Consider the following 576,716-nt stretch of genomic DNA (forward strand, 5'->3'; position numbering starts at 1 on the left):
GGAGGTCGCAGCGGTGGCAGCCACTCAGCTGCAAATATAAAAGCAGGACCCTGGTGTCATCGCCGTGCAATTTCAAGAGCAGGTCTGAGCCTGTCCTGAAGCCCAAATTCACTTCATATCCAAACTATTTGGACACCAGCCCATGCTCCAACACAGGCTGATGGAACATGCCTGGGAGTATGGAAATTATGCCCTTTAGCATAAGCAAACTCGCAAGTCCATAAAGCAGAGTAGCGAGGCAAGGGCAGGGACATACATGCTTAAATTAAGTTCATTAGCAGGTACTAAATGAGGCCTTATGCAATGCTGTGGAGCTGATGTACCCAGGTAACTGGCTGAGTTCTCCTTCCTAGAAGGATGACCTCTCCCTCCTGCCCCTTACCGCCGAGGGGAAGGAAGAAATATCAATTCTTCTATTAGCTGCCACTTACTTTGCTCTCCTCAATGTTAGATATCGATCCCAGGCATAATGTATCTTTACCTTTCAGTGAAGCTACAGTCTTCTGACCTCAGGATATACTCCTCTTTTTGACTCCTTAGGCCCTCCCCGGGAAGCGTACGCAGCCTTGTGCTCTTTGCAGTAGCTAACGCTGCTCCTTCGCTGGAACTATTAGAAAAGCAGCATGTGCTCAGGACTGCAGGACTGATCCTCTCTGGAGCAAACCAGTCTCAGATTTTCATAGGCTAAATGAGCTCTGCTTTTCCCTGGGGTCAGGTAAATTGCAGCTTTGCAGAACAGTTAGAATTACTAATTAAAAGGCTAAGTTTCTGAAAACATACTGAAAATGTCAATTGATTTTGTTATGTAAATTGTTTTCACAAACATCTTAAACAATTGAAACCTTCAACCATTTTCCTGCCAAGCTAAAACTCAGAACTGCTTAACAGATTTAATTAGAAGTGAGATCGGTCAGTCAATTTTTCATCCTCTGGCTGGAAAAGCAAGAAGGACCCCAAACAACATAAACAGCAAAGAGAAAATCAACAGGCAGTTCACCTTGTATAGTACAGTTGTTTTGTAATAACTTATTTCACCCACTGAATATAAAAAACATTAATAACCTGAAGCCTTACTTTTTACAAAGACATTAAATCTAAAAAGTATATGACCTAAGAAAAATGTTTTGCTTAAAATAGATCTCTTATCTGATATATCCTCTCGTCTGCCCCAGTCCTTTGAGTCTGTAGCTCTTGAGGTCAATATGACTATGTAGAGTTCACTTCAGAAAACATAAGCGGGATTAAAGGAATGAGTCATGGGAAGGGAAAAATTTAAAAGAGGGTCAAGATATCTCTGAATTGGCTTGAAGGAGCTATCTGAAAGGAGTATGTTTACTCCAATAAAAACTGCACGTGGCAAAAATACCTTGTGTGAAGAGGGTAAATGGAGCATTTAAAAGGAAAATACTAATTAAAAATACTCATTGAGCAACCAATTGTTTCATAATGTGCACATGTATGCATGCAGTCACATCTAGGCACTTCCAGTTCTGAAAGCCAACGTCACTGAGGATGTCTGAAATTAAGGATACTTGAGTTGCTACTACATCCTATTGGTCTTCATTCCTCTGCTAGCAGGGGGATTGGCTGTTCTTTCTCAAGCTGCGCTGAGCATTTCTCTCAAAATAAGCAGTTGCACGCTGCCTGAGAAGCTGAAGCCAATTATTAAAGATTACTCACTTCTATAAAGCTTCATTAATACTTTTTTAACAATGTAAAGTACTTGTAAAGCATTTAGGCCAATATTTTCTGAAGAGGTCAGTGGTTCTGCAGATTTTGAAGGCATCTTCAGGGCACTGGAAAGGTTAAAACCTAAAATTAGAAGCCTGTGTGAACATTTTGGCATGCATCCACTGATGTTCATGTGTTTTTCTGGTGGTGTTGAATTTGTATACCACCACCGTCGGGCACTTTTCAGACACATTTCAGCCATGCAGAATGCCACCTAAACGGGTCAGTGCATTCCTCCAAATAAAGTCATTAACTATTTTGGGAAGTCGTGTGCCAGTACGCTCCTGAGAATTTTCCTCTGCTGTGGCGAGCACTGTAACTCCTTACCGGATTTTTCTAAAATTAAGCAAAACACAGATGGTTTTCAAGTAGTTCATACACACAGAAAACAAAACCAAAGAAAGTCCATGATTTCCTTTAGTTGCTATTTACTGCTAGTGGAAGCCTATCCTAACCAGTCTGGGGAAGGGCTCGAAGCTGAATGAAGGAAGAGATGAAGGTGAGCCGCAGCAACCGAGAGCAGGAAGCTGAAGAAGAATATGAAGGGGGAGGACAGTCTAAGTGCGTGTCTCTTACCCTGATGGCTCATCAGAGAGAAGAGACCAACATTATGCAACATGGGGATTGTATCACTGGATAAAAGAGAGAATTTAGACTTTTGAGTTAAGATGAGGATGAGTGCAGGCTAATGACTGACAATGAATAAGCAACATAAGGAAAGTTATGAAGAGCTGTGCAACAAATGGAGCAGAGATGAAACAACTTCTCAGCACAAGGAGGGACAACAGATTCTGACATTGTTTGAAAAAGTTTTAGTGGACAGAAAGCTTGGAAAAGAAAGAGGTGGTGTTGAGTGACAGCATCATTGTAGATCCTGACACAAGTAGGCACAAAATGTAATGACAGAAGCCATTCAGCAGGACTACAAACAGTAGTCGGTACTGAGCAAAAGGAAAGGTGACGTTAATAGAAATTTATGAGGAAGAGCACAAGAGTGAGTTCAGTAACTATCGAGGAATTTGCTTTTTGAGTATGCCAGGAAAAAGCACTATGGTGCAGTAAGTGAAAAGGAAGAGGTGTATGGAAATAGCATTAAATAGAAGAGGCTGGATTTAGATGAGGATGCAAGTGCAGCAAAGTCTCTTCACGTGATAGAAGACCTCTCAAAGAAATACAGAGAACACACCAAAACTTGCTAAAATATTTCCCTTGACTTTGAACAGACTTTCACCGTCATCCTGCCAAAATCCCTGTGGGTCACATTGACTTGAGCTGGTCTGCTGGGATACTCATCAGGTACAAGCATTTAGGGTGGAAGGCACTTTTCCAGGACAGGTCCCTTTCAGCCTCTCCTCTTCCCATCACCTGTTTGGAGTGGCAGCAGCACCAGGCAATGTCATCTGCAACACAGATTGCTGCGCTGGCGCTTGCATAACAAAGGGCCCTGGCAAACCAGAACTCCCTCTCCCCAGACACCTCTCATTCATCTTTTCCATTTTCACTGCCTCCTGGCTGAATCTGTGGATCCCCCTTTCGTCTGGCCCCGCATGCTGCACACCCTAACCCTTTGCTCAGGCTGACGCTGCTTCCCTGGGTGTCTGGCTGCAGCACTGAGGCAGCAGGATGAGTGCAGGCCTGGGCACAGGGAATGAAATGAGGCATCTTCTACAGCCAAGCGCCGTGCTCATCCCCATACACCCAGTGGCGAGCCTGGGTGCCATCCCACCGCCTGCACGCTCAGCTGGGGAGACACCAGGGTTACAGAGAGTGTGTACTTGATTTACACACAAAAGCCACCTGGCAAAACATCAATAACATATTTACTAATTCAGCCCTGCAATTAGTATTGCATATCCCCCTGTAGACCCCGGACCTTACTTGACCAGCCCATGTTCCTAGCCCATGCAAATCCCCTCTTCCCACTCATCCCAGTAGCCATTTACCACTGTAAGCACCTCAAAACAAGGCCCATGCCAGTAGTGCTCATGCGCAGAAAGCATGTTTTTTCTGCCATAATTTTTCTGCCCAGTATCTCCCATCTCCCAAGCCTGGGAAATGACTATGGGAGTGGAACTGCAGAGCTGAGAAGAATGAACATTGCATCACTGCTGCTATAAACACTGAACTATTTTTTTTTTTTCAGCACTTAGAGCATCGAGACACCATGAAACCAGTGCCTAACCGAGGGTGATAGAGACAGAGTCTGCCAATGTTTGTCTGGTTCTTCTCTTCATGAAGAAATAAGAAGCAAAGAAATAAAAGTTGTTTGAGCTCTTGTTGGCCACACAGACGAAGACTTGAAGGGAGTTGTTGTTGCAGAATGGCAGACAGATGGCACATGCAATCACTAGCCTAGCAAAAGCGAGGTAGGTACCTGCACAAACAGTTCCCCGAGCTGATGTGCCGTTATCGCCATGTTCCCACCCAGCCCCGTAACCTCAAGCCCAACCACAGCCCCACAATTGTTCACATTAAGTATTTTCTCACAACAGTATTTTTCCACACATCCCTCCACCACAGGCCTTGCCTTCATGCCATGCTGCTGCAGAGCACCCTACTGCAGAACTCCAGCTCTGCCCTTCAGCCACACTTAATAGCTCTCTCCTCAAACCGTTTGCCAATGCCAGGAACAATTAACAGGCAGGAGCATTGCACCCTTCATCTCCAAGACCTTCAGGCGTTTCACAAGTTAAATAAATCCTTTCTCCAACCCAAGTGACTGTGAAAAGCTTTGTCTGCAAGTGAAGCAGAAAACAAGGCAGGTTTCAAATAAACATGATTTTGAACTGGCATGTGCATGCCACTCTCCAAGATTTGGGAATCTCAGACTTGCAAAGCTACCAATGACTTTCACACTTGCAGATCCATGCCACCAGCTACTTCTGGTGCAGTACACACCCCTCTGGCAATAGGCTGAGGAATTGATCCTAAGTTTACAAATTGGTTAGCTTGGACCCTTGCTACTCCTAATAGTGACTGTGGGACAGCAAGCTTCCAGCTGCAGGACCAACCATCCTGCATGCCAAGGAGGTCCTCACACTGGTGTGCTGCTGCTGTGCCTTAGGGTTGATGCTTGGGCAAATCTCTAGATGATTTTTGCCATCTTGTAATTTTGGCTACCCCTTCACTTTGGTCATCAACAAAGCTTCATCAGGTAAAGTTAGTCCAGGAAGAGTTAGTTCACTGGGAGATTTCTTCCTCTGCTTGCAGCCAGATGTGCTGAGTGGCACAGCACCTGCTTTCTAAGATGCATGGAATCACAGAATCATAGAACGGCTTGGGTTGGAAGGGACCTTAAAGATCATCCAGTCCCAACCCCCCTGCCATGGCCCCCTGCCATGGGCACCTTCCACTAGCCCAGGTTGCTCAAAGCCGTGTCCAACCTGGCCTTGAACACTGCCAGGGAGGGGGCAGCCACAGCTTCTCTGGGCAACCTGTGCCAGTGTCTCACCACCCTCACAGGGAAGAATTTCTTCCTTATATCTAGTCTAAATGAAGTTGCTTCTCCATTACCGGCACTGTGGTGCAAAGCAATTTCTCTCCAAGCTGACTGACAGGACTTGGCTCTCAAAGGATGGAGGAATCACAGGATGCCAGAAGGCCAACTGGCAAGTCCATCCTCAAATTCCAGGCTTCCTGCACCCAGCAGGGCAGCACGGAATAAAGCCCCTTACTATCCAGAAATTACCGGTAGGATTCACCAGCCTGGCATTCCCAGCCTGAATGCTGCTGCCTTGTCCGAAAGTGGTGGCAGCCTTAGGCATGGACGGTCATGGAAGGGATGTGGAAACAGCTGCTGTGCCCATACAGCTTCTTTGGAGAGGCACCCAAAAAAATCCATCCCAGACCAACACCCCGGACACCCCCTCCTTTGTAAACAAGCTTTTGAGCACCTGCTCTGAGGTCTAAAATAGGACTGTTTCTGGACCTGAAATACTCCTATGGAAAAGAGTTGTATGCTTCCCTAAGGAAAGCTCTCAGCTCTATTAAAATGCTACAACAGACTAAAGCAACTTCAGATCACTGGCCGTGGACAAAGACTTGTCATACGAAGACAGGAAAGAAAATGATAACCAAAGTAATCCCAGGAAAAACAGACTTAATGAAGGTTTGCAGATTCGAGTACAGTAGCTAAATCAACACGTTGTTTTGCCAAGAAAACATTGTGAAATCTGTGGTTTACTCTTTGATCTTAAGCCTTCCCTTCCCATCTATTCATAAGCAGTATCATTAGACAGAAATTATGGTAAAACTAAGATTAGTTAGTTGGTGAGTTTCTGATAATAAAAAGATTGTTTTGTCATGTCATGGCTGGCTACTGGACTTTTCTGGCATATATCAATATGGTAGTGAACCTCAAAGAAAAAATTAAAATATTCCATATGGTATGATAGGCTTTCTTGGACTTTCTTATTAACACTTTTATGTATATGAGACAATATTTTGTAATTTTAAAAGGGGAGGAGAACTGAAATGAGGAACAGGTCATTACTGTAGCCAGGAAGCAATAAAAAGATGAATACAAGTCTCATTTCTTTAGATGTTTGCTATATTTATAGTAGGGTTTTTTTTCCCCTAAAATTAAATAAACCTAATAATGTCCATCTTTTTTCTAACACAGAAACACACTAACAAGGATATGAAATTCTGAAGCTCTTCTGTCTTTCCCTGGAGCAGATACCATAGGAATGGAAATTGCACTGGAATATTAAAATTCTCCATTCTCTTTTTCATGTGAAAATTACTTTTTTTAGATCAATATTGATTGGCAGAAAAATTAAAGTAGCATTTCTAAAGTTAAAAGTCTAAAATTAGAAGTGACAAACTTTTAAAAGTTACCTGCTTTCTTGAGTCTAAGCTGCCTTTGGTCTCCCTCTTTCTCCAATGTCACACCTCCTGGATTTCACGCGTAGTCAGATGCACCCCAGCTCTCTCCCCAACGCTCAGTAACACTTAACACAGCCGCCGAGCTGGGCTCCACCTCCCAGCTCTGATACCAGCCAGCACAAGTCCCGGTTTCCAAACTCAAAGCGTTGGGGAGCTGCTCGCCTGGTCTGGTGCAGCTGTCCCAATGCCCTACATTCCAGACAGCCTCCCTGATTGATTGCACAGCCCCGGAGCAGCAGCTACCGAGGAGCCTTCGCAGCAGCTCCCCGGGCTCCTCGCTCCTGCCAGCCACCAAGGTCTGCAGCGGCGATGCTTTGGACGCTCAGGGTATGTCAGGCCTGCAGGTGAAGCGGAGCTGTGAGCTGTGTGAGCACATCTTGCCCCGTGCTCCCCAAGCTTCCTCTGCACGCTCCTGCCCTAGGTAAGCCACAGTTTACCAGCCTGCTGATGAGTGAAGCTAAAGCGTACATGAGCCTTGGTGTTTCCAGCCAAGGTGCTGTGGGCCACACTCAGATGCCCACCCACGGGGTGGTCCGTGGGAGCCCACGTGTCGCCGGAGACCTGCGTGGAGAGCAGGCTGGAGCCTTTGCTCCCCAGGAGCCCAGGGAGAGCAGAGCCTGCACGTCTTCTTACGGAGCGGGGGACTGCCTGGCCTTCACTGTGCGGCAGAAGGAGGGCTTGGTCTAGAAGATTGTCATGTGCTTTTCTGGCCACAGCTGCTAGGAATCTGCTGTATTCATAGACAGAAAGTTATGGCTGTGTTAAGCTAAGATTACTCTGATCAGCTTAAAAAACAAACTAGCAAAGGCACAGGCTCCCAATTAGACATTCAGATCTGGTACACAGGCATACTCAGATAATTTCCCTTCCTCATCAGGAAATACTACAACTTTTTCAGCACTTCCTCTTTTTATATTTTAAATCATTGCACTTCACACAATACCTTTATTTGCATAAGGATATTAACAACTCATCTACACTGTTTCTAACTTTAGGCCATTCATAATTCAGTTACGTAAAATGCAATAACGAATTTTACTACTGGTAATAATTAGCAAAATGTACATTTCTACACCATAATCTCTGCTCAGATTCATATTTTTCCACCTGCTCAGCTACTTAGCTAAGAATCCATCAACTTAATTCCTCTTCAGGCTGCAGGTAGCTGGGAGCTGTGAAGTACGGCTCATTCACATTTGGCTCACACCACACAGAGTTAAGATTAAAGACCCTTCTTATATAACTAATGTTGAAGTGTCTTGAAAGCTGTCTAAGGACCTAGCCTAAAGACCAGTTTCACACGTTTAGATTCCTTGCAAAAGAGACAATTAAGATACCCTGCTGAAAATTTGCAAAATCTCAATTTTTTAACAGTATTTTAAAACTTGCTGAAACTTCAGCTGCTGTAACAATGATGCAGAACTAGCTGAGCATTATAATAAAGTTTTTTAAACTAATGTTCAGGTTCACTAGATGTTCACCATTCTTCTCAGCGTCAAGCTGAAAGTTTAAAGAAAACAGCTGTGGAGGAAAAAATAAACTGGAAATCAGACAGATGTTATGTACTGGCTTTGTACAGGAGAGCACACGTGCGGAGGTGGATTAAGTCAAATTGCACTTTGACCAAAAGTTAGGTATTTATTTATTTAGTGTAAATTTCTTCTTCTTTCCAGTTTGCTTCTTTCCCCCAGACCTTTCAGCAGTTGGCTGCCAGGGAGCTGACAGGTTCTGCCCTTCATTATGTCAGAAAAGGAGACACAAGAATTCATTACATAAATTTTGGGTTTCCAGTGAAAAACTCATGTTCCAAGAGTAGCAATATTTGCCAACGGCATCCTTACTTTTTGGATAATTAGACAGGCTAGTAAATGACCCCATGTCAGCCAGCAGCAGGAACTGTCTTGTATGGTGGTCAAAAGAAATGACTGATTCTGTGAGCTGCTGTGTGCACCACACAAAATGTCAATTCCCTCTTGTAAAGTGTTGTGCTCCCCTCCCCTGTTACCATCTGTGGCAAAAAAAAATCTCGTTTGGTTTCAGCCTGTTTAGATTGGGCTTCACTTGAACATTTTCTTTTGCTTTGGGTCCATGCGGGTTTCTGGTCTGATAGACTTAGTCCTGCAGAAGGAAGCGAAGGAGCCCGAGGCTGGTCAGCAAGTGGTGTGGGTACAGAGCACACGGATCATTACATTGGCTTTTCCTCTTACGGTCTTCCCAAGTGACAGGTTGAGAGTCTTTACAACCTGAGAAGGAAATCTGTGTTGCAAACTAGCAAAAGCCCATCACAAGGAACATAAGGACCACACTGATTCTGGGGCCAGCATTTCTAAGCTTCAGGAGGTCCAAAAACTAAAGCAAAATTCGGTCACAGCTCTGGAGCGTCACTGGGAGTGTGAACTCATCAGTTAGGTATGTGTGCACAGAACTGGCTGAGATCGACAAGCCTTAATGAAAAATAGAAGTCAGCATTGCTTTAGACTTCAATAAGATCTGAGACTAGATTTATTTCCCATGATTTGGGGTCACACTGTCAGCATTTCACAGGGCCCCTTAGCACATTCTGTGAATAGACTCAAGAACTGGTTTCAGTCCAACTGATGTCCTTACCATTCATTAACATCAAATGTATAAAACACACAGAGAAAAAGACAGACCTCCACATAATTCACTATAAATGGCAGTTTCCTCCATTCCCCAGCTCTTGCCAAGCAGCACAGCTCTCCTTCAAGAGCTGCTTTTGTGGTCGTGTTTTACCAAGCTGTGGAACAAGTGCCTGAACTATAGTGCTGTTACTTCTTACCGAGGCTGCATTTCTTCCCTTGCCATGCTGGACACCAGAGCCTGGCTCCAGCAGAAGGTGGAGGTGCACAAAGAATACAAGATCAAAATATCATTGAGGACAACAGGCCTCTACTTCTAGCATGGGCCTAGTTCCTTGTGTCCACTTATGGAGGTCAAAGGTATAATTTACTTAGAGGAAGAATTATATGTGCATAAACAGCCATTAACTAATAATACAGAAAAGATGCTTTTAAATTCAAATGGGTGGCACAGCAGCCAGTACCAGACAAGTGACCCAAGCATCTTGTTACTTACATAAACTGAAACAGGAGGGAGTCTGATGCTGATGACAAAACCTCTTTGTGAGTAACACTGGCAAAATCTTTTAGAGAGCAATTCAGGACTAAGTTGAAAGAAAATGGGGCATTTCTAGGAGAAACTAACTTTTAAGAATTGCATTTCTTTCCCTGTTTGTGTACAACAGGGAATGGAAGTAACTGCTGCTATTTTGTTTCAAAGACTGATTATCTTGGAGGGGGGGGGGGTGTGCGGGGAAGGGGAAGCACTTTTCTGTTCTCATGAAAAACCTGTAGTAGTGTAAGGTGTTGAGGTTCTTCGCAGGAGAAAGAAAAGACTATTCTGAATGGGGAAGGGTGGTTACAGCGCTCATCAACTACCATAGCCTGCACCTACTGCATTTCTTATGAGTCTTAACTTCAGCCCCATCTCTAGGCTTCAGTCCTTCCAGTTTCATTTGGGTGCATCTCATCTTGGGCTGTAAGGTCTTAAAATAGAGTGCTAAGTGATGTCTCAGCTTGTTCTGCCTGCAGCTTTGGGAGTGACCATACTGCACCCCCAGAATGCAATTCAGCTTCTTCAAATAGAATAAACACCTATTTAAATAGTAGTCTTCCTCCACCACTCCCTCAAAAGCCTATGAGCAGGAGATCAAAGATTTCTCAAGCTCAACTGGCCCATCCACACGTGAGGGTTAAGGCTTACTGACCTCTAGCCAATAACACACATGGGAGTAATATGGATTAGGATAACAACCAGACTTTGAATACTGAACCCAAATAATCTGGCATTTACAGTTTGGTCAGCTGGGACCTCTCTTTTATGCAAGGTGAAAGCACAGTTTGGAGTCACTCATTGTTAGCACAATGCCTAACTATCCCACTACCCCTAAGAAAACAATACATGGAAGCAGCAGCTGTTCAGAAACATCCCAGTGACTTAAAATACAAGCAAAAACAGTCTGAGAGCAAAAGTTGTGAAGATAATAAATGCAGCACTAGCAAAGTAACAATACGATACTCTGAAAATAGGAGGTGCTTTTCAAGAGTGAGGGGATGAGACAGGCCAACCTCACAAAATATGGTGGTGCTTTGAACAACTGCAGCTGCCTAGAGGGAGGGATATGAGAAGGCTCAAGGAGCAGATTCTGAAATGGAAGGTGGTGCTGGTACAACTGCAGCCACATGCTCAATGTTTCTTTGCTGGTCCCCCTCAGACTTGCTAGGTTCATAAGGGCTCTGTTAGCTGAAGTACTAGGACTGTGGGAAGCAAGACAAGTAACAAGAACTGTCAGAAACAGGTTTCTAGGTTTCTGCCTTTGTTTTAAGAATGCCTCAGCTCCTTGCTCTTGATCCATTGTTGGTGGGTGTCCCAGGTGTGATTTCTTTTGGCCCTCCTCTTAATCATGGCCCAATGTCCATGACTTTCCCAGGGACTGCCTGAATCTTTCACTCTCCAAGACAGACACTAGGACCCCTGGCCAGTCTGGGCAGATTCACCTGGCATGGTCAAGCTTTACAGTACTGAAATGCCACAGTGATGAGATGCTGGTTTCAGGAACAGACAGTTGAAAATGGTCTGGTGTGGGCTACAGATCAACATTTAAGCAGGGAGCATGATCAAGGGTAACAGAGGATGCAGAGGTAAGGAGGTCAGGGAAGGGTGCAAAGCAGTCTCTGAACTCAGCTCACTAAACGTACAAAACAGAGATTATGTATGTACCAGCAGTAGTCTGTGATGATACATGTAAATTTACTGTGTGACAGAAGTGTGCATATACATTATTTAGCCAGTAATTCCAGCTAGTTATCTGAAGCTGGTACAGAATCGACATAGGTCAATTCAGTATGCGTAAGCAAAAGACAATAGACAAAGATGTCATGAACAGACAAGCCTTCAGCTCTTAGCAGATTAAGTGGTTCATTTAGCTAGCAGGTAATTTTTTAATAAAAACAGTAGGAGTGCCACCAGAACAAGTTTCTAAAGGCCAAAAAGAAGAATGTATTTGGAAGCTGCTACCATAAAGTAACAAGCTGGATTTTCCCCAGGATTAAATAATGTGTTGCTGCTGCAGTCTTGGGCGATGGAGTAGCTGAGGCAAGCAGCTCCCTGATGTTGGGTTTGTTCCCTTATACTTGCAAAGACACAGCATTCACCTCAGCGCTGCCCTGGTGCTTGTCCAAATAATGAAACTAGCTACTACATTTGCGGATTAATCCCTGAGCAAGGGATTCTGTAAATATTAGGCAGCCCTATAAAAACAGACCGACAGAAGAAGAAAGGAGGGGAGGTGCTTGGCAGAAAAAAAAATAAATTAAGGGTTAAAAATACATCATATGGGTTGGCAATGGCACAGAACAAGACAGACTGCAGATAGTGATCACTGCTACTACTAGTTAACACTTGCTGGAGCTGTGAAGGTCCTTTCTACAGTGCAGTTAATAGGTAGCACCTTGGCAATACCACAGCTATCAACTGACCTAGTTACTACAGGGTTTCCGTTCCCAGCACTCACAGCCAATACAATCTTACTTCAACTTTCACAACTATGAATGCTTTGTTTAAAGCTTCAGCAGCTGGAATCAAGTGATCACTGCTGAATCTCAGCTTTCACTTAAACAGATAAAGAAAATGTGAAGCTTCTCACCATCAGAGGAAAGCTTGATAAGATGAATTCCCTAAGGTCAAAAGCCATGACGATAAACAAAGAGAACCTATCCCAAGATAGGCTTAAAATATTGTTATTTTTAAAGCACACCTGATATTTTTGAAGGTTCTCCTTCATTTTCTGATCGTATTCCTGGAGGAGCGCTTGGTGGAAAGATGGGACTGACTTTAAAAAAGCAAGTTTTCATTAACAAAAGTTAGCACAAAAAGCAGCAGGAACACATTTACATCAGCTGGGAAAGGAAAAAGCCAAAGTGCTGCACAAGATGAAGAAAAACCCAAGGAGGTAGGGGAAAGCAGGAGGGAGATTTTTTGCTTTCCTCCCCCTTGATCACCCTATCCTATACAAGAACCCTCTAAATCTGGCTGTCTCTGAATGCCGCTTTCACCTCCCTCTTCTAAGCCAAGCTTCCCTTAACACTGTGAGTTCATCTGTAAGAGCTGGAGGCAAAAGAGGAAACCAAACACACAATAAAAACATGAGGATTGGCAAAACAAGGATTCCTAGAAGTAAGTATCACAAAGACAAGGTCAGTTAGCACTCAAGCTACCAGATTAGAGGTTAGACCTGGATTCCTCTCAGGGGGAGGGGGAGTGTGATTTTCAAACTCCACAGCATGAGAGTTTCCTAAGCGAGCCAGGGGATTTACCCCGTTACTTTCAATAGGCTGCATGGCTTAGTATCTCAGCCATCTTGGGTCAGCTTCTCATCTAGGTAAGGTCCAGGTAGATCCAATTCAGTCTTAGGTGAGAGTGAAACCTTCAGCCCTGTGCTCTGTGTGCTCCTGTCATGCTGGAGGGTCAGCCCCAGCGCTCCCCTGCCGCATCCCCACCTCCAGGTCCCCAGCCCACAGTCCCACCACCATCCGTGCTTATCTTGGGGACTGCAAGTTAGATGTAGATGTGACTCAAGCTACCTTCAGCAGTGAGGATGGTGGGGATGAGCACGCATACATGGCTCCCTAGGCTCTCTCCTTTAGCTTCCACTATTAGCCAGAGCTGGTGACGTGGCACTGGCTGCACGGGCCCATGTGGGACATCACTGTGCCCAGCAGTGTGGCCTGAAGACCATCAGCTGTGAGATCTTTGATGCTGCTCCATGTCCTGGAGGGAGTTACGCTGATTTAACCTTAAAGAAAAGCCATCCAATGTTTGTCATCTAACATGTCGTGAGGGACAGAAACAGCCATTTGGAGGGCCTTCTGAATATGTGAGCATACTATTAAAAACCAAACCCAAACCCCAAACCATCTCACTGATTAATAATCACATACCTGGAAAAAGAAATTTAAAATAATACCCTCATCCCCTTAGCAGCCCAGTCTGCCAGGAGTGACTTGATAGCCATATGGTGCACCTATCACTACAACCAGCAGACCCAGATAACAGCGAGGGACTGGTTTGAGGGTGGGAAGCAGGCCTTCCCTGTCACTTGTAATCTCACATCCAGAGGCATCTTAAGTCCTTTCTAAACACGTTGATACTGCCTGAAATTCACCAAAAAAACCCAGCCTTTGTTTGTGTTAACAGGATGAGAAAGTGCAAGGCTTCCTGTTATGTGGGTGTGACAGCTATAGATAAGCAGAGACCTCTGGACAGGAAATCCGCCCAACTTCTGCACTGTGACTGGTCTGAAGCTTAGGAGCTCTTTTTAGACTGAAGCACCAACAGAATGAGACGGTGCTGGCCAGAAAATGGGGGACACACTGGAGAAGAGCTCTGAGGAGCCCGAGATCTCTTTGGACAATGAGTGTTTGATGAAAATGGGGGACCTGGTGGAAGTCTCGAGTGGTGAAAAGGTCAAGTTTGATGATACGGGCCTCTCTCTGGTGCTCCAGAATGGCCTGGAGAACCTTCGGCTTGAAAATTCCCTTACAGATGTCATCCTGTGTGTGGACAGCAGGGAATTCTCCTGTCACCGAGTGGTCCTTGCTGCAGCAAGCAATTATTTCAGGTAAGGCATGTAAGAAACAAACCCAATAAACTTACTTTGCTTCTTAGGCTTGAACTGTAGATCTCCAAGGAGTGTAAACTGGGTGCTAAACTCTGCAAATTTGAAGTAAGCCTGTAATTCCTGACATCTTTCCACTCTTTTTTTAAAGTTGGAGACTTAAATAAGGCAGGTGCCAAGTTTTGGATTTGCCAGAGTTCTGATACCAGCACTCAGCAAGTCCGCTGGAGGCATGCAAAGAAACGGAGAATGGTTGGCAGAGAAGTGCATGAGAAAATGGTGGTTTAACCAAGTATCTGTACCCACTTGTATCATCCCTTTGGGATTCAGGCAAAGAGGAATATTCATTCAGATCACATGGTATTTTTCTTGAGATAGGACTGGGTTTGTGGAACTTGATAATTTTTCCCATTACCATTCTGTGGTAAAAATATATATGGCATAAAATTGTTGGGGAGGAAAGAGAAGGAATTTTCCATCTTTCCTAGGGTTACCAAAACTCAATTGCAATGGGAAATATCTCCTTGAAAGCAATTTTACTATTTCACCTCCCCCTTCTGGTCCTCTTGAATTTTTAATTCTTTCTACTATTTACTACAATAGATAGCCTATCTGAGACTACTGGCCAGCAAAAACAAATTTTAGAGACACAGAGGAACTCGGTATCAGTTTTAACACAGATTTTCCATTATCATTTAGACAATCACATTTGCATGGCTGGGATTTTTTTTTCTTTCTTTTTTTACTGCTAAAGTGGTCAGATGACTGAATAGCTACAGAGGAAACATGAGAAAAAAGAACCTGTGACCACTTGTGACATGAGTGGAAAGCTAATTTTAATGGAGTCTAGTAAACTTTGCTGGTAGTGCCTGGAAGAACAGTTCTGCTTTTATCATCTCATAATAGAGGTTGTGTCTGTGAATATGCAGAGATAGGTATTATTTCTACAGATAGACTATATATACTGCATATGTGAAAATGTGCAGCTAAAAGCAGAGATGCCCAAATATTTCTTACCAACATTGTGTTCAGGAAGGAAAGCAGATGCACAAAATAAAATCAGAATTACCATAATGATACTTTGATAAAAAAAATTTCCTCTTCCACAAGGAGGAAAGGTGATGCAGTCAGAAAGGACTTCAACAGTTAAAAACAGGCAATACAGTTTTCCAGTAACTACTGTTGGTTGGTTTTCCACTGAGCCCTGAGCTACAGCCTGTCCCTTTGAAGGAAGGGGGATACCTGGCTGGAGGGCATCTCATCCCAAGCCAATTGCACACATGCGTAGGGTCTGCCCCCTGCGCGCTCGTGTTTGGCCTGGCTTCCCACGGTGTTGAGATTAATTATATCACACTGTCTGCCTGTCTGTCAGTGCCTCTTGTCATGACTCTTTGGGTTAGTTTCAATCACGTTTGGCAGAGGGTGGAAATCTCAAGTGCCCACAAGTTTGATGGAAATCAGTAGCTAGGCGGAGGAGAGATGCCGGGACTGTGACCCAGAGGCGCTCGGCTGGGTGATGAGCACCGTGTCCTGGCCAGCCAACACATGCAGGGCCCAGAACCAGCCAACGCACACACTGCCCTGGCTCGGCCGGGCACAGCCAGCCAGCACAGAGCTGCGTGTCCCGAGAGGGACAGCAAAATGTGTGCGAGAGGAGTAAGGAGAGAGAATGGAGGGCTCAGGAAGGGGAAGCTGAGGTTACTGTGAAGAGGGAAAGGAGGACGCAAGTCTGCAGGGAACTGAGCTTCACTAGTTCTGCTACTCACAGGGAGGCTTGTTTCATCTTGTCATAATTCACTAGAAGCTGCATGGACCCAAAGAAAGAAGAAATTCTTAAATCACATTATTCCTGTGAGTACTTCCCATGCTATTACAGGGCCTCTAACACCCTTGCACAGGAGCAAAGCAAAGGGACCCTGTGAGTCACGGGCTTCATTCCCCTGCAAGAACATGTTACACAACCCCCTTCCTGAATGTTGGGAGCCACAATGCAAGCAATCTATAGCAGCTGACTTAAACACAGTTAAACAAAGTGAACAACTTCTAGTCCTTCCTTCAGCACTTCTTGAGAGTCAGTAGACTACTAGTAGACTTCTGACACATCCTGCATCTATAGACATAAAAGCATTAACTCTCCATTTACCTGGATAAAGGTAGCAAAGCAGAGATGAGAAATACAAGCTGACCAAGGTGGAGCAGTAGTTCTTTACTCCTGCACTGCCCAAGGTAGTGGGAGAATGGGGCCAGGACAGGTTGAAGCAATATTTTCCAGAGCATCCTCAAACTCCAGCACGGTTGTTTGAAGTGAGGTTCATAATTCCAAGCACAAGCACTCCAGTGTGCGTGGGTGTTTAAGAAGTGTTTCATGAACTGCAACCCTGTATTTATTTCTCTGAGATTTCTCCCTGTTTTTTCTAAGTTCACTCATTTTTAGGTATCTAAATTTGACCCCGGGCCCTCACTTCAGATGTGCATTTCTTAGAGTAAATGTTGGTTCAAAGGCTTAGTTTAAACAGGGACAGAAAACAGGGAAACAGACAATGAAATTAGTTGCCACATCTGAAGGATTTAGAGCCCCAGAGAAAATAATCACATACCTCTCTGGGTAAGTACAGAAAGGTTCAGAAACAGCATTTTAATCCCCAGGAGAGCACCTCAGCCTGATCAGTCCTGAGTGGTGTCAGGGTGTTCCCTCCGGTCGCACGCAGGGTGGCAGTGAGGTCCACTCCATCCAAACAGAAGGAAAGCCACTACAGGAGTCAGCTCTCCTGGGTAGTGCTGCCCTATTCAGCCCTGCCACCATCTAGAGAGGAGTACTTGTGGGAGAGCATGGTGTGACTTCTGCAGGTTGCAGCCATGTTACATGAATCTGTATCCTATGAGACTGGGAGTGGATGGCAGCTGTAACGCAATTTCACAGATTAGAAGACAGATAGGTGAAAGCACTTGGACATGATCCCTGTGAAAAGCCTCCACTAGAATCCCGAGGCTGGTTTCTGAGCAGCCTTGCAATGGTGTAACGCTGGATATCTCTAACTGACCTCCATCAAACAGTCCGGCTTTGTGGGACAGAAATGAGTGCTCTCACCACCCCGACAGGGATGGTTAAATACAAGACTGGAGTCACCAATTTAAGAGATAAAAGGAACAAGAGCAGACAACACCTGCATCCGACAACGGCCTACATTCAGATGAAGCATTCGGCACCTATCCATCTCATGCAATTGAAACGGCTGTTTTGTACAAACCTCCCTCTTAGTGCAGAAACCCCATTCCCAGGGAGAAGTGGGTACTGAGGACTGTTGTTTTCAAATGGCCACCCTCCTGCATGCCCCAGACATACAACATTTGACACTGCCAAAGGGAGAGGAGCTAAGGAGAATCCCAGCCTTGCTCTCAATGAAGTTAAGGAGCATTTTGTCTTAATGCCTTTCAAATACTATGATTTCAGTGGCAGCAGAAACTGGACCGTGGAATGGAGCAGAGCATGAATCAAAAACCTCTGAAGGGAAAATGAGAATTTTGGCTGAACATCTTTTCTGACAAGTAACTTCTCTGCCCAAGTTTCCCACTCAAAAGTTAGGTCTCTTTATCCAAAAAGCAGTTTTATACACTGAGATAACTAATACCAGCTCTCTCTTGCTATAAAATCTCTTCTGAGGCAAGGAACAGGTAGCTCAGAGCAACAAGCAGCTGGTATCTTCCATCCGTTTGCCATTCACCATGCCTAACTGCTTTGCAATAAAAACTGTTTACATCTTGGTTCCAGTAAGATGTGTCAATCAGACAGCTTTTATTCTGGCACCGCTTTTACAAGAAATGCATGGCCTAACTTTGGACCTCTAGCCACTTCCCAGGTTGCACTGTCCTGTCAACATTGTACATGACTAATAAAGAAGCACTTGGTATGCAGGGTAAAGAGCGCTTCTAATTACACTTTAGATCTGCACATGTTTTCACCAACGCAGTTACAAGTGGACTCACATACTTCTAATGTGTTGAGCCAGATTCCAAATGATGTGAAATCTCGTTCTCTGAATGCAGTGAACAAGACAGGACTGATGAAACTCCTAAATAAAATCAAAAGCATTGGAAGAAATACTTAAAACTATGAATTGAAAATGTAGATGAAGATGTGTGTGTTTGCCTTCCAGCTATCACAATGCAAAATGAGTTTAAATAGCTCTTAGAGAAATTTCTGATTTATATCCCACATGAAATATCTGACTAGTGCCAAAGGTGTGTGTGGTGGTCGCCTTTCAAAGGCAGTATTATCCACCAAAGAAGAGGTGGTATCAATACACATTAAATCACGGCACTTTCTGTCCAACAGTAGTTCTAGTTCATGATTATTCAAGTACTTCTCCAGCCAAGAGGTACCAACTCTACAATCCTACCATAAGCTCCCAAAATTTAGCACAGGAAATGTCTTAATTAGAAGGAAATCCATAAGCCGTTCTCTCCTGGCCCGTCCTTGGTATTAATGGGGTCAAAGATATGTTGGGAAGCTTAGAGGTGAGTCTGTCAGACATGTGGATCTGGTCTGGCCCTCAGGGTTCAGTCTAAGCAGAGTTCTGCAGCTCGGAAGCACAGGGGTATTGACCTTGCCAAGGGTTATGAAGTACATGTGCTAAGTGTTAGCAAAATGTGGAGAATGCTGGTGGCTAGGAGGTTTGGGCTTAATGAGCAGGGCCTGTACAAGAAACAGAAAGAGTAAGAGTCTGTAAGCGGCCGGCCGGTGAGACATCCCAACGGTTCTGCAGCATCAGTCCAGACACAGAGCACTCAGGGAAGGTCCCAGCTGCCTTTTGCTGCCAAGGAGCTCCAGGCCTACTGTAAAGTCCAGCTCTGTGTTCATGCCTTATCAAACTCATGAGTAAAGAAGTATGAAAGCAACAAAAGTATTTGCCTTGTTACTTTGCTACAGGATTAATTGCATAAAATATGAAGCAATCAGAGTATTCTGTGTTGAAATCTATATAACCAAATGTTTTCAGAATGCTTCATCCTGGCTGGGATGCAGTAAAAGATAAATGTCTTTCTTTTCAGGGCCATGTTCTGCAATGATTTAAGAGAGAAATATGAAGAGAAGATCATACTTAAAGGAGTTGATGCAGAAACCATGAATATACTCTTGGACTACACCTACACCAGCAAGATGCTCATCACAAAGCAAAACGTACAGAAAGTCTTGGAAGCTGCCAGCCTCTTTCAGGTACAGATAACTCAAACGCACTGATCCAGTCTTGTTGCTCTGGCAACACCATGTCTTACCCTGGTTAACTCACTCCAAACTTCTCTGATTTCATGGGTTCTGGAAGCATTTTGTTTCATATTTACTTACACAGCCACGTACTGGAGTGCTGCTGTGCTGGGTGCCATGCAAACAGGCAAACAGCCAGGCTCTGCCTCCAAGAGCTGCTCCCACATGCCACCTGCCAGGCAGCAGGATTGTGTTGCTGGGACAGTGCTCCCCAAGGTTCAGGTCAGCCTGTGAAGGGCAGCCACCCTCCAAAAGAGTTAGTGGGCAGTGGCTGGCATGGCCAGCCAGAGCAGGGAGCTAACTTTGTCTCTCCCTCTCCATTGCCTTGAGATGGAGGCTCACCAGCCACAGTTAGCATCCTCCTTTGTAGGACTCTTGATGTAAAGGGATTTAGTCATGACCTGTGACTTGTGGGGAGTCAGACTTGAGCAGTGTTACTCAGCCTTTGGTGCATGAGGTATTCACGTGTCCTGTAAATCACCTGTGAGGTCTACCAAATTGCAGTCCTTGGTACCAAGTTGCAGATTGCTAACAAATTGCAACCAGCGTAACCTGCCAAGAGCCAATGTGTGTGTCCAGTCTTTTCATTAAGGAAGGCAAGAAACACCTGACTGCATAATCATCGTGGTTCATTATGAACTTTAGATTCTTGAATCTTACACGGGAGGTTTTGCTCTGAAATGAACCTGTGGCCTTTGGGGTAATGGGAGCTGGTACTTGCTGTGGGGAGAGAAGGGAAAGTTATCACAAAGTGCGCCCCAAGGTAACGCAGAAAAGGTGGTGTAGCTTTAATGTTGCCTGGGGCTGGAGTGCAGTAATGTACAGACATCTTCAGCAGACCAATACTGCAAACGGTAGCACTCAAAGGTTACTTTTGGTTCATTTTTCAGGACACTTTTTCGTGTTCTTTTCATTTTCTTCTGAACCTTTTTTCCTTAGGGTCATTCCTCAGGTGTTTTTTTCTGAAATCATCAAAAATGTAAACTTATATTTTATCCTCTTTTCCCTAGGTTTCATTAAAATTAAGATTAAATTTGATTCCTAAGGCTGGTGCTTTAAGAAAACTATCAAACACTGCCAGAGCAATGATAAAATTGTGAGGGGGCCATGAGCAAGAACAGTAAACTACCAAAACCTAAAAAACCAGAAATATTCAACTAAAAGCAGTGATCCCAAGTCTTACTGCAATGGTCTTGGATACTATGAAGATTTATAAGGCCTTAAAGCCTCACATTATACATGGGTGATGTTTTTGGCTGAAAATGTGTTTTGTGTAAAAAAGATTTAGTAACTACTAGCGTTCTGCCAGCTTCTCTCTGCTATTTATGCTGAAGAACAAAAAGAAACAGCTGAAAGAGTCAAATGTTTAATTTCAATATATCAACAGCTGAAAAGATTTATTCTGCAATTTATTGTAACATTTTTGTTTGGGAAATCCTTTCCTTTTCAATTAATGACATGTGAGAAAAGCAAATTCCACATAGAACTTTTTTATCTGACTAGCAACAATTTTTGGCAGTGCCTCTTTTCAATCTCTCAGACTTGACAAAGAGCCAAAAAAGAAATAACTTGCACAGTTCTAGATATTCCAATATAGATACTCCACTTTTCTCTAGAAAGTATTTGTGAAAAAGTTTTACATAATTATGCCTTTCCTTAGTCCCTTACAATAAGTTTTGACCAAATGCAGCCAAAACTGACAGCAGGAAGAGGTGGAAGGTGACTGAGAGAGGTCCCTGATGCAGTGCACAGAGCTTTGTGCACAGAGGTTTCCTCCTGGGGGAAGCAGGTGAAGGGTTTGGAACAGGGAGCTGCTGAACAGCTAAGCCTCACCCTGAAGTGACCCAGACAAATTTTTTCCACGTAGAGCACAGTTGCCACATGAGTTCAGTAGTCACTCCCCTGTCTGGGCTGGCGGCTGCCCAGCCACCATGGTCGCAAGGCCAGGGCCCACCCTGGATCCAGCCCAGCACCCTCTGCCACCCACGCTGCCTGGGGAGCAGCTCATCCTTTCACCTCTTGGTAGGGCCAGGATCTCAGCTGCTTCTCAGGGCTGTGGCAGAGAGCTCTGCTTCCCCTGTGGTAATTCAACAACAACCTTCAGACCTGCCTACACCCCTCCTGCCCCGCCAGGAACCTCTGTATTACCCCACTCCCTCAGCACAGCTTGCGTGAGGGGCCACATCAGCTGCTTTGGTGAAAGCAAAGAGGTGGTGGGAGGGAAGCAAGCTCCTGAGGAGATGTAAAAGAAACAGTATTGATTGCCCCAAAGGGCTGCGATGGCCACTGCCATGGAGATGCCAGCTGCAGTGGGAGCAGTGGAGGATGCCCCCAAGCTGCCACACTCTGCTCTGCCCCCGGGGCACAGCTGAAGCACCACCAGCCCGATGGTCTTAATGACTCCCAAAGCAGTTCTCATCCCTATGTTAATCCACTTTTCATGAGCAAGACACTATAAGGAAAATACCTTGCCAATAACTGAAAACCATCCTGTAGCCACTTGGCAGGGAACAGCCAGGGTGGCTGTGGCAGGACAGTGTTAGTTACACCACAGCCACTGTGCAGTGCCAGCCGTGCCAGCCAGGAAGGTGAGATTTGCTAACGAAGGGCTTCAGGGCAGCTCCAGGTTGGAGATCTGTTCCCAGGCTCCTAAAGCTGTCAGTTCCCCAGAGAGCCACCCCACAAGGGTCACTGTGCCCCTTCACTGCCCGGCTGGCTGCCTGCCGTGGGGCTCCCCTGGGACGTGGGTGCTACTGCTGGGCCGGGACCTGCTGCCCCTGTGGTCGCTGGCAGAGCGGGTGGCCGAGGGCAGCGCGGCTGCGGGGTGCAGGATCTGACCCTGAACTGCGCTGCATACAGAGAGGGATTATGAATAAAAGCCCTTTCAACCACTGCTCCCTTCCCTTTCTGGGGGTTACAGCAGGAGGCAGGGCTGCTGGCACTGTTTATGCTGGACAGTTGAATCAAAGCTGGGACAAGGAAGGACTTAAATGGGGAGAATAAATTTTATTATTCAGAGAGAAGGCCAAGTGGAGGCCAAATAAGCGTATGGGATGTTTCTAGCAAGTACCCTGGATTCAAAGGGGTATTAGGAGAAGGACCCAGTTATTGAAGAAACTGTTCCCAGGAAACAGAGCTTTTAAAATGCCTGGGGTGGCATTAGGAGGGGTAGTCGTGAAGGGAAAGAAGAAAAGTTAGAGCTCTGCAAAAAAAATCACAGCAGATGAAGCAGAGGCTCAGGGGTGTTTTCCTTCTGGGTGCTCTCCTGAGTCACTTGCTCTCATGGGACTGACTGAAGCGTGCTCAGCAAGTCTGGGGGACTTTTGAGGGGAGTTTTGTCTCTAAATGAAGGGAGTCATGGGGAGACAGGGCAGCATGGAGACGGGGAGCAGCAGCCAGGGAAAGTCCTGCTTTGATATGCTCCCAAGTGGTCTGACCTCTCTGGCTCAGCCCTCAGCGGTGCACGTTTCTCACACCCACACCTTGCAGTTCTGCATCTGTCTGGCCACAAACACAGCTACCCCGCGTGATTAGTGGTGCCGGTGTGCACCGCCTGGGAGAAAACGCTCTGGTGTCATCTTGTGAGTATCGCTCTTAACAAGCCATGTATAAATAATTAGAGCACTCTACAGTGGTTGGGCCGTAGGCTGATGAGAATGTCGTTTTGGGGTCTATTCCCAGACTTGTGGATGACTTGATTAGTGACCTTGGCAAATTTTGGGGTTTTTTTGCATCTCGTTACTGCCAACTTTTAAAGGGCTAATGCTTAATCTGCCTCAGGTCTGAGGACTACTTGGTGTTAGCAAAGTCCTTTCAGATCCTCAGGGAAGTGCACTAGTGAGTTCAAAGTGTTAGCCTTGTGCTAGCCCAGAGAACAAGTAACGCGAGCGTGGCAGGCACTGAGGGGCCGCCGAGCTCTGCTGCAGTGCCACGGTGTGCCACTGACATATTTATATCACAACGGCAGCAACATATTCTGAGACCTCATGTACCCTTGTTCATCAGTCTGTTGCATTTCTCTAAACTCTTGACCACATCTAAATGTAAAACAGGAACCAGGTAGTCTGTACACAGCGTCTGTGATCGCTCGGCTCTGGTAAACAGTCTAAATATGTCAACATGACAGCGCCTGGTCTGGAAGATTCTACCCTAATTACTGAAACAAATCTACATACTACAGTGTTTAAAAATGTTTCGCTTCCTCTTGGCCCCTAAAATACTGTTGTGCAACTCTCTCCCGTGGGACAGAATGAGTTAAAATGGTTTGCTTGCAGACACTGGATGGAAAAAAGGACCCACAAACCATAGACGGAAATGCACAGCATTGGTTCTGACCCATCTTTCTGTATGTCGCTGTTTGCACTGCTCGGTGGCAAAAGCAACATGAAATACTGGTGCCCTATCCATATGTGAAATCACAGAGGTGATGGAAAACAGAGGATGAAGCACTGTAACTTATCAGTTCTACCTAAAACTAGTTCCCAATTCCTGAATAATCACCAGCAACCCAGCTCGCACCATAGGTCACAGCAAATGCTCTGCAGACATCTGTGGTCCAGGATCTGCACGTTTGGGACTCTCAAGTGGGGCTATTGTGCAAAGGAAATTAATGAGAGCAGTTGTGATGCCCTATTGAATGCAAACATGGAAAGTTCTTTGATTAAGCAGATTCTGTGTGTAAAATGCACTTCTATCTTTTTTTAACCAATGATGATGACAAGGAAAACAAAGGTCACTAAAACCTCCGAAGGCCTCCCCCTCAACAGACACTTGCCAGACAACCCTGGCTGTCAGGCAGCTCAAAGATTTGCTGATGGTCAATCTCTTCCTGCCATGTACTCCAGTACAGGACAGCATGCCCATACACTCTGGGGGGGTCACACTTTGGCCCAAACCCCCCAGACCTCAGCACGCATTTTCCACCACCCTTGCAAGGCCTCAGACACTTTTTGGATGGTGGGACCATAAATGCAGACCGTGGAGCCACGTGCACCCTAAAACCAGACTCCCTCCTTGCCGATCTGAGCTGACATGCAAGGTGAGGCAGGGTAAGCACATCTGAAGCCTGGGGACCTTATGTGCTGTGTAACTGCTGCTAGTGCTTTGAGATCTCATGGAGGGAAGGGGAATGGTAGGAAACCCTTTACTTTTGTGAAACAAATAAAATCCATGACTGTCACAGGTCTTCTGTGTCCTGCAAGAGGGAAAAAGATGCAGAGGGAGAAAAAGCAACGCAGTATGGATGCAGAGGGAGAAAAAACAGTGGGAGGAAAAACTTTTCATTTCAGACTGCAGATTCTGGGACATACTTGTCCTCATATGACTGATTTCCTGTCTCCCCCAGCCCTTTGCTGTACTGCACAAAAGCTCCATAGCTCTCCTGTGATATGGTCATACAAGTAACCGCTCTGCGCTTACACATGCTTGTTCTGTCCACAGTTCCTTCGCATGGTAGATGCTTGTGCCAGTTTTCTCACTGAGGCCCTGCAGCCAGAGAACTGCGTTGGCATCCTGAGGCTGGCTGATGCCCACTCCTTGCACAGCCTGAAACAACAAGTGCAGAACTACATTATCCAGAACTTCACCCAGGTCCTGAACTATGAGGAGTTCCTGGAACTGCCGGCCGACATTCTCTGCAGCACGCTGAAGAGTGATGACCTCTATGTCACAGAAGAGGCACAGGTGTTCGAAACTGTAATGAACTGGGTTCGTTACAAGGAGTCGGAAAGGTTTCCTCTCCTGCCATACGTGCTGGAGAATGTTCGGCTGCCCCTCTTGGACCCCTGGTATTTTGTAGAGACTGTTGAAGCCGATCAACTCATTAGACAGTGTCCAGATGTCTTTCCTTTGCTCCAGGAAGCAAGAATGTACCATCTGTCAGGCAATGAGGTGAGTAAGAAAGTAAGGTATCTGCTGCTCTTTCTAAATGTCTCATGCTTCTGCTCAAAAATCCCATCGGAAGGAGCAGTACCATGAGGCTGAAAAAGGTACTCACACTGAAGTTTCATTAACTGGTGCTACTGAAAAGTCAAGGTGAGCCTCACCAGTTATCCTGCTGATATACAGAGTTTAGAAGGTTTTGGTAGGTTGTTTTAAAACAAAGTGTATAGCTTCCTGTTTATGAACATCTGAGCTTGACCCTTCATACACACACTTGAGCAGCTAAACAAAGACCCCAGGGGACTTCCTCGTAAAAAGGCAAATGGTGTTACTCCCGACACCTCACCCTCTTAGCTATTATTTCAAGCCTAAGAAAGGAAGAACGATTTTCTCGCTAAACTGTGCCACAATCTGTAATGACCCTTTCAAATCTGAATATGTAACATCTCCATCTGTTACTTATGGGGGGAAATGTTTCACAAAGAGAGAACCTCCCATGAAGAAGACAGTCTCTTCCCAGAGGAGACGTCTGCCTATCTTCCTCATTTGCAGAGGTCCCTGCACCCAGAGACAGGTTCATCTGACATCCAGTTGAGTCCTGTCCTGCCTGCTCAAGGTAGGCTGTGGTGGATCTCCAGTTCTTCAATTGCCTGTCCTCTTTGGGAAGTTAGGTATCCATCACATCTCCTGGCCCAAAATATGGGGTAGAGGGGAGAGCAACCAGAGGTCAGATTTCACAACAGGAGCAAAGGTATGTGAGTGTGTGAGGAAACGTGTGTGTGTCCTCAGCCAGAGGAAGGCAGGAGCCCTCAGAAGCATGTTGTGGATCCATCGCTAACAGTGGATGTGTCACTGGCAGTGGGGGGCAGACCAAGGGCTCTTTGTGCCTGTGACTGTGCAAGACAGTACTCAACAAACTGGGGCAGTGCCAGCCAGTCTGGTGGGAACTCCTCGAGGAAGCCTTGCCCCACTCAACAGTGCTGTCAGATCCATGCGGGGTAGATAAAGGGAGTGTTGCTCAGGTTTGAACTCTCATTACACTCATCTTCAAAGAGGCAGCCGCCAGAGGCAGCCCTGCCAGCTATCCTCCCTGGGGCTGACGCTTGGCAATGGTGACAGACAGGTTAAAAACAGATTTCTGAAAGCTTGCAAGTTCTGGGACAGATGTTTTAAAAATATGTGCCTAATAATTTGCTAAACATAGGGAAAACAAAAGATTTATGTCTGTGTAAATAGTATTTTTAATATAGATAAACTATGCCAATTTATAGAAACATGTTAAAAGTAGAAAGAGAAGTAAAACTGTAAGCAAGCTGTCTACTGTCACAGCATTTAAACTGTGTGTGCCTGCTTCTCTGGGGCACGCAGAGGGTAACAGCTGCAATTACTGCAGACCTCTCCCAGCAGACTTCGAGGGTCTGCAGATTGGCAAATGCCCTGTGATACAGCATAAGCAGAGGAACAACTTTATGTGCTTCCCGTGTCTTTTACGCTGCATTTCTTCCAGTATGAAAAATTTGGGGGTGGGGGAGGATAGAGAATGTTATTTCTTCTATCCTCCAGCACAGAGCCAGCATCCCTCAGGACACTAATGTACTCATTTCCACTTGCTTGCAACTATTTCCTCCAAGCAGAACACAAGTTTCCAAGCACTCCCTGCATTCTTTGCTCCTGGTGAACATCTACCCGGGAAGTGACTTTTTCTAGTGTCCCTGAAACAAAGACCTGGTCAATAAACTGAGCCAACAGGCAGTAAATTAGAGCTAACCACGTTTCAGAGCCTGGTACTGGCTTTAAATGAATCTTCTAATTTTGGCTTAAAATTAGGGCTTATAAACAAAGAAACAAATAAAAAAACCTCACAGTTGAGAATTGTTATTGCTTTGACACTTTAACATATCTCATCAGGACAAATAATGAGAGCACTTATTTTCTGCTAGTGCTAACTTCAATCTTGCTCTCTCCAAGCTCCCCAGGGCATACACAAACCTTGGGGCCCTCCTACCTTGCCCTCACTCTGTCAGCCCAAATAAACCCTGTCCTTTTCAGCTGCCTCACATGCACCCAGCCTTGTCAGTAGTGCTCACCTTCATAGCTCTTGGTGCCACCCTGAGAATTCCCAAGAGGATCTGAAGGGATTCTAGCGGGTAGGCAAAAGCAACTAAGTCCAGTGTTGGAGAAATCCTGCTGAAAGAAGGATACAGCAACTTCTACTGGATGCTTCTAGCATGTTTTCCAGGCTTTCAACTTAGAGAGCATTTGATAATTGGTTCAGCTGATGTAAGCCAGTTCTGATTTGCAAAACAAGTAATCAGAAAAAAGGTCACCAGACCTCTCTGTAATCATAGGTGTAAGTGCCCTGTGTACTCACTCTGTCTTGCTTGCATTTAGATTATTACAGAAAGAACCAAGCCCAGGATGCACGAGTTCCAGTCTGAGGTGTTTATGATCATAGGGGGCTGTACAAAAGATGAGAAGTTTGTAGCAGAAGTGACTTGCCTGGATCCTTTGAGGCGAAGCCGCCTGGAAGTAGCAAAATTACCAATCACGGAGCAGGAGACGGAGAATGATAATAAAAAATGGGTGGAGTTTGCATGCATTACGCTAAAAAATGAAGTCTACATATCAGGTGAGGAACAAGACTTCGGGAGTGGAAGAGGGAAGCAGAGGGTTCTCACAATGTTTTCCAGCTTTTATTGAGAGCATGACTGAGGCAGCTTTAGGAGAATTAAGCACTACAGCTATTCCTAATGCTTTGGCTTTGAACAGGCTCCAGAGAAGCTCTGGATGTGTGAGGACACTGCCTAGCCCTGGCTTTAGTACAGGATGCCTTTGCAAATGATATTCATCTATATGCACGGCTACATGTGTGTAGCACACTAAACACTCAGTGACCATGGTCACGGAAGGGCCCCTGAAAACAGTTTACCAAACATAAAATGAAGAATAATTGCTGCAGGATCTTCTTGTAACAAGACTATTTGCAGCTCCACATGCATAAGCAAAATCCTGCCAGAATCTGACTCATTCTGCAAGAATCTGTCAAGAACCTGCAGGGAACTGTAACCGCTGTTTGGTTGTTACCTGAAAACTGCATTTTCAGGAGCACTTCAACAGCCATCAGACAGGACTGTAAAAGTGCCTACCTGCTAATGGCAATATTAACTGTCAAAGCCAGATGAAACCCCATGGTCCAGACACACAGCATGGGTCTGAACAGCCCATTTGAGGCCCTCAGGATGAGAGCTGAGGAGACATATCTAACTTCTCACACGAATACAGCTGAGCTCCATGTAGGGGTTTGGTCCTGGAGCTACGGAGTTTTTACTTTGATAATCAAAAAGATTAACCTCAAGCTTACTAGTCAGTTTGACAGCTGTTTTTGATGACCTGTCAAAACCAAGTTTGATGATCTCGTTCTGCTTTCCAGAGGAAAAGTGACAGCAAGCTTTTAATCACTGTCATGTTACAGACCACAACACAGAGCAGTGTCTCCATGGGTAGGATACATTTTCCTGCGAAGTCACCCACCGAATTCTATGCTTACTTTAAACAGGAGAGTAGAAAGGAGAAGGGAGGGCTAAAGTGTGAATGCTTTGCTTAAGTATGAATAGCAGTCCATTGCCTTTATTCAAATATCTTACACTGCATTCTTTATTTTGGGAATCCACATATTTTTATTATTCCAATTTAAAGTTGGGATAACTGGGATAAGAATTAGATTATTCCTTCCCTGATTATAGATAAAGGAGGTTTTTCCTTTCAGCCCACCATACGCTGGTGGCAGACCCTCTGTTAAAAGTTAGCTGTAGAGGGGAGCATAAGTCAAACATCCCAACTAGGGAACATCCCTCACACTTTCACACCCTTGAGTTGAGAGATCTCTTTTCCATTTGCCTTTAATCTTTTACCCTTTCCTCTTTTTCAAGGTCACAGACTTTTTGCTTCCTTTTATTCCTGACATATTTTCCAGTGTCTCTTCTCTGCTTTTCTTTTATGCTCTATCCAGGCTACCTCCCGGCCAGGCTAACACCTTCCTTGCTATGGTGAGTCTAAACTGGCTTTCCTCTTGCTGCTATTCTCACAGGTCCTCTTTCTTCCTTCTCTGCTTAATTTCATATCTTTGACTCCCTCTCTCCATTCCCTCTTAGCCTTCCTTCTCTCTCCTTTTCACCCTTCCCACTCAAATAAAAATCTGAGTGGACCAAAGTCATTAGTAGTTTTTTTCCAGCTAAACCAAATTATTAGTGTCTCAATACTGATTAAACATCTGCCTCCTCCTGCATGTCCTTCTACTCTTGTTTTCTTTCTTCTAGCTCCTGTGACTTGGTTCTTTTCTAACTTGACTTGCATCTTTCCTAACTTGATCTCCCCTCCCATGTGCTCATTTCCCTCAGTATCTTGGTACAGTTTGGAGTCTTCCTTGCTCTTTTAGTATCTGAACAATAGGAAAGTCATTTGCACAAGATTATGACTATTTTTAGATCACCATTTCCCCAAACAGTCTAAATGCTTTGACTGGATGGACTGAAACACTACATTTGTAGTGTAACTAAAAATGGCATGAGTGATCACTCACCATTCTGGTACTTTTACTAATTTGGTTACAATTTTTCCTCAGATTAGAAAGAACTGTCGTCTAGAGAAAGAACAGAAACAAAATAAACCTCCAGTTCTCTAGAAATCTCTCCCTGCTCCCTGATGTGCAGCAAATTCTCCCGCCCAGTAGAGCTCAGGCTCCTACCAGAGTTTCAGCCTGTGAGGAAAGAACAAGCTCATGTAAAAAGAAAATTTCAAGGGAGGGTAAGGGGAACACCTGCAGCCTCTCAGCCCCATTGTAACCATGAATGCTGCATTCAGGCCCTTCAGCCACTTCAGCTATTTGAGTGCAAATAAAATTCAACACATACATGTGAAAAATACGGAGACAAAAGCATTACAAACGACTCTTTCTAGCATGCTAATTATCTCCTATTCAGTCTGTTATTTGGCCCCGAGATGAGCTCCATCAGTTTGCAGTGATCTGGCTGCGGTACAGAATACCAATGAAGGCAGACACTTTCTTAATGGAATATGAATTCTCTTTTCAGTATATTCACAAGTGAAGCAAATGTTTAATCAGGTCGCAGATGATGGAATAAACTACCCAGTCTGTAAATGTGGTTTCAGGCTTAACTAGATCCATTTGTATTGCAGTTACACCAAAAATTATATGCAAACAAAAGTGCTTGTTTAAGTGCTCTTCGCTTTAGCATGAGTAAAGATTCACTTGCAAGTCAGCTCTAGAATGAGTTTGCAGGGTCCAATTCTGACCTTCAATCTATAAATATGAAGCAAATCCAAGTCAGTAGAGAAAGAGACCCAAAGGAGCAGTACAAAAAAGAGATCCCAGCCGTATGGTCCCAAGGTTGAATAGTAAAACTTCTAACATGTCATGCAGGACTGCTGTTGATAGGAGCTCAGAGTCAGGTCTTTTGTTTTACTGTGTAAACCACTAGGCTAGCTGACTGGATCTACCCTGCACAAACTGGCAGCTCAGTTCCCCAGTGCAGGCCTGTCTTCGAGGGATTTGGCACTACCAGCTGCAGCATCCTCCACTATCTTATTTAAATCACATTTATTTATTTATCACTTTACAGCGTTCTGCAAAGCCCTAGTGGTGCACAAAAATCTCCTGCATATCACCATGCTGTGTGGTTGGTCATTCACTCAGTATTAAAGTGAAAGGGGTTGTGGTCTGGTGAAGTGAGGAACAGTGATTTATCTTTACTGAATATTTAGTTGCAGAAATTGTTCAGAGTTTCCTTCACTATTAAGTAAGCTAAATGCAGAAATTTTCATCTGGTATAACAGGACCAGGCTATCGGTGTAGGTAATTAAGAAGCTAACAATAAGTACCAATGATTTATTTTCTGTTGTGAGATAACATTTTAAAATTTAAACATACTGAAGATTTTGAGTAAATACAAGCTATGCTATCATATTTACTTGTGTCATGTACACTGCAGGTGGCAAAGAAACAAAGCATGATGTCTGGAAATACAACGCCTCCATCAACAAATGGATACAAATTGAGTATCTAAATATTGGGCGATGGAGGCATAAAATGGCTGTGTTGGGTGGCAAAGTATACGCCATTGGTGGGTTTGATGGCATGCAGAGAATCAACAGCATGGAAGCATATGATCCCTTTCATAACTGCTGGTCAGAGGTAAGATGCTGCATCACATAACATTTTACTAATTTGGAACATTTTAATTAGAAAAAGTTAGGGCTTTGAATCATAAAAATGAACAAGACAGGATCTAGTACAATTCTGGTCTGTAAAAACCCTAAATATTTTTTCTATAGAAATGTGCATCCTTTAGAAGGTAAAAATCACAGGATTGCCTGTCAATCGTTGTCTGTGAGACATCTGCTGCTAACTTTCCTTTTCTTAGGTGGCTTTCAAAGATAGTAGTCCATAAATCAGTGAGAAAAAACATAGTAAACATGAACCAGAGTATAGGCTGAAAACTACTGCTCTGATATATATATACACATATATAGATGTAATGTGTATATCAATCTGTGCATTATATATGGTATGGGTTATACATTTAAGTTGAAAGTACAGGTTTCAAGGTAAACAGGCTGAAAAAAACCCCAGTTCTACTAGCTGTACTCCAAGCAATGAGAGGAGAGTATTAGGCAGTCAATTAATCCATGAAAATAATGAGATTAGGCATCATAATGACAGATACAAACCCTAGTTTTTAGATGATACAAAGCAATGTGGAAGAATCTAACAACCACAGCTGCAAGTAGAAAGATCAGTACAAACAAGTTTCTTGTGTTTTTTCAATGTACATAAGTATGTAAAGGAGATTTTGGGCATTTCTGACATTTCCTAGCTTTTGAATTGTTGATAAAGTAATTGTAATAATAGCATTTAAACAGAGCATATTTTTATTATGGGTTTTACAGTCTTAAGAAAAAGCTGAAACATACTAGAAAAGCTGAAACATTCTAGAAATGTCATCTTCTGAACCATACTGATCATCTTAAAACGGATGTCTGACTTAAAATTCAGCAGGCTCCCGCTCTGTAGACATCAGTCTAACTGCCTCAGATGGTTACCAATGATTTTTTATGGTCACACAGGCTGCTCCCCTCATGGTCAATGTAAGCTCCTTTGCAGCAGCGAGCTACAAGAAGAAACTCTACGTGATTGGGGGAGGACCCAACGGGAAGCTGGCGACAGACAAGACTCAGTGCTATGATCCTGCGACCAACACGTGGAGCCTGAAAGCTGCCATGCCGGTAGAAGCCAAATGCATCAATGCTGCAAGTTTCCGTGATCACATTTATGTTGTGGGTAAGTGAAGTGTTAATGGTCCTTCTTGTCTAGACACAGCAGGGCTTGTTTCTGTGTGTTAGTTTTACCCACAAACTCTATGGAGTATAATCAAATGGTCAGATGGCTCTTCCCACTGATCTTAGTGAGGGATAGGAATCCAGCACACTCACAAACAGTAGTGAAGAGTCACCAAGTCAGACTCCCAGTTAGTGTGGCAGGTGTCTTGCAAAGTTGGAGCTAGCCCAGAGACAACTTAAAGCCACCTAAAGGTGCATTCATAGTGGCAAGGGCATGACCTCATGGCTATATCATGTCCCCTCTCCCCTCCAGGGGCATTATACAGCCCACTGCATACAGGATTTATGTAGGGATATGAGTACTAGGAGCGGAGTCACTGATACCCAAAGACCCAGACCTCTGCACTAGATCATGCTTGGGGTTAATTCAGTCAGTTGCCAGAACTGGAAGCAAAGATGAAAGAACAAGCATTTAATGGTGGTGAGCTGAACTGTGGAGGGAGGAGAGAGCCTGCACACATCTCCAGATGGTGCTGGAAAAAACAAAAGAAAGAAAGTGGAACATTTCTTCCTCAGGAGTTCTGAAAAGTTCTTCCTCCCTCTCTCAGTCTTCCTGCAGAAAGTTTCTCACTTACAGTATAATCAATATGGTGCTGAGGGCTGGCATAGAGCCAGAGTATCACCAAATAATGATGTTCTGAAGGGAGATTTACAATCTGCATGTGTGTACACATACATATATATATATATATGGGTGCACCTTGTGTGTATGTAAATACCTCGTGCTTCTCCTCAGCACAGGAACTGACCTCACCCTTTTTGTACAGGATGACAGAAAGAAGGAGAAGGCATGACTTATGGGCTAGCTGATACAACTCCTGATAAAAATTGACACAATACTCCAGTTACATTCATTCAGCATCTTTCAGACAGGAACATCCACCAGTAAACCTATTGTTTACCTATCTGAGAAACAAGTCTAGTTCAACTGGATAGAAATCAGACGCACCTGAAGTTTAAAAGATAAAAGAGCATTTGGTTACTGCATCCAAAGCAATCACATTACCCAGACCAATGAATTACCAACTGTCAGATGAATCACTGTAACTAACAACATGTATGTTTTCAGTCTGCTCCAACTGGAAAATAAAACTTGTTTAAGTCACCTCACAAAGAGGTGACTCCTCACATCCCTCAAGTACTGGACTAGTATTGTCAAAACCAGCATTTATTATAACTGTAATAGATAAATGCTCACTTTGCCAGCAGGTAGGATCCCAGACATTGTTGCACATTATCAGTAAGACCCTGGTTTCAAGGTTTCCCCAGCCCTATTCTATACAGCTGCTATAGAAGACACATCCAGTCCCTGCAAATTTCAGAGTAAGAACCATTTAGCTGTTGGTACACTCTGGAGGGAATATATTTCCATAGCCTTTCTTGAATATTGAGGTACTGACCATTTTTCAAGAGAAAAGGACCCTGCAAAATTGGAAAAGGTGCACAAAAGGTTTGAAGGATGACTGCAGGTTTGCGAAACGTGGAGAAACTGAAGGTCACTCTGTTTAGCATACTGGTAAGAAGATTATTGGTTCAAACCCCTAAATGAGGAAGGGGCTTTTGAAAACAGTCAGCTCCATGCAGAAGGAGGTTTGATGGAGAGATGGACACTGAAGTTAGAGGAGTCAGTGAAAAAATCATGTACGTATTTCTAATAGTGATGGCTCACCACACCTAGTCCTTCATGATCTAAGCTCTTTTAAACAAGACTGTATTTTTCTAGAGTTGTGTCCTTTGCTGAAGCAGCAGGTATGAGAAAGGTCTGTTGCTGGGTGCACTGTGGTCACACCGCATGACCACAGCAGTTTGTTCTGGCCTTAAATTCCACAGCCTTATGAACAATAAGTGTCCTTCTGCGGATCTGGCTTTCAAAACAATAAAGTATCCTGTGACCTTGTTTTTTCTTAGCTTTGGGGCATAAATCATTCTTACAAATGTCAGGAATGGAGCTTTGTTGAAGTGGGTGTTTTAATTAAAGTCTCTTACAGGAATGGCCAGTGCAAACTGATATCCATTTCCTCTCCAGGTGGGGCAATGAAAGCACTCTACTCCTACAGCCCTCAAGAAGACACATGGTGCCTGGTGACTCAGTTCACCCATGAGAGAGCCAGTTGTGGGATTTCACCCTGCAACAACAAGCTGTTTATCACGGGGGGCCGAGATGAAAAGAACGAAGTCATTGCAACAGTGTTGTGCTGGGACCCTGAAACTCAGAAGCTGACAGAAGAGTGTGTCCTGCCTCGGGGGGTGTCTCACCACGGGAGCGTTACCCTCAGGAAGTCTTACACGCACATCCGTAGGATTGTGCCTGGGGCAGTTTCTGTCTGACCTTAGGAGAACTGCAAAGAAACCCAATACCTCCGTGCCCCTGTGACACAGACTGCAGTGATGGTGGTTTTTAGCTGCAGGTAGCAATGGATGGAAATACCGCCACTGGGGTCCTCTCGGGGGTATCTGTATATATGCTCAGTCCTTGCATTTCCTCTGTACAGTATATCCTTAAATTATCTTAATTCCTTCCCTACACAGAAAAACAAAGGGACCAGCTGTAGTTTACTCCTGCCAACACAATACCTCCAATCAGGCAAAGAAATGTGATGTGTAGGTGGGAAATTTACTTCCCAGCTGTGTCTGCCCCGGAACATGCTTGAACTGGCTCAGCCTGGTCCTGAAGTTTGTTCAACTATTTATTGTGTTAAACTGGATTTGTAGCACCTACTAGTGAAAAAGAGAAGATGCATTTTGGAATGAAAGATTTGTAACTTTGGTGAAACGAACGTAATGTCATTTCCTCCGAGGCTGTACTTTTTTCCAGTGGTTGGTGTGTTAGATTAAGCTAAAACTGGTTGGTTTGTTTGTTTGTTTGCTTGAAGACACTTTGTTAGTTTTTCAATTCTGTGTGACCAAAGAAATCCATCTCAGTTTGCAAACCTTGCTGTCATTCCCAAGAAAGAGTCTGCACTGGCTGCAAATATAAATGAACGCTAATCTGGTTCCACTGAACGTTCATTGTAGCTGTTTTCTAATAAAGCAGACCAAAACCTAGTTTCCCTTTTGTTCTATTCTGGGGTGGTTTGCTGTTCTGCCCGAGAGGCTTTTTCCTCTCTCAGTTGCCGGCACAGTGCCCCCAGCCGCTGGCATCCCCCCCGCCAACCCCACTGGGTGGCAGTGCTCTCCCAGGAGTTTTCTCACGGGTGTTGAGTTCCTGGAATGCAAACTCACAGAACAGTCTCCTGGAGAGAAAAACAGTTCCAGGTACTGTTCCCAGCCTGATTCCTGGGACCGTCACACGCTGTACCAGAAGGGGCAAATGTGCAACAGGCCAGGAGGGCCCGAGTCTCAAGTCTCAGCATCTGGGTCAGTTGTAGAGAAAGAAAAATAAACATTGAAGAGGTCACACCCGGGACACTCTGGGACACTCTTGGCCAAAGGCTGGGAACATATTCCTGTCCCTCCTCCCCTGCCTAGTTGCTGGAAAGAGCCAACTCAACATTAAATCAAGACAGAAAACGCTGTGCAAAACAAATCTGTCCAAGCAGAGATCAGCGACTCCTTCCAGCCTCTCTCTCTCCCTGTAATGTCTCCTTTTGCCTTATACAGTATTAAAAATAGTATTTCTCTCTGAGAAAAAAAATGCGGGTTCCTGAATTCCAGCACACTGACACCAGAGTGCTGAGCGGTACGGCAGGGCCCACAGACCACGCGGGCTGAGCAGGGCCCAGGCAGCCGGTGGGGTAGGTGCAGGCCCCCAACAGGTCTCCACCGTGTCCTTCCCTCAGAAAGACTGCAAGAAATCCTGCCTCTTCTGCACTTTGCCCCTGCCTTGAAACTCACTTCTGTAATTCCAGCCAATCCCCACACGTTCTTACTCTAGTTTTCCCTCTGTCCTTCCATTTTCAACCTCTTTTTAAATAGGTCCCCTTCCTTCTTTACCTTCCTGTCATCCTGCAGGGTGCAGCACTTCTCACGCTTCCATGCTGGCCCAGACTGTTCCATTCTGCTCTGCTTTTCAGAGGGCATGAAGAAATGCCCTCTAAAACCAGTATTTTATTTCAAAAGGTTTTGTGAAGGACACTTACCACCTTTGACTTGGTTAGGAGTGCTGACTGGCCTACAGGGACAGAGAAGGTGGGTGAATGAGGGTGTCTTGTCCTTTCCCACCAAGAAGTTGTGATTTTGTATCTTCACCTCTTGCCAAAACTAATGATAGTGTCTGCTGAAGCTGACCAGTTCTTCCTACTGGGAATCATCCTAAAAACCAGTAGCCCTCAGGAGCTGGTTGCTGATTTTCTCCCCGTGATGTTAGTAGCAAAACTTGTATTTATTCTCTTGAGAAAAATAATCCTCTGAGTTGGAAAAAAAGTTGTCCAAATAAACTTCCAAATACAAATTTGTAACTCTACATATCAGAGACAGGAAACAGCCTCTTGTTTCTCCTGTTCCCCAGCCACACCTGCAGACCTTGGGCGAGCACGAGCCAGACCATCCCTCACTGACAAACACAAGACAGCAGAACCACAGCTTGGCTCCTTTCCCCTCTCTTAACTCATGAGAGTCTCAAAAATTCTAGCATTTTAATAGCAGTTCATGAAGAGTTGTTTTTATTTGCCCCCCTGCTCTTTGTACCTTTCACATTCGTGTGGCAATCTGAAGGACAAGAAGCATCTTGAAAAACAAAACCATTCAGGAGCAGTAGTTTTATGAAGACACCAAAAATCACGAGGCTTGTGAAAAAATGGCAAGAACTAGCAGTTCTGTGCCCTCAGTTACCAGCAGCAAGGTGGGGGGGGAGACAGGAGACAACAGAAATCAAGTTTCAAGGAAACTTGTAATTTCCTTTTCCTATCATGTCTCTGTCATACATACCCACCTCATACAGGGAATGGCCACAATCACAGTTTCTGTCTGAAGGACATACAGTATCTCGGTGTACAAACCCAGCGACTAGTGAAGCAAAGAGCAGAGGAGTCCCTGCGGGAGCTGCATAACCCGTTTCAGGGGCAGCCGGGGCTGTTCCCCAGCGCTGGGACACAGCTCCAGGGTTCGTGGGGCTGCCTCGAGTGCAACCAGGCAAATGCCACTTTCCTTCCACTCTATTTATGTTCAACTTCCCTTGGAAAATGACATAGCCAACTGATAGAGCAGGAGTAGACACTAATATTAATTACTAAAACTGCAGGAGGTTAATTAGTTTTACTGAATAATTACTCAAATCATTGCAAATGAACTAAACCCCAAATCCAAAGCCGTGTGCTTGTAACTGCCTGGAGATTCTCTGCATCTTGTGACACTGAAACTGATCTCATTTGAGGCACAGATCTAACTCCAGATTGATTTATTTCCCCAGTGCCGTACGGTACAGCCCCAGCCCCTGGAATGTAGGTCTGACTCCCTTCAGTCTGCAGGTTACAGACAGCAGTCAACTGTCCATCAACTGAGAGAGGGAAGAGAGCAGCAGTGAGCGAAGTGACAATGCTGGCACAAGAAAAGAGGAAAAACTGACCAGGAATATATTTAGGCTATAAATTAGAATACTTTTAGTGATTCATGCTATTGCAATTCATTAAAAGATTACTGCCCCCAGCTGCCAAATCACATGTTAAAGTCAACTGCTCTCCATTTGACTTTAAATTAAAATGCTGGGCAGGCACAGTGACATCCAAGAAGTTCACTTATGTGACCTGGGGGAGGTCGATAGCTGGGATCTGGTAAATAGTCTCAGTTTGAATTTCCAGAGCGTTTGTGGAGACATCCTTACAAGGTTGCTAATCACTACAGCCATAAGGTTCTGGCAAATAAAGCAATCTAACGATCGGTAAGATGAAACTCAAGACATTTATGAAAAGAATTATAGGAACCTAATGCTTGTGACGTCGCCCTGGTGACTCCTTTGGTCCCATTCAGATAGATTGGGGAAATGCCCAAAGGCAAATGACGCAGGTGTGTGGTGTGTTTCTTCTGTGCATGCTGTAACATACTGCTTTTGTACCAAACAGCACAGCAACATTCCATGGGAAGAAGTTGTCTACAAACAGTCACTTCAGAAAAACTTACCTATCTAATGTTAAACCACCTTCAAGTGGATTAGTAAAATATCAACTTGCAATGCAGATGACCTTTTTAGAATTCCGTCCAACTTAACCAGTTTCAGTTCAACTAAAATATTTTCTAGTCAAACACCCATTTTAGGGAACAATTTCAAGGAATAAGACTGTTTTTTTCATCTTTCTTAGAAGGTCATTTCCACAAAACAGTGTTTTGTTTGCCTGGTCCTTATGACATCACTGTAGACAGATTTCAGACTTGCCACAACTACCAATTCACTTTCTTACACTTTCAGTGCCCTTCTTTATAAGCTTACCAAACTTCTAGTTGTCTCTAGAGAACTGTAATCTGTATGCAAGAAAGAGTTACAGAATTTGCAATATAATCCTAGCCAAGTCTGTCCCGGAGATGACTTCACAATTGACAAAGGATAGCAGGAAGATCAAGTACTATTAACCTGCAGCTACTCAAAGTCACTTATGCCTGTATATAGAACTACCTTACATTATACTATTTACACAGTTATCTTTACTACTTCGCATGAAAATTTACAACATAGGCAAATTTCAGGTAATAAAGCTTGAAAGAACCTTGCATGGACAAAGCAACCTGTAAGTTATCAGTATCTTTGTCAATGGGCATTGACGTAAAGATTTGGCCCAGGATATGAGAGGCCTGGGCAGTTACGTGTACCTCTTCCATTCTTGATCATACCGCATGCTAAAGGGATTTAGCAGAAAGCACCTGATCTAGTATACAGGCATTTTCCCCATAGTTCCTACTGTTACAGAAGAGTTGTGTTATAGGCTGAATATAAAACCTTTATACAAACGTAACTGGTGTGACACATGTCTATAGTACATTCATCTTGAAGAAAAATAAAAACAGCCAGTAAAAAGCAACTTCTAGGTCCTAATTTTTTTTATTGAAGAGGATTGACAAGAAATGTTGAGTTTTTTCCTGGAAAACAAAGCAATTACGCAGGAATTTAATGCTCCTTTGGGTCAAAATAAGGGAAGCACAGAACCATAGTTAAAGCAAATGCACAATATTACAGTTTATTCACTTGCAACAACTTTACCTTAGAGATGCTCTTACACAAGAAGAGTCCCTTAGCAGCAAAGCCTCTAAGACGTCCCTGCTCATTCCCACCTCTGAACTGGAATTTGTTAACCCCCTCAGTTGTGCTGACACAGCTGTTTGCAGAACATCCTATAAAGCAGATTGCTGGGATAATCTCAGTTAAAATGAAAACAACACCACTTCTCTTTGGAGGGGTATTTTTAACCTGCAGCCCCAGAAGCAGTTGTATCAGCAAACTGGAGAGAGCAGACACTGCAATGTGAGGAGAGTAACAAGCAGTTTGGGAACGAGGAGAGAAAGAGATCAGCAGGAACCTCTCAAACAGGCTTCGCTGCCAAAAAACATCTCATGCAACCAGACACTGATCTCCTCCTGGCTCACACTTAGTGGAATTCTTCAGATGAGTGTGAAATACCCAAAAGCCACATTCAGCACTTGCTGTGTGTTGCTTTAAGCAAACAGAAGGTGGAGAGAGTCTGCACAGAAGGAAAATATTGTGCAGAATGAAATCAAGGGCCATTTTCTAATGTCTTTTTTTTTTTTTTAAGGTATAATGTATTTTTGTATAAAAAGTAACAAATTCTAAAAATAATATCTTTAAAAATACAAAAGCTCTTTTCTCAAGTCCAAGGAACAGCACTGCAATTTACATTTCCCACACTGATATTTATGTCTAATGAAATTTTGGTTTCTTTAAAGATCAGAGATATTTTTCACTCATCTTCTATAGGTAGGTGGCTGATCCAGAAAACCTAAAAGGCTCTTATAAGATATTATCTTTCTTGCCCCTGAGTACACCAACAGGCTCTGCAGCCTCTCCTGACCTTCCTGGGGGCAGGTACCCACCACCAGCACCGATAACCTGGGATCAGGCTTCTAGAGAAGGTTTTTGTGAGCCAGAACTGGGAGGTGCCTTGGCAGGGACTCGGAAGCAGGGTTTACACTTAGTCCCTCATCCCAGGTCATGTCTGAGCCATTCTATGGTACCCCTGTGCCAGCCTCACACCTCGCTCCTGCCCAGCTGCCCCAGCTGCCGGGCTCAGCCATGGCTTGGTGGCACTAGTACGGACCCAGCAGGCAGTCAGGGCTGTGGGCTGGCCCAGGCTGCCCGCAGCCACGCGCTCAGCTCACCTGGCACGGACACAGTGGGACAGCACCCTGCAGCCAGGCACTGCCACCCCTTGCTCCCAGCTTGTTTCCCCCTCACCCATCCATCTCTCTTATTGCCTGACAGCGACATGTGCTGGGCTGCCCAACAAACGTGATCAAAGGTGACTTCCCATCAGACTGAGATTTTATAAAAATTCAGTGTTGTGCAGATTGTCAGACAGAATCCATAAGGCAGCTAATACGCTAGCACACTGCACAAGATGAAGCACGGCGTATCACTGAGTACAGCAGTTTCCAGAGGCACCTCTCAGTGTATGTTTTAAAGAGTAAGACATTGGCTACCGACCTTACAAAAATACACTGTGAGTGAAAGAAATAGCTGTTCTTTTCACAGTACATCTGGCTAAGCATTCTCTCTGCTGTAGGTGACGCTGTCAAGGTTACCCCCTTTGCTTTGCATCATCTATTTTTATTTTCCTATTTTCCAGAAAGGCATCTGCCACAGATGGGTGAAAATCTCGGTTCAATATCTCCTCCAAAACATACTGCCTTCCCACATCAGAACAAAGCTTAGAACTGTGATGTGATGAAAGATCTGTGGCCTTCTGGCACCAAGGAGGCAGAGTGATCAACCCATGTCTTCTCTGATATGGGTCAATAACTTCTTCAGATCACTTCTTCAGAAGCTGAGTGATTTCCATCAGGCTTGCATGCTCACAGGGTAAGGACAACTCCTCTGCTGTGGCTGTGCTCTGTGTCAGCTCAGGATGGTGATGGAGCAGGTGACACCAGGTGAAGATGCTTCCTTCTGACAATGGATTTGAGAGATGCTGAGATCTCTCTGTATCGAAGCCCATATAGAAAAGGGAACAAAACTTTAGGCAGAATCATCAGGACATTGCAGACTGTCAGGGAGACCCAGATTCCTGTCTGCAGTCTGATGACAACATTAATGCACAAGAATGATTCTATAAAAAGGGCCAAGAGTGGAAAGAAATAAAAAAATAACACAGTGTTGTGCATTAAGAATGTTACGCTGGCTCTGGAGCAGATGCTCTCCCATATACCTGATTGTTTGGTTTTAAAATACAGAATAGCATAGCAACAAAATATTAGACACAGGCAGAGAAAGATAACTGTGTTAGAAAGCCAGAAACAGAGTTTCACAGCATCTGTCCCATTCAAAGTTAATATTAGTATTACTGGAACCGAGCACATTTCCAGGACACATGGCACAAAGCTGTGAGTGCTCGATAGCACCAAGAAGAAAATCCCAGGGAAAGCCCCAGAACACATCCATAGTAACACAATAATTTTTCTAGTTCGTGAAGGAGGCAAAATAGCAATGTAGCGCAAAGGAAACAAAATAGCTATGTATGTGTCCAAGACTATTGCAGCAGCTGTGAACAATCCTCCACAGTAAGCCACTGCCAGCAAAAATAATAGGAGGACACAAGCTTCCTTTGGGAGATGTACATGTGCTGCATTGAGAGCAGCTGACAGGGTGTAGAACAACAGGTAGATCAGATCAGAAAGCAGAGCATTTCCCAGCAGCATGTACCTTGTTTCCTGACGGATGCTAAACCTAGAGAAGATCACAAACAAGATGGTAGGAATGATGAGGACACCTGCCACGAGGCAGACAACTGGAGGGATTAAAAACATGTTCATGTTTATGCCTGATGGGTTGAGAGACCATTCCTCCAGCAAATAGTACAAAGAAGTGTCATCCAAATTTGAGGAACTGTTGAACTCTGTCTCCCTGTGGTGGTATACAGATGTATTCGCTCTTTTTACTGAAGTACAGCCAGAGAGCTCCATTCCTTAGGGCTTTGGGATGATTGACTTGGAGAAGGCAAGATCTTCTACACTAAGTCCTCAGAAAGGCAAAGGCAGCAGAGGATGCAAAAAGCCCATAGAAGCAAACTGATTCCTGTAGCCAATTCTACCAGCTCTTCTCAAGGACAGAAAGTTGAAACTTGTAAGTGAATTCTGTGGTGCCAAAAGATGTTTTTGCCTAAAGTGGAGATTTTCTTTTCTTCCTGCAAAATCTAATGCTTAGAAAAGAGAATGAATCTTTGTGTGGTTTAAAAAAAGTCTAAATCCCTCAGCTAGCTCTTTGATCAGAAATGAATGGGTTGATCGCTTTCAGTAATTTGAGTTTGTTCTCGTCACATTATCAGTCCAATGAGGCAGATGAAATATTAGCTTGATTAAACAAATATACGATGATACAGAACAACATTCCACGTGTACTGATGTAAGAGAGTCATAAATGTGATTGGGTGATGTTTTGTACCAATTTGTATGCAACAACACAATTGATTTGAAGTGATCAATAAAAATGTCTCTCAATCTCCTCGTAAAATTGTATCACAATGGCTCTAGTGAATGAAATTATCTTATTTATAGATGACAAACATCTTTGCTTCAGTGAATAAAATCGTATTATTTATAGATGATAAGCCTTCCCCTGCCTTTTTTAATGCATGGTATATAAATACTGAATTCTCATCTATCACAAATTTACAGTCAATCTGTGAATTGTCTGGGATGAGTGACATACACTATAATGTACCAGCATACCCTACACAGACTTGGCATTTCCAATGTCCATCTGGAGACCAATTCTTGGCTTGCTGGCCAGCACGCTGCTGCTGCTGCTGCACTGCACTGCTTTTACTATCAGTTCTCAGTGTCAGAGCTGGGGGTGCAATGAAAGAATTGTGGAGGATCTGGACTGCAAAGAAGGAACTCTTCAAGTTCTTGCAGGCACAGTCTGATCAGAAGAAAAGCTGGTATTTTAATAGTCTTAACACTGGCTAATAAAGCTTTACTTTTAGGCAAAAAGACTGTATCGATGCAGTTGTTCATCATCTTCCATGATGCAAAGTGGGCATAGCAGCACTATTTTATTCATGGCCTACACCTTCTGCAGTTGCTTACCCCTGTGTACACCGCACAAAGCAGCACACCGCTGCTATGACATCACTTTACTTTGCTGTTTACGCAGGGCATAAGTAGCAAAGACAAGAGATCTGCAGAATATGCAGCTTTGTCAACTCCCAGCTCTAGTTGCTCTTCTCACTGGTGGTGCAGGGGTATCCTGGAGCTTTTTAAGTAATGGTAAACATCAAAGGATTACTCCCAGTATTTGAAAAATAGTGTGTGCACAAACCAAAAGTCTAATAAAATAGTCAAAATAAGTAGTCAATGAAATCTGCTGGCTGCTCAACTGTTTTATATTATTTACTTAGGTGCCTAAAAATAAAAATGTCTAAGTTCAGACAACCTTTTTAGCAGTCTTGGCAAGTCTACCAGGACCTCCCACGTTCACCAGCATGGTCAAATCTTTAACTATTGTTTCAAGTATGATCTTCCTTCTCCTCTCAAGTAATATATATTCTACTACTGGTGCTACAAGAGCAGAGGGAATGTGACTCCTTACTTAACATAGCATTATTGTATTCATTATTTCCCCAGCACTACCAGCATATAGCAATGCAGAGTGCTTCCATCTGCGGGAGACAGTGCCCAGTCTCACCTTGCAGAAGGTCATGCTGTGCCATGGACATGCTGTCTCAGGGCATGCCAAGTAACAAAGCAGACAGCTTATGAAACTCAGCATCAATCATCAAATCTTGTGCACTTTTCATTTCCTTACACACTGATAGTTGGCATCCATGGAACTGTATGTTAAGACAGTTTGACAGGCTATGCCATATGGAACAAAGGGAGGAAAAAACAATGATAATTTTAAGAACAGCATTTCAGTTGCTATGGTGCCTGGGTAGGCAAACAAGGTGATTATTCTTGCTCATTCAATCCTGCATCCACTGAAAAGTGTGTGAACAATATTGATGCAATTATACATTTAGCTTCAGGATCATGCTCAGCATCTGTCAATGAGTCACAACACAGTTATGGCAGCTGCCAGCTCATGGCATTTCAAGACTGTCCTATTAATGGGCAGATTCTCTCATCTCCATATAAAATCAAAACTGTATTTTCCACCAAGTGGTTAGGATTAAATGTGAACAAGCAAAAAAGTTCATTGTCATCTTAGCTGCACACTTTTGGCTGATAGAAAAATAAATGCAAATACAATATACAATGATCTGCTGGCCTTTTTAGGAGTGTCTAATGCAGCCAAGTATTTCACAGAGTGATGTTATACAGCAGTGTAATTCTGCAAATATATATCTCAAGGGCTAGTTGTTTATATATAGTTCTTCAATTAACAAATAGTTCTTTTTTTTTTTCAGTCTAATTGTTTTTCTTCTGCTGCCTGAAAACATGATCCTTATAGCAGAGCTATTCCATCCTCTTGGATAAAAGAGCTAGTTATCATGAGCTAGAAATCCCAGCTACATCTGGGAGGGTAACAAACACTGACATCCTCACTGCTGAAAAGTGCAAAGCAAAAGAGTCACAGAATCATAGAATATCAGGTTGGAAGGGACCTCGAGGATCATCTGGTCCAAACTTTCTTGGCAAAAGCATGGTCTAGACAAGAGGCCTGGCACCCTGTACAGCTGCATCTTAAAAGTGCCCAACGTTGGGGAGACTATTCCAGTGTCTGATTGTTCTCATTGTGAAAAATTTTCCACTTGTGCCCAATCAGAATCTTCCAGGAGTAATTTGTACCCATTACCCCTTGTCTTTTCCATGTGCCTCCTTGTAAAAAGGCAGTCTCCATCTCCTTTGTAGTCACCCTTTAAATACCGCAACATGGTGATAAGGTCTCCCCTAAGCTTTCTCCTCTCAAGGCTGAACAAACCCAGTTCTCTCAGCCTTTCCTCATATGTCAGGTTTCCTAGTCTTTGATCATCTTTGGGGCCCTTCTCTGGACTCTCTCCAGCTTGTCCGCATCTTTTTGCATAGAGGGAACCAAAACTGATGTCATGGTTTAGGCCCAGCCAGCAACTAAGCACCACACTGCCGCTCACTCACTCCTCCCCCTCAGTGGGATGGGGAGGAAAAAAACATGACAAAAGGCTCAGTGACCAAGATGAGGACAGGGAGGGATGGCTCATCAATTATGGTCACGGGCAAAAGATGGACTCGACTTGTGAAAAAGACATCAATTTAATTTGAACACCACCACCACTACTAATTTACCAATCAAATCAGAGTAGGACAGTGAGAAATACAACCACATCTTAAAAACACCTTCCCCCCACCCCTCCCTTCTTCCCAGGCTCAGCTTTGTTCTTGATTTCTCTACTTCCAGCCCCCCCAGCAGCACAGGGGGATGGGGATTGTGGTCAGTTCATCACCCGTTGTTTCTTCTGCTCCTTCCTCCTCAGGGGAAGGACTCCTCACACTCTTTTCCTGCTCCAGCGTGGGTTCCCCTCATGGGAGACAGTCTTCCAAGGACTTGAGTCCTTCCCACAGAGCTGCAATTTTTCACTAACTGTTCCAGCATGGGTCCCTGCCATGGGGTGCAGCCCTCCCAGCACCAGACTGCTCCAACGTGGGCTGCCCTCAGAGTCCCGGCCTTCTTTGGTCACAGCCCCCTGCTCCAGTGTGGGGTCCCCCACGGGCTGCAGGTCGGCATCTGCTCCCCCGGTGACCTCCATGGGTGCAGGGCACAGCCTGTCCTCTCACCACGGGCTGCAGGGGGGTCTCTGCTCCAGTGCACTTCCCACTCCCCACTTCTCCACTGACCTTGGAATCTTCATAGGTATTCCTCTCATGTATCAGTCCTGTCCTCTGCTCCCCCTTTCCCAGAATGTTCTTCCCCTCTTAAATATGTTATCACAGAGGCGCTACCACCGTTGCTAATTGGCTCAGCCTTGACCAGAGGCAGGTCCAACTTGGAGCCAGGGGAGCTTCTAGCAGCTTCTCACAGGAGCCACTGTTGTAGCCCCTCCCCTGCTACCAAAACTCCACCACACACAAACCCAACACAGCTGAACACAGGATTCCAGGTGTGGCCTTACAAGCACTGGGTAGAGTGGGATAATGACTTCTTTATCTCTGCCGGTGATGCCCTTGTTGATGCAATCCAGCACCCCGTTGGCTTTCTTTGCTGCTGCAGCTCACTGTTCAGTCACATCAAGCTGCTTGTCCACCAGGACCCCCAGGGCCCTTTCCGCAGAGCTGTTCCTAGCCAGGTAGATCCCAGCCTGTGCTGCTCTCCTGGATTATGTTTTCCCAGGTGCAAGACCTTACACTTGTCCTTGTTGAGCTTCATGAGGTTCTTGTTATTCCACTCTTCCAGCCTATCCAGGTCTTCCTGCAGGGTGGCTCTCTCTTCCGGAGTGTTCACTTCCCCACTCAGTTCGGTACCATCAGCAAACTTCATCAGGGTACACTTGATCCCATCATCCAGATCCTTTATGAAGATATTAAACAGCGTTGGGCCCAATATCACAAATGGGGGACCCCACTTGTGACAGGTTGCCAGTTTGAAAAGGAGCCATTTCCCACCACCCTCTGGGTGCAGCCTGTCAGCCAGTTCCCCACCCACACACAGACCCCTTGTCTAGACTGTAACGCATCAGGTTCTCTAGGAGGAGGCTGTGGGGAACCAAACTGAACACCTTGGAGAAATCCATGTAGACAATGTCCACCGCTCGCCCCACATCAACCGAGCAGGTTACTTGGTTGGAGAAGGCAATCAAGTTTGTCAAACATGATTTGCCCTTGGTGGATTTGTACTGGCTGTTCCCAATCACATGCTTCATGTGACTTGTGACAGCCCCCAGGAGGATTCATTTCATAACATTCCAGGGACTGAAATAAGCCTGATGGGCCTATAATTTCCTGGATCCTCATTTAAGCCCTTCTTGTAGATGGGAGTGACATTAGCCTTCTTCCAGTCTTCTGGGATGTCTCCCAATCTCTATGATCTTCCAGTCCTCTGGGATGTCTCCCAAACTCCATGACTTCTCAAAGATTATGGAGAGCAGCCTTGCAATGATGTCAGCCAGCTCTCTTAACACCCTCGGGTGGATAATGTCAGGGCCTATCGATCTGTAGGGGTGAAGCTCCTATAATAGTTCTCATACTGACTCTTCCTCCACTGACGATGGGTCTGTGTTTCCATCGACCTGGATTTTTGTTCCCAAGGCCTGGGGCCCAACAGTGCTGGTAAATACAGAGGTTAAGAAAGTATTGAGAACCTCTGCCTTTTCAGCGTTGTTAGTGACTAGTTCACCTCTCCTCTTTAACAGCAGGACAACATTTTCCTTCTGTTTCTGCTTGTTGTTTATGTACCTGAAGAACCCTTTCTTGTAGTTTTTGTCATCTCTGGCCAATTTCAGTTTGAGTTGAGCTTTTGCTTTTCTAATTGCATCTCTGCACACCCTGGCAATGCCCTTGTAGTTCTCAATGGATACTCCTTTGCTTTCCCATCACTGGTATGTTTCTCTTCTGGTTTTGAGCAGACTCAAAAGCTTGCAGTTAAGCCAAGGGTGTCTCTTGCTCTGCCTACTTCCTCTGCCTTTAAAAGGGTAACAACTCTAGAAACCTTCAGCTGAACCACCTTTTAAAGATCCAACTTCTATGGCCATGAAAGTGTAAAATTGAATAATATAAGGTAAATAATGTGAAAGGTAAGCAAAGGTATGAACTTGCTGATTATTCTGCAGTAGCTGACTGCAGGTTCACTCGCAGCCGAGATCCTCATGACAAATGCAAAGTAGCTCATGACTCTCCCATTTAGCCCACATGCAAAGAGTAGCACAGAGCCCATGAGACATCACAGGTTCACAGCCTTGCTCATCCTGTGCTCAACTATTCATCTGCTACAGCCTACCGATGGCAGAGTAAGCCCTATGGCATGAGCTTGTTCAGCTTTAATTGTTCTACTGTAAAAGTCTTAGGAACGCAGGCAGGCTTTAGTTTTACAAAAATGGAAAACAGCAAATAACTGGAAGACAGATTCAACCCCATCAGACCTGGGCAAGTCCAGCCAAAGCCACTCCCCTCAGATTTCCACAGGGGCTTATAACTGCTCAGTATAGTTCTGCTAGATTTAATATCGTGAAAGGTTGATGTTTTGGCACACTGATATACAGGTGGCTCTGCAGAATATCTGGTTGTTGCCTCCTTTCATTTTCTTGAGCTTGGGAGGCATTTCCACATCTGAACCATTTGCAAGGGGCTGGCAGTTCTGAATACCACTCCTGAGGGTGCTGAACTTAAGTCAGCTCCTTACCATTGCATCTCAGCGTTCAATATTTTGTGGTGCCAACCTGAATGATTCACCTGCAATTTCCTGTAAACCCAACCTTTATGCTTTAGTTATTGATTTTTTAAAATGCTTTCTGGTAAATTTATGTTAGGTGGATGCACTTTTTACATACCTTGCTGATTTCAGACCTATAGTATTAGTAGCCCCTCTTCTGGCTCTTATTCTGGCTCAATACAGTCTGTATTGATTCTCAAACTGCATCATGCACTGTTAATTACTTTACTCATTTCTGCTTCAGTTAACATTCCACTGAAAGCTTAGTTATCTTATCTGTTGAGTTTGGGAGATCTAAGAAAGCATGTATTCAGCCATACTGAACGTTGTAAATCCGGCAAAGACTGTACTACATTATACGCTGTTACTGACTACAAACAGGTATTGTCAAATTGAACAGAAAAGGTCAGAAAAGGTCTTACAGTAGTTGGCATGGACTTAACTGTGCACACACATAGGGAAGCTTCCTATTTCACAAGGGTTTAGTCTAACCGACTCAACAAGCACACTGCTGCCATGACAGGGAAGCACCATACAAGAAAGGGAAGCCAACCGGAATAATGCTAAGATTTCCCCAGCCCTTCATCCCAAGAGATTGTGTTAGGAGGGGATATCCAGAGGAAGTGTGGGACTAAATTGCATGCTCACATTCACCTCTGAGGTTCCCTGGGTGCCATCAGGTCACTGTCCCAGTATCAGCATGGAGTCTTCAATGTGGATGCCTGTTCCAGCATCACTCACCAGGTCCTAGCCTAGAAAATGATACTGTGCTTTGGGTCTGCCCTAGAGACAGACCTGCCTGGCCAGGAGCCCAGGGAGAGCAGTGTAGAAAGGCTGCCTTGGAGTTCACCACAGCACCTTGAACAGAAGTGTTTTGGATGAGACAGTTGGGTCCAACAAATCAACGTTTTCACTGGAATGTTGTTTCATGGGGATATTTCCAACCATGTTTAGTACAGAGCCTTGATCTCAGGAGACTTCATGTGCGATTGCAGTTTCTTCAACTTCCTTCCATGAATGTCCCCCTTCTGGGTTTATCTAGGTCCAGAAGGCATCTCACTTGCTGGTGAAGCTCTCCCAGCCATGAATAGCCAAGTGCCCATGAGCACGTCAGCTCCTTCCAGCAAGGCAGAGAACCAGCCATAATTATTTCCTGCCTGTATCTGTATTCTCACTCTGGGGAAATGAGCTGCTGTCAGTGAAAAAAACAAGCAATCAGAACAGTTCAACTGTACTGTTTTTCTTGTTGAGCTTTCCCTTTTTCTTCTCCTTTAAACAGAAAGTCAATTAAAACACAACTTTTTTTGAAACCTTTAAGATTTCTTCTAAACTTTTCTGCAAGCCTCTTCAGGGTCATGACCCGCAGGGGAGAGGTACAGCTTGGCTGTCCTAGTCTTATTGTCCTAGTCTCCGTGCCTCAGCTACCTGTCTCCACTTGGCTCCAGAACTATTGTTCAGCACCTTGCTTGTTATTTGCTATAGATAACAGATATACACATTGCTCTTGTAACTGTACAAAGTTCACAAATCAGGCATAGCAATTACTAAAGTCAAGGAAGTAAAGAAATGGGTGTGAAAACTAAGCTCAGATTGCAATGATTCTAAAGGTCAAATGAAACCTGAAGCAAAAGAAAACAGAGATTAGAAAGTGCTGGTTTGATGACATTTTGATCAGGCTCCCAAACAAAAGAGAGAACATTGAGAAAGAGAGACTGGGAGGACTCAGCATTAAATCCCTGAATCACTTTTTCTAATTCCAAATACCATCAGGCCTTGGTGACCACAAAGCCAAGGTAAATTTTGTACCAAATCTGTCTTGCAGGTGCAATATTGAGAATTAAGCTGGATGTCAGAAGAACAGAATTTTTGAATATTTGACAAACATTTCAACAAAAGGTTAGAGAAGTAACACAACCTGAGAAGAGAAAAAAAAAAAGTGCCTATACGTTTCAGACATCACCTACTTTCCTGCAGCTCGCTGCTTGGCCCTGACTGCTGCATGTGGCAGCCAGCAGAACTCACCCATTTTCATTTCCTGAGCCTGGCAAGGCAAAGCAAGACATGTTTTCCTCCTCTGCCACAGTGCCTCTTTCATGCTGAAAGGACCTACATGATTCATCCACCAACATGATTTCATGTGATAAGCTGCAGGTATGACCAGGGATTTATAGCAAACAATTGCTACTTTACATGGTCATTTATGGACAGATTCACAGGACACCAAGAGAAGCAATCCTAGATTGTTTCTTAGATTTTATGATCTCTCCTGCTTATCTACTATTCATAACAATGCATTTGTGAAAAAGGAGTAACAGCCTACTAAATAAGGCCTATTTTTGAAATAACAGTCTTCTTTTCTGAAGCGGTTTATAAGGAGGAACCTTTCTAAAATTTCAGATGCTATACCACATTGGCATTAACACGAGTTACCTGCAGAAATCTAAGGCCTTTAGGCAAAGAACAGTAACATATCACTCTTATCTGAGGATTTAGCAGCTATCAGAAGAGATTAAACCCATATTCAATATCACAGAGTCATGAGCAGAACTAGAAATACACATCTGAATTTGTGGCTCTTCAGCTCCTCCTTTAAGTCAGGGAGAAAGCTCCTTCTCCTGAGAGAAAGCTTCTCAAACGGGGGAGATACATACATCCACCAACCTCCCAAGCACATCCTTCCATCTCAGGCTGGGTGTCTTTCTGGTTGTGGCTGGCACTGAAAATTTTGTCTCTGTTCTGTTTCACCAGCAATGATTTCCAACATCGCCTAGGAAGGACTGCTGCAGGCAGGCAAAAGCAGAAGTTATCTGGCTATTTCCCTGTCTTAACATGTTTTGTCTCATGTAAAAAGCCAGGCAGTACAGGAGAGGCTTAGCATGGCATTTCCTTGAAGGATGATTTGATGAGAAAGGAGACAGATGGCTGGAGACTGTGAAGTGCAAGATAAAATGAAATACCAGAAGAGAGATGGAAGGAAAAAAGGATAAATAGACAAGTTGGCATATACAGGAAGACAGGCAGGAGCTTTAATGGTGGTGCAGCAGACAGGGGGACCCCAGCCACAGCTGTACGCTGCCACAGTTCCTCCCTGACAGCTGGGAAGCTTTTGCCTGCACTGTACAAGCTGGGGGGGCAAAGACAATATAGGTATCAAGATGGAAGGAAACATGCTAGAAGTGGAGTAGATACAGAAAAGTGAGGAAAAATGCAGTGTGAAAGAAAAGACATGTTATCTCTTCCTATTCATGTCTTTTGATGAGAGACTGTGAATGAATGGATACAATCTGTACACGGCATGGACTAGCACAAGGCCCACCGTGGGGAGGAAGGAGCCTCACTGCCAGAGTTAAGATGCTCCTTCCCAGTTCCCAGTGCTGTACCCAGGAACAGCCGTGGTTCCTGGGTGGCAAAGAGGCTGAAGTAACACCGATTCTCTGAAATACCTCTGCCCACAGGGAGACGCTGACCTTATCTCACACTGATGAAGCAGGTGCCAGGCACAGCCGCCATATGGCAGAGAGATTAACTGCCAGCATGTGCTGTATAAGAGTCACAATCTCTTATTAGCCAAGTGGGGGATATGCCGTGGGTCGCATACACAGTGCCGTTCACAAGCTCTGTTTTCCCTTCCCAGCAGCTTCTTTGTTACTTATCCAGCACAGGTGCTTAAAAATTAGATTTTCTCCATATGGGGCCTCGCTCTGCCTTGTCCTCTTAACAGTGGCTTTGTACTGCTCTCACTCATTTCCATAGCAATACCCTGTCCTCTCACACAGGAGATTCAGACTTCATGGCAGGGAAGCAATGTTAGAGAGGGAGGAGGAACACAAAAGTTGGAACACAAAAGCTCCGAACTTGTAAAGAAGAGATACTATTTATTTTTAGGCTAAACTACCAGTGTTTGGGTTATGTAAGCCCACATCAGTCTCACCCTCCTGGTGACCTCCACAGGCACAAAGCAGAGGGCACATCACCCCCTGATATGCCCAGAACTTCTCACCAAACTGGCAGAGTTACAGCTCACGACAGGGAAAGATCGAGGCTCACAGAGAATGTTGCTGAAGGCAGCCAGCAAGCTGAGATCTTCACTAAACACAGTCAATTTTATTTCTAATTTAATTGTTTCTTTCTTCTCCAGACCAAGTTCCAGCTCATTAAAGGATGTGCATGACGAGCTCCAGAGAAAATATGTCCTCTCTTTCCCTTTGCTATTGTCCTCAGCAGCACCTAGAGCCAACAAAGGCTCTGTGAACAAAGGTACAACAGTACCTGATGAAGAACTGAGGCCAGATGCATTTTCAGCCAATTTAACACAAATCATACTGAAAAGCAGTGGCAGAGCCAGAAATCAGAATTTCATCTCCTGAGTCTTGGCTCAGGGCCAACATATTGCACTCCTTTTTCAGTTTCTCCAGGCTTTCATAAGCACTGCTAGCTACTAGCATGGTAGCCAGCTCCAAACCGCCTCCAGGTAGCTCAGATACAGCTCAGCTATCCAGAGGCAAATACCTGTCCTGTAAGAGTTCATCATATTTAGAGCTACTGGAGTAAACAAAAAACAAACAATTTTTCTAATTCATTCTCATCATTTTCTCAGAAATTCCTAGGTCCTTTCAATTGAGCTACTTTTTCCTCCCATGAAGCAGCAGTTTCTTGTTCCAAAGAAAACATTTCAGTGCCAGCCCAGCACAAGGGAGAGGAACTAAGAGGAATATTATAAGATGCACAAAAGTGCTATAGATCACAAAAGCTTTAAGACAACATATACAGGAAGAAAACTGAAATGAATTAGGAACCCATTTTAATGAGATGTGAGTTGAACCAGATCAGAACTGCACTAGTCCCCCCACTGAAGTCCCTCAGCGATGCTGTGAGGCAGTTTAGGGGCACACACCCCTGTGCAGCTCCCATTCCTGGAAGCACTACTGCCCTCAGATGTTGTGGTGGTCACCCCAATACTAGCTGCTGCACGACTCTTCTCCCTTTCAAACACTCGGCTTCCCTGGGAAGCCCACAATATTCTCTCGCTTTTGGATATTTCCCAGCTGTATTCAAACCAGTGCTGTTACATCAGTGCCAGCTACAGCTCTAGCACAGCAGCTGTGGAATTATGTGTGCCATCCCCCAGGACACCACCTCAACCCCTGCCACTTGTGTCTCTTCATTTCCTGCCAAGTGTTGTGCCAATTCCTTCCACATCAATTTCTGAGCTGAGACTGTCTACTTATTTCTCTCTCCTGCCTACTATTGGAGATTGCAGTGACGGTGAGAATGAGACGCACAATGCCACTTTTCATCCCCAGCTATCTGTCCTGAAAGTCACCTACTGTCTGTGAACCACTTCAGCTCCTGTCAACACCCTCTGTGAGGCAGTTTCTGATACGCATCACTGAGCCCCGCTTTTAGTCAAAGAACCTATATCTAAGGCTGTTTCTGCTGTTGGCAGCCTGAGAAGCTGAGGAGCCAGTGTAAGAGGAAGCCCCTCTGCTCCTGTAGCCTCAAATCTGCAGCGCCGGTAGCACAGGCTTTTCACATAAAGCAAATGTTCTGAACTCCAGCTGCTTGCTTGGTCTGACACAGGAGCTGCCTGCCACGCAATCTACATTTGGTTTCACAGCAAGTGTCTCACCTTGACACTTTGATAAAAACATATGAGAAGCAGTGAACTCAGCCCTGAAATGAGAGAAACGGCATGTAAGGACAGACCAGAGAAAGGTAAGGGCCCTTGAGGCTACACCCCAAGCTGTTTACTGGCAAGATTCCCAGGCCCACCCTTCCTGTTCCCAAAATAGAGAGAGGTCCTTTCTGATTTTAGCATGCTATAAATGACCAGCTTCTCTGACAATTTATGCATAATCAAGACTGATTTCCAGCAAGAGGCCTGACAAAAGCAGCGCTGAACTACTAAGTCATTTACTGGTTTTGTTTTCAGTTAATATACTAGCTTAGGAACAAGCAGCCTGTGTTCTTTGTTTAGGCATAAGAAAGTCTCTAGCCTGACAGAGAGCCGATCAGAGGTTAGGCAGCATCTAGTCTGCTGAAGAGTGGGAAGAAATGCGTTCCTACACTCATGCACCTGATTTATTTTTCTAAGAACCCCTTCTAATCTAGAAATTTTTCTCCATTTTCATCTCCTCTGGTACTTCCTTCTTTTGCCTCCAGACAATCCCTTTCCTCTTCTCAGGGAAATATCCTGCCTGCCCTGAGCTTTTACTGGGTTGAGGGTTTTTTTTGTGGGGGTGTGAGTGGAGGGAAGGGCTCTTCTGTACAATCTTGTCCTAGGAGCTGATCAGCCCAGGCCTCCTGCGTCTCCATCCAGTCCCAGTGAAGACAGTGACAAGAGCAATAAACCTATGTACCATGCCTGCAAATTCCTGCAGGAATTAAGCCCAATATGAGAGGATGAGCAGAGGAGAGATTATGGCCATCTAATTCAGTGTGCTCTGGGCTGTTAGGCCAAACAGATCTACTTATATTTCTGCACTATGATCTTCTGTGGGAACTGGACATTGGGGGATTATGGCTGCCATGAGCAGCACAGAAGAGCCTCTAACACCTCATCCCATGCTACATGCATTTTTTCCCCCTCCAGGCCAGAGCAGACAGCTTCTTGCTACTGGACCCCAGCAGAGTTGTGACTGACACCTCCAAGACTCACTTGGAGTGCTGAGGTGCGCTTTGAACCACATCTGCCTTGTAACATTGAAAAGGATGGGCCAGCCTGGCTTGGACTAGGAACAGTTTGGCTCAGGATAACCTTTTGTTAAACAGATCAGGCCTGGGCTTGGCTCTACTACACTATGAGTATAATTACATTTATTATGATGAGCCATGACTGCGTGCAGGCATTCTTTTTTCCTAGACTCAACTCCCATAATTACAAAAAAGGTGGGTTAACCCTAAACCTTGCCTTTTCCTTCACAAATTCACACTACAAGTGACACTTAAAATTGTTTTGTCTGCAATCCACATGTCCATGTCTCTTCTCAGCTTCTGGTTCCCTCTTTGAGGTTGTCCAGATTGTCCCTTTGTCCTTTTAAGATTTCTGCACTAACCACACTAATCCTCAGTAAGCAATCAAATCTCCCCATCTGTGCTTTTACCATTTCCCTTGGCACCATGGTATAACTTCTCTATTTTAATTAACTCGAGCTGGATGCCTTGTCAAGACTTAGCTGCTCTGATTTCTTATTATGTTATCATAATACCATTTAGCAACACCACCCTTCTCAGCAAGGAAAACCAATTCCAGCCCCTTGAAGGCAGCACAGTGAAACAAAGAGCAGGGCCCACAGCAACATTCAGTCACATTCTTGTTAATCTCCTGCATTTCCTTCCCCATGAATGCACGAGTTTTTGCCTACTCACAAAAGCACTCTTTAAGATATGTTTTCTTATTTTGTTTTTGATGGTCATGATCACTTAATTTCAACTTTTTAACCCCTCTGTGCATTGCTTGATGAGTGCCCCCTACATGTACCTTATTAGCAACAATTTTAATTTACTTATTACTAGCATCATTTGTTAGTACCCCACACCATTGTTTGCCCTTTTTCTGCCAACAGCTCATTACTTCAAATTGTCCTGAGCAGCAGTTTAAGACCCAAAGTTTATGGGTTACTTCACAAAATGAGAAGGAAGATTTTTGCTTTCATTTTGTTACAGACATTTCCAAACCTGCTTAGCTGGGATACCATTATTAGCAATAGCACCCAACTCTGCAATGCACTATGTGCACCACACTGAGGCAGGACACAAAATTCTTCTATCCCATCCTTTTATTGCAGTCTTTGACCCATAAACCTAGTCCCCAGCCCCTTTCTTAGCCCAACCTAAAATACACCCAGTCTCAGCAACACCTTACCCTCAGTCTCTTCCTCAGGCCTGTTTCCATCTCTTAAATTGTTGTGTGGTTTCTGCAGGTGCTGTGAGTTGCCATTTGTGCACAAAGCATCAAGTTAGCACCAGGGACCCGTTTTGCATTAACTCCTTGTCAGCTCCTTGGTGAAACTCCCTTTGTAAGCACCAGCAGGATTAGGCAGAGTCTCTGCTATGCATCCACCATCAGGCTCACTTATAAAGCTCTGGAGTGGTTGTGTACCACTAATGGTGTGTGAGTTGTTCTCTGGGAATAACTAGCACTGGAAAGAACTGTGTGTGAAAAGAGTTTACCTACATGGAGCTCACAGCAGGAAGATGAGACTTATGTCAAGCATCCAGCAATTTAACACGAGGAGCATCAGCAAAATGCAAGAAACACAGGAAGGTGTTATTTGGACAAACAGCAGTGACCTGGAGGAACAAATACAAGGAAGTATTCTCTGCCACACTTCAAGGAAGAGACCTCCAAAAATGGCCTCCTGTTGGCTTGTCATAGGCAGAATAATCAGAAGGGATGTCTCTCAAAATTCCTTGACCAAAGCCAAAGCTGAGGCTGATTAATGCAATTCTTTAAATGTTAATAGAGTAATGTCAGTTTACATTCTCTGAAAGTTGAGTTCTGTGATTTTCTCCCCCTTAGGAAACCCCGACAGATGTAAAAATTTTAAGCAGAACAGCTGCAACAAGACAAATGACAAGGCTGTAATATTAGTGCTTTCGCTTTTGTTCATGAACGTGGATGACAACCTCGCAACCTTAAATCCCCGATCTGAATTTGTTATATGTGGATAAAAAGAACATTTAACAGCCACTTCTATAGCTCCCATATATGAGAAGGCAGGATTTTAAGCATACATATTTTGAATACAGGTTAACAGTAAAAAAAGAAAAGGTATTTTAATGTAGGTATTGGGTTGCAGGAATAGGATAGGGCTACTCAGTTTCAGGACTGAGTTTCAGACTTGAGTTTGGCCTACATGAATCATGGGATAGAAAGTTTGTTGACAAAGCTTACAGTGAAGTTCAAAGCCATTGTTTACATGGAAACATATTCAATGTTTGATGTGGAGGGACATCTAGTGGAAAGTCTCTTTGTTTGCAACAACAGCCCAGATACAGGTAGTATCTTACAACAGTCTGAACAAAGGCAGCTTTGCTTGTTAACATCTCAGAAATGCGTTTTACGAGCTTTTCTTTTCAGATGGAAGGCTTCCCTGCTGAGACACTACAGCATCCCCAGGAGACCCTTTGGAAGAAGAAATCAAGCCTGTCTCGCTGCAGGATCCTTCACAACAAAGTGTGCATTTCCTAAAATTAATTTTCTTTGACTAGTGACTTTCTCAAAATAAGGGAACACCTCCCCACCCCCCATTTTTAGTTTTTGTTCTCATTAATACGTGTTCAAAAAAGGCTCAGTGACACCATCAATCAACATACTGTGATGGTGGAGAAAGACATCAGTATATATGTGACACTGTATCTCTGGTATTTGACTGAATTAATCAGATAGCTCTGCTGGCTGATACTCAGTATTTTTTCACAGAAATATCACGTGTTCTGAGTGAGATTCTCTGGTCAAATGACTGTGATAACCCAGAAAATACTGGAGTCACTTCAGAGCCGTTCTGATTAATTCACCCAGCTACCCATCTGTGCAGCGAGGAGGGTGAGAAGTGGGTTTTACAGCAGTTGTAGGGTTACCTATAAATCCCACTGCAAATCTGGAAAACAAGTAGGATTTCCAAAAGCATGGAAAAATCTCTCATATTCAGATTTTTATGATTTTCTCATATTTTATTTACTACTGCAGTAAAGCTTAAAAACAATTGCTGCTTAACAGAGGTTTTTTTTTCCCCATTGATTTACATATAAAGTAAATAGTTCAAGCACTGTAACAAAGCCTGAACTGTAACAAAGCCTACTTTTCTGGGACCTTGTAATCTGTTGTTAATTAACTGCTTTTGGTAACTAACATGTTTACCTGCCTGCAATGTGGTTTTTTTTGATTTCTAGTAAAAGTGGAGTTTCTTTTCCAGTCTTTTTCCCCAGTGGGGGTAGTTAATGGCCCCTCTCTGCTAGCTTGCCACCTGGTTTCATGAAACCTTTAAGATAAGGCAATATTTTCTGAGACCTCTCTCACTATCTCAGGTTAGGATAAACCTGGCTAATAGGTGTAGAAGTTCTTCAAAGGCAGGGACAAGTAGGCAGGTGCAAACAACATTTCATAAATCTTGCTGATCTGGAAACGAAGTTAAAAAGCACTTACAATATTGTTATAAATTTTTCTGTTAAAAATGTTTTAAAAGAGTGCAACCAATTACTTCATTCTGTGAAAGCTGTCTCTGGATATTTATTTCTTCTTTATCAGGAAGCAAATTAAAACACAATTATATTAAATAACAATATGCAGTGTCTGAGAGTGTAGTTTGGCCTGTTCTCTAACCAACCAGCATCTCTATTATAAGCACAATACTTAATATATTAATATAAATATACCTAATTCAACCAGCAAAAGCAAAAAGCCCAAAGAATTAATGGGAGCAATAAATCCCTATCATTTTCCTAAACATTTTTTCTGTCTAGAAATATTTCAAATGCTTATTAAACCAGAGCTATTCTTCCTGGCTCCTTTTGACTCCGCTGTCCTCTTCTTTTATTGCACAAGTGCACTGTATATGCACTGCGCCCAAACCAGGGAGAAGTCAAAAGAGACCCCAGAGTTGCTCTGCGGCCTCCTGCAGCCCCCTTGCTGCAGCAGCAGCCCCACGAAGCTCCCACACACCGTGGAGGCCCCAGCTGTAGATGCAGCAGCTGTGCTCCCCTTCCCCTGCCTCCTGTCCCTGGCCATGTCACTGCACAGCTGAACTGTCACCAGTGTGTTATCCACAGCTCTGAATGGGGGTGCTGGAGCACAGACCATGATCTATTGCTGGGGTGCTAAAATGCAGTGTCATTATGCCTCTGCTTCAGCAGCGAATCTGGTCTCCTCACAGAAAGTGCTGCTGATTGTCATAGTCTGACAGGCATATCATCTTCACGGAAGGCTTTTGTCCTCCTACAAACAGCCAAAGATGAGAACTCTGAAATAAAACACACATTGCTGATCTGCTCATCCCACACCCTTGAATGCTGAAGGCATGTGACAGCACCTTAATAATCAGAAATACATCAGACATTTCAGGTGGAAACAGCAGCACATATCAGGTAGATCAGGCAAAAACTTCACAACTTCAAATACCTGTTTAGGTGTTGAGGAAAGATCTTTATGGGACAGGGAAAATAATATTGTTATCAGAGGACCTAGGAGCCCTGATCAGGGTGCCTTGGGAGCCCTGTGCCAGGCACCGGGCACACGCACTCACCCAGGAGCTGCTGCTGGGAAAGCGGGTGATTCCTGCCCGCGTGGCTGCCCACCTCCCCGCCGTGGGCAGCAGCGCTTGTGGGAAGAGGACCACAGCAGTTAAGTGCTAGCCTCCTCCCTGACTCATGTTTCTCTGCATATTACCTGGGCTCTTCCACTACCTAGGTATTGCACCACCTTGTTATTTTAGGTGATTTCTAATTACTGGGCAATGCTTCCCAATCTGGAGCAGACTAACCTGGGTTTGATCGATGCTGGCATTAGGGAAAACATCTGCAACAGGAAAGACCCAAAGGCAGAGAAATCTGCCTCCTCCAGCTCCAAGCAGCAGTACTGGCACTCCTGTGACTGATTTGTAGGGTGTCCACCACAGACCCCCTGCCCTACACAGTGTGAGGAGATGCAGCAACATTTCTTGTACAGAAAACTTCAGGCTAAAACAACAAATGAGGAAATCAAGGTCCCCATCCCTCTGTCATTCTCATACCATTTCTGTGACAACACATGTACCTATGTGTGAATCCAGGCTTCATTCTTGACGGGCAACTCATTTAATGAGCTGAGAAAGAATTTAACTCATTTTGTGGCTGGCTTCTGTCGATTTTGGGATACTGCTCTGTTAGCTCTGAATGGACCACGCTCTTTGAAACACTGTCAAGCTCCAAATGACTGACTATGTAGCTGTGACCCTCCAGACTATGTAGCTATGTAATGCAGTCAGCAGCTCTCCCCACTTCATACTCTTCCACACACCTTCCACTCAAGCTCTGCAAACTCAACAGTCTCCTGCTGTTTTTTTTTTTTTTTTCCTACAGTAAAATCCCAACATATAAAGGGCTTCGAAGCACCTTAAGGTGTCTGATTTTCATGAAGAGTTAGACTCCCTGTAAGGTGTTTCAAACCAGGAACCTAGAAACAGAGGTATTAAAAAAACACTAGTCCTTTTCAGAAGTGCAGGTTGTAGTAGTGCGTTTACAGCGCAAGAAATTGCCATCTCTGTATTAAAGCTCAAGAGCAATTTCTGAATCTTTTTTCCCAAATGAAGATGCCCTATTTCACAGGCTTACCACCCCCCTCAACATCAACACACAGCAGCAATGAACAGACCATCTACCCTACCGTAACACAGCGCTACTCGCGTGGCCCCCGCTGAGCTTGGCTCCCAGCTTTCTGTCCTCGAACATGCTGTTCCTGTCTCCCAGCCACCACACCACCCTGGCTTGCGCTGGCACTCAGCTACTGGTTGGAAAATGGCTACTGCACATTTGTAAGAGAAATATGTAACAGTTTAATATGCTTGAGTACTGCCTAGGCATATCAGCTGGCTTAGAAATGTTAATAACCCCTCTGTGAAAAATCAAACAGCTGGGAGAGATTGTTTTGTTGCAGAGCTATAGTAACAGCCAAAGCCATGAAAGGATAAAGCCCAAAGAATAGTGCTCAACAAATCACTCCTCTCTAAATAGCCTGCCAGCTAGAAAGCCCATAAAATACCTTATTTTAAAACCTGCTGGTAATTAGCGTAGCTACAAACCAAATGATGACCTTGGCATTGTCAATACTCATGATACATTAATGGAGCACTTTGTCAGAAGCTGAGTTCTTTCAGTTTTACTGCTTTATTTACTGTAACTGCAAAAATATATTAATGGTCATATTTCACTACCCTAAGAGCCTTGATTGTAATGCCATACTCCTACCACAAACATCATTTAATGACTTTGAGGAACATGGTCAGAGGTTTCACCTTCCAACTGTGATGGCAGTTAAGGCAGCAGCAGGCAGAAAGCCTCTGGAGTCAGCTGCTACCACCTAGCACACAGGACGCAGGAGAACAAGAGAAACAAACACTGCCAAGCGTTATCTCTAGGTCTGCTAGCAAACTGCATTTAAAAGTGTGTACTTTATTCTCTTCTAAAATGTACAACTTGCCACTTTAAATTAAATCTGGCTGTGTGACATTGCCACTAACAACATAAATCCAACACACAGATTTGTTTCCAAAATGTATGTTCCGCTGAGTAAATCAACCATAAGCATTTCTAACCACATTGTTACCAACGGCACTGCTGGCAATTTCAAAGGCTTCATTTATCATCCATCTTCCAAATGTTCTTTTGTTTGCCTGTATTTAAACACCGACTGGTAGACAAGTGGGATTTTATGTACAGCAAGGGGCTACTTGTCGCAGTTAGCAGACTGGCTGCAGTGCTCTTTTTCCTCGAGATCCCACCAACCACACACAGCCAAGAGGTTTCTTCCCTCAGAACAGGATTTGTGATTTGGTTCATGGCCCCCATACCACCCATGAGGACTCCTTTGCAAGATCCTGTGACAAGTATATCTTCTACAATGTGATCAAGCCAGTGTCTCTGTGCAACACATGATTTATTTTTTCACTGAGATACAAAATAAAAGCACACAAACAGTGAAAGGCAGAAGTGGGAGCACCAACCTGTCCTCCTCCCAGCTCAGTATCCCTCTGTCTGGGCATATAGATCTGAGCCTGCTGTGCTACTGCACTCACCCTCTGACTTTATCTAATTACTCACTTCTCTCTTATCTAGGTCTTTTTGGTTTTATCCCTCCTTTGATCCCTGCTTTAGCATTTGAAAGACTTTCCCATTATAGCCACTGAAATAATTTCTCCCTCACTGATGGTCTGTCTCTGTTATTTGAAGCTGTGTATCTATGGCTACTTACACCTATATCTCTTTTTTCTATTTCCTGGCTAAGCCTTTAACAAAGCCTTCAGAGCACTTAATTGTATGTATTCACGCAGAGACCAATATAAAATGAAGAAGGAAAACCAAGTCATAAAAACCAGTCATTAAAACATTCCTATAACCTTCCCTCGAGTCATCACAACAGCATCTTCTCAGTAGAAGCTGAGAAAAATTTGTTTATTGGTTACACTGGGATGTCCATGGAATAGTGTATTTTGCCATCCCCCATGCTTTATGCTGAATGATTATTTTGCCTTTGAGACAGGCAGCGTCTGTTAATGACCATAGCAGTTCAATAAACTGGAGGTATTCTTGCCTCAGAAGCGTATGACACACAGGCATAACTGGAATGGAAAAACTTCTGAAAATCTCCCTTGTATTTAAATATTTCTGTGGTCAGGTCCCTGAGGTGTCATGTCCCAGGTGTTGTCTCTGGTCTCTTTGGAGTTCTTCATGGTTTGGTGGAAAATTCTGGAATAGTTCTTCAGAGCATTTAATGCAGCTCATTTTTCTCACATTGATTTTTTATGTAAGCATTTATTATCTGAGAGCTTTTTGTTTGAAGCAGAAAGTTTAGGGGCAGCCACTATTCTAACATGAGCAGCTAGGGAAATGTCCTCACCGCTTTCTTTTTTTTCTCAAAATCCCTTTTCATTCCTTGAGGCAACAAGCAGTTCACAATCAGTCATCCATAGTACCTGGAATAGCAATACTGATAACTCGATCAATCCCATCCTGGAGGCACTGGGCACTTCTTCCTGCCCTCAAGGGCGTCATTCCTGGCACTCTGAGGGCTGGCTGTCAGGCAGGACAGCCAAGCTTTTTAATACCAGTACTGACAGGGGCTCTTGCAACCCTACCTGCTCCACCTTATCCCCTTGGCAGCAAATATGGCAATAACAGTGCCTCATGGGAAAGACAGGCAGGAGATGTTGGGGTAGAATACACTTACAGAAATCTGAAGGGTGAAAATCCTTCTATTTGCTAAGTACTGATATGATTAACAGCAATTCACAATCCTAAATTTTGCAGCAGACGCTAGGTCACCAAGTAACTGAGAAGAGAGTAGCAATTAACTTAATGTAAGCCCTCGGAAGCAGTCGGATAAGTAGCAAAGATTGTTCCCTTCAACCTAGGGCAGTCTTCTGCTAGCAATCTGCAGAGAAAAAGCTCCGTATCCCATTACCAATTCTCTACGACATGCAAAACCAAGAAATACTGATAAGAATCCATGAATAATTAAGTTTAAGCTGATGTTAGCAGAAAGCTCAGCTGGATTGGGGATGTTAGACTCTTCATTAGTTCACTGGCAGGAAATAGTCTGGGTCAAATTCATTCTGTAAGTAATTCCTTGGAAACAAATAGAGCTATCTCAGCAAACAGTTTTGTTCTGAGTCTCAAGGTTAAAGAATCTGCTACATTCTTTCATGAAAGAAAATTTCAAAATGGTATAGTTTGCTTTTTGTGAGTTGCTCATGCTAATAGCTGTCTTCAATCACTTGATGCAAACATTTGCTACCCACTCCAAGTTCTGGCAGGCTGGGCCTGCTTCATCTAAAAACTCCCTCCTTGTGTTTCCATACTGCCCCTTATGTGGATTTGCCTCCTCCTTTCCCCGGTCCTCCTCATTGGATACCAAGGTTCCCTGCTGCCCTACTCTTGCCACGCCAGGGACTGTACGTTCCTTAGTCTCTCTTCTCTCAAGGGCCCTCTTACTCCCCATGCCAAGGGCCATGTGCTTCTGCTAAGCAGATGGTAGCTGTTCCATGTGCCCCTCATTTACAGTTTTCTGATTTCCCTCCCCTTTTATGCCCACTGATGCCCGAAACGATTCTGGACAGATTGAATTAATCAGAATTAATCAGAGAGGATGACTAGAATCTCCAAGAACCAACCTTTTGAACCAAGATGATCAACAGCCACAGTGAAATAGCCCGAAATTATGTGATAGCAGAAAAAGATAGTTTGGGAACTATTTAGAAAGAAAAAAAGCTCTATTGCAATGCATAAAGGCTACCATGGTTCAGCTGCTATTCAGCATACCAGTGCATTTACCAGAGCACGCAATGAGACTGTGATTTAGGCCAGTGCAGGTTGTGGCTATGGATGGCTATGGCCATGGATAGCAACACATACCTATGGCTATGGATGGCCAATGGATTTAGGCCACTTCCCTTGATGAAGGGAAATAAAAGGCCCTAAGGATGGAATTGTTTGTCCACATGGACATCCTAAAGTAAACATCTTAAAACCTGGAGTTCTCAACACAGGAGCTGCTTTACCTGGGCCACCATGAACAGATTTGGGTATCTCATCTGGGTCTAGAGTGATCTCCTCTAACTCCTCCAGCAAAGGGACAGCAGGTGCCATTTGTTAGAAACAGGGACATCTATATGAGAACTTCCCCAGTTCCTGAGGAGCAGCAACAGACTGTCCTAGAGACAGCAGGTATGGGAACTACCTGATACAGTACCGGAGCTAAGAGCTCCTCCCTGGCCAGATTCTCTTCTCTAAGTCTTTGAAGATGGCTTGTCTTACTGAGCTCGAGTTGAACATGAGGTAGTCTTCAAATGCAATTTTAAGTGCTCTCTTTTGTCTATTTCTTTCTCCACATGGTATTTTTGGGTATGTCTTTTCTGATGTACCTTTACCTTGAATGCTTACACTTCAGAGTTCAGAAACTCAGCTCAGAAATTGTGTGCATGAATATTTTTCAAATAAAAAATCTAAACCCCTAGTTTTGCTAGGTTTGCTCAGACAATACCAATACCAGCCATCACCCTTGAAGCAGCACCAGAAGTGACCTCTGATTGACTGTCATGTCTATCAGCATTTCTAACAAGTCTTGGTGTTACTTTGAACAAAGAAGGGCTTCAAAGTTTTAAAGGCTCCCTCGTTCCAAAACAAAGAACACAACGTGGAGGCTCTCAAAAGCGGCATCACTGCAGAACAAGGATGTACTATCTGAAAACTTGGTGGCTTCATATACCCATCATGAAGAAAGGCTTCTTCCTATATTAATACAAACATTTCATGCAGAACAAACCCCATCAAATCTACTTCTAATTAATGTATTTTCTCTCATGACTGGGATGACATTTTGGAATCTACTTGCCAGAGATACTAGAATTCACCCCACAGCTTGTTCTTTCCTCCCACCAGTCTTTTGGTGAAGTCCCACAAGGGCTTTCTACTTGTTGCAGGCTGGATTTAACCTGGGGTGTTTCCCAAGATGTAATTTTCCAGTGTCTACCATCGGGGACACCTGAGTGGCTTACTGGCTGGCACTCAGAACAGGAGCACTCTGTTCTGCCTCCTTTAAGGTTAACTGGCTGATTTTGCAGCTTCAGAAGCTTAGACAGCACAGAAGTTTAAGTTCCTTCCCTCCCCCATCTCCAAGGTTCAGCTAAAGCACACTATGAAAAGGAGATGAGAGCAGGTAGCAGGTTAAGGCTTTTGTTCCCTTTCTGCTGACATGTGGGGACAGAAGAGATCAGCTCTCTGACTGATGCACCAGCTCCAGTTGTGAGGGAATGCTCATCTTCAGTTCATACAGAGCTGGAGGATTTTCGAAATACCTCCACAGATTGGACCTGTCTGAACTTGCTCCGTCTCACCCAATCATCTGAGAGCTGCCTGTTCAATACCTTAGAGCAACTGTGATGCTAGCCCCTGCATCAGAAGGGTAAACTGCTCTCAGATATGCTAGCTTGTACACAAACTACTGCATTATCCTAGAGAAGAGCTACTGAAGTGGATTAAACCCCTGTTTCATGGCATACACTTTTGCTTTTAAGAGGCTCCTATCATGCCCCCAACAAAGGTGTTTCAGCAAGCAGGAGGTTTGAGAGACTGATGTAAAATACTCAGAGGACAGTTAATGGGGATGGACAATCAAGATATGATCAGGCTGGAAGCCCTTCCTGGGGAGAGGGCTGGGGCAAGGATGTCAGCTTCACACTTTCATAAAATTAAAGCTCTGCTGTTTGTGATGGTTATAAACTCATATAATGTAACAAAGAATGATGTTGTAACATCAGATGTTGGCTTCACTGCATGCTGAAGCAGAAGTTAGACTGTAAGGAGAATTCGATAAATCTTGTTTGTCGAAGGCAATATGAGGCACTCTAGCTTTGGACAGCAGAAATATTCACTCTCCCCTTACACCACTTTGCTCCCACATGAAATCCCCTCTAACTTCAGCATTAACAAAAGCCCTACAAAGTGTGGCATGGTCAATAATCTGCATACATTGCACAGTGAAGCGTCTCACTAACCTAAAAGCATGTCAGGTCTGTTTTTCCTGAATCCTAGTCAGAAACAAAAAAACATGGGAGAAATGAAATTAATTTGGATGTGTCCTTCCCTATTTAATAAGCAGTCATATAGAAAGGAACCAAAATGCTGGCTCAGGACTCCCGAGCTTACCTTCTGGGCTTTTATTCCTTAGCAATGGAAGCATTTCCATGGCATCAAGCAGATGGCTGAAATAAGCATCTTTCCTAAATCAAGTTACATGTGGAAAGCCTAGAATCTATGTAAGGTACGAAAAAGCTACAAGCAGGAGGAATGAGGGGGTGGGGATGAAGGAAGAAGGAGGAGGAAAAGACAGGGGGTGGAGAGTAACACTGGAGAGCAGCAGTGGTCCAGCCCCTCAGAATCTGAAAAGCATCACAGGAGCCTCTGGATAAAGACCAGCCTCAGTAGCAAGGCTAGGAGACAGAGGATTTCTGCTCAGTGATAAAACATGGTGAGTAGGATTTTTGTGATCTGCCTTATTGTTTGCTCTGGTGCAATGGCATTTCCTTTGCTCTGACACTCACAGTGACTCCGAGGGACTAGTATTTTGGGATGACTGCTCATTTTTGAAGCATTGTTTTTTACTTATTTTCATACATGTGACAAGTGTGTGCCTGTGATTATATAAATGCCCATCCTATCTCCTTTTAAAGCAATAAATTACTGAAAACAGACAAAGCTGACAGCATTTAACACTTTGCTGTCTGGTACCAACAGGCTGCAGGTCAGGTACACAGTGGAAATTTCTGCTCATCTGCCTTGTCCTAGAAATAGTGATGATTCGATAGCTCCCTGTGCAGGAGTTTATGCTGCCCTTTTACAGGGTGTAATTGGAACATTTCAAGCAGTTACATTTCTTTCAGCCCCAGGTATTGAAGAAAACTGAGTGAGGGGTGCAGAGGTTTTGTCAGAGAAGGAGCCTCCTTTTGTCATGGTCTCAGCCTCCTCCCCCCCTGCCGCACGCCCCACGCGGGGCTGGGGGAAGCAGTGGGTGCTGCTGTAGCCCCAGGGACCCCTCCTGTAGGCACACCACAGGACAGTACGCTGGGAGTAGAAACGTGGTTAATTTTACTATGAAAAATCCCAAGCTCCACGGAACAGTTGGCAGGGCTTAAAGGAAGGTTCAGGCTTCGCTATAGCACATTGCTAATAAGATTAAGCATTTAACTACACATCCTTCTAGTATTCTGCTGGGGAGTGTAAGATTTTACTTTATGTGCTCAGTGGAATTAAGGTAGAAGAAAAACACACCAATGTGCTTTTTGCTGGTTCTTCATGAGAAAGCCATTGCCTGACCTAAATGTATATGCAAATAATTAGACATCCTGGATTACCCAAGAGAGACAAATGATTAAGGGGAGTGATAAGATGCAGCCACTAATGATGATGAGAAGCGCACTCCTAACAAGAGGCATGATCTCAATGCAGGTTTGTGTGTCACACAGGCGTCTTTAAAAATAAACATTCTTCTGTTTCCTGAATCATGACTATCCCTGATTACATCCTCCATCCTTTCCACCCTGTTCTCTTCTGTTTTCTAATGGAGATGAAATACTAGCAGGCTAATCAGTTTAAGTGAGAAAATGAGCCCTGCTTTAAAATCCTCTTTGGTTTTTACCATAAGAACTGTTATGTTTATTTGCTTACTAGAAACAGTGTTACAGTAACTGCAGACAGGCTATCACCACCCTCTAACATGGAAGCATTTTATTGCTTTGTAATTAAAAACAAATTAACAGAATAGAATATATGTTCATGATTATTAGTAAGGATTTCCATTATTAACTTTCTGAGATAGACTTAAGGTTTTGACTGTAAATAGTCTTATTTCAAAAATACCCCCCACACACACACTTTACTGGGAGCACCAGCTGTTCTTTATGCATTGTTAATTGATTAGATCCTAAGCATTAAAAATTAGTATTGTCCACTGACTTTAAAAGTAGCTGTGTCTCTCACCACACCTCATGCTTGCTTGTTTTTGCATTTTAGGACTTCCAACTGGTGCCCAGCAAAAATCCTCCCAAGGTAAACTTGGCGTGGGGAGAGCCTCCTGGAGCGCTCTCTTTTTCCCTTTCTTTTTCCCTTTCCCATTATACAATTTCTCAAGAAATATTTTAAAAAACATTTCATCTTAAAGTGCATCCATTTTAAGCATAATACATGTCCAAATGCCCGAACTAGATATATGTTTTCAGGAAATTTAATTATGCTATCATTTCTGTTTGGAAAGCAGGGGTAACATTTTCAAAGGTAACTGGTACTCAGGATCTTAAGTCTGATTGATGTAAAGCCACTTGTGGAAAAGGGATTTTGGACTCACTCCAAACTTGTATCCTAAAACATAAAAGCAGTCCAAATAGAAATTTTTTCCTTCTTTTTAAATTAAAAAACCTAAAAGAATATGCAATGTTTATCAACTCTTTCATTTAATCAAAGGAAAATGCTAGGAGGGAGGTGAAATTAAGACTCCAAGTGGCATGCAGAATTCTGCTTAGAAAGAGAAAGCAAGGTGCCATCTCCACAACCTGCCAATTTTAAGAATGATCTAAATGCAAAGAAGCAGAAAGAACACTCCTAGCTCCCCTGAAAAATGACTGTATTCTGAATTTTACTTATTTCTATCTCCAAGAGAGACAATTATATATAAATTACACATCAAACAAACAGTAAGAATGTCCAAGCCAGACACCTGATTTTGGAATAAATAAACCCTAATTACATTTTTTCCTACTTAAGCAAATTAATTTTGAGCCAAACTTGCCAAAGCCAGAGAGTTTATCTAAATTTCCCTCTTTGTAATACTATTATTTCTATCCATGCAACCTCACTGAAGCTGATACTTCTACTTTCCCAGGAGGGTGATCTTCCTAGAGTTACATCCAAGAGGACTGTTATTTTAGCTACTGACACATTAAAGCACAACCTATTTTGCCTTTTCTTTGAAGACAACCTAAACAAACCTTTCCGCTGTGAGATAAGCTAGTAAGATATAAGATAATAACTTTGACAGCAGCCCAAAAACCAAAGCAAGTGTTCCCCCATTCCTCCAGAGAGGGAAAATTGTAGACAGCTCAGCCTGACAGAAAGCTCTGGGGGCCACAGGCAGCGGCAAATGTGACCCTTCTTTTCTCCGACCCACATGACAGAGACTATATTCGGACAGTTTGCATCCTGCCTCCGCCCATCTTCCTCCTGCTTCCTAATGAATATCTAGTCCAGCTCCACTGCACCCTCTTTGGCCTCCTTGTCTGTTGACATGGACTTAGGTAGAATTTAGGCCATCTGAATATGGCTTTTATTAACCCGAACAGTTACCTAATTCAGACTTGTTCAGGTCCTCATAACCCAGAACTACAAGCAATTGCTTTGACTGTCCTAAAACCAAGTCTTCTCAGCCCACAGGAACGTGTTCACCTTCCTCTTCTAAAATCACAGACATAGTAAAACCTTCCGGTTTTATGAAGAGGCTGTCAGATACCCTGCACAGATTGGTATGTGGTTGAGTATGAAGTATCTCTGCATTTTAGGAACAATATTATCCAAATTCAAACCAAAACCTTATTTCTGTCATAGTATAAGCCCAAAATTCAGATCTAATTGCCTGCTTGGACACTTGTGAAATCCTAAAAGCAATCAGCTGGTATGATCAAGACAGATAAAAGTACTGTTTACTGTAGATGGGAAGTCTCAATGCTGCTGCACCCAAGATCATTGTAAATGACAATTAAACTGTAGCCCAGTGTAAGATTCAAGGATGTCCTCTATTTAAACATGTGTTCCATAAGTAATTTCACAGATATTAAAAAAAAAGAGATCAAGTAACGTTAATGAAGAAAAAATCCAAAGCCAGTTGAAAACAGAACAACCTAGCCTTAGTAGACTGACTGCTAGTTTCCACAGGTTTCTGATCTTTACAGTGATTTTTAATTGCAAAATGTATTTCCTGTGGAAAGGTGGAAATCAGTCCCTTATATACCCTTTATCCCTGTGGAAGAAGAGATATACTGCAAGTTCAAGAGGAGAATAATTAAAAAAGAACAGAGGCAGGCAATAGTGTAGCTGAGTGTATGGGTCAAGAAATCCCAGAGAAGATGTACCATTTTTTAAATTCCTAGAATCATTTTTCATAGAATTTTGATTAGCCTTACATAACCACTGAAGGGTAACTTTCCCTTACAGTACATTAATCTGTTTCTAACCTCACTGGTACAGCTTCTGGGGTTAGAGATATAACTCGTGTCTCTTCAGAGAGACAAAAAAAGGTATGATGTCCAATACAACCAAAAGTGCTAAAAATATTAATAGATATTAATAGATATAGAAAGAGAGCAGCATTGCATAAATATTTCTGTTCTATGTTTGGAAAGAAGCTCACTGATAATTTATATCATACGAGGATGAAGAGGAACTCATAGTATGGGAAGTTACAAAACAGCTTCTGAGATTAATATTTTAAAAAATCTTCAGACTCTGGTAGTCTGTCCTTATAAGCCCTCCAAGAGTTGACTGAGGAGATCTTCCCTGTCTTGGTGTACATTTTTAATAACATTTTTAATGGGGAAGATTCCCAAAGCTGTGACAGTGTTAAAACAGAATAAGCAGATGACACAATGAACTAGATACTAATTAGTCTGGCTTGAATCCTGGGGGAAAGTGAGAAAAAGAATATATGGGATTAAATAGAGGCATTAAACAATTAGCGTAAAAAGTTGGTGATTATATGTGTAGTAGATCTTTAAAAAAAACCAACAAAACAAACAAACAACACCTAACTTTTTTTTTTTTCTCATCAGAGGAATCTGAAAAGGTATCATAGGCTACCATCAGTGTATCTTATGTTGTTATACTACATATATTCTCAGTACAAGATGTTATTCAGGCCATTTTGGCTTTCATGTTAAAACTGTTCATCTAGTCTAGAAAAAAAAAGACAGAACAAGTCTTGAAGTTTCTAGACCCGGTTATCAAACTGGTAGTCCGTTGTGTTTTTTATCAAGGAGATACAATTCAGATCAAAGATTTCTTTATTCAAAAGATTATCTAATGACGTCCTGAATTCGTAGCTTTACCAAGTTTCATACTTGACAATAAAACAGATCCACCTCTAAAAGCCTTTTTAATACATCTACAGAAAAACTTCCCAAGTATGCAATTTCCTACAGAAATGACCCTTGCTTAATACTTAGAATGGGCAGAAACAGCTGTAGGACTTCAGAGAGTCCTACATAACATTGTTATAACACTAGCATTTGCCATGTCACAGACCTCTAAGGAACTTCTCAGCAGCAGGACTTCCCACAGGGACACAGTACCTACTTCTACAATTGCAAAGGACCGAGCTGTCAGACACTTTATTTTTGGGATATTAATAATAGGTCTTGCGTCAGCTGTTTCTAATCGTTTTCACAACTCTGCTGGAGTTCTGTGCACTGAATTTCTTCTCAATCACACCTTGCTTTTCAGAAGAGGAATGTAATCATGTCCCAGTGACCTATTTCTAAATATGCAAAACAAGTTTCCTGCAGCATCAGTGAACTCCAGATACCTGACAGTATAGTAAAATGTTTACTGGCTTTCATTGAGAATGCTCTGCAATACTCACATGCAGCCCCAAATGCAAATAAATGTGCCAACATCTCAATCATACTGATAGGGGCCCATCTATCACCACCCACCTTGTTTTCCATAGCATCCATAGTCTTGATGTCAAATATTCACACTTTAGGTTTTCTACCTTTTGTCACTGACCTACATTTAGTTGTAAATACTGCTAATCACCTGCTAGTTTGCAGCTTCTATAAGAAACAGGCTGTCACTGACCTGCCTGCTGGAGAAGAGCTGCAGGTGACACAACTCCCAGATACACAGACCCGTATCTGGTGAGGTGTTGGTCAGAGTGTTGCCATTCCCAGCAAGTCCTGGCAACTGGGAAGCCCCTGGAGGCTACAGACAGCTGTTATAGTTCAAGGTAGGCTAAAGACTGCTTTAAGTTGTATTTTAAGAGTGTACAAAGGCTAGGCTTGGTGCTGAATTTAAAATCTCCCTGGCTGTCTTTGTACTGGGTGCAGGTGTGGATCCACAGATCCGATCTGAGATTGTTCTCAAGGAAGTACTGGTAATTTTTCATTTCATCAGACCTGTTACATACAGTTTGTCAAGGAGTGCTAGAGATAGCACTGTGGTGGTTGTGTGTGTTGCAGTTCAGTGGCTCTAAGTGGTTTTAGTTACGTCTAAACAATTCAACACAAGCGAAATCATTAACTGAGGTCTCACTGAGGAAAGGTCCAAGCACATTCTTTCAAGAACAGGACTTACAGATTTTGTCCTGCTTACCATCCAGTAAAAATCCCATTTCTCTAACAGCTTTTAGGAATTGCTTGCTTCTTCCCTGGCCTACCTTTTATGTAAGTCCATTGACTTACTCAGTATTCAAGTTGATGTAAGGCAGGAAAGGATCAGATGTGTCCATGATACAACTTCTGGAAAACTGAAAGTGTCATGGCTAAAATAGTTAATGACTAATTAGATGTATGAAAACATAAAGCAGATTCAATACCAAACCATATAGGCAGAGACCACAATTGGCATTGATACACATAATAGAGTATTTTTAGAAATAGCATCAATACACAATGAAAATTCAATGTGGCAATGCCTCAGTGTACTACACCCGTCTTTGTAAATCAGAAACGACACTTCTGTCGTAATTAACAGCGATTTCCAATGTGGTATTTTTAACTTTTTACAATAAAAGTAGTAGTGCAGAAAATTATACACTATGCTCAGGAGGAAGCAAAAACAGTAATTCAGTTTCTGCATGCTTCCCAGGGTAGTACCAATGGATTTTCTATTCACAGGTAAGGATTATTTTAATATAGAGTAAGCATTGTGTCAAATGTTTGATCCATTTTCTCAGGAGATTTCCCACCTTGAGTTTTCATCCTCCTCAAAGGTACAGATTTATGAACTGATGCACTCACTTGCATGTTAAAGTTCCTCAGGCATTGCTTTTCATTGATGCCTCTTCTACTTTTGCAATAGGACCTCTGTCTTGTTAAAAGCAGTCATAATCCAAAATCCTAAACCTCTCATTTCTAACAGACAAAACGTTCTCTGAGCCTCAGCTACCAACCTATAATGTGTCCTGTCTTCTCCTTGCTGGATCTTCCAGCCATTGCCAACATACCTTCAGTTTCACTTGATCTGTTTCTCATGCAATACCATCACACAGTGATGGAAATTTCTGGTGACAAACAAAACCAATTGTATAATACTTAATATCTGTCCCTTTGTTCTCCGGTTGCTTTCAAAGTTTATAAGTGGTAGCCATCAACCTCACAATATTTTTGTTCTGCTCTTTTCTTTACAGAAACAGATGTGAGGAAGCAGCATGGAGCTCAAGAGAGGAAAGACCTTCATAAAATCCAGTGTGCAACATGAGAAAGTGCCACCTGTGCACACAGTTCCTATCAACAAAGATGACACAGGGAAAGACAAAAAGGCAGCTCTGGAGGGAAACCAAAGTACAGCTGAAGTCCAGCTGGCATGTTTGGCCACACACAAGAACTACAGATTTTCTACCAGAGCAGCAAGGAATGGAGCTGGTGACAATAGCCTGGAAAAATCATCTGGGTCCTCCTATAAACTTGTAAGGAAGAGTAAAACCCATGACTGTGTTACTGAGGCAGACAAAACAGAGCACTGCAGCCCCAGCAGCAGGGCTTGTGAGGAAGGTTTTTCTGGAAAGGGTAAGGGCCGACTTGTTAATAGCATCAGCTTTTCAGGGGTGTCCAGCTCCAGCAGTAAGAAAGAGTGTGTGGTCAGCCCCAGCCAGTCTGCATGCAGCAGTCAGATGATTGATTACAGGAACTTTGTGCCACAGATGCCTTTTGTACCAGCTGTCGCAAAAACCATTCCCAGGAAGAGGATTTCCCTCAAGAGATCTAAGAAAGGTCTCAGAGATATATTTCATATTAAAAAAAACAAACCAGATAGCCTCACATTCCTGGTTGAGAAGGAAAAGAATCTGTCCTCTCCAGGTTGCAAAAGTGAGTTATCTGGGCGTCTTGCAAAGTATCTTTTCAAAACGGGAGAAACATTTGCAGCTGATTGCTTGTCACAAGACTGCTCAGACAGTGAACTGCAGTCTGACTCTTCCTATGACTGCTGCAACACCCTGTGCGAAGATGTCGCCTCACTGAAGAGCTTTGACTCCCTCACTGGCTGTGGGGAAATTTTTGCTGATGAGAGCTCTGCTCACCTGGAGCTGGAGAACAGCAAAGAAGTTCTGCTGAGACGAAGCAAGCACAAAGACAGCCCTGTCATGGGCTCTTTCCAAGGGGGTGTGGAGCAGTTGGCCTCTCCTGGCCAGAATGAGACTGTTGAATTTGCAAAGTTTTGGGACAACATCAACAAATCAGTGAGGCTGCATCAGAGTGCTCTGTTTGATAAGAAGTTACTGAAGATACCTGGTCCTGACATGGAAAAGGCTAGAAGCCAGGCTGCTACATCTGTGACAGACCCCCAAATGTCACCTGATAAAGATGATGACAATTCCAAAGAGAGCTCCACAGAAACAGGAACGCCAAAAAGCGACAACCAGGAATCCACATCCACAAGTGATGAAGGCTATTATGATTCATTCTCTCCTGGACAAGATGATGAAATGAAGGAAGCTCAGACCCCTGGGGTCCCAGGTAGATTTCCAAGAGACAGCTACAGCGGAGATGCTCTTTATGAGCTCTTCTATGACCCAAATGAAGTCAAAATAAATCCAGTCCTAGACGATGACATGTGCACGTCTGAAAGCATCTCAGAACAAGCCATTGAAATCCCTTTGTCCATTTACAGCTTTCATGTTGGAGCTGAGGAGAACATGGCTTCCCAACCAGCTCTAGACATTATCAGCCAGGGTTTTTTCCACAGCACATGGAAAGGCAAAGAATGTTTGCTAAAGCTCTGCGATACCGAGCTTTCACTGACCATGGGGATAATAAACTGGCTGCGAAAACATTCGGGACTCGTTTCCTCCCCTGACTCTCTTCAGGGTCCTCAATCACAGCCAGAAAAGTCTAATGATTCATCAATCCCACCCAGCCCTAGTCCAGAGCAGAAAGTGAGTACAGAAGCTCAGCAGGAGAAACCAAGCAAGGAAGAATCTAATACATTTAACCTACATGTGTCTCTGGATGAAAGCAAACATGTAACCCAGACCTCTTCAGTAAACATTGCTGAAAGAGACCACGGCCTGGACTCTTGCCCTAACACTTCTAATCTGGATTTCCAGGAAAGGGAAGGGAGTCACCACAGGGATTCATCTACAGTGCCTAGGACTGTGGAAATCACCAGAGCATCAAGTTATGCACCACAATCACAGGCTAATGGAGACAATCTGCAGACATCTCCAACTGAGAATGAGAAGGTGACAGTTTCAGAAGGATGTGAGACATCTGGAGATAAAAACCCACTGTCAGAAAAGCTGAACAGAGAGAGTGGCTCCCTGAGCTCTGAAAATCCTTCATTAGATGATAATCATGAAGTAGAATCATGTTACTCCTACAAGACTGCTGCAACCTCACTCCTGGATCCCCCTGAGAGGGAGGACATAAATAAACCAATGTATCACTCTCTCTCGATTTCCTGTGACAAACCACTGCAGCCTCTCACTCTCAGACGCTTTCAGAGCTACATTAGCCCCACACCAACAGAGAGCAGCACTAACATAGTGCAGCTCTTAGAGCGCTGTGTAACACAAGTGGCATCATTAAAAATCAGCTATGAAAACAAGCACTTGGAAGACAAATTCATTGGGAATGAAATGAACAATATCATTCGTAAGATGTCTCAGTACAAAAACAAGTTGTTGTTGCAAAATGAATGCAACTGCATTGCCCAAAATTCAGAATACTCCAGTATTCCTAACACAAACCAATACAACTATGAGACAAGTTTCCAATCCAGCAGTCTGTATCATTTGAAGCAAAATGGGGAGCAAATTTGCTCTGAAGATCAGAAAAGTAGAACAAAACTCCTAGATGAGGTCACTAGAAGCAAGATAAATTTTGAATATGCCCAGCTAAATAACCAAGCGCTGTCCTATTTAAAAGACTTTGCATTTGATCTCAGTCCAAGTGACTCTGCCCCCGCTACAACTCTCAGTAGACCAACATTTTTACCTCTCTTGAACTCTGTCTGTTCAGACATACCTGCTACTTTTTCACAAGCTTCATACAGCACCACTGTCTCCCTAGCTGACTCGCGGCAGTCTAAGGAGGCCAAGCAGTGCAGCCCAGGGCTGTGGAGTTACACAGAGCGCCCCTGCAGTGGCCTGGCTGGAGGGACCACTCTGTCCCCTCACCCAGAGGCAGCCACCCCTGGACACAGCGGTGACAGGGAGGAACCTCCAGTAACACCCCTGCACTGAGAAGGTGAGTGCTTATGGGAGGTCTGAAATTAAATGTGAAATAAGTAACATCTGTTCCCTTTTCACAGACGGACACTTATGGCAGTGGAGTCTGATATATACTCAAGGTTTCTCAGTTTTCCATTTTCATTGTTCTTAATCTTCACTTCAGCCTGGTAGTTAAGAGTAATCAGAATTTAAGTTACACAGTTGCCCAAACCAAGGGCCACATATAGCAGGTATCGCATTCCCTGAGTCTTACAAGTCCCATGCCAAGGTTGAAGCCCCATCTTCCACCCAGGTGTGGTTTTCACATCAGCTGAAGCAGAGAAAATTTTTCCTTCTGCCCCTCCAGGATCTGCCATGTTTGGAACAAAACGGTGGATATGGCTGCCTGGCCACAGACTGCCAGCAGCATTCACCTCACAACCAGGTCATGAAATCCTCTTGCTACATAGCTACAGCATAAAAATTATGCCCTGCTTCACCTCTGGAGTGATAACTGGGTATTAGACAGATCCCTCTACTGGCATCCTGATGTGTGAGCTGCTACACAGGGGGTCACCGGACAAAGCCAGAGATCTTCAATGTTAAGTCAGAGGGCCGACCTGTCCTGCAGTTGCATACATAGGGTACGTCCTCAAGCACAAGGGAAAGCCCACAATACTATGCTGCTGCTGCTAAGTGTACCAAAAGGATGTTCTTCCTTCTTGCAAGCCTGAAGCCTCTCTCCAGCAGGTGCAGTTGGTCTCTGGCCAAACTGCACTGTGGCAGAGCAAGAGCTGAAGCCAAGGCATGCTCCACGTGCAAGGCTTGACAGGCTTCTCAAATGAGGGATTAAAGGGTCTGTGCTGCACTTCAAGCTTTTGAAAATCCTTGAGCCACACTATGTAGATCCAGAATTTGGTCTCTGACATAGGGTAAGAAACACCTCTGCTGTAAAACAGAAAGAGCCATTGTGCTGGTTTAAATTTGCCTGTCACGCAGGGCTTTATGCCAGAGCAGATCCTATCTGTACAGACTGCTCTAACTCTATGCCAACTGAGAAATCCTCTGTCCTCCAGTTGCTGAGAGGAATCTGTCATAGAAGTATAAAACTTGTGTAAATTCTCTATCATGTGCCCTGCCAAATCTGACAGATTGGCTGGACTCTGCCCAGCCCTGGCACTCTGAGAAGGAGCCTTTGAAGGTGGAAGATGGAGAGGAGGCTGCAGCAAGGGCCAGGATAGAGAATGATTGAACGGAGGGACCAGGGAACACAACACTTCTCTGGCTCTCGTTGCTCACAGCAGCGTGACTGCTTTCTGGTCATCTCTAAAGGCTTCCCAAGCAGCACAAACCAAAAAGGACAGGGTTTCTCTCTGCATGAGGCAAAAACACCCTTACATTTTCAAGTCTTGGGAGATTCAGCTCGTTTTGCTATTTACATCTTTGTGGAAGTGCCCTTCCCCACTAACAAGTCTCCCATTGCAGGAAGTGATATTTTTCAGGGGTCTGCATGAAGTTAAGGGCCAGAGACTGTCAGTCTTTAATATGCTTTACTAACACGTTGTCTAGTTATAACCTGTTAATCAGTGAACTAGGTCTTCCTCCAGTGAAAGAAGGGATTTTGATTTCCATTTTTGTTGCAAACAATGCTGACTAGCAAGCCACCTTCTTGTGTCACCAGAGTTTTGGGAAGAACTTGCCATTAAAGGACACACCATAGTCCTTAGAACTACTTACCTCTTTTAAATTATTTCTGAAATTAAAAATGCAGTACAGGCAAGGAAAGGTTTGTGGTCACAGATACTATATGTAAGAAATCAGTGCTAGGCACAGCTTTTCAGGGTTAGAACAGCGGATCAATGTATGCATTGGCCTGATATTTTTAGTTTGTTGTGAATATTAATCCGCAGGGTACTGCTAAGAATATCCCTGCCTTCGCAGGCTAGGAACGCAAAGGGATTCTAATTTTGAGGAGTCACTTGCTTTCTGGTAGAAATGGAGAAGGGAGTCATAGTTGCCGTGACTGTCAGAAGTGGTAACAGACTGTATCTTTATACTGTACAAGACATATCACAAGTAGACATTACTGGACTCGGGGCACTTTTTACTGCATTGTATCAAATGGCAGCTGCTGTATGACACCATGTGTCAGCACCGATAACACCTGCAATGTCAGGAATGTGATGTAATTCACATGCTATCCCCTGAGTCCCAGAGAGAAGACAATTCAAGTTTTTTCCAAAAGGTATCTGCTGTTTTTTGATAGAGGTTTTTCTAACAGTAAAACAAAAGGCATTTTAAAATCTAGATAGGATTAGCATATTTATAAAGTGACTTTGAGGAATGGTCTCATTTCAAAGAATCATTTCACTACAGTCTTGCTGTTTGTTACAATTTCTTACAGAAAAAGAATTTAGACAATAATTAAAATGGCATTTAACATGGTTAAAAGAAATGGCTGTGGTGACAGATATAAACACTGCCATGTGAATGAGTTTTCCTACCCAGTATCTTCTTGCCTGCCCACATTAGCAGATGGCCTACAGGTTTGCCGGAAATTTTAATTTTTTTTGAAGGTGACTCAGTATCTTTGCCTTAATCACGGGGGTGGTAGTGAAAGAGAGGCAACATACAAACATGGTGTCACCTCTGAATCCATGGAGACAGACATCATCGAGAAACACTCCTACACTGAACATGACTGTGCAAACCTCAAGAGCTTATACATGAAGAATGATCCAAGGTTCACTGTTTTAAAATGCTACACTTGGGAGCTGTGAGAGAAGTGACAGATCCAGAGGTGGCTCCTGCTTTGTCCCTCAGAACAAATGCTGCATAAGCAGCTCCAATGCAGCCCTTGCTCCTCCCATGGACTCCCAGGCCTGACCTGCAGGAGCTGGGAAGAAGAAGGTCAACTTTCTTGCCATTTATCATAGGGCAGAGGAAAAGCTGATATCAAAAGCCATTAAAATCTCCAGGTTTTGTCACCCCACCTCCACATATCCCAGTACCCACAGTAACAAATGAGCCCATCATCTCTGCTCCAACTAGTGTGCAGCGTTCCCCTGAGCCATGCCTGGTCTCCAAGGCTTCTCTACCCTGCTGAACACAGACACACAACTGTGATGACGAATGGTACAAGAAGTGCCAGTCCCAGCTCCTCTTCCATTTCACCCTTCCCTGACATTTTAGAGAGAAATCTGCAAATGCCTCATATCTGAGCTCACCAGGAATTTGAACCCTGATGGTAGAGGAACCCCAGTGGCAAATGGCATCCTTACATGTGGATATAGAAGGGTTATGTAGAAGGTGGAAATTACCAGTAGGAAGTGCAATGAAAGGCATCGTTTTTGTTCTCAGTATCAAAAGGCTAGGACTTAGTAAGCGAATGCAGTCCATCCCCAGAACATGGGGAGGATTCCTAGGTTTGTATATTCATTCACAGAAACCAAACTGCTGAAGTTTGTGCTTTTCGACTGGATGTTTTCCAGCAGGAGACTCTTCATCTTCAACAAGGCAATGCTGTCCTAGAGCAGAGCATTGGGATATCTCTTCCTGACTGTTAAAATCTTTGGAACTGGCCAAACAGACAGACAACATTGCATGTCATAGCAGCTGGACACAGGTAGAACAAAGCACTCTGCAAAAAACAGCGTTTCAGACCACTGAGCCATTTCTACCACTTAACATGGTTTGAACTCTTTCTTCCATTAACTGGTAGATGTGGCAGAGCAACAAAACCCATGTCTGCTCCCAATAATATGTGCTCACTTCATTCAAATGCTGAACTGCTACATTATGCACCAGTCGAAGCTTTTGGATGTGTTTCAGTGATAGCACTAAAAGGAGCGCATTGCAATAAGCTTGTCCTCAGGTCAGAAAAAAATAGATAACTGTCAGTCAAAGAGGGATTGCCATAATAGATGGGGCAGCTGTAGATAAAAGAAGAGACTATGGCATACGTGATTGCTGTTATCAAGGAACTGAGATTCAGAAGCAGATAAAATACAGGCTAGACACTGCTAAGTGACAGGAATGTGTATCTGATCCTCACCAACTGAAGGACTACTTGCAGTCTAGGCAATTTCTGTGATGCTTTTGATTCCCTCCTGGTTCAACTTTATTCCCTCTGTCTTAAATAAGGTTGCACTTCTCTCAGACAGATATTTCTCTATCTGCCAGGCATAAGGAAGGCAGACTGCAGTATTTGGATTTGACAAAAAGAAAAAGCAGAATGGAGACTCATCTGCATATAGGCAATTGTCTGATAAACGATGGTATTATTTCTCAAAATGGCCAGAGATACACCTTAATAGGTGAAAAAATAAAGCAGAATTGCTCTGCACACAGCAGCAAAAGAGTATGGTAACACATTCAAAGCCCAGGGTAAGAAATCCATGTATTTCCATGCTCCCTCCATGGCACAGCAGGTCCTCTCTCAAGTCTCACACAATGAAATGTAAAAACAATAAAGTGCAGACAGCCAGCACATTTTCTGCATTGGAAGTGCCTCTGGCTCTGAAACATACACCTTCATGATGTGAGTTGCCCAGATCATCTTGTACTGAACCAGATACTGAAATCTCATCTGACAGTCCACCAGCCACATGCGCACACACCCACAAGCACATATACACACACGCTCCTGTTCAGACAAATGCAGCACAAAATACAAATGTACTGTTTGTCACAGATAGTACCACAGAAGCAAAGAGCAGGGAGACAGAGGTGACAGGCTACTACCTCTGCTAATACATTTGAGCGTTAGTCACCATGTGCCCAGATACTTGAGCTAAATGCTAAATTAAACAATTTTCTCCTTCATTAAACACTGTTGCTTCTGGACTTGGCTCTGTCTCATTGTACTGTCTTCATGGGACTTTGTCATCAATGCTTACTCTACCCAAAATCAGAATTCTGTCAGGGAGAAGAAATGTTCTTGCCAGCTTATTTGCTAGAGAAAGGTTTTTCAACACAGTTATCAGCACAGATGATCTCTTAATGTCAGATGCACTATAATGTTGTTAAACGTGTTTCATTTTAAAACTGAAGAAATTGATTTGCTGCTTTACCCGCTATTGCAGTAAGATGGTTTCCATGGATACAGTGTTATAGAGACTCTATTTTTCCCCTGTTGCTAACAGTACAGAAAGCTAAATTCTCATCTTCATTGCACCAGCATAAATTTGAAGCCAGGGGAACGATTCCCAGATTTAACCCTGAGAGCAGAAGTTGGCTCCCAGTCTTCTTCAGCCTTGAATTTGAGATTTTCAGGGGGATGGCGATGGAGGAAAATAGAAAACAGTTTCTGTGGACAGCAGCATGGGCTGAGGGACAGGACATATGAAACACAGTGCCTTTTTATGAGAAATGGGAGAAGTCAAGGCAGAATGCAAACAAATTAATTGCTTATTCAGAGGCTTGGCATCTTGACTTAACTGCAAAAATGTAAGTCAGGCTTTGGCTATAGAAGACCTTATAATTGTCTGCATGGAATTGGACCAAATACCATCCCATTTGTTTAAACAAAGGACTGAATCAGTAGTTACCATTCTGAAGAAAACAGGCCTCTCTTCTGTTTTGCTGTGATGGCCAGGAAGGCATAAGGGTGGAAAGAAGGTTACAGTTATAGAGCAGGCTTCTTCATTCAAAGAGGAGAGAATGTTGCCCCATCTGGAGTACAGTCATGGAGACACTGAATGCAAAGCAGATCCCCAGCTTGAGAATGCTCCTTACAAATCTGATGGCATTTATATTCACCAGCCAGAAAGTAAAAAAGAGTAGGAGGAAGAATCTGGTAACCTCAGCTTTTTGGACCTCTAGTTCTGTTTCCCTCATCGGAACATGCAGAGAGGGGCAGAACCAGACTCCTCCAGACAACACTGCATCCTACCTCTGCCAGCGGGCTGCAGTAGGTGCTTGGAAAAGGAATGTCAGAAACAGGGCAAATGGAGAATTTTGAAACCTGAAATAACTAATTTCCTATCTTCTAGCAACCAGCACCCTCTGAGCTAGACAGTCACTCCTCCTGAATGTCTGAGTTTAGCGCTCCTTTTTCTAAACTCACTTAAGCATATGAACTTCAAAGCCTTCTAATTTGTGTTATAAACCTTTAGTTTGTTCAGTGTGTGTCTTCCAGGTCTTTGTAACATCAGATCTGATATCTATTGTGCTGTACATATCAGTTTTGCTTTGTAAAACTTCCAAAATGTTCCTTTTGAATTTCCTCCTTTTCTGACATTTATTTGTCCCCAAAATAGGTACTGTCCCTTTTGTGTCCTGGCAACAGATGGGAGGTTACAGACACTGTTGTGATTGTATATTCAGGGCAGAGGCTACGCCTCAGTATGTAAGTCTGGGGTGTCTGTGTAAACAAAGACTGATAGTCCAGGGAGATAGAAAGCACATAAATCCTCAGCACCAGTAGATTATCTGCATTTTTCTTAAAAAAAAAAAAAGGAGATACCCCAAACCAAAAAATTTTAAATATGGCTAAAATAAGAGCAAAAATTTAACCATCATAGTGAAAGGCATGAAGCACTGTTGTCAGCTAGTGCTCATGAACAGTAGCACAGGGAGCCTGCACTCTTTTAAGGAAATGTCCAAGATGAACACAGTTCCCCATCAGCTCTTACAGAAGGCTGTTCTGTTTTAAGCAAAATCTCCTTATAAGTTCTTCAAGAAAGGCTAGACTGTATATATCTGGTGTGGTGAGTTTCTTATGCCATTAAAATCATGGGGACTGTATCTCATTTACATTTTAAGGTGAGAAAGATGTTCATAGTTCTTGGAGAGCAATATAGCTCAGGATAGAGAGAAGCAAAGAAGTACCGTATGTTAGATATTTCCTATGGAGTAAGGCATTAAATCTAAGCCTCTCTCTGCATGCACTGTGGCAGGCCTATCCAGGTGAAGCTTAAAAGATCTTGTGGCACTTAATGATAGTGGCAACCAGTGATGACAACTGCACAAATGATACTATGATATTGCAGCCAGCAAGTTCCTCTCTTCCCACAATCAGCTATCCTTTCCTTTGAGGTGATAATATCATCCAAGGGAAAACTGTCAGTCTGCAGATCACGATACAAGGAAGATTACTGGAGATCCAAGAAAAAGGAAGGTCCTCTTTGTCCTTATTTCTGATTAAACAATTCTCATTTTACAACAGAGAACAAGGTAGGAAAATGCAGATTGTATTGCCCCATCTCCTCTTTGCTAGTCTTCTCTAACTGTGATACTTTCCTTTCCAAATCCACCTCTTTTTTCTTTCATGACAGCTTTCCTTCTAACTTGCCCCAAACAGGCTCAACTCTTTCCTCTCACATGCTGTACAGTCCCTCTACTCTGTCTTGGTGACTGAACCTACTTCAAAAGCCTTTTCCCTTTCCCACATGCCTGTGAAGCAGCCACCTCCTTGCAGATCTTTACCCCTCCCAGGCAATTCTCCCCACCCTAAAGAGCCTGGAAACCCCTCTTCAGGTAGGCAGCCTCCTCCCCAGACTCATAAGATCCCTGTGTCCCCACCTCACTGGCTGATTCTGAAGCAGTGAGGAACAGCTGGGGAAGGAATTTCACACAAAGGAAGCAAAGCCATAATTTAGAACTGGCCCTTTGCTATCACAAGATCCTCTCCTCCTCCCTGTATCATTCTGCAAAAGAAATGTGCTGACTCTACTGAATCCCAACCAGCATGTTATAAATGATTATGCACAAAATGAAAATTGAGTGCTCAGCACACTGTGAGAGTAGACAGGCTTGCACAGCACCCACAATGCCATGCCCTCAAAAGCCAGTCAAGCTCTGTTTAACTCCACCAGCAGCCACAGAACTAAGCCTTTGGTTTTGTGCTTTGATCACTTTAATAGAGGTGCAGATGGTGACTGAAGGACATGGAAATGGTAGAATCACAACCTAAGATCGGGCAGGATTAAGGATTTTTGTCCCCCCCACCCAACACCTTTGTTATATTTTTCCATCCCATGGCCAACAGAGGGGAAAAATATCCGGCCAAGGTGGCTTCTGGGCTGTGATACACAACCAGGGAGATGTTTGCAGAGAAATCAATGGCAAAACAAATTCTATCTGACTTCAGTAAGGATGGAGAGGGAGCTTTATTTACAGCAGGAGACAGCAGACAAAACACTGCATCAGAAATTTTCACAGCTCCAGCTTTTCAAGAGAGATTTGCCCTCTGTTTTCAGCTGCACTTTTAGGAAATATTTGATTGGATGTTAGCCTTAATTAACCCTGGTGCAGTTGCATTTCTGAAATAAGAGAAGGTTGTGTTTTACACAAACATCAAATGGGGCTTCTCAGTGGTAGGAAAAACATTGATGAAAAGGAGCAGCTCTCCCGTCTGCGTACTTTAAATAGAGGATGCTGCAATTTGCGGCTCTTGGAGAATTACAAGCTCAATCTCCCTTCCTCATCCATCCTGTCTTCCCTCAAACATACAGGCAACTTGGGTTTTGCTCTGAAAAAAGCACTAAGTAGACTGTTGCTATAGCAACCAACTCCCTGAAACTCGTTTATAATTAAGATGGTGGTCTAACCACCTACAAAATACATCTTGCAAAAACCCCAAGTTTACAGCTTCCTGAGTAACAACTGAATGTTTTTACAGTGAGTCTACCTGATCAGGCCAAGCTTGGTTAGTTAGTCTGCAAGAGCAATTAGGTATTTGGAAGCTGTTTGCTACTGAGATAGTGAAAAGATACTGGGAAACAACATGGTTGCAATTTAAGGCGCTTTTTTTTCTAGATTTCTTAAAGCTTCAATTAATATCAAGATAGTGCTTGAATCATCTCAGCTCTCAAAAGTACTCTTCAAGTATAATCTGTAAAATTTTGGAACCCCTAATGAATCATACTTACAAATGCCCTTAGTTTTTTTTCCACAATTCAGAAACTGTTTTACTTAAAAATTGCATAATAATACTAATAAATAATTTTTCTGTTAGAGAAAGGTATGTTAGTTTTCCCTTCAGTGTTTATTAAAGGAGATGACAGCTAGACTGTATGATTGAGTGCAATCCTTGAAACACAAATTAGGAATGGATGAGGTTCATTTAAAAATGACATTTACTGCCGATTGAGGGTTGTATGATGTGAATGATAGAAACATGAAGGCTTTATGTTATGAGATTTTATAGAGATAAACATATGTACAGACACTTAAAAGGAAGAATTCTCTCTGTTCCTCCCTTGACTTCTGAACCTTACATATTTTATATTATTAAAGATAGTGTACCCATCAGTGTATACAGAAATTGTAATGCCCTTGACCCACAGTGGTTCAATCAAATAGCCATCAAACTCTAGAAACATAAAATGCTGGGGCAGCTTATTGTTTCCCAACTAAGACTAGTCTCTATTGCAGCATGTTTCAAACTTACTTAATTAAAGGGCCATTTAGTCTTTGAAATATTAAAAAAAATTTCAAAAATGAAGCAGGCTTTTAAAAGAAGTTCAGAGACCAGGCAACTTTCGTTTAACTGAATAAAAATTAGTTTAAATATTGATTGTTCATACTTTACTTCCATTTTCCCACTTTTTGTTTGCTTTCTTGGGAAAATGTATGTTTTTCTCCTTATTTTCTCAACTGTTTTACTAAGCCACGTTCTTATGTTTTATACACTAGTAGTGACCTCAGAACTCCAAACTGCTGCTCTGCAGTATACTTTTAAGCCCTCCAAAAATTCTAGATTTCATGATCGGAAAAGGAAGATTCCACCTCTCTAGTCATCTTCCAATAAAAGCTTCTTTCTAGCTTGGTTATACTCCTTATCAATCGCCACTGCCTACTGTAACACTGTTCCCATTCTGCTGTTCCTTTCTATGCCTTAATTGTGTTTTAGCAAAGCTGTATTTTTACAAGGCCAGATCTTGTAGTTCATTTTCAGCCTAAAAACCAGTAAACACCATTAGGAATTTTGATTGATTTAAACTGAGAGGATACTGCTCTTAATACCTGTGGGATTTCCTCAGAAATCAATTTCACTAATCGCCATCAGGTGTATGCTCATGTGAACCATGCTGCACTGAGTTGTCTTCTGTCTCCCCAGATCTGCAGGGTAGGATTCTTCCCTGAGCTGAAATGTGACCTATGTCAGGAGGTATGCTGTCTTCCTTTATTTGCTAAAGAAAAAATGAAGACATCTATAATTGCAGAAACTATTATTGGATACTATTATTGGCCTAATCCTGCGTAGCTGAGTGACCTCAGCTGTATTTTGGCTTCTCTACAGATAGACGATTGAACTTCCAAGTTGCCCACACTGTCAGAAGTGCTGGCAAAAAACCCAACCAAACAAAAAACCCAACCAGTTTCTCCATTTCTTTATCTAACATTATACCTTACAGTCTACCTAAAGGAATGGAAAATGAGGCAATTCAAATGAATGTACATAAATCACCTGGCTGGATATACACTGTAATTATTATTTTTCATCTAGAAAACATAAACATCTTTATGCTGAAAGTCAACAGTGAATAATAAATCATTATTGGTTATATCCTTCAAACTTTAGAGATAAAGATATATCCTGGTTATATCCTTCAAACTTTAGAGATAAATTCTTGCAAGATGCAACTGGTCTCCTGTAGGAGTGCACTCTAAAACTACGTACTTTACTACTGCCACCCAGAAAAGGGCCTGGGGGATAAGGGCAGGAGACAACTGTAACAGAACAGCTGAGTTACTCTTCACCTGTACTGAGAACCAAGCAAGCCAGCAATGAGCAATCAGCAAAGGGAGGATGACAATCCCCTGCAAGCCAGCACCACTTGGCTTGGGCAGGATGAACGTTGTATACCAGATGGCCCTTTTGGCAATTCAGGAAGCCACTGATACGATTCCAAAATGGAAGTGGTGGCCAGACCTCCTGCACTGAGCTATAGTTACAGTAGCTGAGCTAACACTGAGGAAGGAAGTTAAAGAAATGTTGTAACCTGTATAATCTTAAAAAGGGCAATGAAAATTTTTATGAAGTACTGGTATCTTGGAAACCCACAAGTGAAACACTGGCAATAACCTAAACAGCACAATTTAGCTATCCTATAGGCACTTCTTTTGTTATACTTCCCAAGATCACATACCCCTTCCCTGCATATGCCCAGGATACACAGGCAGTGTGCAAGACAGTCGGTGCTCCCAAAGTCAACACAACATCTGTTTCTGTGTTCCTATGAGGCACAGGTTTCTTCAAGTGCTGACAGCTCTGTGTTCTTTGGGCTTTTCAGTGGGCTGGATAGTGGAAAAACCAGAGATAATATGGGCTCTTGGGAGGGCACTGCAGAGGACCAAATGTTTTTTGCATGAAGAGCTTCCATCTGGCCTGGCCTGCTATAGCAGCTAAGAAACCCAGACCAACCTACGTTCTGGGAGAGCACAACATCAGACACAGCACGTTCCCACACATTTACATTGTGAGGCACCTTAGCTAGCCCTGCGTGCACAGTCTGCTTAATCCACAGTCTGAGTAACTGCCCACGGATCATGGAGCATTAACTGTAATTGCAAATCCACTGGTCACCTCTGACTCCATGTAGTGATTTGCTGAAAAATGCTGTTGCCTACAGTGCACAGGCCATGCACCATCCTTTCACATCCCCTTTTCACAGTCTGCTTCACTGCCCAGCCATCTCATAGTTTCTTCATGCTAGCATGTCTATGCAATAGAGTGGGCACAGACTTTGGCCCAAGAATTACAGTGCTCAAATCAGCTGAATTGTTTAGTCTTTGAGGCCGGTTCTATTAATAAATGCACTGTTAGTCACTGTGATTTCTGCTGGGGTGCTACATGTGTTAGAAGAATGAATGCTTCATGTAGCTTCCAATTAGCTTGGAAACGTTTTCTGGTTCTTTGCCTAGAAGGACTTAGACAACAGTAGCATTGTTAGCAATGAGCTGCCACCTCCTAATGTTGAGTTTCAAGAATTAGTGGGTTAGTAAACTACCACTGACCTTCTTTTATAATTTTTTTTAATTACTCATGAAGCTTTTGAAAAATGCTATTAAAAAGATATTTTAAATTAACAGAAATTGGGACAGTATGTATTTAGAATAGATGAGTTTATTTGCAACTCTATGGTACCAAACTATTGTTCAGAAAAAAAAAAAGACAGGATTCTTAAATATGTTTTAGACTGGCTTCACCAATGGTCTGTAACAAATCAGTTCAGAAAACCCAGTCTTTTTTAAAGAAAACTGCCTTTTGGCAATTGTAGACCCTGAGCACTCTCCATCAGGATGTAGTGCCAAATTTTCTTACGTCTAATCATCAGACTCAACCTCTTCACAATTCTGTGTTACTGCTTTGCCTTTGATACCTCTTTCACCTTTCTTAGCACTGATTCCTTTCTACAGGGTGGGAAGAGATGCAGGCCTGAAAATAACATTACTAGAAGCAGCATTAACTTTATGTGCTGCCCCCAGGAAAGAGGTTGCAGAGAGAACGGTTCCTTATCCACCTCTCTCTGTCTTTTCTTGTGTGTTCCTTGGACACAAAGCCTTAAGACTTCTGGAAAGGTCTTCCAGGAAGGGACTTCCAGGCCCTCGACTCCTGCTACTGGTGCATCTGCACTCCTCTTTATTATATGTCTCTTTGCCTCAGAGCAGAGAGAGCACCTCACCGTTAACCTGACCTGCAGGCGTTGTGATGTTGTCTCAGTCCTCATTTTATTTAATCAGCTCAGGAAATCTATAGAAAACATTCTATTATCTAATAAGAATGTCATATGGCAATCATCCACAGAAAATAAATCAATAAACTTCTCCTAACAGCAATTTATCACTCATCATATCACACAGCAATCCACTTAGTGTTATAATTAACGGCATAAAAATTTAAAGTGAGCACAATACAACAATGAATAATGGCCCAATACAAAACATTTCACAATGGGAAAAAATCCCACCATAAAGAGAGTTTTCTCTAGCACCCAGAAGGAAAATCCTTGTCAATTAAAGGCCTAACTATTATCAAATTAAGTGACATGACCATTGAAAACCTTGCTTTATTATGCTTTCAGGCAGGAGATTCCTGACTGTTTACAGGAACTATTTATTTAGTTCCTTAGACGTAAGTCTACAGTAACATAAATATCCAAAGTAGCATAATCAATTGAAAAAAATTCTACTAAGTTATTAATTGACACACAGTATATTTCCTCATGTTTTTGGGAATACCTGAAAAATCCATCTCAGTGAGAATGAAAATATGTGCATTCATCCAAAAAATCAGAAAAGTTCAGTGCTGTAACTTCTTCACTTTTCCACCTGTGTAGTTCCCATGTTACAATATCAGGAAGATAATAGGTAAAGTCTTGTTATTAGAACATTTTGCCAATTTTTCAGGTATGCTTTCAAATTTTCCTTCCATTAACTGGCAAAACTAGTAATTTCCCCAATTTTAAATGAAAATTAGAGATTTCTCAAGTGGTTTAATTACTGGTCAGTGGTGTTACATGTGCTTCTTCAAGAAAACTCAGTTCCACTTTCCTGCGATCACTGCTTAATCTCTCTTCGTGCAGATTTCCACATTTAAAGTTGTTACTGGTAAGAGGTTAAACTCCCTTCTACTGAACAATGCTAAAGATCAATCCACTGTTCATGAAAAGAATAAACCAACCAATGATGGGTAACAATGGATCTTATTGTGCTTAAAGGGCTCAGGCCTTTCTTCAAACAGTCTCTTAAGATGGAAAGGGATCACCAGTGGGACTGATCTCCTGTTTTGTACACCACTGTCAAATACCTTCCGAAGTGACAACTCTGAGTTAATTTATAGCTTGGTGTTATTTCTTAACTGCATTTCCATGAGCATAAATACCTAAGAATATAAAGCACACTGAATGATGTCCTTCACTGATGTCTGGAAGTCTTGTTTGTTTTATGCCATGTGACCTAATGGAAAAGATTCACAAAATCTTTGTGTTTTTATCAAAATTCCAAAATTTGGAAAACCTCTGCTCATCTCATCCATAATATCAGTGAGGTTCATTTCAAAGGATTTTACAGAATATGAGGCATGAAGGCTTAGACTCAATTTCTAGCAAAAAATTTTAACAGAAATTACAAGATTCTGGAATTTCTTCACAGTATTTCACAAGGTTGAACTTTCCCCTGCCATAATTCAAGAGTCTTTCTGAGGAATTCTGTTTCATAAATGAGAGAGAAAGAGAGACACAGACAGTTATGATACACAGACAGACAGAAATAGACAACTTACACAACTTACTTATACAAGTATCTTAGTATCTTTCATCAGGTCATGAAAGCATAGCAGTATGTTAGGTACTAGTGGAACTGAGGTGTCATTTGATAGCTTTCTTCTCCAACTTTTTATTAGAAGTCTTAGCCATAAAATATAGAACACTTGATCCTGCTCACTGTGTCCTTCTAACCTTCTAAGTGACTTTCTGAAGGGGATGTAAATTGAATCTTGAAAATGTGACAAATTATTCAGTTATGTCTAAGTAGCCACTTTTCATCTTTTAAATAAAACAGGATATCCATATACTGTGTAGGTCTGCTGTTACAATGTAGGGGCCTCTTAACTGATTCATCTGCAAGAATATAAATGCTTACTAAACACAAATTACAACTGTGTAAGTCATCTGCCTTTATCAAGCAGAGTTTCCCTTCCCCAGAAGGTAAGGAGCAAGAAGAATGCCATGTTCAGCTGATTGTGTTGCAGTTGGGCAGCCTTGGACTTAATTTCCCAGATACTCCAACCCATTCTACATTCAAATCATTTAATGGACATGCAAGTTTACAGTATACTGTGTCCTAATTTTTGGACATGTCGTGGAAGGGCAACAAAACAGCCCGAGCTGTGGTTATGAGATGAAAACAGGTCAGTGATTCAACATTTTCTGACACAGTGCTGGGTGAGCAACCTTAATAGGCAGTCAAGACGATGGTAAATCACAGGACAGATTCTTAGGTTTGATTAAGGACTGTAAATCCAGTGGACCCTCTCTGCAAAGACTGCCTGTGTGGAAAGGGAATACTTGGATGGCTAAGAAAAAGCATTCAACAGTGTTATCAAAAATCAGCAACACTTCTGGGTCACACATTCATATTGGCCAAATTCCAGTTGGCAGAGCAATTCTATAGGATCTGAAACAAGAGAGCACCAGAGCAGCCTACATCGGTGACTGAAACACAGGAATGGAAAGATGTCACAGATTACTGTCTTCTCCATTCAGTGAAGTGCTGGGCACAGCTCAAGTGTTACTGCAGAAAACTCAGCTGCATTTGTGCTTGAATCTTTTCATTTACTTCTGGGTTGTGCCTGCTTTTAGAGCAGGTCCAGTAATACTAGTAGTACCTTGTGTATTTTTCACCAATATCCAAGCAGATCTGCCTGGATTCAACATCTGTGGCTCACTCTGCCAGGCTCCTGGTAATAACTGTTAACAAAAAGACCTGCCAGTCTTCACACAGAGATGGTGAGTTTAACATTTAGTGTTGGAAAAAAAGCTTAGTGTCTGAAAAGAAGTATGTTAAACCACAGAAGCGTTTGCAGAATATCTAACTTAACATGAGGTTCTCCCCTAGCAGAAAAGCCAAGGATGGCTTAACTTCTTTAGCACTCTACTGGAGTCTGCAGGAGACACTCACTTCCCTTCAACAGGAAGGGAAATGAGCTCATCTCTCAACATAAAATCTTCTCCACAGTTCATAGCCCTTGTGATCTGTTGTACTCCATCACTGTAATGCAAGCTATTCAATCTGGCAGGAACCTAGAAGTTACGAAGCCCAAAGGAAATAATTTGGTCATTTGCCCTTTGCCTACCCTGGGGTGTTTACCAAGGCATGTCCTAGACTGACTCACTCTTTTTTCTTCCTGTTTTTCTAAGAAGCTGTTATTAAGCTAAATCCATATAGCCATACAGTCAGTTCTAAATAACAGGGTCATAAAACTTAAAGAACTTACTACAGTCCAGACCAATTGCTGTTTTTACATCATGAACACATAGCACAGGAAGACTTCCTTCTCCCTTCCTTCCCACCCCATGCACGCCTGACAGCTACATTTATCAGATTCCCAGCCCTCGCAGTTAAAAAAAGAAGTTAGCTTCCAAAAGTAAAATTACCTCCTTCAGCAGTATGAACAGTCACTTATACTAGTTAAGATGTAACTCTGTATTCATCTCTCCAGTTACTTGCATGACATATACTGAACCAAGTTTTGAAAATAGATAATTTTAAAATACACTAAAAACATTAAATTCTTAGAATAAAATCTTAGTTTTATTGGGATCATCATTTGCTTTTTTAGCTCATCAGAGGCTATTGAGTTTCTTTAACTAAGAAAAGCGTGATCTGTTGCTGGATTTTGTCTAACAATATAAAAAACAAAAATACAATGCCAATACTTCACAATCCTGCTGAAACCATCTTTTAAAACACACCCTACCAAAATGGATCAGTTCTAAACTGCAAGCTCAAAGCACAAGACTTTAGCACCATCAGCACTTTTCCTTATAGACCTTATCAGAGCATGCAGACTAAAATTTGCAGTCTTGTGTGCCTAAATTTAGATTTTAAAAGCAGATCCAAAATTCTGACTCAGCCTATATATTTCAGCTGTGCATATTCCATTGGGTCAGACTATCAGGCTATAAAACAGGGAAATTCTAATTACATTAGTCCAGAAATGAAGGAATAGTTGAAATCATCCTGCCATTGAACTAACTGTAGGCAACAAAGAGGGCATTAAATGCATGGGGATTGAAGCTGGATAGTTGAAGGCTGACATCCAGGAAGGCTGTGTTGAGAAGAGCATTGATATTGCTGATTCTGTATCAGCCAGAGGTGTGTAAGGAAACAAGCCTGTGTGGGTGCTAAAAGGTACAGTTTTGCCCAAATCCAATTCTGATTTGCTATATTAAATGGAATGGCTCCCGTCAACAGACATCGCAGAGACTTGCAAATCCACAGAGATTTTTCCAGAGATTTGGGTGGATTCTAAATCAATATCTAACATGACTGGAACATAACATTCTGAGATACTTACATGAAGCAGTACTGATAGCTGTGTTACTTTTGGTTCTTTGGCTAGGAAGATATCAACAGAGAGTGGAAATGCACTGTTTTGGAAGTCCCACTTTTCCATAGAAACAGTAATGAATTAATTTGAATAATTTCAGTTAACGGAAACTTGCTTTTTCTTCCCCCTTTTCAAATTGTTGCCAAAGGGATATAAGTAGAAAGCTGCCCAGACAGCCTTACTTACTACCTGTGCTGAAAAAATTTCAAAGCTGACAGAAAAGGAGCTGTCTAGTTCAAAGTCAACATCATCCAGCCCTGCAGGAGAGTAGCACAAGTGGAAATGCAGAAGCAACTGTCTATTCAAAATTCAGGACAACCGTGACATCTAATACCTTCAGTAAGAATGCTGTTGATTGATTAACAGAAATCTGCAACAGGATTCTTGCTGGGTACATCAATAACCATCCAGGAGATCTGGTAGCCAAAGGCAGTGTAGAAAACCAAACAGATTATTAATCCCTGAAAAGATTTAATAGGGATTGTTTTTACTGCAACCAAACTAAACAGGAAAAGCAAAATCAAATCAACTTATTATCTCTCTAGGGCTACACAGATGGTGACATCTTAGTGTGGCATACCACAAATAGGAAGACTGAGGGATTCAATAGCATAATAAAGACCAGATATTAGTCAGTCTGGTAATTTCAACTGCTAAATAACATTTTTTTATTTGGGTTAGCATGGGCACCAGCTAATACAGAACACATCAGTTGTTCTCTATTGATAAATTTTACTGATAGTATCATAGCTACATTCAGAGAAAACAAAGTATATTCCTATCTCCTAAATTAAATATATCGCAAAGCATTCCTTATTACTTCTGTTAAATCAAAACATTTATTGAAAAATATGTCCAAAATGAATAAATACTCTAGAACATACAAATTTCAAGTCTAATATATTTGCCACCCCAGGGCACTTTTCATTTGTTCTCCTCACTCTTCTTAACTGAGCAAGTAATTTACGTGAGTAATGAAAATAACCTTATTGTGCAGTTTTTAATCTATTATTCAATAGCTAAAAGGAAAGTAAAAATCACCCTTTCTATCAATAATTCAGCTTCAGTGCTAATGCAGCCATTCAGCTGCCCCCCTCACCAGGGCCTCATACATTTTTAATGCTTAGGCTCTTTGTTAGGAGGTCACATATGTGAATCGTGGTCAGAAACACAGTTATCAGGTGTAGGAAGGTCAACTAAAGAAAATATTCCTGTTGCTAACAAAACAAATTAGACTGGCAGGACTGTAAAGAACAACTGCATGATTGGGTACTCAAATGCTTGACTTTTCTGAAGATCAGAAAGATGAAGTCCAACTGCTAATGCTGCCTTGACAGACGTAGCTGGTAAAGAACCTGGAGCTCTCGGCAGTCCTAGTGAAGCGCCGAACACACTTCAGCCAGCTTTGTCTGATGGTGCAATACAGTATGTGTCCTAATTCAGCCTCTCCTGCAGTTACTGTTACTGAGTCTATCTGGATCCAAATCCAGACACTGGGACACCTGCTCTCTCCAGAGCACCGTAGACAAAGGTCAAGGATCTGATGACAGCAGTGCTTCCCTCATAGCCAATTTTTTACTTGTTTGGATGGTACCATGATTTGGATACCTGTCACTAAACTTCAAACCTGAACTGTCTGGACCAGATCTCAGCATCTAACGAGTCTTCCTGGTCTCTTTAGCTTTACTTCCAGAGAGGCATTTTTAGAGAATTCCACTTTAAACACCACAACAGTTTTTAAAGCCCCAGGGGTATAGATGGCTTCCTCAGTCTACCTCTCCTTCAACCTGTGAATCAGGCACTTGCAAGAAAAACAAGAACTTTGTTAGCAAGGCTTTTTCATCTGGTAATAACCCGGTGTAATTTTCTTTGGAAAAGATTAGCATGTCAAAAGGTGTCTTCATGAGGGCAATACAACCTCAAACTCAGACAGGCACCATCTCCTCTTAAAGGTGGCACAGAAAACGCCTCTAAGTTGACCTAGAGAGACCTATGAACTTTTAGCTTTCTCCCATGAAACAGTGAATGCTGCTATTATTTTTGCATGACTTCCCATTCTGTTGGATGAAGAGGTTCTGGCAGAGATGGGACCCTTCCCACGTGTTCCTGGAATAACACATTCCTCCCCCAGTATGAGAGGCTGCCTCAGTCAGGCTTCATTCCTCTGCTGAAGGGTCGACAAGTTGGTTGAAGTTCTGAACCGGAAATGGTTCCATTATATTTTTACCTCTTTGAAAACTCTACATGACCCAACACTTTTTATGACAGAAAAAAGTGAAGGATGTGCCTTATTTCATCATGGCTCAAAATGAAACCAATAAAATAGTATGTAACACTTGGCAATTTCTCTCTAGCTCTATTTCTTGCTGTCGGGCCTTCTTCAATGAGAGGAAGTGAAATTAATTTGTTCCTGAGAGTGTAAGCATTTATTTCAAATCTGGAATTGTTCCAGATGGAAAGTTAGCCTTGTTCCTCTGTGTGTCACATCACTTCTTCATGTAGATTTCCATTCCAGTAAGGCTTAGCAAAAACTTATACAGAGCTATATAATGGTTGCTTGCTACCAAAACAATATCATTATAATTGGCCTTATAAATACACTAAGGAGGTAAAAATGAGCACAACTTTGTAAGCTATAGCATCAAGGTTAGTTGACCATAGAGAATATTCAGTCAAGAGTCATTTTCGATTTCAGTTTTGCAAAATCAAAGAATGAAGGTCATGTAATCATTTCTGTTGCTGCCATGCCTACATATTCCAGACCCAGATGTCTGACTTTGTTCCCCTTTACCTTCCTTCTCCCCTCATGTTAAGTGCTATATAAACGAAGATCAGGTTTTGGGTCTGTACTCCAAAGAGCTAGAAATGATGTCTAGAAATGACAATACAAAACAAACGGCCACAGATGGATACAGACAGGTGGAAGAGTACAAGGAAAATGAGAGAGTATCAGTCGGCCCATCAGAAATGCAAGTGTCATCTAGTGTTATCATACTTTTAGGGATGGACTTCCAAACACAAGAAGCCCCATAGGACAAAACATTGTATTTCTTCTTCAGAAACATAACAAGGAGACAATGCAGACTGGTGTTGTTGACTAATCATAAACAAGAATGAACATTTAGGTAGACTAGGATACAACTCACAGGATAGAGATTGGCCTTCAGAAGCCTTGGAAGGGAGGTCAACCACCAAATGATGGATGTTACAGAGTAAGAGAAATGAGGGAAAATACACAAAGTGACAGGTATTTGGATTAGCATAACCAGACAGAAAAATATCATCTTTGTGACAACATTCTGAGTGGATGTGAACAGGCAAGACTGTGCTTATCAAGGCCAGAGGAAAGGAAAATTTTGATACCTTGGAATTAATGTGAATGCAACATGAATAGTCATATGGATAAAAGGATTTTATGCACAGAACAGACCAGATGCAGACACAGTCTGAATGTGAGAACAGAGAGAGAATTTTGAGTCAAAGAGCACTGCAGGATAGTGGGCTGTATGCAGCAAAAGAAAAGGTGTTGGCTCAGGAAAATTAATTGCAAACATACTTAGACCAGTTTGGTACTTACTAATGGTTGCTAGGGTCTTGTATCCTGACCCTAACTTTAACAAGTCAGCAAATATACCACAGATGTGCAATACAAGGATGACACAGGATTCACTGCAATCCAGACTGACAGTGCCCTGCAGACACAGCCAGCTGTACTTAGCAATCAATGAGCCAGATGCAATCCTAACACTAACTGCCTGTAAATGATATCTTTTTTTAAAACTGACAAATATGAGAGACTGTATTGCATTCATTACCATTTCAATCGACAGCAGCACAATGCAGCGCCAACAAGATTCAAATGACTATCCAATAGAAATAATCTGAAAGGCTCATGATAGCTAGTGGAAGAGATTATTTACAGACTATTTTATTATAGGGTTTCTATTTGGCAAAGATTTTGCACATGTGAACTTGTCCCATGCATCAGACATAGGTCTGTGCAGGCAGCTCTTTCATAAAGAGAGATAAGAAAATAAATGCGTAATGGAGGCATGGAAAATTGATTTTCTGACTGTCTGTGACCTTGAATCGGAGGTTGAACATGAGCTGTGAAGCAGACAATGAGGATGGGAACAAGCTGCAGACAGCAAAACTGCAAACTTTGGCATCAGAGATTACAGACAAATTCTGACAGCCTGACCCTGCCCCTGCAATCAAGTGCAGTAAGCACGTGAGGATATTTTAACTTGCAGGGACAGTTGGGTACTTATGAAAGCACAACAGAGCTCAGACACTATTTCTCTCAGAGATAACATTTCAGAAGGATGTTATTCAAGTCACTTGTGATGAAAAAATTAAAAAAAGGAAAATAAATTTCTATACAATATATTGGTTATTTTATTACATTGTGATAATCCCATTTCTTCACATGCTCACAAAATACTTCCACTAATCCATCTTCTGGTCTGAAATTTTTTAGGATGGATCTGCAGACATGAAAAGATTCAAAGAAAGAATGTAGTCATGAAGGTAGTGAAAACCACTGGTCTATGGTAAACTAAACGTGACGCAGTTAAGAAAGGCAGGAAAGTGGCTGCCTAGCATTTGAAGTTTGTCACTGAATTATGGGGACAGAGACAAACTGATCTGAACAGTTTTTTCAGAACTGCAGAACAACCAGGGACCACATTACTACATGACTATGTTTCTCCAGCAAGAAGCGGTTCAAGAGGCTCTGTCTTTGTTTTCTTTCTGTGCCTTTTCTGTTGTGTAGCTTGGGGAAAGAAAGGGCTAGCAAGTTAAGCTGGGTCCACACTCAGAGTGCTTTGTCAGCACAGGTATTATGTACTATAATATTATGCAGTATATTATGCTGGCACAGCATTCTAAGGCAGATGCAGTTTATAACAGCAAAAAAAGTTTTTATAGTATAACTTCTTGATTCCCTGAGAGTGACAAGTTGATTTTTTTACACAGGTGGTTTCTGGCAGCATTAATGTTCGTCAGGTCACACCCCATCATGCTGATGTGTGCATAACTGTGTCATAGCAAAATCTATAGTACAGTCCTGGCCTTTGAGCTATGGAGGAACCTCTGCTCTACTTAGGAAACACTGCTTTTGCTTCTTAACACCTCTAGAGTGCTGTAAAAAGGCCGGAGAAGGACAGGGAGTGTGTACTTTATTTCCTCCCTGTCTAAAGCTCATTCTGACTCAGGTTGAGAATTTGAGTTCTACAAGCAAGCAAAAATACACAGTGTTCAGAGACATAATATTACACAAAGGACTAATGTACAACATCAAGATCCTTTGGCCCTTGTGCTGAGTTCCTCTTAACTCGTGGGGCACCAGCACAGCTGCACTCTTTCCATGTGGGTGGTCAGTCTTCAGCAGGACTGAAATCCAACCTCGTATTGCCAGTAGTGTTGGGAGTTTCCTACAAAATGTGCTTCTGAATAGAAATCATAGTACTTTTTTTTGTTAGAGTGCAATGGTGTGCTCGAGGCACTATTCAGAAATGATACATGCCCTGAGAAACTGAGGTGACCAGGAAATAAAAGACCTTCCTGCAAAATATTTTGCTTTTAAAAAATTGGGCCAATTCATGAATATGGTATTTTAAAACCATATTCTTCATGGAAAGGGAGTTTCTGAATATCTCCATGGCAGACCACTGAGATAGATTATGTCTGTTTTGTGTGTGCTGCTTATGATCAGTTCTGTTCTACTATTTGGCAAATCATCTAGGCAGTAAGGCATTTTTCCTATTTTTCTGGAAAGATTTTTTTGTTCCAGTAAAACTGAATTTCCACAAAGAATATTTAAACTTTTGAAAAGTGGTATATTCCCCATCTGAAAATCATTCCATCAGAAAATTCCCAGCTAACTTCTAATCTACACAACCAGCTGGAGCAATTAGCTCTGCATGATAATGCTAAAGCAGAGTTATTAAGTAACCTTGGCATCAAGGTTACAGCAATTCAATGGCCAGGCTAGACGAGGAATGCTTCAGGGCACTCCCTCACAGTAGAAACTGCTCCTGTAAAGAGCCTGCCTCAATTTCCCTTTCCCAGTGTCTGCTTAAATCAAGTTCATCAGTTTTTTGTGTTTTTTTTTTTTTTTTTTTTTTTTGGGCGGGGGGGGCGGGCAGGGAGCATTGCAGTCTCTATTGATCTCTTAAGTGATGCTGGTATTAGGCTTCCAGTCCTGACTTCCTTGATTTAGAATCTCCTTCTCCTGTTTCCCTTCAATTGCAACCAGCAGGCTTTTCTCCTAGCTTGGGGAGTCCATATTAGCCCAATCTTCCTTCAGATATGTGGTTAACTTCACTCATCTAATCACTCTCAGTTCTGAGGCTGCTAAGACAAATATATGTTTGTCCCAGACGAGAGAAGGAGAAAATTTATAATCCCATACTACAAGATTCTTCATCCCAGGCCTTTAAGGGACCAGTGGCCCTCCATTCTAACTTGCCCATGACATTAATAGCTCCCAAGACACTCCTCTCTAGCAAAGGCCACATCAAATATTTTTAAACAGATTTCCTTAGGCACATGAGCAACTGATCTTGCAAAACATCCCTTCTGGCCTTAAAGGGCCAGTGTTCAGCTGCAGTGAACAAAAGATTAGAATATGTTCCTTAGGTAAGCTCTAGAAAACTGTATGATGTGAAAATAAAAATAACTGAAAAATTGAAAGCATGTACAAGGATTAGAAATTCAGATGATAGAAGTCATACCAGAAACAAGAAAAATCTTCAAATGTGCTTGTAGGAGAAAGGAACTGAGAGTCAGGACATCGTTAAGACTAACCCACAGTTTTAATTTGCAGGTACAGATAAGCTGTCTTGAAAACTGCTTTGTAAAAGGGGAGCTGACAGAAGGAACTGATTATAATACCAGTAAAGGCTGAGTTGACACTTGCCCATAAATTCTAGGGAATCTGCAGGTGAAATGACTGAGCTGCCTAGGAAATATTAAAAAGTCACACATTCTACCAGAGAAACGGATTTAGCAGTAAGGATGGCGACCTCGGAAATTACAGGCTGTGGAGCCCTCCTGCGCTGCCAGGCGCACTGTCAGGACCCGAAAAGCCACCTACCAGATCTACCAGCCCTCTGCAGCGCTCTCCTGTTCAGCCGACGGGTACTCCTGCTCTGCTGTGCCACCTTGTGCTCACCAACTGACAACACACTGCTTCATGAAATCAGTTAACTGCACAGTAATACCATCATTAAAGTCCTTCTGGCTTAAACTTTCTGAGACCATAATAACGTAGGTGCCAGGTCACACAGCTATAAACAGGACACACAAATACTAGAATGCTGTACTATCAAGATTCTTTCTGTATTCCTGTGAAGGCCAAGATGCTCACAGATGTTTTCAGATTTTTCAGTGATTACAGGCAGAGTTTTGAGTTCATAGCAATTCAGATTGTCAGGTAAGATCTCATTTCTCACAACTGGACATGTGGACATTTCTCACAATTGCTACCAGAGCCACTGTGTCATCTCCTGTCCTTGTCCTCTGAGCTGTCAAGAAGCATGTCCCAGGGCCCAGAGTAGGGGACACACATTAACAACTTCCCTACCCTGTTACCAGCTCTGATGCTGACGTGTAGTATTTTGAATAAGCAAATCACCACCCTGAGTCTTTTACTTACCTCATTGTAAAATGGATATGACATTTATTTCACCAGAGTTACAGGGCTTTGGTGTGATTTTTCACAGCAAATGGGACTTTAGAGGTCTGCAAACTACATTACAAGCTGACAGAAACACCTCTCTGAAGACAGGGGACACACTAGGAGCTTAGCAGAGTGCATTCAACAGAAGGAAGTCACAGCAACCCAAACAGCTCATCAGGCTTTGCACTTAGCAGCTTTTTGTATCATTTTTCCAGGCACATGCTAAATCTCTTTGCGTTTTCAGGGACCTCCAACATTCAGGTTACGTGGGGATTTTCAAGTGCCAAAACTCTCTCATTTTTGGCAAGCATCCTGAATGACTTGGGGCATGGCAGAAAAACTGTGCTTGTTACCAAAAAATCTTAGGAACAACACAACTTGGGAGTCAACCTGATAAATTCTTCACTGCAGTCGACCTGGTCTCATCAATCCTGACATACAAAGCCCAGCCAAGGAAACATATTTATTATGTGAAGTACTGCAGCAAGGACCTGGCTGCCTGAGGCTGCTGTGGCAGAGCCACAGAGGTAACGCACCCAGGGACTGGAAGCCTGACATCAGTCAGTAGGTGCCCACACTCCCCTGCCAGGCCCAGGGCTTCGTCTCCTGCGGGGAGCCCTGCTTTGCAGCACCGGCAGCAGGGAGTGCTCTGGCAGCTTCCAGGCTGTCCTGTCCAGTGCTAAAGGGGGCAAACTGGCTCATCAGTCACTTTTAACCGGTGGAAAAACAGCCTCCAGATCAAGGAAAATAAACTGTAGTAAGCCTATGAATATCACAAATTCCTGTGCTGGCCTGCCAAATACCACTGCAGTATTTGTGTTTTGGATTCCTGAAGGATTAGGCCTCCTCCCTGCTTGAGAAGTGTGCCTGGGTCAGGGAGCAGGCCACTTGGAACATGGGCACGAACTGGGGAGCCATCTCTGCTACTGCCTAGGGAAGCTGACAGACTGATTGTCTACAAGAGACCCTAGTATGAGTTTCTGAGTAAGAATAACCACTTAAGTATTGAAGGAGTACAGAAGTGTCTTCCATTTATATAAACTGAAATGTAAATAAAGATAATATGAGGGCAATAACTGTTTTTTACCTAAGGGCTTGGACTGAGAACATATTAAGAGTGAACTCCTGCTGATAGAAGTGAATTTGGTGAATGTGTCCCCTCATGGGAATGCCCTGCCCTGTTCATCAGGCAGGCTGCCCTCCTAGGCCTGTCCGATCACATTTCTGTCGCTCCTCCTCACAATGTGCAGAGGTTAGCAGCTGGCATGAGGGAATCAAGAGTGCAGCAATAGCCATACTCTGAATTACATCTACAAGAGCTTGTAAGTCTCAGTACAGCAGAGACATCCATTCCAGCTGGTCTGATACTATTTTTTAGGACTACCTAAGGCAGGTCCTTTGCAAGAACTGCCTGGAGGAGGAGCACGTATATTCTTTCCTCTGTTGCTTCATTCAACATCTAATCCTGGACTTCTTTAAATTAGTGCCTTCCAACCCACGAAGTAAGTCACTTAGATGAGCTCTGGCAAAGGACTCTGCCAGGCCTGGAAGAGGACACATGAATGACACCAGAGAGAAATAGATTGATCTGTCCAAATCTATTTGCTAATTTTTAGTGTCACTGCTGTCTGAGCCAGCAGCAGAGACAGAGACATCACAGGAAGGGAACGGGAGAGTGTCAAAGAAAAGAAAGACTGAGAGGTCTGGGCTTGGTAGGAGGGAGAATGGGAAAGCTGCAGCTGGTGGGAGAATACTAAAGCCAAACAGAACTGATCGCAGGTCTCCATCTTCAGTTCCTCAAGGTGAGGTTCCTCTGCAAAAAGACTGGGAAACTACTGAGCTGCATCACTGGGAAGAATAATGAAAAAAATATAACCACATTTTTAGGAGTGGTGAGGGCTCTTGGGGAGTGCTTTACTTATTTCATGAAAATTCAGAAGGTTAATGACAAAACTCCTGATAAAAAGGCACTTGCAGGTAGATGCAGATGGCATATGGTACAAAGTTGACAAGTTACTGTAGACTTGTTTGTCCTCACCAGCATGGAAAGTTCATTTCCTATTCCACAAAGAGCCACCACAGGTAGCTTTGAAGGGTGTGGTGCAACTACATTGGGGTTTGTTACTTGAAAGCAGGACAAAACGAGAGTGGGAGCTGGCATCTGGCTTGGGGGGTGTGGGGCTCCTTTACTTTCTTGTGCCACAACTCAAGGCAACGACACTTCACAGCATTTTCATCCTCTGCTCTCTAAGAGTATTCACAGTGTGTGTTATGGCAGTAGATACCTTGATGCCCATTAAGTAGAAGATCTACTGGAGTGCCAGGAAGAGATGGATTTTGATGCTAAGCAATACAGTATTTTGTGACTGAAACACTACTTACTTTAAATCATCAAAAGCAGAAATATTTGTATCATTGCTAATCTGGCCCTGGTTGCACTCTGGTGGTAGCCATTTTCTATTTCTGGTTTTAGTTATTTTCCTTCGTTCACTCTTTCAACAATATATTGTTAAATAAAAACCTGAAATAAATATGTGAACACTTAAGATGTTTTTGCTTATATTGCAGGTGCAACGCTGAAGAATCCATTTGTAGATATGGATGCTGCCCTCCGCCATGTGTAATATAGGATGACATAGTTCCATGACATTACATCGATATCAGAATCAGCGAGGATATCCCTCCAGAGATCCCACCAGAGGTGTTGCAGCAGAAAATCATGCTAGCCTATCTAACTGACTAATATAGTTAGGAGTTCCTGACAACCACACACCCCTGAAGCCATGTTTGCAAATGGTTTGTAACTAACACTCTTTTTTTTTGCCATGGCAAGGAGGTTTAAGAAAAAAAGATAGCATATTTCTGTCTCATTGCCACACAACAACTGGAAATGCCACTATATTTTTAAAACACAGGTATGTGAAGAGTGAGCATTCACTTGGGCAGTTGTTATGAAGAGGTAAATTGGTTTTGGTTGTACTAATTTTTCTTGAATTTTACAGAAATGCTTTATATAATTTATGGCAACTGTTTAACCATCTTAAAGCAACAAGGTTCTAGACTGCAGATTTTCTGCTTGGGGAAAGGTATTTTGTAAACATACAAATAAAAATATCAGGAAGCATAATATAATATGCCATATATTCTCCAAAGACATGTGTTTATCATGTAGCAGAAATGTTGAATAGGATAAAGAGGTATACTTGAAAATCACCATCAAAAAAGATAACTTATTTGAGTCTGTTTTAAAGGAGAGAAAATATGTTTATATATCTGTGATAATGGCTGTAGTTAACTTAAACAAAGTCTTCTTTTTCCAATTTAAAAACCAGTCTCAAAGTACTAGGTAGGATGCACTGTTAACTCAGTTTTCATTTTTTTTGTGGCATTCTTGGAGTCAGTTTAACAGAACAGTCATTATTTTTATACCCCATTTTGAATCTGGTCTTGGGTGTTTTATACTCTGAGAATAAATTGAAAAAAACAACTATGCCTTGTAGATGGAACCAGATGATCAGATGGTCCCATCTGTCCATGTTTGAAGAGATTTTAACAGCCTCCTCATCTAGTAACCTGCCTCAGATAGTATTTTGAGATGGTGTCTTTGCCCTGAGATTTGCTGTCTTGGGGAAAAGTGAAAAAAGGACCTACGAAGCTGAAGACTGAAGCAAGGGAAAAATAATTCCTTTCTGACTCAACAGTGATCTTCACTCCTTGGTACAGAAGAAGGTAACCTTACTTCTAAAATTCACTGAAGTGGGGAGGAATTAATCTAATTTAGCTTTATTCATGAAGGTAACTGTCTATGCCGTGTCTATAGTAAACAGAAGATGACAAATAACTACAGAGGTTGAAAAAAGACTGGAAATACTCCACTCTCTATTGACAATATAAGGCAATAGACAGTAAAATAGACCTTAGATTAGATGCAAGAATTCTGATGTCTAAAGTTAAGATGATTTCTACATTAAATAATTTATAATGCCAAGAATATATAACCACAGTATTAAAATGATGTCTGCATTTTGCAGAATCTGGATTTAAAAAAACATAATGTATCAAGACTATGATTCTGTAAGAGAAAATCATGTCCACCAGGTATGGTATGCACTTTCTCAGTGTTACTCTACGATTACCAAGAGAGAGGTTCTCTCTCCACCACTCCAAGACTGCCAATACATGTTGACTTTCAGAATGCAGTCAATTTACTACAAGTATCTCCTGAAAATATAGATTATAGGTGCCCAAGACCCTCTTCCATGGCACAAAACTATGAAGACTGCTAAGTATTTGCCATTTAAACTATAACAGCCTGGAATGCCAAGCAGTTCATCATGCAGGCATTCTTTTGTGAAATACTAAATGACACATTAGATTTGGGCTAATCAAATAATAATAAACACAGGGTTTAACATTCCAGCAACAGACAGTCTGTACAAAAACTAGTTGTTCCTCACACAAGTGATCCCTTTCCTTTTGTGATTACTACACTAGCGTCCTTCACTATCTTCACTCACCAATACTCTTGTAAGAGAGTGCCCAGAGCCTCAAGGGAGCAGAGGCAAAACTTCTGAGCCCTGTAGCATACTGCACATCTCTTCCCTGGATTTCAGGTTGAGTTACCAACATCACAGAGGAAAAGAAAGGCAACAGAAGGAGAAAAGACCTTTTTCTGCTACATAGCAAAGGATAGAGTATTTCAAAGGACACTATTATTTCTCCTGTGCTACAGGCACAGAGAAACAAATGATGTGTCTAACATTATTTATCTCGCAAATTGGTGTTTTCTTTCTCCTGCTGCTGCTCCTCTCCCTGTAAGTCCTACTCATCTGTCAGAGCTACCAGTCACTGCTGCTGCTTACATTAAAAGTATGCGTATCTCCTCCCTTGTGGTCTCTGCCCTTCATGCAGAGAGATGCAAACAGCTTCCCTCTGTAGAACTTCTTCTGCTCCCTCACTGACTTTAAAGCGGGGTGCTGTGGTACTGTTGGTGCCCAGACAGTGGTTCCCTTGTGATAAAAACCACAGGGAATGAGTGCAGTGAGGAAGATGGGCTTTTACGCTTCTTAGGCAGGCCTAGCATTGACACACATGCCCCATAGTTTCACATGCACACTCTTCTGTCGGGGGCGGCAGGGAGGCACGTAGATTGATGAGCCACCTGCAGTTGTTAAGATTATGGACATACCTAGTTCTAGCAACAAGTGTATTGCCCTCTGAGATTCAAAGGTCCTGGGTTCAATCCATGCTGCCAAAAGAACAACTGTATTACACACCATCAAAACAATGCCTGTGGGCAGTCTATTCTAGTTCTCCCTGTGGAGTTGCATGACTGGTAGTGCAATGTTGGGGGAAGCTCAAAAATCTTCAGGGCTTAATCATTCTCCAGTTAAAGAACTAACAGAAAATCTACCTCCTCAAGATCATACTGAATAAGGTGTTTACCAAGATTAGCTGTAAACTAGTTTGAAGGAAAATCTTTAAATTAAACTTGTTATGTTACACAAACAATGTTTCCTTAGGAAATGAAGACATGCTGGTGAAATGAATCCATACATTTGAATATTCAGTTTCTCATGCAGTGTGTAGCTGTGAGAACAAGTTCCTTCAGCCTGTTTTCAGCCTAACGTACTGTCATTCCCCTTTGATGTTAGATGGCTTTTTAATTTTTAAATGGATAATACAGAAAATTAAGATGAATTATGAAAAACCTTGCACAGACTTTTGTGGCTACAAAATTTCAGATCAGCTTCTAGGAAACTGCTCATCTATTTCCTGTCCTGTTTTTACAAGAATGGAAGCAGTGACCAGTTGTGTCCACACATAAGATCAGAATAATAATTAAAAAAAGAACAATATCATCGTGTTAAAACAAACTCTGAAGAGGAAAAAATACTTTTTTTCCCATTTCATGGTTCACTAAAATGTAGAAAAACATTCTGGAAAATTTATTTTTTAAAAAGCTATATTTTGTTAAAGATGTCAATCCTTGATACTCCTTTTAATTCACTGAAGTTTCAGAGGTGTTTCGGGAACTCCCAGCACACAGACCAGCTACCCGGGTACCCTTAATAAAACCCCACTTACTGCTTTGAATGGAGAGAGCACTCACCCCTTTACAGAACTGGAGTGTAAATAATCTCATACTAGTAAAAATGTCTGGAAAAAACGTAGGAAGAAATATCAGACCCACATGAACTGTCAGGTAAATATTCCTTCCAAAAACAAAGTATTAAAATGGCGTTCAGGTATTCCAGTCAAATGTAAGTGATGTGAACTTAGCAACGAGTCCTAGAGTAGTATTTTGCTTCACTTACAATATTTCATTGTTCTAAGTAAGTTGGAGCGTTTGGTGGCAAGATATTGTAAATGCTTATGCTTTGCAGCAAATGCACAGGATACACAGTAAAGTTGCAAGTAAACTGAGGGATTTTTAAGAGACAACAATGTTACATATTCTGAATTCTATTTAATGAAAAGGATAAAGGCCAGTGGCACTCATGGATGGACAATGTACATGCATGGTACATATACATATACATGCAGAATGAGTGTGTATACACACCTAAAAAGAAGGTTTGTGCAAACTTGTTAAGTTCAAGAATAGGGAAGAAATCTGAAGCAGGTACTGTTTAAAAATCTGAGTAGCAGATTAATAAACTTTTCAGTACATATATGATTTATTATGTAACTAAGATACATGCATTTATATGCTGTTTAATGTATTTTGTTAACTATTTTTCATATATGTCATATCTGATGTACATATGCTTTATGTATTATATTTTAGTTACCATATTCTACATTACATATTAAAGTCACTTGGATTCTATGTTAAGTTTGATCTCTAATCAACATTGCTTTACTGTTTCATATGACATTAATGAATTACTATTTTCCAGCACTGCAAATTTGTTATTCAGCAAAAAGCCCTACTGCTTATGAAGAATTTATTAATAAGCCTATATCAGAGGCTTATAGAGGCAAAATTCACTATTTCTCTAATTCTTCTCCTATGTGTGGGAGAACCTGGCTTATCCATCAATGACCACTGGGAGAATCAGAATACTGAGATCAAAATACTACCTACTGCAATCTTATCTTGAGGTAGTTAGGAGATTATCAAGTGTATGTCATTTGGAAAGTGGATTAGTTTCTAAACATAGACACTTACTGCTTTGAGAAGTGCCATGTTTAAGAAGAAGAGAAGTTCTCACCTCTCTGAGGAATTAGTCCTGATCTAGCTATTTAACAGAGGCTCATCCCTACCTTTTACAACGTGCTTTATAAATTAGCTGGTCGACTCCTTGAAAAAAGTACTAATTTCCAGACACATCTTAAAGTGTTCCATCTTCATAAGTCTTAACTGTCTGAAGAAACAAAGAAAATAAATTAAGAGTTAAATCTGGCATAAGAGATGTGGTGAAGTGATAGGAGGTGAAGTGATAGGAGGTGAGCACACCACAGTTCAGTGGTGAAGTGATAGGAGGTGAGCAGCTAGGCCAGAAGCTGGGTGATTGCCCAAGAAGCATAAAGTCAGCAAAAATCTGTGGAAACTGGCAGAGAAGTAAAGGCAGCAGTGGGATATTGCGACCACCGACTCAATTCAAGACTGAAAAAACTTGGCCCCCCACCAGCAAGAAGCATGTGTGCTAATTTACACAGCAAGCCAGGCTAATTTCAATAAAACTAACCAATAGCAAATGTAATGGTAATTATGGACCAATGAGTGTAAACTTAAATAGGTTTTTACTAATCATGTAGTAGGATAAACAGGCTGTAGTTCCTTTGTGCTAGCATGCTAGCTTTGTGGAATTACCACCTAGCACCCATCTTTGCACAACTATGGAATAAACTGGTATCTCGGCTTTGTGTGGGAGATTGGCTTTCGCACACCAGGTAACGAACCCTGTTTGAGGGACAACGCTCTTACACACAAGCACACAAAGAGTTTCAATCCCTGTCACACAGTCTTTCTTACAAACAGCTAGCCTCAATTATTTTCAGCTGAGCAGCTTGTGCCTCTGATTTCGACTTTCACCACGGCACCCTCAGTGGAGCCAGAGCGGCGTGGGTCCAGGCTCCTGCCTGCCGTGGGTTGCTCTCAGAGGGGAGCTGGCGAGCCTCACCACAGCGTGGTGGCCTGGGTGACGCGGGGACAGCGCCCCCTTGGCTGGTGGGGGCTGTGAAAGGGTCTGAGGGCGCTGACCTGTTTTCCCGCCCGGCCCTCAGGAGAGGATGCAGCCCAAGATGGCGGCGGTTGCAGCAGCTACAGCCGAGCGTTCCAGCCCCCCACCTCACTGAGGAGAGCCAGGCACCGGCTAGCACAGCCCGGCGGAGGTGGTGTTGGAGGGAGAGAATTGGGCTCTTCCCCAGGCATCAGCAGGGAGTGCCGTTCACCCCACAGACCCCTCTGGAAGCTGTGCAGGGACCCTTCAGGAAGGTGGACGGGGATTGTTGTGGAAGGCCCTGTGAGGGGCACAGTGCTGGACTGCGGTAAGGCTCTCGCGGTGCAGGCGGCATCTGTGGGGACACATGTTTTTCAGAGATCCCTGGGGATCTGCCAGCAAACTTGAGGGCCCTGCTCTGGCGTGCCCAGGGCTGGGGCACAAGGGCTGTAGTGTAAATCAGGGTGGAGCTGGCTGGGACACCCTGAGGTAAAGTGGGGTGAGGCTCTCGGGCAGAGCCTCAACAACATGTGTGAAAGCCTGCTTGCTTTTTTCCTCTCTCCTGGCCTATATAGCAAAGATTTCAAGGCTATCTAGAACAGAGAACAAAACATGTGTTTACTGCCACTCCTCGCCAAATCCCAGGGCACTTCTAATAAGCTAGGAGCAAGGATGAATGCTCAAGCAGGTGGCCAGAGGTCTTCCAAAGAACAGTAATGCTCACGCAGGGTGTTTACATCCTGCTATGAACTAGAATAGTCTCTCTCATGCCAAACCGCGAGCTGCTGGTTGAAACCTGAGCTGAACTTCCTTGATGATCAGAGGAGCCTGGTTAACTTTCAGCACAGCCAGTTTTCATTTTCACACCTCTCCAAACTTCTTGGGACAAGAACCAGATGTATGAGAATACAGCGAACTCCTATTCTTGGGACATTGCTGACCCAATCCCAAGCACCATGTATCAGTGAGTATGCCAAAAAATGGTTGCTTTCTCTCAAAAGATTTCCTGGTTTGGTTTTTTTTGAGGCTAGTGTGGTCTGTGTGGTTCACATAAATGCTACATTTTTGGCCATCTACATTTAACTAAACTAAAATTCTGAATCCTTTCACATATAGGCTTTCACATGAGAAAGCCTCGTATTTTTCATATGATCCAGTTTCTTCCTTTAGTATGAGGCAAAATGCTGCTTTAGTACACACAAAGGCTGCGTATTCCCCAGAACATAGTGTGTCGAGATCAGCCAGTCCTGTCTTTTCTCTCACTGGTATCGGGTGACGTATCTGCAGGCATGCTGGCTACCAGATTAGTTTCAAAGCTCCTCAGTGTTGTTTGTACAGCCTAAGCTGAAGTCCATAGCTTTACTGCTATTGGCACACAAACTAGTTAACTTTCAGTAGCTTGGGTGCATTTACATGTGTGCTGTAGTCACACCTTCAGTTCCAGTGGAGACATCTGTCTGCTCTTTATATCCTAGGGGAGGTTTTAATGGATGGCTGTCCAGCAATGACTAACTCATGCAAGAAATGGCTCTAAATACTGCAGAGCTTTTGTGAATAAGTATGAAGTGCTACAAAGCTCAGAGCAATATGCTGGGAAATATTCCAGCCAGATGGAAATAGTCCACCAAATACCACAAGAAACCCAGCTGCTTACAGTGCATCCTCTGATCACTGCAAATCAGGGAGGCTTTTCTGTCTTCTTAGATGCTGAAGAAATCTCTAAGCACTAATGCAGGATTGCCAGCAGGTTCAAAACAATCAAAAGTATCACATGACCTGGTCTATTTTGAGGGATTGCTCAGACAGTTAAGAATTCTGCTCAGGGCCCTGTAGCTCCTTTTAGGATTTCTGGTTATGCCAAGATGCTATTTGTAGGGCTAGAAGCATGGAAGTTTTGAGTAAGACAAATGCAACAAAGCAAAACTGAGATCTTTTTAGTAAAAGACAGTGAGAAGGGCAAGGAAGACAGCAGCTTTCCAGTAGATTAGCTCTATCCTGTTTCCTTAAGGCATGTTAAGTTTCCTTAATGAAACTTAAGGGCAAGACTGGATGATGACAGGTCCTAGAACCTCAAATGAGTCATGAGATAGTACTCCTGAGCTGCGGAAATACTGGAAGGAGTGCAGAGGACCAGTGCTGCTCACTCATGATAAAACTTGTATCTCCAAACTTTATCTTCCTTAATGCCTTCCTATCCATAGCCAAGCAACATATGAGGAGCCAGGACTCTCATTTTAAACAGATTTCTAACTATCTCAGTCCTGGAGGAAATCTGGGGAGTAAACATAAAATGGTCTGAAATATGGATTCAGGAAACTCCCTTCTGGTGGTGGGAGGGGAAGCATTACTCTCACAATTCTGAAGCTTGACTTGTCACTGGGTACTTGGGGCTGGTCACTGACTGTGAACAGGAAAGGGCAATACTCTGGCAGTTAGTAAAGAAGTGAAGTCTCCATCAGGAAAAGGCAGGTTCATGTTCGTTTCAGGTCCTGAGCTGTCTCATCCTGGAAGGATTTATTCCAGTCTTTCCCCTGTACCTGTACCATAATAATGAAAGCAAAAGGTTCTTCCAGTTAAATAAAAATTGCAAACAAGTAGAAAAATCCCCATTGTGCTAATGACAGAATAACTTGCAGTGAGAGGTGACATGATTTAAATAGAGGGTTTTTTTGCAAACATTCTAGGTGCCATTAATGTTAGTGCCAGCTTAAAAGTGTTGGATTGCTACTGTTGTTGCTAGAGCTAAGTCTGATAAAAAGAGTAATCAGTCAGGACTAAAATGGGCTATACTCCATTTAAATATTTTCTTAATATAGATTCTAAAAAGTTTATAAGAGTTTGAAATGCCCCATTTCAGTGGACCTTGCAACTGAGCATTAGTAGAGCCCGTGACTGTCAGTTACCCATCTAAAACCTGCTTATATCAGCTACATACATATGGTAAGTACTGTAAATATACAGAGAGTATATACATATAAACTCAAATTGTAGTCTATGTGCAGCTAGATATTTACTAAAAACCATTCTGGGCTGGAGGTTTAACATGATACACAACCACAACGTTATCTGTTTAAGCTATATGGGCCCTCTGGTGGAACATCAGGGTTTAGCAGCCTTCCAGGAAGAGTCAAGATTAACTGCATTCCCAGGGCTCTAAAATTTAATTAAGTAAAATTGCTGGAGCCTTTGAAGGTGGGAGGTGTAATGTCAGTGCTGAGTGTTCTATTCCCCACTTCATAAATGTATCACTGTAGAATCTGTCAAGCAAAGCTTAAGATATAAACAACTCAATTCACTCATTGTGTGACATCAATTTTTCTCATCACCTAACTTAAGAAGCCATCTCAGTACTGTTACCAATTTGTCCTTCATAAATGGAACAGCTTCTCAACTGCCTTACATCATGTTACCTCATGTCTATAAGTTCTCTGTTTGTTACCTCACATTTCAATTCATTAGCTCTTAGCAGCTTGCCCTTCAAAAATCCCATTCTTGTGAAATTTCTCAGCTTCCCCTATACAGTGTCTGGTCACTTGTTAATACGGAATTGTGACAATTTCAATGTTGAACATGTTTGATCTCTTAAATACATCAGAGTGTAGCTGCTGAATGCTATAGTAATACTATATATATTAACAGGTCAGGGATATATTGCCCAAGGATGTCAGCAAAAACACTGACTTGAAGATTAAGAAAGCTACTTTCTGAGCCCAGTTTGCAGAAAGCCTTCTTATAATATGCTTAGAAACACATAGGAAAATGAAATGGAAGTGAGGATAACAGAAATAAAAACTGTGGCATGGTTTGGGTTAGTTTGGTTGGTTTTTTGTTTTTTGTTTTTTTTTTTTTCCTTTTGGGAGGGGGTGTTGGTTGTTTTAAAATCTTGGGATGGGGAAGTTTAGTCCTATCTAGAGCTCTTGTAAGAAGCTGTTCTTCAGGCTGGGCAGAACTGAGTAGAGAACTGGGTATGTCCTGCCAGGAGCTTACGTGCACTCTTCTGTAGTTTAACATCAATGCTTCTGACATGAATGATTATTAATTTAAAATAACAAAACAAAAAAACTGGACCCATTCTTCTACACTACACTTTGTGCTGAAGAAGCTGGGGGCACTGTGCAGTAATCATATCGGGTAAGAAAAGCTGTTTCCAAATATGAATAAATAGTCCAACACGAAACAAAAATTGGACTTGTGACTACAGGCTGTGGAGGGAAAATTACCTATCACAGTGGGGCACTAAAATTAATTCTTCATAACTGCATTGATTTCTCATCAAGCTATAACAAAAAGTTACTATTTGAGAAGTTTGGTTTATCTTGAGACTTTGAAGCCATTTCAGATACCAGACTTATGAAGACAAGCAAACTGAATATCTGGGCACTGTACACAGACTGTTTTTTAATTTACTTTCTACAATTCATTCTGATTTTGTTTCATGTTGAAATTTCCTGGAAAGGTGGTGTAGTAAAAGAGCTGGTCTGCTCAGGGATAGAAAATAGGATTAGAGAAGTGATATTATCACCATTTGAGGCAACAGGAAATTATTATGAGGAGTAAAGGGATTTTATACTTTTAAAAAGATGATGGAAATATTGAAGGAATTCAGGACTTACAACTATTTAAAGGCTTTAGGTAGTTTTCAGTCTGTAGTGTGCATATTCAAGAGAACCCTAATGCTCTAAGGTTGATTTTGAATTCCAAAATAGGCACTCCTGCAGCTTAGTCATAAAAGTTCTCTCCCTGGAAAAGTGAGGGAAGACATCTAATCAGATATGAGGGAACCCAGAAATACATCTTTACATGCATGAAGGTTTTAAAGATTAAGATTGTGTACAGTACAGTAGCGCAGGGCTAGATTCTTTTGATGCAAATCCCAATGCATCCTCTTAGCACTTATCTGGAAGAGCTGAAAATGACCACGTTAACTACAGCAAAGTGTAAGAACTCCAGATCAAGGAGCTTTAAGACTTGGTCCAAGTTTACATGACTTATTTCCCTAAAATTGCTGAGACCTGCTATCATGGCTTCTGCTCAGTATAGCAATGCTGGGAATGTTGACCATCTGAAGGGTGTAAGTGGATATCTTATTTTAACTATCATTTCATTTGCACTCACCAGGGCCAGAAAATAGCTTCAGCAGACTTGTCTTTGTTGGTTCATATGTCATTATTCACATCATAAATGGCAGGGATTAGAGAAGAAACATTAGGGTTAAAAATATCTCATGTAGAAATTCCTTAGTGGTCAGAATCAAAGAACTGGGAGGCAATAGAAAGAGGAAAATAATATGACTTTGCCATTATGTAGCAATGTCATGTCCTTCTGGAAGCAAACTAAGAGAAGGTACCTTAGTAATATATGCAGTTTTCACCTGCATCCACTCTTGTAATTTTCTCAGCTGATAGTGTTCTACAAGTTTATAAGCTAGCTCAATCATTTACTTATTGGCATTTCTCTGGTTTGACTTCTCTTTCCCTGTCATTTTCTATGCCAAGTGTTCTTTAACTGTGTTTAAAAATGGCAGCAATGCTGATGTGGGCTTTTGGCACGGCCACAATTGCTTTCAAACAAAGATAGTAGGCTAGTCACCTCTAGGGACAAGAAAGCAGGCAAGAGTTGTGAAACTTTCCTCCCTGTGAGCTAGTTTGCTTTCCTGCTCAGGAGCAAGGAGTGCTAGCTGGCCCCTGTGCAGAGGAGACTACCACACAAAGGCTACGGTAGCTGCCTGCTGACATTTGAAGCTCCGTAAACAGTGCCTTAATCAGCTGCAGGTGGGAAAAGGTAGGGGCTGCTGCTGAGGATTGCTCAAAATTTGTGTTATATCAGAGTAAACATCATGTGGGAATTGCAGGCACGTGTTGTTGGCAGCAGAGGGATATGGCTAGGAGGAGTGAACACTGGGATGTTATCCAGCTCCTTTGCAATTGCTAGAGCCAGCTTGCCTTCAACATCTGTACTCAGGATTGCCTGCAGGAATAGAAATGATGTTCTGCATTATTACAGCAAGCTATCACAGGAGGGTTTGGCTCTGTAATTCATTGTATTTTCTCTTTCTCAAATTTGTGTGAACGTGAAAAGAGAGGGAGATAGTGGCAGCTGTATGCATCAGAGGAACCAGGTGAGCCAGACACCTTGCAAAATATATAGACAAAAGAAATGTGTTAGGTTTTCTGCATTTCATTGGCTGTTTCTTATGGATGGACTGTATACAGGTGTGTAGCAGCTTTGGTTTTACCTTTTATATTCTGAAACACCCGTTCTAACAATGCAATATATAACCCACAGGCAGTGCTATGAAAATCACTGAGATTAGGTCAAGGTGGTATTTAATATGATTAAAGATCATAAAATTGGATGTTAAGCATATAATGAATAACTGCCATGTCTGATGCTTAACAGTGGTCCAGCATGATGGAATCTTTGAGTCTTAGATCCTCCATATGTTAAACAAGGCAATGTTTCAAGATACTGGATCTCTTGATTAGTTTTTCAGCAAATCACAGTCATCTCTTCCTTTACTTGAATATCCCCACTATGGTGGGGGAAATAGTTTGAAGAAAACATAACCTTCTGCATGAAATTACCAGTAAACTTGATCCTATTGATTAAAATGATGTATTTTGGTTGTTGATGCTGTTGAATTCTTGTAATTGATATAATTAAACCTAAACCTTTTGGTCTTTTCTAACTGTCACTAAGAGTAGGCTAAAGGTCTTTAAAACTGTTCTTAATGTACAAATTTGAGCTGTCACAAGGCACAGATGACTTTCTTAATGTTTAGCTAAAAATTACTTAGATAATCTGTTGCATATTTTCTTCATATTTTGGCCTATGGAAGGGCTATTTGTTATTTAAAAATGTCTTGGCTCTAGTCCATCTGCAAGACCTCATTTATTCTTTTGAAATTTGTAGCCTTCATGAGCTTGGCATCTGCAATATCACAGACAATGAATTACTGTGGCCAGAAGTCTCTGGAATTGAAAAAAACCCTCCTCCGTAAGAACATAATTTTTTTTTACAGAATTGGGATTTGTTCTGAGGAAGTGCAGTTGGCAAAAAAAAAAAGTTTCAAAGCTAACAGATTTTTCATCTTTTTTTTTTTTCCCTTTCGAATGAACAAGGGAGTACTGATGCTGAGAACTTGCTCTTTAAATAAATGGAATCTTTCTCTTCTCTCTTGGCAACGGGAGGAGTATTCTTGTGCTGTATGACAAGGCTAGCTGGTGCTATATTTATCTTGTAGCTGTACACACATTTGCAAGAGGTTGTTCAATAAGAGAAAGGCAAAGAGCCAATGCAGTTTAAAGAAAGTTTGTTCTACTGTAGTCTTAACTTTTTGGGTTGGCTTAAAGACAAGGCTACATACTTCTGGAAGATCAGGGAATATTATTACTGATATGAAATAAAAACTTTCCTGAGTTGTCTCTGGAAAGATCAGGGCTTTGTGGAGAAGGGGGTAAAAACATTTTTAAAATGGAGTTCAACAGATGTTTGGGTTCATCAGCAGAAGAGGAAAAAGGAAGACGAGAGGGTGGGGAAGATGATGTTAATAATGTTGGCAGTAGTGTTGCCCATGAAGAGCTGGATTTGGTACAAATGTACCTTACCTCTTTGCCTGAAAGATATATGAAAGCGAAATTCACTCTGACAGCATACCTGACATGCTGGCTGTTGCTGAAACTCTGCAAGGTAAGACATTTTATTACAAATATGTGAGATTTTTAGTTAACTTCCTATGTGCTTTAAAGACAAATTGATCAAAGTCTCTGCTGAAGCATTTGATAATTTGTTGCTATGTACCATACAGTTACCTTCATGGTTGATTACTAAAAGGAGCATTGTAAATATTGACACTGTACCCAGAAACAGGTGATCCAACAAGGGAAAACTTGTAGGGGCTACTAATGGAGTACTATACAAAGTGACACACTAGTAATTGCTAGCTAGTTTATATCCTGTTACATAGTTGCAAGGGATTTGAGAATATTTTAGGTTAATTTCTAGGTGAAATTTCTTGTCTACTCTTCATTGGTTTACATTCATCTCTTGTGCTGGATGAGCAAGAGAAATGTATTTTAGTCCTGAAAATGAGAACGTTATGAAAGTAAAGAATTGGGGTTTTGGAACATTTTTGTCAAATATAATGGGGAATCAGTTTTGAGGCTGTGGTGGGACTTATTTTAAATGTGATCCAGGCACATCTAATTAAAATACTTTTGTCTAATGTGTTACTGCATAGGGAAGAAATAAGGCATTGGACCAGGTATAAATGCTATAGTTCATTCCCATTTCACCTTGCAGAAAGCAGCTTTAATATTCATAAGGAAACATTCAGTCCTACAAAAGTGATATGTTTAAGGTTTTAGAGTTAAGCAGCGAAGCACCGAGACATTTGAGCTTAAAATGCAGATTTTTTCTTTTTTTTGCATAACAATGTTATATTAGTAAATTCAGAATATGCAATATGTCTTCCTTTGTATTATTGCATTCAAGTCTTCTCTTTTAGGGATTTAGTTCATGGGCAGATTATCAGATAGATCAAAGCAAATGTCAAAGCAACATTTGCTGGCTGTTTTTTCTTCTGAGGTATGTGACAGACAGGAAATACATGATGATGATGGGCTGGAGACCACAGGTGTGGGGCCAGAAGGTGCCTCAACAGCAACAAGCCCTCTCCTAGAGGCACCTCTACATGCAGGACAGTTTTGTGGCAGTAGCTACGCTGGGTTTTTTTGCCAGCATAGCTATGCAAAACTAACACAAAAATGTAAACTGAACAGTGCTGACAGTTTTATCTGTTAGATTACTAGATAGCTTTGTTCCATATATATTCCATATGTGTAGTGTCTTTGCTTTTGTCTATGGGTAGGGTTTATCATGTGATGCCAGTTCCTTGCATTAGGGGGCAGATACAGACTCTCTCATGTGCCTTTTCCTTGTAATTTTTCTGCTTGCTTACTGCAGGGATCTTTTGTGAGGTTGACTGAAAGGGGTAGGAATCCATACAGCTCTGTGGAGGGAGTAAAGAGCCCTAGGGCTGATGTCAGAGCCATCCTGTGAGGCAGAGCGCTTGGGGCAATACATGCTTCCTGATGCTTTTGCAGAGTGCTGATCCAGGGTGGGGAAGGTTGCACCTCGTCTGCTTTCTAATTGGTTTGGTTGGTTCTGTTGTGGTTTGACCTATTTGCAGCCACAGAGCCATAGCTGTGTTACAGAATGAGCCAGAGCTAGTGGGTGTTCATCTAGTAGACAGTCTGGTTGTGTGCAACAACTTCAATACCTTGGACTCACTGCTGATGCGTAGATTTTTTTATGTGTTAATCGGGATGTGTGCAGGAAACATTGAGTGGCATGCACACGATGGTCTTGTGCATGTTATCCTTTATGATAAATGGTTGTTTTAAAACCTGACAAGTTGCAAACAAAATGTTTGGGGTTGGACTGTTACTAAACAGCTATGGCTTGATGCCTGGAAAAATATGAAATGTCACTACCATGCAGGGAAGCGGGAACTGACAGTGTGTAACAGAGGAGACCTAATGCTCGCTCAGCTCCTTCTCCAAGTAAGCCCATACCTTTGTGGGCTCCATGTGGACTAAACTGTAAATTTCACAGTATCATTCAGTACTTTGTTTAGATGCTTATGTCTGGAGTATGCTATGGTTGCTCTATTTCTGTGTGGATATTATTTCTTAAATGACAGGAAGAGTTATTAAAATGCATAAGCTAGGAGAGGTGCTTCTGTCTGTGATTGTATCTGCTTGTATATAGCATTATATTTGCACAGTGCATATAAATCCTTCGAGTTGGGAAGGAACAATTCATACTGCATGAAAGTAGAGTGAAGAGAGCTGACATAGATTCTGTTAAAATCACAAATTTATTCAGAAAACTTTCTGAGAACCTTACAATGTCCCAGCTAAGCTGAGGGGATAACTAAACCTCTAATTTATTAATGTTTCTTTCTTGCTGAGCTTTCTTAAAGACTGTTCAGATTTGAGACCCCATTTTCTTATTTTCTGACACTCTTCCATGACTTAAGTCTCTTCCAAGTCCTAACCCATTCAAAAAGTGCTAATTTTTTTTCTCCTTCCCCCTCACAGGAACAAAAGCAGCACAGTGTTGCCTTTCCTCAGGTTCTGCAGCTTGGCAGAACATAGCAAGCCTGCCCTAGTGGGAGGGGAGAAAAGGCCAGCAGCATTGAAATGGTGCTGCTCTGTTACAGAGGCACCCGTTGTAACAGCCTGTGTCCATCCCCTATATATTAAAATTATTCCAGTTCTTGGCTATAGATAGTGCTCCAGGTGCTTATGACATGGAAAGTATCAGGGACTCCCTAGAACTCCTTGTTCATGCTACCCCAAAAGGGGAAATAGAGTTATGTGTCCTTTCTGTAAGTGGTGTGGAAAGAGCCACGTAGCCCAGCCAGTCTTTGTCGACTACCATTGGGGAAACTTCTCACTCATTTGTCCCCAAGGTAGGCTTCAGTTTTTAGGGGTCACCACAACTTGTGGGGATGAAAGAAAAGACTCTGAATCTTTCTAAAAGTTCCACATGTCACAAAAGTTATCCTTTCAGCCAGTTCTCCTTTTCAAGCCCCATTTATGAGCATCAGAGAGCTGCAAAGAAAGGATGGTTAGGCACTCATTTATAGATGCCTGTGAACAAGTCAGGCTTTTTGCTTCTCTACAAAAATGCGTTTGGCTAAACATTACAGCTTGTCTGTAGATGGAGCTTTTCTATTTTCCATATATTATTAAAGTTTGTTGTTCTCAAGCTGTTTTATGAAATGGTGAGTTTCTCCTCTCGGGCTGACACATTTTGCACCCAGTAGCCCATGCTCATAATGAAACCCCTTGGATAGGTAAGGTTGATTCAGAAACCTTGCAAGAGCAGGTCTGCTGCCAGATCTCAGATTTGGGCAGTGCTTCTCCGACATTTTTATTACATGTGTTGCTGTTACACACAGGTGGACCTCAATTATTTTGTAACTAAACTTCATGTCAAACTGCAGGAGAGTACACACAGATTGGTGTCTGTTTTTCTCACCTGCTAAATACAGTCTTTCTTCATTCTGGTAGTGTTAGTCCTTCCCATCATAAATCACCTTTTCATTTTTCAGTTTGTGGCTGTCCAAAGATACTTGCTCACAAAGAAGCAAACAGCTTTATAAACTTTAGGGAAGTTTAAGAAACAAAATATTATATTAGTGCAGTCTCCCATGGGCAATTCGTAATTTAAATCAAAATAAATCATTCTTATACATAAAAAACCTGATTCTTTTCTAGCTTAAATAAAATAGTTAAAGAGCATTTTGAAACAAAAGGTACCCACAAAGGGAGATGGACATCATGTTCCATACTGATTTCAGGTCACACTAGCTTTTCAAACCAGACAATAGTTAATATGTTAAGCTTGTGAGAAAGAGAATAAACAAAAAAAAAAAAACCACCAACCCCAAAACCAAACCCCACAGACTCAAAATAAAAGCAGGCTTTAATTCAGATTTAACATAAATTTAGTTGAACTGATTCTCTGTTTCAGTAATTTACAATACTTCAGTAATATCCAGTACCTCTGAATATCAAAACCAGTTGGTTAATGCATGTGATTTCCCTGTTACTTCCTACACCTTAAGCATTTTCTGTCAGCTCACCTGGTATTCTTTTAACAGTCTAAAATCCATACAAAAGGCAAAATAATGATGAGGCAGATCTGTAGTCTAGTTTCTCATCTGTGTGCATACTTTTGAGTACTAGGTTCTACGGAGCTTCCAACTGCTGTTGCTGCATAACGACTTGAACACTGTGAACTTGTACATGCTACATAAACCTACCAGAATGAATCCCAAATGAAAAATAAAAGTATTTAAATGATTGTCCTATGGTTTAGGGCATAGGGGTTAATTCTCAGCTATGCAATTGATTCATTAATCTGTTTTCATAATCTTAACTGTCCTTGGCTCAGCTCATTGCCTGTAAAGGGGATAATAAACTGATTTTTAAAAAAATTTTGATTTTTGCTTCCAATTACAAATATTGTAGGGCTGGATTATCTTTCTGTATGAATGTGGCAGTGGTAAGGACAGCCTATTCAACAGTATGGGATGAATCCCTTCCGAGGGGCAAGAGGAGCCTGGTTTTCCTACATTGTGAATAAATTTTCTAGCCATTAGGCTGTGATCACAAGGAAGTGTAGAGGCACTACCTGCCTTCTTTTGCCATCCATTTGAGGAAAAAAAGGATGCAGAGGGGTAATTTTTATTATTATTTGTTGACTTCTAAAAGATCTTCAGTGAAAGTGTCGTCCCTTTTGGAGATTGTCACTTATGTATTCCATATCTTATTTCTCATCCCAGGATCTATAGACAACAGGAAAGCTCTAAGACGTAGGTGAAATCTTCAGGAGAGGGATCTCTCTTTGGATTCCAAATGACAACCCCTAAGAAAGCTCTCTAGTGAAGGGAGAAGGAGGTTTCAGATACATCTTCTTGTCACTGTTTTATAGCAGTTAGATATGATTGTTGCCTGCCAAACATACTGTTACTCTTTATAACATTCTCCATGTACTCTACTGAGAACGCTTAACTATTATAAGTTTCAAGCACCAGAAAGCTGAGTGTGGAAAGCCCAATTTGAGGTTCCTATTTCTTTTTTTTGTTTGTTCATAACATAACTTACTATGGTCACAGAAGGATTTTGGCAGAGGAGGGAGCTAAACTTTGATATACAGAGTGTGAGACAGGGGCTTAACCAGTGAATAATCCTTCCTGTCCCATCCTGGTAGGTGGCAGTTGGATCAAAAAATGAAAACACTGCAAGGGGAACTGGCTGGCTCCCTTCACAGTTATTTTCCAGCTACCTTAACATAAGTGTATGTTGGAAATTACAAGATTTTTTCTTAGTTATTTGATACGCTTACATGATCTTGCTGTGTCTACAATTTCTCCTGAATAACTTCTGAACACTTTGGCCAATCTCAGCAAAATTCGAATGAGGTAGAAGTTACAGAGTTCACATCAGGGAGACAGAAGTAGGTAGTCAGGCAGTGGAAACAGAGACTTAGGTAATGTCCCTCCTGAGGGAAAGGGTCCTGCACAGATTTGTCCCATATTGAACATCAGAAACATTGTGAAATTTTTCCATTTCCACACTGGAGAACTGCAGATCTGTAGGAAACAGGACTATGTTGGTTCAGCTGCTTGCAGAAATACATGTTTTCTCAGTGAAGTGTTTTTCATTTGGCTGTTAATGGAACTCCACTGAAGCTTACTGTTAGCCTCCAGTCCTCAGAGTAAAAGCCAAGATTTTTAAGAAGTGCAACTTGAGACAACTAGAGGGATGTTTTTCAGGAAGCCCTAAACATTCCCTCCCCCCTTCCCTTGGAACACTGACTTTTTAAGCTGTCTCAGATGTGTCAGCCAGAATACTCAAATCTCCTTTCACTTATTTGGTCAAAACCACTGATATTTTATTTAAGGTCAATCTGCTAGGGTGAGCAGTCTGATTAGATATACTCTTAACTCCTAAAACATCATAAACTGTTCTATGGGGCTTATTTTGTTCAGGGGAAATGTTTCTGATTCAGTTTTCCTTTAATTTATACCCAAATTTTCTGGATTCATTTGGGCCAGAAATATTAAAGCAGCTTGTTTTATATTGGGATAGTACTTACAGTGCTGGCTAGGACCAAGTGCTGTAGAGACAAAGCAATGGAAATGGAAAACAGTGGAGGGAAAATTGGAATGTATTGAACCTGACAGCGAGCTTGGTTCAGATTGGTTTTGCATTCTGGGCAGAGATTCAGTTCTTTATGGGCAGTGTAAATCATTCAGCATGTGCCGGGGAGTTTGACTTCCTCCTTTCCCCACTCCAAAAAAACAAGAATTGAAATTTTTCCAGTATCTTTAGTATTCATCAAGCCATCTCCTGGATCCAGCTCTGAGCTACAACTGGCGTGTTCAGAGAGTGCAGGCTGTGAAAGACTGATATGCAGAACAATTCTGAAACATTCTTTATAAAACCTGGGGAATGATCGCTGGAAAAGCCAGTCACATCGTCTTTTACAGCCTCATTCTCTTAAAATTACCACGCCTTCATTTGTGCAGGGGAATGTATGTTTGTGTTCAGTAGCTACTTTTCTGTGAAACTTTCTCAGCTATCACAGTTCTCAAGAAATGCTATCAATCTGTATTATTTTCTTTACGTTGTTAATTGAAGCCCAGTTCCTGCAATGAACCTGCAGAATTCTGCAGCACTGGAGCTCATGAATCAGGGCAGAACTTTCTTGCTGAATTGTGACTTTATGATTAGGTTAAAAAAAAAATTGGCCAAAATCCTGCATGACTAGTACAGTACACAGGGTGGATTAAGAACCTGTAAATAGATGACTGAGAACGAATTAATTCTTCTTGTGCATGCTGGAATATTTGATGCTCTTCCTAGAAAGTTTCTCATTATTACAGACATCTAAGAAGGTGCTGTATTCTTTTAATTCTGTTTTTCTGTTGGAAGAAAAGTAGAGCTGGTGTTGGACAGAAATAAAACCTCTCACTTGATGCTTCAAGTATGGCTCTCCAAGTCTGATTATTTACAAAACTGGATGAAAATTGGCAAATATTGAAGAATTTGTGGTGTTACAGCTGCATAATAAAAGCAAGCCTTGAATAAGATGTTGCCAGATAGCACAATGTATAAATAACCACAAAAAGTGCTTGGACAGGGAAGTTTTAAAAGTTAGCTAGATCACTCTGCCATTCAGGAGCAAGGAGTGAAATAAAATTTGAACTTCCAAATATCAACAAATGTATTTTTTCCACATGCTTGACTCTCATTTATCTGGAAACTTGCATTTGCACGTGGAAGAGTGTGTCTCAGTATGAAAAAAATATGCTTTGTAGGGCCATCAACCTTCAATCATACTACCCCAATTCCTGTAAAAGTGATGTAGAATAATATGGATAATTAAAAACAAAAAAAGGAAAGTCTTTTGATTTGAGTTTTCATAGATAAATCGTGTTTTTCCTTAGTCAAAAACAGGTTTAGTTCTTTAACTCTCAGCTTTGCTTTTGGACAGAATCAGTGGATTTATTTGTAGATTAGAGAAAACAGTATAATTTTGATTATGGTAATTATAAGTGGACTGTCATTTTGATTCTAGAAAAAGAAAATGGCAGGATAAACCTTGGTAACTCACCTTTTGTGTCCTTATGCAATAGATGAGATTGTAGTGTTGGGGTTTAGAGAACTTCCAGGTAATAGAGGAATCAAGCAGAATTATTTACCATAGTTCAGGCGCAAGCTCTGAGCACAGACACAAGTTCACAGGCAGATTTTCAAGAAATGTCTGTCCAGGTTTATCACTCCATATTCTCTTATCTACACTCTGCCAGTGGATACTGCTTGTGCCACAGGGGCAGTAAATAGGATGTGAATCTGTCACCCTGAACCACTGTTTTTAACGTCCAGATGTAGTAACATAAACTGAAGTCAGCATTACTGTTTTCTTTAGCCATTCCAATTGACTTTCTGTGTTAATGTAAGTGAGACCCACTAAGTCAGACAAGAAATCCACTTACGTTGTACAGGTGATATGAATCTATCCCTTGGACATCATCTGGAAAACTGGGGTAGTAAGTTGTATTGCAAGGTTAGTTACTGAAATCTTAGTAACACACTATGGTGGCATTGTATGAGACACAAAATTAACAGCATAAAAGGCACGCCTTGATTTATAGCTTCTTCTGTATTTTCTTCACCTTTTCCTGGTAATTATATTTGACATTATTCTCCAGAAAGCAATATAAATGGCCTGTATTAATTACATGAGACAGAATGTCAATCTTTGTTATGCTTTTTGTCTGTGTACTCCTGCAGAGCTAAACTGTAAAGAATGGGGGGGAAAAACATCCTAGTATTTGGAAACATTTTTTAAATGCTTCTCTGCTGCCAAAGCAGACAGATAGCTTTTGTGCTCAGACAGAAAGTTATGGGGTGGGACAGGCAGAAGGGATTAATGCTGTTTCCATATGAGTAAGTGGGGTTTTTTGGGGTATTATTTGCTATAATCCTATTAACAAAAGGGACAACCCTAGTACAGTTTGGTAGCCAGTCTCTCCCTGCTGAAAAAGAGACTGGGCCCTTAAGGTGTGGTGAGAAGCGCGTGGGTGATAAACTAGAACGTGGAAGAAATATTAATGTCAATGCTCAGGAGAAAATAACTTTCATAATGTTGGCAGTTAAAGTTTTGAAACTGGAGTTTTTTCCCTTAAAGTCCCAGCTCCTGGAGGCAAGTGACTGCATGAGGGTCTGATTAAAAAAAAAAAAAAAAGTTTTCAGGTGCTCTGAAACTGCAGAGGAAACTGAAATATCAGTTTGCAATGAAAAGTTCTCAAACAATGAATCTTTCATTCCTGGAATTGTCAATCATCTTGCAAGTGTTTAGAGCTTGGATCAACTTGTAAAAGATGCTGATTATAATAGCTGCTGGATTGACTTTTGTTCTTTGCTTAGTCCAAATAAAAATTCTAAATGGCATGAGTATAGCAGTGTTCATCTAAAAAGTGCAGGCTTTCATTTCACATCCCACATAAATTACCAGCCAGGATGCCCAGCAGAGAGAGCGCGCACAGCAACTGACATCAGCACAACACATTGGAAGCAGGGGAAAGCCTCCTAGAAAAAAAATAAATGTTGCATTTAAGCTGCTGAAAGCAGGCAAAGGCTCCCAGAGCAAATCTGCATACAAGACGTCCTGGGAACTTCAGTGGCCATAAATGATGGAATGCTTCCCATTGTCCAGGAAACCTGTGTTTGCCACTCTCCTGAGAAGAAAACTGCCTATTGAATTGCCACTATTTCTTGCAGCACAACAGTGCACTTTAGAAAGTGTCTCAGCTTGAGTACCTCTTTCTTAGAGAGGTGAGGATGATGACACATGGTAGCAATAATAAAAAAAAAAGTTATCTCAGTGTGATCTCATGGTATTTCCAGTCTTACTGAAACTAGGGCTCTGCGTACATCTTTGTTTTCATGGACATGTGCTCTTTTTCATCCTGTTTACTTCCAAATATCTGTCAGCCCTAAGAGAACAACACCTCTGACTTCATTGTCTTATGTTCAGAAATCCTCTGTGGGAGTGATGTTTGTTTGTGTTGAGGGCTACTAACGTGGATCCCCAGGGGAACGGCGGTTTGGCTGGAGCAAATGTTGGTGGAAACCTCGATCTCGCGAAACCTGCGCTGTGGGTCGATGTACATCCCAACAATACTGTCTTACTACTGTATGTGCTCAAACCAGCTTTACACTTCCAGTAGGGTAGAGTTCGTCCTTTCCAGATTGAGAAGTGTGTACAACCCTGTGTGAAGACACCAAAGAGCTGTGTTCACTCTTGTTTCCCATGTTTCACTCCAAGTGTTTTACTCCAAACTCCCAACAGGGCCTTGGATAAACTGCTTCCTCTCTTCATCAGTTCTCCATTTTAAGGGAATACTTGCTTATTCCCACCAGAAAGTACACAGCTCTTTGGAAGACAGTATGTGCCTATGTGTCTTTGTATAGCAAGTCTCCAATTTGGGAAGTGGCCTGTAGCTATCACTGCATTACAGACAAAAGAAGAGGAGAAGGCCTACTTGTTAGCAGGGGAGAGGAACTGAAATTTGAATGACATCTGCAATTTTTAAGTTAAAAAGCATCTAAAATTAATGGGATATTTGAGTTTTGAGATTTATTTTAGAGCTGCGTAATAAAAAAATGGTAGGACATTGCTGAGAAGCTTTCACAATTGGATTTGGCTTTTAAGTGCTTTTTTTGGTGGTATTCATGCCTTGAGCAGTTCCAACCCCTAATTGCTTGTTTATTAATACATTTCTTCCCCCCCATGCCCACTTTTACTGGGATGCACAGTGAAACAAGCCAAGGAGTAGACATGTCTGAAAACCTAATCTCTCTCCTGCTTGTCCCGGTTAATTTCACTTCCATGGAAGTGCCATGTTTCAGAGCACAGTCCCACAAGCAGTGCAGAAACAGGCACGGACGTGTGTTGGCTGGAATTTCCTTACACTGTCATTGCCACAAGAGCATGGGACTGTACTCTACCACATTCTCATTAGCTGTCTTTCCAAGAAAACCAAACCTACCTAGACAAGGTCAGGACCTGTGTTGTAAAATATACACCAAATATGAAGAGCGTCAGGGAAGATTCTGTTAAATTATCAGCGAGAAATAATTGTTTCAGTAGATCAAAGGAGGAAGCTTAGTGACTCATGGTTATTTGCATGTTGTGCTTTTTATCCTGCTATCACTTTGCTCTCCCCTTGAGCAACAGCAGGAATGGTTTATCATCAGATGAAAAAGAAAAGGTTAGAAACAGGAATTATTTTTACTTGCCGTTTCTTCAGGTTAGGTACAAAACTCAAGAAGTGACTATGCAATGGCTTATAGAAATAGAAGTGTGCAGAATCAAAAATGTATTTTTCAGGAATCTGGTAACTTCATTTGTTTTCAAATATGCAACCCTTGATGATGTGAATGGTTTAGAAGTTAGTAGTGGTTTCATTTGTTTGTTTTATTTTTCAGAATAACAGAGTAAGGTTTGTGTTAGGTAATTTTTGAAATGGTTTAATACTGCCACCACAAAAATGGTAATTCTTTGTAAAAAATAGGGAGTTACATAAAAAAAGGAGCTGACAATTAGAACAGGTTAAAAATGAGCATGGAGAAAAGTGGATGGTGTTGAAGGTTATTCTAGAACAAGCTTCAGGGATAAACTGATTTTGCTTTAAATTAAATCATATTTATTTAAACAGTTAGAGCTTCAAGGATTGCATGTAGTAACAGATGGTACACTCTCCCTTCTTCTCATCTTTACAAACTGCTTTGCAGTTTTTCTTAAAGCTCCCTGGGCCTGCAGTGCTTGTTCTAAGACAGAGGGTTTAAGTGAGTGTGTTAAAAATGGGTGCTAAAACTGAGGGGAAGTACCTCATTGAGAAGAACATGCACTCATCCAGAGAAACAGTGGGGCACTTGCTGCTGGGAAGATTCAAAGCTGCCATAACTTATGGTGAATAGCAAAGGGTTATATATACAGCAGAGTAATAAATAAAGGCACACAGTGGAATCTGTGAATCTAAACTTGGAATTACTACCACTGACAGTAACGTGATCAATTTTCAAAGTTCTTCTATATTATTTTATGACTTTCCTTAAAAATAGAAAACAACTTTTCATTTGGCCTTCGAAAACCTTTAAGAATGTGTTGTTATCATTACTTAAGTAAGCTTTTCAGAATGGAGAGATTTTACTTCTGAGTGAAAGAATTATGCATAGCCTATAGTGTTTCTGTAGCTGAGAACCTTCTTCCTCATCTTAAAGATCATAGTTTCTGTGAAGCTGATGAGGTGGGAGAAGTCCTTAGACATATAGAAAAGGAAATCTGGGAAAGTATGTGTGAGGAATGGAGTTTGTGTAGAATAGAACACCAATTATTGTTTTATAAAGCATCAGTATCAGAGGTGGGCAAAATGTCTTAAGGCAGAACCTTCAACTTGAAAGTTTTATTTTACTTTCTCATTTCCAATGCAAAGTTCAGGACAAGTTCACTAAAGTTTGTGAACCTTTCATCAACAATTGACTAAGCTTCAAGCAAGCCTGAAATGGTATATGGTTTGGGTGTAAATCAGGATGGGTTTGATCTCAAGCCACTTTAAATACAACACTTCTGGCTGCATGCAACTTTGTATTTCAGCCTTCATTGCAGCCCAGACCTAGACTCACCCAGACTGAAGCATTTGCTTAAATCCCTGTGAATGAAGCCTGCTGTACTTTCCACTAATTTAGTACTTGCAGAGTACATCTAGCTGTGGCATCTTTAGTAGTGCACAGAAATGGTGATCACTGTATACTTGTCTTGGGTGGATGACTTACATTCCAGTTCAGCTAGATGGTCATTACAGACACATCCATATGACTAAACTTCAAAGTTAATGGAGGCAACGTGTGGGTCTCATCCAGTTTTCCACAGGTAGTTTTGTTCAGAACAGACTTATTCCTGGGGCCACACTAAGGCTCTGGAGAAAGCCAAAATAATTCTCAAGGGTGCACATTGGCACTTTTGGTTTCATTAGTCCAAAGGAATTTTAAAAAAATTAATCCTTAAAGACTTCTTGACCTGTAGAAGTAGATTCCTTCATATAAGTCTAAAGGGTTTCTTAGTTCTGTTCTGTGTGGTGCAAGGTCTGGGGAAAATTTATCGCAGAAGTCACTTGTTGGTCCCTGCAGCTCTCATGGATTTCTTTGTGCCATGATGGCAGGGTCAAGCCTTAGGTAATGCAAAATGAGCAAATGATGGTCTTTTCTTTGTTAAAGATTTTGACACCTGTGGATTTGAACTGCTAGGTAAGATGTTATTAATAATTATTAATATAATAGGTTATTGTTAGAAGTGCTCAGAGGACTTTTACAAAAGCTCTTATGGAGTGACTATATTTTGCTGCAAAGTAGCAGTATATATTATGTTATTACATTGGGTATCCTTTCCTCTTTGTTACACTGAATTGTACAACTTTGAAACTCTGAGCAAATCTACAACTTTTCTGAATTTGCATGGAATGGCTATGCCTTGGCTGGAAGTTTTCTGACATGGTAATATCTGCTCATGTCTTTTGCTGACCTGCTTTCCTCTCTGTGAAGGGCAAGCTCATGAATAAGATGGCTGGGAAATAAATGCAATCACCTTCTAAATAATAACATTAGAAGTAAGTCTACAGCTCTTATGGCAGGGTTTTAAAGGGTTGCCATGTAATCATTTCCTTTAGAGCCAGCTCCCGTTAGAGAACTGCGATATGCTCTGTACGTAAGATGTTAAACCCTGGGGCCCAGGTGAGGCAGAGTTTTAGGCTCTGTTTTTCTAGTGAGAAATAGGTAGGTTACTTTACTTGTCACTTTGACACAGTTGTCACTGGCTGCTCCCCAATACCTTGCTTCTGTTGTCACTTGAGCAGTGATTAAGGCAACATGTGTATATCTGGTCCTTTCTAGAGGAAGGAGCTACTGTTTAGCTGTAATTATTCATCTGTAAAGACTTTTCAAGTAAAACAAGCCTGACAGTTTCCATCTTTATATAATAAGTGTTCAGAAAAGAACTGCCCAGTGTAGGAGAAGATCAGATTCAAGACCATCTAAGGAACCTGAAGGTACACAAGTCCAGGGGTCCTGAGGGAACTGGTGGATGAAGTGGCTAAACCTCTATCCATTGTATCTGAGAAGTCACAGCAGTTTGATGAAGTTCTCACTGACTGGAAAAAGGGAAACATAACCCCCATTTTTAAAAAGGAAAAAAAGGAAGACCCGGGGAACTACAAGCCAGTCAGTCACACCTTTGTGCCCAGCATGATCATGGAGCAGATCCTCCAGGAAACTATGCCAGGGCACATGGAAAATAAGGAAGTGATTGGTGACAGCCAACATGGCTTCATTAAGAGCAAATCGTGCCTGACGAATTTCATGGCCTTCCACAGTATTGGTGAATAAGGGAAGAGCAACTGATGTAATCTACCTGGACTTGTGTAAAGCATTTGACACTGTCCCGCACGACATCCTTGTCTCTAAATTGAAGAGACATGGATTTGACGGATGGACCACTCGGTGGATAAGGAATTGGCTGGATGGTCGCACTCAGAGAGTTGTGGTCAACGGCTCAATGTACGAGTGGAGAGCAGTGACGAGTGACGTTCCTCAGGGGTTGGTGTTGGGGCCAGTGCTGTTTAACATCTTTGTCAGCAACACGGACAGTGGGATTGAGTGCACCCTCAGCAAGTTCACTGATGACACCGAGCTGTGTGGTGCGGTCGACATGCTGGAGGGAAGGGATGTGCCATCCAGAGGGACCTGGACAGGCTGGAGATGTGGGCCCATGCAAACCTCATGAAGTTCAACAAGGCCAAGTGCAATGTCCAGCACATGGGTTGGGGCAATCCCAAGCACAGACACAGGCTGGGCAAGGAGTGGATTGAGAGTGAGAGCAGGTCTGTGGAGAAGGACTTGGGGATAGTAGTGGATGGCAAACTGACTGTGAGCCAGCAATGTGCACTTGCAGCCCAGAAAGCCAACCGTGTCCTGGGCTGCATCAAGAGAAGTGTGGCCAGCAGGTCGAGGGAGGGGGTTCTCCCCCTCTACTCTGCTCTCGAGACCCGCCCCCTGCAGTGCTGTGTCCAGCTCTGGGGACATCAGCATGAGAAGGACATGGACCTTCTTAAGCAGGTCCAGAGGAGGATCATGAAGATGATCTGAGGGCTGGAGCACCTCCCCTGTGAGGACAGGCTGAGAGAGTTGGGGGTGTTCAGCCTGGAGAAGAGAAAGCTCCAGGGAGACCTCAGAGAGGCCTTCCAGTACTTAAAGGGGGCTACAGGAAAGATGGGGAGGGACTCTTTATCAGCGGCTGTAGGGATAGGATGAGGGGTAATGGTTTTAAACTGAAAGAGGGCAGATTTAGATTAGATATAAGGAAGAAATTCTTCCCTGTGGGGGTGGTGAGACACTGGCACAGGTTGCCCAGAGAAGCTGTGGGTGCCCCCTCCCTGGCAGTGTTCAAGGCCAGGCTGGATGGGGCTTTGAGCAACCTGGGCTAGTGGAAGGTGTCCCTGTGATTCTAAGAGTCTAATTGTATGAACTTTTCCTTTTATGGTCTCTAGCAGAGGAGTAATTGACGATAATAAGGGAAAACTTGTGATAAGTAGTAATTTTTTTAAAAAGTGGGATTGTACAGTTTAGGAATCTTTCAGTTTGCTGTTGAAGTATGCAAATGATGCCTTGATGTATGCACTTTGAAACTGTTTTGTTCTATAGTCCACAGTGAAATCTAGCATTTACAACAATTTGACATTGTTGAGTGTCATTTTTAGTGTATTTCGATACAGGTCACATCCTATTATCTCTTTTCACTTTCAAAGAATTACTTCTATTAAAAGCCAAACAAACCTAAGTTTGTGATTTTGCAGCAGAATACATTATATGTGCATACAGGTAATACAAGGTAGAATTTGCCACAAAACTCTGTCTGTCCACCAACCCCTGTGATCACCCTTGCTTGCTACCTCTGTCTCTCCTCGCTGCCTCTGTCTGTGTTCCTCCTCCCAGACAAGTCTCAGCTTCCAGCCCTCGAATGCCTGTCTCCCTTGCCCATCTGTGCGTTGATTATCTAAGGATTTTTTTTCAAGTTCTGTTCAAACACAAATACTTCTAAACAGGGTGTGGATTATACATGTTCACGTGGCAGATTCTGGACCTCTGAAAGCAAAGCTCTGAGCAGAAGTGTCATATTCCTGCTGAACTTTATTGCATCCAAGACAGTGTTAGTGGGAACAGTTAATGCTTGCAAGATAAACAGAATTTCTTTCTCAGAAGCAAAATGACTTGCACCATATACTGCCAATCACGTTAAGCTAATCTGGTAAGCAATAAAGAATTTAGGACTCACTTATGATCTGACACTAGAATTTTCTAATGCTCCCAAGTAAGGGAGTTACACCTGACTTATATCACTCTGAAGTCAGAGCACGGCTGGGCCATCTATATAAAGTTAGCCTCAGAGAGCTTCCAAACTGAACTTTCTGTTTTACAAAAATTCTTCTCAGTCTCTGTCCACACTGAGGTTTTCATGTGGTAGCACTGTATAAACATGACTACTGTTTAGAGGACTTTTAAAGAGAAAGGGTAAGTAAAAGTATTAAAACATACAAACTTACTGGGATACTACTAGACAGGAATTTTACTAATGTCTTTTTTTTGCAGTGTGTGTATATAAAGCCTCCTCTCCTCCCTCTTATGCTGGACTCCTCTCTAAGTAACTGTTACATTTTCCTTTTCTGTTTTAACTCTTAGCTTTTCCCTCTCTTCGTTTAACCCCCCCCACTCTCAGAAAGAGTCCTGAATACATAAAAAGCTTTTGCAATGTGCCCTGAAGCATGTATACTGATGAAGCACATAGAATGTAATTACGGATAGCACAATGCAACATCATGAAGTGCCTTTGTTTACAGCTTCTCTATCATGAGAGTATAATGAACAGATTCACTGAGGAAATGCAAAAGCAGATGCCTTTGGCTGGCTCCTCTTGTTCTCTTTTTGGCAAAGACAGAGGGACGAATCTACCCTGGGACAGCCCCACTGAAGTCAGATGAGTTACACCAGGCGGGAACTGGAACTTTTTTCTTTTCTTCTTATTCTTTTTTTTTTTTTTTTTTTAAAGAACACAGTTTCCAGATCTCTTTTTCCTGACTGTCACAATTTCTTTTTCCACAGAAAGCCTATGAGAAAAGACTCTCTGCTTCTAAAAAGGTAGGATAACTTTTTATTCACTAATATCTAATTTCCTCAGCAGCATAAGTTCTGTGTGTATCTACCAATACCTGTAAGCATAAAATTAATCTTACTACTTTTAGAAAAAAGGAATATATTAAAACCCTAAAATAATATTTACTGAACGGGACAATAAGAACAGAGAGTAGTCTGAAAGGGATGAAGACTAACACACAGCTGCGCTGCTTCATGTGCATGACATATGCTTAGACTGGCCTCGGCATCAGCATATGGTATCACCTTGAAATGTATACCTATACCCTGCATGTACTGAGGTGTAATGTTGGACAAAGCTTCTGAGGGCGGATGTCTGTGAAAAAACTTCATTTCACACGTTGGTGAAATCTTTAGGGAAGAGGAACCTGTGGCAACTCATAGTATCATGCATATTTGCAAATGATAATCTTTAAAACAAGTTTATTAGGGCAAACCTGGGATTGCACTTCATAGTATAGTGTAATAGCTAAGGTTAGGAGGGCTGCTGATACTTTGCTTGCTAGTGCTGTGGACATACTTTTTGGGTTTTTTTCCTCTGCTGAGGGCCTGAATGGTGCCTCTCATATAAAACCTACCATTTACAATTTGCCTTTTGCTGAGGCCTCCTTTGTGTGCACACAAGGCAGCTGGCAGGAGTGCTGACCTTTGCCGAGCAGAGCCTTGCCAGCGCTACCTAATCAATATTCAGTAGAGTCGGCTGCTCATTACAAAGCCATTGATTATCTCTGGAAGGTTACTCCCCCTGTGTGTGTCATTTTTCAGCCTCTTCCCTTTACCACCCCTCCACCCCCCCATCCCAGGCTCTCAAGAGGACAGAGTACTGGGATGGAAATGAGGTTCCCTTTCAGGATCTGAATAGTTTGTTGTCAGATGTCAAAACAGTCTTTGGAAAGAAGGTGATTTCCCTACTGCCAGATTTTTGTTTATAGCAGGTTTGTACTTTTAATTTCTGGGATATTTCTAATGATTGTAAGCTGTGGCACTTGAAGTGTTTGTTGTACTTGACTTAGGCAGGTTGCACTAGTTACACTGAGCCTTGGTCTCCTGTGACTGAAGAAAATAACCCACATCTTTTACACAGCTGTAGCTGACCTGTCTGACCTCTTGCACAGAAGGGGAGAGCCGTGGTTTCATATACCATGCTATTCACAACCAAATGAACAGGGAGGCTCATGGAGAAGTAAAAACATGGTGCAAGTCCTTGTCTGCTGGCGTGCTCTGCTCAGAGTATACCCATGTAGAGTACACAGACAATTCCTCTTCTCTAACAGAAAAGGGGAGGCCAGTGAGGTTTGTGTAGGACAATGCCTGCCCATTACCCTGAAGTCAGTTTAGCAAAAATCATAACTAAGTCTCTCCTTTTAAATGTGAATTGTCCACCTAAGGGTGTATTTAGTCATCAACACAGCAGTAGAGAACTGTGAGATAAATATGCAAGTCTAAACACTCAAATTTATTAGGACTGATAGAGTAGATGCCAGATCTATAGACCGATACAAAAGGCTTACTAAAGCAATTTTTTTACTTAGTTTCGTTTGGTTACTTTGATTGTAAATATAGCATTAACAATCACAGCAGAGATTGCAGGTCAAAAAGGTGAGGTCTCAAAGGAGGGGAAGCAGGCAGCTGGAGCTAAGAGACAGATGGGTGAAAGAAAGGTGGTTGACAGAGAATACAATACTTGTCTCCATTACACTACTCAGTTCAAGTTAGTGTCCTCTCCAAAGAGCGGAAACTGCACTATGCCGTGACCATCTACCTTACAGTGTGACTCCATTAGCAGAAGAATTGAACTTGCAGTTGATGGGTAGTAATTCAGTGTCCAACTTTCTGTTTGTAATAAGGGGATTGAAAGTCAGTAGCTCTCAAGCTTTATCCTGCTTGTCTCTTCTTGGCTTGGATTTAAGGCATCACTAAATTCAAGCTAGATGCCTCTGTCTGAATGGGAGTAGAGTCAACAATGCAAGTCAAAGCACAGTGGAATTAGCAAAGGTGAGCATCTCTCTTCTCTTGCCCTTAGCACTGAAGGAGGAGCTGTTGCTGCATGGAGAGCAGACCTGCTGTCTGCTTCTGACTTTATACTGCAGGGAACCGTAATCCAGAGAATGTATTAATGCTGTGGGACTCCTGTAGTGGATGGCAGTATTCACTGTTGAGGGAACAAAACACAGGCCATACCCGGTTAGCACTTTGCTTTGGTGTGTCTTGGTTCAGCTCACAGAGTGGTCTGTGGTTTGTCAGGTGCTGATGATTTAGCCCATGTCTCCAAGGGCTAGTTCAGAAGCCAGCTCTGTGTCCATCACCAGCAATTTGGTCTTGTCCAGTCATTAGTACATACCAGAGATGACAGGGATGTGAAAAATGGCAAGCTGGTATTAACTGGGGCTTGTTTAGCCAAGGGGGTTTCCTGTCAGCTCCCTGTCTTCCTGATCAAGGCATGTGACACAACGGATCTGTCTGATTGACAGAGAAAGTTTGGTGAAGCGTAAGGCAGGAGTTAAAGTAAAAGTGGACAGTGGAGAGACAGTTCTTCAGCTGACAGAGAGGGAGCTGTCCCTGGCATGGGAGAAGAGTGACTCCACATGCCATCCTGTTTGTCAGGAAGTGCTTCCTTTCTGGTGTCAGTTGTCAGCCTCTGGCATTAATTAGTGTTTTGGGTATTTTCTGCAAAAAGGCTGTGTTGCTACTCAAGGGAGAGGATCCCTGAGACATGGTTTTGTAATAAGCTCAGAACAGACATTTTACATTCAGTTTGGCTTTCAGCTGTCTTTAACACACCTGTGATGCACTTAAAGGATGAGATGAAGGACTAATGTTATGCCTTGGTCAGAGAATATTGTCAGTGTATTACAAAGGAAATCTTAACAGAGCATACTGTTCCCATTCCCCTATTAGGCAGAACTTTCACTGTCCCATTTATACTGACATTACCCTGTAGTAATCATTGCAGTCCTAGACAGAAATACTGAGTTGAATGTGATTCTGGCTATTGCAGCAGACGGAGTAAAATAAGTTAGCATGTTGGGACCAAACAGTTCACACCAATCACCAGCAAATCTATGTGATGCAGCACAAACATCTGTCTTCTGTATCTCCTTTTCTTATTGTTCATACCACTTGTGCTTCGAGATGTAGTAAGTTCTTAGGGAAGCAGAGTCCTCTCGGGGGTGCAGTGACATCCAGTGGGTTAAAGAGCAGTGATCTCTTTGTGAAACACTGTATGAAAAACCTCTAGAGAGACGTGAAATGTCTCTGAAGCCATCTTATGTGTTTGGCAAGTGAAATTTAACCACAGAGTTACATTCACATTTTTCCTTCTGGATTTTCATTATGCAGATTATGACTTCTAGCTGCACAATGACATTTAAAGTAATAGAAAAGAAAGATCTCATGTAAATAATGATGTCCTGAGTATGTATTATGTTGAATATGAGAACCCTGCATTTGTGTCAAGCATGTTTTCTAGTGGAGAAAGAGTATGTGTTTCTATCTTGGCAACAAAGATGGCAGGAGATACACAGAGGTTAACTGTGTAAAGACTTTGTGTAAAATCTCATGTCAGCGTGATCATGCAGTCAAAATAACTGTAGGACTGATCTCCACAAGTGGCGGGTGCAGAGCATGAGTTCTCATATTTGCAGTGTAGCAAATGAAATAACCTTCGGAATTCATGAGTGTAGAATAAAATTTTGAAAGGTCAAGAAGACTTTTAGTGACAATCTTATTCTTGTGTTTTTGAAAATCCCTCTCTTAAGGAGCATAGATGTGAAGTAATGGCTGATAGTTTGGGCTATGCAGATTCTCAGAGCAACTGTATGTCGTGTGGCTAACAGTCTACAGACTTTTCAGACTCTTTGGTGTGGGTATGAACCAGTAAGTCTGTTCATATTGGAGATAGCTATGGTCACTGAACCCATATGGACCTCATTTTATTAGAGAACTCCATAAAAAATGTAATATACTACTGTCTCGAAATAATAAAACTTCAGTATCCAGAATTGTATGGGAGGCCATGCAGACTTTAGTAGCAGGTATGCCAGTTCAGACACTGCTTTAAAATGACTGACAAGAAAGTATTTTCAGTAATCCTTGTCCCCAGGCAGCAGACTATGTAAATTGTTTGTGCAAAAGTCAGCATTTCACATTACAAATGAAATATATTTCTATGAGAGAGAGGTGAGCTCTTACCCTGCATCATCAAATACTGTCTTCCAGGGTTTTTTGTCTTTGATTAAATACCAGTAAAAAGGCCTGCTAAGTAATCTGTCTTGTGTGTTTGTTACCTGAATTATGATTACAAAGGTGTTACAGATCTCTATTGCCTTCCATCTTGGAGCTGTGCCAGGTATTTTCTCCTGAGTTGATGAAGCATAATGTCAGTTATTCTCTGTTTTATGTCAGTGCAATCTCCGTAAGCAAAGATAGAATCTGGATTCATTTGTCTGCAGTTAGAACTTGCTTTCATTCTGGTACTTCAAAGACTGTCGTAGAAAGAGTACACTGTATGTATGTGTTTTAGTACATGACAGGTGAAACTGTTGCATGTAACGATAATAGTTCTCAGATACTTGCTCTGCAGTCAAGAAAATGAGTTTGTGTCACTGGCCAAACAACTTAAACATGTCATTGGTATGTAATAAATTCACTGTTAACTTTCTGATAACATGTTAACTTTTAATGTAAAGAAGCACTTAGAAGATGACTGTGTCCTTTGCAAAGAAGGAAAAAAGAATGATAAAAAAGAATTTTTACTTCGCAAATGCTAAAGATTTTTTATGGGAAAGAACGAAAACCAAAAAGGCTTGGGAAAGGAAGCCTTTCAGGAAAAGACATAGTTTATAGAGAGTCAGGACAGCATTGTCTTTTTCTTTAAATATGCATGTACTTTTTTTGTATAGGTTTTTTTTTTTTATAGAACTTATCACCATGGTGTCCAAGTACTTTCTCCATGAATTCAGTCTTCCAGTATCTTTTGCGATGTAGCAAAAGGAGACAGGGTGGATACTGTGAATTATTTGCTCAAGCTCATTCAGAAAGTCTGAGACAGAGTGCAAGGAACAGAATGCAGATAACCTAACACTCATATTAATGTCCATCCTTCTTTACTTTAGGAATGAACGAATGAATCCCAAAGACTGAAAGCAACCCACAATATTATTTCCTATAAATATTTTCAGTTTAGATTGACTCTAACCCAGGCTTTTTCTTGGCATCGATTCAAAATAGTAAATATAAGGCAGGTGTATTCAACAGTAGGCCCCTGTTTACAGCATGACATTTGAGCTTGCATCACTGTAGCCTCTTGTTTGGTTATAACTGTTTCTGTGCAGTGTCATCTTTGCCTGCCTGGGGCAGAGCATCACTTCCTATAGAAACTGGCTTGTAAAGCTCTGGCCTTATGGTCAGTGAGGACAAGGAATTAGCCTAAGGGGAGCATAGAGCTACTTGCTTTACATATTGCTGCTCTGGCGTTCTTCAGTTATTTGTGAAATGTTCCCCCTTGTTGCAGGTTATGCAAACAGTAACTCCTGTTCAGGGTGAACGTGGCCTAGCTCCTTCCAGCTCAGCATGGGGTTAAAGTACATTTCAGTGTCTCCATTTTACATTAGTGTTGACATCTCCGTTTGTGACTGTGCTAGGCACTATACAAAGAGCACTAGGATGCTCATAAAGATAATTCCTTCATGGTAGATGCCTGCCAGCTTCTGGCGGTGGTTTTTTCACTCTCTAGTTTGTAGCAAGACTCACTTGTTCAACAGTGTGGAGGCCCAACTTGTTCATCTTTCCATCTCAGTGTCCCTCAATGAGGGCAAAGTGCATGGCTTAAAGTCATCCCTCATCCCCTCAATACTGTGCTAACTTGGGAGACCAAAGTCTTTTATTTCTTATTGCCTGAACTCAGTTCCTGTCTTCTTTCAGGTGACAAAGTGAACAGGTACCTGGGGAAGTTGTGCTCCTGTTGTGCTCCTATCAGGTGCTTTACCTGATCCAGTATGATTTCAAATCAGAATTTGTCCACTAGCTTTGGATTTAGGTGGCAGGGTCCACTGCAAGTCATGCTGCTGAGGAGTATGACTGCACTGTACATGGATCCTGCAATTTCTACCTGTTGCCCCACTGACTCAAGATTATCAGCTTCAGTCTCCCTTTAAAATAAAACTGAAATCTGTCTATGGCTTGCATTCAGGGAAGCAGAAACAGTGAGGAATAGAATATTGGAAACTTCTTGATTAGGTGAAATTGATGAATAATTTCATACCCACTCTTAGTTCTCACTGGGGACTCTTACTGCAGGTTGAGGATCATAATTAAGATGCATATTCTGCGGGATATATTACTTTTTAAGTCAAATACAAGTAGCTATTCAACTCTTATTTTCACCAGGTTTTCTTGGAGAAACATTTTCTGAGACTTTGCACTGTACACAACATGTATATGAAAGTATATGACGTATTTCAAATTATAATAAAGAAAAACTGAGCTCAAACCTTGGAAGATGAAGTGCTAAAGCATATATTTCACACAGTATTTGCTTGTCTGTAGAAATATGCTGCAGCTACCGTCTGCGTAATTATTCACACTCTCTTGTAAATAGAACAGGGAATCTGCTTTCCGTGGATTTACAGTCCAGTAAACACTTCTGGTGTAGTGTACAGCATGAGATACACCAGGAAACCAGGCTTGATCATCACCATCCAGATGAAAACATTTTGAAGGATAGGAAGTAATTCAGAAGTCCTAGATCTATTTCATTGTTGAGACATTTCATTAGGACAATTGATTACAACACTTTGCAATATTGACCAGGAAGATTCTGCTGCAATAAGCCTGTATCTGGTGAGCATACTCACACTTTTATACCATGTTTATGTTTATTCATTACATGCTGATGTCTGCAGCATATCTGCATAACAAATAAATTCAGACTGTGGTATTGCAACAGACACTGCACCGAATTTGACAAAGATAATCCAGTGCTCTCTCCCTCCAACACCTAGTTTAAGGTATTATGTACTTGAAGTAGCCACAGCCCAGCCTTTCTAACTCACATACTAAGCACAACATACACACTTTACAGATCACTATACACCACCTTCTGCTCTTTCAAACTTCACAATTATTTCTTGACACTCACTGAAAGTGTTTGAGTGTTCAGAGTTTAGTAGGATTTTTTTCCATGTGCGGTTGAAATACTTTTTATCAAAATCTGCATCCCTGAAGGCTATGGATGTGTTTCTGTCCTTACATGTATACTGATCCATGGAAACTTAACCTCTGCTACCGTCACATCTGTGAAATGAGTGGGTTATTGGGAGTCCTAACTATCCCAAAACGGGCAATGAGGGGATGCAATTGTAGCCAGTTACAGAGTGAACACTCCTAACTTCTGAAATGGCAAAGGACCATCTTTTACTGTCCTGAAGAACTCGAAGAATCACTTTTTAGTAAGCTTTTAGCTTAATTCCTAAGGGAATGAGGTGATTGAGAGATCTATGCATGTCTGTCTCCCTGCATGTAACTTTTGAAACTGCTGACAGTTTTAAACCAAATTTAATAGAGAGGTAGAAGTATCAAAGAAGTATCATGTGGTTTCATGAGCACTGGCAGTTGAATAAATGAGGAACATCCAAATTAGTGCTCTTACCGAGGGAACTCTTCTAATGTGTGTTTTTATTGACAAGTCCCATCTGGCCAGTCAGCATTTATGTATTGACAGGGCAATGTCTAAGGAGTATGGGTGGGAGCAGAGCTAATGTGGTGAGTAGAGGGTATATTAGAGGACAAAAATGTGTAGGAAGCCAGGCTTCATCAGTCCTGTCTCTTGGGGAACAAGCTGTTTAGCAGAGCACAGAGATGCTGCATAGATGCAAAACCTCATTACAGTTCAGCTTTTGTCTTTTAGTAACAGAGTATAATGCGTAAAGACTCTTTCAACGTTTGGACAGTGGAGCTGAACAAAAAAGATATCATTATATGCAGTATCTGTCAAGACTGGAGAATGGTCTGTGCTAGCCTGCCAAATGTAAATGAGGATTATCCATTCATTTAGTCCAAAAGAGAAAATGATATAATTTCTTTGGTTCAATTAGTTTACTGTGACAAATAAACAGGAAGGAGAGGACTCCAATATGGCAAATGTTCAACTTCACATAGCTTTAAAGGCTGTAGAAATCATACTGCTCTGATGGTAAGCCTTCTTTTACATTCTTTGCCCAGACATAGTCCCTAGATCTTCAAAGAGATTTATATGCTTTTTATTTATTTTTTTTCCCCTCACTAAGTAGAGAATCTTGTAGAAGAATTGAGACCCAAATCTTACTTATTTGCCTTGGGCTTTTAAGGCACGGATGCACTCATCTTGGTTGGACTGTGGGTTGTTCTCAACCAGCCTGAGATACCTGATTTACTCTCTGCTGTATGTAGTCAAAGCACTAATGCAATTTTATACACCTCTGTCATGAAGTAGAGACATTCCAGATATTTGTTTGCAAACTGCTGGTCTGCACCCATGGGTGGGAGTGAAGGGACATGGGGGATGTGGAGCTGAAAAGTGCTGGCTGTTTTCCAGCATACAAGTCCCAAGCACTTTGCAGAAAGAGGCCACAAAGAAAGGATTCAGCTGCTCCTCTACACTTCAGCTGCGTTGGTGAGACTCACCTGAGGAGTCGGTAAGGCTCTGGGAAGAAGATGGGCAGGCTAGAGGGGAAACCGGCATGCCCTTTCTGGTTGGTGATAAGGTCAACCCTAACTGTCAGTGATGGACATGATATGAAACAGTTGGAGAGCTCTGGCTGAGCACCTCCAAAGCTGCAGGTTGGATGCCATTGTGGAGCACTCTCCCGGCTGTTCTCCGTTGACAAGAGGTAGCAGTCCCCTCTCGCTGTGAGGATAGAGCAGCAAGCTGAAAGTCTGTGCCTGTACACCCACAGGTATGCTAGGAAATATTCAGCAAGGTCAGATTCAGCCCAGGGGTCAACAGACTGCTACAAAAGCAAACTGTCACATGAGTGACCTTCCCCCATGAGCTGGAGCTCTCTTGGCAAAGTAGCTGCAATTCCTGGCTAAGCCTCCCATCACCACCAGCACCATGTTGTTGTTGGTCGCCCAGCACCTCTTGTGCATCATATAGAGATCACAGACCTTCGGTACCTGTAGCTTCTCATTGCTACCCTTTCACTGCAAGTCTTTACGACTTAGTTTAGAAAAATAGACAATGAGAAGGTTTGCAACCTTTGTCTCCCAAGAATGTTTTTTAGAAAGGTAACAGACTATGTGGGTTGAAATAGGGTCATTCCAGTAGCCTGATTTGGAGGGACCCTTGATACTGGGTTCATCTTTCTCTCTCCACCCCAGGCAACACCGGTGGGTCTCTGCCTTTCCCCCAGCTCATTCCAAAAATTTATTTGCTCAGCTGTATTTGAAGAAAATGGGAAGCGTGAAGCGTGTCTGGCGAGGTCTCCCCGGGCTGACGCAGGGGCAGCTTGCCCTCTGGTGGCCGCCGGCACCGAGGTGGCCCGTGGCCTTTCGGCAGCATGGCCAGTGACTTCGTGAGCTGAACTTGTGATGTGGTGATTCTGCTTGGAATATAAACTCATTAGACCCAAACGGGTGTAGACATAAAAACTCCTTCTTTAAAGTGACTGCCATAGGAGGTGGAGTTGTCTATCTACAAACCACTGTGAGCATAATCATCCTCAGACTTGAACTTGAGTCATCAGGTGTCAGCCTAGTTCTGTCTCAAGGTTTTCAGTGCTGGGTTATACTGGTTACCCTCCTCCCAACAAGCTCCTTTTCTCTGCCCCACCATACACACGAGACTGAGGGACAGATGCTCCCAGTGAAGTCCACAGTACCTTTCATATTCCCTTGGAGAGGAAAAATAAAGGGATAGATGGGTAAGTCAGTAATGGCCTGAACTGCTTTGTGCATGCTGAAGTGTGTTGCTCTTTTTCACGAGAAGGTACACCACACACATGCTGTGCTCCTGTCCTGCTCCCCTCACCAGTTGTAGGAGAGGTGAATGGCAGTGGCACGGTCCTTCCTAGAGCTCCACCAAGGCACTGAGGAATATATATACTTTGTGCTTCCATCCATACTCAAGCCTCTTCACCCTACAGCTTCTCTGTCCTTGTGAATTTGTTCTTCAGCCACCCTGAATTTGTTTTGCCATGTCCTTCTGTCAAAAAGAAAAGCTGTTTCCATAACCCTTATATTCATGTTTTGATGTTAATCCGGACATTCTTTACCCAAATCCAAATAATATGCATTGCCTTTACAATTCTAAAGGAAAAATACTTATCTTGGATCTTAAATGCTTAATTGCATCTGATTAAACAAAGCCTTCTTAAAAAAGACCCCAAAAGGAAAAGATCCAATTGTCGGCTTGTTAAATACCAACATAAAACAAAACCCTGAGGAAATGAAGGGGTAGCAGTCAATGGTGTTACAGTTGCTTAGGGACTGATAGTAAGAAAAGTGGCATATGTCCAGAAGAGGCCCACAGCAAAGAGAGGAAACCTCTGTCTCACATGGAGAGTGGGATAAGGCAGTGCAGAGACTGATTTATATTTGCAAGTGACATTTAAGAGACAACTGTGTATATATTTTATAGTTTGAAGACTATTCATGAAATAATATGAAAGTGAAGAAGGTAACCATGATGGCAAGAAACAACTCAAAACACTACTGTATTTTTTCTTTAGCTCCCTGAAGACTGCAGGTCTTTGTGTTTCAATGTATGAGCTACTGTTTGGCACCTTTCCTGAACCACTTTGTCTATTCACTTTTTTGCTAATGTGAAAGTGCCCAGACTCCCTGGAAAGACGGCTTTGTTGGAAACCTTTCATTATCAAGGATTAGCTGTTTGGTAAACCTATGTCCCCTTTAACAGTCTGACGGGAAGTGCCAGCTAATGAAGGGCTCATTGTGGTGGTGCCCTGAGTGTGGGACTTGAGTCCATTTTATTGCTCAGATTGCAAGCCAGACTTCTTTGTGCTCCCAAGGACTGAAGGGAAACTGAGTCATGCCCTTTGGTTCTGCTGAAAATGTGTGGTGAAAAATATGCTTTCCTTTCTCTGTATTCTTGCCATGTTTGTGGTCTAAAGGCTTTATGTAGCAGGGAATTTTGTTGATATGTTACAGAATTATGTGTGTAGATTTAAAATGTGTTGTGTCAATGCCTGGGGATAGCTTACTTGAAACATTTCCATATAATAACATGAAAAACTGAAATAATACAAACAATTAAGTGCCTTTATCATTTCATATGTGGTTGTAAAGCTCTCGAAAGAACCAGATCTGAACATCCTCATCCCACCTCTAGTCAGGTAGAAGGTGTGGCAGACAAGTATAGTATTTACTTCTTCACTGATAAATTTCCATGTGTTTTAAATCTCAAGAGAGATTTACTGAAATCCTTTGTGAAAGTAATGTACTAGAAATCCATTCTCTGTGAAATGTGTTCCAGTAGTTTCATGAAGAAATAATGAAAAAATACTGCTGGAAATCATTGTCAGAATCTGTGATGTCAAACAGGATTTTTTTATTCCTACAATAAATCTCTCTCACTGAAACTCCCAAGCCACTCACAACCCCAGGGATGCCCAGTGCCTCCCAATGCAGGGGAGGGAAGAAATGCAGCCCTGTAAAACCACTGGGAAAGAAAACAAAACCCTACTCACACCCCCAACCAGGCTTCATGTGTTTGGGGAGGGGAGTGTGGAAGGACTCAGGGAAATGTTAAAGATCCAGAGACTGTTAAGCACCAGTGCTTTTGGATGGAGGCGCCAGCAGGTCACTGTGAAACTGCTTGTATTAAATTCAGAGGAGGGCTCAAGCACGTGGTTTGGATTTTGTTTTCCCCATCCGTTACAGCTAATTAGGCCAAGTGCAGAGTTTCCCTGCTGATCCCGAACACGTGTGACACAAACGGTTCCTTCCAAGGGGAATCAGCTCTGGGAGAGTGTTATAAGCTCTGCTCAGGCAGGAAGGACAATCAAGTAGCCCAGGGCTATGTGTGTGTGTGTGTGACTGGGGGAGTCACGGAAGAGATTATGTTTTAATGAAGAGTTTTGAACTCATTATCTGGCCTTCATTCAAAGACTGTAAGAACACTAATCATGCACGTAAATACGTGTGGTGGGAAGTGACTGGAGTGTGGCCAAGAATATACAGAGGTTACCGCAACCCACATCTCCCACTCCCTCTCCCACTCCCCAAGCGCTGCCTGACCTCTCAGCTTCGCATGGTTCTGCCTATCCGGTTGTATGAGACTGTGGGAACACATGGGGACTGTGTTACTTTTTTACTTGTTAATTTTTCACCATAGTCTAGATGCCAAAGAGGCTCAATACAATTCATAAAGGGAGGAGATGCGGTGCTACTTTTATATATTTTTGGTGTAGGTACATAAGTGGGCGTAGGACACCAGTTCCCAGAACAGTTCAGGGCTTTGTGGTGGTGCAGGGGGACATGGCACGACCAGGACACAGGACAGGAGTTGTGGCACTGCTGATGACTGGTGATACCAGTGCAAACTGGGCCCTCCATCTCCCACTTTACTCACCTGCTTCTTTATTAAATTAAACACTCACCTGCTTCATTATTCTGGCAGTCCTTCTGTTCCCCATTAAACATGTACAACATGACTCCCCATTTCTAAGATGCACCTAAGGTGGAAGACATACTGTATTCCTCCAACAGCATGTGGCTTAGCTAAGCAGGAGAAAGGCTGGATGTGGGATCGTTTAGACAGACACAGATCTCATTCCCTGGACAAAACTCTGGCCCAAGCCTCTTCCCCTGCTGCTGCAAAGCCAAGTGTGGCTCATGGGGCCATAGGCACCAAAACCTGGTCCAGGTCTCAACCCCAGCAGTTTCTTCAGGAGCACAGAACCTCTGGCACCATGGTGGGACACGGAGGTGACAGCACCCCACTGAGCACCCCAAGACCATTCCCATACCCAGAGACTTACAGTGCTCTCCCATCTACAGCAGTTAAAGAACCAAGACTGGAGCCACACACTGAGACAGGCCAACAGAAAGTGACACATTTTTTTCCCCTCTGCTTTGCAGCAGCAAAAACAAAGCACCTAATTCTCACCAGCCTCTTGGGTGCTTCCCTGGAGGGGCAGTTCATGCAGGGTCTGGGCCTCCAGGGAGGTGGAGGAGCAGGGCTGACCCTGCCAAAGGGCTGCTCTGGCTGGATGCACCCTGGGAGGGTGCTGGTTCCAGCAGGATGTGATGCTGGGCAGCCTGCTCCAGCCAGCCCTGCTTGGAGCAGGGGGATGGAGTCAAGGATTCCTTCCCACCACAGTGAGTCTGTGATTCCTCCTGCTATGTCAAGTGCCATTTGAGCTGTCCCCTGGCTGCTGGGTTTTCTCCTCTCTTGCTTGGCCTTGGCTCATTTTGTTTTTCTTTTTCTCTTTTCTCTCCTGTTTTAACAGAGCAAAAATTTGTAGAACCATAAAATGCAGAGATGGAAAATGACCTATTGCCCCATCCAGCCCAACCCCTCTGGCAGTGACAAGCCGTTCCCTTCAAACATCCCAAGTCTGGACCGAGCACGAACCACTCCAGCAATGGTTATTCCACCACTTCCCAGAGAAGATTATTCCATGGTCTAATTGACCTTATAGCTTGGAAATTTTTCCTGATGTCTCACCTCAAATGTTTCTGTGCTAAGTTTGAGCCTACTCCTTGGTTACCCATTCTCAGTCTGTCCTGAACACCCATTCCTTCGCCTTGTGTGGCTGTGCCTCTTGCCTGCAGACCTGGCATGCCCCTGGCAGGGTTCCCATCCTGGTTTTTGTCACTTCCTCTGTGTTGGATCGAGCTTCTGCAGTCTTCCTGAGACATGACCCCACAACCATTACCTTTGCAGAGAGGATGGGGATGGGCTGGTCAGTGACTCGAGCTTGCAGCACCAAGCATGGAGCTGCCCAATTAAAGATTTCATTGGTCTCTCTGAAGATGAAATAGCACCATCATGTAGTCAAACTCAGAGAGAAGGCAGTAAGAAGAATTCAATTTAATTATTATGATAATCATTATACTATAATAATTGCAACTAGAGAGCCCATTTCTAATTAACATGGAGACCTTCTTTAAAGCTTTGCAAACAGGATTCTAGTCAAAGTTTTAGAAGTCTTGGACATAAATACAGCAAATGCTGTCTACCCACTTGTCAGAAACAAGGTGACCACATGAAGAGAGGTGTTACACTAAAGGGGTGTTGACCACTCTAACTCAGCCTAGCAAAGCTCTCCTGCCCTTGGTCAGGGGGCATCTGCTCAGGGTTTGTCCCTCCTAATTTGGTCCCCCCCCTGATTTAACTCACAAGTGGCCCATCCATAACCACTTTCCAGTGAAATGGAGCAGAAATGTGGAAGCCACCTGTGGCCCTCACCTGGTCTGTGCACAGCATCAGGGTTTTTCTGCCTGGGGTTGTTCTGCAGAATCTTCTTCCACCAGAGGGCAGCTGGTAAAAGGAATATGATAGGCTTGCCTGGCTCAAGATGAGACAGCAGCTAATTTGATGCTAATTATTATGATTGTAATTTCCACCCTAAACAGATGCAATCCCCTTCAGCCATCTCCAATGGCATTACACTTAGGGAATGCTTCCCACAATAAAAGCAAAGGCAGTGTTCTTTCCCAATTGCCTGCAAGATCCATCCTCAGACGTAATCTGAGCTAGACATGGTACAATTAGTTATTTGTGTTCCTGAATTAGCAAAAGACTAAGCTTTAAAAATCCAATAATGTGTCAGAAAGATGTGTTTTCAATCAGTTTATCCCTGAGCTCCATTCATTGCAGATCTGGCATGCTTTCTGCAGTCTAAGGTGGGAAGAGCAGAGGAAGTCAGCAGCTATTTACAGAGAGCTCAGCACTGCATCTCCTCCCTTTATGGATGGTATGGAGCCACTCTGGCATCTAGATGAAAAAAGTCTATGGTGAAAAACTATTGTAGGATCACAAGTAAAAATAAGTAGCAGCTGCTTCCTGGTGTAGTTGTACATGAAGAATATAGGGAATGAAGAAAAACTACTTGTGCTAAGTACTTATTTTGCCTTTCCTTGTGATAAAAGAAGAGTGCAATAGAAAATCAGCTACCAGACTTGGGATCCGTCTGTGCTAGCATATCCCACACTCCCTGTGGTTGTGATGTGTGCTTTTACTGTTACAAGTTTCAGATAATCACTGAAGTCTGAGACAAGAGATCCAGTGTTTTTCAAATAGAGACAAGTAGCAGCTCTGACCACACCATAATGACTAAGCTCAGTCTAATTGTGTTTTTTGCTTTTCATCTTCTCTCTTTCACAGTTTCTTTCACTTACTTTCCCTTTTATGTATACTGTTACTTTCTCTGAGAAGAGAGATTTGCTCCTCTATCTCATGTTGAGGCTGAATTCAGTTGAAGTCAGTGAGGTCTCTACTGCACTAACAGCAATACTTCCTTTGGAAATAAATGGGACTTCAGAGAAGTTGGAGCTTGATGATGCTTGCAATTGAAATATTATTTTAAGGTTTTCATGTTTTAGTTGTAAACAATCATATTGCATAAACAAACCAAGTGAGACATCTCCACAGTGCAAGCCTGGACGATGGAAACACTAATGCATGACCTTCACCCTCCTCAGATGCTCACAGAAGTAATTCTCCATGATAGACCAGACACTGAGACTTTCTTCCTTGGCCAGATGATAAAGAAACTCCACCCACTGTATTCATCTTCCACAAAGATAGCAAAACCTTACCTATGACCAGTTCCTCTCCCTCCAGAGATGTCACTCATGTTAAACCTGAATGTTTGTCATTATTTTCAAAGTTAATTAAGACTTTGCATTGAACTGAGAGGGGGTATGTACTCTCAGAGCTGAAGGCATTCTGTCACTTGTTGCCTTCTTGTCAGGTTTTGTCTGGGAACTTCACATTTACATACCCCTGACCCCTCTTGGTTTGTGTGGCTGGTGTCTGATGCTCAGGACAAACATGGGAGACAGTGGGCAGTAACATTATCTCCAGAGGACTACGGGTTGAGGACAGATGGGATGTGGAAAGAGTGGAGGGATAAGAAGATAAGAGAACAACTAGTTAACCTCTAAGGCATGCAGAAGAGTGCCTGCACTAGTGAGGAAGTGAGTTTCTGTGAGTTGCCAGAGCTATAAACAGCAGAAATTTCTCTCCTCCTGGAAATCCATGGAGGTAGCCAAATGAAGCCACAGCTTATGCAGTGGTTGGCTGCTGGCAAGGGAGCCCAGGCTGTGCTCTTCTTCCTCACCAGCATGCCCTTGGGTCTCCGTAGCACGCAAGGCTATAGAGACATTTTGGTGCCTAACATGGTTGCTTCTTCTCTCTTCTTTGTACCCTGAACAATGATGACAAAGCCAAGTATTACGTGAGTATTGTCCATTCCTGTGTTGAGTGAAGCATGGAACTTGTGAAAAACCCTTTATGTTATATAATTAAAGGCTGTACTCGAATACATAAGGGAACTGCTTTAGTGTCACACACATAATCTTAATTCTGATGATTCTTAATGTTTGAGAGCTTGATTTTGCAACCAGAGTGATGTTCCTTTAACCCTATTTTATATGCATAGTTTTCACTTAACTCAAGAAAGTTTTTTTTTTATTTCCCATGGGCAGGCAAACTGAAAGCAATAGTACTGATGACTCCTTGTTCCGTAAAGGTCAAATTGATTTAATTTTTCTTCCTTTCTATATCTGCACAGGAGTGCCAAGGAAGTGCTGTAAGAAGGACTGCTGGAGAAACAGAAGAGAGTGATTCTGAGAAGAGGCAGCTTCACATCCAGGTGCAGAGTCACTTCTCTTTGAGTTGGGAATATGCTTTCATTCATGGTCTAGTCAGAAGGGCTCTTTGTAACTGCAGGGACTGGAGCTAATCATCTGTGTTCTACCAGTTTAAAACAAATTCTGGCTTCTTTAAGTGGGAATATTTGAGCATCACAAGAAAATGTGCAGAAGAAATCTGTTTCAACATGGGCCATAGCAGGTGCCAGCTTGTAGTCCTTACAGCTGTCTTTAAAGACATTTCAGGAACATCCTTTAATGGAAAGCTAATTTTATAGCATAATCATTCTACCAGGGTCTGACAATACCAAGTATACAACTGTAAGTTCACTCATTCCTCTTATGTATTATGATATTGAATTACGATAGATTTTTAATTATATGACAGTATACTAAGTATCATATATGGTATAACAGAATGTAATTTAATGATTCATCTGAAGACAATGCAACCTAAGGTTGTTCGGCCCTTCCTAGGATTGTGTCCCACATATGTACAATAACAACAGCTCAAAAGCTCAAAACAACAAGTGCAAATTTTTTTTCACGATTATGAGCTATTGTTTGATTCTGTCAAACTATGAGTTTCCAGAATGGAATCCTTTTTTCATATTGAACACAGCTGATATTGGATAAGTCAATGTCTCAGACCTTGTACCTGGAGCCCTGTTTGATGCTAGTTTTACTACTTCATTTCATTAGATTTCCTGGTATTATGTAGACCTGTTTTATGAAGGTTAATAATGCTCACATAGCCCTCACACCTTTCTATACAATTTGTGTGCCTCCACTGCTACAGAATGTGAGTGCCTTGCATTCTTTGTGTTTGCTGTTCCATTATAGCAATTCAGGGAGGCACAATTATCCTTGGAGAAAAGTTGAGAAATTAGGAGTGTAGAAGTCAAATACTATATCCAGAGAAGTCTTAGGTAGGAATAAATACCCAAGTACAAGATATAAATCCTCAGAACTTCTGCTCAATTACTGTGCAGCTGGGGTTGCTCAGTAAGTTCCCCAGTTCTTCAGTATATAGTGGAATTTGTAAACTAGACATTCTTCTATTCATCTTACCTGAGGTGCTTTACCTGGTCAATATTTTTATGGGTTTGGGCTTTGCATACAGTGAAAGACCCATTAGGTGATGGTGGTTTCACTTTCTGTACAATAGTTCAGTAGTTAGAACACTCAGTCAGAACTCTATGCAAGGGTTAAATCCCATGTTTCTCACTCTTTGGAAGAGTATTCTTGCCCCTCATAGCTTAACCGTGTGTTGAACTGTTTTGCAGTAAGAATGTTCTTGTGCCTTCCCATTGAAACTGTTCTGCTGTACATGGTATAATAAAGGACCAGTTGAAATAAGAAAGATCAAATGAGAACATTGCTCTTAAGTTATTAGGACTGTGGAGGTGGAAAGGAGGTGCAACAGCTACGATATGGCTTGTCTCTGCTCTGTCTTTTCACATAATTGCTCTACTTAAAAGCTTAGTCTAGCGTCTCCCATTTTGCTTCTTCTCTGTTTCTTATTTATTACATCTCCATTCTTCCCAAAGTTATAAAGTACCTCAGTTTCCATATGTGTATCTTTTCTGCTTCCTGTAATCTGGCTTTTGTCTATACGCTGCCAAAAGTGTGGCATATAAACTGGAGCGAAGCTTCCTAGCTATGAAAGAGACTTACAAGAATATCTCATGTATTGTTCTTCTAATTGGAAATAAATTAACTTTCCAGCAAACAAAATGGCAATGAATGTTGCAATGCAAGTGGGACCATAAAAGCACCTGGCCAGTGAAGCTCCTTTCTGCCAGGTTCCCTTCCTTCCCAAGCCTGCCCATGGAGCAGTTCACACATCACTTGTTGCAAATGCTTCCTCTGTAGCTAAAACTGACTCATCATATAAAGCAAATGGCTCTGTTTAGGGAGAAGCAAGTCAAAGGACTGTATCTGTACTTGTGTGTGGTTCTGTGTGGGAGTCCTGGGGGGAAGCTTAAGTTGAGAAGAAGCCCAATTTATAACAGAACTAAAACTGAAAAATAAACCTATTCACTTCATTCCAGGTAAGGTTAAGAGGAAAGCTCCCTAGCCAATGCTGTCAGTGGCCTGTTTGCGAGCTTATGTCCTTTTCTAGCGAGCACCAATTTTAAGTGATTAATATGCAGTCTCTTCATTTAATTGAAATTTGAACAGCATGCAATTTTCTCTGTCAGTTTAATACACGTGAAATATTCTGCCAAACTCTGGAATTTCGTGCTGCAGATGCATAAATGTATCCCCTTCCCTGTGTTCTTCTAACAAGAACATCAGACAACACCCTGTACATACTTACCTTTGAAAAGACAGAATGGTAAAACTGGTTTCATAGAGTTCCTGTCTGAGAGAATACCATTCTTCAAACACCCTCGATATTAAATCTTTCTGCTTGCTCCCTGGGAAATTAACTAGTAAAACAAGCTTGTGTGTATCTGAAACCAGTTATAGAAGGCTTCTAGCTGAAAGTGAGTTGCCTATTTATAAACAGTAATAAAAGTGTGGGGTTTTTTCACATAATGAAGTCATTTTTGTTTGCTTTTAACATGAGAGCTGATTATCCTTTCCTGTTGGAAATAGCAAGTGTTTGGGAGATGAGGACCTCAGTCTTTCAGAAGCTGAACAGCTCACTTCCTTTACCTGATCTGGAGGGTGCTGACTTTTAAGCAAGTTCAGATCTTGCAAAGAGCATTGAGAATCCCTTGAGCTCAGAAGGACTATTTGATATTTCTGACATCTCAAGAACAGAGTAGGAGACTGTTCTGGTGAGAGCTGCACATCATATTTAAAACCCTAAACATTTTATGAGCCCTGACCCCTGTTTGAAAATAGGGGTCCTAAAAGCAAACTGTGAAATGACAGTTGAGATAATCAGCTGCTTAGTATAGATTTAAGAGCCTGTCTTTAGTAGTCCTGTGTGAAAATTTTGGCTGATACTTACAGTCGCTACAGATTACTCTCCTCCCAAAAATAAATTAGGTATTAATTCAAACCCACCATGGATATTTATAGTTTACCAAAGTTAGGATTCATATGGAAACTATGCTTTCATTTATATTTAGGGCTCCCTAAACCAAATTTTCCTGGGGTAATGCTGATTGTCAGTGGATGGAACCTTATATGAAAACTTATGTTTACTGAAACCATATCTGATATCCTCATATTCCTTTCACTGATTTGCATGAAATGGAAGGCATGGGCTTCAGCAATACCTCAAAGATGAGATCTGCCACACACGTTTATGCGATATAGAAAAGGTTGTGGAGGAAATGAGATTGTTTTTCAATCCTCATTTTCCTAGCCATTGTTCAAGTAGATATTACCTACAAAACCTGGGATCCCTGAAAGTAGAAGCACAAGTGCTATTACTTAAGGTAAGGCTTGCATGGAGTTAAAATGGAAGCAAATCAGTCTCATGTGTGGTTTGAACTACTGGTAGGAGAATAAAAAACCTTATAAGAAGCTGTACTGTGGCTGCTGACATAAAAATGATTGGGGCATAGAAATGTGTAATACAGATAGCTTTACTGCTCCTCTGATGTTGCCTTCATTAGAAAATAGGTAGACTGAGTTGGAGGTATCACCTAAGTGGAGATGTAGTTGCTTGAAGATTTCAAACAAAATAGCAGATTTAGAGCAAGGGAAGAGTTGTCCACAACTAAAATGAATTTGTTTACTTGAGGAAGGTGTCCTGGCATTAGATGTTTGGATGGTATTTAATTTAATGAGACAGTTAAAGGACGCAGATATTTTTCTAGGTGGATGTATGACCTTGGTCAATTTGCAAATTAGAATCACTTTTCCCAGTTTGAAATGGAAGTATCTAGATTTCACTTCAACTTGAATGATTTAGGTCAAATATATGAAAGCCTTCATTTTCTACCATACAGTAGTTCAGCACAATGGTTGGTAGAAGAGTTTTAAGTATTACTATTTTAATAGCTGGCATAGTGTTGTCAAGACATGAAGCAGCATGCTATGTGCCTGATGTATCAACACTCTTCTGGGAAGTGTAAACTAAAGCAAACATCTATTTGTAGAAAAGATTGTTGGGGTGAGATTTTCCTAGAAACCAGCACATAGCTAAGGTGAGAAAAAAGCAAGAAAATACTGTTAACATTAATTTGCACTGAAGGAAATATGGCAAATGGAGAATATGGCAAAAAGGAAGTTGGCTTCTTTCCATGACACTCTATGGCTTTCACTGTCCTGGAGCTGTGCAACGGGTTTTGTGTGCATGGAGCAGATGCGATATGACAGGCTTAATCTTGTTTTTCTTGATGTTGGTGACTCACCTGAGCTTTAGTACATGTGATTTGAAGCCCAGTGATTAAGCAGCAAGGACTGAAAGGGCTTAAGGAATGGCATACCCTGTAAGTCAGTAGAGTGCTGTTTCCGGCATGGTTTGGTATACAGCTGACAGTCTGAGAAAACCAGCTCTTCTGATTTGGTATCTTCTACAAGCACATGAGTGTTTTCTTGGAACCTTTTTTGGTATGTATCATAATTCGTAGGAAAGAACTGGTTTTGTGGCAAGCCAAAGGGAGCATCTGGCAGGCTATTAAACTAGTAGCCAACCCTTAATGACTCAGAAGAAAGCTTCGTGTCCTGCCTTGATTTACTGCTAAATCATAGACAATCAAGCTGGCTTTCAGTCCAATTACTAATGCCAGGCATACACAAACACATAAAGATTGGGATGCAGTGACATCTTCCCAGTTTGAAACATTTCCATTTCTTGCCTGAACTGCACCTTTTGGGGCAGCATTCTCCCTTATCTCCATCTTCCCTGTTTTTACTGCTGATTGGAAAGAGATTTTTGCAGGTTACTTCTGCAAGATAGGCCTGGTGCAGTGGACGGAAGCAGAAGTAATGATCAAAGCAGGCTTAGTACTTACAGATGGGTGTGTGCAAGCTTGAACTTGCAAGTACATAGCTTTGTGTTAGTGCACAGGCAAAGGCAAGTCAAAATATTCACATTGTCTTATGCACACACTGTGTAAAATTTGGCCCATTACTGTAAAAATATTTTAAAACTATTTGTCATGGGATAATATGGTTGAATTTCTTTTCCTTATGCCTTGAACTCTCGAAGAGATCTAAAACATTCAATAGCAGTGTTTGGCAAAAATAAAATGCAATGAATCTTCTACACTTGGCCCATTTTAGAACATAGATTTGCCAGATCTTCAGCTGTTTTTCTAACAAAATGCTGCTGTTTAGGGTGTTTAGCCAGAGACTCTCATCACCCATTTTTTTACTGGCATTGGTGTCTGGGTTCTTTGGGCTGTGCAGACAAAACAGCCTGGTGAATGTGAGTTCATTCAAGTGTATAATGCTCTACATCTCTGACTTTCTGCACTGCTTAGATCATCCAGATCCAGTTTTTCTCTCTGGAAATATTATAACTATTTTACTCTTATCTCACTGTCAGCTTTTCTCAGATAATCCATTTATTGTCATGGAAAGTTGCTATAAGGTCTCAGAATTACAATGTAATTATTGGAGCTCTTTTGGGAAGCCAAAAAATGAAGGTGTTTGTAGGTTCGAAAATGAAACTAGCTTTTTAGTTTGTATTGTTCCAAACCTTTTCCCTGCATTACACCTGAGCTTTTCAAATACAAGGACTCTGTTCTTGGAGAAGTTGGACTTCTGTGGTATGTGCATCTCAGTGAGAATAATCAGTTGGCAAACTTAGTAAGTTCCTGTGTTGTTTTTTCTCCCCTGCTATGCTGAAATCCACCATTATTTTAGAACTGCTTACCTCAAAGAACAGAAATGGTAGTTACCTGGTTATAGTATCCCTTTTCAATTCTCTGTCATTGTTTGTTGGAACATCCTGCCGTTTGGGCTCTTCTGGACAGGATAGCAGAACATAACAGTGAACATAAACCGTATCTTACTCTGCCTTGCCATTAAAGAGTGAGCAAATATTGCAGCCCCGTAGTATCTGGGAGAAAGAATTAATGTTTCTGGCCCTCTAGGTGTAATAATTGCCTCCATTCAAGTGGTGACGAAAGCTTTAGAAGCTTTCAAGTTCTGGGGGGGAGGTTAAAATTTTAAGCAGCCGAGTTTGTAGCTGTATACATCCATTAGTAAACATGCTGTTTTCTGGCAATTGCAGCTGCCTTGGGCAAGATTTTATCCTTCGCTTAAAGTTAGTGTGACAAGCCTGGGTATTTGGCCAGTGACTGGGATGTCACTTTGCCCATGGTGTATGTGAAAAATTACTATCTGAAATATCTCAGATGCATGAATCTAAAAAGATCTTACTGTGAAGAGACATAGTACATGAGTTCTTATGATTGCCCCAACTGTTCCTGTTCACCCAAACTTCACAATATCTTAGCAAACTGAAAATAATCTACATAGACCTCAACAACGCAAATAACTGGAAAGGCAGTGAGTGCCAGCTGCAGGTCAGGAATGTCATTTTGTCTATTGCTTTGTGCTTGGCATTCAACAAGTGCAAACATCTGTTGGGCTTCATCAGACAGAATTAAGAATACAATGACAAGGCCTTATGATCTGAGTAAAATGCAAGTGACAATAAAAGAAGACAAAACTAACAAAATTCCTACACTGCAAAAGCTGAGTATATAGAGCCATTGTATGACAGATGTTCCAGGGCAACTGCATACTCTGTGCAGCTTAGCAGTTTAGGATTGTGTGATAGTTTTTGCACTGTGATGAACATGCTGTTCTGAAATCTGAGCAGGAATGGATGTATCTGTTTCAGGTGACTCTGCTTTGTCCAAGTGCTATCCATAAACATGCAAAGATGCTTCCATTAGCTTGTAGTTCATAATGTACCTGGAATCATCACATGATCAGCACAGACCTTGCCATATTAATTCTTGGGTCTAGCAGCAGACAGGAAGCAGGCCTTTGCTGATCTCACTGGGACTCCTTGATAAAGCCTTGCCTGTCATCAGAGAGCATGACCTGCATGAAGAGAGAATGGCTACCCGTGACTCTGGAAAGCAGCACATGCTGAACCTTCTAAGGTACAGAGAACTGTGAAGTATCACAAGACTTTGCAGGACCTACTTACATTAGTTCTTAAAGTCCTAGCCATTTGAACTGGGATTATGTGAAGAACTTTGATTTACTTGGAAAACATTTCTGTTCCTTACAGTTTTCCACAGTGGAGAAAGGCCAGAAGCTAAAATTAGGAAGGTAACTAGAACAAAACTGTATTTTGCTTCTCAAAGTACGGGGCACTGGCTAATGGTCTTTGCACCTGAGCAGAAGTTGACAACTATATGTGTGTCTGTTCCTTCCATAGGGCTAGCTGTCATACAGCAACAACTCGCAGCTTGTTTTGATTTGTACATGCTCCAGCTTTTCTTAGCCACCTTGAAAACTAGAGCTGTGTAGAACCAGCTCAACATCCCCAAGCTGTGCCTTTTGCAGAGATCATTCAAAGGGCCTGTATGCATTTCAACTGCAACATCTGGTAGATTTATCCCACCTGGAATAAATAATAGCCATGAAAGTACAGCTGCCTGCTGTCATCCTGAGTTTCCCAGTGGACTTGTACAGGTTGTGCTGAAGTGCATGTAGTCTTATCTTTATTATTATTGCAGCATCAGTATAGCCTCATAAATAGTGCAACTCTACTGGCATATAAAGCAGGCCAGGCTGAGTAGAGGCCTGAGTATTTGATTTGGTATCTTTTTAAGAGATCTGCTCAGTTTTCTAAGATTCATCTAATGTGAACATGTCCCAGAGAGGAAATAGAGGAAGAGTAAAATTCCTGATGGGATGAAAGATTAGCAGCACTTATATGGTTGTGGTTAGTCTCTTTCAGTTCCATACATGCATTGCTTGTTAATACTCAGAGGGCAACATGGACTTCTGCAGTCTCCAACCATATCACTCATGGATGCACAAATGCTTTAGGGCACAGCAAACTGAAAATCAGCAGTTGAGATGCACCTCCAATACCAGTTCTGTCCTCCATTAAGAAATACATTGCAAGTCTTGTGGTACTGATCAGTAGCTAAGGTTGAATTCTTCGGTAATAATTTAAGAGATACTAGCTGCAGAGTAAATACACACACAGTTAATGCTTGGAACACATATTAAATATATGACAGTGACTTGGAACAGTTCAAAGAGAAACAGCATGAGGTTTTGGTGCCTGAGCCAGAGATCCCAACAGGTGGTCTAGTGCAGTATCAGTTCTGCAGCTGTAACTGCAATTGTTCAGCTTAATCTACTAACAGAGCTTTATTATTGTTTCACAAATTCATTAATTCGATCTTGAATAGAGAACTGAGGAAACGATGGCTACAGGACCAAGCTAGGCAGGTAGTCTATGAACTCCATCCTCCCTTCTTGCTGCACATTGCAGTTCAAGCCTGCAGCAGCTTCTGTTCCCGTTGTAATCTTCCTTTCTCCCGTCTCAGTCATTTGCACTGAACAGGGTGCATTACAGTTCTGTGACATCAACCAGTGAGGGTTGCTTGAGACTGTTCTCCTGCCTGACGAGTTCAGGATTCTAAAATACTCAAATTAATGTGATCTGGGGGCTTTTGACACCTGCTCACGGAGGTGTTGTTATTTGCCATCTGTAGTATGACTCAAATACCAGGCCATTGCTTGCATAACAACTGGTGGTAAGTTGCCAGAAGGAATTAATGCTAGTGACTGTGTGTCTTCAACTATTGACAAATGCCATGCCATGCTAGGAAAGAGATGCATACTTTCTTATTTTAATCTGATACTTCCTCGCCTTTATTGGACTGTTTGTGTTGAGGGAGTTTCCAGAAGAGCTCTTGGTAGAGGCAGAGCAACACCTGGGTTTTCCGGTGGTGTGTAAGTACCACTGCCAGTTAACAAGTATGCAGCTAAGAGGTGGGGTATGCCCAGTTCTTAGATATCCAGCTAGTTCTGTAGAAGGGGGAAACTAGAAGCAGGGGACTTGAACATGTATCCCTTGGATTCTCTGTCAATAGAACAAACTCTCTCTTGTAGAACAAACTGATTGCAAGACCAGGTTTTAAAGATATTTGTGAAAGAATGACCTACTCAAAAGAGCTAAATCTAACATGAAGTGAAAACCAGAAACCCAAGAAATCATATAGACAATACAGTACTGCAGGAAAGACACATGCAAGAGGGCAGACATAGCAAATGGATGTTGAAGATAGTATAGGAAGCATATGCCGTGATTTCCTGGAAGAAGGAGTGTTGCCAGGTCAGCAAAGCAGGAAGCAGGGAAGCAAGTTGGACATCATTCAGTATGAAAGGGATACAAAGGAATATTGTTTGTTATCCCTGTATACACAACACTTTGGACTGTGTGCTTACAGGCTCAAAGACTTGATCTGCATTTAATATTTCCCACTGTAAAGTGTAGCAATATATGACAATAATGGCCTACTTTGTCTATGGCTATAGAATCTGTTGTGTATTGTGTAGCTATTGTCTATGCATGAGTGATCTAATTGTGCTACAAGTGAAAGCATACTATTGCTAAAAACACCTTGATTGAAAACATGTTCATTAACAAGAACAGCATTTATATGTTTATCAAAGGAATAATTGTATCAAGAGTACAAGTACTTTGTTTTTTTCTTAGTTTTGAAGTAGTTCTTGACTGAAGAACAGGCCCCATCTCAAATAACTAACCTCATGATGCCACCTGCTTGGGAAGAGAGCTCTAGACTTTCTCGCTCCCCAGTGATCAGCTGTGGGATCTCATCAGAGAAGGAGACAGCAGTTTGTGGGAATTTCTCTGTTGTGTGCATGGTGTATTCCTGCAATGGTTTCCAAAGAGCTTTTCCTACAGACAAATCTCTCCATAAAGTGCTCTGCCTCTGCCACACACATTAAACTTTCTGGATTAGAAATCTGAATGTCACGAGCCCTTGAAATAGTATCTTTGTTTTAACCAGAATCTATTAATTAAAGAGTATTGTCTTATTCCCTGTCTTATCAGACCTCCCCAGAGGCCTGCTTTGATTGGTACCAGTAGAGTCAGGCTCTCAAAGTGGGACAAGGACTCTGACCTGAAAGTAATCTTTGAATAGCCTTGATATTGGTTGGTTTACTTTTCAGCCTTCCATCAGATTGATAATACCTAGTGCTGGTTTATGTCTCTTACGGTCCATTCACCTAATGGCTTGACATTGTAGCATTAACACTTCTTCTGGTATCGCTGCATTTCACCTTACTGTTGGTGCCAGCACTATCTGTGTATCTGGGGCTGATGCAAAGACATGAAAATGGATTTTATGTCCGGTGTAGGGTACACTGAGAGTGATGGCTTGTATTCTTATTTGCACCACAGTAATATTTCCAACAAGGTGGAGGAGGTTTTAATGGCAGACTTGAATCTGAGATAATGGTTATAACTTTGAGACAGTTGGCGTGAGTTTCTGAATAACTTTAAGAATAAAAATAGCGGAACTCTACTTCATTATGCCCTGTCATTTTCATGACATTGTGATAGCACCCGTCTGGCCCAGAGATCGTGGAGAATAGTAGGTCGAGAAGCCAGTCCTGCTGCTTCTAACTAGCTTACTACCAGCAAGACTTCTCTCCAGGCACAGGAAAAAAAATTACAGAAGCTTGCTTCTTCACTGCATTTAAGTTTCCATTTGTTTGAGTTGTATGGAGCATATTGGAGGGCAGAATTGTAGTTTGGGACCTCAGTACCCCAACTCTGGACTTTCTCTGGACCAGTAAATTCTTTCTAGAAATTCTGTTTGGAATTCATTTCACTGGCTTTATTAGGGTCAGAGGCAACTATTATCCAGTTGTTTTTTAGCTCTTTATTGCAGGGGATTTTTAAAGGAACATGAATGAGATATTTTCTAAACCATAGCAAGAGCTCCCTATTGAACTAGACTACCAGGCACCTAATTCTGTGTATGCCCCTAGTTTAGAAGAGAACTTTGGAGCTCTAACCAGCTCTGAATTAACCTTGCAAGATTCATAGCTGTGTCTCACACTCTGGGCTCAGTCTTGAATGGAGGTGTCAAACTGGAGTAAAAATGTCTTCATCTGCCTCTGAGTAGGTTACTGAGCACGTGGTGACAGCAGTGACATTTCTTCTCCATGTGGCAGCACCAGCAACTCCACATACATGCTTTGACAGAAATCAATGTTGGTGCCATTACTGACCAAATTCCTCTCAGGGTTTGATCCATGGCTTTTGCTGCTCAGATTTTCTTTATTATTTTTCTTTAGAAGCTGGTAATTAAAACCAGATCTTAAACTGCCCTGTCATGTAAAGCATAGCCTGAGAAGTTCTAACTTATTTGCTGTTTGCTGATGTCTGGAAGTAATGGGATTTTGTTGGGCAATGGTGGCCAGCGTTAGTGCACGGAGATTTCTGGCTTAGCAGCACAAATGTTTACCCAGCTGAGAGCTGAAGCTGTGGTATAGCACAGAAATAATTATCTCAGTTCCCAAAGGTGCAGTTTCCCATTATAAGCCCAGAATATCTTACCTTCTATGAAGACAGAAAACTTAAATGATTTGATTACAGGAGGAAAATTCAGGATTTGAAGAGTACTTGAACCAACATGTTAGGCTGCATCAAGAAGTATATTTTTATGATAATGGTAATCAAATGAACTGCCTAAGGGCAAATAAGCAATTACACCAGAGATGAAAGTGTCTGACAGGATCATTCAGAAATTAGAATACCTGTTTGATCACTTAAGTCATCATGCTCAGGCAGTTAGTGATGGCTGCCAGCAGCATGTCCTTTACTGCCCAGATCAGGGTGAGAGCTTAGAGTCTTCATTGTTGAAACTTTTAGTTTCAAAATATGAGAGTCTGGGGATATAAATTAAGGTTCCACTGAGTCATACACTATACCTTTTTTAATAGGGGATGGTTATGTCTTTACTGACATGAAAATAATGAAATCTCTAGGTTTTGTACTCCAAGGGGAGGATAACATAGGGCAAAATTGCTGTTCCTTGGAGTAATCTTACAGAAGAATCTCCCAGAAGAGGCAAGAAGGCAGGTCCAGTCCCCAATCCTCACTTTAAGCTATGCACTATGCACACAAGACTTCTCGTATTTGACCTTTGCAGCCATAAAGCTGGAATGACATAGACATATTTTCTAACATTTAGTTGGTTTGGAAGCCAGCATGATACAATCTACATAATACCCAACTAAGTTAAACTAACCCAAGTGAATAGTACATGATGTAGTCAAATAGTTGAAATCATGGGAAGAAAAGCCTTCCACTAGGACAGTAGTGGAGTTTCAGTGCCACTTGTCTGCCTTTAGAGAACCCTAGTCTCAGTGCTCTACAAGGTTTTTGTACTAAATTTAGACAGATGTTTTTGGTTCAGGCACCCCATAGTGCCTGATCTGCTGCAGGCAGTGTCAGTTTAAACAGTAATTTTTGACTTTGGTAGCAAAAGGCAAAATGGATATTTTGTTCTACGAGTCAGTGACAGTTTTCAGCTGCTGTTCTTTAAACAGCAGAAAAGGCACGTAGATTTAGATGGTGTATCATTAAGAAAAATGTCAACAGTGGCTGGCCTTGGACACTTGAGGATTAACAGCTCTATGCCTGTACCGAAGCGAATAAATCCTCAATGACCAAATGGAACCTTAGAATCATATACTGAAAAAATTATCACCACAGTTTTGCAAGCGAAGTTTATGTTAAGTGATAAACTCCTCACTCTGAAAATTAACTTGGTAGTAGTGAACTCCTGGGAACCCATTGTTTACTTTTAAGGGGAGGGGGAAAAAACTGTGAAAGGTTAGCTATGAAAAAACCCTGTCTATTGGCAGTAGGATGATGTTCTAGAAAATGCAAAATTTTGGGCATCAGAAAGCTTTTCCTAGATTTACAAATCAAAGTTACTGTCAGGGACTTCTTCGTTAGACATAGGATAAAGGGGAGAGATGTTTTAGATGTTTGCACGTACCATAATACAAATTAATTCAGGTTTCAGATTCTCTTTAACGCTGTTAGCTCCGTTTGTAGTCCTAGTGCACCTCTGTGGTGGGTTGATGTTGGCGGGCTGCCAGACGACCACCCAGCTGCTCTCCCACTCCCCCTCCTCAACAGATCTGGGAAAAAATAAGACAAAAAAGCCCATGGGTTGAGATAAAGACACTTACCAGTTACCATCATGGGCAAAACAGACTCAACTTTAGGAAAATTAATTTAATCTATTGCCAATTAAAATAGAGTTGGATGGTGAAAAACAAAGACAAAAGCTGAAATGCCTTCCCCCCACCCCTCCTCTTTTCCCCCCAGGGCTGAAGTTCACTCCTTCATTCCCAACTCCTCCACCTCCCTCTCCCCTGACTGGTGGAAGGGGACTGGGAATGGGGGGTTGCAGTCAGCCTGTAACAGTCCCTCTCTGATGTTCCTTCCTCCTCACCCTCCTCCTCCCTGCTCCCGTGTGGGTCCTTCCCATGGGCTGCAGTTCCTTCACAGGATAAACCTGCTCCAGCATGGGCTCCCAGAGGCTGCGGGGGAGCCTCTGCCCAGGCGCTGGCAGCACCTCCTGCTGTGACCCCGGTGCCGCAGGGCTGGTTCTCACACCTTGTCCCTCACCCCTCACACCTTTGGCCCAGCCATGACCTGCCCTGGGGCTGCTGAAACCAGCTAGAACCGGTTGTGTCCAGCATGGGGCAGCCTCGCCCTCACCTCGCAGAGACCCCACTGCCAGCGCCTGGGCACCAGCACCTCAGACGATCTGTGTTTTTCAGGAATGTAAAAGGACTTACATAGCTCTATAATGATATGTTAAGATGCATATTTACAAAGGCCTAATTTCTAGAAAGTTTCTTGCAATTCTTCTGAAGTTTTGACCAGCAGAGTTCCAGTAATAGTAGTGTTGCCTTTAAGGAACTGCAGGATTAAGGGAATACTGTGCGATTTGCACATCCCATGTGGTGAAGCAAACCAGTCCAAGAAATGTACCAGTCTGAAGGAAAGATCTCAGCTGATTTACAGAAAAGGAATGTCCTTATTTCCAGTCCACAAACAAGTAAAGCATGGAAGAATAGGGTGAGTGACGGGCAGTTGATCTTTAATTTCAGAAAAGATAAGCAACTGAAAGGGCAGTCAGGTTCTTGGGGCAACCTCCCTGGCCAGTGGCAATGACCTGCTTCTGGCATGTTGTTTGCAACACAGGCAGTTATGTAGAAATTAGAAATACCTGTTGATAAAAATTGGGCAGTAAAAATTTGGCTTTTCACATGCATAGGTTGATTCTTATTAAAAAACCCTTAATTCATATGTGAATAAAGCTTTCTTTTCATTTGTGAAAAACAAGTGTCAAGGCACCGCCGAGCTGGACTTATCTTAGTGGGCATTTCCTTTTGCTTGAAGAGGCTGATGTCAGGGCTCGAGCACGGAATGCTTCAGCTGAACCTTGTGAGCGTAGCATACTGAGTCAATACCAGGAGAGGCATGCAGAAAATCTAAATCTGCCTGCAATTTCTTGAATAAGCAGGGTTTAAAAAGAATGACAGTGATTTCAGAATAAATCATGAAAAGTAATCCTTCACAATAATTTAAACTTAAGAATTAACAAATAAAAGCATCAAAAACTCCTGAGACAGGCCCATTTCCCTGCAAGGAGATTTTTTTAAAACTAACATTGCATTTTTAATTGTTTTGAGAATTTTAAGAATTTTTATCTGCAGTTTTCCTCCCAAATTGTGGGGCAAAAATTTACTTTAAAAGATTGCTGCATGTATATAATATTGACATATGTATGTCTTTTAGAACTAAGATTTAAGGGAAACAACTCTTTTTATCCATGAAATTGTAAGAGATGGCAGGATCAAACTTTATTGAAGCAGTATTGTCATTTAGCAAATCAAACCACAGACTATATTGCATTTGCACCTTATGTTGCAATTTAAAAATTACTGGCGTGGTTTCTAACAAGTTAGGTGTGCCCTTCCTTATGACTGTGTATACTCATGCTGTTCCCACAATGGCAGAAGAATTAAAAATAGGTGGTAAAATAGGGCTTCCTGCTCTAAAGTATTTGATTTATGCATAAAGTCTTATTTACATGTACTACCAAAACAGTAATATTTCTATTTGAAATAGACTAACAAGAAGAAGGGCAGCTGGAAGCTATAGAGGAGTTTGCAGTACTGCAGTATGGCAAGTGGGGGATGTGCTTACTGGGGGGTGATGGCACAGAGACCCCCCCATTGCACAGAGTGAGTCAAAGAATATGTTTCATGTTAGAGCTGGTGTTGGTCTTGGGCGAGTGCTGGGGCATCAACCACGGAGGGGAATTGTGTCCCTCATCCCACCTTGCTGCACTGGCTGTGCTGCACAGCTCTCTGTTTTTCTCTCCTGTGGCCAGCAACACCAAGCACCAGAAGCTACTCTGGAGCACGTCCCTAAAACACCTCTTCCTGGTGTAAAGATTTTAATAGCGGGTGGTTTGAATAGTTCAAATATAAGCCATAGTTATATAAAAAATAAATGAAAGTATGCAGTATCAGGCTGTACCTGACAGTTGCTGTAATGCAGCGTGTCCATCTCTGAGAACCTGCTTGCACTCCGTGGTTGTCTTTAATTCTAAGTGCGCTGTTGAGCAGACTACCTGTTAAGTCTCAGTCCTGGCCACTACATGTTGATAGATTCTTTACTACAGGGCGTTAAGTTGCATCTCTGTGTTGGTGAATGTTACTGAAGCACAGATAATCTTTAAGGGACTTTAATGTTAAGTGAGAAAAAAGAAGAAACTAAAATTGCATTTGCTCTTTTGCACTTCAAAAGACTTGTTCTGCAATTTCTCCTCACCTTTAAAGATAGTAACTAGAAAGCTCATAGTGTGGGAGCCTTTGCTTTTAAATGCTGCAGCAAGCGTAATACTCACTGGTTGAACTTGCAGTTGGCAAAAGCAAAAGCTGGGGGGGGATGCAAGGGAACATGGGCTGTCCTTTGTAGTTTCAGTTCTTTTAGAAGCACTCACAAATAGCTTTAGTTTCTTTAGCAAATACAATGGCATCATTCTGGGCATGCCTAGTAGAAGTGTTCTGGGGCTAGTAAACTGTGAACAAACCTGTTTGCATTGCTGTACTGTACAGCGAAGCACAGATAAGCCCTAATTGTTATGCAACTCCTTAGCATAAGCTCCTGGCATGGCTCATATGCTTCCCTTGTACTAAGACCGTCCAAAATAGCAACAAGAAAGCATGTAACTAAAGACACAGCAGGAGTGTAGGAATTCACCCAGGCCTTGGATGTTCTCAAGATTGAACAATTCCTCATTTTAAACCTTCCAAAATGCTAAGCATAATGTATTTTCTTCGGAGCTTCTTCAAGGTAAGCAATTTCAGCACTTTTTCTGAGTGTGGGAGTTTGTTTGGTTTAGTTTTGTTTTGACAAGAGAGAAGCTTAGATTTGAAGTGTTTGTATAGGAATGTAGAAACTAGTTTTCTTGAGAACTGATGCCCAGTAAGTAAGTGCACTCACCAGGTTAGCAATTTGCTTTGCTATGTTAACTTTTGATTAGTAGAAAGTGGTTATCTTCTGCTAGAATAGAAAGGAAACACTTGTTGTGGATTTACGTTGAGAGATCCTTGTGCGCTGAAAACCCTAACATTTATGGTGTAAGCCACATCCATCAACAGGGAGTTGTTAGCAGTGAAAGATGCATTTTATGAGACAAAACCAAATTATAATTAATTTTTATTACATTTTCCTGAAGTGTTTGTTGTATTTTAAACATGCCAAACTGAGCAATTGAACACTACTATCATTGAAAACGTTTTAGATGATACAAAATAAATTAGAAAACGTTGCCAGTAAGTAAGTTTATACTTCATATTGTTAAAACAACCAGACCAAAAATCTAGTCTTCAGTGATGGGTATGTAACTCTCTGGGGACAGTTTCATTTTCTTTGACTCTAATAAATTCTACAAGTTTATGACTGAGCTCCTGCTACTGTCTGCTGTTGGACTGAAACAGCTGTTTAAGATCTGAGTCCCAGCTGTGGCTTTCACCCTGCTCAGAATTACGGCACAGCAGTGTTGCCGCTGGAGCGTGTGCTGCAGGTTTCATTAGAAGCGTGCGCTGTGAAATGTGTAGACGGTGGGGGTCAAAGGAAATGAAAGTTTAATCGTATTAGCGAATATTGGATTATTCCGTGATCTAAAATGTCAGAATTTGAAGCGCAATAGAGAATTCTGCTAATTTAGAAGAAAAATACTTAAGGAATAGAATAACTGTAATAAGCTGAATTTCAGCTTCCCATTGTGTCCCTTACACATTTGCATGCCAAACTACTTCTTGGTAAAGTATGCTGCAGGATTGCAGCTGTAGTGTAAAGTCAGCAGTAAATCTCAACCTAGGCTTGCTCTGTGGAGACCAACTGCTGTTTGAAATAAATGTGAGAAAAGGTTTAATTTTGGTCCTAAAACAATTAGCACCTGGAACAACCCCATGGTTCCTAGAAAACCAGTAGCACTTCTAAGTAGAAAGTGGGCCTCATTTTTGGCAGCCTTCGTTAGAGAGATTGTATGGAGCTGGTCTTAAAAATTGCCTACATTTGGGTTGAAAACATCTGCTTGGCTTTTTCTGAATTATTTTGTTACTCTAAACACTGCATTCTTTGGGAGGTAAAAGCAAGGGACAGGACAAATACAATAGGAAGGTTTTTCTCCGTTACTGGGATACGGCTATTGACTCATCATACTTGTATTGCTGTTTTATCACATGACAAGCCTTGACTTTGAAAAATTTTAGCTTAAAACATGTTGCTAAAGTGTTTGTAAATATCTTACATTAAGGTAGGCGAGTATATACTTCTCAGTCTTAAAAGAGTAATTTTTTTACATAAGGATCAGCCATCATAGCATTAAGACACTAGTATTTGAGAAAAACAGGACTGAGTAAATCTGGTAGCTGTCAGTTGTATTATGGTGATTACTGGATTCATTCTGAAGATGATAATTTTAGTTTGTAACAGCTTTGTGCCATCTCTTTGGGTTTCAGTTTGAGAGATTTGCAAGGATCAGTTTATGTCTATGAGTTTCATTTTGCATTCATTGACTTAAATCTAACAGTCAGCTAAGTCGGTCAAACTTTGTCCAAAATGGAGGTAAAATTAAGACCATTTTAATTACAGTTTCTTCATTGTTTTCTGTGAAGTTTTCTTGAACTAGAAAGCTCTTAATTGAAAGCTGGCCAAAACACAGTATATCTAGAGCTGTGTTTTACAGGTCCTGTGCACCATGCTGCACTCTGATATTGTTGTGGTTTGGGTCATGCTAGATGAACGTTTGAAATGCAGTCTAAGGTCTTAGCTGTGTTCCTCAATAGGATCTTAGCTCCTAGGATCCCCATATCCACGACTGGGAACTTTAAAAGTATCCCCCTCACCTGACTGGAAAGAAAAAGTAGCCTGGGCCAAACAGCGAATAAACCTGCCCTCGGCTTTGGGATAAATGCTGCTGATGCTGTGGGAGAGTTACTGTGGTGCCTCTTGTCCTCCTCTGGAAGTTGCATCAGCGCCACTGCTGATGGGAGGAGCAGGAGGATGTGGGAATAGCGTAAACCTGTCCCTGCATCTCCAGGAGGGAGCTAGACCTGGGTGCAGGACAGTGGGGCAGGGTTGGTAAGGAAGAGCCCAGGACCCGCTGCCTGCTCTCGCACAGTTATGCATTGTAAACTCAGAGTTCTGTGTGATGGTACCACGGTTCCTTTCACTGCGTGTTCATAGTAGACCCAAAATTGCATGCACATCCGATCTTGTGAAGAGGTGTCAGCTCAGATAGCCTGTTGTACCTTGGCCAATCAAGATTTTTATCTCCCCTAAGAATCCATTTAAAGGCTTAATGTGTTTATCCTTGGTTCTGCCAAGACAAATGGAAAGAGATACTGAGGTTGTTACAGATGCGCAACTGCATTGGTTTTAGCTGCTGGTTTTTCTCACTAATTTAAATAATTCTCTAATTAAAATATTCTACGTGTCTGTTCACTTGGTGTGAAAATACTTGCTTTACACAGAAAATGTGCAGAAAACAAAGTGTAACTCTTTATTAAATGAAAAATTATATAAATGGCTCAGATAAGCCATAATTAGTTTTTGAGAAGTGCAACAGCAAAGTTTATGGAAGTATATTATTATTTTCTTTAATTTCAAAACTAGAAAATTCTGATTAATACTGCTGTCTTTTATAATGATGGCCACAATAAGAATCATGTTTTCACTTATGGCATGGAGCATTTCAATACAAGCAGCCTGTTGCAGTCATTTTCAATTCCTGACTAATACCACTGGTCCAGCAGTAAACAAGGCACAGTGCAGATTTGCCACTAATACCTTTAATGCCTCTAAAATAGTACACCTATTGTTCTCTCTGAACCAAAGCTCCAGGCCACTAATACCGGCTAAACAATTCCTGGCCACTTTAAACGGCCAGTGTAGCCTGAACAGTGATCACTGCACTTGCCAGTTGCAGGCAGAGTTTTTGGGAGCCCTGCTGCTGCCTTCACAGGAAACAACACTGCACAGTTGTTAAACATCCAAAATTTGTATCAGATTCAGTGTTCAAAGCGTTGTGCATTTCTCTCTCCCATTGGACACAAGTTCTGTTTAATTCTGCTCAGAAATCTGTGTCACCGGCTTGGTTAGTTTTTGCAGCCCATCCAGTTTAGACTTTGGATCTGAACCTAACTTTGCTGGTTTTCTCTGAACAATATGCCAAGCTTGCATTTATATGAATCAGACTGAAGAATTTGTTCAGAATATATGTGTTTCTCTAAAGGATTTTTGGTCTGATTTAAGAAATCAAACATCACCTTTATAGTAGTTTTAGGTCTTGCATCTTTTTCACTAGATACTCACCTATCCTGAAAGGTTAGGTTCCCCCCTCAACTTTGTGGTTTAGTTCTTTTTTTATGACTTTTTTATATCTTTTAGCTAGGCTGTTCTTTGTTAGTCTCAGTCTTGGCACCTCTAAGATACCTGTGAAGTGAGCACTAAAATAATGTCTGGTTATTCTGCTCTGAGGGTCAGCTCCTTTTTCCTTTCTAGTGAAACTATAGCAGAGATTTCTAAACAAAGTTCTGATTTCAGGTGGACCTGTGCCAGACATTTACGTAGAGGCAGGGGCCCTGCTGAGTGGACATTCCCTTGGAAAGTCGAATGTGGTCTCATTGAAAATGCACCTTGTTATCTGCAGCAGCGTTGGTTCTGTTGTGTGCAGCTGTAACGCTGCTGTTGCATGGGGCCGTATCTCAAATGTACCACATTTAGCTGAATAATGACTGTGGATATTGGAGGTTTTGCCTAAAACTAAGGAATGACTGTAACATGCAGCTACTTTTAAAATGTGTTTATCAGTTGCTCATCATCTAATCTAGAGGATGTGGTGTACTAATGTGATCTTTAAGCGTGCTCAACTGTCAGGCAAGCAGATACAATTGACCTTTGGCACCCTGTGAGTGTGTGGAAATCTCGGGTTTATCTTCTAGATATCAAGGTCATCCTGTGCAGTGGAATTTCTGTGCACGGATGCTGCAGCTTTCTAAATAGCAACAAAAAATACAAAGAACAGTCAAACAGAACGTTTCAGTGTGGGAACTGCTTTCTTGCAAAACTGGCTCAAGGAGACTGACAGTGTTTAGCTAATGAACTTCTTGTAGTATAAATTAAACCAAGCCAATATTGAGCTGGACAATCCTACAAGGTCAGCTTAGACTTTATAGTAACATCTATAGCAACTCATACTACCTGAGTAACAACTCTGCAAGTAATACCAGAATGCACACCTCTTCATAAAAAAATTAAAGAAGGCTGCTAATGTCTCATTTAATATGCAAAATAACAAATTTGTATGATTGCACATATGGTTTAAGAACCCCTGGGTTATATATACATGTAGAATGGGTATTGTAGTCAATGCTGTGAATATTTGTTCTTGCAAAAGTATAAAAAAATTTTACTTGAGTTTTCAAATGGCTTTAAAACCGCAGCTATCTTAGGAACATAAATTCACATACAAAACACTTCTGTGAAGGTCTTGCTTTCAGGGGAACTGAAGTAGCTGCAGACAAATACTTTTCAACTGAGGTAACCACAAACCCTTGTTGTCCACAGAAAGTAAAATGCTTTGATTGAAGTGCATTTTCCACTGAAACAGGGAGTATGATGGCCAGAGATACATTTTCTAATAATAGCTTTGATACTAAGGAAGAATGAAAATTAATATATTTTATTCCTGCAATGGCTTCCATCTAAAAAATATTAAATTGTTTCCTGATACTGAATTAAGCTGCAGAGTATATTGCAAATTATCAGTATTGGGAATTTCTTATTCTAGACAGTTATTTTGTACCTTCTTATATCAAAAATGCTGCATAGTGCGTAACAATAGGCAGTCTTCATGGAGAAAAAAATGCTGCAATATGGGACAGAGCATGATACCAGATGAGAGTACAGGAGCCATTACTGCATCAAAAGCAAACAAATTGGCAAGATTAAACAAAGAGTTAGTTCACATATCAGAAGACGACAGCCTGAAAACTCTAACTGAAAAATGGAATGAGGTTTGGATCATGCATAGCTATTATGTCAGTGAAGATACCCTAGTAAGGAAACAAAGTGTCAGCTGAACTCACACTGTTTTTAAGGAGGGAATGCATTTTGCCTGGAAGAGGCTTAAGGAGATATAAAGGGAAAGGTAGAACTGCTTAGCATGCAAATTATCTGAATAATTAAAAGACAGTCTCTGAAGCGCTAATGAGTCTTTGACAGTAATGGAAACTGAAATTAGTGGCAGCCAGGTAATTCCTGATTAACCTGCCTGTATGTATGTAAATTAAAAAGAGTGATGCCCACACACATACACACATGCGCACACACACACACTCACACTCCATCTGAAATACTGCTGTGGAAGTTAAGTTGTCTTTGTCTTGAATACAAGAGTGCTATTATCAGTCTAGGAGGGTGGAAGCAAATTCTGCATCCAAATCGTTAACATTTGTAATTATACTTATTTCAATATATAGTAATGCCAGCCGTTTCTAAGGCAGGACAGACTGATCCTTGACTTACATTGTATAGGATGTCCACTTAAATATGAGTGTAGCAACAGGTACAATTATAATGCATCCATTGACAGGAATTAACAAATATATCCATTTGCTCAGATCTTTACTCGAGAGGAGGTACTAAATGAGGTTACATTTGATGGAATCACTTTGACTTCTTGTCCACTAGGATTGTTTACAAATTACATCTCAATATGCATAAATTCTTTGCAGACTCTAGATGTTTCAATAAAAGTAGTGTCTTCTGTTTTAGAAAAGAAAACCTGGCCCATAAAGAGAGTACATGTGAAAAGTGACATCCGAGAGTGAAGCGTGGTTTGCTTCCAGGTAAAAGTCCTGAAGGTCTTGGTCAGCTTTTGTGTAATCAAAGCTCACATTATGTTGAGATCAAGATTTCCTGTGAAGTGGCCATTGGTACCTAGTCAACAGTTTCTCACATCACCAGAATTGTGGCATTGTTGGCTGTGCTCCAAAGAAGCCAAGCTGCTTGGGAGTCACAATTTTCTTTTGCCTTCAGAGATGGAATCCTTCACAGCTAGAATAAGGCTTGCTGTTGAGAAACTTCCAGTAACATTACTGAGGTCATACAGATGAGTATATAATTACTTAGATAAGCAGAGTTTCAATTAACGTGATTGCAATCTAGTAGGACTTAAACAGTGTTCCTTAAGAAAAGGATTTCACCCTGTACACAACCTATAAATGAAGAATGAAAATCTGTATGATTAAACCACAACACAAAGTTAAAAATTACCAGGACCTATGAATAGCCTTAGGTTCAACTTTTGACCCCACAAGAATTATTGCCTGAATAAAAATCCCAGGAGACAAGAATTTGCATCAGATTAATTGTCAATGACAATGTTTTTGTGGTTTTATGCAAAATGCAAGAAGAAGATTAAAATAATGAACAGTTCTTTGCAACGCAAGCACTCCTTGAGTAGGACAGCCTTGTTCCAGGCACCTCAACCAACTGGGGCTGGAGCCTATGGAAGCATTTTAAACAATTAGCTGAAATGCTTCACAGCTGAAGCAGCATCTTTCAGATCACACATAAAAATAAAGGTGAAATACTGATATGCTCTTCAGAGGACAGGTCTTACCAAGATTAAAGGTGGAAATTCAGGCGGTGCTTGCTCCAGGAATGGATGACTACTCCTTGTTCTTCTGATTATAACACTTCTCTGTCTCAAACCCCCTCTGCTGAGTCAATTTTCTACAATGACACTAAATAGGTGGGGGTTAATGAGCAATCGGTCACTCTTGGACATCTCCCATGGTAAGCTTGCCACAGACATTCACTCAGTGCCCGCATGTGGCAAGTTGAGGACAGTGTTTAAATTTGAGTGAAATGCTACCTGATCATATATGTGACCTTTCTGAAAAAAACAAGACAAGTGTTTTTCCTCTTCAGTGGGGTCTCATAAGCATTTTTGCTTCTCTTGTATGAAAAAATTATGCTTTTAAAAACATTGTGGTCATGGAGGGCCTTGGATAAGCCTTGTTTGCAGAGCCTGGCTCTCTCTACTGGCTGAGATTTAACATTTTCAACAGACAACTTTCCAATCAAGCTTACAGTATGACCTTTCCAGTTTTAAGTACAACTTCCACAAATCTGTTTATAGCAGGTGAGCATCAAGCCCTGTGCATTCCCCATGCTTATTAAAGAGGTAAAGTATAATAATTTAAGAAGTAAATAACCAATTGTATGAAGAAAACGGAGTTTTAATAAACATCCTTTGAAAAGCAACAACAACTATTTGATGCATTATCAGATGAGCATTCAAAAATTAGCAAATTGAGACTGGGTTAAAAATTAGTATTTCTCCAGTTCTTGGAAGGGAAAAAAGTCTATCAGTTCACAGTTTGTCCCTATTAATGAAGGTAAGCTTCTGCAGTTTACATAAGGAGTGAATTCTTGCCTGTTAACTCAAATTCTAGCTTATATATATTCCAGTTTTTACTTTGACATTTAAATGGCAAATATATGTCATTAAATGGTATTTGGGATATTATCACAGAATCACAGAATGGTTTGGGTGGGAAGGGACCTTAAAGCTCATCTAGTCCCAACCCCCTGCCTTGGGCAGGGACACCTTCCACTAGCCCAGGTTGCTCAAAGCCCCGTCCAACCTGGCCTTGAACACTGCCAGGGAGGGGGCAGCCACAGCTTCTCTGGGCAACCTGTGCCAGTGTCTCACCACCCTCACAGTAAGAATTTCTTCCTTGCATCTAATCTAAATCTGCCCTCTTTCAGTTTAAAACCCTTATCCTATCACTATATGCCCTTGTAAAAAGTCTCTCCCCATCTTTCCTGTAGCCCCTTTCAGTACTGGGAGGCCGCTGTAAGGTGTCCCTGGAGCCTTCTCTTCTCCAGGCTGAACAACCCCAACTCTCTCAGCTTGTCCTCACAGGGGAGGTGCTCCAGCCCCTGATCATCTTCATGGACTCCTATGGTCCATGTGCTTCTGATGTTGATGTCCCCAGAGCTGGACACAGCACTGCAGGGGAGGTCTCACAAGAGCTGAGTAGAGGGGAAGAATCCCCTCCCTCCACCTGCTGGCCGCATCTTCTTTTGATGCAGCCCAGGACACGGTTGGCTTTCTGGGCTGTGACTCCTTGCCCAGCCTGTGTTTGTGCTTGGGATTGCCTCAACCCATGTGCAGGACCTTGCACTTGGCCTTGTTGAACTTCATGAGGTTTGCACGGGCCCACCTTTCCAGCCTGTCCAGGTCCCTCTGGATGGCACATCCCTTCCCTCCAGCATGTCGGCCGCACCACACAGCTCGGTGTCATCAGTGAACTTGCTGAGGGTGTGCTCAATCCCACTGTCCGTGTCACCAACAGAGATGTTAAACAGCACTGGCCCCAACACCGACCCCTGAGGAACACCACTCGTCTCTGCTCTCCACTGGGACATTGAGCCATTGACCACAACTCTCTGAGTGCGACCATCCAGCCAATTCCTTATCCACTGAGTTGTCCATCTGTCAAATCCATGTCTCTCCAATTTAGAGACAAGGGTCATGTGTGGAACAGCGTCAAATGCTTTGCACAAGTCCAGGTAGATTATGTCAGTTGCTCTTCCCTTGAATGTATATATTCTTTATATATATATATGTTCTTTATATATTTTTCATGGGAATTAAGTTCCATGAGTTGAAAGTTTTAGGGACCTCTGTAATAGAAATTGTAAAAAATGGTGGTGATAATTTGTGATTGGGATAGTCTGAATCAAGTGTAAGGGAAATTGTATCTTTTGAAAGTCAGTCTTAACACTGTCTAATAAATGTGACCCCTCTTGTATTCAGTTGACACTTTCCTTCTGTAGATTTATCTCAGAGCTTGTTGGCTAGATTGATTGCTCTGTATAGTTAGGTCCAGGCATTTAGTGCGTGGGTAACTTTCAAGCAATGAAAAGAACTGGAACGCACTTGAAATCACCAGCAGGTTGAAATAATCATGACCAAATGGGTAAGACAGGTATCTTTCATACTGTTCTTTTATCAGGCACAAAGCTATTCTAGAGTACTCATGGTTACTACAGGGTTTCAGCTGGTGTCAGATACCACATGGCTATGAATTGTAACATTTTTTTATCACACAAAGTTTGTCTGTAGTGCAAGCTGGTAGGTGACCGCAGTACCTGTAAGTGGGCATGAAGGTAATGTGTAAGTTCGTTCAGCCCTATGCACAACTGCATAAACTCTCCCTATCAATGCTAATACATTTTTGTTTATTCTAGTGTTCGGTTAAACAAGTGCCATAATGCCCTGGCGATTGCATCTTAACATAACATCCCATGGTAAAAAGATTCATTCCAGCTTCAGGAGACTGTTTTTGCAACAGATAGCTTTAAATATTTGTCATTACAATTACAATGAAGACAGTTATTTCTTCAGAGGGAGTGTCTATTCAGAAGTTGCAGATCTTGCAGTAACACCTCAGCTAGCGTGCTTGCTGACAGTGAAGTAACATGGGACAACATGGGGATTGATGTCACAGCAAAATCTGTTTCAGTGTCTGGGTAAACAAGTGAACCGTGAGCTTGCATGGAGCCCCTGCTGTCATGCCTGTGTTCTCATCCTGCTGCCAACTCCTGTTTCAGCTCATGTCTGCAACTGTTGCAACAAAAGTTGGTCTAAATTTTGAAATTAACATCTCCCAAGTCAGCTGTAGTGGTGTTAATTTTATTTTATTTTATTTTGGAACAGCTAGCTGATTTGTTTGACGAGACATGTAAATGCTACCTTATTCTGATTTTTACCATCTTCAGATGAATCAAACGATTTGATTACCCTTCATTTATTCATAAAATGAAATAGTTTTCTGATCCAGAATAAAACATTTACTAATCCTACACATAATGTCACATGCTTTGTGAATGAAAATGGAAATCACCTGTAAAATTCCCTTTAAAAATTCATAGCAAACTAGCCATTCTGTACTGCTATAACAATATACATGTAATAATATATGTATATATGTAATATACGTATTGTACATCCTACATTGCTGTAATCCACCATTTCAACAAAAGAACGTTCAAAGGACAAATTACATGTTTAAGTGGGAAAGCCAGAGACATGGTGTTGCAGTACCAAAACAGAGGACTCTTACTGCAGAGGTGTGCGGTTATGGTCATAGTGTACTCCACAGGGGGTTTTTTGTTTCTGAATTTGCTCCCACTATAACATAGCTGGTATCACCACATTAGAAGAATCACCCAGAAGCCTAAAAATTTTTGTGCCTCTCCTTCTTCCTCTCCTTCCTTTGCTCATCCCCCAAATGCAACAGAAAATAGACAAACCAGCCCCACATAGAAATCAGATGATCTGCTTCCTCAGCTTTTTTTTATCTTGCTGGCGAGAGCTCAGCTCTGCCCATTGCATTCTGCCTGCTCGGCAGGTTCAGCTGGATACTGCAGTCTCTGTGCTGTCGCTCTGTTTTGTTCAGCTTTATTCTGCTGATGTGTTGTGTCTCAGTGCTGGAGAGGATCAGTCTTGTGCATCTTTTTTTCTCTTGGGTGTAAGGTTTAAACTTCTGGAAAAGTATGGTCTACACAGAGAGTTCTGAAAAGAGGAAAAGAAGCCAAAGTCAGCTCGAATAATGCAATCCCAGAAGTCTTATTTTCTGTGAAGAAATAATTTAAGACTCTTGCTAAGATCCTTGGCCTTCTACCATCACACCTGGCCTCTCTCAGTTAAATGCATCATCCAGCAGGCGGTAAGAGCATGGGCCTTCACACCCTGGTTTTGGAGTGCTGTTTCATACTTGCTATTGCTGGTTTGATATTTTCAGTTGTTCGTCATTCAGGCACCATTAGCTAATATCACAGGTCTTTGCCAGAAAGCCTGAAAGAACTGGAATAATTATTTGCAATATCTTAAACTTTTTCTAATTAATTTATTTTGGTTTTTTTTTTCTTTTTGAACCCCTGTGGCATTTGTTTCTCTGCAGGACTTCTGTAATAGGCCAACTTTTGCCTTGCTTACTGTTTGTTTATCCAAATCATGATGAAGGCATTTACTAAAAGCAATTTATGTGATTTTGGTGTACCATTCATAGCCTTCCCAAGGCCAGAGTTTCCATGACACCTAATTAATAAAGATTAACTTTTCTTATGGAGCATAAGACTCAAGTACATCTTGTTTTGTAATGTAGATAATCTCTCAATCTGGTTTTGGAGACTGGGGCTTGTCAAAGAGATGCCACGGGCAATCTTTTCTGATTTATAGCCAGACTTGTAATACCATTAGGGGTGAAATCTTTTTGATGGCTTTTATTTTCCCAGTTCCTACATTTGTCCACTTGCTTGTTTGTTTACATGTCCTTAGTAGGTGAGAGTTTCTCAGCCACTTTTGGGTTGAAGGACATAGGAGGAAGCCACACTTCTTAAATTTTGCTAACTTTAAAACTAACTGAAGAACAACCTAGGTCTACAGACAGCTAAATTGTGTTAAAACAAAGGTATTTATGTGAAATGCATGATGCTATATTGCTAATATAAGAGGTATCATAACAAAATATAATGTAATTCTTATATAACACAGCTCTTATATTAAAATCACTGGAACTTCCAAAACAAGCTGGATTTTGCCTGCCAAATTACTTTTTGTACTAAGAAACAAATATTTGATTTCATACTTAACCTTTTCTCAACTGTGAAGTTGCTAACAATGCTGTTATTTTCTATGCATGGGAAAAGGGAAGACAGACATGAAAGCTCCCTTGTTCTTAAGGACTTTCATGATCAGATGTACTTGGGCAACATCTGCCGTATGTTTCAAATACACTTGTGTGATACTTGCCTGAATGGGAGCCTATTTGTTTTTGTGTAAGGGTGAGCCGGGAACAATCTGATGGTTTACACTTGATTTTGCTTGGATATCTGACCAACCTGAAACTCATTTTGTTTGCTAAAACAAAGGGTTTTAGAAGAGAAGATTTTTAGATTTCATCAAAGATGGTGGCTTTCTATAACCTGAGAATATAAGCTTTACATCCATGCATTTCTTGTCTTTCTGTATCAAGAAACAGAAAAAATAAGAATGGTAGTCTAAAGTTTTGGTTTTGATCTCCCTTTCAACCCGTGCCTTACCTTTTGAATCAGTGAAGTACTACTTGGCAGTTCTTGAGGTTGCATCAGTCTATGTTAAGCTATGAGAAAATTCTCCCAGTAATAACAGTGTAGAGCTGCATAAGAGTAGTATGTACACTTCAGCAGAATGCTTTGTTTTGCCTTGACTTTTGTAGCTTCTTATTGTGCAAAGCATTTTTGCAAGTGAAATCCTTTCTACTGCTGACATTTAGTTATAGACTAAATGGGTTTGGGCACGTCTTTCAGCTACCCATCAGGTACCAGATACTTTCTGATGTGCTGTCAATAGGTTGAGCTCCATTTTGTCTATCATAAACCCTTTGATAAAAAGCTAGTCTTAATAAGAGCTTAAAAAATATCTCCTGAATAGATTTATTTTATCCTTCCTTTAGTACAGCAGCTTCTCTCACTAGGCTTGTATGCAATAAGCAAGGCTTGTCTGACAAAACAATTTTCTACAAGGTCTCTCTGTAGCCAATCAGTGCTGCATCCCATTTGGATGAACTGTGCCAAGTGCTTTTGGTGCCCTGGGAATGAGGACCATGCTCTTGAAAGCTGAGACATAAGCCAAGAACACCCACATTTAGGAGGAAATGTGCATTTGCAAACTGAAAATTGACTGATGCAGCATAGCATCATGGCACAGTGCGTTGGGCAGAATGGTGATAATGCAGAAGCTGGTCTGAAAGGCAATAAGGAATCAGACCGTCAGAAACCCCTGGAGAATCATGTCATTAACTGTAGCACAAAGGTCTGACTCTTGCCAAATTCTCAGCATCTGTTTTTCAGTCCATCAAGTTCAGTCGCTTCTTTGCATCAGTATTTAGAGTCAACCAGAGAGCAATTAAGGAATAGCCTGAGTTGCCTTTCTAATGATGTGCACAGCTGGATTGTGCCGTACAGGGCCAGGAGTGGAGAAGCTCCTCTCCAGGAACTGTTCCAGCCCTGGGCGTTATTCCCTGTGCCAGCCACAGAGAGGGGCTGATTCTAGTGGGATGTCATCTTGGTGTCTCGGAGCCAGCAGGGAGGATGCTGTGCAGAACAGCTGTAATACTAGTGAGAGAATAGGGCTAATTTGCACCCAAACCTGTACCAACCCCAGGGCAGGGTAACAGCAAACAGGCTTTCACTTCCCAACTGCAACTTAGATGAGCTCTGGTCCAGCCTGTCTCATTCCTTGTTGTGCTCTTGTTACCTGAGCAATACCTCTAAAATCTCTATCATGCTAAATATTTACATGTCTTGCCAGGAGAATTAGATGTCAGTGTAGAACACATTATCCTAAGAGAGAATTTAACCCCTCATTTATCATAAAGCATACTTGTGGAACTGCACTGCAATTAGTGGCGTATGGGGCTGTGTCAATTGTATTTGTTCTGGGTTTATGGCACTGGATCTGGACTGATATTTTGTAAGGTGTCGCTTGAAAATGTGTGAATTCTGCTTTTACTTCCCAATGCATGTAACTCTCATCCTCATGTTCCTCCCTCTCATATTTTCTGTCTCTATTTTGACACATCTCTACTGTTTTGAGAGCAAATTTTCCACGTTTTTAACTCCAGGAGTTCAGTGTTTCAAAGGAAATGATACCACTGTTTCATGCAAAGAACCATGTGAGCTGGGATCTCTGTGCAAATGCAGAGATTAATGTAAATGCAGCTGACTTCCCAAGGAGGAAATACATGTAGCAAATGTTTTTGTTAACAAGATAATTTCTACTACTGGACTGCAGAGGTCATCCCCAATATTTCGTACTGAAAATTTAACAGGTTTAGAAGTTCTGTGTCAAATTATTTGGAAAAGAGATTTTTCCTTGTTTTGTAGATGAGTGAGAATACTTATTCTGCCTTTTCATATGATGGGAGATAGATAGCTCCCCCACCTTTAAGAATTTTTAGCCTATTGGAATGTGTCCTCCTTCTTTTTACAGGGGTCTTTTTTCAGTCAGATCAGTTTCTCAAACAAGAGTAAAGACACAGGTTTGGGCGAGAGGCTAATTCTAGGTTGAAGTAAATAAAGCATTTGTAGGCATAAGTCACTTTCTGGAGAGATGAATATGATGGTATGAAATTTAGCCCAAAGTCTGTTAAGGATGAACAATTTCTCCTGCTGACATATTTAGACAATTTAGATATGATTTTCAAAAGAGACTATTTTCAGCAGTGGGGTGTTAATAGGTTTCATTTCTATGCTCAGTTCATTCTCAGCTTGAATTTGTGAACAGTCTAGAAATTACTTAAACATTAAAAACTATGGCATTAACCATGACACGACAGAAAATATAAAAAATGCTGAATGTTCAGTATCAGCCTGAATTATTGTCATGTGTACGTCTGGCTCCTCAGATACTATCTCACCCTTCAGAATAATTTGTGCTTGAAAACAAGTCCTCAGGTAACCTGAATCCTCAGGTGACACTCTCCTGCCCCGAGGACAGGGAGGACTGCGAGGCAGAGGCCTTTGGCAGTAGGCAGTGGTGCTCCAGGACACAGGGAGCAACTAAGGGCTGGAAGCAGAGAATATGGGGATCTGGAGCAGGGGCTAGTGGGCAAAAGGTCTTTGGAGTAGATCCTCTTTTTGTTATACATGCTTGCACAGCACTGCTAAATCTAAGCGATGTTTTTATCCATGTTTAAATATGTATTTATCATCTTTAAAATTACAAGACGTTTGCAGGTTTTCACAGGTAATATCTGCAGAAAAGTTTGTCATAGGCAACAAAATTTCTCTCACTGTTTTTTCTGAAAGAAACCTTTAATTGTGGAAGTAGAATAACCTTTGCTCTCTGAGAACAGTATTCATCCTATTCCAGTCATTCTCATAAATGAGGCTTTCAAGAAAGAAGAAATAAGACTTTTACTTCTGAATCAATAGGGACCTTTTTTGCCCCAAAAGTAAGGGGAACAGAACACAAGGCTGTATTCTTGCAAGCGGGATACTATTAAACCCCACTGAAGCAAGAATTCAGCCTTGGAAATAAGTGAACCTTTTCAGATCTTGCTCTTAGTCACTCTCTGTCTTTGATACAGAGATATAACATTATTTTAAAATGATTCCTAAATGTTTAGGGCTTGTTGTACAATTTACACATTGTACAATGTGTACATTGTAAATTTAAGCTGATGGCGAGGGAGTTATTTTTACCATGCTCTTGGAGAACAAGTCCCCAGACACTGGAAAGGAAAAATTCAAACAGCAGTAGTCTGGGAAGAATTTGAAAATTGCATTTAATTGCTTACGATTAGGCAGAACTCTGTGTTTCCACGTGCCAGATTATGTGTGTATGTTGTACCACTTTGTTATTAGTTTTATTGGTGTCCATCTTCCCCTGAGGCAGAATTCACTCTGATAGAGAAAGTAAACTGTGATGTTGGTACTTTGCCCCTTTGGGATTTTCAGTTTATGCTTACAAACACCAACCGAATGAGTTCACCCTCCTTGAACAGCTCTGTCTCCTTGGCAACTCCAGGGGAGAAAAGATGTTGGGAATGCCTTTACAGAGAGCTACTCTACCTCTGCACATACTCCTGCCAGTGAAGACTTTGGAGTGAGTCCGCCCTCTCTGTTCTTGCTGAATCATGGCACAGACCTTGACACTTCAGCCAGCTTTCTCAGGCACAGATAGAAACCGCTGCGCCAGTTTTGACTCTTGACGATTACTGAAATGATACTAAATAGTATAAATGTGAAATAGCCTCTCATTTTGAGCAGCAGGGGACACTGAATCTACTTCTTGTCTGTGGAGAATATGAAGAAGGCTCTGACTACAGATGTTTCATAAACTGGATGTTTCAATAGCAGATCATGCTCTTCAGGTGCCTGGTTTTTAGATCTTTCTTTTCTTCTTGCTGCATAGCCAAACACAGATTTATATCAAAGACATCTTTTGTATGCTGCTTGTTATTAAGCACATCCCTGCAGGAGATGGCAGTTTCATCTATGTGAAGTCCCTGTGGCTTAAAACATAGCAGGCTGCCAAAAAGGATTTTTCTTGAAATACAGTAGTTGTATTTGTCTTATATCTAGATCACTGCCCTAAGTGAGAAACTCCAATATGCTGTCAGTGTCTTTTATTCTCTTGAAAACAATGTGTTGGGTTCGTCTTCTGACTCTCTGAGCCTCAGTTACTTCTTCCAAGAATAGTGTATTAGATTGATGGCTCCTAATCCAAATAATTTAGAGACAGGTCCTTAGAGGACACAGTGCCACACCTGCTGGAATTTGATATGTCAATTTGGATGTCTTGGTTATGCTTTTCAGAGTTGTACAGACAACCTTGTGCTCCATTTTCTGGATCTCTGAGCTGGAAGCACGTGACCCATTTCACAGCCATGTTACCATAAAGCTGAGTCTGAACTAGTATGTCCTGACTTGTAACACAGATGAATGATGCACAACTATAGGCACCCACCCATACAGATATGAACTAACTTTCCTACAAAGTTTGGTATCAGAAATGTAAGCTAACTAACAGGAAGTCATCTACAGACTGCAGCAATTGAAACGTAATGGTCCATGCTTGGAAAAGGAGCAGACTGCCACTGAAACAGTATCACAGATACATGCAGGAAAACAGAAGTGTTTTATAGGGTTATAGAAGTGCCTGACCTTTTAAGGAAGGACAGACTGGAGTCCAAATATAATCCTATGGAGTGTTTTTGTGTAGCCTGTTCTTTTAAAAACACAATAGAGAAGACAGGCAGATACTGCTTTTCTACTTTAGTAAATATGGTAAAAACAGATATAGCAGGATGAGTGCAATAATAACATGCTGGTCTCGCTGTACTTCTAGATCTCTTTTCTGCATAGCAAAGTCACCAGCTGACAAACTTCATGGACGTGCCCATTTCTGCCAGTCAACACAATAGGCAGAAATCCTGCCTGAAATCCTGATGGAACGGTGTCCCACAGGCAGCTGTCCAGACATGGTTAATTAAATAGCTAATTATCACTGTGATGGTGATCAAGTAGTTGATTTGAAACAGAGCAACAGGCTATTTTGGAGCAATAGGCTAAAACTTTGGGTTTGGTCTCAGAGCTTAGAGAAGCTGTGAAAAAGAAAGAAAGATAATAGTTTGGAGGTGATCCAGGGGAGCAACAAGAGACAGGAAGCATCAGCTTTAGCTGCTCTGGGTTGAATCCAGAGGAAGAGGTACTGTTACAGTGCCTCCCTTGTGAAAGAGGTAGCAGTGATTTTAGAAGTGTTTGTGAGCCCATTTCTGAGAAAAGGGCTTGAGAACTGTCTTTGAACTTTTGATTACCTGTGCAAGGAATGATGACTGACAAAAGAAGTTGCAGTGGCAAAAGTGGTGCTGAGCTGACTTTGGATGCAGAGTTGTTCCTTGGGTTGTGATGGATCCCTGCAATCCCAGTCATGGAGCGTGTGGTTTGCCTTGGAGCTCCTAACTCCCTCAGGATGCCTGAGGAAGTGTTTCTGTTACTTTGTGACTTACTCCTGCCACAGTCACACAGCTGGTACAACAGACCTAGTGCAATAAAAGAACAAGGCTGCATTTGCCGATGAACACATTTTTGATTTGGATTTTTCTCTACTAATAGGGAAAGATAATCCTTCTGCTGGTAAAAGTCTGGAGACTAAGGACTATGTGGATTCCTCTCACTTGGGAGACCCACAAAAGAACTGAATCTATCAGAGAAATTGAGGAAGTGTTTTCTGGAGTACTGTTGCATAATCTTGCATGTTTTTACATGCTGTATTTTGATTTACACTGTGCTTTAGTGGATTATTACCCCGTGTTGAATTTCAACTTCATGGCCAATGCACTTCACCTGGAGTTGAATGTTTGAGCAAGTGAAATTCTGCCAGACCACTTGTGACTTGCACAGATCCGGTCCAAAGCTGTTTCCCTCCTGCCAAGCCCTATCCTATGCCTTCTATGATGTCAGAAAACTTGATCTTTTTTCTTTTGCTATGAGCCAAGGTTCAGAGGGAGAGTTACTATCTTTCATTAAAATAGTTGATGTACTTGGAGAGAAAAATGGATACCCAAACCCTCTGTCAGCTCTGACTGAGGAAGTCTGGCTGCCCGCCTTCCTTTGGCATCTGTCTGTTCCCCAAGATGCAATAATATGTGTTGGGCTTTGAGAGCAGTGGGAATCTGAGGATATGCCTTTGCCCTGAAAGGAAAGCTGTGCAGCAGCTGTTTTGGGCAAGCTGGCTTCTGAAGCTGTACCTGCTCATCACCTCTGCTAGGAGGCAGCTCTAATGTGGTGTAGCTTGGAGCTAACACACTTCTTGGGGCCTGAGCTAGTATCTCCATGTTACAGTGCAGGTACAGCCTGCTCAGGGCTTTCTAATATGATGTCACACCATATGGGTCAGACGTTCCCTGTGAAGAGCCCAAGTAGGGACCTTTTTTGACTCTTCTTTTCCAGAATTGGAGGGTATTGCAGTCCTTTCTCATAAGGTTTGTAGATTTGTCAGCAGATATTTGAAATATTATGAGGTTACGGACTTCATTCTTTACTATGAGAGTGGTGAGACACTGGCACAGGTTGCCCAGAGAAGCTGTAGCTGCCCCCTTCCTGGCAGTGTTCAAGGCCAGGTTGGACGGGGCTTTGGGTAACCTGGGCTAGTGGAAGGTGTCCCTGCCCATGGCAGGGGGGTTGGAATTATGTGATCTTTAAGGTCCCTTCCAACCCAAACTATTCTATGATTCCTCCATTTAGTCTCCTTGGCCACCTGAACTGAGAGAATTTTGCCATTTTTGACAATTGTTCCCTTTCCCCCTGGGGTGATCTCATCCCACACTTAGAGTGTGAGCCTTTTTGTGCATACAGAAAGATCCCACCTGCCCAGGTAGTGGGGGAACTATGCTTCTGTCAAAAACAACTTGCTACGGCAAGGGCTTTCACATTACTTTGTTCTGTGGCTGTGTATAGACATGTGTTTGTACTGCTGATTGGTATTATTCTAACACTGACAAAACTTAAGTCTAAATAGATGAAGCAAAACGTAAGAGAGAAAATCCAAGTACCTAACTTCCCTGCAGTCTGGAAGCCCTAATATCTCTGTAAGAGCCTTCCAGGTCTTCAAAGTGTGATTAAAAGCTGACACTCTCAGTGTGAAGAAAGCTGGGCAAATGCTATCCTGGAAAAGAAGCTCTTGTTCCTAGGAAAGGCAGCTGAGCACGGACTGAAAAGTACTCTGCTTCTTTGCAGAAGGGGGGCAAAGAAGCCTGAGATGGCCTAGTATGAGACAGGCCAAGGATAAAGAAAATAGGGGTATTTGGGGATGGAGAGGTGAGGCTAGGTCCAGAAAGTCTAGAGCAGCTGCAAGGCTAAAAGGAAGCTGTGGGGAGCGGAGGATAAAGAAAGAGTTGAGTGCTTGATGTGCCTTTTTCCTTCTGAGGATCTTTTTGTACCCTGGAGATCTGCTCTGTCTCTGCGGGTGGAGGACTTGTTTTAGAAAGCTTGTTCTTTCCCCTGGAAAGGGAGAAAATAGCAGGTTGAATTACACTTAATAGCCTAAGGAAACAGGCTTTCCAATCTGAAGGTTGAAGCTCAGCTTTACCTGGAACAGGTCAGGGTAGGCTAAGATAGGGCTGGCTCTTGAACTTTTCCATGCATCCATCTGGTGCTGCAGCTTCTGTAGACACCCCAGCCTGGGCACATCTGGGGACTCTCACTGGCTGCACCCAAGAGACCTGCTTGATCTAATTGAACTGTCCAGCTGCTCAGGTTTTTTGCATTTTGGATTACAATTTTAATCTCCAGCATGGCGGATAAGGCTCCAGAACAAGAGTAATCTTCTCTCTGACAGACAAGCAAAGAGTTATCATACTCAGCTGTGCAGTGTTGAAGGGAAACAAGGAGCCAGCAATGTCAAACCCTTGATGAGCCCCAGTAATTTAACAGCAGAAACAGAATTGAACTCCATATTATTGCTCTTCATGCTCCAGACAATGCTCACTCTGCCTTCATCAATCAGGCAAACTTTCTGGACAGACAGTGTTAGTAAAGGAAGGACTCTTAGGTTCACTGGAGGTACTCTCAAATAACAGGAAGCTGTCAGGTGTAAAGGTCAGGCTTGGGCTGAGCTGTGCATGAGGGGTACAAGTCCTTTTCATATTAAATGTTGGCTCCCTTTTCCTCTTTTGTTGTAGAGCTCAGGTAGGGATGAGGAAGTCTCTCAGGAGGGAAATGCAGTATGCGTAACGTTAAGCCTGAAAGGTTCTCCAGAGATTTAGCTTCTAGTCCTATAAATTCCAAATGTATATCCAGGTGCTGGGAATTACACATCTAACCAGTCTGAATTGTTGGTCTGGAGTCCTTGCAAAACTGTTGAACATGGGAGTGAGATTCCTGGTATGTCTTTGGCTAGCTATACCAAAGTGGGGAGCCATTTATCTCTGGAAACTGTGCTCAGTATGTACTTCTCTGGTTTCCTTCAGGTGATCTGGGAAAGGAGTTAAGGAGTTTTGAAAACATTACTAATGTAGATACTTTAAAATTGGAGGGTGAGGTTTTTTTCTCTGTAATATGCAGTTCTAGGACAAAAAAGTATAATTTTACTGTGTCAGAATAATCCAATTCTCAACTTTTGCTTGTCATAATCAGCTATAAGAACCATCAGGGAATGCAGACGAGAGAATAATTTCCTGAACGGAAGAACATTATGGCTGGGCTCCACCTGCTGCTGACTGGGACTCTCTGCACTGGGCTGCTGTGTTAAGCTGTAAATTTAACTTGTTGTAGGGTTCTCTCTTGTGTAGTTGATGTAAATGTGCAGCAGTTTCTACAGATCAGTTGTGACCTGTATGTATTAGTAAGATTTGTACATAGTACCATATCTGCTCCTGGAAACTGCCTAAGCTTTAGTTGTTAACAGTCAGTCATCTGAATGAAATTTTTGAGGTTTCTCCCACTGAGCATGGAAAGATTAACAAAGCTGACTTGTGTGTATTTTGCAGCATCAGTCAGGGCCTTTCATTAGTGCTGTTAAATAACTTTGGTCTTAATACTGCTGTAGTTAAATACATGTTTCCTTCAGAAGTGATCACTGTAAGTGAAGTGCTCATGTAAGAAACATGGCAAAGGAAGAAAACAAGGAAAAAAAATCTTAATTCTTGTGCTAGCATGATTTTGCCAAAAAGGAAGATTGTCCTTAAATGTTCACTAGTACTGTCGTGTTGAATACATTCTTAGGAAACTTGATGAGCTGTGATTTGCTGCTTGCATTATAGTTCGGGCTCTGTGCCTCTCCACATGTGATGGAGTTTCCATTTTTGTTTCTTATCAATTCTTTCTTTTTCTGCTGTCTTTGTATAGGGTGTCAGGACTCAGACTGGATTCTGAGAGTCTGGAGGCTGTGTAAACTAGATTGATGCATTGAGCAATAAATGCTGCTTCAATCCACAGAGTGGCAGCATAAGCAGTTTAGTTGTCCTACTCCCTCATTCAGTTTTCTTTATTATGCTACAATTTGCTTTTAATCATAAGCAGAGCACTTAATAGTAGCAGACTGTGCTGTATACATCACAGTCAGGTGCTGGCTGGACTGCCCACATACTGCTCAGGACTGAAACATTTCCAAAGCACCCACACTTGTTCTTCCAGTTCAAAGACTTGTTTGGGCAGAAATTTCTGCTTCAGTGCAGTTCTGGGTTGCTTTTTGATGGCTACTAGTGAACAGGATGAAATGCCCACACTTTCTTTTCTTTGAGACAGACTTGGGCTTTGAATCCAGCTGTTAAAAAAGGAAAAGCTAACACATTAAACTCTGAAGTACACAAAATTGTCAAATATTGCTTTTGAAGAGGAATCACCCCCTCGAAACAGAGTAAACATAAGAAATTTAAAGAGGGAAGGCTGGACATGTTTATCAATGGAGTTGACTTATGATCATTGAAACAAAGAAATTAACTCAACAGTCAGAATCCAATATAACTGTTAAGCAGATATTCTTTTACTGGCAACGCTGGGGTCACCCTGGGGATTCTCCACCATAAGGGCTCCCAAGAATTAGGAAGGGACATCAGTTTACATACACACAAATCATACATATTCATTAGATTTCCTAGAAAGGGGTGTCTTATGATAATGAGTTCCCGGAATTCATCTACATAGTCCGGGCATGCGTAGTGAAAAGAGGGTGAGGGTCTTCGGTGGTCGAGGGAGGAAGTAAGTAGTCTTCTTCGCAGTGTTCGCTAGTTGACCCTCTTTCCAGAGCACGTGCTGTGAAGTAAAGTCCAGGTGTTTCCCTCCTAAGTCAGCAAAATCAGTTTCCCTATAATAGTGTCTCTTTGTTTGAGCCCCCCTTATCTCATTCTAGGAGTTGCCCAAGTGTCCACTGAAGGCCTTCAGTCTGCTATCAGTAATTTACATAGGGAGCCTAACAAGTGTTTCAATCTTACCTAAACAGACAAAGAGACCTAAGGAAACAGTTGAGAAATCAGGAATCCTTGAGAAACAAATGAAGCAAAACACAAGCAAAGCTTTCATACATCACCTCACAGTTTAGTCTTAATAATTGTTAGAAATTCATTCGTTTGAGCCCTTTCATTCCCTTTCATCATTAAGAAGAGTGAGTGTCTTTTTTCCCTGGTCTTTTGTGCAGGCGAAGTAACACATTCCAATATTGAGAATTAGGATTTGAGAGGTATAATGGGAAACCATAAATGTTCTTGTTCTCTTACTACTGCCTGCTCCCAGTCCCTTTTTATGTTTTCTGCCTTCTAAAGTATGAGCTGCTTGTTCCTAGTTAAAGGATGTTTCCTCTGTCACCTGTGCTGTCACAGTGCTTTCCAGAGCCTGTCTCTGCAGTGGCCAGGAGCCAGTGGAAGCTTTCTCTGGAGCTGAGGAGAGTCTCGGATGAATGAGTGGTTGTCCTCTGTGTTGGGAATTTTCCTTTCTCTCTTTTATCTTCTGATGGTTCAGCATATCCTCTTTAGACCTTCTCATTATCTCCTTAAGTCTTTCTGTATTGAGACAGATAATCTTATCCCTTGTCCCCCTTCCCAAGTGAAAAGAGGACTCTGGCCCAGCCTGAACACCACAGCACCCTGCTGGGAATGGTGGTGCAGCTGATCAGACAATTGCACAACTAAAGGAATTCAGTTTTCTTTTTTGCTGCACTCATCTTGCATTTCCATTTCCCAGCTTTGACCAATACCATTCATTTTATACTCTCCAGACTGATTAAATATTTCAAATTCAAGTAGCTTCACAATTTGTTTTTGTTCCCTGAATAAATGATTGTGGGCAATTCATTATTATTATTTTTAAACAAACCATAGTTGGGTCTGGGATTGCTTTTTGTCCTTTTGACCAGCAAAGCTGTATTTCTATTAATTTTGAGCCCTTGTGAGTATAATTCTGTCACCTAAGGAAACCTACTTTTAGAAGCCTGGCTTTGCACAAAGAAGTTATGCAAACAGCAGCTTTGCAAAAAAACATGTTGAGAGTTTATTAACTGCAGAAATGACAAGCTATTGTTGTATTGGCATATAGTCTCAAATTTTTGAGAACTAGACAAATGTCTTTGGGTACATCCCTTCACCTCAGCTCAAAAATAAAACCACAATTGCAGTGCCTCAGAGGGAGCTGAACATCTCTCAGGGGCTGGAGGGTGAGAGCTGAAGGTTTCCAGGTACCAGGCAGCTGCTCTTTGCTTTTGTTCAGTTTCTAGTTCTGAACAAAGAGGTGGACAAGAGAAAAGAGCAACAAAGGGAGCAGTCCTCTTAAATGTGGAGAGGACAGTGCCCTTCTTTTCACTAGGCTTGAGAACTTGCAAAAGCCTCATTTGGAGACAAGCTTTCCATGGAAACTGCTATTTTAAATAAAGCAGATTACTGTTCTGTCTTGAGGATGTGTATTTGTATTAAGCTGGGTAAATCAAACTGTGCATGAATGTTAGCCTGGCTTGTTGAATTGGATTAGTGTGGATCTGGTCTGTGCGTACAGTTCTTCAGGGCAGAATAGTTCCTGGCAGGCCTCAACCTTGGTGATGGGGAGTGGGAAGATCCCATGTGCAGTCGCTAAGGGTGTCAGCACACTGACAGGCCCTGCGGTGCAAAGTAGGGGTGAGTTCAGAGCATGTCACCTCCTTTGCGGTGCCAAGTGATGAGTCTGTGTCTAAGCAGTTTCCTCTGATTCATCACTGCTTTTTGTTATAGGCTAAAGATAGTCCTTCATATAGAAGGCTCAATTTGAAGAGTAAAAAGTTGTTTTCCTTTCTCTCTGGTTGCTTTTGAGCTGCTGCTATTCATCTTCTAGCAATCTCCACTAGCTCCTAGTTTCTTTCCTTTACCCACCCTTATCACTTTCTTCCTTGCCTTCTTTGAAGGGTTCAATTTGTGAGGGACTCCCTTAATTTCCTAGTGCTGACTACATAGTGTTGCTCACTGAAAAACCACACCCAGTGAATCTTGTATGACATTTAAGATTACCAGGGAGCAACCCCCTTGCATGTAAACATGAGGTATGTATGTAGGATTTTCGCTTTTAGCGTAAAATCTTCCATTAATCACAAGTCCTCCTATGATGAATCCCTGGTTCAGAGGCTCTATAGTTTTTGACTGAAAATTGCATGCTGAAACTCCCGCAGGGCACTTCCCATGATTCAGGGCTACTTGCATGAGTGATTTAGAGGCAGAGACTTTGGGGAAAGCATTTGTGGGCACCATGCATTTATGTGTTGTTTGTAAGAGATGGGTGGGTTTGCATATGCAATGTGGATAAAACTGCTTAAAGGCAATGGGCAGGGCACACTCCAGCTTTAGAAGTTTAGAGTTTCAAAGAAGCTGTGGTAATTTGTAGCAGCAAAAAATATGGCCTAGTGTGCCTTTATTTGATGCAGTGACAGCAAGAATGTAGAGGCACTTTTAAGAGTAATACTGCTTGCCAGACAGATGCACTGCAAGTCTTCGAGATTTGTGCTAAGGATCAGATTTTGTATCTGACATTTCTTGAAATATATTTCTGTCCTGACAACTTGATATTGTGTCTGAAGGTCCTTAAAAAATTGGTATCTTATGCAGTAAGGGTAAGTCACTATTCTAGTAGAAGAGAAACCGAGATGTAATAAATGCACTTAATGTTCAGTGTTTGGTGATGCTATCAAAATAGGAAGCTGCATTCTGCATCACAGTCTTCATCCTGAAAAGGCTGAAATATGAGGACTTTACACAAGAAGTCCAAGGAGAGCTAGCAGAGTCTCGTCAAGTGTCCTTTGAAAAGGAAAAGGTATTTCCTTTTCCTTTTTTGACAGAGGTTTAAATGTTAGCATCCACCTTGGGATACAGTACTTTTGAAAGAGACTGAGGAGTAACAGTGCAGTGCCAAAAAAATAATATTCCTGTAAACTAATTCTTATGTACATATATACATTGATTTAAGTAAATTTATACAAGTGTATATGTCTAAATGTATAGTGTGGCATGATTTATAAAGTTCATGTATTGCTTAGCGTTGTGGATTCAGTATGGTAACTCATGTTGCATTATTATACAAGGGTTCCATAAATAAGACGTGCTTCCCTCAGTGAGCTGTCCTGATTAATCATTGTGAGGGCACTAATTGATTTGGCAATGTTCCCTGTTATTGCTGAATAGTATCCAAATTTTCCTGTGTTTGCATTGTTGTGGCTTAAAATTTGTATGACACAACTAGATGCCAAGTCAGCGCATGTTTTCAGTCTATCTTTATATTGTGGTGCCAGGCTTTTTTTTCTTTTATAGGAGACAAAAGAAATAATAGTTACACAGTTACTCATAGGGGTGGGAAGGCTTTCACACTCTTGATTCTCAAGGGCTTTTTTCCCAAGCAGTCACAGCTTAAAGCTCAGTGCTGTCTCGTAATACCTAATTTGGTGGAGCTTTCAAGACTGCTTCAGAAAGGTAACTTCCTTCAGCTCACATAGTGTGAGGGTCCAATGCTCTCCTCTTCCCAAACCATGCCCTCCCCAGCAGCAGCAAGCCTTCAGACAGTTAGTTACCAGTGGCTCCATTAATATTTTCTACAAAACACAATCTTCACCTTAAGCTTCTCAATACTCTCAAAATAGGGGTGTTCTTGAAGCCTTTCTAGTCTTGTCTCAGCCAAAGAAGTTAATTAGCTCCCCATGTGTGGTTGTTGAAAGAGTGAGCCTTGCTCCCCGGGCTCATCACTGTTGCACAATGGTATTGTTTGTCATGAAGATGAAAGAAAAGGTATTGGTCTCTGATCATTTCAGAGACACAAATCCCCATGTACACATCAGTCATCAGCCTTTTCCAAGCCCGATGATTGCCTTTGGCCTCCGACTTCTGCTGTATTGGGAATAAAAGGAATGTACTTGGATTTGGTACACTACAGGAAATGTATTTCATCTCTCCAACTGCTGGCTTGGTGCACAGTTAAGATTTTTTCCTCCAACAAAAAGAATAAACCCATACATTTCAGTTATGTGAAACTTCTGATACTAGAGGTTTGAAATGAAATGTTGCAGGATACATTCTTCATGTCTTGTCATCTTCTGGGAGCTCTAACAAGAATGTTACAGCCAAGGCCTCCTTCAAAAATCCAACATCTGTGAAAATTAACACTTTCAAACTTTCATTTTATCTTAATTCCCCATACTTGTTTTACACCATAGCAGATAAAGTTGACAGCACAAATCCTACACCTATGTCTCAGACTACAGGTGGCAGCTAAAGGTACACTTGATCACACCGATGTCAGAACTGGTCCTGCACTAGTGACCAACTGTGGTCAGATGCATTAATCTTGGTATTGATCTGGATAATCCTGATATGAATATCATATTATTTTTGAGTTTAACTGTTGTCTGTCACACTGTAACCTGGAGAATATCACATAGCTATCTACCTTTTCTCTTTTTCTTTTTTCTCCCTTTTTTCCTCTTTCTCTTTTTCTTTCTTTCTCTTTTGACACTGCAGGTTTTTTTCCTGGGAAAATCTGAAATAAATTGTTGGACTGTAGAGTGTGAAAGCACTATTGGTTTCTCTGTCTCTGCTTTTCTATAATGGGATACCCATTAAGGCTGAAAAATGAAGCTCTTCTGTCTTTATTTTACCTCATGAAAGAAAACAGAAAGAACTTCAGGTTTACCCCCAGAAAATTGTCATTCATCAAAATACCAGCACAAGCACATCTTAGATGTTTCCCTTTATGAGCAGCTTCTGTCATTTGAATGTTAAAATGTTATCCCTTAATATTTCAATATTACAGTCTTATTGCAGCTGCTATGAGGGTAGCACTACCATTACTTCATGGTCAGATTTTGGTCAACAGTTAAAGTGATATGGGAGAACCGAGTACATAGCTACAATGAAAAAAATAGGCAAGGATATTCAGGAAATCCTGCTACCACATCCAGCAATGGTTAGGTCTATTAAAAAGCTATTCTCTTTTATCCTGTTATGTCAAATGACAGTGAATACCAGTGGATTCACACTCACCCTGTGTTCATGTTAGAGATAGAAGCATTATGGCATAATATGTAGCAAGCCAAGGTAATGCTGGAGATCTGGCCAAGTCCAACTGAATGTGAGTTCTTTAAATTGTCTTGGGTCCCAGAGGAGAGGCTAAATCAGAACATTGTTTATCTCAACTTGGTACAGAGTTGAGCAGTGAAGCAGACAGCATTCTGCTTTGGAAAGAAGCCATATATTCCAGTGACTAATGAAAACAAAAGAGGGCAGGGGTAAAAGTGGCAATTAGGACATGGGAAAACATGCATCTCATTTCAGAGTGGCAAGGCTTCACTTGCACCTAGTTCAGTGCTGTGAATTTGGTGCAAATCCCACTGTATGGTAACAAATCTGAACATTTGCCTCAACTGAAGTTAAGTGATCCAATTCCTAATACCATATACACTTCAATTGGATGTCTCCATAAAATTGTGCAAGGTTCTTTGATAAATAGAGGCCCCAAGAAATTACCTCATGATTCTTTTTTCATTTTTAATAAGTAAAAGAAGGGTCTTCTCCCAACGCAGGAGGTCTTTCAGCTGTCCCTGGTACTGCCGATTCACACTTTTTGTAAGAAGTACTCACTTCAGAAACTGTGAAGTGCCTGATGAGTAATGAACAGGATTTTCTAAAAGCTTCTAGGTAAGACTGTTGGAGCCACAATCTGCCTGCCTCATCAGAGAGCCTTTCTAGTGAGCAGTGTGTTTATTGTGATAGCTCAATGAAACACAGCTGGTGAAAAGAGTACTGTTTTGCTAGGGCAGTCATTTGCATCAAGCTTGCCATACTGTCTCTCTCTCTGAGGTGTTTAATGATCACTTGGCACACTGGGTCCGGCAGCCACTGAAGAAAAACTGGAACAATAAACTTCTTTATCTACAGAGGTAGGTAGTAATTGGAATAATACAACTCTTCCTTAGCAGCAGTTACTGGCATGAGCTCTTATACTCCCTGGGCCTGATCCTTAGTTGCTTACTCTTAATAAGGGACAAGAGGAAGGCGGATTCCATGTGAAGGGTTGTTCCTGCCACCTTGTTGGATGCAGTGATACCATACTGAGTAACTTCATTAAGTGGTTAAGCCATTTAACAGATACAGGTCTTCATGGCAATATAACACCCCTGGGAGCCTGCGCTGTATATTTACAGTCTCAAAACTGATGGAATCCATGCAGTTGTGAAATAGTTGATACAGGTTTTCAGTTCAGACTATTGAACTGATATGGTCATGTAGCAGCTCCTGGATTTACAGTAATGCAGGAGTTTCTGGACTATAAGCAACAAAACTGATGACCTCTTATGCTGTCAATGTGGGAATTGTTGTTTCCAGTAGGTTTAGGTCATTCATATTAAATGCTTTGACATCTTATATGAAAAGCTTTGTGGAACTGCAGAAACACATCATACTGTGGTGTCATGTTCTTAGTGTTACTGCTTCTCTAGTGAATATCACAATCACCCTGTCTGTCCTGTAATCCAAGGGTTCATAGCTTTGCTAAAATGCACAAATATGTTTTTAAATCAGAAATATGTATATATATATATATATCTCTCAATATGTATATGTACATCACTGTCAATCTTGCCAGTACCACCTCCTTTACCACTGCTTTCAGTAGGAGCTGACATTGCCCCTGGTGAGATGTGGTCACCAGTACAAGGGATTTGTGAAATGCAAACTGGAGAGTCAGTCTCTATATGCTTGACAGGTACTGTTGCAGCTCCTAGTGTTTACTGAGATCCAGGTAGAATGCCAGCCTTCTCCAAATCTGCTTTTGTTAATTTTATACAAACCTAAATTTATTTTTAATCTCATTATCTTTATTTTATACACCAACATTGACATGTGGTTCTGCAGTGGAAGCTTTAATAGTATGTTTACTTGTGCTGTAGAAAATACCATGTGGGATTTTCCCCCCTTTCCTAATGTTGATGCTCAGTGAGGTATGTGATTAGAAAAAGTCCTTTTCATTTGATCCTACAGGACCTGTTTCAGTGCTGTAGGATGTTAGCAACATCATCTTCCTTCACCTGAATGCACAGTGTATGTGCTGAGAGGGCAAATCAAGCTGCTTTGTGATACCTTGCTTTCCATACACCCTCTGAATGGCAAAGTTTAGTCTTTCTGGACAAGCTAGACAATTCTCATTGGGGGAAACCTGTGAAGAAATTCTTGAAGCATCTGGTTCCTTTGACTTACTGAATACTTGCAGATACTCATTTCCTGCTCCATAGGGCCCCAGATGTCTTCCTTTTTTAATTCAGACATCGTCTCCTTTCTTCAAAATCCCAGTGTTGTTTCTTCAGGGAGACAGGCATCTCAGCTGTAGTAGAGAGAGTGCTGTGGCAGAGGCAGCCTCCCAGCTCTTTAATGTCTTTAAATTCTATTCTGGATTAAGAAATACATTGCTGAGATCAGCAGGGTGTATGGCAGAGTCACATTTTTATCTTAAATTCTGATTTCTGGCCATGCGGCCTCATCCCTTGCATGTGATGGAAAGTTTGGATGTCATAATGCTGTGCAATGAGATGTTCACTTCATGTTTTCCAATGTCTCTGTGTGGCTAGATTCAGCCAAGGTGGTGTTAGCATGTGAACCCAGGGTTGCAACAACCTTCTGTTTACTTTACTGGAAAGGGCTCTCTGACAGCTAGTTTATTAATTTGTTTGTTTGTAGTGTGTTGTATGTCCTCCTCTCTTCCATGTGGCTGAGCAGCAGGAGAGGAGCTCTACATTTGGTAGACAGCTGGAGCAAAGAGTGTACGAAAGTAACTGCATGCATGCAGCTGAGGGGAAGGACGGAGAATGCAAAGACAGAGATACAGCCAGTAGAAGTCTACAGCATGGCAGGGACTGGGGGTGCAACTAGCAGACAAACCACTGTACCTAAGAGGAGACAGATAATACACAGTGGTTCCTAGAAAAACTTTTGCATGTGTTTACTATAAACCTGGCAGCTGTTGCAGGTTGCTGGGCTGAGAAGCCCTAAAGAAAGGATATGTCCTTCAAGGACACTGGGCATGGGAAGCTTTATCTACAACCCCTTTGTTTTTGTCCATTTTGTCTGGCTGATCTGAGTTTTCTCTGCTTCTCTCTTGGCTTTTCTGGTTTGTATTCCAATACCACTGAGGTTTCACAGTTCACAGCCACTTGGGTGTCTGTCTTTCCTAAGGAAACCTGCAGGTAGATCTGTGTCATGGCTGGCTCAGGTAACCCAGATACCTTTGTGCCTGATTAAACCTGAAGGGACTGGATAAATGTTGCTTTCTCAAAATAGGGCAAGTACTTCACTCCTTGGCTGATCAGTTCAGCCAAGCAATGAATGGGAAAAGCAGCCATTGAAAACTTAATCTATACCATGAGCAGAGGAATTACATACTTCAGAGATCTCTTTTGGGTCAATTTACTATTTAAAATTAGGAAAGCCTTGATGTTAGTCTGTAGATACTGTATAATTTTTCACCGTAGAGATTGCAACACTTCTCAGAGAATTAACTACTTTGGAAGGACAGATCTGCGTGCTGAGAACCTTGAAATGAGCATCTCTGAAAACCCACAACTCTGTTTCTGAAGGCTTAAATCTGGAACAGGGGAATATTTGTAATAATTTTTTGTAAGGCATCCAAGAGAAGCCTCATGCATTTTTCTGCATTCCGTGAATAGAAGGGAGATGTTTGTCAAGCTTTGAAAGTAGTCAGTACAGAAAGAAACTTCTGGCTGTACAGATTTTTTGTTTGGTACTCACAAAGTATAACTGACCTCGAAGTTGCACTGATAGAAAAAATTTGTCTAATTGTAGAACCTGGTATAAATGGATACAACAGGCTGCCCAGCTCACTGTCATCTGGAAGCCACAATAAACTGCAGCATGGTAATTCTTTCAGCTAATGTCCAATAGAGGGGGAATTTGGCCTCATGGTAAATCAGACTCTTAATTTTTACTGAGACTTGTTGATTGGGAAACCTCTGTTGCTATCACAAGTCACATGGAATCCTGACACTGTTTACAGTGATGATCTTTTTAATGCCTGAGCAGCGATACATAATATTAACAGTGTTGGTTGGGAATGGATCCTAAAGGCAATGATCTTGCATATACTACTCACGCACTGTGCCGTGGAACAAAAACCAACAGGAGAGCATGATCTTGTTCTCCATTGCTCTGAAACTTATATGAGTGCTGGCTAGATGTCATGGCTTTTGGTACTGAATCCGTCTTCCCTGAGGCTACCCAACACTGATTGCAGAGATGCAGAGACATTTCTTTTACAATGACAGACTTAGCTGATGTGAAATCCATATACTGGCTTCTATAATTATTGAGTAGTTAGTACAGCAAGCTAAGATGGGCAATGTCTCAGAAACTTTGGTGCCTCAGAAGACAAAAGCCCAGGACATGTGGTCAGGTTTATTTCAGAGATCCAAATGTCCATCAATAGTTGTCAAAATAGATCATGTCCCACAGCCAACCTGCTTGAAGGATAGACTTCTATAGCGGTGAGGATGCATAATATACCTGGGGAGTACTGAGGCTGAACTGGAGAAATGCTGCTCACACTAAGGTCAGCCTGTGGAAATGTGCAGTTTACAACCACAGGGACTGAGGATACAATCTGTGACAAACTCCAAATGGTGTTTAAATCCACCTCCCAAAACGAATTTGCTGAAACGGGGAAGGCAGGTGAAATAAAAACGATGATGGAAGAGGAGAGATTACATTAATTTTTTAAAAAAGTGTATATTTATTAGTGAAAAGTGCGGTGATAAACATATCCGTGTGAAAATTTCCATGTCCCCGAAGTCCTGTAGATATACAAGCTAGTATTGCTTTTCAGCCAATAGGACATCCATTGCCTGATCATGTTATAGTCATGAGCCTTGTTTAATATGGTCAGACACCATAGAATTTGAAATCTTTAAAAGAAAAGGTTTTATTCTTCAATTTTCTATCACAAACTTATAAAATCCTGGTGTGTTATTTACAGGGAGGGCAAAGAAACAGCACTGTTCTTGGTTTTAATCAGTGACAGCAAGTATTAGAGGTAATGCACTTCTGTGTGGTGCTGGTACTTCTAGTTCAAGTGTGATGTCTCCTGGTACACGAGCAAGTGTGCAGTCACTCCTCTGAACAGTAACACAGGCAGTCTCTGAGAAGTGAGTGGGCAATGACAGAGAAAATGCCTCTTATGCAAGGCAGCTGTAATTAGTGTTGAAAACTCATGTTCAGTCACACCAGTGCAGAGCAAAGTAACAGTGAGAGAAATCAAGGACTTGACTAAAACATCATGTTTGCCATTCAAGCTGGTTTTTTTTCTTCTTTGCAATATAATAGGGTTGTTTATATTCCCAAGTCAGTGGAGTTTGGAGTGTGATGGAAAGCAGGAACATCTGATCTGCCTGCTCGTGTTTGTCTTGTGGTATCATGGTTTGTAGATGAGAAGTTTCAGAATGGTATTTGTGCATAATTTTTAATCTTACTCAAAGTTTTTTCACATATTTCTATCCCACCAGGGTTCTTATGATGGTGCATGATGTGGTTTAGTCATGTCTTAACAGTGAAGCCAGAGTAAATGGAAGCTTAGGGTGTGGCCAGCTCTTTATTCTTTGTCTGTGTTGTACCGTTAATAAGTAGAGCCTAGATAAGTTCCTGAATGCTAACACCATTTCTCTGGACTCACAATGTTGCTCCTAACACTGAAGAGCTGTTGGCAATGACATGCCTGGATGAATTGTGGAGAGTATTATCACTGGTATCAATGGGATTATCAGTTTCCTGTGTGACTGGCATGCTGCCCACACAAGGGAACACTGAGCTTTCCTTTCTGCCGCCACTCATGGCTCTGTGGCATGGAGAACATGCACAGTCAGTGACTATGCCTTATTGACGTACCTTGCCTGCCTCATAGACATAATTCTTACAAGGATGGTTTTTTGAAGGTGCTCTCTGTAGTTTGGCTGAATGTATCTTCTTTCCCTTTCTCCTCTTACCCTGTACATCACCAGGGCAGTCCTATTTTGGGGCTCATAGAAGAGTCTCCTTCTCCTGTTTGGTCAACTATTTCTCTTCACTGAACTCTTGTCTCTAAACAAGCCATAGGCACACATTCACATCTGTTTTCTCCTCAGTTAGTAGGTGGGGTGCTCTGCTTTTCCTTGGCAAAGACCCTGACATTCATTCCTACTGACTTTGAATGCAGAGCTCTCAGGAAGGTAATTAACACCTTGAAAAGGAGCAAACTTTCTAACAGCTAAGTAGTAATGAAATGTTCTACTAGGCATTTTGGGTGGCTTCATGAGAAAATATGAACCCTTATAGCTAATCCACATAAATGCTCTAACTTGGAAATGTTTCATAATTAAAGCCAAGAAACAAATGAAAACATTGGCTGTTTAAATGAGGGGTGTCTGAGTACAGTTGGAGGGTGTGCCTGGTATGACAGCTCAGTTAATCTGTCCACTCCCAGTTGTGCCAACAGCTGCCTGCTATGACCTCTCTGTTTCTGGGCAGGTTTTCTGGTACTCCTCTGTCAGCTTATCACCTGATGGCTCCTGGGAAAGTGGGTGGCTGGGAACAAGCTCCTACTGCAAGAGCAGCTTCTCCAGCTCTGAGGAAAGAGAGTGGATGGAGATGGCCAAACTAATGTTGTTGTCAGATGACTCATTCCTAGCATTATCTCCTGAAGGGTCACTTAGACATGGTTAAGGAGCACAACACACTCTGTGTGTGCAGGACAGTCTTCCTGAACATCCCCAGTACATCCAATTATTTACAGTCATATTAGACTCAGGTCAGATGGCATCTGTTTGACCCACTGCACTGCAGAGAGTAAGAGCTCTTGATTTGAAGAGCTAGTGTAGTTCTAATTTAAATACAAAATGTCATTCTGCAATGTATTTACTCTTAACCCGATCTAATTATTTGACTTTCCATAGTTCACAGCAAAAGGCTTTGAATACTGATTGTTATAGGGAAGTTTTCCAAAGGAGGAATCAAGATTCAGGTCTCTGTGTTTAAAAATTCATCTTTAAATTTCATGGAGGAGGTCACTTTTTGGCATCATCCGATTGAACTTGTTTCCTTCTTTGGAAGTGAGAAGATAAGAATGACCACAATGTCCAGATGGATCTTTAGTCTGTTCCATGTAGCTCAATATCCTGTCTCTGTAAGTGATCAAAATAAGATGTCCAGAAAAAAGTATAAAACTATATCAAATATATAGTGAGGCTTCTCCTGAGCATTCTGTCAGCTGCCACCAAATTGTAGCTCAGGGTCTTCTTCAGTCAGAGAACTCTTTTAAATAGGATTGTTGATAAATTTACGGCTGGTATTAAGAGCTGGAGTGGCAATAGCTTTTGACTATCTTTTGACTAGTATGTTCGTTTCCAGAAGTAGAGCTGCAGCAGGGTTGTAGGGTTAATGAGCTGCTGAAGAAAGGGGCATGGGATACTGAAGCCCTAACTCTTTATCCTGGCTTCATCTCATTTGCTGTCAAGAGCAAATCACATAGTGTCTCTCTTTCTCCCTTTCTTTATGTGATAAGGGGAGTACTGACCTAGGAATGGCATGAAGCATGTTGTGAAGATGCTTGATATGTTAAAGGATGTCTTATTTTGCCCAGAAATAGGTTTGTAACAGTAGGATTCAGAGTCCATCCCCTCTGCCTCCCTTCTGCACAGTTGTTCTTCTAGGTCATCTAATCTTTCAGGAAAGGAAACATTTCTTCATATTCCTCCAATGTGCATGAATAGCAATTTCCACTTAAGGAAAATTCTTAAAAAATTAGTTACGCTACTGAAACTTCACAATCTGATATTATCAGTGTATTTCACTGATAGCTTTGTCCAGCTCTAATGAAGAGCTGTTAAGAGTTTTACTTCACAGGAATTCAGACAGAAGGCTCTGCGATTATATTTATTCTTTTTTTTGCTCATCCGTGCCCTGTGATTGTCATTGGCTTTGTGTATGTTAACTACAGCCCAACTCTTCCCATGTCTTTTTTTTTATGCCAGCTTTTGACAACATTCACTTTTTAATTAGATCTCCATTAATTAAATGGAAGTAAGGAAGTAAACCAGCACACAGACTACTGATGAATAATTGAAAACCATGTTCAAGTGCATTAGACCCACATCCTGCCAGGTTAGTTCTAGCCTCAGTGGCCTTCCTAAACTGTTGTGCTACAGAAGAGTGGTCCTCTGCATCTTTCTTTCCTCAGTGTCTTCTGTGACAGCACCCCTGCAAGGGAAAGGCAGGCTACAGCTCTTGAGATGCGTGTTTTGATTCCACTGGGCAGAACTTTTTTTATGCTTTATATCTGGTGACTACAATCCAACTGTACTCTGAAGTGTTCTGAGCAAAACCATTCAAGGCACTCTGGTGTTTTAAATTTTGCATAGTTTTTTTGGAAGTTCACTTTCATTTCCTTTTTTCACTTAGCTTACTGCCCTCAAGTCAGCTGACCCCATAAATAAATTGGCAATCTTGTAAAAACAGTGGACACTGAGAATTTTGAGTGCCAGAAAAATGATGCCCATGGTGTAAAGTTTAGGGTTCTCTTATAAAAATAACCCAGATCTGTGTCATTACTGTGTACAGTAAATCTCACTGGCGAAATAGGGGCTGAGACTCTCCAGATTAATTTTAACCTAAGCCCTCCTTTATTAAATTGTTGGAACAATACTTTTTAAACCTCTTAAAGTTCAAGTCTTTGAAAAATACAAAAGCTGTTGAACAATTCAGGATTCTACCTCCACCCAAGCTTTTTGTGTGACCAAACCTTTAGTGAAACAGCTAGTATGTTACTATGAAAGAGAAATGGTAAAGCAGTGGACAGGTATAGGTAAATCCATGAGCTTCTCCAGTGTTGTTTGGGAATAGTTTTTTAGCCAAAGAAAGTGTTTTATGTTACTGTTATTAAAAATTGATCTGCACTCCTGAATTAGCGTGTTGGCTAGTTCATTGAGACAGTGTATCATAAAAGTGATTATCTTGGTCTATGTAGAGACTTGCCACAGAGAACTGCTTAACCCTCCCTGATCACAGGATGGGATGTGTAGACCCCTCCAGTCTCTTTGTCTGGGATACAGCAGACACCCACCAAAATATGAAAAAGGGCTAAAAGTTTTTATTAGTACCATAGATATTTGCAAATGTGCAGGGCAAGCAAGACATCTCCTCCTTCTTTCTCGTTATCTTTTCTACAACACACACTTCTGAGGTTCTGTGTTTCCAGTTTCCTGCTATGTGATTGCTGAAAAAGGCTGCAAAGTGGAGGCAGTTGCATACTCCAGCCCTGAGAAGAGAAATTGCCTATGCAAAGATCTTTCTACAGTTCTGCTGCTCTTACATGCCTGTGGGACTGGTCTCTGTAAACTGCTAGTGAAATAGTGCCACTTTTGAACAGGTCAATAGGCTCTGGCAAGGGAGGATGCCATTCTTAGGCACGATCGTTAGACACTGAAAAATAAAGAGCTGACAGCCAGCATCTATGAAGGCAAACATAGGTCAGCCTTGACTTTCAGCCCCATCTCATTGCTGCTGTAGTCCTGCTCACTTTGTACATATGCCTTGGTGGCATGTGGGGATTGTTTTGCAGGTGAAGATTTTGCTGTTAGTTATTGTGAGCAATGTGTGTAAAACAATTAAACCTGGATTTTGCATTGGATTCCCATTAAACATTTAACAAACTTTAGTTTAGTGTGTTAGGGCATGCAATGAAATCTTCCTAGCAGGGGAGACAGTCTTTCCATATCTTCTCATTTCCTTCCCATTCCATTTTCTCTCTCCTCTCATGCTCACCTGCCCCCACCCTCGCTGCCTGAATGGGAGGAGCGCTGTATTTCCTGCCCAGCCAGACAACCTGTCTTTTGGATGACAAGAAATTGCTTCCTGTGACAAGAGGCAAAACATTTGTGATGTGCCTCTATAGCATTTGTGATGTGCCTCTATGCTCTTGTTCAGAGGTAGTGGGAATACCAGTGAACCTACACAGCGGTAGCAGTGAAGATAGGGGAGTTCCAGTTGCATCTTGCTGCTGGTTCATATCCTACATATTGCTGGAATGGTGAAATCTCTCAGGCCCCTGGTGTCAGTGACTGATTGTGAGATTTGACTGATATAGGCGAGTGAAACCTGAAGACTCTCTAAGGATTGTTCTCCAGTCTTTGGATCTAAAAGATCAGAGGATTTTTACAACCCTGGTTTCAGCTGCCTCCTTTGAAGAAACAATGAAGAAGTTTTCAGAGCACATTAAGCCCAGACAGAGTGTGGTATTACAGAGGTTCCTGTTCAGGCAGCGGGCACAACTTCCAGGTGAAACTTTTAAAACCTTTGCTTTGGCACTACAAGAATTGGCATCAGTCTGTGCTTTTGGCTGTTGGCAGGAAGAGCTGATCCTGGATCAGCTAATTGACAAAGCAGCAGACTGGAGAATTCGGGAGAAGCTCTTGATGGAACTTGATACCTTGACTCTGGCCCAAGCAGTGGAGGTGGGATCGCAGATGGAGAGAGCGTTGCAGAAAACTTGCCCTGGGTTTATTTCAGTTCTGACAAAGCGGTGGGAGAACTGGAGCAGCAGTAGTAAAATCTGGAAGATAAGAAATGATAATTGCTGTAATCAGTGGTACTTCTGGGGACAGAAAATATCCCCTACCCTCACAACAAGATATGACCAAGAGAAGCAAAATCAGTTCATCCCTTCTTGCAACAGTCCAGTGTCATCCAGACCAGTTATGGGGAAGCAGCACTTGGGCTGGCAACTGAGATGTCCTGCCACTTCAAATAGAAAACACAGGAGAGTCAGGAACTTCCAGGTAGGCTGTTGATTGCAAAGTGACTGGGAAAGAGTGACAGAAAACTAACCAAGGACACCTGGGGCCAGACCATTCAAACTGTGGGTCTGTTGCTTATACAGAATCCTAACTCTAGACTAAGTTATAGTGTTCCAGGTTATACTGCAGTACTTGAACACTTAAATAAAAACCTTTCCTCTCTGGAATGGAGGTATTGGCTGCATAGTGTTACGTGTTGTGACTTTTGCTTTTTGTCTTTAAATCTTGTGTGAAGGCTTTTGGTGAGGTCTTAACAACTGTGAAAGCGGTGTCTGCACTGGTTCTGGTGTATTGATGAGTTGGCTGGAGGCTTCTACTAAAAGAGCTGGCAGGGAAATAATGTTATTCAATGGAGGTTTGAATTTGGTAATAAAGGAGGCTGCCTACTGCTTGAAGAAAATCTTCTTAACCCTTTATAACACAAAGGAACAGAGCTCCCTTCTGTAAGAGCTAAGATTTATGGAAACCTCAATCGCTCCATAGCCATTGCGCTTTGGAATATAATGGTTGTGTGATGAAGCATCAGATTTATACAGATATCTGTAAAGATCATAAATAATAACATGTAAGAAGGGGACAGGACAGTAGGCATCACAGATTTGAGTCCATATCTGAGGTACCTGTGAAATAAGATTGAGTCACAGAAGTTCTGCTGTAACATATCTCTGTCCACAGTATTCTGCTCTATTTTAGTCTAAACTTTCTACTTATGTATAGTGGCAGAAGAAAGGACAATCAGTTCCTCTCTTTTTTTTACATTTTTTCTTTTTTGGTGTTTATTTGGGTGGTTGGTTTTATTTCTTTCTTTTTCATTAAAAGACATGTGATTTCAACATCATCTTTGATTCTGACAGTCACCCTCTACTTGATTTCTCTCTGGCAGATCAGTGGAACTAGCCATTTGTGTAGGATAATAACAGGGTTAGGAAGAAAGGAAACAATGATAAGGAAACTTGATGGAGCCAGATCCGAGAAAAGGACAGGTGTTAGCATAAGTGATAGCAAAATAAGAGAACCCAAAGCACAGTCTATGTGGAATTGGGCTCTTTTCAAACAAGGTGATCATCATTGGGCTGCACAGAAGTAAGCTGAAGTAGTCTCTCTCTAAAAGACTAAGAGGAAATAGGGTTTGTGAGCAGTTTTAATTAATTTCTCCCTGTGCTGCTAGCTTTGTCCTTGCTGAATTCTGTGCCATGAGCTGAACAGGCAAGCTGCATCCCCTCGCAGCTGCCCTGTCTTCCCTAATGCAATTATTTGTGATTATCTACCATAATGTAATTAAGTGTTTAGGCTGTCCTGAACAATTGAATATTGTACCTCTAATGCCTGTTATTAGTGCTATTTCTGACAGGTAATGAAAAAATTATTGAGGTTAAAAATGTCTGGTGCTCTTTGCATATTCAGCATTGAAGCAAGTGAAAAGGCTGACTGAAGAGAAATTAACTGTACTAAGAACTGTACTCTGACCTGGAGCAGTGCCAGCAGGATCTTCAAAGACTTGAAAATGTATGATTTGCACCTTTTTGTTTCCTTTTAAATGTCACTTTATCTTTGTGGTTAAGAGCAAAGTTGAGATCTGTTTTGTTAACTGAAGTTTATAGCTTTTTGGATGTTCATGCAGGTCTGTGTGCCATTTTTCTTGAACTGCTATAGTTGCTGTATTTCTGATCTACAGTGCCGGGAGATGGATTGCAGCTTAACATGCACATCTCTCTGTTTGAACTGATAAGCTTTCAAATCATAGAATCATAGACCGGTTTGGGTTGGATGGGACCCTAAAGCTCATCTAGTCCCAACCCCCCCCCCTGCCATGGGCAGGGACACCTTCCACTAGCCCAGGTTGCTCAAAGCCCCGTCCAACCTGGCCTTGAACACTGCCAGGGAGGGGGCAGCCACAGCTTCTCTGGGCAACCTGTGCCAGTGTCTCACCACCCTCACAGGGAAGAATTTCTTCCTTCGATCTAATCTAAATCTGCCCTCTTTCAGTTTAAAAACATTACCCCTCGTCCTATCCCTGCACCCCCTGATAAAGAGTCTCTCCCCACTACCCAGCTTTCCTGTAGCCCCCTTTAAGTACTGGAAGGCCACTCTAAAGTCTCCCCAGAGCCTTCTCTTCTCCAGGCTGAACAACCCCAACTGTCTCAGCCTGTCCTCACAGGGGAGGTGCTCCAGCCCCCAGATCATCTTCGTGGCCTCCTCTGGACCTGCTCGAGCAGGTCTGTGTCCCCAGAGCTGGACACAGCACTGCAGGGGGTCTCACAAGAGCAGAGCAGAGGGTGAGAATCCTCTCCCTCGACCTGCTGGCCACACTTCTCTTGATGCAGCCCAGGACACAGTTGGCTTTCTGGGCTGCAAGTGCACATTGCTGGCTCACAGTCAGTTTTCCATCTACTACTACCCCCAAGTCCTTCTCCACAGGGCTTCTCTCAATCCACTCATCGCCCAGCCTGTGTTTGTGCTTGGGATTGCCCCAGCCCATGTGCTGGACATTGCACTTGGCCTTGTTGAACTTCATGAGGTTTGCACAGGCCCACTTGTCCAGCCTGTCTAGGTCCCTCTGGATGGCACATCCCTTCTCTCCAGAGGGTGTCGACCGCACCACACAGCTCGGTGTCATCAGCAAACTTGCTGAGGGTGCACTCAATCCCACTGTCCACGTTTCCAACAAAGATGTTAAACAGAACTGGTCCCAACACCAACCCCTGAGGAACGCCACTCATCAGTGCTCTCCACTGGGACACTGAGCTATTGACCACAATTCTCTAAGTGTGACCGTCCAGCCAATTCCTTATCCACCGAGTGGTCCATCCGTCAAATCCCTGTGTCTCCAATTTAGAGACAAGGATGTCATGCAGGGCAGTGTCAAAATCCTAGAATCTCCCTTGGTATGAAATAGGTATGACAGTGGACGAATCTTCGCCATACTATCCATTTTCCCATGAGACAGAGGCACAACTCAGATTGTAGGGCAGATGTGCCTAGATGTATTGTGTCAAAGGACCTATGTCATGGACAACTTCTGTCCCTTTTGCTGTCTTCTTTATCATATTTCAGTTTTGAGGCTTGAAGTAAAAAACTTAAGTGATAAGGACTGGGGGGTACATGCCATTTTTTCAGTGTGAAGTCTTTTCTAGGCTAAGTAATGGATCTGGTACTTTCAGTCTTTTCTCATATGTCACACTTTCTAGACTTCTCATCTCTTCAGTGGACTTTCTTGGTCCCTTTCTGAGCTCTGCACTGATACGTGGTTGCCTGTTGTTGCAGAGAGCAACATAGATTGCTTGTAGATCTGGATTGCTACAGAAGTTCTTTGCTTATGACTGCTCTTCTGTGTCACCTGTTATAATGGTGTGTCCCCCTGGGCCTATGTATCACCGTAAAATAACTGCATGAGCATCTACAAGTTAATAATTACAGAATTAGAGGGCTAGAAGGAGCCAAAAAAGGTCTTCTCACCTGTCCTTCCACTGGAGATCAGCTCTACCTGTGTCATTCCTGTCAGATGTGTAGCTAATCTGTACTTAAAGACAGAAAGGGATGGTGACTCCGTGCTATCCCCTAGGCAATCCATCCCAGTTTTTCATTATCTGTGCTGCTGGTGGTTTATTGATTTTCCTAACTTCAATCTTCTCTGCTTCAAAATCCCTTAAGTCTTGTTTTATCTGTCATACATTTGAAGAGAAGACTACTACCTTCTATCAGTAGTTAAAGACTGTTTTCACATTGTATTCACTCTCTGGACTACACACTGTACTTTCAGTCTTTCCCCATAGCTTATTCATCCTAGATCATTCTTGTTCTTCTTTTGACTGTTGCCACTTGCTCCACATATCCTGATGCAGGATACACATCAAGCTTTCTTGAAGGTTCCAGCTGATGCCTTACCTGTGCCAAGCTCAGGTTCCCCATGCCACTGTAACTACTGTATCTGTTGTTTTAGCCATGTGTACTGTAGGGAGTGTCAGAAAATCCCTGGAAGCCATTTACATCAACGAGGCAGGAGTCTTGTGGCAAAAGCACAGTTGGTAGTTATACTAACTCACCCATGTAGTGAGTTAGTATATCTAATCTAAATCAAATCAAATGACATCAAATGAAGTCATTGGTGGGATAAAAGGTTCCTGAGAATGGGCAGGATCTCGGAGAGGGAAGGGGGCATTTTGGTCACAGATTCACACAACCCTTGTGAATCTTGAAATAAAGGCAGGTCTTATGTGACCTCAGTTAAGCTCATGAGTCAGGAGATTTCATTCCCTTGTGCCTAGTCATTTAATCTTGTATTTACAGTGCAGCTCTGAGGTCGGGATGTGTTACCATTGCTTTACAGAGGAGGAACACAGGTGAAATTAGGTATCCAAAGTCAAAGGAGAAGTAAAGCGTTAAGCTGGATGCTGAGCAGGTACATCGAAAAAGGCACCCAGCTCAATTCCTAAGCCCCAGCAGCTGAATGGCTTGCACCCTCCTGTAATACTATGCAGTACACTTCAGCTTTAGTCCAGGTCTGAAACCCTGGCAGGTACTCAACAAGAAAGGCTTGCTCTTTCTTGCAGTGTGCCATGTGGACATGGAAAGGATTTGAGCTTGAGTAGGAGCAGTGCACCCTGATCACACATGTTTCAGCTTCAGATCAGGCCTAGCACTGATGCAGTTCTTGTGCCTATAGTGAAGGTGTTAAAACACCTGTAAGTAGCCCTTCTACTTTCTGTTATGTGGGAAGAGAAGTGGGAACAGTGAGCAGAAAAGGTCTTTGCAAATGGCACAGCTTCACACAGCTGAATCCATGCTCTGCAACAGCGGTTGCTAGCTAAGTTTTTCTTGAAAGTTGTTATTTTATACAAATTGGCATGTTATTTGATCTCTTCTGCTTTTAAAAGCTCATTGAGAAGATTTCTCAACCACTGTGGAGAGGAGGAAGGGAGTGAGCAGATTGTTGGCACTGGAATATCTCATTTCACCCAGCTAGGCTAAACTCAAATAAGGTGTGAGGATGCAAAGTTGTGCTGGATTCAATTCTCTTCTGAATTTGTGAGCAAGACCTAGCCTGCCCTTGTCCCATGTCTGAAAATCATCCTTCCCATGTTCCTCATTTTACTGCTGACTCCAGATCTGATGCATTCTGCTTGTAAGAGCTGCCTTTGGCTGCAAAACTTGTCAATTGAGTTACTGTTTCTGTAACATTAGCAAGAGTCCAGAGGCCAGGTTATACCCTTCAGGGCAACTGTGTAAGAAGCAACTACTAAAGGTCAGTAGGGGCAGCTGGGGAGGGGAAGTCCTCATGTATTTTATGCATATGGAGTGATAGAGACCAGGAGTTAACCTGAAGCTGTAGGGCAATGACAAGAAAAGGAGGAAAAACTTGTCTGACTGTTAAATGCCAGTCTGACTTTGTTGGCAAAGCTTTTACTTAAAGCTGTCAAGAACATGCAGTTAGTAATGGCAAGTCAGACTGAGACATATGAAAGAATAATGCTTTTATTATTCATATCTCATGATAGAGGTGCATGTTTAACTGAGTGTCCCACAGAGCCCCATTAAACCCATCCCAGTGATGCAAAATAAAGTACTATATTTTTCCTCCATATTTGTTCTTTCTTCCAACTTATTTTCTTCCCCTTGATGCCCATCTCACTTCTGCCTTTGCCTTGAGGCCATTCCTCCTTAAAATGCAGTAAGAAAGAGTCTACAAATGTGTTAGGTGCACTTCTGTTCTGTCAGCTCTGTGAGTCCCCAGCTGATGTATATATATACCTTTTAGTCATGTCTCTTTCCTTACTGTGCTTGAGGTTTTCTCCTCTGTTTACATAGTAGTCTGTGTGAGGAGACCTCAACCCTCAGAGAGGCATTAGACTCAGCAGAGAAATGAAAAGATAAAAATCATGAGCAGAGGCTGAGATGGTTGAATTCCTGGCTCCACTGCTGATGCTGTGGTATGACTTGAGTGAGTCATTTACTCTGAATCTGTAAAATTAAGATAGTACTTCCTCCATCTCCCTGTTGCCCTCCCTTTATCTTACATAATTAGACTATAAACACTGTGGGGCAGACACTCTCACAAACGCTACAGGGCAGACACTCTCACCATGTTTAACCAGCACTTAGCACAATTAGGTCATGGGCTTTGTAGCATCTAGGAACTCAGCAGTATGATGTGCCAGAGGAAGGGTGGTTGGTGTAGTAATATTGCAACAGGACTGATAAAGAGGAGCAGCGTGACCACAGAAATACTAGTTCAACAGCAAACAACATAATCAAGAGGGAGATGCAGTGGCTGAGTGTATTGGGCAATTTGTGATGATGTTTCCAGTGATGGTAGGAGGAAGTTGAGAAATGCAGGATTTTGTATCAGTCACTGCCTTGTGTCTCCCAGGCTTCATATAGGCCCTTTCCTTCAAAGTGCTCTTTTAATTAACAGTCTGAATTATAACTGTCTGCAGACTGATTTTCTTGATTAAACAAAGAAAGCTTATGGTTCGAAATATGGGCTGAGTGATTAGATTGTAAGACAAACAAGCCATATATCTCATGACTTTGCACTTGACTTCCAACTTCATTGCAGTCCCATACTTGAAAACTGAATTGCTGATCACTGAGGGAACATCAATGGATGTCTTGTGATATATGTGCACGCATACACTTAGGATTTCTTGGACCACTCTTTGTTTTTAATGGAGTCTTTTTTTTTCCAATAGTTTTCTTCTTCAGAGGAGTTTGCCCTGTCTTTTAAAGTATTTCCTGTCTTTCTACTCCTCTGTTTCAGCATTCCTTGTATAATTTCTCAATGGCACTCAAGAAAACAGAATGACTTCTGAAAAAAAAAATTGAGTTTAAAATAAGTAAATATGTCTGTGCTGAAGTGTATTCACAAAAAAGTGATTGCAGCAAGCAAGTTTACAGTGGCAGAACACACCACCACAGCACGCTCTGCCTGGTCTTCTAGAGTGGAAATCTCCACTTCTTTCACCAGGAATCCTAAAGGTTCCCACTCAGCAAAGTATTCAAGCATGTCCTTAAACACTCTGAAGGGAAACTAACTGTGAGTGCTGTCTTCTTTTAGCAGAGAGTAGCAGGCCAAAATGATCTTTTAAACAAACTTCCACTGGTGGAAGGATGTTAGTACTTGAAGCCCCCTAGCTGCATAGCACAAGAGTCCGGCATGGGCCCTGTCTTTGGAGGAGGATTCACAAAGTTTCTGGATAGGATTTTTGGTCTGTGCAGAGCGGAGTGTTGCTTCTGCCAGCCAGATTCAACTTCATGTAAGTGCATCTGCCTTAGAGAAAGATTAATGGTAAAATTTAGACAGAGGCAGACGTACATTTGCCTATGTGACTCTGAGGCAAGAGCTTTCCTGTGGCCAAGCAAGTTGAATATCCCTTTTAGCACAAAAAGTGTTTTCCCTGAGGCTTAATTCCCTGTTTCATGGGAGCAGTGATGTTACCTGCTCCTATCTTTACACTGTATCTTCAACATGAACATAGTAACTTCTGATTTTTAATTCTGGGGTAGTCCTGAGCTTTACTCTGTTTAAAAAAAATAGAGGAAGGGTGTGAGGGAGAGAGGACCAGTATTGACTTGATATTATAAGGCAAGGAAAATATATCCCCGTTTTCATGAAAAGACAGTCAGAAATCTAACAATGTAAGTTTTCCATGTGTTGAAGGCAGTACAATGAAGCAATATATTCCTTTTTAAATTTGCCAGCAGAGGGAGTATTGCAATGCAACCAACGCAGAGAGTTTCGAAGAGCAGGGAAGTTGCTTAAGTCTGAATTTTAGCTGTTCACGTTCCAAATTTTATTTGACATATTATATTGTTGCATTGACCAAAAAATTACCTTTTATATATTTCAGAAGAGTAACAATATTAATTATTGATACAGATTAAACTTTAGATTTCAACAGTGACCCTACATGGTGCCTTGGCTAAAACGTGGGATTTGTTTTGGTACAAATAAGCCATCAGTTTTTGATGTACTTATGAGAATAAATCTACAAATATTTTCATAATAGTTGTGCCTGATATTGCATTGATAAAAATGTTTTTTCTGATGCAAACTGCAGTTTGTAAAACTTAATCGAAGAAATAAACCACAAATACAAGATGCAGGGAGTGATCAATTTTTTGGTTTTGTGCACTCATGTTGTGCAAATGACATATCTTGCGTATTTATCTTCTACTTAACACAGTGAATCTTTATGCCTCTTCACTGCCTTGCTCCTTCATCTGCTTGGGCAGTCCTTATCTGTCTGGAGCTAAAGCAGGACTGAGGAATTTGTTGGTGAGACTCTTGACCTGCAGCACAGTAAGACACTGGAATGCAGCTTGTATTTATTAAAGGGAGTATGTATTTCTCTGCACAAGCTGAGTCTGCCCAGGCACCTCGTCGCAACCTCTAGATGGCACCCAGATTACGCATTGTCACTAGAAACTACTACACCTTGGTCAACATGTTTTATCTTGGCCAACATTTCTGCTAAACTATATGCGGTAGTAGGAGTGTTAATGTCAAAGGAGGGAGATAATGTTTTTGGCTTTGGGCTATAAAAGTATTTTCATGTTGGAATTGGCTTGTTGAAAGGAATCAGAGAAGCTGTGTGGAGTGCAGCAGGCCCCCTGCTTGGAGCATTTTTCTGCTGATGCAGTCCTGTACTTATCAAGTGTCATGAGACAACATCATGGTGGAGACCCAGATTTACCTCTGGGGCCGGGGTATGGGGCTGTAATGTGGAAGCACTCACTGAGCAGAAACAGAGCATGGTCACGCAAGCTGGCAGGAGGGGGAAACGCACTGTGTTTTTGGTAGTTATGATGCTGTTATGATGTTTAGATATTTTACGTGCTGTTTAGATATTTCACATGATGTTTAGATATTTTACTGATTCTGTGCATTGTTTTGCCATTGGTTCCAATCTCTTCTCCCTCATCTGGCACTACTACCTTGACTGATGGTAGCTGCCAGAGCCTTATGCAATTGCTCACATAGTCCTGCTGATTTTGGAATTGCTTAACCATTTGGAGACTTTCCAGTGAAGGCACTAAATACAACTAGAGCAAGACACTTATGCAGAGGATGTCTGTACGTTGTTTCCTCATGCCACTAGTTGTTAGTGTAGTGCAAGTTCTCATGAATCAACAGAACTGGCTTTGAGATCTTTTTTGGAAAAAAGTAACCGCACTGTTTGGGAACAATAAAAAGCTCATCCATCCCATGCAGAAAAGGGAGATGTGTTGTTTTAGTGACTTCATATATGAATGGTTCTGTATATAAAAATATTATGGCTTAAGGATGGAGTGCCCTGCAAATAGTGCTATTGCTGTGTATAGATGATTAGTGAAACAACTGTGTCACCAAACTGCTAAAGGACTTAGTGCCAAAGTTACTTTTGAATGCCTGTACATATCTGTACTGACTGAAGCAAGAACCTCGAGGGGAAGTTCTTCTTTTCTCATCTGTCTGTGAATTTTGTTTCCTCTTGTGCAGTTAAGATGCCAGTGTTTGTGTCCTGCATCAAAAATTGAATGTTTTGCAAGTAAAATGTCAGCATTCAGTGGTTATAGAGCACTTCCCTCACTACCTGCAGAGGGATTCAGTGCCTGTCAAACTGCCATTTGGGCACAGAGCAGAATCAGTCTGAAGGTTCAGAATCACTGATGACAACAGCATCACTTCTCAGCAATCCTTGTCAAGGTGCAGTGTTGCATCTGCTCTTTTATATATTTTACTTTTTATAAACATCTGTAGCAACCTATAATATCCACTGAAATGACAGATAATTCAGAAAAAGTGTTTTGCTGCTGAGAAACCAAAGTTCAGTCTGAAGTTAATGTCTCTAAATCTACTTCTTACTCATTAAGTGTAACAAGATTTGTTTTTACAAGGAAGTAGTAGAAAATGAAGGCTTTGCCCATGTGCCCTCTTTTCCTTTTTCATTCCCTTCTCTCCATTATTCATGATGAAGGCAATTTAAAAAAAGGACTTGGATACCTGGATTTGATCAGGAAGATAATTTGAGGCCTTGGGGACATTATGTGGCTATCTTACATGATGTTTTCTTTATAGTTTCTAATCTGAATCTCTGCTGCGTCATTTTTCAAGCCCCAGTAGATCAGTGCAGTATACTCTGGGTAGGTTGCAGCTACTGCTTTGTAGACTACACTGTCACCTCCTGTGAGCCCTTTCCCAATGGTAGCTTTTTTGAGGGGTGGTTGTGTCACCATTAATTTAAGAGCCTTTCCCAAGCTCTGTGCTTCTGTATTATGTGAACCCTGAAAAACACAACTCTGGGCATGTGGGAGGGCTCTCCCAAAGAATTTTATATTTTCCCTTCAAAGAATAAAACTTTATATGTGAATTCATTTGCCACACAAAGTTACCCTGAGCTAGGCCTGTGACTCTTTATACCATGTATAATCCAACCTCTGACTGGCATCCAATTTGGTTTAAGGATTTCTGGACATGCTTTGCATTTATTTAAGTATGGAAGAGAGTAGGTAAGTTGAAACCATTAATTCTGAGTTTGTATCTTTTCCACAAATGTGTTTGAAGGGCTTTTTCTTTATAGCTCTGTGGTGACTGAGGTAGTGTGACTGGTTCCCCAGGATGGCAGCTGTGCTCCATTGTTGCCATGAATCACTTTTGAACTCTGTGACAGAACTTCTTGTGAAGGGAACACTTCTTGTGCTGTGTTTGCCTTAAATCTAGGAACATAAGTTAGTTCATGAAAAGCCATTTGTGTGACTGTTCTTCTGGGAAGACTTAACAGTCTTAGATCTTCCCAGGTACTTCCAACCTGGCAAACATTCAAGTTTCTAGAAGTACCGTTACCTTAGGCAACCTTCGCCTTCCCAATTGGAGAGACCAAGGCTTAGTAGGACCTTGGAGCTGGACTCCTCTCTCTCTCTCCAAGACTGTCCCTTTCGGAGCAGAGGTCTATCAAAGGTGCAGAAGGAGAAGCTGGGTATTTCAAATGCTGTTTCTGCCCTGTGACTGAATATACCTTTGGTTTTAACTCTGTGCCCTCAATTCAGGCTATCCATAATCACTATAACAGTTCTATGACCAGCATTTTTCAAACCTGTCACCTAAGGGTATGTCACCTAAGTGCCTACTTGGATGTAGAAAAAGCTCAGCTTTTCACAGTTCTTATTACACAGAGGATGGAAGAATTTCATGCTACCACATTAGAGTGCCTCAAATATTAACTGTTTAGCTATCATGAAGATTCAAGAATTTCATACCCACACTATCCCTGGGAAGCCAAGGAGAGCTACAGAGACTCACAGTCTTTTTGGTAATTCCATTCAGCTTATTATTACAAAATATAAAACACAAACCAATACAAGTAACCCTATGTGTTGGTTTGCGTGTGGCGGAGTTTTGGTAGCAGGGGAGGGGCTACGACAGTTGTTCCTGGGGGACGCTTCTTGAAGCTCCCCCAGCTCCAAGTCACACCCACCGCTGGCCAAGGCTGAGCCAATTGGCAACGGTAGCCGCACCTCTGTGATAACATATTTAAGAAGGGGAACTTGAGAGAAGGAGGAGTTGTGAAGGAAATACTTCTGCAAACACTGAGGTCAGTTGAAGAAAAGAGGAGGAGGAAGGAAGGTGCGTTGGAGCAGAGACCCCCCTGCAGCCCGTGGTGAGAAGACAGGCTGTGTCCTGCACCCATGGAGGTCACCGGGAGAGCAGATGCCAACCTGCAGCCCGTGGGGGACCCCACACTGGAGCAGGGGGCTGTGACCAAAGAAGGCCGGGACTCTGAGGGCAGCCCACGTTGGAGCAGTCTGGTGCTGGGAGGGCTGCACCCCATGGCGGGGACCCATGGTGGAACAGTTAGTGAAGAATTGCAGGTCTGTGGGAAGGACTCAGGTGGGAAAAGTCTGTGGAAGACTGTCTCCCATGGGAGGGACCCCAGGCTGGAGCAGGGGAAGAGTGTGAGGAGTCCTTCCCCTGAGGAGGAAGGAGCAGCAGAAACAACGGGTGGTGAACTGACCACAATCCCCATCCCCCTGTGCTGCTGGGGGGGCTGGAAGTAGAGAAATCAAGAGCAAAGCTGAGCCTGGGAAGAAGGGAGGGGTGGGGGGAAGGTGTTTTTAAGATGTGGTTGTATTTCTCACTGTCCTATTCTGTTTGATTGGTGGTGGTGAAATTAAATTGATGTTCTTTTTCTTCCCCATTCGAGTCTGTCTTTTGCCTGTGACCATAATGGGTGACTCATCCCTCCCTGTCCTTGTCTCAATCCCAGCCTTTGGTTTTATTTTCTCCTCCCCATTCCTGAGGGGGAAGGAGTGAGCGAGCAGCTACTGGTGCTCAATTGCCATCTGGGCTTAAACCACGATACCCTAGATAACATAACAACTGAATTCTGAAGCAGCCATATTAACAATCCTATATTGCCAGTAAAGTGGCCAGTTTCATCCACTAGTTTTGTCTGTCTTTCTCTCTCTGCTCCCTCTTTTTAAGTGGCTGTATTAGTGTTGCTCTTCTCAAAGACAGTAATGGAGAGAGAACATGTAGATGACCCCAACAGAGAGTACTGAAGTAGGCACAGCCGAATCCCCAGTGCCCTGAGGTCACCTATACTTACATCAGCAGGAGTTATGAGTATATGGCACTCTGCAGAATGAGACCTGTTGTAAATGCTGCCCTCACGCCTACCCTGGGAATTACACATTTCCGTTACCTGATGAGCAGGGCTGAGGCCCACTGAACAGAGATGACAGCTGGCTTGCTCTCACCTCTGTTAATGGAAACTGCATTTTAGTCTCATCACACTTCAAGACACTGACCTGTGCCTTTCAGTCAAACAAGGTGTAAACAGAGATTTATGAAATGTATATTAGTAACAACTCAAAAGTTGTTGTTACCATCACCTATGGAGAAAACGTTGTCTGAATCCTTTGAAATATCAACTGAAAATGCCTTCATGTTGTCTTGAGATTAGGGAAAAGTTGTGCTGATATTTCTTGAGCTGTCAATGAGGTAGTAACTAGGGGAAGTTAGTGGGAAGTCAGGCTTGCTTAGAGAACTTGCATTCAAAGTTGTCCTGGTTTTGGCTGGGATAGAGTTAATTTTCTTCCTAGAGCTAGTATAGTGCTGTGTTTTGGATTTAGGATGAGAATAATGCTCATAACATTGAGTGATGTTTTAGTTGTTGCTGAGCAGTGCTTACACCAAGTCAAGGACTTTTCAGCTTCTTATCCTCCCTGCCAGTGAGGTGGCCAGGGGTGCACAAGAAGCTGGGAGGGGACACAGCTGGGACAGCTGTCCCCAGCTGGCCAAAGGGATATCCCAGACCATACGGCGTCATGCTGAACGATGAAACTGCAGGGAGTTGACTGGGAGGTCATGGCCCACTGCTTGGGGACTGGCTGGGCATCGGTCAGCGGGTGGTGAGCAGTTGCATTGTGCATCACTTGTTTTGTGTATTCTTTTATCATTATTATTTTTCCCTTCCTTTTCTGTCCTATTAAACTCTCTTTATCTCAACCCACAAGTTTTACTTTTTTTCCCGGTTCACTCCCCCATCCCACTGTGGGGGAGTGAGCGAACGGCTGTGTGGTGTTTAATGCCTGCGGGGTTAAACCACAACAAAAGTAAAAGCAAAGACCATATATGTGGTCAGATTCCTTTTTGTGGTTGTGAGATTTAAGAATAAAATCCTTCTTAAAAGACTAGGTGAAGTAACACAATTGTTTGTTTAACCTACCAATTGTTAGGCAGAGAAAATGAAGGAAATACAATATCCAAGAAGCTCATAATTGTTGCAATACACTATTGTAAGTGTGAGAAAATTATGCAAATACAGAATCTAATCTAGAGGAAAAATGATACACGGTTTTCCCACCAAATAAAAAATTTTCACAAGTCAGGAGTGGCTGGGCCCATGGGAGCAGATGTCACATATAAGTCTTGTCAGTCCTCAGTTAGAGGGCAACTTGGATGCAAGGTATCTTGTTATGGAGATAGAGTTCTTCACACATTGAAGTCACAAGTTTTATTTCTCTGGTGACTTTAGGCTGACATGAATATATATGGCTGCATCCAATGATAGCAAGACAGATCAGTAACTTCAATTTCATACTATTTTCTTGGCACACTTCAGAGGCAGTGAAAGAGAAAAGCAGGCAGGGGGAGCTTTGCTTTGATTTGTCTATTGTCTGTGAAGTGCAAACAGCTTTATTTCAGAAGTAGTTTCTTTCCTATTTATTCCAGGCTCTTGTCTTCCAACTGTTTATCTGCTTTGAGATGGAAGAGATGTATAAACATACAACTCTGTCCATGGGTGCTGAGGGTTTTCTCAAGAACCCTTCCCAGGAAGGAGCTGTAATTTGACTTTTGAAATTCTCAATGTAATCTCATGGAAAGTAAAGACATGAGGACTGTTGTCTAATCAGCAGCCTAGCTGAGGATCACTGCTACATGTCTACTCAGTTCTCAAGCCCATGATTGTCTGTGTTGAGAAGACAGGGCTACATCAAAGGACCTGCCCATTTTAAACTTTCCCCCTTCTGCTCCAACTGAGTCCTTCAGACTCAATTTTTACAGAAAAAAACAGTAAAACACAAAGAGAAGTAGTCCTATAAATCCTAACAAAATACACACACTATGGGTTGGGAGGAAATTAAACTAAAAATTTAATTAAACATTTAATTTAGAAGTTAAACAGGTGGTCAGAGCAGAGGCCTAGCCTCTCAGAGGCACTGAGAAGTCAAAGACTCATAGAACCAGAAAGTAAAAATGGCACAATCTGCATGTTGTTTGCCCTGTTAGGACTTCTTCCCTGGTCACCATGGGACGTTCAGTGAGCTCATGAATTTCAGGTTTACTAGAGGTCAGCTCTAGGCCTCCCTTGTCTGTTAGGCAGAGGGCTTTGATAGACGTAGCAGGAGTTGAAGCTGCTATGTTCTCTCCCTCCTCAGGGGAACTCCATCCCAGGGTACATTGGGTGGAGTAGGCCCCACCAGGCTGATCCTGACACCAGCTCTTCCCCTTAGCAGCACTGGGGACACATGTTCAGTCCTGGGCACAGTCCAGAAATGGTGGTTGACATTAATTGGTGCCCTTCATACCTAGAATTTGTTTTCTCATTTCCCGCAAGGTATGGAGGCAATTGTGCGGCCTCTGCTACTGCTTTAATTGCATAATTTTGGATAATATCCATTAAAGAAAAATAATGAATTTAGGAGGGGTCATAGTATGAATATTCTGATGTAGCTAATGTTTGGAATGATAGATGGACTGTGAGGGATCTCTGCCCTAAGTTTTTTGTAATTTAATTCATAATTATCCTTGGGGACAGTTGGGCATCTTCATTACTTTGTTCCTACTTGCCTGAACAGTTTTTATCTTAGTTTATTGCCATCTGTAAATTTGTGTTCAGAACACTGTTGAAGAGGCAGTGCTGTTACTGCTGAACAGCTGCTGCTATACTCACTGCTGTGAGCCAACTGCTCACAGTTTATGCTGCTTGATCATTATGTGAAACGCTAGTCTGTGCTGCTTTAATGCTGGTCATTTCTGTCCTGGTGATAGTGGGATTTGTCATTATTAAAGGATCTCAATTACATGTATCACTGATTGCACGCAACAAAGGACACGTTGCTCTGCTGGCTATGTGACTCATGTTGCCATTTTAGTGCAATTTGGTCAGTTTTAACGGTGTGAAAGTGATTTTTGGAATTGGTTTGAAGCACTGAATCCTCCTCCTCCTCCATTCAATTTGCATTTTCCTTCTTCTGTCAAGAAGAAATACCAATCTTATTGAGACTCCCTTTTGGAAATAACCCCAATGCCTTCCTTTTTTCCGATGTACACTCTATGTTTTAGAGTCTAGAATCAGAAACTCTGTGACATACCTTTTGATGTGATTTGCAATTTGGCTTCCTGTATGAGGACTCACACTTCCTCTGTGACACAGCACTCTGGTGACACGCAGCTCAGGCTGAGGGACCTTGTATTCTAGTTTAATGGCTGCCATGCGCTTGTGGTTTGGTTTTTGGGTTTTTTTACAAATGTCTTTCATTGTTTATTATCTCTGGTTTTAGATTTTGAAATGTGCTGATCATTCTTGTGATGGCTGTTATCAAAACCTGGTTAAAGAGGCATCCAGCATTAGGGTTAAAGGCTGCCATTTATATTTATATAGCTTCTCATTCTAGATATTAATGGACTGAGGCTGGAATCAGCTAAATAGCTTTGTTGGGTACATTTCTAGAATTTCTGACAATAGCTGTACCTGAAGCTGACAGACGACAAGTACTATTTTTACCTCAGGAAAGCTTGCTGTGATTTCATTTTCTACTTTAAACTCAAGAAATATCCAGACTTCTTTCTGATGGTTAAAGAAAATAAGACTGAGACTCTGTCAGGGTAACTGTCTGGGACAAAGACATTTCCTAATCTTGACAATGTGGTTTTGATCTTTCTGCTCTCAGCCACTGACTTGGATGTGCTCTGATAACTGATATGTGTAGTGCTCCTGGTACAAGCCTTCTGGAAAATGAGATCAAAGACTTCTTTCACCTTTGACTCAGGCTTTGGTATGGGTACTATCCAGTTATTCAAGTGCAAAACTGTTCTGCATGTATTCATATCACATTTCTGTAATTTGGATAGTAACAATTACTTCTCAGGTTTATCTCATAAACCTCCTCCTCAGATATGAAGATGGATTCATTAGAATTTTTAGATCTACTGGCAAGGGATGATATCCATTTGACTTATTTGAATGTGAAATGTGTCTTGGTATTGGGCTATGAAAGACATGGCCAAAAGTCAAATTTTGGCCGCTGCATAATTAAATATTAAAATGAAAAAAATATTAATTAAAGCCATTAAGAAACAGAAAGGAAGAAATAGAAAGACCTCAGGTCCATCAATAAGTGAAATATCAAGTATAACTTCCAAAGACATTAGTGTGTATTAAATTGTGTTCCTAAGTCCCTTTTCTAATAATAATTCATGCTGCCCTGCTGCTGAGGGAAATCATTGCTAAGTCATTCTTTTCTGTTTATCTATAGACCCCAGAGCCAGTGGAAAACTACATCAGTGAAGGAGAGTTTGAAGATGATCTGAGTTCTTCTACCCCAAGCACAATAGAGCTGGAGATACGTGGATCCAGCCAAGAAACAGATGAAGATTATTTTGAGACCCTGTCACATCAGAGTGGATCTTTGTCAGATGTAAAAACTGAGCCGTATGAGAGTGCATCAGACACAGAATCTGTTTCCAGTGATGTAACTGGGGAAACTTGCTTGGATTCAAACTGCCTTTTTACTGAAAAAAAAAATTTGTGCTGTACTCTTCCTAAAGCAAAGGCAGAAACACCCCTCCATGAATTTAAGTGCTCAAGGCAACCAGAATTTACCCAGCAGGTGCAGTTAGAAGTGTCCTCCAACATAAAAGCAGCACCAAGCAAAACTGAATTGTGCATACAATCTGTGAAGTCAGAAGGTGAAGAGCTGGGTGATGAAGAGCTAACATTAACTAGAGATATTTCCAACACAGAGAACCAAGTCAGTGAAGAAGGCATTATATCACAGACAAATAGAAAGTTTGTATCCATATTGCAAAATAAAGTGGAGTTTGAAAGCAGTGAAGCACAGTCCTGTACCAACTCAGTACCTACAGAAGATGATGTTACAAGACAGAAGGAACATCCTGCAGTATTAAGCGTTGCTTGTTTCAAAGCAAACTCAGAAAGTTGTTTGATTTTTCCTGAGGTACCGCAATTTTCCTTCCGGTCAGATGCAGCATCAAGCTGTAGTTTGCCAAATCTTCTTTTTGAAACAGATGGACCTAACAGTAAAAGTTACACTGAGACATCTGACCGTAAGTGTGAATTAGATTCTATGTCCAGTATAAAATGCAGCAGGAGAAACTCAGTTGACAGTGAGGAAACTACAGGTAAAAGGATAAAACATGGAAGTATAGAGACCATGTTGACATCAGATTCATTCTTTTACCAGAGTTGCTTCAAACCAGAATTTCAGCCACCGCTCACAAGGTCAGAGATTACAGAAAGTAAAACATGGCATAGTGTACCTGAAAATATCAGTGCTCAAAGCAAGACAGAATATGTGGGGAACTGTATTCATCTGACAGACAAATTTAGATGGTCATGTTCCAGAATACATCTTCAAGGGCTGGATTTTGAATACACTTGGAAAAACTTAGGAAGGGTACCAGTAAGACCTGAAAAGGCAATAAAAATAGAGGGCAAATTTGGCATACAAAGATCTCTTCTTAATACTGATATAGGCTCAATTGAGTGTCAGCTTTCTCAACCAGCAGGCTCTTCCCAGTGCGTTGATTATTATTTGCACTCTAAATCAGAGACGTGTGGCCTTAGCCCAGAAGCAGCAGGTACAGGTGCTGATAGCTTATCTTTCACGCAGATTGATGCTTGTGAGTATAATCCAAAACAAAAGGAGACTTCATTTGCCCTGAACTGTGAGCCAGTGATCATAAATACTGAACAACTTATAAAAAGTGACCAGTACAAAGCTGAAAGAGATCTGGAAGCAGACAAATTCCCTTGTGATACTGATATTGAATCTGGCATTGCTGACACTGACAACCTAGCAGTTTGTCATGTAGGTTCTCCTGGTGTTGTGGAAAACAGAGATTGTGATTGTTCTGTAAACTGTGTTTCCACTGATAGAATACAACAGAAAAGTTTGAAGGAGAATGGCCTTGAATCTGAACTGTCAGGTATGGAGATCATGGTAGGGGAAAGATGTGTAGATGATTCTTCTAACCTTGACTTCAGTTGGAAAATCCTGGGAACCACATTGCAACCAGGTGGCAGTAACACTGGGGCAGAGCACGAAGAGTCAATGCAGCAAAACACAAGTTGCAAAACTGGTGCCTTAAGGAGTGACTCTGAGCTAGTAACAAATGAACATCCTACTCATAAAGGACAGAATGAAGACAGTGTCTTTGCTGTTGAAATCACTCCCAGATCAGATTATATAAGCCAGAGAAGGCATTTAATGACTCTTCCGGAGTTAAAGCCTGCCCTAATTATAGTATCTGTAGAGCAGAAAGGGTTACAGTCCAAGACACTGAATGATAACCTTCCTACTGAAGTGGTAACTGGAACATTGAGAGATGTAGTGAGCAAGGATTTCATGTCTCCTCATACTGTCAGCAAAGCTCATGATGAGCCAGAGAGAGTTCTGAGTGAAATCTGTAGCTGTGAAGAACAAATTCTGGCCACCCACCCTATTCCTTGTAATGCAGAAGTACTCCCTGGTAGGGATACAGCTGAAGGAAAACCAGAAGTTTCACAAGAGAAAACAGATAAAACAGATGCAGTTTCATCCTTAGGTTTCACCTGTAGTAATTCCACAGTAACAAGTGAAAAAGTGGAAATCAGGAGTGTTACTGTACCACTGGGCAATGACATACTTATTGCAGAAAGTCAGGCAGATCCATGTGAAGAAGCGCTTGTAAAATCACATAGCAGAAGTGGTGTTATGATCTCTGAGAAAGAGCCCTGCAGAACAGAGACTGGCTTTGAATTAGAGACAGAACAGTTCAGAAAGTCATGGGCTGAAACAAGAGATGACCAGGTATCTAAGGAAAAAGAATTCAAAGCACATCAAGGCAGAGAGGAAGGCTTCTATATAGCTAATGCAGTAACACTGGAAACATGCAGTGTAAGCAATTTGTGTCAGGGAGATGGTGCTGATGTTGATCTTCAAGGGCCCAGCATCACCTCTGAACAAGCAGTAGGCAGGCAAGGAAGTGAAGGCTGTAGTGGTTCAAAGGAACAACTAGGTACTTGTGAAGAACTTTCTCCTAGTGAGGGAAAGGAAGGCTCTCCTGCAGAAGACACAGCTAGCCCTAGCAAAGACAGTACACTGAATCTAGACGTGTTTGATGTCTTTAACGATTCTGTGAAAAGGGAGACCCATAACACTTGCATGCTGGGTCTAGATAATATAAGTACCTGCAGCATTAACAGTGAGGAAATGGATGAGAACTCATTCCACATCCTGGGAAGTAACAGCAGTCTCTATAAAGCTGTGCAAAAGCCAACAAAGAATGGGAATAGTGGGAAAGCTTCCAGGTTTTTAGTATTCTCAAAAATGACCTCTTTCAGGAAAACTAAGCCTGCCACAGCAGAAAATCAGGGAAGTAGCAGCTTCTTTGGCAGCAAGGCAAAGACGGAAGAACTGGATGCTGGAAAAGAGGATGAGGACACTGAAAGTTTACAGTCTTTCAAAAGTTGTTCATCTGGTTCAGCCTTCCACAGGAAGGAAAGCTACACCTCTGAGTACTCTGATGACGATGATTTATTCTATGAGAGACCTGCAGGATTATTCAACAGAATGAGTCTGAGGAAGGCTTCTGGCTCTGGTCGGATACTGATGGAAGATACAGATTCAAATTCAACTTCTCCCACACTGTCTGCTGTCAAATATGCAGATCAACAAGTTTCAGGTTCATCTGAAAACAATGACAGTGAACCTGTGGAATACTCTGGGATTAGAAAATCATTCCCTGAAAATGAATACAAAAGAAACAAAAACCCTGAAGGTAAGAAGTTCAGGACAAGGTTGGCCTTGGCACACAAATCCCTTTCAAGCTTTTTTGAATCCAGATCTCCAGAAAAGGAAAATACTGAGCAAAGCTCAAGAGTATCACTGAAAAATGAAAAGGAGAAAGCCAAACTTCGCCAGAGCGCCTGGAAAGCTTTTCTAAAAAGCAAGGAGGCAGATGGACTAAAAAGGCCTGTCTTAGCAAGTTTATCACCAACACAGGATAGTCTTAATGCAACTAGTGGCCATGTAATGAGAACAACATCAATAGAGCGACAGGATAGTTCCAATGGACACACATTTTTTAAAACAGAAACAGCTAATGGCTCCTCAGCAGATAGCAACTATTTTGACACCTCTGTGGAGCCTGTTGATGTCTCTTCACCTGCAGGTATGTGGAGAAAACGAATACAGTCCCATGACTTGGGCACCAGATACTCACAGAGTTCAGACTGTGATGAACAACAGGAGGCTCTGAGCAACTCTTTAAATACTTCTCTAGAGGAATACTGGATGAAATCTCGATTTAGTCCCACTGACTTGCAGTTGCCATTTAGTCAGTCAAGTCCATCATGTCCCCAGCTCTCAAATTCTGATGGTAAAGACATGCCTTGTAGGCCCATGAGTCCTAAACCGCAGAGTCCACGACCCACTTCTCAACACAAGAGCTTCCGTTATCCTGGAAGAATATGTGCCACATCAATGATCTCTCTTGGGAACAGCTCTGCAGTTGAAAACAATCTGGAGGCTCCTGAGAGACCAAAGACACTGAAACCCAGAGGTAGTCTCTTACTTTCTGTACACTCGTTGGACAATGAATACCAGAGAGATGACAGTGGCATAAGCAGTCAATCCCAGATCAGCTTAAACACAGCTTCTTCCATTAGTGACATGTTCCGAGATGAGGTGAGTTGTTCTCTGGGAATGATCAGGTGGTGGTTTAGTTTGCAAAGTCTTTTGTTTTAATATGGTTTAGAAATTCCAGTAAATGGTTTAATGGCCTAATGAACACATTGGTTAGATGGGTGCATAAATATTCCTCTTAGACTGTCTAAGAGGTAGCACTACTCCTGTTTCTGTTCAAGACTATACGAATTGATGCCCTCTTTAAGGGAGGATTTATCACAAATTTCTAAAGGAATGGAGTCATCACGACAGTGCTAATGAATAATATGCCTCAGACAGATTACACAGACATGACCCTGTGTTCAATTCCAGTTTTTAGCTGAGTCTTACACCTCTTAAGATAAGGCAGAATTAAGACTTGTAACTGGTGTATAGTAAATAAGTTTCTCGAAGTGAAAGGCAACTTAGAAATCATTTCCCATTGCTAGCAGTTGCTTTTAAGAAGTAGAATCTTTTTCTTTAGACAATGAGTAGCTGTCTTCCAAAGTACCATGAGTCTGTTGCAGACACCCTGACTACTCTTTGATTCCCACTAGGAGTCCTTTTCTGCCTTTTCTACAGCAAACAGAAAAAAACCCCATGGACTCAGGGTATCCTTTTGATCTTGTACTGTATTCTAATTCCAGTAACACATTAATTTCCTTGTGCTAGACTGGATCTCACAGAAAAGATTGTATCTTCAATAGGAATTTCTTGATTGGGTGAGGCCTTTAAAAGAAGAGACTTCCTTTGTCAGTAGACTTCTAATCCTGGAGAGGATTTCCCAGATTGTAAGTGGCTGGGAGTTTAGGAGTTGCTTTCAGTGGCTAAGCACAAACCACCGGCATGATGAGATTAATCTGTTAGCTGAGATCCCAGAACATGGCTTGATCATGTTACTTTTTCAGTACTGCTGATGATGATTCTTGAAATTAAGAAATTGGAAAAATAATTTTATTGCACAGATTTTTAAAAGTGGCACTTGTGACAGGGTATGAGATTCTGCATACCCCAAGCAGACATTTTTCAGAGAGTTCATGAATCTGGAACTGCAGCTGAGAGCTGGTTGTGTCCAACTCAGATCAGCCCTTGCACAGCTTTTGCTGCTGCTGCTGCCTTTTGTCTTTCACATCCCAGGTTATATTAAAGTTTTAACATACTTTCCAAAATGGTCTTAGCCTACCCTTTCTCCCTAATTTTTTTAATAGAAACCCACAATTTTTTGTGTAGAAATAAAAAAGGTTTGTTGGAACAGACCTTGTCAGATCATCTAATCCCACCTCCTCTTCAGACAGGACTAGTGGCAACACCAGACAGACAAAACCATGACATTGTCTTGAAAACCTCCATTGCTGGAGATTTCACCACCAGTCTGGGAAACACGTTCTCAAGGAAAATTTGTTTCCTAATGCCCAACCAGAACTTTCCAAGCTACAATTTCTGATCATTGTCTTGTGGCATTCTCTGGCACTACTGAGAAGAGATTGGATCCATCATCCATGTAACTACAAAGTTGTTGGAGACTGCTCTTATATTGCCTTTAGTGCCCTCTTATTAGCTTGAATAAACCCAGTTCCCTCAACCTCTCCTCACATATTCCCAATGAAAGTTTTTTGGTTGATTGGTTTGGGTTTTTTAACTAATGCTGTCTGGAATCTAAAGAAGCATGTGGGTGGCAGTTTGAGAAGTGAGGGCTGTAGTACTGGAACTGCTCTGGCCAGAAGGGGAAGAGAATTTGCTTCATTCCCTTCTGTGCTCAGCTTTAATTGAAAATCTTTTTTCATGGACATCAACTTAACTTACAAACTTAATACTGGACACCACATTCTAAACAAGAGAGTGCAGTGTTACACCAGCCTAGGAAAATGCAAGATACTTGGACTATACACACTTTCAACAGATGAAGCCTCTCAGAGGATGAATAAAATCATTGACCTGTAAATGATAACCCAAAAGAGCATCTAGAAAAGAGTGGAGAGATGAGGCATGTGTAAAGCCTTAAATAGGCAAGCCCACATCCTATAATGTAACCATTAGGAGCAAATGAATAATTATTTAAATTGAATGCTAGATTAAATAATTTAAAGAAAACCATGAAAAATTTAAATCGCATCTAAGCCATATAAAACCAGTTTATTTTTCCTGATTCTTCAGGAGGCTGCAGAGTATGATATCTGAAAATGAATAAATGCAGCTGTAGCCTAGAAATTAGTGTAAATGTCCCAGCTTTCAGGACACAACATCTAATCTACTAAAGCAGATAGGGCTTTTATTTATTTCCATTTTCATGATACTGTGAAATGAAGTAGAACTGCACCCTGGATTTTGTAAATGAAATTGTTTTTTCAGGATTCTCTGAAAATACAACAGATGTTGGGCAAAGTATTTTTGCTGTGTTAAGTCTTCCCAACATAATTATAATCTAAACACTACCGATGGTCTTCCTTATGTATGTTGCTAAGGAAGAAGATCATAAAATTAAGGTTAAGGCTGGATTTGAAGAAAAGTCCTTTTCTGTTCTATATCAGTAAAGACATTATTACAAAACAAATGCATAATTGTGAAGTTCCTTGAGCTCACTTCCCAGTGTGCCCTCCACTATGGGGATATGTATATATTTCCCCAAGCTCCCAGCCAGGTATTTTACCAGTGGTATCAGCTTTATCTGTGTTATAGTGCTGTACCAAACTGCACCAGATCAGCTTGCCCCTGGTGCTGCTGGCTACCACACTGGTAAGTAACCTTTCTTGGCCTGATGAAGGGCAGACCATTACGTGGTAATGGTTAACATTCTCCAAGTTACATACAGGACAAGGGTTTTATGCTGAAAAGACAGAACAATTACCAGTTTGCTCATATGTCAGGGCCTTAATTACATGTTTAATTAATCTGTTTGTGGCATGATTTTACTTTCATAATTGTGTTACCCAGCAGGCAAGAGTGAATTGTCCTAATATGTCCCATGTTTGGAACCTCTGCAAGTTCTCCTCCTCACTCCTCTCTAATATGATGGGGTTTGGCACAGAATACCAGCAGGATACACTTTCCTTTTTCATAGCATCTAGTAGATAAGAAACATTTCTAGACTGCAGCATCTCCTACCAGTGGTGAAGAAGACTTGATCTGGGATTCTTGGTTAATTGAGAGTAGATAGAAAGTGCCTAAAGTAGTTTAAGGGTTGTTGTATTTGGGTTCTTCAAATGAACTGTGAAGAAACTGGAGAGATACTGTTGTCAGGCCATAACATTTTCTTGGCATGAAAAGAGACTCCTGAGATCATACATTCCTCAGTGGTGTTATCTCCCACCTTAAATATTATTGATTCTAACACTGATGCTACCTAGAGTAGTAGTTAGGTGCCTCAGGGCACACTTGATTTCAAGTTGTTCCAGTACCAAAGCTGTAATTTTGTGCAACCACTCATTAAAAGCAAATGAGAGTGAAGTGCAAAGCTGTGCAATTCCTTGCTCTCAGCCCAACATCAAGCAAATAAAATAGATAGTGTAAAGAGCACATCAGGAAGCACAGGGCTTAATATATCAGACCTGCAGGCATCTAGGAAGCCTTTTCACATTGTATAACTGAAGTACAGTTGGAAAAGCACAGACAGATAAGACTGGTCATTATTCTATGTTCAGAGACACTGTCTGTCTTTGTAAATAATAACATACAGACAGAGTGACCTAAATCCCAGTAGTAAGGTTACTGTAATATGCCATCTAGAACGTGGGTGAAGAGGGCATTGCCCTGTGCCCAGGGACTGTATATTGCACTCTCAAAGGATAGCAGAGCTGGTGCTTCAGAGTGGAGTACCCTATGAGGGAGAAGGCTGAGTGAGTAGACAGGCTAGTTTCAGCCAGCCAGTACTTGGGAAAGCATTTTCTTCTGACTAGTTCTCAGGCTAGATAACTGAGCTTTGCTGTATTCTGTTCAAACTGATTTGAAGCAAACGCAGTTTCCAGCCAACAAACCCTGTGTTTTCACCTGCCGTTTGTAAAACAGGAGTCTAAACAGCAATGTCAAACACCACCTGAAAAGAGGTCAAATGAGAAATGGGTTCCCCATCGCAAAAGGAGGCCCCTCCAGGTTCCACCATCCCCACGCCCTATCTCCACTCTTGAGAACAAAGCCTGGAGGCTTTCCTTCCTTGCTCCAGATGGAAAAGCCAAGGAGATTCAAGAGAGGAGGAGGAAGAGACCTAAACCTCTCTATAGGTGCTTCAGCTTCGATGATGTTTGGATGGAGAGGAACCAAAAAAGGAAGCTAGAGAAGGAGACACAGTCAGAGAGAGGGATTCAATTGCAACACCTCCCAGAGGACCAGTTAAAAGTAAGAAACTATACAACGTCCTCCTCATTCTCTGGCACTGTCTTCCTCTCTGCTCCAGCTGCTTGTTTCTACTGTTATCCTGTCCTTGCACTTTGTCTGGTACCAGTTCTGTCTGCTTTTCTTTGGGCCCGGTAGTCCGCAGAGACTGATTAAACACTAAACTGATCTATAAGTGATGATCTCTAAAGGTGGTGGGTTTTTAGTCACTGTAAGTGAGCAGTTCTTGCCATGTGGGACAATAGGATGCAAGAACATCAGATTGCTCTGTGAGCTGCAAGTTAGGGAGGGCAGAGAGCAAATCAAAGTTACCTTAAATCAATATGAATTAAACTGATGAAATCTCATTCTGTGCCCTGTGGCATTGTTGTATAACTTTAACAAGGGACTTCTAAATTAGACTTCCCTTGTATCTGAGGCCAACTCCACACTTCCTACTGAGGCATATTCCTGCTGTGAAGTGCTCGAGAGAACATTGCCATTGGAGTTTTAGCTATTGAGTATTCTCCTCTCCACCGGGGAAGACTTTTAGATCAGCATTATGATTGCTTGTGACAAACTTTGTGGCTGTGGTGACTCACACTGATGGCATCTGTTACTCTTGGATCCAGAGCTAAGGTCTGTTCCCTTCAGGGAGAGCCATGAATCTGTATCCAAGAGACAAATTTAGCCTTCATACATAAAAAAGAACTTCTGGTGAAAAATGACATGAGATAGAGGGACACTCCATGCAGCAACTGATGATAATATGGAGGAAGCTTCTGAGCAAGCTTGAAATCAAGTAGCAGATATTCAAATACAAGCTTTCCTTCAGGTTTTTCTGGTTTGGTCTGTTATCTGCATTTGTTTCTCTTTCTCTCTGTTGTCCTGGTTGCCTGTTTCTGGTTGCTCTTGCATCAAAATGACAATGTTTGAGGGGAGCTGGGGCCCCAGTCCTGTCCTTATGTGCACAAGCAGTTCTGTAGATGGCAAAGGGGAAACATTCACCTGACACAGCTCAGCTTGTCCACTATGACTTGCTGGGAGTAAACCTGCTGCCTCATACCTGTCTGCCTGGGAGAGCCTCCCATCGAAGTTGACAGACACCTGGGACAAGAAAACCAGGCCAATTCCAGTAACAGGGTTTCTGAAAAACTGTCAACTGTTCTCCCCTCCTCAAGAAAAGGGGCAAAAACTGTGCTATTTTGCATTTGTAGGGCTCTTCAAAATAAAATATTGCCAGTTGATGCTTGGATGAGTGCTGGGTATGAATCTGTGATATGTTGCCTACACTCAGTTCAGTGAGGAGGCTTCCCTGGCTCAGCCCCACTACTAGCTATGTGTCAAAGACAACAAGTAATGCTCCTGAGGCATGTGTATGTTAAGATTTAAAATTTTTTTAAAGAAATTGTGTTACTTTTGTACCTTGTTCAGAGTTCTGAGTGCTTAGAGCTGTACAGGCATGAAACAAGCTAGAAAAAACGAATCTTTGGCTTACATAGTCTCAGTGATAAACAGAAGCCAGTAAAACATGATAAAATATTTCTTACAATTTCTTGACAAGCACGGATAGTGATGGAAATCTAGTCTATGCTGCAGGGTATGTTGGCCAGCACTGAGACCATTAGTGCTTCTGAGAGGAGTGACCAGTTACCTCAACCGCTTCCCCTAGAGCCATCAGACTACACAGCTTGAATGCTGTCTGCTTTACTCATTGACTGCACATTTTGATACTGCCAGAAAACAGCTTCTCCTTTAAGCATTTCCACCCTTATTTTCTGGTGCAAACTTACTTCTAAATTGTGATCAGCTGTGTGATGATTTGCAGCTGCCCCTGTACCCACTGAGGTACCCTCACTTAACATCACCTGCCTTGGGGGGCTTATGGGCTTGAGTTAGTTTTCTGGTTTATTCTTCTTTGGGTGGTAGAGGTAAGTAGCAGATATTTAGTAGCACGTAGGTAGATTTGTTTTTTACTCTTTCTGTTTATTTAAGTGTGTTATGAGATTTTTGACACTTTTTATCTTTGTAGGCAGGCCAAGAGAACACAATGTTAAGTGTTACTGAGAGAACTGTTGGGATTCAAGGGCTATTTCCTGTATGCTCATATAACTGCATTTCTTAGCCTGTATTTTTCATTTACAATAGTCATCACGTAGTTTCTTTTTCCTATTGTTTTATTCTGTCTTTGTGATGTTCTATTCCTGTAATAATGCTGGCTTATTCATACTCCCATGTGTGGTGGGAGTGCTGTCACAAGCTGCAGTGTTTGAGGGCAGTTTTAGAAGGATGCTAAATCCCTTTTTATAAGGAGAAATAAATTATCTCAAAAGAAGCTTTGTAAGATGTTCATTGTCTGTTGTGGTTTTGTGACTGGAACAAGGCAACTGTATGGGGCTTTGGAGATCTGAAATTGCAAGTCTGATGTTTTGTGACACATGGCTGCCTTGGGATGTGTGGCTTCAGTTATGACAAATTGTATTGTGCTAAGTTCAGGTCAGCATACAAGGTGATATAATGCTGCAATATTGTGGAAACAACTTAATAGGTCAGACAAGGGAGGAATTCTTGATTTTTTCACGTGCTGATTTCTGATACTACTCTATCACTCAGATCAACGTACACAAATGAGTACAGTGGTATTAAGCAGCTGTTCTGAAGGCTGGCAGTTGGGATTCAGAGGGAGATGGACAAACAGTGAAGAAACTACCTATAAACTAAAAAAACCCCAACATTTGAAATACCAGTTCTAAACAATTCTGGCCTTTGTTTTGCTTAGGTCTAGTAAGCTGCTCATCTGCCTTAATTGGGAACAGTCTGTGTAAATTCCCAGAGTCAAACTGAATGCTACTAGTAACAAGCTGAGCAGCTTCTGATCTTGTACCTTAAAATGTTGGCATTTAGCGGGTCATGGCAAGCCTTTGAAGGTAACACCCCCTGAAGTAGAAGAAGAGAAACTCACATGGCTGTGAATGAATCTATTTTATTTTTCTTGGTCATAGGCTTTGTTCTTCATGTGGTGATGGGTTCCACGGTGTAGCCTGGGGTCCTCTCATTTATTTTTAATGCAGTATAAATTCCTTAGAGCAGAGTTAATGCCCCAAACTACTGATACATGCAATGCTGTAATGGTAATGGGCTCTGTTTTGGGAATTATTTTTGCAAAAATTGTTTTAGTGATGTCTCTGAACTGCATGTCTGCTCCCATCCTGCTCTTCCTGATTTTGACAAAAATTTTAAACCTGACTATTAAGCTTGATGCCTCTCCAGTGCACAGATACAGAAGTAGAGACATGGCTTCTACATGCATTTGTTAGAGCAGTTTCTGCACTGCCAAATTAGAGAGATTCCTAAAAGGCCCATTAGGGGACTATACCCAGAGGGGGTATAGTGGAGAAAAAGCACTCTCTTTTATTTTGGAAGAGAAATGAGAAACAGTGAAAAATAGATCTTTAGCTTATTACCCTGAATATGACTCCTGGAAATCTGATTTTACCCCATCTGAAACAAGAGAAAATTAAGTTTTGCCATGTGCTACCATGGTTATGAGCACTGTGGGCACCTCAGATACACTTCAAGAGGGTAGTGAACACACTTTGGAGAGGGGATTGAATGAGATAAGTCTGCCCCTGTTGTGCACTCGACAAGGCACAGACGCACAACAGGGGTAAATGCCTCTCCCAAGGACTGAACTGCTGTACATAAGAGCATAGAAATGACCCTCTTGAACCTACAGCAGAAAATGTAGAAGAGAGAGTCTTTACTATGCTCTTGTTCCTGATTTCCCCTCCCCTCCCTTGTAGGTTGCCCACATATTACTAACATCTCTGAAAATGCTTCTTCTCCTCACTTTGGGTTGTGCGTGGCCTGGCTCCCATGCTATAGAAATCAAGTGATGCCCGTACCTGAAATTTGCTCTGATATCCTGGGGATTAATAAGGATGAAGCCTTCAGTTTTTATTGTAAGAGCCCTAAGGCAGTGTTCTGCTTCCTAGTCTTAAACAGAACAATAATGCTTTCTATCACCCTTCATGTAAATAACCTAGACTTTACCCTTGGTATTTGCAGACCTGTAGCCCAGTAAGTTGCCTGTTCTGCTTGATTCCATTGTCACTGGAAGAGGGTGTGCTCCCACTGGGGCTTTGCTATGACTTTTCTAGAGAAAAAGGCACTGCTCAGGTCAATTTGAACAGGGTTTGTACTATCCCTCAGGAGATGGTGATTTGTGCCAAAGTATTGGCTGTGTTCTCTTTGTTTTAGGAAAGTAAGTCCAGGAAGAATAAAAGCAAACCAGGCACAGAGCAGCAGCAGCACTCTCAGCTGCTTGGGCAGTGCGTGACTATTCAGTGGGCTTAGTTTGCTGTTTAGTTTTGGCAGGATGTTTCGACTAATTACCATCTTCTAAAGAAGAGGTTTCAGCATCAAGGCTAGTCAGCAGACTTTATGCTGATGGGACATAGTGTGACCTGATAGGGAGAAGGAAAGATCCTAAATAAACTACTGGACCTCAATATACTAAACTCTTGGTTCAGTGAAGGATGGGTATGTTGTACAACAAAAGGAAGGGACAGCAGCAATACAGAGATGAAAAATGGCTATGCCCATGGGACCAATGCTTACTGACCAGCCGATCTCCCAGTTGTCTGCAGTCACTGATATTTTCTGTGTGTGCCAGCCATAGGAGGTATGGGGGAGAAAAGAGAGAGAAGGAAAAAGGAGTAAAAGCCTATCTTCATTGTGCATTGAGTACTACAAGTTTCAGTGACTTTGACTACAGTCTGTATTGCTCATTGTTGGATTCTTGTAGTATGTTGCCCGGTATCTTGTGATTCCCTGATGAAGTAGCAGGGAAATGTTGGTCTCATTTCCCTATATCAAGCAGACATTATTTCTGTTTCAGGGTAGATGAAAGGAGACAGAAAACATTGAAAGTTTGTTGGTGTTGCAAGATTGGCAGAAAATAATGGGTTTGACACAGAAAAGGAGAACAACTTTGCTTACATTTTGGATTTTGTTCTTTTTTTTTTTTAAACACTTTAAGTGAATGTCTACATGAGAGACTGTCTGTGGGTGGATGGACTATCTTTATGGCAGTGGTTTGTATGATTGTGCGACTTCTTAAACACAAAGACCTTGTATTTTTGTTTATTTTAAGCCTGACCTACTGAGGCATTAGAGGTCATGAGCTGTGTGTATGTATCTATGTGTTCTCCCTCTTAAATCAACAAAAGTTAATTCAATGAGATCTGGCAATGGTATGGAGTTTTCAAAGTTTCATAAAGTTCTGCAAGTTTTGTAAAATCAATCAGCCAGGTAGAGGAGAGAGCAAGAGATCCTATTTGTACCTTTAACTGAAGAGAAGACTGTTGTGTTATCCATGTCCTATATGGCTGGGGACTGGTACCAATAAATCTCTGAAGGGAAAAGCTTTATTTACACGTTAAATGTGAGAACAGGAATTATTAGTCATACGATTGTAGGAACCAGTTCTGTAGCTGAGGGGATGGCTTGTTGGGGTGATATGCTTCCCCCTCCCACTAGGGGAGTGAACACACTTCACAGGAAGGAGTGAAACTTTCTGTGAATGTAGGTATGTGTGGTAGTATGTGAAGTATGAGTCCAGTACCTAGTTATCCACCTCTCCTGTTCTTATTACCTTGCAGTTTTTCCTGCCTTCTTCACTGTTTTCTAACCTCTCTAGCCACAATCATCCACATGTGTCTACTAATGTACTACTTACGTGAGCACACATCAGAGGTGGAAAGAGGTGCTTCGTGATGAATGTTGTATTTTGTCCTACAGGGCATCTAAGTTTAATATATGTTTGTCTTGGTTTTCCCTCTCTTGTTGCAGGCTGCAGTAAGTTCATCCATCACATCTGCTATTGCCTTTGACATCCTACCACTGAAACTGCATCCATTTTCCCAGAGCACTCCAACAGGCTTAGACTGTGTGGGCTGGAAACGGCGCATCTCCTCTCCTGGTATGTACACTAGTCTTAGTTGGACATGAATAATGAGAGAATTAAGCTCTGGTTTACTGAGTATGGAAATTATGTGATAAGCATTCTGACCTATTTATGTTGAATGCTGCATCCATGTCTGAGCAGAAATCTGCTTTAGAGTTAATTCTTTCATGCACTTTTCATATTCAGGTTTGTTTTCTCCCTGAGAGAGTAACTAGGGTGCTGTTTAAAGGCCGTGATCAGCTTTTTAGTGAAGAAAAGATCACTGATGGCAATGATAGTGTGCTTGATGTGAAAACATTTTGTTGTCTCATGAGAACTGTCTCACCTAGGATGATGTCATATATATCATACTCTTGAATTAGGTTTAACTGCAGATGAAACAGACTCTGCCTTGTATTTGCTGGAGAGCACTACGGTAGGTATGGTGAGGTTCCTCTCAAGTTGCTAATTAGACACTAAAGCAACTAAATGAGCCTCTTGAGGTAGAAGTTTCCTGTACTTTAAATAAATCATCTTAAAGAACAAGTATGCTGTATTTTCCTGAGGAACGTGCACGAAGCATCATGTCTGCTTCATTTCCAATGACTGACACTTTCTCAGAATTAAAATGTAAGTTGCACAGATTATTAAACAGTGAGACGTATCTTTGCCAGGTTTTTTTAATTCTCCATCTGACAGCGCCTGCCCAAATGCTGCAGATATCTCTATCATAGCACTTTGGGGTAGGATAAGAAAAGCAGACTGGAGAGGAGTTGTTTGGCGGTTAGGAATCTAGCCAGGAAAAGCCAACCACAGTTGGGTGCCAAGCTGCCATTTCTGCCTCAAAGTCTCTTTGTACCACCAATTAAACAGTACTGGAATTACCTAATTAAGGGACCATAACATTGTGCTAATTATGTCAGAGTTGAATGGTCGTAATATTTTGTCAGGCAAAACTGGTTTGCTTTCTGACAAACTCCTGCACAGTCATGACATTTGATCTGGAAATAAGAAAACAAACTACTTATCATGGTATCAAGAGCCCTGCCTTTGCTCTCCCAGCACCTGAGGGCTTTGATCACTTGCTGTCACAAGCATCTGGTGTTGCCCCAACATTTAAGACCAGCTCCCTGGCTGAATTTAAAAAGCTGCAGCTTTACTCCTTGGAAATCCCAGATGGAAACCCGTCATTGTCAAGTTGTCTGTGCATCTCTGACATTAGCTGAAATCCCTAAGCACTACTGTCATAGAAGTAAATTCTGAGTCACAGCTGATAAAAATTTCATGGTAGTTCCCAACTGGGACCTGAGGGAGTCAAAAAATATGTATGAATTTCAGAGGGTGAATAGGAGGAGTAAATGTAGACTGACCAGTTGGTAGTGCTGTAGGTGTTTATATGCTGTCTAGAAATGGGGCATGAACCCTGAATCACCTACAATACGCACAATGTTCCTGAGGTAGGTACAAGTGAATTTCATACTGTGACCTAAACCTGGACCTCAAGAATTTCTACATAAATGTAGCAAAACAAATGAAATGCAGCAGAACCCTTTTTCCACCACCAAAAACATGCTAGTGGGGAGAAAATGGATGAACAGAGGAAGCGTTGTAATACTTCTACCACAGCCCTCTGTTAGCTGCTGCTTGTGGGTTTCATGTGAAGCATTTTGGGCGTGAGTGAGTGCATGTGTCTTTCCTGTGGTAGGACATGGCTGGAAAGAAAACTGCGAAGTACTGAAGCAATACTCTTAAGTTGTTGGATCAGTTTTAGGATTGGGAATGTCCTTGAGGCACCAGTAGTTCAGCAGAATGCCCTCTTTGATTCTTGCACAGGTTTGTTGTGATACCTGTTGCTTTTTACAGAGCTGTAGGTCATTTAGAATAAATATAAAATTAAATTATGTATCCATTCAATCTAATTTTAAGGTTTCTAACTCTAAAGCTGCAACTACTTGTATTAATAATCCTAGCATATGCTTTAGTTGTAACAGACACTGGATATGAAAGTACTGTGGTACTGTATACTTACATGTTGAAAATATGGATAAAATTCTCACTTCTGAAGCCTGCATCTGATCACCTTGTGCAGGGATTGCTGCAGAGACTGGGCGGGGTGGGGGGGGATGGAATGGGGTATTTTGGAGCCCTCTCCAGTTTTCAGGTATGAAAAGATGGCTGTCATCACAATCCCAGCCCAAAATGTGTCATGCACAGCTACGAGACTTCTGTCATGAACCTACCTATTACCTGAGGGCAAGAGCTTAGCTGACACAAGCTTACTATTTTAGGTGAGGCTGCCCATTTGCAGCTAGAACATACTACGAGTGCTGGGAGAAGAGTTTAATGCTCTATCTGCTGTGCTCGTTAGATTCCTCTGACCACTCACTGGCACTAGAGCACTGAGACATTGTTCTCTCTGCCTTTATGTCATGCTGGGAGAAATGAGGCAGGCTCAAACCTGTCATTTGGATACCCCAGCAGCTGGGATCAGGCATACCATGGTGCTCTTGGTTGCTGATCAAGTTTTGCAGACTGCCTTTCTGTCCTCTTCTGTCCAGAGCAGCCACTTGATTAAACTGAACTGTAAGGAACCAGTAGATGGCTCTAACATATGTGAAATAAAGAGTAGCTGAGGTGGTGCTAATCTCTGTATTCAGTGGAGACTGAATGAGTCTTGAGCCTTCTCCAGAGAAGTATATAGTTTGAACACCCCCACCAGCACGTGCGTGCACACACACACATGCACACCAGAGGTTAACCTAACCAAAGTTAACTGTCTTGTTCAAACATTTAGAAGGACCTTCTTGGCTGCACCACGCACTTTGGCAGGTAGTACTGATGAGTATCAAGCGTCTTTCCCCTTCAGTTGTCTTGTTACGTTCATTTGTATCTTGCAGTATGTATCTGTTCCTTGCTGCCTGATTTACTGCTGTGAATAGGCTGAGCTAGAGTGAAAGGCCAGCACAGGAAACAAGCCACTCCCTAATGTAGATACGGGAATGTTTTCCTGCTTTTTGTCAGCCTCTGAAGATCTTGAGAGACCATTTGGCCCAGGAATCACCCTGGGAAAGGGGTGAGAGGGAAGGGCCCAAAATGTACTGGAAGGATAACAAGGCTTTGGGTTAAAGCAGTGGACCAGCATCTTTGTCTTTAAGTTGATTATGTATCCTCTCCTTCCCCATCTTTCTCCTGAATCTGTTTAGTTGTAACCTGAAGACATTGCCTAAAATTGGCGTTGTTGCTGGGAAGCTGTTTGATGGACGGTGGATGCAGCTGTGCGAATGTAACTACAACTGGGCTGAAGCTAGGAGATTAGCAGTTCTGAGCGTGGGAGCTACTAGCCCAGAGCTCTAGAGCAGAGGGAACTTTCTGGAGAGGTGCTGCTATCTCTGAGCTTTTTCACAGGGACTTTTCAGCGGGAGACAATCACAAGGTGACGCAGTGACAGACTGACAGAGGTAATTGTCTGAGAGTTGGAGGTGTGTAGTCCCTTGAAGTCCCTGCTCTTGCTGCTATCTGTGCTTCTCAGCTGGAGACATTTCTGTTCTTGTGCCTGCCTTGTTACCTTGTCCTAGATGTTTCTCCCATGCTACCTCTCAGAGAATCTGTGAAACTTTTGGACAAGGCCACACGTATGACTGTAAACCCTCAGGATTTGTCTATCCTCATAGAGGGAGAAACCTGTAACTAGCATATTACAAAATCAGGTTTGTAGCTGTGCTATAACAGATCTTAAACCTGTATTATTTAAAATCATTATTCAAATGCAGACTGAATCTTTCTGGCAATTTTCCCCGTGTCTTGTCAGATTTAAACAGCCTGAGGTCTTTCAGTTTCCTGCTATCGGATACCTACAAGGGATGCCCTGCAGTTCCACCACAGTGCTGGTGTTGGTTATGCCAACCAAAGAAGCGTGAATTCATTCTGACTGTTGTGTGCTGCTGATGAACATACTGGTGGCCTTGGAAATCTTGCATAAGCACTAAGAATAGGCAAGCCAAGTTCTCAAAGGCTGGAAACCAGTCTGTGGATAGTCTGGAAAACAGTGACCATTTAGTGATACTGAGCTATCCTCTGACCTCGCTGGTATAGCGGAAAGTATTTCTCAGAGGCAAAGGGACTGTTTGTTTACTCAACATCATGTGGTCAACTTTCATCTTCTTTTCCCAGCTATAGATGGGCTGTTAAGCTCACACTTGGCAACAGTTAATGTGAAGATGTTTGACAGCCACTGGAGAAATCTATTCAATAGGGAAAATATTAGCTTAATAACAGGATTTCATTTTGTCTTATAAATATTTAGCAGTCCTGTAGTTCAGCAAAATAACAAGCTGAGCTATTTATTCCATTTTTGTCATTTTAGTTCTTGAAAGAACACAGAAAAAAGTGGTATGCAAGCCCTCAGAAGTGTAGCTGTAGCATGAAATGTCCATTCCATCCTCATTAACCCATGGAAGTACTATTCAATTTAAGTGGCTAAAAAGTAATCGTGTTGCCTACTGTATTTTTTACTCTTCTCTGAATCACAGAAAGATTAGACCTGCTATTTCAGTCTTGATTCTGTTTAACCACAGCCACAAATATTTGTGCTCTGTGAGGTCTCTGATAACATGTGCTCACTCAAAGGTTTTCATACAACCTTAAAAGGTGGGCCAAGTGATGGCTGAGTTCCTGAAAATTTGTCTTGGCAGGTTGAGTGGGATTGTGTGTATTAGCTATTGAGGTAAAAGATTTAGCATACCAATAAAAACTTTCCATGGGACAGAGAGTGAAAAAGAAGATCCTAGCAAATCCTCAGTGATTCTGGCATTTGCTGTTCAAAGCTACCAGACTACAGGAGAACGCAATAGAGACTAAAAAATCCAACAGGTATTCAGGATCAGGCTGTCCAGGGCTCAGGCTAGCTCGACTACCTTCATCAGGTTGCACAGTGAGATCCTTAATCTGTAGCTGGAGTCAGTTGCCGCTATAGCAACTTCAGCTAACTTCTGTCTCTACTGTCACAGAAGAAAATCTCTATGTAGGTTTAACAACAAAAAAATCTGTAGTCAGGTGGAACTGGGTTGCAGTTTTGAACTTGGATATAATATTGTGCTTTTCGCAACCTGGCTTTGTAGTATTTTTCCTCTCTTTCCATTCTATTAGAAAATGCCTATCCAGTACATACATGTAATATGCATACCTCTGTAGCACCTTCAGCTAGGATTACAGCGCTGTTGTCTCTGGCACTGAATAAACATCTTTTGGTATTTGCCAAGAGCATTCAGTCCAGAGAGTGGGAGGGCTAGCAGAGGAACAGATGGAGGGATTTAAGCAGGTTGAGGGCAGTGATCTCCCAGGCAAGGGCAGTTGCTACAGACCCTCTGTAAATAATGTTGAGTTTAGTCAAGAGATACAGGTATGTGAAGTTTCTTTACTTCTCGTGTATCAGGCATGGATTTCAAGGTGCAGGGGTAGGATAATATAGGACTGAATTGTAGCCTCTCCTTAGCACCTTTTGTGTCTGAAGAGCTGCACTGTCCTATCCTCAATGTCCTGTGCTCCACATCCACAGAACAGCCACATTCATCTTTGTTGCTAATGCTGAGCTTGCCTTCTACCCCATTATTATGATCAAGAAGTGGTTCTCTCCATTTGTACTTTGATGTAGGCTGTTCTAGGAGGCCCTGGGAGGATGAGGTCAATGCAGAAGAGTGGTTCTACTGCAGTCAAATTGAGAACACATTTCCATTTCTGTATTGGGAGGCATTAGACGAAGATATTTTGGTCTAAGTAGCTACATTTAGAAGATTACTGAAGTAATTTTTTTGTTACAGGCCACTGTAAATATGTTATTTTTGCTACTACTGCAGAGACCTTTCTTGTAAAGAATAGCTGAAATATTTAAGGACTCAAAAGCTGGTTCAGCATTGTTGGATGCTTTGTAGTAACCTGCAGTGATGGAGGGAAAAGGTTTTTTCTTTTAAGAAATACTCAGTAAAACAGAAGTCTTACTGAAATAAAATAGTCACAAAATATTCCCTGCTATTGCACAGATAGCGAGGCAAAGTCAAAGGGGTGTCTCTGTCAGAACAGTCTGTGATGGTGCCATATAATAATGTGCCTTTACTTACTTTGGACAGAATTACCTTACACAGAAATAGTAAAACAAACATTTTCAATTCTTGTGTGAAATTAGGCTCCTAGTTTTGGGTTTGGGTGCCTAGACACATGTTCAGTTTGTAAATGGCAGCAGCAGTTTGATATTTCCTAGCATGCTCCTTTGTGTCCTGCCTATGGGCAGCTATCACCCTTCCCCTGGCACAGCATCTCATTTTCTTCAGTCAAACCCCTAGTTACAGAGTTTCACCTGGCTAACTTTGAGCTGACCTCTATAATCTCACACAGAAGCAGTCTAGTTCTGGTTTTATGCTCATTCTGGCAACTAGCATGAGAAGTTTTACAATGTTTTCTGCTGCACATGATACAAACCATGTGGCTACTCTTACATTATTTTGATAGTTTGACAAATCTGCCATTGTAAGGCAGTTGTTTTAGCAGAATGGCAGTCCAGAAATGTCCTTTATCATAAAACCTCTGGTGTCTCAAAGCTGTTGTTAAACAGTACAGGCATTTCTGCATTCTTGGGAAACTAGTATTCTTTCAGTATTCCTTTTATAGGGCCACACCAAATCACACGTTAGGTAATAAAATTATAAAACTTTCTAATTAAAAAGTAGTTAGTGATGCTGTTTTGCTTGGGACTGGGGTCTCTTACAAAGATCACACACTGAAATAGGCACCATCCTAGGTCTACAGTCTGGGAGTGGATGCTAAAAGATTTTTCAAAGCTCCCAGCTGCAACCTCCTAAAATCTCAATCTGTGTTTTTCTGGCTTTGATTTAATTTTGAATTCTTTTTCTGAGAACTTACAAAAATAGTTTTTTAATAGCAGCAGCCGCAGCCAGTTCTAAACATGATTAGTTTGTATGTTAAGTCCTTTCTGAGTTCTCAGGGGAAGCAGATAACACAAGGTCTCTCTCACTTGGGCATTTTTAAAATGCATGAAATTCTGTTATTCCCACTTATTTATTTTTAATCTGACAGTTCTGCTAAATTAGGAGGAAGGATCTCTGTCCCACCCTTGCTTTTTTAATGCCTTGAAACTGGCTTTAGTAAAAATCAGCTGCTAGAAGCTGCAGCTGAGAGCGGTTGAGCTGCCACAGAGGGAGCCTCCTTAGTGGACCCCTATGATGTCAGGATGCATCGAGACAAGCAGAGAGGAGGATAGGAATCCAGCTCAGTGCTCAGACAGCACTGCCAGGTACCACTGCCCTGGGAGCAGCTACAGAGCGCTCTGCCCTTTTCCTCCCCCAGCAGAGCAGAGCCCCTGGCTCTCCCTCTTACCTGCCTGCATGAGGACCCAGCAGTGCCCCAGTGAGTCCAGTGGGGCACACAGTGGGGAGAACTGCAGTAGCAGTGGAAGCTCCGGGCTCTCACCGGGTTCGGATTCAGACAGCAGCGGGGTGGTGTGTGGCGGTGGTGGGATGAGAGGCGTCCTCTCCAGATACTGGAGCTTGGAGAGTCTGCACTCTGCCACAGGTAAGGGACTCTTTCTTTTCTTTTTTTTTTTCTTTTTTAAAAAATAGCCAACAAACTGCTCTGTGATATTGCACTGACCTTGAGAAACCAAATCAAGCCTTCTGGAAAAAGTATATAATTCGGAAATACAGTCTCTTCATTGTGAGAAATAACCAACACATTCAGTGTTTGCTAGTTGTACCCCCTGCAGACTTACAGCTATAACAAAATGACATAGACCCTTAATAGACTTCCTAAGTCAGAAGGCAAGAAATAGGTTCTTAATGGCTTTGGAAACAGTGCTTAGACTTCTACCTGATTAAAGCTCTCCTTTGCCTTTGGAACAGCATTTCTTATTTCAGCTTGATTATATAGAGTCCAATATAGAGCTGACATTTCTCTGTGTAAATTCCAGTGTAGAGTATTGCTGCCTTTAGAAAACGTCCAAGCGAGGTGCTGTGCAGCAGATGAGGGCTAGGTGGGTTTGCGCTGCTGTGTACTGAAAGAGGGAAAGGCACTTCCCTGAGACAGCTGCTCAAGTTTGGTTTCTGTTTTCCCATCTTTCATTTAATTCCTTTTTGAACCAAAGATTCCATAGCCTGGATAGCCTGGATCTGTTCTGGCTCAGCCTGCCTGGATGTGGCATTCTTGTTTTTAATCACTAATGTGCCTATTTAGGGTTTGGATGTTTGAACTGCAAGAATGGGAAAGAAGCTTTCTCGTTCCCAACTGATAGTAGCAAAGGAGCCTGGCAATGATTTTAATGACCAGCGATTGCTGAGCTGTTTGGTTTGTTTCTTGGCTGTTGCTGTTTAGAGAGATTTTTAGTAGAACTGCAGAAAATTGGTTCCTCTTTTAGATAAATTCAGACAAGTGCCTTCAAGGCCACCAGTGTCTGCCATTTCCTTAGTAAAAATACTCAGTGCTACCAGCTAGAGGCAAGGCTTGGGAAGAATTTTAGGTGTAGTTCTGTGTAATCTGCTTTAGTTGCATATACTTTTAATTATTGAAAGGTCTTGTAATTCCATCTCCTACTGTAGACTTGGGGCTTTTTAATAAAATCTCCGTTGCTGCTCTGGAGTCCTCTGCTGAAGTGAGAGTAGCTGGGAAGGACTACTGCAAGGTGGCCAGCCTATCTGACTTTCCAACCCCCACACCAGACCTCCTAGGTGGCCAAGAAACACTAAACACCTACAGCGTGTCCTGAGAGTCCAGGGGCAGGGAAAAAGTCTCAGGGTGAGATCAGGCCATTGGCACTCTGTTTCAGGGAAAGATCTGGGCTGCAAATGCAAGGGGATGCAATTCTGTATCTCAGTAGCATCTGCTGGCTAATTTTCTCCTGTAACTGGGAATGCAAATAACATTGGCATGAAGTAACCTTGGCACAGGGTCCTCTTTCAAACTACTACTTAGAGAGTTGCACACAGGGCAGTAGCAGTAGTTTGGGCTGCTCTGTCTTGGAGGACTTGCTGTTAGCTGTCCTCCATGGATGCATTCTTGGTCTTAATCAGGTCAGGTGATTCAAACGACATACAGTAGTATAAAAGAAGTAAGGTTGATAACAAAAGCAAACTTCGAAGCTAAATCTCTTTTTCTAAATGCTCTTTCATTTCCACAATATTCTCGTTCCAAAGGCTGTGAGGCATGGTGTCATTTTGTGGATTCTGCATACATTTAGCAGGAAATGCAGAGATGAGAGGAAATAGAACAGAATACAAAATGGTATGGAGACAGACTGAGAATAGGGAGAAACCAAATTAAGTTTCCTAATTACAGTATTGATATATCAATACAATAATAAAAGCAGATCACTGCAATTCAGGCTTCTTGCTGCCTCAAAATGCTATGGCTGGTGAGTGTCTTCTCATGTGCAAAAGATGTCTGATCAGTTTGCCTCTAACTACTAACAAAATTCAGGTCAGAATTAGGATTAAACCTTGAGAGCAATGCATCTCCCAAAACAATTTATTTTGCTCTATCAGTATTCTTTGGATTAAACTAAGGCAGCTGTGGTAGGAGAACTGTTCCTCGCCATCAATGCCAATTGGCTGTCAGAGGAGTGAGGCAGGATTTCTTTAAAGCATCTGCTAAATAACATTTTTGAATGGTAAAATTTAATACGCTGCTTAAAACAAACAAACCAGCAGGAGCAATAGCAGCTGGCAGTGCGTGAGAGTAGTGGTAACTAGAATGCATGGCAGTGTCCTCACATTGGAGGGGCAGGGAGTCTCTAGCATCTTGGCACATGTCACATCAAGAAGTCGGGGGGGGAGGGGGAGTAAGAACTGTGTGGAAACACTATGAACTGCCCTATGGTGTGTTAAAAAAGGGCTGGAAGACGAGTCAGTCTCTTTCCCTGTTTCAAAAAAATTCTGCATTTCCAGTAGTGGCCTTAAGGCTGAATGGGTGGACTTGACGGACAGGGTTTTGCTTTTCTTCTCCCAGTGCGCACATAAACTTATCTATAGGGATCTTCATACTGAGTCTGTTGGGATCTAAGACTTCAGAGAAGGTTAGAAAGAAACCAGATTTAATTAACTGAAAAGTGGAGGTGAAAGGGAGGTGAGAGGTCTTCAGTACAACTGGAATGCAGCCATTTGAGCTTCTTTGCTACATAATTTAGATTTCAAGAGTGTGAAAATACAGATGTGTATGTATGCTTACACATGTATATATTTGACGTGTGATTTCAGAAATACAAATTGACATCACCTATGTAAGAAAAGACAGGTAGTGTTTTCCCAGGTTTGCAAGGGGAAAAAAGCTGTCTTTTCCCTCTTCAATCAGTAATGAAGTATGATTCCTTTTGTTTTGGAGTTGACTTTCTTGCAATATACTGATCAAGCGGGGAAGTTAAATATGACACAATTGAAAGAGAAAAGACCCGTTGTTACACTCAAACTTCTGTGCAAATGCCATTTGAAAACACGATGCAAAAACCATAGTTCAGACTTGTATGAAGTGAAAAAATCTACTGTTTTTTAATATCAGTACATGGCATTTTTGGTCTAAATGTCAATATACATTACATTAGTGAGGAAGCCCTTCTCCCTGAGGCTAAATATAAACATGAAAAGAGGGAATGCTTTGCAGTTCTACCAGGCTCTCCATTTGAGGATGCCAGAGGACTTCATAAGCATCAATTACCCTCACAGAGGGCCTGAGAGGCTTTCAAAATTTGATTTAGAATAGAAAAAGAGGTACATATAGTTTGATACTTGGATAGTAGCCTTTCTATTTTTAAATACTTATGAGCAATTCCCAAATGTTTGGCTGGTGCAGTACTCCAGTGAGAAAATGACTGGGAGCTGGGGTTGCTCAGCAGTTCTGAAAATCAGGCCTTAAGTATCTCAGCTGGACAAAAAGATGTGAAGCATCCAAATTAAAGGTCAGTTGTGACAGTGCTCCAGCAAGTGATTCAATTGACATTATGGGCACTGTAACCCTGTTTCCTAGGCAAGACTTTGTATCCCAGGCTCATGCTGCCTATATCCCATTCATCACTGTTGTACAGCTCTATTGAAAAGTTTGTTTCTTTTAGAATATTTCCAGATTCAAGCTTGTGAGTAGGTCTCTTTGCTTTTCCAGCTCCTCTGTTGCAGGTCCAATCCTGACCTCATTAATACTTCTGTTTATTCTTTTGCTTGTCCAAGTTGGGAAGGACTAGAAACGCAAAGAGGGGTAGGGACAAAGGGGGAATTGCAACTTGGTGGACTAGCGGTTGCCATAGTTTCCTAAAGAGATCCTCCGTGTATTTGTGCATATGTAGCAATTTAATTGTACAGACTACACTTCAGTACGCCTCTGCACAGTTTTGTGGCTCCTAATATGCAGATATGCTTGTCTACTAGCCTTGGGAATATGGCCTTTAAACAAACAAGAAAACATAGAATATGGGTGGGGAGAGTTGTTTTTTTCATTCGGAGCTTAAAAAAAAGCACTTTTTTTTAGAAAGGGTTTTTCAAGTCATTCATTTCATTATTGTGGCTGATGAGGAAGCCAATAATAGAGCTGTGGCAAGAGCTTGTGTTTGGCGAGAGATTTTCTTTCGAGCTCTTTCTTTTTCCTTTTTCTTTCCCTAGCCCTGCCTTTTCGGTACTGATGTCTGCAGCTGTGTTCATGGACTGCAGTGCATAATTCCACTGACCCTTCTTTCTCGAGGGTCACATAGTCAGCAGGAGTTAAAGAGGTCACACAACGGGAGATTGATTTAAGGTTCAAAGCGTTTCAGAATGCTTCCAAAGGAGAGCAGGCAGAAAAAAAAAAGTTAGTGCCTCAAAGCATGCACTACAGCACGTTGATGTTATGTTTTACCCTTGACTTGGCAAATTGTGAGCTAGGATGTTTCAGCAGGATTCGTTGATTGCGCTGTAGCATGTCCTATGTGTTCTCCCCCACACAGGTTTCCTGTGTCACCTGCCAGAATAACTTCCACTCATCTTCTGAACAGTTAATGAATTTAAAAATCAAAACCAAACACCAAAAACCCATGCTAAATAAACTTTGATTTTTCTCTCTATGTGGATTCATTTGTAACAGTGACCGATACAGTTAGGTAAACCTAAGGGAGATCCTGTACTTTTGAGGAAGAATTACAAGATTAACATCTCTTTGCTGAACTAATGAGCTGCCCTAAAGCTTAAGTAAAGATTTTGTATTTGAAAATACATCTTCCAAATAATATGTTGAGTGTTGCTGAACTGTGATGTGGCATCATACTCAAACAGTGAGGGCATCTACATTCAATAGTGGTTGAGTTTATCCTAGTGAATGCAACCTCAGTAAATGCTAAGTGTAGGTAAACTTGGCCACCTAATACATTTAGTATGCTTAAAGAAATGTTTTCCAGTGCAAAATATCCTCTATCATCATGGTTTTCCATAAAAAAGAATAGAAAATAGTGTTAATGTAGGTAGAAAAGTCTAATCGTGTTTCTGTACCTCTGTTTGCAGTAGTACCTGGTTTTGTAAGTTCAGCTCTTTTGTACTTCTAATCACATTTTGATGTATTGGAGGGGTGGTGGTGTTAGCTGACTTTCCCTTGAGATTTTTTTGGTTTATTTTAAAAGGAGTAAATGCTTATTCTCTTTATGTCCCTGTGAGGCACAGATTACAACATGTGTCTACCAAGAGATAAGTATTACGATCTTTGCTGATGCCGTTTTTGCAGGCGGAAAAAAAGTAAATCTTTGGGAGCACTACCTGTGACACTTCCCCAGGTGTACATCCTGTTCAGGTACACCATCTTCATTCTTTATCTTCTCTGCTTTCAAACCAAGTCCCATGAAGAACATTTAGGTGGTTATTACTATTCCCTTTTTTGAGGAATATGACATCTTCTAAGGCTGTATTTTCTTAAACATTCAGATACCTTTAGGGCAGCCTTTCAGACCAGCACTTCTTTTGGATATATCCATGCTTCAGTTGCTGTTACTGTTCTAGGTGGAAGTGAAACAGCTTTAAGCCACCTGGCTTGAATACTACCAGCATCACAGCTCTTGCAGCAGGAAACTTGCATGGTCCAAGAGAGTAAATGGAAGGGGGAATGAGGTGGTACCATGAAGCCTACCTGACCCTTCCTTCCTCTACCTTTGGGTAGATATGCAAAGGCTTGGATGTTGAAAGTGGCTGTTCATTTGAGTTATCTGGACCTACTTCATGGTAGGTAAAAAAAAGCAGTGGAAAAAATAGGTTATAACATGTGCTGGCAAATAGAGTATATGCCCAATGGTTGTGAAGAATGTGTATAATTGTTGCCTACACATGATGAAGCTTCACATTACTGCTTAACAGTTAGTTAGGTTAAACAGTATAGGTAACAATCATGCCTTTTCTTCACCGTGGGGATGTATCCTTTAACTTACTAACCTTGTCTGTAACTAAGCTTTTTCCCTGTTAACGTCTTGTTCTCCGGTTCATCTGAATCATGAGAAGTATGTTTGAAGGATTAGAGAAATCTAGCCCTCTTCTGAGGGTAAGTAATTATCTGTGGAGTTTTCTAATTTAATTAGAATCGTCTCTAAAACCTTCGTCGTCTGAGGTTTGTTAAACCAACTAACTGGTTCAGTAGTTTGTTTAAAAGTGCTAGGGACAAGCTGGGTCCATACAGTTCTGAGCAAGCCCGAAGTCTGAAAGTGAGTTGTCTTCACGCCTTCAGTGGCTGTGCCATTCAAACAAGGCTGCTGTTAGAAGTGGTGTGTCTGCACATGAAAGCAAGACATTGGGTGTAAACTGATAGCACCATAGTTTGCACCTGGTTAACCATCTTGGATTACATTGTGTGAACATACAAGCATTGGCAGCTGTCACTACAAATATACCTCAGGGTATATTTGCCTAAACAGGTATAGGGCTTTGCTGTTGTTATTTTCAATCCCTTCTAATCAAGGAGCAAGAGATTCCCTGGACTATGATGTTGGCTCATATGAGGTCAAGTAACATTTTTTTGCCATGGAGTACAGACAAAGAGTATGTAACTGCTTTGCTAGAGTTATTGAAGCATTTCCAAGTTGTGCTGTATCCCAAAAAGCGCTTATGAAACCTCTGGTGCATCAGCCCCACGTGTAGACCAGTTTCTATATTCTGTGGCCTCCCAGCAGAATGATGTAAGCTGGCAGGTGGTAGAACAGGAGGACAATTCATGTGTCAAAGGGAACTGAGTATGCAAAGAAATAAAATCCGTATCAGTTGTTTTCAATGTCTTTCTTGTTTTTACTCTGTTGAATTCTCTTTTTATCTCATTTGAGTGTGTATGTATATATACAGTTGTTCACTGGTTAAACATAGAATATTCTACATGCTTATTAAAACTGTGAGGTTTCTTGAAAACAAGCACTTCTAGATTTGGGCTCTAAATTTGTTTATCTACTGATGGATAAAGATAAGGTTTCTTTCAAAACCATTCTCAAGGGATCTAATAAATGCCTAAATAATTTGAAATCCATTTCAAATGTACTGTTAAGATATTTGGTACCATCTTGTTGTATTGGAAGGTAAATTACATGTGAGTAGTTATAAACTAACTTGGAAAAGTCTTTTGTTTCAGGAACATCAGGAAAATGCAGAGCTTTGCTTTTTTTTTTTTTTTTTTAAATCAAAAAGCATTACAACAACATTGTAATGTTTCATGTTGAGAGTAAAGATAGTTAAGACTGGATATGTTTCCATAACAGCTGGCAGAGGTTTATTTCTACATGGGAGTGAAATAGCAAGAGTTTCCCTTTTGGCTAACGGAAATAGTTTCCATGAGGTAATTTTTAATTAGCTGCTTTTTTTTTTTTTTTAATTGAAGTCTGTCCTTAAAAAGGTAGGCAAAAAGATGTGCGAGGCAGACCAATATTAGTGTCGAAAGATCTGTTTTAATGGGAAGGATTAAGCTACCTATACTCTGCCTATGAATCCTTCCATGCCAGGTGTTAAAAGCCCTCAGCTAATCATGAACCAAGATCAGTATTCAAATGCACATGCAGAAAGATATACTTGGCATTTAGAAACTGCAGCTCATAGATTCTTTTAACAAGAAAAGGAAGACTACAAACAGTGCGTATACACTAATTGGACATGGTTCCCTGTTCTTGGAGCTGTCTTTAAGGTTATTCCTTGCAGTGATCTTTAGAAAAATCAGGCATACATAAGGTTGGAGGAGGAAAAACTGTCTACATAATTATCGAATTAAAAGGGGAAAAAAAAAAAAGCAAGCTGTTTGGAAACTACAGGTTCAGCTGTAGCAATAAGGTGCATCATGCAGTGACAATCAGTCTCATCTGCTGAACGGGCACACCCCAAGGGCTGCTGGAGCTGCTTCTGTTATGTGGCTTCCATTACTGTCTCTCAGGTAACTTACCCTTATATTCTGTTACACTGTATAGTCTGTGACACAGTGCAACTGCAAAGCTTAAGAGAGTCCAACCCTGTTCAGTGCTGTGCGCTGAAGTAGTCCATTCAGGGTTCATCTGAAAAATATACGCCTGCAGTGTTCAGACTTGACCTTGATTTCAGTTGTGAACTATCTGCAATTGGAAGATTACAGCAGGATGCTGAAGGCAGGAGTATGGTCCACGTGTAAGGCACTCTGAGCCCCAGGCCTGGGTTGTTTTGCAGTCCTACAGCAGGCAAAACTGCTCATGTGGTTCTTGTGCAGATTTTGTTGTATGGATATATTCAAAGTGCCTCAGTTTCTGACGATACAGAGTGACCTGGAAAAGAAAATAATAGCATGAATTCTGGAGCTTTTGTTCGAAGCACTGAGTAGCTTCTCAGTTGGCTCAGTTCCTCCTGACTCGACTGGTGCTCTGGCAGGAGGGCATTCTCCCTGAGCAGAGCAGCGTGGCAGCTTGAGGCCACTGATGGTACATCCTGCTCAAGGCAAAAACCTACCCTGCCTGAAAGAAGCTTTGACAATAAACCTTTTAAGAGAGTTTATTATGAAAACACAGCGTTACTAATACCCTGAAAACAGTGTATTTGGACCAATTTGAAATGTGGCATTCTTATCCGCCTATAAAGCCTCAATAAATTAAAAATATGCAGAAACCATCTGTACTGAAACTTGTTGATTGGATCTGTCAGCTCTCTTTAGAGAGAGCAAAATAATTTATTTTGGGCTATTTTTGGTCCCAATTCTGAGCTTCACCACAATCTCTATACTGCTGTAAATCTAGGGCCTGGCAGTCCTACTTCAAGCTGGCTTAACGTCAGTACTTTCCATAGGCTGAATTCTGGGGGTTTGGTCAAGCTTTCTCCTATGCATTTATGGTCACTGTTGGCAGTATAGTGCTCACCTGTGTTCACGATGCTTTTTCTGACTCACGTGAGAGCATGCACTAGACAGCTTGGACTTCCACTCGGCCACCAGGTACCACCTGACCATCATGTCTAAGCCACTGGAGGAAGTTTCCAAAGTGATTATATGTAGGACAGCTTATGCATCTTCTGGGCAGCCACTTGTGATGGTCTGCTCTAGGTAACTCCTCTGATCTGGAGAACTTGGCTTTCTGAAGAAAAACAATATACTTCCAAGGGTAAGATAAAGAAATGTCGCAGCTTTTCAAGCTTGAACACAGTAATTTAAAAATCCACTGAATTAATAATGGCCAGGTCATTGGTTTTGACTCATCTTTATCATTCTTGATGTTTCTGAAATCATAAATGTAGATGAGTGTGAGCACTGCTGGGTCAATTCCTGAAAGACTGTTTGGCCAAATACAAGGTGGTTTTCTTGTATTTGGGGACTAGATGGGGACTAGCAGCCTGGCATTCTGCCTTCCTTTCAGGCACTGCCTTTCCTTTCCTCAGCTTTCATTTTTGAGAAAGGCATCTTCATTGCAAAGATTTTTCCAGTTGTGATAAAAATAAAAGATGAGGACAACCTCTGTTTTTTACGGGAATATAGTGCAAATACAGGGAAGAGGAGGATCATTCTGACCCCTTGAACGAGGACTTGTCACCTATTCTTCTGCTTTACACTTCTGTTAGGGTATTCACTGATGTGCAGTGGCACCAGTGCTTTAACTTTGCAGCTGACTGTGACCCAGTTCCTTTATCATACTGAGCAAAGAAGGGGCAGTTAGCAAGTTCTCAGTGCTGAGAGGAAAATAAGTGCAAACTGTATGCAGACAAGGGCAGAAGTAATTTCTTCCAGTTACTTCCCAGTGTTTACATATGACAAAGGTTTTTAATGGCACCTTGACTTGCGTGGTTCACTGTGCTGGCTGGAGTATTGATCTTCTTTTCTTCTCTGATCAGGCAGTAGGGGCAGATGGAAGCTTCCCCCTGCACCACTGTACTTCTCAAGGGGGCTAACTTGTATGATTGATAACAATTTTCTTTAATCATGCTCTTGTTTCCAGAGTCCTGGAGTAGGCTCTGCAGGGGGCTGCTCCTGGAAACTTTACCTATGGTAGAAAGTTCTAGTTTTGCTTCAGGGCTTCTAAAGCGGGTCTTCCTCCCACACTGAACCTCAGAATGGTTTAGGCCCCTCTGGAGACTGTCTAGTCCCATCCCCCTGCTCAAAATGGGGTTACCTAGAGTGGGTGGCCAGTTGAGTTTTTAATATCTCCAGGAATGGAGACTCCATAACCTCTCTGAGCAACCTGTTCCAGGCAGTGACCACTTTTACAGTAGAATAAGTTTTTTATGTTTGAATAAAATTTACTGTATTTCAGTTTGTATCCGTTTCTTCTTGTCCTCTTATTAACTACCACTGAGCAGAGTCTGTCTCTGTCTTCTGCACCCCCTCCCATCAGGCATGTATACACATTGTTAAGATCCCCCTGAGCCTTCTCTTCTCCAGGCTGAACAATCCCAGCTTGCTCAACCTCTCTGTGTATGTTGGGTGCTCCAGTGCCTTAACCATGCCTGGCCTTTTCCTGGACCCACTCCAGTACATTCATATTTTCCTTGCAGTCTCATTTGCATTGGTTGCCACCTGAGTCCTGGCTAAGCTTAAAATGCTGGGGTTTTTTGAGTCTTAACCACCTTAATGATCATCCTTCTCCATGTGGGTAGGAGAGCAATTGGTATCACATCTGAAACTTTATTGGTCAAGTGCTTTCTTTGGCAAAGGAGGTAGGCAGATGAAATTTTCTGAAAACACAAAGCAGAAGCACATCTTTTCTGCCTTGGTCCTGAGGGCCAGGGTTTGCTGACTGTTGGATCACTGCAGGCCTCAAAATTTGCTTCCTATTTATCAGGTGAGCACATAGTTGGAGAGGAAGCTTTGTGGAGACAAGACAGGCTGGAGTTGCTTAATTGCAGCAGATTTTGTAGTTGATGGTTCAATGGTGACATGCGCCTGTGCAGACAGCGCTTGGTGCCTAAAGCTCTGAACTAGTGTTTGATTCTTCTAGGCTATGAATTGCATGGTGTGGGATATTTGTTTGTAGGGTTTAATTGTGGCCTTTTGCTGCACATTTCTGCACTTGTTAAGCATGACAGTGGGAAGTGGGAGAGTTAACATCTGGTCAGTGCTGGTTTTGCTGTTCTGAGAGTACTGTCGGATACCGACTGTGTCATGGCCTTGGGCGTATGCCAGGCCAGACTTTGGTGTGCATGTGAAATGGGTCTGGCTGTACAAATAGTTTATGCAAAAGTGAAGTCTTGCCTGAAGTATCTTTAGAAAGCACTGAGGTTATGTGCTCTTCGATCAAGCCTTGTATGTGGTTTCTGTGCTATATACACTGAGACTCATTCAACCTCTCTATTTATAGCACTCAATAAGTAACAAGTCGTGGCACAGAAGGGGCCTACTATGTTGGACAGAACAGCCTATAGTTTCACTGCTGCAGTACTGTCATTATTACTCCCAGAAACCTATGTGAGAGACCAATGTGCTTGTTAGAATGAGCACTTGTGAGTAAATTCCATGGATAACCCAGTTTAAACACAGCATCCCTCGGCTGTGAATGTCTTCTCTTGTTGCCCAGCCTGTGGTGTTCAAAGGGTGTTGATCTAGCAATTGTTCTTATACAATTTAAAATGTTACAGTTGAAACAGGGCTTTCTCCTATAAACACTGATCCAGACTACTTGCTTCTTGTCAAAACACCTGAGGTAGCAAGACCTTGAGAGTTTCTTGGGAGAGACTCTGGAAATAGATAGGAATGCTGGGGGAAAAGGGGTTTTGGCAGTTACTAACTGTGCTCACTGTGGCAGGCAGGCACATTAGCTTCGCTCCTGCTCTGTTTTCCTCTCTTACAAAGCCTAAATACAAGGGACAAGCTTGTGTGGCTTGTTGCTAAGCACTGTCCTTAAGATAATCAAAAGGAAAACAGAGCTGTGCCATAGATGAAAAACATTTGCTTCAAGTACCCTACAAGGGCTATAGAAAGGGCTCTGACTCTGCTGCAGGTTGGAATTTCCTGGCTCCCTGTGTAGCACTGATCCAGGATCTTAGAGCCACATGACTGGGAGTGTCTTAGTGGATTTTCAGAGTTTAACAGCAGCTGTATGTACCTATTCACTATTTTAAATGGATTGATGTTAAAAACCCAAGTACATTGTGTAGGTCTAGTTATGCCAGAACAATATTTACTACTTAGGGGCCTACAGTACAGCAAGAGCAGCAAGGTGCTCATGTTTTGTCTTATAATGTGCAGTGTATTGTGCTAAGGCAGCAGCTGGTGAGAAGGGCCTCAGGTCAGGTCCTGCACTATAATGGGATTTCTTCAATGGGTGATGCTGTTTGCAGTACTCTACAGGAGACCTTTCTGCTGTGTGAACCTCACTTGGCTGTGAGAAGAAAGAAAACACTGGCAAGTTCTTCTGCTGTGACTTAAGAAGCTGTCTGTTCTTTGCTTCTGCCAGAGCCCTCTACCTTCAAAGCAGAGCTGGTGAAATGAAGCAAGTGTATGAGCCTCGGCCCTTCAGAATGAGGGTGGGAAACTAAATTTAAACTTTTCTTCACCAGCAGTTGATGCTCAGCTGTTTGACTCTGTACTGGAGAACTTAGGGTGAAGCTAGGCAGCTGGTTCCCTCCCTTCTGCAGCAGGAGAGAGCATGGGTGACAGAAATGTGGTGATCAACAACTGAGAGCACTAGTGTCTCAAAGGACCACGGTTAATTCTTCTCTGTTTGCCTACGTCCATAAGGAAGGAACAGGGTTTAAGTGCAGTGCAGCAGAACGCCCTCTAGTCATGTGCCTCTTCCGTCTCTATTTGTTGAAGTCAAATGTCTGTATTTGGCACATCCTAGGCTGTTGTCGTGGAAATGGTTGTATTGACACATCCATAGCAGGGCAGCTTTGTTCTGTACAGAAGTATCAGAAGGACGATGGATGAGAAAGGAAGAGGCCTGTTCTCAGCATTCAGGCGTTCGTAATATTTGTTCTTCAGCTTAGCTCCAGTTGGAAGGCATACAACTGTTGGACAATACCCAACATCTGGACCTTAACACAGAGCATTACTGAACATCACAGAAGATAGGATCCCCGGTTATAATAACTGCCTTCTACATAGCTAGTATGCTATTGATTAGCACCATTGCAGTGCAGTAACATCTCTGCTCTGTCATTTTTACCCTGTATTTCTATTTTGTATGAGATCTTGCATGTTCCTACAAAGAGAAAATGCACATACTATTCTGAAAATGGTAGGAAAAAATACTTTATGCTCTCCATTTGAACATTGTAGCTAGAAACATCAGGGACCGTAGCCAGATATTTCCTCCTGAACACATGGAAAAGAGTAATATTTGAAGACTTAATAAAGGTGAACCTAGAGGGTACAAGTTAGTCATATTGGCATACTTCATGCCTAGTGTGCTTTCTGCTGCTACCAAGCCAGCCTGCACTTCCCCCAAGACAGGTCATCAGCTGTGAGAAGGGGAAAAAATAGAAGTATAAATGTTGGATCTATTTGCTTCATGTCAGAGTATTTTCACAGCCTGTTGCTACAGGGACCTTCTCAGCTTCGCGCCAAGAAGAGTCAGAAGATAAGAAACTTCAGAAGCAGTGAGGGAAGCTGCATCCTGCGTCTCAGAACAGAGCTCTGCAGGGTTCCTTCCTCTGGTGCCTGGAGGAGTTCTTCTCCCTTCCTGTGCATCTTGAACGTGGTGGGAGCATATTCCAATGCTTTTAATCAGATATTTCATGGGTTTTTTCTCTGTTAAACATGCAAATAGTGGCTGGTACATACTTAGTAAAAGCCATGCTGTTTCCAGTGCACTCTGGTTATGTATCCATCATGATCCAAAAATCATTGCAGTCAGAGTGCAGATAAGGATGGTCTTTTCTTGTTCCATGTCAAAAATCTTCACTTACCATGATGGCCCCCGCAGACTGGACAGAATGTGAGAAAAGGTAGCTCCTGTCCCTGCACGACAACTGTCCCATGCACTCCAGATCCCCATGTAAGAAGGTAGGGCAGGACTTAAATAGAATCCACTCTTGCTGTGCTCCCAACCTCCCCTAAGTGCTTTAATGGATTTCATCTTTTCAGATTTAAGAAATGTTTATTTGTTAATCAGCTTTCCAGATTCTGTCATATATGAGCAATCCATATTAGGGTGGTAAAAGGTATTTGTAATTAGAGCTTCCCAAAACCTAAGTTTTCAAATTTTGCATTGCATATCTGGTTTTTAAAAACCTAACCAACCAACCAAAAAAAAAACCAACCCAAAAACAAATCAAAAAAACCTTTATTGTTTTGCTTAAGGTTTTGATGCAGTGGTCTGTTTCCTGGTGCTTTTAGTGTGTGTGTGTATGTATAAAGGGAACCAGTTTGGAAGAATTTTCAGTTTGTGTAAAAAATTTGCAAGATTAAGAACACCATCTTAATTTTTACTTGCTTATATCAGTGCCAGATGTTCTGCCTGAGTAAACTTCTGCTACCTTCAGGGTTCTGAAGCACAACCTAGCACAATCTGGTCACCCTGTAAATACTGGCGGATTAGGGTTATGGAACTCATACCATTGCTGGTATTCAAAAAGGAAGCCTCAATAGCAGCAACCTGGAACTTACTGTTTATCTTTGATAAAGCCAAATACTAAAAAATATTCTGTAAACTTGGCCTTTAATTGTCATGACAAGTGAAATGAAAGATGGTCAATATTTATTATTAGATGCCACTATCTATTTATTATTAAATACCATTTATTAAATAAAGTGCATCTTTTTTCTCCTCCTTTGTAGGACAATAGTTCTCTTGATTAGTGATAGCACATCTATATTGCTGCCCTGGGCACAGCTGATGAGAGCCTTGGATGGCTTTTGTCTACAGGATGTGGTTATGGTTGAATAACAGAATGAACAAAATATGAAGTATAATCGGAACAAGTTCCCAGTCAGTTTTTCATGTTAGAAATTGGGGAAGACCTAAGAAGAAATATTTTCCTTTAAGAAGCCATTTTTATATACATTTTCTTGGACTAAAGGGTAGTAGTCTTTCCAGATCAAGGAACCTCACCCAGGGAAGGGGGGGCCAATTGGCTGCTTTCAGTTCGTCTCTCTGGTGAACTTTTTGTATCTCACAAGGGCAATACTGAATACTTTTGTTTTCTGTTTTTGATTGGAACCACCTCTGAGGCAAATGGCAAGCGACTATTGTAAGTATGCTCACCGTTTTGGTAGCGTAGTGGAAAAGGTGAAGAAATCACTGGGAACTTGGATTATATGTTCTCTTGAGCTGTACATTGGCTTTGGTAGAAATTGAAGGCAGTTTGCAAACTAACCTTTTTATAAAGATAACAAAGGTATGGAACTGCTGTCCTTACCTGGCTTCTTTCAGCAGAAGTAGATAGAAATCTCTCCTGACGCTGCAGTGGAAAATTTGATACAGTGCAGAAGCAGAAAATGCCAAATGCAAAAATGTCATCATCCCTATCGTAGGATGCCAACTTGGCTAATACAGAAAGTCCAACTCTATTATTTAGCAGCATGAGGCATTTGACACACAAGCTACTTTGGCTGAAGCCTGCTCAGTTACACATTGCAACTCTCACCAGTTTCACACAGTGTTTTCACCCTGTTATTGGTGTATCCAGTTTGCATGTGTTTGATGGCTAAAGTTATGGTAGACATCTTTAGTTGTTCAGAAACACTTTTATCAGCCAGAATTGGGTTCGGAGGCATGTTCAGGAGGAGCAATATAAAACTTTGTAATCAGATTCACATAGGCAACTAGTTATGGTTAAAACAACCAAGTTTTGTTTTGTTGTGACCTCGCTGTCCCCTGGCTTCTGCGTGATTAATTGATATATTCTGTGGGGCATGTAACTTGTGACATCAGTGAGAAAATGGGATTTGGTGGCTGCTTAGGTACTTCTGATTGAGAAATTAAATGTGCAGAAGATCATAATAGAAATACTGAATGTACTGATGTTTTCAGGCAGGTGACCTCTTTGCTGTCCTTAGCATTTGTGTTAACATGTCCTGGATCTCTGTCAGTGTCATGTTCTCCCCTACACTATCCCTAGGGGCTACTTCTTCATTTGTGCTCCTACCTTTTCTGCTTGCACAGTCACTCACCAGTCTGATTACTATGGACTCAGGTTGCTACAGCCTCTGTGGATCCATCTTCAGTTCTTCTCAGACATGCTGATTTCCTCTTCCTGTCATCCATATATGAGCAGCTTCAATCAGCTTGCTTCCCCTCCCAAACCTTCTCCATTATTGCTTTACCATTGCTGAACACCAATTTCATGTGCTCCTCATACAACCTGTCATTTTGGTTTGATTATTTAAGGGTATGTGGGAAGAGACCCTTGAATTTTACTAGTTCTCCATAAAAGCTTTTGCCATACAAGTCTATTCCGTCTGTTCTCCAGACACCTCCACCTGTGTTGGAGGAACTCTTTATCGGTCATCCTGTAATAAATCTATGGCTTTACTGCAGGAGTTTGACTCAACTCGCCTTTCAACACTGTGCCACTGGCTTCCACTGCTGTAGACAGCAGTAAGTTGTATCCTCTGCTGTCAGATGTGTGCAGCTTCCTCAGTCTCAGGTCTAGATAAACTGAGGTTTGCTGTTTGGAGGGCATCAGACCTTTGTCAGTGTAGAGGTGCTGTGTGCTCAAAGTGGATCCAAACCTTGTGTTTTACAACCTTCAGAGTAACTATTGCTAGCTGACTTCAATTAGCTTTTACTTTTCCAAAAGGAAATCTTAGAAGTGTGCCTGGAATTAAAATCTAGGCTTTCCAGTATGTCTTATTCTGCTTGTGTTGCCATGACTGAAATCGCCTCCTGCAAGAAAGAATAGTATGCAGGTGAGAAGATGCTATCTTGAGGAAAGTTTCCACAACAGTTGCGTAATATCAAGTGACATGGAAAATTAAAAGCTAATTTGCCTGAGAAGTTAGCTCTGACTCACTAAATCTTGCTCTGCTCAATTTTTAAAACTAACTAAAATAGTGATTTTCACATCAAGTGTCTCAGTTGCATTCTGAGATCCTCATGCTCTGGAAGGTGATTCTGTGATTAGGTCTTCTTATGACTCATTAAATTAGTTTTCCTCCTTCAGCAGCTGAATACAGTTGTAGATAAGTAACAATTGTGATACATATAAGTTGGGAGTGTCTCTTTTACCTGTACTCGCTTTCTTCTCTATGCAATAATACTTGGCATAAAACTATTCATGCTAGTCTTTGACATTCCACTTTGAATCTAATTTTAATGGCTTATATAGACTTATAACCACGTGACGTAAAATCCATTTAGTTGTTTGATGTATGGATGTCCTATTGCTGTCCTTCAAGGAAATGCATTTGCAATTGGTGACTTGCTCTGTGAACAAGTAATTAGCATGAGGTATCAGAAAAATGAGTTAGCTGCATTTGAGCACACAGAAATAAAGACTTTGTGGAATCAACAGGAAATACCAATGGCTTACAGTGGGCAACTTCTCAATGTTATTATAATGCAAATAGGCATGAGTTAATTGGTTAGGGGTAGAGGAAACTCTTAATTGGAATGTAAAAAAAAAAAAAAAAAAGAGGCAAACATGCAGAAGAAAAGTGCAAGTAGAGCACTTAGGGCTAGAGAGAAAAGTACTCTGCAATATTAATTAGACTATGCCTGTAGCATAGTTTTGATCTGCATTCAGTGAAGAATTTTGTAATACATAAACTTGATGTTCAGTCAGTTTATTTGCAGTTAATGCTAGTTTATGACTTAAAATAATCTTACCTCTGCTTTGTGACAGTTGTTGCTTGCAAGACTGGATAAAGTAAGGACAAAGCAAGACAAGCATGAGACTTGTATAATACCGCATGGGTTTTGTGACTAAGATTGGAATATCTCTCAGTCAGTGGACATTTCTGATGCATGTCTTGTGCCTCAGGTTAAGAGTGGACATGCTCACAGTCAGGCTGGCATAGCTGGTTGTATCCCCTCCTACAGACTCACAGGCAGAGGCATTTAACCTCTGGCATTGCTCATGCAGAAAGGAATTCAAGGAGTGGTGAGTATCCATTTCATACTTGATGAGGCAATAAATACAGAAGCTAGCATACAAAGCTGTAAGTTCCTGAGGAGGACTGTGCTTTATTTATATTGATGCTATTTTTTGATGTCAGATAAAGACTGTAACTCATTTCAAAAATGAAGCATCCATTTATGGGTGGAATTATTGAAGGTTTATTAGTGATAGCAGGAGGTAGATTGATGCCCCAGGAATTCAGTGCCCATATCTGTTTCATATTACTGTGCTGGACTTACAAATTTTGTGCATTTTCTCTCCAGCAGCAGCAGAGAGTGTGAGGTAGTGAAAAATACTGGGTTTTGTTTTGGGGCTTTTATGTGTTTGAAAAGTGAAGGCTTTTAATGTTGTGTTTAATGTAATTTCCTTAACATTTCCAATTAGCCCTTAGAAATCAAGGAATTAGCTACTCATTAGCTTTTCATGTTGGAACACTTGCCAGAGGAAGGACATAGCTCAGCCCCTGGAGCCACAAGGCAGTGGATGGATGTCTCACGTGCATTTTAGCTAGATCACAAAAACCACCACTTACCATGGAAAATCCTCTGGTGTTTCCTGGCAGCTGGCCATTCATGAAGGCCTTGAGCTAGATAGCTTAGAAACTCAGAGCATGGGCACTTGAGTGGAATTAAGTTGGATGAATCTGGGCCCTAATCCTTGTTTACCTTGGTGATCTCATCTGTGGTTTAGCATTATTAGTTACTGTATGTGCTAAGGCTGAGGTCTTGGTCATTAATGCTGAAAGAGATTGAAGATGCTATTATTTTCCATGCATGGGCTTCCAGAAGTTCTGTGCTGTCTGGAAACCTATAACCAAAAGACTTTACGTGCTCTCGGTAGAGTGGTAGATCTCTGTGTTAGGTTCAGTCTGTGCTGGAAGGAGGTTCTGTCGCTCTTACTGGTTGTGTTGTGGTTGGTGGGACATGTAAACCCACCTAAGTTTGTGTAACTTTTCCTGTGACACTTACCATGAACAGAAGTAGGACTGTAATTTCTTAGTGGAACCTGTGGTTGGAGTGAAATCTATTTCATCTTTGATTAAGAACATATGGAATGCCTTGCCTTCTGAGTACGCTAACCACATATGGACATCTTTTTTGGGAGACGAAGGAACCACCTGTTTGTGTTCATACTCTTACTTTGTTTGATCTGATGGGCTGCCTAGGCTTAGACCTGGGATGAGAGAGGGGCAGACAAAACATTTCTCTAAAGGGCACTTTGTCATTGTTAAATGGGCACCAGAACTTTTGTTGCAAATGGGTTTTTTGTCTAACCAAGAACAACAATCTTTGGTGCCTCTTTTTACCGATGCCAGGTGAACTCTTGAATAATTCTGTGCAGTTTTGCCTTCAGGGGAATAGGAATGTTTAGTGATAATGACTCTTACCTGAGGAACTGAATTTAGAGCATCTCTAAAATCTTAGCTTGACACCTGAAATGGAATACAGAAAAGAACTATCATTCCTAAACCCATAGCAGAGATGAAAGAAGCTGAAAGCGTTAGCCTCCTAAGCCAGTGTGACAGCTTTTTTCTATTTTATTAATGTTTACTTTAGAAACGAAAATGTACTTGCTCAGTTTGTTCATTTTCTGAGACTAATTTATGTTCTGAGTTCAGCCATACTGTTTTCCTTAGTGCTATGGAATTTGGTTATAATAACAATGAAAGAAAAATCCAGAGGGTTGATCTAGAGACAGGCATAATTTATGGAAGGAGGAAACCCTGTGGGATGTCTTATCACTCCAGTTTTCAGTAATGGAGGGAAACTATTCAGCTCTTTGTCCAGATGTTATGGCAGACAGAACTCCAGAACTTTGGCTGCAACAGTTGCAGAAAACCGAATTAATGACTTTGGCACCTGGGAAGCTAATTTACTATTTGGCTCTGAAAAATGAGGAGCCTGGGAATCTTTATTCCAAGTATATTTGGGAAAAAATAACTATAATGAAGTAAAAATTAATCAGCTAGCTCAAAGCCTGAACTAAACTAATACTTTTGAGAAAATACTACAGACCAAATGCATTGTTCAAAGATTTCAGGAGGTGTATTATAAATCCAAGGCTCTTACTTTGAGGAATTTTTATTGCTGTATACAAAACCCATGAAACCCAAGGTGACAAATACCACTTCTTTCCCCACTCATTTGAAGAAACTGTTGACTATGAAAGCACAAAATTTTTTGTTACATGTTGTTATACTATGACCTATGAAGAGTAAGGGTACAAGAACATGAAAAGTTCAGGACCCAGTTTGTACATCACAGAGGGAGTTACTTTAGATTTAGAAACTAGACAAGTTGGGTAAACTTTTTCTGCATTTTTGGTTATTTGGTAGGTTTGCTTGGATTGCACAAAAATTGTTCCAAGTTCTGTCCTGCTCCCATCTGTTCTTGGCTCTGGTCAACTTCACTGGGAGCAGTTAGGTTCCACTTGTGCAGAACACATCATCACAGTAAGCTGAATGTTGGTTTTAAACTCAAATGTCTTTCAGTAAAAAGACAAGATTTTCTTGTTTGTGTTTTACCCAGGAGTCTATCTTTATGCCTCAAACACCTCTTAGTGCCATTGTTTCAGGATAGCGGACAATGTCTCGCTGTCTTGGGACAGTGACCACGTAGTTTTCATTCCTGACAGTGACAGCAAACTGGAGGAAGAGAGCACTATACTTGATTTTAGGTGCATATACTATCTTAGCTGGTTGCATTTTACAATCACAGAGCATAACTGTAAAAATTCTGATATATCAGGGCATGATATCATTGCCACTGACCTAAATTAACAGAAACCTGACCTGAATTAAGATTGGGGGAATTCAGTGCTTGTAACTGAAGGTTTCAACACATGATTAAAAAAATACCTCCGATGTTTGAGGTGGCAATAAAGATTTGGAATGTGATCATCAGTTGAAGACATTAGTAGATTTCTTGGTATGTCATATGTATTAATCAGCAACATATCACCTTCCCATGGTTGTGTTAGGTCTGTAAAATTAACAAGGGAGAATATGATCTTTTAATTAAAAAAGATAGGTCTGATCAAATGTGCTTACCAGACCTTTCAATAAGAATGATTCCTACTTTAAGATCATACTTCCACTCTTAATTTAAAAATACAACTGAAGGCTTTAAATAATTGAGCTACAAGGATGCATCTCTCACAGGAAGAGCAAGAACAGGGTTTTGTTTTTCTCTGTGACTACTGTAGGGTCACAGAGTTAGGTCTGGTACCATTTATGGAAGAGCTCAGTTGGGTCAGCTTTTCAGGTAGATAAGAAAACTTTATTTAGCCATGTTATGCAGAGCATGCTCACTCTCTCAGCCCTATCCTCAGGAACAAGTGTCCATATCATGATAAACACAGCTGGGGGTTTCTTGTTGTCAGGCTTTGGAGTAGGTTCGTCAATTCATTCCAAGAGGTTCCTTCCTAAATCGGACTTATAAAACTATGAGCTCCTGTAAGACAGCTCAGATGGTCTCTGCCTTTGTTCCACCTACTCTCCAAACAGACGATGAACACTTTAAAGGATTTGGCAGCCTCCTAATATTTCTCAAGTGCTTACTTCCCATCAGAGCTGAAGGTGCTATTTGGGGATATGCCCTTGCTAACCTTGAAATGAAGCGATCACAGCAGGAACATTTTACTTCTTAGTGTTCTGTATGACTTCCCTGTGTCCACAGCTAGGTAGCAGCTTGTTGGCTGTTTCCTGTCTTGTCTTTTTCCTTTTCATCCAGATCCACTCTCTTTCATTTTTAGGTATTTAGATTCTGATTTCTGAAAGAGAAAGAAAGGAATCTCTGATGAAAGGGGTAGGCATGACGATTCTTTTAAGAAAGGAGAGAGAGAGAAAAAGTGAAGTATTGTGTAGCATGAGTGTTTGCTGAAGAACAGACTATTCAGTGGCATAAACTATTTATGGTTTTATTGTGAAGCAGAATGAAATTCCCAGTGGTCAGAGTTCAGACCCAGAGGAGTTGGCTGTAGCAATAGGCAACAGCAACTGCTAGGAAAGGGGTTTTTTTTCAGACATTTTTCTACATGAATAGATTCAGTTTGCATAATGGAGTGAGGGATACCTCTTTTTTTAGCTGACCTCTTTTTGGCTTCTCAGCTTCTTTCACTGTCTAATAGTCAGAGACAAGCTGAAATTCCCACAGTTCTTTGCCCCTTTCATTCTTCAGCCACCTAGAAACCACTTGCTATTTCTGGATTAGTGCTGAGAAAAAGTTACCCGAGGAACTTGAGAGTAAGAGGGTGCATTTCAAACTAATCTCGGGATCACTAGAGCTGTATCATGAGGTATACCTGTGTATTGTCTACCAAAATCCGTTCCCATATCCCAGGTATATGCAGAGAGTGGAAGTAGTGTTGGCAATCTAGTATAACCAAGATATTCTTGTATTTATGGCAATTCTACTGCAATTCTGGGGTAGAATCAGAATGTTTATTTTAGTACCTGTAGATGCACTGTAATGTGTTTTTCAGAAAGAAAACAACCAGCCATTGTGAGCTGGATTCTGATTTCTGCACTAATTCCTGAAGGGTTCAAGAATCATACCCAATCTCATTAAATAATGAGGGAGAAGAAGGTGATGGAGCTGTGTTGTGACCTTCTCTACTACTGTTTCCCCCTCCCCTCCACCTTGATTTTTGGAGAAGCAGAGAAACAGGGAGGGAGAATATGGTATTTACAGCCATATCTTATTTTCTGAGTAACCTGTAAATGCCTAATTATGTTGCTTTGTGCCATTGGAACAACTGGCTTTTTTCCTCCAGAAAGCTGGTTAGTTGATCATGTTTGAGTCCATTTGCCAAGACCAATTCACTGGCATATTTCAGATGTGCTGAAGAAAAATACATTGTCTGATCAGTCTTTGCATGTTATTTAATAGTGCCATTAAATCTGGGGAGCAGCCTTTTACTATAGTATTTTCCATGAGATTATAATTTACCTCTTGAGTCACTTATTTCTAAAAAAATAAAGTACGTATGCCTTGGGATCTTCTCTTTGACAGTTTCAATCTACAGTGTTGAACTGCAGCCAGAATGTTTTCATCCTGTTCTGGGTGACAGGTGGTTCCTCTAGAGAGTTTCCTGAGAGAAGTGCATTTGAACCCGAGTTCAACAATGCATGTCTAAATCCAGGCACCTTCTGGGCCTTCTCCTCCAAGCTGGTCAGCAAGTACAATACAAATTTATACTGTTGCTTAGCATGTTTTCCTTTGGATTTGTCAGATGAGGTGGCTCTGTAAGGTACAGAATTAGATCTCAGAAAGATTTATATTGAGGTTTTGAGGTATTTTTATTACTCTGGAAATTCTACATAGAATGTAGGTCATGATTTCACAGGAAAAAGTGGGTCAAAAATCTTACTGAAACGGTGAGGGTCCCCTGATACTGTAGGTATGCAGAACTAATATATCCTGTACACATTTAGTATACATGCCTATTATGGGATCTGCATCTCTCAGCCGCAGAAAGTGTGAGTAGATCTGGGTTTATAATTGGAACCCTAACCCTGTGCTGTCCATAGCCAACACACTTGATGGCCTTAGGGGAAGCCTGTGATGCACGAGGAATTTGGGTTTGCTGCCAAGTGTTATAAAATGCAAAGATGACAGCTCTTTTTCACAGAGCACAGTCTAGAAAGATGCACAGACATCTTTTTACATGATGCTGGTGTCCTTCTTTTGAGTAAAAAGACCACACAGACTAGGAAAAACAGTGGTAAAGGTGGCTGAAGGGTTTTATTGTCTTAAATATAAACTTGTATCTTGGCTTAAGAAAAAAAAAAAGGCAATTTTAGAGTGTTTGTATAGTTTTCTGGTGGTTTATTTCTCTCTTGGTGACTGAGACTTTTTGCTAAATGGTATTGTTAACTTTAATTTATCAAAAGTCTATTAACATGATGCATGAGTTTTATAGCTCCCATCCCTTACCTATGAGCACTCTTACTGTTTTTAGTCAGAAGTAATGTGTGCTTCTGACCACAGACCTAGTCAAATTGATTAGGCTGTTAATCAGTGAAGTGGTTTTGAGTCAGAATAATTTAAAGCATTTTTGCAGGCATACTGCTTCATCACCAGTTCTTAGCCAAATAGCCATTAATATCATAGCCTCTGGTAAAGCAAAGACAATGTACTTCCTTGCAAATTCTCTCTTGCTAGAAAGAAAGCAAGACTGATGCATACAATGGGTTGTCAGTGGTAAATAAAATAGTGAGAGAGGTCTCTCAAAACACAGTGAGATTTCAGGTGGCTGTTGCAGGCTGTTCAAACTAGTGCTGACTTGCAGCTGAAACAGAGTTCTTAGAAACACTGGGGCTAAAATCATTCTGGTTTGTCTTGGAAGAGGGGTTGCTGGGGAATAACTTTCAGGCCTGCCTGGATATTTGCGAACTCTGAGTACCGGATTTCTTAGTGACTGTTGAAGCAGCACATACAGTTTACCAGAGGGCCTATTCTGCAAAACCAAGCTGGGGTCTGGCATCCATCTTTCAACAAGGTTATCCTTCTAGTAGTGTAAGTGCTTCTGCTCACAGTTGTCACGAACACCATGAGGAACTCCAGCTGGGGACTGGATTCTGAACAGGCAGATTTAGTGCTACTTTTGGTAGAGAGCGTGTGTGTGCCTGTGTATATCCTTCTCTTCATCCCCAGCAGAATCAGCCTAAGCCAGTATGTCAAGTGTTTCTCCTGCACACATCAGTAATAATGCAGTTCCAGAAGCTGACTGCACATCCCTTGTTTGCCTGTCAAATGCTACAGGGAATATGTGGAGTATGAGCTCCCTTTGGGACAGACCTTCAGGCTGAGCGTGCTAATTAGCACTGCGGAAAAGGGAACTCTGAGGGGAACTGCTCAGAAGGAGACTTTTGAACTAGGCTGGCTTTTTGTTTTGTTTCTCTGGAAAAGAACAGCTTTTCCATTTTGTAGTAGCGTTAGCAAAGAGAAATCATTGCTTGTGCAAATGGCTGCTGTGACACTGTTAGCAATGATGCCTCTGACCTACTTCAAACCAATCCACTTTTTTGAAAGCGGTGTCTGACCCACTGCAGCATGCTAATAAGTCTGAAGGTGGAAATGGGAAATACTCTGTTATCTATACAGGCTAAAAAATGGGAAGGATCTGAAGTCAAAACTGACTCTTTCTTTCCACTAGAAAATAGACCAACTTCACTAGATCATTCCACACATTGGCCATGATTCTGTAGTTTGCTGTGCTGACCTTAGTACAAAAATTCAGTTTTGGGCTGCCTTTGAGGTTAAAAGTTAACTTAAACTTTTTCGAGTAAGTAGTCTTGTGGCTGCTCTCCCACACCTTTGCCTGCATCACACTAAGAGACTTCTTCAGTAATTGGTGAAATTCTTCATTTTATGAAAGTGAAAGGCTATTCCAGGTTGATCTCTTTTGCCAGGTGATGCATGTGTGAGAATAACCAGCAATTAGAAGTTCTGCATCATTGCTTATGCTGTCTTTGTGAGAGTTCTTTGTGTCAATCCATCAGTATACAGTCTTTGAAAGACTATACAGCAGTTGATGGGGCTGGGGGGGAGAAATATCCCTCTTCTGTTTCAGAATACCTCTGTGTTGATTATTTTATTTTAGGGAACTAACAAATCTCCTGACATAAATCTGAACACTTATTGACAGCCTTTCAGACAAATCTGAGCACTTCTTACCTTTAAAAATAAAGAAGAAAAGAGGAAAAAAAAAAAAAAGGAGGATGCATTAAAACAAGATGATGTCAAACTCTGCAAGATAATGTAAAGTCTTGCCTCATTAAAACAGTTATGAAGATCATGACTCTTAAGAGCTTTTTTCCTGTGTCATCTGAAGAAGAAAGCTGGACATGGTCTGGCCCTGGGCAGCTGGATTGCATTTCTTCCTCAACTAATCAAGGATCTTTTACGCTATATGAGCAAGTTAGACCTTGGTTTACTGTTTTGATACCTTTGCTGCCTGAATTATGGATCCAATCAAAAATCTGTTGGTTTCGGCAAGAGCAGGATAGTACCCAATATATCATATCAGTGCAATAGCTAGTGGGGAGAGAAATGCTTATCACTGTGAAACATTAGTGAATCAAACTTATTTCTTCTTCCCCTAGATGGTGGAATCCAAGATGTCCAGAGGGAACAATTTAGTAGTTCGTCTGTAATTGACATGAACATTTTGTGCAAATAAGATGCCTAATCGGATAGCAGGTTGTCAAACAAACTGAAAGAGCAGGTTGGTCAGCAGGCAGAAATGAATACCAAATATTTTCCCTGCTGCCTCCCATATTTTTGGAAACTGTTTAGAAGCCAGAAATGTTCCCTGGAAATGTTCATTAAAACGACCCCCAAAGTGGATTAGTCAGCTAGTTCTGGAAGAACACTGCAAATTCTTTTCTGTTGTGCTGTTGGCCTCCTTGCATCACTATTAATTATGAAACTTAGCTCTTTAGCAGACTGCTAATTAAATTGGGCTACAGTGATGCAGACAAGTATAGAACCTCTTTCTATTCTCTGCTGAGATAGTCATATATCCTGGGGTTGTCACGAGGAAAAGCCAGCCAGGCTGCCAGTTTCCCTTTCTCTGGGGATGATGTGTCACATTTCATTTGACTACCTGTCTGTTACAGTGAATCTCTCCCTCCTTTTCTTTTAATTTTAGAATTGTTTATCTCATCCTTTTTCAAGGTGAGAGTTCAGCCCAACAGTGCCTTTTTGACTTGAAGGCTCTTAATCAGTTAACTCTGTGATTCAATTCTGTCCTGAAGGAGGTGTTGGCCATAGTGTGGAAACTGAAGGCAAGGACAAGAAGTTACTAGTGGTAGCATCTCTATAATAATAATTACTGTCCCAGTTCTGTAAATCTGCTGAACTCTGATGTTTTTCTCTTGTGAAACTTAACTTAAGCTACAGGTGCCTTACAAACAGTGTTTCACTCTCTCCAGACACAGCCTGATTTCTCTGACTTCACTGGAGAGAGGTGATGGTTTACTTCATTGTATCACCTGATTTGTTGTCCGCTCTTAGCTGAAGTAACATGATGATGGAGGTGGAGTTTTGTTCTGTAATTTCACTCTGTACTTTTTGATGATAAAATGATGCTGAAGGAGAAGATAGTGCCAGAAGTGCAGTTTTGTGTCATCTCAGTCAAGTAAGCTACTAACTGCTGGCAGATGCATAGTGGACTATGGCCTGCATCCTGTTCTACAGCTCTTTGTAACTGGGTATCTTTCAGTTGGGCAGTCCCTTCCATATTCCTTGCTGGCCTATTGCTATAAGGTTATAACACAATATTTGTATACCACTGCTTTTTCAATCTATTCTCTGTATGAGATTGTTTGAACCAGAGATACATCAGTTTTTCTCAGAGTAAGGCTTTTGTTATGTGTGATATATGGCTGCTATACCCTTCTCCTGAGCACCTGTGGAAGACTGTTTTGGAGAAGTGAGAAGACAAATGCAATGCCATAGTAAGCAAGGAGTTAACTTTCATTTCCCACCTCCTGAGTGTTGAATTCCAAAGCTCTCTTTAACAGAAACTGCAACACCATTACATTTTTTTGCTAGCTATGCTGTTCAGATATTGATCAAAATCTGCCTTTGCATTCACCATTTTACCTAAAGAGCTGATGTGTTATCTCTGAGATAGTAATCTTTTCTACCAAAAAAAGAAAAATCCCTTAACTTCTCGTGTTCTCTTGTTTTGATCTAAATATATTCTTGGAAATTTAAAGCTCATCTAGCAAGTTTTGTGGATGGTTTTTATAGCTGAAGAGTATCAGAAGCACTGTGTGCATGTAACCTCCTGGTCCAAATTACAATTTAAAACAGATCAGAGGGATTTGGAATTTGGTTAGTATAAAATCTCACAGATTTGTGTCCTACCCTGTTATCACCCATATATTTGCATCATATATGATGTTATCACCCATACATATGCATCAGGATATGAGAAGCATATATATTGATACTGGGTTTTGTTAAAAATTAAGGTTAAACTTAATTCCATCTTTTCTGTCCCAAATTCCTCATTTGAGTTTTCTTGTAATATTTTTCTTGTAACTTGGAAAAACATTGGGGTTTTCTTGTTTGGTTTTCTTGTTTGGTTTTCTTGTTTGGTTTTCTTGTTTGGTTTTCTTGTTTGGTTTTCTTGTTTGGTTTTCTTGTTTGGTTTTCTTGTTTGGTTTTCTTGTTTGGTTTTCTTGTTTGGTTTTCTTGTTTGGTTTTCTTGTTTGGTTTTCTTGTTTGGTTTTCTTGTTTGGTTTTCTTGTTTGGTTTTCTTGTTTGGTTTTCTTGTTTGGTTTTCTTGTTTGGTTTTCTTGTTTGGTTTTCTTGTTTGGTTTTCTTGTTTGGTTTTCTGTTTCTGAGGTGTATTGGTATCTTTCTTTGCCAGACTGAAATACGCAACTGAGATTGTTATAAACAGCTAATCAAATGCTGGAATTCTTCACAGTATAACAAGCCATGGTCACATGCTTTGTGCATTCCTGTTACAAGATTTATGAGAATGCCTACAATGGACTATTAAAACTAGATGTAATGTAGATTAAAAATAGTGTGAATTAAAATCCCCTGTTTAAAAAAAAAGAATCATAAAATAGCACAAGAAGACTGCATAGTTGTGTTTAGACAAATGCATACCTTCAGTGAGTTTACTGCAATCACAAGATTAGCCAGTGTTGTGCACACATGCACACATGAATAAAGAACAAGCTGAAGAAGATTCAACATAGGGTTTGTGATTCAATAAACTCAAAATTGCCAGCTGAAAAACCAGTGAACTTGATGGCAAATTTGGGACAAAAATTTCCCTCCAAACAAGGGGACTGATTAATCAGGGCTATATAACATACCTGAAAATGTAATGTGTAATAATACTTTCTCCAAACAAGTTTCAAATATTTTCAGGCAAAATTTTGTTTTGTCTTCCATTAACTCCTGTGGAGAATTCAGTAGATGGCTGACCTGTTCAGAAAGGGAAATCTCAGCTCCATTGAAAAATAAGTTAATGTTTCCAATCCAGTCTTTATCATGAAGCTATCATGGGTGCTCTGTTCTACAGAAAGGATTCTAGCCTCAAAGACTTCTTTACATTTCCTATGCATGAGAAGTTTTTGCAGAGCATCTTCTCACCAGCCTTGTTCCACATTGTGAGTCCATTCATGAGCATAACAGGATGATCCTGGCAAAGAGGCAGTGATTCTCCTGAGACAGGAAGGGAATCAAGAAGCTGTTTCACAGGACTAACTTAAGATTCTCAGGGGGATTTTTCCTCTGGTACCAGCACTGGGCTGTTTATTGTTTGTATTGTTGGGGCAGAAAGATCTCTTCAGCTATGTTTCCTAACAATATCTGTGTAAGTTTGTAGGTCCAATTGCAACAGGGGAAATTCTGAATAGAAATTACATTTTTTCACAATTTTGTCATCTCACTGCCAAATGCTTTCAGGGGGAGAAAGGTGACATTAGACTACAGACATTAAATCTGTAATAGCCACTTCTTTGTGTGTCTCGCTCTCCTGTTTACTTCTGTCCCCAAGTCTGTTGTTCGAATTGCAGAGTGGGGTCTATTTCCTACTGGCTGTAGTTGGCTACTCTAAAGTTCTAGGATCATGGTTTATTTAGCCTTGTGCATCTCCAAAGCTCAGCATAACACAGGTTTCCTATTCAAGGTAGCATGGTAGATAAAAAGATAACACTGTGCTGTTGGCCAAATGATGCATCGTGAAACCCGTCAGTTCAGTGGCCCAAATCTAAGCTTTGCCTTTCTATTATATGTATACTGTCAGTTCCTTATCTAGTGTTTCTTCATATTTCTTCCTATAAGCTATCACCTTCTGCTGTGCGCTTCATGTATATGTGAAGCTCCGGTCTTTAGCTGTGACTATGTTCTGTTTGTGTTGTGCATTTTTGAATACCATATTTGGACACTTTTCAGCCTGCATGTACTACATTGGACATATTTGGTACAGCCCTTGGTTAGCTCTTTGACAGACTACAGATGCTCTGTTCATCAGTTTGTTATCTAGCTGCTTATCAGCCATGCTGTCAAACTCCAGTCCTTGTTTCACTTGCACAGCTGCAGTAATTAACACTATTGTTTCTATGCTTGCATAGCATTGCTTCAGCCCACAAGTGAGAGTCCTGCAGCAGCCCAAGCATGCTCCTGTTTGCCAGTGCCTCCCACCCAGAGTTTGAAGAGGCGGCAAGCAAGCAAGTTGTGCCTCTTCTGTAGTTTGGGAGAAGTCTCTTTTTTTGCTTTCTGCTCTGCTCGCTAGGGTAAGCTCTGATCTTCAGCCAGGAGTCTTACAGCAAAAGGCCACCTACCAGAAAGAGGAGTCCTCAACAAGTAGCCTTCAGGGAGAGTTGGGAAAGCCTCACATGAGGGACAAGGCAATGGGAGTAGGACAGAGAGAGATTAGCAGAACATTGGAACTCTCTCCTCCTACCCTTACCCTTTACAAGGTGGAACTCAGCAGTTTCTTTGAAGGAAGCAAGAAAGAACTCCTCGGTTTGAATCAAACCAGGAAACGGCTGTGGCAAAACCATCTTGAACAAAATTTTGTAGTGCAGGCAGTGCCTCACATGCTTGGATGAAAAGCTGAAAAAGATTCCAGTCTTATATCCCCTAGTCAGCCAGAAATATTGCACCCTGAGGCGTGGTAAAGGATAGAGCTGTACAGGCAAGAGTTATAGCCCTTCCTGTAACATCTCCTTGGATGGGTGAAGAGGTCTGCAGAAAGGAAATTTGATCAACTCATTTAGACTAGAGAAATAAAATGACAAGAGGGTCTTATTTCTTTCATCTTTATTAAATTCTAGGGTACGTTTCCTTACAAGACTTACGTGGTCATAACATTTTATTGATTTATCATTGTACGCACAGTAGTTTAAAATACTATTTTTAAAGAAGTTGGAGCCATACCATGGCATATTGAAGTATCCAGATTCCCTTACAGTTTAATGAACCATTCCTGTGCACTGTCCAATAACATATGATTGATAAGGGATTTTATGTGCCTGTTATTTGAGGGTGTCAAGACATTAGAATGTCTTGTACGCAGTCAGAAAGGTAGCTCAGGGCACAGCTGAGCACAGAGTGCTTGATAGAGTACTCTTGGACTCCCCTGCCTATACACTGGACTCCCCTACACTTGTCCCTATGCATGTGGAGTGAGCATCCTGACAGGTACATGGAACGCTTTGTAACATGCAGCAGAGCAGAACCAATCTCCTTACATGCAGTAGCATTCAGCACAGGTATCTGACTTGGGTGCTTTGTTTATGAGGTTTTTTGGTTTTGTTTGTTTGTTTCAGTGGTGACTGAGCATTAATTTGTCATCTTTAGTTTATTTTAAAAGAAAACACAGGACCATCAGGGTCTGGCTGAGTCACTGTCTTACAATCTCAAATAAGAATAGTCCTTTTTCTCTTGCAGCCAACTCTGTTCTGGGATACCTCTATAACTTATTTTCCAGCAGTGTCTCCAAATCAACTAGATTGTCCTGTTCTCACCACTGCTGTTTAGGAGGCTGTTCCATGACCTTACTGCTCTGACAGTTACAAGCCTTCTGCAACCAAAATGTCTTCCCAGTCTTGAATTTCATTACAGCAAATTTGTACATGTTTGTCCTTGTGTCGGGGTTGTCCTTCCAGTTGAATAGCTTCTTCCTCCCCACCCCCAAGTTATGTAGGCATTTCTCTTCCAAGAAGCCCCTGTTGCTCTTCTTGTCACAGGGGGCCTTCTCTATGCCAAGAGAACTGGGCTTTGGCATTAAAGCTTATTTCCTCAAACAAGGATACTTTGTGCTTTGTGAATTTTATGCCAACTGTTGAAAAGAACATCAGCTGCCTCTGACCTGGGGGAGTTCTCCTCAAGGAATACGTCCTTAAATAAAAATCTTCCATGTGGGAATTTTCAGACTCTTGTTAGCTTTTGTGTAGCAAAGAGAATCCTCAGGTAACCCACAAGCCAGATGTTTCTGAGCAAAAAAGGCTTGAGTGCCAGCGATTTGGGGATGTCACAGTCAAGCAATAATTAAAACTACCATCATTTAGTGGTCCTTTTGCACTGAAGAGACTCTTAGCATTGCATTTACATCATAAGGGCAAATTTCTTCCAGAAACACAGTGAACAAATAAGATGTTTGGGTTAAAGCATCTGGCAGCCTCTATCTTGCATGCTTTTCTGACAATTATAGCTAATGTCGAATTGGAGATATGGAGCTCCTAGGCCCTGTATTAATGGCCCTGTCTAATTCTTTACATTCCTTGAGATTTGTTTATATCTATGGAGGCTAAACAGATTTGGTGATGGAAGAGACTATATATTAGCTTAAGCTGTGCAGGGAGAGAACTGAATTCCAGCCTTCCTAAGCGTGTCTGGTAACTTGTGCTGAGATCAGCATGGGACTAACCTTTTCTAGCAAGTCAATTTAGAAAGAGTATTTCTCACTCAGTGTTCAAGATTTTAGTTACTGTTCTGTCAGCCATCATGTTTAGGTGATTTCTTTGAACACTTGAATATAATTTTTGCTTTGATTTCCTAAGAAGAATATAATTAATTTGTGTATCATAGTTTAAGCAAGAAATCCACATTAGCAAGAATGGGAGGTTGAACTGATTGTTGGCTGATATGGTTGTATTCGTATCCTATACCAGCCAGGTTACAGGGTCACAGATTCTGTGAACGGATTCCCCTCTGGTTAAGACACAAACTGTGACTTGTAGTTTACTAATCAACTTGAGTTTTTAGCCATATTTCATGTTCAGCTGAAGTTTAAAGCAAATCTTTTGCTTCTGCCAAGATAACATGACATTAACTGTGACATAAATGTTACAGGCACTATAACATAACAGGGTTTGAGCTCCTTTGCTTTGGATTTCCTTATTGTGTGTATACTGTTGAAGGGAGATCTCTCTTTTTGTTCTCATGCTGAAAGTCTGAAGCAATGTCAGAAAAATAGAAAACACAGGCTAAGAATCATCTTCACCTCAGTCATGGGCTCAGCCTGGAACTACCTGTCACTGCTCGCTCTCAAATACTCTCTTGTGCTTCTGTTTTTAAGGCTCTTTCCTGGACCCTTGGTTTGTAGGAGAAGTGGTCATCCTTTCAGTAGCAAAGACAGGGTGGTGTCTCCTGGTGTGTGCAGTAAAGATACATTTCCACAATAGCTATAAGGTTTAGGTTTTCTATACACCAGGTATTGCCACAGGAAAAAAGTTTTGTGAAATTGTCTTGGAGACTTCAGTTGTGAGCCCAAATCTTTGCACGTCTAGAGTGAGACAGCTTTAAGACCAGGCTTTCTAAGATATTGTGGGTTTCTTTTGTTGAGGCCCCCGCCCTTCCCAAAAAGCCATAGACAAGACTTACAATCTGTTTTAAACAGGTCATCCAAAGTTGTCTACATAATAGGGAATGGGGACAGCATAAACTTGGGGGGACTGAAAACATTTTGAGTTCCAACACAATCAAGATGTAGTGAAGCACAGGACTGCCAGGCCACAGAGTGCCATGTTACAGTATGTGCAAGTCTGATGCTTGCTCAGCATCTGTGATGTATCTAGGATGGAGGGATTTGGAAACTGGGAAGTATGAGATTCTAACTTGGAGAGTTTTTTTGTGGGTTTGGGTGGAGGGGGGACTTCTTGCCAGCATGAGTCCATGAGAACAATAACATCCTGGCCTGCTGCTAGTGAAACAGCATGCTTGTGTGCCTTAGGAAGCTTGTGATGCACATCCCGAACGTGACTGTTGGCAAGGCACTCATGTTCCCAAGCAATAACAGAGGACTATCCTGGTAGGAGTATGGACTGAAGGAATAAAGTGCAGACTGAATTAGAGAGAGCTGATTCTGTGGGTATTTTGAAGCACAAAAGTGTGTGGTTCTGGCATCCCACCACTTGATTCTGGGTATTGTCTTTTTCCCTGCTATTTTCTTTCTGCATTATAATTACTGCTGGGTATGTGACCCAGCTTGCTGGCTTTGGTGTCATGCTCGTTTTCTGTGCATATCGTGGAGTAGGCAGGTATTCTGGGTGTCTGCTGCTGCCTAATGAGAAAGCAAAGGTGAGGTACGCACAGCAATGGAAGGACCACCAAATGCTGCAAACCCCAGCTTTTGCTTCTTTCTTTCAAAGCATAAGGTCAGGGGTTTGCTGCACTTCTTCCTTCAGGCAAACCACATATGTGGCCATTCCCCCATCTGGACTTCCTTCTGCAGCTTGAAAAAGTGCCGCCAAAATAGCAAATTTTAGTTCACTGCAAATGTTGTACTGCAGTAGCAGTGGAGTCCTGCCAATCCACAGCCTTATTCCAGTCTATGTGGTACAAGCAGACAGTGGAGGCGAGTCTGCCTTATGAGTGCAAATCTTCTCTAAATGGTTGGGCTGTATAGCATGAATGTGAGTCCTGCTGCTGACCTGATCAAACAATAACCAGATCAATAAAAATGTAATCCTTCTGGCCAGACTTCTTACAAAGTTGCCTTTTCATTTAATCTATAGCAATAAAGTCAAGCCTTTGCCTTAGGTATTTTTATTAATATTTTTACAAGTGGTAGAAGAGTAGCCTTAGGCAAGTCTTTCCTATCTGCATGTCTCTGGACATTATAATCTGAAAGGATGCTGTCATGGCTGATAGCAGTTGTATAAGATGATTGCAAAACCCAGTGAGCTTTCAGGCCTGTTTACAAAAGCCATGATATAGCGAGTCTTTCTCCCAGTGGTAAGAGATCCAGGAGCTATTTTACTGGGGCGTGCAGCAGGGGAATTGGCAGAAATTAATATTTAGTCCTGTCTGAGTGTGATTGCAGGTAATGACACAGGTGAGTTAGTGGTGCAGCAAAACCTACAAAAGTAAGAATGAGGAAATCTTGCTTCAGTTTCAGTACTGTTACCGACAAATTGCTTTGTCTCTGCTTTCTACTGTCAGCCTTGTATAGCAGCTTGTCCCCTTTTGTACTCCCACCTAGCAGAGGCTCTGTGTCCTTAAATTGCCTAGCAGAGGGGTGGTGTGATCCATTCTGAAGTCTCTTTGCTTGTTAGTAACACAAGGAGCTATTCAAAGTTGGTTTGTTCTTTTTTTTTTAAAAAAAACCTCCTGCTACAGTTTTGGAGCATGCTCATATGGAGCACCTTCTGCAGCAAAAAGTAATTGTATTCTTGGAGTAAATGAGCAGCAAAATGATTTCCAAGGGAAGATTATAGACCATGACTAAGATGTGACTTCTGCGGAGCTTTGTTTTAATGGCAACATATTGCTGTATATAAAACACATACATTGAGGTAAATTCATATTCTTTGGCACTGGCATCTGAGAGGTTATTGTGCATTCATTGTAACCAGGCAAGCACAACAGCAATTTTATTTTGAGTTGGCTCCTAAGCAGCTTTGGGATTATATTGCAAAAAGCTCTGCAATGCCTGGATTTTATGCATTTGTGTTAAACCCAAACAGTTCCAGGAAGTGTCTCAGTTCTTGTGCTGCTGATCACTCATGTTGCTCCTCACTAAAGACTACGTGGAAGAGAGCAAGGCTGCAGTTATGGTCTAAATCATATGAACAAGTAGAGGAATGTCTTCCTCAATTATTTATAAAATTTGTCTGCAGCTTGAGCACCATTTTCTGGCATGTAACTCCTAGTTCTTTCAACACACTGTTTGCTTAAGCAAAATCAGAAAACTATAAACTACCACATCTTTCAAGCTCATGGTCCCCACTTGCTGTGCTTGATTACAAGGCTATACTGAAAACAGGAGTGAAGTTCAAGACATATGGCAAAAAAGGGCAGCTGAGGTCGTGTTTCCAGGACCTGGGGCTGGGAGGCAGGCTGCATTCTGCTCTGGACTGTGCTGTAGCATGGTATAAATTGGGATGCACTTACTTGGGCCACAAGTGAATTCTGACTCACTTGCGACATGTCACTGGTTTACAAGGCACAACTGCAGAGAGGATTTATATACTAAGGTGAGCAAAGGATTCACAGTTTAGCCTTTGGTATTCAATTGTGGTATGCTGTGAACCCTGTTTTTTACAAAAAATTTAAATGGATTTCGGTATTTCTTTCCTGGAAAGATCTGTGGATGGAAAGCTTGAAAGTTAGCTTCTACCTATCAAAACAGAGCACTGTTAAAGACTTCCAAGGTAGTTACGCATGAGCAGATGTGTCTGTGTGGGTTAATCTTTGTAGCCAGATTGTGACAGGGACAGTGATTAACAGCCTGGCTAGTCACCTTGGCTGAAACAGCGAATTGTTGTAGCCATGCTTCTTCTGGAGCTAGGTCATTGTGGGCTAACTTGAGTATTGATCCTTCCAGTCTTGAATCAGAACTTTAAAATCACCTTGCGTTTCCTGATGCACGTGCTGTGACTGTAAGCTGAGACACTCCCTTTATTAATAGCTTCATTCCCGACCCTGGAGCAGCCTTGCTGTTCTGGTGGCCACAAGATACTAGGTGTGATACAACCTAAAAAGCTACCGTGGCTGCTGCCCTGGTGCACTGCCTGTCCTAGGATTGAGAAGAGCATTAAAATTTTGGTGCATGCCTAACTGAACTCTTAGCTGGTCCTATACCAGCATCAGCTAAGTGGCTTGTCTTGCAGAGTGGCTTCAGGCCCTTGGATCCCCTGGTCTCCACACCACAGCATAGGCATGGTGTGCTGCATCAGAGCGAAATCACAGGCAGATTTATTGAGAGAATAAAATGCAAACTGCAACGTGGCCAAAGCAATTTCTTAATGGTGCTTGAAGTGAGGCTGGAAGTCATGCTCTGACTGCAAACTGCTGTTATTGGGACAGTTGGCTAGTGAGCAGCCATGAACTGATTGAAGCAAGACACCATTATCCAGTGCAGCTGTTCTGTCATTGTTTGCACAGGTGAATATCACTCACAGCAAACTGTACTGCTCAAAATCTTTCAAAATCCAGTGAGAGCAGTAGGCTGAGTGTGCGGTGTTCAGCTCTCTTTGACCAAGCTGCTCCCAGTTCCCGTGGCTGAGCGGGAGTATTCTGCTCGGCATGAGCACTTGCCCTAAGCCTTCCTCCCTCCGCCTGTGCCCCAGTGACCGCTTGATCTGCTGCTGCATCAGATTGTCCTAATCCCCTGCTTCTCGTGTCCTCTTCCCTTTGGGGGAGCCAGCGTGTACCAAGCCCATGGTGTGAGTGCAGCCCAGCTAAGGCCTGTGGTCTGCTTGGGCAGCTCCCCTTGACCTTGGCCTCTGCTGCAGCAGGAGTCAAGTAGCAGCTTCTTAACCCAGTGCACTAGTGCTCCTGTGATGGTATTTGACAGGGCCCATGTTTTATCTAGAGGGGGAACTTTAACCAACACAAATAATAATATCTGAAATTTTTTTGCCAGTGACTGAGCGCAATTAAAAGCTGAAAGTCACACAGCAGTGTAGGCTGTACTTTTTGAGTGAAAATATTACATGGTGATTTGGTGGCAGCAGTTAATTAGTTTGGGTAAATGATCTCTTGCTGTGGATGTTTATCAGTGCAACCACATTTATAGTCAAGCTAACTGGGTAGAAAAAAGGGAAGGGAATACTCCGTCTGGCCTTTTGCATTAGGCAGAGCAGATCATCAAGCAGTGTGACTCTGCAAGACAGGGACCTGGTTCTGTGCTTTTTTCCTCAGTTCTTTGCTAAACAAAATGCTCAGCGGCAAGAGTGTCTCCTGAAGGTCACACAACAAGAACTGACAGGTCTCTTTCCAGGATCTGACTGAGCTGCAGTAAATAAGAGAAAATGAGACACATCCAGGTTCAGCAGGGCTCTCAGAAGGGGTGTGTGGGAAGTTCAGGCCAAACTGGATAGCAGCGACTGTGCTCTGTGTGCTCAGTGCAGATCAAGAGAGGCACAGTGAATAAGAGGACTTCCAAATTATAGAGCACGGTTGTGCTAGAACATGTTGCGCTGGGTTTATAGAGGAAGTGTGTAACTGTCTAGCACCTTTCCCAAGGAATAGCGCTGAACTTCTGTGAAGAGAGCAACGCCTACTGGTTCCCAGAAACATAGTGGCCCTAATTTAACTAAATCTGAGAGAGTTCATGGCAAATATATTCTTGTTGCCCAGTCTAGTCTAACATGCGCTACATCAATCTTGTCTATAATTTAAAGTAAAACTGACTTGAACTCATAACATTGTCATTTGAATATGATTAACTTTAAGTATGAAACAGTGTGTAGGCTGATTTAAGTGTATGTGTAGTTGTTTAAAGGATATATAGTGCATATTTTTGGGCACCGCAATGAGAATGCTGTGGGATGAGTTGGAGAGGATCCAGAAGAAAGTAATGAGAGTAATCTGGGGAATGTGATCTACAGAAGTTTGGATGATTTTAGGGGTATGCAGTAGAGGACAATGGGGGAAGACATGAGTCTTGAAATGCCTGAAAAAGCTGTTGTGTAGGAAATAAGTTGTTTCTTATTCATGGGATGGGGAGAGGTAGAGGGTGCAGGAAAATCTGTAGCAGAGATGACTCAGATTGGGTGCTAGGAGAAGCCCTGGGAAAATACTGTCTGGAGAGACTGTGAAGTCTCAATCAGTGAAGGTCTTGAGAAGGAGGTTGGGGAAACATTTCTCAAAAACTACTGTGGCTGTTGATTCAGCTTTGGAGCAGATGGACTGTCAAGGAGACTTTGTGAGGTTTCCTTCCAGTCCTGCCTTTTGTAGACAAGGTCAGAATGAACACTGGGCCATCATCTGTTCTTTGAGGTGCAATTCAAGTAATTGGCTTCACTGATCTTTTTGTTTTATTACTGAACAGTAAATAACTTTGGTTCCATTCTGATATTTTTTTACTCTGGATTAAATCCTTTCTGCACAGTTAGGAACACAGCTGTGGTTTCAAGATATTTCCTGCTAACTTGCTATGTATTTAAAAGCATTTTATATATTTGTGTAGCATTACAGGTCCCAGTTTCCACTTTCAGTGGCATGTTGTGTGAATGTTTGAGTTGTGACTGTTGTAGAACTCAGTAGGGTATCTGGATGGTCCCATAGATAGTTCAAACTATGTAAGTCATGTAGTGAGGAAGTACTAGATAAAGTTTAGGGTTCTAGATGGCTTGGTACCCCCATCTTGGAGAACTTAGTGAGTGTCCTCTTTGTTCCAAAAATGAACAAAACACATCACTCATGACTAATTTAGATATGATAGCATTTAACCTTTTTACTGACATCATCAGTTCCTGGTGTGTGGGAGACAGAATCCAGATGCCAAACATTACTAGGGAATGTTTTCAGCAGCAAAGTGCTGCTCAGTAGTTAATGGTACACACATTTTTTGGTGGGTTGTCTCAGGTACTGTCTGTCTTCCAGCAGCACTGTGCTATGTCTGTGTTTTCTTACCTTCTTGACCCCATTCTTTCTCTAACACAGATCAGCAACTACTAAAAATGGTATTGTGTAGCCACTGGGAGTGAGGGTTCCGTATTCTGCTGTGATGCCTCCAGGGCCATCTCTATGTTGTTGAGTATTATCTCTAAGTAGCTGCATTCAATTGCAGACTTGGTCATATTACAGTAGGGAGATAACTGGGGAAGAATTGAAGGAGATGTAAATCAGCTGCTGGACCAAGAGACAATTGAAGCAGGCTCTCAACATCTTTCTCATTAGAACCCACCACAAGCTGCTCGTGGGGCCTGCAAATACAATTTACAAGTTGTTCTCTCAAGCCAGAATTTGCCTGTTGCTTCTCGCTGGATAAATGCAATCCATTAGTCAGAGACTGAAGAGGCTTGTTCCAGTAATTGAATTGTTTCAAACTGGTTTCTGGAACAAATTTATGTGGCTTCATATGTTGTTTCTAAGGCCCAAATCCTCTCCTCTCACTACAGTGGAGATTGATAGTAATTATATGAGGTTGAGTGGCAGCAAGAGGGAATCTGCCCCCTCAACAGCATACTAATTGTGGCTGTGGGGCTGGAGGACATGGTCCCCTTCCTGGGGTGAGGATAGGAAAACAAGCAGAGTATCTTGCTGGCATCACTTTGTAAAAGCCTACAGATGATGCATGGGTAAAGAGTATGTCAATTTGGTCAAAGATCCTGTCTCCCCTGCAGTGTTTACATGGTGATTCCGAGAAGGAAAGCTGGTGGATTAAGAGGAATGCTAGAGCATCCTGAGTTCAGATATAGTATTTGTAGTTTTAGGGGTTGGGGTTTTTCTTAATAAATTGAATAAATGCAATAGAAAAATGAGGAGTTGCATACTCTTATAGGTTTGTACTGTAGCTGCGCTGCACTAAGGATGTATTTTGAAAATATTCTGCCCTGCCAGTATGTTGGGAGATGGATCCTGCCTCGTCAGGGGAAAAATAACTTTGAATTGTGGGGTTATTACAGAGAGAGGACTGGGGGTGGGGAGGGGTATAGACTGAGTACAGATTTTAAAGTTCTTTTCTTGAAAGCAGAAGAGAATTTTCTGTTTGTAGCTGTGCCTTAGTGTGGGAAAGGAAAATTATGTAATTGTAGTGATTTGGAGTAAAACAGTACTGTGATGCTCAGGACTTTCTGTTTGCTTGTCCTATTCAGCAGCGTGCTTGGTCTTGTTCTACTTTTTCCACATCACACAAAGGAAAGCGAGAATTTACTTGAGTATGGGCAACAACAGCCTCACTCACTGATGTTGGAAGTACAAATTAGTAATTGGGGGGAAAAAATGTTTGGCATCATGGGTCCTTTTTGGGCAAGGTAGATCTGATCACAGTGTGATGCAGCCTGCACCCTTCCTCCCCTTTGCTTGCTAATCTTACATAAAGCTGCTGCTGCTTGCTTTCTAATGGAAGACAATGTGGTCGGCTGTGAGTCCATTAAGCAGTCGTGCATGCTTGCTTCTCTTGGTGCTAACTCCTGATGTGATCTTGCCTTTAGGGTGGCTTAGGCAGAGTGCTCTGGACTCCCTTTGCACATTGTATAATTTTGGGTTTTGTTGTCTTCTTGACTGTGGAAATATCTGGAATTTTAATGTGAGAAATTTTTCTGCCCAGAACTCCTATTTCCGGGTAATTAATTTTGTGACCGTGCTGAAGATGTTGCTTTTTGTGCCTAGGAAAATACTGACAGCAGGCTGAATTAGATACAAGTGTAAAAAACAAACAAAAACAACAACAAACCTCAAAACAAACGACAGCAAATTTCTCTTTTTCCTGCAGTTGTATTTCAGTTTGTTTTCAAAAGGGAGATCTAATTGTAATTATTCTAAGGAACAAGGTGGACCCTTAGTTGAGGAAGTAGCATCCATTGTGGTGAGATGGTGTTCATGCTATTTCCATTCCCCAAAAGGGAGAAGAAAATAGCAGTCAAGTCAGGAAGCCATCCTCACATAGACCAAACTCAGCTCTCGCTTGGGTTTGATTGATTTCACAGGTCAGCTTTTCACATGTTCTAGCAAGAGCTAGGGCTGGGAGAATCAAATGTATTTCAGACACAGCCCTGCCTGCAGCATTGTCACTGGGAGCGTAGAAGTCTCACGATTTCCAGGTCAGTTCTTCAGCTGTCATCATTTTGGAACTGAGAAAACCTACCAATTTCTTCATCAACCCCAGTCGCTGTGACCAGTACCAAAACCCATTGCTCAGAAGAGTAAAATTCTGATAACATGCTTCGCTGCCTCATGAAAGGCTGGATTAAACTGGAGTTGACTAAAATTTGAAGTGGTAGATTTAGTGATGGAGTCATTGGAACTGTGATTGGTCCATGACCATAGTATCTGAGTGCCAGATGTCCCTGGATTTTGGTTGCCAGTACCCAAGCCCACTCCTAAGTGACAACTCATACCTTTGATGATCACAACCACTGCAGAATGTGATGAGAAATGATGGGTACAAGTAAAAACTTTACATACTGTGCCTACAATATTGCACCTGCAATATTGCTTCAGCCAAAACCTGGGAAGGCTAACATCAAAGGACGCTATTTTGTTGCTTTTAGTAACAGAAGTACTAATTATAATGGGAATACTAATTATAATACTTCTAATAATCTCTCTGCTAATACCTTGCTTAGCTGTGAATTCATCTTTTCTTTTTGTCCCTCCCATCTAGTTTTAATGTGTCCACCGTTCAAAGAGATATGTGTACATGGAGAGCATTTTTCTTTCTCCTCTGAGAGAGCTTTCTAAACTTTATCAGACTGGAAATGCCATGCTGTATTGAAACCAGGCAAGCACAGTTGTGCCCATTTTGATTGTTTTGCTGTTGATATTTTTGAGATTATGCAACGAAGGATCTGTGCAGTTTGGTGAAGAGAATGAGCTCAAACTTTTAAGGTTGCTGCGAGGTTAGTAATGAAAACTTACACAGCTCAGAAAATGTGTCCTGGAATTGACTGCAGACAGTGCTCTGTACAGAGAAGTTATTCCCAAGAACAACAATTTCCGGTTCAAACAAGCTCAGACTGTACTTACAGCAAAGGGGTACTGGAGTTAAGGGGATTGTTTAAGTTCTGATACACTTTGATGACATTTGCCACGTTTTCAGCAGGAAAGATAAGCAGACGCCAGGAACATAGTCTAGAAATGGTAGTTTCCTGCCTTCAGTAGAATTGCACCTGCTGAGTTCAGAAAGGGACTCAAGGGGGGAAAAAGTCCCGTTTTCAGAGCCTGTCCTTTGCATTTGTGTTTGAAAGGAAAGGCGGCAGACAGAAATGTAATTAATCAAGGTCCTAGGAAACAGGATTGTAAAGAGATTTATATACATCATCTGCATGTATAATGGCTCTGTCAGCTGCATGACAGCCTCTGTGAAGGGGCTGCTGTCTGACATGGTGCAATTCAGAGCTCTACAAAGCTGAGGCAGGTGAGGGTGGGGAGGTTGCTACAGGGTGATGTGGGTCCCTGTTTCCATCGTCTTTTGGTTTTGTTCTGATCACTGCTGAACTGGGAGAAAAAGCGGGGAGAACAGAGTGTCAATGCAGTTTGTTGATATAAACACAAAGCTAATGTGTAAAGATTTGTGAGTTTACTCTGGGCTAGTTTGTGAGTAGAAGGGGCATGCCTGAATGGCTGAAGTGTATCCTCTTTGCATTTGTCTGCCATTGTCCTGTGTAGGACTGCAGTTGCTAGCAGTGCTGGCTATCTCCAGCAAGAGTAAGGGATGAGGTCTGTTAATCATTTTGCTTTTCTAGGCTATCACAAAGACGCTGCATTGCGGCATCGCCCCCTAAGTCAGGCTGATACTGTGTGCTGCAGTTTAGCCATACGCTCTGAATGCAGTATGCCAAATACCAAAAGTATGTGCGTGGAATATCCGTCATTGCCACACCCACATGGCCTTGTGGACTTAAAATGCATCCTAAATTTTTTCATGAATTTTACAGCATGCTAAACTTCCATGATCCCCAGTACGTGCTATGTGCCTCACTCACTGATTTTAATCACTAGAATAATCCTCTTTTAAAGCTCCTTTAGAATATATTAGCAATACTCTTACTATTCTATCCCTGAACTCTGGATTTTACAGAAACTGAGAGATGGTAGACCAGTATCTCCCATGATTGCTTCTGGGGAAAAATCCCGAGAAGTTAAGTGAGTGTTAAGGAGAGCCACTTCAGACCTGCCATGGTGTGCACGGCAGTATGACATGCAATATGTGCCTTGCCCTGCTGGTTTTTTCCTCCTGTTGGTCTCTCCAGTTCACTCTTTACACACTCCATTCTTGTCAAATAAAACAAATGTTTTTGGTGCTGAGAGCACTGGTCACTGTCAAAGCAAAGATAGATGGCCTGGACAGACATCTTCTGAGAATTTGTTTTAGAGGGGTTGTTGGGGTTTTTTTTCATGTTGGAGGAAGAAATTTATATCTTTTGACAGTAGTCTCTTGGGGGACTTTTATTGATTGATACTTCAATGTTGTCCTTTGATGTAATAATCCTGCATTGCATAGTCTGTCACTCAGAAATGATGAAGTTGGGCTTCTGGTGCAGGGGAATACCACCAAAGCTGAAAATAAAAATAATTATTTAAATCTACAAGACAGAGACAACAGCTATGCCTTAGCTTAAAGGAAGATGCTACTGCACAGAACCATTCATGATGAATATGAAAATCAGCCAGCAGCTCGGTTTCACAGAAATATAATCTAAACTGACAGATTTTGTGTTTACGCTTCATCCAGGCTATGTCATCAGCCAAATAAAAATATATAGATACTTACAAGTAGCCCTTTATTGCATAATTTTTTTAATATACCTCAATCCCATCCTGCTCTGTATAGTTTTCTCTTCGGGGAAAATAATCTCTTTGTAAATATGGGGGGATTGTTTTTGTTTTCCTTGGAACTACATTTGAAAATAGAATAAGGGTATTAAGACTACCAGCCCAAAGGATTTGAGCCTGGAGAATTTGCTTTGTTGAAAAGATCAAATGTTGATATATGAGAGTAAAACTCATAGGCAAAAACTGGGCTGCAAAGATGGAGAAATCATCTTGGTTAAACTGTCAGGGAAAGGAGAAACTGGACACTTAGATTTGTCATCCTAAGTGAACATGCATCAGGTATAAGACCTTTGGAAAATAAAGTTAATTTAAATTTCCCTTCTAAATTGACAAGCAGTTACTGGAAGAATTCCTTTAACATTTGCTTTAGTTTCGAGGAACAGTGACTGTTAGACACTGAAGGACCAAATCATTGTGTAACTAGTAAATCAAAGTACTTCCTTCAGTGTATTTGAGGATAAAGGTAATTTTACACATTGAGCACTTTTGAAAGCTAGGTGGCATGGGGTTTAGGTTCCTTTTCCCATGCCCCTCAGTGGGATACAGTGTAGCTGGAGAGATGTTTGGAAAACTAGAACATGCTTCTGGATTTGTGAGCCTGGAGTCTGGACCAGAGTCTGGAGCAAGTTATTTGTACTTTTTTTTTAGCTGCTTTGGAAAAGCTAAGGGCTGGGAAATAGTAAATGTACAGTTTCTGTTCAGAAACAAAGCATTTTCTTATTCTCATTGGTGGTATATGGCATCTAAGTAAGAATAAATTCATAAATAGAAACAGTAACACTGTGGAATTAAATGCTTTAAATTTTAGCTAATCACAGGAAAGGTCAAATTTGACATATCTGCCTTTAAGGGAAAGGATTATTGTGTTTGTTTTAAAAGTTCAAACAATTGATAAAGAATTGCAGGTTTGTTGACCAGTGCTGTGCCCTAGAACACACGAACAGAGTTGCTCTGGAAGTCACTTGTTTTAGCCTGTTTTGATTTTTTGCAAGTTATGCCACTAACGTCAAATTTGCAAAGATTATTTTGACTGCTTCAGCTATCTCTCTAGAAGAATGTCCCTTTTCTGACATGTGCCTTAGGTAGAGCTGCATTTGACTGTACACTGTATATAGTGGCCAAAAGAAGGATAGGCTTGGTTTAGGTAATGTGACTTCTGAAAAGCCTTCATCTTCTCTTACCTTTTTAAATGACCTTGTTCATTTTGGTCACTGGTAATCAGCAATGCTCATTTATTAGTACGTATTGAGATTATGTTGCTGCCTATGTTAATATACTTTTGCCACTTAATTTTACCATCTCCAGCTGGGTATGGGTTCAACTTTTAAATCAGTCTCCAAAGCTTCCAAAATATTCTGTGTTGCATCCGAAGATCTCTAAGTGGTAACGTGTCATTTTGAATTCATAGTTCAAAATGCACACTTAGCATCTCAGGCTCATGATTTGCTGAAACGCTGATCTTACCAATTCTGCTATTATTTCCTTGTTGAAGCCCGCAGTAAACATCCTAAGTAATTAATTTAACTATTAAAGGTACCCTGACAAATGTGACCTTGACAGAATGCTTTCTGCTTTTAAAGGGATGATTAATAATGTTTTTGAATTGAATACTTGATGTATTCCAAGAGGAATAATGTTTTCCTTGGAAGAGTTTTCTTGCTGTAGGGTGAGATTGCATCTGACATGTTCAGCTATAATTTGGACCTGGAGCTGAATGTTATGAAAATACTCTGAAATAAGGTACCTTCTCACACCAGTTTCCTAGTAAACTTAAAATTATTGGTTGTGTAGTCCTTTCTTTTCTTCCTATGATATTTGAAAATTTATTGAGATGCGTTAGTCAACAGGTTCAGTATCTCAAGCTTAATTCTTTACATTTGGTTTGCAATAGTATATCATATCTGCACCCTCAGATTCCCGGGAAACAAATACTTCACACTGGGCAGCTCTGTTCCTACTACAGGAGGAACAGTATCAAATGTATAAAGCTTAAGGCCTGTCCTTGAGTTCTTCAATGTAGTTCATGAGAATGTTGCTCTCCATGTAGATTTTGAAGTTATTTTGGTGCAGAGTCTCTCAGTTTCATATATGTCACTGGTGGGGAAGTCTGGAGGCCCTGGGGAGGAGAGGTAGTGAGGGCTGGTGGGTGTGTGGACTGTTTTTGGAGCTGATGTGAAGCACACTCCCAGCCATGCAGTGAGGGCAAGAGACTGCACCATCCTCTCATCTGGGTCACCTCTGTGCTCCAACCTTCTTCTTCCATCAGCTTGCAGAGCTGGTCTTCAACACAGGTGACACAGCAGTCCCGGATATTAAAACCGGTCAGTCCTCGACTCTGGCAGCAAAGTTTACGCTCACAGAACTGTAAATATGCGATGTTTGAGTTTGAAATTTCCACCTTGTCTCTGTCCAGGAGGTCCCTCTAAACTGAGCTAACGTTACACCCTCCTATTCTGCACCCATCTTCCAGCGCAGATGCTCTTGTGTCTTTGTTTGCTTATAATATAAAGACTGGATTACAGTTGGCCATGTTCAGCATCTCTCCTGTAGCTTGCTCAGAGCTGATCTCCCAAATCTGTTGTGAATAACACCAAAGAAGAATCACCCTGACTATCTCAGAGCCTGAATTTGCCTCCTTTGTTTTTGTAGTGTTGTGTGATTCAAACAGTTATGCTGCAAAGAGCCTGATCCCTTAGCTATCACAGCAGTTGTAGTTAAATAATATTAATCCTTGATTTCCTGTTTTCCCTTCAGAAATATTTGATAGCTTGATCTCAGGGATTTTCTTAGAGCTCAGATTAAAATACAAATAGGGACAGAGGGATTTCCTAAAGGTAAAGCAGTTTTACCAGTACTTTTAATGAAAGACTGTAGCCCCAGTATTAAACCAGAAGATCTGTTGCATGTTACATGAAGACTGGTCATTCAAAATAATGTCAACAAAACAATCTTGCTGCCCCTTGAGACTTATACTTGATAATGCACAAGAGCAATTGAAAGTCTTCTCATGGCATTCATTTTTAATTACTTCTGTGGTTCAAGGTCATAGATATAAGCCACTTGTCAGCCTGGATAGCTTCACAAAGATAAAGACTAGATTTATAGCATTATGCAGAATTCTGGGAAAAAACAAAGGTCACATTTTTCAAATTTAAATGTTCAAAGTTAGCCTGTTAAATCCATCTTCAGACACTTATATAAACAGCCTGCTTTTCAGAAGTGCCAAGCAGTGGCTCTTTGTGCTGACTTTGCTGGAAACAGTAATGCACCCAGTGCATCTGTGTTGTTCATCGTATTGGGTGACTAGCTATAGGCTTGCAGGCCTCACTTCAGGTTCTGGTGCTAAATATCTTTGCCTTAACCAAAGCTGGTTGTATTGTCAAATGTTTTTAATTATTATTAAGGCAATTCATCATTTTTAATTGTTCAAGTTATAATACAGATTGCTCCATTATAAGAAAGACCCATGTCTTTTTTTTTTTTTTCCCTGCTTCAGGTTTGACTATCATGAAAATAGTGTAAGGAAGGTGATATTTCCATGCAAAGTTGGGACGACTGTGTGCAACATTTTAAAGACTTTTGTGATATAAATTGTTTTACTTCCTAGTGACAATTCTTCATAAAAATGACCTTAACCATTCTTTACAGCGTGGTCTTTTCCAGGCCAGTAGTGAAAGCTTAGTGTGTAGTGGAATTTCATGTTTCGAGACTGTGATTTAAGACTGAAGAAAACTGTATGCTTTTTGGCAACAAAATCTTTAGCAAAGACTTAGTTTCCAAGCTCCTGGTCTTCTGGGGGTATACTTGGATGTAAAGACATAATAAAAGCACAGAATCTTTGGAAATATAAATCAACCGGAATTTCCTACATCATGTTTACATTCTTTCCTTTGTTTAAAAAAGTAACAGGTACAAGAAAGGAGGCACTATGAGAGCCTATGATAGCTTGGGTTTCTAACACTCTCCTGTGAGTGCTCTTAAGAAGTTGTTTTAGAAGTGAAGCAAATATCACAGCTAAATCAATATAATTAAAACAGACAAGGGCAGGGTGAGATTTGGGAGATAACAAGCACTTGCATTGAGAAAACTCCAATTAAGTCCCTGGAAGGTAGCTGCAGAGGTAGGTGGAATAACAATTCCTGAGAGAATATGGGGGAACATTTTCTATTCAAGCTCTTCATTTGAGGACTGGTGATGACTAGAAGCATTGGTTATGTCCAAATTGTTTGAGGCTTTTTTGTTTGCTTTCTGGAGCAGGAAAAAAATTAAAACACAGAGTTTGTGTATATTTGAGTATGAACCAGGGATCTGGTTCAGATTAACTTAAATGGCAGAGCAGTAAGACTCAGTAGCAGTAAGATAGTGTGGCTCCTTTGTTTGCATGTTCCCGCAGCCAAGTTTCATGTAGTTGTGCAAGCAAAAGATGAGAGAAGCCCAAAGGTGACCTTTAGGAGTGATGCCACATGTAACCATGCACTGAAGTAGTGGCAGGTGTTGAGATCATACAGGGGAATCTGTGGGAATAATCTTTTAAGAAAATGGTTTGTCTTTTTGTGCCAGATTGCTGATCTTCCAACTTGTGGGATGTGCCTATGAGGTTTTGAAAATCTGGAGCAGATGCACTCCTAAAAATAAAAAAAAGCCTGAAATCTTATTGACAAAGCCCTTTCAAATTCATGTTTGTCAGGCTTGTCAGCTGCACTAACACTCTTTGATGTTACTTTTACCTCCTATGTTTGCTGAAGTAGGTGTTGCCTACTGTAAATAACTATTGTTCTGACTTCCCGGTGCATTTGCTTGAATTTCCTCAGTTGTTGTTACACTTTTGGGTAAGAATGGGTGGATGTGGAGACACGGACATGGTATTTTCATCTTTGCAGGTGAACTGAAAGCTCATCTGAGGTTACTGCTGATCTGAATTGTCTCTGATCATGCTCTAGACAGGGTCAGATATGTGGTTTCCCAACCATCAGCCCGTCAGCATTTTGGGAGGCAGTTGTCTGATGAAGAGGCAGCTTCACTGTCATTGTTTCTCACTTCAAGGGAGGGGCATTTGGTCTGGGTTTGATTTTTACTTCAAGGCATAGCAGCCACAGGGCTATGCAGCAGATTTAGACAGGTAAAAATCCAGCATGAGTTTGGAATGTCAGTGTTTGTTACTTGTTAGAAACAAGCGCAACCATTTTAGTCTTTCACAGAGGAAGCTTTCAAAAAATTATGATGGATGGTTTCATCTACCACCACCCCCTCCAACTCCTTTAAATAGCAGCTACATCAATGAATAAGACTTGTTGTTGGGGCAGTAAACGACATGCCAGATATTCCAACCAGCACATCCTACCGAGGGTACGGTAAAGCATGTGCCTGGATGCTAGAAGGGATTTGTCTGCTAGTTTTGATTGCTACAATTGATTTAATGTTTAGATTGTGATAGGGCTTAAAGGACTGAACTAGAATTGGCCCCATCACATTCAACGTTGTCCAGACATAAAGTAAATAGCATTTCCAAAGACATTCATCTGAAAAATGAGAGCAAACCGGTTGGTATGGATGAGTAATCAGACCTGAGCAAATAAACAACAAATACGTAGAGTTAGAAGGACATGCCTGCTTTTTTCCAAGTCAGTAGCTGTGACGGGAACATAGCCAGTGAATTAATAGTTTGTATGCAGTACGACAGAAGGGCTTTTCAACAGAGGATGGGGCTTTGGATCAAGAAAGTAAATCTATGTGATTTCCTATCTGTTTTTCCCACCGTTTCCACTCTTCTTCAAATCTAGTTAAACTGCTCCCTCTCTTCTACTTGTAACATCACTCAACAAACAAGGAAGGGACTGGGGGCAGCTCTCTGCTGCATGTCTGCCAAGGCAAAGCGGACCAAGCTGCAAGTGCATAGCAAGAGGTAACGTGGGAGTCGGAGCTGCAGAGCCATTCATAATCCTCATCTCCCTTCCCCATAATTATCTCCTCAGCTCTCTCGGGTAGCAAACTCCCTTAAGCCTCCCTGCAAGTCATTTAGATTCTAATTGGGATTTAAAAACTCTCGAAACCTGAGTGGGTGGCTCAGTGCATTATTGTTGATGAATGTTACCCTGGGTGATGTGCCCAGCAGACCCACAGAGGACCTGCGCTCAGCTTTCCATTCGAGAACTGTGTCCTTTTTGTTTTCAAGCACGGATTTGCTCTTTGCCTCAGCTAATTAGGAACTGGTTTCATTCACAACAGCAATTCCATTTGTGGCATTAGACCAAAATGTTAATTTAATTTTGTTATGTTCAATCCTTTTCTTACATAGTTTCTTTAAAATGGAGGCGATGAAGCTTGCTTTCTCCACTTAAATATTTTCTGCTTCTCCTCCCCATTCTGTGTTCTTTTTTTCCCCTCAAAGATTCACTGAACACAGTTTCATTACCTGCTCAGAAATGTCACCATGAGGACCCTAGTCCTCTAAGGCTTGGCATTGCAGGCCCATGTCCTTGGTTGTTTTTTGGGAGTTTTTTTGGTTTTGTTTTTTTTCCCTCTCATGAAGCTCATACTAACTGGTCATTGTTCCCTTGTTGCTAATTCCCTTCCAGGCTTCCCTCTTCCTGTTAAACTGGCCCACAACCATAAGCAGAATGATGTGAGAGGGTCCATCAGCACAGTAAAGAGCTGGAGAATTGCACTGCTGGGGCAGAAGTGGGATGACATCACTCTGATGGATTTTACTGTGGCAGCTGCATAGGGACCTCTGTATATCAGGCAGCTGATAAATGAAGCACATCATTCAGAACAGGACTGATGGAGGCTGCAGCACTACTGTGGCAGCTATTTCTAAGGGAGATGGGGGTTTAGCAGTTCAGGATGGGCGAAGAGGAGGGTGGAGGGGCTCTCTTCACCTGGGCAATGTCATCTGGGTTTGGTTTCCCCACCCCACACACCCCTTTTGTTTATCATCTTAAATCTCTTGAATTACTCCCTTCACCAGCTGCAATGCACTTTCCTGTGGGCACTGCACACAACCACAGCAATGTCTGCTCAGTGAGGCAGAGGGAATGATGTTGTTAGCTCTGAATTAATTTGCTCTGTGAGTGTAAATCAGGCTCTTACTGTTATTTCGGTGAATTATTTTAAATGTAAATGCTACAGAGACAAATTAAATGTGTGGATGTGGTACTGAAAAAGCACACTTGAAAGAGATACTCCAAATACACAAAAATGGTTCCCCTTGTCATTAATATAATGTGCTTTTAATAAACTATGGATGGTCTTGGCTTTCAAAGCTGTCTGTAATCATCATGAATTCCTGTCCCAGCCTTACCCCTAAAAGCCATAGGCTGTAAGTCAAGTGAAAACAGATAACCAACATTTTGGGGAAGCTGCCTCTAGCACATTTTCTTTCAGTCCTGGGTCATTGTTTAGGCTTCTGACCCAGGCACATGGCTGGAGCTCCTTGCCAGCGGGGAGCTACTGGGGTTCATTCCAGCTGAGACATTAACCTATGTGACTTTGAGAGATCTCTGTTAAGAGGCTGTGCTAGATTTGGGGCTGCAGTGCCCAGCTGCTCTGAGGAAACTATTCTAGAAATTTATTCTGTGTTTCTCCCATGAGAAGGTGGGATGTTTTTGGTAGTGGTGGTAATATATATATATTTTTTTTTTTTTTTTTTTTTTTGGCCAACAACAACTTCTGTTCATTAATTCCTGGCACTTGGAATGTATGAAGCAGGTCCATCCTTTGAGAGGAGAGGAGCTCAGACATGGCGAACAGCGTCACCTGTGCTAGGTGACACTAGTCCTAACTGAACTCTGGGCTATGGTTTTCAGTCTGTGACCTTCAGTAGATGGTCTAATTCCAACTTGTTTTGGTTTCCCACCAGTTAGATTAACAACACAAGGCTTCTCTCATTTTTCCCTCCCCACCATCTTCTGTTGGTTAGTAAGATTGAGGCTGTCCCAGTGTAGCCCAACTGTTTTGTTCTCCAGTGTCAGACAGGTTTGATTGTGGCTCCCAAGAGTAAACATCCTACCATATAGTCACTGTATGCATTTCAGATTATCCAAACTTACCTATAATCAGGCTGCAGCTGGAGGCCACTAGCTGGGGTGACTATGAGCCATACAGCTGTGGTTTATACTGCGGCCATTGCATGGCTTGTCTCTCACTGCGGGCACAGAGTGCTCTTCTGTGTGAAACCACAGAGCTGATAACAGCTCCAATGCCTTTCTGATGAGATGGAGAGCTCTCTAACTGTGTAGGGAGGTTCCTCTCAAGGCTGCTTAGTGTCAACCTTTCACATGCTTTCCTTCAGCAAGGTGGGGGCACAAGCAGAGCCCAGCCAGGACCCTTCCCAGTGCTGACTGCTTATGCCTGCATCCCACAGCCCTTAGGAAGGTCTAAGGGTGAACCCACGGACCTTCTTCCTCTGGACCATTTTGATCAAGCTTTATTTGATAGAATTATTTCCTTTTGTTTTTATGACTGTCTTTGAATGTAGCCTGTCTCAGTGCTGTCTGCCCAGGCACTTGAATGCAGACCACCTGGGCCAGTCACTGTTTTCAGTGCATTCTTTGTATGACTTTTGCTGCTTCATATCCTCAAGATTTTCTTCATGGAGTCAGGCTCTTGACATTGTATTCTCTGTGCAGATGCATAAAAAAGGGGTTGTGCAGCATTCTTTCATGAGGTACTATGGCTAGAATTATCCATCTGGTTTTGTACTTCAATGACATAAGTCCTGAGCTTGGGCTTGGACTAACAGTATAAAGCAGAGTTTAAATACTTACACAGAAGGTTGTAGTACTAAGTGTTGGTGAACCCCCCCCCTCTCTGTGTTCCTATGAATGGGATTTGTTGCCATATTTAGTGAAATTTATCAGGACAGCCATATAAAATATGAAGAAATCTGCTTGAGATGGCTGGATGCTTGGCGTTATTTTTTGACAGCACATTGTTCTTTGGTGTTGCCTGATTGCCAGGGATGGGTCAGATCCGTGGCTTCAGAGAGGCATGGAGAGGCCAGCTGACCATACCAGTGGATTTCAGTGTTAAATAGCAATGAGCATTTGGGGGGGGGACAGGAATGAGGCATCCAAGTCAGCTACTCTGCAGCTTAATAGTTGCCTGTCTGACTAGTACTGTGCTCTTGAGGAAGCTGATAGACTGTTTTAGCAATCTCTGCTAACTTGTCTTTAAAGATTTTTGCTTGCTTCTTTTCTACTTGACCTAGTTTATTCTGTGCATGTTGAGTCACCACCTACATGAAAAGCCTTCATTCTCCCACTTCCTTAATGGATTTCTAGTGCATTGGGTCACCGTTCCAGACCACTGTTTTATTTATTTACTTGTAATCATGTCTCCCATGTAAGCTGCTTCAGAGCAAGTTCTTATTTTTCATTACTTTTATTCTTCCCTGGAACATTAGTTTGGGCAAATGTATAATGGTTATCGTGGGCCATTCTTCCTCAAGGATTGAGAACTTTCATATGACTGTGAACTGTCGTTTTTTTGGTGAAATATGTCTGTGAGGACTTTTCTGCCAGGAAAACTAATCTAGAATGCAGTAGCAGGTTTTGAGACTGCAGAAAATTGATGAGCTTGGTAAGATCAGAGAAGAAAAACAGATCTCTAGTAAAAGCAAACACAGCTTTCAAGGCACTTAGCAGAGGTATAGAGCATTTTAAGTAATGCAGATAAATATCTCCCTGGAGCTTTTGCTTTTTCATCTAAGCACAGATCGGAGAACAAATAGGAAAATTGGTGGGAAAACAAAAGCTTTAAGGATGTCAATGAACATTTTTGAAGCTGAAAATTACTTTTAGCAGTGAAAATAGCAGAAAATGCATAAGGCAAAAACAATGAAGCCATGCATAAAACAGGGGAAAAGAATGAGATCAGAGGGTTGCAAAGAAAGTTTTGAATTAAGTGTCTGCTAACTCCCTTCTAAATGATTTATTTGTTCTTGACAAACATTTCTAATTTGTTTTTGTTGCTGTACTAATACACTGAAAGTTGTTCATTACTATCAGACAAATGTTTTTCAGTGTATGAGCAAAAAGTGATACATTAATGCTCTTTAAAAAAAAATAAATTTAGCGCAGACTGTGGTAATTCTGAATAAAACTGTAATATTGGTGGTATTCCAGCTGGTTTTGAGTTTATATTAATGACCTAGGTCTTAGCCCCAGAACTGCTTTATACTACTTTATACTATACTACTGGCAAGTATTCAGTAGAGAACTTCTGTATAGTGATACCATGTGTCACAGCAAAGCTATGAGAATGCTTGATTTTTTTTTTTTTTTTTGTGAAATGTCACTTACAGTTGAATGGTTGGGTAGTTACACACTTCCACAAAAAATTCTGCTATAATCGTAAGCTCATATGCACCTCCGTGTCCTGAACTGCCATCAATATTGAGTGGAGTTTCCAGATTTAGACAATGAATATATCTTTGCTAAGTTGTGTGTATTTATTGAATTCAGAGCATAAACGATCAAGTATTTAGTCCAAATTTAGCTCATTTTGATGTCAAGTTACTGCACTGAACTGATAGCTGCTACACTGAGTTTACACCTCACCATGTTATTAGAAGTAGTCAAGTGATGCAGCCTTAACAAAACATGGCACGTAATGAAAGCATTGACAAGGACGATCTTCGCAGGTCTTGCTGTAACCTCTGGCAGCATTTTTTTTTTTTTTTTTTTTTTTTTTTTGGTATTACTGGGGAGCTCTGCTTTCAGGTAAAAATAAGCTAATGAACCCTTAGGCACTCTTTCTTGGCCCATTGACACAATTAGGTTCATAAGATGCACTTGCATTACAGAGTGAAATGAGGGCTCAGGAACAGGCTTATGTGCCCCCAGACTCTGACTGGTGCTGTACAAGACCAAGCTCAAAGGTTTTTTCACCTGTTCTGCAAAAATTTTGAGTGTGACATCATATGTAACTTGGACAGCCAAGACTGTCACCAGGAGTGCTGATAGCAATATCTGTGCTTTCACTTCATTCGGTTCTACTACTGTATGCATGTCAAGTCTGTTAAACTAAAATTACTAGTTATATCAGCTGTTCTCTGCATTGTGTTTGTGTTAGCTACTTACTTCATGCGCAGAAATCTTTGTGAAGCCCACCTCTTTGTCATGGAAACTGTTGTCCTAGCAGTTGCTAATCCAGATGAATGTCCACAAGTGTTTTCTTTAATCATTGTCACTTTTCACAGATTTTGAGAACAGAAAGTTTATGCTCAATAGCCTAAACAGGTATGGGATGAATGATTGATTGGTCAACATGCCACTGAAGGGTATTTGCTAATACCTTGAGGAGAGCTTAGGAAAAGGTTCCTGCCTGTGAAACAGATGAAGTGTCATTTTCTTCTGTGCAAGAAGTATCAATGCCATATTTTTCTTTCTCTCAGGCTTATGCTTATATCTTGAGACTTCAATGCTTGTTCTAGCTACAGACTGCTAACCCTCCATTATCTGTAGCTTATTTGGGGCTGTGCTCAGCAGAATGGCCCTCCTGTGGTAATAATGGATACTTTTGTGGCAAACCACCCTTTAGGCAACAAAAAGGGTTCTCAAGTTAAATAACTGTGTGGACAAAGAGGAAGGTGAATGTTTTTCCCGAAGGCTGTTTCCTTGGTCTGATAGGATTTGGTAAACCATAATCATCAAGGTATATGAATTGGCAGACATGAGCTTGTTCCATAGTTTCCTGTCAACACGGCAATGCCATAGTGAAATCATGTTTGCATCATCTTTGCTCTGCACCTTTTTTCAGAGCCTGTCTTCTTATTCTCACTTGATCTCTTCTTTGCAACATGCAGCAGTTGTTGAAATTTTATAAATCATACTTTCCCATCTAGAAAAAGACACAATCATATACAGTAACAAAACACAAATGGAAAAAAATTCTCTGAAAAATGGGCATGCCCTGAAATTGCCTGTGTAGTTTCCCTGTCTTTTTTTCTTTCGTGCTGTGTTACAGTGTCCCTCACCCCAGCCAAACTCATATAATTGATGCAGTGCTGCTGAGGATCTTGTGGTCTATACCAATTTGTTTTTCTTGTTGTTGCAGTGATCGCTGATGGGTCACTGGATAAGACAGCTCTAACAGACGATGTGGGAAGTGAGGAGGACCTGTATGAGGACTTCAGGAGCTCCAGCCACCGCTACGGCCACCCTGGGGGAGGCGGAGAGCAGCTTGCCATCAATGAGGTATTGTGCTGATTGGTTTCTGACAGGCAGGATAAGGAAGGATGCTGGTTCTTCTTGTGAACCATAAGAGAGGTCAACAACCAAATTGATAATGGCAAAGTGCATGGGACCTCAAATGTCATTTACTGTGGGTACCACTTAGAACTGGGTAATGACAGGGTCTGTGCCTTCCATCAGGGTGCTGTCCCTAACAGTAGAGGACAATGATGTAAGGTAATGCAGAGCCACAGGTCCTGAGCTCTCCTCTTAGATGTTTTTGGATGGGAAGTTTAAAACTATTATCAAGCAGCCTGGTCAGGTCTGGTGTGAGACTCAAAATGTGGTCTACTGAAAGCATAAAGGAAATGTTGAAAAAACCCACTGGTCTACATACTAATGTATTGGTAGGTGAGAAGGGTGCAAAGTTTAATGTAGGTTTGGTCTTCATTGCTTCTTCCTGTTCCACAGTAAATTCACTCCAGGGATGTGGAAGACATGCCTTTTTAGTCAGTGCTTTTAGCCGTTTTCTTTTATAGTGCTGACGCTGATTAACTTGAGATCAGCAATTTAAAAATGTACTACTTACTTTAACTGATGCAATGAGCAACCTATTAACAGGATTTAAGATGTTTTTTCTGCAAAAATACAATGGTTTTGTCTAATGCATTAGAACTGGCATCCTGTTACACACAGAATGCTTTTCTGGTGGGGTGAACTAATAAGCTTTTTCATTGGAACAGTGGAGCACGTTCACCATATGAGTTATGTCTTGCACGCTTACACCTTCTTCCTCTCTTCCCTATACTCTGTTACCTTTACATGACCTTCACAAGATGAGAAGGCAAGGATAAAAAATGTGTTATACTTTCTTGAGGCTAAGCTATAACTGAAGCTATGTTGACTGAGGCTCTGTGCTTGTATGTTTGATATGGACAGTGATGGTGCTTCTGGGGTCTGCAAAAGCTCCAGAAAGCTGCACAGTGAGGATAACAGCAAAAACAACAGTAGCAAATGGTTTTCTAGCAGTTTTCCTGCTCCTAGTGTTCAGAATCCCTGACTACAGCCCTGGGTGCCTTGGGTAAGAAAGAGACTTGCTATATTTTCTTCAACTATTGTTTGCATCTGGGGGTTATCAAACCATGGCCAGAGCTTTTTGATTTAACCTCAGCTGTTTTGGGCTGTTGTCACTGGCAAGCAAACATTAGTAGAACACCAGAAAATCTTGAGTTGCATTCTCCCACATTTATCTGGTATGTTTGTGAGACAGTCCCAGGCACCACAGGAGTCAGTCCCACAGTGTGCACTGAGAGTGTAATGGGAGGATTCTGCTTCCCTCCTGTTCAGGTGTTTGTCTTGGTAAGTCTTCTTAGTGTGTCTCGTCAGACAGAACATCCTCTGGATTTTTGTTTCCTTTTTTTAAAGGAAAAGGCAAAATATTTTTTTTAAAAGGAAATCTTTACAACTCTTTAAAATCAGGAAAAAAATTAACTTGGCAGTGGGTCTGTATATCCATCATGCATGTTGTGGTTTTCTCTTTCATCACTATTATTGAGAACAATTGTTTTTCTTTATTTTCTTAAAAATTCATTTTATTAGAGTAAAATTCCATCATTTAACTTCTAATCAGAAAAGCAAATGAATGTGTCCAAAGCAGGTGTAATTCATATAGTCTTTGAAGCATATGTGGGGTTTTGTTGGCCAGTTGACTGGAAGAAAAAAGATTATTTTTGGCGCTTTCCCTAGAAGCTTGCCTGTTCAGGGGCCAACAAAACTGTAAGAACAGGCAGTACATTATTTACTTTGTCAACTGGTTCCTGTGGGTAATTAATCCATCACTTAGCTTCACTGAGCCTTAGAAAAGTGCTTTCCTACACAATCACTTCCTGGAACAAAAGACTACAATAAAATACAAAATGTCTGAGGTGAAACACTAAATCTGTGAGGTACGGATTTTACATGAACAGACATCTTAAGTGTTGGAATTGAAATATCTCAAATAGCTGGCAATTGGACAGGCTTATTTTCATCTTCCCTCCTGGACCAAAAGCTGGATATTGATTAGTCTTGGTATTTTCCGTAGTATAGTTCGGAGTGATGTAGGGTGAAGATATCAATGTCCAATCATTTAGTCACATTTTGTGAGTAGTCTTGTCTTTGTTTTATTATATTCCAAATTGCGTTTTGTTGGTCATGGATAAGGAAACTATGGTAACAGCATTATTCTTAGCTGCCTTGGAAGAAGCAGCTTTCAAATAAACAGAGAAGGTTGAAATACATTTTTAAGGCATTTGGCAGACCAAGTGTTGCATTAAAAAACAAAACACCCAACCACTGAGTTTTTAGTTCATTTTGGATCAAGAGAAAATGGTTATGAAATAAAAAAACACCCAACCCTTTCATAAAACTAGAATAATTTATTGGCAAGAAGACTTGAAGGATAAAAGAAATCTGGGAAGATTGTATAGAGCCCACCTAAGAAGATCAGCATGAGAGTGTGTAAGAGCCAAGAAAAATCAATCAAAAAGTAATAATAAGGGTTTGGGATGAGAAAAGAGGCAGGGGAAGTCATTTTCTTGGGGCATGTGTTTGACATTCCTTCAAATGCTTTCTTGATGCTTGTGAAAAAGAGATTTTTGTGTTTAGTTTGTACTTAGTGGAGTTTGCTTTCTGTTTGTTCCAGATAAAGACCCTATCCTTGTATCTTTTTGCTTCCACAGTATAATTAGCTAAAATGTGGCAAGAGAAAAATCTATACTGCAAATGCATTGTGGTTCTGTCCTTCCAGTGCAGAAATATTACATATAGGACAGACATAGCTTCAAGCTTCATGAAATGTGTTACATGTAGACTGAAGTCAAGAACATAAGGGATTAAGCATATAAAAAGCCTGCCTGCCCAGCTCTCGAGTGATCATGGTGATAACAAGGAAGACTATACTGCTTATCAAGTAATTGGCCTCGGCAAGTAGGCTTAGGCCTGTTTGCTTAGAAATATCTGATGTGTACAAAGGGATAGTTCTGTGCTGCTGTGCGAAGGGTCCATATGGCTCTGTGCTTCAGAAATGCTATTTGCTATTGCAGTTCAACATGCGGAGTGTTTAGCCCCTTGCAACCCTAGATGAACAATACCATCCCCATCTTGTGAAAGCAAAGTACTAAATGTTTGGAAAATAACAGCAAGACTCCCTGTGTTTTCCTTATCTCTTATGGCTTTGTGTTTGATAAGTTTGGAATTTGGTATGTGGTTCTTAAGGAAATGCACAACTCATTGACTTCAGCAGACTGGGATTTTATCTAAGACATGTAACACCATTGCCTTATGTCTTAAAGTGACAATATTGTAGCATGTTACAGATGTTTGTGCTAACCAGTGCTTGTTGGCAAGATGCAATTAAGCTAATTGGTTCCAACATATGTGTTTCTGACTTAACAAAGTAATTCATACAGAAAAATGTTCAGGAAGTGGCACAAACAATACATCTGCCACATACCAAAGGTGGCAGATACTGTAGCTGTCCTCTCTCTGTCTTACTGAGCAGCGTACGACTGGGGCTGTTGAGTCTCTAAAGCATTATTCTTGTTACTAAGCTCTTTGATCACTCACTGGGAAGTTGTCTGGGCTCACTCAGTGCTTCTCCAAGCATAGCCAATTTTAAACAAGACAGACATGTAAACTGTTTTTTTTTTTAATGACAAACAAACAAAAACTGAAAACAAATCCCCAAACTCATAAAATGTTAATGCAGATGAAATCAGAACAACATATTTTAATTTTGTTAAATGTGAATAATATCCTTCACAGCATTTTTCACATTATCTATCTACATTCCAATTAATAGAATTCTCTTGTGTACTATATGAGGACAAATTTCAAAAGACAGAAAAAATTTAAAATAGTGCTGCAAAATGTTATCATCCTCTTTTTTTAAAAGAGTTCAGAATAGGTTGAAAAAGCTATAGTGACAACAGATTTCCAGACTGAAAACAGAATTTAGTATTATTGATCATATGGAAACAATATATAACATTCCTGTGTAATCTGGGAGAGGAGATTTATTGCCACTTTTATGTCTTAACGTGAGTATATTGCTCTCCCAACTGATACTAAAGCAAATAGAAACCAGTTAACAAATATCTCCCACCCCCCCAATGCCCATCCCCCTTTTTTTTCCGGAGGGCTTAATTCACGCTTTTGTGTCTTTCCTATTTCTGCAGCTAAGGTTGACAACTGTGGTCCAGAAGCACCAATTACAGTTTATTTGCAGAGTAGTGGATAAAGCTCAGTGCTGTCGAGGACAAGAAATAATGTTCCCCGATGGACATAGATCTTTACTGGATCTGAGTTTCTGGTCCCAAGTGCTGGTGTAACTGTGTAGAGCTCAGATGTGAATGTTCACAGTATAGAGTCAGAATTGTAACTACTTTTACAGCCTGATGGATTTAGTTTTTATAGTTCTGGGGTCTGCAAACTTCTAAGGTTGTTTCAGAGGGCTTTTTGCAATGGATTTAAAGCAAATCAGTATATTCAAATATTCTGTAGCAATTATGTCTCATCAAACATCAGGACTGGGACCTAAGTGGTCCCAGGGGCTGCCAGAGCCGTATTTCTGCTTTATACCATGGGCAGCTGTGGCTGCACTGAGCCACTTTCTCGTGTCCTTGTCAGCATTAGGACTTGGACATTGCCTGTGCAAGGGACCTTCCCCCAGCAGGCTGAAGATGAAGAGAGGGTGATGGAAGCCAGTGTAGCTCACTCAGCACTGTGGATTATCTTCATCTAGGGAAAGACTATCTTGCAAATGGGTGTTGGGATTTTTTAGAAGGGTGGGAGAAATGGGATAAGCTTTCACGCTTGCAGTCATGCAGTGAGCTCCTGGCAATCCAAATGCTTGTTCCCACACATATATGTGAGGTGTGGGTAGGTAGCTCCCATACCATGTATGCTGTGGTCTGTAGCATACACACAGACCACCAGCAGTAGTTCAATCCACACAGAAGCATTTCTATAAAATATATAATTTTTTGCTAGACCCATGCTTTCTCTAAATAGCCCTATTAATATGATACTCATTAGGAACAAACAAAAAAACCCCAGGCTTAGCTTAGTTCTTGAGCAAGAATAGCCCATGGGGGTCTGTCACAGTTTTAGCCCCTAAACAAAGTGCTGAGATGTTACAGTGGAAGGGGCCCTGCATGTGTATAAGGCAATGACTGGGTCTCTGAATGAACCTAACTGAACCCCTCCTTCCAGGAGCCAAACTGAAAAAGCCGAACAGGAGTGGTGGCCTCTGTGTTTCACCTCTTTGTGGGCACAGATATGTCCCCACACGCATACCAGCATGTTTGAAGAGGGGAAGGCACTGCCCAAACTTTCATCTGTGGCTGTAAACCAGACCTAAATACATCACTCAAAGGAAATAACTGGAGACAGCATGATGGCTTTGGAGTTCTTACCTCAGCCCTGCCAGCTGTTAAATTGTAAAGGCTCCAACAGCTTCTGTTAGCGCTTGTTAATGATAGCCTGCAAGTATTAGGGGAATCTTAATAATGTCTGTTGTTTGCTGGCATTAAATGTGTTCCCAGTTACCGGGGTGCAGAGAGGGGTTTGGCTCCACAAATAGTTTTCCCCTTCACAAAAAAACGATCCAGCAGTGTTTTAACTCCTGAAGTTACTTGTGCCAAATCATCTCAAAGTCTGCTTGTATCTTATCCAGTGTATCCGTGGGTTCCTAGAACCTGTCTGATGCTCCCCACCACTTAAAGAAAACATGGCGTGTCTACTGATGCTAATCACAAGAGGTGGTTTTCTCTTTATGTTGAAGGCTGCAACCAACTACCAATAATTTGGCATCCCCTTAAAGGGCTCCCTTAATCTGCTAAGGGTTACATTTGCAGAAGGTCTTGGCTTCCTGCCTGCCACTTCTAACACGAGGGCTGTTTACCATGGTTTACCACTGAGATCTTCAAAACCTTGCTCTGCTGCACCTGCGTTACTGTGGCAGGCAGGCACTAACCCTCTGAGGTCCTGATGGTCCCTACCTGCTGAGGGCTCTCACATGCACCTAATCACAGGCTTTCTAATCTGCTATCCTTCAACCAGTGTTGCTTGCAGGACCTAATTGTGGAGTGTAGATGCTTGCTCGATCGGACTCTGTGCAATTACAGCCAAGGATAACCTGTGAGCAGGTGAAGATGAGTGATTTTACCATTCATATGAAAAGTGGGAGCCTTGCTTTCAAACCTGCCCTGTGTCTGATACAGAGAAGGAACTTGCCCCTGTCCCTGATGTATCTTACTAGCTATCCTTGGGAGCTCCTTGTTTGGCTTTCAGGGATCCTTGGTTTGGTACCTAACTCTCCACCGCTGTTCTATGGGAAGAAGAGCATTAGAAGCGCTGCAATAATTGCACCCCTTCTAAGATTTTACTTCAGAAGTGTAGCATAAATTAAACTGCAGTTATTCGTGCTTGAAATGGTAGCCTGATGCTGTGCAAAGACAAGTCTGTTTTGCAGAATCTTGCTGTTACAATTCACTCTGCCAATGTCTTTATTTTAAAAATAGTTTTTGGGACGTCCATGCCCCAGTTTGCTAGTTCAAGAAACACCTGTGATGGATAACAGCACGATAACAAAGTGGATATTGGAGTACAATGATTTGCTGAGAGCACAGGATAAAGAAGGAATGTGACAGATGTAGGAACTCTGGGTAAAGGTTAGTGTAGAGTTTATTCCAGGTTTAAGTGTTTGCATAGAGACAGAGGAGTGAATATATCTAGTTTTATACCATACTTGTGCTTCAGGTTCCTCTCAGCATGGTTTTGATAACAGAACATATCTTGGATTTGTTCTCCTCTCTCCAAATCCTAATTTAGAGCAGCTCCTCTCTGCAAAGTTTTCTTTTTCCCCTAATCCCCACAAGATGTTTGAACCCTGTGGTGGAAAAATAAAATCCCTCCTGACTCTTCTGGCCCTTCAGAGAGCACTGTTAATCCCTCAGAAGATCTTCCCTGTCAGCTTCAGCCTTGTCCTGTGACCAAGGCCCCTTGGCCTACACTCACTAAACTGGGGGCAGAGTTAGCAGCAGGTTCAGTTATGCTTTAATGCAGTGAAGGCATTGGCATATTCCTTGCAATTTTATATTATCACTCTGAAAGCAGCAAAACTGTGCGAGCTGTAGAGGGAAGAAAGATCAACGACAACAATCAAGCTGCTGAAGTGCCAAACCCTGCTTTTCCAGAGACTCATGGAAAGACTCCCCCTCCCTCTGGGGCACTGGGGGCCAGCCCTTGCTTGGTGCCCTTGGCATGCCTTGGGAGAGCCACTGTTCCAGGGAAGTCAGTCATACGCCCATTCCTTGCAGCAAAATGAGGAAATGTTACTTGCATTAACCCCACTACTCCCACGCTTAAACACCCGCGCGCTCCATAGGCAGGCGAACAGAACAGCCTTTGTCCCTAGCAGTATGGGGCTGGCTGGCCGACCTCCGTGTGGCACATACTTGTCAGTCAGATTTGCATGGAGCTGTGGAGTGTGATCGGGGCCTTAGAGGACAAGAGTAAAGCTGTGCTGCTTTACAGTGGTTGAACATCAAGTTCAGCTTCTTTCTTGAAATTTTGGATTGAGGGGCAGGTGCAGTTGTAGGCAACAGTCACCTAGAAAGGTGTTGGTGGGGGTTATTTTTTTCAATCCTACTTCTAGCTGGTTTTATCTATAATCTTTAGAGAGGATCCTGCTTCTACGTGTTCCACTGATTTGCCACTGGCAAGTCTTCATGTCAACAGGTTTTGTGAAAAGTAAGCAGGCAGCTTGAGCTATGCAATACGGACTGAATGCCCTGTTTTTTTCACGTTCCTCTGTCCCTAATGGATGCTTTGCTAGTAAAGTAGAGGGACACCTTGTTCATTCACTGTTGGGGCTATCAATTTCCCATCCTTGCCTTGCTGATCACATCGAAAGCCACTTACCAAGTTTGTTTCTGAGGTTTATCTTAGATTGTTACTAATTTCTTGGTTGATGGGTCAGGCTTTTGGAGAACAGCCCATCAAGACTTGTTCTTCAGGGTGTGTTGTTCTGCTGCATTTTTTTTCTGGCCTGCTGGCTAAAACAGAGGTATCAGGAAAAGGTGGCTTTGGAAGGCTGCTTGACCATATCCAATTTCTGCCCCGCATTTCTGTTGTGTAGGATATAAAAATGGCTATCCCATTTCTTATATACAGCTTATGTATGTCTTTTACCCTCTCATAGCTTTTCTCCTACTTGTTGTTCTTCCCAGCCCTCCTATGGCTCCTTTAATTGCATCAGAAGACAAATAAAGGCCAATGGCATCCTGGCTTGCATCAGAAATAACGTGGCCAGCAGGGACAGGGAAGTGATCTTGCCCCTGTACTCGGCACTGGTGAGGCTGCACCTCGATTACTGTGTTCAGTTTTAGGCCCCTCACTACAAAAAGGACATTGAATGACTCGAGCGTGTCCAGAGAAGGGCAATGGAGCTGGTGCAGGGTCTGGAGCACAGGTCTGATGGGGAGCGGCTGAGGGAACTGGGGGTGTTTAGTTTGGAGAAGAGGAGGCTGAGGGGAGACCTCATCACCCTCTACAGCTACCTGAAAGGAGGTTGCAGAGAGCTGGGGATGAGTCTCTTTAACCACGTAATGAGCGATAGGACAAGAGGGAATGGCCTCAAGTTGCACCAGAGAAAGTTTAGACTAGATATTAGGAAGTATTTCTTTACAGAATGGGTTGTTAGGTGTTGGAATAGGCTGCCCAGGGCAGTGGTGGAGTCCCCATCCCTGGAGGTGTTTAAGAGTCGGGTCGACATAGCGCTGAGGGATCTGGTGGAGTTGAGAACTGTCAGTGCTGGGTTAACGGTTGGACTGGATGATCTTCAAGGTCCTTTCCAAACTAGATGATCCTGTGATTCTGTGAAGGAGGATTCTTAAAGTAACATTATTACATGCTAGCTTGGAAGAACTTTATAGAGCTGTTACTTGTAAGCAGTTTTCCTATTTTCTACATCTGCAAGACTGGTATATTCTGTAAGGTGAGGAGGTTGAGCAGTCAGAGAAGTGTCATAACACTGCTCTGCAACCAAACGCAGTTTTTTAAAGATGACAGCTAAAGGAACCACATACTCACGTTCTATAATGTGTGGGCTCGACAGAATATGCCAGACAGTCCAAAACTACATGACTTTCTTGAAAACTTCTGTATAGTCAGAAAGAAAGGAGTCTTATGGTCTAGAAACAACCAAAATATAAAGTTTGTCCCTGTTCCCTCCTTCTCCAGCCACCTCTCTTAACTCTTACAAGGATTGTCTTTTAGTGTTTTTTCAGCTCTATACATTGTGCATCTTCCTCTACCCCATGTTAGTCACCACATCCATCCTGTCACTCACCTTGCCCTGTTATTCATCCCCTTCTCACTCACTTTATCTATTTTCACTGGTTTCACTGCAGCTTCCTCTAATCTCACCTGCTTCAGGTCCCATGACTCTACTCATGCCTGTTCCCTCTCTCCTTTCCCTGACTTTTGTCAGCGTATTTCTTTGCCTCTGTTTCTCCCTTATTTCTCTGTTCCAGCCCATGTAATGCCCAAATGAAGACCATTCCTTCTCTTTCTGTGTCATCTGTGGCTGTCAAATTTTCAGCTCAAAAAACCCATTAAAATAACTTCTAGTATCTCCTGAACACCTCCTCCCTCAGTCATTAAGGATGTTGTCACCACCCTGTTTCTCAGCTCTGTCACCTATTCTGACCCCTTTCTAGCTATTGCATTCAAACTGTTAATCTTGCCACATCTCTAAGATGCAGCATTACCTTTCCTATCCATCCGTCTTACTGTATATCCCATTCAGGTTGTCTTTATTTGAGAGCATCATTAGTACAGCATCCTTTGTTCTGCCTGTGTCCAACCTTGTATTGAAAAGACCCATTTTCCTAGGCTATTGCATGGACTGTGCCAGCCTGTCTTTGCTTGGTCTCTGCTTGTTCCTTGCTCACCACATCTATCATAACATGCTTTGTTTTGTTTCCCAGGCCATTCCTGTCTGTATCCCTTGCTTGTCATCTGTCATTCAGTATTGAGAGAGAATTTGCCACCTTCAGTCAAACCCAGATGCATGCCCAGCACTAGCCCAACCCATCCTGGAAATGTGTCATCTTCTGTGTGTGATGCTGGAAGCTCCCTTGCCTCCACTCGCAGAAGCGCGTGGGATGTGTTGTCTCGGTACCTGGCTCACAGCAGCAACGCGGTTCCTCTGACACTGGAGCTCTAGGCCATGATGAAATTCCCCAGATGCTTCAAACATGTTAATAGTTATTGTTGCTGTTCTTGAAAATAAAACTTGCTTTAGGAGAACTTGGAAGACTTTCTAGCTTTAGTAGAGTCTGAAAGCAAAAGACTGGTTGCTAAGCAGATTCTGTCTTTTTTTTTTTTTTTTTAATTGTTGTCCGGGGTGGCCTATCTAAATGGATGCTTTTCTTGAAGTGTGCCAATGCGGCCATGCCTTAATCTATGCACTACACAGAGAAACTGTCAGGCCAGTTTTCTTTCCATTGAAAATTATCTCATGAATCTTAGTACTCAAGCAAGAGAACAGCTTGTAACGTTTTGGCAGTATTATGTGAGTAAACTGTCCAGGGAAGTACTGGCTGTAAGAGTTGTGTGGGCTTAAACCATGCAGTACTAGCTAGAGAAACACACAGTGGGTGTAGCTGTACTCTAGTAACACAGTGTTACACACTGTAAAATTCAGAGCAAATTGTGGGCCTTTGACAGACTGTTTTTCATTTTAGAAATACATGATCATATGCAGTTTAAGAAACTGTACTTGTTCTGATGTTTTCTGGCCACGGCTCAATAGTGAATGACATCCTTTTGGGAGGTGTTAGCTGCAGTTGTTATTGAGGGTTAATTCAATGCATAACAGGGTTGCTGGTTGCTTAGTTTGGATGCTGGGTAAAGTGTGATAGTGGAATATTTGGGAGTTAAGGAAACTTGATTTTCATGGATTGATTTGCAGGTAGCAATGCCTGCCCCTCTCACAATTTAATTCTCAGTCCTTGTTTTCAGTTGCTGAACTGAAAACTGAGTAGAAATTTGTCCACTGAATGTCCACTCAGAGCCTGGATTTTTTTTTTTTTTTTGGAAGATGCATTTGAAATGGTTCAATCACCCCAGTGTTATTAGATATTTTCATCACCCATTGAAAAAATAAAAATTCTTCTTCAAGAAGCTCTTCAACAGCTCCATGTTACGAAAAGGGTGGTAATAATTTGGTGGTTTTTATGTCAAAGAAAGGGGGGAAAAAAAATAGTTGTATGGATCCAGGTGAAATTTGAACTTTGTCAGTTGAAGGCTTCTGCATGTGTTCAACATGTTTTCTTCCTCTGTAGTTCTGTATACACAGCATCCAAACAGGCAGCGGTGCCAACCAGAGGGACAGGGAAGGTCATATTTGTGTCTGTGGCTTCATTGGTGTAAAAAGAGAGCATAGTGCTACCTCAGAAGATACCCTATTTAGAAACATCTTAGGAAGACTTGCAGAGAAGTTCTCATTTGCATACTCTGTGCCGTGTTTGCATGGTATGCAAAGCTCTGCTGAACAGAGCAGGCAAACACACCCCGGAGCTGACTGCCTGGTTTGTCAGTGCTCTGTGCCCTGCGTAGAGAAGGAGGTGGTGTGGCTGGGGCAAAAAGTATGAGTCTGTGTGTCAGATGGGTGTAATCCAGGCTCAATTCTAGCACCATTTCTCCTGTCTTTGTTACTTGTTAATATTTTTACACATTTTTCACCTCGTTGGAGAGGGTGTTGATAAATGACCCAGTAAGAGTGTTCTTTTTTCCTCTAGTGATTTTTGAGCAGTTTATTTGTGCCTGAAATACTAATGTGTCCTTGGCTTTAAGAGGAGTTGAACTGCACTGGATCTTGTACTTGTAGAAAACACAGCCCTGTTTGTGCTTCCAGGAAGTCCTGGAAATGTGCTTTAGCATGGTATCTAGCTTATACTCAGAGCCTTGCTTTACAAGTCTGCTCTCTTGTGAGAGAGGAGAAGGGTGATGACGGGGCTGGTCCCCTCTGCACGGCTGCCCTGGGAGGCCTCACTAGTGCACATGATCTTTGCTTTCCAAATGCACTGGTTATAATTTCACTGCTTGTCTCCTCAGTTATTTATTTGCTTGTTCTACTAAAGCACCTGTGCTACTTATTGCAGCTATTAATTTTTCACATTTATGTACAAATGCCTTTCAGTTCCCAGTTCAGCTGTTACAATATTGAAATGTTCTTTTCATTTGGCAGACAAGTGGTTTTGTCTGTATGCTCCTGGCTTCCTAAAACTGACACCTAGAACAGTCTTCAAAACCTTAGGCCCTATTTGCTGTTCATACAAGCAAGGTGACAAGTAAGGGCTGAACAATAATTAGTATCATTTTGATGAAAAGTAAAGGGGTGTCCTTCTGTTTCTCCTTTATCTAGTATTATTCTGGGGGTTCTTGAATAATTTACTCTCTCGAGGTTTGGTCACTGACCGACTTCTGTGACTGCAGCATGGCTTTGTGTGCAATCAGGCCTTCAAGGCGGCTCTACGCTCACCCTTTGCACCTTTGAGTGGCAGTGTTATTCCCTTGGTGCAGTCCTGGCTGAGAATGGCTCTTAGAGGAAAGATTGGAAGTAAATTATTACAATTGCAAATTAGATTCCAGTTAAGATTGTGCAACACTTACTTGAAATATGCTCCCTCAGTGATAGTTATACAAACTAAGTCCCACTCTACTACAAGCCACAAGGTAAAATTGTCAGCTATTTCATCTCTTGCTGATGCCACCTACCACAGAAGCATGTCTGATCAGTGAGGAATAAGAATGAAGCATTATTTCTGTCATACAAAAACGCCACATGGTGTTTAGCAGAATGCAGCAGGAGCTGGAGACGCACACACACACACCCCCCAATGCTTTGAGTTACCATGGAAGTAACACCCCCATGCACAGGCTCTGCAAAGGACTCTGTCAGGGGATTCACTGTGTGGGGGTGAAAACAGAAGCCAGGTCACAGCTATAGTTACTCTGCAGTGTGAAAACAAAAGTCAGGTCACAGCTAGAGTCACTCTGTATTTTTTTGTCCTTGTTGAGACCAGTTTCTACTCATGCTTGCTTATTCACTGTGGGGTCAGAAGGGTGACCTCAATTTAATATTAATCGTGTAATGCTCCAAGATGCACAAGGTGAACATGTTATATGTGCCCAGGCAATGTAGTGCAGGAGGACACTTAGGTCTGCACATCAGAAAGGCAAAGGAACATAACTCTGGCTTAGGATGTTTCTTAGAGACAGCTCCAACAAAGTTAGGAGAAAATGTGCCCTCCCTTATTCTGCATTTTCATCTTGATATCAGTTTCCTTCCAAGTTCTCCTTTCAGGCAGTCTCAGAGTAGTGTCCAAGAAAACTACTTTTCCCTTTAAGATGTCTTTATAGATATTCAGTCAAACTTTCTGTGCTTTCACCTTCAAATGCTTGCACATGTTAATGAGTGGCAAAGATTTCAGGAGATTACTGGAGAATTGCATCCTCATGGATTTTAGAAATCGCCCGGTATCCTGTGGCACAAACAGCATACCTCTGCCAGCTTGACTCACCAGTGTGTGTCTTGGCGGGTTACGAATTTATATATTTCTTTTCAGTGTACTAAGTGACTAGAGAAGATGGTAGTTGCTGTGAAGATTTCAGAGAAGGATGTTCTTTCCATTCACCATGATTAGCTTTTCCTGAAGATCCACATCCCTCCCCAATACTGTTTGGTGGCTTATGCCCAAGCTCAATCAGTTCATGAAAAGCCTTCAAAACCAGATAAGATTTGCAGAGTGCCCAGGAGTTGAACAATGCAAAGATGCAAGTTGGCCATGGGCTTGAAGAACTTTCATTAAATTGAAGTCTGCAAGCTTAGGATTCTAAGTATTATTCTGTGGTGCATATGGCAGGGAGAACTGGTTTTTCAAAGCCATTAAGTGAATGCAGGCCAAAAACTCAAAAACACTTGGGAGCTTGGGCAGCCTGTGGATCCCAGTCGTTTGCTCCATATGTGAAGTTTTGCTTATCAGGTCTTGAAGCTGCACTAAGAGCACAAGCCCTTGTCCTATGCATTGTTCCACTTGTTCTATATTCAGGCTGGAGACAAGGAGATTTGTGGGATCTTTAAGTTCAGAAACCAGCAAACTGAAGTAATTCTAGAGTTTATTTTATAATGCCCGAAAAAGACAGATACCTTAAACGTTATGGAAGCATAAGGAGACAGTGGAAGTTGTTTGACTGCTTAGCACTTTCTGTATAACCCTTCCTGAGGTTAGCACAATTTGGGGAAAAAACAAAATTAAAGTACCCAGCCAAACCCATAACTCTTAAACCTTTTACCTTTTAAATCTCTCACCTGCTGTATCCCGGAATACATAACAGGAGCTATACAGATCTTCAAGAAACGTTATGGGCATTGATGTGCTAACAGCTAAGAAAAGACAGTTTTTTTTAATGTGCATTCTCTCAATCGTGAGAGCAGCTGAGTGCATTCTGTTCATACCCGCATCATGTGGCTGTTCCCCTGTTGCCCTTCCCAGAGTTGGATGCTACCATTGGTGTTTAGCAGTTAGTATGTTTAAAGGGGGAGACATCCTGCTCCTAGGAATGTGTGTGTATATATATACATATGTTGGGTTTTGGATTCTTTTTTTTTTTTTTTTTTTTTCCATGTTTGAAACTACTGGGTAAAGTGCAGAGTCATCCTCTTTGTACCCAGCTCCATGCACTAGCTACTGTATCATCTAGCCCAGGGGCTGGATTGCTGGATTCATATTTCTCAGTTTCACAAGGGAGTGTGTGTTGGGTGAGCACATGGGAACTGAAAGATGTGGAATTACCTCCCACCCATGAAGGACTTGAATACTGGATCCCCCTCTTTCTTTTCTGGGGAGTGCTATTACCGATGGCTGTTGAGTAGAAGGTGGGCTCCACTTTGCTGGCTAGAGGAAAGAAAAGGGCTGCAACTGTAGTCAAAGAGCCTGTCTCTAATTGGTGCTCTCCAGGAACCATCCCTGACCTTTCCAAGGAGGAGTGCCTTTTCATCCTGTTCCTGATCAAACATTGGTGGGAGCTATGCTTAGGCTGGGGAATCTGTGAGGCAGCTCGATGCTTGGTGAACTTCACAGTCCAGCAGCAAAATGTTAAGTTCGTAAAAGCACGTTTAGGGCTCTGCAGAGCTGACTAGAGGTTTTCTGGTTGCAGAGATTTAGGGGTTAAGTGCCTCAGTCCCATGGAGGCGTTGGCAGAGGTAGCCAAGTCCTTTAGACATTCTGGCTCCAGGATCCTGCCAGAAAGGGGACGGCAGAGTCCAACAGGAGCCCCTTCATCTCTCCCCATCCTCCTCACAAACACCCAGCAGCTTGTTGCACACTCAGGTGTGCGGGAAGCCGTGTGAGCCCTCGCTGTGCCCTTGCACTGTGGCACAGCCAGCTTTCCCCAGCCCCACCTGGAGCAGCGGGATTTGCCTTCTGGCAGGACTTGTCTCTGTTGCTGGCACGTTCTTAGTGAGGGTGGAAGGATTTAAAAAAGCAGCCGCCTAATCCACTCCTGACCCTCCTTAAAAGCCTCCCCTGCACACCGCCACGTCGGGCTGGCGCTTGCCGCGTTGCTAAGGCCTGCATGTATCCTGGAGACGGCGCCCAGCAAATAGCTGAGCCGCTCTCTGGAAAGCCAATATCGCAGCCCGGATTGCAGTGCTCCAGCACGCTTGGGCTTTCTGCAAGAAGGAATTCAATGTCTTCCTTCTGCTAAAGCGATGGCAACGTTTCTTCAGCAAAGAAGATGTGGAAACCCACGGATGTGCTGATAAGCATCCCCCTGAGATAAGGGGGTGGGGAGGGGGCGTTCTGGCACACGTGCTGTGCGGGACCAGCTATGGCTGTGTCGAACCATTTAGACTTCTGTTTTTGAGAGCTGCGAAACAGCTTTTGTTCACAGACCTCTGCCCCCATCAGTGCCCCTGCTGTGGGCTGTACAGTGGTCACTTAAGAAGCCTGCTGCGCTTTTTTTTTTTCTTTCGGGGGCTGAAGCCATGGCAAAGGTCCCTGACCGAAGCAGGCACAAATGGAGTGCGCTTCACACTTTCCTCCGCTGCAACATGAACCCGGAGACCCAGCGGGTAGTGGTCTTTGTCATCCTGCTCTTCCTCATCATCGTCAACGTGGTGCTGATGTTTCTTTTGGCATTTCACTGAAGGAGGACTGGCGGTAGTGGTGTGGTGCATGGGGGTTTCCAGGACTGGGCGACAAATCAGCAGGTCAGCTTGTCGTTGTCTGCTTCTGGTCTGCTTGTCTGCTGTTACGGTAACTGTGTGTCTCAGAGTATCTCTCCTTTGTTTTTTAATCATCACCTCCTTCCCCACCCTGCTCCCCTCACTCTCCTCCTGTCATCACCTGTGCCTTGCGGTTTGGATCGCCGTTAAACCAGAGAAAGGGAAAGAGGTAACAGAGCCAACCTGCTTAATCGTAACCGCTCTCCGTGGTCCTAATCAGCCTCCATTCCTAACGATGACAACTCTGTGCCTATACGTAGCACTTCTCAGCCCTGGAGAAGCCCAATGTGCTGCTGCTTTGTTTGCAGAGGGACAGTCATCCTATAACGAGCCCTTACACAAGGACCTACTACATGTAAACACCTGCTATAAAAGGCTGAACCCCGTAATGCCTCTGTTGCTCTGCCATCGCGAACATTGTGCTGTGCGGCGGTGTGAGTAATGCCCAATTACCCAAAGTGATTGATCAATAGAGTGCATCAGGAATTTGGGCTGAATAAATGCTGCAGCAGAGTGGAAGGAGTGTTTTGTTGGCTTTTATCCTGTTTCCTTTATTATATCTTAGTGCTTACCTGCTACGTGTATTAAAATGGCTGGCAGAACCACAGCGCAGGACACTGCTTGCGGGCCACATGTTTCTCACTGGCCAGTCGTAGCCATGCGCAGCGGGGAAGCGACTCAAGGAGCACTCTCCTAGACCCATTTAGGAAGGAAGGGCAGCAAAGCAGCATGCTCGCTCCAGGCCTATTCACCTCAATGATATTTTTATCAGCAGCCCTGTACATCACAGCACTTCCAGACTTGGGCATTGGCACCTCACTGGAGCAACTTGATGGCATTGAAGGAGACCACTTTCTGGAGGAAGACAGACTGGAAAGGAAGCCACGGTGCACTGTTCTTAACGACACTGCTTGCATTTGTGCTGGAGACTGTGAAAAATATCCAAGCCCTTAAAATTCAGCAGGATCCTTAATTTTGTGTGTTAGGTAATCTGACATTTAAGTGCAGCTTTCACGAGGGTTGTGCATTTGCTGGCATTAATGGTTGAAGTTACTGCAGTCCTTTCAGACTTGAATGTTTATGGCTCCTGAAGTGTGTTCTGATGTTGAGAAAGGCTGGATGGTCATGTTGTGTCTGTCATCATGAGTGATGTACTCTGTACCAGTTATTTATGTGATTGTGTGTAATACATTAGTGTTGTACAAAATCACATCACTTTAGCACACAAAGAAATGAAATTTGTTCTTGCTGAGCTCCTTTCTGTTACATCTGAGTATGGAACATCCTTTTCCCTGAGAGAGGAGAGTCTCCTGCAGTGCTGGGTGTGGGGCAGCAGCAGGCCCCAGCTCTCTGCACTTCTCTGGGAATCTCTTATCTGGATGAACAGTTTTGAATTATTAAAAATCTCAAACTAGGCTGTTAAGTCTATTAGCTAGACATTGTGATAAACAGCCACTGGAATCATCCAGAGTATGTTGTTTTCTGAAGTTACCATTAAAAAAAAAACCCAAAAACAAAACAACCCAAACCTCAGCACACAGCACTGGCTTTCAAACAAATCTGTTTTCTCTCCCCTGTAAACTTTACCTGTGGTCTTAGTTACAGCTGGAATCAGAACTTTATGGCATGAGGTGGAAAAAAGATTGTTTATTGGAAAGGACAAGTGAAAGATGTGAAAGCATACCTGTCTTCAAATGACAGATGAGGGACCAAAGTATGGCTTTGGGGTCATAGGTACAGAAAGCTTTTGGCAGCTGCTTGTGCATGATCTGCCCTCACAGCGTTTGAGCAGGATCTGAAAGTGCTTGAGTGTTCAGAAGTTCTCACCCCTCATCTAGTGGGTGAGTGTTTTGTTCTCGACAGCAGTGGGAGCAGTAACAGGCCTCAGTGTCATGGCAGCCCCTGCAATGTGTTTGAACTGTCAGTTACTGCTGTCTCGCCTGCTCTGTGTCTTGAAATAGTGCAGAACACATCTGATGTTAGATGAGAACTACAGTTATTCACAGGCCCTGCATGTACACACGTAGCTCTGGAGAGTATTCGGTAGGTTGACTCCATTCATAATCCAAACGTTTGGCTTGGCACATGGAAGCCATGTGGGGCAGCTGGTAGGCTGAGCACAATAGTTTGCCAGCCAAGACTGATCCTAGGTATATGAAGTGACTCATGCTCTTGTTTAGCTTGGTGTCATGACACTGAGATGCTCCTTGGGTGGCTTTTGTCACTGAACTGGAGACTGTAGCTTCCTGTTACACTCTGCCTAGAAAGGTGCTTCAGGGAAGCTTCCCAGGAACTTCTTTTATTTAGTGTCCCACAGAATTGATTAGGCAACTGGAGCTGGTCTTTGGTGATGATGTAATTCACCCTCTACTAGCTGCTTCTTGCTCGGTTTTGGGGACACCCTATTCCCGCTGCTCGCTAAAGGACTCTGCTGGGTTTTGAAAGGATGGGATACCAAACCTGGCAATGGCAGGCTGCCGGGGCAGGCACAGCCCTGCTGTGAGCAGGCAAGTGCTCCCACAACACTGCAAACTCCTCCTTCCCTGCTCTCTGTCCCACTTTTACCATATCTGCACCATTCCTGGTATGGTGTCCTTATTTCCAAAAAGTTCCCTTTTCTCTGCCCAGCTACAGCAGCTGTGTCTGTGGGAGCCAGAGCCATTTGCCTTTGCTGCTCTGACACATCAAAGCTTGTGCAGAAGCAGCCAGTGCGTGTAATGGGAGGTAGAGGAGTGTCTTGCTAACAGCTGATCCAGTGACCCAAAATGCTCGCTGATACTAGAGAGAAAATGTAAGTCTCAGGCATAACATGAGTTTGGGCAGTTAATGCCTCTGAGGTACAGAGCTGCCACATTGCTCCCCGCCAGGCAGCTCACCCCTCTGGGAAACGTTGCAGTTGTTGATGCAAAGGACCTGAGACTTCCCCAGTGGGAGAAGACCTGTCAGCTGCTAGAGAAATAAAGCCAAGAATTGTTTTCTTCAAGGGCTAGGGGGAGTCCAGGACAGTGAGGGAAAACCTGGAAGAAAAGTATGTTATAGAAAAAGGTAATGCAACCCCTGGTGAAACTGCCTCCCCCTTCCCTGTATGGGAGAATTTGCATTACCCCTGCATAAGGCAATTTCACCAGATTATTTGTACCAGAGTAGTTGGGAGCAAAAAAAGTAGAATGGTTTTTGCATTTAAAAATCCTGATAAGACAAACTGCAAGATTACAAGGATATGTGTAATAACTCATTGGAGATATGTGTACTAACACTGCCTGCCGCAGGTGTTAATGCTGGTTGCTAAGAGCCTGGGAACAATTTTCCTCTTAATATTTAATATCAGGTCAATTTTAATTTTCTCTTTTCACTGCTTGTCTAGGTGTTTGATACCTGACTAATCCTGAGGCATCCATGTCGAGTTTTGTTATGGGGAACCAAGTGTTTTTCTCCTTCCTCAACTTTGCCTACAGCTGTATACTTTCAGCTGGAAGCTGCAGCTGTGACATATATAAGCATTTATCAGTCTGACATTAGTTGTGACTCATTCAAGCCTGTCTCGGATCTTGGCTGAAGAAGCTGCGATGGCTGATAAAGCCCAGAAAAATAAAGTTTGTGTAGGAGCTATGGATGGTGGAGAAGGAGAAGCCTTTGGCATTTCTGTCTACAAAGCTGGTTTTTTTTTCTTTGCTCTTGGTGCACTTATTTGACACAAGAGACTGGTGCTCTGCAGGAGAGCTGTGATTGCTTTCCCTGCAGTCATCCGAATGACAGGTTCTGCCATGGCATTTGGGCCGTAGCCCCAGGGAGAGAGCAGTGCAGCCAGGGAAGGGGGAGCCACCCATCACTGCCCCTCTGCAAAGCACTTGGTGTGCCTGGTGCCCGCTGTTCTCTCCGGTTCTGCTGCAGACCAGGTCACGTCAGCCAAGGCCCTTTTGGGGCTGCTGCACTCCTCCTCCCCGGGATGCAGAATAAGAGCTGTGCCACCACTCTTTCCCCGTGCTGCCACTGTGGTGCTGGTGTACTCCAGCTGCGGGACAAAGCAGCGTGCAGAGATGGGACAGGCTACTGCTTCCCTGAGCCCTGCACGGGTAGTCTGTGTTGCCCCTGCCTGGGACAAGTTCACCAGAACATTTAACAGTCAAGAGCTTTGCTCTGCTACTGCTTTACTTTGAGCCTCGGAAGTGCAAAGAGAATCTATTAACAGAAGTGAGACCAAGACATCATTTCAAAGGGAGATCTGGGCTTTAGATTGTATCTTTTCTTAATTTGTTCTCTCAGGCTAAACTCATTTCTGTGGTGATACGTGGTATCTGCTGTCTTTGTGATTTATTCTTGGAATCTAAGGCATGAGCTGGCCAGATAAGAAACACAGTAAGCATTTAGGATGATACCATCAACAATTACTTTTAATTAATGCTTCCAATGTTTTGATTTACAGAAAAAAATAACCAACAAAAGAAGTCCCATTACACAGGTTCAAGAAAGATTTTAAGAGGGGGAGTACTTGTTATTTATGCCATGTCACTGTTTAACGACAGAATGTGCTGGAAACTCTGGAATAAAATTATGTCTTATTTGAATCTTTGTATCTGTTCTTTAGCTGGGATTACTCCAGGCATGACTGTGGTTATCGCATGCAGTGCACCCACTCTCTGTCTGTTTGGCAGTGGTGGAAACAGGACTTGGACCTGCTGAAGGCCCATAGTGGTGTTCTCTGTCCTGTTGCATGCTGCAAGCCTTCTGTGTTTGTAATTGGTAAGAGTGATAGTTAGCTCAGCTATGATGGTAATGCTAAAAGAAAAACGTCTCCCCAGGTACCAAGAGGATGTTGCTGAACCTTTCAGCAGAGGAGTCTGTCAGGTGTGAAGGACTATGGAGAGAGAAATTTGGGAGTTTGCTCTCCTTTGTAGCTGACCAGCTGCTCTGCCCCTCTGGAACAAGTCCCTGGTGCAGGGCTCTGGTCCCATGCATCCTGCTGCAGCACTGAGGTCCCATGTCTTCCCCTTCTCCCTCCAAGGAGGGAGACCCCAGCGCAGTCCCTTCCAGCATGCTTTTCCCTCCAGACAGCACCAGTTTCACACTGGGCACCTGAATCTCTGCTGTCCCTTGGTGGCAGAGCAAGGTCGAGCCTCTACCAGCTGGGGGAGGAGAGGCTGCCTTCACGTCCCACCTTCCTTCCTGCAGCAACTCTGATCCAGAGCAGGCTGTTGGGCAAAGCCAAGGTGACACAGGAGATGGAGCAAACCACCATAGCATCCATACTTAAAAATTTTGTGCTTGTTTGGTGTTGCATCCATTTAGGATATCAACACAAGAATGGAATTAGTATGTTGTCCTCTACTACGCTGTGCTGGTTTGTAGTGACCACTGTGCAGGGGCAGGTCACGAATGCTATTTATAGGCCCAGTGTCTGTAGTCTTTGTGGTAATGTGGCTCAGAACAGCATAGTAGAGCTGGGTTTGACTGCTTGCAGTTGTCTTGAATCATGATCTTGTCCAGTCTTGGCATGCTGAGTGTCTGCAGAGTTGTGGCAAATTTTGTGTGGAAATATAAACATTGTATGTAGGCATCCGATGTGAATCTAAAGAGCTACACCAGGATCTCTCAGCAGCAGCCTAAGACAGCTTTCCTCACCTCACCAAATGAAATAGTTCCAGCAGGAGATTAAGAAAAGATAGGCTGCTAAGGAGTCATGACTTAGTATTTTTAGTATCTCAATTCACACCTGTTGCACCCAGGAGTCAGGACTTGTTATACTAAGCACTATCTAATTACGGAGTGAGAAGACTTGCTCTAGATGCCAAGAGAGGAGAGCCAGGGACTGCAGTATCCCATTGCTGCCTGCTTTACCAGAATGTGCTCTGCACTGAGCTGCTTTTGCAAAACTACTTTGTCGTACTGAAAAGCCTGTGGCCACTATGTGAGGGTTGTTCAGGGAGTCAAGGCAACTAAAATGAGAACCTGTGAGGAACAGGAGATACGTTGATCTTTTCCTGTTTGGACTAAAGAAGCCATGTTCTACAGGAGGAACAGCAAGTACTTCAGTCTCCTGTAGTTAGAGGGCTTGCTTGCAAGGTGGTCTTGGAAACAGGAATGTGATTGTTGTTTGAGGCTTTAGCTTTGTTTAGGCCATTAGGTCTCTTCATCCAGATGGTGTGGACTTGAGACAAATTAATAAAATGGATATATTCAAAGGCATAATAGTACAGGGTCTCAGAAGATCCCAGGAAACTGCTGCTTCTTGAATCAATCTTCTTTACCTAGCACAGACCACTTGGAATATGAAAAGGTTAGTGACACTGAAAGGTTATGAAGTATGAAAGGTTAGTAGAAATTACTCATTTTTATATTTACAGATACTAACCAAAAACAAAGGCTAGGCATCCTCCTTTGCCTGACAGTGAGACATTATCAAGGTTTTTTGTTCTTTTGTTCTGTTGATATTCAGATTTTCCTCTGTCCCATTTTCAAAGAAAAGGACTGACAGTTCAGTGAAGAAAGGATCTAAAACAGTGTGTGCACTGGGAGAGAGATCACCAGAAAGGTGGCGGGGGGTGGGATGGAGGTGAAAATCATAAGGTTTTGGTCACCAAAAACCTGCAAGGTTTCTCTCTCAGGAGAAGGTGAAGAAAGAAAACAGATACTAAACTTTGCATGGGTTTGTTTGAGGCAGGGAGACCATCTTTGAGAGCCAGGTCATGGAAATTGCTAAACAATCTCTGTTCGCCCAGCATGTCCACCAGCACTTAGCAGTGTTGTACAGACTTTGGCACAGTGCTGTTAATCCAAGGGAGATGTTTTCACAGGAGACAGGAGCAATAAAAATCATTTCAGCGTGTTCTTTGCAGTGGGTTCCATTAAAATGAAATCATGCACACACATGAAAAGGAAAGCCGCGCACTGTGTTTCTGGCTTACTGCCCAAAGAGAGCCCAAAGAGATGCTGACCTTTTGATGATTCAGAGTGGTTTGCTAGCAACACAGTTTGTATCTGCTTTAAAATGCTTTCTTGAACCTTATTAGTAAAACAAATTTAGATTAATTTGCCTTCAAGCGATAACTGATTCTGTAACTTGCTGTATCTTGTGGGGGAAGGGAATAGCAACAGTCAAGAGAGCTCCAGGAACTGCATGGTTCCCTTTCCTTTTCTTCTGTAAAGAGCCAGGATGTAACATTTATCCTCAATAAATCCATGTGTTGGATGAGCTGCAGCTGAACTGTTTTGGATACATTGTCCTGGGGAATCTGTACGGTATATTCCTCACTTGTCCAAAGAAATAATAGTGAAAGAGGAAGCAAAAAAAAAAAAAAGGTAGAAAAGAAAAATCTCAAAATTAAGTCATGGGCGAGGCAGTGGAATCGGGAGCTGTCCTGCAGAGAGGGAGAAGGATGGGAAGCGTTCCAAGGGGATGTGCTGGTGGGCATGCACAGAGGAAAGGTAATGCTATAGGCAGCAGCAAGAGGGGAACGAGGCAAGTTTGTAGCATCAGTGACAGAAAAATGTGTTATTGTAAGATTGAGTAAAATTTTCTAAAGAAAATAGTTTCATTTGGGTGCCAGAGAAACGGTAGTGTAAGGAAGATGCACTCACTCTTAAATGTGAGGACAACCAAACAGACACATCCTGGGCTATTTCCATTCACAGATTGTACAGTTAAAATCAAGGCATCAGAAAATGTAAAAATTGCATTAACCCGATATGTTTCATATTTTGCAGTATTCTTCAAAATTGTTGGTGAGGTATGAGGGGGAGTCAGTCTGACACAGCTTTCATCTGCAGCCAAACTGGAACCAGAAACTAGAAACTTTGTAGATGTGTGAGCCCTAGGTCAAAGTCTTGTTCAAACCTGAGAGTTCAACCCAAGGCCTCACTCCTTTCCAGTTTGAAAGCAAAGAAAATAGGAGAAAAGTGTGTGGCTGATTTCCAGGTACTGCTACAGCACCAGCCCAATAAACCCTGTTATAAACCCTGGAGTAGTTGTGTGCACCCACCTCCAGCCGCTGCTGTCAGAGCTGTGGGGTGTGGAGTCTGTGCTGAGCCAGGAGAGAGGGGCTCAGCACTCCCTGGAGCACCCTAGAAGAGCTGGAAAGGGGGTTAAAAAGAGTGATTCTATCAGAGATCTGGGCTGTTTGGGGCAAATGGGACTGTGGCACTTGGATCCTACCTTAACCTAGAGTGATGAATGTGACAAAATTGGGAGAGGTATGAGGAGCCAGAAGTTAAAGATACAAACCACTTCTAAGCCTTAGAGTATTTCAAGCTCCTTAAGCCACTTTAAAGCTTTAGATGGGTTTAAAATGCTTAAAACACTTTAAGGCCTTAGATGAGTTTAAGCTGATTTAGAGCTTTGGAATGACTTAAGTTCTCTGAATGCTTAAGGAGGTTTGGAGGTCCTTTGAGCTCTTAATTGTAAAGGCCTTTCTGAACATTTTGAGTGAGGACGTGGCTCACCCGCTCCTGTAACCTCTGCGCAGGGACTCTTCCTCTCTGAAAGCCTCCCAGACAGTGTCTGAACAGACAGATTTTCCTGGGTACACTTTCATCCTCCCTTTTTTGGGAAAAAAAGACCAGTCAGCTATCCATGTGGTAGGGATGAATGGATACTCCAGGTGTGTGGCCTGACCCTCCTCCGTGCTCCTGGCGAGTGTTGCGTGGGTAGGATAAAGTGTGTGGGATCTGTTGTGTTGAAGCCCTGTGGAAGTGCTACACTTACTCTGCCTGAGGACTCCCAGCCAGGAGGATGACAGCCTACCCCAGAGGACATCCTAACATCCTTGTAATTACTGTGCTGGCAATTGCTAATTTTCCACCAGAATGAGAGTGTTGCTGTAACTCAGGGAATATAGCTGTCCCTGTCAAGTTAACATTTTCAGAGCTCACCATTTTCAAGAACTATTTGTTGGTAATACGAATAGTCAACATTTCTTTTCCTTTGTGTTTTTTACTACCCTGATATCCTAAGACCATCTCTATAGGGACAATCAGTAACGCTTTTATCTGTGACTTGGGGTAGCTGCTCAGGAATAGATGCAAGTATGGCCTGGCTCTTTCCCTTTTGTGTGTTTCCAGGTGTGTTTAAGATCCTTGATGGGCTGTATCCAGATACGGTGTGTTTAAATGTCTTTGAAGGACATACATTTGCTTAATCTCTTTTTAAATCATCTACGTGTTTGGTTCTGTGACAACCTGTGGCACAGCTTAATTACACACCACAGGGAAAATGTACTGCTTTTGTACTAAACTTCTTGCCTGGCCATTTCACTTGGGCACCCATCAACCTTGCATTATGAATAACCATTTTGTAAGCCTTCATCTCATGGCCACCCTCCATCCACCTTTCTCTGTTGCAGCTTCAAGGTCTGTTTAGCTTGTACAGGCCTAGAAACTCTTCCCACTTTCGATTTGTGCTGCTCTTTGTGCTTTGTCTAGTTGTCCTCTTCCCTCTTTCTTTCTGAGACATTCCTGACATTCAGGCTTCCTGACCCTGATGGAGCAGGCCGATGTTTTCTTAAACCTGTCTGCAAAGACATTCCTGAGGAGTAGGTTGTTTAGTCAGTCATTTGTGTTAGATATTGCTTGTGTGACATTTGTCAGCATAGAATTTCATTTGCCATTTTGTCACCCTGTCACTCAGCATTGTATCTGCTTGTTTAGAAAGAGTGAAAATGTATTTCACTTATACCAGAAAATAAGTGTCTTATAGACATAAGTTTAAATAAGTATCTTCTGGAAACTAGCATGAAAGTGAGCTATTTCACAGCTTTACTTACTGTACGCACTACCAGCAGCTGCAACATTTAACTGTAAAATGTGATTCAAAGGCAACCTTTTACAGAGTACTAACAGGTTTGAGAAGGGCTTTGCTCCTGTTGTTTCCTTATGCCAAAGCTTAAGGACGTTAGCAGAGTCCCTTGATATACAGGTCATGGGAGAGTGATGGTTGGGATACTGAGGGCACTGACAGGATTGACATGAGTAGGTGTCCTCCTCAGCTACAGGTCACTATCCCCACTCTTTCAAGAACTTTCCTGGCCTATTTCAGCCAAAAGTAAAATGGTCTAAAGCAATTTCAGTTCATTTGTTTTGCATTGTAATAATCAAGTCCCATATCTTAGGTGAGGAACTGAGAACTTCTTGCATCACTCTGCAGTTTGAAAGATCATTTAACTGGACTCAGATGGACATGCAGCTGGCATGCTTTCTCACGCTGTACTCTTCACACATGGTCTGAAATAACATGGAGCACAGCCCTGCCTCTGCTTTCTACAAGGGTTGCTTGCCTTCTCCTGTAGCACTTGCTGAAGGGAGCTTTCAAAGCTTCTCCTTGCCTGCTGTGGGGGGACCCTCCTCCTCTTCCCATCTGTTTAAACCACTTCTGAGGGGGAATCAGGACTCAGATGATATAAATAAAAGGGAATAATGTAATTAATGCCAGTCAGAATGGTTTTGTGGAAAATAGTTCTTACCAAATAAATGTGATGACAAATTTTGAATGTTTGGTAAATGGAGGCAGCTGTACTAATGTCACATGAGGAGTCTGAGTACAGGCACTGATTAAAAAAGCAGCACTATAGAATATATGTAGCACACTTAACTGGATTAAGATCTTGGTTGACTGACATCTCAGATTTGTTAAGGAGAATCACTGTCAAATTAAAATATTTTGAATGGAGATCTGCAGTGTTTGGTAAATGTATGAGAGTCCTCCACTATCCTTAATCAGTACTCTAAAATCTGTGCTGAAAAAATATGCAGCTGACACAGTAGGCAAAACGACAACAAATACCGAGGGCATGGCTTGGCTGGGGGCGTGGTCTGCAGGTCTGTGCTCCTGAAGTGATGACTGCAACCCGCTGCCCATCTGGGGACACCTGTCTGGTTACCCCGAAACATGCACACAGAGGAGCAGTAAGAGGCAATGAAGTGTTTGCTGTGGCTGTGGAGTTGTGTTGGTGGTTCTGGCACTCTGCAGCCAGGCAGCAAGTCTTAGCTAGCCCAAATTCCTCCCTAGCAGTGAAGGGAGACAGGACCCCCAGGGGCTTGGTTGATTCCTCATGCTAAGATAGATGCCTGACATGAACCCTTCCCTGGGGTGCCTGTCTCTCTCCACAACGGGGAGATGCTCGTAAAGACAATCAAGATAACTCGTTCAGACTAAATCCCTGCTGTTCAGATGACAGAAGCTCTATGAGATAAATTTCATCTCTGTTGTCCATCATTAAACAGTGAAGCTAAAAGTTTTGAGAGGAGGCAAGATGAAGCTGTCAGGAGGATTTGAAAACTATCCCGTGGGTTCAGTCCAAGGGAGAGACTAGCTTGCTTCTACCAGTGTTCAGAAAAAATAAGTATTTGTGTGAATGAAGCACTACTTTGGGGCAAGAGTGAAAGTAAAATTTTTCTTTTACTCCTCTGCTGCACTTTGCATGAGAGAAGGCAGAAGAGAAGCTCTGGAAGCAAAGTGATGGGTGAAGGAGCTGGAGGGTGGGGGTGCTTTGCCTCTGGGGTCAGGACTGCTGCAGGGTTTAAATGTTTGATGTGTTGACCCAGTTCAGCTTCAGTCTGTAATGCACTAGTTCTGGGGGTGGGCTGAGCAACGAACTCAGGCTTTACAGCAATCATCTGAGTTCACCAGGAAGGGCTTGGGTTCAGGTGCTCTTCATGGAGGGTATCTGTTTTAGCATCACAGAGCTGAAAAGAAGATTCCATTTTATTGGCACCTTCTCCCTGAGCTGCCCTGTTCCCAGTATCTTCTGATGCTCCTGGGTTCATTTTTTAGCTCTATATGATCCAGTGGACTTGGCATTATCAAGAGAAATCTATTCAAATTTTATTCAAACAGAACTGAGTAGCTCAAAGATAAATATTTCCTAAAGGCATCTTCATCCTTCCTTCTGTAAGTTGTTGAGATCTTTTATCTCTGTTAATATTGCTTGGAGCTCCTGTCAGAACAAGACCAGGACATACAAGGCAATTCTGTCAAGGTGTCCAGCCTGAGACAAACAGGGACTGAGTAGCTGGAATGCAAACAAGCCCACAGACATGGGCCTTGGCACGCCAGATCTGTTTACCCACATATAAAGGACTTAATTTGGGGCAGCTATGGTAATAGCCCTGGCTGTGTCTCCTCTTTCGCATAGACATTGCTTGGAGGAGTAATGCAGCAATCCTCCCCCCTCCATCTTTCCATGATATGTTGAGTAACCTGCACAAGCACTGCTTTATCGATGCCCTCCCTTAACATCTGCCGTGTTTATAAATGAGCAGCAGGGCTGTGGCTGCATGGGCAGTAGGGAAAGCAGCTGCAGCTCCACAGAAATGCCAATGCAATATTAGAGCTGCAGTTGATTTTCTGTTTCAAAGCATCATGTTAGTACTGCCTTTGGGTTGCAAACACTGCTGTCTACAAACTTAAATGTTGTTATAAACAAAGATAAATAGCCAATTTTTTTGTTTTCACTGCTGCCAGCTGCAGTAGTAGCTAGAGCAGCTGTAAAGTGGCTGGGTTTGCAGTCTCTGTCTTCTAATGTTGCTCTTCTAGAGACTGGTTTGGGGCTCTTCAAGAACATGTACCAAGTTGTCCTTGATACTACAAAGTCAGCTCATAAATGTTGTTTCATATGGAAATTAATAGTTGTTTTTCAAACTTTGCTTTAATTGCAAAGATCAAAACCTGTGGTAAGATGAGCCTTTTGAGCCAAGGAGCTGCTATGCTTGGAAATGGTGAGCATTCCCTTCAGTATGTGCTTTTCTGGAAGATAAGCATTTCTCACAATGTAGCTGGTTTGATTGTGCCATGCTCTAACACATTTTGCAGAAAACCTTTTTATCTGCTGGTGTGTTTTATCCTCCTTGGGGTAGTGAGTGAGAGTCCCAACCCTTCTTTTCCCCAGTAACAGCTCTGCTTGCTGCAGTGACATGCACTATCGTAGGTGCTTCTGTGCCATGGAAATGTCAGTCCTGGCTCAGAGCTACCTTTAGTATTTGCTCTGGGAAAGGGACTGTTAGACTGGGTGTATTTGATATTTCTGTATCAGCTTAGGGATTGGACTGAATAGAATTGAAAAAAATAGTACAAGGTACAGCACTGAGCATGGTGATCATTAAGCACTTCTCAGCGTTTGTGTCGGCTCCCCTGCCCACCCCCAGTGTACGAGCACAGACTGAGGGGGTGCAGGGAGGAGACCAGGCAGAGCCTGTCAGCCTGCAGTCATGGAGGTGTTTCAAGTGCTGCTGTACTAAATTAACTGAGACAATCCAAAGCATATATAAAATATTTTTTTACTCTTTATTTCTTGCTTTACTCCATATTGATCATTCCTTTCTATAAACATGGTGTTTGGTGTCAGTTAATCAAATCCTGGCTTGTATTTCAGGTGGATTTTTAATTATTTCTGTGCACAGAACTGGTAGTGGCATGTCTGCTTGCCTGTGCCTATCTGAGCAGGCTGATGATCAGTCAGTTGTGACTTTCTGTATTTGGCAAATCATATTCACAATATGGCTGAATAGAGAAAATTTAAGATATTAATATTAGTGGATGGATTAAAATACCAGCTGAGGATTCACTAGGCAGCCCCATGACTCTCAGTGACTCCAAGAAGAACCGTGTGGCTCTGTCCCCTTGTGAGCTGGGTATATCAACTTTAACATGCTGTTAACGCTAGGTCACGCTTGGTTTCTTGTCTTCTCATTAAGATACTGAGATCTGACAGCTTGGTCCTATAAGGTATTAATGCCTTCACATCATCAGTGCTCTGCTTGTGTGATCATCAAAATGCTACAGAGGAAGTCCATTTAGTCTCTAGTCGCGGTCATGGCGTGCGTGTCAGCTACCACATATCATACTCAGAGCACTGATTCAGAGTGGCATATTTAAGCAGACAGCAAAGGTGTTTTATCTCAGAAAAAGCCATGTTCTTTATGTGCTAGTCACAATTTGTATGTTGAAAAGCATGCTGAATGTCACTCTTCTCTAAGATTTATTAGCATATGCCTGTTTCCTGAGCAACAGCCATCCCTTACCCACAGGGATACGTAACTCAGTGTGGTATGGCAGCACCTCTGGTGTGACGTGGTGGTAGGGCTTACCTAAGTGACTGCCCAGCACTCTGTGTGAGATCGGTGTATTTAACCGGCTTCTCTCTATAGGGGTGGCCAGATGCTTGGCTCCAGCCACACCATCACCCTGTTATTGCTCTTCTCTTCCTGCAGAAGGGAGGAGCTGGGCTCAGCTTGTGGTCCACACAGTCAGTAGTCACTGAAGTCAGACTGTTAAAGCAAATGGGTGGGCTGTGCACAGGTGGATTGCTCAAAGCAGCAGCAAAGCTCTTTTCTGAGAGTAGCTAACACCCGCTGCTACCCACAGCCCAGCTGTTTCTCTAACCGCAGTCTGATAGCTGATTTTGGAAAAATATACTCTTTTACGTCCTCTCTCTTCCCTACTCTAGTCATCACTACTCTATGTTAGAAAGCTAAAACCTCTAACTTTCTAGAAGCCTGACAAGACTTGCAGGTGTTTCAAAAATATGAATAAAGGGTTTATTCATAATGCTGGGTATGCTTCGAGCTTGTCAAAGTATATGCAATATGCCTGTTAAGTGAACTATGCGTAAAAAGCATAGAATCATAGGATCATTTAGGTTGGAAAGGACCTTTAAGATCATCAAGTCCAACCATTGACCTAACACTGCCAAGTCCACCACTAAACCATGTCCCTAAGCACCACACCTACACGTCTTTTAAATACCTCCAGGGATGGTGACTCCACCACTTCCCTGGGCAGCCTGTTCCAGTGCTTGACAACCCTTTTGGTGAAGAAATTTTTCCTAATATCCGTCTAAACCTCCCCTGGTGCAGCTTGAGGTTATTTCCTCTCATTCTATTGCTTGTTACCTGGGAGAAGGGACCAACACCCCCCTCACTACAACCTCCTTTCAGGTAGTTGTAGAGAGCAATAAGGTCTCCCCTGAGCCTCCTCTTCTCCAGACTAAACACCCCCAGTTCCCTCAGCCACTCCTCATAAGACTTGTGCTCTAGACCCTTCACCAGCTTCGTTGCCCTTCTCTGGACACACTCCAGCACCTCAGTGTCTTTCCTGTAGTGAGGGGCCCAAAACTGAACACAGTATTTGAGGTGCAGCCTCACCAGGGGGACAGGGGGACAATCACTTCCCTAGTCCTGCTGGCCACACTATTTCTGATACAAGCCAGGATGCTATTGGCCTTTTTGGCCACCTGGGCACACTGCCGGCTCTTATTCAGCCGGCTGTTGACCAACACCCCCAGGTCCTTTTCCACCAGGCACCTTTCCAGCAACTTGTCCCCAAGCCTGTAGCGTTGCAGGGGTTTGTTGTGATCCAAGTGCAGGACCCAGCACTGAGCCTTGTTGAACCTCATACAGGTGGCCTGGGCCCATCGCTCCAGCCTGTCCAGGTCTCTCTGTAGAGCCTCCCTACCCTCCAGCAGATCAACACTCCCACCCAACTTGGTGTCATCTGCAAATTTACTGAGGGTGCACTCGATCCCCTCGTCCAGATTGTTGATAAAGATACTGAACAGAACTGGCCCCAGTACTGAGCCCTGGGGAACACCACTTGTGACCAACCATCAGCTGGATTTAACTCCATTCTCCACAGCTCTTTGGGCCCAGCCATCCAGCCAGATTTTTTACCCATCCAAGCTATGAGCTGCCAGTTTCTCCAGGAGAATGCTGTGAGAAATGGTATCAACAGCTTTACTGAAGTCTAAGTAGACAACACCCACAGCCTTTCGCTCATCCACTAAGCAGGCCACCTTCTCAGAGAAGGAGATCAGGTTAGTCAAGCAGGACCTGCCTTTCATAAACTCATGCTGACTGGCCTGGTCACGTGGTTGTCCTGTATGTGCCATGTGATGGCACTCAAGATGATCTGCACCATAACCTTCCCTGGCACCAAGGTCAGACTGACAGGCCTGTAGTTCCCCAGATCCTCCTTCCTGCCCTTCTCGTAGATGGGTGTCACATCGGCTTACCTCCAGTCAACTGGGACCTCCTCGGTTAGCCAGGACTGCTGATAAATGATGGAAAGTGCCTTGGTGAGCACTTCCACCAGCTCTCTCGGTACCCTCGGGTGGAATCCATCCAGCCCCATAGACTTGTGTGTGTCTTAAGTGCTGTAGCAGGTCACTAACCATTTCCCCTCAGATTATGGGGCTTCATTCTACTCCCCGTCCCTGTCTTCCAGCTCAGGGGGCTGGGTACCCGGAGAGTACTGGTCTTACTATTAAAGACTGAGGCAAGGAAGGCATTAAGCATCTCAGCCTTGTCCTCATCCTTCGTCAACATGTTTCCCCCACATCCAACAAAGGATGGAGATTCTCCTTAGCCCTCCTTTTGTTGCTAGTGTATTTATAGAAACATTCTTTATTGTCTTTTACAGCAGTAGCCAGATTAAATTTTAGCTGGGCTTTGGCCCTTCTGATTTTCTTCCTGCATAAACTCACATCATCTTTGTAGTCCTCCTGAGTTGCCTGCCCCTTCTTCCAAAGGTCATAAACTCTCTTTTTTTTTTTTTTTTTTTCCTGAGTTCCAGCCAAAGCTCTCTGTTCAGCCAGGCTGGTCATCTTCCCTGCCAGTTCACCTTTTGGTACATGGGGATGGCCTGTTCCTGCACCTTTAATATTTCCTTCTTGAAGAATGTCCAGCTTTCCTGGACTCCTTTTCCCTTCAGGACTGCCTCCCAAGGGACTCTGTCAACCAGGTTCCTAAACAGGCCAAAGTCTGCCCTCCGGAAGTCCAAGGTGGCAGTTCTGCTCACACCCCTCCTTACTTCTGCAAGAATTGGAAACTCTTATCATTGCATGATCTCTATGCCCAAGATGGCCTCCAACCATCACATCACCCACAAGTCCTTCTTCTTCACAAACAACAGCTCCAGCAGGCTGCCTTCCCTAGTTGGCTCCCTCACCAGCTGTGTCAGGAAGTTCTCTTCCGCAGACTCCAGGAACCTCCTGGACTGCTTCCTCTGCACTGTATTGTATTTTGAGCGGACACCTGATAATTTGAAGTCCCCCACAAGAACAAGGGCTAGCTATTGTGAGACTTCTCCCAGCTGCTTACAGAATATTTCATCTGCCTCTTCATCCTGGTTGGGTGGTCTATAACAGAGTCCCACCATATCTGCCTTGTTGGCCTTCCCCCTGATTCTCACCCATAAACACTCAACCTTACTGTCACCATCGTCAAGCTCTAGACAGTCAAAACACTCCCTAACATACAGGACTACCCCACTGCCTCTCCTTCCTTGCGTATCCTTTCTGAAGAGTTTATAGCCATCCATTGCAGCACTCCAGTCGTGCGAGCCATCTCACTATGTTCCCGTGATGGCAACTATATCATAGTTTTCCTGCTGCACAGTGGCTTCCAGCTCCTCCTGCTTGTTGCCCTTGCTGCATGCATTGGTGTAGATGCACTTCAGCTGGGCTGTTGATCCCGCTACCTTTTTTGGGGGGAGAGGCCCTAATTCCTACATGACCATTCTCAGACGCTTCCATGGTTTCTAATGCATCAATAACCCTTGCACCTTTGCTGTCGTGTGGCTCTCCATCCCCTAACTCCACTGAGATACACATAGCATCGCTCCACTGTATCACACATAGCTCTAACAGCTGTATGCCTTAAACTTCAAGCCCAAATATCCTTTCCCTCCACAGCTCATCTGGACAAATACCTGCCTTTAGGCTGGGCGTAGCTGCCTCTGCTGAATGGTGCATTCACCACTCGCTCTTGATGTTTGGTTTTCTGAGACTTGCCTTCGGATCAAAGCCTGTCCTTGCTATAGGAGCTTAGACTAGTGAGACGCTGTTTAAGACCCTTGGATCGTTTTCCCGTCATGCCACTGGCCGGCTGTATGACAGCAGCATGTCCCTTACATTCCCGGCTTGCTGGGCCTCACCACAGTGACTGCTTGCCTCTGTGAAGAGCAGAAGCCTGCAGTAAGGAAGCACCCAGCCCTGAGAAAAGGCAGTGTGGGGAGTGCCAACACACTGACTGCGTAGATAAGTGGGAACCTCTCATCCTCTCCTTCCCCATCACCCTGTTATTTTTGTCAGAATGAAAGCACTGCAATGAGCTGTTTCTGGTTCAGTGAAGGGGCATTTGCTATCCAAAGGCAGACTGTATTTGAATTTTCTTTCAAAGTGCCTCGTTAACTCTCTCCTGATTTACTCTATGCACAATTATCCTGACGTTCTTTTACAACATGCATCTTTCTTCTTTGGAGAGAGGCAAAAATAGTAACCCAGAGCAGTGGATAACCATGTGACCAAGCAATCTAAGGTGCCCAGCATGGGTGACACTTGCATTATGTGGTTGTGGTGATACCGCTGCAATGTTGTGAGATGTACCACAGACAGTGGGGTTTGTACCAGTTTTCTCTTTCTCCCTTGTGCCTTATAGACTGCTCTTTCTGTTGTCTTCCCAGAATTCATCATTGTACCATTTTCCTGGAGAAAGATAGAGCTTAACTGCCACTCCAGAATGGCTGAGTATGTCCTCTTTAGCAGGACTCCAGTATACACTCTGCCTTCTTGGGGAAATCCTTGGCGTTTAGTCAGTCTCAGTCATGCTCAGGCGCTAAGAAGTCTGTGTGTGTACTCGGTAGTTGAAATTCAAAGGAGACTCTGACATGACAAGCCTATGGGCATGAGGCAGGCACTCCTGTTGCTGTGGCCAGCAGGACTAGCTTACAAATACACCACTGCAACAGGTCCCAAGTGTGACTTAGCTGCCCCATAGCTAAGGTGTGAATGGTTGAGAATGGCATCAGGCACCTATAGTCACAATCATCACTGTGGTCAAGAGGCCCCTCACAGCCTCTAGCCATGTGGGTTGGTGGGGGGTTTTTTTGTTTGTTTTGGGTTTTTTTAATTGTCGGAGGTCCTTTTTTTCCTAGAGTAGGCCCTCTATGGGACATGTAAATAACCACTGTCCCTCAGTATAATTACTTAAACTCTCCAGGAGACTTATTTTAAGCAGCTTAAGTGTGAAGTTTAACCACACTAAAAACTTAAGGCTCTCTCCATCCTAGACTAGCTCTGAGGCCTCAGCGTGCTTTCTGTTCTGAAGTATGTCTCTAAACATTGGTGCTCAAGGTTTTATTTCAAGACTTTCCAAAGCAGGGCTGCACTGGCAGCACAAGAGCATCCTCCACCAACAATGCACCACTGAGCCTTGTTTGCTGGCTGAGGCAAAATCATCAGTAAGAAACTCCAGAGCATCAAATTTATGTTGTTTGCAGTAGTAAACCTACTGTGTCCAAGTGATTCTGTGTAAACGCTATTGAGAGCAAGGTCAGTCGAAGCAACTGCCAGACTAGCACCAACTCCTTTTCACATTGCTCATGGGGAGTAAACAGTTATCAATACTTATTTGGCTCAGCAGCAGCGGTGCCAAAGCTGCAGCCACGTCGTCAGACTGCGCTGCGTCCTTGGAGGGAGCTGACAGTTTGACTTGCTCTGTCCACAGCTCATCAGTGATGGCAGCGTGGTGTATGCAGAAGCACTCTGGGACCATGTCACGATGGATGACCAAGAGCTGGGATTCAAGGCTGGCGATGTCATTGAAGTAATGGATGCCACCAACAAGGAGTGGTGGTGGGGGAGGATTCTGGACAGCGAAGGCTGGTTTCCAGCTAGCTTTGTACGGGTAAGAGCTTGACGTTTCTTTATGTCTCTCCATTACCACCAAGTGTTTCTTCTTTTTCTCCAGGTTTAGTGTTCTGTAGTGACTCCTCAGCACTTTCACTGCTAGAGGTAGTTGGTTCAACATGTCTTGTTACTATTCCTCTACACCTGGCTGTGGTACATCGGGCCCTCCCAGCTGAGCTGCCGCCAGTGTGGAGAAGTCTCTCTTTACATAAGTAGATCAGAACAAGGGTGGTTCAGTTCCAGACTCTGGAGCTAAGCTGAGCTGCACCAGCTGGGGAGCTGCCCTGCATGGTGGTTTGCAGTCTGTTGTGGTTTAAACCCAGCCGGCAACTAAGCACCCCGCAGCCACCCTCTCATTCCCCCCCAGTGGGATGGGGGAAAGAATCAGTAGGGTAGAAGTGAGAAAACTCGGGGGTTGAGATAAAGACAGTTTAATAGGTAAAGCAAAAGCTGTTCACACGAGCAAAGCAAAACAAGGAATTCATTCTGTGCTTCCCATAGGCAGGCTGGGGCTCAGCCATCTCCAGGACAGCCGGGCTCCATCACACGTAACAGTGACTTGGGAAGACAAGCGCCATCACTCCAAACGTGCCCCCCTTCCTTCTTCCCCAGCTTTCTATGCTGAGCGTGACGCCATACGGTCTGGGATATCCCTGGGGTCAGTTGGGGTCAGCTGTCCCGGCTGTGTCCCCTCCCAGCTCCTTGTGCACCCCCAGCCTCCTCGCTGGTGGTGGGGGTGAGGAGCAGAAAAGCCTTGGCCCTGTGTGAGCACTGCTCAGCAACGGCTAAAACATCCCTGTGTTATCAACACTGTTTCCAGCACAAATCCAAAACACAGCCCCATACCAGCTACTGTGAAGAAAATTAACTCTATCGCAGCTAAAGCTGGCACAGCTCCTGCTTACCCATATTAGCTGGTTTGTGCCCAAGCACACAGCATCCCCTGCAAGAGTGAGCAACAAATAATCTCCTAGAGGAATCCCAGATGCAGCTGGCAGAGGTCTTCACTCTAGTGTCTACTTCAAACGCTACAGATGAGCATGGCACCAAATTTAGCTTCCTGGTGCGGGGTCCAGTGCAATGCCATGTCCCAAAGTGTGTAACCACTCATGCATATGCACCTTCTCTCAGCCCTGGAGTTTTAAAAACATCAGGCTGCTGGGCTACCACAGACCACTGTATTCTAGGCATTTAAAAATGGAGGAGAAAACCACAAAAACTGTCTTGGAGGTTATGTGGGACAACTGATGAGGGGAGATACGAAACACCTGATGCTTTTGGGCCCAGGCTCTCCCTCAGTGCCAGCTACAAAGACATATAGAAATAGCTATATAGGACAGCCCAGACAGTCCCAGCTCTATACTGCAGAGGTTGGATTAATCTCCAGCAGAGCATTCTGAAACATCTGAATTCTCTGTGCAAGTGCGGAGTAAAACAAGAGTCTGGGTAACTGCTGTGCACTCCTTTCCCGCCGTGAGGAGAAAGGCTTTTTTCCTTTCTTTGGGCTGTGACTGTTGGTGTGGATGCCTGATTGCTTTCACCACTTCAGGGCAGGCTCCTCAGTAATTGCAAAGGGAGTTAGGTGCCTAAAGGCAGAGATTCTCAGCCCTTTAGTGCTTTATCTGGGTCACTTCAGCTCACAAGTGACCCAAAACCAGGTGAAGCATGAGGGGAGGTGATACGAGGTGATCTGGTGTCTGTAGCAAAAGTCCTTGGAGAAGAGGGGCAGATAGTGCTATCAAAGTTTTGAAATGCTTTGTTACAGATTGAAGGGGACCATCTCAGCTGGATAACTATTACAAATGGTGGATGTTTTTGCAAGTAAGATTAGTAGGACCAATCTCTCAGCACTGGTGGGGATGGAACTGCTTTTTTGCCATCAAAACACAGACCTTTTCTTCTTTCATGTTACTGTTGAATTGTTGTCCTGGCTGGCAAAAACCTGTGATAATCTTTCCAGAGAAAGCAGACTAGTACTGGCCATTAGGGATGCAGAGTAACAAGTTCTTTTAGCTGAGTAATTACAACACTTATTCAAGCATCTGCGTGAAGATTTTCTGAGTCTCAAGCTTACTGCTGGGAAGGCTGGTATGTCTGGGGACTTGGATAAATCTGCTCAGTTACTGCACACGAGTTTCAGGCCAAGGTCTGAGTTTAAGACTAGGCAATGTTGTTCTGCTCACAGCAAAGGAAAACCCAGATTGCACAACTTGAGGCTTCACCAGCTGTAAACAGTGAGTAAATGTAACCTATGCCTATGCTGACAAGGGATGTGTATGCACTATTTTTTATATGTAGGTGTATCTGTATCAAGTGGTAAGTAAACCTGTCTAGAAGAAACTACATTAAAAGTTTAAAGCAGTTCTGTGTCATTGTACTAAAAATGCCTATAGTTGTGCGTGTTCCTACTTAGTGTTTCTCACTACTTCTTTGTGCTGGGATTGATCATTCGAGTTGTGTACAAAATATTCCCATGGGCACTCTGAGAGCTACAATACTACTGCATAAAGAAAGCTCCTAAGTGAAACGCACCAGTAATTGCCTGCTGTTGGCTAAAGTGCTTTGCTAGCGTTGACGGTCCAGGCTGTAGACCGGTGTCCCCAGAGCTGGAGCTGCTCGCTGCTCGGGCTGTGCTGCCATCTCATGGGCGCTGTGGGGGGACCACGAGTGTCACACACAGCCGGGAATGCAGCGCCAGTCCTTTCCACATCACATGCCCACTGGCGCCTGTACCTGCTTTTCTGTTAACAGTAAATTCTCTTTCAATAATCTCAGGGAAGCACATACTGAGAGGCCACCTGTTACGAGAACAGTATAAGAACAACATTAAAGCTATATAAAAAAGCACCTAATTGCTGGCTTCCCCCCCTCCCTCTCTAAGCGCCCCCTCACAAGCAGATTTCACTTGATAAACCACTTTTGTCCTGATTTTGTATGTATCCTTCCTGGAGGACTCCATACCATTCCTGTGACTTCTGTCCACAAGAGATGCCTGCTTAAAACCACCCATGTCACGCAGGGGGAGCAGCTGTCATGTGGCTTGAAAGTACCCTCCCAAAAGTGACTATCTGGCCTTAGCTTCCCCAAGGGGAATATATGTTCACAGGTAATAGACACGTAGCAGCCCTCTTCACTCCTTACCCTAGCTCAATCTTTGTCTGCCATTCAGTCAACTGTCCCCAACTTCTTTTCCTTGGAAGAGTCATGTTTAGCAATACAGATGGTGAACATTTTGTGTGTCTGGCACAGCTGCGAGTAAACCAGGATGAACCCATGGAAGACTATCCCCTGAAGGTAGAGGGTGGCAAAGAGGACGAGTCCAGCAGTGGCACCCGCCGCTTTGGGATGGGGCAGACCACCAAAGACCAAATGAGGACCAACGTCATCAATGAGATCATAAGCACAGAGAGAGACTACATCAAGCATCTGAAGGACATTTGTGAGGTAATGGAAAAAAGGGGAAAAATGAATGTAAGAACTTGTTTGAAGGATAATAGAGCATGTCCCATTCTTGCCCAGAGAACAACCCTAAGCAGGTAACTTTTCTGAACATGAGACTCTATTTATTTCCATCAGAGCCTGCTCTGCTAAATGGTGTTGCATGCTCAGAAAACAGAAGACAATTCATTACAGCAATAGCCCAAATGCCTCTGTATTTTGAGCACCCACTTGGGCTCTGATTAAATGGAATTAATTGAATTTCCCAAGCCAGAGAAAAGTAAATGTCTAGCACTGCTGTCCTCTTTAATGTATGTTCTGAGGTAATATAATCAGCAACTCCAGCCTTCAGGCAAGTCATGCTCAGATCAAAACAACTGGGGGATGTTCAGCCAATTAGGTCTTTCACTTGCAAATATGCTGACTATTGTGACACCTCTTCTAAAAGAGACACTCTGTCAGACACGCTGGGGTAAATTAAGGTAATTGGTAAGAGTTTTGCAGGAACATAGTTCTTCACTGAAATGACACAAAAATGCAGCACCTTCCAGGAGAGCCAGCTGGGGCAAAGCAGCACACCCTTACCAAACAAACCTTTCCTCCTGCAGTGTCCCCCCATGTCCTTTGTGCACTCCTCCTCCCTTGAGTCAGCCAGGCATTTCCCAACACAAGCAGCCAAACCAGATCTGCAGCTGGATTTAATTAGCCTAAATCTCAGTGGATCCATGCTGGGGTCAGAACACTCCATAGCCTGCAGACAGATCAAGGTGTTTTTAACAGGAGAGAGAGCAGCTTTGGGACTCCTTCAAGTGTGGATTACAGTATGGTTTAAGGCAGTCATGTAACAGTGGCTTGGTTTCTATTTGTACCAGGTTTTGGGTGATAGTAGAGAAAATAATAGCTAAACCATGGATGCAGCTATGCAGGAAGGGGGAACAGGAACCTGGTGTACAACTGACTACAGTCCATAGTGTTTTCTGCTGATACCCAAAGGCCACACAGCAAATGCCCAGGAAGCTTTCCCATTTGGTTTCCTCCTAGGGTTACATTAAGCAGTGCCGCAAAAGAGCTGACATGTTTACAGAAGAACAGCTGAAGACAATCTTTGGGAATATTGAGGACATCTACAGGTGCCAGAAGAAATTTGTTAAAGCACTAGAGAAGAAATTCAACAAAGACCACCCACATTTGAGTGAGGTTGGCTCATGCTTCTTGGAATATGTAAGTAAATTTGACTTCACGGAAAAGGGGTAGCTGAGCATGGATTAAGCCAGAGGATCTAGAAATTGATCTGACAGAACTGAAGCTCTGTTTAAAAAAACCCACCCAAACAAACTAAATGCCACCACCCCACCCCCACCCCATTCAACCACTACCCACCTCCCAATAAAACATCCTCTAGCTCTTGTGGCTGTGGAAAGAACATTTTCAAAGTGCCTCAGCCTCTGATCACTATACTCCCTGCCAGGCCATGCTACTTTAGGCAAAAATAGGAAGATTCCTAAATCTCAAGCCGGACCTGAGTTTACAGCTATGGTATCTTCAGGTCAGTGCAGGATCAGCAATGGCTGATCCAGTCATTAAAAACATTCCGCTGAGCACAGGCCAGAATACGTGGAAACGTCCCGGGCTCTCAGATAAGCTGCATGTGCTGTAATTTGTCATACACCCTGCCCATCTCCAACTTTAGGTCTCCAGGCTTCAAAGCCTGGGGAAGATACCACTTACCAACCCACCCCATGTGATACAGGAGTAGGACCTACACAGAGAACTCACAGTCAGCAGTTTGAGCCAGGCCATCACCCTAAAGAACACGGACAGTAAATCCCTTCATTTTCCTTTCAGCAAACAGAGTTTCAGATATACTCTGAATACTGCAACAACCACCCCAATGCCTGCATGGAGCTGTCCCGCCTCACCAAAGTTAACAAGTACGTCTACTTCTTCGAAGCCTGCCGCCTGCTGCAGAAGATGATCGACATCTCTCTGGACGGGTTTCTGCTGACTCCTGTACAGAAAATCTGCAAATATCCACTGCAACTGGCTGAACTGCTCAAATACACCAACCCCCAGCACAGGTAGGACAGCATGGTGGGGAGGGAAGGAGCGAGACTGGTCTCATGGAAATGGACTAATGCAGAATGGCGTATTGAAGGCAGCTTGCCAAGAGCAGCCACTACCACAGTTCTGTGTTACCTCGTAGAGACCAGGAAAAACCAGTATTTTTCTATCAAGTTGTCTCGTCCCACGTGGTGGGTTATGAGGGGGGTGAATCTTTTGAATTCCCCGAGAGCCTGTGTGCTGGTGGAAGATGGCAGAGCCGCAGGGTGGCCGAGTCACAATGACTCAGAGGAACAATTGTTCTGGTGACTTTATTAACTGGCCACTTTAGTGAATGAATGGAGACAATTTGGCAACAATCAACTGATAACCGTCCAAAAATGAATAAAGGCACTTTGGCAAGGAGACTGTTTTCCTAATAACCCATCAGCAACCAACCGATCCCAAATTAATTCATACAAAACTTATATATGTGAATATATGTATAAGCGAGAGAGAGCAGAAAGAGGAAAGAGAAAAGAGGGGATGGGGGCATAGGAAAGGGGAATCACCACCCTTGGATCCTGTGTTGCCAGAGCAGCCAGCTTGGTCAACAAAGACACATGGGGGGTGTTGCCTTTATATAGTCTCTGTCACGCATGCACAACAGGTTGTTCCAGAAGGTTCTCATTTTCTCTTTTGTACCTGTGCAGTTCTGTCTCTGGGCAACAACAGGAGGGAGGGAGAAAGAAACGGCCCACCATCCCACGTCCGCAGAGCTTGCTCTGCTTCTCCCCCACAGGGCATCCCACCTGAGTTGTTTGAGACACCCTCTTTATGAACACTTTCTTGTTTACAGTTTGTGACACAAGTACATCATTTTCCACTACAGTAGCACTGGGCTTTCCTGTCTGGAGTTGCAAGGTCCACCTTACAATGATACTTTTCTGTTGCATTTGGCCCACATACATGTGATACTGGCACATACATACCTTGGAGTTAAATGTTTCCGGTGGTGGTGTTGAAAACTTTGCCTCCAAAAGCACTGGTTGAATATGCCCAAAAGCGTCCATGTAACTACACCACCGCATGTCAGGGCTGAGTGGCGATCATGAACTTTGCCTGGTGCTTCCCCAGGGGGAAGTCGTGGCCTGCAGCACTCAAGCCATGCACACTCGGTGCTCTTCAGCACTAGCTCAAAAGCCTCCAAATCTATCACTGCCTTTCAGGGTGAAGGCACTGCCCTCAGTTCAAATAACTGTGTCACTCAAGCATCTGAAATAATTAGCTACAGAAATAAAACATGAAAAATCTGTATTAAAGCCAAATGTTGATATTGGTCCATTGTGGCTTGACTTAATTTTACCCTCCTAATTACAACACTGGTGCTTCTCAGAATGGTTTTAAGCATGTCTTATTAAATCTATAAGCATGTTGTTCTGAAGCTGACCTCTTAGCAGAAAGTTCCTTAATGCAGTACACAGATGTTTTGAAAATTGCGTTAAGAGACAAGTTGTGCACAACGGCTCCCTCCCAGCTACTCTAAGCTCAGCAAAAGTAGCTGGTGGCAGCAGATGGTGTGAGGGGGAGGGCAGATCAGCTTCTGCCCTACCCTTCCAGATTAACCATTGGCTCCCATTTGAAATGAAGCCAGTTACTGCTGAACTGCTTCACCTATGCATGACAGAATCAGTCCCTGTATAAAAACAGTGGCATCATGAATATATTGTATTATGTTGTGGGAAAAAAACTAAGCTTGGAAACCCATGGAGATTCTTCTAGCAACTTGTATTTACACCTTTGTGGCTGAATTTGATTGCTTACTCCCTTCCCTTCCACAGACTGGGCCTGGATTTGTTACAAGACTATAATCTGTGCCTCAAAACCAGCATGCATCTGAAAAGCTGCCCACAGAAACATGTACCTCCAGTATAAAACAGCTGGGATAGAACTGTTTTCTGCTCTCCAGCCCTAGGCCATGCTAGGCAGCCCTTTGGAGTGTAGGTACAATGAGCACGTGTCATTTTGTCATGACTAACACCTCTGCCCTACCCTAGGGATTTTAAAGATGTTGAAGCTGCCTTAAATGCCATGAAGAACGTTGCTCGGCTCATCAATGAGCGAAAGCGGCGGCTGGAGAACATTGACAAAATTGCTCAGTGGCAGAGTTCAATAGAAGACTGGGAGGTGAGAGACTTACTTTCCTCATGAATTGAATGTTCTGTGTTGCCCTTCTTCTCCCTCTCCAACAGCTTCTGCCTACAACAAGATCTTCATAAGGATTACTATCTAGTCCTACCTCAGTTCTGATGTCCCTCTTTGTAGTTTGTTTTGGTTTTTTTTTGGTTTTGTTTTTCCTTTATTTAAACAGATGTGATTTTTTTAGTACAACTGAAAAGGTCTAGCACATAACCCAGCCAGACCAGCTGCCTTTGCATGTTCCCTGGGACTTTTGCTTCCACATTTTCCTTGCAGAATAAAATTACCATGGAGGTTAGGGAAATCCTATTATTTTCCTCTTGCCCCCCATTTTATCTTGAGTGATTTCAAACTCAAGATGAGCAGAATTGCCCCTTAATGCTTAGTAAGCCACATTATTCTTGCAAAAAGGCAAGCTCTGATATAGTGACAAAGGAAGCCAAGGCTCCCTGTAGACCCATTAAAAAAAATTGCTAAATAAAAGAAACAAAACTACTGATTTTCTAAGTCCTAGACTTAATAAAACCAGACTGTCTCCCTCCCCAAGGATGTCAGGCTAAATACTCAGCTCTCTGCTTATGTACCTCCTTTAATGTCAGGGATAGATGAGCTGCCCTGAGCAGATTCCCTGCAAAAAGGAGATTTTTTTTTCATTTAACACACTATTGTTCTTATCAAATTCAGTTCCCAGTCCCTGGGTGCCAAGGGCCCAGTGCCTCCCTGATGTGACAAGGACTGTCCTCCAGCACAGAGGCTCTCTCTCATTCCCAGAAGAGAGTTTCGTCAGCAGGAATTCAGGCCCCACAGCAACACAGGCCCCTCAGCCAAGCTGAGGTTCTCCGATGAGACTACAGGCTTATTTCTTCTCCCCTGTTTTCAGATGGCCAAGACCAACCTGTTCTTTGTGCTGTTCTCAGGGTGAAGATGTCCTAGTCAGAAGCTCAGAACTCATCTATTCTGGAGAATTAGCCAAGATCTCCCACCCTCAAGCCAAGAGCCAACAGAGGATGTTCTTCCTCTTTGATCACCAGCTTGTCTGCTGCAAGAAGGTAACCTCACCAGCCAGGCACAAATGCATAAAGGATTTGAGTGAACTCCCTCTCTACCTTTGTTTCCTTAATACTTACTGGAATAATTTGTGCTTCTGGCACTGAGATTTTTATGTGCATTCGTTGCAGTCTTTTCTCTGCTGTCCTGGTGTGTTCTGTGCACCTGACCACAGCAGTAAGCTACAGGAACTAACTACGGGCCTAATTCTTACAGCAAGAGAGGAAAGCATTGCACTGCTGCTAGGGTTAGTGTAGGGGTTTATTTTATACAACTCAAGTATGAACATTGTCACCCATCTTCTCTTTTTCAACTGCTCCTCCATGTGAGATTTATATCATATTCAGAAGGGAACTGCAGCTTCAGTGAAAAGCTGTGGGTCTTGACAGTCAATAAGACCATATTAACATCATATGTAAGTCATAAGTACAGCCCATGCTATTTTTCATAACTTAAGTAATAAAGGAAATCTCCCTTCGTAGAGCAAATGAAAGGTATCTTCCATTGGAATTTCAGAACTGAACATGCCAAGGTTTTTTTGCATAATCGATGACATAGAGCTAGCTCCAGGTAATTTAGGCATGAGATCCTCACTGTTTTATCACTGCTCTCAAATTTACTTTGCATTGTCAACACAAAAAACAAAAGCTAATTAGGATTTGTTTTTTCCTTTCTAACTGGGACTGTAGGATTCAAATACTACTTTTCTGATAGGGGCTTATTGAAGATTTGGGATCATGTGTAATAACACAAGCTTGCTTCTCCCTCAGAGCTCTTCAGGGCAGCTGATAGCCCACAGCAGTAGTTGCCAGCCTAGCATGACCATACCCCTAGAACAACCGTGTCAACACGAGCTTAGCACACTGCAATTCCATAGGTTCAAATCCAGTATCAGCTTTCTCTTACAGGACTGTGATGACTGCTAAGAAGATTAAATACTCCATCATATCAAAGAAAACAAATGTTTAAGGAAGGGGCAGGACAGGAAACAATAACATCTGTATGAGTTTGTGTGATCTCTCTTACAGGACCTTCTGCGCCGGGACATCTTGTATTATAAGAGCCGGATCAACATGGATGATATGGAAATACTGGATGTAGAAGATGGAAAGGACAAGGACTTCAATATCAGTGTGAAAAATGCATTTAAGTTGCACTGCCGAGACACTGAGGAAGTCCACATATTCTGTGCAAAAAAGCCTGAGCAGAAACAGCGCTGGCTGAAGGCATTTGAGAATGAAAGGAGACAGGTTCAGCTCGACCAGGAGACAGGTATGGAAAGAGCAATGCTGTGAGACAGGTTTTTTGGCCTCTTTTTTCCTTTTCTTTTTTCAACCACTAGCCAATGCATAGGAGTGAAAGGGCAGGGAAGCCAGTCCATGCTCCAGTCCAGTTCTGGGCTGCTGAACTGCACGTTCTGAATGAATGTGTGCAACTGGGAAAAAAAAGGGAAACCACTGTGAGCAGACACTGCAGAATGTCCTCAGGGAGGGTGATGTGTCTTTAATGAGTTCAGGCAGGGCTGACAAAATAGTCAATACGTTACATACAGCTTCCATTATTTTCCAGTACAGCGTGAGTGCCCAACTTGGCAGTATCTATACAAAACACATTCAGTCAAGGGTTCTCACTGTGAGAGAGGGTTTTCATTGTTTTGTCCAAATCCTGCTTAATTCAGACTTGTGTGATCTAATGAGATTTGAACCACAACTGGTCTGGACAGGCAGGGGGGAAGGGCAGGCAGTAAACCTTGCATGAGAGGTAGGGAGGGTGGTGTGGTGCAGCGCAGCACAGGCTGGGGGGAGCAAAAGGGCCCCTTCCATGTTTGGGAGTAGTTTTAGCTTGTGACCTCTCCCCTCAGGCACTTTCCTACCCCCATACTTCCCTTATTGTCTATGCCAGTGTCTTCCCATGAGCTCCAGAATGCTGACCTGCTGCTGACAAACTATTTTATCTTCAAGGTTTTTCAATCACAGAGGTGCAGAAAAAGCAGGCGATGCTGAATGCCAGCAAGCAGCACCATACTGGGAAGCCTAAGGGTGAGTCACACCTGAACATACAAATGCTGCTAGAACTGGGGGCGGGTGGTGGGTCTATATTTACTATATGGGAATAGTTTCAGTGAAGTGGCATTAACAAACTCTTGAGAGGGCCAGATGGTGAGCTGTGATGTGACAATCTGCAATGTGGTTCCTGGTAGATTCAGACAGCTGGAGTCAGGAAACTGTTCCTAACTCCAGGAGAGCTGCTTTGCATGTGATTGCTGTGCCAGAAACCAGTTACACACAAGCCAGCAGCTTCTGTTTGAAGGCTAGTTCACAGCCTCGCCCTAAAAGCCAGGCCCTCCAAGCAGTATGGCATTCCCTTTATGAAAAGACAAGATTAAGTTTTGTAGTAATCCCCATGATGCAGAGTCACAAAGGTCACTGCAGCAGGGACTATTCCTGCCTGGGCAATTGTGCCTGTGGGAGATGCTTTGAGACCTGCGATTTTGGCAGAATGACTTGGGGAGGTACCATGCTCATGGACAGAGCTGATTGTTAAACCTTTAAGAGATGAGGAAGATTTAGCAGCAGCCAGGGGAGTGTGAACTCAAGCAACAGAAAGAAAAGGTCCCTGTCCCCATAGCACTGTTAGCTGAAGATTCCTGCTCCATCATTTCGTGCTGCCACCACCCCTCTTTATATCCAGAGGAAAGAAATGTCACTTGCTTTCCTCTGGACGCACAGAGAGGCAACCACTTCCTCTTGGTGGTACCAGCCAGCAGTTAAATCCTAGCCAAGTCTCCAGTAAGAAAGCTTGGCTAAATTCCAAAATAAGTCAGAAGTAAGATTTGGCTGCAAACAGAGGGAAGTTTGGAAGGAGGCCAGACCTGTCAAACAGAGCAAAGCCATGGGGGCAAAGCAGGAGAGGAGACCCCCCCAAGCCAGCGCTGGCCGCAGGCTAGGGACCAACCATTACGACTCAGAAATCCAGCGCAGGAAGTTGTACCAGGCAACAGAGGCACATGCACAGCAGCTGCTTCTCCCAAAACAACCAAAGGCCCCAGTTCCGTTTGTCACTAACGATGTGCTACAGCTACTTAGCCCTGCTGTCACACTGGCAGAACACCTGTCAGTTCTGCTTCAGGTTTCTGGGACTTCCACAGCATCAACCCTAATCCTAAAAAGCAGTGCTGAAACAAAGGGTAATACTAAGACAAACCCAGTTCACTCCCCTTTAACAGGGACTGGGCAAGGCAGCTGTGCTCAGCTAACATGCTTGCCCTCTCCTTCTCATCGCAGCTGTCACCAGGCCATACTATGACTTTCTGATGCGTCAGAAGCATCCCACCCTGCCTACTACGCTCCCTCAGCAGCAAGTCTTCATGCTGGCAGAGCCCAAGCGCAAGCCCTCGAACTTCTGGCAGAACATCAGCAGGCTGACGCCCTTCCGGAAATAAGGGCAGCCCCGTGTTTGTGCCTCAACCCCTTCTGAGAAAAAGCACTTTATCCATCAGTCCTGGGAGGTGGAGCCCAGGTTCTTCCAATCCTTTGTTTACAGAGGATGGCACATGTGCTCCTGCCTTCCCTATTTATTTTGCAGACCAACTGACCGCCCTGGCTCTGAGGTGACACGGGGTGTGTGCTTGCACATACATGTGCATTTGTGCCAGTCCCATCGAGCCAGCCTTGCACAGTGCCCAAGAGGCAAACTTCCAGGAAGAGATCACAGGAGGGAGCCTGACATGTTTCACCCGAAAAGACTCTGCTCATCAGCTGTACTTTGCCTCGCTCCTTCCTGCTGCGAACACTCCTGCTGCCTGGCAGCTGTCAGAGAGGGGAGGGCAGCCCACTGACATGCTCAGAGTCACTGACAGGATACATTTTCCATGGAGGGATAAACCCTTCTGCTCTCTGTCCACCCCCACTCCCCACGTTTCTCAGAGACATGATCCTCCTACACACGTCTAAGTAATTCGGTTAGCCTTTGCAGGCACTCAGACAAGACAACAGTGAGTATTGCACTGTGACCTTTTCCTTTCCTTTAGGTTCAACACCACTGATGAACTATAGAGTACGTTAAACTGTGCCAATCAACCTGCAGCATGAGTAAAGTTCAAGAATCTCTATAGTGGGTTTGAGTTACATAAGTTAGAGAAAAATGTGCCTAATTAATACTGTACTCAATTCCTTAGATTCTCGTCTCCATCATTCTGCCATATTTCCTGGCCAATGAAAATGCTCATTGTTTGTAATGTGTTTATTTATGGTAAAAAACAGAACTGTGTATTTTGTAAGTCTGTAATTGTTCTTGTCAGATGTTGTTAACTTGATGCCTGTTTTGTCTGTTTTATTTTTTTTATTAAGAAAGGTCAATATTTACAAACCTAGCTCCCAGAAGTCAGAGTCTACAGTTCAACCCAAAAGACTAAAACCGTGACTGTTATGCAAACTCCCACAGATCCTCAATGCAAGGGGTATCACTACAGGTTTTTGACACCTTTAAAAAAATGGAAAGCCACTTTAAAAAGGCATTAAGAGCCTCACTTTAAGTACCCAAGTTTCAAACTGTGGCCAAAAAGAATCAATTTAAACCTTGGTTAGTAAAAGGAAAGATTTGCCTTACCATAGCGTGAGTTAGAAGCCATACTGACTGAATTCCCTAGCTTAGGAAACATCCTGTGACATTGGAAGACACGCACCTGCTCATTCCAAGGCTACACTAGTGTGAGTGAGCACTGTCTGCAGAGCTCAGAAATCCAGTGTTTGTTGATGCTGTAGCTGACCAAAGTCTGGTCATCCAGGGATATCTGAATTCAGTAGCATGTACAAAGTCATTCTTGCACTATAACTTCCCCCCCAGACCAGGGGCAACATTTAATTTCATAAAGAAACTTGTAAAAGTGACTCTCAGCCTGTGTTTGTCTCCGACATGTCTATCTGTGTGAACTTGTTTCTCTTCAAAGTCACTGTAGAGATTCTGCTCTTGCAGCTTAAAAAGCGACCACTGGTCAGCAGAAGCCATGCTGGAAGGTTACCCTCAGCAAAGCCATCCTTCGGATGGAAGACTGGGGAAGCAGAGACCATACAGGAGATGTGCTAGTCACTTAGAACATCATCAAGGTTTAGCAAGTCACCAGCGCTCAGATTCCCACTAGTTACTTAAATGGAAAACGTGTCTAGGAAACAACAAAAAAGCTACAAGGGATGCTCAAGCCCACTTTGAGCAATATGGGATTAAAGAGGAACAGCAAGCACCACGAAGTAAGAAACACACTTGAAAGAGAACCCAGGTTTTCCTCCTGTGTGACATCACTATCCAACATGGTCCTACAGAAGAGTGGTGACCAAAAACCAACAAAAACCTCCCCCTCAGGCAGCAGCACAAGAGATGTCTGCCCATGGCAGGTTTAGCACTTCCCCCCTCCCCCATGTCACCCCAAGCCACAGAGGAAAGTGGGGCTTACCAAGCTGGCAGCAGAGCCTTGAGATACTGCCTGAACCAGCACAGCTACAGGTCTGGGCTCTCATTTGTCAGAAATGCCTCTCACATGGTGAGCAGCAGTTGGGAAAACCAAGCTGGGGGACACTGCAGGAAGGGCCTTCAAACACCGCACAAACAGGTGTGGGTCACTAAAACTGGGAGGGGGAAAACAAGCAACCAACACAAAAAAACCCCAACCAGCCCACATTTGCACATTACATCTGTATTACCAGCCTTGCAATGCCTGTCCTTTCTACCCACACCCCCTCCATGAGCCCTGGCTAAGCGCCCCTCAGAGCAGCAGCCTGAGCTTTAGCAGTCAATGTGATCTTCTGACAGCCCAAACTAAGATACAGAACATTTGTTCTCTGCACTTGAGAGGACAGCATGTCAATAACTTGGGGGGCTGGGGGGGACACCAAAAAAATAAAATCAGTGTCTATAAGAAGCCACTAAGATCAGCCTCCACTACTTCTTGCCAAGTACCAGACTTACCAGCGACACCTCCCAGGCCCATGCCAGGTTACGCAGTGCTCTGCATCCCACAAGCATTACATGGTCTGGACATTGCTGCCTGCCACAGCACAGCATCTGCCCTGACCCCCTGGCAGGGGAGCTCAGAAGCTCCACTGAGCTAACCCAGACATGGCAAATGGTGTTCCTCAGTGCCGGGGCTTTACCTGCCACCCCATTCCCACAGCTACACCAATACCAGCATCGTGCCCTTTTGCAACAACCACCTGTCACCCCTCCAACAAGCTTAAGCCTTTGTGCCCCCTGCCCCCCTTCAGGGGAACAAGGCCATGCTTGCTGCTGGATTCAGGCATAAGTTTAAGCCCAAGAAGTGCTGTTGTGCTCCCGCAGAGCAGAGCAACGCTCCGGTGGGACACCACAGCACCCCTCGGGCTGCGCTGCCACAGCCAGAGCAGGCACAGGCAGCTGCAGCCAGCACCCCTCAGTAACACAAGGCAATTGTCACTTTTGTGTTTACCCTTGGTGTCTGCACCCTCCTATCCTTCCTTATCCATGGTGTGTTTGTTTTGATTGGCCAGGAAGAAAAGCTGTTGGCACAGAAATGATCAATTTTCTGTGCTTATTAGTAAGTGGGGGAGGAATGCTGGTTTGGCCCAGTGAAGCAGGGCTGGAAGGGACCCTGGGACAAGTCCCCCCCACAACACACGCACACCCTCAAAGCAAGACCCAACCGTGACGCTGCATCAGGTCACGCACGGTCTTATCCGGTTGTGATCCAAGTGTACTCAAGGATAGAGCTGCCCTCTTTGAGTCCCTGTTCAATACCTCACTGTCCCCATTATGAAAAAAAAAAAGTTCTCAACATTTATTCAAAGTTTCTCTTGCTGCAACTTCTGATCTGTTTTTAATTTGTATGTTGCTTTATACACTCAGCTTTACACCTAAAGTCACTCCAGTACAAATCTGGACCTAGTCTACTGAATGAAGTGGGGTGACAGTGGCACAGTACCCTAAAGTGCAGCAGCTCGGAAGGGCAATAAACAATGCCCCTGCCCTTCCCTTGCTAAAACAGACATAAGAATTGGCTACTATTAATTATCTGTGTAGCAATACTCTGAACAGTAAATATGCATCAAGCTGCTTAAATGATCAGATTATTTAGCACCTCTTCCAGAACTTACTTCATATCTGACCAGTGCACACAAACAATTTATAGGAAGATTTCTAATAGTTACTCATCTTAAGTAAGTGCCAAAACAGACTTCTCCGGCCAAACAATATACCAGTTGATGAGAAGTTATTTATTTCTGGTAGAGAAATATATTCTCTACTTGACTGCCTACCGGCACTCTTCCTGGAAAGTGTCTTCAGTTGGGATTCTAGTCTTGCAAGAAACATTTGGAGCTAGGATCTGGTCCCCTACGCAAGACTGAAATCAGGTGTAAGAGCTGATCACACAGAGAGACAGAAACTCTGTAACACAGTAGGTGGAGCTACAAGCAGTGACATTGAGAAACAGGTAAAGATCAGACTCACTTTGCTCAACATACCTACCCACACACCGGCATGTCAATAGACCACTTCCTAAATCTGAAGAGGATTTTTCATCGAGAAATGCCATCATTTATTTTCTACCCAGCACTACTTCCTGATTCTCTAACCACAAAACCTATTACTTCCTGAACAAACTGTGTATCAGATCATGTGTAACTTCCATTAGTTTTAAATGATTAGACACTCAAAAGTCATCTCATCTCCTAAGTTACTGATTAAATGGTAAAATGTACATGTGTTAGACACTGGTAACAGACTAACCAACACTGAATTTCCCTCCTCTTCACCCTGGCATCTGGATTTTGAATGAAGTTACTCACATTGTACTGTCAGTTAAAAGTATTAGGGAGAACATGTGTGTAAGACAGAAAGCATTTGTGTACACGTTACATAGACTCACAACGTCATCATCTAAACTCATCATAAAGGGGTTTTCTGGCATATGAACAGCTCAAGTACAGCTTCTGTCAAGCTGTCTGAGCTTAATGGACAACACAATCCTACCAGATTCACAGGAAGAATCCATTTGAAACACGAGTAAGCAGAGATGTGAGACTTCAGTACCCACTCCTCTGGAGATGAACCTTCTAGATGGCCAGAAATGCGGATTTTCATGCAAAACAAACTGAAGCTCCTGACATGGGTCTGAACAGCACCAATCATTCCAGACTTCAGGGTAGAAACTACCTAACTACTCAGAAAAATAATTCTGGCATTGAGTTACATAAAGAGGACCGTAAGACTTGTTCCAGGGTGGTTTGGGGTTTTTTTTTTTAAGGGTTTCAGCTCTGTCTGTTCCCCTCCTTCTGTAGCTATCTGTTTAGGAGACTTCCTCTGAAAAACAGCCATGTTTCTTAATGAGTAAAATCTCCCCAGATTTCACTTGGACAAGTAAGACACAGACTTTTATAAAGCACGTGAACCAATCTGAAGAATGATTTGCTGAAGCTACCAGTAAAATGACAAGAACCAGTGGCTGCTAGATAATCTAGTTTCTGCTCTGAGAAAGGAAAAAAAAAAAGAAAAATATCTCTAATTTGAACTGCTAGTTTGGAATAACTGAGTCAGAAAAGGTGGGTGTATACACTAGACAAATGCCTATGCTTCAAGTTTTGATAGCATCAGAAGCAGTAAAAACTGTCATTGTACTAAATCAAAAAAACCAAATAGATCAATCCCCACAGAGCTAAAAGTTCCCAAGAAGCAGCCCTTCGGATCTTTTGTGTTTTGTCTGTTACCTGAAGGACAGAGGGGTGTAGGGTGGGGAGGAGCCCCGTTTCTGTCTGGCTTAGCCCATCGCCTCGCTGCTGTACACTGCGGGTAACCCCAGCTGTCCAGGACACTGCTCTGCAAAACCAGCACGTCAGCCTGTCACCCAGAAGCCCCCGACACGCCGACCGCCTGCATCTGGGGGTCTAAACAGCTCCTGAAAGCATCTGAAAGCCAGGGCTCCCTGTCAGAGATTGGGACACCTGAAAATTGAGGCATCCACGAGTAACAGACATTCCAAGAGCAGCTCAGCTTCAGACTGAAAATGCTACATTTCTTGGGATGCCAGAATGACAGAAACTAGCTTTTCTTAAGAAAAAGCCCTTTCATCTTTTGCAATATATGTCAAAATATCAGACTGTGTTCCTCCAGATTTACTGCAGTGGAAGCTTATCTTCATGTAACAGCAGAATTAAATATATCAATCTTGCCACTGATTTTTAAATCAGTCTTTTGAACAAATATTGTACCACTCGCTACACAGACTGCTTAAGAACTTTGTCAGCGTCTGTGAGATGGTACAGCTTCCAGCAAGTGCTAATTTCTAATTTTACTGTTATTACTTCAACTGTTCTCAGTTCTCATGTCAAATTTCCCCATGTACCTGCTAATGAGGGTTATGGCATTGCAATACCTGTTTGGACAGGTAATGTGGTAATACAATAATTCCTACAGCTTTAAGAATGGAGCTGTTCACACTTCATTCAACTGCTGAAGCCTCAGCCTGTACCTGCTGCTACTCAAGTTTTCTACTGAAGTTAGCAGGACTTGCCACTGCTACGGACAAGTAGCAGCACCACATCGGTATGATCATAACATCTCAACTACGATGTCCTGTACCAGCCTACCAGTAGAAAGTCCCTGTCTCCAGAGCTTCCTGCCTACGCAAAGCAGCAGGATCAGGTCTTCAGGTAAGTAATGGGTTAAAAAAATACAAACTTTGGTAATGGATAGAAATTAACTGAAGAAATTTGAAGTGTTTTCAGCTGATTTTAACCCACTCAAGGTGCAGTGTTGTTCATTTAGTTTGACAGTGCAGGGGAAGGAATCAATCTGCAAAGCAGCAGAAACAAATCAACACAACTCATTTCAGAGCTAAGCTAGTGCAAGAAGGCAGTCCAAGACATGGCATGGCAGAAGCCCCTGCATTTTTCTGCTGAGTGCTACACAAATGAGGGTGGGGTATCAGAGGATGGCCTACCACATGCTAAGAACAGCAGCAACCTGGATTTCACTTGCCTTTATATCCACAGCCACATAGCTTCAGGCTCACCAGAGGCCAAAGGGTGCTCCTCCTTCCCAGCCACGCAGCCATCGCAGCTTGCCCTGCCTTGGGATTAACACCTCACACCACACTTGATTTCTCACGTCTCCCACATTTTCTTAACAACAAGCTACATTACTAAAATCCCATGGCTTTGGCAGTGCTGGTGGTTTTAGGAAAAATACAGGCTGCTTGTTCTTTTTGCACAACACTCCTGTCATTTTCCTCCCTGCAACTACGCCACTCTTCTCTGCACGTAGTGAGCTTTTCTTTTGCACAACTTTGCTACCAAAGCAGCTCCCTGTTTTACAGCCTGTGCAAATGAAATACCTGTGATACCTAACCCAGACTTGTGTACCTTTGTGTGTGACTGTTTACATATACATTTGTGAGATGGGAAATAAACAAGCTATCAACTTTACTTTTGTCTAATTCTGTAATCCTCCCATACAACATTAACTACTGAGTATATAAAACAAGCCTTTACATCTGCCATAATCAAATGGAGCTATGTAACACTATTCTGCTTAAGAGTTCCTTCTATCTTTCCACACCTGCTTCTTCCCCCTTTTCTCAGAAGTAGCAGCCTGCCTGCACATCTATTACCTAGGCTTGATAATTTTTTTTCCTTTAACCTCCAGCAACCTAAAACAATACACCTGAGACCTAAATCACACCATCAAGAAAACCTCCTTACCTCCAGTTTCAGCCATGTTAGCATTCCTGCACTGAAAGGGCATACAGCATTCAATCTCAACTGTGAAGTCCACGTGATCACAATTCTTACAACGAGGCTGGTAAAAGCAAAACTGTGGAAAGGTGTGTTCCCCTCCCTCTTTCTGAAGCATTAATTTGTCCGCATATTGTGCCTCTCTTGCCCAGAAAAGAACATGCTATTGTAAACTACAAAATAGATTAATATAGTCCAAGAATGAAGGTCCAGTTGCACTAATTTAAACTGACAGTTGGGCTACTTGCCACAAAGTTTTCTATGTCAAGTTTGTGTTTGAAGTATCTTTTAGTCCCCCAAAGTCTACAGCTATAGGTTACTTGTACCCATGAGGCTCAAGAGTCTTCCCTGCAGGTCTGCCCTCCTCCCTGTAACAGACAATACAACTTCCCGTAGCTGCCAAAGACCTCTTAACTGCTGTACAACCTTTTAAAAAAAAATTTTTAAAGTAGTCACATGGACCCCATTCTATTCTGGATTATTAAAACAGGATAGCTAATAGCCTGATGGATTTTGAAATAAAAATCCAGGAGAGCACTTAGCCTCCCACACACAATCAAACATTTTATCCACATAATGCAGCAACACCTTCTACCGCAGCACTATGACATTTCCTACAATGGAAAATTACCATCTAAATAATAATCAATATATCACTCCCGATTCCTGGGGAGCTCATCAACAAAACTATTTGTGTTACCTGACTTTGTCAGTGAGCCACAGAGTTTAGAATCTAAAGCAAGATGTTAGAAAAAGCAAACTTTCTTTTTGTCCATGATTACAGGAAAGCTTGAAACTCAAAACTTCTTGCCCTATTTCTGAGAATCGCTAACCGAGCAGTTACTTTTCTGGAAGGGGCTCTGGCTGTTACCAAGTGTTCAAAGCTGCCTCTAAAATGAGGGGAGTTCTTAATACATCTAACCTTCACAGCAAATAACTAACAGCCACTCATCAGCAAGTAAGTGGGAGAGTAATATGCAAAATGAATCTGGGAAGAGGGAAAAAAAATCAAACCATTACTGATCCACCATTTTAGTATTTCCATAGATTTAAAACAAACAAGAAAGAAGTCCCATATAAAGACTTAAAAGTTCTGTACCATGTTGTTATGAGTGTCAGACACAGTACAGTAATTCTTGACAACAACAGACCACCACAACAACAGCTACACCAGAATCCCTCTAAGCCAAGAACAAACAGCATCATTCTGAAGAACAGCATTTCCCCTTTATATCCTCCCAGATTCCAGCAACCCACTGGTTGGGGATTATGAATTTTCATCAGCTCCAGTGATGTGCAAAACAACCCCAAACCTATCTCCCTGTAAAATACGAGGGACCCCAGGATAACTGACCAGCAATAGCTTGAGATAAAACGCACTGAAAAATCTGTCCATGGGATTCCTAGTGCCTGGCTACTATTTCAGAAGCTCAACTACTTGACTGAACAAAACACACCTGAGGCAATGATCTCAAAAACAAAACGCTATTTCTGCGGATCGATGCAGTTACTGACGTTACACATTCTTCTTCCACATGCGTTGCTTTTCACAGGAACATTATGAGGTAAGTTATTGTTATTTTTGGAGACCTACAATAAATGAAAATAGCCGGTTAGTTGAAGCAGTATAGTCCTGTCCCCTCCCAACATACATACTCCCATTTTAACATTAGTGTCATTTACAGCCACCCACACTCTAAAGAAATGGGATAATTACCCACACCTCACACCTACTCAACTCTTTTCCTTCTGGGGAACATTCAAAACACCAATTTATAACAGCTTTCTGCTCCAGGCTTGTCACCTCTGAAACAGCACTGATTTGGTATCAAGCAAACGCTAAAGCATTGTGAAATTTTACATCTGTCCCATTTTCTTTAAGCTATAAAATAAATTAATAAAAATCTCAAACTCTGGGAAATGCCTCAAAAGGGCGTGAGGCAGGGTTGCCCCATCTCTGCCACGCTCTCAGGCAGGGCAGCTTAGGGCAGCTTGTTCCCTGTGTTTTGTTAGCCATTAAGAAACCTTACTGAGAAAAGTCACTTCACCAAATTTAAATGTTTTGCTTTGCTTCTATCAATCACCAGATTTCATTAAAGAGCTTAACCATACCATACTGCTATCCAGCAACAGAATCTTTTCTAAAGGATGTCACCGAAGACAGGAGGGAAAAAAAACCACAATAAGCAACACAAGTCAATCTTTATTGAAAACTGAAGTATTAATACATAACAATTCTTGTTACAATAAACGTGCTTTTAAGAATTTAAATCTGAGCTCATCTACTCATTGAATTGCATAAAAAATAAAAAAGTATGAATTTTCACAATTGAACTGGCTCAGAATGGAATCTCCACTCTTTGTGTTGATGTGATAGTTCAATGCAGGAGTGAGTGATGCCTTAAAACTTATTCTGGAAGACAACATTGACCTAAACTTAAAAAAAGTACCAATACAACTGTTCGTAAGACAGTTTTAAAAAAAGTAATAAAAAGGAAACCTGTGTCTATTCATAACAAACATGGAGAACTATTACTGGGGCCTCTTGTACTTCCATTGCATGCACTCACTTTTTCAAATCTTAGACAGGAGGGCAGCCAATAATAGCATTACAATAAAAAAAACCCACTAACAAATCCATTCTACTTAAAACAAGTCTGTACAGCAGCCAGCTAAAAAAGCTTTCCCAGTTTGCCTGCTAAGTGCCCAAAAGTCACAACTGTTTGGAAAAGTCATATTCACATTCTTGATGTTGAAACTTCAGAGCCCATAAATTGTTTAGAATATTTTTTAAAATCCCAAATGGACCCTTACTGCAACCTGTGGAATTCAGATGTTTCGGTGTTCTATTCAACCCACGCAAGAAAAGGTTTCCTTGTCCCCAGATAAGCACTGTTCCTCTTCTGTCTCCAAAACACACCTTATTTTCTCAACACCCTCCCAAACAAGAGGTGTACACAACCTGCTGAAAGAGTCCTCACTACTTCAAAGGAGATCTCAGAATGAACTTGGTTCTTGGCAAGGCTTGATGCACAAAACTATCCTAACTTTGCTGCAACTGTTCCTGTTAATTGGCATTCTACCTCATCAAACCTGAGGGTCTCTGCAGGAAGCTTAAAGTTGATAAAATACAGGACTAGAAAGCTGAAACTTATTAATGAGAACAACCTGAATGAGCTTAAATCTTTGTCTTTTGACCAGGTGTTCACACGCACTTGTACGTGCCCCCGCGCACGCTAGGGCCGGCCAGGGACACCTGCAGGAGAAGGCAGGATCCAGCTCCTGCCTGGTTCCCACCAGCGGCTGCACAAACCACATCCTGGACAATGGCAAACTGCCCTTCAACAACCACAGCATCCGGCCTCTTTCCCACAAGTTCCAGCTGAAGCATCACTACTGTTCACGTTCCTAAGATGAGAGGTTTCACGTACATGGTTATTTACTACTCTCTGGTATGAGTTTAAGCCTACAGTTAAGTGGTGGTATCGGATCGCTGTGCTCACCTATTCAAGCTAAAGTATGTTCTAAACCCAAAGGAATGGTGTATAATGCTCTGCTTAAGCACTGGGGAGTGATTCCAAGTCAATTCTAACTCTTGCCCAGATACCTTGAGTGGCCTTACTACCCAAGTAGCAGTGAAGCCAGAACGCTCCAATGAAGAGTAGTCAACATTGAGTACCCTGGTGTAACAACTCTGTACCAAGAACTATTCTCAGACAACACTAAGACATGGTGGTACTTACGGGTGGTGGTGGTGGTTTGCTGTTCAGGGTTTTTTTTCAGTGAATGAAGCAATACAAGGAAGGACTTCAATTAAAGGATTTTTTTTCATCTACCACTGCATCTAAGCATTTAACTTGCATAGTATGCTCAAAAAAAAAAAAGCTTTCTTAAACAGCATTCCTGCACATCTCCTAGAAACTTCAAACAGGCGATGGTTACAACAAGCACAAGCAAGATCTAGTAGTAGGTTCTCTGTTTTCCTTCCTGGTGTTTCACTAATAACCACCATGTCACTGACTAGGGCTACACGGTTTTGGTGCCAATTATTAGCCATTTTTCTTTTGCTGCTGCTACATTTAAAAGACATTTTCATCAGTTGTTACTGACATAGGGAATACCTCAGTTTTTAAAAAATACTTTATCTAAACTCAACACCTGAAATTTGAATTAAAAAAAATAAAAAAAAAAAATCTTTCTTGGACTTCTCTTTGTTATTGCTGCAACAGTTATTTTCGGTTCCAGGTTTAAAGTAGTACTTTGTTTTTAATCATATAAAGCTGCCATAAAAGTTTTTGTTTGTTGTTTTTTTTTGTTTTTTTGTTTTTTTAAAGAGAAGCTTGATCTGAAATGTCTCTACTGCACTAGCTCTTTTCATTTGCTGAGGAGCTCTAGTGCAAACACATACTGCGTATTTATTTATAAAGGAATTCTAAATAGGGAATGTTATATAAAAAGCAGGAGAGAATGTTTCATAAGACCCTCACTGTGTAAACGCCTATTTAATGATGTACAGTTTCCCCTGCTGCAGTTTTATAACCATGCTTTCTACTATTTGCAACAAAATACCATTAAGATAGTTATATATACACATATTTCCCCCGTCCCCCTGCACTGTGCTTTTGGTTACTTTCCTTATCAACTACTGGAGACATGCTCCTCCCTCCCAGTAGATTATAATTGATCGAAACTGGAAGGCGTAGTACCTTTTAAAAAAGGTACAGTTTCCCCCTCGTGGATGAATCCCATAATGCAACTTAGAAAAAAAAAAGTGCTCAAGTGAGACTGCCTAAATGTTATGGAATATTATACAGAGACCAATTCCAAGATGACATTTAGGAATCTGAAGTTAGAGCAAATATATAGGAAGTTATATTCATTCCTTAACTATTTATCTATTGCAGCATTCATGAAAGTTCTCTCCTATGATTTTCAAAGCTTTAGTTTGTTGGGTGATGAGACAGGAGACAGCAAAGCTTTGAGCTTGTTCTTTACAGCTTCTCCCCAATATAGCACACTTTCATGCCTCAGCTCTTTGTTAAAATCATGCTAAGACAACAAAATGTCACACTCTACCAGCTAAAATGGACAAATGGCCTGTATTAATGCTCACTGTACTCTGGCACACCTGACTAATCAAAGCTGCAAATCTACTACACAAATGGAATTGTTAAACAGACTTGAACGAAGCAGTACAGATTCAAATAAGTTTGTCTGGGGTAATTTTCTGCTCCATATAAAAACATATGGAAATCCCTAAGCTGCAGTAAGTGCTCATGAGTAAGGTTTAAAGTACTTATACCAACAACATAGTTATGTTCATGGCATTAGAAATAAGGGGGCTGTCCACTGACAGTGATTCATGCAAAATAACCTAAACTTTATTAAACAAAAAAAAAGGAAGTACAAAATATGGAGAGTGCTTATCGTAAAAAATAAAGTTACTGAAGGCTCTAACAACCAACGGGTTATGAAGGTACATAAGCCTCCCACCAGGGCAGATACTGGAATGGCAGCATTAAGTCAGCACTGATGCTACCCTGAGGTAGCTGCCAAATCTCTATAGGAGCAGAACACCCCAAAACAAAGCGTAACTAGATACACAACTTAGAAAATTTACTTCTGAATGGAAGTTAACCTACAAGAACAATACAGCCTGATATACCTCTGTGTAAACACTTAAAAGGGAACAACATTTTATAACCATTTACTGCATAATTTATTGCAGGCAGAATGTATCAAAAAAAAGAAAATCGCATCTTTCTGGAATCATAAGTCAGGCAGGTTTAAGAAAAACCTTGACTTTATGTGCAATATTCAAATTTAAAAATTTAAAATCTCCCCCATAACAATTTTGGTATACAAATGGGTTCTAAGGCTAGCCCTTTGTCCCACAGCATTTGCTTTGAGGTACTTTTTAAAAATTGAAGTTGCAAGAAAGAATATCAGAAATGACTCATTGCAATGAAATGCTCATCTGCAGTCAAGTCTTATTTTACGTGCTTCCAAGTGCAATTTAGGAAGTAAAAAAAAAAATACTAAGAAAACACATCAAAATGTTGTAACCAACAAATGGCTCCTACATTAATTTCAAATATTTTCAGAAAAAAAAAACAAAACAAAAAAACAGCTATTTGAAATCTCTATATTCTGGCAGCCCTACTACAGCATATCCATAGTCCATACTGCAAGTAACTAATAAGGAAATCGTGTTAAAATGATTTGTTCCCCTTTAACATACTCATCAGGCACACAAGCTTTCCTCAGAATAACATGCAGCTGAACTCCTGCTTGTTGTAGAAAGCCCTAGCGTTTCTTAAGTTTCAGGAAAGCAAGCTGAATCAACTGCACATACATTTTCAACTGACTACAACATTCTTTAGGAAAAACAGCATGGATTTCCTGAACTGAGAACTAGAAGTGTTTTTCTATCAGTCTGTGTGGCAGTCTCACTTTGACACATCTTGCATCATATGAAAGATAGTACTGAATATATATCTCCCCAGGACATGCAATTCATTATGCAGGTGATGTCACCTCCTACTATTCCTAAGAGCCAGTTTTGCCTCAAGGAAGTTTGCTTTATTTACTGGCACACACAGCATTACCTTTGTCATTTCATTCTGATCCTTAAGAACATCTGTATAACACTGAATCTGTATAATGAAAATGAAAAGGTATGAAGTCAACTAATTGTGTGCGGGATTTCTACAGCTTGTCTGACTCATTTTCCAGTCACTCCAATTTAGTAGTTGAATTTGAAAAGAATACATAACTTAAATAAAAATATGCCCCTTTTAAACTGGCAACTTCATCAACCTGAAAAAGGCTGAAGCACTTATCTAATGTATATTATGGTATTCTGTAAAGAAACTCACTTTCATGATTCTACCTTTTAAGACCCTGCATACATTACAACAGTGCATTAGTGATACAAGTTGTAAAATACTTTCTGGTTCCTTTGGATTTGCATATGATGGTTTTTGCATCAGTCACTGCAGGTAGATTGAGCAAGCTTTGTTTTTGTGTTTTAACATGCATTCAACTAGATATGGATCAGAATAAATTTATACTCCCTTTTTATCATTATAATTAGCTAAAAAATTGCAAGACAGTCCACAAAACAGGATTTGCTTTAAGACTAACTGCTGGAGTTCCAAGATGTAAGATATGCAGCACTGGAAAATCTTCAGTGATCAGGAATTAGTAGTGTTTAGCCAAGTGTTGAAAGCATTCAGAAGAAAAGTCCTGGTTGGAGGCATGAGGGCTTCAGCACCAACTTTTAAACCTCAATTTCTTGATTGCATATCTCCCATCTTCAAACCTATGTTAAGAGGGGGAAAAAAAACAGGAAATACTCTCAATTATATGGAATACTATTTGAGTGTGGCAGAACATTCTGACATTTCATGCACCACATTGATATGCACACACAACAGATGTTAAGTATTACATAATGCTATCTAGCACTTATCCAGTCAACTGAAATCTACAGGCTTCTAGGTTAAAAATTCACTACACTGATTTTCTCCCATCCTGTCCATTCCAGCTTTCTGTCATCACTAGTAGTTTTGTCTTAAGTAGAAGGTGCAATACTAAAAAGGTATTTTATGCTAAATTTAATTATCAGCAGTTCTGACTTTAGTCACAGCAGAACTCTCACTTTTTATACACAATGTAATATGATGCTGTCAGATGAAATACTGTATGTGAAACATTTCGGATCTGCAGACCAATATGCAGCACCACAGCAAAATAAGAAATGGCTGTTGCATTACTAACTCAAAGGTAATAGTCACCTGTAATCACAGAACTCTGGACTCCTAACTGCTGCAACAGAAATCCAGAGAAAGTTAAAGTTAACTTTGTCATAAACTAAATGGACTAAAAGCAAAAATTTCTAGTTCAGTTGGTCTGACAAGTCCTTATTTCAAATGAAGCTGTTCTGAATTTATGCTAAAAAAAAAAAACCCAGAAACAGAAGGGAGGATCCCAAAAACATTCGGCTTTGTGTCAGTTTGACACACATTACGCCCCCAAAATCCATCCCACCTTAGCAGATTTCAAAATTAAACTCCTTTTCTTGAAACCCATGACATAAATTTTGGTTCACACCAGAAATGATTTTTCCATGCTGACTGCAAGGTGTATGAACTGGTACTTACCTGAAACAGAGTGAATATATGAAATTAACCCAAGGTTCTGTATTTGTTTCAGCAGATCATAAAAAAGATTCACCTTCAGAGCAAGGCAACACACTTACTTTCCCTACATATTTCACCGATCAAAAATAAGACTACAAAGTTACACACATTGCTTCCTTCAGGAATCACAGTACTGCTGAATTCAACAACTACCAATGAATCCAAAATACTGAATTCACTTAGACGCAGATGTATTGTATAATAAGGCAGACTTGAGACTCGTTCTTTCATACTCAACAATCATAGACCGTGAAAATGATTCATCATTTCTGCAGATACAGACCACTGAAGCAGTCCCACTAGGCTTCTCTCCTTTGCAGGGAACAGCTATTACATAAGCAATAATTTTTGTGTATTCTTACTCAAGTAGAATACTGTAGAAATACCCCAGACTGCTTACCTTCTGAAAAATCTCCCCAAAAGAACCTGCAATGCTGTCATTTATAAGAAAGATTAACTGCTTTCAATCTCAATTGGTAACTTACACTGACTGCCAGGATGATCACCACTGTGGGGGCACATAACTATAGGTTGGTGTTCCTGGAGCCCGATATGTGGGCATAGTAACTGGATGAGGGGCTACTGGAGTTGGGGAATGAGTTGTCAACAAAGTACCTAGGAGGAAGAGAACAATTTTTTTAGTAAGCACAAATTCCAGTACAGAGGAAAAAAAAAAAAAAAAAAAGGGGGGGGGGGGGGGGCGGGGAAGAGTTAATTTTAAAAACAATTGCAGCTTGCTCATCTTCTGATCTAAAATTACCAGTATCATTTTGAACTCCAGCCCCAATTTTCCTTCAAACATTTGTGCAAGGGGATCATTTTGATGTTTAGTCCAATGCACACAAAGATACTCATTACTCAAAAATAGCTCTAGCAGAAACCCTGCAACATAAGCATTATTCACTTCAAAACTTTTTCCCACAGCAGGCTTTATACACTGTAAGAATATTTGATGGTAGAGATAACTTGACTGATAAATCAGAATAAATTAGTTCTTGTTTGCATTATTACAAACAGGCTGAGACAGCAGGATTTTAACAGTCCTACTCTAGAGCACTTTACAGAAACAGTAACAAACACCTGGGACAAGCTTGCCCACATACGAAAATCCGACATTAGCTCAGTTTGTGACACAACTTCTCTTGTTTTCAGGTTCCTCAAATTAAATGATAAATTTGACAATATAAAAAACAGAATCTGAAAACAAGCATGATGTTTATATTAATGAACTGAGTGCCCTTTGACTGAATGTGGACAGTTCTTCATGAGTTAAGACCCACTGAGTAACAAAGCATGATGCTCCCCCAGTAAACACTCACAGATGAGTCTATATTATTGGTTAAACAACATTTTCTCCAAAACACTACCACTAAGAGTGTGGCATTAGGAAGTAGACAACCCTAACCATTGCCCATGACACAGAAGACTTACAGATAGTACAAACACATAAAATGTATCTTAACATAAAAAGAAGGTCAGCTATATGAGGGGTGGGCTGAAAATACTGCATGTTCCTCAGCCTTAAGAGGCTGCTGTTTTCAACTAGGCATAGAGAAATGTATTGAGAAGAGGAAGTCAGTCTCTTGACACTGGTAAGATGAGAAGCAAATGATGCAAGAGTAAGTGAAATCCCATACAGATATAAAGAAAAAATATTTTACCATAATACTAATAGCTGGGAAGAGGTGTGATATCTCCATCCTTAGAGATGATCACAGTATCACTGAACAAGTACTGATCTAGCTGGACCCACTCTGAAGATGCTGGACTAGATGACCTACAGAAGTCCCTTCTAATTTGAACAATTCTGTGATTCTGCCAAGTACACCCCTGGCATCACATTTTCGTAATGCAGCTGTGTTCTGTCTAGAACTGAAAGGGGAGCTTCATCAAGAAAACATCAGGGTTATCAGCTCACGTACCTGCTGACATTGCCATGGTAGTCCCAGCCACCATGCCCATGGTCACACCGTTTCCCCTTGGTGGCGGAATGGGAGCAGGATACATAGTCGCTGGCATGCCGTTAGGCTGCACAACTGTGGTGTGGTGAATTACGTGGGGTGGTGCTGCATATAAAGGCTGCGTGTAATAAGTGCCTTGCTGTTGGAGGAAAAGAAAAATGTAAATTAAGTAGTTACAGCACATCTGATGGGGAGGATAAATGACATCTTCTTTCATGAATGTATCATGAAATAAAAGCATTGCCCTAAAGATGCAGTGTATTTCCACAGCAGAAGCCAAAACATTTATTTCAACTATTCCAACTGCGTTTCACTGGCAAACTTTTTAACATTTATCCCCTTTTTAAGGAATTTATCCAATCTGGATAAACCTCGTTACATGCTTATTAATTCCCTTCAACTACTGCGTGCATGCCAGGCAAGTTTCTTCTACACAAAAAGAGAGCCAACATTTCTACAAAATAAGCTTACTGAAGTGTCTTAATTCTATAATTTCAAACAGTTTTCAACAATTTGCATTGGTAACAATGGCAACAATGAGACTTGGTAACTCCCTGAATCACAAGAGGCTTCCTAAAAGAAATAAATCAATGCAAGTTTGTACCAATTTTTGACAAAATGAAATCAGCATGTGGTAGTTCTAGCTTCCAGCACACATTTTTAAAACTACTGAATCTAGTGTCTCTTCAAAGACTGAACACATTATCAGTAAGTGCAGAGTAACTGTCACGTGAAAGAGAGAATGTAAGAGTGCACACACACTTTGTAAATCACTGTATTAAGAATTCTTACTGCAGGCAGCTAAAAATTCTCTCCATGAAGAAATAAATGTGATGTAAAGTTAAGAGTTCAAGCAGATATTACAAGGTAAACAAAACACTACCCAAACAGACAGTTTTTTGGTTTTGTTCATTTACCTGTGCATACGGATTCTGCTGTGGATAGGCACTTCGAACTGGGTACACAGCAGTCTGATAGGGATTCGGTGACGAAGAATATGGTGGCACTGCTCCACTAGTGGGTGAACAAGATACTTTATATGGGGTGCCTGGTGTATAACCTGAAACAAAGGTAAATCTGCATTAAAAACATGAAAAACAAGTGTCAGTACACCGCTTTCTGAAGTCAGGGGTAACAATTTTCTTTACTTCCAAATTCCTTAATCTTCACGTGAGTATTCAATGTGACTACTCATGTGAGTAGTCTCACTATCCAAGCACAAGTCCTACCATTTACATAATACTGATAACAGTCTGAAAATAATACTTGACTGTGTCAACTGTGCATGAAAAGTTAACTGCATTTTTGCTCAATTTGCTTTTCAAATCTATGGATATTGGATAAAAAAGTAGATTTGGATTTTTATAGTAATATAATTAAATACTTGTATTTGGCATATTAGGCAGCATTCCTACACAGGAGGATTTGGCACATGTTAATATCAGCCCACTTCTCCATGCACCCCAAATTGTACTGGCAACACATAGTAACAGTTAACTAACCTGCAGCTGCCTTCTGTAGAAGATGACACAGCACAAGAATAACAATTTCAAAAGTCAGAATCATGTAAAGAGCTCACTATGGATTTTCAGAGAACAGAGATACAATCTGCAACCTCTACTTCAACTTATGCTCTCATTTGTTTTCTGGCATTTTCTGAACTGGCTAAAATAAGCAGGAAAGGCCATACCTTTAAAACACAAGCACTGAGGAGTTCATTGCAACTGCAAAGTAGACTTTGAAGGCACTTTAATTTCTTTAAATCTTCTTTTTGTGTAGTACATACATAGACATACTCTTAATCATCACTTAAGAATTATTTTTATACATTACAGTAAGACTTCAGATGTCATCAGGAAGAATTTTGCATTCCTATTACAAAGTCCTCAAAATCAGCCTCCCTTGTAAATCTTCAATTTTTACAGGGGTAAGTAGCAACCGCTGGCTCAGACCCTGCCTAAAGACAGTTCTTCTGCAATTTCTCCCGCCCTCATCAGACAAGGTCTCAGGATAACAGAACAAGGGCTTGATGACGCATGGGGGAGATCTATGAAAAGCACCGTTGCTGCTGCATGCTACACTCCCAAGATTATACTACAGCTTAATGGCCAGAGTGAGAATACAAATACCTTAGCAGCAGCATCCACCAGTAATGACATTTAGGGTAGTAAACAACAGGCATGATCCTATTCTGGAGAAAGCATCAAGGCCCTAGTCTGTGCTATGCTGAAAAGGTCTTGGGTCTCATGCAGGTCCACCACACTAGGAGACACAACATCTACAGATACAATTTCTATGTAGCTGCATTTGTACAAAGTAGTACTAGAGCAACACAAGAAAGAAAAAAAACTTGGTAATTATAGAAAAAAAATGAGACTATCATCAGAATAGAGATTAGGTTGACTTTAAAAACTGTCTAGAATGTGCTGACTTCAATACAGAGAACAGATCTGAAGCCATATAGCAGAGAGAACACTGGCATTTGTGTTGTGAAAAATCAGTCTGTGCAGACAGCATGATGACAGATGACCTTTCCTCTTTTTGCAGAAGTCTGAGTTTCTTTTCAATTTCATTCCACCCTTCAAACTCAAAATTGTTATGTTAACGAACAAGTTAAGTTTGGCTTGTTTTTTTTAATAGAATTTAACACCTTTAAGAGACACTAAAGAAAGCTACCACAGCACTTAGTCTGAACTCTTGTTTTTAGAGATCCTAAATTTTTGACAAATAGAGCATGCTGAGGAAGTATCTAACTTCTATTTCTAGTACGGAGCGCTACAAAACCCGAACATGAAGCATCACTACAGAACTACATCCTCAGTCAAGTCCACTCTCATTCTAAAAACCCACTGATACAGCCACACGGGCAATTTAACTTTCATTCTTGCAAAGTGGTACATCCATACAAGAGGTATTCTGCCCTCCCATTTGATTTTTTTCTCTCTTTCAAGGAGTAAAAACCTTAAAAGGTAAGCCATATGGTTATTCAAAACCACAGAAATTTAAGAAAGATACCTGTAAAAAGGTACCCTTTCTGAACAGCAGTGGCACAGCACATTTAAACACTGCTGTGTGATGTGAATTTAGAAAAGTTTTGATTCTACAAACAAGCAGTTACATCAGAAAATTTATTTTAAAAATTATTAAAAAATCCCAGCTGTTAGGACAAAGTACTTCAAGTTGTTATCTGCCTGAATTAGAACATCTGGACATTCTGAACTCCAGTTCATAGCTTAAAGAGTAGCTAAAAACTAAAGCTATTCTTAGTTCTGAAATCAAAGCTTATTTTCTATTCAACTGCAATAAAGCCTCTAATAGTACTAGCTTTAAAAAAAAATTAAGGACATTTGAAGATGGTATACAACTTCTATATGTCCTCATTCCTTTTTCACACAAAAGTAAAAAATTTCTTACTCTAACTTTGCTATATGAGATGTATTCCAAGATTAATCAATGAAAACTAATCTTATCACATGATTAAATCTAACAAGTCAAGAATCTTCCCCAGAAAACACAGCCTTTTGTTACAACATAACTGACATGGAGGGGAAAAAAACCAATCAACTGGATAAAAACATCAGTCTCATGATTTGGTAAATTGATTTCATGCAGCTTATCTTCATCTTCCTGCAGCAGGATTTGCAAACTGCAACCAGTAACAAGACTGGAACTTTCAGTTATCTGATCCTAGGATGAAAAACTACAGCTACTCCTCAGCACAGCTGCAGGAATCCTGATGATATATACAGTGGAGCACAGAAGGCAGTGACACATCACTAGGGTAATCTCAACCGTGAACCTGAAGGGCCTATTAGCAATACGAGCTGATAATAAAAGCCCACATTGGGCTTTGATTCCCATGCTATGAGTTACACCCCTGATGGGAACTGCTCTCCCTTGAACATCACTTTCAAAAATGTTCTTGAACAACCCAGTGCAAGTGCAAGCTGTTACTCCCAGATACGATACTTGCACAGAGGCAATACCCTATCCAAAGGATAGAGCTTTCTTTTTTTAAATTACTGGAATTTACAATATCCATCCACTTCCCTACCTTAAATTCAAGACTGAAGACAAGCCAAGATCAGTTCTGCACTCGCTATGCCTCTAAGCAGCAAACTGAACAGAGACACAGGTTGTACCAACTAGAATACTCCACAGTTCTAAGGAAAGCTGCACAGCTACACACTTTTAACAGGTTCTGCAGGCAAACATTTTAGATCACATACTCTTGCCTCAGTAATTGCTGCCACGCCCTTTTTAGAGTCTCCTGGTAGTTAATGAAATGTCATACCTTACAAACACTGAACTCCAGTATCACAAGCAGGCTTCCACAACATAAGCTTCCCAATTTCAAGCAGCATCCTTTACTATACCCATAAGTTACACAAGAGCATTCAGGGACAAATTTGGTTATATGCCACATGTATCTCTGAAAAATTGGCATACTACCTGCAAGTGAAAGAGTTCCCGAAGATGGCTCAGATCTACATTAACAAAGTGGTGTAAGGAATTCCTTAGTATGCAGAATAACCACAGGGAGAACACTGTTCCATCAGATGGATGTTCCTGGTTTAAGTGAAAATTATATGCTACCAGTTTCTGTTTTGTTTCAAGCATTAGCACATCAAAATCATCTTCTATTAGTGAAAACACAACTACATGAAAACAACTTGGGTGAGTGCTTTGGTTTCTCTCGTGTCTGTTTTTCCATCTCCCTTTTCCTAGGCTCATCACATTCCCTTTCTCTTAAATGACTGGCATGCAAGTGCAGTTACCTAAATCCTCCCCCAGTATCTACTATGGACAAAACAGTTTTACCCAGCAACCAGGCTTTCCAGACAATTAGTTCTTGCAGGACAATCTTAAGGGCTGAAAGAAGGCAGCAAGCTGAGCTTGGAAAGATACGATTTAAGAGAAGGATGAAAAAGAAGAATTTTGAAGACAACAGAAGGAAAAACAGAAATCTGGAAACAACCAGTAGCATGCAAAGCAAGCAGAATCATGAAGAAGGCAGTGAAGGCAAAAGCAACGCAATCCTCAAGTATCGGCCTGAAATACGGAACAACAGCTAAAAACTCAGCTTTTCCCTTCTCTGAAGGTGAAAGCAGTATGACAATACAAGATTATACTCAATTTATCAGATGATTCCTTATGAGTCATATTCAAAGTAATGTAACACTTATCTCACAGTGTAAGTGTTATTGTAAGCCCCTACAGCTTCTCCTCATTCTTGGTTCTATCAACTTCCAAACTTCGGGTTAGTGCTTGGACATACCTATTACACATACCTGTTTGGAAGGTAGGATTTGCTCCAGGATACATGTTAGGGGAATAGGCAGGCGCAGCTGCTGCATAGCCCATGGGGAAGCCAGCTAGAAGAAAGAATATGTCAAAGTTATTTTCTAGACTGATTGCACAGTCTAACCAGACTTTTACTCTCGAAGATTTGTCGCTGCACGTCTTTTGAGATAAGCTAACAGATGGCCTTCAATCACACCTCCTCAACTAAAACACTGGGCTCCTCTTCTCCCAAGCCACCTGAAGCTGAACGCTAGATGAAGGGAACAGCTAAGGAGTCACAAGTGCCATTCTCCCTTACATCCCTGTTTCAGCAAATCTCAAAGTTGACCAAGTAACTCTTGAGTTAGTTGGACAACAACGTTTTGTACAACTACCCAATCCTCCTCCCCTCTGAGTTTTAAGACCTGATGTACATAAAATATTTATCGGGAGAAAAGGGACTTTTTCCTCAGAAACAAATCCCTAACAGTCAGAGTGACTCTGACTCTCCAGATCAGAGGTGTCACAAATAGAGAGTACAAAGCAACCTGAGGTAGTCCAAAACATTTGTTGCATTTGACACAGTTATTAAACAAGCTCACGAACTTCAGGCATGTACTATGACAGTTAACAGTAACAAGTGATTCACTACGGTATCAGCAAAATGACAGGTAAACGCTTCTACACCGGAATACAAGAACCACTATGGCTGAATTAACATCGCAATACACTGACCTCCAACATAAGGCAAAAAAGAGCATTTAGCAAAAGCTACGGTTACTTGAAAGATACGAAGTTTGATTAGATTCTAACAAGTGAAATTTCTGAATTAGTCATAGCTGTTATTTTTTCCAGAACTTATTTACATTATTACAAACTTTAAAACTGAGTAATGTCTGTATTTAGAAAGACACAGTTACCACCACATTTTGTTATCAACATATAAAGATTTCAACTTCTCCAGATGAAAGGCAATTACTATTTGCATATTCACCATCAGGCTTAAAGCTGCTGGTTTTAAACTGCTATTCCAATCTGAAGAGTTTCTATTTTGCTATAAATCCCAAAGACCTTAGCAATTACTCCTAACAATAAAAATTCCTTAGCTCAGGACTATATTTGCCAACCTAGTTTTGTAAAGAACTCTGTAAACATATCAAGTGACATACACTTGGCACTACTATTAGGTGGTCAGCATGGATAAGACTAAGAAAAGCATTAGGCTTAAAAATCAAAGGTAAAAATAACATCCAATTCCAAACAACTTTTCAGAGTGTAAATAGCACTTAAGTTTTCAAATTCACAAGCTGCTAGCGAAAAGCTTTAGTACAGCTTCACACCTTACTCAAACTGACTACACATCTGCAACATTAATGTTGTATACATTTTCATTCCTCTATTCTTTCTTCACAGGTTCAGCTCCACAGTAGACCACTACGAGCTGCTCAAGAAACAAGTCATTTGTGAAAAATATAACTATGACAAGCAGCAATTCGGACTTCTACTCAGAACTTTTATCCATATGAGAACATTTGGATATTGATTCTTTGGTACTGTAAACCCATCCAACAATCCCAAATAGATGTAGCATAATATAAACAGCTATTAAATATGCAACAGCTTTAGAAACACAGTGTCTTTAAATAATACATTCCACCTAGCGATATGTTCATTACTTTCTATTACCATGAAATCCATGTAAATTCAATGATTCTGAATGGAGAATATGTAGGTTTTAAATGAGGAGAGGCGAAGAAGGGAGACTTAGTCATGCACCAGTTTTTAAAAAAAAATCCTAAAATGCAAATCTACTTTTCATTTTAGAAAACATGTTTTGTGTTTATCCCACGATCTTTAAGCCTGAACCAGGCACATCAGCAAACTATCTGTAACAGCGTAACACTGTAGACCTTATTGCTGAATTTAAGGGTCACAGTTGAATAAACCGACTGACTGCTATAAGGAAGAATTCTGAGCGATCAACTTATAGCATGACATGTGAGGCACCTCTGTAACAACTGTACTTCAATTCCATATATTTTAGTTATGCTAGTTTATAACCAAGTAAAGACTGGTGCAAATATACAGTACTTGCACAATTTAATACGTACTCTAATATGTATAACAGTAAAATAAAAGATTAGAAGTTGTAATGTTGTTTAAACTGCTATTTATGAATATACAATAGTATATCTTCCTAAGTAAATTAAGGTGCCACTTAGATTAGCACAAACAAGAGCTTCAATGCAATGTGTAAACGGTTGTAAGTACAAATGAAACCCTGGTTAATATAAATCTGTGTTTAGAAAATGAATAGAGATAAAAATACAAAGTTATTTAAATAATTCATAATAATCTTTAGCTAAAGTAAAAGAAAGCCTTGAAAAAGGAATTACAAATATAGAAATAACTGCACTGTAACAGATATTAATTAGTAAACCACTGCTGCTTCCCTTATTATAAAATTATTGTAGTCCATATAACTAAGACAGTTACAGAGAATAACACCATCCTGCGGGACTTATGGTTTACACGGCATGAGCTTTACAATTTATTACTGCACCATTTCAGTCACTCAACAGACTGTTGTTTTCCCCTTATAAACACTGTAGAAATCAAGAAATGTACACTAGTTTGAGGAAAAAAATACAAGTACCTGAAAAGCAAAAATAAAAATGTTTTTGAAACAATCAAGTCAACAGTAAAGAAAATTCATTTATGCACCAGTATTTAGAAGAAGGAACAGAGAAAAGTGGAACAGGAAAACAGGAACTCCAGTATACTGCCTAAGCTGAAAAGCAAATTTTAAAACTGTAAATATCAGTAGGAAAATGTAGTACAGCTACAAAGCATATAAACAGTAACGATGCAGAACGATTTCTAGCTCCCAACACAGACGCCAACTAAATGACAAAACAGCCTCCCTTAAAAGCTACAAGAGTTTAATTGGTTATGATACATAAAATGTGAGCTGAAAGACCCTCCAGCCTCCCCCAGGACAGAATAATTCCCTTACCCTGCATACATCAGAAAAAAAAACTGCATCAAGACATACTGCTTGCAATGCCTTTCAGAGACACACAGCCCTTCTCTTTAGCCTTCCTGGGAAGTTCTGTCCACATCTAATTATTGCCTTATCCAACTTCTGAACTATGGCAACATCAGAAATGAAGTCTGCTCACACACATGTTAGGAGGTGAAGGGAAAAAGCCCTGGTGCAAAACTTGAAGCCAAATAAGAAGCAGAGAAACCAAGAAACACATTTAATTTCTATTTTAAAACCATTTTTTGGCCATTTTCTTCGTCCCACCTTTGAAGCTGTGCTTTGGGCAGTCATAAAACAGACAGCATGAACATGAATTAAAGGCTAGAAAGGTTAACAGTGCCAGACAACTAACAGCAGAAATAGACTGATTCCTCTTCTTGCAGGGCGTAATTATTAGAGCTCCTAAAATAAGCTGCTTTGGAAGAGATACTGAAGTTAGAAATATAACTGAACTAACATCACTCTTGAAATGTCACTTTTCAAATTTAAAAAAACCCACCCAAATCCCAAAACAGATTACCATACATAAAGGCATTCATAAGTGACTATTTCTTCTGGATTACAAACAATGAGTGTAACTAAAACTCATTAAAAAGCATCATTACTTACCTGGATAACCAATTCCTTTGGCATTTGCATAGGGAACCCCAGAAGATCCAGGGCTATACACAGGATTCATGATTTCAGTAACTGAATCAGGGGGAAAAAAAAGAAAAAAGTATTTACTCAAGTATAGGGAAAGCCTGAAATCTCAGCAACTGGAAGTGGGGGAAAGCATATCAGAAGAAAAAGTAACAGAGGAAAAAGCAGCAATCCCACTACTCATCAACATTAAAACTGTAGCTACAAGCAAGCGAGAGTCACTGCAGAAGTAAGTTTCAAAGCCTCACAACTCTCAATTGGCTAGAGAATGTCTCAGGAATGAAACATTCCCTGTTGTGGGGCATGCTTTCAAAATACTTCCAACCCCTGAGAGCTCCCTCATGGCGCACAAATCCGTAACCCACGGCAGAAGTTCACATGTGTTGGACTTCTCCCCCATGTCATTTATCATCTATCACTTACCACCTATCTGCCATTTATCAATCTCGGTTTCTTCCCATTTCTTTATTGAAGCATCTAGCCAAGGGATGCAAATACTTATGGTCTATTACTATTGGCATTTCAAGCCTGGGATTCCAGTCCTTCACCAGCACTAAATTCATCAGCCATCAACAGCCCAAGCATTACAGAAGTAAGCGGCAAAAGACTTTCTGTATTTGACAGCTAGCTCACATTTATTTATTTGTTTACTTGCTGCTAAGTTCTTCAGAGCCTATGACAAGCTGACAGTTGGGTCCAGTCATTTCTGAATTATGTACTCACAGACCAAAAAGGCACCTACAGCTAGCATCACTAGCAGGAATAAAACCAAATCCCCTGCTTTAAAAAGGATCTTGTACATAAACTCCAAGGAAAATGAAATGGCATTGAAGATGTCTCTCCAGTTTTTCCAGTACGCCTATGTACTTCTAGGAATATAAATCACTGCATCGCAGCTCACAAGAAAACCCACGTGCTTCTTACAAGAGTGCTGTTCACAACTACTTTTCTATTATTTTAGAAAAAGATTTCCATATTTTAACCCTGGTATCTTCAATCATCTGTTTTTCTGCATATGTTTACAAGATTTACCACTCCTCTTCATGCAAGTGCACATTTTTCACTACAAATAGCAAGACAGGAGGGCACACTATGAAACCAGACTTATTAACTGTTAATACCTGATACCTGAGTCACTTCCTCTTCTTCGTCTTGAGATGCTGTCTTACTTAAAGTCTGTTTAACACAGTTGAACAGAATTTTGTAGATAAAGTTTATGAAGCAAAAAAAGAGTCATAATTACACGTGCACTACTTTAGTTAGAGAATACGTTATGGCAGGAATCTGAGTTAAGTTCATCAGTAAAGCTGCACTGATAAACCTTTGTTTGGTGGCTGCATAAAGCATAAGTAGTTTGCTTTTTAAAGTAACACAAAAACAGCTCTGTGCCAAGAGTTTTAGCAGTACACAAAAGTGAAAGAAACATTTGTGCAAAATTAGGAAATCAGAAAGTAAGTGCTGTCAAAGTTTATCATCAGGTTTCACAAACTACTCAAACTCAATGCAAGAGAATTGTAAGATTCCCCAGTTTCTTGGACAGCCCCCCCCCCCAGCACAAATACTAACTTAAACAGAATTGCTTTAATTTTTTCCAGCTTGATACTTGATTACATATCAAGACAACAGAATCCATTAAGAATGAATTAAAAACCAAACAACCTGCCATTTACATTGTTTAGTATGAAAAATGTTCCCCAGAGCAGCATGTTTTAATCACCTGACCAACATAAAAAAACCCAGTTTGACATAAACCTCTTTGGAAATGTTCTACAGCAAACTAGTCATCTTCAAGTATAAAGCATTATTTTCTACTGAAGCCCCGTGGAGTTCTAGCAGCATTAACTCTGCTGTGCCATAAGCAACAGGCATGTTTTGCTGGACTAGCATTTCACTGTAGCAAGGCTGTTCTTTTCTCATCTACTTTCTTCTGTGTATCCTCCTTTCTAAATAAGGACCCTCATTTCCTTGAAAGCTTTCCGTCTCTTCACTTAGTATCTTCCTGCACTTCCTTCTTATTTGCATCTCTGCTCCTCTTTCAATGTTGGTTTTGTCACATTTTGTCTCTAAACTCACAAAACCTCTAAGAGGTTCAAGCTTCACTTCAGCCTCAGCATTTCCGAGTTGTGGGGTAAAAGTCTTAAGGGAGGTGGACAGATCCTTCCACCCAAATATAAATAGCACTCTCCCACACCCCCATATCACACAAATACAGTGCTCCTCCTCGCAGTGTCTACAGCAATTAGGTAGAAAGACGACTCTGTAACCCTCTCACCATTCTGAACGGCAATGAGAAGAAAGAAAGAGTACCGGAAAACCAGCAAGAGCATTCTGCAAATATTTGGGTAAAATATAAAAAAATCCCCCAGCTATTAGAACTATTAGTAGTCAGTGACTGCAGAAGAATACGACATACATTCTGAGGAATGACTTAAACAGAAGTCATACAAAGCTGGAAAGGTACAGAAAATGAGTAGAAAAGATGAGACGACTCAGAATTGATCTCAAAGGAAGTGCAGATTAAGAGAAACCAATTCCACTTAAGTAAGTGAAAAAACCTATGGCACTGGGAGCCTGCAAGCTGCCTCTTACTGCAAACAATGTCAACTTCCACTTCAAATGCATTCATACTTCAAAATTCATCCACGTACACACACACACTAATTCAACTTCGGTTGAACGGGTACATACTTTCACCACTTCTGCATTCACACTCCAGCTTTCACCAATGCAATACAAGTAAAGATAGAGCAGCATACAAAAAGTGCTTACAGTTTTTGAATGCAGACAAAGTTTCAGATCACTTCTAATTAAAAACAATTATTTTCAGGTCTTCTCTGAAGGACCCGACATGTGTAAGTATAATTACATAGTACTACCCGGTGGTTGCAATCATCCTACTCTTACCGTAATTTTACTTGGAAGGGCATCTGTTATATTGAAATACGGAACCTTGCAGTCCACTTCCCTGTAAGGCTTAAAGTCCACATCAAACGCTAGGGAAACTAGTACAAAGTGAACCCAAAGAATCGTGGCTTTCAACCTTTCTGTTGGCATCCCCTCCAAAGCATTCTCATGTTAATGTATATGTAAATAAGTGTCTACTGTGCATCATCTGTATATAAATTGCACAGAGTCAACTGTATTTAAATTACAGTCAACTAATTCCTTCAGCTGAAATGAAGATAATCATACTTATTAAAGATGCTCCGATTAAAGACTACGCAAGCATGCCTGGGAAGTGCAAATGCTTCACCTTTTCATTCTTGCCAAAGCCAAACAATCAAACTCTGTTTTGATCAAGCCTGTTAAATCTCATCTTGGTACAGATACCAAGACAATCATCCTCCTCTTAAATCCACATTTCAGGAAGCTGAGCACAAAGGCCAACTGCTGGTAATGCTGAAGCTCTAGCACTCCAAATCAGATACCCTTTTGCGCATAGCTTTTCCTGTTACACTCAGAATGAGCACGTTTCTAGGAAATTTGGCTTTTAAAAAACAGTTTACAGAGATACTGGCAAAAAACCACAATCATTGCAAATACTGTAAAACAAACTGCACATTCTTTTGTAACATTTTCTTACCATTTATTTTCAAAGTTGTTCAGCAATGCTATCAGAACAAGATCTACTGAACACCACTTTATGCTCATTTTACAACAATTTCTATCACAAGAGTTGGGGAAGAATCTCCAAGCACCTTGCCTAAAGCACACTATTGTGGTCCCCTAATGCTTTCGGTTCTTGGAAGTTAGATGACTTAGTGTGAGTCTGTCTATTCATCCTGGAATACTTTCCGAATGCTATTTGCTATGAAACTGTACAAACAACCCAGTTTCCACTTACATACAATCCCTTAACAAAGTTAATTACTATCTTAGTAATGTTCTACATTTTACCCATTTGATTTCCAGTCAAGGCTTAATGGAAGTAAAATACAATTCCTAAATGCCTGGTAGTTTGTAACATAAAAAAAGTCATTTCCACTGCTAAGGAACAAAGAAAATAGTTCAGAATACTTCAGCTCTTAAAGTAACCGACAACGATTAAAGTCTCAGTCCGTTATGTTCTGTTAAAACTTCAGCTGCTGAAATAGGCCCTTTGATGCAAATCCTAGGCCAAATAACAGGCGCTTTTGTCACAATTACTTTAAAAAAAAGGGGGCTGATATCACCAGGCATTCAAGACTTCATAAAGTCTATGACAATACATCCCACACTACACTGGTATTTGCAGGTAGCATGTACTTCATGTTTTCCATTCATCCAAGACCTCAAAAAAGCAAGTATTACCCCTGCTCAAAACAGGGCATGGGTTTATGGTAGCCCATGATTGAAGCCAGCTGGAACCAATGCTTACAGAGAACTGCCATGCTTCTGGCAAGCAATCCTACTGCCTGCGCTGGGACAGCACTGGCACTCTAACCCCTCAGTATGTTAAATCACCTAAGTTGGCTGGCAGAATTCTGGGTTTGCTGGAGTTTTCTGGGTAGAGGGTTGCTATGTTTTCTTTCTACCAGCCTGAGGGAGCTGGGACGCATCACCAAATGGCTAAGACAGCAGCAGTTCCAAGGCAAGGAAGGAAGCAGCACTGAATAGCAGCAGTACAGATTGAGGCTGCAGAACCACAGCCTGGAAAAGGACAATTAACAACTTTGCCCAAAGTTCACACGTAAAGTAAAATACAAAGCTGGAAACATCATTCACATGGCAAGTCTTCCTCCACTGCTCAAGTTACAAGATGCTCTTGTCAGAAAAAAGAATGAGACACCTGCAATCATCCTTCTGGTTTGTGTGCATGCAATTTTTAAGATTACAAAGGAATAGAGAAGTTTAGACTTTTTAATCCCTTCTAATGAATAAAAATCTCAACTGTAAGCCTATTCTGCTAGTGGTTTATTGTTATGGGGTTTTTTGGTGTTGAAATACACATGTAACACCAATACTGCCTGTATCCAGTATCAGTAAGGACAGAGACAGTATGATTATAAATTAAAGACTCAACAAAATTAGTTCAATATGTCACTCAAAAAAGCAAACCTATACCAAAAATTTACTACTAAGATCCTGCTTGTCAACCAATTTCATTTGTACACTTGTGGCATCGCTCTATTCTTCAAACAAAATCAGAACATTATCAAAACCTTTTTTATTAAAAAAACCCACTACCTATAGAAAGTTTAAACAAACAGCCCAGCATTTCTTGAAGCCTACAATTTCTACTGTTGCTGCTGCACAAGGAGATAGAAGTTGTCAGCTCAAATCCTTGTATCTCCTACTTAACTTTGAGATCGTGTATATTCTTATTTCAAAGTGGAATAGCGCAGCAAAATCATCAATGCCCCACAGTAGGAACTTCAGAGGCCTGCCTACTGCCAAATTTAGGGAAAGTTAATCAACTATGAGAAACAGAAAAATCAATTTGGAAGAATAAACTTCACTATGTGAAGGAATCATATTCACAACTTTTTAGTTAAACCCTGAAGCTCTGCTTCTTGGTAAATTTTTATCCTACAAAGCATTTTTTCATCCAGTTCATTTCAGTGTATTCCACATTCCTTTCTGAAATAAGACGAAACTGTCACGAGCTCCAAATTGAGATGAGATCTCCAAAAGCCTCTTAATTCCTCCTGCTTTTTAACCTGAAAGTTAAAGTGTGTAATTACTATCCCAAATGTACAGGTTGGGAAGCGTGCATTATCCGAGCATGGAAGTTTTATGACACTAACAATTATACATCTTACAGTAAAATCACATTAGAGCAGACAGAAAGTCTAGGCAAATGAGGTAACCTGCACACTACTACTGAACATTTAAGAACAAATTAAGTCCAGCTCTTCTCATGCTGAGAGCTGTATACCTCCCCTTACTTAAAACCTAATTTTTTACATTTCTCAGAGCACAGATTTCATCATTTGGCTGGTGTTTATGGTTTGGCTTCAAACGTTCTAGAAAAGCGCTGAAAGCACGGTTTGCACCAGGCTTTTTTTTTCCTGTTTGTCTCACAACTCTTCCTAGAATCTAAAGACAGCTAAAATTTTATTCCTTCCTCCAGCTCACAGATATAAAGGTAATGGGGCAGACACAACATGCAAGCCACAGCCTTTCGCATGCAGCTGAAGCTTACTGATACCAGTTCTTTGAAAATCCAACTGCCCGATCCCCTCAGGACGCTATACGGAATTTTTATGGAGTTATCCATCAGACAATCTTCAGCCCACATCACGAAAACAGCGTTACAGCCGTCCCGCGCGTTCAGAAACGACCTACTCCATAAAGGTAACCTGAGCTCCCGGCAGCGACAGAAAGCAGAAGGGGACGAGCCCCAGGGCGGCCGCGGGCCCTGCCTACACCGGTGCCGCGAGGCGGCCGGCAAGCGGCTCCCCCCTCCACTAGCCCATCACCTGCCACCGCTTAAAGGCCACTTCAGGCACCTGTTGCGGAGAGCCCTGCCAGCCCCCGAGCCACGCTGAGGGTCCCCCGCGGCCCCGCCGGCCGGGCCGCAGCGCTCTCCCCGGCACCGGCCGCAGCGCTGCCCGGGCCGCCCCCCGCCCCCGCGCCGGGCCCCGGGATAGCACCGCCGCCGCGCCGCCGAAGAAGGGGTCACCCGGATGGCTGTGGGGGAGCCGCTAAGAGGCCCGAGAGGCCGGCGGCGCAGGCCGCGGGGCAGGCGCCGGGCCCGGGCTCCCTTACGTAACGGGCCCGGCGCGGCCGGGAGGAAGGCGCGGCTCCGGAAGCCGGCACCACCCGCAGCGGGCCTCGGCGCCTCGCACTCACCGGGCTGCGGCGCTTCGTGGTGGCGGCCCGGCAGTCGCTGGCTGTCTCGCTACGCCTGTGCGTCCGTCCGGCCGTCCGTGCGCGGGTGCGGGAGGCGGCGGCGGGGCGGGGCGGCGGGCGGAGCCGGGCGGGCACTGCCTGCGCGGGGGGGGGGGGGGGGGGGGAGGGGGGCAGTGGCCGCCGGGCGACTCCGGCTGCTCCGCGCCCGGCCGCACCGAACAACTGCGCACCGAGCCGCGGCCGACGTCACTTCCGCGGGGGAGGGGGCGCGCGCACGGAGCCGAGGGGGCGGAAGCCGCCGTCACGTGCGCGGAAGCCCCCGGGCGCTGGCCCCCCCCCCCCCCCCCCCCCCGCAGCACGTGACCCCGCTGCCCGCCGCCGCCATTAGAGGTGGCGCGGGGCGAGCGGTGACGGGGTCAGGCAGCGGTGGGACCCGCGGGCGGGTGTGGGGGGTTACAGCGGGTCTCGGCGCGCTCCTGCCCCGGCTAGGGCTGCCCCGGGGCGCTCATTCCCTCTGGGTGCCGCGGCTGGAGCGCGCGGGGTCCTGCCGGTCAGGCGGGGCGGTGGCTGCGGCCGCCCTCCCGCTGCACGGTGTCGGGCACCGCGCGGGCCCGGCGGAGGGGCCGAGCACCCGCGCAGCCCCGGGCCCTGCCCCAGCAGGGTCCTGTGGGGTTGGGACCCCCTCAAACCCCGCAGCGCAGGGGAGGGGTGACTGGCGGGGGGACAGTGCCCGCTGTGAGCCGGGCCTGGCGGGGCTGGGTGGTGAGGAAGGGGCTGCCGGCGGGGCCGAGCTCGGACACGAGTGCAGTGACCGCGGCCAGGCCGCCCGGTGCACCGGCACGCGTGCTGAGCCCCACCGAGAAAACGGGCGAGTGGCAGGACGGAGAAGTTGAGGATCTGTCTAAACTGAAACTTGGGAGGAAGACAGATGGCTTAAACGGCACCGCCGAGAGTGCCAGTAGCTAAGTGAGGCACCCAGACAGGAGTTCTGTGAATGCAGTAACTCCTCAGGAAGATTTTTACTTTTTCAATAGTTTTTGTTTGCTCAGAGCAGGCAGATCCATAAACTTTTCTAGGAGTCTGAAAAGTACTCCACTCGGTACAAAACTGAAACATAGGAGTAAGGCAAGCTTAAACAGATTTTATGTTTTTTTAGGTCAAGGAGCTTTCGAACTAACTCTCCATCCTCCAACGGATGGGTGGAAGCCAACCTTGCAACTCTCAGACCTAACTGGACTTGTCAAGGTCATGATTTGATCCTCTGACAAAACACACAGACTTCTTGTTTTAAAAGATCTAGAGTTAACCTTTTGATAAAGCACAAAGTATCTGCTGAGGACAAGACAAGATAGCAATGTATGGTAGATTAATTTTGCCCGGAGACCATGGATGTTATTGAACACGCAGCAAAAGAGACCAAAGCGACAGCCATGCAGAATTCATGTTGGCAGTCCTTAAAAAAATGACACGTGAAGCTGCATGCACTTGTGGTAAAGGCCTAAGCCAAGACAATACTCAGCACTGTTGAACAGCTGTTAGGGAAAAAGAACTTTGCAAACATCTGGAGGCAGCCTGAACAGAGCGGATTTGTCCAGAGAAGTTTGTACAAACAGTGCCATTACTTGACAGGCACCGTGACTAATACCACCAAAGAGTGGACTGCCAGCGTGACAGCAACTGCATTATTAATTGATCCTAGGTTGCACACGAATACACACGCCAGGGTGCTGCTGGAGAGAGTGATACTGGCATCAAAACCAAACAAACCGCAGCAGGTAGGAGGCCAGCGGCCAAGCGTCCTGTGTCTGGGGAGAGCTGGTGATCATGCACTGCAGGGGTATTCTGAGCAGCAGCCCTACTCTAAACTATGGCTAGATTGTAAGTTTAAACTTGTCTCATGGTGTAACACCATACACCATGGTGAAAAATACTCAATCCAAAACAAAAATCTGGTACCAAAGAGATGACAAAGCAGCAATCTGAAATCTTACACACTGGCCGCACATATATAAGAGAGTCTCTGTCTAGTTTGTGCAGTTACTAGTCATATATGAACTATGTGTCGGTTGTATGGTGTGCAACCCTTGTCAACCAGTACAATACATGTTTGTATAAATGTGGTTGAAAAAAAATTACAAAAAGATGGAAATTATTTTTAAAAACTAACAGAACTGAAGACCTGATATTTCTCTTGTACAATGTCACAGTTTCATTAGTAAAATGTAGAAGTGGTAATGTTCTCTGCAGCAGAATTGCAAATTGATTCACAGCTTGCTAACATTTATGCAGGTAGGACAGCTTGCTCTTTTCTAATTATCCTCAGATGTCTCCCTCTTATATTAATACGTTTTCCAGAAATGTGAACTGACAATCATCAATCATGCCGGTCAGTCGCAGAGGAATACTACAATAAACAGAGAGTTGGTGCATTGACTCTAGCTACATTACAAAAAGAACAGTACCATTAATATCTAGACAGGAATGAGTATAATGGTGACTCAGAAATACTGTCTCCAGCACTACAATGTGATATTTTTCCTCTGAGTGTGGTTTGTTTGGGTAAGAGGAGAGAGAACTATCTGGAGGATGAGAGGTCTTAACTGCTGTAACCACACTAATGATACAAAAAAATTGCTTGAGAAGATGCAGCCTTAGATACTTCAGTATATCTGTTGGAGGGGACTCAATTTTTAGCAATGAGGAAGTGACAATAAAGGCACTACAGGGAAAGTTACCATCTACAGCGAGATGGTATTTGCTCCAAAAGTAATTCCTATGTTTTGTGGAATATTCCATAATATTTGAAACACCCAGCACCCCCCCACTCCCCCACCCCCCTCCACTATCCTGCACTACTAAGAACTTCCTCTGCTATCACCTGTCTCATCTGGAATTGCTCGAAGTGTTCTGGAAATCTGTGCATCTACAATACCTACGGACTCGGGGAGCCACCACCCAGTGGCAATTAGAAGCTACTGCAATAGTGTGACAACTTTTTATCTGGGTAACTTTTCCAGTTTTGTGTATTAAACAGATGGATAGTTATTTACTGTCTTCTTAATACTTTGGTGTTTTTAGTGGTTTTGAATTGTGTTGCCTATGTATTTTAAACCCATAATACAAATTCTAAAGGAAGCAAAACTTACTGGCATGCAAGTAAGAGCATGCAATGGAGATGTGTGGAGAGTCATGTTAATTCAGGTACATTTTAATAGCTTGTCTATATTGTTCAGCAGTCTCAAATGAGACTGTACTTAAAAAATACCCCTAAGAGTTGATTGAAAAGTAGATTTTAGACAGTTTTGATTGCCCTCAATAGGACTGGTAAATGCTATAAAAATATTCACAAGCATTTCTCATTTCTGGCTTCTTCCATTCCTACCCTTTTCTTCACCATTCAGGAGCTCTTCTCCTGCTTCTCCTTCTTAGGTTTTTCCACAAGATCAAAATGCTATCTCTGCAGGCCTTATCACACTCTCCATCATGAAAAGTCTTCAAAAGTGTATTTTTTGATCAAACACTTTGAGTGGCAAACAATTCAAAGGGTGGTACGCAGATGAAGAAACGTCCAAATGTGTTCTGATTTTCTGAGGACATCTGCCAGAACCCTGCTGACACATCAACCATACGAAAATATCTCAGAATGCCATTATCCCTGACTCTCAGTAGTGGACACATTCCCTTTTTCTATAAGTTTAATTCCTTGAGGATTTCTGTATAGGACACATGCTTTTCTATAATGACAAGTCCATCACAGGTATCTTCATCAGATACACAAAAGCCTCAGAGAAAACTAGTCCATGTGGACACCAGCTGTAGGACAGATCTAACTCAAATTCAGACACGAAAGATTTATTATTCAGCAGAACCATTGCTTCTGATTTTGTTTTATGGGCATCAGAAGCATTTTTATTCAGTGCATACCTACTTTATGCATAGCTAACATAACGAAAGTGTGCTATGCCACCGCATTTCCTTCTCCAGGACGTACATGGGGTTTTTTACAGGCAGTCAACTTGGTTCTTAATTCCAAAGCACTATATGATAAAAGTAATATATGTAGTTAAATAACCAGACAAAAATACTATTTCCATCATAGTGAGGATCGAAAATGGGCAACAGAAGACGTGATAACAACTTCATAATGGTCCCAACCAGACACCTGAAAGCAAGGTATTACAAAATTAAGGACACACATGAAAGTAAACAGAATTTGGAATGTATGTAAATATCAATGTCTCCTAAATCAGCTCAACTCTACTCTGCCATGACACAGATAAATACAAACCTACGAGGTAAAACCCTTAATCTACTGACTAGATTTCTTTTCTGCTAAGTGGAGGCAGATTTTAAGCCACTGTATCCTATTGATAAACATGTGGACAGCTTTTGTAGACTAGGTATATAGTTGCTCAAAGGTGGAGCAAATACTAAGGAAACACGTATTTCCTATGTTTCTGTTAGTAAGAGCTTACAGCAAGGACAACTTCATTGTGGCATTTAGTGGGGCTTTACAAATGTTCGTTAGTGTTGTGACTTATTTTAATGATGCAAATCATCAGCTACAGTTTTGCTGAATACTGTTGAAAGCACTGTAATGATCTCCTTTAGTTTCAAAAGCAGGGGATACTTCTCAGAACTATAGACCTTTAGCAGTTGTTCTGGCAGAGTGAACACCTGCTCTGTTTTTATAGTGTTCTAAGTCATGGTGAGCCTCTACAAATAAAACCGTCAAATTTTTTTGTTAGAATTTAACAATATAAATCCTACATAGAACTAGTTAGAATCCCGCCCTCCCAATTTCAAGATAAGTAAACTGCTATAGATGTTTAACATCATTCAAACTGGTATCAGTAGAATATTTTACAATTCCCAGAGTGTTAGGGAATTACATTCAATTTTACCCTATATTCGCCAGAATCAAGAGTAAGAATAATAGCACTTAGAAAAGGATGCCAATTTGTATTCCCTGTCACTGACCTGTTGCTTTTTATTTGATGCCAATGTTTTGCAGAAGACAGAGAAGTAAGATTAATTGTGTTGTGCGGAAGGGAAGAAAAATAATGTTATAATTTTGATATATTAAAAAATATCTATTAATTTCTGGACCCTTTTTCATTCGTTCATTACTAAAGTGAAAGAGTATATTTGGTCTTATTTATTACTAAGGTCATCAATTCCCAGTTCTGTTTATTTCTCCAGACACTACAAGAAAGAATTACTTAAATCAAGCATCAAGAATTTAGGAGCTTTACAGAGACTTTTTCAGACAGACACTAGTTTGTGTTGCCCATGTTCCAGCCTACTGGAAACTATGTAACAGTACTAGTGCAGAAATCAGCAAAAAGTATTTGCTTCAGTTCAAAAGTCTGTCTGCAAAAATTCAGATTATTTCCTAGAATCTGAAAGGAAGAAAAGAGAAAATGTGACTGTTTTTCTGGTATTCCTAAGTTTTAAGCATGTTTCAAATATATCTGATGCTCGTAATTCTTGTTAACAGTACATTTATTTTTGCACAATGTAATTGTTTGACTTTGGTGTACCTGCAAGGATTTTTCCGTCGCTATTTTTTCTTTTTCTTAAAAATTATGTCCTGTTGTGAGTGAGGGCTATGTTCTGGAATTCACAGGTATAAACAGTTGTCTTTTATGCAGGATAAATGTAGGAAGCACACATTTCTTTATGGAATAGACCATGGAAACATTAAGTGCCACCACCCAGTCCAGGCTGCGTGGGTAAAGGGATTTCACTGACAGCTGCATCCAACCGCGGCAGCGGGCAGGCTGGTACTGTGTGATGGCATTGTGTGCATCTGTCCAGGACAGCTACAGCACCAGAGGGTTTCACAGAGGAGCCAGAGAAAGCTAAAGTGACAGTAAGGACTAGCTTTAGGATCATGGCTTGTCTCTCCCACTGCCGACTGGAAGAGACTAGAGGCTATAAGTAAAGAAACTGGCTTTGCTTAATTCCTCCTGTGCCCAAGGAAACGGATCTTTTCCTTTGGAAAAGGGCTACAACAAAATAATACCTTACTTCATTTTCAGTTTCTCCTAATGGAAAACAACTGACAAGATTCCGATACAGACCACTTACTCAGGTCAAAACAAAAAGCTGTATTCTTGATTTATAACTCCACATAAAGCGGTGTTCTGGGGATGTAGGATGGATGGGGTGGAAATGGGAAAGAGACTAAGTTAGCAAGGGATGCGATTTGAGATATTCAGGGAAACAGCTTTGTTAAAAACATGCACTGCATTCTTACTCGGCAAAGCCTTTAAATACCTGTTTAATGTTACCCGTATGTGCAGGTCTCACAGAAGAGTCCTTCTCCCTTCCCCTCTGTTTCTGCTTTCCCTTCTTGTTCCCAGTCTACACTGAACCCAAGCAAGGGCAATTAGAGATCAAGTGTCTTTCAGCCCTGGAGCAGTGGACTGGTGCATGCTCAGTCAATCGGGGATGGCGCACACGCAGCCAGGCAGCACGCAGGAGTTCTCAGGGACTAAACTCTGCTTTATGCAGATAGAAACGTTAGCAAATTCAAGCTATGAATTTTAGGAAGGCCAGATTGCATATATGAGAGATTAAATTTTTCAGAGGATTAAAACTTGGCCAGATTTGGGTTAATTATTAGTAGGACAGCAAAAAGTTGTGTCTGTGACAGCAAGGGATCATCCACATGCTCTACAGCCCTGTTCCAGGGCTTGCGAAAAACCTGTAAGAATCTTCTCCAAGAAGGCAAAGCGTTGTTTTCTTCCACAACCACATTCTTGGCTACAACTGAAAAAAGTTAACTGAAACTTCAAATTATCAACACAAAAGAAATCTCTGGAATGTAAATTGGGCTGAATGGCATTCAACCTGAGTGGCCCCAACTTGGCATAGTTAAAAGAATTTGAAAAATAAAGATTTATAATGGGATGTGCCATTGCCAATGTTCATTATAAATATATGTGTCCATGTGTGTATGCCTGTACACACACACCCCCCACATACTTGCACGCATAGATATTACAGTGCTACTACATCACTGACGATTTCATAAACAGAAATATCCCCAAATAAATATATATATTGGCAGTAAAAATGTAAGAAGACAGAGTTGGACATTTCAAGGATGTTAAAATTGTGGCAAAAAATGTTCAAAGTGGCTGTGAAGTTAAATGGGTAGTTGCTATTTACAAATATGATGATTACATGCTGTTACCATGGAAACTAGGGATGGAAAATAAAAAGCCAGTTTAGCTTCATCTTGAAACTGCCCTGATTGGGAGGAAAACAATATCTGACATTCCTCTAGCAGGAGACTAATTGCCCCTCTTAAAGAATGTACAGTATGTTTCTCCACATTTTTAGCTACTATGCAGTTTTAAAACTGCAACCAAATAAAGATAAGTCTAGGATAATAGATACATATGTGGTTAAGAATCACAGCACAATATGAGTTATTATTTTTCCTATGCTATTGACTGAAATGGTAACTATTAAACATTTTCTCTTCTAAGTCTGATTCAAGTGATTCTGTGTCACATCTAAGTATATAGCCTGGTAATTCTCCCCAAGTACATTTTTTCCTTATCTGTGTTTCTGCTTTGACAATATAATGAGTGAAGCATGCTCTAAGGATGTGACTCATTTCCATCAAAACAAGCTTCCTGAGAACCACAAAAGAGGCAAGGAGATGACCACTGGCCCTGGAAATTTTTAGGACAATTCTAAATGTGAATTAGTTGAGAGCATAAAGTGAACGAGTTATTCCTAAATACAAGATGTACCCGGTGAGATTGCAGCAAGCACTAAGGCTGGAAATCAGAAGACTACACAGATGGTACCATCTGTCTGTCTGCTGGGAATCATTCTGGGGCTGAAAAAACCCTCTGAGACAGATGCTCAGAGCCACAGAAGTGTTTGCTAACAGACACACATGCGACACCTGGCAATGTGTCGGATCCCCAGTGTTCGCCAGGTATCTGTATGCAAAGGGAGCTGGTGTATTCAATGCACCAAGGCTAGAAATCAGTGAGGGAAAGGTCTTATCACCGTAGGTTAGAAGTTCCATTAAAGATGTGATTAAAATCCCGATTCCAGCCTGAGTTTGATGCAGTAAACATTGCACCTCTTTGATCTCCACCCCAGTCCCCATCTCAGGGCATGAAAGTTGATGACAAGCTCCATTTGTCCCACAAAGTCTGAAACTTCAAGATGAGACTTTAAATTTCTGATATTACTTTTTCTTCTTTTATACAATGTTTCTTCCTTTTGTTATATACACCAGCTTACAAGCCAGTAGTTCTTTTTGTATGGACACACAGAGTCCAATTGACATCAGCTACAGTTCTTACCTATTTCATTGGGAAGAAGCGTTGTTATTGCTATATGGCAAGAAATGCCATTTGCAAAACTCCTGAACTTGTTATTTTTCTTCTTTTGGGGGACAATCTCCTTTCCAAAAGCTGTGCTATTTGACAGCTGAATGCCCTTCGGCTTTGTCACTTTTCACAGTGTTTTTTAAGTTATTCCAAATTATTAAAATTAACAACAGTGAGGCACTGCACTGAGACACTTTCAGATGGTAATGACTCTACATTTCTGCTCTGATAGATACCTGTCTCACTCAAATACACATTTGAAGCACTTTAAAGCAGAAACATCCACTAAGATTAATAAACTCAGCTTGACAGTTCCTAGTCCAAGTGCTTATAATGAGAGATGAAAGTCTTGAGTAGTTATTGTAGAAAAGCAAATGATAATTATCTGCCAGACATTTCCATGACATTTTAGAGAAAAAGTGAACATCCAGTGCTCTTTGCACCTCCTCTGTGATAATGCTCACCAGTGAATTCCATTTGCCTACCAATATATTCTGCTTGGAAAGTTCAAGTAATACAGCCAAATGCTGACACTTATGTGACAATAATAAGGCCCTACAGAGAACTGGTTTCTTCAAGAACTACTGTCAGAACTTTATTAGAATTAGGAGAACTTGATATTCACTCGAAATGATTCAACAGTTCTTCCTTGTGTTTAGCCTCTATCAAGCCTGTACCTAAAACTTTCTTTAGTCCCCTATACTGCCAGGTCTCAGGGCATGCACGACAAGCCTCTGTTCCTGTAACACCGATCCCAACAGCAAGAGTTAATTGTTAATTAGACATTAGCCACAAGGCTCATTACAGCTGTGAAGATGTGAGTAAGCACAGGGAAATGGAGTTTAGCTATGTCTAGTTTGGACAATATTGAATACATTTCACTTTTCAGTGCAAAGCCTGACCCACCAAATTGGTGGCCTCCCTCTCATTTTTAATTACCAATCTCATGCTATCTGATCTCCATGCCACCTTTATCAGGTGGGCATATTCCCCTCATACCATGTTCTGCATTGTTTTTTTCTTACTGTTGAGTGATATCCAGGGAAGTACTACATATTGAAATTCCATTCAATAGGGATATTTTTCATTATTCTGATGCTGCAAATTGTGAAATCCTATTGTGGCTAACTCTCTCATTAAACAAATATTTCTTCAGGTCCAGAAAACATTTTTATGATGAAGTTAGGCTACACTTAATGAAACAGATCATGTTTCATAGCCCTCTACCACAGGAAACTACAGTTCTCAGTTGATGTCTTCATCAACCATATGCTGTTTTGCACTGTGCCTCTGTTTAGTGAATAAGCAAAGAGCGACACTTCAATGAGACTGATCCATAACACATTAATTAAATAAAAATACTGTATTGCTTATCTGGAGATAAGTAGTGTTTTCAGCTGCATTCTCTGATACTTGATGTTAAACTACCCCATAAAATTAAGACTATTTAAAATCTTCATGGTTCCTTGGATTATACATTTCAGCTTCTGAATTTGCTAGCAGATATATTAAAAGTGTCAAGCAGAAACTCTTCCTACAGCTACAGATCTAAGAAGTGCCTAGAATACAATTCATTCTACCCAGTAAAATATGTCACATTTTCAAGATAAGAACAGAACATTACTGCTTTTCCAGAGGCTTCATGTGAATAACTAATGTGTCAAGTCTGCAGCTAGCAAAAAGAAGGCTTGTATATCAACCACAATTTTTTATGCTTTTTTAAACTTCTGGAGTATGTAACGCTGTTACCATCTTTTCCTTTTTCTTTCCTTTTCATTTTATTTTCCTTTTTCTTTTCTCTTATTTTCCTTCTCCTTTCCTCCTTTCCTTTCCTTTCCTTTCCTTTCCTTTCCTTTCCTTTCCTTTCCTTTCCTTTCCTTTCCTTTCCTTTCCTTTCCTTTCCTTTCCTTTCCTTTCCTTTCCTTTCCTTTCCTTTCCTTTCCTTTCCTTTCCTTTCCTTTCCTTTCCTTTCCTTCCCTTCCCTTCCCTTCCCTTCCCTTCCCTTCCCTTCCCTTCCCTTCCCTTCCCTTCCCTTCCCTTCCCTTCCCTTCCCTTCCCTTCCCTTCCCTTCCCTTCCCTTCCCTTTCCTTTCCTTTCCTTTCCTTTCCTTTCCTTTTTTCAGGCTAGGTACATGAAACTGGTTTTAGTAAACTTCTGCAAAAATATGTAATCCTTCACACTTGTTTGCAAATGCTGGGTGCTCTCATAGCTTGCACAGCTTAACATGGAGTGTGTTTATTAGCAAGTGCTGCTTTCTGTGGGGACCTTTACTTTGAATTCTTCATGACTTTCTGATGCTAGGTTCTTTTTTCTGAAGTATCTGGATTTTGTAAAGTGGTCTTGGTATGAAAGTAATACCTGAATTCCATAAGTTGAATTCTGGGCTAGGTGACTCTTTGTTTGCTGTATTGTAATTGCTTTGCTGGTGGGTTAATAGTAGGTGTTCAACCCTGCCTGTCTCTAATAAAATTTTACTTTTCAGCATAGTTAGTTTACAGAATTTAACAGCTGATCTCTTACTACAAAGTCAACTTTCTGAAATTAGAAGGTTGGATGGTGAACTTTAGATGAACCTATTTCACTTTCTTTCCCTACTATCAGTTTAAGAAGGTATTATCTTGTCACAAAAATAATGTTACAAATATCAACTTCATCACATGACAGTAAGACTTAAATTTATTTTGATAGGCAGAAACATAATGCAAATAAAGACAATTCTGTAGCACCACATATTGATGGAAGTATGGCTCACAATCATCATTAAACTTCTGTAAACAGTTTACTAAGAAATTGAAGGCAATAAATCCAATGAAAATAAGTAATGCATTGGAATTCACACAATATACTATTCACAGCTTTCTGCATTGCCTTGCCCTTCAGAGTCCCGCATTTGGGCCAATGCTTGTTGTGGAATCTGTGTTATTTTATGTTTCTTAATGACTATTAAAGCTCTTCTAAACTGGATTATGTCTGGTATTACTTCTAACATCCTTCTTCCCCCATGTAACCCATACCTTAGAGGAAACATAAGACAAAGCTATGAAACATGTTTGATAAATTTCAATCCTGTTCAAAAAGAAAAAAACCCAAACAAATTAATAATTCTGAGTACCATGAGCTCACTGCATTTCTGCAAGTATCCAGAAAATGCCAGATCCACCCTATCTAAACAACCCCTTGGTATGTGACCTTGCGGTACAAGTCTGATCATTTCCATGGAACTTCCCCTGCACTTTCCTCCCAATTCAGCTGGCTGACCTCAGTGCCACAGATTTTTTTCTCTGCCAATGCAGAAGCTTTCAGCAGCAAAGATTAAGAACAAAACCAAACCCTCAAAAGCGAGATTCTCATGACAGACATAGTGGCTATAGCCACACTGTTCTCGGTTCATGCTTCAATTCAGCTCCTGTTCCTGGAGCCACATGACAGCAGCCAGCTGCACTCCCACTGCCCGTGCCTGCATTTGCACGGCCGCAGAGCCAGCGGGCCCTCGCCAGACTGCGGCCGGGGTACGGGCTCATGCAGGCACCGAGGGGTGTAGGATGAAGAGCGAATAAAAACTACCCTGATGTTACAGACACAGGGCACCTTGCTGGGCTTTGATGAACCAGAGCCTGAAGCGGGTACACGTTTTAAAGTGAACCAAAATACAGAAACAAAATAGTCAGTTATACCCCTAAACAATTACTCTCAAACAAGTCCAAAGCAAATATGGACAAGCTACTGATAAGGACATACCGATACACTGCGTATCCTCTGAGGGTTCTAACTCCACAAGTTTTCCTTTTAGATAGGCAGTCAGGCATTTTGAAGTATTGCTGGCTTGTTAACAACTGTATCTCACCATATTAACAGCTTCCAGAGTGAGAACCATTCTCTGTGAAAGTGCTTTGTTACACTGGGTCTATTCTTCCTGTGAAACTGAGTTTTTAAAGAAATCCGTAATATCTTCTCAGCTGCAATATACATCTTCCATATACATGCTGCTTTCATAGCATTTATCCATGTGACGAGTGCTGGAAGATGTAAATCAAAAGAGTATTCTCCTCAGCTGTCCCCATCCCCTTGAAAGCTCTGTTTATTCCCTGGTAAACTGAGTGCACTCAGTGTATCACTGACATGAAAATAATCAGGCTACTGTCTCCAAAGAGTGTGTACCTCCCTCTTTGCCAGTCCTCTCAGCTGAGGCTGGCAGAGATTATTCCAGCAGTGACGATTTTTAATTCAGCTTCCTGGTATAAAGAGCGACACCAGGAACCAGATACCCTCTTCTTCCCTAGCTGACAGTCTTTTGACACAAGCACAAAATGGGAGTCCTATTTCAACTCAGCGTCATTTTTGCCTCCATTTTGTGTGAAAGCAAAGGGCTCCCAGGAGGTCAAGGAAAGTTTTGATGAGGACAGGTGCATGGAGGTAAACGGGAAAAAATCCATTTGCAAAATCTGACGTCTGTGTTGTATTTCTGTTATGGTTGTATTAGATGTGGAGATGATGTGCTTTATTCCCACACATGCTCCATGAATGAAGTATAAAAGAAAACTGACAAGTTCCTAAGTAAATTGTTGGGGATGTTTTTACTGTCTCATAAGGAAAGGGCATTGCTGTAGGTCATGTAATTTACAGCTTTTTCTATCATCATCTGCTCTGAATTCAAAGCACAAAGGCTGGGGGTGAGAGCATTAATGACATACAGAGATGACAGCATTAATGACATACAGAGGTTCGAAGGATAAAAACAAAAGCGGAGCATGCAAGTCAATTAGCAGCACAACCTGGCAATGACAGCAGCCAGCCCTCAAAAACAGAAGTTTCCAAGAATGGTGATTGCAGTGCTATGGAATTCAGCTCAGCAAAAGGAAAGCATACTATACTCAGAGAAAGAAAACTTGCTGTCATCACCTGCTTATGTGCATTTTAAGGGTAATATAAATATTAATGCCTTCCAGCGTTTTTTTAATGTACCCATAATTTTTAATGGGACCAGCATTATTTAGGTATGGGGCAGGGCTCAGTGCTATTGCAAGGCAATGCAATATTAATGAGAGTATTATATATAGTTCTAAGCCCTTCCCTCTTCCCCAAGGAAAGAGCTAACAGGTCTTTATGCAAGCTTTGGAGAAATGACTACTCCTATGCAGTGCAACCACCTCAGGTGAGCAACAGTGAGTGTTAGAGCCCCTATTTAAGTTGAAGCCAATGTTCTCTTTGAGTCAAAGTGAGTGCATGAACCCCTGTGCTTCTCAAGGAAGAAGTAATCTTGGACCACATTTTCAAAACACTTCAAGGTACAGTGAGAAACCCTAGATCCAGGGTTTTTCTACTTAGTGATAGGCCCCTCACACACCTACATTAGTAGAAGGATCACTCTGGGGTTTCTGTTTATTCAGTGGAGAGATAATGGCACCCTTAAAGAGTGACTGAAACAGAGATGGGTGGAAGCACTCCCTGAAGAGGTCTTTCTGTCTTCTGGAGATTACAGAGGGAATCTAAGCAACTACATCACTGTCCTAGTGCCTAAATGAAGTGTCTGAAGTTTGAGAGGATGAACTGGTACCACAGAAGTATTTCAAAAGTGCCTCAGAAAGTTAAGAAGCAAGATGATGCACCTCCTTAGATTATTTATAAAATTGATTCCTAACTGCTTCTTTAGGTACCTGTCCTGGTTTCAGCTGGGATTGAGTTAATTTTCTTCCTAGTAGCTGGTATAGTGCTGTGTTTGGATTTAGGATAAGAATAATATTGGTAACACACTGATGTTTTAATAGTTGCTGAGCAGGGTGCTTAGTAGCTCAAGGACTTCTCAGCTTCTCATACTGTCCTGCCAGCAAAGGCTGGAAGTGCACAAGAAGCTAGAGGGGACACAGCCAGGAGAGCTGACCCAAATGAGCCAAGGGGGTATTCCATACCATATGATGTCATGCCCAGTACATAAACTGGGGGGAGTTGACTGGGGAGTGCCGTGGCTTGGGGACTGGCTGGGTGTCAGTCGGTGGGTGGTGAGCAATTGTATTGTGCATCACTTGTTTTGTATATTCTATTATTATTATTTTCCCTTTCCTTTTCTGTCCTATTAATCTGTCTTTATCTCAACCCATGAGTTTCACTTTTCTTTTTTCCAATTCTTTCCCCCATCCCACTGGGGTGGGTGGGGAGTGAGTGAACAGCTGTGTGGTGCTTAATAGCTAGCTGGGGTTAAACCATGACAGCACCTAATAAATGGGTTTATCTGGACTTCTAGTTATACAGATGAGGACAGCCTGAGGAAGCTTACAGGAAATCCTATTACACATTATAACTTGGCTGGCTTCATTTAGGCTCTGTCAGCAGTGGAATTATCACATTACAGTGGCTCAGTGGCTGGCAAAGAAAAGGGCACCATGAAGGGACTCGGTAATGAAATGCCTCCAGATTAGCGATTATCTTCATTGACTCATTGAGTTTGAAGCCAAAAGCACACTGTTAATCTGAACTTCACACACTGAGTCCACTACATGTTCACCCATGTATGCAGCATGTTTTCCTTCACCTTTTCAGCACATCTTCCCGAAAGCTGTCTCACTTTGAATTTAAAACTTTAAAGAATGACCAGTAAGCATCAGCAGTTAGTTTCAGGAATCACTTACTATACCACTGCATCAAACCCACCAGTCAAAATACCTTCTCTGCAATGCAAGAATCTCAACAACACCAATTTCAGGGTTTTCAGGTTCTGTCATGCCAGGAATTTTATTTAGAGGTAGAATATTATAATTTTAAAGCTTGATCTGGTTAGATACAAACATGTTAGAGCTCCAGAAAAGTTAGGGCAGATGTATAGATGATATGCTGATGTGCTTGTTGTAAATGCTGTGAAAGGAACATGAATAAATGGATACTTGGATTTTCTGTATGGCGATCCCTTGTCAGCTCCAAGTCTCTGAGGTGTTGTCAAATGCCAGACAACAGGAGACAATCCTTGCTGAACATAAGGGCTGAGGATATTTTTCTTCTTTACTGCACTGGCCTACTACTTTGATTCAGCACAGATGCCTATTGATATGAACAGTCCCAGCAAAGTTAGTGCCTGAAGTAGACACATTTAATACACTGAATTAGGACTACTACATCTCAAACTGTGCTAATTCTGAGGGAACATGAACTCTCTTGATATGGCTTAACCTTTGTAAGTGCCTGTTCTACAATCATTTTTTCTCTTACTTATATTGCAGTAGGGCCTGGCTGAGCCCCAAACCCATGGTGTAGGGTACCACACAAAACACAGCAGGAAGAATTCACGTCCCACAGATCTGACATTTTTCTGAAGGTTTGTAGCTTTTTCAGAGTCGAGTGACACTTGAACAAAGAATGTCTGAAACATTGCCTTAACTCTTATGTCTTTGGCTGAAATAATTTCTTTGAAGATAGGGTTGTTGGCCGAATGTTATTACAGAGCTGGAAACCAGACAGTGCACCTTGAAATACAGACACAGCTGGCAATAAAACTACAGTGAAACTACAATCCCTGAAATCACTCTATCTGCTTTTCTTGCTTGAACGGTTTTGGAAAACAGCTTTCTGCTTTAGAGTTAACTTATCAACCAGTTCAAAATAAGTAAACAGAACCTTATCTGGTGAGTTGGTCTCAGAAATGGGCTGTATTAACCTTTTTTGTACCATGTCTGTTAACTGATAAGTTATTGGAGGAAGGGTTGCCTCTTTGCCTACATACAGAGCACAGAGATGCCTAAGCCTCTGTAATTACTGTGATACAAACAACAACAGAACTTTCAGTTTCTGGTTGTTAGATCACGGGTCAAGTCTTGTAAAGAGCTTTTAGTATGTGCCTGGAAACCTTTTTTATATAGATCAGATTTATCAGCAATTGATCACACACTGTAAAAAACAGTTGCATATTGGCTCCATGCCTGGAACTTGATTGTTCCCATCACTGGTTTCTGGTGAATGCTTCCTGCAAGGTACATAGAAATTGTCAAGTAATTGTCTCTTAAGCTTTTGTATATGCAAAGAACATACAATATGGAGAGCATTATCCTCTCTAGATTTACCAACTACTGCACAAATAGGCACTATCTGTAATATTTTTCACTACATTCTAATTAAGGGCTGTCTCTTCCAGTGCCGGCCCAACACATTAACATAGGGCAAATACCTTCAGTGCTTCAAACAGAAATATTTACAATTTTCATTTTGATGGTGTTTTATAGCAACCTGCAAACACCTCCAGACCTGACACAGTAAGGAAACAAAAGGAGGTAACATTTCTGCTCTGACTCAAATCCAGTATGATTATCTGAGCAAAGTTTAGGCTCCAGACCCTATAGCACTGTTGTGCTATCACGTCAGTGAAAAGAGAGAGAAGGGATAGTTCAGCCTGGGCATATACTTCCATCCTTTGCAGCCTTTCTAGAAGAGGGAAACCTAGGTGCAGGCTGGAAGGGAACTACTCTGCATGCCAGTCAGATTCATATATGGAACCTTTCAGCTTGATATGCAACCTACAGTTTTGCTCAGACGGAGTAGATTTTCCTGTGTATTTCCTCTGGTGCCCACCTCTTTCTACTAACTCTGCAAGCTGAATGCTGATGCTAGGTGCCGAGTTCTCTGTTCTTCCTCTTGCAGGCCTAAAATGTTTCTGCTTCAATGTCTGTGTATGTGCATGTTAGGTATTGGAAGCGTGAGGAAGGCAAAACAGTGAGAAATCTGCGAAGCACACATTTTTCTTGACACAGAGCGCCCAGAATAAACACAGGACCGGACGGAGGTCCAGTGATTTGTGTTTGATGTGGCGCCAAGGAGGAATGCGAAGCGGGGTGCAGGCCGCGCGGTCCCATTCTTTCACTTCAAGGACAGATTTATCTCCTGTTCTGCTTGGTTTCCTCGAAATATGATTTTTTGTAGCAACCTGCCAACACTGTGCCTCATCCTCCCTTCTTTCCCACACAACCCAGCTGCACCCATCGTACCAAGTTGGCCTTGCTTCCCGTCCTCACTTTTTTTCCCACAAAAACCAGCCGTACCCCTTGGCACCATGAAACTAATTACGTATTAATGATAGAATAATAATTTGACTACAGTCCCACCCACTCACCATACCTACTACAATAAATAGAACCCCAGGTTTGTACCTAACTTGGAGGGACGATAATCCGACACCAAAATGGAGGGACAGATCGACGGGTTTGTGCTCTCGCCCCCCCCAGAAGGGACGCCTTTTGGTAAGACTCCCTCGGCTACGCCGAGTGTATCCCCAGGAACTGTGTGTGTGTGATTGCAATCGTTTTTCTTTTGTGTAGTGCTATAGAGCCAACCTGCAGTTTGTGCATTTATCGTAGACAATCTTAAAGAATCTGCAGATGTTGCATGAAAATAAACCGTACTATTCGTGAATCTGACTGCTTCTCTTGAATGCAACCAGACCTACAGCATACAGGCTGTTCGGGCATCCGGGTCAGACCTATAGTTACGGCTCCAATTGGCATACCTGTTAAGGGATAAGTCCAGCCGCCCCTAGCCCCTCTAATCTCTGAGGACCGGCTAGAATGCAAGGGGATTTATCTCTTACCAAATTTATTCTCACCCTAAATGCAACAGTGCAAGACAAATATCCAGTCTTTGCAAGACAAATAACCAGACTTTGGGCTGGGTCAGACCTATAGTGACGACCACTAATCCGCACTATTCGTGAATCTGATGGCTTCTTTTGAACACAACCGGACCTACAGCATACAGGCTGTTCGGGCATCCGGGTCAGACCTATTGTTATGGCTCCAACTGGCATACCTATTAAGGGATAAGTCCAGCCGCCCCTAGCCCCTCTAATCTCTGAGGACCGGCTAGAATGCAAGGGGATTTATCTCTTACCAAATTTATTCTCACTCTAAACACAACAGTGCAAGACAAATATCCAGTCCCAGAAGTGATAGAGGTTTGAAAAGAATGAGAATTAAGTGAAAATGATCATTCAGGAGACCTAAATACAAACGGCTAGACAAAGAGAGATGCTTCTGAGGCACGCTTCCACGCTGGCCTTTTCCTTGTTTTGGTGGGAGATAATTTGCTTCTGCCTTGCCTTAGCAACAACAAATGGCACTACGCTGTGTGGCAGCCCTAGTACTGCAACACGGTCAGAGGATCTCTGTGGGAATATACAGCTTGTCAGAAATTATTCTTAGCAAGGAATTCAGAGTACCTGGGTTTGGGCGTGTAGACTGCACTGACCCTCTTTCAGGACTGTTTCTGCAAAGTAGCTGTCAGATTTTCTATTTTCACTCAGAGAAAACCAGAACACCTCAGGACCGTATAGCAGCTCTCAGCTGTAGAAATAAAACACTGTCAGTCAAGAAGCCCTGCTCTTAGCCAGAGCTCCTGCTGCTTAATCAAAAGGCATGTAGAGGCTTCTGGGAGATGCAGCTGTTGGAGTCTGTCCCTATAAAAAGCAGAAGTCAAACACAAACACGTCCTACACATTTCAGTGTAGCTGGTACACAGCGCAGTAACTCCCAAGAAACAACAGATAGTCATCCTGCACTTTGTGACAAAGTGTTTTACTGTCTGACTGCTGGAAGAGAAGGGAAAAAATACGGGGCCTGATGCAAAACCTTCTGAAGACATGATAATTTCCACTGATTCCAGCGTTTGTCAGTCTGGGTTTAAGAGGGCAGGCTCAATATGCATTTGAAGACAACACAGAGAGGGGTCTTCAGAGCAAGATGAGGGAATTGACTTTTATCTTACCAGTTCCAGTGAGCTTCAAGAATGAAATTAGGCAAATCAGATGCCCCCTCATCAACAGTTCTTCCAAAGTCTATTCCTGCCTTAAGTCCAAATCTTTACTAACAAGCAGCATGTAACTGAAGCTTTCTTACCTAGATTGAAATATGATGACAGACTAGAATATAGATCAGGAGCTTCTATAGTGGTGGCCATTGGGCTATGGCAGTCTGATGAGGGAACACAAATATATGGTGGCTTGGCAATGGGAGGTGGTAGATCTGTTTCACCACATTGGCAGATTTTCTAAGTGACTGTGTCTAAGTCTTACTGTGCCTGTGCTTTGGTCCCTTCAATAAAAATGGTGTGTAAGTACTCTTTATCTCTTCCTCTTCTCTTGCCACGTCCTTCTTTTGGCTATGAGTATAAACCCTCTCCTTTGTACATGCAGCACTGTCTTTAAATGCTAATGGAATAGTACAGCCAATGTAAAGCAAAGGTGAGCATCAGAGCTCAGATAACTCAGAGGAAACACTCTCACTGATGCTGGCTGGCTGTCAGGCCCAAACACAGTTATTAGTGGAAAACAGAAATGTGTTGTACAAGTTTTTTTCCTCTTCCTCTTCAGAATGGCTGCAATGAGACAGAAACTCTTCTGGAAGTTGCAAAGGACCTAGTCCATCCCTGATAATCCTATGCTTTTCAAAACTGCCTACAAATAAAAGTGAAATCCAACACTCTCTTCCTGCCAAACAGGCGACATCCCTAACAGTGGAATGGCTTTCTAGTGGTGTGACCTGCAGGGGTGTCTGATAAGCACGTGGTCTTTCTCCTGCAGTTTGTTTTTAATCAGATCTGAACAATAGAAGCTGACAACGAAATCCCAGAGTCTCGCCCAGAAAGTTCCTCAGCTTTTGGCTGGACGTTTTGTTTGTCAGTTGTTCTCAGTGTACTCTGCAATCTGCTGCCTGGAGAGCTACACTGGCCTTGCACCAGGAAGCTGCAGACAGCATCTTATTTGCATATAACTCTCCATACTGTTTCCTCTAGAGTGTCTAAAGAGATCACTTCATTGCAGAAGCATACTGAGGTGGCTGCAGTGCTCCACAAACCACAGGCCAGAAGGAGCAAATGAGAGAAAGCATGGCTTCAGTTATAGGTCAAGAAGGAGCATCCTCCACCTCTGCCACAGCCTTCTCATGCACTTGGGCAAGTCTCTCAGACTTGCTGTCAGCATGCTAGAGCTAGTCAGGCATGGTTCTGCTTAAAGGCAAGTCCCATTTTCAAAAGCAATTTAGGCTTTTCTCAACTCTGAAGCTTTAGCCCACAGATTTTCCTAAGACATTGGTGTCTAAGTTCTTGAATTGCTCTGAAAATACTTATCTGTTCTGTCAACACAGTAGATTGTTGCTCACATCACCTTGAGGAAAATCCAGCTCTCAAGTGCTGGGAAGACAAGTGGCAGAGCCCTTCCTGTGTGTCTGCAATCACCATGTGCCTCCACGATCCCTGGGAGCTTGGCTGCTGGCACATGCTGCAGTCTGGGGTCTTATTACTAGCTATATTCAGCTGGAGCAGAATGGTTATGAAGTCTGCAAGCACTCTTCCAGATATGTTACACAGATATGTTATGTTTTGCAATTACACGTAGTGTTTTGCTATATGGATATGTAATGTTTTGTAAATTTGAGTGGAACAAAACCCAAAGCAATTTAAAAATCTGGGCCCTTCACTTCAGCTGCACACATGTAAGACAATACTCCTGTTAGGAGACCTGTCTGGATTGCAGTCCTTCAGCGGGAAGGCTGTTCTGCACTGCCTGCATACTGCAGTCCCATTCAGGACCTCTGTACGACACCATAAGAACCCCCTTCAGCTGATAAGTAGACACTCATCTCATGTGACAATGTGACAAAAACTAACCACACAGATTCATTTCTGCAGGTAAAATGTGCCAAGGAATTCTAATCCTGGGTGCAGGTCAATTACCCACAGGAATGGCAGGGGGCTAAGAGCTGAGTCTTTTCTGCAGGAGAGAAGGAATTATGTTAAAGCACTTGGATAAAGATTTTTGACCAAGGCTATGATATATCTTTCTGTCTGGGACTATTATATACACAGCTAAGACAACAGAGCCTTCTGCAAAACTAGAAATATGTTCTTTTCTGTCTCCCTCTCATCAGGGAAACTTTATAGGCTATGTACAAACTATTGCAGAGTTGGTTAGTATCACAAACACTTAATCGAGCTTGCTTTATTTTTGTACCTACCTTCTGCTCCACTATTCTCACCTAATGCCTAATTACTTTCAAGTTGACCATAACCTTCAAATTTAAGCTTTGAAAATCTAATAAATACAGTAATAACCATATAACAAATTTGGAGTCCTAGTTATTTTAATTCCTTATGCAGGTGTTCTCCAGCAGCAGCTCTCCTGATCTTTCTGTTGCAACCAGGGTTGTTTGGTCCATTTATCAATATTTTTCTTGATTTTAATATTTTTCATTTCATTAGCTTGCAAGCAATGCTGATTCTTAATATGATTTTTTTTTAGCTTGGTTGAGCACTGTATTAGTTGTAGTAGTATTAACAACATTAATTATAGTACTTAATAATGCTGGCATGTATTTTGTTTAATTTGTTTATCTGTAATGAAAATGTGTATTCTGCTTGGTTTAGAGTCAAATTATATTTTACAAACCAAAGCAGGAAATTTGAAATGTAAATTTCAGCAGCATATAAAGGATCTATGAAGACCCTCAAATGACTGTGAAAATTCAAACGCTTATGTTGGTGGCAGTCAAAATTTAGCATGTATTGAAGAGCTGCATTATGTCAGCTGCGTTATGACAAAGAATTAGAAGTCACCATATGGCTCAATTTTTCCAAATAGCAATTTCTTAGGCATTTAGAATTTTAATTTTCCAATTGAATTTTAACTAGTATGTTGTAACTACAACTGGCAAGTTGAACTTCAGATGTGGTTTCTTTGATTCAGGACAAGAATGAGAGTTAAAAAATGGGGTTTGGTAACTCTGAAACATTCCAAACATCGGGTTTTTTATAGTTATTAGTGAGGGATGAATCTCACACCATGCTTTGAACGTGACCAAACTGAAGGTGCAATTATGAGTAGGCTGAAAATTTCAACAAAAGCCTTCGCTTCCACACTTCATTGGCAAACAAATTGAAAACAATCCACATTTGTCATAGTACTCATCTAAATATTCTAGTTCTTTTGCCCAGGGTGCTAAGACTCAGGCCTTCAGCTCTGCAGCACAGCTAGTTAGAAACTTCCCGATAAAAGTTTCATCAGCAAATGCAGAGCCCAATGTATTTAATTCAAAACACTTCAGAATTTAATGAGATGATAAGCCTAATATATGTTTGCCTGGGTTTCCAGCATACGCTTGAGTTTCTGGCAGACTGAAGATCTGTTGTCTCCTGGATGTGTGTCTCTGTTGCACACCCTCAGGTAGGACCTGTGTGGCACAGAACTCCCATCACAGGGGCCCTGACTCTGGACTCACAGCCCTGAGTTTCCAAGGTCAATGCAGGACAGGACATGGCTACTAAACAGAATCTTGATGTTCCGTGCCCATGGAGGTAATTCGTTCAGGAAACACCATGACAGTTTCCCAATAAATTTTAAAACTGGTTTTAAACATAATCTGAAAACTCAAGTTTTATATGAACCCAGACAGCCAACACTTTGAACACAGGCCAAAAAGGCAGCTGTCCTCTAGTGACTGCTCGCCAAGGATAGGATCTGCTGAGGCTCCCAAATCCTCAAGAGGAGTATTTTTCATTCCAGAAAACTGCTCCCTCCCGCAGTGTAGAGATTGTCTTGCCTTTCACCCCTAACCCAATACCTTCAAGTTTCTGAAAATACTTTTTCAGCAATGAAAGGTGAACAGTTTTATCCTCAGAGAAAGGACTCCTACATAAACAGAATTTGATCTACACAAATCTCATTTACTGGTTGTTCTGAAACCTGCAGTTCTATTCACAGAGAGATTCTCTTTATCCTGCCTGTTCTGCCTTCACCACTTTTATGGTACTTCAAAGATATATCAAAGCATGGACTACACTACAGCCAGGCACTACACTATCACAGGCTTTCTGTGTAATTTCGAGTTAGAATTGCTGTTCTGCTCAAGAAGAGAGAATAGATGGGTAGGAGGAAGTCTAGGAGCTTGCTGACAGATTAAGTGAAATTGTAACTATTATGAATACTACTTCTGTATTGTCCAGTCTTATAACAAAGAGATTGGCTGAAGCAAACCAACTAATTACTTCTTTTCTTTTTCACTTAATGTAATGATGATAGGAGTCATATTCTCTCCTATGTTACCAGGATGAGCCTGGGAAAAGTTCTAACTGGAATTTCCATCACCCAAAGGAGACATTAGATCTCTGTAAGAGGTTTTCCTCATTTTAAACCGTAACTATCTCATTTATTTTGGGTTAGAAATGGAAAACACAATTTGAATTGTGAAGGTAACTATAGTGCCACGGCGCATTCTCGGTCAGTTCAGACTCTGCAGCCTGCGGGCAGCCCTGTCCCCGATGGAGCTGTCACGCGAGAACCACGCAGAGGCCGTTCCTGGCAGCGTCCCGGCGGAGGTCACGGACTCGCTGGCCTCGTCTGCCCTTGAACGCTCCCGCGACTGCTTGGCCAGGGTGACTCTGCCGTTCTCTGTCGCAGCTCCATGGCAGGAGATCAGAAAACGTCCCTTTCATAACCGTAACTAAGGCGCGCGGGGGCTGCCCGTGCCAGCGCCGCCCTGAGCGCCCCGAGAGGCTGCGTGACCCGCACGCGGGTCGGTGCCCCGCTGCCCCCCGCCCCGTGGAGGGATCCCAACAGACACAGGCGCGTCCCTACCGAATCCGCGGCGCGTCCCGCAAGGCCTCGGCGGCGGGGCGGGGGGGAAGCCCGGGCCGTGCGGCCGGGGCGGGGCGGCGCGGCGGGCTGACGTCACTCGGGGCCGGCGCTGCGCTGGCGGAGTGGGGCTGGCGGCGGCAGGTAGGCTGGGGCGGCGGGGCCGGGGCTGCTGGGGCTGCCGGGCAGGGCTCGGCCGCTGGAGCGAGGCGAGCCGGTAGCGCCCAGCCCGCGGCCCGGCGGCGGGGGGGGAGCGTGCGAGCGGCCAGCGGCGGCGGGTGCTGAGCAGAGCTGAGCTGAGCTGAGCTAAGCTAAGCTGAGCCGAGCCGCCGCCTTGCCGCGGCCGGCGGAGCCGCGGGCTAGCCGCCTGCCGTCACGGCGGGAGCGGGCCCGGGCCCAGCCTGCCCCCCGGGGGCCTGTCGGGTGGAGCTGCGCCCGGGGGGAGCGGGAGGAGGCGGGACGGTGCTTCTCCAGACCGGCTGTCCCGCAGCACCGGCCGGCTGCCGTACGGACAGGCTTCGAACGGAGAGAGCCGCATCTCCCCGCAGGGCCAGGAGCGGGCTGGCGAGAAGTAAACACAACTTCATGGGGAAAAAGGCCTGCGCGTTGTTGAGTCAGAAAGTTCCAAAAATAGAAAACTTGCTTCGTTTGAAGGGGGAGGGAGCCAAATGGTAGAGTCCTGGAGGGGATGAGAGTCAGGTTGACCCAGCGCTGAGGGATCTGGTGGAGTTGAGAATGGTCAGTGTGAGGTTCATGGTTGGACTGGATGATCTTCAAGGTCTTTTCCAACCGAGATGATACTGTGATTCTGATTCTGTGAAGTCGGGTACGTTTGAACACTCCTCTGAGCTTTGTACACTTCTCTCCCTAAGTCTTGGGAATAAAGTGACAGTAAGGTGTCCGCGGGCACGGCCTGGCTCCTGGGACTCGGCTCTGTGGTTAGGTCTGCGTGGCTAAGCCCTGTCCGTCTGCAGGGATTGCAGAATCGGGTCCATTGCAAGTTTGATTGCATTAATCAAAATTGTTCCAGCAATTACAAGCTGCAGGCAGAAACACTTGATTTGTTTTGAAGTTTGCTTTGCTTACCAGCCAACTGGGTTTGAGAACAAGAAGTGAACTGGAATAGACTGTTGAATATTCCACATTATATTCTGTGCAAAACATGAAAGCTGCTATTGCAGGGAGCAGGAAGGAATAGCCCCGCCCCTTTGCTGCATTTACTCTTAACTTGCGTTCAGTTTAGAGTGCTACATTTTTAGATTTCAGTCACCAAGGAACTTCTGTTGAGGTTGGTGATGAACTGATTTGGCTTTGTTTAAATCCCGTTTTCCATGTTGGTTGCACTCAGCTAGTTTAGCAGGCAACTAATACTTGGTTGCAACTGATCTTGCCAGGCTGCCTTCTAGCTCTGCAAATACTCTTTTAAACATAATGTGGGTTGACTGTGAATACTGCATAGGACTTCAAGTGAGCACTTGTGCTTAAAAAGGACCAGAGAAGAGTATCTCATTGTTTTGGCACCTCCTACTCGAGTGCTGACAGATCGTTCCATGTGATTTCTTGCTCTCTATCCAGAGCTGAAGTTTTGGGCACTGAAATTCTGTGTTGTGAAAATGTTGTTGTTGCATCTGAGATTACATGCAAGGTGCTGTACAGCTGCTGAAGCCTCTTCTGTAGTTGTAGCCCTAGATAGCTGTGAGACATTCTGTAATCACAGGCAAAACTTAAATTGTCAGGAGAAATACTTTCTTCTTAGTTTCTTCCCCTTTATGTGTCTAAGTTAAATCTAATTATGATGTAGGTTTAAAGGCAGCAACAAACATTCAAGGACCTAATGTAGCACTTGCAACAGAACTGAAGTTCCTGCAAGTTCTTTATTGGCTCTTAGACTATTAAAAGATTTCACCTTAGTGGGCAAACTGGAAGAAATGGAAGCACCATTGGAGAGACCCATTCCTGTGAAAATGAAGAGCAAGACGGCTATTCCTTGTAAAGGAGAATCTGGGGGGTGAGAAGCATATACTGGTGTGGGGGGAGAACAAGGCTCAGGTCCTTCGTACTGCTTTGTTACTTTGGAAGAATAAATTGGCCCCTCTCTCTCTATAGACAGGTGACAACATTGTGTTTAGACCTTGGAGCAGGACCGGGTGACCAGGATTAAAGCAGGAGAGGAGAGGAGTGTGCCACTCCCTTTCAGTGGGCTGTCAGCTAAATGTTTGTTTTCCCAGCAAGCTGGTACAAAAGCCAAGAGGTTTATCTTGGAGTTTGAACTTTACCTGCAGGTGGTTCTTGCCACCACACCCGAGCCTGTGCTGGATGTGGTGTTCCTTCAGTGTGAAATCCTGCTGGCTATAGTCTTGTATTTGCCCAGTACTGTGAAGAGGACACGGCCACAAGTAATATCCAAAAGATGGCATATATACATCTATCAGAAAATAAGTGGATACTTACTAAATTTGTATTTTACTAGAACATAACAAAACTCTCTTCTTGTCCTCCCTCCCCTCCTCCTCAGCTTTACAAACATTCCTTGTCTGGGAGGAGTTCCTCTGTCTACCAAATCTACTGTGCCACCTTTCCCCCCTCCTCTTACGCTGCTACAAGTAGAATGTTATCTGGTAGGTTTAAGTATCCGTCTCTCATATTGGCTTACAGGCCCCACAAATAATTTCTAGAAAAGGTAGCCTTCTCAAGGGAGGCTTAAAATGCTTCTGTTCTTGTTTTTCTAGTTCAGTTGCATCCAGATAGTTGTATTTTTATTAATCCATTTTAGAACAATAGTCAGAACACTATTATGCTATAAAATAAAAACTCATCCTCCGATATATCCTATGCTTGATCTCTTTTCTTTAGCGTGCTCATAAACCAGCGTGCAGTGGCCGAGTGCTTAATGTCATGTGTGATAACTTGAATTTAAGCAGGGTCCTTCCCATGCCATTTCAAGCTTCATTTAAAAGTTGCGGATAAACGGGCATCTCACTGTATGGGCTTAACGTATTTCAATTCATCTTGGAAGGAGCTAGTGATGATTTGGAAAAACAAGTCATAAAACAAGCTTTCTCCTTCCTGTTTAAATTGTTTCAGCTTGTGTTTTGGCTGAACTTTGAGGCAGTGAATGAAAAAAAGAAGAGGAAGTACAGAAAAAGGGGGGTAGGGAGGAAGTGAGGGAGCTTAGTAACTTGAGACTGCAGAATACAGGAAGCACACGTATGTCAAGAGAAGAACTTTGAAAGGAACTGGTGGTGAGTCAGGAAACAGTCACTCCAGTTTGTCTCTTCCCCATGTTGCCAGAGTGGTAGCTGTAAACTTCTGCGTTTTCCAGTTAAACTTAGAAGTGGTCTCTGATAGTCACATTGGATTGCTACAATTGTACGTTTGTTCTATTTGTTAAGTCCTAAAATACTAGTTGTGCCTTACTGAATATCTTCAGCTGAGATCTACTGTGTCTCTCTGCAATACTAGCTGGGTACATGCAGCTATAATATATGACATTTTACCTCGAGATGCCTCTTTCCAATGTATTATTGTGAAATTCTGAAAACTGTTTTTCTCCCTCTCGCCTTCCTCTTCAGTCCACTAGATTAAGCAACAATGGCATTTGTGAAGAGTGGATGGCTGCTCCGGCAAAGTAAGTTATGGGCCTTTTACCTCCTTGTCTCCTCCCTGTGTCTAACTTCTCCAAAAAACATTAGAGCAACTTAGTAATTCCCAGGTCTTTCCTAAAACAAGTCTCTAGCTCTGTGGGTTGTTTTTTGGTTGGTTTGTTGGGGTTTTTTTAACCTTTAGGACACTTCACAAAATGACCTGTCATGACAGCATTTCCATGTGACCTTTTGGGTATACCAGTGGGAAACAGGATATACCATATCTGAGGTGTCTGACTGGCATTCGGCTTCAGATGCTGCTCTGTAATTAGTGCTGTATAAGTGGAGACTTGGAAACTTTACCTGACACCTTAATTTAATATCTTCAATTAGTCATGCCCTCTGCTTGTTCTTGCAGCAAGTTAGAACTAAAGCGCCAGGTTATGCACTTAAAATAAACTTTGAATACTAGATAAAACATGGAACCTATTTCTGTAGTTTTCTGAAGTGGGGATGTTGTAGTACAGGATTTTGCTTGGCACCTCAGAATGTCTGGGGCAACTGTGAGGGATTTCTTGGTTTTACTTTTTATTAACTCTAGGACACAAATACTTCCTAATATGTGCCCTCAAAAGTGACTGTCTGATTTTTAAGGTACTATTTTACGGCGTTGGAAGAAGAACTGGTTTGACCTGTGGTCTGATGGCCGCTTAATATTCTACGATGATCAAAATCGCCATGATATAGAAGATAAAATCCACATGCGAATCCACTGCATCAACCTCAGAGTGGGGAATGAATGTCGAGGTAATAATGAAACCTTCGGGATTTGTGTATTCAGAGATGCTTTACAACTTCAGTGCCTGCCCAGCATATCACTATCTTGGATTTGGCTGGGATAAAGTTAATTTTTCTTCTTAGTAGCTAGAATAGAGCTGTGTTTTGGATTCAGTATGGGGTTTGGTATGAGAAGAATGTCGATAACACTCTGATGTTTTTAGTTGTTGCTAAGAAGTCAGAGACTTTCCAACTTCCCATGCCCTGCCCGTGTGCAGGTGTACAAGAAGCTGGGAGGGAGCACGGCCAGAGCACTGGCACCAAACTGGCCAGTGGCATATTCCATATCATACAACGTCATGCTCAGTAGACAGAGGAGGGTTGATCAGGAAGCTCATTCTCGCTTCCAGGATTGTGGTTTCGGGTTTCTCACTTCTCTGGGATCGCTAGCCGGGAATGGGCTGGGCATTGGTTGGCAGGTGGTGAGCAATCACATTGTGCATTACCCATTTGTATTTTCTATTATTATTACTATTATTATTAGGCTATTTTATTTCAATTATTAAACTTTATATCTCACAAGTCTCCTTACCTTTATCCCTGCAATTCCCTCCCCCATCCCCCGGGGCTGGGAAGGGTGAGCGGCTTGCATGGTGCTTGGCTGCTGACTGGGTTTAAACCACGACAACCATTTACAGCACTACTGCAGAAGCAAACGTGTCCAAGAAGTGTGCAACTTCATTGTTGTTAAAACCTCACCCCCCCTAAAAAACCAAGCCAACCAACTACTAAATTCCCTTATGGATACCCACGGCATGCTATTACCATGTGATAGATTAGGTTAGGGTTTGATACTTTTAAAACTCAGTAAGGACAGTGTACAATATATGCAGGTGGGAGGCATGCATGTGAGAATGGGACGTTCACAGTAGGCTTGTGTGTCTGATTATAGAGTGTTCCTGGTGTAGTTACAGTGCTGGATGGAGTGAGAGACAGGACTAGAAATGGGAAACCTTGGCTGATTCACTTCTAGCATTTGTTAGTACTCCACTTGATGCTGACACAAGTGGAGAACACAAGTGTTGGAGACCACTTACTCTAAGTCTGGATTGGTTCAGCTGTTGGACACTTGCATTTCTTAGGAATGATGACCAGAGCGACTTACTTTCAGGACACTCTAAAGAGCAAGAACAGGTTGTTTCCTTCTGTAATTTATTCTGATGCCATGGAAAGCAGCTACAACTGTTTATTTTGTCCAGACTTTTGCATAAACTATCTCCCTTCTTGTAAATGCGATCATGAAATTCTGGTTATCGACATTTTATAACTTGTCTGTTTTTTCTGACTCAGATTTCCAGCCTCCAGAGGGGAAGCAGAGAGACTGTTTATTGCAGATTGTTTGCCGTGATGGGAGGACAGTCAACCTCTGTGCAGAGAGTGCAGATGACTGCCTGTAAGTTTGCCAGAGAATATTGGTTTTGCTGCCTCTTCTTCTTTTATCTTTCTTTTTCACTTTCTCCCTAACTATTTTCCTTCCTTTGGACTTTGAGATATGTTTTAAGAAGGTTTTCAAACAAGTAAAAGCAAGTTTTCAGCGACAAAAACATAGCTCTTCTGTAAGAGGTTGTCTAGCTCATGCAAACTAACTGCAAGTTAAGCCACTCAAAACACTGAAGGGTGAGAAGGAGTAAAAGAATCTTACTAATATGGTTAATGCAAGACTGGCTGAACAGATTTTTTTTTTTTCACTTTTCCCATTTTTCAAGTAGTACCTGACCCTGCATAGCCCAAGGACATCCCAATCAGTAGTGAAGGGAAGGCTACTCCTTTATTGTGAACTCTCAACTGAGCTATATATATAGTTATATGTATATATGTAGCTGTATGTATAGCTGTATACCTGTATGTATAGTTAGATAACTTCTATCATCAGTATTTGCCAAGTATGCACGGTGCATCGAGCATGCTCCCAGCCATACGGCACAGGAGTATCTGAGTGCAGTATATGTACCTTCTGTTCAAACCGTAATAGCGTCAAGACCCCCACTGTGGTCAGCACAGATGCAGCTGTTCAGACAGGAGATACAACTTCCCTGGTGCATCTCTTCCTATTACCTTATCCTGAGCGTGGCTGCCTATTGCCTGGCTGTTGTGCTTGCAGTGACGACCTTCAAAACCGCATCTGTTCCTTCTCATGTTCCTCCTTGTTCCTTCTCAGCTCTGCAAAGAAAGTAATTATTTCTCAATCTTGGTGTAACACCTTTGTGCATTCATTTTACTGTATCGTTAGGCTTTGACATATGCAGTGTCTTAAACTCTGCTCCTGCAGTACCTCTAGTTGCTAGCCTTGTTTTTTTCATAGTCCTAAAAAGAAAACGTGGCATTAATTTTTAGTGTTCCACTAAACAATGGCGTTTTTTTTGCAGGGCATGGAAAATTGCTCTCCAGGACGCCAGAACAAACACAGTAAGTGTACTACCTAGACTTTATACTGATAGAGAAGCAGCACATCAGTGTTATATGTGGTCTAGCAGTTTACTTCTGAAATCATGTTCCATCCTTCCCTGCTAGAGAAGAACAGGGTCATGAGCATGATGGTAAGGCTTGTGGGTGGGAGAAGAATGATCCCCTGGATCACAAGCACATGTCATCCTTGCAGCCAAGTCCAGGCAAATACATGCTGGGTGGAAGTGAGTGATTTCAGGGAATGATTTCTCTGGGTGGAAGTGAATGTTTGAGAAGCTGATCTATAAGGGAAGTAGGCACTGAGGCTGTGGGCAAAAAGTAAATCTGCAACGAGTAAAAATGCACTTTCCACTACTAGGATTTGTTGCATAACAGGTGCAGCACTAAAGGAAGTTTACTGCAAAGAAGCTGTTTGTTAATATAGATCCATTACATTGTGGGATGCTTCTTGGCGGAGACTAGGGGAGGAGCAAGAGGTGCTTGGAGGGGAGTGCAGGCATGTCGAGAAGGAATATATTACCTCTCCATCGGCATGCTAGCTGTGGAGAGCGAAGAGGTCAGGAATCATACAAGCCTCTCTGTGAGTCTTGGAATTCTCTAGAGAACTGTATCTTTGGGGACCCACATCCATCCACTTGTGGGTATTGTTAATTTGTTTTTCCTCCAGGCTACGCTTCAGCATTAACTTTCCTTAGATGGCTAGACTGAACCAACCTGAGATGGTTCTGTTTCACGGGGAAATGCTGGGTTTTGTAGAATCTTATCTCGATTTTTGAAGGGTCACATTAACATTGCCACTGTACTGAGGCATCTGTCATATGATGTAACTTAGATCTGTAGATACCCAAAGCAAACACTTGTCATAGCAAAACTGCCCTGGATATGACTGCCTCTGACTGGAGCCATGCTTCATGGTGCTAAATGAGAAGTGAAGGAATTGTCCTCACGCAGAGGACACAACACTCATGGTCCATCTGCTCTAGTTGTAGGGGCTTTATCTTGCTTACGTGTGCGATGGTGACTCCTGGTTCAGGAGTTAGGAGCTGCTGCTTTTCATGTCTCTGACGCTCAGCTGCCAGCCCTGCTAGATGGCATTCAAAACTTGCCAGTGCATCACCTTTGTCAGCAAGGCAGACCCCTGCTACTGAAGGTAGGGCAGGTAGCTCTCTGCACAAGTAGTTTTATAAATTAGCACTTTCCAAAGCTATTAAATGTCTCCAAGAAGGACTTGAACTAAGCAGTTAATCCATCTGTAGGTGTCTGACACGGCTTTCAAAAATACCGAGCATCCCGCAGCACTTCATAACTTTACTGGAATAGCAGGGTGATCACCCTAGCTTTGAGAACTGTGTCATTTACAGACGTTTGCAGGCTTGTGTCATATGCCTGTAGAGTTTCTTGTAGCAGAACAGAATATGTTTACTGCTAAGATGTGAGCATTTGCTGGACTTTTTCTCAGGTGGTGAAAATAACTGCCTCTTCATATAGTGCTTTCAACAGTGTGTTTCAAGCAATCTTTAGAACCTCCACCACAAGTTTGACCTAAGATACAGCCATAGTATGCCCTCAAAAGTCTTTCTATAGTCCAGGTACAGGAGACCATAGGAACATTCTCTACTGAGCTATTAAAGCACTCCCTTGTAAACTAAAAAAAGGGAGCTGTTTTTTTTTTTCTTGGGATAGGGCACTAAGAGCATCACTGTAGACTTCTGATATTAGGGGCAAGAATACAAGGCTACTGTAACAAATCTTGAGTTTCTTTGGGAGCTCCTTGTAGATGGATTCAAGTAAGTTATCACCTTTGCCTCATGGCTGCCTCCAAAAAGGACCAGAATTATAGGTGGCATTTGCAAAGTAATTCCCTAAAAACAACTGTGGTGGTTTGACCTTGGCTAAATGCCAGGTACCCACCAACTCACTCTATCACTTCCCCCCCCTTCCCCTTTTTTCTCAACAGGGCAAAGAGGGGAAAGAATATAAGATAGCCAACCCTTGTGGGTAAAACAAAAGCAGTTTTAATATAAGCAAAGCGAAGCAAAGGTCCACGTGCGGAAGCAAAAAAAAAAAGAAAACAGATTTATTCTCTACTTCCCATTAACAGGCGATGTCGGGCCTTCTCAGGAAGCAGGGCTCCGATACACGTAGTGGTTGCCTCGGAGGACCAAGGGTGACACCCCCCCCCCCCCGCTTCCTCCTTTCTCCCAGCTTTATACTGAGCAGACGTCATATGGTCTGGAATATCCCTTTGGTCAGTTCGGGTCAGCTGTCCTGGTTGTGTCCCCTCCCAAGATCTTGCCCACCTCGTCCCACTGGGCGGGGGGGTGGAAATGTTGGAAAGAGCCTGTGCTGTGTAAGCACTACTCAGCAGTAGCCACACCACCAGTGTGCTATCAACACCCTGCCAGCTCCCAACATAAAACACAGCACCATGAGGGCTGCTACAGGGGAAAACCAATTCCGGCTCAGCCAGACCCAGTACAACAACCAAGCCCCCAAATCCCTACAGTTAAACCTCTTCTTACTGTATTTTTTTTTTTAAATGTCTCCTCACAGCCAGAAAGTGAGAGGTAGCTGAGAACTGTGACAGTGTTCTGCTAAAGTGTTCAGGTGCCACTTTTGGCTACTGCATTTGTTTGCTTCATCTGCTCTTGCAGAACTTGGTGATACCACTCTAGGGTGCCAGGAAGCAGCTAGCTTAGTTGTGGAGACTTTATCTGAAAATGGAGGATGAACAAGAGGGTAGTTTCTAAAACTGAGCCTATGAAATGATGTGAGGAGTCGGTGTGCTTGCACATACATGTATGCATGTGTGTGTGTGCACACTCAGGTAAGAAATTTTATGGTTCCTTCCTGTGGTTGATCAGGCATGTGTATTCTCCCAGGTCTGCTCTCCAAGTAGTTTCTTTTTGCAGTGTTTTATAAGGTACTCACTGCTTTCTTAACATGCAGCATGTCTAAAGGTTACTCTTTCTTTAGGGTCATTAAGTTTTAATCCTTGCACTACTCTAACTGGTGATAACTGCTACCTTACCATGGTGTTTAGGGCTACATGGGATCTGATGTGATGTACGATGAGACGGCCATTTCTTCAGCCCCTCCTCCCTATACAGCTTATGCCACACCGTCACCTGAGGTAAGAGTTGCAGTCGGGAAGCATTAAAATAAGTGAGGTAGCAGAAGCAGCCATCCTTCACGTACTCAAATCGTACTCCCAAAGTGCTGTGTTTCACAGTTAGATCCAGCTTGAAGGTTTGTACAAAAGGAGAGTAAGAGTAAGGCACTAACAATCTATTGTTGCTCCCATTTGAGATGGATTTCCTTTGAAAGGGAGAAAGCAGATTTGGGTTGGGAGGTATATAAAGGTATGGCTTCTGAGTGAACTTGGAAAATAAAGCTTCTTAGAGACAGTGCAGAAGTTATTTGGCTAATCTTGAAAAATATTGGCGGTGCAGCTTTTAACATAAGGAGGTGTGACTACACTTTCACATTGTGTAAGCACTGGAAGGATATAAAATCAGGAGTTTTAAAAATAGGATTTAATGACTGGAGCTGTCACTCTTAACACATAAGGATTTTGTTGTATCCAAGATGTCATAGCAACACAATAACTCTAGCTCCTGGATGCACAGTTCTTTTGCAGTGGAGAAGGAGCAGCATTGGGACTGAACCAGTATACATTGGGGATTTCTGGATGTTCTGACTGATGTGCAGTGATACTCAAAGGCATAGTTTGGGGTAGTATTACTTGTTGCACTATAGATGCTCTGCTCCACCCCATCGCTGTTAGAAATAGTTGTTAAGAACTAGATGTGGTACTGGGAGCTGTATCAGGACTAGCAGCAGGCCTCCCCTTTCAGAGAACAAAACTGCTTCCAAAGCGTACAGCTACAGAGTGTTTGTCCTGAATCTGACATTTACTTGCAGTGTGTTAGAGGAAAGTTGGTTGGAGTTTCTTGGGATCAGCTGCTGCTTGCCTGGCACTTCTGAGCTCTCCAGAGAGCTGCTGTTGGCATGAGGGCAGAGAGGAGAAGCTGGTAATGCTGCTGTGGCTCTGCCTGATGTTCCAGGCCCTGCCTCTGCCATTCACACTCCAGGAAGGGTGGAGAGCAAAAGCTGCTTAGGAGCACTTATTTTTTCAAGCAGCTGTTCTGAATCCTTTCCAGTGAGTAGATAGAGTATATCAGTACAGACTGGATATTTTAGTAAAACTTTGACTGCATTAGAAATGAGGGAGAATTGAACAAAGTGTATAATTGGATACATAGCAAAGAATGCTTTTGTAATGGGTATTTTTAATTTCACCAGGTTTACGGCTATGGCTACGATCAGTACAATGGTGCGTATCCGCCTGCTGGTCCTCAAGTCTTCTATGCCTCCAATGGACAAGCTTATGCTGTTCCCTATCAGTATCCATACCAAGGTAATCAGTATGAACCATATCCTTCACCTTCCTAGAGAAGTTATTTGAGTCAGTCTTTCTGGCTTTAATTCTATTAATCACCATCCTTTACCACGCACCACTTCTGGATGACAGAGCGACAGAAAGAAACCTGACTTGTAACTGGAACCAAGTCTCCTTACCCTTTTGCAATAAGCGAGCGCAATGAAGTTTCTATTAAGTGATTTAACCTTCCCAATGTGATCCCAGCGTATTTAAATAAACTCTTTTTGAAGCACACAAAACTCTCTAACTACAGTAGGCAGCATGTTTTCTAAGCAAAGATAGAAGAGCCAGAACAAGACTGATTCAGTACTCCACACTAGGCATTGACAGAGCTTTTGATTCATCATCTATTGCTATTATACCTAGCTTAATTATTTCAACACTGACATTCAGCTATGACCTCAGAATTAAATGCAAGTGTCAAACGTAAATTCACTCCCAAAGCATGGTTGTAACTGATTCCTTCCCTGCATGCTGGAATTGCTGTAAGGCAGTACATTCAGCCTTGTGAAGTCTGGTATTGCTCTGTTCAGGTTTGTATAGCTTTCAATCCCCATAAAAGAGGAAAGGGAGTAAAATTTTAGGGTGTGCTTTTAAGCTTAGTCCCCTTAATTTAGGATTAGCTTTGCATAGAGCGCCCCAATCCTACAGAATTGGTGCTTTAGAGTAGTAAGGGTAATATAAATCAGAAGATTTAACTTACTAATTGTTTATGATCTGGCTCTGCAAGCAAGAATCTCTTCAGAATTTTTGTCAGTTTTGAGGAGGATTTTTTTTTTCCATTTGACATTTGTCAGGTCTGCCTTTTCCATTTTTTATTACAAGGGAGGTGCATCAGCCTAAAGCTTTTAAAGCTTTCCTCATCTAGGTTAGTGATCCTAAGATACAGATCATAGCAAACACAGAGGAAGGTGGGTTCTGTTGGTTCTCAGCAGCTGAAAAGCAGCAGCTTGTTTCAAGTCCCAAGAACCATTTTTAAAAACTACCAGCAGGCCTTGGAAATCAAGCCTCAGAAACTTGTATGATAAAAATCCAACATTAAACAGTAACTCTCCTAAACAGTTTGCAAGTCCAGTGTGTTAAGATACTAGTTATAGGTTGGGCATAGTAACCAAGCCTCAATGCTTTCCTTCAGTAGGGTTACTGCAACTAAATCTTAGGGGTCAAGTTCACCCCTAGCAACTTAACCCCTGTACTTTCGGCTTCATTGCTTTTTCTCTGAATTGATGTAATCCTTCTCATGAGGTTCCCAGTCATGCATCATTGAAAGTCAGCGAGAGCCTTTTCCAGTTGTATGAGTTGGATTACTTCAGTATCAGTTAGCAAAAGCACTGCAGTATCTCCAAGAATATTTAATCTTCCTGAAGTGTCTGGAAGGGAAAGCAGTACTATTATGTTTGCTTTGCAGGTAGGAGCTAAGTCACAAAACATGACAAGTGGAGCTTGTACCGGTCAATTGGTGGCTTCTTGAGTCATAGGTTAACTCCTTAGTAGTGGGCCAGTCTTCATCCGAAAAGAAATGTAGCAGCTGTCACCACACAACAGATCAGCCCAGGATGTGAAGGCTGAATTGAAGCAGTAGGCAGTAATTGCAAAGTAAATAACTGATACACAGTTTCTGACAAACCACTGGTTTAAGAGCTGCCAAAGATTTTTTTGGAGGGGGAACTGCACTATTTGCCTTAACTTGAAGGCTAAATTGATTTTTAGACACATTTCTTGCATTAAATCCACTGTTTGATAGAATGATACAAGTAATTCATAGGTTCTTTGCTAATACAAATGCAGAACAGCGTTCAGTTTTACATTTGTGATGAGCTTTTCTCCCAGATATTAAACTCTTACAAGGCTAGAAGTGTTGCTAGGCCTCTGGATTTATTTAATAAATGTGGGGGCTGAATCCAAAGCAGAGATGTATTCTACCTTTGTAGCTGACATCATCTTAGTGTTCAGTGGAAGCGGGTGAAAGAATGGGCGTGTTTTGGAATTGCAATGCATGGTATGAAGATACACATTTCTTTTGCCCTCCTTCTAACAATCTCTTATTACCTAGGACCTTATGGCCAGCCCCCTGCAAACCACATCATCATTCGAGAGCGTTACCGTGACAGCGACGGAGATCTTGCACTGGGCATGCTTGCTGGAGCAGCGACTGGAATGGCTCTGGGATCATTATTCTGGGTCTTCTAGATTACCCGTTCCTTATCTTTGTAGTTCCAAAAACCTTTACTGTGTGCAATAATATATTTGCAATGTTGTTTACTGTTAAACTTTAAGAAATGCAATAGTTATTTTTCAGTAGTGATATCTTAATAACTGATTCTTAACTGTCTTAAAAGGAGAGTTTAAAGGCACCGTTTGGTTAAGTGGCTGGAGATGGCATGTGCTGCACTTGAATTCTGCCCTGATGTTTGGCGTTAGAAGGATTGGTACTGGTAAGGATCAGTATGAGCACCAATGTAATATGGTAGCAGTCACTAGCTTTATGAACAGACTGTTACTGTGAACACGTAAAAAAAGGATTTTTTTGGGGGGGTCTAAAATCTGGTCCAAATAGGCAGCTTACAGGAGCCCTGCATTAGTGTATATGTACTACTGGCTTCTAAACATTCCCTGGACAAACATATAGCTCAGCAGAAACTCCTTGGCATTAGGTAGTCTGCCATGCTCGAGGAGTTTTTTGTTTTCAAACTTGCCTGCAGATGGTAGTGTATTTTCTCAGGTGGAGTCCTGTACCTGTCCCTCACACCATCCAAGTGAAGTTGTCTTTGAGAACATAAAAGCAAACTGCTAAGAAGTGGCAGCACTCCAGTTCTTTTATTCTCCCAGAAATGTGAATGACCAGTAGCAGGGAAGACTAGTGTTTGTTGTTCCACCCCCCTCTTTTTCCTGAATCACTCTTCTCTGCTCAGATGGAAGTAATGGATTTTCAGCTTTGCAAGTGGTCCTCCTTGTCTGTAGAACAGTCGCCTCAGACACTGTGCATTGCTGAGGAAGAGGCCATTATCTAGTGTCTTTGCTCATACTGCTATTGCTCTGTAGAGTCTGCAGGAGAAAAACTGACTTAAACAACCCCCTGCCCTGTTGGGGCTACCAGAACTCCTCTGCAGGCAGTAATAGTCAAGAGGGGAGACAACAGCACAAACAGACCTTGCACACAGGCACTTTGATATCAGCTGCCTTGCCAGGGCTAGGATAGAACGTCTGCTTCTTGGCCTCCAAGGTCTCCTGAACCAGGTTCATTATTTGCAAACTAAGTTTTGAGCACAGCTGAGCCTGGTTTTGTTCTGTGCACACTTCCCCCTCGCATTCAGCAGGTCTCTTCCCTCCATGACTTAAGGAAAACACTCCAAGGAACCTGGCTGCCTTTGCTTGTATGTCTGGTTCCTCAGACAGTGTGCTCCTGCAGGCTGCTGTGCTGTGGACTGTAACCTGGAGTGCAGCTGTTATGTGTGTGACCTATTACCTGATCCTGTTGTTATCCATGCTGAGCTGTGCTTGGCAGGGGAAAGAAAGCTCTGAAGAAATGCACGTGCTTTCTTATTCAGGTATAAGAGGCAGGGTGCCTAAGTTGAGTTCTTTATAGAAAGAGGACTTATTTTTATACTTCTACTTTCAGCTTCCTGTATTCATACTGTTTTAATATGTTAAGTCTTTTTTAGGCTTTCATTCAGAAGTAGATTAATTTCCTTAAGGTTCATGGGGTTTTGGGGTATCTCAGGAAAGATGAAAATAAATGAGAACTTGCACCCATATAAATTTAGATCAAGCCCTAACCTTTTTCATTTCATCCTAAAGCTGTCTTGGCTCTGTCCTACATGTTAAAGCAATAGAGGCCTTGGACAAGAGTTTGGGTAGCAGCCAGGGGGAGCACTAAGCTTTCAGGACTGTTTGGACTAATCCAACAAACTGAAAGCATCGGAAGCGAGCAGACAGATGTAATCTTGGCTGCATTACAAAGATTGGGCCTAGTCCACAGAATGTAAACTTGTTTCAAGAAACTTTGGTTTGGAGTCGTACATCAATATGCATGCATGTTCTTTCACAGATTAATACAAGCTGCATGTGTTCTGCCAGTGGTATGTACTGGAAGGACTTGTTGGATGTTCAAAAGAGAACTAAAGTAAAAGTTTCCTATTGCTAGTCCAAACCAAAAGAAATTGGAGTACACTACTGAAGTTCTCTTAGAGGCCTGGTACCCCTGAGGTCAGAAAGAGATGGTGACTGTCTGGAACTTAAGTGAACAAACATTTCTACCCTTTTTAAGCCTTGAGATAACCTTGAAGCTGATTACAGGTCTACACTGCTGTTTAGTTTGCATGTTACAATATAACTAGTTCTGTAGAATGCCTCCATTGCCTCTTCTCCTTGTGTGACATTTAGCTTGTAAGGGGTGGGGGAGAATAAAACAATTGAACATCATTGTGATTTCTTTTGAATTTCATGATTGTGAAAGAATAGCACAAAGTGAATCAGCTAGCAATTTATTTTAAGTTCAGAGTTATATTGTGTGGGGGTTTTTTTGCAAGAGCTTTTGATCACAGCAGGGGAACATGTCTCTTGTGCTTTCAGGAGATGACTGTGTCTAAGTCCCCACTTTCTTCAAGTGAAGTATATAAGATAAAGACTCTGTTGGTTGCAAAACATTCCTGGGTTGAATTCAAAGCAAGAAATTATATTTTTAAAAGTTCAAATTGAAGTAAGTCTCCATTAAAAAAAATAACCTTAACCCTTCTCAAGGGGAAAAAAATTTATGAATTGAAGCTGAAGATTCTAGTTCCATCTTAGTTACAATAGACTGCTTTTATAAAAAAATCATGAGCTACTTTTCTATCCTGGTAGCATAGGCATTTAGAGCCTAAAAAGCAAATGTACAAGACTGTGTTAGAACATAAAGTCAAGAGAGCAGTTACCTTACTGCAGGTGCTTGTAGCCTTTCTGATCTCACTGCAGAGATAGAAGTGGAAATGTCTTGGTGCACAAAGCAGCAGCAGGGGGATAGCTGCTGCAATTCACTGGTTGGTAAAGCTCATAGACTTGCTTCCTGAAGACATGGCCGTACCTCCTGTGGCTCAGGAACAGAGTGGAGGTTTGGTCGTATCTATAACAGTGTCTGGCTGGATACATGTCATGACTCGATAGCCTTTCGCTGCCCAGTCCAGTACTTCATATATCTGCAGTTTGTGTAGATGCTGGCGTGAGCTGAAGGAGCAAAGCCCCTGTGAATTTCAGGGCCTGGAGGGACTGCCATGCCTGCTTCTGCAGATGGGTGATACCATAGTGATGGGAAGAGGTAGTGGGTGGGGCAAGATCATTCTCAAAACAGATAGAAATGATAGTCCTAAACAGGTGTTCATTTCCAAACAGTGCTATTCATGATGATGTGATTCCAGTTACACCTGCACAGCACCCAAGCACACGCTTTCCTACCTGGGGCCCAATACTTGACCTCCCTAAAGCTGTGGGAGGTCCACAGCCACTGCAGTGTACACTATCAGTTGATTTGTATAGCAGTTACAGTCTGTTCAGAATTAAATGTCAGTGCTTACAGAGGTCATGGGTCTAGATGTTCATCTATGACTAGTTACTTTTGGATTCTCAGTTGTGGACATCTGGACAGAGCCAGGCTTCCAGAGAGTGGGGTGGAAATGCTCAGCTTTCTGTTAAGTCTGACCACGTTAAAGAGATGAACCAGGGCCCCCTCCCAAATTCTTCATTACATGTGAAAACAGCTGTTGGCTTTTTTTGCTTGAACTGGGGGGGAATAGGGAGCCAGCCTCTTCCAGGGAGTGGGTAAAGGCTTGTGAACTAGAGAGCAGGGGGCAGGAAGTGTTTACATACAGAGTAAGTGCACTGACTTTTCTAGTGCTGAAGCACACTGAGCTGCATCTAGATAGAGCTACCCTAAATGTCACACTACACTGGCTTCATTTCATTTGTTCTTCAGGGGAGATTCAATAGGTGATGGAACCAGCTAAGCAAGTTGGGTAAAGGAGAACATTCACACTTGTGTTCTTCGATGTGTTTGTGACTTTTCCTCCTCATGACACAACAAAGATAAACATGTATAAGTCATGGAGGGTAGCATGCAGCAGATGTGTTGTGTCCCCCCCCAATCCTTCATGTTCTTGTGCACTCTCCATCTTAACTGCTGCTTTTACTATATGTCCTCATTCTCATTATTAATTTATAGCAAAATACCCTTAGCAATAAAATTCATATTTAAGTGTAACTGTTTTGTCTTGACATATTTACTAGCCTTTATTCAACATTTCTCATTTAGTTAGTCTGTAGATGTCTGTGTTTTTCAAACATGTAGTCAGCTTACAGGATGGAAGGAAACAGTGGCATAACCAATTCTGTGCACCTCCAGTCTTCCCCAAGCAATTACAAGGGTGACTTGACTTGGTAGGAAAATGAACTAAGACAACTGTGGCTGTTGGAGAGCTCAGGCTGACATACCTCAGTCATCTCCATTACCATTTAATAAAGATGATGTCTGTGAAATCAGCAAAGTAACTCCACACACCACTATACCAAGATTAGAGTTAAGGCCTATTTCTTTTTTAATGGAGTTGAAGGCTTTGACTCAAAAATGCTTAACCCTGGATATATGTAATGCTGATCCAGATTTACCATTTGACATTGTGTTATCACAGATTTGTACTGTTTAGTATTACCGTAAGCAGCTTGGAGCACAGATGTTGCTCTGGGCAAAATGCTACTGGTTGCTGTATTGGTATTTCCTGTTTATGAATTGCTTCAGTGGAGTTGGGTACAATCAGTAAGGTTGCTTAGACAAGGACACTAAATGACCACAACTAGCTTCATCACCTAAAGGCAGACTATCTCACACATTTGCTGGGAATTAAACTATTTGTCAGAGGACCACAGTACATTTTGTAAACCATTACCCTTACTATATGTACCTTTTTTTTTTCCTTACTGTTGAGGGGTGGTGATTTTTTTTTTTAGCCACTAATCTGGGGGAAAAACGAAAACAAAACTGCTATTTCAACCCATCAGTTAATGTGGGAGTACACATCGCTCTTCTCCCCCACATACTGTGCTGGCTATGCTTATTTTTTTCAGCCATCAGTTCCATATGATGGATTTACTAGGCTAAGCAGATAATTATGTACACTTAACCCTGCCCATCACAGAAGCCACCTTTACTGAAATTTCTGCACCGGAACAAGTTAGAAAACTAAGTTTGCTGTGCAAGGCTTAGCAGCTCCCTACCTTCCTGAGCAGCTATGCTCCTGACCTGGCAACAGCTTAGAGAATGGGCTTTGCCTCTGTTACTCCTTCCCCTTCTACTGCATTCTCTGTCCTGTTTGTGGTCACTAAATGCAACCACGGTAATTAACTTGGGTTGTATTCCTAAAAGCACCTTTATTTGTCCCTCTCTACTGTTGCAGTTCCACTACAACGCATTGAAGTGTGCATGGAACAGTTGCTGTTCCCTCCACTTCAGTGGAGCTGGAAGTTCCCCCCTCCAGGATGTTCTGAGCACTCAGTAACTACAGATGAGAGCTTGTAACAACGGACTGACACTAATGCACTGGTTTGGGACTCTTCTGATTACCACAGGTTATCACATGAGGTTTCAGAGTTTTTGAGGCATCTCTAAAAGGCTCCAAGACTCACAGGGCAAATAAAGACTCCAAATGCACCTGCATTAATAATTTAAAGCTTAAGATCCATTTGATGATGATTTTTAAGTTGCACGTTGTGAAAGTTTCAGGCTGACAATACCGGGCTTAATTCGACTGAACATGGTGGATGCAATGCTAATACCGCCCTATTCTCCACATGCTTTAGGTACCGAAGTTAACTACGCATTTTGCAAAGTATGACAGGTAAAGTCGCGAGTGACCCAAAAGGCTCGCTGACAAGCCCCCAAAGCTTTCAGGGGGCAGGGGCATGCGGGGCTAAGATGAGTTTTCCCTGCTTGGGGCGCTCCCTGCCTCTCGCCGTCCGCCGACCCGCGCCTCCGGACAGCGGACAGGTTTCCGCCGGACAGCGGCGCTTCCCGTCCCCGAGCCGCCTCCCAGCTGCTCCCCGCCGTCCCGCCTCGCCCCGCTCGGCCCCCAGCGCTCCCGGCCGGGCACTCGCCGCCCGAAGCCACCGGCCGCCCTCGTCCCCGCCCGGCCGGGCCCAGCCCCGCCGCCGCCCGCTAGATGGCGGCCCCACACCGCCCAGGGCGCAGCGGCGGCCCGGCCCGGCCCAGCCCCGGGAGCCCGGCGGCGGCCTGGCCCCAGGCCCGCACCCGGCCCGCACCCTGTCCGCGTCCCTCCCGCCCCAGCAACGCCGCCAAGCGCGGGTTACCGGAGCCGCCCCGAGGCGCGGGCTGCTTTTCCCGGTTCCAAAGCGCTGGTGGCTGACCCAGAGAACCCCGCTGGCAGCCGCCGCCGGTGGCGGGAGGAGCCCGGCCCTCAGCCACCCGCCCAGGGATGCGGCCCCACGCCGCCGGCAGCCGCACAGCCCAGACGGGCCACGGCGAAGGGCCCCTGGGCAGCCGATTTCAAATTTCACCAGGAAACGGGGGGGTTACCCGGCAATCGTGCAGCTGCCCCCACCAACACACCTTCCCTCGTCCCGCTGGGGCCTGCCCCTCGCTCCCCGCCTCGGCAGCACAATCCCGCCGGGAGGCAGCGGCGTTCCTCACCCCGGTTATAAATGGGTATATCAGCGTTGTCTCGGCCCTCACAGGAGCTCTGAAGCACTCCTGCCCTGCAAATAATAGTCTCGGATAATGATAACGATCAAATTCATGGTAGCGAAAAAACCTGCCGGTTGGCAGTTTGCAGGCAGAGTTGCACTCTGCAAGGCTTTCCAAGTCTGCTGCTGATCAAAAGCAGTTTTTCATGGGAATACTCAGAGATGTGATTGTAATGAAAGGCTATTTCCATGCCAAATTTCCATGCTTAAATCCCTAGCTGCTTCAGCTGAAGAGCTGTTTATGATAAAGTCACAGGATTTTTCTGTTACTGGAAGTGAAGGGGTATTTTGGTTCTCCTCCTTGTTCTGCTAAGCTAACAGATGAACTGGCTTTTCCCTAACCAAAGTCTACCCCTTAGGCAGCTACCATGCTTAGAAACCTTCAGTCCCCGCACACAGGAGGGTTCCGGCCACGCTGGCAAGAGACTGGCCTCAGCCTCATGCAGCCTCGCAGGGTCGGTGGCCGAGCACCCGAGGTGAATGCAGGCCAGGGACACGCTTTGCAGGGCTCTGGGATCACTCAACCTCTGCTTTAACGCAGGAGGACTGGCGAGAGCCCTGGCCTAGGACTAGGATGTCCTGGGTCAGGTTTCCCAGCTCTGTCACAGGCAGGTTGGGTGATGTTGGAAAAAGCCACTTTACATTATTACATCTCACTTCTCTCATTCCCAAGAGAGAGACCGTGACACAAAAGAAAGGGAGAAGTTCATGAAAAGCTGTAAACTGTTCTGCTCTGTGCGTGTGCCGAGGATACAGGGATATCAGTCTTGGCTGAGGTTTTCAGAGACCTTTGATATGCTCATAAACAACAACAATTAACAGTGTTTAAATAAGAAACAGCCTAGAATACAGAGGGGAAGGGCTGGTAATTCAAGAACAGCAGTCATGTTTCTTTATGCACAGAATATAGGACACTAGGGCTAGAAGAGATTTTAACCCTTCCTTATCCAAAGCAGACTCAGCTCCACCACTTTGCAACACACACAGCAAACGCAGCCCTCCCCAGAAGCCGGAGCCCTAGGAAGGCCCATGGTACACAGCCTCCACCTGATGCAGGCAAACAGGACAAAGACAGCAGTATTCCAAAGTGGGGAAGGAAAGGGAAGGAAACAAAATTCTCTTTGGACAGAGATTTTAAAAAGGAAATGTTACATTTCAGTTTCCCTGTTTCAAGCTCATTTTAGCTATACAGACAAGAAGGATCAATTTAGAAACTGTCTACCTTCAGTTCATAGCAACATAAGCATCATCAACATGTAACTTACATTACTCTTTCAAACAACTGCCTCGTTCAGCAGATGGAGATGCAACTGTGTCGTGCATATCAGATCATGCATGATAACAGACGGACTCTGAATACATGAATGTCTGGATCATGAGTCTTTACAGACCGTACTTTGAATTTATTTGCTTTTGCAATGACTGTCTGACAAAGGGGAAAACAGAGACACATTTGTTCCTTAACTACCCTGAAAAATACTCAAGTCAACCATTTGACTACCTGAAATTTCTCCTGATGTGGAGGTTCAGTAGAATGCCATGTGCCATCCCTCAGTGCAGGCATGAATTAAGGCAGATAATCAGAGGCCTGAAGAAGACACATCCAGGTAAAATCCCTCCCACCAGCACAGGACTGTTTGCCTAGTGCTGGAACAAATCCTAGTACTGATTTCTCAATCAGCTGCTCAACACCACAAGCCACTTTCAAATTCTGTGTTCCTCAGTTTGAAAATATGACTTAACCATCTCCCAGGTGCAGGAAAGTTCCTGTTCAGGAAAGTGAGGTGCATATAGGCTTTCCAGACAGATTGTGAACAACGGCCCTTTTTACATCTTCCTGATTAAATCTAGGTAATGTTTTCAATCTCAGATTTGGATGGCTGAGAAATAATGGGGAAAATAACCCTGACTTCCTATACTCCTCCATAATTTTCTCTGAAAGATGCTCAATCACTCCTGCTGTAATTTTTTTTTTCTTAAAACTTTCTTTAAAGATTATCCTCAAAGTTCACACCACAGCATCCTGCTGAGTTAAGAAAGCAAAATCATAAACTTACAGGCCAGAAGAATCCCCTTCAGTCAATCAATAGCTATATTTCTGACTGTTTTAAAACCACTTTTTTCAGATGTCACTATTCCAAGCAGCTTTTTTCCTGATCAATATCTCTGGCAGCTGTTCAGATAACCTATCAGTGGAACTAATTGCTGTTAAAGCTATGCACCTATGATCAGTCAGGCTAGGATGTGTTTTCCTTATGTAATTGCAATAGAAAACCTCACATAAATTCAACCCATGCAAAACACAACTACTTTCTGGGATGGGCATATGTCAATTTAGCAGAACAAACATTTCTTGGTGCTTTCTTTGTCCTCACCACAAAAAAAAAATCCAGAAATATTTCCGTTATTCCAGCTCTGCCAGTGTGCTGGCCCAAGCAGTCAGTGTGCTTAACTTCAGGCATGGAAATAACGGTGTTGACCTGAGTCTCCGCATCTCCAAGCACTTGTGTTGTTGGATAGGCCAACAGTTTTGTAAAAGCACAAAGCTCCCAAGACCATATTAGTCATTTTTAGGGGGGAAGTGGGGGAACCCTCCAAACTTGCTGGATTTGTCTATACATGTGCAAGAAAACAGGCCAAAATCTGCACCAGTGTAAATGAGGCAGAACATTAATGAATCCACACGCCAGCTTGCACCCTGGTTTTACAGCTAACGAAGGCTCTCAAAGATCCATTTTAAGTATAGGAAATGCCTGTGCTGTAAACAAAACAGTCTGCTTCTCCCTTCAACAGAAGTATTACCAAATGCTTCAGAAGTGACCCCAATCTAGTATTTTGCAGAGGCATCAATATACTCCTTCATGCATGGAATCACCTACAGATATTGCAGCACACTGCACTATATTTTAGTGGCACATGGGGAAAATGAGAAGCTGAGAGCTGTGTTTGATTGTTTCTGTTAAAGACGGTAAGGCACTGTGGGCATGGAGGCAACACCACAGTTTTGATCAAATCCCAGTAAACCTGAGTTAATGAGACATGGTGAGGCAATTCCAGGGAAGGGAAGTGTCCTGTCCCTGCACTGAACTGACAGTGAGGTCCTAAATACTGCTGGTATAAACAGTTGTAAGTGCGTTTTAGTTGGGACCTCACTGCAGATGAAAGAGTACTTTGTTTACTAAAACTGAGCAAGTTAATATTCGGATCAGAGCTAATCCTTATTCTTTTCTGTGGAAAGTTTTCAAAGGACAGCTCTCATGAGCACCTTGCCTACGTTTCCGAGCAGGAGTTTTCACTCTTCTGCTGACCATTTACAATGAAGTACAACAATTTCTTCCCTCTTCCCCCACCCCAAAACTGGAAACATCAGTGTCCAGTATGAAGTAGACAAAGATGGCATTTTATGAGTCTTTCTTGCAGAAAAACTCCTATTTATTTTGACCAGATCTTCTGAAAGCATGATTCAGAGATGCAGGTGTTTCAGAGATGATCCTCACTCCCCCAGCTAAGCTTACTTTTCCATTATCTGGCAAGCTTTTTGCCTCACAGCTTAAGGGGATAACTGTAACACCAAGTGGCAAATCCACAGGCATCAGTTCACTCCCCCACTGTCATGTCTGGTGCCTCCACTGCATCTTCAGTCCTGCTCATCTGTGTAGTGGGAGGCCAGGTGGCAGGCAGGGGGTCTCACAGGACACAATAAAATGAAAAAAGTAAGTAACATTTGAGTTTGATCAACTCCTGAGGCAAGGTTGAATGAAAACCTTCATTTCCATCTCACATCTTCTTTTCTATGATATTCCTCAAAGCAGTTGTCCTCAGTACATCAGGTGCAAGCCATTTGAACAGAGCTTCAGAGTGAATTTGTGATCACCTCATTTATATCCAAAAGTCACCTAGTGAGTGACCGGCCAAGATTAACTTTGTACCATGTGGTGGGCACATATGCGAAACACAGCAAATGGCACTGCAACCAGCTAGGCACTACCGCCAGGACTAGAGGGAGCAATTTTAATTCTCTAGCAGGGTAAGTATTAATCAGGTCGCTATTTATATAAATAAGTAGCTCATTTTCCACCCTGAACAAATCACAGACAGGAGCAGCCCCAGAGCTTGATGGAGCTCATAGGCAAGTCAGGTATTACACAGGTGAGCATGTTCAGTGAAACCAGATACTCCCCACAAGCTCTGCAACTGTAGCTGAAGTGCTGGCACAACACCCAACACATGCACCTTACAACAGTTGTGAATCTCCAAACTATTTAATACATTTTGTAACTTTTCTGCATGCCACCATTGGCAGAGTTTCTCTTTCTAGTGGAATACTCTACCAATCCATATGAAAATTCAGGCAGTTGGGTTAATCCTACAGTGATTTCTGTACCTGAAATAAAACCCATAATTCATGTAGAAAAAGATTACCATTTTTAATTATTTTTTTTTTATAAGTACTGTGGATTTCTTTCTCAAGGGCTGTCTTAGTATTTGTCCCTTTCATAATACCATCTACAATTTGGTCCTATTTCTGTGATCATCAGAGTCTTTCACTAACATATTATGAATAGTACCAAGTACTTTACTTGATACAGAAGCAACTCCATTGGTATGCTACCAGGGTTTGCGAAACGGCAATTACATCAACCATTAAAACTGAGAAGGGAAATGGAGACCAACGCTTTACATTAAGCGATACCAATTACAGAGTAAGTACCTGATGCTAAGAAAAGTGACTGTTATATTTATGTGGTTATATAAGTAACAGATTGAGCAAGCTTTTGCCCTTTGCTTATCTGTTGGGCTTCTATTTCAGGAAATGAGAGTCTACCTCCATGGGTGATCTCATAAGCCAGGAAATGCAAATTTCAAAGTTAGATTGCTGATAGGCCTCTTGGAATAAGAACAGAGCACTGAGTTATCTTGTTATGTTAAAGATAGTGCTCTGTCTACTGCACTGAACCACTGCCTTTTCAGGGAATCACAGAAGGGCTGAGGTTGGAAGGCACCTCTGGACATCTTTAATCCAATGCCCTGGTCAAAATAGGGTCAGCTAGAACAGGTTCCTCAGGACTGCGGCCAGTTGGGTTTTGAATCTTTGAGGACAGAGATGCCACCATCTCTCTGGGCAACCTGTTCCAGGATTTGACCAAAGTAAAAAAAGAGTTCCCTTACATTTAAATAGAATTTTCAGAATTTCAGTTTGTGCCCATTGCCTCTTGTCCTGGTTTCGGCTGGACTAGAATTAATTTTTCTTCTTAATAGCTAGAATAGTGCTGTGCTTTGGGGGAGGTTCTCTCTCACTTCAGGGATTCCAGTTTCAGGATCTTGGGTTTTTTTTGAATCACTAGGTGGGACAGGGCTGGGTGGGGAGCAGTCACATTGCACGTTACCCATTTGCACTTTCTGCTATTGTTTTATTTTATTTCAATTATTAATCTCTATCTAAACCTATGAGTCTCCCTCTACCTCTCCAACTACCCCCCACCCCTGGGTGGGGGAGGGTGAGTGAGCAGCTGCATGGTGTTTGGCTGCTGGCCAGGTTTAAAGCATGACAGCCTCTTGCCCTTTCACTGGGAACATCTGAGAAGCATCTGGCTCAATCTTCTTTACTCATCCCACCAGGGATTTAAACACACTGATAAGACCTTTCATGAGCTTTCCCCCCCCCCCCCCCCCCCCCCCAAGCTGAACAATCTGAGCTCTCTCAGCCACTTCTTATGAGTTGCTCCAAGCCCTTAATCATCTTTGTGTGTCTTTGCTGAACTTGCTCCTATAAGTCCATGCCTTTCTTGTACTGGGAAGCTCAGCACTAGATCCAGCACTCCAGATGTGGCTTCACTAGTGCTGAGTAGAGAGGAAGGATCATTCCTCTCAGCCTCCTCCTAATGCAGCCCATGATTCTGTTGGCCACCTTTGCCACTAGAGTACACTGATGGCTCCTGCTCAACTGGGTCTCCACCAAGACCCCCAGGTCCTTTTCTGCAGAGCTGCCTTCCAGACAGGCCCCAGGGTGTACTGGTAGGTGGGGTTATTCCTCCTCAGGGGCAGGATTTAGCATTTCCCTTTGCTTAATACCATTAGGTCCCTCTTGTCCCATTGCTCCAGCTCATCAAGGTCCCTGTGAATGGCAGCACAACCCTCTGGTGTATCAACCACTCCTCCCAGTTTGGCATCATCTGCAAACTTGCCAAGGCTGCACTCTGTCCTGTCAGCCATATCATTAATGAAAATGTTAAACAGTACTGACCCCAGTACCAGCCCCCGGAATACTCCACTAGTGACTGGCCTCCAGCTGGAATCTGTGTGCTGATCACACCCTCTGAGCTTGGCAGTTCAGCCAGTTTTCAGTCCACTTCATTGCCCATTTTTAAGTCCATACTTCATCACTTTGTCTGTGGAGATGTCATGGAAGATAGTGTCAAGAGCTTTACTAAGGTCAAGATAAACAACATCCACTACTCTTCCCTTGTCCACTAAGCCAGGCATCTCATCGTAGCAGGCTATCAAGTTGTTCAGGCATGATTTCCCCTTTGTAAATCCTGACTTCTCCTAGATATGTTCCCGTTAATTAGTATGTTTGGAAATAGCTTCCATTATTATTCACTCTTCCAGCTTCCCAGGGATTGAGGTGAGGCTGACTGATGTGTATTGTCCTAGATCTTCTTTCTTGCCTTTCTTGAAGATAGGAGTGATGTTTGATTTCTTCCAGCCCTCAGGAACCAGTGACCTTTCAAAGACTGAGCGGCCTCACAGTGACATGGGCCAGCTTCCTCAGCACTCATGGGTGCATCTCATCAGGTTCCAGAGACTTGCATCTGTCCAGTTCATTTAAGTGTATTCTAGCTTCATCCTCTTCTACTAGGGATACATCTTCCTTGCTCCAGCAACTCTCTTCAGCACATTAGGGACTACTCTGGTTCTTAGGAATTAAATTCTCCATAAAAGACAGAATTTAGGTACAGATTCTACCCATTAAACGATTGTGTTCATCCAGTGCACATGGACTGGTTAACCATTCAACTGGTGACATTCTGCTTTTAGTTTCCATGAGAACAGTTAAATAAGCTCTTCTTGGTTTAAGTCGCCCCTTCTGTAAAATGGAGATATTATTCCTTTACTTCAGCTTTACAGTGCTATTTAAAATGAAACACGCTGAGCTTCTCAGCTAGTGGTACTAGTGATGCTGAGCATCACAGCAAATTGCTAGCTGTAACACCTGAACCTTACACCAGGGCAGCACTGGGCTGCTAAAGAGAAGCGCTCTGTTGTGGATACACACTTCTTAGTTAAGTGCTCATTTGCTCACCACACACACTACGTCTCTTCCTTCCAATTACAGCTTTGGTCTTTGATCAGACTACTCAAACACAAGAGACAGGCAGGGCCCCCAGAAACAGGCTTCAAGGCACAGGAAGCCTCTCTCTGCTAGCTCTTACCTACCTTCGCCCTCCAAGGCCTGTCACAAGAACCCTCCCTGTGCACCCCTTCCTTAAATCCTCTCCATCTCTTCCTTCAATCCTCTGCCAAGCCAGGTCTAAATATCCATTTCAGTAAGACCCAAGCACCTATGCTCTGCCACCAAGCTGGAGAAGCTGAGCTGCTTGTGTTACATCAGTGACAATAGCACTTACAAGCGACAATGGCATTTACCAGTGCAACAGAATTATAGCCCCAGTACAGACAGAGCTGTTTGTAGCTCTGGGCCTGTTTTACGTTGTGCAGTAAATGAAAACAAATGGCTTCCAGAGACAAGTAATGCATTTTGGCAATATTTTAGGCCAGTGGTAATTCAGCACAGCTATAAAGGCCTCCAGACTATACAGAGTTCTCAAATTTTAAGTACTGGTGGTCCACTATCAAACCTCCAGAGCTTTACCCCATCCTTCTTTACAAATGGTACAGCAGGGGTTGGATTACTCCCTCACAGCAGGGTTTGAAACAGTACAGAAGCAACTAATGTTGTAAAGGCTGATCAGACACAGCTAGAGGGTAGGGACCTTAAAATGCCACTCTGCTTTACTGGTATCAGCTCAGTGCTGCCTTCCCAGGCCTTACTCCATTTTAAACATCTGACAGGCAACATGAGAGCAACAGCACCCAGTCCCTCCCCTCAGCTCTGCTACAAGACAAATCTTGTTTATTCTGCAGTTCATCATGACCACTGGGTATATGACTTTGATATGGAGGTTTTGAATCCTTTTCTCTGAAGATTATTTGAGGCAGAAAGATGGTTCAAAGAAAGAGAGAAACAGAAGCTTACATGCTCTGTTGGTTGCATGCCCAGAGTTGGGATATTCCTGTGCACAGGCCAGCAAGTGTTTGTGTTATTGTCAGCAAGCTTTCTGCAAATTGCTGTGCAACTAGTCAAAGTTGCAAGGGATGTGAAGCACAAGGAACAGCTTGGCGTTCAGGTTTGCAGTCATGATTATGCTAGTTCTTTGTAAAATGGAGCAGGCTTTCAAAACAGAGCAGGAGTCCTGCTCTGCAAGCCCATACCTCAGATGTGACATGGGCTGTAAGGATCCGGACACCACTGGCTAAGAACTTCTGAACATCAGCGTGATACCCACAGATCACCCCCACTGTCATGACGTTCTACAGGATTCTACACTCTGCACCTATTCTGGGAGGGCTCTGCTGGATGAAGGAGGCATGCTGCTGGCAGAAGACAATGTACAAAAGCACAGTGCTCCAGTGCAGGTGTACCACTGAGCACAGATAAAGGGGCCTCCAGAGCTGCCAGAGGCAGGCACGCCACATGCATGCAGTACCTGTACTGTCATGGTGGGGGGCTTGGACCAGTCCTTATGAAGGGACTCTGTTTTCATTGTTGCTTTGGCTCCACTGGGCACAGCTTTTCCTCACTTCATGACAAGTGTTAAAAGTTGTGTCAGATTGTGCACTGATTTGTGTGGGGATTTCAGCTCGCTTGGCTAATGACATGCATTAAAGCCATGACCAGGCATCCTGGGGCCATCAGTTGGAGCCCCGAACCACCTGTAGTTTTAAGACAAAACATAAAGAGAGGGGAAACATCCCTGAAGGACAGTAAAACCAAAATGGAAACAGAATAATAAAGAGCCCAGAAAACAGAAGAGCAAGAACAGGAGACTAGAAAAATGGGGCAGAAATCATTAGTGCTCTCAGAAACAAAAGCATCAGGGACAAAGGCAACCACCCTGTTGTCTGTCACGACCAGCGGTCAAGGAAATGAGTCAGCCTTGCAGCTCTGCATTTCACAGGGCTGTGAAAAACTTGCTCGGGCCCTTTTGTGATCTCACCCAGCTTCTTCATGCTGGAAACAATCTAACAATCTCCCTCTGCTTTTTTTTTTTTTTTTTTTTTGTTTTGGCTTTCCACACACATAACCCATTAAAAATAAGAAAATACTAGGCTTGACTGTTGTGGGTGAAGGGAACAGCTGGGGCACATGCGAAATGGCAGGTCTCTTCTGATCCAGAATGCTTGCACTGCAGGAGAGTAACATAATGGAAGCTAAGACAGTACTTTAATGAAGACAACCCTCATGCAACATCTGACTGTGTGAATATCCATACTTAATATTTATATGCTTCAGCAATTCCTGTTTGTAATCCCACCTACAGCTGACACCGTGCTGATACTTTGGCTACAGATTGGAAAAAACCCAAACATTTGAAGTTCAAGGAAGAAAATAATTACCTTGCATAACAAAGTCATTCTACATTGAAGGGAAATCTACTCTACTCCTGGGTCCTGAATAACAGAAAAATTGCTAAGCCAGATAACACTACAGTAGATGCTTAAAAGTAGTCCTGCTGTCTTGCAGACACCTGATGCCCAAACTGCTAGGGATCTCAAAGAAGTGAGAATACTTTGTTGCTAGAAACCAAGCCATTAATGCTGGTTGTGAAAGTTCTCTTTAGCAAACAAATACAATCAAGAGATTCTCATAATACAAACTTATTTATCCTGTCAAGAAGAGCTGTCAGAACATGACTGTATTACAGAATGAGGCAACTAATATACTTATCCACAAGTCTAGAGGCCCACTTGCAAATCCTCTATTTCAACACTCAATTATAAACAGGCTCAATGTGGACAGCACAACAGCAACAAGAAAGAAGTGTCAAAAGTTCAGAATGGCAGACCAAAATGAGTTTCAATCCAAGTTCAAACAGCAAAGATACAGCAGTGATAAGTGCCCTTTCCCCGAGACTTGCTCTGAAGTTCTAGCCCATTCATCATCCTAAGAGGATATTAGAAACAACAGTGTTTGCCCTGTAGTAAGTCCATCTAACATGCTGTGTGTTAAAACATTGAAATTAAAATACAGCTTACCATAGAAGACAGTCTAGTGGTTTCTTTGTGCAAGAAGCTCACTTATCTATTCCTGAGGCTAGCTATCAGACTTTGAAGACTTCAGTGCTGATGATAGGGAGTTCAAGTCCTGCATGGGTTAGCTGCAAAAAAAGCTTCTACTAGGGCTATAGTAGAAAATGCAAAATAGCTTTGTACTAGAATCCAGTGGTGTGGATTCCTCTAAATCTGTGCAGTGGGAAAGTCCTGATTCAGGATTTCACTACACCATTGCCTTTCATGAGCAGCAGACACTGCCATATGTTTTCTTGAAATACTGGCCCAGAAAACTATGCTTCCTGGTGTCTCACTCAAAACACAGATTGGTTGATGATAACATCCCTGCTGGGACCCAGTGGCTGCCTCTGTGGGAATGATGAGAGCGCAAAGCTATTTGGCTTACTTTCCTTGGAAGGGATTTTTTAGGACCCCATTAACAGCAGAAATTTCAGTAGTGATCCCTATATAAGTATATACACACAGATACATATATATGACTCAGTTTAGCATGACCTATAGGATGAACCAGATTATCTAATTTTTACGGTTTGGATGAGAAGCAAGATGAAGATTTATACCCTCCATTACATTTGCCACATGAAGTTTAAATCAGCACCCAGGAATGCATGCAGACAAATACTCAGCAGAAATTCAGGCATGTCCAAAGCAGTCCTGTGTATTTAGTCCAAGCTCAGACACTCCAAGCTCTCCCATGAAATAAATGAAGTAGAAAATCATTCACAGGATCGGTTATGCAAAAATGCACAGCAAGCATTCTCCGCTGCATGCAGCAGTTCTCAGTAAGAGGCTGAGATCGGCCATGTCAGCTGCATTCCCTGAAAGAAGGGGAGGTTTGAGTTGGTCCAACCTTGGTTTGCAAGCTACAGCCCTGTGCTGCTCAGTAGCTTTTGAACAGTTCACACTATGCTATTCACAGCATAGCCAGAAACCCACATACAGTCCCAGGGAAGGGATGTTAATAACAGAAAACTTCCTCTCATGGTCAGTTTTACTTTTAAAGGATTTTGAGAAAGATCTCCACATCCATTACACACACACGGGTTAGAAGCTGTACTGCTGTTACACTCCTGTCAGCAAGAGAATATGCTCCAAAACTGTTTTTAGTAATTCCAGTGTCAATAACAGCCTAAGTAAGAGTCAGTTCCTGGTTCCCAGCCATAGTTTGCAATACACTGGCTTTTATCAGTGAGCCCTTCTGTCTTCTTACAGCCCCACCTGTGCCATCACATACAAAACACAAAGTTTGAACTGCCCCCATACCATCTGGTGGAAATTTGATTTCTACCTGCTGCCAGGAATTGTGGTGAGAGGAGAAGCAGCTCATGTCACAATCAAAGTTTTTGTATATACATTGAGTAAATCAATACAAGCAATTTCTTGCCTGCTAATTCAATTCCTGCAAGCTCTTTATTAATCATGTTTCCAGAACATTTGATGTTGCAATAAAACATTTTGTTGTGAACACTTTCCAAGTGAAAAGAAAAAAATTCTGTAAAAATCAATCAACTAATATTTCAAAACACCTTACCCCATTGTGAGTGTTAGGGCCTGACATAACACAGACTGCCAGTAAGACACCAAAATTGTTAGGCAATTGCTTAAATTAAGTAAACTCTTAAGTGCTGTGCTGAACCAAGGTTCACACCCTCTAATCACTCTCTCAGACACAAAGGTCACATTCTCATCATCTATTCCAATGACATACAGTGTCTTTTACAAGACATCACGCATTCAGAGCATATACAGACACTGATTATTCCCCCTGCCCTTTTTCCCTCCTTTGAGCTGTGAGGTAACAGTTAGGGAAGAAGTATCTTTGAGGGGAGGGAAGGGGGAAAAAAAAAAAAAACCAAAACCCAAGAGAGCTGCAAATAGGAGTCTATTTGTCTAAAAAAGACTGTAGTCCTAAGAGCTAAATCAGTATCCTGGAAATGATCTTTGGTTCATGTCTGTCTTTCCTCCTTTGTTTCTTCTGTATTTTAGAAAGGATTAAAAATAAAAATATTACCCAAGGACTAGCACATGGTCCTGCGTGCTCTGTCAACACTGCTGGTTAAGACCAATTCAGCAGAACAGCCTATTTAGCCTTTGGAAACCATTTATTTATTTATACTTCTGAAGCCTTAGCAAATAGATGCTGAATACAACGCAATTCCCACATCGTGCTTCAGCACTATTAGAGACGCTGGTAACTACAGTCGCCCCATTCACACTTGCTATTGCAGCCTGCGATGTCTGGGACCTAAAAGCACTACCTATTCTACATGCCATGGCAATAAACTTCATTTCAGTAACATGATGCTCTGTGATATGTGCACAGAATACTGATTTATTTGGACGTAACCCCAGTGTATAGTTCAAAATCTGAGGCTCTTCCCACTTCACGATACCAGCTTGCCGTATTGCATCACGTTACGTGTTTTCACTTAGTCTGAGTGCAAAGTGAATTGACCAGTAGAAAGTTGTAGCTACCTTAAGTCCTAAACACATATCTTCAGCAGTACTTTTTCTTAAGTTTAATGAAAGGTAGATAAGTGTTAAGAACAAGATTAGGAAAATATTACCTTAATCAATACCTTAGGTTCAGTCAGGTTCGCAGCTCATTAGCAATCCAATACCTACCGCTAAGACATTTCCCAACTTAAAATTCTCAGCTAAGTTTTCCCAGCTTCCATTTAAAAAAATAATCTTATTTTATTTGGAACAATCCCAGGATTTACAACACTGCCTCTCCATCATCTTTACTGAGAAACTTCCAATCAGTCACAGGCCCTATTCCAGTCACCCTTTCCTATGTCAGTTCAGCTGTGTCCTACTCAAGGGGAAATCCTTCTCTCCTCTGACCATCTCAAAGTCCAGTTGGAAGGTGTAACCACACTGGAATACTTAGACGTTGAAAGCAGGGTCTAGCTCACAAAAATAAGCTTTATCACTCTTCATGTAACTCTGCAGAGACTAATTATTTGCTAAGAGTTACAGGGTGTGAATGGGTTGAGGTTCAGACTCATCAGTGCTACACTACTGCTTCAAGTAACAGTCTCAGAAGACAATTTTCCATCTTCTAGTCTAGCTCTGCATTGTTACTTTGCACACAAAGCAGATAGGGAAAGGCAGCTTTAACGCTCAGTTAACATATACTAAAAAAAACCCTCCTTTTTACCTTGATGTGAAAGCTGGGCTTGTAAACAATAGCTTGCAACATTCCTTTACCTTCCTCATAAATACAGAGCAACATAGCCATTGATTGCTGCTTGATGCCACACAGAGCTACAAGTTCATCCTGCTACAGAACACGAGCCTCCAAGAGAGTACTTACCACACAAAGGCACCTTCTTCATGTCTGCTCTGGGCATGTAAATCTTCATAGAAAAAAAGCATTTCCCACATGAAAGATGCTCTAATCTGAGTGTTGAAATAATGAGAAACCCTAAAAGGGGAAAAAAATGTTTTAAGAACCCATACAGCAACAAAGGGAGTCAATTCAGAAGTTAGTCTTAAAGCATGTTATTTCCTCACTAATGTTTCTAATTCAATCATATAAAAAGTCTCAAGAAACTTAAAACAAGGAGCACAGGCAAAACAGTAGACTTCAGTAGGCATAGATGAAGGGGTTTTTTTACCTTGGAGAAATTACTTTTAGTGGAACAACTAGCAGAATAGGAAAAAAACAACCTTTCCTGCTTTGAGCTGTGTGTGAGCCAGCTTGACCCTACTGCTACTTCTGTTCTTGGGTGGAGTTTTCTGGTGTTAGTATTCAAACACTACCACAGCATTAGAACTGCCAGGGGGAGGCAAGGAAGCAGCCAGGCACCTAAGAGCAATACAGTAGTAGGGCCCAAAGGTTTGCATCCAGCCTTGCTTGCTTGCTCCAGTCTGACTGGTCAGTCCAAGGGCTGATGTTCACAGTAGTCCACCTAGCCTGATTACCCTCCAGTAAAAATAGTTTCCACCTCAAAAAACTGAGAGTAATTACCAAAATGAGCACTTTCCACACTTCCTTCTGAAACAAGATAATAACACTGGGAGATAATATGCAATATGAGGTTGAAAATGCCTCTGAATGGAAACATTCAATCAACAAAAATGGAGAATGCAAAAAGGAACCAATATCATAATAAATACAGAGAGAATTTTACCTTCTCTGGCACAACTTATATGCTGCAAGGATTTCCCCCCCCCCCTATTCAGGCAGTGGGTTAGCACACACAGCAAACAAAGCTGATAACCCCTAACCTTTCTAGGGTGGAAATCCAGTCCTTATAGCACTGACCCCCAGCTGAAGGTAATCAGAAAACTCAAGCCTAATCACCTCCTCCCATCTGCTGGAGCCTCCTTCATTATCCCCCTTTGCCTAATTTGTGGGGCCTGGCAATACAAAGGGCACAGATCTGTTCCTTTTCCCCAGTTCTGAGCACCTGTCACCCAGCTCAACTTGAGATAGCAGAATTCAGATTCAGAGCCTGGGGCAGGGTGTGTGTGTGTGCTGTACTTGCCTGCTTGCTACATCCTGAGCACCCCTTCCCTCATCACCCCCCTTCTCCTTGCTCTGCTCCCTGTCCTGCTGGTGATGAAGGGACTCCCGGCTGCCTGGGGGAAGATGCAGGAGCCGACTTGAGGGTACAGCTGAATGTTGCCTGCTGTGGTTCGAAGGCCTGGGCACAGCGGGGACCCGAAGGGGATGCTGTGACTGGTGCCTGCCCTGCCTGCGGGGGGGTTAAAGGTCTGCAGCGAGGGATGTGGTTAAACGAGGTAAAGGATTGAGGGAACTGAGTAGGGGTGAACCTTCCAGGAAAGAGACACCTCACTGCAGTGTCAGTCAGAAGCTATGGGTCTGGCAGAGTGATGGGTGGCAGGAGACACATCTGAGGCCAGGGAAGCGTGGCATGAGCTGCCATGGCCAAGGAGTGCCATCCCCAAAGAGGAAGGCTGGTCCTGGCGTGCTGTAGCCATCACCTGTACAGCCGAGCTGCCACAGCAACCTTGTGCTGCCCCAAAACATTGGCTACTGCTGGGCACTGAAGGTGGCACCTCTAATTTCACCTTATGGGCTGTGGGATAGCAGGGGGCTGCCCATTCACTGTCGTCTGTCGTGTGACTGAGGCAGTGTGTCCAAGGGGGTGGCAGGGGAACAGGCAGTTGCCCCGTTCCACACCTGGAAGACACTGTGGGCAAATGTATGGGTGAGGATGGGCTGATATGTGGAGAAAGCCCCAGTTTATAGGTGGGCATCATAAATAACCAACCCTCAGGTAAGGACTGAAGAGAAGGAGAAAAATGGATCTGTGATTAGGTCTGATTGGTTTGAAAATTTCCCTCTGCTCATGCTCTTCAAAATAAAGCATTTCTGAATAGGCCTTGTGTAATACTGGGGGTGAGGGAGGGAAGACAGGAGGGAAACCAAGTGGAAGAGAAAAATGTTTCAGCTGACAATGACTGAGAGGGAGAGAACTGCATGGTAACGTGCCATCCATCTACTGGGCAAGATTCATTATTCACGGCTCAGTCATTTGGTTCTAAATTTTAAATGTCATCTAAAGTGCTTTTTGAATTCATCAGTTTAAAAGATATTTACTAAGAAGCAAAACATTGTGTTATTACTCAGTAGCACTGAGGGCTGCGGGATGGCAGGCAGTGTTGTCAGGTGGTGGAGCAAGAAGCCAGCTAAGCTGGAAATCACTTATTTGCTATTCAGAGGTGGCCCTGCAGGTACAGTGCTTGTTGGCCCTTAAAGCTTCCCAAGACTACATCCCAACAAGGTGCCCATCCTTTCTAAAAACTATCTCACAGGTTTCAGTTAGGCATGAGCAAATAAGTAACATACCTCGTTTGCTGCCTCACACCAACCTTTGTATCCATCACCGCCAGGACTGCCAGTGCCCTAACCTAAGCGCCCAGGATAGGATACCACACAGGGGTATACACATGCCATGATCAGATTTTTACATGACCCTGTGGCACTCTCTTAAGCAGTAATAACATCTCAGCCACAGTATTTGATTGGCAATTAGAAATCAGGCCCGAAAGAAGACACAATAGTGTTTATATCCACCACAAATGGTAAGGTTGAGCCGCAGGGTGCTGAGGTTTCCAGAGACCTCAGCTTCCCCTGCTCCTTGCTCACAAGCCTGGCACAGTGCCATTAGCATAATCAGTCCCGTACTAATGTCTTCTACTCACATAGTCATTTCTTTACTAGCAAAACTATGCATATCCTCAAGATATTTAAGCTACACATTGTGCGATGGTAATAGCTTTGTAATGGTGTTCATCTATCATCCATTTTAAATATCCTTGCTCTGCCCACTAACCCATCTCCAATGGCTCCACTTCTCATCAGACACAAACATTTCTGAGAAGACTGAGAGAGGCACATTTGGAAAAAAAGAAGTGCAGTGGAAGAACCAAATTACAAACTTCCTAGGCAGATCTTCATAGCCTATCAGTGGGTCCGGGCCATATGACTGAGGTGAAATTTGAGCTGACTCAGACCTGAGATTTAATGCCTAACTCAGAGGATAACATCAGTAATTTTGTGGAAGTTACTTTATTCCTTTCTTATGTCCATGGAGATTGTCAAACACAAAAAATAGCAAGGAGCTTTAAAGAGATCTGGGGCACAGTGAACACCATGTAGGAGTACTGGAAGTGGTATCATAGCGATTCTTTCTCCATTTTGTCTGGCTTACCTGTCTCTACTGCTCCCATTCAAAGCCCACTGGCATAAAGAAGGAGTCCCCCAGACTTTGGTAGACTTTGGATGACTCATGAAAAACAAAGTTTTCTCTGGTTGAGCTTAATTTCTTCCACTACCTACAGATACAAAATTTCAGTTGTACTTTGGCTCTGGGTCTACATAAAAGATGCTTCCAATTTTATTAGAATTACTTCACTTGTGGGATAATAGAATTATAGGGATTATACAGAGCAATAATCCTCAGCACTCCATGGGATCAAAGCAGTATTCAAATATTAAGAATTCTTAGAGAAGATAGCTTAAGTATTATTAACCTCATTTTCCAGAGCAAGGATGGGAAGACATGACTTGAGAGCACAGGGCTTCTTCCCAGGAGGATTTACACTGGGAATCCCATGCTCCAGGCCAGTTTGGGGACTCCCTCCTTCCTGGTGCCCTGGACAGAATGCTATGGTTAGAGCCCAGCCTCTCCTTCCCTCTACCACACTGCTCCGTAAAGCTCTTCCCTGCCAACTACAGCATTTACCAGCACTACTACATTTTAAAATAAGGAACAAAGTTTTAAATATCTGTGTCACAAAGACTGTGGATCCCCTCTAAACTGGTCCCTCCAGGATGAACTTTACTCAGCACTTAGAAGCCCAGCTAAGATTATGGTCTCTGTGGCGGGCACAGCAGGTGTAATCGCACAGCCTGAAGTGCCCTACAGTTGCTGATGCAAACAGCCAAAGGGTAGAAGATGTTATCCTCCACTTTGCAATGCGAGGTCACAGAACTGACCAGTAACATGCCCAAGGTGTGGAAGGGGCAGGAATTCAGCTGTCATCCTGTCACCAGGCCCAATGTTTTACCGGTAAGATCAAACCATTTGTCACTAGTTTAATGACTGGACCTTTAGGCATACTAAGTGGCTTCCTTTTTAGCACATTATGTGTGCTTGAGGCACTGCCAGGTCACCTCCTTTAGAAGTAAGATACATGCACTCCTGCTCAGGAGCCGCAGGTAATGCTGGTGAAGTAAACAAGCGATGACCACAAGGAAGGAGGGAGAAAATAGAAGCTGGTCATACTGCTGTACTGTGTTTACTTAAATAGTACTCTTGAATAAACAAGTTCCAGAAACTAGAAAGCAAGGACTCCAATTTTCCGGACTGAACTGCACAAGATCATATACATTAAGGAAGACAAAGAAATATAGCTGAAAGCCAAATACAGGTTACAGTGGCTGGAGATCATCTTCAGAAGATGAAATATTCCTTAAATGATGAAGACAATAATTCACAAGAATGAGACTCTCCAGTGAATTATGGGATTCCTCTTCCAGTAAGTTAGCAGAAATACGATTCTAAAATTTAAACGCACTCGTCCATCACCGATTCTGCTTAAATAGATTTATGGTTATATACATATTTTACCATTTTTTATATTTTTATAAGCCTGACATTTTAGTTCACCTGTAGGTGATACTGGGACTTGATATGCACCAAGAGCTACAGAAGAGGGTAATTATACTCTGGCCCCGATTGCCTTCCCTCCCCCCCACCATGTATTCTAGGCATGGAGAATATTCTTAAGCTCAAGGACCAATAGAGCTGACAAAAACATAAAACAAGGTACAAAGGAAGCTTGAAGTTATTATGGCACTTTGGGGATGGGAGAAAAGAAAGATACTGGTAGATTAACCTTGGAGCCCCATAAAAACTTTCTGTGTCCAAATCCAAGCAACAGTCATTAAGAGAAGTTCATACAATGGGCTCTGATTGAGCAAGGTACCTAAAATCAAGTACCTAACGTTAAAAGCAGAATCATTAACTTCAGTGGTGAATACTGATGTGCATAATGTTACAGGATCTTACTAGAGCACATTATAGACTAATGCACTTTTTTCTTATGCTGGATAAATCTCTAGCCTTTTAACAGTTTTCTCTGATATAAATACACATCAGATGTTCAAATAGTCACTCTTCTGTTCTAAATTGAGGGTACCTTTTCTGTTATTTCTAGTATTTTCTCTGATCTGCTTCTTTATCTTATCCAGTGATTATATGTAGTATCTTATTCCCACGGAAAAAGAAGGAGACGAATGAATGCTGGTTGGGCAGCCTGGTTCCCAGCGCACAGTCCTCTGTGTTTGCACCTGCACCGGAACTAACCCATTGTGAACCAGTGGCCAAAGACTGTATTTCACAATGAATAAAAATCTCAGTACAATGATGTCTCTGTAAATTGAAGATGGGGAACTGGCTGGGGTGCAGAGACCATGTTAATGAAGAAAAGGCTGCCACATGACTTCATGCTCCATTAGACACCTGAGCGATATTCCCTTTTAAGGCTATGGCTTTGGATTTCATTACATCGAGTCTAGCTGTGGGGTCTTGTTGAAAAAAGTGGTCCTGTTCTCCCTTCTCTCCTGTTCCTGCCACACGCTTTGGCAACCTCCCTTGCCTCAGGTTGTACAACTGTGCTGTGTGTGGATCCAGCTCATTGAGCTCACAGAAAAGGAACTCAACAAAATAAAAATGACATTTTCTTCCAGATTGGCAAGCTGATCCAAGTGCGTGTGGTGACACAGCCACTGGACATGGCAGATGCAGAGCATGGAGGGGGAGGCTCAGAGCTCTCTTCCACCCTCACCTGCTGCAGCCTTCTTCACTTACATTCGGTTCAACATAACAAATGTCACATGCCCCAACAGCAGGGAGACCTTTGTCCACAAGTCACACTGTCTAATACACAAAAGTCAAATCTATAGGTCAGTTATAGAGCATTGAGCACATTTCCTAATTTTTGAGTTCTTAAGTTCATAACCTTTACCTTTTATGTACATTATGCAGTTTTTGTAAAGTCCTCTAGATTTCCTTTCCAATGAAGGTAGTTTACATATGGACACAAATATATACTCCGCCAACAGCACCAGTACCTCTGTAGATTTTGGGGCATATGCTCATAAGCAGTTTTTCACACACATGCACACACTGGCACACACATCTTTCAGAGTAGGCCAGATAGTATCTCCCTGCCACTTCCATGCATACCCTTTCTGACCCAAAGAGCTATCTCTAAACCATGCAAAAATATAGGCAACTGCCCAAACTGCTTCAACAGACAAATCAGAAAGCTATATCCATCACTGCTTTCTGTTAAAAACCTTTATTGCTAGATATACTGTCAGCTGGAGCTCACAATCAGCAAGAAGATTTGCTTGGCTGTATCTGTATTGATATTTATGAAGCTTGAGGCACATGCTAAAACAGACCAAATGTATGATTTTATTCTTTATTGAATAGTTACTGGTAATGTAAGTTGACAGGAGAATACACTGCCAAAAAAAAAGCTCTCTTAATGTTAAATCAATGATTCATTTACTCTCTTCATGATTAATTGCAAAGTATTTGGAACTCTAATGACTTTTGTGTATGCAATATCGTTTAATCAAAAGGAAAAAAGATCTGATCTGTGTGGAGATACTGATTTTTCTCCTATGTCAGTAAAACAAGGAACTATTTCCTTCCACTACTCCAGGTGCTTGGGAAAGCTGTCAGAATCAATATGGAAGCCTGGACACCTCAGTACAGGAAATTCAAAGCTGTTTTTCTTTTGGAAAGGTGGGTCTGTCTCTTTGCTGCTGTACAAGTAACACATGACCAAAACAATGGATTGATTAACACCAATGTACTGGTCAGAGCTGGCCTCCATCTGAAGTGGTCCAGATTCAAAAGGAATCCCAGATGATCAGCTCTTGTAATAGCTATTTTAAAAAAAGACCACAACCCAGCAAGTGCCCCCAGTACTTTGCAGACTGACGTTGAGCTTAGGCACCTCTTTAGCTTAGCATAAACTACAGCTGCTGTTGTTCTCCCTGTGGATCCTCCTTTCCAAGGGCTGGATTAGCACCAAGCCCAGGCAAAGCACCATCATGGTCAGACAAAGGCTGCCAGTGCCAGGGGGCCCTTCCAGATGCAGAGAAATTTCTGAAGAAAATAGCAGGTCACTGTATACGCTTTAACTATACACTGGAGCATACTGATCCCTAGTATTGCTCACCCATGTCAGTGTCTATACAGCACTGGTTTACTTTGTTTCAGTGTGTGAAGCACGAGAGGTCACCAAGTGTGTTCTCCAGGAGCCCCATGGTACTGACCACCCAGCCAGCCCGCAGTATAATACAACATCCCCATTCCTGCCAAGACCCACCTGGGATACGGAGGATCCTCACTGCTCTTGCTGAACTGGTGAGAATTGCAAAGGCAAGTCAGAGCAGCGTGACTGTGCCCCAGCCTGGCCGCCGTGCCTGTTGCAGGCAGCGTGCCAATGCCAGGCCGTGGCAGCTGAGGGCTGCCAGCAGGCAGCCCCATGCTCCGTCCCTCCTGCTCTGCCTCGTGCTGTACGCAGGGCTGGCAGCTTCACACGGGCTTCTGGTCTCACAGCAGGGCAAAGCCCTGGCTATGCATCAAGGAGAAGATGGGAAAGCAGGAAGCTTAAGGGATGCTTAAAGGACATTTAAACAGGCTTTTTGTGTCACGTTTAACCCTTAACATGTAAATGACTGAAAAGCTAAGGTACTCTTCTGCCCTTCTGCAGTCTGATCGCACTACCATGAATTCAGAGTGGTTTTGCTGGCAGAGGGCTTTAGAAAGGAGGGCACACACAAAAACCAACTATGATGCTGCTTCTCATTATCTGCAATGATTTTGCCTTGTGGCAGATCCTCAGGATCTGCTCAGAGAGGAGCTGGTGGTCACAGCTGGTTCCCAGGGGTCAGGCCTCTCGCAGTGCTCACCAGTGGTGTGTGGGGTCAGCGACTAACTGGCTTTTCTGCAGGGGGTGGGACTGGGGACTGGGTCCTCTGACTTACTCTGGCAGCAGGAAAGTTTCCACCCCTCCAAAGAGATGTTTAGAAGAAGGCAGGCAACATGAATCCAAGGAGATCTTTGCTAATGTGACATAACATGGAAAAAACCTGCTGGAAACCAAAACTAATACAGAACAAGAAAGGTTGCTGGTACTGGCAGCAAGGGGTCAGACTGGCTCAGTCCACTGCAGATGGAGAGTGGTGTGAATGGGAGAAGACACAAAGCACCTGGTAAACTGGGCAAAGCTTGAGACTGGGACAAGAGCGGCAGCCTTGGGTAACACTCCCCTTACATTCAGTACTTGGCTTCTCCTCTCCTTGGCTTCCTTCCTGCTGGGATTTCCCTCCTGTGTTTCCAAAATTTAAAGCCCTGTTGTGCCTCTGCCCAAGGAGCCAAGCAGGGAGGAGGTGTCAGGCTCAGCCAGACCGCAGGAAGGAAGCTGAAAACAGATTGCAGTGGGTACAGGGAGAGGCTGAGTGGTCTCAGCTAGCCAGAGCAGGTACATGCTCCCCTTTCCTCAGACCTAAAGACTTACTAGTCCCAAGTGAGAAACAGAGATCAGATCCATCTCTTGCATGCAGAACATTCCACACATGTCAGGCCCACTGTGCATGCCATGCTGGTACTTCCACTTCACTGCAGGCAGGGCTTGCTGGGGACCCTTCATTACCTGGCCAGCTCCAGAATGGATCCTGTCCTGTTTTCTGCAGCAAGCACACCCAGGGGAAGCTGCCAGAGCTTCCACTGAGGCATCAGACATACTGCCTGGGTTATGTGAGTGCAGGAAACCAAATTCATTCTCAGACTTACAGCCTCCTGAGGCTGCTGGGGGTCTCTGGGATGCAAGTCAGAATGGTTGCCTGCTGTGTTTAAAAAGGAGTATAATCCCAGCACATATTGCAGATTGCTTCATAGAAGAAGGCATGAAAAGAACAATGTTCTGTCTTTAAATAGGTCTGTCCCATGTTTGCCCACTGCCAGCCCATACTGGCAGGTGAGAGGAGGAACAAGTGAGGACTTCATCTACTGCTAAAGCCCTGAGCTGGGAGAGAGGAGTGTGAGGATGCCAGCTTGGCACAGCACCCTGTGGCAACATGGTGCCACTTGCAAAAACGCAACTGAAAAAATGCCAGACATCTGTGCCCTCACTGTGTGAACCAAAATGGAAAAGAACCAAATATTTTTCTTCCCACTGAGATTTATAAAAAGCCCCTGTGTGATCTAAACTGACACAAAACAACAGTCTCCTACTGATTATTTTTAACCTAATTTAGCTGATGCTAATTGTACTGGACCTCCATAATTGTGCACAGAACTTGGTAGCAGCAGTAGGATAGAATTATCATCAGCTTCATGGGACTAATGTTATGCCAACATCATAGCTGAACATTTACTGAATATCAGAATATCAGCATTTACCTTTCTCGGAAGCTTAATTTTTCATTTCCTTTCACATTTCCTTCCACTTCAGATACACCACACACAACTGAAAGTACTACAGGTTCTCCCTGCCCACCTCACAGCTCTTCACCAGACAAGTCTCCCCATCAGCTTTGGTCAGCTGTCCCCCTAAGGGAAGCTTCACCTCCATGCAGCCTCGACCTAGCTCGCCCTGTCCCTTCTTTAGATGTGTGCAAGAAGGGAAGAGTGTTTTCTTGTGCCAGGAGGGTCAAGACTGAGGTTCTGCTTTGAGAGGGGGAGAGAATCTATTACTCCTCATAGCAGATTGACCGCAAAGGCCTCAGTAACTTCTGGAGCATGGCACTGTTGTCTCATGTGCCTCTGCTGGATGCATGATGGTACCACAAGGCAAGGAAGTTAAACGTGGCCCAAGCCATTTAGGGCTTAATGAAGCAAGACTTAAATTCCATCTGGCAACCAACAGCGGGAGGGCAGAGACCAGTGAGCCCAAGTGTAAAAGCACCACTTAATAGAGGGACAGATACACTGTGCATTAACTGAAGCTTACAGATGGTGGTCCCAAGTTAGACTCCTTGGTAGGAGCTGTATAATTGTCTAATGACTCTGAAAGCATCAGATGCACAGATAACAGTGCTACCCCTGAACATTTCTGTACATTTTTCATTAGCAATAGATGAAAGGACTACCTTAGCTGTACCCGCTGTTTCCACAAGTATTTGAGAGCCTAATATGTCTCTACATTGTAAAGTGGAATAATAAGCACTAAGTGTGCTTGTTTTTACCAAAAAGACAGATGTAATCTCTGTCACTTCTCCCAGCAGGTTCTCCCAGTTTACTTGTTCTCCTCCTCTCCAAGTCCACTTCAAACAGAATCTTCTCCTTCCCCCATCAGCCCAAGTGAGCAGGCAGCTATTTCAATCATAGCTGGGCTCAAAAAACTGAACTGTGAAATAGTTTAAGGCCCTTAACTCAATTTCTTAAACTGTAAAGTTAACAAAATGGGGAGACTGTGAGGAAACAGAGGAAAAAGAATCTCTATTTTAACTATTCTTTCAACCCTGTATGGTAGGTACTTTTTCATTACAGTGTTTTAAATATGTCTAACTGTCTGTTGGAGTCATGCACAGGGAAGTATCATTTACAAGTCACATGTAATGTAGTAAGGAAAACCAGTAACTGCTGCTCAGAGTAGAGCACAGAGAAGTGCCATCATCTTTAGTTGTGCAGTTTGATCACTTCTCAGTGCATGGCCTGCAGTAGGACAGCTCACCCTCTTTTTGTTAATATAACTCTGTACCACCAGAGTATTTCCCTAGGATCAGTTGTGCTTTTAGAAAAACAAAACAAAACAGCTTTCTAATCGACTCCCTCTGAAAAATGTGAAGAAATGAATCCTGCACTGTGCCTGGAACTTGGTGTGGAGGTCTTCAGCAAGGGGTTTGCTGCCTGTGGCAGTCACTACCCATCAGAGGCCTTACTTAGGATCTCTAAGATTAGAGCGTTAAGAGTTCATAGGTCACAAACTAGTACTGAAAGAATATCCAGAAGGGCAGACCCAGGAAGAGAGAAGGAAGCCCTTTTCCCCATATACGATTTCCTTTCTTTATTTTTATTAGCAACTGCTTTTCACCATAGTATGTCATATTTCACAAAACACCCAAAACCTAAATTTTAATCCAACTCTTTACCATTCATAGTAAGAAACTACTGGGGAATGATCTAAAATCTACTAAAGTCAGTAAATTCCTTGCCAAGGACTGCAATGACTGCAGGGTGAGGCTTTTGGTGAGCTTCGGAGGGGAGGATTCACACCGTGTGCTTCCACAAATAGCTTGCTAATGCACAGTTAATTGCTTGCTACATTTAGTGAATTTAAGATTCTGGTTTAAGAGGAAAAGTACTTATGCAAAGAGCATTAGACTTCAGAGATCTTATGTTAACAATGCATCCATCCACGTACCCATTCATCTTGCCACTTCTGAACTACCCTAGCACAGTCTAGTAGGAGTTGTGTGTCTCCTCTTCATCAAATTAGGACCATGAAGGATCATTACAGAAAAAATATGAACCACAGCCCTTCACATCAAAAAATGCACATACACAAAAATGCTTCATGAAATCTTGTCAGCCCCTCTAAAATCTTGTATCAGAGGGAAAATAAGAAAAGCCCTAACAATGAAAGCCTGTCCATTTCTCTTTTCTGGAAAGAAAAATTTCACTTAATTTAAAATAATCTTTTATTTTAATCTGATATTAAAGGCAAGATTAGGACATAATTTTCATCCTCTGCAAAGCTGTGAAGAACCATTTCACTGGATACAGAAACCAGACTATGAATGCAAAAGTATTTCATGAAAATATGAAAACCCCTTTGTTAAGACAATCTCATCTGATACTCCTGTGTTCTGGTTGGTGGAAGCAATACTTGCATTTGACTGCAAGAGTGATATAAAGGAATTTTATAGAGAACAAATAAATTAAGTGATATTTATGTTAGTATTTATTTAAGTCCTGAAGATGACTTACTCAGAATGTATTCACATAAATTTTTGGAGAAGGTGTAGCAAAGATTAATTGAAATATTAAATCAACTTTATGACTATAGGGGAGAATGCAGTTCATCCCTATTTGTCACTGTATTCAATAAAGCACTACAGCTTAAGACTTTGATTTACAAATAGTGGAGGAAAGAACCTGAACACTAGAATACTGCTGGGTGTCTCTAAATTAAAGGATCTGTGTAAAAAAAGAAGTAATTCTTATCTACTGCTATTAGACTGGCACTACATGATATATGTAAAAGATGTAAATAACAAAAAGGACATACATAACGAGATTTTTCAGGAGCTCTCAGATGATTCTGTTCCTACTGTACTTCCAATGCAAGGAGAGTTAAGTCATGCTCACTGCATTTCTAAAACTCACACTTTATTTTAGAGCTGCATCTTCCATTTTTTATTCCGTTCGTCTGATGCCCTGTGAAATAACCTACCAGGTTAGAAACTATCAGTACAGGTGCCTGTCCATTATGTTAAATTATATAATTTTCAGTGACATGAGGAAAAATCTCCAGGATATGAAGACAAGACTCACATTGAATTCAATCTTCACGTAGATGACAAAACGGTTTGAGAAAAAGGTGGGGGCACACCTCTGTTTTATTCCACTGTGATCTCATCCATGCTGATGTTGCCTCATCAGCACGAATTAGTTCAATCCTACAAAGCACTGTCTGCACATAAGATTTTTGCATTTCTCCACAAGGTTGTCTGAAACAATTTGAAAAACTTCTATTAACCTTCAGCGACTTTGGGATCAACCCCTACGGCTCCAGTTAATATGCTCTTCCTCCTGACCTTTCCTTCATCTTTCTCCGTTTTGCTAAATGATAAAAAATCTGCGTATTTAGCAACAACGCTTTAGCCTCATTGCAATCCAGGAGTTTTGCTGGCAGATAACAATGATGGGATTGCTATGTATCCCATCACAGAAATGAAGTAGTCAGTACCAAAGTACATAAATCAAGGTCAGAGATTAAAGCTATCTGATATTGAAGATAAGAGCTGTTGACTCTTATTAATTTGAATGATCTTTAACAAAACACAGCTGATGTCCAGTGTGTCACTGACTGCCTTCACATTCAGTAAATTGTTTAATATATTGAACATACTGAAACACAAACACTCAAGAGAAAACGGCTGAAGTTCATGATAAAACAACAAAATTACTCATGTCCAGCATAAGCATGAATACCTTGGCAGAGAACATTGTACCAGGATCTGGATATTTTGCAGGTTTTCAGTTAAAATAGGAGTGCCCTGACACAGAAATTGACCTTAATTATCGAACACGTACTTCCCCCTGACACATTTTCCCAATAAATGTTTCTAATTCTGGTTCTGGTGGGTAATGTTTCTTTTGAAAATTTAGGGTACAGAGCAGAAAAATAAGTACCATTTTTTAAACTCCTCTGCTTCATTTTAAACCTTGCTCCTTGGTCTACACTGATCTTTGCACGAGTGGGGCAGTCTGCGGTTGGAGTGTATCAGTACAGCTCTATTGATTCCAGACAGAGCAATGCCAATTTATTACAGGTGTGAACCTGGTCCTTTATTATATCTGTGAGCTAGACTATAAGAGGCTGAGCAAGCCTTCCTGACAGCACCAAGAAAGTCAGAGGAAAAAAATCTTTGATGATAGAAGATTGTTTAACATCAGTGAAAACCACTAGACCTAGAAATACAGTCGAAACAAATTATTCCTGTCTCTGTATTTTGTCTCACATGTCATGGTGTTATTTAAGTGCATGTGTGAATTAAACTAGTAGAGCTATGCACTCTTAGGAGAAGGTGATATTATAGAATGAACAACTGCTGTGACAGTAGGCTCAGAACTTACAATCATATTTGTTAGCCAACATCTGCAGGCAAGTTTATATATCAGAAACACAGTGAAATGTCAGGAGCTATCTAGATGGCCATGCACCATTGATTTTTGCTGAAATATGGGCTAGAGTGAGGTCTACCCACATGAGCAGGCTGTATGCAGATTTGTGCTTTCTTGGTGAACCAGAAATAGAAGCTTCAGCCACATGTCGATGACCAGCTCAGTTCGCAAGCCACTACCAGAAAGGACAGGTTTCCAAGGTTCTTAGTTGCTGAATTCAATACATGGATAGTTGAAGAGATGATAATATAGGAAAATATATTTATTGTAGAACAGATGTAATCTTCAGCCAGACACCTCTCCTTCAGACATACACAATTCAGCCAGCATCAGCTTGGAATGGGGAGATGATGCCAGCTGGAGCAGGCTATCAATTTTGTGCCCCTAAGAAACGTCTCCCAGTTCATTTCTAATGACTCTTCTGCAAAGGGCCTTTGACCGTCTTTAACTTGTCATTAGAACTTACTGAGCAAACCGGTTTTCAGTCTGCTGCTTTCTCATATCCCAGCACACAAGTAACTCTAAGAGGACAGAGAGGTCCCAGTACTTGTTTGTATCTTGGCTGGCTAAACAGATTCTCAGAATCATGTTTCTACCTGAATATGCAGAATTGCAACATTTCATGTTCAATATTCTCCAGTAGCCCCCAAAGACACACTCCGAGTCATTACAAAGTTTGTGTAAAAAATGGTGTAAACAAAGCTATTGTAAACTCTTGCTTATTTGCACAGCTCATCTGCAATATATTCATGGTGAATAATGCAGCTGTAACACATGTATTACTTTTATAAGCTGTTCTACAAATAAAAGGTAATACACTTCAGTTTCTGAATGAACTCTTTGTCACTGCTTTAAATTCTTATTATTACCCTTGGTATATCCTTATTTCAATAAGATTATCTCTTGTATGAGCTTCTAATTACATAGTATTGAATTATTTTTTGGTCAAGCAACTGTTGTTGCATTGCCTTGAAGCTCTCAGGGAAAGACAGTAGCTTTTATTGCAGGGGATTATTCAGAAAATCTGAATTCAACAATGGACCTGTTGTTGCAAGCTTAAAGCTTTGATATGGCTAAATGATTTACTCATGGGATAAAAGTATTTTCCAGTTTCTAGAAAAAAAAGTTGTTCAGTGTAAGAGGGCTCAGGGCACCCTAAAATTCCTTTGACTGCATTTAGAAACAGCACTCCAATAGTAACTGTTTTATGGGACACTCTTGGGCAGAGATGGGAAGTCAGGTTTCTCTCCTCTTTCCTAGACACACTCCTTAGCAATCGAGTGCACTATGAAAAGCAACACTATCATCAACAGGCTTAAAAGCAACAGCAAGGAATAGGCACTTCCACCAGAAATTCAGTGAGTACACAAGAGAAAAAAGGAGAAAAGAAGACGCCAAGTCTCTGCAATAAATACAAACAGTTGGCACCCTTCCTCCCTGTGCTGTAAGAGAGAGCTCCAACACCTGAGTGCAGTGAAGGGCCCCAGTGCTGTGCCCTTGGTGCGCTCAGAGCCCAGCCAGGCCCCTTGGCAGCAGAAAGCATCTCCACACTCGCCAAGGCTCCCCGGCCACAGTAAAGCAAGGCCAAGGGCAGGGCTTAAGTGCCCAGGCAAGCCCACCCGCAGCACTCACCAAACAGCAGCTGTAGCTACCTCGGGCACAGCAGGCAGACCAAGAGGCACATGGGGTGGGTGAGAGAAAGGAGATGCCCTCAGGAGTTAGGCAACTGATAGGCAGGGGTTTTTCTGGATTGCAATGCTGATGCTTGAACATTACAGAAATCCTGCTTTAGGTAGCTTCCTTCCTCCTGTGCTTTGGATTCAGTGCATTAAACCCCTGTGTGGATCTAATCTAGCTCTAAAATACTTTATATTCTTGCTGATTAATTCTCCCTGGAGATTAAGCAACAGTGAAGTACACTTGAAAGTGAGCATGTATACAGAGGCTTCAGTATTACACCAGCAATAATCCCATTTTAGCATTCCTGCAAAGCATATGAACAATGGAGACTGGCCACGTATGGCTCCTCATTTTGCTCAAATTGTCCCCGCCAGCCCCACGGCTGTTCCAGCAGCAGGCAGCAGCTTAGGCCCCGCTGCACTCCTCCTCCCATTGAGGCGGGGGTGTGGAATAATGCCTGAATAACCTGAACTGCTGCTGTATTTATGATGCAGATGAGAAACCTAATTGTCTGTGGCTTGCCCTGGCTTCTAAAAAATCATTGTCCCATCCAGGAAGAGCCAACATTATATTTTACAGAGCAAGGATAATGAGGAGACGGAAAGGAGAATCCAGCCTGCAGCATTGGTGCTTCCTACTTCAGTTTGAGACTTGACAGATCAAAGGCGAACAAATGGCATCATTAAATGACCTTTCAGTGATATGTCCTTTTAGGTGCCATATTCTCTGCAGCAGCTTTCTCTGGTATATGCCTATATCCCATTGCTCCTGTGCAGTAATCCCGTCAGCCTGTGCTACTCACAACCTCTGCCAGCCAGTGTCATAGTTACTGGAAATTGCTGGGAAAATACCCTGATCATGAAAATACTGTATTTTAATTTCAGAATTTCAGGACAAGTTTATAAGTAGGAAAGACCTATGAGATAATCTGAGCCATTTTCTGCTAGGACACTTTGGATTTTTAGCGTGTTCATGGATTTTTGGCCTTAGTATCACCCTGTATTGACACATGAATGTCCTGAACTGTGTAATAGCTTTAACTGACTTTGTGGAACTCTTCACAGCACAGAAAGTAAAATTAAAGCTCTTCCTCTTGAATGCTTGTGCACTCAACTTTATGATTTTTCATCACAATACTAGATACCCATAGGGTCTAAATCAGCCCATCTCTATCCCAAAATGAATTCCCATTCATGGTAGCTCAGAATTCAGTTCAGGACAGCATCAATGTTTATGGCAATAACATAACCCTGTGGGAACAGGAACACGTGTAAACATACAGAAGTTTTTTGGTCTTCAGGTGTTTACTGAAATCACTATTAAATGTTAACAATATTTTGATTAAAAATGGAGTTGAAATTTTCATAGAGCAGGTCCAGCATAGCTAGAAAGAAAAATGAAAATTGCACTGTCTTCAGCTTAAAGCAGCTCCAACTACATTTTAGAATAATAGCTTGAGAGGTACTGCTCGGAGAGTATGAGAAATGCTCCACAGTGAGGTGATCTATCAGAGGGAAACCTTGAAGCCTGAGAAGGAGGGAAAACAATAAATCCCCAGAATAAATATTGAAAAGGGAGAAAGAAGGAGAGAGATTTCATTTTATTACATCATTTGATGTCATGAGCATGCACAGGGGAAAAGATTTATTTATTTATGTTTCCCAGAGGGGCTGGTTCTGTAAACAGATGGAAGAGGGGCTGGAAAATCCAAATTCCAAACAGAAAAGGTCAAGGCACAACAGAGGTGTATTTTCAGATACAGTGATAGAGTGGCCATAGCCAACACAGGGTTTGATTTTTTGTTATGTTTTTGGTGGTTTATGGATGAGTTATGCAAATTCCCAATCAGCTGGAAATATGCATGCATAATCTCAGGTTTGCGGCAAAGCGTTCCCCTGGCGCAGTGGCAAGGCTGTAATTACACTGGTGATCCTGGCACTTTTGTTTGAAAAACCTGTGTTCAGTCACTTACAGGTATCTCAAGAGAGTAACTTCCCCTTACTTTCTCTCAGACCAGGATATGGACATTTAAATTTAAAGAAAATATATCTGCTCATCTAACTGTTCCATAATATGATATAACTGTTTCCATACAAATTGGGATTCTAAAGTAGATCTAGCCACGGTCTTTTAACTGTCATATGCTACCTTTTAAATTCAGAAGTCCACTTCGGCAAAATGTGGTTTTGAAATAGGTTTATGTGTGTAACCCCACAGAAATGGCATGTACAAGGATTCTTTGAATAAAAGAGCAGGCTCCTTCTCAGGGTACGACAGCTTTTACCACTTCTGTATTTCTTGCAGCAGCACCTGGAGATGCAATCAAATACCACATGCCCTGGTGCAAAGGAATTGTCCCTACAGCATGACTGACACAGTGGACGCTTCCCCTTTCTCCCACTTTTGCTTTATTTTTTCCTACTTTTAAGTCTGGTCACCCTTATCTTCTCAATTTAAATGATAAATTAGTTTCAGGAATCTCTCAATCATGTAAAATGCTAAGCACAACGGTGCCATGTTCTCAGCTAGCATGCAGCCTTGATCATAATAAATGGTAAGAGTAAGCATTCACAGTGGTGTTACATCACTGTAGGCTTAATTTATAGACACTGAATCATCCCATTGGTTTCAAGGGAAGTATGCATAGCAGGTAAAGTTAAACATATACTCTGGATATTGCATGATCACAACACAAGTATATGGATGCATTAATTCAGTCTGTTTTGCTGTGGGCATATCTTAAGCTTCACAATCCAAACCAAAGAGAAAATGTTTATTAGCAGCTATTTTCTCAGATTCTCTATAGTGCTATCATAAAAAGCTTTTATTAATATGTTAATAAAATAGATAATAAATAACATATACCATTACATAAGAATATATCAATGAGCCAATACATAAAACTTCTATTAATATGTTATTAAATTTTTAGTCATCACGGTGTGTCTCAGAGGATGTGTTAGGTCTCTTGGTGTGTTATTAATGAAGCTCATCAGGCAGAATATGTTGGAGTTTTAAACAACCTCTGCTCACAGAACTGCCTAACTGTTACTTTTTTGTTATTATTTTTGTACAGAATGATATGTTATGGTCTCTCATTTTAATTAGATAGCTAATAAAGCAAGCAGTTTGCCTTGGGTTAGGCCAGTGGCAAAACAATGCTGTGAAAAAGACTCAGAGGCAATCCATCACCCTCTGCTGTGCTGCCTAGTGAAGAGCACAGCCATCCTGCCCGAGCAACCGGGGCACGCACCGGTATGCGCTACAGCCAGAGCCAGCCCTGAAAACTCTGCAGTAACCCCACCACCCTCAGCAAGGGTGCCTGGCCCTGGGCACCCTCCTGGTCTCAGAATGCACTATGTTACTTGGTGTATACACGTGTTCTCTGGTCTAGTCCGATAAGGGTTTGGTTTTGTTCAGCTGTAAATCTCTTTTGGACAATGCATAAACAGGCTGTATGAAAACAATTTATCTCGGTTTAGCCTGCATGTATAAAAGCAAGAGCCACTGGCAGCCAATTAAATGGGCTGTAGACGACTTGGGAAGAATGAAAGAACAGAGCAGCTGTCCTCTGCAGAGACAGAAAAAAGCAAAGTACTTGAGAGTGGAGATCTTAGATGGCTACCAGTTCCCAGCTCCCTGTTCTCTGCCTGCTCTCACTCGTTTTCAGGTATGTTTTCAGTCTTATGCTGGGACTACAGGAGTTTCAAAGACCTGCAGACTTGGAGGGCTGTTGCCCACTTGGTTAGGCCTAATTTATTAGTGGGAAAGTATCCCAGGGCTTGATCCAAAGCCTCCTGTATTCAACAGAAGTCTCTGAATGTGGCTTTGAGCAACTGTGGGCAATCTATGCTAAAAATTGAATAATAAAAAAAAGGAAATGGCTTTTGCTATTACTATACTAGTCACATAGAAGCTGATCATCTTTCATAGTGCTGTCAGGTAAAGTCAAACTGCTTCTCTGGGAGATTAGGGATTGATTAAAGTCCTTGCACTCAGGGATATATATCTGTATTAATCTTGGAATTATTTGTCAAACACCTAAGATATCTGCTCTGATTTGTGGAATATATTCTGAAAGTCACTACTTAAAATGAGTCAAGATTTTAAAAATAATTTTATGTTTTTAAAGCAAATGCACAAGCTGCTCCTTTGACCCCAAACCAAGCACTGTTATTTTTAACACAGCGCTCTTTGTGCTTTGGAATTGCAATTAATATGTGTTGCTGATTGTAGAGAATGCAGCTGGGAAACTAGAAAGTAGGAGTTAATACACCTTCGGACAAGTCCATAAAACATAGTCACTGCTTTAAACCAAGAGCCAAGGCCAGGTTAGCACTGACAGCTCCTGCTGTCCCAGTCAAGAAAGTGAGGGCAAGCTAGTGAAAAGGTAGCACGAAAGCCACGTCTCCAACTTTTCCCACTAAAATTCAGTTGATCTTGTTTGGAAAAGCTTTTCAAAAGCAACTTTGGATTGCACCAGAACTGCCAAAATTTCACTTGGCATGCCTGGAGTCTGGTATTCAGAAGATGCTCCACACATGCCCTGGACTCTGGAGCAATGACTGTTTGCGCCTTGCATTGCACAAGGCAGTAAAGGCAATAAGAGGAATATAGCTGGGTATCTCTGTGTGAATGGGTGCTACTATTTCAGTGTAACAACTACCTCGTTGTAATGTGACTATTAACCAGAACTGAAAAATTATGGACTCACAGATGAAAGAACTGGAACAGATTGCTCCAAGTCCTTGTTAGTAATGAAGGTCAGGTTTAATTTGGCCAATCTAAGATGAGATAAAGAAACACACTACGATTATTTTTCACAACTTGTTGACAGGCCTGATGGCAGTCATTCTTGCTCACATATAACAGAAAAATGTCCTGGATAATCTGGCTGCAGTTCAGTAAATAAGTTGTGATATGCACTTTCATTTGAGATATCAAAATTTTCCGGTTTAGCAACCCCTGGCAGAATAATCAATAACTTACACACTGAGAGTGATGGGAAGAGGGAAACAATGAATATAACAGACTGTAGCAGAGCATCAGGACCTGCAGGAGGTCGGCTAACTTGCTGGGATAAGGATGTCCTGGCCTTTTGCCTTTGGAAAATTAGGGCTCATTGGCAAGGCAGGAAACATTTGGGGGGAGTTTCCTCAGCCAGAGAAAATCACCAGTGCACAGCTCAGCACAGCTTTCACTCCGGCCAGAAAAAGCCCCAGATCTGGAGCATTAAGTAGTGATTAGGGTTCACCCAGGCTGAGATCCAATGAGCCTTTCTTAAAGGACAGATTACATCCCAGACAAGAACTGTAGCCTGGGATCCAGAGGGATCCAGCTGGGGAAAAAAAAAAAAAGTGTCATTTACACAGCCTTGTCATCAGCCACAACGGTCCCAATTTCACCTTGGCTCAGTTGGGGCTATCTGGGCTTCCACCTTGCTAAATAAATTAGTACAGGTCTCTCTAATAAGCAAGTGAAGAAGGCTGCCATAACACTCTCTCTCTAATTCCTGCCTGCTAGATATCCATATGTCTACTAGGAACGAATGATGGGAGGATACAGGCTCAGGTTGGTTTTGGAGGAGGACAGTGGAAAGTTGGGGTCGTTTGTTTTCTATTTTGTCTCCTAAACTGTAATTTAGAGTAAGTCAGAATGCAATTACTTTTAATATCGTATGTAAAATTCCATGCTGATTAATAGCCCATGTAACCTCCCAGCCAAATTCTGTGAGATGCTGAGACCCTACAACTCAAGCAGAAGTGATTTGGTGGCATAGACACAGAAGAATTGATATTTATGATCTTGCCTTAAGGTTCACAGCAGGGCTGAACCTGGCCTACTGACTGGGACTGTCCAACTGTAAACCAAATGAGAGCCTGAGGAACAATAAGGAAAAAGCCAATTAGCTGATAAACCAGATAATGGGTTCCCTAGAAATAACTGTTGGAATCAATTTTCCTTATAAGAAAAAAACAAACTAAGGGCAAAACAGAAAGGAAAACACTCCTAATTTCATCAACGACTAAGTTAAAAAAATATATGTGGATACTCTTTAAGATAAAATAAGACTGTGATCAGCAACCCTTGCTCTAAACAGGGAAGGGTGAAGATGTGCAGTTGTGAGCAGCCATAAGCCCGGCCAGTGTTTGGGGGAAGCTAATGGAGCCCCAGCCTCCCCCTGTCCCTGGTCCATCTGTGCCTGTCCACAGGGATCTCTGAGCCTGGAGACCTTTCTGTCTTGCTGAAATAGATTGAATTCATCAAGGCGCTTAGCTCTCCTGCATTAGCCACATTTAACCATGCTGATTTCCCTGAAATGACCTAATCCTTTCTGAGTATAGTGTTTTAAATTATTGAATACTGCTATGTTTATTTATTGTTTACTCAGGTTAGCTACACAGTGTTGGTTATGTATCTTGTGCTTTCTAGGGGAGGGACTGATGGCTGCCACAGAAAACAAGGGATTTTCAAAAGATGTGGATAAATTAATAAAATACCAGCAAATACACTTGCCCTCAGGTTTAACAGGCTTGAAAAATCAGACATGTTTCATTCTTGATCAGATTGAACTGCAGCAGTTGTTTGTAATGAAGTGATGCAACTGGTAAGGCAGAGTTTTACTGCAGGGGAATCAATCCAGCCTCTCTACACCAGGTGAAAAGCTGCTCTGTCAAGACTAAGGGTCCTTGTCAGACAAATGTGGTGCCAGAAATACAGCTACATTAAAGATTCTGCAGTGAGTTGCTGCAAGCTGGCCCAGACACGAAGCCCTGAATGTGAACCTCAACATCTCTCAGAGACCATGGTGAACCGTGACCACCCGGATGTCCTTCACATTGTATTTCAGAGGGCTGCATGGACCAGCACTGACGGGTGCACTCAGATCACAGTCTCTGAATCAGTGGCTGTTTACAGGCATAAATAGCAGTCACAAGAGCAGCTGGGAGCGTGGCATTATCGGCTCCTGCCCAAGTGACTACCTTGCAGCTTCTCCCTTTCCTATGCATACAGGGAGTTTAACCCTTCTCCAAGACATTTATTTAAACAGTACTGTCTTTGGCAGTGCAGGTGAGCACCTGGCACAAAGCACCCTGACCTCATCTGAACTCGGTTGGAACTCCAATGGTAGAAAAACAGAATCAAGCACAACTTCACAATCCCCCTGACAGTGAAAATTTAAAAAATAAACCCACCATTAATTCCTGCTATTTTCCTATGGCTTTCAGTACCACCATTAAAACACTGGTATCTTGAAAATGGGCTGGATTTATTTGGCCAGCAGAAGGCATCCAAGACAAGCTGGACTGAAACAAGCTGGTTAGCTGCAGAGGCAAAGGAGCTTTCTGTAGCACACAAGTCTGCCTTCAGTCACTTAGACTAATGAGCTTAACTAATAATGCAGTAACTAGATTGCTGGCAAAACATAAATAGTCCTACAATACAATAATACCTAATAAAAATAATGTCCAAAAGCATTTTGAAAAATTATGCTGCTTAACAATATTCATGAATTTTTGCAAGCAATTAAAGAGAAACTACTGAAATTTTTTTATCATACATCTTTGCAATTAAGAAATCATCCATAATTTGTGGCCTGAATTCCCCCAGAGCAAATAGATACTAAGGCAAGTCTATAGAATTCTTATTATCTATTGATGATAAATAACTTGCTCTTTTTCTACTAAACTGACTTTGACTTTGGATATTTCCTTGGGTTTACAGTCTGCTCTGTGCCACCAGCATCAATTCAGAGAACTGCTGCTGTGGTATTACATTGGGTTTATATCACTTGTAGCAGGAGAGCAGCATAAGGCAAAACCCCTTCAGAGGGGATGCCTAAGAAATTGTTCTCTTGGCTAGAGACATTACTGTCTCTTAAACGGGCAGTGTGAGGCCTTCTGGGGGTGGGTCACTGCTGATTTGCTGGGCTGAATCTTATTTATAGATTTCTTCAAACCATCAGGGACAGATTGTGCCTGCGTGTTTGACACAGGGTGGTGTCAAGCAGGTTGCTTTAGGAGAAGCTCCAGGGAAGGAAGGTGGCCCTGGAGGGCTGCTCACTCCTGTGGCTTCCAGCAGGTTTCCAGCCACAGCAAATCCTGGCACACCCCCCCTTCCTCTTCAAGTGCATGTGTCTAGAACAGTGTTTCTCCATGCCAGCATGGGTCTGGGGAGGGACTGATCTTGGCATACCCCACACCACCCCCCATCAGAGGTTGTAGGAAGCCTTACTCAGTGGTCAGCGAGTGTGCAGTCAAGCCCCCTGCAACAACAGCGGCCAGGGCAGAGCCCTTACCCCAGTTTGAGGCGGGAGGCATGCTTGGCCCACAGACACCTGAGAGCTGGGCACCTGGCAGGCTCCACAGAATTGTCTAGGTTGGAAAAGACCTTGAAGATCGTCCAGTCCAACCATCAACCCAACATTAAAAGTTCCCAACTACACCATATCCCTCAGTGCTAAGTCGACCCGACTCTTAAACACCTCCAGGGATGGGGACTCCACCACCTCCCTGGGCAGCCCATTCCAATGCCTAACAACCCCTTCTGGAAAGAAATGCTTCCTAATATCTAGTCTAAACCTTCCCTGGCACAACTTGAGGCCATTCCCTCTTGTCCTATCGCTTATTACTTGGTTAAAGAGACTCATCCCCAGCTCTCTGCAACCTCCTTTCAGGGAGTTGTAGAGGGTGATGAGGTCTCCCCTCAGCCTCCTCTTCTCCAGACTAAACAACCCCAGTTCCCTCAGCCGCTCCTCGGACGACATGTGCTCCAGACCCTGCACCAGCTCCGTTGCCCTTCTCTGGACACGCTCGAGTCATTCAATGGCCTTTTTGTAGTGAGGGGCCCAAAACTGAACACAGTCATCGAGGTGCGGCCTCACCAGTGCCGAGTACAGGGGTAAGATCCCTTCCCTGTCCCTGCTGGCCACACTATTGCTGATGCAAGCCAGGATGCCATTGGCCTTCTTGGCCACCTGGGCACATGGCTGGCTCATGTTCAGTCAGCTGTCAATCAACACCTCCACGCAGCACCACACAGCCATCCCCAGGCTGGCACTCGCCATGGGAGTGCCACAGGCCCAGCAGCATGCTCTGGTGTCCAGTGCAGCCAGAAACCGATCAGGATAAGTCCTTCCCCCCCCCCCCCCCCCCCGTGCTACAGTGCAGGGAGTAGTGGCTCGGGGCTGCCTGCAGCATGCTCTGCTGCAGGACTCTGCTTGACACAGACCTCTGGGCACTAAACACTGGAAATACCTTAACTTCTTACAGTTACCACAACAATCTTAACACCCATTAAATCTTTCCGCCTCACCATGCATTTTCTCTTATCCAGTGTGTTTACATAGTGTTACAAGTTAAATGAGTTTTTAGCATGAAATGGCAACTTACACCTTGGATAAACAGCCTTTGCTGAAGAAAATGTCACGAACTATTCTGGCTGAATTTATACCCTCAGATTATTACTGTTGTTGAGATGGGAGTTCACTGTGCTGGGTGCTGTACAAATGTATGAACACACAGAACTTCAAGGCATTATGCTGTAATTTAGTCACACGAGGTATTATTAAAAACGTTGATATTCATTAGGTAGCTACATTCCTGTACATTACTTTGGAAAATTAATATAGTGAGGTGTCCCCCTCCCCCATGTTAACTGCTGTCTGCCACAAAGGGAATTCAAAATGCCCCCCTGCTCTCTCCATGACTACAGCCAGCAGCAGCTCTGCAAATGATTAATGGCTGGCTGTCACCCACGGCGGTCAGCAGGGAGCAGGAGGTTCATGGGCACATCTGGTAGCACTGTCACCCCCAGCTCATCCAGCCCTGGGGAGCTCCCTGAGTCCACTGCTGCTACAGCAAGGTGGGTCCCAGCTCGTCACCGGTGTACCACATGGCCAGTCCACCTCTGCCTGAGCTGGCATCTGCAAGGGCAGCAAAATCAGCACTGCCTTACCCAAGTGGCCAGAAGGTATTTTGCTTATCAGTGGCTTTATTTGGGGTTATATATTTTGAATTAATTTCATTATCATTCCCTCCCTGGGAAGGGGGTGCAGGGTTGTTGAGAAAAATGTTAGGCTTCAAAAGAGAGAGACCTCTGCAACTGCAAATGACTGTAAGTGTTAACGTTGGCCTCAGCTGCAGTGCCAGGCGCATGGCAAGGACAGAAGGACGGCATGACTGGTTCCTTGCTCAAGACTTGCTGACTCCTTGTCCACCTGCTACTGATAAGAAAGTGGGTGTGAAGTCTGGGTCACCTGTTTTCAGCTGCAAGAACTGCTCCAGTATGGAGGAATCAATGTCACCAGTGAGGAAGAAGACACTATCTAGACAGGAAACCTAATTCTATGCAGCCTCCTTGCAAATGTTTTACTTATAATTGATATTTTATTGTTTACTTTGAAGACTTGCGTTTATCAATGACACTTTGCTGCATAAAACAGCTGGAATGCTTCTACCTCCTTTTCCAAAGCCTGGGGCGAATCGTGGTGATAAATGAGCCCTGGAAAAGCATGATTTATGGCTCCGTTGCCTCAAGGTGCACTGCAGATCCTTTTGTACAAATTAAACCCTACTTAAAAGTCCTTAAATTTTTCAGGGTGACCTCTCTTCTTCCCTGTCACAATTCTCATTACAAATCACTGAAACTCTCTCTTCCTTTTAAAAATGTTATTTCAGTTAAGGGTCTCATCTTTCCATTTATTTTCCCTTCCACATCACATTGGGCCTCAATCACTGTCAGCTCAAAGTGGATGGACAATGTCTGGTCAACAAAAACTTGTAAAGAGGAGAAGGCTGGTCTTCCCCTGGTAAGCGCAGCACCAGAGATAGTGCTTATGCGTGGTGATGGACTACGTCTCAGTATTCCCTTGTTTGCAAAAGCTGCCAGTTAAAATCACAGCTGGACATGTATTGAATCTGACTTTCTGACCTGGCAGAATGCAGTGTCTTTGATACCTGTAGTAAGGAAAGCTAACAATTACACTGCAGAGATCACCCATCCAACCTGTGCTTTAAATGCTGTTAGCAGACATTTAACAGCTGGAGTTGTAACTAGAGGCAGGGCTAGAAGGCAGCCCTTGATTCTGCTTTAATTCTGGCATTCATTTCCCATTTGACTTTGACAAGATGACTGACTGACAAAAGCCTCAGGTTTCCCATCTATATGGCTGCCTTCTTGTCTCGGTTAACTAATGTTTTGGACTTGCCTTGAAATTTCCAGGTGGGAGGTGCCACATAGTACGAAGTATTTGTGCATTAGAATAAAGATCTGTTAGCGAAGGCAAATCTCTAGGAAGATGCATTGCATAAACAGGTTGTGAACAACCTCCAACAGTCATTTTATTGTCATAAACAACTATCCTAGTTTTCTCTGCAGAGCTTCCCTCTGTCACCTGGATGACTTTCCACAGACTGTTCCGTGCTCTGAATGGTACTTTCTTAGTTACAGTGTGCAGATGGTATAAAGTATGTACTGCCAAACAACGACCTGTCACAACATACCCTGACATCCTACCCTGCTCCCCGAGACCAAATGTGCACTCTGCTCACACACCATTACTGGGAGATATTTCTATCCCTACCCTTCATAAGGGGATCCCTTGCCCAGCTGTTGATCTGACATCAGAATCCCACAGCAGCCTCAGTCTAAACGGTCTTTTGGTCTGGGATTACACATTATGAGTCTGCAGAAACCTTGTGACTGTTACGAAGTGGTGTTATATCTCTCACAAGTGGAAGATAAGGGGCTGTACAACGGGGACCCTGTTGAACCCCTGTGGGATGTTTTAGAACAAGAGGTGGGAAAAAAGATAAACAAGGCTTTTGAGGCTGCCAGTTCCCCAGTCCCTGTGTGAGGCTGAGGAAGACAAACAGGGCTTTGGCACAAGTGCTGTGCATATAATAAAAAGCTGGCAGCAGCTGGCTTTGAAAACTTGGGACCTCTCGCCATGTTATGTTACAGGAAGGAGAAAATGAAGGCTATCAAGAAACTGTTCTCATGGTGAAATCAGTAACCACCTGGTCAGCAGGACTGGTACACAGAGCAACGATGAAGCTGAAGGACAATGTAATGTTTGTTTTAAAGGAAGATGCATAAGACTTGGCTGTTGCAAACATAAAGGATGCTCAATGACATCAGGATTTGGCCTATGGCAAAAAAGTGATGCTTCTAGACAGAAAATATGCAAATTGCAGGGAATCTCAGTTAATGAGAACTAGACATTCTGTAGTGAGATACAAAACTGGGACGCTGTTCTAATTAGAACAAGCATATACGGCACACGTCATGGGAACTACAGGCTTTGGGAGGAACTTAAAAGAGTGCTCTCGTACACTTGAGACACACATGTAATACCCTGAAAACAGATTTTGAGGTAGATAGGGAAATGAATTGTTGAAGAGTCACTGAGCTTGATGTCCCTATAAAGTTGTCCTAGCACCATATGCTTTGTTTTTCTCACATAAGATGTATTTGGTTTCTTTCCCATAAGCACAGGTTATTACTGATGAGTAGCAGAAGTAAAGGACCTGTTTTGAATTTAAATCCAAAGCAATCCCATTAGCAGGTGTTTAGTAGGACACTGGTGAATTATGGGCAGCAGTAGTGCATAACTATGCCGTGCAGTGTTGTGGGACTCTTTCTGAAGATAAGGTGTTGAACTGCAATATACCCCTTGTATTAGAATAATAACATTATCAGAAAAGATAGATGTGAAGCACTCGGATGCAATGGCCAAATTCTCATCTAATTTCCAGTGGGTACCTGCGATGCAAATCATTAGAAGAGCTGCAGGCCTACGTTCAGCAAGGGAAGAATCTGGCTCAGCTCTGCAGACACAGCTCAGGCCAGAGAATCCTCCAAGATGAAGGAAGGGCATCCCTCTTTACATGGTACCATTCTTGTGCCCTTCTCAGACTAGAAAGTAAAAGAGACAAACAAATAAATGATGAAGCCTTTAAGTGGATAATGGATGGAATAAATCATACAGTCTTCTAAGCCATAAATATACAATCAGGTAATTTTGAATATTTAGCATTTTTGCCAGCAGAACAACACATTTTATGCTAGTATAAAATTTTAACAGAAAGAGAGGAATGGGGTATTTATAGGGATGAGAACAACATCCTATTTCACTTATTTGTTTATTTATCTAATCATTTGTTTTAGAAATTATACCAGGGCCATGCCTAAGGTTTAAACCAATTTCTAATCACTAGGAATTAGGATGACTTTTCTTCTGGCACATTGCTACAACTATCATCATCGCTGGGTGTACAGTGACATGTGTCTTTAGCCACTCTAGGACCTTGGAAGAATATCCTGTGTCTAACTAGTTCCTGTTAGAATGCACGTGTGATGCCTGGCCCTTCCCATTACCATTTTTTTCTTTATGATTTGTGTTTTGGCAGCACTTAGACCATCAGTCACCATGTTTGACTTCATTGTATGAACATAGTGCAAAACCTGCTCTGAATGGAAGCCCGTACATCTGTCCAGCAGTGACAGGGTCAGAGGGCCTGGGGAGAAGGGGTGCCACCATCCTGTTCTGAGAGGTCACTCAGGAGACACGAGTGCCTGTTCCCAGTGTGCAGTAAAATGTGTCTTGGTCTGGTTTACAAGGAAATGGAGGAGCCCGGAGAATGTTCCAGGGAAACTGTATTACATTGAAGGGCAACGAAGCTGGTGCAGGGTCTGGAGCACAGGTCTTACGAGGAGCAGCTGAGGGAACTGGGGGTGTTTAGTCTGGAGAAGAGGAGACTGAGGGGAGACCTCATCGCCCTCTACAACTCCCTGAAAGGAGGTTGCAGAGAGCTGGGGATGAGTCTCTTTAACCAAGTAACAAGCGATAGGACAAGAGGGAATGGCCTCAAGTTGTGCCAGGGAAGGTTTAGACTAGATATTAGGAAGTATTTCTTTCCAGAAGGGGTTGTTAGGTGTTGGAATGGGCTACCCAGGGAGGTGGTGGAGTCCCCATTCCTAGAGGTGTTTAAGAGTCGAGTTGACATAGCGCTGAGGGATCTGGTGGAGTTGAGAACTGTCAGTGTTAGGTTAATGGTTGGACTAAATGATCTTCAAGGTCTTTTCCAACCTAGATGATTCTGTGATGGCTGCAGATGTGATTACATTCTGAAATGCCACAGCTCCCCCTTGGCTAAACAAACCCTTAGCATGTATCAAGAGCAAAACCTATGTCATGCACAAGCCAGTTTACATCTCTGATACAAATGTCCTAAACTCCACAGAATGTTACATAGTTCTTTCTCTATTTTATTCTGCCTGTAAGACAATATAGTGTGGGTGGTTCCTAAAAAGCCAGCCCTTACCATACACTGGACATCACCTCCTCTGTTCTCCTCCACCTGTCACAGGAACATACATGATTACCTGAAGGTTCAAACTGCCAACAGGGCTAAAATTTGGTGCACTGTGGCAAACATTTGACAACTGACTGCCTGCAGGGTAAGTTTTGCCTGCCTCGCTCACCATGAGCTTTGCTCTGCTCTCCTGGAATAATGCACTGATATGAAACCTTTCCTGGGATTAATGCCAGGACACGCTACTCGGGAAAGCAAGACTCAGAATACAAAGCAGGGAGAGCTCCAAGGTCTCCTTTTGTCTTAGAGTATTTTTGCAAAAAGAACTGTCAGAATGAATTTCTTGGGTAGTTACATGCACATCACATGGACTTTCACTAGAGCCCCATTGCAATTTGGCATTAGTTAAATGTACCATTAAAGTAAAGCGTTAGCTAAAAAGCTCCTCGGTAACTCTCCACCCTTGAAAAGCATTTACTGAAACCATATTATGTTCTTGATTGCCTTCACTGTATTTTCTGTGGTGTTTCTTCTTTCAGCTGATTGCAATTCTGAGATAAAACAAAACCTAAAAAGAAATGTGCTTTGACTTCTTTGGAGTGCGACCTTGAAAGTCGAGCTGTTGTATGTCATAAATAATGAAAAATTAGATATATAGGCTAAAACAGTGAGGAAAGTATTTTATATGATTTTCAAGGGCTGTAAGCCCAAGAAGAGCTGATGTCTATCAGACTGTTATATAAATAGTCTTGTAATGAGGAAGAGCATATAAGATCCAAGATAGATTTCTGCTTTTTAATGAGATGGGAGAATATATTACTTTGGAATTTAAAGGCTATTTTTCTTTTTGAAATTCAGATCTAGCTTTATGAATATTTTATTTTAAAAATCCAGATGATGGTAATAAGTTTTCTAACACCAGGATGTTTCTCTTTAACGTGTAAGTATATTGTTGACAAACCTAATTTTTTCAGAAAAATCACTTCAAAGTTACTAGTATACATTTTAAAACTAAATTTAATCTCAGTCCATCCATTAATTTTTCCAGTACTGAAGCTTTCTGTCATCATGAGAAGTTACAGTAGAAATTACTGATAGCCCAGAAAGAATAATTTCTTCTATGGTCCCTGCTGGAAACTCCTCACAAGGACAACCTTGCAACAAAACTGTGTTTTTTGAACCAGCTAGCATCTAAATGGGCACCGGAGTTTCTGGAAACAGGAAACACTGCCTCATTTAACAAGCACCCTCAAATATATTCCGTGATTGAGATAATATTTTATTGCATTGTCAAATAAGTTTTGCACTGTAAACTTATTAAAGCAGTAAGTTTTATTGCTTTATTGGGAATTCATTTCAAAAGGATTTCTCTGGTTAGAGCCAGATCAATAGCTGCATTTTGCAGAATATGAAGATTTTCTTTTCATTTGGAAATAGGAGAGATTGCCTTAAGATTAATTTCAGCTGCAGTATAAGGAGGATGTTGGAACAAGCAGGCACAGGATTCAGCACCAGCCATTATTTTGCCAAACGTAAAAACAAGGAACATATTTCCCCACTTGACTGATATACTGTAGGTAGATCAGTCAAATTTTCTCAACTGAAAGATGCACAGTTCAACAGTGATTGAGGACAGACAGGCTCATGCACAGGTGGGCACACACATAATCAGGCACTTTTCAGGATATAGCAAAAGATCTTCTTCCTCGGGAAGGCAGACTCAAAATGCTATGATTTTCCTAAAAGGTGGAACATTTCTTTTCAAAGCAAGTTAGAAGTTCCAGTTTTCATTTCAGTATGCTGTTTCAGTAAGTGCCCACACAAAGTAAACATAATGTTTTGTTTCAGATCAAATATTTCGCAATGAATATTTTGCTTGGTCCCCTATAGAAACATTCACGTCACAGGAAAAAAGAATGATAAAAAATGATCTGAAAATAATTAGCCCTTTCCTAAACATATAAGAAAAAAACCTGTATGTTCTAATTGCTAAAATGCTAATTTCAAACTCTCTCGTTCTGGCCTGAGGCCTCCCGGATAGAGCGCTGAATCAAGTGCTGAGCTCTATCACCTGCTCATTCACTGATTCATTATTTGAACTTGGCAAGTTGCTTTCTTCTTGTAAGCCTCTGTTTCCTCATCCATGAAAGAGAGATGATGTGATAAATCCTTGTGCAAAGCCATATAAGTGCTGTTGATGAGCCCCACTTATACGACAAGAAGGGGTTTATTATTATTTTCTTATATTGTTTTCTACTTTTTTAGTCATCCACTAAAACACATCACATTCTCAGCCATTTTTTCACATTCTCAAAAAGCTGTACAGATCCTCTCTCCAAAACCACAGAGATTAAAAACTCCTTCAGAAATCTTGGATTTATACGGTATACCACCACTGCTGTTTCACACATAAGCACCATCAACAGTGGAGAAGGGAAGATGAAAAGAACCATATCTTAGGCTTTCAACATCACTAACTAGGCACATTCAATGTACAAATCACATTTTGTGAAAATCTTCACATAAGAAACTCAAATAGTGTTTCAGGTGAAGATACTCCTGTCACCCATGGGGGACCACAACCACTGACCTGTCCCTTTCTGAGGAGCAATATTGCTCTGTAGATGTGATATAATGAAACACATGCTTTCATTCTCATAAGGGTATTTTACTACACTTCACTTTGGGACCCAGTGAAAGGGAGCTTCGTACCCTACCCCATACACAGCTGCATGGCTGGCCTGCTCCAGAAGGCAGCCATCTAAAGCCTTTCTGTATGACCTCAGTTGGCTTCTCTTGCCTTGACAGCCCTGCCTTAAGTCAACACACTAATGTTTCTCTTCATAAAAAAGTGCTTAATAATGTCTGTTCCAAGTCTGCTGTTCTTTAATTTCCACTTGCGCTCCTGGTACTATCATCTGGTAGACATTATCTACAGCAAATTAAGAATTTATATACTTCAGGAAAATCTTGACTGGAGGCTCATCGGGGGAGGCTGAATGGGGGCTTTTTCATTAAACTTTTTCATTTCGCTTAAAGATTGAAAAATGTATGAAACAGCTTCTCTGGGGAAGGAGAAATTTCTAACTCTTTAATAAGCACTATTTATCAAAGACATATAATGTGAACCGTCTGCCAGATGTAGAGTACATGGTCTGGAAATTCTTGTATACGAGCTGCCTGAAGGCTTGCATCTGCCTTTATCTGTGTGTTATGTCTGCTATGTTCACCTCTTTCTGACAGCCATCAGATCCTGGGGAAGCTCCTCACATACATACACACTGCCAGGGCCATCTTCTTCCAGTGGCACCTTTCTTCCCCTCTACAATCAAGACCTAGTTTCATCCCATGGGATGAGACACAGACCCACCGTGAGCTTCTGGAGGCAAACACAAGTCCTGTGCAGGAGGACAGGCCAGCCCCAGTTTCGACACACTCTGCCGTACCAGCTAGCACTCCTCAGGGCGGCAAGGACATCAATGTTAGTAAATGGGAACACATCATGTGGGAGATGACCATGATTAAAAATCACAAAAATAAGCACAGTGTATTGAGTCAATTCAAGTTTTAAACCTAGTTTTCATTTAAATTTTCATTTCTACTACCTTTATAAATCTTTTTATATGTTTATAGCAGATATATTCGTGGATCTGACTTACGGTAAAGTAACTTTTCAATATGTAGCCATGGTAAATATTTGTATAGCTCAAATATAATTAAGTTGACCCATAAAAGCTTCATTATATTTTGAGCGTCAAGGTCAGTGTAATGGAAAGCTCCTTCCATCGCTATTACATTCTAATCAGATTACTTATCTAATCCTCCTCATTTATCAAGTGCATCAGAATTGATCTGCAACATACAGGAGCTCTTAGTCATTTCTGAGTTTCTGAGGGGAGTTATTTCTGCCTCCTCTTCCTCAGTTCATTTACTGCAGAAATAGAAGCAGCAAGCTGCAGAGCACTGGCTCTGTGCAAATCTCTAATACACAGCGAAAGGGACTATTAGGCAGATTCACTCTTAAACATCAGTGTCTTTCTTGACATTAAAGTTGGAAAATGGAACAATTATTTTTGCATTAGCAAGTCATACTGACAAATTCCCTCTGCACCCTCTTCTTGTCATGCCAAAATGAATCATCAGCATCTTATTAAGGTGCCCAGGCTATCCCATAACAGTAATAAAGTGTAAATGTATCCCAATTATTCATTTAATGACTTCATGAATATTCAGTATTAAAGAAGCAGTAGCTGAGCTCACTACAGTAGGTTGCAAAGGACAGGGGCTGCATATCCCTTATTATTTCTGAGATGACTTAAGGTTTATTCAGATCTTTCCAGTATCCATAAATGATAATTCACTGGGACACCACCTATTCTGTGACAGGTACAAATCCATACAGTTGTAGTGCTCTCATCTACATATTTCTTGGGAAAGGATCTGATTTGTCAACAAGAACAGATTTCAGAGGAAAATCCAACTTCTCTGCCAAAGAAACACATGCTGGACCAGAATGACATGAAGTTGGAAGTTTATAGTATTTTTCATCTGGACTTCAAATGCACTAGGTACTACCTGCTCAACAAAAGTTCTTCACATTTAGCTTTCTGGCAGCAAGTGAATTCATTTGGTGTTGCATATACTGTGTACTCCCTTTTGCTATTCCCCTCCACACTTTCACTGTAGCCCAGCCTACATTAGCACTGTGTGAGCTCACAGGAACTGTCCCAGTCCATTTTACTGGGATGGTGCAGGGTTAAGTTCTGAAAATGAGTTGGCGCAAAAATGCTCAGCGATGTTATCACAGAACATTGCTGCTATGAAACAGATGCTCTTTTTTAATAAATGAATGCCAATGAAAGTGTGAACAGTGACTCTACATTTATGCACATATATGCTTTGTTCTCCATCTACTACACTGCTTTGTTCTGTGCTTTGCCCTGCCCTGTGCCTGGCCCTCCTTGAGTGCAAAATCTACCCCATGTCTCCATCAGAACCTCCAGAAACCCATTTGGCCAGAAATCCCTGGCAGTGCCAGGAGAGACACCCCTCCTTTGCACCAGGCTCACAGTGGAGGGCTGTAAAGCCTTGATAAGCTTATAGTCAAAAGGAAACATTTTTGTTCAAAGAGCTGGCTACTGCCCAGAGCAAATCTCAGGTGGGCAAGTGAGCAACTAATCTCCTGACAGAAAACTTAATTGCTAGCTTAAGAGTAAAAAGTGAGAGCAAAATCTTTTGACAGAGCAGACCAACTGTCTTTACAAAAGGGTCTACCACTATTATGGAAACCTGAACCCAAACCCAAAGCTGCACAGAAAGAGATGGGAGCAGAGAAGACACATCCTGGTCTGCTTAGAGGATGAGGGTCAACTCCTGATGCATGTGAATAAGGAGGAAACCAAGACAAGGATTCACGCATAGCTCTTGCATTGTTTAAAATACAGAAAGAATGGTTTAGATATGTTCTGCTCAGACTGTGGCGTATTTTCTTCAAAATTAGGAATTCTTCTTGAACACATTATCTGAAGGTAGGCTAATGCTTTACGAGGGAAGGAGCCAGTTTCTGAAAAGTTTTTCCAGATACACTGTTTGAACCCAAGGACTAAACCTGAAGACTTCAAGAACAAGAGTGCCTGTGCACTGGCCAGTCCCTGGAGAGCTGAAAATCACAGGGTCTCACGACTGTATCAAAGCTCAGTCGTTTGCCACCAAGCCAGCAGTAGTTATAGAGAATGCAAAGCTGAAAAACCATTCATAAGGTGATTTATGATTATTTATTAATTTGACTTTGTCAGTCCTACAGACATGCAAAAAGCAGTGCCTTCCAAACAAATAAGTTGCCATCCTGTGAAATTGATGCCGGTTTGGAAGGGTTGTCCTTGGTTTTCTATTTTCTGGTTAACTGGAGAAAGTGTCACTTTTACTAAGCATGCTCCCATGAGGATGCCTGAGAATCTTTGAAAGCAAGGAGCATCAGGCAGTGGACGCACAGTTTGGCTGCATTAGCTTTTACAAAAGAATCTTGTAACTTGAGATGTGCCAAGCAACACTTCAAAGAAAATATTTATTTTTAACCCAATTAAATCAGTGAAAGAAAGACTGTCTCTCCCTACAGCAGCCACATATTCAAAGCACATAAAGTTCAACTTCTACTTTCCTTTTCTTCAAGACAAATGATTTGTATTGCTTTTGGTCTATATATTGTAGAATGATCCTAACTAAAGATTCCCTAGCATGCTTTTGTGGCAATCTGATTCCAGGAAGGTTGTATTAGCTATGTTCCCATCATGTCTCTTCCACTGAGCAGACCTTTATCAGGTTTTTGCATTGAGGAGGGCAATTATTACCTCTACCATGGAAATCATCATGACAGTATATTAGAGATCAAACATGCAAATGGGTTCAAAATGAGAAAGGTTCACAAATGGGCTCAAGAATTCAGTAGCTACTAAGTATAAAATGGTCTAGGTGCAGCCTTGAGTACAAAAAATCCCTGAACAGCCGACTGTGGTGAGCTAGGAGGCTATGCCATGGGGAAGGAACACACCATTTTCCCTTGCTTCTTATACTCTTTCCCAAAACAAATACTATTGTCCATTTTCAGACTTGGAATATGAATTGAATGCCACATGGTTATTACGATTTAAACTAAATTTTACGGCCGTGTCTTTGCAACATGCTTTGTATCCACAAATGGAATTTGATTTCCTAGAATTCATGTTGCACTGAGATCAATGACAGCTTTGAGATGTAAGGAAGCTGGAAAATCTGCTCTAGGCATTTAGACGCTTAACTGCCATTGTCTTGTTATGCAGATCTGGCTCTTAAATTAAAAGTGAATCATCCTACCTAAATTTAGCAATGTAAAAGCAAGCACTTAGTCTAAGTAGTTCTTTAGGTTTATGATATTGTCAGGGATAGATGATTCAAGAACCTGATGGCTCTTCCTGTTGAAGATGATCTGGGGGCTGGAGCACCTCCCCTGTGAGGACAGGCTGAGAGAGTTGGGAGTGTTCAGCCTGGAGAAGAGAAGGCTCCAGGGAGACCTTATAGCGGCCTCCCAGTACTAAAAGGGGCTACAGGAAAGATGGGGAGGGACTCTACCAGGGGGTGTAGGGATAGGATGAGGGGTAATGGTTTTAAAGTGGAAGAAGGTAGATTTAGATTAGATATAAAGAATAATTTCTTCCCTGTGAGGGTGGTGAGGCCCTGGCAGACGTTGCCCAGAGAAGCTGTGGCTGCCCCCTCCCTGGCAGTGTTCAAGGCCAGGTTGGACGGGGCTTTGGGCAACCTGGTCTAGTGGAAGGTGTCCCTGCCCATGGCAGGGGGGTGGGACTGGATGATCTTTAAGGTCTCTTCCAACCCAAACCATTCTGTGATTCTATATTAGAGTTCCTTTGGAAAACACATTTTCACATAAATTCTTTAAATAACTGTGTGAATAAATATATGTGTGCATATATATATTTATATGTTTTAAGCATAAAATCTATGTTTTACCCTCCAGTTTTAATTAAGGACACACTGAAAGGCAGGGTTAAATCTGTGAAAGTCAACTACTCGCTTGGATGCCACGATACACTCACATTCAGGAGGATGCTCATTTCTAACCATCCCATCTGTGGTATCTTTCTCTTTTTAAATGATTATGAGGACTGAAAGATTCTGTTCTCTGAGGATGTGCTCTAGTTTTTATGTAGTTGGGATGTTTGTCATGAGCAAGCTTAAAAGTCAAAGGTTTTAGGTTTTACTGAAAATACTTTACGCTCCTATAAGCTTTCCCTGTAATTTATATGCAAGTGGCTCCAAATACACAGCTGAGGATGCCGGTCTGGGAATAGACTGAAATGTTATTTCTGGGATATTGCATCAATGACTTGAGTCTTAACCTACGGGAAAAGGGATGAAGAAAGAGCACGATAAAAGCTATCACTATAATCAGTCTTGAGACTATATTCCTACTGAAGAGAGATATTTCTTTTCTTTTTTTATCATTGCAATCAAGTTGTGTTTACTCCCCAATATATTTGTGCACAACACCAAGCAACAGTGTAAAAAGCATAATTCAAATGAAAAATTTCCTAATTATTGTTCCATTCCAGTAATAAATATGTATGGCTGGCTTCTGTGCACAAAGGCGAACAGACACCCTGGGAAAAGGATGGGATGCAGAAGTCAGACTTATTTATTACTGAGCTGTGCAACGCGACAAAAGCGTGTGCCAGCATAACAACCTCTGACTAGTGGAGATTCATTGCACAGCGATCACTGGAGAAAGGGGACCTCACTGATCCAATATATTGCAAGGACAGCAGAAGGAGGTCTCACTGTGAGCCTCACTGAGGGACAAAGTATTCTGGAATTAACAACAAAGGAACCTTACCCAGTGCACATTAGTCAGCCCTAAAACAATAAATGGAAGTACTCATGTGTTTAAGGTTAAACCAAATGTGTTCTTAGTCACTTCACTGGTTTGAAGAGGTTTTTGGAGCTACAATTCAGAGAAGCATCTAATCTTTATTAGAGCCTCTTTGTCATAAAATAAAGACTAGCTGCTATTCAGATTTTCCATTTTCCCCAGATTCTTTGCTTCTCATAGCGGGTCTGTCACTCCTCAAAGTGGCCTTGGAGAGTTGAGTCTTCTGCTGCTGATGACCTTACTCTGACAGCACTGCAGAGAAAGCCAGAAGCGCTGAAGTTTTTGGAATCAAAGCCCACTACCAAAACTCAGCGTTTCCCACAGACCACTGCAGACAAGTATCGCTGAATATAAAACTGGAAATGCTGTAAATGTGATATGATTCTACATATCAGCTGTAGGGCACGTACTATGGCCCTATGGATGGCAAGTTTTGGAAGCCAAGTCAGAGAAAATTAAACAAAAAAAATTAAACAAACAAAAAAAAATATTACACAGGGCTGAGGACGACTGTGCTGCACATAGAACTAAACGGAGCTCTGTCTAGGCCTCAGGGCACCCAGGCAGGAGTTTCTTCAGGTATTACAGCAAGTTTCAAAAAAATCCATCATCACAAACAGTTCTAATTATTTCCAGCCAAATGCCTGTAACCTTGGCAAAAAACAATTATTGAGCAGGCTATTGATCTAGTCAGTAAATAAATACACTTATGTCATCAGTAAGCTAGAACCCTCCTGGGTATAAAACCAAAATCTTAAGAACTACTAGTTATCTGACATATGATTTTAATTAGGATTTATTGATTAAGGGTTTTTAAAAACAAATGGACTTTCTAGATACAAGGCCTAGTGGAGGATTTCTGCAAAGTTAAATAATATCTGACGTGCTATATAAAAACCTGTGACCCACATCCTAATTACTTCACTAAGGAAGTTTACTTTTTACTTTTTATTTCAACAGAAGAATGCATGCAGCATTTATTCTAAATATCATGAATGTTTAATGCAGAGGGAGAAGGCCTCAGGTAACAGACCCGTACAGGGAGGTGATTCTCAATGCCTGGTCTTAGCCATCTAGCCATGGTTATTGCAGTGAAATTAAAAAGAAAGGAAGAAAGAAAAAAAGCACAAGACCTTCTTAAATGCTAATTCTTCTAACAATCTAGACATAAGATTAACGGCAACACCTCCTTGGAGCCTACTATAGTTTTGTGCCTGCCTACAGCAGAGTTTCAGCACAAGCTTAAGCACTGTCCAGAAACAATCCCACAGTTACCAGGAGGTCAAGATCGCAGGCCACACAGGTTGTTTATGTCTCTGGGCTGCTTCAGCTCTGAGCTGAAGCCAGTCTGGGATTGATTCTTCATGCTCAGGGTCAACCTCAGCCACTGAGCAGACTCATTTTAGTCTTCGTGCTACTGTGGGTAAGAAAGAAGCCCTTTGGGTACTGCAGATGGCAATGAGAACTGCCGATGGCTGAGAAGCCCCATCAGAACAAGCTCCCCACCATTTACATTATTTTCCATAAAATTATTGTTCAAATCAAAGTTTAACTCAAGACCAACTAAATGCAGCCATATTTCTCCTGCTGTAAATTGTAACCACACACATTCATGCAGCCAAGAATCTGGCCCTACTTCACCAGCAGCTTAGGCAATTTTCCACACAGCAGGTGAAAGCCACAGCATCCCGGGCTCTCCCTTCCCAATTACCTGAGCAACACGATACACATACAGATCTCCCAATCTAAGTAACAGATTGCTAATCTGTTAGCATTACATTATAGGTAAGAAAAAACCACAAACCTCTGGGGAGGAGATATTTCCTTGAAATGTAACCATGTGTGTCAATCTTTTACCCACCTGAGTCAGGAAGAATTAGCATTTCCTGAGATGCCTGTGGGGAGCTTCATGACTCTCTCTGCCTTTCAGGTAAACCTAATCCTCTTTCATTGTTGCACACAAAAAGCATATGACCACCCAAATCTCTGTGCAGCTCCATTAGAACTATTTACTCCAGAAAATGTCATTGACATTTGATTTTTTGGAAGTATTTAAGGAAAGAAAAAATAAGAACAAAACCCAAAACCTCTCCAGAGGTCTCCTGGTGCTTGAGTGACATAAATGTTCACTAGACCATAGGAGAGTCTAGTCTAGTTTGTTTAAATTCAATTATGTCATTGTCTGCAACAGAATTCACCAGGGACTAATAAAATGAATGGCATACCTGTATAAAGGAGAAAAGGGACTGAATGGCCCACTGGCAATGCTCAGAAACAAGGAATGGGGCTGTATGAGGTTTTGTACTTGGCTGATTACTTTGCCTTTGCCAAGTGTGACCCCATGTCTAAATGTCACCAGGAGAGAGAGAAAACTTAAATACTGTCATTTTAATTTCCTTCCCACTGGGTAATTATAAATGAGACTGGAGGCTGTTTTATTGTCTCTTTCTCAGTTCAGCTAAAACTGTGTAAACATTCATGACAGTCTCTCACATGGGTAGCTCTGCTGCAGCAGCAAAGGGGCTCTGCCCCTCTATACCAGGGAGCAGAACTGCAGGGCAGCATCAGAGTCGGGGGGCAGTGACCCCACTACAGCTCCAGAGAGTAACAGCCAGCTGGCTGAAAGCTAGAATGTCTGTTCAGTGTGAAGTCCAAATCTGCTTCAAAAGCAGAAAAAATATTCTCTTTCAGAACAAAACAGCAGCTTTTATGTCTCCCACAGCAAAGAAAACCCAATAAATTTCACATACAAACCACTTCTTTCTTTTTTCAATTGTGAAAATAAAAGCACATCCCAAGACTTATCTGAGACCTGGTTTCTGGATGTCAAAATCTGAGACAAGCCCAGTAAAATAGGGGCTCCAATGCTTAATGAAGGTTAGACAACCCAAGGCTGGGCTTGGGATTTCAGAGGTTTGGCCTCTGTCTGTCTGCTTCTCCCAGTGCAGCCCCATGCCCAGCCACTGCGGTGCGACCCTACACATTCAGGCGGGGGAGCCAGGGCAGCCCTGCTCTGGGGTCAACAGTGCTACAACCTTGAGTAGCACCAGGTCCTGGGGCCACGGGACAGGCTGCCATGTGGGGACCAGCAAGAGTCTCCTGCATAGCCGCCTCGAAACTCACTGAAAGGGATGCGTTCCTACAAAACAGTTTCGCTTTGAGAAATGGGCATTTTCTAGTTAAAAAGCTATTTCATCGAACAATTCCCATCTGGCCATAGCCACTGCAACATGCAGGCTTCAATTTCGGCTCAAGGCATAGAGGCTGACTTGAAAATACCAGCAGCAATAACTAGGCACTGAGAGATAAACCCGGCCGGACAATCTCAGCATAGCAGTGGGCAATTCCCAGCCCACCCCAGAGCCTGCTGGTCAGGCATGTTGGTGATCAGCTGCCTTTCCAGGAGAGCACTATAATCACAAGCAGCTGCATAGTTTAAAAATGACAATAATCCTGTTGATGCCAATAATATCTCCTTAATTGCTAGAAGCTGGTGTTTGGGTGCCTGGATGCTTTTCTCTTGCACAGGTTTGCACTTTTAAACAATTTATATCTATTTGCTTCAGAGGGAAAACAAACAGCAAATTATAGTGCTGGGGTAATGTTTGCTAATTATCACTGCCAATGAAATACACTTTTGAATGGTGTGGGCTTCCAAATGGTTATATAAACCAGCAGCTAACTTATTTATTAGCTCTGAAAAGGAGCTGAGGATCAAAACACAATGATTATTCTCTTGAGTCCCTAGGGCTGACTGCTGTGCAGTTGCTGAAAGATAATAAACACAGCCCTGAACTAGAACTGGGAATGGGATTGGGAAGGAGTGGCCTCAAACCCAGCCCTAACAGACTAAATTTAGCCCCAAGAATTTGCACAGATACCTTTTCAACTTCCTCACAAACCATAGCAGCTGTCACCGGCTTCCTCAAATGTATCCTGTAGGAAATGTTGGGGCATAATTATTTCAGCAGAATCTCCTGGACTTGCTGCTCTTGCATCTATTAATTCTGGGCCTTGCTCAGATGCAACGATGCTCCTTTTGGCTTGTAACCACAACTGATAAGGGAATAAAAAAAATGGCAATGAACAAACCCAGGACAAAGACCTGCATGTGAAAGCAAAATGAACAGCCCTGCTCCATGCAGGGAGTGCAGGAGCATAGCTCACTGAGGCTCCAGGGTGGGCTCTCACTCCCTACAGGAAGAGCCAGAGGAGGCCAAGCAGCCATAGAAGATGCTTTCTGCTCTGTGCATCTCCCTCCCTTCCTTAGCCATGCCTGGTCCCCTCGTCCCTCTGCAGATTATGCCTTACTTCCCCCGCTTCCTCCTGGCCCCCTCCCCAATGGTCTCTCCAATGGGTCAAACTCCTACATGCACATGCCTTGGCCTCTCCCACAACTCTCACATTGAGGGCCTGGACCCACGTCCATCCCCTCCCTCTTCCACAAGAGCTCCACTGTGCTCACTGTGAGACCCTGTGAATGCCCGACCAGAGGCCAGGCCAAGCCCCTGTCCCCAGAGGCGAGGAACGGGTGCAGCTGGGGGACACTCCCTCCTGGCCTGTGCCGTGTCCTTGCTCCCGCTGCCCAGGGGCCCCCAGAGAGCTGCTGCCCACCTTGGAGAAAAACCAGTAAGATTTATTCATAGATTTATCTGTCATAAAATAGGTAATATGGAAAGCAGCTGGACTCACAGCCCCACGTCAGAGTGGGGGGGTCAAGAGTGTTTTGGGACAAACTTGTCTCTGACCCATGGAGCAGGGGTAGCCAGGCAGGGCAGCAGCACGCTGCTGGCAGAGGGGACAGCAGCACTGGGAACAGCAGGACACTTGATAGCACAGACATGCCAGGGCTTGGGGAAGGGATATCTGCTGCACCTGAATGCCTTTGGGAGACTGGAGTAGAGCAAGTCTGGAAAATTAGAGACTGCGAAGGAAACAACAGAAACAAAGCAGGGAAGATGAAGCTTGAAAATGGTTAAACATCTGAATTTTAGGGGCTCACACGAATCAAACTGCCCTGAGGTTCTTCCTAATACTGATATTTGGGAAAGGTAGAATATGGAAAATAAGACAAGCCTGTATACCGATGACACGAGCAGACACCTGGAGTCCACTCTCCTATTTGGCCTCTGTTTATCACAGAAAGTCACAAATACTTTAGATTATCTTGCAAAGAAAATGTAAATGAGGTATGCCATTCCAATTAAAAATCACTAAGTAGTGTGATTTTGGGTGTGAGAAGTGGGACAGAAGAGAGGCAAAAAAGAGTCAGCTGAGGAATACGAGTCGTGACAAAACCCAGCCAAGCCCAGCAGAGGAACCTTGTGGTATTCCCACAGAGATTCTCTGCTGCTGGGAGAGGAAGATAAAACATTGCTGCTGGCTTAAAGTGGCTGTGAGATTCCTGTCCTTCTCGGTGTGCATCTACTGAACGCAGAAGGGGAAACTCCTGCTCCCCCCTGCAATCAATCATGATCTACCCCAAAATGAACAAGAACCTAAGAGGTGGCCATAATGCATTACATTAAGAGCAGAGAACAGGGGAAAAAAGAACAATGATTTTTTTCACTTGATTCTGAAATAAGAACAGAAAAGTTCTTTGATTATTACTAGTGCTAGGATTTCTATTCGAATGATTTCCCTCATCTCTGTTATGGGTAAGAGACAGGGGAGAGAAGAAAAAAAGATAATAATAATAATAAAAAACCCCAGCACAGCCTGATCCAGCCATCTCAAAGCACTAAGTAATCAGATGGCCATCTTTCTGTACAGGTGTGATCAGTGAGGGGAAATCAAATGTCTTTACCTTTCTTTTTCTTTTTAAATTGTAAGGCTTTTTTCCTTAGTTGTATATGAGTGGTTCCCCCCTCCCCTGTGCCTTAAATCACATATTTATGGGTTCTTCCAAATAGCTAAAAGATCCAATCTTAAAAAAGAAAATTTGGATACTCAGGGTGATTAATAACACAAGATTCCACAGGCTTTGCTACAGAACACCTGCATTACAAAAAGCTATAAAAAAAAATTACTTTTCCCTGAAGTACTACAGCGTCTTTATAACAAACTTTTTTTCAGCTGTCTTTCTATAAGTTACACAACATCTTTACTGTTTTCTCCCCTTGTCAGTCTCTGGGTTGAACTAGAGAGTGGGATCTCAGATTTTAGTATGAGTGAAAGAGCATGAAGATGCCTGTGTAACATCAAGGGGAATACTGTGTGTAACTAATAAGCTTTCTCCTATTTTAGATTGCAGTAAAGACAATGTTACAGAATTTCTCTTCACACTTAGAATGGGTAAATGTGAAGACTACCCTGGACAGAGGAGACAATCACACAGTCTGTGTCCATGTGAGCCTAAGTTTAAGGCTGTGGGTGACATTCGAATCATGTAGAAGCCACAAACAGCCCTACGTGAGGTGCAATTTTGTTCAACCTTTGATTTTTAAAGTTTTCCTTTATTTTCTATCAACATCATCCTGTTTCCAATAATATACTAATTAGGCAACATGACTGACAGCAGTCCTTGCATGGCCTTCTAATGGAAATAGCCTGGGTACAGGGGCATAATGCCTGACCGAGGCACACTTTCAGGATAATCCAATGGCTGCAGCCTGTTGCCTGAGCAATAGATTCATGTCCCCAGCTCCCTGAGTGACAGGATTTTACAGAAAAGGTGGAACCTGGGTGCAGAAAAGATGTCCAAGGAGGCAGATGTCACTGCAGACCTACCCACACAAACAAGGAGTTAAACAAAACCTTCCTCTCTATGGCAACAGTCTTGCTCCCAGGCAGGTCTGATGGAGACTACACAAGACCTCGTGCAGAAATGTTTAGTCCCAGCTTTTTTTTTTGCCTTTTTTTTAAAAAAGTACAAATTAACCACCAAACCACACTTTGATGTTGAGTGAACTTTCCATTTGTTCAATGATCTGAAAGTTTGTTCAATCCTCCCAATTGCTGCTTCATAACCAAGAGCAGCACTACTATTTACTTTTACAGCTGCCAACCAAACCGGCCTTAATAACTACCTGCCGTGGTCCTATCTCCCTCCCTCCCATCAGAGGCTGTTCCTTATCAAGAACACTCTTTCATCAAGTACATTATTGGCTAAAAATAACAAACGTACTGAACAGCCTGTTTTCTACAAAACAGACGTCTTTTTTCACTATATGAAATTTTCCGTCTGTCTGTTAAGTGGCATCTTTTTTCCCTCTACCCTCCTTATTTCCTGCCAGCATTTGGTGGCCAAGGAACACATGTTGCACCAGTGAATGGAAAGGACACAAAGTCCAGTTTATTCCTTAAATGATACAGTCTGTTTAAAATTGATTCTGCTGACGTACCCACTTGCCAAATCCAGGTGCTCCAGCTGAGCGATCAGACTGAGGGACCCACACACATTCAGCCAGATTGTAGATGAAAGTTCATCAAATTCCACCACCACAAAATCCAAGGTTAAGGTATATTTTCATCATCGGCTTACTTTCCTATATTAGCCTCAATGTGAATGTGCTTCACTGCAAGAACAGGTGAAGAAAAAAAAAAAAAAGAGTCTGAAAGGTTTGAGCTCTGGCTTCCAATGTTATCAACTTTTTTATTGTTATCAGGATGATTTAAAGAAACCTAAGGATGAATGGATGATCATCCAGACCCACAAGGTCCCAGCTGTGCCATCAGGTGATATAAACACTCCCCAGAAGACCTATTTTAAGAGCTATTGGGAGGTTTGCCATGTCCTAATCAAACTGCTTCTTTATTCCTTTAGAAAACTCCAGTTTCTTCCCAGCCTCAAATTACAAAACTGCTGCAGCAGCCTGCAGAGGCTTTTAAAAGAAAATTGTACCTTCGGATGGAGAAGGAGGAGATAAAGGAGGAAATGTTTCCATGGGAGAGCTTGGCCTTAAACACTTACTGAATGTTTTGGTTAGGCTGGCGCGTTGTTCTTTTCTTTTAAAAAGCAAGGATGAAACCCTGGGTTTGCCCAGGTCAGTGAGTGGTTTACCATTAGGATTCAGAGGGGCTTGGACTCAGCCAGTCACTAGGATCTTTTCAGAGCGATCACTACCTGAAGTTTGATTGAAAAAAGAAAAATGAAAGGACAGGGGGTTTGGGTTTTTCTCCCTTCCCTCCATCAGGGCTTTAAAACATTCCTGAGGCAGTGGGAAGAATCCTGCACAGTGCCTACAGTCTCAACAGCAATAGGAATGGCAGCAGAAGAGGACAGGCTTCAGAACACTGTCCTATTCAGATTCCCTTCACAGTCACTCTACGCTGGCTTCTGGCTTGAAGTGATGCCTCCAAATGACTTGGGCTTTACCAAGTTGCTTTATTTGGTAATCTTAGCTGGAAGGTACAGGCCTCCCTGACAATCCTTGCACACAGTCAGCTGTGCCTCCATCTCTATCCCTGCCCTTCAGGTTTTCCTGAAGGGAACTTTCAGTGCTGTTTACCATTACTGTAAGTCAACCTCCTTTATTTTTTTGTCTCCCTGAGGCAATCTGGGGAGACCTCTCCCCCCAGAAAAGTCTTCTGAATATTGCTTGATATTCTGCCACATGATCCAAATGGGACTCCTGGAAATCCCAGCCATTATTTTTAACACCTTCTCCGAAGAACCAACCTCCAGCTGCTTACAGCCATAATCCTGTCAGTGCATTTTAATAACAAATTTGTCACAACAGCTCATAGAACTCATAGCTGCAGGAATAGCAGCTATGTGCTTGATTAAACTTAAGATGTAACCCTTTGAGTGTTTAAGACCAAGAGGGACTGCCTCATGTCCAGTCAGTATCCTGTTTATTTTCAGGCTATTACACTTACACTCACCCTGTTCCGAGCTCAGGACTTTGTCTGACAGGCAACCATGACTCAGAGATGCAGCTTCCATCAGAGATGCAGAATCCACCGCATCCTCAGTAGATTGTCCCAGTCACTCACTCAAAAAACCATTTCTCATGGATTTTTATCTGCCTTTAGCTTCCAACCATTATTTTTTGCTTCAACCTCCTTTGCAAGACCAAAGAATTCATCAGGAAATTATATTCTCCCTCATTTCACCGTGTTTATGCAGTTTAATAAAGTCGCTTCATAATTTATTTTTGAAAAGCTTCATTTAATCACATCACATTTAAGTCTCAAGTACCAATGACTTTTTTTCTAATCCACTGGCATCTTTACATGGTTATAAATACATCCACATAGGAGACTCTCCTGGAAAAGTTACCACAGGAAATATCAACCTCCCCCCCCTTCCCTGCTGATCCATGTTAGTCCAAAACTGGAAATGATTCCACACATGGCCCAAATGTGGATTTCCCTCTGAATTTCACTTGAATTTGTTAAGTTTTCAGGTATTTTGTGCTTGTTTTGTCTCATAAAAAAGTATAGGGTGTCTTTTCACCCAGATGAGCATTCACTTCACAGATTAGCTGAGTTCAAAATGAGATTTAAAATAGCTCTCAGCAGTAGAACCTATATAAAATTCTCCCATCTTACGCTTAGGAAAGGGAAATACCCTGCTGGAGCAGTTTCACATTTTTATTCAAAGGAATCTGAAATACATTTTTCAGCTTTCCAGAAGTATTTTCTGCTGCTGCTGCCTTCGAAGACTCAATGCAATTACTTGTTAATAAAAACATGTTTTAATATGCTGGCAGAAAAATTGATACCATTTCTATTCTCTGCCTTAAAACAAATGAAATGTAGGAAGGAATTGAGCTGTCTCATTTCTGAAATGGGAAGCAGATATTTTTTAAAGTTCAAATCATTACCAAGTGTAATTTTCATATAACAAGTTTAACTCTGACCTTGTGCTATTACTTCTCTGGTGCTAAGTTTGTAGGGGAACGCATTACTTACAAAACCTAAAAAAAAGGAAAACCATTTAAAAATCTGTCTGGCCTTCTCACTGATCAAAATGAACAACACCTCCAGTTCATCATCATGGAATCAATCTGTGTGAAAACAATAAGTTACGCCTACTGCAATAAAAGTGTGTAATAAGAGAATATGAACCACATGAGCTGACTCCAGCCATTTGCATTTAACCAGCTACAAGCCCTCAACAAATGGCTGGAGTTCCACTGTATGAATGTTGAAGCTGTGTTTTATCTTTTTCACACCCATTTATCTGTACTTAATGGGATGAAGCAGCCTGCAAATGAGCAAAAAGTCAGTCTTCCCCAGTGACTGTTAGGGGGCAAACCGCTAGGGAAGCAGCACTAGTCCTTCTTCTTCTTCCCACCTTTTTTTCCCCAGTGCATCAGGCCTAACTGAAGTTTAATAAAAAACAGTCCAGACTGATCTGAAGCTTTCAATTTTCAGTTTTTCTTGATGCTATTAAACCTAGAAAAAGCTGTTTACTTTGATGCAGCATATCTTTTCTTTGTAATAGGGAGAGACAGGTTAAGTTCCTGCCTCTGCTTGAGAGAGGAGGACACATCTGCCAGGAAGCTCTCCAGACAGTTTCAGGATTTACGTCATGCAGGGAGGAGAGGTGAGGCTCTCCTCAGTTATGGTAGTACTGACACAGGAAAGGAGAGAATGACTTTGTAGCTTAATGCTTAAGACTCTCAGCAGTGCTATGGGATAGTGCCACTCCATTTTACCATTTAATTTCTTCTAGTGAATGAAATAGTACCTACAAGTGATTGAAATCTCTAGTTTATGTGAAATAACTTTAAATTCACTCACTCAGAGAAGGGAACTAAACTTGGATCTCTCTCTTCTGAAGGGAGTTCCTGGATAAGAGGTCATCTGAAACACCATTTCTGGGCCTGATCACCCCAACTGGGGAAAGACTTACTCAATATGCAACAGAGGTGGAGAAGGGCTCTTAGAATAACATGGGCTGTGGTCAGGTTAGCTGATAAGAGAGTACACAAATAAGGCTCATGTAACCTTGCAAAGCCAAGACTGAACTTGCTGCCAGGAAATTCAACATCGTGGCTGGGAAAGAAGGGTAAACGTAAGGGAAGGAGAAGGGCTGTCTATGCTAGAGGACAACACTGACAAATAATAAATAAGTATGAATAAGCCACAGATAAATTCAAGCTTGAAACTAGGTTTTTCTTTAACCACCTCCTCTGAGATAACACAAGGAGGATAAAATGGTGAACTTTGCCACTAGGAATCTATTTAGTTTTAAGATGAGGCCTGATAAGCTTATAGATGGGATTAGAGGGGATTGATGGCAGTAGCAGAGGGCTAGACACAATGACCCTGAAGTCCACCGTAGATGCCTGTTTCTGGGTTACAGCAGCACCACTGGAGAGATTTTAGAGGTGTAAGCTCTGGGATGGGAGCTTGCTTGCCTTTTTTCCTACAGAGAGCCTGGCTAACATTAGATATGGGCCAGGATTTAAAGAAAATTTGAATCTAGTACCTGCAGTACAACACCTATGTCCAGATTTTCAAATGTTTGATTCCTTTTCAAGGCCTATAAAAGATTTGTACCATACAGAAATCTCAGTCCTTCTGTTTGCTTTGTATCAATTTCCCTAAAAATAGGGACAGAAATGATTCTTTTGTCTGTCTTTATAGAGTTGTCAACTCTGTGGTACAGTGACTAATTCCTACTCAGTATAGAGTCTACATATAGTGGGACTCTGACCTCTCTTGGGACTGTTAGCTATTACTGTTATTCTAATATTAAACATATATACATGCATATGCATTTATATATAACAATAACTATTTTCCTTCGATAGGTACTCTTCTCATAGGGACAGAGTACTTCTAAAACAATTAAAATACATTCAAATAAATTGCGTAAGTCATAGAAGAAATGGATTTTCTGGAGCAGAGAATGCATGGTGGGTCCCCTCGTTCAGTTCCACCTCTGTGTGCAGTGTAAGTACTGTAATAATGTCAGCACACAGCCCTGCATGAATACCAGCTGCTGCACTGGCCTCCCGCTCGCCCTCCTGCCACATTAGCCTTCAGCTAATGTCAGGAAGTGGTTTTATGATGGTCAAGAGAATTCTGGCCACTGCAAAATGGTTTTGTCTCAGTGGTATTTTGTGATCCCAGTGTGCTCTGCCAGGCTTGATCTGTTATTTTCTTTGCTTTACCTTGTAAGCTTTCAATTATTAATGTGCAGAGCTTAAATTAGGAATTGGAAAAACCTCTTAATATTAAGCGTTTCCAGGAAAGAATTTACAAAAACCTGCAATGCTTTACATGGATGGTTCGGAAGAGAAGTAATCAACCAACTCCGTAAATGTCAAGGGAAGGATTAGCCTTTACTTCTGATGAATCCAATTCAGCAGCCACATTAAAAGGTGCCTTTGCACGTGCAACTAGAAGGACTATTTCCTGCTGTAACAAGGTCTCTGATGTTCTTGTTAGTAGCTGCAAGTTTACCTCATGCAAAGATCTGACTAAGTATTGTAAAACAAAACAAAACAACAACAACCCTTCCCCCTCCCCAGCAAAGCAAAACCAAAGCCACCTTGATCTAAAAAGTTGAAACACCTTTGAAGACCGCCTACCCCCTTGCCGACGTTGGTAGAAGAGGGTTTTGGTTGAGTATTCCAGATTAGCAATTACAGAAAGAGGATTTTTACTTTGATTATTTGTTTGGATTACAAGATTAGAACACTGATTTGAAAAGCTATTCAGACGGAGCCTAACTCTGAATGTCACTTACCTTGGTGTGCATATTTTTTGCTGTTCAGTAATGTGAAGAGCTATAGCAAAGCTTGATTACCTTAGATGCTCCATGCAAGTACAAACAATAAGTAAATAACAGACAATAAGCACAATAGATTTCTTGACACATTTGTTCAAAAGCCTCCCTAATATGTCTACACTAACCTGTTTGGTAAGGGTTTGATGGAGGAACTGAAGTCAACCAAAGGACTCCCCTGGAGCAACAGGCACTGAAATACTGTCTTGGTTCAAGAGCATAACATAGGACATAAGTTACTACAGAAAGAGTGATCTGCAGGACTGCTCACAGACTATCCACAAGACATTTCTAATTATTTTAATGGACTTTGGAGCCAGCCGTAAGTCAGGTAGGATTCACCGTACTCCCTGAAGATAGCAGCCTGCACATTTGCCTTTGTGGCCACATGAGCCAACTTCATAGGCAGAAGACAATAAGAAGCAGCGCAGTCCACAGCTGGCTACCCTTGCACGCACTAGCACATGCACTGTAGGAAAAAAAGCTCCTTTGTAGGTTGAAATACTTGATTTACCACTTCTTTCAGATATGGATTTAATGCACAGAGCAAAACTTTTAAAATATTAGAGAATTTCTTGAGAAAATATTCGTCTATCTGAGTATAATTACACCACCTTACTATGTGTCAGTGGGCTGATCTGCAAAGATGAGCTGGGAGCCACAGGCATCAACACAGCAGCAGGGCAATGCCTTCCCCAACCCGGCACAGTTCTGTTGTGCCCAGGCAAGAAGGGCAGAATGGGGTGGGTGCTGTAACAAGAGTCAGCCAAGAGTCCCATGAGCAGCAGACAAGTCCATAGTGATGAGGTGGGTCCAAAGTCACCTGCACCACATCAGAGCTGATCTTGCAGACAAGCAGCCAAAACCCAGGGCAGGGGAAGAGGACGCAGAGCCTGGTGGCACACTCAGTGTGTATTTGCAACATGACAGCAGGGCAGTAAAGGCATTCAGATGCTTTTTCTCAGGATAGTGAGTATGTTAGTGCTGCCTTCTGGTGGCATCCACAGTGGAAATTAATTGAACTGCAGCTGAAAGGCTTAGGCATTCTGGAAAAAAACCCCAAACAATTGTATGAACTTAAAATGGTTTTGTTTCTTTTTTAAACACACTTTCTTTTTAAAAACAGAAGTAAATTAATATTACAGCATCTTTTTTCAGTCAGGATGACACAATGGCTCTGGCATTTACAGGAAGCAGAGCCACAAGAAACAAGCTCCTGTTTCCTGTTCACATGTAAAACCAAAGGAAAGGAAAATATGCAATTATGAGTGATGTATAAACTACTTTAGAGAGATTTCCATGGGAAACTCTTGAAAACCCAGTCTTCTTTTGTAGTGCAGATATTTCAACACACCCAAACAGTATTAAGCTCTTTGTTTGCCCTATAAACAGTGAGACAGTAATTTCACAGTCTGACAAATGTAGGAGCAAACAAGACCAAACCGCTTGTTGAACCAATAGAGGAATGGCTTGTGAGCATCACCACTGATTTTTGGCCTCTTTTTTGTGTCCTCAAGTGATCCAGAACTGTCAGACATGAATATAAGATCTCTTCTTGCCAAGCTATCAAAGTAACACATAAGGAAATCAGAGCTTTTGTTCTCATATCTGTGAGATAGCAGAAACATGTGCAAGATTCTTTGCAAGACTAAAAGTGCAGTTTATTGAAGTTAATGGGCACCATTACCTGGGCTCCACCAAAGCCAACACATTACAGAAGTCTCCCTCCAGGAACAAGGAAGCATATACCAGAAATAAGCACAGCAGCACATTCATGTGCATCTACAGCAGATCCACCGACACCAGTTGCTACTTCATTTTTAACACATTTCTGAACTGTTCCAGTCTCTGGTTTGGTAAATGCCTCTCCTCCACATTCTCCACCAGTCTTGACTACTGTGTGGGAAGATTGTTTGTTTAAGCACATTAAACATGGTGTGGGTGAAGACATCCTCAGTTTTCCTAACAATTGATTAGCCTTTTTATTTACAGCTGTTACTACTTTTTTGCACCACCTGTGTGAGCCCTGAAAAGTGAGGACTGCTTATATATATCCCAGACTCAAGTCCACTAATAATCTGTTCAACACCTTCTTCTTGTCTCTGTATCTCTCCCTCTCTCTCTTTTAACCTTTACTAGAAGTTGCCTTGTCAACCTTCATGCAACATGAAAACTTCACACATCTTATCTAATGAACTGACTTCGCATGGCACTTGTCAGACCAGCTGCAGCGGGGGCTCGGTGAAACGGCTCTGAGCAGCATCGCACAGAGTCGCAAACCAAGGCTCAGGGCTGCAGCAGCCTCTGCTCACTCACACCCAGCACAGCAATACTCAGCTTTGAAATGGAGAGCAGCTGTCCAGAATGACACCATGATCGGCTGTGGTCTACCTGTGGGGGACCTACAGTAGAGACTGCCAACCTCCCACTTCAGTGAGTAAGAGTTAAATGCTCTGAGGACATTGCAGACTTGTGCCATCCTCTACAGATATTAACAATGACAATGGTTAATCCTAATTGACAAAGGAGTTAGGCTGTCAGTACTCTAGGGATTTAAAAGGTTGCCAAAATTCTTCAGGCTCCCTCAAAACAGCAAGTCAGTGTTTAAGTCAAGTGTCTTACAGTGCATAGTTCAGGCAGACAGACATGGAGCCAGTGGCAATTCATGGAGCACTTCTGCTTTGTAGGGCTGTCTCTCTTCATCCCTCTACTCTGCTCCAGTTTTCACAGGTGAAACCAGCCTGTGCACCAGGAATGCTAGCAGCAACAAAGGTGTCTGGGAGAGCAACATGGCTTGCTTAGTTGAAACCACAATTTGAACTCACAATGCTTTAGAAGCCAGCCAAAAAAATGCCATTTTTTCCTCACCTATGTTTTAAGGAGAAATTTCCATTTACTAGTAAAGTTTTTTCTATCATCACATAGAACATCAGAAAGAGGGGTGCTTCTGAGTAGCATCTGGTATAAAAAGACAGAAATCAGCAAGAGGGCACTGAGGGTGCCACCATGGGCAGAATGGAGGAATGCAACAGAGAACAAAAAGAAAACAAAGAAATGCAGATAAGAAATCTGATGCAATGAAAAAGGAAGAGATCTGAGAGAAATCCATTGAAAGGAGGTGGTGGGATGATGTGGTACGTTTGGTAGCTGCTGGAAGATGCAAGAAGAGGAGAGGGAACTGGGACAAGCAAGAACTCTAGCTTTTGGCAACTGCTATAGGGGAAGAAAAAACATCAACGGAGAAAAAGGAGATGCAGCTGCACTGGCATCATATTTCCTTACCAGACTGGAAGAGCAGCCTTCAAAGTTATTGAATAAACTTATATTAATAAAAACATCATAAGATTTTTTATTTTTATATTGCCAGTTATATTTTTCAACTCAAGATCAAAGATTTTTTCAAAGGTAATGAAGAAAGTTATTAAAGAAATATTTAAAGACAATGAATTAATAGTAAAAGACATTTTCAAAAACTGACTATGGGAAGTAGTCAAATTTGAACCAGAGCAGCCCTTCAGTCTAGTTTGGATTACAGCAAGCAATTTCTTATAGCTGCTTTTTGTTCAATACATTCAGACTGTATCTGAATCAGGCTTTTGCCAGCTCAGACCTGAGCTTTGTTTTGCAAAAGAGAACACACCTTGCCAGCATCACTTCTGTGAGGAGTTTGGCAGCTAGCCATATTACAAGAATCTGAGAACAAAATAACTCCTTGTGCACTGTTATATTTTAGCTTTTATCACCACTACAAAAGCTTATGAGTTTAACTACCCTTTATCAGCAAACACCAGTCCTTCCAATCAAGAACTGTACCTTAACCAGCAGACTCTGTCACTCTCATTTGTTGGTCCCTTAATACAAAAGTATCCCACTGAACCTGACATTGGACATCTCCCTGAGATCTTTAAGTATCAGTATCTGGTCCTAAATCAAATAACAGTACAACATAGCATACAAACTAACTGTTACTGCTCAGTCAACTATCTTTTTTTATTTTCATACATTGTGCTTTAAAACCTAGATGCCATGAGTTATTCTCATGTCTCCACTGCTTCATTGAAAATCGAGGCTTCATGCTTAGAGTATTAGACCCAAACTCCTTTGCTTCATTCTTAGCCTTATATATCTGCACAGCCTCAAAATGACAGACATAGGACAGTGGAGTGAGCTGTTAGTCATCTTAATCGGCACTACTGTGTCACAGAGTCTCCTTTCACTTGCATTAGCACATATGTATTTCTACTCAGTGAGGACATGAGATAAAACATAACATGAGGACAAGGGACATGACAATGGAGCCTTCTGGAATGTTCCTAAAGGAACATTAATGGAGCCAGCAGAAAAAACAAAAACAGTATTTCATTGTCTCTGGCTTGATGACCCAGTCCTTATCAGTAGTGATTTCTGTACCAGAGGAGTACTTGATACCGTAGTGCTGAGAATACTGTGTGCACTTATATCCATGTAAGCGAATGAAGGTGCGTGTGTCAGGGCTATTCTGCTCATGATGCAAAGCAGCGCGAGCAGCTGCACAGGCTCTGCAGCCTCTTTAAAGAGCTGGTTTCAAGCTGGCTTCGCATGAGTGACAGATCCACAGGAGTTTCTAAGACGTGAAAAAGCAGAGATTTAACATGTCCAAAAAGTTCTGACAGAATAGAGTTGAACACCTTTAAGTATCTGAATACACTAAAAATCTGCTATAAAACCTAACTCAGAGACAATGTACCATGAACACAGTCGATTTTCATGCAAATCTTTAGAACATTACTTCTCAGTTTATGCATCATTACAGACATCTTAAAAACGTTTTACAGAAACATATTTCAGTCTTCAGATGCTTGTAGTCAACTATTCAAGGAATGATGAGACAGAAGAACTCTCGGTCGCTGTAGTATCATTTGGAGATGACATAAATGACACTGTGAACCTTAGAGGTTTTTGGAAGCTAAATAGTTGGCATTAGCAAAGTAGGGCAGAAATACGCCATGGTAAGCACAGGTTTCACCAACATTTACTTTATTTCATACAGAAAGGCAGTTGTTGCTATTTCAGATTAGACAACTCTGCATTAAATGCAATAAACTGTATTTTTGGGTGGGAAAAACCCACATAGAAAATTGAGATACTACTTTAAAAAATATCAAACACATACAAATGAAGGGGGTAATCTCAGCTCTTAAGGGCCCACAGATTAAAGACTGTGTTACTGAATGAGACCAAAGGTTCCCCTAGCCCAGTACCCTGGGCAGATGCTAAGGGGAGTGAGGGCAGATGGGGATACCTTCCTTAGCATTTCCTCCAATCTTCCAGTCCAAGCGAGCAGTAACATTGCCAACAGCCCGCTCCTGCCTTCCCACTGGTGTGTTATTCTGTATGAACAGTAGCTATAAAAGCATTTGAAGGTACTAGGGCATTGAATAGTCTTAGAAAGCAAGGACAGAATTGATGCACTCATGATGGATGTGGTGATTTCCCCTCCTCCCCCCGCCCCCAGTGGTATTTCAGCAACACCTGCAAACTGATCTGGAAGTACAGATAATTTGGGTGCCAAATAGTAGCATTCTGACACCATCACTTTTCTTCAAATTTTATAAGAACTAGTTCACTTAAGAGCAGAGCAGGGCAGTATTTAGCAGTTTCTGATTATTTCTTCTCCCTGTGTTATCCCATGACCTTCTTTACCCACTCCAGATGTAAGTGCTGTTGGTTCTATTTTCCCTCCCCAGAAAGGAATATACTCTTTATTCATATAATCAACCAGTGGCCCAAGTGCTAATGAAGCTCTCTGCCTTGGTTATGACTGTGGGGGTTCATGGTATTTTATTTCTCCCCCACTGTCACTACAGCACTTGTCCACTTCATGACAAACCTTTTTGCTGATCTTCTGGAATATGCCCGATCCACGGCTTGTGTTTTATTCATGGCTTCTGGAAAAAACCTGATGCAGAACTCCGGTCAACAGAGTTATTAATATACAAAGGTAGATGGCAAGATTGAAAGCCAGTCTGAATTTATCAAAGTGGAAGGTGAAACAAAAAGATTTCCCAGAAAAATGCCACTGACATTTATATTAAAGGGGGGAACAAAGCCCAGATCTGACATTTAAAAATAATGCCACCTGTGTAAAACCTAAAGCTCATTTTTTACAGGCAGTGGGAAAGCTTCAAGGCAACTCCCCTTTTCCCTTTGTTAATTGTGCAGCGTTTCATCATAAAGGATTTACTTTTTTGCCTTTTCATGTTCTTTAAAAGTGATATTGAAGAGAAACTATGCAAAAGGCAATGCAGCAAGAATGAAGTGAGTTGAAGAGATCTCCGCACAGGTAGCAGAGCATCACATTTAATTCCTTTGGTGCTTATTTTAATAACATTTATCATGATGAACTCTTAAGTCATTACAGAGCATGAAATATGCAGTGCCATGCTTTGCCATTTAACATATAATTTATCCCCTCATTGCTGTGACGAAGACATTATTATTTTTTTTTAATAACTTCTTATCAGGCAGGTTCAGCCACATACTGTTGGTTTTATTTCAAAACTCTGCACAAGAGTCGTAATCAGGAACTGATGCCTAATTTTTTTATTTCACTGCTAAGAAAAAAAAAAAAAAAACAGGCCACATGTCAGAGTCACTAATCAACAAAGTTACCTGCCAGTGGAAGGTAGGGAAAGGAGATCTCACTTATCAAAGACCTTGCTCCCAGGTTTGTTTTCTCTCCTTGTTTGGCTGAATGCTTCACAGATCCACAGGGTAAAGGAGAAGGGATATTTCTTTCAATGTTAAGATCAGAAGGGGCACTCCTCTGACATACTATATACATGACAAAGAACTTCACCATGTCGTTTCTGTATCAGACCCATCTATTTTGATTGATACAATGTGTTGTTCAGCTAGACATCTCATCTTGATCTGAAGTGACTGGAGTACTTATTTCATCCCTAATTAAAACACTAATTTCTCTCATTGTACAAGTGATACAAGTACTTTCTCTCACTTCACTTTCATTTCCAGCTACTGGACTTTGTAGGGGGAAACAAAGAGCCCTCAGTCAGAAATCACCTAATGCCTCTAAGCCTACCTTGGCAAGTGACAAAGACTGATGTCCTTTAATGTCTCACTGAAAAGTTTGTTAGAAAGTCCTCTGCAGAGCAGAGCGGAGGGTACTGCTTAATGTTTCTTAAAACACTGTAATCCCAACATCACTGTTTTTTAATACTGCTTTTAGTGTGACTCACCCAGGGTGAACACCAAATATGCTGGAAAAAGATCTGTACCTCAGCAGGCTTTCAATCCATTTACACGGGGGAATCAGTGGTGGCAGCAAGAAACAATCAGACCAGAAAATGAAAGATGAGCTGGAGTCACAGCTCATCAGCTGCTTAGACTTCAAACATTTTGTAGGTATTGTAAGAGGGGTAAAATTTGAGAAGCGTAACAAATACAAACACAAGTTCAGAATGTTATTAATATTAGCATGTTTGTTCACCGATTGCCTCTTTCCTAATTTTGATGATCACCTTTGCAACAAAGTACAGGCTGATAAGAACAACGTAAACGACACAAGCACATTAACATGTCCTAAAACCAGTGGTAAGGGTTCAGGAAAACAAGTCAGGTGGCCAGCTCAGCAGTGGCATTCATAAAAACATACCATGCACATAAGAAATAATCAAGAAACAACAGTCAAAATGGTCACCATGCACTTCACGTAATTTAACTGCCCAGCTGCAACTCTGAATGTCTCTTCACGTGATGGAAAGTTTGGAAGTTCTTTGAGGACAAGGAGCCAGAGTCTGACTGCAAAGCAGGGTGGATTAGGATAACTGGGGCTAGACGAGACTAGACAGAATGGGGTTCCTCTCACGAAGTTTTAAGGTATTTTGAAAATAAAAGAGAAAGCTCTTCTTGATTTCAGCTGCCCTGATTTTAGCCCCAGGTGGTATAAAAGCATATAGATTTTGATAACTCAAAGTAGACAATTTGTTAGATAAAACAACTGTTGTTCTCTATAGCTAATTTGATGAAGCACAACTTAAGGAGATTACTCCGTGCATCAGTTTTGGATTTGCATCAGAGCTGAATTATAAGGCCTACAGAACTTCATTAATCTATTGGCTTACCCATTTATGAACTGAGTTATTAATGATCAGTTCACAGATTAATTTGCTGAGACAGTTAACTTGACACAATTAATAGTTATGAATGTAGGGCAACTATCACACTGCCTTTCTTCTGAGGCACCTCTAGCACTCAAAATGCACAACTGGCCCTTGCACTGTCCCTGCCCTGTGGCAGGGAGCACGCCAGCAGGGCTCAGCCCCTCTCCGGGCGTCTGCAGTGGGGAGAGCGCTTTCCGCTCTGTCCCTGTTCCCTGTGCAGATGTGCTGCACACGCAGACTCCCCTCTCCTGCCAGGATCCCAGCAGCAGGTACGTGGTGGTTCCCACTGCCTCCGGCCCAGGGCAGACCAGCTGGCTCTCCAGCAGGGCACAGGAGTGCACACTGTGGATGACTTTGCACAAGATCTGCCCCTACCTGGCCTAAGACATAGGGACTTGGGAGCTCCCACTTAGCTGCCAACAACTCTACAGATATCAGCCCCAAAATCCAGTAATTTTACCCCCTTTTAGGTATATCTCAGAAAATAAGAGAGTCATCGTGTCAGTGGGAGGGAAAATCCTAAATTCTGGATTGAAACTTGTCCAGAATAATTTGCCCAAGACAATACAGCAAGTCTTTGAGAAAGACAAGCCAGATGCTCTCTCTTTCTGATGCAAAGGATCTCACAGAGGACCTCTCATTTGCTCCTGCCCTGACTTCTGCTCTCAGCATACACAGGTTCTAGATACAGGACCCGGGAAGCTACAGTCCTACAGAGGAGAGCTGCTTTCAGTGAGTCACGTATTATCCATCTTTCAGCCACTGAGTAGGATGCTGAAAACAGCATCCTTTCTGGAACTACCCTGATGGCAACAGCAGCAAAATCATTCTTTCATGTGGTCTGCTTGCACTGGGAAAACGAGGAGAGGCAAGTACTTCACAAATGCTGATTTTTGCTCCTAATTCCTTTTAGATAATGGCTTATATCTAAATACTACTTACACAGAACAAAGAAAAATGGAAATTTTTCTGATTCAGCTGCCTCTCCATATGCTCTGGCACCAGGCTTGCACTGACGTGTGCTGCCACTGCTGCCCACCCATAGCACGAGAGTAAGACAGCCCAGACTTGACTGGTGTGACCTCTGTAGAGGTCAGGTGTTTGCTACAGGCACAAAAAGCAGGTGAACAAAAAGACCACCTGGAAGACAAGTGACAAAAGTGATGGGCAAGCTGTCACGAGTGCCCAGCAGCTGAGCTACGCCATAGCACAGTGCCTGAGGCCGCAGCTATGGGGCACAGCACATGTCCTGCTCCAGGGCTCAGCAGTTGTACAAAGCCCAGATGAACAGCTGTAGAAATAATTCTTAAAAAATGTTCACTGTGTGGAAGTCTCATTTATTCCTCCTCCCACTTCAAACACAATAGGGTCTAAGCATCCCCTGCTTTATCAGCTTTTAAACCCACCCACCAGGCAGATATTTAAGAAATATAAACTTTACTTATAACTCCTTCTATTGGCAACTAAGTGGTTGAAAGAAATAAATCTCCAATATTAGTTTCCTTTTTGCACACTTGTTCTCACTCAAGGGTACTTAGGAAACTATTCTATTTGTCACAGTACAGTAACCCAGCACTTTGGGAATCATAATGTATCATTTCATAGCTTTGGTGGATAAATAGCTATAATTTTCATTAGTCCTCCTTGAGTAAGCTTTCCTATTGAAACAAGAGACAAGGCAGAGTGTAGGGTTCTCTGTCACTAAAACTACAGCTTTGTATTGCTAACGGGTAAGATAGGATAAAATGACAGAAATCATAATAAAGCAAACCAATATATTACCCTGTATGCATATATTATACACAGCAGAGGAAGGGCTTCATGTATAACAGATACTTATGGCGACTTTGTAGCCTTTCTACCAGCTGCTCTCTGTGGAGGTCTTAAAAAAGACAAGGCCCCACCCTGCATCTGTGAGGACAGCACTGTGGGCTCCCACCTGGAGGGGTGGCTGGCCTGTAACAGGAGGAGCAGCTGATCTCTTTCCTGTGAAGGTGAGTGAGGGACTGTCCCTGTGTCAGAGGCGCAGTTACACAACAAACAAAAAGAATCTGATACTCTGTAGGATACATGCTGTAGGAACCAGCAAAATGCTATTAAACCTGCATGCTCTGAACATGGGCAAATATCACTCTGTCAAAGACAGACAGATGCTGTTTTCTCTAAAACAGTAATAATGGCATGAAAAATTTCAGTATCTCAATGGCATGAAAAATTTAGAACATTTTAATTTGTGCAGTTTTCCTCAATGAAAAAGAGCATTAAAATACACAGAAATGACATGGACATGAAACATTGAGTAAAAGTGCAAGTCACTTTCTATCATGGTTCTGTTTGTAAAGTTTTAATATGATTTAGCCCTGCTTTCATGGGCATGTGGACCAGACAACCTCCATGAGTCCCTTCTGGCCTAAGTTATTCCATGACTCTCTGAACCTGTATTGAAGGTTCACTTATGGGTATTTTCTGTGGCATCCTCTACCAATCCAGAAAACATCCATTTATGCCTGTACCATACTGGTAACATCTATCAACCATCTGCTAGCCCCTATACAAAACCACCTTGATACTAAATGTAACCCAAACCCTACAAACTCAGCAAACATGAGAAAAAATTTTTAAATAAAGGCATTTTCTTTCCAGACACATCTGAAAGCACAGAAAATGGATTCTGCCCCCCCCCCCCCCCCCCCTGCCACCAGCTGGAGCAGATTTCATCTTGAGTATTTGATAGAACACTGTAATTGACAAATTATCATGGAATACTTTTTACCACTAAATATATCTTTATAGATTTCTCAAGTCTCACTGTGTTTCTAAGGGCATTAATGTGATCTCTTAATATCTCAGCTATCTCTAAACAGAAGGCAGAAGCCCTTGATTAAGTCATTAGTTATGTCAGTAGGCAAAAATCATCAGCAAAAATCATACCTTCTTTTGGTATAAAAGAAACAAAAAAACCCCAGAGAATAGATTTATAGTAAAAAATTTAAAAAATCCATTTATCTTTTGTCAATATTCACCTTGGCTCTTTGCACAAGGGGTAAATGGCTCACAGCCCCCCCAGCACAAAAAGAACTCCCAAACTGGGGAAAAGGCCCATAAGCAGATGGCACCTCCATGCACAGACATGCTGCGACTTTCATTGATTCTCCTGTGGAACCGGGGACAATATGCCCCTCTCTCCCTGCAGAGAGTAACAATCCAGAAACTTTACAAGACTGTGTGGTCATGTTTACCTAATTAACTTATCCTTGGCTAGAAGGCAAGATGTGGTCTGGCCTCAAAATCTGTTATAAATTCTCAGCAGGGTAACAGAACCCAGAAAATGCATTGATCTGTCAGACCACATTCACAGAAAGGGGGATCATTGAATGTTTCCTTCTGCTAAAGGATTAACTGAGAAGAAATATAGCTAACCTTTGTGTTTTTTTCCATTCACTTATAAAAAGCACAATAACCACATCTTACAGGCTAAACCGTTGCAAGAGCAATCTTGAGAACTAATAACATGAAAGCCAGTATTGATGAGACTGGGGTGAAAGAACAGCTATGCAGCTGCTTTTCCCGTAAACACAGGGAGCGGGAAGCCTGCTCATTTCCTTGTGGGCCCAAAAAGATGCTCAGGGGATGCAAATTCCACCAATCAGAACCAGATCACATTGGTTTACAATCTCTCCCTCTGCTTTCAGAGTGATTACTGTAGCAGCATCATATCACTTTTTATGTGATGTCAGTTTTATTTCCAACTTTACATAATAACATTTGGTAATTCATTACATATTATTTTGACTCAGTGCATATGCTCTTGCACTGTGAATATAGCACATACTTGCAGAAGCAGATCTCCACCTTCCTCTCTGCTATGTGCTTTTTTTACTTGGCGTTATATAGGCTATGACTAGGTTGCTCTCTAAACACACATCATTCAGTTCCTGGCCCTACACATTGATGGTGGATTTGTGCTTTAACATGGCTGCTTCCAAATAAAGCTTTGGTTTGTCCGAGATAGGCTTTACCTAGTAGGTAGATGATCTGTGCTTTGCCAATGCTTCTTTGTAGTCAAAAAACCCTGCTTAGTATCAGCGTTACATACAGCTGGACAGTGAATGGTTTTATAAATCTGATCATGTTCCTCACACAGTATCGTCAAGGAGTAAGTAATATAATAATAGGCAAGTGTGCTGATCCAAACCTCTTTGACATTCCTAAAGGTGTGGCCTATTTAGTGGTTTTCAATCTTGTCTTTACTATTATCACCATCTGACAAGGGAGAACAGACCTTTCCCCTATTCAGCAAGGGAACCAGCCTGCCATGCCCTGCAGCCAGCTGATGAAACCTCAGAGCCAGTAATAGACTTTGTGCTCGAGTAAACCTCTGCTGCTCACCTTGACAAAGGAATCCTTGGTGAAGCTGTACGGCCTGTGCCATAGGAGAAGTTGAAACTAAATATTCATGACTCCATCTGGCCTTAAAACGTCACATTGGGTGGGTGTTCTTTTCCTTTTTTGCACTAACACCACCCAGATGAATGGAACTCCTTCAAGCAGCCTTTTATAGAGGGCATGGTGAGACGTTCAAGAGCACCTTGGGTTCTGCAAAGACCCCTTTTTCTACTGTAAAGATTTTCAACACAGTTAAAAAAAAAAAAAAGAGAGACAGGACTGAAATGTTTGTGTAAATTCTATACATAAGATATTTTCAGTACGGTTGTGGAATAGCTTTAGAATTGGTTTCAAAGGAACATAAAATGGCTTTGTAATTACAAAATAGATTTGGAATGATTGAAGTCAAGTGCATTTTCTGAAAAGCATCCTAAAAATGTCTTGGCATTACAGAGCTTTGGATGTTTGTTTTATGTTCTATCTTTGGAGCAGATAAAATCAGCTTTTTTTCTAGACATTAATGTTTGCTATAAAGTATAATGAGAAAGATATCTGGATGTAGCAGAGGAAGTATCCTCAGGCTCGTAAAAAAGTGTTCTGGGCAGCAGGCTACCTTCCTGCTTAAAGAGCTGCTGGACAGGTAGGTAGTGCCACAGCAACTGAGGGGAAGCAAGTACACAGGAATGCAGCCTCGGGATTCAGGGAGCAAAGAAGCAATCCCTTTGCTACGTAGCCTCTTGGGCTGTGCAGCAGGCCTGGGGATACGATCTCAGCCTGTGGTGCTGCTCACCAGCGCCAGGAGTGCACAGGGGCAAACGCAAAGCAAGTGGGTAGTGAGGGGCCACTCACCAAGAGCAAACCTGGCATGTCACTCGGAGTGCTGCCTCTGCCAGCTCAAAGTGCCCGGTGAAGCTGCCTCAGGCCCGTGAGCTGCGACTGCAAAGGGAGTCTGAAGAAAGGAGTAGATGGGAACTGGGTGAATGAAGAACCATGAAATGGAATGAAGAAGGTATTTGTGTCACCTAACTTCTGTGATCTGAACGGCTGTCAGGTAGTGCCCATCCCTCCATTGACTCCACAGGTAACGGCCGCTGCTAACCATAACTGTACCAAGCTGTACTTCAGTTAGATGTCTAAAGCTAATGGTACAAACACCACCTTCATCTCGTTCCTACCCTGAGTGGCCTCAATTACACTGCTGTAGGAAATAACAAGGCAGTTGCAATGCAAACACTTCCTCACCCCTCCCAATTCTGCAGATCTATGCCTTTGCTCCTCATTAATTAATTCCTGTCGTTGTCAGCCAACAAGTTCTTTTTTCCACTCAGAAGGAATTTGCAACATCCATGTCTTGGTCATCTGAACTGAATTACTTTGGACAGCTAATAGGACAACTGGGAAAGTCCAAGCTCCATGCCATGAAATATTCCCACCTGCTTCAGGGAAGACAGCCCATTTATTGAATCTTGGTCTCAGTGATTTTATTAGTCAGACTCTGGGGGGCACTAGGATCTCATGATGAAAGACATGGGATAGAATCACTGCTGTTTCTCACACTCATATTTGCAGCTATTTGGATTTTGAATGTAAAATCAGGGCCAACAGTGATTAAGTTTCAGATAAGCCTCATCACGCCTCAGAATTCCCCTACTTCCACTTTTATAAACTCTCTCTGGACCTCTTCAGCTGGGAAACCAGCACAGAGATCTCAGGAGAAAATGCTTATCTTCAGTTCTGAAACTCAATATGCAACATGAAACTGCAATGTGTTAAATACTTAAAAAGTCTTACACCCTCAGCTGGCAGAGCAGGAGTGGGACATGGGCTGATGTACTGAATCTCAGAGCTACTCCCTTTGTACTGCTTTCCCCTTGCCCCTGCCCTTCACAGCATATTAGTCCAGCTCTTGATCCCAAATAAACCTAGAGAACACAGGCACATGAGCAGGTTGCTGGTTTTTTCCCCATGGCTTCTGCTCATCAGTGACTTTTTCTTTCCTCAGAAGCACAGGGTGGGGCTGATGTTCTCTTATAATCTCTGTCTTGCTCTTCTCTGTAATCATCTCAGTTTACAAAGACAAAACAATATCCAAAACAATTATTAACTGCAGTGAGAAAATTGCTGCTAAAGAGAAGTTAAGATGATAACGGCAGGAAAAGTATGATTTGAGGTAGTGCAGGGATGCCTTCTAGGATGCCAGTTGCCTGGAACACCTACACAGTCATTCGCCCTGTTCATAACAGTAACTAGGAACCACTACCATAAAAATAGCAATAATAAATAAATCCAACTGCAAAATTCACATTTCAGCCTGCTACTTATATGAATTACATGATATCATCTCCTCTCCCTGACCATCTGATATGGTTAGCCAAAATGGCAAGAATGGCAAAAATCAAACCCGTGACTTGCAATTTCAGCAATAAAACTATCTCCATGGAACTCATGTACAGCAAAAATATCACAGAATTTGTGGAATTTGTCTATACACTGAATGTTTCAAATGAAAATTGCCTGCTAGCAGTCTCAAGACCAAACAATTACACTGAAATATGTTTAAATAAACCATGCTTCTGCTTAAATGTACAGATTTTCAAAGAACACTGAAAACCTGGGAAATCTCTTCAAATTAATCACCGCGAATTATTCAGTCAGTTACAATTCTAGTCATCTGTGCTTCAGAGAATAACAAGCATGCAATTTATTTGTCTGAGTCCCACAAAGTGTCCACCCATTCCTTTAAGCTCTATTTTCACCATGCTTTATGGGGACTCTTAGACAGCTCTACAAAAGCGTATTAACAACAAACTGAGCTTCCCAAAGTACACTGAGCAGAAACTAGAACTTCTAGGTGAAACCCCCAAGAGGGAATATTTTTTGCTGTCTTTGATAATTGCAGTCCCTATTGTCTTTAATTTCTAGATTAAAAGAAGAAGGAGGTGGGGAAAGAAAATCCTTTTTCACAGACTCATATTGTCATCTGAGGATATTATCTAACTATAATTCATGCTTTAAAGCACTTCAAAAGGAACTGATATTTTTATAGATGCCTGAACTCTCATAATCTGTACAGCTGCCAGCTGTTAATACTCAGGAGAAATAGAAATTCAGTTATTTAAGACCACAAAGAAACAAAACCAAAAATCCAACATACAAAGCATACAAAGAGAATTCTAATTTGACCTTTGTCTTTAATCCAAAGTCAGAAACTGTTTGCCTGAAAATGTGGTAATTGCAAGCTTCAGTTCAATCCCACTTGGAGGCTGAGAAAGCTGATGTGTATCTGAACCTAAGATAAGTACAGACAAACCCAGTGTACAAATGCCTACGTTCACAAGCCTTATAAGGACCTTTATTTTGGAAAAAGAATCAATAGCCCATATTTCTATCACATTAGTGCAAATGAACCAGCCAGAGCGTATGTATGCTCATGCACATCTATACAGGCACTGTCACCATAAAAAAGGCTTCAATGCACATTATTCAATCTTTGCTTTTGATACACAAGAAGCTGTCACTCTTACTGTCACTTTTGCATGGCACACTCTAGAGCTATTTTGATGGGCCTTGAACTAAACAGTCTTAGAAGCTCTATCAAGAACCAGATTTTGCTGCCCTTCACTTTCCTGGAGAGTATGGCTCACCTCAAATTATCATGCAAACAAAAGGGATTTCTTAGGGGATAATGCACTAGTCAATATTGGAAAGAATGACAGTGCTTTGTCTACAGAGGGAATCCGGCACTGCACCCTGCGGCTGTTGCTCTAAGGAGAAAGAAGGCTTTGTCCATTGTCCTACTCTGCTTTGTCAAGTGCTATGGGGTGTCCAGATGCAACTGACTTTTCCAAGACTTTGTCTTAAGGTTTATCCATTGCTGCTGTCATTTTTGTGAGAGCAACCTAAACTCAACTGGTCTTTGAAGGAACTACCCACTAAAGGAACAAAAGCAAGCAAGCTCCTCCACCTGCAGGCCACTACACACCTATCCCTCGCCCAGTCCAGATTTTTCTGAACCTTCCTGTTTCTTTCCCCAAGGATGACGCAAAGTCCAAGGACCGTACCTCTCTTGAAGTCCCTCAGCTCAATACTTCTCTTTTCTCTCAAGGGTACTAGGAAGAAAAATACTTTTTACACCCAAACAACACCGCTCTTTGCTAATCCAAGCAGTAACTGCCAAGAGAAACAACATTGTCCCAACAACTACCACTCTCCATGCTGCACCCACAGTTCAGGCATCCACTGCCAATCAATTCATCAAGAAACCTGACTGAAACAAAGCACTCCTGCTTTCAACATCCAAGCATCCCCCATCTAAAGGCCCCCTCCTGAGGGGCTGTTCCACCCAGCTCACCTTTCCTCCTCCTCAGAGCGAGTAGTGAAAACAGTGCACCCAGAAACCTTGGCCTGATTTCCCAGGTTGCCCTCTGTTTCCCACTACAAGAGTATCAATTTGCTCATGAACACAATGTTTTTGAGGTAACCTGCACATGAGCAAACAGCAAGCAGGTCCTGGGCACAAAGCATCAGAGCGCCCCATCAGATTAACTTCTCCCCACCTTCCCCTGCTGCAGCTGCTGAGAAACAGCAGCCACAGAATTCCAGTTTTAATCGCAGTTTTGTTCACTCTCCACAGAGCAGTAATAAAAGGTTCAACTTGGAGGGGGGAGGAGAAATACCGCAACTAGTCATTCCCACCAGCCATACATCTGGCCCTTAATTACCCTATGGTATTTATATAATCAAAAAAATATTCAACTTGTATGACTGATCATGTTGGAGTAGTGGAACGCATTAGCAAATAAATAGCAAAACACACAAATTTGTCAACAGATGGATTACAACCCGATGTAATTAAATGCAAAATAGTTCTGCTTTTAAAGCAATTGCTCATAAATTAGCCTGTCAGCAAATGTATGCAACTAATTGCATGAAAAAAATTAGGCCATAAGACAATATTATCTGCACATAGTCTTTCCAAACAATGTAGAAATGATTGGGTACATTATTAATTGAAAAGAAGTCAAACTGCATTAGTTTAATTGCTCTTTTTTGTGTAAACCTATTAGAATAATTTATACCATATTTACTCCTTTTTACATTTGATGATAGGTATTTAACTCTTGTTTGTAGACTAACAATAATGATTTCACCTTTTTCTCAGCTTAATAAATGCAATAAGAATGCTATGTTTGTCCATGGCAATGGTGAACTAAGACTGTGTCCCAAGAGGGTTTGAGCAAAACGTCAAGTGAAGCTGTCCTCAGAGATACAGTCCTTTCTAAACAAACCAGAGGCCATTATGGAAATCAGAGGTTGCAAGAAAAGCTTGTTTGCAGAGAGGAAAGACTAAAAAAACTGTAAAAACGCATTCTAAAAAAAGTGTATCCATAATGACATTGACAGCCCTGACCAAGCCAATTCAGAGATGTCAGCTTTCATATCCAGAGCCTGGCTCTGAGATGCCTAATTAAAGGTTTAATTAATCCCATGATTTTCAGCCCAGGATCTACCAAGGCCCTATGGGCTACTGATCAAGAACCTATAAATGGTCACAGAAAAGCAAGCCTGTTCCCTCATACTTGCTGTGCAGGATCTGGCATCTCTGTTTGGGTTTGAGAACCCCCACTATTTTCCCAAAATGGCTGAAAACCATGCGTGGCCCAAGGCTGAGAGTCATGAACACAAAGATCGCATTGATTTCAGGAAGCTTTGCTTAAGTTCTGAAGTCAGAAGAGATAGATATTGAGCTTAATTCAGGTCTACTGCTGGTATAAATGGGGAGAGCCTCTGCTGACATCAGAGAAACTACCCTGAAAGAAAGATCACAGCTGTGATGCATTTCATGTACCTAATCAAAACATCTGCAATTAGAGTATGGGTAATGAACTGCTCACAGACAATTGGTGAACTAAGAATCATCCATGTAAATTATTCAGTGACTAATTTTGACTAATGAATACATTTGAGAAAAAATGAAAGCTATTTACTTTACATATCTTAAGCTTTTTTCTTTCTCTATGTGAATTAAAACTGTCAGAAAAGTAAGAGGAAACAGAATTGCATGCAGAAATTATCAGTTTGGTGGCAGAAACACACATTGCTCCAAAAAGCTCACAAATGAGCAAACCTGTCAACTGAACCAAAATGAAAGTCCTGATGATCCAACAGCAGTTTCCGCCCACCTGTGTTGGGTATTTTTCCCAAAGCAATGGATACAAGAGGCTCCCGAAGCAGAGCCTTGTCTGTCAGTGAGCAGCCTGGCAGTCAGAGACCTGCCTGGGGACATGGAGAATCTGAATTCAAATCTATCACCTTGTTCCGTATTGAGAATGAAGTCTTAATCATTAGGCCATAGAAAATCCACAGCAGACTTCATCACCTCTCTTACTGATGGTATTTCCTCTCATATGGAGTAACTGTAAATTTGTTGGATGAGAAAATAAGAGTCTTCGCAACCTCCAGAGAACAGAACTTGGTTCTTGATTGAGTGTTTTAGCAGATGAAATCCAATGAAGTCTGACATTAGTTGGTAATAAAGAAGTTACTTTAGCATATATTAAAAAGCTGATATTTATGAATAACCCTCCAGAAGAGACTGATAAAATAATCACAGGGGAAAGAGGCTTGTCATTCACTGTGTTTCTGATCTGCGACTCTTCCTTGAAGTCAAAACCAGATCTCAAAGAAGGAGAGCACACATGAAATGAGGACGCTTATTGGTGTCTCCACTGTAGGGGTTGGTACATGGCCACACAAATCCTTGAGCTTATATGCAAATGAGCAACAGCATGGCCTGTGACATAGGTGGAGGAGAACATGCCACTTCATCCATAATAAGGTGAACTTCCTGTTTTTAAATCTGAAAGTGATTTACCAGCAGAGAATAAAGTCACACTGATCTCCACATCTAGGGCTTACATGGATCTGAAGCTTTATGCGCAAGGGACACTCAGTGGCCCAACCTGTGGGAATCACTTAACGTGATGGAGACTGTTGAAAATTCAGCTACTGCTTTGAATACGTGGGCACCACAGGATCCCTGAAGACACTTTTAAGTTTCCATATCCTCATCCAGGATTTAATAGAAGCAGTTCTTGTGCTGCCTATAGCTGATTCAGGAGGATCTGGAACTGTTACAAAACTACTTACAACCCACCCATTTATACTCTATATGCTAATTTGTCACAAGAGAGAGAAGAGTTGCCTCAGAATTAGCCCATTTGGACTTCCCAGGCAGAAGAAAACAAGGTTAAGATTTCTTCCTCCTACTCTGCATGTTTGGAAGCTACAGCTTGATAATGATGGATCAAGATAATGTTAATAAATAGACCAGTAAATTAAACAAGTCTTTGGTATTGCAAAGATTGTTTCTACTTTTCTTACATTGTTTCCTAAGTCATTCTGGAAAGAGACAAGATCAAGGCTATTAAGAATAATTCCTTGATCCAGACAATGCAGAGGAAATAGAAAAACTGAGCCAAAAGAAAAGTGAAAATATGAGTAGAAAATATGAGCACTTCACTCCTGGACTTCTTAGTTTAGAGTATTATTCCCAGTACGTGGTTCACCTTCAAAATCCTTATTTCACTGAGCATTTGCTCCTGAGAAGTTTGCATTACAAGAGGTTTGGGAACATGATCAGAAATTTTAGTGACTCAGCTGCTCTTTCAATCTCCTATTTCCTCCAGATCTGCAGGATTGGGTTAAGAGAAGCAGATCAGGCAGACCTGGAGCAGTGTCCAGCACCTCCACCTTCTCACAGCATTGGGGAAAGTTAAGGCTACAGGGTGGTGGGTATAGGGCCAGTTGCATGGTGTTGCACTGGTGGAATCCCCCAGAAATGCTCTGGCTTTACCACTAATGGCACTCTGAGAAGGGGGGGGAGAAGAAAAAAAAAAAAGTACTTGAGAGAAGCTTCTGTGACCACTTACAGTACACTTAACATTTACAAAATTTTTCATTTAGGGCATATCCTGTTGTGAAGTACTAAGGGTTCCTAATGTCCTGAAGGAAGCATTGGGGATCTTTCCAGAAATCTCCCAATACCCACCCAGGTGCTGCCGAGCAAAGAAGCCTCATTAATCCTGAGCCTTCAGAAAGCCTTTGCAGGGAGTTTTCCCAAAACAGAAAGAGGATTTTTTTTCCTTTTCACATTAGATCCAACCAAATGGTCAGACACAAGCACAGGCTTGCTTCCCAGCTGGCAACTTTTCAATTAATCTAGCAAGCATCTTAGGATATCTGTTGATTAGAGAAAACAAGGAGCAGAACAGCAGAGACTCCAACAGCCTTGGTAAACACGTGCATCTGAGACAGAGAGGAATTTCCCAACGTTTAAGGTATCTACTGAGGCAAAGTTAGGCCCTATTTAAAGAATTCTAATGTATTCAGCAAGTAAAAAATAAATGAAACTCAATATAGGACAGGGTTGTGTTATTCCTGGACTGATAATCAACTTGGCTTTCTTCCCCTGTTGCAAGATTTGCTTCACAAGGCTCACTAAACTTTTACAAGAAATGCCACAGAGCTGACAAGCATTTCCAGATGATGGTGAAAAGAACTGCTGTTAATTATTTGTATTACTGTAGGGCCCAGGAGCTGTGGTGGTAGACCAGGAACACACAGAGCTACATGCTACGTACACAGAGCAGAGACAATCTCTTCCCCCACGTGCTACAGCCCAACAGGACACTGGTGCCTGAAGGCAAAGAGGCAGCCAAGGAAGCAAGGAGGTAACACAGCAGTGGTGTTAGCAGCAGTCAGAAATTTCATAAACATTTTAGCAAAACAAGGTTTAAGCAGGGACTCACAAAAAGGAGAATGGCACAGCTTGCGGGAGAGTTCTTCCAGATATGAAGGCCCTCCTAGCTACAGAGCACACGGGCATGTGTTTAAGGTTGAGGGAGCACAGCTGCATCCCTGGCTGCATGGAAAAGGGAGACACTGTCTTGACAGCACAAGAGAAGTGATAATGGGGACATGAAGAGATCAGGCAGGGCCTTTAAAGTAAGGGCAGGCAGTTAATGCTGGTAAAAAGAAAAAAAAAAAGGAACCAGCAGAAGGACACACAATGAGAGGCTATGCAGCTGAACCAGCCCGCAAATGGCACTGGAGGAAGCACTTCAGCTAGCTGCAAGTAGGGACCTCTGTTAAAGTCAGAGAAGACAATGCTGTAGGAATTCAGTTGGTGAAGCCCCGATGAGAATCAGAGGTGTAGTGAAAAGGAGCTACGCTTCAGGCTGGAATCAGCTGCAGCAGAGACATTAAGATTTAGAGAAAAGAGGGTCAGAAACAGTGCCCAAATTATGGACCCAAGTGTCAGGGAGAATGCTGGGACTTTCCATCTTGACTGCCAAAGGAGAGACAGAGGAGTGCTTGTATCATTCTTAGTACGACACTTCCTTTCTGTGCTTTAAGGCAAGTAATCTGGGTGCATGCACACAAAAAAAAAAATTAAAAAAAAAATAAAAATCAAGATTTGCCAATGTGGGTGGATAAACCTGTCATTATTAAAATGAATCCATTAACTAAGATGCTTTATAAACTCCAGATGATCCCTCTCCTATTATCCTGTAAGAAGATTAAAATTTTTCATTGTTGCTTTTATGCAATTTCTTTGTAAAGGGAAATAGCTCAAGGTTAAATTGAAAAGCCTTTTCCATCCAATAAAGAGGCCATATTAATTTTCCCTCATCTTAGAGAAAATATATGGCCTTGTGAGATATAAAGGCTGTAAGTGTGCTTCTTTCTAGGTTCCTTGCTGATCTGTTTAATAATGGAAGAGTGCCCTGGCCAGCCATCTGCTTTACTGCACTGTTCTGGTAGGGAGCAAGACCACGTCACTTCCAATTGGTTAAGTTCAAGCCAAACAGGATAAAAGTTTGCAAAATACATTTTAAATCCTGGGAACAAGCAGTTAAGCCCTTTCTTGCAAATTAGGTGTTCAGTGACTCTGATCTTCCTTTTAATTTACTGCCTCCAAGAAAGGAAATAGAAAATAAGAACAATGTTTCATTCCTGGCAGCAGTTTACAGTAAGAATATGGGGACTTACGCCAACATAGTACAATTAGCAACCATGCCAGAAAGTTAAATTTTGGCCTGTTGTGCACAAACTCTGCATTGGATTTAAGCATATATACGTAAATTCACACACACATTTGCATATATATACACACACATATATAACCTCCCACCTGATGTTAGAGCTGCAATAGAAATCCTGACAAGTTCCTCTGTATTAGCTGACTGGTATGGCTCTACCCTGATCTGGACAGATAAACTTCAGGGCTTCCCAGATTGTTTAATTAACATTTCCCTTTGGCCTTCGCAAGACCTGATTTAAGACCAGCTTTCCTCCTGGCACACACTACAGCACTCCCATGCTATCATTTATGCATCTCAACTTGCTCGGTGCATGCCCAGCTCTCCTCTGCTCATGCCCTCTCTTTGAAGGGTACAGCCAACTCCACTACCCTGGCTAATGCTTGGTGTTAGAAGACTCTTCCACAAGTGAATTGTTCAGTATAGAATAAACTCTATAATCAGAGTATTGATTTTCATACCAGAAATGCTAGTCAAGGATCGGCTCAGAGAACATGCAGTAAGTTTTGGAGTGAAGTGGCCATGGTGCCAGAACAGTCTGGCTGTACAGCACATGCACAGTCAAGACGACTCACCGCAGAGGTACTGCATCTCCCATCTTTCCATGGAAAGATAGTCTCGCAAAATCTGTACGTGTGGCAGCCCTCAAAATGGTGAGCTCAGCAGCTCAGGTGTTACCTGATGGCCAGCCCTTTGTCCTGAACTCTACCGGCACATTTCAGTATGTTTTGTGATATAAATGTAAGTGAATACTCCAGGAGCAGCATGGCTTCTGAGATAGTTTGCCTGTTTTAACTTAGAGACAGGCTCACCTCCCTCCGTGGATAGAAGCACACTGCTCCAGCCCCGCCGTACATTTCTGAACAGTTAGCACTGTACTGCTCATGATAGCTTTGAAGCGTGTGAACAGAAGGGGAGAGTACATCCACTGTGTGTAGTGCATTAATGGCCCATGGCTGTCACTGGGGACAAATCTTTCCTGCTGCTTTCAGTGGGATGATTAGAGTTTATGCTGGAATGCAAGTTTCCATTAACAGCCAAGGTAAGTGAACATCAGGAAATTATACGAAGCATCAGTTTTATAAGCTGAAAGATTTGTTACTTCCACCCACACAACTAAAGGCATTATTTTAAGAAAGTGTTTAAATTCTTCTTAAATCTTATTCTTGATACATCAAAAGAATCAACTAGAAACTTGCTCCTCCCCCCAATTCTAGTATGCACTCAACTCCCCGGGGTGCTTTTTAGAGGTTTTTGACGGATAGCTTAACTCCTAATTGTCTGTTCAAAGCCTCTGCTGTTTCTAAAGTTTACTCTATCAGAGTTGTAGCCAGGTGGTGTCTGGGACGAATGTCTGCCCGCAGGACTCTCAGGACACCAAGCCTCCCTGGCCAGACAGACAGAGCGAGCAGCCTCCAACCCGGACCTGGCACCCCTGACCTGCCCATCAGTGTTCCCAGGATCTGTGCTCCAGCTCCTGCCATCACCCTTCGCCTTATAGGAGCAGAAACGGCCTTCCCAATTTTCCTCTTTAACCAGTGGGTGAAAGGGCACCTGAGACTTCTCCATCCTCCCCCCCCCCCCCCCCCCCCCCGACTCTCCCATATACTGTTTTAAATCAGGTTTGCTATTTACCCACAACACCACAAATAGTTCATACTTGCTCCGCTCAGTTACAAAAAATGTATTTTCATTTAAAAATTACAAATCCCAAAACAAAACTGCTAAGGTCACCAAGTGAAATAACACAGTTACGTATCAAATGATTTATAAACATCCGCCTCTGAAAACCAAAACTGGTTAAAACAAAAAGATTCTGACGCTTGACATGACTCTCTGCAGAAGGCCAAGGTTATTTTACTGAACTGTTCTTTCATAAGTATTTGGTCTGAAGATGTACCAGTCTGGGAAACATGAAAGAGTAACCTGCCATCAGAACTAGTGAGGAAAAAAAGCATTAGAGAAAAATTAAGTTGAAAGCCTTTGCATGAATTGCCAAATGTCATAGAAATATTCTTTTTCACCTACAGAACAAATAAATGTGGGAATCTTCTGCCTAAAGATACCTTTCAAGACTCCTATCTTTTCAACACAGGAGCTGCCTACTCAGAATAAATCAGAGTCCAGCTCCACCTGCCTGTGAATCAAACCACTCTGAAATTAGCAGGAATAATCTGCCCCTCAGCTCTACTTCTTGGCAGGAATCACTGGAATGCTTCTAATTCCACATGCATCGGTTCTGCATGGATGCTGTCAACCAGAAGTTGATCTAGGAGGATCTAGTGTGACACACAACTTCTCTAAGCAGATGCTTGTTGATTTTGGATCTCCATACAATGCCACCTTTTAGTGCTGTTCCCCCCTACTCTCCATCAGTGAAAAGGGAGTCAGTAACACTCTGTGACAGAAGGGTCTGTTTTTAAATAAGCTGAAAAGGTCTGAACAAAATGTCCCTTGACTTGAATCTCTTATTCATTCAAAGGTGCTTATATAAACTGACCAAGTATTTACACAAATAATGGTAAATTGTTTGTTTAAATAATTCCTAACCAATGTGTAATTGATTTAGAAGCTATTTCTCCATGATTACACAGAGCTGTGGAGCAAACCTTCATTAACAAGTAAGGTAAGAACATACTGCATCTATTCTAAGAATTAAAACTTTCCCCCAAAACAAAACTAAGTCTGACTTGAATCTGGGATTTGAAAGGGCTTGGATAGTCCCCTTCACCTCCTGTATCTCACCTTCATGCATCTCCGGAGATCAGAGTTTCAAGCCCAGCAAAAATCTGGTGTATATGCAGGAAAGAAGGAACTTTGTTAGTTTAGAAAAAGAACCTAATTCTGAAGCAGAGGCAACATGTCCTTTCCTCTCTGTAAAGTTTCAGTAAGTATTCAAATGTTTGGTGCTTTTTAAAATCCAATCTTTTGAGACAGCATTCTGCAATTCCTTCTTGGGGAGTCCAAAGGAGGGGAACAAAGCTGCACCTGGCCCAGCAGCCTGCCTGAGCACACACAGTTACAGAAGCAGGGGGTTGATGCTTGCCTGCCTCAAGTAAAATTAAGTCTTCAATCTTTTTTCTCAATTTGAAACTGAAAACCCCAATCAATAACACTCACAGTCTTCCTTGAGCTACAACCAAAGAGTACAGGCCCAAAACTCTGTTACTTATTTTCCTCTTCCCCATAGCAATTCTTCTAAAAATTCAATCTAGCAGTTCAAGCTTAATTGCTCACTTTGAGACAATCCAAACCTCTAGGAGCCCTGACTGATGGAAGGTTTTGAAGTAACTTTGATGTTTTTGTAGCATCAATGCTCAGAGGCACATTTTTAAAAATTTATCCAGACTTGTCTCTTCATATGCAATCAACTGGACATTAATAATCTAGCAGTAAAATTTAAGACATTTGCATAGTTTGGAAAATAATGAGGCCCTCTTACTATTTAAGATATCTGTTCCTATATAAGTTATTAGACTCCAAGGATCCATACATAAAATCAATCTTAATTGTGCAGAACCAGCTATCAGTTGGATTTAAGAATACATCATTCTAATTTATTGCAAGTAACAGGCACACAGCAAGTGACAAATGCCCTGACCAGAAGCACGTATTATGTTCTGCTCCCAAGCTGTTATTTTTCCGTGATCAGACACATTCTTTTAATGAGATGCTCTGTGCATGGGTTATCAGAAGGTCTGTCCAACCCTAACTCAAAGGACATGCTATCAAACCGATGAATGCATATGCTTAAGAGCAACCTTGAATTTGGAGGGGATACTGAAGTCCCACTGATTTCAACAGACAGGAAAGCTGTAGCAATGTGAAGCCATAGCATGCAGAAGTACCCCAGAGCCCACAAAGCCTGGTAAGGGAACCACGGCTCTGCATTAATCTATCTCAGACATCTCTAGTGTGGATCCATTTACATGGTGCATTGCTCAATGATGCTACAATTGCCTTTCTCACCCTAGGACAGCAATTCACCAACTTCCCTCCTGGCTGTCCACTTTTGGGCTCACAGTTCTCCTTCTAAGTCTAATTTCCACAGTGAATTTTTGACACCACTTTCTAGTGTCGTGACCCTGTTCAGGCTCATGGTCCTTGCCAGTGGGAACCACTGCCCAGATCCACAAAAGGACAAAGCTGACCAAGCCTCATCTATTAGCAAATGTTCAAGCCAGAACCGCAGTCTTTAAAAAAAATGCTACTGAGTTGCAGCTGACTCCTGGACTAACAACATCTCTATCTCCTAAATATCAGCAGTGCAGACATGTCTCTGGATGACGCTGCAAGCAGCTAAGAGTGCCCTGGAGGTCTAGAGCTACTTTTCTTTCACCTGATGTGTTCAGACCACTGATCCGGGATGGAGTGGGTGCTATCGCTAGTCAGGAATGAAAGCAAGCTCTGACTTATTTTTTCACCACTCTAGTTTCATAAGTAAGGGCATAAAGAATTAATTCGAGGTAAAGATGCAAGTCCATTAACTTTTTCTGCAGAATGAGATGCCCCAGTTTGCAGAAAAAAATGTCAATTACTCAACATTTTCTACAACTGGCTTTATCAACTCCTCCCTTGTTTCTGTGTTACCAGTGACTTCACTGCCTCAAGAGCCTAAAGTCAGGACTAGGAATTCCTCTGTGATAGCAAGGGTCCTTAAGACAGACCATATAATACTAATTGTCAGGCTTATATCTTTTGTATATTTAGCCCAAAGTGTTTTGACAAGCAGAGAAGGGTCTTAAACATATGCTGAAAGCCAAGCACATGCTTCAGTGCACTACAAATAGAGCTATTTAAGTTTGAAATAACACATTTTGTAGAGCTCTGATCCAGAAAACATACTTCAAGGTTTTGCGCATAAATACTGCACAGATCACCAGTAGCTCTAACATTTCCCATATGCTCCTGTGCACATTTCATTCATTTCCTCTGCTATTGGTCATTTATATGCTGGCACTCCTATCTTGCAAAATCATGTGCAGAGGTTTTCGTTTTCATCATCCCCCGTCCTTGGCTTTAGACAGGCAGGCTCATCAGAGAGTTGATCTGGTGGATAATGAAAGGCTTCAGGATTATTTTTTTTACTGGTTGAAGATCATAAGTTCCAAAACCTATGAAAAGAGAGTTCCCCTTTGGAAAACATAAGCACAGATGGTTACTTTTACCCTGACACATCAACACCTTGTAGAGGACTACTTCTTATTATAAACGATACAATCTCAGAAAATTTATATTTTTACTTGCTCCTGAAAAGACCTTTTGTATCTGTATGAATACTGTTTCCTGGAAATACGTGCTACCTCACAAAACTCTGCTTTGATGCTGAGATTAATTTTATCAGCTTTCTTAGGAGAGTGGTCAGGCTGATTTTTGAACATTCCTAATGAAAACTGCTTTTTTTCCCTCTGTTCTCTTCATAGTTCATTAATTTTTTAATTTTTTATTTTTAAAAGTCTGATCCAAGGCTTTGCTGAAATGAGTAGGAGCAATAGTATTTGAGATTGCAGACATGGTTAATGCCAGCATCGGCTTATTCTTAACTTCTTTTCATTTTTAACAGTCCTTGCCCTGCAGGTATAAAAAGGGAATTAAAGCCATAAGGCACTGCTTCAGATTTGTTCTCTTAATTAGCTCCTGCCATGGTGGATTAATTCCATCTGCAGTGTGTTGCCATCTCTGCAGAAGTTTATCGTAGTGGAATAGGGGATTAATGAGGAGAGTGGATGCCTAGACATCCCAGCTGTCCGTAAGCTGGCTGTAATGGGATCAGTGCAGATGGTACCAATGCTCTCCTTAAGTATCACTGAAGGTGAGAAATTTATTTTCTATAAACCTGCCACATGCAGTTACTCATCCACTGCAGAAAATAAAGTGTCAGAGCTGCAGATCTGACTTAAAAATAGTGGGCAATGCCTCTGATCATCTCAAAAGACTCTCTTACTTTCTTGAAGAAATAGTGGGTTTATTAGCTTTAGAATTCTAAGATGAATGAGAGGGACTAACTGTATTTTCTCCTCTTGCATTTAAATGTAAATACATTTAAAAATTGAAGGATTTCTTTTAAAGCTGGGAAAGCTGCTGCTGGGAACTAGGCAATCCAGCAGTGAGCTCTGCACTGAGGTCTTATCCCTAAATGCATGAGTCTCTGGGATGGACTGCTAGGGCAATAGGGTTCTTTTCCTTAGTGTAGTTTAAAACTGAAGTAACTCCAGTCAAGCTAGGGAACACCAGAGGCATGAAAGTGGTGAAAGGACAACTGAGGTTCTTTCTATTTTAGTTTTATGTTGCGCTTTTTTACCTGTTTAAAAAGAAAAAGTCTTAATTTGCTTCTTAATGGTCTGTTCCTACAGAAATAAAATGGCAACATCCCCATGAAGTAATATCTGAACATATTACCTTTCTGTCTCAATACTTGCAACTACTTCATTTTATATCTTCATTATTAACAGAGTTAAACTGTTCCCAAGAAAGCAGCAGTTATTCTGCTTAAAAAACACTAGTCTGGGACTCTAGAGATATCATAGCTGTTGAACTCCTGTTCTAGACTGTGTATAACCATGGAAGTCTTAATTTATCCTGTGGCCTTACCTATAAATGGAGATAATAGGACTTTCAGTGCCTGTTTTGTCTATTTTAGACAGTCAGCTACCTGGGGCAGGTGCTGCCATTCTCCATGTTCATTTAGTGCCTCACATAATAGAGTTCCAATCTCTGTTGATGCCTCTGTGTGTTATTAAAATACAAAGGATGTCAAACAGAAAAACACATTTAAGTGCTCAAGTGCCATGGGAACAATACAGGTACGCAGGCATTTTTCTTCATCCTTATAAACCTGCTGCTAAATATAAAAAGCTGTCTGTAGCTGTTCTACTACCTATACATAAAACAGAAGCACATCAGACAAAGTTACATTACTGGGTAATGCATGCTGGGTACCTTCCAGAAGAGCTATCATGAAATGACAGCAGTAAGTCTGACTCCTAGTTGCTAAAGGACAATAGTAATTTGAAATATTACTATTTTCTTACGCAGCATCTAGTATGTTTCTGGGTGTACAATGAAGTTCTGTTCTGCTTTTATGGATTCATTGTTTCTTATCCCCTACCAACATCTCTTATTTGAGCTTCAGAATCTACAACATTATGTAAAAATCTTTTCTGTAGTACAACAACTGATAGGTGGGAGGGAAGATTCCAGGGATGCTGAAATTTTAGATGAAAACATTTCAAAAGAAAACTCTCAGGTCCTATTACTCCACTGGTTTTATGAAAAAGAGCTGGAGAGACAAAGCCAAGGTGACAGCTAATCATTTCAAGGAGAGTGCCCCAAGCCCAGGGGATGTGCACAAGAGGAGAAACAGTACTGGGTCAGATTGATGACATCAGAAATAACGGCAGGAAGGTCTTCCAGCAAAGGAGATGTGGCTACAGATAAACCCCTTTGCCCCACAGTCCTCTTCAGAAGGCGGACACAGAAGAAGGAACCCCGAAAGAGTCCCTGGGACATTACAGCTGAAGGCTATTCTGGCTCTTTTGGAACCTGTCAGCTCTCCCTAGTTATGCATGGAACTGGGGACAACTGTTGCCCAACACATGGATTGTCACTACAGTGCCACAGCCTCTCCCCTGATCGAGGACATCAGGAGCTCCCAGCAGAGCTGTCTGGCTTATGAGCCCTGGGACACGGCTGGGACTTTACACTCAGCCCTGAAAGCCTGTGTCTGAAGGAGCTGAACAGCAAAGGACCTTACACCAGGTGCAACCTCCCACCACTCACTCCATGTCTCGCAATCCAAGGCAGCACAGAAGACATTAAATAAAATACATGGCACTCTGCATGTTTACTCAAACCACAGCAGGTAGGAATATGCGATGCAGGGGTTTGGTATACTGTGCTGGGATCTGCTGCATGGGGACAGAATGACAGTAGATGCTCACATTTTCTTTAAAATATAAATAGCTGAAAAAGCCTTTCTGGGCTATGGTTATGTCTTGTTTGGTCGGATCCCTGTAATTGCACAGAGAATGTCATCTCTGCTCCAGGCTCAGACAGCTGGGGGTTGTACTGTGCTGCTGTCTGTGGGGCTGGGTAGCTACAGGATATATTCCAGCACATGCAGAGGCACCTTCACACCTGGAAGCGGGCCCTGGGGGAGGGAGGTGCGAGGGAAGTGCTGAGCTACTTTCACATGGCATTTTCCTCCGTGTTTAGTCTGTGACAAAGAAGCCACACTGCTGCGGAGGGGGATGCACGTGAGTCAGGCTGCGGCTGCCTGTTCCCAGGAAGCCGGGGGTGACACAGCAGCGGCTGGGGCGGCCACACGCCCTCTGCACAGCCCCTCCCCGAGCCGCCTGCTGTGTCCCCATGATGCCTCTGCTATGCATCAGTGCAAGGGGGGAAAGACACAGTAGGGTTTTTTCCCATGGTACAGAGAATCTATAAAAATACTTACTGCAACATCCTTTTAAGTCAAACTTGCTCTTTAACTTCCTGATTTTTTTCTCTTTTCCAACATAAAAGACAACAGTTAAACAAGACAGTGGTACTCAGCAAGTCCAAGAAAATGAAGGTTTTAAGCAAAGGTTATCACTAGCCATAGCAGTAACAAAGTCTTATTCTGTCAGACTTTTAGTTTGTATTGTCACTTTCTTTGCAAACATTCCCTTTTCTTCATCAAATAAAGGCTGTAAAATCTGGCCCTTGAGTATTTGCTCTTTCAGGGGTTGACCCCAAAGGGGGAAACTGAGCTGAGCTTCCACAGGAGGATCCCACATTTAAAAGAGGACGCCAGTCCAAAGCTTACTGGAGCCAGAAAAGATAGGTTACATCCATATTATGTCAAGTCAAGATAAGCAGACCGATGGGACAAGAATCCCACCACGGAATTCTTCCTGTATGAGAAACACATGCCAGATTTTATTCTGTATACTGTGCTGTAATGTCTTGTACAGTGCAACGTTTTATAATTAAAAGGATAACATTCACAGCAGAGGAGTGTGCATGGTAATAAACATTTTCTCTGGGTGATTAAGTACCAAAGCAAAGTTGAGGTGTTTGAGAACCATGGAGCTGTTTATTGTGCATGTGTCTTCCAATGCCATGTACATTACTCCTGCTTTATGACAAAGAGCGAAAGAAACGATAAACCATAATACAAACAAAAGATTATATTCATTGCCTCATGAAATCCTCTTTCTGATACTGCATCATGTCCCAGTAAAGGCAGGGTTTTGCAGAATAAATATTTTGAAGAGAGCTCTGAATGTCCAAAATTTGAGATTTCAATAGCAGCACTCAGCCCAAGAACTGTTGCTTTGCTGAAGGTGGCCTCTACTTTTCGAAGGGAAAGTTCTTAGGGTGATTTCAGACTTTTCCTAAAAATTTTCAATTGAGTGAAATAAACATGCTACAACTCTAGAAGATCCTACAGCCAGTGTCAGCCTAACTTCCCCATAGGGACATCCAAATTCAGAGAGCCTCACCCAACACTTTATGAGAATGGTAAAAATTATTCCCCAGATGTCTCATTCAGGACACCCGAAGAGTTAGTTTACTATCTTTTACTATCAACAAATTATGATGTAGAAGCATTAAGGGTAAAATCCTGCTCGCAGCCTAAAAACCAGGTCTGATTGCTGTATGGCACTCAGCACATTGTGTTCAGCACTTCCTGCAGCAAGGCCACAGGAGACTATGGAAAACATCATGCACCATAATATAAGAGCACTCCTCAGATGCAGCACTGCGGCAATGTATAGCTGTGCAATGCTAGGGTAAGATGTTTTTCAGCCTGCTCCCTTTCCTCCCCATCCCTATCCCCTTCTCTTAACTGCCCCCTCTGTTGTGTCAAAGCAACGATTTTGGGGTTCAGAGTGAAGTCCCAGCCTGCACACCCCCTCCATAACTGAGGGGCTCCTGAACTAATGTCATATGGAGTCAGGAACAAACGACCAGAGGAAGCATGTAAATAGCTTCAAGACAAGGTGAGAGGTTGTTCATTTAGCCATGCCCTCAGAATTTTTGAGTAATTTAATTTTAATGAAATTAAGATTTCCATTTTAGTATAGCGAGGTTTTGGGATGGCTTCTTTTCAGCATTTCATATCTACTGTAATAATGCAGTAAATGAAAAGGAATAGTTTAAATCAAGTCCTGTCATTAAGGTGAAGAATAATAGTTCTCAAGTTGAGAGAGGTTAAATTCAATTTGGTCATTAAGAAAACTGACAGAAAAGTTTGATCAAGAACAGTCTCCTTAATGAGGTGGTTGTAGCTATTTCATTAGAGAAAATGAAGTCGGCAGTAAGGATTCTGCACTTTTTTTTTTTTTTTAACACTTTATACTGTTTCCTGTGAGCAGTGCTGTAGCTGACCCTCTTCCATAGTGTTTTAGAACCCAAGACCAATATAGAGGTACGTGTTCTCATACAATTTTATATGCTGCATCTCTGCCTTAATGTAACAGGCTATTTTAAAGATTAGACCAATGATTTATCCGCCTCTATTCTACATCTATCACAATATATGCCTATGGCTTTGAGGAAACCCAAGCCTTCTGCCTCGATCAATAGAGTCCAGAGCTGCTGGTCTGAAGTCTGTGTGAGTATCCCACTCCTCTGGGGAAATTCCATGAAGTAACTTCAGTACTTATTCAATTTATTTACTCTTACTTTATGAAACAAAAGCCAAAACCCAACAACCTAAAGAACCAAAAGAAAATCCCTGAGCTACAGAACAATAAATTAGTTTGAATGTAATAATCTCTCTTTCACTCAGTTCTACAAATTACATGACAACAAGCTTTGAAATAATAAATTGTTTGGTTTGCTGTTGTACATTAATCTTTGCTAGAATTCATAAACAAACTTTAAGTCAACAAGCGTGGGTTTAATTAAAAAATTTCCAACTCGGTACTATTTTACTACCCTTTCCTAGATTGGGCAATAAACCATGGAGTTTATACAATTTTATGTGAAGCAATTTTATTTTTTCCCCCTTAAACAGCTCATGTGAAGGGTAACTTCCTTGAAGCAATTGTGCTTTCCTATAGTCATCCATTTGTCAGTGCACTGCTTGAACCGCTTTCTACCCCTTAAGGTAAAATAGAAAAGGTTGGATTTGATCAGAGTTGGAAAAGGGAGAAGCAAATAAAAGTATCTATTAGTGCTTGAGGCATTATTTGAATTGTATTTAGTTCAGTGGTTCTTAATCTGTGGTTTTCAGATCCATGGAGGGCTGTTTCTAATGGTCTTGAACAGACTCAGAGAACAGCTGTGCCAATTGTCAGTGGGCTTAAAACAGTTTTTAGAGGTTCTAACAGAATAAGGGAATCCTCAAGCCTGAACTGAGGTGTACAAAGTAAAATCCGCTGAAGGCAGCAGAGAGACTAACAGGCTTTGGATCAAGCCCTTGCAATAAATGTTGTTCAATGTCATAAAGTTGTTCAATGTCATAAAGAAGGATGAAGACAGTGAAGAAGAGACCTGACTCCCAGGGGTAGCCTGTTAAACACAACCCTGAAGTTCTAGAAAAAAGCAGCCAATGCCTATGACCAGAATAGGTTTCAAAATATTTGTGAGTTTCTCAAGCTCAGAAAGAAGTTGGAAAGGATGACTCCAGTAGAAGCACATAAAAGCGTTTATGTTGCATTTACCTTGCCTGGTAGCTGATAACCAGCACAGCTAATTTTGGTGCAACTTTCATCTTAGCCCATGCTGTGACTTCAGCACAATGACCCAGTGAATTTAGTTTATTCAAAGGAAGCTCTGCATTTGCTTTTGAAAGCCTACAACACCAGTTGGTCAATAACTAATCAGAAGACAGGTAAGTTTAAATTCTGCACAGCAAGTGCTCCCATGTGGAACTGCATTCTTGCACATGGGCCCTTTTCATGGTGCAACTCCCCTGGTAGCGAAGGCAGGTTTACCATCACAGCCTCCCACAAGCTTTCCGATAGGACTGCCTCAGTTCCTTCCTCCTTGCTCTACAGTCCTGCCCAGCCCTGGTTTTGGCATGTCTTCTGCAACATCCAAATAAAAAGTCTCTATTTTTCAGGTAACCAGAGAAACACATGCCAAGGAAACAGGTTCTTTTCAGCAGTTCAGGAAACAAGTGACTTGCAGCGGTTCAAGCTTTGGCTGCTGCTAAGTGTGAAAGCACAGCAGCATGCAAACATGAGTGGGCCAGCAGGAAGGGACACAAATCCAAAATATGACTGTGATGAACTTCTGATCGTTGTGTTTCCCGGTCAGCTGACACCAGCATTTTGACTCTGCTCTGACATAGGTTCTTTGTTCCTGAAAGACTGTTTTTCCTTTTAGAGGCAATACAGTATCAAAACAAGCTCTGTGATCACTGCTGAGAAAGGACTTCTCTGGAACTGGGGAAATAGTTTTACTTGACCAGTATGTGAAAACACTGGCTTTTGGTTTGGCTTTGGTTTTACTGACTCACAGGGCATAAAAGTACACAAGTAACAAGGTTTACCTGGAAAGAAAGAAATCCCTATCCTTCAGGTCTGGTCTGCAAAATAATTCCCTGTCAATCGACCCCTTCTTTCCTGTGCTTTCTGTGGGAGAGATCCCTGTAACCGGGTTGGATGGCTATATTTACATTTAAATAGGGATGTTCTCAGGTGACTCTTAAGAGATAAACTGCAGCTATTCATGGGCTCTAATGAGGGTGTTAATTTATATAGTTTCTGATGTGCAGCCCTGATTACATCTTAGATAAGGAACATCCTTGAAATAACTTGTGAATGCAAGTTCTCAAAGCAGTCTTCTGGGACTACTTTAGAAGGGAAGCAACTCTCCCCAGGAGAATCAGCCACGGCTGAGTGGCACTTCTTGGGACTCTGCCAGTAATGGCCTTCTTTCTTCTTTACCTTCCTGGAATAGCAAACATCACTCTTCTCCTCATTTATTGTCTTCCCTTCATCCTCCTCCCCTGCTTTTCCCTTGTCCTCCTCCCTCCCATAAAACTAAGAGCTAAAAAATGGAAGACAAAGGCAACAAGGTTTATGACATTTTTTCAAACATGAACAAAAAAAAAACATCTCCAGAGAAATGCCGGTTATAGTCACACCTGCAGTCTAATAACTGTCATCCTCAAGAGAGACACATGCTGTAATTGAGCAGCATTGAAATGCCAGTGCTACTTCATTATTTTTAATATATGCTTCCCTTCTGTAAACCAACATATCAAAATCATAAGCATTAAGAGCAATACTTAATTTCTAAATGAGTTTTCTTTCAACTAAGAGTGCAGAAAGTCATAGTTGTGTCTTTCAGGTATTTTTGAAATACCACTAGACTCAAACCAGTGTAAGAGTCCCTGTTTTTTGGCTTTAGTTTTAAGCTGTTATTACACTATATGACTTCAGCTTCTATTCACTGCCTGCATCCTCTAAAAGTTAGCAGCAGCAGCACTTCACTCAAATGCCTAATTGTGCTTCTGAGGAAATGAGCAGTCAGATACCTGCTGCAGACCTTTGCAGAAGTGGTTCCACCAACTTTCAGATTTACCCCATAGTACAACAGAAGCTTCTCCCACCTGCCTGGGCATTGAAAGTTTCCTTTTTCTGTACTTCAGCCTTGCCCACTTACATGTAACGTAACGTACATTTAATGTGTGTTACCAGAAGTCTTCCTAACTTGTTTATTATAATACATGCATAAGATTTCTTCAGTACCTCAGAAAGTTTTTGGTGCGGAGGGTAAAAACTGTCTTACTGAAGCTACTGTACTATTTTGGGCTCTCCCTCTGGTAAGCACCAATGTGAGATGCAATAAAAAAAATGCACTGAAGTAATTCACACCATCAAATGTTCTTAAAAGTTGTTAAAATACACTTCAGTGTTTTTCTCTTTTCTTCCCTCCTGACATGTAAGCACTGTTTGCAGAGAAGTGTCTACCTGGACCTTTCCCTGCCCTCCATCCCAGTGGGCATTTCCTCATCCTGAACTGCTGAATTAGCTCAGTAAATGTGTCCCGATAACACAACCACCAGGACAGTCCTTCCTAAATTACTGCTGGTTTCAAACGCCTTAAGTCTCAGGCTGTCCCTGTAAAGCACCAGAGTTGAGCACCGTGGTGCTCACATGCCAAAAAAGCAAACACACTGAACGCTGACAGCAAAAGTCAAGCTGAAATAAGAAATGCCTGCAGCACAGTGCAGTCGCAGGCCCTTTTCTGTAAGGTGTTTACTTCCGACTGTGCAGGGATGATGTTTGCAGAATCAAAACATGTGCTAGTCCTGTAAGCACAGGGAGCCCATCAGATCTGCCATCCTGAACACAGAGGCACTTCTCTACCGTCACTAGTGAGGAGCTGTCAGCTCCCGGACAGTTGACTCTCCTACAGCAACATTTTCCCCTCTATCTTGCCCACATTATTAAAGTCATCATTTTTAAATGCTGTGGACATGAGAGAACTGGGCCTTTTGATCTCAAGCCTTCACCTGACCTATGGCTGAATATACAAACCATAGGGCAATTACAGCCTACTGTGCATTATGCTATACAACAGATGTCTGGTGTGCAGCAAAGAAACTCACACGCAGAAGGCAGCTCTAAGTGCATTTAATACAACAGCAGTTGCAAATTGGCCTTTAACTCACACCAGCAAATGGTGTAAATCCAGAATATTAAAAGCACAAATGTGCTGTTAAAGAGAATAAGAGGCAAATTAAAGTCACAGCACCACAAAGTTCTGGGAAGATAGCCAGTAAGAACACAAAAGGAAGTAAAAGCACTTCCTCCTGCATCCTTCAGGCTCCTTTGTCATGAAAAGCTATAAACTTAAGGCCTGTTGGGGCAAGTCAGGGATCAAAATGATTTTGAGTCTTTCCTTACAGAAGATACCTGCGTTGAAGCTCCTTTTCCGTCCATTCAACACAAAGGCTTGACAGCCTAAATCTAAATGCTTTCAGGAAGTCCCATCCATAACATTTTTTATACAAAAAGAGCTTTCCTGCAGAAGAAAATAAGACCTACACTGTTTAATCAGTAAGTAATCTTTATTTAGCACTGACATTGTGGCCAAAGCAAAAGGTCCAACTACATTCAGCTGCAAGCTGCAGTAAGCCTTCCTCACGGGGACCACGGGGTTGCTCAGTCTTGCTTGTCTGCCTCTGGCTTCTGAATCGTTGCCAGTGTGCCAGCTAAGGCATATCATGTCAGGATGTACAGCCATAACTGGCTGGAATGTATCAAAGGGGAAAATTTTCCTGTCATAAAATATAGTTTAGATAGAATGAAACTGTTGTGCAGTAATATGGCAATGCTGGTCACGTTTTCACCAGGGAATTGTCAAAGTGTATAGCTTCACCCTCTCTTACCGAATTAGTAAAATGGAAACATTTTGTTTAGACAAATCAAATGAAGTCTTTCTATATTTGTGAACAGAATTTTGGCAGAATTTTCACTTTATGGAAAAATTTCATATTCTGACTCCAGGAAGCCAGAAGTCCTCCCACATGCTGACTGTCATAGCAAGAAATGACCAAGAAATCTCCTTGGGTTCCTCTAAAACATGCAGCTGATAACACAGACCTAAATTCTTTCTTGTCTTACCTATCCTACCTATCTTCAATATTTCATTTGCATAATTATGTGAGGTATTTTTACATCTGCTTTTACTAAAAGAACTATTTAATGGGTGCTGCAACTGCAGTTAGCTATGTCTAGTGCCTCTTCCAAAGCCTTTCTTTCTGTAACTGCCATGAATTTACCTACCAACCTCCACGCCAGCCTGTCCATCTCATCCCTATGAGCTAATGGAGCAGTAACCAGCCTGCTCAAAGGGAAAGGAAGGGAATGGGGCACTTTGCTCTGCAGAGGAGCTGAAGGGGTACATCTACATAAGCATTTCAGTTTGGATGAGCAGAGTGCTGTTGCAGCAAACCTCGCAGGATCCCTGCTTACTCACTCTCGTTTGCACCATGCAGCTGTCTCAGGCTGTACTAAGGGGAGCACTTTAGGTGACAGTAAACTGTAAGTTGTGCTCCAGGTGTGCTTTTAATGTGCTCCAACCTCCAGCGAGCATTCAGTCCATAAAAATTCTCTGAGAAAATGGGCAGTAACTTTCCCCACCCCTAGAACAAAAAGTGGATGGCTGCTTCTCAGTTTCAGTTGCTTCCCTGTACAGATCCACCCCTGTGCTGTTCTCTTGCTGAAGCAGTCAGTCACAGAGGAGAGGTCGGGGGTCCCTTAAGGCACAAGCACTCTAATTGTGCTTTTGGTCAATCACACCAGTGAGGGAGCACCTGAAAGACACAGGAGGAACTTGTATGACACAAGAGACAGCAAAACAATTTCTGGGTTCAACACTGTCATCCAGAGACAGAGTGAAGGAGTTGGTTCTGTTCCGGAGTCGAGTCTTTCAGCCAACATGACAGGTTCACTTTGGGAAGCACAAGGCAAACAGAATGTGTTGTTTTAGGAGACAATACAGACCTCTGACCAATTCCCAAGCAAGACTGAAAAAAAAATTACAGTGTTTGAAGCATAAATGGACAAAAGTACAGTCAGGAAGAGACTTCTTTTTAGGGGAATTAAAAAGGTTCCTTTCAGACAGTACGGTGTTTGCTGAGTGGATGCCTCAGGATGTGTTGTCAGGAATCGCATTCTTCTCCTTGTCCCTTCCATTTCATTTTATCTAGAAATGCAGTTAAATAGTGAAGACTGCTCCTCTTCACTTTGCACACATGATCAGAAAAGAAAAAAAAAAAAAGAAGACACACTCGATTTTCACTTGTGCTATAGAGTGTAGGTAAAGCTTTGTAAGTCCAAGCTCTCACGGTTACAGTCAACAGGCTGTTCCTATAGAGAAGGCCAGTGGTCCTTTGCTTTCCCTGTTTAACTGCAATTTCAGAACTGGAATGTGAAAGCTCCACTCGGGGTGACACTGCATCACTGAGCCAAGGTAGGGCAGTGCCAATTCTCGGTTGTTTCCAGCTCCTGGAGAGAAGGATCTGCACTCTTATCTAGTGTTTTACAGCATCATTGTTTGTCACACTGAAATTGAACAGCCTGCATAATCTGAAGTTACTACATTGCTTTAGGGAATTAGCTGCCATTTTGCATTATGTTATTACATTAAAATTACTTTAAAATGTCAGTTTGCTGGTAAAACCACAAAATGCAATTTTACTTTTGGTTCACTTACAAAATTATTTGATTCCCAGAGTCATGGGATATGTCCTAGCCACTGCTACCTGCAGACTTTCCGAGACAATCATGACAAGCTGAAGGCTGCTTCTACCTGGTAGCACAGTATTATTATTATTTTAGCATTGGATGGCTCTTTATATTTTATAAATTCTATTCAGATGGCAAAATTCACATAAAGAAAATCCATTTAACTGGTGACCTACATTAACAGAAATGACTACACAAATAGTAAATAACTCTTCCAGGAAAAGGGAGAATACTGGGCTTGTGGTTAGTAGCCTGGAAGCCCTAGGACACACCCATCACAACACTGAACTCCGGAGTATTGGGGATGACTGTTCTGGTAGCAACGCTTTTACATCTGCCAAAAGCCAGATGCAAAGACAAAAACCTCAACTCTTTCTGGATGAAGCCCGGGAAAGAATCAAGGTTCTGTTACTGTCCCTCCAATATTTTGCTTGTGCCAAAGGAAGGGGAAAGCTAGGACTCAGATGAGAATAATTTTTTTTTAAAATCAAAACTTTTGATGGAAAAGTTGGCTTACAAAGTTTTGACTTATAAATTAAAAAGTAGAATAGTGCTCATAAATGCATAACCTTTTGCCATTTTTGCTACCAAGATGTAGGTAGGAAGGGGCAGAAAGGAGAACTCAAGTTTCACAGTTTGGATTTTCAGTGAAAAACCTAAAAAGACTTTATAGGAGAGACAGCAGAAGAAAAAGCACCGTTAAAGAGCTATTAGCAGCCATTCTGAAGCCAGCTTTGTGAGTGGATGCTTAATTACAGAGAGACAAACCATACTGAAGAATCTAACAAGTTGAACCTATATCAGAAGGAATCCTGCATTAACCCTCAAGAAGGAAGAAAGGAAATGTGTAGCCCCGAAGGACCGCAGATCTAGTTCCCTCCAACTTTGCTGCTGACCAAAGAGAGGCTTAGTAAAACCAGGGATAAATCTAATTTGTTTTTAAGCACATGAGCTGGCTAGGCTTTGCCCAGAGGTTGTTAATGAAAAAATTGACCTGCTGAAAGACCAACTGAGAGTTTATTGCTTAACCTTGTAACCACAGGAATTGTAATTAAGTGGTATCCTGGGAGAGAGTCTGTTAGCAGCATCCTTCTAAGGCAAAGCAGAAACTTAATGTTTAAACAGATGATTAATCTTGTCATAACTGTCTCATCTTGCACTCAGAGTGATAATTTTAACCAGTACTCAAGACATTTTGCCAACTTGTTTATGTTGATTATTGGCACAGCACACTTGCTATGCACAGCAGTGAATGCACTACTGTATTATTTATGCTATGGAAGAACCTTGAGACTCTAGCCAAGATAAGATGCTATACAAATTCACAGGTCTGACAAATGTCCAGTCTAAAAACCCCAGAGCAGGGGGTAGGAGTGACTCTCTAGGCCACACAGAACATCTTGAGCAAGTGTCCTACTAACTACATCACACAGCCTGCCTGTTCCAGTCCTCACCTTCTGCCCTGTGATGATGAATCACTGACAGACAGGGGGATTCCCATCTTCCCACTTGTGCTATTGTTTCCTTATTAACAAATCTCTGTTTAGAACACAGTAGTCAACACACTCATAAATAACAAATAGTCCTGTAGTGTACCTTTGCTTACTGTATGCTTACTGCTCCTTGTCAGGATAGGTGCTGGCTTCCACCTGCCAAATACAGCTCCTTGCCTGACCTGGCACCAGAAATTACAAACCCCACCTCCTGCTAGTGGTCTGGCTGGATTAACTCCCAAATCTTCAGTCTCTTCATCACAACTTGGATCAAACTTAGGGTTCAGAGCCCCTGGATGACTCAGGTGTATTGACACAGAATCGCCATGTAACATGTTAGACACATTACTCTCAAGGGCTGGATTGCTGTTTTTATTTTGGGCTTGATTGCCTTTCCCAGAGTTTTAAACACCGTGCAGGGTCAGTCTAGAAGGACCAATGCACACCAAGTAGAACTAGGTCTGCTAAAAAGAACTGTTTGGTGTAAATTGAAGGTTAGTGCAGCACACTAGCTTTTAGGGGTCAGTACGTATCAGATAAGCACTCTCTTAAAATTAAAAGCAAAACCCAGGGTTGCAGGGGCTGGTGATTTAAGAGAAGCAATGTGTCCAGACAGTTCATTAGAGTTTGTTTTAGAAATTATATGCTCTGAGGCTGCCTCTAGCAACTGATTGTTTCAGGAGCTGCAGTTTTACAGATGGCACTTATATTCTTTTCCTTTAGGACTGGGACGTTAAATACATACAGTTTTGGCCACACAGGCCGAATTCAAGTATGACTTAGATCCTACTTTACTCAGCATGAGTCTTCAAAAATGATGCAGTTAATCAATTTGTGTCTCCAACAATGCAAAAAACAAACCAAAAACCCCACATCCCAAAACACAGATTACTAATCATTGTTGTGTATGAGGACAATTACCCAAACTAGCAAAGCTGCATAGATATAAACCAATACAAGACAACAAATGGTTTGGCACAGAAACAATTTAAACGTTTTTGTGATCGTCTCTATTAATCAGTATATGCATAAATGGAGTTAGGCTCCCTATCCTACAGGTACATATGATATAGCTAGAGATGTCCACTTTCACACTTATTCACAATATTGTGCCCTGGAAGTGTCCACTGGCATGTTTCATAAAAGCTGAATATAAACAAAATAAGAAATTGATTCACTGTGCAACATTTCTTGCATTTAAATTAAAAAAAAAAAAAAAAAGAAAAGCTAGTAGATCAGCTGGGGTACGAAAAAGTTAATTCAAAAAAGAAGGCAGAGAAAAACATAAAAGGATAATCCTTTGAAATTACAAAAATTTTGTGTAATGCTTAATTTTAATCAGTATATGGAACTAGACAAGGATCATCCTCATAAAGGATGACATAAAAGGATTAGTGACTTCCAACCAGCACAAAACTGCACAGAGACATAGTTTGGAATTTTTTCTTCTCCAAAAATATTTTAAAATTCAAATGAGGTGAATAAAGAAAGGTACAGGTAGAAAAGGGGGTGGATTTTATTTTTTCTACTATTTTTAAGATGCAAAGTTAAGATGCAGATTAAGAGATTTAATAATGTTAATCCAGAGCTATAGAAAGGGTAGGAAGCCACAAAATTTATGAGATTGTCTTAAAGGATGATCCAATTATTTATGTTGAACAACTGAAAAAGAAACAATTTCAAGGGTTTGTTTTTTTTTTTTTCCTTTCAGGTTTGAGTCTTTAGGGTCCACTTTTCAAGTTGCCAACCAGGCAATGCCAGCTAGACTCAAAAATGAAAGCTGAGACTCATGGAATCATGTGGTTCTGTGAATGGCGACTCTAAGGAAAAAAGTGATCAAAAATGCAACTGAAATGATGATATTGTCCAACTGCTGCACAGCATTGAAGAAACAACCTATAAGGTTATCGGAGACAAACAGGAACAAACCAGATAAAAAACACTTTTGAACTTGCTGTGACTATGAGAAACAGGATTTGCTTCTCTTTTTCAACTTCAAATAAAAGACTACTGATTTTGCTCTCATTTGTCATTTTCGAACCAAACCATATAAATTGATTATCTGCCTAAGGACCCCAGCTTGTCATGTATCTCTAGGACCACTTTCAACAACTAAGTTCTGTTCTTCTCAGATTTCTATCCTTGGAACTGCTTTACCCTAATTCCCCCAAATTAACAGGCATTAATCAGTAACAGCCAAGGTGTTATGCTGGATGCTCAATAACTGAATCTTTCTGGAGAGAAAGAGGAAAATCTAGCAGCAGCTTTGAGCAATCTGGAATAGCTTCCTGAGCCCATCTTTCAGATATACCTGGAGTCAATGCACTAGGTAACAAATCTCAGAAGAGTAAGGTGGATTGAATCCTTGACTTTGACCAGGGGGCTGCTTCTGCATACAAAGCTGGGAATATTGTCCTTTGACAAGTGGTTTGAATTAAAAAAAAGTCTCCATAGAGCTTTCATTTCAAAACAGGAAGCGTCCATTTTTTTTTTTACCTTCTGAGCGACTACAAGAATAAGTTATTAACATCAACAACTGCACAAAGAAGCCTCAACTATTATGCACAGACTTAATTACAAGAAAGGTGGGTTACAATACTTGCCTAACACACTAGCTCTCCTTGTTGCCTTTGGTGGTGATAATGTGTGGGAACAGCCTCATCAGGCATTTGCAGCACCTTGGGGTTTCCTGGGGGGCACCTACCAGGGCACTGCCAGTCAGCACACGCACATACATGTGTCCCTGACCCCACCTCACCTAGACCACACAGATGTGCCCAGCTCTGCTAGCTCCCTTTCCATCATCTCTTTCCCTCTGTGGAACGTAAAATACTTCTCTTATTTATTTCTTCATTATTTTATCTTTATGAAAAGCAGCTTCCCCAGCCTTTCTTGTGTGCTGCAATCACTTCCCTTGTTCCAATGTACTGTCTCTCATCTCCCCATCTCCTTGCCTCTTTTCAGTATTTTGATCCTCTGCCCTTCTTTCTCATTCTATCTTTCCGTTTCCTACCGTCTCTGTTCCCAGGCTCCACTCCGTCTCAAGCAGAAGGGTATAATTTCTCAGTTTCCTGTTCTCCTATTAGTTATGCCACTGGTGAATCATCCTAATTGCAAAGAACAACATACTCCCCCATCATTTGTGAATTTGGTTTACAAATCTGATTGAGTGATAGGAATAAATATTACATAACATGAATATGTAGAAATTAGCTAGCCAATATGCACAACACTAAGGCTGTTCATACAGATAGAGAGTATCCGGTAGGAAATCATAGGGTAGATACCCCGTGTACTGTTTCATAGCGTCAGTCACAGTTTACAGCCAAAATGTAATTTGTTTCTGCAGATAACTATTAAAATTGTCTGCTATTTCTACAAACGCAGATATGAAAGTCTTGACAGATCTGCTGGGTATTTAACAGAAACAGCAATCATAACAAACAAGAGAGAGAACTGCTGCGTGCAAGTGAGATTCTTTTATAATCACCAGTGAGGCTTGGCTAAGGAGGACAGCTTTCTCATACACCAACTTAATAAGTATCACAGCAGCAATACGTTAAATGATAAATACAGATGTACGATGCCATGAACTTGTGAAAATCCCCAGTAAGTTGAAGAGGGTGGCAGAGGGGGTTCAGATTTCAGCATCAGAGCCAGGAATCCCACATCCCACTGGGCAACCTCCATTCACTCATTGGTAAGGAAAATGCTATTTGCTGTTCCTTCCAGGGATATTGTTAATTAATTAATTCTTAATTAAGTTTGCAAAATACAAATATCCTTGACTGAAAGACACTGTAAAAGGGAAATTATTGTTAGGAGGATCAGAACTCTTGCCTAGGGAAAACCTTTGGGTGTATTTTCTCGTTAATGATAATGGAAATTAACAGCTTAATGCAAGCCAAGCTGAAAATAAGATACTTTGCATCTGCATCTTAACTACATTTGCTTCATTACTTATTTAGGATCACCGATACATGTAGGAAGGCGAGTCTCAGCACTTTGAGCTATAGTTTTTGAGTGATCCTATATGCACAAATACATCCGAGTAAAATATATGTAATTGTTATGACAGTACTTTCCTTAGAGCAACACATGTGGTAGTATGCAGGAACATGCCCTTCTAAATGGACACACCAGAGAACAAGATAAAATAATCGGGAAAGGCCAAAGACTACATCCAGGAAAAAGAGACTCAGAGACTCTTAAGAAAGGAAAAAGGGAGAGGCACATGTAGTGCCTACATTTAGCTCCAGTCCAAAGTGGCAATTCTGAGAGCTTTTGCTGCACCCTGGACACGGCTGGGTATGTTTTGCTCTGGTCACGTCCAATTGCCCATTCAGGTTTGACAGCCCAGCGGTTTGGCACCTGCCCTGTGACCTGTCAGACGCAGAGGTGGCACCTTCTGCCTTACGCTCCTGTGACGCTGACCCTGGTGGAGAGGGTGTCACTCACACGTGGGGACATAGACAGCAGTTGCACCAACCACGTCAAAACACAAGCAGAAGAGGACCACCAGTTTTTGCAGTCTCACATGGAGGGAGCTACATTACCTGATGGGCGCTGCTCAGGAGAGATGTCAAGCCCACTCCTCTCAGGGGATCAGACACCTCACTCCACAGATGTGTGAGCCCAGCCTGTCAATTCCCAGATCAAGCAGGAGATGGGGCATGGGGAACCTTCCCACCCCAAATCTCAGGTGAGCGTCCTAATGCCAGACTATGGTGGCAGTTTCTGTCTTGGCCTTTCCTACAGCCCCAAGAATATCCAATGGCATCATATAGAAGAGCTTCAAGAGAGAAGTGAAATGCCCCTTCCCAGGACACTGTTCAGCCCTATGTGCCTTTCAACTCCTACCTGACAACATGAGATCATATGATAAGCAGATGCCTTTACTAGACAGGCAGGCGAGTGACCAGACCAGGAGTTGAAAGCCTGTATTCCTTGTGCCAGGCTGAGGTCTTGGTTTGTATTTCGCACATCAAGTTACTTTTAACTTCATTAGCTAATTTCCTTTTGCCCCCTGGTCAGGGGCATTCCCTAGTTCTCATACCACAGCACTCAAATACAACTACATGAATTAAAGAAGGGAAGCCACCTTTAAATGTAAACATACTAGTTTTTCCTATGCTAAGATGTTGCTTGTGTATGGTAAGACCATAAGTATGAAGAAAACCACGATGTTTACGTGAGCATTGTGCTGAACACTAAGAATAAAGCTAGAATCTCAAGAGAAGCCTCCAGAGCTTCTCTTCCACAAATCACACACTTCTAGAGTTACTTACCAGAAACATTTGAGCAGGATTAGATCTTCAACCACCGACAGAGGATCTTATTTTCCCTTCTAAAATTCACAATATATTTTTTGGTTGAGTTACCTGTAGTGTATTTTCCATTCTGTTTTCATTCCAAAGAATGAAGGGCTAAAACTGTGCAGAATTGGAATCAGGGGAATTTAGAATATTTTGTGTCTTCTTTGCATAATAACTTCCGAGGGTATTCAAGGGTTAATGTCTTCTACATTTTCAATTATGATAATGATAAAAGCTGCATAAGTCAGAGTAGCATGAGAAAGTCACATTTTTGCAAGTGATTTACCACACCAACTTATGCCTTTCCCTTTAATTAATCTGTCCGAAAAAGATGTCATTTGTTTTGATGAATATGATAATCACCAGACTGTTTTGCAGACTAGGATAGACACTGATAATTGCAAAAAGAATCACTTGTGCAGCCTCACCCAAATGCACAGTTACCTGTTCTTCACTAAGAAAATATACACCAAGCAAGCTGTGTATAAAAGTGTGGAACAGGGACATGGTCAAGCACAAACTCCTTCCGTTACCAATCCTCTGAAACCCCTCCGCACCGCGCTGGGTCACGACAAGTACTGAAGGCAGACCCCAAGTGCTGTAGGTTGGCATGGTTCCCTGACCCTGAAGGAGCAATGACACCAGTTTCTTCTAAAGCATGGCAGAGTCAGGGGCAAACCTTAAGGAGACCTCAACAGGACACAGAGCAGACTGAAGCATGGGCTTCTGCAAAGAATTAAGAGACCCTCTCTCCTGGCCATATATTTTTCATGCCTTCCTAAACCTTGGACCAGGTATAAAGACATGGCACACAGGACAATATGCTTGCTTCTTGCCTTCCCAAAGTAAGAAAGCTGGTTGGTAACGGGTAAACCCGGGGCTCTTTACCCTCCTGTCAGTTCCTGGGAGAAGTCCCCTATTACTCCCACCATCAGCCAGCTCTGTGTGCCCTGCATCTCTTACACCATACAGCTACAGTCACAATAAAGGGCTGCAAGGCATCTCCTCTATCATGTGGTGTGGGAATCATTTTGAACAATGGTAAAGGAGGGAGGAAGAGGGCTTTTAGCCTGTTTTGGTTTCCCCACTTCTCCATAAATCCACACTATAGTACCTGCAGGTTGGGAGAGCATAAAACCATTGATTCCCCAGTGTTGCAGAGCCAGTGAAGCGTTCCTGTGAGCATCACTAGGTGCCAGGTGGACACCCCCATAAGCAAGCCCTTCCACATGACATACTGACATGGTCTCTTGATACACTAGTACTGGGATTTGTCCTTCCCCTCATTGCCCTCCTACAACAGCAAACAGCTGCAGAACTCTAAGCAGAGTGAAATATCATCTGTCATCACAGGGACATTTCAGTTCCTGCCCTCTTTCTTACATTAAATCATTCTCTTCAATATCACCCAGATTCTTTTGGGAAACAGTTTTGTTGGTAAGCCACTTCCCACACTGGGACAGAGGCTCATATCCTGTGCTGACACTGCAGTGAAACAGAACAGATTTTCATGAGAGAGTTTCAAACCTTGTTGTCCATCTCTGTGCCCAAACAAGTGGAAAATACAAGCTGGATTGTGCAAACTGACTTCCATGAAGCCATACTGACTTATGCCACTTGAAAGCTTGTATCTTCTTTCTTTTCTGCCAACACAAGAGTTGGCAGTATCCAGGTAAGGCTTCCTCCTCTTGGTTAAACAAGCTGAAGCTCTAATCAGATAACTATTACTGCTTTCCTGTTTACACTGTTCTTCATCAAAACTGGAGTTTTTATGAACTGCTGTGATATGGGTAGGAAAATGCTACATTCAAACAAATATTCTCACTATCCTAAGTCTGCAGAAGATGCACTTATCAACTATTATTAAAGTCTTTGGCATATTAAGCCTAGAATTGGTCTCAAGGAAGTATTCAGAGACAGGAAGAAATTTACCATATGAGATTATGGGGGATAAAAGACTGTTATTTGTATAAAGCCACTCAGTTTCCACTCCATATTATAGACAATAACAAACACACACCCAAAGGAAGGGCTACATAAGTAGAAGGTTAGCATTTTATAGGGATTTACTTTGCCAAGCTATAATTTCATTTTACATGTTAAAACAACTGCTCCTACTATATATTAAGAAAACCCCAAAAAGCCAACAAAAAAACAAACCCCGCAACTCTCTGAAGCCCAGGATTAGCTACCTACCTACAGTCACTCTTGAGTCTAAATCACACAAGCTGATTTGGAGAGAATTCTCTCCTGAAAATCTGCTTAACAATTAAGTCACTTTCCAAAACAGCATCTGTAATTAAGAGTGGTGCTTGACTTGTTTCTATGTAACACCAGCCACAAAATGCAGCCCTCTCCACTGAACCTTCCAAGTGGAAAGCTGTCAAGGCTGCAGACAATAGCAGAGGAGAGAAGGCAGAAACCTATAGCCCATAAGAGACCCACTACAGACATATTGGAGCAGAGGATGAAGGCCAAGGACAGATGGAGTCACCACTCCACCCACCAGTGCACCTCCTCATTGCATACATACTGCCTGCTGTGAGAAAGAGGCTGCAAAACCGCCTCTGCCTTTCCCTCACTTCCAATCACCACTGTAAGTGCCCCCAGCTGGGGCCGAGCCTCTTCAGGACACACTGGCTGTAGCTCAGCTTTCTCTACAACAGCTCCCAGGGAAGTCTGATGGATTTTGTCTCGGCTAGAGCCTGGTGCCCAGCCTGGAAAACACTGCATTGAGTCCTGAACCGGCATCCAGCAGCAGCTGAGGAACACCAACCCACACAGCAGGATCGAGCCAGAGAAGCAGGGATTTGGAGCAACAAGCAGGCATTACACAGCTAGTTGCCTTTATTAAAACTGGCTGCACACACAGTTGCTATCAACTGACTGAGGACCAAAGGAGAAACATCTCCTGCCCAAGAAGAAGTGAAGAGCAGACTCCAGAGTCTCCTCCTGGAGAGCACAGAGCAGAGGTGTTTAAGTGAGAACAGCTAATTGCTTAACAGATGGTGGAACTGTCTGCTGGTGCACAAAAGACTGCTTGTTCTACAAGACTGGTCCAAAAATATCTCAGTCTCTTTTGGGAAAGAAGGAAAAAAATTCAGAACAATTAGAGACACAAAGTCCACAACTAGGATACTTTTTTAGAAGAGAATCAGTGAAGATGCAAATAGGAAGAAGAGACATCCCATACCACAAAAGCACCTCAAAATAAAATCAAGAAAATACATGGGTAGCCCTCTCCATTTCCCCGTATCTTATCACAACCTAAAGAAAGCACTCAAAATTATGGAGGTGAAAAAAGATGAAATCTCAGGTTTTTCCTACCTGGATCATCTCCAAGAGCGTCGTGAGTGGGCTGCTCAGCAAGGGGAGGTGAGCCAAGGACAACAACAAGAAGGCAGGCACAGGGAATGGTCCCACAGCACCAAAAGGAGCAGAGCAGGCCCAGCAGCAGTCAGCCTGCGGGGAGGAGGCAGGTCCAAGGTCAAGCCAGGAAGTCAATTTAGCAAGACAAAACCAGGATGAGCAAAGTGTGAGGCTGAGCACAGACAATGACCTGAGCTGAGAACCTGATCTTAAATGCAGCTCCTGAGCCCCCACGGGGGCATGTCCCAGTGCAGTCTGACACAGCTGTGCCCCACAGCAGCCTGATCCCAGGTTACAGCTGCACCATCTCAGAGCTGGCCTTGATTAGAGGCAGCCAAAGCCCTGGGGGTGGGGAAGAGTTTGTAGCTCTGACAAAACATTAAGGTAGCTATGAAGAGAACATAGGGCCTGATGTAGACACCACTGAGGAAGACAAAAGAGAACACATGCTGGTGGAAGTCAGTGAAACCAGCACAAAGTGTTTTGATCCTGAAAAGGAAGAGGAGCAATCTCCTTCCCTCTTCCTACTCCTTTGGGAGCCAGACTTCTGAGGAGAGATAATTAGAAACTGGGTTTTATCTATGTAAACCTTCTGCATATTTTCTCTGTTTGACAAAAAACTGCTAGCAGGAACAGTGGTGGAGAAGCTGCAGTATGCCCAGATGAGTGCAATCAGTCCTCAAGCATGTTGGCAGCCCCTCAAGAACAAAGTTGCAAACACAGTATTTTGGTTAATGAATCAGTGTAACTTACTCCTGTCCCTCTTTGCCCTGCCAGCACTCCAGATCCCCACACTGCTACTGCAGAGCAAAACCCTCACCATCCTCAGTCTGCCTCCAGCAGCAGCTCCACTTGGCAGGAACCAAGGGTACAGCTGGCTGCAGCGTGGAAGAACCAGCAGTAAGTACCTCACTCAATATTTAGTCTTATTTCATGTGAAGGTTCTGCAGAGGGTTTGTAAAGGATTCAGAAAAGGAACACAAGTTTAAAAAATGATCAGCTGTTAAAAGTCACACAGCTTGATCATAACCTCAGCAGGTAACCATCTACAACACTTTTGCTGATCGTCTTATAACGGTCTATAAACGCACACTAGTCATGTTATAAAAACATTAGACATTTCTTTCTCATTTATTAACTTATTATAAATGGAAACCTTGCATAAAAAGGAACTCAGTACTTATTCAAATCTGCAAGCTTGATTTTCACTTTGCTTTTTTAACCACCACTTATTTTCATAAAAGGGACATTATTTATTTTGCCTCATTTCTTTTGCACATTGAGAAAAGTTCCGCTATATCTTTCTTCCTTCCTGTGCAGTGGGGCAAAGCAGGATATAGCACAGCACATTAGGGACAGCACTTGCTGAGGGAATTGTTCTTTTACGCTGCTCTCCTTGCGGAGAGAAAACAGCTGGTCCCAGAGGCCTGTGTTGGGAGACAGCTGGAAAAGGCAGGCAGAGGGCTGCAGGCAAGAGCGAGAATCTGCTGAAAAGGTAATAAAGTCCAAGGCTGCACCTTGCAGGCTACAAAATCTCCACTCAGTGGGTATCTGGGGGCAGGTGGTGGCAGTTTAAGTACTCAAAGTGAGTAGAGGCATAGGGACCAGCAGATTAGCATTAGTGATCCTGGTGTCTTGTAGATCCTCCAGAGTTTCCACATTTGCTGGGGGACCCATGTAGGCTGAACTCATTGCTATTCTGTGAGAATGGACAAGGACCACTCTCAGTGTTCCTGATGATATTCCATGGTGAAATACCCTCCCTCATCCTCTTCACTCAATTTCCACCCATCTAACCTGGCACCTGAGGAAACACTAATTTTCCTGCTCAACAAAGGTGGCTTCCTTTGCCACCACTAACAGTAAAAGGACTTCTGTAATGAAGAGATTACTCTTCACAGGCCCTAGATCTGACTGCTCCCAGGTGGAATTTTTGGACAATAGTTCTTTCAATCACTTTCATCCAGCCTTTTCACATTCTCTCACATCTACCTTTTAAAAATCCAATATTTCTGTGCTGCTGCCTTTGAACGTTTCCTCATAGGTAACTCAAACAAATCCAATGGTATAATGACCATTTTCCCTCAGATGAAGGTTCTATCTTTTGTCACTTAGTGTTCATTTCCAACCACTACAGCTTCTGATCTTATTGATTGCTTAAGAAAAAGCAGCAAGAAAACAGTCCTGAAATAACCACCAGAAACATTCATCCTTCCCCAGTCGTTCTGTAATTCTTATCCTAGTCAATAGCAGGGTCGTTAAAACCCTCCCACGGACTGTGCTGGGCTCTTTATGAACCTGCAAAAACACTGGGTGCTCTGCCCTCACTTTCCATCCTGCAGGTCTATTATAAGCTCCCCTTTTCCCATAATTTTTATTTTTCTCCTCCAGTTCTCTTTATTAGAGCAGCCAAGTCTACCTAATCTGGTTTTACTGTAGACCTGCTCCCAGGCTCACACATTGCTATTACCCCTCCTTTCCTATTGAATCTTTTCCACGGGCTCTGGTCTATGGCAGTGGAAGTGCAGGAACACCTGCTGTGATGAATGTGACCTCCACACATGTGAATGTGTATGCAGCAGAATGGAAGTGGCTATTTGCTGGGTTGTTTTCCCTCCAGTTGCAAACACTGGAATTACTGCTGTGATCATAACAAATCCTTTATCACTGTAAGGAAGCAAAATATTTTAAATGCTTTAAGAAGCAGTGTACACTGTACAGAAGTTTAATCACGTTCAGAAAGAAGGTTGGTACTTCTACAGCATGCTTACTCATACAAAGCATCTAAGGAATATGCTGGGACCTCTTCTCATATATGGCCAAAGGGAACCCACAACATGACCTAAACTATTTCAAGTGTATCAGGTCATTTATATCTGAAGTCTGATACTTTTATACATATCAAATAGTATCCTTCCAGGAAAAGAACCTCCACTGATACCATGGAGACTACTTCAGGTCAGTAGGCCCATCAAATTCTGGCTCACTGATCAATTTCTGAAAACACTTGCATTGCTTTTTCTCGGGTTTAAAATATAACATAAGGACAATAGCAGACCTTGAATATTTTTGCTCTTTGTGAGAATGATGTATGTAAATTTATAATTTCAGGTTAATGAATAAGATTTGTAATTATTTTCTGTATAGAAAATCAGGTTTTATTTTCTTATCTTCAGAGATGAAGTTAAAATTGCTTTAATAATGAAATCCACTCTTCATTTGTATTCTGTTTCTTCTGCATTCTCATTAACGATTCATAATTTAAGAACTGGGAGTGATTAATGGCTGGCTACACCGCATAATGCTGTTAAGGAACAATGGTGCAATTCAGAAGGTTTAGAGGCTCCCCTCATTCCACATTACACATGTTAACCTGCACTGAAACTAATCCACTTAATCCAAATTCAGGAGGTGGCAGGATGTGGTCCAAAAAGCCCACTGAAAGTTATGTGAACTTCCTAGAGGAAAAGCCCAGCAAATAGCGTGAAACAAAAATTAAAAGAAATGCAGACGCAGTATTAAGATTTAATGGCAAGCTTAAGAATCCAGCCAGGGCCCACAACAAAGAGTAATCTGCTGCTGCACTCCTGTTCGGAAAGGATTGGCATCCCAGCCATTGTGGTTTCTACCTGTCCCGGAAGGAGGAGCAGCAGCAATTGGTGCCTGACAAATAGGCAGTTACTTCCCCATGTTTTCAGCTAACCTGCGTGGGCTGAGGGAGATGGTGTAAGAATTCAAATGCTCGTCTCCTGCTTGCTGACTTCTCCATAGCACTTCACTGACAAGAAAGTAGTGGATTCAGTGGCTAATTTTCTCTCTTCTGCTCTCACCCTTGTGATAAGGCTACTCCATGTGGATGAGTGTCACAGGGAAGCAAAGGAACATCTTCTTCTTCCCATATTTCTGGCTCTGCTGAATGGACAACCTGTGTTTTTGCCTTCAGTTGTGCACCCTTGATGAATAAAGAAGTTTGATGGAAAGCTAGGTTTTCAGTTTTTCAACCTGTATTTTTTGAAAGGGCAAATTAAAGGGTTCTAACACTGTTCTATCCACTTTGCAAATAAGCCAAATCTGGTGTATGCTCTTAATATATTGCATCTGGCACCGTCCACGGAAGCTCAGCTATTGATTTTCCCCTCTTCCCAGCCTTCACTTCCTAGAGGAGGGATGGGATGACAGGTGCTTTGTTAATGACATACAGCAGCTGCCACATCTGCCAGACAGCACCTAAAGCTTTCATCTCCTGGTTTCCAGGTCTAGTTGAGCTCATGTCTCTTTGCATGGTATCTAACAGAGAAATAAACTGGAAGAGAGCAAGGGGTGCTGTGAAATACTACACAGCTGGGGAGCTCCTTATCGCATAGACATAACAGTACCTCACACTCAGCACGACATCCTAGAGCATGTGGGAAAAAGCCCCTCTCAGCAGAATCTGAGATATACAGAAGTAGCCCCAATGACCTTTCCTGGTTCTTCAAGGTTATTTTGATGATGCCTTATCATTTGACCTTGGGATCAAATGACAACAACTTACTCAATTTACAGATACAGGCCCTAAACCATAAATCCTAAATATTCAAGCCTGTGCTGCTGAGGGGCTCTCTGGGTTCCTCTGACACTTTAAAAAGTCACCTGTGTGCTCATCTTTTCCTATGGGACTCGCCCTACTGCTGCAAAATCAGACTTTGGCCCAAATCTGCTGAATTTGGAGAAGTGGGCCCTGCAACTCTGAGGAGTGAATCTAACGATCAGTTCTGACAAATCTGTATGACAGACACTGACTGCTGAGTCCACTGGGGAAGGGGTTAGGGTGGCCAGGTCAGGGTCAGATTTTGCTGCAGTACTTTTATTAAAGGTTGGTAATAAGGAAGGAAGAGCTAGGTTATTAGATACATATTTATCATGCAGCCAAACATACTGCAGGTGTTACCAGTTGCACTGCACACAGCTGTGTATAAGCAGTTTGAGTTTCCACAATACTTGTTTTGCTTATCATAGACTTTATTTCTACTGACTGTCATCCTAAGAAAACTACAGATGATTTCTTATCTCCTTACTTTCCAACACCATTAGAAGCATTCTCCTCTCCCTATTACCCAGAATATATATATAGAAACTTTCCATGAGCAAACACCAAGCTCAAGAGTTTTTCAGACACCCTTCCCATTAGAAGCTTGCCCACATGGAGGGAGGAAGAAGGCAGGCCAGAGCTGACTCCAGTACTGCACTGAAATAATACACTGAAGAAGCTAACCTTGATTTGCAAAACAGCCGCGGTGATAGCTGGTAAAAATTGGGAGTTAGATATTTACCTTGTTAAGGATTTACAGAGCCAAGAAACACAAGCAGATTGGTAATGGCTGAGAATACTGATCGCAGGGGGAGTATTGCCTCACTACTGTGGCTCTCTAGACAATAAGCAATGACTAAGTCATTTGCTCCTGAGACATTTGAGTCATTTTTTGTTAATTTAATTTTCTGAGAATTAGGAAAAGGATGAATTTCTTATTTAGTTTTCATTTAGCTCCCATAGGAATTGGCATTCTACTACTACTTTTATTGGAATAGGGAAGACAACTGTCTTCAAGATCTACTGCTGCGTACTAACTGGTGACTTAAAGTGTCCCACATCACCTCCCTGAAAAATGAAGAGAAATGACGTGTTGAAGTATTGCCTTAGTGCCTCCTTAAAAGTGCTGCTAACTAGGAAATGAAAAGACAACTTGATTAGCATCCCCTGAGATTCTGCAAATAGGCACACAGTACATCAGACACACTGATGAAGATGAGCCAAGTTTGAGTGTCATCACAGTGAGAAGCATCCTATCCTCATAATTCAAGTGGGTAAAGGGGATTCATTCAGATGATCAGCTCATTTACTACTGCATCTGCCTGGCTTCACACTACCCTTCGTATCACCAGTCGTGCAGCTGAGAAGGACTGTTGCAGTCACTGAGAAGTTCTCCTGCATAACATAGGTCTTAGTGTTTGCTCAGTTCATGTCTGGAGAAGTTCATACCTTGGACTACAACAGTCAGCTTTAGTCTTCAAACTGCCAGCAATGAAGAGTCCAAGCACACTTTTAGAAAGATTTTTCTGGGTATTACTTATCCCTACTGCTAAGTATGTCAGCCATTCTTAACTTCAAAATTTTTAACATGTCCAGCTACATCTACTAAATCCTTGGTCTTCTCATACATTTACTGGTTGAAATGAAGTCTTTTACCAAGACTGGATCCTTACGCAGCCACTCATAAGTGGACATTGTCCTCCTTTTCCTCATTTCACTCAAAAGCTCCAGTTTCCAGAGTGACAATACAATGGCATGATTTCCAGCCCTCTCAATGAGGTTTCAATGCTGCCTCCCCCATCACACCTTTCCCTGCCAAAACAAAGTCCTGGAGGCAGCAGAGGAGCGACCCCTGCTTGTTGCAGCTGCCCCTGTGGAAAAGTGGCTGCAAATGCCATGATGGTGAGCAGGAGGTGGCATTGGTCTGAGAGAGGTGGCCAAAGAGAAGTGAGGAACCCAACACACCCGTAAGTGTCACTGTGACTCTGACCCATTCGACATAGGGCCCATATCTGGTGTTCCTCCACCAGAGCTATGTTGGCCCAACAATCCAGAATTACTCCCACTTCAGACTCTTCCTGCTGCAAGTCCTAAGGGCTGTGCACAGCATGTCCTGCCTGCACAGGCCCATAGCCCAGCAGAGGGCTGGCTCTGGAGACTGTGCCTGCCTGCTCCAGCCAGCCAGGGAAGCTCTTGGCACCTGCACAGGGAAGAGAACTTTTTCTTGGGAGTGGGATTCCCAAATATTAAGTGATTATGTTCAACTTTTAAATTTGGGGGAGAGGGGGAACAAACAGAAAGCCTCTGTCCACATTCAAACTGGTATGCTGCTTTCTTTGTTCCTAGGCATAAAAATTTACATTTTGTCACATTACGTGTCTCTATCTCTTACACCTGCAGCAGTGATCTGGCTTTTTAATTATTTATAACTCCAGAGGAGCTGTGACATCCACAAGCTTTGTTCAGTAACTTCAGGTTGTCTCTTGGGTTACTGAAAAAATATTGCAGGATCTCCCTATGAGCACACCAGCATGGTAATGATTTAGTTGCTCCTAGAGTTCAACACCTATCAGTCAGAAATAAAACTTAATAGGAATGAAGGTCACCTTGTGTTGTTTCGCAGTCAAAATATTCCAAGGTACCAAGTAAAAGTACGTTATACAAATATCATTAATTTAATCAAATAAGTTTATAATACTATCAAAAAGCTAGTCTAACAGGATCCATTTTTCCACAAGCCAACACCAAGCAGTATTAATTAAGAACTTTTATCTTTTAACAGTTTATTACAAGATTCATGTACTTGTCCTGAGTCTGATATCAAGTTGACTTACATTTGCCCGAATTTTATTTACATGGATCAATCCATTTCTGCTTTTCAGATTCTGAAACATTAATATTCCTTCAGTGCCTTGAAACTCTCCCAGAGTTCTAGGAGTTTTGAAAAACAAAACCAACAACAAACAAAACAAAAAAACCCCAACCCCATAACATCAGTCTTTGTCCAGTTCTTTTACAGCTACAGGATGCAGGTTAATCTACCAAACTCAAGAAGTGTAACTTCTGTACCTGAGATTTAACGCACTCTTCATTATGAGATGGAAATATGAAAAGGATACATGATCTTGCCTTTCCTTGACTGGAAGATAGAAACATCTACTGAAAACTGCCTCTTCTATGCTTTCACTTGCTGTTACCATTTCCTAGGAATGGACTGTTGCAACTGCTGCATATTTCTTGTGTTTTAATATACCTTCAGTGCCCCCTCATCAGGTCTTCTGATTGTCTTGCTGACGACTTAGATTTCAACTTTTGTTACTCCTCCTCTCTTTGAATTTCCAGTTACTGCTTTACAACCCACCATCTTTCCCTTTCTTCCATTTGTTATGTGTCAGACACTTTAAAACTTTTTTCCTTTCTAGTTGCTTTACACTTCCCCTAAATCATGCTCCTGGTTTCTCAGTGTCAGTGGCCCTCTTTTTGACTGTGACATTTTGGGGAGCTCATAAGAGGAGCTAAACCAGTTCTAAACCCCTTACGTGCTCTGCAATTTTACTTCCAGCTCCTTACCACTACCCCTCAAAATTATCTGCAATGCCATGAAACAGGCAATGTTAAACCATCCGGGGAATATCCTCTGATTTCAGACTTGCAGATAAGAAGCATGATCCAATCACAGTTACTTACACTGAAAATACCTGTTTTACAATCACCTCGTTTTAACAAGTGTCTCCCCACTGGATGACAGACTTTCTGATTTTTATTCTGTCAGTGAGAATAGTCAGAAGTGGCAAAAGTGTCTTAGCACCAGCAGCATGAGCACCACTCAGACTGAAGTCTGCTAGGAGTACAGTCTTTCTCACCTCCAAAATGACAGATGGCTGCTTGACAAGCCGGCCAACTTGTTTTCTAATGCCAGTGGGTGGGCTGTAGCAGCCATTAACTAGTACTCCATCTTCTGCTCCCTCTGTTAAGGACATTGATTTACCAGCATTCATGATAATTTCTTTTGAGGTCTTGATGACTCACTAACAGGGAGGGTAATTTCCGTATTGAGCACTGCTCCTCCTTCCCTTTTGCCCATTAAGTCCTTTCTAAACAGAAAAAGGATGGGAGCCTCATCAGCCAAAGTCACCTGGGGGTAATATGTCTTGTGTACTGCATTACTGCCTGCATGCCACTCTACAGCCAGAAATTCAAGTATGTATCAGCTAAGCAATTGTATTAAATGGAGACTTGAGCAACAGGGAATTTTCAAGAAGCCCAAAGAAACCCAATTAAATTACGTGGGGTACCTTAAGTCACTCAGGCTCTCTTAAAAGCCTCCAGCTTATTGCATAGTAAAGGAGCACAGTATCTGCCCCCAGAGGGGTAACAGCAGCGCGGGCAGAAAGGCTGCACAGGTACGCTTGCTTCCCTCTCAGTGCCAGCGTCCTGTAAACCTCTGATCAGTGACAGGGTCTCCTCCTGGTCCCACTGTGCTGAGCATGTTCTTAAGGTACAGATCAACTCTCTTCTCTGTGAACCTCATTAATTTTGCAGTCTGGTTGAAGGTGGGAGACCTGGATCTGTCTTGGCAGCCCTTCCTCCATTCTGGTGGTGATGACACAAATGGGCCGGGCAGATTTACAGAGGAGCACGGCGAGCCCGTGCTTCCTCTGCATGTTACAGCAGGGCTTGCTCAGCGTGCACACAGAAACAAGAAGATCTGCTCAGCTGTCATGCAAAGACAAGGCTGACAGACAAGGGATGGGTTCCTTGGGCTGTTAACATAGTTCCCAGTGGAGAAACTCCATATCCAGTATCCTTCCAAGGGGATTCCCCACCCTATGTTATCTTGCACTTCTTTTGCCTGTTACCTTTGGTTTCATACCCTACAGTCAAATCCTTACACCTGTGACCAGAATGGCCGCGTATCCTCCCTTTGTGCAACAGAAACCTCTGGCCCAAACCCTCCTAAGAGTCCCTGCAGCCTCAGAGGCAGGGAAGGATTTAGAGTCACACAGTAGTCCAGGCTAGAAGAACCTCCTGCTTCAAAGCAGGGTCCACAATGAGATCAGATGAAGTTGCTCAGTGCTTTACCTGAACCAGGCTTGAGAACCTCCATAAAGGGAGATGGTACACCCTCCCTGGACAGCAGGTCCCAATTCCTGACTGTCCTCATGGGGCAAAAGTTTCTCCTTACAGACAGTCAGACCCTCTCTTGCCTCAGTTGATGTCTGTGGTCTCTCATCTGCCATGTACAACTGTGAATTGATTTGTGTGTGTGTGTATGGCTATAAGATTCAAAGTGAGATGGGGAATGGAGGAGGGATGGCAGGAACAGCACAGAAGACTCAGGGAATTGTGCAGTCTCTGTAATGACAAACCCTCCCTACAGTTAGTCCCCTTCAGCACCCTGTACTTGCACTCCAAGTCTGCAGGGGTACTGGTATCACTGCACTGCTCTATGTCAGGGGAAAAAAAGGTCACACACATAGGCACAGCCTTGATAAAGCCCATCTCAGAGGGGAACCATATTCTCATTCTACAAGCAACCTATTAAACATATCTGCTTCTTCATTTACTTCATACATATTGACAAACGCATTTTCACAATTCCTTTTGAAAAGACATGAATCTTTTTCTCTACACAAACAGTAAGCACCATTTTAGAGCCTCTCCCACTGAGCATCGTTTTTCTATAAACACATTAGCAGCCACGGATTGCAACAAGGCAGCAGAAGCTGACAATACGAAGGAGCGACGGTGAAAGGATCCAAAGGGGGTTGCTACCTCTTCAGGGATGTCCCAGTGTTAGATTTTTCACTTTGACATTGCACTTTATAATCTTCAAAGATTACTACGCACATGTACACACTTATTTACAACTGCATCCATTAATCACTGCTAACTGCGGCATGCAGCTCACATCCCCAGCACACACAGCTCTGTCTGTGCTACCCCAATGGCTGTGAAGCAGCAGGAGGCAGCTTTTCAGTTAAACAAGCAATGGCTGTAATACATAACATAACAAAGTGGTGGTAGACAGGCCATTTAAAGTCCCATTTAACATTTTAGTTAGCCTTACCCCAGGTGGTAAGTGCTCATTTACATTATTCATAGTAATGGTCAAATTTAAAGAGGAATGACAAAACTAGGAAAAAAAATAGGCTTTGTTCTGTAGCAGACAGCTAACAGTATTTTTTTTTTCAGGGTATGCATGTCTCTCCCCTCTTATGTAATTGATGGCTTGGCGGTAGAGCTCCTGCAAGATAACACCCATGGCCTGAGCTAACATCAGGGAGCAGCTCAGAGCCAAGCCTTCCCCTACTTCTGAGTTTCTCACTGATCCACCTCTAGCCCCTGAATATCTTTACGAGGATGTAAGGGCTCTGGTGTCCAACAGGGGTAACCAGAAATGGTAGCCGCTGGTTCTTTAGGAAGCTCAGTCCATTTCACAGCGACTCCTGCCTCCCGGCCCACCCCAGGCTTCGTTAGTGTACTGCGGTCACCACTCCCATCATGTTTGTGGCACAGCCCAGGAAACCTGGGGACACTGAACACCGGCGCTTTGCACAGCACTCCCCACCGGAGTCCCTAACAACCCATCCAACACACCTTGGTGGCACTACCAGCACAGCAGTGATGGCAGAGTGGCGGAGGAGTGTCACCTGGGGAACACCACAGCCGGGGAATGGCTGCGCACCATCCAGGGGACCTCACAGCCACACTGCCCTGTACAGAATCACAGGCCCTCGGGAGGGGAGCCACTGCCTCTCATCAACATGCCGTTTGCAACATTTTAATCCCCCAGAAAGTCTGAAATTATGGTTTTATAGAGAGGAGCTCAAGGGACGTAAGAAACCTTAGAAAACCAGCACATAGCACAACTTCTGTCTCTGCCACCAGAAACTGTAATCTCCTCTTTCTGTCAGCAGAAAGAGGATTTAAAACCTCATGCCCAGCCTGTTCTTACAAATCTTCATTGACTGAAGACTCCATTGCTTTCCTATGCAATCTATTTCAGCACACAACTCTCCTGCTCAATGCTTTGCCCTAGGTCTTCCCTGCTCTAAGCCTAGGACATTTTATCCCTAGCACAGCCAATATGCAGGGCAGTTTATTTATCTTTTGTATTCAGAATCTTTACATGCATGAAGATTAGTTGCTTCCTTCAGTTTAACCTTTTCTGGATTATCAAATCCCAAATCTACCCTCCTCAGTTTATAGCATCTTCGCATTGTTGGCTCTATCCAAAATAATTTTCATGGTCACAGCCTAATCTTCAATAGAGAGAAATGTCCACTCCCAAACCATCATATCATCAAGTTCAGCAGAGGCAAACGACATTTTGCCACTTCCTCTTGCTGAGCTGCAGAATTTTCAGCGTACTGGAAGAGGCTGACACATGTAGGTAATGGGAAATTACCGAAAAATTCAATTACTGCTGTGTGCCACTACTTTTTAGACCTGCTGGCTAAGCACCTTACCAGCAGTGAGGATGAAATAGGTCTGATGACATGATTCATTGACATTATACTGGGTTTTGGATCCAGAAGTATATTCATCAAATGTCAGTTTATAAGGATAATATTCATAAGCACAGACAATCTTCATGATGACTTCCCCTTTCTTAATTAGGTTCTTCTGTTTTGTCCCAGAAGTACTGAGTTGAGCCTTCTGTAATTAATAAGAAGCACAGTACGTGTATGGGGTTTACTCTCCTAAACATTACCTAAGCTACTCCATAAATTTTATTACAATGGAACAGCAAACAGCAATGTTTGGGGGGAAAAAAAAAAAAAAAGGTTATTTTGGAAAAGAAGAATAAACAAGATCTAAGAACACAATATTCTATAGATTATGAAAATGTGTTTGACTGCACAAACCCAGCTGAAAGCTATCAAGCAGTGCCAACATACTCAAACCAATTACTGATAAAGCTACTATGAAGTATGGATTAGTAAGAACTTGGAGAAACCATCTTGGCATGAAAGCTCTCCTCACTCTCTTTCAAAGCTTGCCAAGGAAATGAACCCATGGAGATGTAATTAAAGGCAATGGGAAAAAAATCTTCTAGGAGAAAAACCAACCATCCAACCAAACAGGAAGCCATATTTAAATCTGTTTTGTCAAACTTTTTACAAAGTCATTTTTCCCTCCTCTCTCCTCCAGGCTGGTCTCACAGATAAACAATTGAAATTAATGTAGCAATATCATCAGTTTTCCAGACTTTTATTTCATTTCAGGTTCAGAAGAAAAAAGGGTTCACAAGAGTTTCTGCAGCAAAAGATACTCATTTGCCAATCTGCATCTTTGATAAAGAGCCTTTCTGCAACAATTTACATTCATTTAAAAGCACAGAATATGTAATTCTGCATTAGCAGCTGACAGTAGAGAGGACCTTAAAACCTCTGGATATTAGAAATCCAGATGTTCCTCTGGCCAGATATAAGTGTAATGGTTGTTCCTGTAATATCTGCTAAGGATAGACACCAGTATTTTGGAGCATCTGAAACATTAAGTCCCTGGACTAATGTAACAGCCTTTCAACTTAGCAATATATGATTTACTAGCTGATAAATTCTTACATGAATTGCAGTAGAGCAAAAGAAGAAGAGCAATCATTATGTTTTGGTGATCAGATTTGCTTTTTTTTTTACCTACAAATACAGTTAGCTGTAGCAATGTCTACAAATTTGTACAAAAAATTTTAGGACTATTGTAGTGTACAAGCTGCTGATCCTGAAAGATCTCCCCTCTGGGAGAACTACAGTTGGATAGTCAAAATGGATGACTATATAATTCTTTAATCTTGATTTTCTACAAGAGGGGGCGAGTAGAAGATGCTGAGTAACAAGTACAGCTCCTCATGCCTTTTATCAAAACATGTTTATTATGTATATTACATATCAAAGGTGATATCCCACTGAAATTGCCTGGTTAAAGCTTTCCATTCAGTACCAGACAAGCCCTTTTTTGGTATGTGAGTATCAGTACATCAGTGACTTATGCTGTGCAACCCAGTATCTTGACCAGTGGGACCAAGTTATGTCGGTTCAAATGGTCCAAACCTGAGGCTTTTCCATTTACTGAGATGGAGAAACTCAATTGATATTGTCATACTGCCTTGAATTTGCCTTGAAATGAGGGAAGCAAATTTTCTTTTTCAGAAGACACAGGAAAAATAGGGTTTCTGGGTAGCTGGGGTTGTAACAAGTCATTCTGTCTGCAATACTTACCTGGAACATTAGACTAACAGCTAGGAGTTTATTAATAAGGGCAGGAGGGAAGAGAGAGGCAGGCAATAAAAGTAAAAATGTGGTTTCCATGCCAATAGAACAACTTGAGAGTGAAAAAGGAGAAGGTCAAGCCAGAGGAAGAACAAATTTGGTATCTGTAATTTTTTTAACTTATTCTGTTAGAGTGTAAAGACCTGATTGCCTAATCTCTCACATTCTTGAATAGCACAATAATATTAAAAGACATGCTGCAAAATACAACAAATGACTTAAAACGCTGCCAGCAATCAGGTCAATATGCCCTTCACGTCACTTGGTCCTAGCTTCACAGCAATCCCCAATAATAGAAAACCTACGGACCCAGCACCCAGACCCATGGCCAGGCATGTTCCTCCCCAGGCCGAGCACATCGCTGTGCTCAGTACGGCTCAGGGGCTCCCAGCGTCCATGCTCAGGAGCAGCTTTCCCATTCAAGCTCGCTCAGGTGCAAATTCCGTAACAGCCTTTGCATGCAATGATATCCGCAATGAGAAAACGGGCTGGTTCCCAGGGACTCGGGAAAAGACCCCTCAGAACGAGGCAGAGACTGGTTCTTTGTAATCAGGGGACACAGTCTTCGATATGATTGCTGGCAGTAAAGTACTGGCTGTAGGACTGCTGTCCTGTTTTACCTGATAACAGACCATATAAGTTTCCTCAGCAGGGGCCATTAGAGCAAGCTTAGTGGGCTATTGAACATCAGTGTTAGATACCTCGCCTGCTGTGTGCCTAACAGATAGCAGTCAAAATCTGCTAATTATTACAAACATCTGTCTGTTGAATACTTTATACACAGCATGGTGCTTCTGGAACAGATGCAAATTCTGTCTAGAGCAGGCAAATGCAAATAAAGTGCTGGAGAGGATACCTACGGTGAACAAATGTACTGCTGTTTGGCTGCTTTCTCCTCCAGCAAAACAGCTCACATGCCTTGCTTTCACTCGTGAAAGTTAGATCTTTGCTGTAGGACAGCAGGGAGCATCATGCAGAGGCAGCACGCATGGATATAACTGCAGGCATTACAAGGAGGTGGGGGAGTTAGAAGGCAAGTGACTTTTTCTTCTTTAACAAGTCCACACCCACCTACAGGATTTTCCTTCTGTTTGTTCAATAAGAAAACGCAAAGGTGAAACTATACTGCTCCACATCAACCTGCAGGTTGGTGTCTGAGCCCATCTCAAATAACGCTGGCAAAAGTGCTGCCTTGATGAACACACTAGAATGTAAATTATGGGTTGGGAGATCAGATGTGTTCTAGATCAGGCTAGAGCTGCTCACTACAGGCAGCTTAGTTCAAGTTGTGTCACTGTGACCAAGGAGGTCTCTTCAGGCATAAACTGTCATTGTTTTCTGCATTTACAGTCACAGAATCATTTCCAGAACTCTAAATGAATACTGATCCTTTAAAAAAGCAAAGGGGAAAAAATATTTAATTATATTTGCCACCTTCTTACTATAAACATTTCTTAACTAGAAATGTTTGAAGCTCTACAAAGTGAATGCCCAAATGTCACAAGCAAAACTAAATGCAATTGCTTTGTTCTGGTTTTAATACAGTGAATCAGAACAGCATTAATTGCCTACTCTCATTTCAAAACAGTTTCAAGATATATCAGCATTAGAGTCAAGTAGACATTTCACAGTAAAGCACTTCTCCAGCTGAAAAATGTTTCAATAAATATAAATTTTCCGAAGAAATAAATTTATTTTGACTTTGGGTTGTGATTTGGATTTGCTTTTTAATAAAATTTAGAGTTCTGATAAAATTAACTTTTTAAATTCAATTACAATATTTTGACTCAAGCTTACTTTTCATTTTTTGTCTTTTTCATTATAAACAAAAAATTGTTAGAAATCAAATGCAAAATGAATAGCTTTGATTAAAATGTATTAACTGGTGCAACCCCCTACTCTTTTAAATTGTCACTGTACTAGAAGCCCCATGAAGACTGAAAGTAAAAATTGACATTTTGTGCAAAACAGATTCACATGTGGATGCAATCGAGGAGACAGCATTAGGTAGATAACATTAGCTGAAAGTGGTAGTGCTTTGGTCTTCAGCAAATACTTCAGAGAGCTAATCAAATACTCAAATTTAAGCAAGTGCTTACATGCTTTGTTGAGGAGAGTGATTTAAGCACATTCTGAAGGTTAATCATGTACTTCACATGCTTTGCTGAATTTATTCGTGTGGGTCTGATCCAAAGCCCTTGAAGTCAGTAGGACTTTTTTTCTCAGTGAATTTGTGTATCAGACTTAGAAGCAGCAGCTAATTTTTCTCTCTTCAAAAACCTTTTTCGCTGTAAAGAATATTTTAAAACAGTCTAGTATGAACTATTAGTATAGTACAAAATATTAGCATAGCAATTATTATGTTTAAAATGGAATACAATATCATTCCTTCATATTTTTCATGTTAGGCATCTGTTGGCTTTTTTTAATTAAAATTATCTACGCTCAGAATGCCCATAGAGGAAAAGGAGCAATAGAGTCAAAATGATAAGTTATGGAATGTAAATTTTAATTAAAAAAATCACTCTGTTCACGAAACCAGCAAAGTAATTGTGTAACAAAATCTATCTGCTATTTAACCAGCCTGTTACGTGTTGGTTCCCTATAGGCCTCACAAACTACACAGAAATCACCACATGGCCCTTCCTCAAGTTAATGAATGGCTATTTCAGCAGGACACACGGGTACTCAAAGCAGAGAGAGAAGAGTGGCTGCTTCTTGATGTTAATGCTGCTGATGTTAATGACAATGTACTACGCACAAGAAATATGGAGGAGTCAGGTTTCAATTTATGAGACCGGAAAGGTTAGTGTGCCCCATTAATCTGTGATGGGGAGCCGGTGACACTAACAGTAGAAGTGCCATCTGGAGAAGAGTAATAGCACGTATTATGGAAATGTGAAAGTCATCTTCAGTCCGAAAAGGATTCTGACGGCAACATTTTGTGATCCGTGTTCTTGATACGACATCACTACATCTGACAGATGTAATAAATCCTCTTGGTTATTAAGTGAGTACAGGCAGTTAACCATAAGTAGCTGTCATTTACACAGAAAACATACCTGGTCAACAGGTATTGCAGTGACATACCTATAGCCATGAATGCTCCTCAAGCTATCACACCTGGTAAATTCTAGTGCAGAAAGAACACAGGAGACCTTACCAGTGCTGAGTGTTTTATACACTTCAAGATGCTATAGGAAAAGCCATTTTAATGGACTTCTGCAGTGTGGAAACTGCATAGCACATACTCTTAGTCCACTAGTGATGATTGACTGGTATCTTTAACAGTTTAGAAACTTTCACAAATACATATGAACAAGTTTGAGGAATGCTGCCAAGACTATGTGATCAACACAAGGACATATGAATGCTAGAACAGAGTTTCTCTTCATCCTGCAGGTGATGTAGTTTTCTCAGGCAGGAGAGTAAAAATGCCCAATTGCTTCCAGAACATGTTCAAGCAGGCACCTCAGCATGCTCAGCATTGGTTTCTCTCTGTGTTCCAAAAGGCAGTTGTTGATCCAGTTCTGTTCCCATTTAAGTCAACATGGAGAGCTTGGAAAATATCAGATACAAGAAAGAAACATCCTGGAAGTCTAGTTCGGGTAAGAAATTGTTCTAAAATGCGTAAAAAATACCTACAAGTGCAATAGTTACAGTGATACTGTAACACAAATTGTTGGGCTTATTCTCTGCAGTTGCACTGGAGATGGCAAAACTTAAGGGAATTCCCTGCTGCAAAAACCAGAACTGAACACAGATACAAGAACAAGGCAAGATTTTGTGGCTCAGGAATCCCAGAAGTCCTAGGTTATCCATAAGGATAACAAATTGAATAGATTTGAAATATATAAAAGGACCTATGTGATATCTAACCTGTCCTTCAACAGCACAAGTCATAAAAATTTATCTAGTGAGATTTTAATAATAACAAATGAAATATTCCCACATTTACACTTTGTACTGGTGACCACTCAGAAACTTCTGACTTGATAGCCAAGTGTCAAATGGATATTACAGCAAGCGATCTTGGTCCCTGGAAGGATACAAACAGGTATGGAAGAGAGGCAAGGCACTGTAGGTAACAGTAACCCAGGTCACTTCTGCAGGGGACAAAAGTAGAGAGGTATTGGTGTGGAATGGTACATTAAAAAATCCCAAACACACCCCTTCTCCCCAACACACCGTCAATCACTCTTCACTACCCATGAGAACAGAACAAATGCAGAAGCTTACAGTACCAGGCTTCTTGGAAATGCTTTTGACAGACACAGTCCAGTTTGCTGTAGGAAAGATTCGAATCTTTTTACCTGTGCTTTTTTGGGTGCTCCTGAGCACTTCAGTGCACACACCTGCTTTCTACAACTTTTCCCCCTACCCTCTCAGAGCACCAAGGGCAAAGTTCATCTTCCAACCCATCCACCACTACCGAATCCGAGTACTACCCAGCAGCAGCCAGAGAGCAGTGCAGGCTCAAACCACTAATGTTTTCTCAAATTTCAAATTCTCTGAAATTTCTTCACAGCCTTTTGATAGACATGAGTGGATATTTAAAGTGCACTACAATAACGGTTGTTGGACATGTAACCTAAATACCTACTTTTAATGAACGTTACCACAAATTTCTAGCCAGCTGCCCTAATGACTGATGGGGGATGCCTATGTCCTACTTGAATGAACTCTTATTTTACCTGAGCTTGAGAAGTCTAAACCAGCCATGTGATAACATGTTTGAACGGTGCCACAGACCTGTCTGTACCGGAAGCTTTTAGAATATATTTCTGATGTTTTTTTTCCCTACATATACAAAATAAATGCACAGGAAAGAACAGAACTTCATAGAGACTAAAACAGTCTCTTGCTGCTTGCTTGTTCTCTCTCCACCACAACCAAAATTAATGTAATACTAATGAACTTTGTAGTAGTATCTCCTTCAAGACTGCATATTCCTCTCATACACAAAAAGAGATTTTTAAGACTATATGCAACATACACCTGTTGACATTGCTTTGGCAAGTGTCACATCTCCTTTACAATGGGCAGAGTGGACACCTGTAAAATCCGGTATTTGCAACACCTGTTTTCTGCTTCTTGTGGCATTTTGAGTTGCGTTTAATTTAGAACTGAAATATTGCCACACGGAGATCAAAGCAGAAAATACTGTCAACTTACTATGAGCTGTAAATTATTGTTTTATGCTAGAAAATAAAAGTTGTTCTTCATTAACTGCTTCCTTCCCCTCCTTTAAAACAATGATTTTATTTTTTCAGACACAGATATCATCATTTAATGAAATAAGGGCCACTCATAGATGAATGGCAAAAAGAAAAATGAAAGAAATTAAAAATACCACTCTTTAATATTCCATAACTTAGGTACATCTAAAAGCTCTAATGTGCAACTCTGATTTCTCAACTCCCTGACTAGCCCATTCCCTTGCAGCTGAAGGACATGAGGACGTGCTCTCAGCTGCCTCTGAAATATCCAATACAGACCAGTTTGAGACACTTGAAGAGAAAGGACAAGTGAACCACAAGTTTTATTATATGTTCCTGTCCGATTCTGCCTCTAAGGCAGATAAGCTGCAATCAGCTACATTTCAGTGAACTTGTTGTGGTGGGAAGGGGAAATTATTTCAGCACCAGAAAATCCAGAACTGCTCCACAGATACTAATTCAAAACTGTCGCCTGCCCAGATGAATGCTTAGGAGAAATAAAATTAAGCTCTGAGCTTGCAGGTAATCACATTACACATTACCAGAAAGCTGGGGCTTGCTTGGATTTCATTCAAACACACTAGCTTCACTCTCATGATTTATGGAACTGCAGAAATCTCCACAGATTTTTTTTTCCCTCTCAGCCCTCTGGTTTAAATATAACACAGTAAGTTAAGCTGAGAAACTGGGAAGGCAATTTACTTTGCTAATATTAAACCAAAGGAAAAAAAAGAGGGTTTTTGTTCCTCAGAAGAAAAAAGAAAATCGACCTGTTCTTCCGTCTTAAACGCTTACTGAAACCATCCCTTCAAGGTAGAAACTATCAGTAAGATGAGCCTAAGTTTCTCATCTGACTTTGCCAAAGCAGAGTCACTGTCATTCAGAGGGATCCTGGCAGAAATCACAAAATGCAGAAGCACAAAAATACTATAGGAAAAGTCTAACATGTCAGACTTTTATTGAATAAGTAAAGGTCATAGAAAGAAATCTCTGCAAAGACAAAAGTAGCCAGTTATGGGGAAGAAAATTAACTTCTTAGGAAAGTTTCTCCTGCCTCACCCATAAGGGCTTTGCCTTACAAGGGTTACCAGAACAAATGCCAGTATTTCATCAGTGCTTACTGTAGACTTCAAAGGAGCACAAGACATCCTGGCATCAAGATACTTACTGAGTCACTACACAACCACAACTTGGAAAGGTCATTCATATATCAAAGAATCAAAAACTGGGACCATAAATTACCTCTTCCCTTTTATCTGCTAAGTGAAATTTAGTTGGAACTAGACACAACATTATGTAACCATCAGATATGCCAAAGTGCCCTAAGGCCTTGGGTACATTATACACTTGCCGTTGCCATGGAAATAATGATTCTGATGTAAGAAGTGATAGGCAGCAACCTGTCACGGTGTCATTCTTGAACGTCCCAAGGGAACCTTGGCAATGAATGCTAGGCTGAAATGCCTCATTGCAATTCCTGTGAAATCCCTATCTCCAGGAAGACTTTGCTGGTATTTTAGGGCCCTGTCACAGAATTCTGATGCAATCGTGACTCCACTGTTATGTTTTCTGGTGCTTTTTGTACTATCATTCTGTGCAATTTACTACCACTGTTGACTGGAAAACAAAACTTGCATTATACACTTGATAAACCTGTAACCCTTGGCCTGGAAGGTGCAGACACAGAACAGACCTACTTAGAACAGAGATGGTTGATCTCTGCTTTGAAGTGTAAAACAGTGCTTAACAGTGACTATATATAGTCAAGATGAGAGACTCCACAGTTTAAGAGAATTGGAAACAGAGTGACTGTGGTGGGATTCTTCTGTTTGCCATGTTTTCAGATGCTCATTTTTTGGAGTCCAGACTCTTACCTTTCTGTATTAAAATGTGAAATCGTGAACATATGGGCTTTGCCATAGTAAAAGAATGCAACTTCACCAATTCTCAACGTTTTGTCCAGTTGCATAAGAAGTTTTGCATACTATAAAGACAGCACAAGTTGCACACAAGCCTTATCTGTGGATACATTGTTGCCACATCTTGAAAATCTTTTCTTATTTATCATTTTCTTATTGTCATTCCCTGGATGCTTGCCAGAATCACAAATAGCTCCCCAGTTATTTCTGCTATAAAACATTTCACCTCATGCAAGGCTCACTACAGGAACTGCTGACTACACTATACAGAAAGTCAAAAAACTTCCATTCAGGAGGAACACCATTCATCGACAGTCCAGAATCTCTGCTAGAGGGGCTATTCTTCCTTCCCAAGTGTACAGCATGTTACAGGTAAAAACTCCAGGCTTCATCAGCTGAAGATATAAGCAAAATTTGTTCCTGTTGTATCCCTAGTAACAGCCTCATTTCTAACTCCTTCAAAAGTAAGTAAAACACTGTGAATGGTTATGCTTTTCAGCCCATTTGATTTCTCTTTCACTGGACTCTATTCATTAGTTATGCTGATCCTATTGTAGCTGAAATCACAACAACACTTTCCAGGAATTTATTAGATAATGCCAGGCCAGATTCTCAGCTAACGAAAAATCTGCCTTCCTATTTCTGCTTCATTCTATTTTACAAAAGATTGCTTTAATGATACAGGAAAAGATAGACACACGCATGAACCATTTCTCCAGGCTCAGATCACGAATATGAGCATTACGCTATCTGACACCTGCAGCTTTCACTTCCCCCGAGAGGCAAAGGTACCCAGCAACTCACAGGAGAAGCCTTTCATCTTGAGTTAAGCAGTTCTCTTTGTACCAGCAACTCTCTTTGGCCTTCCTTGAGCCAGCATCTTGTCTGTGATGGGAAGCCACATTCCATCACCTAAGCAACATTTTCTTTACAACCTTCAGGGTCTTTCAAAAAGAGTTTTGATGTTAAGGTTTCCAATTCAGTGTTAAGATAGTTGGCTAGTTCCTCTATCTTTATTCACTGGATGTTTCTTGAAAGAAATCCTCAACTGCTGTAAAACCATAGAACACCCTGGCTTCAATGGAACTTTGCTATTTTGTATCACTGAAGATTTGACCTGCCTGGAAAGGATAAATATTAAATCAACTTAAGGGGAAAAAAAAAAAAATCCCTGGTGAAGCGTTTCTCTTTTTCACCAACCTCATGCACTCTGGAGGAAAAACCTTTAGGTACAGAATTAGAGCGCACTGTTAAAATATCTTATCTGTCCAGCAATTCAATAGCTTGTAAAATTACCAGGGCTTGTTCAGAGAGTAAACAGAAGAAAATACTGAAAGCACAATTCCAAGTAGGTTTTCCCACTACTTCGGTACTTTCCAATTAACATCCAATATGCTGTTTACATGCATGGAAGACAGAAGTTCATTTCATGTGTTTGACTCAAATAATAGCCTCAATGGCAGACTACAATGGCATTCGATTCCAGGGCTTTCATCTTCGGTGGTTCATTGTCCCCTATGCCAAGAACACAATTTGGCTCAACCCACTTACTTGGGGGAAAAGAAAAAAAAACACCTGCTGATGTGTTCCGTAGCAAGCACTACTTTAAACATCTAAAGTTGCTTAAAGTCATGTTTACTTTTTTATTTTTAATCACAATAAAAAATTGCCCTCATTTTTCATTTAACTTTTCTTTGGTGTACGCATGAGATTTTGATTCACCTTCTTTGCACTCTTGTGGCATCTTTCCAAAACACAGGGTTTAAGGCTTTGCATTCAGCTATTTATTTGTTGCAGAAACCCAGGGAAAGGACAATGCATTGTTGTTCCAACCTGGGAGTAAACAGGGAACTAAACAGTGAAGCCTTCTAATCCACTGCCCTTCCCACCCCAGGCAAGGGAAGATGGTTGCCCCAGCTCCTTAAGGACACAGCCTGCTTTCCCTGGGACACTGTTCCAGCTGCTCTGGACTATGTGTCAGAGGAGGAAGAATCATGGATGTCTCCAGGGAATGCACAACAGCCATCATGAGAGACAGAAAGGATGCAAGACTACCATTTTTTTTCCCTTCTACTGCAAATAGGCTCACTAAAATCAATGAAGGTAGCCTATCAGTTGAGTAAGAGATAGAATCCAACTTTATGAATTTTATTTCATGTTTTGCAATCAAAGCATTGATTTTGATGACTGCTACCATGCACTGCAAGTCACTTATTTCAGCGGAGCATATTCTCTGCAAATGGCATGCTGCTCATTTTTGTGTGACTTGGTACTTTCCCCTTCCTACCCCCTGTGGCTTTTATTGTGTGGTGACAGGTCGTTCAGACCAATGGGGCTGTGGGACTTCTGGCCAGATTGTGGTTTTATGCACCATTTCTACAGCAAGCAACCGTAGTCTGCACTACTCTTCCCATGCCAGCGTTACATTCCTTCCCCACTGTGTCAGACACCCTTTCTCTGCTCCAAAGAAGATGTGTCACCTCTGGTCAGGGACTGTGAACCATAACACTCATAAAGGCAGTTAAAGAGAAAAGAGAGTCAAACATGCATTAGAGATGCAGGTACTTGATCATATAAACTCCCATGAGGAGCATGAGAACCTGTATTGCCAGATTCCAGGGGCAGTTTCTTCGGAAATGATCATTCCTTTATAAGTAGAATAGGCACCCTTTTCTTATCACAGCAACCTTTGAACTTAATTAAACCCCTCAACTATCAGCTCTTAATAGTAAATTCCTAATACAAACTTCTGAGCTGAATTTGATTCCTAAACTAGAATAAACACACAAGATATGCAACTCTGAGGTAATAGGTGCTCCGAGCACTAAAGTCCAAAACTAGTACAGTCTTTCCACCAGACTGCAGACTTTGAAGAAGGCTTTTAAAATCCCTTAACTATACATTCAAAAAGGTAACAGCACACTCCTTTTTAACCCTTCACAGAGTCTGTGCCCTAAGCTGCTACATTTCTCAGCACAGCACATTATTAAGGTGAGATCCAGTCCTCTGTGCAGACATACTGGGCACTGCTTGCAGTAAACTGTTCCTTTTAATGAGGTTAGCCAGCATTGGAAAGACCAAGCCATAAAAAAAATTCAGCGTACCATCTGTACAGTATCACACAATCCCACATGGAGGCAAAAATTCATAAAGAACTCTGGGGAAAAAAAAAGCATTACCTTGAAAAATTGGCAGCTCTACTGCAGTATTCTGGTCTTTTATGTCTTTTAACCCATCATTGGACAACTATAAACCTGGTTTTTGCTGACTACATATGATATGAATCTCAAAGTAAGAGAGTTTAAAACAGTATTTAAGACTGGTGTTAGGAGGGGAATAAGATGTACTGCTTAAAAGTATAAAGGAATGAAGTACTTTTTTGACTGAGTAATTTATAATACTTCAGATCATTCTTATCCTTTCTTCAGGGTGAAAAATATCACATGATTAAGAGCATTTTGAAAAAAAAAAAAAGGAAGTTTGTAAATTCTGAGTATAAAATCCCTTTTGTGAGCCCCCTTATAAATAAATGTAGGGTAAACATTTGATTTTAATTTTATTCACTTGTAGTTATTTAATAGTAAAACATAATGCAATTATTTTGTTTAAATCATTGACCCAGACACTCCAGGTTATAAGAGAAAGACCAAGTAAAGAACTCAGCACTAACAGTATAGGCATTGGATTCTTTCCTGAAAGAAAAACATTTGTAGAGTATCTGTCTGAAGATTTCAATTTGTCATGCGAGTGCAAGTATTGTTATATATGATACGCTGCATTTTTTAGTCTCTGGTGTGCATACTGACAAGATAGTTTAAGAGTTGATATAAAATGTATTTTAATTCTGTGAACTCTGTCAGCCTACTGAATTATTTATATTATGTCATTTACTTACTACATTTGAGTTTGACAATTCCAGATTTAGTATCACACATAAACCTTCCTTTTTGGTATGATACTAACATCATGGCTTTGCTACACTTCTAAGAACTCCAAATGGAATAAATGTGCTTCAGCTTTGGATTTGCAAAGCAGAAAGAGTTGCTACACCCCCATTGGTATTCCACCTCTGGTTAGTTTACTGAAAAGCATGCACACGGTTTGTTTTTTTTTTTAAATCTCAGTTGATAAAAGCCTGGCACAGATCACAACTTGCACCATTTCCTGATCTCCAAGAAGATTTCTTTGTTCCGATTTTTCACACACCCGATACTTGTGAGACTCTGATGTGTGCTGGTCTGGGTTGTCATTGTTCAGCCACTGCATCCAGGCAATTGGGACAAAGTTCCAGCCCTCACCTTTGTTGGGCCAAATTAACAAAAAACCATGCAATTTGAATAATTTCTTTATTGAGGATAGTCTGATGAAATAAAACTGATATTCCTCTGCCACACAGCACGTGAGAAAAAGGCCAGTGGAAAGAATCTAGCCCTGACTTTAAACTCTCATTGCAGTCTGAAACATAGCATGCATCTGGGAAAAAGAATACTCACAAACCATTACATTTAATGCTCATTTAAGATTAAGATAGAAGTGAAAAGAATGCGTTAACACCAGAATGTCAAGCTTGCTGCATTGAAAAAAACCTGTATCTGCCACTCCTGTGCTAAAAACTGTTTCACTGTTACGGATGAACCACCTCAGTATTTCCAACATTGTTGCAGGTTTAAAAAAAACTCAGACATTCATCATCTAGCAGGGCTTAATTGGTACCAGCAAGCAGATACGTAATTTGTAAATTTGGGCTCCAATTCAAAGAAAGCAAACATAGACATGCTAAATTTAAACATATTTTTAAGTGCAATTCTGAAGTGCCTTTACTCTCATATAACGGTGGAAATAAGGAAAGACATTCCGCCAACCTTGGCTCTAAATGACTCTATTAAATGCAAGCACATACATATCACCAACATGTTGCTCAGTCAGATTTTGTGAATTATCACAAAAGAGGAAAAGGAGGTCCATAAGGGCTCACAAAACACTGAAAATAATATAATTTAATCCCATGAGCAACACAGATGATTTCCCAAATGCAGCACTAAACACAGAGTAGGTTCAAAAGCAAAGTTAAACAAGGTGATTATTAACCACATTTCTAGCTCAACTTCCTGACACCACTGCCCTCCAATGGGTTTTTTATACAGTCTGTATCATCTTATTTCTCTTTTCTGGTGAGAGGGCACACATAACTAACCAACAGTAGAGACAATTTCACATGACCTTTTCAGACCAAGTCCATCATTTCAAGAATCTAGTCACTCACCAATGGAATTCAGAAAAACTAAAATAATATCACTTGCACAGGACTACCACTCTCCATAATTCTGAATAATTTGAGTTTAAGCATTATATAAATCTTGTAATATCCATTATCCATTTGGTTCATTTATCCACCTAATCTGTTTATTTTTAAGGTGTGTTTTCACTGTGGAGCTAATTACCACCGGGCTCTTGAGAACTTGGATTAGGTTAGCTGATGCATATACAGCCACACAGAAAAGCTAGATGACAGTACTAGTGCTGGAAAAAACAGCCTATATGCTACCTGCAAAAAGACACGAAAAGAATAACTAAAGTTGCAGCCTTATCAGTTGTCTTGGACTTAAAGATCAAAATCATTTAAGAAAGCGTTGCAGAATTTGTGTATAGACAGGAACAACAACTGCTAAAGAGCCTAAATTCATTTTGCAGAGAGAATACATGGTTCATAAATACCTCAGCTTAAAAGCTATATCACATGTAGTTGCATTTATTGAGTAATAATTAGAACACAATTAAATAGGGTGCCAAAGGAATCTCTGTAATTTTATTTATGATAGAAATTGGGAGGATTTTCTTCCCCAGCTCTGTAAGAGATATTAAGGCCAATTATCCTGGTAGCAATATGGTAGTTCTTTGCAGGGACATATGGAACTAAACTGAGCTTGTGTTTTCTAGGTATGACTTTTAAAAATGAATCACTCAGATTTTGTTTTAATTTCTATCAAAAATTTTCAGCCATCACTGCTTTCCTGAATGAGCTAAAAATCTAAGTTCAGTCAGAGTGGGAAGTACTATTTAATTCATAAGAAGCACTAGGATGTAACAGTACCAAAATCCAAAAAGAGCGTAAATACATGAACCTTTCCCTAAATGCAGTCACATTTTTACAGCCTGAATTTCTACTAGATTTTCTTCTTCCATTTTATTTTTTGAAATCAGGCTCTTAACTGGCTCTTTCACTTATCTTTTCTGTTCAAAACAATGAGATCGAATTTATGTCATAAAGTTCTTCTGAAAACACTTGTCTGGGCTCAGGTTTAGAACATATAGCTCAGTGTATCTACTGGAGTCACCCGAATAAGCCTTAATATATGCATGGAGCTTATACTTTCAAACCCAAACATTTGGAGGGATCTGCTACAAAACTGTTCTAAATTAATAGATGTATTTTCTCAATAATAGGTGTTTGGCCTAAAGAACAGACACAAATTCATCAAGTCCAATCCAAAAATGGTGACTAGAGGATAATGTGCAGGAATTTTGGTGAATCAGAAACTGACTTTATGTATTATCACTGCTCTTAATCTACTTTTCATTTATTTTTCTCTTCTTTAGTTTCTCTGTTACTATTTCAAAATCAAGAGTCCATTTTTTGCATAACATATCTTAAAAATCATAGAATTCAAAGCTCTTAGAAGTCAAATCAATACAGATGTGCACGTAATAGTGAAAGGTGGATGCAGTAAGTGATATCCATATCAGCACTAACTCTGCTGCTCAGCTGCTGTGAAGAAAAGCTTTGCCCCATTTTCTAACACTACGGGGGTTAAAAGAGCAGGATTGTTTCACATTTAAGTAGGTAGCACATGACAACCAGTCCAAAGTAGTTAAGTTCACACCTCAAAAATTCCCTCACAGAGCTCTCACTACATTTCTTAAGTTATCCTCACTGGTTTTCCCAGTAGAATACAGCTTAAAGAAAAAATTGTTTTCATGTCTGAAAGGCTTGATGCTTGCTTCCTCCAGCAGATGCATCAGGATCTCACCATCTAAGCAGTCCATACTCAGAGTACACTGAAGCTTCTACAAGATTTAAATGCACACTTTTGTTAAAATACATGCCATCAACATGACACTGAACAAAATAATATGCCATTATGTTGCATTTCTTTTTACAATGATTTAATCCTTTGATGGCCATCAATTTTTAATCTGCCAATGGTTACACTGTAAACAAGTAGAATGAAGCTGAAAGGCATGTCAAAAGAAAAGAAACATTATAAACAAAGAACAAATGTGGATGTGCCTTTGGGGACAGAAATCTGTGGTAGTACTTACAGCTGGGAAGGGAGTACTGAACTAAACACAGAAAGGCTATTTGTTAAAGAAGATGCTTTTCAGCATCTGCATCAAGATGCCTAAGTACATGGGTCTTTAGTATAAACATTTCTAAAAGTTTAGAGTTATTAGGAACAATTAAAAAGGCATATGAAAAGTTGGTACTTTTTTTGCATCCCACAGACTTGCAAAACCCACCACTGATTTTAGAAAGTTAAGTACATATATACATTTCTTTCAAATGACTATTTTTAAGCCAAGCCTTTTCAGGACATTATATAAATCCTTGAAATCAGAGGTTTATATTGAAGACACCATCAGACTCTAACTAAAACATTGTAATCAGTACAGCTACAAGGAAGGAATTTTTTCTACTCGCTATTCCTCAGAATGAAATAACCATCTCTACCCATGTAGGAAAGGTGGCAAAAATAAATTATGTGAAAAAGATTCCAAAAGGTGGAATGAAGAATTAAAGATAAAATTAAGGGATTCCTGTAGGAAAGATCATAGTTTCTGTAGGAAAGATCGAAATGCTGAAGGGGTTACTCTATCTGTGCAATAGGTTGTATCACTTGTACTTCTTGCTCTTGGATCCAACAACAGCACCACAGCGAGTTTTATTCTGGATCATCTGTGAATGCATCAAAAGCAAAGATGCTTTGAAGGAGCTGTGTAGGTTAAAAGATGCTGTACAGGTTATACAAAGCAATGGAATAAGGGACATGCAAAGGGCTGGGCCCTGGCTTTCACTGCCCTCTTTCCTAAGTACCTCTGAGGGAAGGCTCAGTGAGGTCTCCCTGCTGTGTGTTCTCAGAGATGCAGGGAAAGCTGAGATCCCTGCTCTGATGTGTAGGATACAGTCACAGCCTTTGGCTGACCTAATCTCCTGAAGGACACTACACTCCTCTCATCCCATGATACACATTTCATGTGTCTTCACGTGAGAAAAGCCAACATGCTAATCAGGCAGCTGAAAGAGCAGTGAATAGTTTCTGCAGGACCAGCAAGGTGAGTCATTCCACTGTGCAGTCAGAACTTGTTGGCTCTGAACACACAAGGGAGAAGACTGGGACCAGCCCCTTAGGCAGCACAAGCCACTATCAAGCTTTGCTGTAGTGCCTAAATGCACCAAGAAGGACTTGCAGAAGATGTGAACTGGTGATCAACCAAATAGCATACATACAGTGTAGCAAGAAATGGCAGATTTGCTCCTTAGTGCAAAACCACTAACTGAGCCTTAGCAGGGACTGTGGCAATGAGATGCATCATCTACAAGTTAGGCCTGGTGTTATGGCAGCAGGAACCTACAATTAACAGGGGGTTAATTTGTAGGCCCAGTCCTGATATTACAGAGAAATCTTGGGACCTGGAGAAACTGCCTATCAAAGATGGGCAAAATTAGGCTGAACTGTAGAATCAAGCAAAAAAAGGGGGCAGCCATGCCTTCCAAAATGAACCAGAAAAGACATCAGACTCCCTGAAAACATGGGCAGCCCCCACCATGCAGTCTCTGTTTCATTTTGCCAGCAGCAGAGATTACTAAACAGAGCTGGATTACTTATGGTTGGAACCTGTTGGAGGGAATGGGCGAACAGGGGAAGTAGAAGCCTGAAAAGTTTCTGGTAGGAAGTCAAGAGCCAGGTGAATGTGGGTATAAATCACAGGCAGAACCACAATCTTGGACACACATAACAACATCTCAGATGGGCCTGCCGGTGTGTTGTCATTGCCGGCACCCAGAAACTTCCCTTAGACCTGTTTTCAGCTGCAAACTGGCTAACATCAAAGTTGCATTGCAAATTCTTTACTGCTTTCAATGTTAACATATTAATGGTCTGCTGCAGACTTCATGGCCCTTTCTCCAGGCTGTGGGTGACGTAACTTGTTTCTTTATTAAAGAAGATGTAAAAACTGTTTGGAGATATACACAAGGTAAAGCAGGCTCCCTGTCCAGTTTGTCACTAGCATGCTTTCCTCTCCTCTGCGCTGGTATTTATTTTAGCAACATTGTTCAGCTCACTACCAGATTTTGCAATCTAATGCTGAGACAGCTGAAAAGGTCAATTAGAGTAACATATTCTAATATCAAATTCCATTCCATAAAATCACTCATTCATAAAACAGTATGAAAGAGGATGATGGTTATTATAAATCGTGCGTTCAGCTAATTGCAGATTCCCAGTTGTCAGCTAGGTTTGTGGTTTTGCCAAAAGGTTTGTGTAGGAAGAGCTGTAGAGGTGCCAGAAGGCAATGCGCTGTTTGGAGCACAAATTCCTTCTCGCCCTTCCTGTTTGGTGGACAAGTGCTTGTTTGCCATGGCATACAGCTCAAAAAAACCCTGTTAAGAGGGAATCTCTGTACTGCTGGAGTGCACAGTCCTATATCACCCACCTCTAACTGATGAGACTATCCAGATCAGTTGAGTCATTGCGATATCAATTTGAGGACATCTGATTCTCTACTAGTTTTGAGACAGGATGTTCTTTCAAGTAGTGTAACCACCTACTTGCAGCTCCCATTTTAGACATTTTCTTTTTTAAGCACTTATTAAAGCCCAGCATCCAAAACTCTTCCAAAGACTTGCGGATGGAAGCGAAAACCAAAACTTGCAATCCTTCAGAATTTGTACTTGGTACTTCCTAATAACTAGCCTGAGTCCAGTTGTATTTGTATTCAAAAAATAACACTAACATGAGAAGGATAGAGTGTAACAGAATTCAAAAAGACCTGGAGACAGAACAAAAGAGAATGATCAGAAAGAACTGGGAATTTCAGAGTAATGTGAGAGACTGCCCAAGTCAACAGTGAGGGCCAGTACAGGGTGTACAAGTTGACAATCCCTCCACTCTGGAAAGCAGCTCTTGTCGAGTCAGAGGTTCAACAAGCAGAGACAATTCCCCCCCGCCCCGGATTGATACTTAACTTCTGCACCCAAGGAGAATAAACACAGAACACAGATACATACTTTGAAGGGGATATAATTAAGCAGCCCAAGCCACGCCACTGTTGTCACTGTAAGAAAGGTGAGTGATCAGGCCTCAAGGGGAGCCCTGTTGTGTGAAGTGGCCTTTGCGGGAGCAGGTCTGAGCTCTGATACATCCATGGGGAAACAGACTCATTAGACAGAAGTTAGAATAGATTCTCTATACAAAAAGTGGTCTCAAAGTTACACCAGCATTACTTTAATTGTGGTGTGGGTCTTTTGGGTTTTTTTAAGATGAAATGGATAGATTGTCTTTCTTCCCGAGATAAATTGTTTGGGTATGATTTCCATTGATTAAGTTAATTAAAAGTTCATCTAATCAGAGAAGAAGGTAATTCTGGCTGCATTTCCACTTATAAATAGTTGGTAATTTGTTAAACTATGAAAATTGTTTAAAATGCTTTCGTACATTTCCTTACCCTTTTATTCTCCAAGAAAGTAGTTATGTATTGAAATTACAAAAAGAATGGTACAGTTAAAATAAGATTTATTATATTGCCCTATGAAATATGTCCAAGAAGTTTACAAATGTCACTCACCCATACAGAATCCAAACCTGCACACATCTGCACACATGCTTCTATCTTAAACATTTAACAGGTCCAATTCATATCAACAGATGAGCTTCCATTAAGACAAACATGTGGGCAAGTGCTTGTAGGAATGGAGCAGAAGTTTCCCAGGAGAAAAAAAAACACCTTAAGTTACAGGTGGAATGTATGCAATTTATCTTTACTTCCAGGGCAAACTAAAGGACAAGTTTGTGGTCACTGTCCTGAACTTCAGCTGCAGAACAGGCAGCAACCCCTGCTTACATACTTATTTCTATTGATTATTGTCTGCAGTTACTTCTCCGTCTTCCTGTAGATAAGTCAAATACTCCTTTTTTAACCCAAGAATTGCAGACTACAGGCCTCCTCTGCACTTATCTAGTCTAGGGAGGACAGGACAATATAGCAGGTGTGATAATCACACATCAGGTTGAGTATGCCTGTCCTGCAGTTTTATTTTTCAGCAATGACATTGTGCTCTCTGCGCCGGGTTAAGTCCTGCCTTTGCCCCAGCAATGCAGAGGGTTTTCTTCTCCCTCTCTGTGCCAGCTCTATCTCCTTTAGCAGGAGGCTGAAGAACCACCATGACAGTCAGCCTTTGCTGTTTGGGCCACCTGTAGCTTCTTTTATGGCACAGACCCCGAAGCATCTAGCACAAAGTTTTAACAGCTGCACATGGCACAGTGGTAAATATTTTCTACACTTTACCTGTCCCAGTGCTGAAATAAAGGTGGTCAGAAATCATTTTGTCAAGAAAAATCTCAGAAAAATTGGAAGTCTGTTTTCATCCCATGTTTTCTGTGGAATTCTTACAGATGTTAAAGCTTAAAAATCTCAGAAACCTTTTTCTTCATTAGCATTTTCACAGAATCTTAAGGATTTTTGTAGTTTGAAAGACTTAGAGTATATGACAACTGTCCAACTTGGTAACTGAGGTTATTAGACTATGCAGAAAAAACAAATACAGCTATTTTTTTTTGGCACAACCAGAGTTTATCGTGATTGTAATTCATCATTTACAGAGTTTGGGGGAAAATAAAGGATGTTGTTCATTCAGGCACTATCAACAGCTAACCTGACACTAAAGTTGCTGAACGTACTAACAGGCTGACTCAGAGTCAACAGGAAAAATTTTTCTCTCCCAAACACCTCCCCATGGTGCAACTTGAATAGCCATATACAATTATTCAGATGTGAAGTTTTTAGTTGCCAGCTATTAACTTGCCTTCCTCCATACATACACACTCCACGTAGCAGAAAAGAAAGAAATATTGCTGCAGCAAACTTCAGGGGAAAAAAAAGAAATGGCACCTTTAAAGAGCATATGGGTGAAAGAATGCATGTGTATACACACAATGGGAAGGGGAAGAGGTCTAACAAACAAGTGTTAAGCTCATCACTGCAAAGCTACAGGAAGTATTTTCTTGTTTGTTTTGTTACAGATGGACTGCTTGGTACAGAGTACGTGCCTGGCACTATTCAAGTACACCATTACTTCCCTGGAGGGCTCATGTTTACTTAGAATAAACTACATGAATCTTTAGCTTTGTACAACACTTGTAGTAGTAAACTTTTTTTCACCTTATTGGTACAGGGGTACAGTTTCAGAACTACTGGATGTATCTGTCTCCCTCTCCCCCCCTCTCTCTCTCCAGGTGATGATATTTTCCACAGACCAGCTCCCAAAACAGCTGCACAGCTCTCAAGTAGCAAAACTCTCCATAGATAGGGTTTGATCTTTAGCATTGATGAGGAAATAAAACATGATATCAAACAGAGTAATATATTGACACAGTATAGAAAAACAACATTGTCCTTTATGGCCTACAACATCAATACAGGTGCAAACTAAAAGAGTTCTCTTGCAGCTCCAGCAAGGACCTCAGGTATGAGGCTGGATGATGTCTAACTCCTGCTCTCTTTCATTTACAAATACCTGCTTGCAGCTCGCTTACTTGATCCTCACAGATCAGACAAAACCCCACATCTGTTTGTACAAGTACAGACGAACTTTTCTGAGCATACATCTTCTGCATGCAGATAGCTCTTGGCATGCTCCTATTTTGCATGCATAATTTGAATCTTCTTTCTTAGTGTTTCGTGTGCTCAAAAGTGAGAT

The 576,716-nt window shown here is 42.1% G+C and overlaps 6 protein-coding genes and 1 long non-coding RNA gene across 10 annotated transcripts; 4 read left to right on the forward strand and 3 right to left on the reverse strand.

The window, feature by feature from the left end:
• Window positions 1-13,983: 13,983 nt before the first annotated feature.
• KLHL6 (kelch like family member 6) lies at window positions 13,984-35,918 on the forward strand. The gene is made up of 7 exons (XM_074877796.1): window positions 13,984-14,317; window positions 19,364-19,529; window positions 25,017-25,466; window positions 27,849-28,086; window positions 31,466-31,668; window positions 32,601-32,814; window positions 34,900-35,918. The coding sequence occupies exons 1-7, from the start codon at window positions 14,058-14,060 to the stop codon at window positions 35,199-35,201; spliced, it is 1,833 nt and encodes a 610-aa protein (XP_074733897.1). The 5' UTR covers window positions 13,984-14,057; the 3' UTR covers window positions 35,202-35,918.
• Window positions 35,919-41,873: 5,955 nt separating this feature from the next.
• Window positions 41,874-42,932, reverse strand: GPR148 (G protein-coupled receptor 148). Its single transcript, XM_074878423.1, has one exon. The coding sequence runs from the start codon at window positions 42,930-42,932 to the stop codon at window positions 41,874-41,876; it is 1,059 nt and encodes a 352-aa protein (XP_074734524.1).
• A 24,988-nt stretch (window positions 42,933-67,920) lies between these two features.
• AMER3 (APC membrane recruitment protein 3) lies at window positions 67,921-109,543 on the forward strand. Of its 2 annotated transcripts, XM_074877797.1 has the most exons (4): window positions 67,965-68,026; window positions 69,568-69,603; window positions 74,948-78,005; window positions 105,280-109,543. In XM_074877797.1, exon 3 carries the CDS (start codon window positions 74,969-74,971, stop codon window positions 77,999-78,001), a length of 3,033 nt encoding a protein of 1,010 aa, XP_074733898.1. In that variant the 5' UTR covers window positions 67,965-68,026; window positions 69,568-69,603; window positions 74,948-74,968; the 3' UTR covers window positions 78,002-78,005; window positions 105,280-109,543. The 2 variants fall into 2 exon arrangements, with proteins under 2 accessions (XP_074733900.1, XP_074733898.1); XM_074877799.1 differs by lacking the exon at window positions 69,568-69,603 and having other exon boundaries at window positions 67,921-68,026.
• Window positions 109,544-135,182: 25,639 nt separating this feature from the next.
• Window positions 135,183-357,684, forward strand: ARHGEF4 (Rho guanine nucleotide exchange factor 4). Its single transcript, XM_074877800.1, has 15 exons — window positions 135,183-135,211; window positions 151,966-152,046; window positions 223,987-228,420; window positions 232,402-232,728; window positions 238,558-238,687; window positions 302,388-302,527; window positions 338,331-338,510; window positions 341,762-341,956; window positions 342,992-343,171; window positions 343,796-344,028; window positions 346,048-346,177; window positions 347,107-347,238; window positions 348,265-348,508; window positions 349,198-349,275; window positions 350,521-357,684. The coding sequence occupies exons 3-15, from the start codon at window positions 224,818-224,820 to the stop codon at window positions 350,676-350,678; spliced, it is 5,730 nt and encodes a 1,909-aa protein (XP_074733901.1). The 5' UTR covers window positions 135,183-135,211; window positions 151,966-152,046; window positions 223,987-224,817; the 3' UTR covers window positions 350,679-357,684.
• Window positions 341,865-359,579, reverse strand: LOC141947097 (uncharacterized). Its single transcript, XR_012630027.1, has 3 exons — window positions 359,451-359,579; window positions 342,536-342,701; window positions 341,865-341,938 (listed from the first exon to the last, which is right to left on the reverse strand). It is a non-coding gene; the product is annotated as an uncharacterized LOC141947097 (long non-coding RNA).
• Window positions 359,580-360,176: 597 nt separating this feature from the next.
• FAM168B (family with sequence similarity 168 member B) lies at window positions 360,177-407,882 on the reverse strand. 2 transcript variants are annotated; one of them, XM_074877805.1, is made up of 7 exons: window positions 407,865-407,882; window positions 377,097-377,177; window positions 373,450-373,533; window positions 369,076-369,218; window positions 368,120-368,297; window positions 366,683-366,812; window positions 360,177-365,317 (listed from the first exon to the last, which is right to left on the reverse strand). In XM_074877805.1, the coding sequence occupies exons 2-6, from the start codon at window positions 377,164-377,166 to the stop codon at window positions 366,700-366,702; spliced, it is 588 nt and encodes a 195-aa protein (XP_074733906.1). In that variant the 5' UTR covers window positions 377,167-377,177; window positions 407,865-407,882; the 3' UTR covers window positions 360,177-365,317; window positions 366,683-366,699. The 2 variants fall into 2 exon arrangements, with proteins under 2 accessions (XP_074733906.1, XP_074733905.1); XM_074877804.1 differs by lacking the exon at window positions 407,865-407,882 and adding an exon at window positions 383,904-384,055.
• Window positions 407,732-423,554, forward strand: PLEKHB2 (pleckstrin homology domain containing B2). Of its 2 annotated transcripts, none has more exons than XM_074877801.1 (8): window positions 407,732-408,005; window positions 411,434-411,489; window positions 412,100-412,252; window positions 413,573-413,675; window positions 414,649-414,688; window positions 417,732-417,821; window positions 418,994-419,108; window positions 421,186-423,554. In XM_074877801.1, exons 2-8 carry the CDS (start codon window positions 411,453-411,455, stop codon window positions 421,320-421,322), a joined length of 675 nt encoding a protein of 224 aa, XP_074733902.1. In that variant the 5' UTR covers window positions 407,732-408,005; window positions 411,434-411,452; the 3' UTR covers window positions 421,323-423,554. The 2 variants fall into 2 exon arrangements, with proteins under 2 accessions (XP_074733902.1, XP_074733903.1); XM_074877802.1 differs by lacking the exon at window positions 407,732-408,005 and adding an exon at window positions 408,408-408,432.
• The last annotated feature ends 153,162 nt before the right edge of the window (window positions 423,555-576,716 follow it).

The sequence above is a fragment of the Strix uralensis genome, chromosome 9 (assembly GCF_047716275.1).
Source record: "Strix uralensis isolate ZFMK-TIS-50842 chromosome 9, bStrUra1, whole genome shotgun sequence".
Classification (NCBI taxonomy): Eukaryota; Metazoa; Chordata; class Aves; order Strigiformes; family Strigidae; genus Strix; species Strix uralensis.

Bases quoted from the DNA above. Each gene is read 5' to 3' on its own strand.
- KLHL6 (XM_074877796.1), top strand. From the start codon at position 14,058: ATGGGGGACACACTGGAGAAGAGCTCTGAGGAGCCCGAGATCTCTTTG. The intron at 28,087-31,465 runs GTGAGGAACAAG...TGTACACTGCAG, and splicing joins AAATGAAGTCTACATATCAG to GTGGCAAAGAAACAAAGCAT. The intron at 32,815-34,899 runs GTAAGTGAAGTG...TTTCCTCTCCAG, and splicing joins TGATCACATTTATGTTGTGG to GTGGGGCAATGAAAGCACTC.
- GPR148 (XM_074878423.1), bottom strand. From the start codon at position 42,932: ATGGAGCTCTCTGGCTGTACTTCAGTAAAAAGAGCGAATACATCTGTA.
- AMER3 (XM_074877799.1), top strand. From the start codon at position 74,969: ATGGAGCTCAAGAGAGGAAAGACCTTCATAAAATCCAGTGTGCAACAT.
- ARHGEF4 (XM_074877800.1), top strand. From the start codon at position 224,818: ATGTCCAGTATAAAATGCAGCAGGAGAAACTCAGTTGACAGTGAGGAA. The intron at 341,957-342,991 runs GTAATGGAAAAA...GTTTCCTCCTAG, and splicing joins ATCTGAAGGACATTTGTGAG to GGTTACATTAAGCAGTGCCG. The intron at 349,276-350,520 runs GTGAGTCACACC...TTCTCATCGCAG, and splicing joins CCATACTGGGAAGCCTAAGG to CTGTCACCAGGCCATACTAT.
- FAM168B (XM_074877805.1), bottom strand. From the start codon at position 377,166: ATGAATCCTGTGTATAGCCCTGGATCTTCTGGGGTTCCCTATGCAAAT. The intron at 373,534-377,096 runs GTAAGTAATGAT...TCTTTCTTCTAG, and splicing joins CAAAGGAATTGGTTATCCAG to CTGGCTTCCCCATGGGCTAT. The intron at 369,219-373,449 runs GTATGTGTAATA...CCTTTGTTTCAG, and splicing joins AAATCCTACCTTCCAAACAG to GTTATACACCAGGCACCCCA.
- PLEKHB2 (XM_074877801.1), top strand. From the start codon at position 411,453: ATGGCATTTGTGAAGAGTGGATGGCTGCTCCGGCAAA. The intron at 411,490-412,099 runs GTAAGTTATGGG...CTGATTTTTAAG, and splicing joins TGGATGGCTGCTCCGGCAAA to GTACTATTTTACGGCGTTGG. The intron at 412,253-413,572 runs GTAATAATGAAA...TTTCTGACTCAG, and splicing joins AGTGGGGAATGAATGTCGAG to ATTTCCAGCCTCCAGAGGGG.